The 538774-nt window shown below is 46.0% G+C and overlaps 2 protein-coding genes across 3 annotated transcripts; one reads left to right on the forward strand and one right to left on the reverse strand.

Moving 5' to 3' along the window:
* Nucleotides 1-603: 603 nt before the first annotated feature.
* NUBP1 (NUBP iron-sulfur cluster assembly factor 1, cytosolic) lies at nucleotides 604-321162 on the forward strand. Its single transcript, XM_069210416.1, has 11 exons — nucleotides 604-685; nucleotides 784-891; nucleotides 4824-4957; nucleotides 16538-16606; nucleotides 30644-30676; nucleotides 57752-57842; nucleotides 133567-133721; nucleotides 134343-134453; nucleotides 174859-174961; nucleotides 239765-239848; nucleotides 320304-321162. Exons 1-11 carry the CDS (start codon nucleotides 655-657, stop codon nucleotides 320354-320356), a joined length of 972 nt encoding a protein of 323 aa, XP_069066517.1. The 5' UTR covers nucleotides 604-654; the 3' UTR covers nucleotides 320357-321162.
* TVP23A (trans-golgi network vesicle protein 23 homolog A) lies at nucleotides 320907-389881 on the reverse strand. 2 transcript variants are annotated; one of them, XM_069210418.1, is made up of 7 exons: nucleotides 389730-389881; nucleotides 389562-389641; nucleotides 370618-370762; nucleotides 356139-356228; nucleotides 350619-350747; nucleotides 346513-346641; nucleotides 320907-321213 (listed from the first exon to the last, which is right to left on the reverse strand). In XM_069210418.1, the coding sequence occupies exons 1-7, from the start codon at nucleotides 389736-389738 to the stop codon at nucleotides 321205-321207; spliced, it is 591 nt and encodes a 196-aa protein (XP_069066519.1). In that variant the 5' UTR covers nucleotides 389739-389881; the 3' UTR covers nucleotides 320907-321204. The 2 variants fall into 2 exon arrangements, with proteins under 2 accessions (XP_069066519.1, XP_069066518.1); XM_069210417.1 differs by having other exon boundaries at nucleotides 389724-389878.
* Between the last annotated feature and the right edge of the window lie 148893 nt (nucleotides 389882-538774).

Genomic DNA, 538774 nt, shown 5'->3' on the forward strand with positions numbered 1-538774 from the left:
AGCCTACTGCTCGACCACACTACCACAAAATAGAGCATTAGTATTATCTCTTTTTACCACTATTTTACCTCTAAGGGGAACCCTTGGACTCTGTGCATGCTATTCCTTACTTTGAAATAGCACATACAGAGCCAACTTCCTACAGGGACCCACAAAGTCTGGGTACCTCTAGAACCCCTAGGATGTTGGAAAAAATGGACGCAAATTTGACATGGGTAGCTTATGTGGAGAAAAAGTTATGAGGGCCTAAACCCGAACTGCCCCAAATAGCTAAAAAAAAAAGCTCTGCACAGGAGGGGGAAAGACCTGGCAACGAAGGGGTTAAAGTTGATATTTGAGTGATAAATAATGTAGCATTGGGGAGGTTTGTTGCTAATATTATTACCCTAGTGCCAGGGGCATTTGATCTATCACTATTGTGTATTACCTGCAACACCTATTATTGCCCAGAATGATTTTTATTGATTATAAGTAGCTCTGATTAAAGATAAGGTTGGGGACTCCTGGGCTAGTTATTTATTTTGTGCGTCACACATTGGGTCTGTCTTTTGTTTCTATGAAGGCTGGGCCTCCTAGTTCCGTGTTTTTTTCCCCCCACGTTGGGATAACATAGTCCGTCATTTGTCTCTCTTGGTGTTAGTGTCCCTCGCACTGATGGCTGATGTTCCAGAAAACGCGCCTGGCAGTGAGTAACTTGTGTCATATAAAAGTGTTTAACTGCAGCAGCCGCCGTCAGTTTCCCATCCGACCCGAACCACATTTTCATATCGTATTTTCACGTAGATTGTCCGGGGAGCAACAGCAGTGAAGCCGGTAAAGGATCAGCCTGCCAGGGATGTCCCAACCAATCGCTGTGTGCATCGGGGGCAGGGTCTGCGGCATCAGATCCAGGTACGATCATCTGAATAATCCTATTGTGCAGAAGAGATAACCGCGTCCCCTTGCGTGAACACTGTGAAGCTTCATTACCTCACAATTGCGAAAAAGCTCTGTTTAGCTAGTGCACAGAGCTCTGTCGGAAAACACACTCCTCGTGATTTATGTGGTCAGAACAGTACGTCTTCGCTTTTCATATCACAGTTATGCCTACATTTTTACATCACCCTGAAACTGCCGGACCCTGCAGACCCTCGTCCTGGAGCGTGGCCCGCTTCTCGTCCCACCTGACCACTGCTGTATTCCCCCTTCCCCGCTTGCTTTCTTTCACCTATGATTGTTGTTTAAAAGTGGTTCCCAACCTGTGGTCCGGAGACCCCTGAGTGTCCTCGCCTTCTTAGAAAATTGAATAATATCAACAGATTAATAAAGTGTATATAAATGAATTGGCTAAATGTGCAATTAAACATTAAAAAAATACTTTAAACGTCAAGGAAATTGAAATTGGATGCTAAAAATTAAATTGGTAGCCTTAGATTGTTTTGTGGGAACAGTGCAGGTGCATCAATTTAAATATAGTATGGACAATGTGTGGCTTCAATTGAATTCAGAAAAGCTCCAACCTTCCTATTAAAATTATTTTTTTAATCTAGTTATTTATATTTGTTAAATTAAATAAAATGTGTATGTATTTGATCAATGTGTTGCAAATCATCGACAATGTTTTCGGCCGAGGTCCTCAGCTTCCAGTAATAACTCAGTAAGGGGTCCCCGAATTCCAGTAATGATTGAGCGGGGTCCCCGGGTTCCAGTGATTATAAAGTGGGGGTCCACAGAAGTCAAAAGGTTGGGAACAACTGTTATATAATATCAAGCGCCTCCAACGAGTAGCTTGTGAGTGAACTAGTAGCTGAATGGCTCCCTCTAAGTAGCTCTCACATGTGCAGCCCAGCCTACTAAATTAGGAGCTTTAATGAACAATTTATATACATAGCCATGTAGTGTTCTTAAAACATCCTGAGAGATGGTGCTATGTTTTCCCCAAACTGAAACATTTCCCACCATTTGACACAGCATGATTCTTCAGCATCAGATTCATTGAGGTGCTTATGATTAACACTGTAAACAAAACATTTATACAAGACCTGAAATAGTGCTGAACTCAAATATGGTGCTCAAGCAGAAAAATAACATCTACCGTGCCCGGACTGCCCGGGTGGTGAACCTGTATTGCCCAAGAGTTCAGAGTGTTGTTTGATGGGGCCTACAGGGAGTGCATCAGCCATCTAGAAATAATCTTTTTAAAGTAATCCTATGTATCTTTAGTTATGTACAACGTGACACCAGGAAAAATTCATGCTGTTTTCTAGCTCTCCCAGAGCTGGAGCATTTTCTCTTAAGCTAAGAACTGAATGGATTCTTTCAAGTTGGTCAAACAGTTGCATTATGTGACCTGAGAAGTGTAAAATAAAGACGATGACAGTGTTTACTGTTGTTGACAAAACCAAAGGCTTGTTTTCATATATTTATGGACTGACCCCTGACAAAGCCAATAGGCATGTGTAGTAGCAGTGTCAGTGATGTCAATGATGTCCTTGATCATGTCATGAGAGATTTAATGTGAGGTCGTAAGCTGTACATGGAGGCACAAATTATAGTTAGCACAGTAAACTATAACTGGTGAACTTCAGCTTCATTAAAGTTTAAAATGGTATGTTTTAAGTCACTATAACCATTGTTTTTTATGTGAATTTTTAAGGTCTTTTAACATAAAATTTTTATTACCAGATCTAGCTATAGCGTCACTTTAGCGTGTGTGTGTGTGAGAGAGAGACAGATGGACACCACCTCGCCTCCCTCTTCTCCCCCCCCCCACCCACCCACACACATTGTGGGGACTGGATTGGACCTAATAGTACAGGTAAACCTTGTCAGGCCAAGAGGACTGTTGCATTATGAAGACCATTCCCCGTAGTGTGTTTACATAGTTTTGTTTTAGTATGTGTGAATATGAGATTCATAATAAAGATTATTGAGGATTATTTAAATTCATTATATTAATAAACAAGATATCAGAAAGGGATTGAAGCCAAAAACTTAAGATCCTTCTTAGGATTCTTAGGACATAATAGATGACAGGGCTTTCAAATGAAGTCAAATATCAGTTGCACTTAGACCATATAAGGACAACATAGGGCGCACCCTGGGCTATATACATTACAGACATGTGACTAGGTAGATATAGCATGTCGCCAAGATGGAAAGTGTCCCAAAAAGCAGGCCTTATCAGACCAAGCTGAGTACATGTATTTATCAGACCAAGCTGAGTACATGTATCCTTCGATTCAATGTAAGGTCCGTGAATGTTATATAAAACAAAACAAAAAAAGCCCTGTGAACTGAAGGAATATGCTGTTTAAACACCAGTAGACCAGATTACATGTCTAGTCTTCATTATTGGTTTCAAATATTTTCTGCACTCTTGTGTTCTCTAGGCATGAACACAGAAGGTGAATCAGGGAGACATACATATAGCCATAGAACCAGCTGGCCGCCCTCCTCCTCAACGGTTTAGCTTGTGCTACCCTGAGTTCAGCAGCTATCACTAAGAAGAACATAAACTATCTGTCAGTAACCCCATTGATATAGATCTCCTTCACTAGTGTTGCATTCTTCTTGCCCACAAATTTTGTCAAGGTCATACTCAACACTTTTCTGCCCTATGTTGACTCTCAGTGCCTTCTTCAAGTTCACTAAACGAGTCCTCACATTTCACTCCTGCAGTACATTAACTTTAAATAACAAAATATTCAAATCATTGGTCCATCCCTCTTTCCGATCCTGCAAACGTACACTGTTTTCTAACTAAAACAGACTTCTGGTCCAATCCGTGACTGCAGATCTCGAATGATGACTACGTTTCAAATACTGTGTTTGTAGTGTGTTTATTCTATTACGTTCAATTCAGGACGAATTTGAGATTGTGAAGAGGGAAATCCTATCCCAGATGATGTTTAGTAATCTGTGGATTGTGCCAGATCATGATGGTTTGACAGCTTGCCGGGGCAAACATCAGTTCAGTAAGTCAAAGTAGGTAGAAGCTTTGCCTTGGCTACAAAGGAAATTGATTGATCGCCAGAGCTGCGTGGTTTAGAATGTAAATGCTTTATTCTCTGGCAAGCTTTGCAGTTTTGCTTTTAATTGAGCTATTTGCGTTTTACAGCCTTCTCTTTTTTCAATGAAAAGACTCTGATCATTATAACCAGATGCATGAGCTACCTGCAAATTATGGAAAAAGAGGCAACCTGTTCATTACAGCATGCAACTAAAATAAAGATATTCGTTTTGGTGAGCTTAACCTTCAGATAGCTAATCTGTTTGTACTATTCCATGGTTGAAAGTAACCTCTGCAAACCGACCTTGGTGCAGTCGAGCAATAAATACAGTGTCATCTGCTTGTTGACGTAGCTGCGCCCATGAGCATCCTACATTTTAGTGGATAGTATCTGACAGCCTCTAAAGATTTCCACAAATCAGAGGTATAAACAGCATGAATATTCTCCATGTCCTATGATTCTGCGGCCAAGCCTTGCAAGTGATTAGTGTGAAACGTTGCCTGACAACCTACATCCATAAGGTCTTGAGCTGAGAGTCTCTGTGAACCAACATGGGTGCAGGATAGTTTCTCGTCCTAGGCAAATCTGCAACAAGAACATCTTCAGTAACCTTCCCGAGGGGCATGGCTTTAAGTGTATTATTCTATTTTTATGCTTATACTATTAACTCAATGTGTTTGTGTTATTTCGATAATAGCTTTAGTTTGGAATACGCGCCAAAGAGAATGTTCAACTCTTTAATTCTGCCCTTAGCAGGACTTACACTGTTTGTTGTGAGCATTGTTAACCACGGCCCACGGCACTATTAAGTAATTCTTGCTTCTTCTACAGCTATCGAGAGAATAAAGGAGAAAATGATGTCTGTCAAACACAAGATTCTTATTTTATCAGGAAAAGGTGGTGTTGGCAAGAGCACCTTCAGTGCCCACTTAGCCCATGGCTTGGCTGAGGATGAAACCAAACAGGTTAGCACGTTATTGTGCATTGTTTGCTTACTCATAAAGTCAATGGTTTACGTAACATATTCTTAATTTTTTGTGTCTCTCAAACCTATTCTCTGGTTTTACGTTTGATTACTCCTTGGTCACAATTTAGAAGATGTGCTATATGGGTGAGAAGTCAAATTTTATCTAAAATTTGAACCTTGGTTATAAAGTAACAATAAACATCACTAATTCAGTTTACTTCTGTGGCAAATAAAATTGATTTTTAGTGATTATAAGACCATTGTATGTTGAGTTTTGATATTGATAGCTCCGTATTGCTGTTCCTTCATTGTTGATGACTCAGTCTCTGCTTTTATCTGAGAATATTAATGGTTTCTAATAATACTTTTAACAAGCATTTGCAATGCATTGGGTCTCACATTTGCTGAGTTAGTTATTGGCGTTGTAAATTCATAACTGGACTTTTATTGCCACATAGATTGGTCAACCCTACCTCATAATTTGGTATTTTCCTGCCACATAATTCCAGTTGCCCTGCATATAACTAAAGCACTTCCATTTATCTTCTTCTATCTGCATCCAAAATTAAAAATGATGGCTGAAAAGTGCAAGTGAGGAAGGTGCATTGTGCCAAACAATAATGTAGTTGCTTGGAATTCAGTATCAAAGGTACAGAGCTGACTGCCTATATTCCAATCATGCTTGGGGACCGATCCTAGAGCTGAAGAAAAGTAATGTATTTATTTGCCTGTCAATTTAATTACAATGTAGTGTAGGGCGGCACTAGTCACAACAAGGAAGTGCACTGTGCTTAACAATATTATTTTAAGCCTTTACATAGTAAATGGCGTGGGTCATAAGTCAAATGTGGATTTCTTTCTTCAGTAAACAGTGGTGTCCCCCTATCCGATTAATACCACTATGAGCCAAAAACTCAAGGAGCAAATGCCAGATGTTGTATGATGCTACTGCCTCTGCAGTGTACCCCCCTGTAGAATGCAGCAAAATTCCATGTACTATATCTGAATAAAAAGACCATCTGCAAGATGGCCTATTTGTAAACAAGAGCCATTAATCCACCTCTGTGTACTTATTACAAGGCAGGCGGCATCCAGCAGAAAGTCGAAATGCCCCACAACGCAGGAAAATTGCGATCTTTTTATGAAAAAAGAATGTAATAAAGAGCATATTATCAAGTGCTAAAATTTTAAGAGTGCTAACACCAGGACTTCGAGGTCAGTGACGGAAAAATGTCAGAAATCAAATAATTTGTAACAGAATAATTATGAACATGAAGGTTGTGCTCTCTTTGTATTCTCATTGTGCAAGGTGCTGCATCTGCAGCCACTGAGCACGTAAACCTCTGTTATAATCACTCGCAAGGTGGAGAAGTAAGTGCGGGCCCCTGAGTGATGGTGCGGACGCTACAGAGAGGCGACGATTGGTAAGAGGAGGCTCCAAATTGCAACGCCAAGCGCAATCTTTCATACGGCGGCTTCTGGTGACTCAGTCCCAGACAAAGCTTGTGGAGAGACCCAGTGAACTGTGACCGCGCGCGCGTGCCATGGCAGCATCCAAATCCAAGCGGGAGCAATCAGTCAGAGAAATGTTGACGGGGGCCTGCCTGGCATCGGGTGGTGTGGCTGAGGATCCACCGGCGACGAAATCCCTAGAGGGGCGGACGGAGATGGACCCGGATGAGTGCTCCCCGGTCACGAAGGGCTTTTTAAGCGCACTGTTTGACTCGCTCCGGAGTGACATCCGGGAGCTTCGTAGGGACATTTCTCAGGAGGTGAAGGAGCTGCGTGGAGAGGTTACCTCCCTGGGAGAGCGAGTGGCGCAGATGGAAGACGGCAAGATTTCTCGAGGCGAGAAGGTGGCGGGCCTGCAACAGGTCGTCTGCCTCCGAGAGCAGCAGGACCTCCTCCAAATAGCGGTCGAGGATTTGGAAAATCGCTTGAGGAGACATAATATTCGCATCAGAGGGGCCCCGGTGGGGGCGGAGAAGGAGGACATTGGGGACTACGTGGTGGGCCTGTTTCGCTCACTGCTGGGCCCGGATGAGACCCAGGAGATAGTCTTGGATAGAGTTCATTGTGTGGGCCGCGCTGGTGGCCCTGGAGACCGCCCCCCGGACATCCTAGCTTTTGTCCACAACTTTGGGCTTAAAGAGAATATCCTACAGTGGGCTCGCAATCTTCAGCTGGTACTTTTTAGAGGACATGAGCTCCAATTATTCCACGACCTCTCTGTGCGGACCTTGCAGAGGCGGAGAGAATTTAAGCCCATTACGGAGCACCTGCGGGCGCACAAGGTGTCTTACTCCTAGGGCCACCCGTTCCGCCTAGTCTTCCGGTGGGAGGAACAGCTCCGGCAAGTGAGATCCATATCGGAAGCAAATTGGATCCTGGGCTTGGAGGAGCGTTGCCAGGACGTGAGCGAGAAAGCAAGCTTGCCTGGTGGGGAACGCTCACGTTGGCGGCGGTAGGAGAAAAGAAGGAAACTGCAGCGCCCTATGGCTTCGGAGCTGAGGTCGGAACGGGAATCCGTTCTGAACAGCATGGTCACCGGAACTCATGCCTAGAGGAGGGGAGATCAGAGAGGACCGAACTGCGGATGGCTGCGATGCTTACGGCCTGCTGGCCGCTGAAGAGGGTCGGGGCGGCGGGGGCGATGGACCTGGTTCGCCAAACATGAACGGTTCTACTGCCCTGTGGAGACTTTTCCTCGTGAAGATGGATGTGCGAGGACTTCTTGGTTGTGAGCACCTGTGGTGCGCATTGGTTGAATGTTGGTGGGTATCCCTGTAATGCTGGCTTTTGTGTGGAGATATTCTCAGGCCCTGGCGTTTGATGATCTGGCCTGGGGGGTGGTCTTCCCATGAGGTCTCTCCCTTCTTGATTACTGCTTCCATTTTATGGTATGATTATTAAATGTACAAGCTTGAATGTCCGTGGGCTCAATAATCCAACGAAGGGGCTAGCCATCCTGTCTGCGTTAGAGAGATCAGGGAGTCACATATGCCTGCTGCAGGAGACATCTCGTCCAAAAGGACATTTATCGCATGCGCTCTAAGTGGTTCCCTAGGCAGTTTTGGTCTTCAGCATCATCGAAGCATGCAGGGGTTGCGATACTATTAGCGCGCTCATTCCCCGGGGAAGTGGTGACAAAACTGCATGAGGTGCAAGGTAGGCTTCTGGCCATGAGAATGAGGTTGGGGGCTTTTTCTTTTACTATTGCTTCCTTATATGCGCCTAATACCCAGCAAGAAGTCTTCCTAAAACAGGCTTTGACCCCGCTGCTGCAATCTCCGGACGGTGCCATCCTGGTGGGGGGCGATTTTAACCTGGTGATGGATGGTGACTTGGACCGCTCAGGCCACCGTTATGGGCAGACGGGGTCTTTGACAGCGGCTGGTCGTCAGTGGCTGGGTGAGTGCGGCTTGGAGGATGTGTGGAGGAGGGCACACCCCATGCTAAGGGATTATTCCTTTTACTCAGCAGAGACTAAGACATACGCTAGGCTTGACCTTTTCTTGGCCTCGCAAGAGTTCCTTCCCCGAGTTAGGGAGTTAGCGATTGAGCCTCGAGCCCTGTCGGATCACGCTCCGGTTACTGTTGAGGTTTTTATGAGTATGGAGCGGGTGGGGGCATCGGGGTGGCGATTCAGGGACTCAGTGCTTCAGAACAGTGCAACAGTAGAGGCTATTCGTAGTGCAATAATAGTGGGAGGCACTGAAGGCTGTGGTGAGAGGCGAGGTGATGTCGCTGTCCGCCAGGGATAATAAAGCAAGGAGACTGTTGAGAGAGAATTTAGAACAGAGAGTGATGGTATTTGCGCGTTCACATAAACATACCGGTGCTCCAAGAGTCTGGCGAGAGCTTGAGAAAGTAAGGAAGCAGTTGAAGAGGTTAGATTGGGACAGGGCAGAGTATTCAGTAGCGCGCCTTAAGCATAAGTATTATATAGGAAGTAATATATGTGGGAAGCTATTGGCACACCGGCTACATGCGCAGCGCACGGCGTCAATGATAAAAATGGTTTGTTCTCCCTCGGGAGCCGAAGCGCACGCGAACGATCAAATTGCGGAGGCGTTTGCAGAATTCTATCAGGGACTATATGGGGCTGAGGATCCTGGTAATGTAGCTCCTGAGGCCTTCCTAGAGGGTATAGCAATTACTTCTTTGGCCGAGAGAGAGGCGACTTAATTAGATCAACCTATAAGGGCGGAAGAGGTCATATCAGCAATTGCACGTTTGCAGGTCAGGAAGTCACCTGGCCCGATGGTTTCTCGGCACTTTTCTATAAGACTTTCTGTATGGAACTTGTACCGATATTAGTGTGGCTTTTTAATTCCCTTCGACAGCTTGGTGCTCTCACGGGCAGTATGCTGGATGCCACTATTGTGGTTATTCCTAAGTCGGGGAAGAATCCCGAGGAATGCGCCTCCTATAGGCCGATCTCCCTCTTGAATATCGATGCCAAATTGTTCACTGGAATACTGGCACACCGTCTCAATTATTATATGCCGGGCCTTGTGGATCCCGATCAAGCAGGATTTATACCGCACAGGCAGTGTATTGATAATACCAAGCGATTGCTTCATCTATTGGATATAACCGATCGCTCACGCAGGGAGGCGCTCTTCTTTTCTATTGATGCTGAAAAGGTGTTCGATAGAGTCCATTGGCCATACCTGTTCAGGGTGCTTGAGCGCTTTGGGTTGGGCCCCGGTTTTATGGCATGGATCCGTTGTATCAGGCGCCTCGGGCGGCGGTCCGGGTTAATGGGACGCTCTCTTTGGCGTTCTCAATTCAACGAGGGACCTGGCAGGGGTGCCCGCTTTCGCCTCTCCTGTTTGCGCTCTATATGGAGCCCATGGCGCAGTGGCTACGGGATAACCCTCAGATCACGGGCGTGAAGTTTGGGGGCGATGAGCACATCATTTCATTGTATGCGGATGATCTGATTCTTACCCTGGTGGAACCCGCGACCTCACTGCCCGCACTAATGGGGATACTAGATGAATTTGTCCGGGTCTCGGGATTCCGGATTAATATGCTAAAGTCGCAGGCCATGAGCAGGTTTATCAGTGCCGAGCATGAAAGAGATCTGAAGGCCCAATTCCATTTTATATGGGCTTCCTCGAAACTCCCGTATTTGGGGATTGATTTAGCACCTTGTTGCTCATACGGCGACGCTGAATTACTCGAAACTGACCCGGGAGGTGCAGCGCGATCTAGGGACCTGGGGGAGACTTAAACTGTCTTGGTTGGGTAGGGTGGCGGCGGTGAAGATGACCATCCTACCACGCGTTCTGTATGTGTTTCAGGCACTTCCGGTGGCGCCCCGCCACGAACGATTGCAACCCTTCAAACAGCGGTTCCGAGATTCATTTGGGAGGGAAGGGCGGCCGGCTTCCACGTCGGGTGTTGTATCGCCCCAAGGAGGTGGGAGGACTGGCGGTCCCCTGCCTTTTTACGATACTTTCAGGCAGCACAATTGCGTTTTGTATTAGAATGGAGTTGCCCGTCTTCCGAGAAACATTGGTGCTTCATGGACCAAGCGGTGGCGGGCTCCCATCTATGGAAGGAGCCCTGGCTCCGGCGCCACCATAGAGTGCGCGGGCTGTACACATCCCCTGTCACGGAAGTAACGGTGAGGGTGTGGGATGTGGTGGCTAGCAGATTGGGACTGACGACGTTCCCATCCCCAATGACCCCCCTGGGTGATATTCCTGATTTTGGACCGGGCCTGCAGCGGGAAGCACTGCACCGTTGGTACGAAGGGGGCTGCAAAAGGTTTGGATATTTTTGACGAGCAGGGGGTGATCTCCTTTGACCAGATGAGGGAGACATATGGCTTAACAGAGGCGGACAGGATGATGTATTATCAAATACGACACTGGGCCATGTTGCCAGCTAATAGAGCATTAATAGATAGGCCGTTAACACAGTTTGAAAAAAGGATCCTAGTGAAAAAGGACGATAAGCGGGTGATCTCGGAGCTTTACGGTCTCTTACAGGGGGAGGCCCGTCCGCCTAAGACTAAGGGTCAGCTGCGGTGGGAGAGGGAACTGGAAAGGGAATTGTCTGATGAGGAGTGGGAGGGCATCTTCTACAGGACACATCATACGGCTTACGATGCAGCAGGTACAGAGACAGCCTTTAAGGTGGCCTCCTATTGGTACTACACCCCAGCAAGGATTCAGGCTTGGGATCCCACTAAGTCCAGCCTCTGTTGGAGGGGGTGTGGGGGCGGGGGGTCGCTTGTGCACCTACTATGGTAGTGCCCTAAGCTTCATCGGTATTGGGAGAATATTATAGACACTATTGACGCAGCGTTTGATACTCCGATCCCCAGATTCCCTGCGTACACTCTGCTGGGCCTGCCTAACCCGCTCACTTTCCCCTTGAGATCATTGAAAGGGTTGCAGATGGCCTTGGCCCTAAACGCAGCACTGCAGCTGATATTAGCTATGTGGGGTACTGACAAAATCCCGACATTAACATCATGGCTTCATAAGCTGTGGTTCATTCTCGCTATGGAAAAGCTTACTTTGACTTCACAGCAGCGCAGTGGTGACTTTAGGGAACTCTGGCAACCATTCTTACAGATACTATCCACGGAGTTCACAGAATTGACCTGTCCAGCCTATTTAAGAGTGCTGGAGTTGACTTGAGCGAATGGGAATAAGTGAGCAGTGGAGACTTTATGGAGGACCAGGATCACATTGGAGTAAGGCCGGGAATTGAGTGATTGCTGTATGACGTGCCGGTGGCAGTGAAACAAAGTTAAGGTTTTATTCATGTTTTATATCACTACACCTGGAGTACGCTTCATATTGCAGCATATGACTGAGGACGTCCCCTTCCGGGGTGTGAGAAAGCAGAGGAGGGTGAAGGGTGGCCTACTGGGGCAAGATTGTTTAGAAGTGGATCGTGGTGGCCTAACTCTGCACCTCCAGACAAGTAATATTGCCTTGTGATTGCATTAGTTAGAGGAGCTGCATTTGTAATGTTTATAACTTGAATAAATAATAATCAGATTTGATCCATAAAAGTACAAACATCCACTTTGGAACTATGTGAACCAAGTTCTGCAAAAAAAAAAAGAAAAAAAAAGCAGATCGTAACAACTCAAAAATAAACTCATTGTAAAAAAAACTGTACGCAATGGTTGACCTCCCTTCAGTGAACGCATACAGGAAGCACAATCCATATCCAATAACAAGCCTAAATTAACCAAGAATTTTGCCGAGGTTGCTACTGCCTCTCCCAAACGTCTCTCCGCCATGGGATTAATTGTTGTTATTGGTAAGTTCTGTAATTACTGTAAAACTATTTATAGACTGAAAATGGACAACAAATACTAGACAGAGTTGTCAAATGTGGGTTATAGTCACATGAACAGGTGACGGTTCTGCCACTTGTGTGAGGAAACAACACAATTTAAAATGCTTTGGCTTTTCAGAGGTTAGCTGCCCTGTAAACGTATCTTTTAGTGTAACACCAATGCCGACCACTGTCCGCTTCACCCTTGTTGCTCTGGCCTCCTGTAGTCTGGGACATATCTGCCAACTAGAAAAAAACAAGCTGATTCAAAGTGTAGTTCACAGCAAAACATATAGGCAATCGTGCAATTATCCATGTAACAGGGTTGGCGTCCAAGGCAGTAACAAAACTGCCCAAAGGCGGGACAAACGTAAAGCATGTAGCAATGATATCAAGGTATTTTTGAAAGGCAAGCTCAAGAACAAATGAAAGTGATGGGCGTAGTTAAAGCCCACAGAATAGAATACAACAGGTCTTGACTGCTTGAGTGCGTGACCTAAAAACACTGCTCCAACTTTACGTCTTGTAGAAAGTTAAGTTCAGTTATTTCAAGAACGTTGCAGGTTTATTAAAAACGCCAGTCTCAAATTCATGAAGCAGTACTGGGGTGTTACTGAAGTAACAAGGTTCACGCTTCCCAACAATTTCATTTCCCTGGATTTGTTTCTCCTAGTAGGAGGAAAAGGGGGTCCATTTTCATACATCCGGTTTCAATGCTTTACATTGATGTGTCGTTCGAAAGCTACTGGATTCACAAACTGTTAATTTACCTACAGTAGTGTCAGCATTAGTGACTCAGTTATGGTTGAAGTTTACCTTCCATTATAAAAGCAAGTTTTTGATGGAGGCCTCCAACTCAAGACTCTTGACAGCTCCACACCAAACCTCCCCAATAATTGTTTAGGTAGCTAGAAATGTACTTGCCAACTTTGGTGGAGAATATTGAAAGTTGCAGGTGAGTTCTAGAATGAGGCAGAAAAAATGTTTCTGGAAACAGAGGATGAACAATTAGGACATCATCAGAGCGCTCGAGGGCAATGCAATTTCTCACAGCAGAATTACCAGTGGTAACATGATGCTACAAGACCACCAATAAGAGAGAGCATGAATAAATCATGTGCATTTTTTGGCATCCCAGATAAATTGGAGAAGAGATCATGAAGCTATGTCTTGAAAATCTAGTACTGTCTTTACCTCAAGAGGCCAGTCTTTCAGATGTCTTTTTTGTGGAAAGATTTCACAGGTCCTTTGCACCCCAATGCCCCTCATCTCCCTCCCTGTACCTAAGATGGGCTTCTCACCCCATCACTGCTAGGATTGTATGCTATTAGGTTAGAGACACTATTCCTTGGAATGATTAACATGCCAAGAATCGATTTAGGCATGTCAGGGTCATACTTTGAGATGATAGTTTTAAGTATGAAAGTTGCATCCTGAAAAACTACAGATCCTACTGTGCAACAGGTCAAAATTATTTTACCGATTTAAAAGCGACAGGAGACTACGTTAAAAAAAAAAAAAATACCACTTCCAATGGAAGCTCCACAAGGCCGCAAGAAACTTTCAGGAGAACAAACTTGTGTCTTATGTCGGAATCAAGAAGGGAACAATAAACAGAATGAAGCTCCTAGATCATAAAAATAATGAAACTGTATATTCGAATGTAATCATATTCACTGTTGAAATCCCCTATGACTGCAGACTCCGATTGGAGAAGTCTGTGAGTTGAGCGGCGTGGAACACTCATGGTGGTCTGTGGTAGACTTCTGACTGACAGAGCCTGGGAAGGATGACTGATGAACAGACCTTAGGCAATGGGCCTTGATAATGTTGCTCTTCCAACCCTGAGAGACATGTCCCTTTTGGTCTCAAGCCTGCTGCAGTACAAAGTGTTTCCATCCACTCCTCGGAGCCGATGGCGCTAAAACAAGTGGCAGCACGTTATGGGACTTCTAGATCCTGGCGAAATTTTAAGCATACCAGATCGATGACACCAAAGTGACACATCACTTCATCAGGAGACCCGGAGGGGAGGGCAGTGCACATATGTCCTGGACGTAGAGGTGACACATGTACAAAAGAAAGAGCTGCAACCTTGACCAAGAATTGGATCTGGTACCTAACTGCATAATGGGGCATCTTATGGGATACACTTAATACCTATGAAAGGATATTCTAATTTGTTTCTGATTACCCTCAGGAAATGTGGTTTTTGGAGAAAGTTGCTGCTGCAAGAGTCTAGTAGGATACGGTCTGCAGTCACTCCGCAGCTTAAAGCAACTGCTGCTTGTCCCTGCAGTCATGGTGTCAAGGCCAGTATTGTGGCAGGCTGTAAATGGACACCATGTACATTCTCGAATTTAGTGAAGGAAATAACTGAATGTCAACAGTGTCAATGGTATAATAACCATTTCCTGACTGACTTGCAGGCCTCGGAGAATGAGATTGCGACTGCCATCATTATTCTTGTCTTTTCAGGGTTTCATGCAGTGGTATGCAGCAACATGGACGCTTAACCCCGATGGGGGAAAACATTGTCAAATGATGTGGTCCCTAAATCTGGAATGATATGGGGTGGTTTAAGGGGTAGGGAAATGTGTAAAAACGTGGCATAGGGAGCTGTTATCTGAGATGTTGTTTGAAGAACATTAAAAAAGCAGGCTGTTCAAGAAGAGAGCTAGAGATTGACACATGGTAGAGGCATATATGTTGTTCTCCACAATGAAAGAAGAATGTGCAAGTCGGATCGCTCACAGCACTGACATGAAATGTGGGTTGGGTGGTGTCTCAACAAAAGTATACTGTTGGGGAAAAAGTGGTGCATATAAATTGGGTCAATTGGGAATTAAAAACTTCCAAGAACCAAACTTCATGGAACCAGACCACTTTTAACAATTTGGATTGGTTTCTTTGGGTGTTCCAAAATATCTAGCATTTTCCGCTCTAAAAAGAAGATTTTCCCTTTTGCATATTAACAGTTAATGCTTGTTGCCACTGTTCACTCTTGGCCTGTTCTCAGCAGTACATGACCTTTTAATTGTATGGGTGTTTTCTTGTGTTCTAGTTTCCACTTGTACTCTTTCATCATTTTACCTTTTAGTTGAGCCAAACTTCTTGAAATTGTTTCAAGAGAGTTGCGCTTTTGTCACTTTTAATGTAGCGTTTCCTTTACATTGGATGCAGTGATGATGTCTCTCCTGGATGAGATTTGGATGCACAAGGAGGTTCCTCACTTTCGTCTTGTAGGTTTGTGTCTGGCCGTGTCTAGTGAGACACATTTGGCTAAGTTTGAGAACCGTAGTCAAAGATGCCCATGGAATGGACACACATAGCTCTTTTTTTGCTGTTTGAGGTATGACCCTTATATTCCAGCTGACTGCAACCTTCTTTCAGCCTTTGGTAAGCTTGAGGGTGCGTATCCATTTTTCCAGTTTACAGCAGACACATCAGTATCTTCGCTCCCTAAGGTCTGTTCTCTTGTGCTATGCAAATCCACAATCCTACCAGTGCCTGGATATTTCACGAGCTACGTTAAAATTTAAACTACTCTTCTCTTTCCCTTGCAAAAGAATGTATACTGTTGGGACAGAAAAGAGCCCAGAATTCTTCGCACACTTGATCTATATACAAGATAAAAAAAAAAAATGAAACTCGTATAATTTGCTGAACATGACACTATCCAGTGCTAGCGGTTACAAGTTATTATCCACCACATTTGTGGAAACATTTGTTCTCTTGAGTTATGTGATCATTCCACTTGAGTTGGTTACATTTATATTGCGGAGACTTGCATTTAAGGAGAGCGTGATTACCTGTTTGAAGTTATGTGATATGTGTAAGGAGTAAGGAGTTTTGCCTTTGAGCTAAGGCTGCGAGGGCTTGGAGAGTGCTTACATTTTATGCTGTAGCTTCGACAGTACAACTAAAGGATCTTTGTAACATTTGGAAGGGAAAAGCAGGATATGAGTCTCTAACTTGTAGAGAGTTTAAGACGGTATCATTGGCACAATTAGAAAAACACTTGCTAAGAGCGGGGTAATGACTGCAATTTGTGGTTAGTCCTTAGGTTTACTGTGAACCATCTTGTGCAGAATCGATTCGTTTCACTGTGGCACTGGATATCATTGGTACTCAGTATGGTGTCATAAGTTTTCACTGTTTCATTTTGTGTACTGATGTGGACTGTTCTACAAGTTGTATGAAGGTAACTTTATAAAAACTCAAGTAAGAAATACGTTTCTAATTCTGCATTTACATATTTTAGGTAGCTCTCCTTGACGTTGATATTTGTGGGCCATCAATCCCAAAAATGATGGGCCTTGAAGGAGAACAGGTAAAGAAGCATTTTGTTCTTAAAATTAATATGATCTGTGTGTCATGCAGAGACTGATAAACATAATTTGTTTTTTAATGGGTAAAGTCTGTGAATTGAACTAGTGACGAGACTATATTTTCAGAACTTTACATTTCCATTTTGTGTCACAGTGCTACTGAATTGCACCTCAACATAGTTTTCATAGTAGGTCCCAAAGTGTATTTTTGAAACCATCTCCAGTGCCGGAGAACAAGATGTCTCTTGAACAAGATTTGATACCAGTGCACCAAATCGTACATCAAGATGGTTCCTTGTGTTATTTCTTGGCTCTTTAATCACCCACAGATTAGTCTTGGGTGATTCATCTGAGTGTGATTATTATCTGACTCGTTTTTATTCCTCTTTATAAAAATATCTGATTACTTTTCTCAGGAAATCCGTGTATAGTAAAATGTATTTTCTTTTGTGGGAGGATAGTCCACCCAGTGACCTTGTCACCTATCCTCTAATTTTCTATTTCACTCCTTTATGCTTTATTAATAATTGCTGATAACAATTATTCATTATTAGTTTCTTTTACCTCCAACAATTAATTACCTGGTCGCTTTCCGAAATTTTGTTCACAATACAATTTTATTTTCAAGTCTAATATTCCAAGATTTTCGTATCTCCAGTTATTCAGTATGAAAACAACACATCCCCCTTATATTACAAGTGATACATCATATTTTCCAGTATTGGATCTTTCATAGATCCACATGCTTGAATGTTCCCTGGCCTCGAAGTGGGAGTCCCACCGTATCATAATAAATGCAGTGCAATATACAATAATATGGTACAGTGCAATAGATAGCCACTGCAATAGTCTATCCATATCTATTTGTCAAAAAAGAACCAAACCTAGGTCACAACCAATCAAACAACAGCACCTTGTAGAACCTTCCCAAGAGAGGCTGAATTCCTCAGATTTTGTACTGCATGTGTGAGAGGGAGTCTCCCTTAGCTCTGCTCATTATTTGTTCTTATGTTTGATATATTCATCCATTTCTTACTATGTCAGACTCTTGTAAGTAAGGACTCTTCAGGTCATGTGGATCTTGTGGTAAGAAGAAACTTCACCAAGATGATCTCTCAACCAAAACCCTAAAAGACAGAGAAAGTAGGTTCTTAATTTGGTTACAGGGACTCAAAACTAAATCTTATCTCATCTCTGAAGATGAGGACACTGCTAGCCCTTACACCTCTTCCGAAAAGTACAAAAAGAGAGAGAGATGACTAGAGTCTCCTCAGGGTCATAAAAAAGCTACTAAGAAAACGAGCCATGATCCCTCACCAATCTCCTCACAAAAATTTAAATCTTCTTCTAGCTCGTCCTCGTTGATGTTACCAAATCTCCATCAAAGAAGAAACTTGCACTAGTGACGGTAGCTAAAACCTTCACCCAGTCGACGGAGGTACCTCGGACACCACTAAAGCTTTGTCGGCGACACCTTCACCAACGAAGCATCCACTGTCGACAATGCCTCCACCGTCGATGGTGCCTTTACTGTTGACGGCACCTCTATCATCGACATCTCCACCGTCGAGGAGGCTTCATCGTCGACATTCACTACACCGACGATGACCACTACATTGTCGACAACTACCAGGTCTACGACGACAAAACCATCAGCAATGATAACACAGACAACCTCATCATCCTACCAAAGTATTCCAACGTCGATGGCACGCTTCTCGACGACACCTCCTTCATTTAGAATGAAAAGACCCTCAAGTTTGCAAGTTACCCCTGTCTTTCAAGCGCCATCATCCAGACAATTTTACCAAGATCCTTCGCAGATATCACTTTTACCTCCTGCCAATTTTCTGGAGAATCTGATGATGAAGGGTTATTTGACCCAGCACACAGCCCATTACACCTGAATGTCAAATACCAAGACAATGATGACAAATATGTCCAATATTACACCCAGGCATTTCGCTCATAGCGCGCGGCTGCTAAGAGCAAGCAATATATATCGAACCCATTCAGGAACCCGTGGTTCAGCTTCCTGTGGCATTAGTAGAAGACATACACGCCATGTTATTAGACTACCGTACACGTTTCCCAACACCTGTGGGATTGCAACCACTTCCTCCTCCAACAATGTCACCTTCTATACCTCCTTTAAGGGTTCTTACACCCTCACACATTGCCGTTCCACCAATGCAAGATCCGCCTTTAACTGACGATGATGTGGAGGAGGATGAAATTCAATACGTCCGATCCTATAGCAATGAATGGGATGAATACATAATTCCCACACCTTTTCCTCCACCTTCTCAACCAGCAGACTCTCCACCAGAGTACATAGGTGGTTTTCACGCTCTGATGGAAAGGGTCACGACTAGGTTTCACCTTCCTATGACTGTCAGACAGTCTGACTGCTTTCTTTATGATTCTAAACACCAGTCAAGAAGAACGGTGAGAGCGATTCCAATAATCGATTGCGTATGGGAAGAAGGCGTAAAGGTCATGAAGGCACAAGCTACAGTCACCGCAGTCCTACCTAAAATAGACAAAAAATACGAGCCCACAGATTTTGGTCCGCATCGGGAAAACCAGAACAGGAGGACACTCCTTTTCCTACCTCGCAGCCACCGTCTGGAACGCCCTCCCTCTCCACATCAGACAAACCACCTCCCTACTTAGCTTCACGAAGGAACTGAAGACATGGCTATTTTAAGAACTTCCTCACTGGTAAACGCTACACTCCTCCCGCGCGCCTTGAGATCCTAACGGGTGAGTAGTTGCGCTATACAATCACTGATTGATTTTATTAATGATGCACAAGCATGTTTCGTGGGACATCCAAAGCCAGACTCAGTGATCACCCAGGCTGAACAGAGGCGATCAAGGAATCCTTCTGCGCCTATCACTTTCCCTCCTAACTAGGTGGGTAGAAGACTCAGTAGTATAGGCAAGAGATTCATGACCATCTGTGAAACTACGTTGCAGGCAGCCAATGCCTTAGCAAACCGGGGAGGTTTGACTGCCAGATGTGGTTAGATATTGTGGCATAATCTCGACTTTCTGCCAGACGATAAAAAACAAGAGGCACGGAAAATCTTACCAGAAGGAGAAAGAGCAGCTTCCGAAACCATTGACTTATCAATGGACATTGCTTCCTTTGCATTTCATCATTGGGCTTGCAGCCGTCCTTAGACACCAAGGGTGGCTTAAGGCGACCACATTCCATCTTGAGGTACTGTCATAGTTGGACTCTTGCTCTAGGCAAGACTGCTGGTTTAAGGATGACAGGACTTATGTCACTATGCCAGTCCTATAACAAATCGCAACTGTTGTCCCAACCCTTCCGGCTCACACGCAGCACCTCACCAAAAACCCAAACAGTAAAAGGTGATTTGTGGCAGCTTTTACGCATGGACTCAAGAGTGTCCCCCTTTCTCACATAAACACAGTGTCTCATTCAAACACAGGCAATGAAGAAGATGCAGTATGGTTTCAATAGGTTTTATTTAGCAAAACCTGCACTCTGCGATAAGTTGCAGGGGCTGCAATGATTGGGATAATGAACAGTGCAAGAAACAGAATGGTAAAGACAAGAGTCATTAATACAAAGCCCCCACCATCTTGCAATATCATGAAATGACATGAAGTGTGTAATATGTCCTAATACCCTAGCATGATAGGCATAACCTCTAACTTAAAGGAGAGCTAGGTATGTTAAACCTAATCTGCCAATGCCATGTCCATGAAAAGAGCCCTCAACCCTTGTTACTTTGGAATGAGGTCTCTAGCTCAGACTCCGTAGGGACACGAAGACTGGGTCAGCGCCAAGGCGACGTGCATCATTGATAGCAGTGGTGGCATCTGGTCGGAATCCCTCTGAATATCTGTTTAAGGGAGGAATATTTATACATATCTACTTGGACCCCTGACATAGGTTTATTCCCAAACAATAGATAATAAGGCATGCTTGGGACGGTAATTAATATAAACAATTCCCCTCGAAAGCGTGAAGAGGGAAAGTACCTGAAGTGAACAACTACAGTTTATCACTCATAATGCAAACTAAAACGTGGTCCTAACTAAAAACAAGGCAGCCATCTTAAAAGATTTAACTAAATAAATGCTCTAAAACAGAGCAAGCAAAATAGGGTAAAAGTCCCTTGGGACAGGGGCATGAGTCTGCAAGCCAAAGGCTAAGCTAAATCCTGTATCCCATTAAAACAAACTAGGATTCACTACAGTACAAAGTAAGATTCTGGACATGTCTTTTGACTGATATGTTTTTTGCCAAGCATATAGATGACGCCTTACAGACCATCAAGACGGATACTGATACGGCTAGGTCCTTGGGAACACTTCAATAGAGAAAAACATCTTTTCATGGAGCACGAGGCCTAGGAACCTATGGCTTTCCTGGAAGCTATCAACGGTACCAACCGCAAATTTATCAGTTATTTCATTCCACCTACTAGCAGCACCAATATCGTGCACCAGCGCAAGCTGCATTTTCCAGACAGCAGCCCAGACTTAAGCAAACAGCACAATCTAGAGATGCGTCTAGGAATAAGTGACAATTCAGTGGAGCCTGCTACAGTTTCCCTTATCTACCACCCAAGGGAGCACACATATCTTGTTACTTTAACCAATGGAAACAAATTACCACAGACAGGTGGATCCTGGATATAATAAGATATGGTCATACGTTGGAGTTTGACAACTTCCACCTCCTCATCCGCCACAGACATCACCTGTGGGTCACATCCATTTACTCAAGAAGGAAGCAGCCATCATGCTACAAAAGAATGCATAGAGAAAGTTCCTCGTTCTCAGAGAGGAAAGGGGTTTTATTCTCACTTCTTTCTAGTAAAGAAAAAGTCTGGAGAATGGCGCCCAGTCTAGACCTGAAGAAGCTAAGCAAATATATACAGAAAAAGTTGTTCTGTAGGACTCTCCAGGAGATATTACAACTTCTTGGCCATGCGGACTTTATAGCTACTCTCGATTTGCACAGTGCTTACTTTCTTCTCCCTATCCACCCAAAGCATCGAAAATGTCTCCGTTTTATGTGGCAGGAGCTCACTTTTAGTTCAAAGTCCTATCCTTCAGTCTCCGTTCAGCCCCAGAGTGTATACTAAATGCCTTGCCCCAGTAGCAGCAAATGTGAGGCTCAAAGGACTAACTTTTTCTGTATCTCGACGATTGGCTTGTAAAAGCATGGTCTCTTCAGAAGCCACATCGATTTGCCTCCAGCTGTTTCGCTCTCTGGGACTAACAGTCAATTTCCCCAAATCGGTACTCTCACACTCCTGATAATTTTTTTCAAGGCAACTCTGGAACCAGTACAAAAAAGGCATTCTTGTTTGCAGAGATCACGATCTATCCAGAACAGAGTTAATTTCTGTCTGTATCCTCAAGTGATTTCTAGGCATGATGTCCTCAGCCATTCTTATGCTGCCTCATGCATTTCTCAGAATGCGACCATTCCAAGAACAGTTGGTCAAGCAATGGCTCCAAGTAACTGAATCATTCAACAATCTAATTCAAACTACCCCGATCCTAAAAATGGCACTTCTGACAGCAGAACTACCATTTCTCTCTCCACTTCCGGATTTTATTATTACCACAGATGCCTCCCTGGAAGGTTGGGGAGCCCAACTTCAAGATCTCCAAATAGGGGGCAAATGGAATGCTTCTCTTTCCAAAATGCACATCACTTTCCTAGAGTTGAGAGCCATGTTTCTGGCACTGCAGTCATTCTTTCTGAGGATACAAACATCATCCGCCCTCATTCGAACAGACACCACCACCTGCATACATTATCTAAACAAGCAGGCAGGTACAAGGTCCCATATTCTCTCTCTGGAGGCTCAGAAAGTGTGGCAGTGGGTACTACTACACTGTATCTTCATCAAAGCGTTGCATGCCAGGAATAAACAACAATCTAGCAGACACTCCGAGCAGAACCAGTCAAACCTGCCACGAATGGGAACTCAATCAACCAGTTCTCGACTCCATATCCCAGAGATGGGGCACGACGAATTTAGATCTTTGTTTCGCAAGAGACCCGAAAATGCCGGTTCTTCGCCAGCTGGGAACCACAGAGAGGGTCATGGGGAAATGCGTTTTCAATATAATGGTCACGGATCTTTGCTTATGCTTTTTCCCCATACCCAGGATTGCAATGGAAAAGAATTAAGAGAAAACTGCGACGACTGATCCTCATTGCTTCACGCTGGCCCTGACTACCTACACTAGTTCACGCAACTTCGACTCTCGGAAACCAACCCATATTGTCTGCCTGTAACGTCAACTCTCTTAACCATGAACAGGGGGCAGATCCTCCATCCACATCCCGCCTCTCTCCAATTACATGCATGGCCCCTGAATTCAACGAGCTCAAACATTTATATATCCCCCAGGATTCCAGGGATATATTATCCAAGGCGAGAGCTGATTCCACTGAGAGAGTTTACAGATTCAAATGGAGATGTTTTTGCTCTTGGTCTCTACAAAACAAAATCCACCATCTCAATTAATCGCCTGAACAGATTATGCCGTACCTATTTCTGGCTAAATCAGGACTGGTACATGTCTGTTAAAGTTCACCTCACTGCTATTTCACATAACAGATGCTCTCTCAGTTTTGTTTGCTCAAACCGGATCAGGAATTTATGAAAGGTTTATTTAGAACCTTTCCTCTGATTCCCCGTCCTCCACCAGAGTGGAATGTTAATGTAGTCCTTTCAGAACTTATAAAATCACCTTTTTGAGCCCATTCAGAGAGCTGAGCTCAAGTATCTCACGTGGAAAGTTGCATTACTTTTGGCACTCGGCTCTACAAGGAGAGTAAGCGAAATCCAAGCCTTTACTAACAAGGAACCCTGTCTACACTTCACTGAAGACTGTTCTCCTTAGAACAAATACAAAGTTTGTTCCTAATGTTCTATCCCAATTCCACCTCAACAAACCTGTGGTACTAGGCACTTTTTTTCCAAATCCATCCTCATCAGCTGAAAAAGCACTTCACTCTCCTGAAGTCAAATGATGTCTTAAGTTTTATTTGCAAAGAACTAAACAAATTCGGAAAACTGATCAGTTACTGGTTTCCTATGATCTTAACAAGCTAGGTGCTTCAGCCACAGATATGACTATTTCAAGATGGATTTCATCAACCATCCAACTCTGCCATTCTAAAGTGGGTAAGCCGCTCACACAAGCGTAAAGCACATTCTACAAGGGCAATATTCTCTTCTGTTGCCTTTTCGACTAGTGTCTCCTTGGAGTAGATCTCTTGTGCAGCTACATGGAAAAACACACAGACTTTCGTGTGGCATTACTGCTTGGAGTTTACAGCACGGACACAGCTGTAGGACAAGGAGTCTTACGTCATCTTTTCCAATAAGGTAAGCCTCTTCTCATGGAGGTGAATTTATTTTTATTTCTTATTATCTCATAGTGTGATTATATCACTCATGCTTAATTTTATATGCTATCATTTCTTATATGGAGAACAGAATAGAGTTATATCATATGGTTACCCGCCGTCCATTAAGGGTATTTGTGTTTTTTTCACAATTGTGAACTGTTATGACTGCTCGCTATTCTGATTCAAGCATGTGAATCTATGAAAGATCCAATAATGGAGAAGAAAACACGTTACTTACCTGTAACTACAGGTTCGATGGCATCTGTCGCTGTAGATACGCATGTTCTGCAATAGCTCGCCATCTGGTGTTGGGCCGGAGTGTTACAAGTTGTTTTTCTTCGAAGAAGTCTTTCGAGTCACGGGACCGAGTGACTCCTCCTTTTGTCTCCATTGCGCATGGGCGTCGACTCCATCTTCGATTGTTTTTTTTCCGCCATCGGGTTCGGACGTGTTCCTGTCGCTCCGAGTTTCGGAACGGAAAATTAGCTAATTTCGGAAGATTTTCGTCGGTATTGTTGCGTTCGGGATCGGCGTACTTAGATTCCACACCGCATCGAAGATCGAAGAGCTCCGGTGCCCTTCGGGGTAGTTTTTCGATCCTCCGTCGGGGCCTGGTCGGCCCGACCGCGTGCTGAAGAACGCCGATGGAACGGACCCCGTTCCGTTTCTGCCCCAAATGCCACAATAAATACCCCTACACAGACCAACACTTGGTCTGCAACCTGTGCCTGTCACCTGAGCACAGCGAAGACACCTGCGAGGCCTGTCGTGCGTTCCGGTCCCGAAAAACACTCCGAGACCGTCGAGCCAGAAGACTTCAGATGGCGTCCGCACCGACAGCCCAACGGGAGTTCGAGGAACAGGAAGAAGAAGGTACCTTCTCGATCCAAGACTCAGACTCCGAAGGATTCGACGATACACAAACCGTGAGTAAGACGTCGAAAACCACACAAAGAAACATTTACAAGGCCCAGGGGACGCCACTGCCACCAGGCCATGGCTCGACCCATAAATTCGGTGACCGACCGTCGGCACCGAAAAAGGCCCAAACAGTGCCGAGATCGTCCGACTCCGGTCGAGACACCGGCACGCAGCCTTCTCGGGACCGAGAAAGTGCTGGAGACAAGCCTCGACACCGAGATGCCGGTGTGGACACGGCTCGACGCCGAGACAGCGGCACCGAAACAGATCGACGCCGAGAGGTTTCGGCCCCGAAAAGGAAAAAAGTCACCTCGGAGCCGAAAAAACACGCAGACAAAGTTTCGATGCCGAAACAAACTGCAAGCGACCCAGCTTCAGGCTCTTATACAGAAGAGCACTCGCTAACCTCCCAAATGCAAAAGCATAGGTTTGAGGAAGAGCTACAAGCAACTGATGTGGACCATACGCAAAAGCGTATCTTCATTCAGCAGGGGACAGGAAAAATAAGCACCCTTCCCCCCATTAGGAGAAAGAGAAGGTTGGAGTTCCAGACGGAACAAGCACCACAACCAAAAGTGGTGAAAAGAGTTACACCACCACCCTCTCCTCCGCCCGTGATTAACGTTTCACCAGCACAAACTCCATCACACTCCCCAGCTCACACCACCATGAGCCAGGGTGACCAAGATCAGGACGCATGGGACCTATACGACGCCCCAGTGTCAGATAACAGCCCGGAGGCATACCCTACAAAGCCATCTCCACCAGAAGACAGCACCGCGTACTCTCAGGTGGTGGCTAGAGCAGCACAATTTCACAACGTAAGCCTCCACTCAGAACAGGTCGAGGATGATTTCTTGTTCAATACACTCTCCTCCACCCACAGCTCCTACCAAAGCCTGCCTATGCTCCCTGGTATGCTCCGGCACGCAAAAGACATATTTAAGGAGCCGGTCAAAAGTAGGGCAATCACACCAAGGGTGGAAAAAAAGTATAAGCCGCCTCCTACGGACCCGGTTTTCATCACTACACAGCTGCCACCAGACTCTGTTGTTGTAGGAGCAGCTAGGAAAAGGGCCAACTCTCACACATCTGGAGATGCACCACCCCCAGATAAAGAAAGCCGCAAGTTCGATGCAGCTGGTAAGAGAGTCGCAGCACAAGCTGCAAACCAGTGGCGCATCGCGAACTCCCAGGCACTACTTGCGCGCTATGACAGAGCCCACTGGGACGAGATGCAACATCTCATTGAACATCTGCCCAAGGACTTCCAAAATAGGGCAAAACAAGTGGTTGAGGAGGGACAGACCATCTCCAACAACCAGATACGTTCCTCCATGGACGCTGCAGATACAGCTGCACGGACAATTAATACATCTGTAACTATCAGAAGGCATGCATGGCTCCGAACGTCTGGATTTAAACCAGAGATTCAACAAGCAGTTCTCAATATGCCTTTTAATGAAAAAGAACTGTTTGGTCCAGAAGTGGACACAGCGATTGAGAAACTCAAAAAAGATACGGACACTGCCAAAGCCATGGGCGCACTCTACTCCCCGCAGAGCAGAGGGAATTACAGCACATTCCGTAAAACGCCCTTTCGAGGGGGGTTTCGGGGTCAAAGCACACAAGCCAGCACCTCACAAGCAACACCGTCCACTTACCAGGGACAGTATAGAGGAGGTTTTCGGGGACAATATAGAGGAGGGCAATTCCCTAGAAATAGAGGGAGATTTCAAAGCCCCAAAACCCCTACTACTAAACAATGACTCACATGTCACTCACCCCCTCCACACAACACCAGTGGGGGGAAGAATAGGTCATTATTACAAAGCATGGGAGGAAATCACTACAGACACTTGGGTTCTAGCAATTATCCAACATGGTTATTGCATAGAATTTCTACAATTCCCTCCAAACATACCACCAAAAGCACAAAATTTAACAACACACCATTCCAATCTCTTGGAGATAGAAGTGCAGGCACTATTGCAAAAGAATGCAATCGAATTAGTGCCAAACACACAAATAAACACAGGAGTTTACTCACTGTACTTTCTGATACCAAAGAAGGACAAAACGCTGAGACCAATCCTAGACCTCAGAGTAGTGAACACTTTCATCAGATCAGACCACTTCCACATGGTCACACTACAAGAAGTATTGCCATTGCTAAAACTGCACGACTACATGGCAACTTTAGACCTCAAGGATGCTTATTTCCATATACCAATACACCCATCGCACAGGAAATACCTAAGGTTTGTATTCAAAGGAATACATTACCAATTCAAGGTACTGCCTTTCGGATTAACAACCGCACCAAGAGTCTTTACCAAATGTCTAGCAGTAGTCGCAGCACACATAAGAAGGCAGCAAATACATGTGTTCCCATATCTAGACGACTGGCTAATCAAGGCCCATTCGTTAATAGAGTGCTCAAATCACACAAATCATATCATACAAACCCTCTTCAAACTAGGGTTCACCGTCAATTTCACAAAATCCAAAATTCTGCCACGCAAGGTACAACAATACCTGGGAGCCATAATCGACACATCAAAAGGAGTAGCCACTCCAAGTCCACAAAGAATTCAAAATTTCAACACCATCATACAACGCATGTATCCAACACAAAAGATACAGGCAAAGATGGTATTACAACTCCTAGGCATGATGTCATCATGCATAGCCATTGTCCCAAACGCAAGACTGCACATGAGGCCCTTACAACAATGCCTAGCATCACAGTGGTCTCAAGCACAGGGTCACCTTCTAGATCTGGTGTTAATAGACCGCCAAACTTACCTCTCGCTTCTGTGGTGGAACAACATAAATTTAAACAAGGGGCGGCCTTTCCAAGACCCAGTGCCACAATACGTAATAACAACAGATGCTTCCATGACAGGGTGGGGAGCACACCTCGATCAACACAGCATACAAGGACAATGGAACGTACATCAAACAAAACTGCATATCAATCACCTAGAACTTCTAGCAGTTTTTCAAGCACTAAAAGCTTTCCAACCAATAATAGTTCACAAATACATTCTCGTCAAAACAGACAACATGACAACAATGTATTATCTAAACAAGCAGGGAGGGACGCACTCCACGCAGTTAAGCCTGCTAGCACAAAAAATTTGGCATTGGGCAATTCACAACCAAATTCGCCTAATTGCACAGTTTATACCAGGGATACAAAATCAACTCGCAGACAATCTCTCTCGAGATCACCAACAGGTCCACGAATGGGAAATTCACCCCCAAATTCTGAACACTTATTTCAAACTCTGGGGAACACCTCAGATAGACTTGTTTGCGACAAGGGAGAACGCAAAATGCCAAAACTTCGCATCCAGATACCCACACAAACAATCCCAAGGCAATGCCCTATGGATGAACTGGTCAGGGATATTTGCTTACGCTTTTCCTCCTCTCCCTCTCCTTCCTTACCTGGTAAACAAACTCAGTCAAAGCAAACTCAAACTCATATTGATAGCACCAACTTGGGCAAGGCAACCCTGGTACACAACGCTGCTAGACCTATCAGTGGTACCCTGCATCAAATTGCCCAACAGGCCAGATCTGTTGACACAGCACAACCAAAAGATCAGACACCCAGATCCAGCATCGCTGAATCTAGCAATCTGGCTCCTGAAATCCTAGAATTCGGGCACTTACAACTTACCCAAGAATGTATGGAAGTCATAAAACAAGCAAGAAGGCCATCCACCAGGCACTGCTATGCAAGTAAATGGAAGAGGTTTGTTTGCTACTGCCATATTAATCAAATACAACCATTACACACAACTCCAGAACATGTAGTGGGTTACTTGCTTCACTTACAAAAATCTAACCTAGCTTTCTCTTCCATTAAGATTCACCTTGCAGCAATATCTGCATACCTGCAGACTACCTATTCAACTTCCCTATATAAAATACCAGTCATTAAAGCATTCATGGAGGGCCTTAGGAGAATTATACCACCAAGAACACTACCTGTTCCTTCATGGAACCTAAATGTTGTCCTAACTAGACTTATGGGTCCACCTTTTGAACCCATGCACTCCTGCGACATACAGTTCCTAACCTGGAAGGTGGCATTTCTCATCGCCATTACTTCCCTGAGAAGAGTAAGCGAGATTCAGGCGTTTACTATACAGGAACCTTTTATACAACTACACAAAAATAAAGTCGTCCTAAGGACCAATCCTAAATTTTTGCCAAAGGTTATTTCACCGTTCCATCTAAATCAAACAGTGGAACTTCCAGTGTTCTTTCCACAGCCAGATACCGTAGCTGAAAGGGCACTACATACATTAGATGTCAAAAGAGCATTGATGTATTACATTGACAGAACAAAGAACATCAGAAAGACTAAACAACTCTTTATTGCATTTCAAAAACCTCATGCAGGAAACCCAATTTCAAAACAAGGTATAGCCAGATGGATAGTTAAATGCATCCAAATCTGCTACCTTAAAGCTAAACGACAGCTGCCCATTACACCAAGGGCACACTCAACCAGAAAGAAAGGTGCTACCATGGCCTTTCTAGGAAACATCCCAATGCAAGAAATATGTAAGGCAGCCACATGGTCTACGCCTCACACATTCACCAAGCACTACTGTGTAGACGTGTTATCCGCACAACAAGCCACAGTAGGTCAAGCTGTATTAAGGACATTATTTCAGACTACTTCCACTCCTACAGGCTGATCCACCGCTTTTGGGGAAATAACTGCTTACTAGTCTATGCAGAACATGCGTATCTACAGCGACAGATGCCATCGAACTGAAAATGTCACTTACCCAGTGTACATCTGTTCGTGGCATCAGTCGCAGTAGATTCGCATGTGCCCACCCGCCTCCCCGGGAGCCTGTAGCAGTTTGGAAGTTACCTTCAATTATTTATATATGTATCATCTCAACCTTAAATAGGTGCATACTTAGTCACTCCATTGCATGGGCACTATTACTACAATTCAACTCCTACCTCACCCTCTGCGGGGAAAAACAATCGAAGATGGAGTCGACGCCCATGCGCAATGGAGACAAAAGGAGGAGTCACTCGGTCCCGTGACTCGAAAGACTTCTTCGAAGAAAAACAACTTGTAACACTCCGGCCCAACACCAGATGGCGAGCTATTGCAGAACATGCGAATCTACTGCGACTGATGCCACGAACAGATGTACACTGGGTAAGTGACATTTTCATTCTCCAGTATTTGCATCTTTCATAGATTCACAAGCGACCCACTCTCCTCCCCAGAGAAGCTTACTTTATTTCCTCATTTACACCTTTATCACACTTGTGCTAGAAATTCTAAGGAATTCACCCTACCTTGGGAAGGTTCTACATGGTACTATCATCTGATTGGTTGTGACCTAGGTTTGGTTACTTTTTACAAAGGATATGGATGGGCTATTGATTTAGCTATGGGCGAGTAGTTTATCCGTTGTTTGTTCGAGCAAAGTTTGTGACTTTATAGAGCATTCATAAATACATATATATATATATATATATATATATATATATATATATATATATATATATATATATATATATAATAAAGTCTTTTTTAATAGCAGACAGCTGCTCTCCCAATGACAACTTCATAAATACATATTTTTAGTTTATTAGGAAACGTGTATTGTCTGATGAAAAATGTTTTTCTTTCTTCTTTTAATAGGTTCATCAGAGTGGTTCTGGATGGTCTCCCGTGGTATGTTGTGCCTTACTTTGGTTAGCAATGCATATCTGTACTACAAGACTAAAATAGTGTGCCTGACATTTTGCAGGAATTGTAGAAAGGGATATATGAGGAACAGAAGAAGGGTGACAGCAAACCATACATTGAAATTCGCAGTAGTCCGCACTAACCCATTAAATGATGGCTCAGTAAAAAGTAACTGTGCCCCATCACAGCCCATCCCCTATTAGTCCTGCTCGGTGATCTATCTACCTCAAGTATCTCTGCTTCTTCCTGTGCATTCAACTTCCTCTGTCTACATCCCTTCTGGAATCTACCATACCCCTTGAATCCGCTGTCGTTGAGTCTCCACTCATTTCATAGTTAATTGAGGTATTAACGGCGCTATTAAAAGAAATCCATGTGTACCAAGTGCAAATTGACCCACATGCAGGTGGAGTGGTCTTGAACTTTGTAACACAATATTTCTTACTAGTAGTGGATAATCTGATTGAAAACAGCAGAGCGATAACTCGGAGTATGTAGCTGGGAGTGGAGTACCAAATGGCAACACTATTAATCTACTTTTGTGGAATGTGGCCGGGATTAGAGCAAAACTTTGTGACCCAGAATGGTGCAGATTTATAGATCAACATCATATCATCCTATTTCACGAGACTTAGGCAACCTAATCAGTATATAGATCTCGGTTCCTGGAATTCAGTGCCTATGCAATATCCTCTCCTGCGGGCCGAGCAACAGATGGCCTAGTAATTTGGCTGAAGCAAGACCTTTTTCCAGTCCCTCTAATAGTAGGGATGTATTGGGCATTGAGATAAACGTTTTTAGCCACTTAGGGCCTAAGCACTTAGTTATTGCGAGCATCTATGTAAGATCTGCCCCCATAAATACTCAGTCGGCAACAGTGAAGGTCATAGTAGACATGCTGACCCAATTAAGCAGGAGCGCTCAAGTAATAATGCAGGGGGTTGTAATGCCTATATTTCATATGAACTGTGGCATTCTATACTGCCCTGCCTTTAAGCTGGGCCTGTTCGTAGGTCCAGGGCTGTTCAGAGTGACTTGGGAGAATCTACAGTGGTGACAGCTCAGCTAGATGAGCTAGTTGTGACCTGGGGTCTGAGATTAGTGAATGAAGACACCAAGTTAGATACTCCGGCCTCACCAACTTTTAAAAGAGGAACATTCACAAGTCGTTTAGACTTCATGTTTTTGGACCAAACGCTCTGGCCTTTCCTTCAGGATATGACAGTGGTGTCGAGAGCTGAGAGTGACATCAAGTGCTAAATGGTGTTTTTGACGCCGTTCAATTCTAACAGCTTGGCACCTATAATAGTGGTAAACAATATTGAGGTAATAAAAAACAATAACAAAAGAAATGTAAAGTAGTCAGCGTGGCAAATCATTTTGGGGTTCAGGCCCAAATTTATACCTCAGTAACAGAGAGAATGGAAGTGGTCAAGTGCAGTGACCTATCAGAGGTTAACGTTGTCACGCTCCATTGTAAATTGATGGAGCAACTGAGGCCTCTTTTTATAGAAGAAAGGCAGAGGGGAGAGGCACCAAAATTTGCCTAGATGGTACTGCAAATCATGTCGAATCACTAAAAACTCTATTAGCAGCAGTAAAAAAGGGGAGTTTCACTGAAATAAGAGCAGCAGGATGTTTATAAAGCAACTCTAAGGGGAGCTAAAAGGGACTGGGAGGCTGAGCAATAGGTGAATCTAAATAAAACCCTACAGGAGAGAAATACCAAACTCTTTTGAAAGTTGCTGGTTGTTGGTACATCAACCACTGATAGCCACCTCGACCCAGTAATTCAGCCTGAGATGTAGGTAAACCATTTTGAGGATCTCTGTACGGAATGGCTGTGTGACAAGTAGCAGTTGCCAACTCGCAAGGTTTTGAACACTGATTTCCATCTTGGACTTAAGGCTGAGAGAATGTATAGTGGAGAGTTTGCCAGTTTTGATATGGAAGAAATGCCTCAGGCCTTGAAATTGCTGAAAAAAGAAAAGGCCCCAGGATTGGACGATATCCTCAGTGACCGCCACTTATCGCAGCATAAGGTTTGCTTTATGCACTAAGTAACATGTCATTGGGGAGGGGAGATTCCCCCCGCATGGCGCAGCGCTGTGATTGTGCCAATACGTAAGAAGGGGATCCAGATTCCCCATTTACAAACCACTGCTATACTGTGTACGCTTGTGGACCACTGGGGAACTGAGCCCATATAGTGATGCTTTAGTATAATTAATTCACCAAGATAAATACATCCATACCCCATGGCTCAGACATGTTAAAAACCTGTTCCAGTCAATAAAAATGGGGGAGATATGGAACTCTCCACTGAAAAAAACCACAGGTGTTACAATGAAGTAAAGCTAGCGTATTGGGAATGTGTCATAATGCAGATTCCTCAATCACAAGTGCGTCCCCAAGTACGAGCAATACTTGGGCAGAATTTATCTGTCCCAGGCTAAACATTTGTATGTTAAAATTTAGACTGGGCATACTACCTTTTAAATTTTGTTACAGTAAAATAGTGAAAAGCAGGTTGTCAAACTAGTGACTGCCCTTATTGCCCATCACATAATGAGAGGGAAGCACAACTTCTTTTCTTTTTCCCTAAATACCGGAAGCCCCACTTAATGTGGATTATTGCATTATGCAAGTTAGTTGGGGTTAGGAACCATCAGGAGTCCCTTACGATTTTGAAAAGCGATACAAGAGAACAGATTGTGTTTGCTGGTTCTCGATTCCTGTTGTGGGCATGGAAACTGAGAACAAAGGAGGTCCCTATCTAGGAGCTGCTAAAATTGTTTTTTAAACGTGAAAAGGTAAAGGCACTGGGTCCCAACCAGCTACACAGGTTTTCTTAAATGTTTTTTAAATTGTTGTGTTTAGTTTTTATTGTCTAATTGGTAATGGAGTGTTTTGACTATTCTGATTATTGCTGCCTGGGATAGACTAATGTACTTCACTAAAAAACAAAATTAGAAATAGAACTTTTTAATGTACTGTTTACTTGATAAGTTGCAGTATTTTGTTCGCTCTATTTATTAATGTATTTATTGTGGTACTATGACAAACCTTTGTTTTATTTAGCCAAAATAAAGATTTGTTGGTTGGATTGAAAACATCTGTTCTTGTATCCGATCTATCCCCTTCCACAGTCCCAGAGAGGGTTACACAAACCTTTGTTGAGACCTCAGGAAAATCAGTTGGTGAACATTGCCCCCGCATATTTAACTGGAATGAGGTAATCTGTAACATAATTTTGAAAAAACATGTTTCTTTCTTCAAGTCTGCTACATTTGGTTTCATATGTGTAGTTTCCCCTTACCCAAAGTCATACTACCCATTGTTCGAATCCCCACTATCCCATGACTTTGCAACTTTGAAAGATACTTCTGCCTGCAGATTTTTCACCTGTAGACTAATCCCAGACATCTGACTGAATCCAGAAAATTCAAAGCTCTCACATCGCCAGCAGGAGGGGCTATCTTCATATCGATGAAGGAAGTCGTGTCATGTGATGTCACAAGGCCATACAGCGTACTCCACGCCAGAACGTCAGATTTGTAGAATGTGTTGGCTGCAGATACACATGCTGTGCACACTCCTGCCAGTTATTGTTGGGCCTGGACTCTGTTTTATCTCAAAAAAGTTTTATGCTTGATGTTGTGCTTTGTATCTCCTCCTCCTCAAGGCATTGTGCATGTTCAACAGCTCTTTTGTTAGATTATTTGTTTCCTCATCAGGCTTGGATGGTCTGCGTCAGAGCTCTTGAATTTAATTTCAACACCTATGTCACCTCCTAAAATAAAAGAGATACGGCAGCGAAGAACAACAAATGACTCTGATGCATGCTGAAACAGTGTATACAATAAGCACACACATCGGATCTACACGAAGTCGACATACACACCCATTGAGAATGTATGTCTCCAGGTATTGGAGGTGAGAAAAGACTCTTCTTCGATGGTGTCTTCAGAGCAGGGCTAAATACACCTACCCTAGTACCCACAAAGTCTGTAATTAGGGCTTCGGCTTATCACCAGAACACAAGGAAGGGAACTGCTAGCATGCAACCTTTTAAAAAAACAAGAAAACCCTGCGAAGTAGATGAGATTGAACAGCGAGGCTGAGATCGATGCTGATTTGCATTTTCAAACTGGGGTCATGATCGCAAGCCTACATTGTCGCCTCTGATGAATCCAGTGAGGAAGCGAAACCTGAGATGCTGGTTGAGGACCTCACACAGAAGACTCTGGTACCTATGTCGGGACCGTAGACCAGGACCACGCCAAGGGCTGTGAGTACCATGCCTCAAAAAAATCATAAAAATTTTACTAGACCTCCAGGTTGAGTAACCTATTTGACCTAACTATAATGTACTTGACCCGGAAACGGGTTTCAAATTGTGTAATCCTAGGCAAATATCTTATTTTAGAGAGTCGCTTTTTTTCTTCATTCCCACATGAGTGCACCTTCAAATATGTGAGCTTAGCAATTCTATTGTTAAAAAAAAAATATATATATATTTTTTTGTTTGATTAAATAGACTAAACGTTTGCTCCATGTATAATAAATCTAGCCCACATATAAGGGTACACATGATCCATGACTTGCCTTTTAGTTTACCAATAGCTTTGCCATTAGGGCCGGAGTGTTTCTCAGTTTATGTTTAAATACTCACTTTTAATAAATATATTACTACAGAATGATGTGGTAGCGCGCTGTCATTTATAGACAGTAAATTTCCAAGAAATGTCCAAAAACCTTCCCACTAACTTGCAGCTTTTACTGATAAAACTATATAGTGTATTAACAATAATCTGTAAAAACTGGGTTTCAGAAACCATATTTATCATTTGCACATTACCAAGTAAAGTATTCAGATTTATTTTTTCATCCTATATAATTTTTTTCATCGTATTAGATCATATTTGTTTATCACACAGAAGTACAAAAAAAGGTCTTTCACAGCTACTGAAATATATTTTGAAATGTTTGTAGAGTTGACCTTGTTTATTTAAATGTGTGTTAGGAAACTCCTGACACCCTACAATCTTTCATTTCACACGGTGTACAACAGGTTAGACAGTACACCTTACAAAATCCTAGAACTCTGCAGTTGGAACAAAAAGTAGTTGCAAGAAGACAAACTGACTTTTGACCTCTGTCTCTGAACACAGAGCAAATGTGAAAAGAACAAGATTTAAAGACGTCTTTATTGCTCCTTCGCTTTGACTGAACAAAACACCTGTTCTTTGTCAACTCACCAGAAAGGGTGAGTAGGTTCTAAAAATAGTTCAACCTGATTAAATATGACTTACCATAGCAATTGAGCAAGTCACTTTTTCGAGGCCTGATTACAATTGATCCACCCAGACTTAAGATAATATTAAACACAACTTCCCCTCCACACCATGGTGCACCACAACTTTCAGGCTCTGGTTGACTCTGCGAGCATGCGTTGGTGCCTTAGAGCATGCCGAGAAGGGACAAGAATGTTCTCAATCACGATCGGGCAAATGAGCCAAAATATAGGGATGGCACTGACACCACTTAGATACCGGACCACACGTCAGAATTGACACACACATTCATGCAGAAGACAAAACTTGCTTCGGCACCTGAAAATTCATTGAATCCAAAGAAAAGCTCTGCATCGAGCCACTCAGAATACAGATACCCATTGGCATCAATAAAAGAAAACGAAGAAGGACACTCTTTAATGCCGAAGACACTTTCCTCTGCCCCAATAATAGTGACAGAGAAAAGGACTAAAACAGCACAAAAACAAATGCCAATAGAAGGAGAAGACCTTGTTTTTGAAGGACTGCACAAATATGTGCAAAAAAACAACAACACAAAGACAGTCAAAAGACGTGGACAGGTTTTTGAAGTTAAGCTACCACCACCTAAGAGGAGGGCTACTGAACATGGGCCACAAGCCCTATTACATTTGAACAGCCTCAGTCCCCACAACCTAGATCTCCTTCGACTAGACACAAAGATGAGTGGGGATACTCCTCAACAGGACTATGACTGATTCGCCTGAAGAGACCCACCTCAGCCTAGACTCATGGGTTGATTAGGACTTGGTTCTGCCTGACTCCGTTATAGAACCACCAGTTCCCGCAAAAGCTTCACTACCTGATGACTCTTCATCATATCATAGTGTCATACAGAGAGCTGCAGAATATCTCAAACTCCCAATGCAAACCATAGAGAAAGAAACAGATTTATAGTAGAGTCACTTTCTCGCACTGAGCGTACAGTACAGTATCTTCCTATGATTGAGATAGTGTTTAACGTATCAAAGGACATATGGACCCAGTGATATCCAGTGTAGTTAATCCACAAATCGAAAGCAAATACAGACCTTCACTTTCAGACCCAATTTAAATCAGGGGCCACCCTACAGCAGACTCCCTAATAATCATAACAGCAAGAAAGAGAACAGCATCCCAGTGCGCTAGGGAGCTCCACCTCCTGACAAGAAGTAAGTGCATTGACACAGCTGGCAAAAGGGTGGCCACAGGACACGCAAATTACTGGGGGATCGCAAATTCAGTGCAACTGCTATCAAGATACAACAGTGCAACTTGGGATGCAAGAATTAACGCAGCACCTCCCAGATCAGTATAGAAAGAGAGGGGAAGACTTAATCGCTGAAGGCAAACAAATCTTACATTATGCTACGTAGACATGCATATCTATGTATAGCAGGATTTAAGCCAGAAGTGCACCAGCATATTCTTGGCATCCCTTTCGATAGAGAACATTTTTTTGGCCCAGAGGTTGACAAACAATAACAAAAAAATCAAGAAAGACAGCAAAATCAACGGATGCTCTACAAACCTAATCACGAAAGTAGCAGTCCTTTCGCTGTTACCAATGGAAAAGGGCCTCAAAATACACCACAGAGACCCCTTTTTATCAAAGCAAAAATAACTCCAGAAGCAAGCATGAAGCAAGTATTATAGAGGTGGGTACAAAGCTAGAGAAAAGGGCAAAGGCACCCCCTCAAAGGGAGTCTCAACCACCATACATTGACTCTCCAATACATCGCCGATCACATATCTCCTATTGGGGGGAGGTTGCAGCAGTTCCATCAGTTTTGACCAGAGATAACATCGGATCAATGGGTGTTGGATAACATCAGTCAGTCATACTACTTAGAGTTAAAACAACAGCCGCCAAATACTCCTCTAAAGAGGCACATATTAAATCCACAGCATCTACATCTGCTAAAGGAAGAAGTAAAGGCCTTGCTAACAATAGAAGCAATAGAACTTGTCACATTTGAACATCACGGTATGGGAGTATACTACCTATATTTCCTAATACCCAGAAAGGATGGCTCACTACGTCCAATACTGGGCTTACACCCTCTCAGTCTCTACATTCTATCCAAACACTTCCATATGGGAACTCTTCAAGATGTAATACCATTACTTCAAGAAGGCAACTTCATATCGGCATTAGATCTAAAGGACAAATGTTTTCATATCTGGCACATTGCAGATATCTACTCTTTGGTAAATGGACATCACTTTTAATTTAAAGTACTAACATTCGGGTTAACAACAGCCCCTCGAGTGTTCACAAAATGTCTAGCTGTCATAGCTGTAAAACTAAGAAGGGAAAACATATGTTTTCCCTTGTCTAGACGATTGGCTGATCAAGAATTCCAGAAAACAAAAATGTCTACAGGCTAGTCAAGCCACAATCAACCTGCTACACAAATTGAGGATTATAATCAGTGCCACCAAATTTCATCTGCAGCCACTATAAATATAACCCTATCTTTGAGCCATATGCAATTTGATCACAGCAAAAGCATACCCCAAACCTCAGAGGGTTCTCAGTCTCCAGAACCAACTGGCTCTTTTTCAGCCAGATTGTCACCTAACAGTCAAAACAGTGAAGCGTCTTCTAGGTGGTATGTCTTCTTGCATAGCGATAGTTCCACCTGCAAGACTACATATAAGTCCCCTACAGTAGTGCTTAGCATTGCAATGGTTCCAAGTGAAGGGCAACATTGAGGTTCTAGTGTTGGTTTCACCCAGGTTCCATCAGGCACTACATTGGTGGAACTCACAGAACATACAGGTGGGAAGAGACTTCAGGGACCCAATCCCACAAGTGAGAATTACATCTGATGCATCACTCATGGGATTGGGTGCTCATATGGAGGACAGTGTGGTACAGGGGCATTGGTCTCCACAGCAAGTCATTGCACATCAATATGTTGAAATTACTAGCCATTCAGATGACTCTCAAAGCATTCCTACCCAACATAGAAGGGAAAACTGTCCTGAGAACAGACAACATTAAAGTAATGTACTATAGTCAGAAACAAGGAGGGACCCATTCATTACAGCTCTCTCAGCTAGCATAAGTGATATGTAAATGGGCCAACATGCACACAGTCCATCTTCTAGCACAATACATACCAGGAGTGGACATTCACTAGCAGACCTCATACGCAAAACACAACAACAGGTACAAACGTGGAAAATCCCCCCTCAAACCCGACAGATATACTTTCAGCAGTGAGAGACCCCAACAAGGGACCTTTTCACCACCGTAGAAAATGCAGAGTGCCAAAGCTTTGCATCCAGGCACCAACAATCCAATGGCAATGCACAATGGATAAACTTATCAGGGCTATTTGTGAACACTTTTCTGCCTCTCCTACTCATTCTTTTTCTGGTCAGGAAACTCAGACAGGGCATCACTACCTATGATACTCGTGTAGGAAGCTGGCCTGGTGTGTGGTGGGTGCCAGAGGTCCTTACACCAGGTCCAGGTATCCCCCATTAGTGTAGCATAGGCAGTGTCTAGAAGCCAGGCTCTCTAGAGGTAGCTGTGGATGAGCAGCCAAGGCTTTTCTAGGAGACATGCAAAGGTCATGCAATACCACTGTAGTCACACAGCACTTACACACATGAAAGAAAACATTCAGTGTTGCAAAAATGAAGGTACTTTATTTTCATGACACAATACCAAAAAGTACTAGAGAGGCAACCCTCCAAAAAGTAAAAACACTAAATATATACACTAGTCATCAGCAACAGGCATAGAAAGTGATAGAAAACAGTGCAAATGCACAATAGTGACCATAGGGGGAGCCCAAACCACATACTAAAATAAATTGGAATGCGAACACAGAACGCCCGCTTAGGTAAGAGGAATGTGTAGAGGGGAGCTGGGGGTACTAGGAAACACCAAAGGTTAAGTGCCACAGTGCCCTCTAGCGACCAGGAAGAAAGGAGTAAATTACTGAATTTTCCCCAAGCCACCCAAAAGGAAGGAAAAGAATAAAGTGCAACACTCAGACAAGACTGCAAGAAACCAGCTATAGATTCCTGAAGAGGAAGACCCGTGGAAGAAGGGGACAAGTCCAGAAGTCACAGAAGAGTCCAGGAGCAGGAGCTACTACCCACCCAGCTGTGGATGCAGGAGTTGGTTGACGGTATGTCAAAGACGGTCAGGAATGCAGCCCTGGATGCAGTTGATGTCCCATGCCGGATGGATGATTGCAGTTGGTCAGCGGTGTGGAAAAGCCACCAACAATCGTTGGCAAAGGTAGAAGTCGCAGTGAAGCAAGAGTGGAGCTGCCAGGGGCCAGCAAGGTCCAGGAGAACTCAACCCACGGGGGGCATTCTAGGGGGACTCTCATCAAGGTAGAGAGTCTACAGAAGAAGAGGCATCCCCCACAGGAGACCCACTGTACAAGGAACCAGAAGTCACAGAGGAGCCCACGCAGCACAATTGGAGAAGGGTCCCACGCCACAGGAGAAGCACGCAGAGGACTGTGCATCGCAGGAAGGAGTGCTGGGGGCTGGGGCTACCCGGAGCCTGAAGATCCCTTGGAGAAGATGCAAACAAGCATTGGTAGCTGCAAGAGACAGGTTCATGGGATTACTGACCTGTATGGGAAGGCAAGGGCTTACCTCCACCAAAGTTGGACAGCTGGCAGAGAGGACCAAGACCACAACCCGTGATGCAAGATCCATGCAGCTCAGGATGAGAGGAGATCCACGCAGCCGGTCATTGTTGCAGTTGGTGACTGCGGATGCAGGGTAGTGACTCCTTCACTCCAAGGGAGATTCCTTCTTCTTTCTCGTGTAGACTGAAGACTTGCCGCCCTCCGAGGATGCACAGCCGGGGAAATGTTGCAAAAGCTGGAAGAAGCCATGGAAACAATGTTGCAAGCAGAGTCTTCATTGTGGATGCAGATTGTTGGTTCCTGGAGGGTCCAGTCGCGGGTCCAATGGCTAAAAGTCAAAGTAGAGTTTGCAGAGAAGTCCTGCTGGAATCCTGCAAGCCAAATCTGAGGACCCACCCAAGAGAGAGACCCCAAATAGCTCTGAAAGGGGGATTGGTCAGCTAGCCAGGTGATCACCTATCAGGAGGGGTCTCTGACCTGGCACTCAGTTGCTCCCAGAGGTCCCTGCCAGCCTTGAATTCAAGATGGCAGAACCGAGGGACCGTCTGGAGGAGCTCTGGGCACTACCCCTGGGGTGGTGATGGACAGGGGAGTGGTCATTCCCCTTTCTATTGTCCAGTTTCTCGCCAGAGCAGGGACTGGAGGTCCTCGAACCGGTGTAGACTGGTTTATGCATGGAGGGCACCAAATGTGCCCTTCAAAGCATACCAGTGGCTTGGTGAAGCTTACCCCCCCCCCCCCCAAAAAAGGAAATCCTTTGTTCTGTCTTCCTGTGCATGGGGAGTTCAAGTAGTAGGATGGCAGAAACCTGTCTGAGGTGTGGCAGCACCTTGGGCTGCCCGGAAAACCCCAGAAGGCTAGTAGGAGCAATGCTGGAGGTCCTTTAGGGAGCCCTCAGGTGCACAGAATCATACTTCCAATACTGGCAACAGTATCTGGGTATGATTCCGACATGTTTGATACCAAACAGTCCTAGGTTTGGAGTTACCATCATGTAGCTGGACATAGGTAGTGACTTGTGTGCAATACATGCAGAAAGTGGCATCCCCGCACTCACGATGTCCAGGAAAATGGAACTGGAGTTCGTGGGGGCACCTTTTGCTGTTGCAGGGGTGCTCTCACACACTGGTACTTGCACCCTGCCCTCTGGGCTAGGGGGGCCTGCCATAGTGGTGACTTACAATGACCTGGTGCAGTGACCTGTAATGAAAAAGGGTGCATGCACCCTTTCAAGCAGGCTGCAATGGCAGGCCTGCAGAACACTTTGCATGGGCTCCCTATGGGTGGCATAATACATCCTGAAGCCCCTGGGGGATACCCTGGTACCCCAATGCCCTGGGTACCTTGGAACCATATACTAGGGACTTACATGTGGGAACCAGTATGCCATATGTGAGGTGTAAGTAACAAGGTTACCAAGTTAGAAGGGAGGGAGCATAATCAGTAGGGTTCTGGTTAGCAGGATCCCAGTGAACATAGTCAAACACACTGACAAAAGGCAGAAAATGGGGGTGACCATGCCAAGAAAGAGGATACTTTCCTACAACATGGCTCCAACATGGGCATGTCAACCTTGTTACACAACTATACTGGAGCTTTCCCTTGTACCTCACAAGAAGCTACCCACTATTCCAGACCTTCTCACTCACAGTGGAGGCAGAGTGAGACACCCCAGTGCTCAACAACTCAATCTTGCGATTTTGCTCCTGAGGTCATAGAATTTGGGTATTTACATTTACCTTAGGATTGCATGAACATTCTAAAGGAAGCCAGAAAACCAACCACAAAGGCATGTTATGCAGCAAAATGGAAACGTTTTGTACGCTACTGTACTGCAAATATAAACACACCTTCACCATCTGAACAACAACTTGTTAGTTACTTGTTGCATTTAGAAAAGGCACATTTAGCTTACACCTCTATATGTTTGCGTTTAGCAGCAATTTCAGCTTACCTATAAAACAGAAAATGTCTATCTTTTTTTCGTATCTGCTGTCCTAAAAGCTTTCATGGTGGGACTTAAGAGTTATTCCACCACGTATACCTCCTATGCAAACGTGGAACCTGAAGATTGTCTTAACGAGCCAAATGGCTATGCCTCTTGAACCAATCCATACATGCAAAATACAGTTCTTGACATGGAAAGTGGCATTTCTTATTGCCACTACATCACTGCGAAGAGTCAGTGAAATATATGCACTCACAATTGAGGAACCTTACTTTCAGTTATTAACACATAGTTCGCCTACACACTTATCCAAGGCTTCTGCCAAAGGTGAGGTTGCCTTTCCACTTAAATCAAACACTGGGCTTCTTTCCAAAACCAGAAACAGTTGCTAAGACTTCATTCAACACAGAAAAAGGCGGCACCCCGCCTTGAGACCTTTGCTAAGCGGCAACATGGATAAACGCACACATTTTTACTAAACATTATTGTGTAGATGTACAAGCGAGACAAAACGTTTTATCGGGGCAAACAGTTCTATATACGTTATTTCAGGCAAGTGCACCATCTGATGCCTAGGCTAGAGGGGTACTGCTTTACAATCTATAGCATGTGTACCTGCAGCCAACACATGCTACAAATGGAGTATGTTGCTTACCTGTAAGCATCTATTAGTAGTTGTAGTAGTGCAGATTCATATGCACCCTCCCACCTCCCCTGCAAGTATTAGATGGTGACACTAATGCACAGAACTTTCAGCTTGTTCAACAACAAATGCTAACTTAACAGACTATATCCTCACTTCCTGTAAGGGGGAAAACATTACAGTCTAACAAATGAGCAGTTGAATATGCGCAGTGACTTGAGGAAGAGGAGGGAGATACGACACACAATGTCAACCATAAAACGGGGGAAAACAACTTGCTGAGTCCGGGCATAACACTAGATGTCAGGAGTGTGCACAGCATGTGAATCTGCAGCACTACACGCTACAAATAGATGCTTACACAGTAAGCAACATGCTCCTCTTTCTTCCACGCTTTCGACCGAGTTTCAGCGCTCACTCTCTCCTAAGAGTCTTGAGTTTTCCTCACTATTTTTTTTATATTGTTGCAGTACTAAATCAACCTTTAAGTTTTCAAACTGTAAGCCTTCAAAGAATACAAGGGACAGATGTCCATCACTGACCCCCCCAATCTGCTTGTGGTGTTTAGGTTCTGACAATGATTTCCACTCCTGCAAATACTCTTAGAGTACACACATTGCCATTAAGGAGTGCAAAGGCAAACCCTTAATAGCCTGGTACAGTGATGACAGGTTAAATCATCGTAGGTCTTCCTCCTCTCACTCTCCTAGGGTAAAGAAAAAGAAGCTTAGGAATCACAAGAAGCGTGGACGATATAAGTTGCGTAGACAGTCATGGTCCTCCACAGAATCTTCATCTTTGGAGCCAGAGTTAGTCTTGGTGGAGCTTTCCAACCCCACTCTTGCTGGCTCTGAGCATGTTCCACAGTTGGACCCGACCCTCGAGTCGACCCCACTGGCGTCTTCAGATCCATTGGCAGTGGCTCTGTCAATTCCAGATTGTCCAGAGCTGCAACCATCCTTTCCATATATCCCAGCGCAGTTGCCACATTAGCAGCGTTCCTCAATGCAATGTTCAGTGTCTTTGCTAGGGCCTCGAACCCATATGTTGTACCCTTGAGATCCGAGCCATGTTTGGCCTCATGTTAATGCAGTTGGCACTGCTTGGCACCGGGATGGTGGCTCCAACACCGGTTCCAGGCATTACACAGATCCACCATCAACCCTGTGGCTGCCGCCATCACCAAAGCCCTGATACCTCCACTCCACCAGAGCCGCACCCAGTGTCATTGGCATTGCCTATCCCACCCGCAGAGCTCCCTCCTCTCATAAGATTCAGAAGGGAAGCACAGCGGTTGGAAGAGGAATGTAGGCAGCAAAGTCACAACCATTTTGGTTCGGACTCTGATTCCCTGAATCTCTATGTCCACAATGATGATGGGGAGCAATCCTTATGAGGTACCAGTATTGCCCTCGGCTAGCAGTCTTCATACATCTCCAAAAATGGAGATGGAGTTTCCAGTGGAAACACGAACTCCAGAGGTTGTATCTTTCCTCTCATTGGTAAGAAAGAGGCAGAAGTGCTGGAATTACAATTGTGGTATGTGGACGTTAATACCAATGTCCTCACAGAGGTGCTGCTCCCCTAAGCTCCAACTCCAGCACCCTTACTCCCCCTTCGGTGAGGCCTTGGTGGGGCCTGTCCTGGCAGCTTAGGAGAAACCTTCTTCTGCACCAGCGGTTAATAGGTGAGTCGTCAGACGGTATTGCTTCGCTCCAGAATTCCCGGAATTCTTCTTGGTTCACGCTTCCCCACTGAGCCTGGTGATCCGTATGTCTTGTTCCTCAGGCTCATCACAAGACACATTCCTGAAAGTCCTGTTGATTACAGAGTCCACACTAATAAAGAAAATCTTACCTGCTGTATGGCACTGAAATCTTGGACTATAAATTGTCTCCTAGGCGTCTAATCACATGCTTATGCGACATGGCCCAGCTCAACAAGCATACATACTAAAGGACATGCATGTGAACTTTCAGGAGGTGCCGATTACCTCCAGATATCAAGTTGGGTCTCAACACCGCAGACTTTATGACAAGAGTAATAGGCCTTTTGTTCTCCATCTGCCGCCATGCCTGCCCCACGACATCAATTCTCCAGTGTTGTGTATGGCCATTCTCAAGGCCCTACTGTTTGATGTTGCCAAACTATTTGGAGAAAAAACTGATGTAACCCTTGAATGATTTCAGGCAGCAGCAAGATCTCTAAGATCTACAGCAGCCTCAACCCCAAAGGGATTACTGGCACTTAAGTCACTTTCAAGGATTCTTTTAGTCATTGACAATCCTGCAAACACACACCTCAGAACCCGCTGGTCCGCCAGTATGGGGGTACAGCCAGGAGGAAAGCTGGGATGCCTCCAGCAAGCTTCCTCCTCTGTATCCTCCTTTCCAGGTCCCCCAGGAAAGCTGTCCTTGTTCTTCCCTCCAGCGTCGCTAAGGCCTTTGGGAGGGTGAGTGTTTTATTTTCTGCTGGTCTGGAAGACCATTACTTTGTATCAGTGGGTCCTCCAAATAGTAGAAAGAAGGTTCGCCATTTCCTTCCTTCAGGCTCCTCCCCACATCCCACCCCGGTTCTCTTCTCCCACTCTGGACCACTTTGTCATCCTGCTCAAGGATGTGGCAGCAGCCTTACAGAAAGGAGCCATGGATTTAGTGCAAGAGCAGGAAAAAGGTTAATGATGCTACTTAAGTTATTTCCTTATGCCCAAGATGGATGGCAGACTGAACCAATCCTGGACCCCAGGGAGGTGAATTTCATCCTCAGAAAGTAACATTTTACTGGTGTTGGATGCTGGAGAACGGATGGTGTCAGTCGATCTGCAGGTATCGTGCTACCATATCCCAATCTTGCACTCGTGTCTGAGGTATTTTTGTGTATATAGTAGGTTTTACACACTACCAGTTTGTTGCACTCCCATTCGGTTTGACAAGGTGGTGGCCCATTTCAGAAGGTTTGGGATCAACAAGCCCAAATCTCACCAGAGCCCTGCTAATAGCCTCATATTATAGGGTCAGTACTGGATACCACCTTTCTCCTTTCATTTTCCTCAATGTCAAAGAATTGCCGAGATACAGGAGATGGCCCCATTCTTTCTACAAGGTGCACAAGTTCCAGTTCGACAAAATCCTGAGATTCCTTGGTCACCTGGCTTCCTTCATGTTTAGCAGCTCCCTGCGTGCAAAAGCAGTGCCAGCTCCCTCAGGGGATGGGGAGTCGTCTGGAACCGCTGGGGCCTTCAGGCTTCCTCCATGGTCCCATTGCACACTGGTTGCCCTGCGAAGCACCCAGAACTGATGGCCTGGCCCCAGGGGATGGGGTCTCCTGGGACAAAATCGTGCCCTTCCCCCATTTAATAAAGGCCGGGCCCCAGAGGATGGGGTACTCGGGGCCAAAATCACCCGGGTAGGAGGGCTGCGCACCCCTCCCCCCCCCATTGAATAGAGGAGGACCCCGGGGATAGAGACCCCGGGCCCAAAATCGGCCGGGGGAAGAGGGGTTGTGCACCCCCTCCCTCCATTGAATAGAGTTGGGCCCATGGGATGGGGTAGCCCGGGCCAAAATACGCCAGGGACCATGCGCCCCACTTTTCACATTGAATAGTAGTGGGCCACGGGAGATGGGGTCCCTAGGGCCCCTGGGGCCAGAATCGGGCTAGGGAAGGGGGGCCGCTCAGCCCCTCCTCCCCCACGGTTCTCCCTTTCAGTTGCTCATAGTATGCAGATATGCAAATCACCTGGAAGCTGAGCCCTCCCCCCCCCCATTGCCAGGATGAGGGACCGCTTCCCAGAGGGCCCCCCCAATGAGTTTCCTGCCAGTTTTGATGGCATGTTCTTGATGCTGAGAAATATGAGGACATCTCCATAAAACATAGAAGCACTTCATATAGATATGAGGAAGGACCTTGGTTTGGTGGAGATTTACCTCTTGGTAGTCTTGTTAGCTTCTCTTTAGGAAGATTCATGTTATCACGGAATTCTGTAGAAAGATGGACGAGGAACAATCACATTTCCAAAACACACAAAGTCACTGGTGACATTTCCTTGTGCTCCATTACGCAGCTGTAGTGTACAATACATACTAGACATTTACCCAAGGAGGCCGAATGAACTCCACTTGGGTAGATATTTCATGAAAAGCTGTGACTTTTGTTGGATAAAAGGGCAGGAGAGGTTCCTCACACAACTAGTGATGCACTCACATACCCACTCACAAACTCACTCATACAATCACTCACAGACCCACTTATACATTCATGCAAACACTCACAGATCCACTCAGAGACTCACACATCCATTCACAGAGCCCACAATGACTCACGCACCAACTCATAGTCCCACTCAATATTGCACAAACCAACTCAGACCCACCCACTCACTCACCCCCACCACTCACAGATCCACTCAAAGACTCGTGCACCCACTCAGACACACTTAAACACTCACAGACCCACTCAGACTCACAGACCCACTTCAACTCATGCACCATCTGAGACCCACTCAGACACTCACTCATCTACTCAAAGAGCCACTCACACCCAGAGTCTCACCCAGACTTCTTCTTACACCTACTCACATCCAGACAGACATTCTTACTCCCATTGTCACATTGACCTCTCACACCCAGTCATCCCCTCTCAGAGAGCAAGAGAGAAAGAGAGAGAGAGAGAGAGAGAGAGAGAGAGAGAGAAAAAGAAGAGGTTACAGGGACGTTATAGTTAGGAATTAGAATTTTTAAAAACATAGAAAATCACTTGAAGAACCAAACGGTACAGGGATGTTATAGTTAGGTTCTGAATTTATTCGCAGAAGACTAGAGAAATTAAGTAGTTATTAGAGGTCTTTCAAGTAATTATAACTTGTGGCCTAAGGTAACTATAACTCACGCCCTTGCCATGCACTGCTAATTACCCCAGCTGTTACAGCACTCATGACAACATTTATAATGTCAATAAATATAGCAATGAAACATTAGAAGTCAAATTATTGAAGAAAACACTGTGCATGTTGGGGCACTAGTTATAGTTACCTTAGGCCGCAAGTTATAGTTACTTGAAATAACTAACTATAACTGCTGAATTTCTGGTTTTGTGCGAGTAAATTCAGAATCTAAATGCAATTTAGAATTGCAAAATGCACTTTGTTTTGATTTACTATTGTGGTATGTGGGACAGAAAGAAGTTTTTTTTTAATGGGATTGTCACAGTGTGATGTATATAATGATAAAAAATGTTTATAACTACATTTCCCAGAATGCCCCATAATTGCAGACAATAGGAGAAATTATAAATGGAGTGGTAAATGGATCACTCATTCACCGTGATCATGACCTTTGGTGGTTGAAACGCATTGGTGGAGTTTGGGTTATTCATCTCTATTGGAAGAATACATTTTCAAACACAAGGTTTCCTGTGTGTGCCGTGTTTGACCTTGTGTCACTTGGTGGAGAAAGTATTTACAGGGCTGGCCCGTCCCTGACACGAGCACCGACTTAATGGAGCACGCTTTGATAGGGGCCATTTGGAGAAAAATTAATGTGTTCAAAGCAGCGCCGTGAAGTGTGCCCCTGGGACATATTTCTTCTGAGAGGTTTGAAAATTACCATCTGTGCTGTCTCTAGAATAGATAAGGTGAAGTTCTATAACGTTTTAAATATCATTTGAGTAATTGTAGAATCGTGAAGTCATTAAATTTGATGCCCGTGTTGTATACAAAACAATTTGTCCAGAGAGACCAACATACGTTTTGCTGCCAGAAAACTGGGGTTTTTTCGGCATCTGTGACATCAGAAAACAAAGTCGATGTCGGAGTGTCGTTTATGAGGCATAGTTGGCCATAACTTGTAATAGTTGCGAGTGGACAGCAAGGTATAAAGAAGTAAGTTTTGAAAACAGCTGGAGTTAAAAACATGAACTCGATTGTCATATCGAATCTTGGCAACGAGGGGAACTCCGTTGATTTGATTTGGAGACGCTGACACCCTGTGACATCAGCTGCGTGCTCCCGTGGAGCCCGGTTTCAGTTTCGATTCTACTTTTCTCGTATTTGTTACTACTTGAAGAATACAGTTACTGTGGGAGAAACAAAATACAAAAAAATATAATAAATGACTCTGCGAAATTATCGTAACAGCTTCAATTTGTAAACAAAAAGTTTTGTTCTACTTATAATCATCGCAGAAGAGTTAAATGGAATGACAGTGAATTTCTTTGTATGCACAAAAGCAACGTGCAGTTTTTGGGTTTCTTTGACTTTGTCCCTTACGAACTGTGTCTAAGCACATATATCTTTTTGGACTTTATGTAATGCCAAAGTAAACCACTAGTATGGTCGAAGCCGCCTATTGATAACTAAATGGAGTGATGATTTGGGGATCACCACAATATAATTTTTGGTTGGATCTGTAGGCGTGCGTTTGACACATTGGGTTGATTTATAAATGTATCCTTCATAGTGGTTCATAGATGCAACTGAATAGGGTTGCTCCAATAGAACCCAGGTGTCATTGTGTTTTGCCAATAAAATATATGAAACTACAAAAAAACATTAGAGAGAATATACCCAATTAGTAAGTTTTGTGACCTTTTACTTATTTTGCATTTGAGATATCTTGGCTTTGGAAAGGCAATTGCAATAAACCATGGAAGAAAGGGCAGCTAAAAGAATACAACGTGCTGAACTTACTTTTAGTAGGCCAAATGGACCACAAATGGCCATAATGCCTCGAGGAGAAGAAGTGACATCATCAAAGGAAAACATTAAACAACTTTACACACAGTTGGAACGACTGACGTAAAAAGGAGATTTCAAAAAGTTGGGAAATCATTACCTTAGAAAAATATATACAAATGGATAGAGTACCAAGGGGGTTACGAATCTTCACACTTCCAAATCATCCAGATACTAGTCCGGAGATGTTAGAAGAACAGGGAGCAAACAGCATGCAATGTTTGAAACATATGATGGAAATTATCATCAAATATGCAAAAAAGGATATTTTGAATTTAAGAGATAATATTAAAGAACTGGAGTTGAGATTACAGGCATTTGATCAGGACGAAGAACAGGAAAAGCTCAAAAAAATGCTTAGTTCGAATGGATAAGTATGAAAACCAAATAGAAGAGCGAAAGAGGAACAAGTTCTTGAGAGATGAAAGACTATGCAACAGGCTGCATTTTGACTTTCGCTAAAAGGTTTGATATCTTGAAGTAACAGGTACATATAGGTGCAATCAATCTAGAGGAGGTGGAAGGTATGGAAAATAGCGGATCTGAGACGTACCAGAGTGAAGGGGAAGGCCCAAGTACAAGTGTAAAAAAGACCACTTTTTTTTAAGCGAAATGAAATTGGTGTATCTGGACCAGAAAACACCAAGGACCAGAGGAAGAGGCAGAGGAGGAGTAAAAACAGAAGCAACAAAAATACCAAAAAACAAGAAGGAGTACAAGAAAGAGGAAAAGATTATATGCTACGCAGTATGAGGAAATGAAGGAAGGAAAGGAAGAAAATTTGATTGTAAATTTGTCAAGTTACCAACTAACAGACCTTTCTGTAGCACACTTTTGTCAGTGTTCAAGTTTCTGCCCAGAAAAACATTATGATTGTGTACAAACAAGGATTGAATTATAGAAATTTGTGCATAAATTAAAATTGGCCAAATACTTAACGAAAATGAATAATATTAACTCAACAGGATAAATGGAAGCGAATGGTGAACGGAATGTGACAATGGAATCAATGGAAGAGAGTTGGAAATCAAATATGATAATTGAGCAAAAATCGGATTTGAAAACGGCCTATGATTTATTGTACAATCTGGAGGATGATATGATGTCGGATACACAAGTACTTTCTACATTGGGAATTGATTATGAACAACGGGAGAATACAAATTTCTACCCCAGAGCCAAATTTTGTCCAGTTTTAGCACCAGGAAATAAGATTGATATGTTTCATGATTTGATTGTGATGGATTTGGAGAAAATACAGTATTATGGAAATAAAAAAGCACAAGAAAATTTAACAAAAGAACAACGAGATGCTTTTAAGGACTTGATGGCAAATCAGGACATAGTGATAAAACCGGCAGATAAAGGAGGAAATATTGTGATTTGGGACAAAAATTACTAATTAGAGGAGGCTTATAAACAACTTGGGGAAGAAACCAACTATCGAAGATTGACAAATAATCCCATGAGCACTTTAGTTTTGGAACTAAATAAAAGGTTGGAGAAGTGGTGTGCAGAGGGTCTGATTAGTAGAGATGAACTAAACTTTATGAGGAATGATAATCCATTGTTGCCTACTTTCTATTTCTTACCAAAAATTCACAAGACCTTGAACAAACCTCCAGGAAGACCGATTATCTCTAGTTGTGGTTCAATATATGAGAAAGTATCTGAATATATAGATTATTTTTTGGCCCCAATGGTAATGGACCTCAACTCATATATTAAAGATTCAGGTGATTTCATAAGATGTTTCAAAGGTATAACATGGCAGAAGAATTATATATTAATCACCATTGATGTTGTGTCCTTATACACCTCAATATCACATGATGTAGGTATGAAGGCGGTGAAATATTTTTTACAACAGAGAAATAGTCATTTTTTGAGACATTCGGAAATGGTAGCAGAAATGATAGAAATATGTCTGTATAACAATGTTTTCATTTTTAACCATGACATTTACCAACAAACTTGTGGGACAGCTATGGGAGTGTCATTTTCTTCAAGTTATGCAAACTTAACCATGGGATGGTGGGAAAAGTCCATAGATTGGGGAGAAGAAAACAAATGTTACATGGAACATGTCCCAGTCTGGCTGAGGTATATAGATGACCCATTCTTAAATTGGAGTGGTACTGAAGACTTGTTTGTGGAGTTCTTTGATAAACTAAATAGTAACAACATAGGACTCCAATTCACATACAAAACTAGTAGGGTCTCCATAGAATTTCTGGATATTGAGGTGTATATTGAAGACAACTCACTGCAAACGACTTTGTATCGAAAACCAACAGCCACAAACAGTATCCTACATGGATCAAGTTTCCATCCTAGGTCACTCCTTAAGAGTATTCCATATGGGGAGTTCATCAGGATAAAAATAAATTGTTCCAATGTAGAGGATATGGAGTTGAAATATCAGGAAATGGAACTTAGGTTCTTATCCAGAGGATATAAGACCAGAGATGTAAAGCAAGGAAAACAAAAAGCAAGACAGAAATCTAGAAAGGAAATCTTGGTACAAGCGGGTAATCAGAAGAGAAAAGAACAAGATAATAAGATACGCTTGATCCTGGATTACAGCAAGGAAAATACACAAATTTTGAACATTCTGAATAGGCATTGGCACCTGATCAAAAAAGACATAGATATTGGTCAGAAAGTAGATGAACGTCCCATTATAACGTACAGGAAAGCACCATTGTTGCAAGACAAGCTAGTGAAAAGTCATTTTGAATTACCATTGACATCTAACTGGCTGTGAACCTCACAAAGGTTTTTTTTTCTGTTGCAATAAATGTAAAGCATGTAGAATTGGTAGCAACAGAAAGCAAATAGAAGATCCCTATGGCATAGTTTTCACAATTGATGAAAGAATCACATGTGACACTACATTTGTAGTATGTGATAGAATGTCTCTGTGGTATGAGGTATGTGGGCAGTACTATTTGTCCCTTGAAAAAACAAATTACGAACTAAAACCCCATATGGGATTAATTGTCATCTTTAAGTCGCATTAGAAATCCAAGTTCATGAAGAAATATCGTGGTCCTTGTATCTGACTCTGTGTGTAGCGAGGATTATCATATACATTAATATATAGCTATTGATATATATTGAGATAAATATGCTTTACATCATATGGAATGCAAAGAGCTGTCCAGAGGAAAAAGCTAGATAGGGATAGCGTGAAAAGGAGAAATCCTCCTAGTACTAGTTGAGCAGCAAATTATGGGACTTGCTGCTCTGAGATAGAATTGAAGAATTCTAAACAATATAAAATTAAACCCCAAAAGTGGACAATACACTGTATTAAAAATGGGTTGTATATAACTTTTTCTATTTGCTCTTATCTCTCTTGGCGTAAAATTAGTTTTTGATGGGATGCTGTTTTCCCCCCCCCCTTTTCCAAATACTGGGACGTGAAAACATTTCAGGGAAAACATCTATAATCCCCCAAAAAATGTTAGATGTTTTGTATGCAAAAAAGAAAAGGTCAACAGTTAACAATAACAGTCAATTGGTTTTAAAAATTTTAAAATTCACATTTGTTTTGATTTACTATTGTGGTATGTGGGACGGAAATACGTTTTTATTTTTTTTGGTTTTTTTTTATGGGATTGTCACAGTGTGATATGTATATAATGATAAAAAAATGGTTATAACTACATTTCCCAGAATGCCCCATAATTGCAGACAATAGGAGAAATTCATTGATCCCCCCAACCCCCCCCACCTGGCTAGTTTTCAAAATGTTGATAAGGTTTCCTCAGTGCCAGCTGATACAAGACCCTTTCTCAGTGACAAATTGTGTGATTTTTTTTTTTTTTTTGCTCTGCACAAAGTCTCTCGACATGGTCACTGTTTTGTTCCTTTCCTGTCCCAGGTAATAAGCCTTCTTGCAGGCCCCATTTTTGTTGATGGACGTTTGGGAATGCTGGGATGGTAGGACTTATGCTGTTGTCTTCATCGTTGCAAAATGTTTTATTCCTTTTGTAAGTAAAATACTCCTTCACAATTGAACTTGAAACCTAAGCAATAGTATACAGTCCAGAGCTGTCCTTGATATCCAAATTATGTTCACTTGATTCTCCATTGTCAAGTAATGAATGATCTGTACACAATGAAAAATCTCTGTAAGACTCCGCATATTTGGTTGTCCTAAGTTTTTGGAAGAAGTTATTTGTAAATGTGACCAGAAAGGTCTGGCTAAAAAGTTGTATATTTGTTTTTACAAAATAACTCTGCACCCTTCTCAGTTATATCTGTAACCAGATGGGTACGTCCAAATTGTGCATATGTCCAACAATCGTTCTCAGAAGTTGAGAGAAATAAAAGGGCACAAAGGTTCAATGTGATTCTTTGCAATTTCAGGTCATTCAGTTTGTGATAAAAACTTTTTTCCTGTAGCCAACGTGTTTCACTCGACTAGAACTTCTTCAGGGCTTACTCCTTATTGGAATCATTCCCTTTATGATCTGTTTTCTGACATAGTTGATCTGTTGCCTCACACTTTCCTTTGATAGGGAACAGGTCAAAGTCACTGGCCAGGTTAAGTGTTCACTATTCCGACTGACAACTATAGGCAACAGTGATAGGTGTGATAATTAGTGAGCGTCTCAGTCACTATATTGTAAATCTTTTATGGTATGTTTAGTTGTGAGAATCAGACTTCAATGTAAAATCAATATAATTTTCACCAGTTTCTCTTGTATCCAGTTACATAGGCTATCTTGTATTTTGTTTGGGGAAATCTTGACCACACAAATGACCCCTTGCTGAATTCAGGGGCTGGTGTTCTTTTCACAAATGTTTAGCTTTCTCAGTTTACTCATCGGTTTTTAATCTATTGACAAATGGGAAAGTGAGAAGTATATGAAGTATCGACCATGGCTTACTAAAAATGCAAACATAATTTTAAAAATTATCAGTTTTTCCTTCTCTGCTGGAAGGAGGGTGTATTGAGCATTGCAAAGGTCTTGAAGTCATTTTTGGACATAAAATACACTTTCTTGTACAGCACTTTTTTTTGGGATAAAAGTTAATATATTTTAGGTATTTTATCAGCTGCCTCCAGAAAAGCAAGAACAAGACTTTACAAATGCTTTATAAAGATAGAAAGCAAAAAGGATTAAAGCTATGCAAAGAACGGTATTTGAGATCAAAGTGACAAACCCCTATTTGTCATTTAATGAATCAGCAGCAAGATGCATCAAAAAATGTCACTTGTAGTCTCAAAAAGTACCCGTCCTCCCTAAAAAGGGGCTGTTGGGCAGTACATAACCATGTTGTAAAGAAACTAAATGTCTAGCAAGACTGAGACAGCAATTTAGAGTTTTGCCTAAGAATAAACATATTTTTCTCTATCTCAAGAAACCTAAAAAAGGCTTTGGTACACCCAAATAGTAGTTCCGTCATAAAAGGACTTCACTCTTTATTTCCCTACAGGGCAGACTGAAAGGCTGTGTGTGAGCTGAGTACGACAAGCTATGTCCGTGGTGGTTCGCATATGCAAGCATGACAGCATATTGGGGGTGAAAAGGGGCTACCAAGAGTATGCTGGTTATGGCAGAAGGGATGGCCTAGCTCTTTTCAGCTGTTAATTTGAGTCTATAATTGAGGCAAGTCAGGGTGACAGGTGAAAAGAGGGGTTATACTTTAAGCCTCATTATGAGGCCGGTGGTCCAAGTACCGCCAGCCTCACAGTAACAGTCAGACTGCCGCAGCTGTGGCGGTCCAACCATCACATTACAACTCTGGTGGGTCGACCCGCTGTCCCAGCCAAGGAAAACATGGTTCCTGACGGGTTGACTAGTTGTACTCTGCCATGGCAGCGCTGAAGTCAAGTGCCTCAGTGCTGATTACAACTCTGATTTCCGCTAGACTTTCCATGGCGGGGTCCCCACCATGGAAAAGCTGTCAGAAAGCCAGTGCTGAAGGCCATGGGCAGTGCGGGGGCCCCACTGCCCAGCACTATCGGAATGCGCACTGTCTGCTTTGTAATACAACAGGCAGTGGGGGTGCGTCCTCCCCGTGAGTTTGGCAGTCAGCTCGTCCGGGCGCCAAACTCTTTAATGAGGGCCTTTGTGAGGAAGAAAAGTGGAAAGCAGAAAATTGTAGTTTTCTTGAATTATTAACTAAAAATAAGATAATTTCTCAATCGAAGAAGAATTTCCAGACTTTGTTTTTTCGAGTTCATCTGCTGTCCTCATGTTCAGCAGTATAACTTGCAAGGTCTGTTTTCAGAACACCACTACTTCACAGATTGCAACCTTGAGGGTCCAACATCCTTCATGAACTCTTTGACCACAGAAAGAGCATGGGATTCAGCATGATCATTAAAGAGTACAATTTTCAGATTTTATTTAAAATCACAAACACACTTAGGTTAAATGGGCAATATGACTCTACCCCCAGGAACAGCAAGTCACCTATCCTTTCATTTTGTGACGATATAAAGAAGGGAGCAGGTGCACTCTTGTATTGAATGAAAAAAGTATCAGTGTGTAGAAGAGGCTAAGGTCCCCTCTGCATTGCACAAAACTTATTTTGGAAAACAGACCCTATTTACCTTTAGTTTTCAAACATACGATAAATAAACTGCACAGATAATCACTGTCTTAACTTCAGTCTTTTTTGCCCAGGAAACAGCAATCGTGACGCACTGTTTTGTGGAAAAGAACTGGGTATTGTTTTGTATGAGGGTCCTCGAGCATATGTTTATATTTCATCACTCCTTATTGGGAAACACGTCAGAAACTGTGTAAACATGTGCACTGAAGTGACCTGTTGCTTTGGAGATGGTAATTTAATGATTTCACTGGGATACTTTGAAGACACTGGGTAGTTCAACTTATATTTTTCATTGTAGCCGGAAGTACCATCTTCATTTACCACGCTGCGGTAATTCTCTTGCTTTTCACAGGCTGTTTGGGGTGAAGGTAGTATACGTGGATACATAGTAAGAGTTGTACTAGTTTGCACACTTCATATGACTTCCCTAAACACACCCTTTCAATAAACATTACTAAGAAAAGTGCCAACATTTTGCAGTAGAGCCTGATACCAAAGGAATTATTTTTTTTAAATGATTTCTTATGTTGCGTTTAAAATGCGACTGCATTTTGTCAGCTGTTCACATAAACCTAGTTTGTACCATAACCTAATGGAGAAAGACCTGTTTTCTTGAGGCCTCCTTGGTGATAAATGTAAGGGGTTACAATGTTGGCTTGTTGCCTTTTGTCTGCAAGGGGCCACTAAGCTTAGGGTTTCATCAAGTCCTGAGTTTCGTCCTCCCTCTAAGGATTTCCATTTTTACCACTGCACACAAGGGCTGTTCATTCATCCCTCTTTGCCTTCCTCCTTACCCCATTATAAGTAGGCCGAGACTGATACATTTCAGAATTGTCAGTATTCCTTTATTAGCTTCACAGACAAGGAAACGAGATAAGTAGAAAGCATGCATAAATCTAGAGTCTACAAATTTGAAGAATGTGCATAAAAGTAAATTAGATGGGATTGCCTTTCCTTGTGCCCTCATTAGTTACCTTGGTACTTGTATAGCATATAATTGAGCACAGACACAGAAGGATATTTGGTGGAGGAAAGAAGGGAGCAGAGTGTATGCATGTAGAATGTCTGCACAGGTGGAGGGGATTGGACATGGTTACATTATTGTGACATCACTTTTGCTATTTATGTGCTTTTCTGTTAAATGTGGGTTTGACAAACTGTTGTACTGTCCTTCAGTGCTTATTTCTTCCTGTGTTAATACTTTTCATTCTTCTCTTTATAGTATGTTGAAGACAATTTAGGTGTGATGTCTGTCGGTTTCCTGTTAAGCAGTCCGGATGACGCTGTTATTTGGAGGGGACCAAAGAAAAATGGTGTGTTCTTTTTTTATTTTTCTGACACATCATTGAGAACTTTGGTGGCAGTTCTGTCTGCACCACTAAAGAAATCAATGATGCATGTGGGTGGTGGGATGAGGTCTGTATGTACTGTGTGTGTGTGTGTGTGTGTGTGTGTGTGTGTGTGTGTATATATATATATATATATATATATATATATGTTTGATGGTATGTGCAGCTGTAGATACACAAGCTTTGCATAAGTACGCTATCTATTTTTTTTCTTACTTTTTTTTAAAATATATTTTTATTAACATTTTGCTGTTACGCAGTTACATACTTGTTCATTTCACATGCATTTTTTGTTTATAATGCTATATTCTACTTTTTGTTCATTGTTTGCTCTTTTTATTATCGTTAGTCTTATTGTTCTTTATTCAACAAACTGTGCTCATTTACTTGTTAAAGCGCATTTCCTTTCACTGTTCTGTATAATCAACAATCAAACAACAAACTTGAACCCTTTCTTCCTTGTAACTTGGGAGGATGGTGTAAGGGGTTAGGTGCAGGAAGACAAGGGTGGTGAGAGGGGAAGAGGAAGGTGGGGGGGAGGGAGAACACGAGGTATGTGGTATACAATTTCTGGTGACAGTCATATTGAACTAATTGGAGGTAGGGAAAGGAGGAAGGGGAGAAAAAAGAAAAAACAGACTCCAGGAGGTCAACTTTACGGCTTTGTGCGAATGGCTTTTGTCATCGTTGGCTTGAAGGTACTATAATATATCCATTTTTGAGCAGGGGAAGATGTCAACCCAGGGCACACCGTGGGGGCGGCGGGTCACTCACACTGCTTGCTATTTCTGTCAGTGGAGTGGGGGTCTGAGGTCCAACTGTCTTCGCACCCTTACTCTCGATGTGATCTATGTGTGGTTTGGGTCTGTTTTGGGTGCCTGCATATGTGCTTCCACCATTTGGCTCCATCCTCGGTGTGGATTGGGTTTCACTGGTTTCTCCTACTGGGCTTGCCAGCCTCTTATTTATACTGTCCCAGCTCGTCATTAAATTCTCCCACCCCGGAGCTATAGGAACCTGGCGAATATTCCTGGCTTCTTCTGCTTTTAGGACCTGTAGTTCAGCTCTAGACCATGTTGATATATCCCTTTTCCAGTCGGTCAGCAGAGGGTGATCTGCGGCCTTCCAGCCCCTTGAGATTAGTCTCTTATAAAGAGCCAGGGAAAGGTCCAGAAAGCGCCCCTTCACTTTTCCGCAAAGTGCAGCTGGTCTAAGGCCCAGCAGACACAGCTCAGGGGTGGGTCTCAACTCAAACTCAAACAATTCAGTTAGGGTGGGCAATATTTCCCTCCAGCCAGTCTGGATGGCCGGACAAGTCCAAACCATGTGGTCAAAATCTGCCCCTCCTCCTCCGCATCTCGGGCAAGTCCCCGGGGCCCCTCCATATATACGGAATTGCCTGTGAGGCGTGAGGTACGTTCTGTGCAAATAATTATATTGAATGTACCTTAACCGTGTATTGCGTGATATCTTCCGGGGGTAGGCCAGTATTCTCTTCCACTCTGAGACAGTTAGTTCCCGCCCAACTGTGCCCTCCCACCATCCTCTCAGCGACCGTAAGGGGTCTAAGGCTGCCTCAACTTGGGCCCGATATATTTTGGTGATCAGATGTGATTCCTCCCCTAATGTCAACAGTGAGTGCAGGACCTCATGTGTGTCAGGTTCCGCATTCACTGTGTCCCAGTGAGCACTAGCCTCCCGTAAAGCAGGAACTGCCCCCCGGGAACACCCTCTTCCGTTAATTCAACAAATCATCTCATCACTCCCTCCTTGAAGAGTCCTCCCACTGCTTCTATTCCAGCTGACAACCAGGGGCCAAGTCCCGTGTTTCCCGGCCCCCTCCCCCTAGGTTCTATGGCGAGCACCGCCAGTGGCAAAGCTGGGGAATATGGAGGGCCCACTCCCACTCTTTTCGTACATCTTTTCCAGCATGCCATTGCCACTTTTATTATTATATTGTTCCCAGGGGGGGTTATCTTTCTGTTTGCCATGCATGCCGCAATCCACGCCGTGTCAATTACTCCTTGGGCTGTATATAAATCCAGTTGGCCCCGGCCCGCAAGCCAACCGGGTATCCACTGTAATTGGGATGCCAGGTAGTATGCCTCAAAGTCAGGGGCTCCCAGGCCTCCCGCGTGGGGTGGTCTGCAGATAGTTGTAAGTGTAGTTCGTCTGCGCCCATTGTCCCATATTAGTTCTCTGAGTAATGTGTTCAGATCGCGGAACCATGCCCGGGGTATTAACAGTGGCAAGTTGGTGAAGTAATAGAGAAGTCGGGGGAGCATGATCATCTTGGAGAGCGCCACTCTGGCCATCACTGACAGTTTCAGAGAGCGCCAAAATTCTACTGATGATCTCAGGGATCGGAGCGCTCTACCAAGGTTGCCCTCTCTTAAGTCTCCCATGTCATGGTAGATCTGGATCCCCAGGTATCTAAATGTCCGTGGGGCCCATTTCAGGTCTGTTGGGCACGTTGCGGGACATCTATATCCAGGCGTCAGGGGGAACACATATGTTTTATTACAGTTAAGTCTTAATCCTGACACCTCTCCGAACTCCTCCAGGGCGTTCAGGGCCCAGGGGAGACCACTCGCCCCATCTCTAAGATAGATCAAGATGTCATCTGCATATAGCGAGATAATGTGATCCGTTGGTCCCCACCGAATCCCTCTGCCCGCTCCGTCCCCGCGTACCCACGCCGCCAGGGGCTCCATCACCAGGGCGAACAACAATGGAGATGGGGGGCATCCCTGTCTAGTTCCTCGGTGCACTGGGTAAGCACCAGAGATTGTCCTACCCGTCTTGACCCTTGCCAGTGGGGATGAGTATAATAGGTCCACCCATTCGACCCAGCCCTCACCCAGGCCCATTTTTAACATTGTCGCCGTCAGGTAGTCCCATCTGATTGAGTCGAAGGCCTTTTCAAAGTCCACTGCTAGCATGGTCCCGGCAGGCGGCTTCGATTCACTGGGCATATGTATGATAGAGAAAATACGCCTAAGATTCAGAGAGGTGCTGCGACCAGGTATGAAAATGTTCTGGTCAGGATGTATCAGGGTGGGCATAAGAGGTAATAGCCGGTTGGCCAGGATCTTACTGAGGATCTTAAAGTCGCTATTTAGCATTGATAGTGGGCGAAAGTGTTACTGATGCCTCCCTACTATTTGTTTTAGGGAGTGGCACTACCAATGCCTCACACAGTGTGCGTGGGAGTTCTCCGTTCTTTGCCGATTCCATATACATTTCTATCAGTCTGGGGATTTATACTTTTTTATAAAAATCCATAGGAAGACCATCTGTACCAGGGGTCTTCCACGGGGCCAGCTGTGCAATTGCTTCAGTTGTCTCATCCGTGGTCACTGGGCTCAATACCGGTAGGGGTATCCGAGTTAGGAAATTGTCAAGAATCCCCGTCCCCAAGTCTGTGGGCTTCCTGTATAAGTGTGTATAGTAATCTCTAAATGCGTCGTTAATGGATTCTGGACTGATTCTGCGTGTGTCCCCCCCCCCTGTCTAGTACACTTGCAATAGGGTCACTATCTCCGTTCGGGCGTACCAGCCATGCCAAGAGTCTACCGGATCTCCCCTCTTCTGATTGTATGGATGCCAAGTATCTTTGCATACTGTGGCATCTAAGTCGCTCTTCAGCTTGGGAGTGCTCTCTATGTGCACGTTCGTACTCTTCATCCACTTGCCTTGCAGGGCCCTGTCTCAGCTCCCCCTCGTGAATGACCCTCTCCAGTGCGTTTAATTCTCTCTCAAGCGTACGTTTTATCCCCACCGACTCTCCAAGACAGTGACCCCGCGTCCCCACTTTGAGTGTCTCCCACTCTATGCCTCTGGCGGAAGTGGATCCCTGGTTAGCTTCTATATGTTCTGTTAGGTAGCATCGTAATTTCTCCCTGTATGCCTGGTCTTCTAGCGCCGTCGGGAGCATTCTCCATGACGGTATGGGGCGTCTGTCCTGTGATACCCTCAATGTCAGTAATAGAGGGTTGTGATCTGATATTGTGCGGGCAAGGTACTCCGCATGGGTCATACTTCGGGCCAGTCCCGCAGTGCAAACTATCCTATCGATTCTAGTGTGTACCTGGTGGAGGCCCGAGTAAAACTAATAATCCCTGGTAGCTGGGTGTTGAAACCGCCATGCATCTACCAGCCCCCAGGCGTCTAGCCACTCAACTAGTTTTTTTGCTGTTTTGGTTGATGTTGCTCCCTGTAGTGGGGGGTTAGATCTATCTAAGTCAATGTCGAGCACTGCGTTAAAGTCTCCTCCTATTAGTACTTCCCCCATGTGTTGACGAGTGGGGTGCCTAGACAGGCTCGTCATGAATGATGTTTGGTCCTGGTTGGGGGCTTATATACAACTCAGGATCAACTGGAGCCCCTGTAATTTCCCTTCCAATATGACAAACCTTCCCTCTCTATCTATGTTGGAGGAATCAATCGCGAAGGGGACCCCCGCCCTAATCCAAATCAGAACTCCTCTTGCGTAAGCTGAATATTCTGTGGCAAACACCTGTCCCCTCCATCTCCGCCTTAGTTTCTCTCCCTCTCCGGGTGCGAGATGGGTCTCTTGTAACATAGCTATCTGCACCCCTCTCCTTTTTAAAAAGGAAAGAATTCTATGTCTCTTAGCAGGAGTACCCATCCCCCTAACATTCCAAGTTATGATATTGTAGTCCGCCATCCTATTCTCAAAGCCTGTTCTATGTAGGGTCGGCACGCCCATGGCCCGACCGATTCTCCCATAAGCTTGTACCTTCATTATGTTCAGTCCATTTCACACATGTAGCCGATATAACTAGTAACCGCAAACCCCAACTCCTCATCCCCAGGGCACCTCCGGAACTGTAGGCTGCCCAATAAGTTCTGCAACACTGCAAATTATTCAAACACATCAATGCAATACTCGCCAGTCAGGACTGACAGGCGAGAGACAGGTCCGGGGGAGCGGCCAGGTCCGGAGGGGCCATTTCACTACTTATCTTGTCTCGCCTTTCAGCGCCGGTGCGGGTTCGATCTATGCAAGTTCGTCAGCGGTGTGCGGGGTCACTCTTGGTGCGTAAGTCGAGTCCCCAGAGCCATCAGGCGAGGACACCACTGTATCGTCCGATTCTTCTTCAGAGACTTCCAGGGGCGATGACTCTCCGCCCACCTTGGCCGCCGCCTCCAGGGCCTCTCTCTTGCCAGTCTCCCTCTGTGTCCGCATTGGCGCCAGTCGCTTGCGGTCTCTGGGCCTTTTCCCCTTCAGGGCCTGCCGGGTCCCGCCCGCCCCGCGATTCTCAGGTGCAGGTTGCGCCGGTCGTGTCCCAAATCTTTCGAGCCATTCCCATGCTTCCTCTGGAGTTTGGAAGAATGTGGTTTTCCCCTCCGCAATCACTCGTAGTCTTGCTGGGTAGAGTAGCGAGTACTGTATCCCTTCTTCTCGCAAGGTTCTTTTAACGGCTAAGAAGGAGGCGCTTGTTTTGGACCTCCCAAGGTGAAGTCAGGGAATAGTGTCGCTTCGCCATTGGCTACTTTAAACGGGCCCGTTTCCCTGGCTTTCTGTAAGAGGATGTCTCTGTCTCTGTAGTGCAGGAGTTTAGCAATTACAGCCCGTGGTGGCCTGCCAGGAGCGAGTGGTCTAGCTGGCACACAATGTGCTCTCTCCAGTGAGTAAAAGGGGGTCAGACATCCTGGTGCGACAACTGTGCTTAGCCATTTCTCCAGAAACTCCACTATATTCGTCCCCTCTGCCCCCTCAGGGAGGCCCACCACGCGAATATTGTTCCTCCTATTTCTACCTTCTGCGTCTTCAGCTCGTTGTTCGAGCTTCGCCACTCTGCCAGCCAAGGAGGTCACCTCCGCTGATACGTCTTCTTGTTTTGGGACGACTTCCGCTAGCGTTGCTTCCGCTTCTTTTACTCTGTCGGCCAATTTGTGATGATCGGCTCTCAGGAGGCCCACCTCTATCGCCACCTGATTGATGTCGCGCTGTAATGTGGATTTGGTGTCCTCAATGGCACCCAGTATCTTGTCTAGGGTGTCTTGTACTTTGATTTGTGACTGGCTCTGCATGGTCGGCTCATTGTCCCCCATTGGTGTCGGTGTCAGGGGGTCCATGGCTTTGTTCCTTGGGGGGGACATTGGCCAGGCAGGAAGGGGCGTCTCAGTGAGTCTGGCGCACAGTTCAAGTGCTTATGCTGTTTGCTGTTGATTTGTCCACTAGTCCAGGGCACTGTTGTCGCAGTCTCAGGGTCCGGTTGCTCCAGGGAGAGCCTCAGGCGCTCCGCCAGCTACTCCCAGCGCGATAAGCGGCGGCAAGCGGCCGGGTCGAGGTTCTCCGCTAACGTTGCGTGGTCCGACTCCACCGAGGGTCCGTGCCGGCGCTGCAGTCAGGTCCCAGCGGCCCCCCTCGTTCACGCGGATTACCGTGTCCGTCCCTCGATAGAGGGTCACCTGATCCAGTGCGCTCAGGCCTGGGTCCGCCGGTGGCCCTTCGCGGACCAAACGATCATGCGTGTGCTGTGCTCAGCCCCCCGGTCGCGTCCCATCTACTCCATAGATGAGAAAACGGTTTTGGGCTAAACCGGGGCTGTTGTATTTTCGTAGAATTGCGTCGTTGTGCGTAGAAGGGGTGGGCGCAGTAGGCCTTCAGCTCAGCGTTGGTCCGGTCAACCAAAGGGGGCCTGCACCTGGCAACAAGGGTACCCGGCCTCCAACCCCGGCAGACAACGGCGACCGGCGCAGGGCGATTCCGCAGTGCCCCGCCCCACAAAGGATAATCAATGTTCATCCTGGGTTGCCCTGGGCGTAGAAAGTCTCGTCGTCGGCATCCGGGGGTTCCTGGGCAGCAGTCACCGGCGCTCCGATTGTGCGTTCCCCAGGGGGTGTACCCAAAGCGGACTCCTCACCGGGCAGCGCCGGGGGGCCCCTCGTCCCCGCGTCTCCTCAGTGCATGCAGTCCCGCAGCCAGGAGGCACCAGGCCCCGCCCCCCGAGCAGGAGGCCGACTCGTCACCGGCAGGAGCCCCCACCAGACGCTCCGGTTTGCACCCCCCCCTTCAGGGTGGGCCCGCATCTGAATCTGGCGCTGGGCGCAGCGCGCTGCCCAATCCGGGATCGCGGCCGCAATCTGGCGGCGATTTCGTGGGTCCCGGTCCGCGCCGGGGCGCACAAGTCCGCTGGAGGCCGCCCCCGGGGTCGCGGCTGCGCTCGAGCGGCCCCGCCCGTACCAGCCGCTCACCTTCACTGCTGCTCTGAAACGGGGAGCCTCTCAGTCCAGCGCGTCCCGGCCCCGCCCGTCGACAGGGCCGCGGCCTCTTTGTAGTCCCGGGCAGCCCCAGTCACTCGGGAGCCCGCTCCAGGGGCGAGACCGCACCTCCGCAGTCCCCCCCGTCCGCAGCGATCGTCTCACTCTTCACTGAGTGCAAGACCGCCCGCCTCAGCACGTCCAGGCACCAATTTAAAGTAGGCCCCTCCGGAGCCGAACAGTTAAGCGTGTGCCATGCTCGGCTCCGTGGCCCCGCCCCTATAAGTACGCTATCTAGTGTTGGGCTTAGAGTGTTACAAGTTGTTTTTCTTCAAAGAAGGTTTTCAAGTCACGGGATCGAGTGACTCCTCCTATGGGTGATACTGCACCTGGGCACAGAGTCCTTTGTTAGATTGTTTTCTCTCCGCCGTCTGGTTCGGATGTGTTTCCTCTTGCTCTGGTGGATCTGGGTTCGGTATTTCTGATATTTATTCTACCTTTCTATAATAACGTTGGTATTGCTTCGGTCGGGTTTCCCATTTATACTAAATCCGATTGAGAACGTCTGGGTCTAATTCTCACCCTTAAAACGACCACCATTTTAGGGCCTCCTTCAGTGTAGGGCTGATGGAACAAACTCTGTTTTTATTCTGTCCTCGGTGTCACGCTAAATTTCAAAACACCGATCAACATTCTGTGTGTAATCTCTGTCTATCTCCAGATCATCGAGAAGAAACTTGCGACGCATGCAGATCATTTTGATGTAAAAAGTCACTCCGGGACCGCCAAGCTCGTCGTCTCAAAATGGCATCCAAGTCCACAGAAGAGAAACCTGATATCTTTCCTGAAGAACACGACAAGGGTCAGCGTTTTCCATCCAAGACTCTGACTCAGATCAACACTCTGATGATGATAGCCACTATGTGCCTCTGGCGCAGTACGTGAATACAGCTGCCCCATCGCACCACACAAAGATACCCTGAAAAGACTCCAGCACTAGTCGTCGGTCCTCCACTGCCTTCAGGCCATGGTTGGATTCGAAAAGAAAGTCCGAATGACCAACCTTCGGGTTCGGCACAGAGAACAAAGACTAAAGTGCGTTCGGCATCGATCAGACACCCGGGTACACCTCTTTCGGAATCGAGTCGAAAGTTAGAAGGGAAAGCTTTGGAGCTGAAACAATATACACTCATCTTCGGAGCCAATGTTTTTGGTTCGAGCCAAGCACTTCATACATAAACCTTCGGAGTCTAAGGACATGGGTAGCAACCAAACTACTTCATCCCACTAATTTTCGGACATACAACCTACTTTAGAGGTTATGGACGCTAAATTGTGAAAACTACACTTTCAAAAGGACACAGAAAGAATAATTGCTTCTCCTCCAATATCCTTTAAGAGCAAATTAACCTTTAAACATACGTTAAAGGATGCACTTCCCCCCCAAAAAGGTCTCCAAGGATAAAGAACAGCAAGACACAAACAGCCTTCACCACCACATTTACCTGTTCTTCTTCTACACCACCACCATCACACACATCACCGCTACCATACACGTCCTCATTATTACCACTTAGGGATGATTTTAGAGATGACCAGCAGGATAAAGATCCATGGGATATATAATCCAGATCCCGTTCTTCCAAATGCTCCAGACTTGTATCCTGCTAGATCTTCCCCAACAGAAGACACTAATGCATATAACCAAGTAATAGCCAGAGCTGCTGAATATCATAATGTGAAGATGCATACAGATCAATTAGAACAAGACTTCCTCTTTGACACAATAGCGTCTACACATAAGCAATATCGGTGTCTTCCCATGCTTCCCGGAATGCTCTGATATTTTCCAGGAAGCCGTAAAGGCCAGAATTATCACTCCTAGGGCAGATAAAACATATAAACCTGCATCCTGAGACCCAGTGTTTTATAAAAACTCAATTACCACCTGACTCAATTGTCGTTAGCGCATGTAAGGAAAAGGATGAACAGTCAGTCCACAGAAGACTCTCCTCCTCCAGAAAAAGAAAGCAAGAAAATAGATGCAGCAGGTAAATGAGTAGCCTCACAAGCTGCAAATCATTGGAGGATAGCCAACTCACAAGCTCTCTTGGCTAGGTATGATAGGGCCCACTGGGATGAAATGGAAGAACTCTTGCAGTACCTTCCTCCAGAACACCAAAAGAGGGGACAACAAATAATCACAGATGGACAAGCAATATCTAATAATGCTATTAGATCTGCTATGGATGCAGCTGATACAGCAGCCAGATCAATCAACACCAGTATTCTTATTAGAAGACATGCCTGGGTAAGATGCTCAAGGTTCAAATCTGAAATAAAGCAAGCTTTTTGAAATACGCCCTTTGACAAAGAACATCTATTTGGCCCAGAAGTTGACACAACCATAGACAAACTTAAAAAGGATTCTGAAACCGCCAAATGAATGGGTGCGTTATATACCACACCCACTAGAGGTAATTTTCGTAGACCACAGTTTAGAGGGGGTTTCAAAGCATTCGCCTTACAAACAGCAAGCCCCCCCCAAAACAATCCTCACAGTTCTATACAAGAGGATCGTTTGGAGGCTCCTACAGAGGATCCAACAATAGAGCCAAGAGGTAAACCATCTACCTCCAGAGGTTCCTCTAACTCAAATAAACTGTGACTTTGTACCATTCCCATAGAGCACACACCTCCAGTGGGAGGAAGACTGGTAAATTTCTATATATATATTTCACTACAGATCAGTGGGTTCTATAAGTTATCCAACATGGTTATTGTCTAGAACTCATCAAAAGCATCCAAGATTCATTGTAGCAGGAAAACGCTACCAAATCAAAGTGCTTCCATTCGGGGTAACAGCACCAAGGGTGTTCACCAAATGCTTGGCCGTGGTTGCAGCTTTCCTCAGAAAACAACACATACATGTCTTCCCATATCTCGACGACTGGCTCATAAAAGTCAGTATACTTCAAATTTGTCTACAACATACACGCTATAAACAGCCTACACAATCTAGGATTCACTATCAATTACCAAAAATCTCACCTGGAACCATCACAGATACAACCGTATCTAGGAGCAATTCTGAACACTCAATCAGCATTCGCAAACACAAACCCAGTCCGGATGCAAGCATTTCACAATCTCACATCACAATTACACTACAATACAACCACACTTATACAGTAAAGTTAGTGTTGAAACTAGTAGGGATTATGGCTTCATGCATTGCAATAGGACCCAATTCCAGACTCCATACATGATCACTACAGCAATGTCTCTCTCAACAATGGTCTTAGGCACATGGTCAAATTCAGGATCTAGTGTTATTGGACCACCAAACCTACCACTCTCAGCAGTGGTGGAATTCCACCAACCTATCAAAAGGGCAGCCCTTTCAGGACCCTGTGCCTCAGACTATTATCACAACAAATGCATCAATGATAGGTTGGGACCTCATCCCAACAGCCTCACTATACAGGGGGGATGGGACGCAATCCAACAGACTTATCACATAAACGACTTGGAATTACTAGCAGTATTCCAAGCACAAATGACACACAAGACAGTGTTAATAAGAACAGACAATATGACCACAATGTATTATCTGCAAAAACGGGGGGACACATTCATCTCAATTGTCTCTTCTAGCACAGACAATTTGGAAATGGGCAATTCACAATCACATTCAATTAGTGGCAGTATATATCCCAGGGATACACAATCAATTAGCGGACCTCTTAAGCAGGACGCAACAACAAATACACAAATGGGAGATTCACCCACAGATGATTCAACAGTACTTCCAAATGTGAGGAACACCACAAATATACTTTTTTGCCACAAAAGAAAACGCAAAATGCTAAAGCTCTGCATCCAAGTACCCACACCCTCAATCCAAAGGTAATGCTCTATAAATGAACTGGTCAGGGATATTTGCTTACGCCTTTCCACCTCTTCCCACTAATTCCATTTCTAATCAACAAGATGAAACAAACCACGCTCACCATGATACTCATAGCTCCCACGTGGGTACGTCAACATTGGTACACAATACTATTGGACCTGTCTGTATTACCACATCACAAACTACCAAACATACCAGATCTATTGACTCAAAGGAAGGGTCAAATCAGACATCCAAATCCCAGCATACTCATCCAGCATATTGTTTGGTATTTGCTATACTTACAAAAAGCAAACCTCACACACTCTTCAATTAGGATCCATTTAACCGCAATAGCTTCCTACCTCCAAATAGACAACATCCTTCCCTGTTTAGGATTCCTCTTTTATGGAAGATCTTAAAAGGATTATTCCACCTAGAGCTCCACATGCCCCTGTCTGGAATTTTAACATTGTACTCACAAAACTTATGGGCCCATGCATTCTTGTCCTCTTCAGTTGTTATCATAGAAGTTTGCTTTTTAAGTAGCAATCCCTTATTTAAGAAGAGTTAGTGAAATTCACGCATTCACTTTACGAGAACCTTTCTTTCAATTTCACAAAAACAAAATGGTTCTTAGGACAAATCCAAAATTGCTACCAAAAGTAGTTTCACCTTTTCATATCAATCTGTCAGTGGAATTTGTGAGTCACAATCCAGAATTTTGCTACATCTGGCCCTAAAGGTCTTACTTATGACAAAAGTGTGGCACATCTGAAGGCATCTTGATTGAATCAAAATGGTAAAACTTAAAACATCTAATTTAGGAAGAAACCAAATGAGGGGGTTAATTTTGTCATATAAATTATGGTTAGTGCTGTTGAAAGAAAAATTAGCACATGCTTTGAGGATGTTCTCAAATACTTTTCTCTTATACTTCATTACAACATTCTGACATGCAGACGGAAGCATGCACTTTCAACACCAGCAGCAGACTGCCAGTTAACTGGCTGGTGATCAACAGCTTAAAGTATTCTAATGCTACTAGAGTGCTGTCATTCTGAATTCATGCCATAAGTGTGGCACATTTGAAAGCCATCTTGATGGAATTGAAGTGGAAAACTGAAAGAATTTTCTACTGAGGATACTGCAGTAAATAAGGACATTAGGGAGCCAGGCCCGGCATGTGTGAATGTGTGAATTCCTAAGGTTCTTTTAATTCTATGAAACTATAATTCTATTTTATTTTATATTATTTAATTGTATTTAAAATATGATGTGTGTGTGTCTGTGTCTCACACCAATAAATATAATTCACTCTCTGGAGCCTTCACCGTGCCTTCCAGACTGATTCTAGGCAGCACTGTATGCAACACAAATCATCAGTCACAAGCATTATGCAAATTTTAAGTAACTTTTCTTGGTAGAAATCCAGCCTTGTCTTTAGCCCATAAATCCAGACTCGGGTAAAGCAGTTTTTCATAACTAGCCATCATGTCCGTTGCTATCAGTTTTATTAGAAGTTTAACAGACTGTGCTGTCAAAATGATAGTCCCATCCGTTAAACTTCTGACATGTCTTTATTTTTTCAAAAACAAATACTAATGATCCCTGCGCCATGGAAGGTTTCTCCCATGCTGTGGGGTTCATTTAAACGTTTTTTTACTGCCACTTCTGTGTTTTTCATGTCTGTCAGGCAAAGTAAAAACTGTCCTTTTAACTGGCCAGTCTATTGGGTGGACGGTCAGGGCAAATGGCCAAACCTCTGATTGTTCTTTCTCTGTCAGGCTGTCTGTGGAGGTGGGGCAGTCTCTGTTGCTGACATACTTAATGTCCGCCCGTCTGTAGTTCAGGTGGGCAGATCTTTAGTTGGCGGAGAGGGGACTCTGTCTTCATTGGAACAAAATACCCTTTCCTACCTCTAAATCAACCTCTTTGTCTCTTGTTCCTCCATACTCTTGCTAGCTCAGTAAAAGATAGAAAGCAGCAACAGTTAGCCTGCCTGCTTGCTCTCAGTATTAAGGAGGAGGCTTGCTCTTGCAGTGCTATTTGGACCGAAAGTAAGGTGATCACCAGCTTTTCCAACATTCCATGTTTCCTCATTAAGCTTGAAGGTGCAGGAGGAACAGGAAGAGAAGGGATAAGTAGTCTGGCTAGAAGGAGTTTGCAGGGGTAGCCTAAGTAAGGGAAGACAGGATAGGGAAACAGTGAGGACATAATGAGAGAAAAATGGCACACAGTGACATTATTGAGCAAACAGATAACCAGGGCAGACAGAAGGAGAGACATATTTGATACATAAAACATGGATAAAAAGAGGAGCACAGATAAGGAGTAAAGAGCCACAGAGAAATGATATAGAGAAAAAGGGCACAGTCAGTGAAATAGAAACGCAGTGAAAAGAAGAAGACTTGTGCACAGACAATGTGTAAGACTTGTGTAATACTTTAACCATGATGGGCATTTAATTTATTTAAACGTTCTTATATCACCGTGCATCGTACTTTATCTTGTGGTAATTGACAGGAAATCATTCCAGACTTGAAAAGACATATTAATATTCAATTAAAATCTTTAGAATGTATCCGGCACAAACTTTCCCCCTTCTTGCACAAAGCCTCCACCCAGAGCCTTCACGCGCATTAGCTACAACGCTAGACAAGTTTGTATTTTTCTTGCTCTTTCTCTGTACAGTAGGAAAAGTGTCATCTCCCCCCTTTTTTGAGCACCTTGTACATTTCCGGATGTCTTCCTTCCTGAAAAAGTTTATTGTTCGTCAGATTTGATTATCCGAACAAATATCCATCTTCTGCTTGTGCCAATGTAGAACTGGTGCCAAAAGCATTATAGTTAGGTTTTGAATTTACTCACACAAAACCAAGTAACTATAACTCGTGCCCACGCCTGGCACAGTTCTTTCTACAATACTTTGACCTCTACTGCTTCATTGATCTTTTTATTGACGTTCTAAAAGTTGTCATGAGTGCTGTAATATCTGGGGTAATTAGCAGTGCATGGCGAGGGCTAAAGTTATAGTTACCTTAGGCCGCGAGTAATAGTCACTTGAAATAACTAACTATAACTGCTGTATTTCTCTGCTTTTGTGTGAGTAATTTCAGGACCTAACTATAATGTCTCTGTAACCTTTGGTTTTTTTTTAAACAGAATTTCTAAGGTTTTTTTCAATTGTGTTTCCGAACTGTATCGTCACTGTAGCATTTGTTTTTTCTGTGAATTTCTATTTTTAAATTTTTGTTGTTGTTAACCTAAAGTAATTTTCATTACTGTGCGATAATCCACCCACCGCTGCGCACGGCCTTTGACTGTGAATGACCGGGGTTGGCACCTGCGGCTGACCACCTTCCCATAACCACCCAACCCCATGCTGCACATGGCATTTGGCTGTGCCCGGCTGCCGTTGGCCGCAGGGCCCGTCTTCCTTGGTGTGTGAGAATATGTATAAGAGTGTGTCTCTGGATGTAAGAGTGTCTGTCTGTGTGTGAGAGTGGGTGTGAAAGGGTCTATGTGAGAGTGAAAGTGTGTGACTGCACTCCAAAAGATGAAACATGCATTCACCACCACAAAGGATTTCAGATTGTTTTTCAATTTCGAATTGTGGCGTAATCACATTTGCTTTGCCTTCGCCAAGCCCACGACTTAGGATCATTTGTCCTTTCCTGAAGTGGGGCTTGAAATGGGACACCTGCTACATTTATATTTGTAAGTGCTTCCCGTTGAATTTCTGTGAAATGAGAATCATGGCCAGGAGGGAAGCTCACCTACTTGTTTATCCAACAAGAGTCCACAGTTTCCACCAAATGTTTATCCAACTAGAGCACTTTCCACTGGTTATTCAGTAAGTGCTACATTGTTGGGTAAATGTCCACTGTGGGAGGCGGGCCGTGTGGCTGCCTTCCCCGGGCCAATCTCGACCTCAGGGACCCCATTTCCTGGGGCCCACCCTTCCATAAATGGAGGAGAGGTGCTGCACACACTCTGCAGGCAGGGAAACAGAGGAAACTTCTGCTCCCAGCAAGAGAGAGCTGTTTGATAGCTCTCACTTGCTGGAACTGAACTGTTTACTCTGACTTGGCAGAAGCTGTCAAAGCTCCCGCCAAGTCAGAGCAAATAGCTATGTCCCAGGGTGGGCACCCAGGGACATAGCAGGACCTGACGGTCCCCAGGGCCATCATTGGCTCCACGAGGGGAGCCGGCCATATGCCCCCCTTCCCTCCAACGTTAAATGGCCCAAGGGAGGTGGTGGCCACTGGGGCTGGGCGTCTGCAACAAACCCCCTACATTATCTTTTTTAAGCCCTAGTGAGGTGGCGGTCCCCGGGGCTGCGAACCCCATAACATCAAATGATTTTCCGGTTGGGGGGGCATTTCGCCCCCCAACGTTTATTTCTTCATGTGCATTGGGGAGGTGGCAGTCCGCGGGGCTGTTGGGGGGAGGGGGCCCCATGCTCGTTTTTGCATGTGCCCCTGGGAAGTGGTGGTCTATGGGGCTGAAAGGGGGCCATTAATCATTTGCCCTCAGGAGGTGGTTGTCCATGGGGCTATGAGGGAACCGCGCAGGTCACCTGCATTTATTTAATCATTGCCTCCAAGGCGGAGGCAGTCGCCAGGCCTGGTGAGGCTGTGAGGTTGCTCGTCCACCCGCATATAATTAAATATGAGCCCCGGAGAGGTGGCGGTCCCTGGGGCATAAATAAGCCCTGGAGGGGGCCCCGTGTCTCCCCCCTTTATTTTTACATGCCCCCGGGACCTGGCCCACTTGGGGGCTTTGGTAAAACGGGAGACCACACTTTTTTTTTTCCTCTGAATTCGTGGCAAATATATATATGTTCGATGGCATATGTCGCTGCAGATACACATGTTTCGCACAGTCCGCTGCCTGGTGTTGGGCTCGGAGTATTACAAGTTGTTTTTCTTCGAAGAAGTCTTTTTTGGTCACGGGACCGAAGGACTCCTCCCTCTTCGGCTCCATTGCGAATGGGCGTCGACTCCATCTTAGATTGTTTTTTTTTCCGCTGTCGGGTTCGGACGTATTCCTTTTCGCTCCGTGTTTCGGTTCGGAAAGTTAGTCAGAATCTCGGAAGAAAGCGTCGGTATTGTTCCGTTCGGTATCGGGATAGTTAGGTACATCGACACCGATCATCGGAAGACTTTGGGGTAGCTTCGATCCCCCGTCGGGGCCTGGTCGGCCCGACCGCGTGCGACATCGAAGCCGATGGAACGGACCCCGTTTCGTTTCTGCCCAAAATGTCACAGTAAGTATCCTTATACAGATCAGCACTTGGTCTGTAACTTATGCTTGTCCCCCGAGCACAAGGAGGATACCTGTGTGAGGCCTGTCGAGCCTTCCGGTCCAGAAAAACACTCCGGGACCGAAGAGCCAGGCGTCTACAAATGGCGTCCACGCCGACAAAACAACGTTTCGACGACGAAGAGGAAACATTCTCGGTTCCGGAATCAGAATCCGGAGACTCCGACGTCGAACAACAGCAACAAACAGTGAGTAAGACGTCGAAAATTAAAACCATCGAGAAGACAAAAGCCCAGGGGACGCCACTGCCAACAGGCCATGGCTCGACCCATAAAACCGGCGAGCCGTCGAAGGCGCCGAAAAAGGGCACGCCCATAGCGAAGACACCCGACTCCGGTCGAGGGACCGCCATGGAGCAACCTCGGAGCCCAGATAGCGGCTCCAAGAGGCAAAAACAAGATGCCGGCACCGAAAAACATCGGCACCGAGACACCCTGCCGAAAGCCACAAAAATTCTGTCGGTGCCGAAGCCGAAAAAAGATTCTCTCTCGGCGCCGAAAAGTTCCACACCTCCATCCTACACAGAGGAACAAGGAATAAGTGGCCAGATGCACAGATTTGGACAAGAGCTCCAAAGTGTAGAATCAGACTACACACAAAAGAGACTGTACATCCAGCAAGACACAGGGAAGATATCAATCCTTCCCACAATAATGAGAAAAAGATGGATCGGACTTCTCAAGGATGACGCACAACCACAAGCCAAAGTGGTTAAAAAAGTCACGCCTCCGCCCTCTCCACCACAACAGGCATCGCCGGCACAAACACCGCCACAAATGCACTCACCAGCGCAAACTACCATAAGTCAAGATAATCAGGATCAAGACGCTTGGGACCTATATGACACCCCAGTGCCGGACAATGATCCCGATTCATACCCCACAAAGCCGTCACCGCCAGAGGACAGTACCTCATACTCGCAACTGGTGGCTAGGGCAGCAGAATTCCACAATGTCCAACTGCATTCTGATCCTATAGAGGATGATCTTTTATTTAACACCCTCTCGGCTACACATAGCCAATATCAATGTCTCCCAATGCTACCAGGGATGTTACGGCACGCAAAACAAATTTTTGAAGAGCCCGTAAAATCAAGAGCCATCACCCCAAGGGTGGATAAGAAATACAAACCACCACCCACAGACCCAGTGTTTATTACTTCGCAGTTACCACCTGACTCCGTAGTAGTAGGGGCAGCTCGCAAAAGAGCAAATTCCCATACATCTGGCGACGCCCCACCTCCGGACAAAGAAAGCAGAAAATTTGATGCGGCAGGAAAAAGAGTAGCATCACAGGCAGCCAACCAGTGGCGCATCGCAAATTCTCAAGCGCTGCTGGCCCGATATGACCGCGCACACTGGGATGAGATGCAACTTCTCATAGACCATCTTCCACAGGAATACCAAAAAAGGGCGCAGCAAATAGTTGAAGAGGGACAAACGATCTCAAACAATCAAATCCGCTCTTCAATGGACGCAGCCGATACTGCAGCGAGAACAGTCAACACTGCTGTCACCATAAGGAGACACGCTTGGCTCCGCACTTCAGGCTTCAAACCGGAAATCCAGCAGGCTGTCCTTAATATGCCCTTCAACGAGAAACAACTTTTTGGCCCTGAAGTGGACACAGCCATTGAAAAACTTAAAAAGGACACAGACACGGCCAAAGCCATGGGCGCACTCTACTCCCCGCAGAGCAGAGGCTCTTTTAGAAAAACTCCATTTAGAGGGGGGTTTCGTGGCCAACCCACAGACACCACCAGCCAACAAACAAGAACCACACCATATCAGGGTTCATTCCAAAGAGGAGGTTTCAGGGGATATAGAGGGGGTCAATTCCCAAGGAGTAGGGGAAGATTCCAGACTCCAAAAACACCTCCACCTAAACAGTGACTTTCAAGTCACACAACCCCTTCACTCAACACCAGTGGGGGGAAGACTAAGCCAATTCTACCAATCTTGGCAGCAGATTACAACAGACAATTGGGTATTAGCAATAATCCAACATGGCTATTGCATAGAATTCCACAAATTCCCACCAAACATCCCTCCAAAAACACGCAAAATGTCACCACAACATTTAGAACTTTTAGGACTAGAAGTTCAAGCACTACTGCAAAAGGATGCAATAGAATTAGTACCAGTACAACAAAAAAACACAGGAGTTTACTCCCTGTACTTTCTAATTCCAAAAAAAGACAAAACATTAAGACCAATATTAGATCTCAGGACACTAAATACCTACATCATATCGGACCACTTTCACATGGTCACACTACAAGACATCATTCCACTGCTCAAACAGCAAGATTACATGACCACATTAGACCTAAAAGATGCGTACTTTCATATACCGATACACCCTTCTCACAGAAAGTACCTAAGGTTCGTATTCAAAGGAATACATTACCAATTCAAAGTGTTGCCATTCGGAATAACAACTGCACCAAGAGTATTCACAAAATGTCTAGCAGTAGTAGCAGCACATATCAGGAGACAACAGATACATGTGTTTCCTTACCTAGACGATTGGCTAATCAAGACCAACACAGTAAAAAAGTGCACAAACGACACCACATATGTCATACAAACCCTTCACAAACTGGGTTTCTCCATCAACTATACAAAGTCACACCTCGAGCCGTGTCAGACACAACAATATCTAGGGGCAACCATCAACACATCAAAAGGAATTGCCACTCCAAGTCCACAAAGAGTGCAAGCATTCCACAAGGTAATAAGTGCTATGTTTCCAAACCAAAAGATACAAGCAAAATTTGTGCTAAAACTTCTAGGCATGATGTCATCATGCATAGCCATTGTCCCAAACGCAAGACTACACATGCGACCCTTACAACAGTGCCTAGCATCACAATGGTCACAGGCACAGGGTCAACTTCAAGATCTGGTGTTGGTAGACCGCCAAACATACCTCTCGCTTCTATGGTGGAACAGCAACAATTTAAACAAAGGGCGGACATTTCAGGACCCAGTGCCTCAATACGTTATAACAACAGATGCTTCCATGACAGGGTGGGGAGCACACCTCAATCACCACAGCATTCAAGGACAATGGGATGTACACCAAACAAAATTTCATATCAATTACCTAGAACTGTTAGCAGTATTTCTAGCGTTAAAAGCCTTTCAACCCATAATAACACACAAATACATTCTTGTCAAAACAGACAACATGACAACAATGTATTATTTAAACAAACAAGGAGGAACACACTCAACACAATTGTGTCTCCTAACACAAAAAATATGGCAGTGGGCGACTCACAACAACATTCGCCTAATAGCACAATTTATTCCAGGGATCCAAAACCAACTAGAAGACAACCTTTCGCGAGACCACCAACAAGTCCACGAATGGGAAATTCACCCCCAAGTTCTGAACAAGTACTTTCAAATTTGGGGAACACCCCCAGATAGATTTGTTCGCAACAAAAGAAAACGCAAAATGCCAAAACTTCGCATCCAGGTACCCACACCGCGAATCACAAGGCAATGCTCTATGGATGAGTTGGTCAGGGATATTTGCATACGCTTTTCCCCCTCTCCCTCTCCTTCCATATCTAGTAAACAAGTTGAGTCAAAACCAACTCAAACTCATACTGATAGCACCCACATGGGCAAGACAACCTTGGTATACAACTCTACTAGACCTTTCACTAGTACCGCATGTCAAACTACCCAACAGACCAGATCTGTTAACACAACGCAAACAACAGATCAGGCATCCAAACCCAGCATCATTGAATCTGGCAATTTGGCTCCTGAAATCTTAGAATTCGGACACTTAGACCTCACACAAGAATGTATGGAGGTCATAAAACAAGCTAGAAAAGCTTCCACTAGACACTGCTATGCATCTAAGTGGAAAAGATTTGTTTGCTACTGCCATACCAATCAAATCCAACCATTGCATGCCTCTACAAAGGACATAGTGGGATACTTACTACATTTGCAAAAAGCGAATCTCGCTTTTTCATCTATAAAAATACACCTCGCAGCAATATCTGCTTACCTACAAACTACTCATTCATCGTCTCTATTTAGAATACCAGTTATTAAAGCATTCATGGAAGGGCTAAAAAGAATTATACCACCAAGAACACCACCAGTTCCTTCATGGAACCTTAACATCGTCTTAACAAGACTCATGGGTCCACCTTTCGAACCCATGCATTCCTGTGAAATGCAATATCTAACCTGGAAAGTCGCATTTCTCATTGCAATCACATCCCTCAGAAGAGTAAGTGAAATACAGGCATTTACCATACAAGAACCATTTATTCAAATACACAAAAATAAAATAGTTCTAAGAACAAATCCAAAATTTCTACCAAAAGTAATCTCACCATTCCATTTAAATCAAACAGTAGAATTGCCAGTGTTCTTCCCACAACAAGATTCCGTGGCTGAAAGGGCACTACATACATTAGACATCAAAAGAGCACTTATGTACTACATTGACAGAACAAAGCTAATCGGGAAAACAAAACAACTGTTCAAAGCTTTTCAAAAACCACACATAGGAAATCCAATCTCTAAACAAGGCATTGCTAGATGGATAGTCAGATGTATTCAAACATGCTATCTTAAAGCCAAAAGAGAATTGCCTATTACACCAAAGGCACACTCAACCAGAAAGAAAGGTGCTACAATGGCCTTTCTAGGAAACATTCCTATGAGCGAAATATGTAAGGCTGCAACCTGGTCTACGCCTCATACATTTACTAAACACTACTGTGTAGACGTACTAAATGCACAACAAGCTACAGTGGGCCAAGCTGTACTAAGAACATTATTCCAAACTACTTCAACTCCTACAGGCTAAACCACCGCTTTTAGGGGAGGTAACTGCTTTATAGTCTATGCGAAACATGTGTATCTGCAGCGACATATGCCATCGAACTGAAAATGTCACTTACCCAGTGTACATCTGTTCGTGGCATTAGTCGCTGCAGATTCACATGTGCCCTCCCGCCTCCCCGGGAAGCCTGTAGCCGTTTAGAAGTACATCTTAAATCTTAAACATTTGTACATTTGTAAATAATTATTATAAACTTTTTATGTACATACGTATTCACTCCATTGCATGGGCACTATTTATAGCAAACAACTCCATCCTCACCCTCTGCGGGGAAAACAATCTAAGATGGAGTCGACGCCCATGCGCAATGGAGCCGAAGAGGGAGGAGTCCTTCGGTCCCGTGACCAAAAAAGACTTCTTCGAAGAAAAACAACTTGTAATACTCCGAGCCCAACACCAGGCAGCGGACTGTGCGAAATATCTTTTTCTCTGGGACTCAGCTGAAGCAGAGTCCTAAGATAGCTGCCAACATTTCCTGGTTGCAGTATTAGCAAACAGTCAGCTCTTCCGATCTCTGGATGAGCTCGTTATTATTTGTGAATCCTTTGTGACTCTCGATGGCTACATTTCATTTTATTTTAATATCTCAAAAACTACTAGAAGGATTTCCACCAAATAACAAAAAGCACTCTTTCTGGACCAAGAGCTACTTTTGGCCAAATTTCTTATAATTCCGTCCAGCAGTTCGGGCTGTAGTTGTGTCTAACATCCCTATCGAAATTATTAAGGGAAACATTGTCTCTACCCCCGTTTTTTATTTTCTCAGCTCAGGCTTGACGAATCACCCCAAAACTTCCAATGTAACCCAAGATGCCTGGGAACACATTTTTTGGAAACTTCTTGAAGAGTCATCAACAGCGCTAAAGATATAGGCAAGTCAAAAAATGCTTTTTCAATGGAAACATGGTCCTAACTAACTATAACTACCTACTGGCGACCCTGAGTAGGTAATATATATAATATATAATAATATAATATATATGTGTGTGTGTGTGTGTGTGTATATATATATACCGGTGGCATGTGTAGCTGCAGATACACATGCTGGGCACATCCCGCCATCTGGTGTTGGGCTCGGAGTGTTACAAGTTGTTTTTCTTCGAAGAAGTCTTTTCGAGTCACGAGATCGAGGGACTCCTCCCATTTCGGCTCCATTGTGCATGGGCGTCGACTCCATCTTAGATTGTTTTTTTTCCGCCATCGGGTTTGGACGTGTTCCTTTTCGCTCCGTGTTTCGGGTCAGAAAGTTAGTTAGAATCTCGGAAAAATCGTCGGTATTGTTTGCGTTCGGTATCTGATTAGTTACGACAGATCGACACCGATTTTTTAAGAGCTCCAGTGGCCCTTCGGGACTTTTTTGATCCCCCGTCGGGGCCTGGTCGGCCCGGCCACGTGCGTCTTCAAGGCTGATGGAACGGGCCCCATTCCGCTTCTGCCCAAAATGTCATAACAAGTATCCCTATACAGATCAGCATCTGGTCTGTAACTTGTGTCTGTCCCCAGAGCACAAGGAGGATGCCTGTGAAGCCTGTCGAGCGTTTCGGTCCAGGAAGACCTTAAGAGACCGAAGACCAAGAAGACTGCAGATGGCGTTGGCACCGACAGGACAAGGGCGTTTTGAGGAGGAAGAAGAAACCTTCTCCATCCAGGAATCGGACTCGGACGAGCTCGATCCCGTCGAAACATAAGACTCACGAGAAAACAACTAAAGCCCAGGGGACGCCACCGCCAACAGGCCATGGCTTAACCCGAAAAATAGGTGACCGATCTACGGCACCGAAAAAGGGCACGCTGGTGGCGAAGTCATCCGACTCCGGTCGAGATACCGCCACACAGCCATCTCGGGCCCGAGACAGCAGCTCTGAGCAAATTCGGCACGAGACAGCGGCACCGAAATGGGTCGGCACCGAGAGACCACGACGCCAAAAATAAAAAAGGTTGCGTCGGAACCGAAAAAGGTAGCCGAAAAGGATTCGATACCGAAACATCCGGCCTCGGAACCGAAATTAAGTTCCTACACAGAGGAACAAGGACTGTCCTCACAAATGAAAACACACAGATTTGGACAGGAACTAGAGACAATTGAGCCAGACTATACCCAAAGAAGACTCCACATTCAAAAAGAAACAGGGAAGATCAGCTCTCTCCCTCCTATTAAAATGAAACGCAAACTTGCCTTCCAGGAGAAGGACAAGCAGCCACAGGCTAAGGTGGCTAAACAAGTAAGCCCGCCACCGTCTCCACCACGCTCTCCGCAACCATCGCCAGTAGCCACACCACCAATGATGCAATCCCCGACTCATACGGGGATGAGTCAAGACGATCCAGACGCGTGGGATCTTTATGATGCGCCAGTGTCAGATAATAGTCCTGACTGTTATCTAGCTAGACCGTCACCACCAGAGGATAGTACAGCCTACACACAGGTGGTGTCAAGAGCAGCAGCATTTCATAATGTCACCCTGCATGCAGAGTCTATTGAGGATGACTTTTTGTTTAACACACTATCCTCCACTCATAGCCAATACCAAAGCCTCCCTATGCTACCTGGAATGCTAAAACACTCCAAACAGGTGTTTCAGGAGCCTGTGAAGGGCAGGGCCATAACTCCAAGGGTGGAGAAAAAATACAAGCCACCACCAACAGACCCGGTATATATCACGCAGCAATTAACACCAGACTCTGTGGTGGTAGGGGCAGCTTGCAAGAGAGCAAACTCTCACACCTCGGGAGACGCACCACCTCCAGACAAAGAGTCGCAATTTCGACGCTGCGGGGAAAAGGGTTGCAGCACAAGCGGCCAACCAATGGCGCATTGCCAACTCACAGGCACTGCTGGCACGTTATGATAGGGCTCATTGGGACGAAATGCAACATTTCATTGAACACTTACCCAAAGAGTTCCAGAAAAGGGCACAACAGGTGGTGGAGGAAGGACAGAGTATCTCGAACAATCAGATACGGTCAGCAATGAATGCAGCAGATACAGCTGCTAGGACAGTAAATAAAGGAGTAACCATAAGGAGACACGCATGGCTGCGTACGTCAGGATTCAAGCCGGAAATACAACAACCCGTTCTGAATATGCCTTTTAACAGACAGCAGTTGTTTGGGCTGGAGGTGGACACTGCTATCGAAAAACTTAAAAAGGACACTGATACGGCCAAAGCCATGGGCGCACTTTACTCCCCACAGAGCAGAGGCACATTTCGCAAAACGCAGTTTAGAGGGGGGTTTCGTGGACAAACTACAAAACCCACAACCTCACAAACAAGGCCCACTTATCAGAGCCAATATCAGCGGGGAAGTTTTCGGGGACAATATAGAGGGGGACAATTCCAAAAGAGTAGAGGAAAGTTCCAAAGTCCCAAAACTCCTCAAAACAAGAAGTGACTTCCTCGTCACAAATCCCCAACACATAACACCTGTGGGGGGGGGAGACTAACCAAGTTTTACAAACATTGGGAGGAAATAACAACAGACACTTGGTCCTAGCAATTATCCAGCATGGTTATTGCATAGAATTTCTCAAATTCCCTCTGAAAACACACAATATGTCAAAACAACACATGGACCTTCTAGGACTAGAGGTCCAAGCGTTGCTACAAAAAGAAGCAATAGAATTAGTACCAATTCATCAAAAAGGAACAGGAGTTTACTCTCTGTACTTTCTCACACCCAAAAAGGACAAAACTCTAAGACCTATATTAGATCTCAGAACGTTAAATATTTACATCAAATCAGATCACTTTCACATGGTGACATTACAGGACGTAATCCCACTGCTCAAACAACAAGACTACATGACAACACTAGACCTACAGGATGCATATTTCCATATACCGATACATCCTCCACACAGAAAGTACTTAAGGTTTGTATTCCAAGGGATACATTACCAATTCAAGGTGTTGCCATTCGGTATAACAACTGCGCCAAGAGTTTTTACAAAATGCCTGGCAGTAGTGGCCGCACATATCAGAAGGCAACAAATACATGTGTTCCCGTACCTAGACGATTGGTTAATCAAAACCAACACGCTAGAACGGTGTTCACAACACACAAAGTACGTCATAGAAACCCTCCACAAACTAGGTTTCTCAATCAACTACACAAAGTCACACCTTCAGCCGTGTCATACACAGCAATACCTAGGGGCGACAATCAACACAGCAAAAGGGATTGCCACTCCAAGTCCACAAAGGGTACAATCATTTCACAATGTAATACAGGACATGTATCCAAGACAAAAGATACAAGTCAGAATGGTGATGAAACTCCTAGGCATGATGTCCTCATGCATAGCCATTGTCCCAAACGCAAGGTTGCACATGCGGCCCTTACAACAGTGCCTAGCATCACAATGGTCACAAGCACAGGGTCAACTTCTAAATCTAGTGTTGATAGACCGCCAAACATACACCTCGCTTCAATGGTGGAACAATATAAATTTAAAACAAGGGCAGCCTTTCCAAGACCCAGTGCCTCAATACGTAATAACAACAGATGCCTCATGATAGGGTGGGGAGCACACCTCAATCAACACAGCATCCAGGGACAATGGGACACTCAGCAAAGACAGTTTCACATAAACCACTTAGGACTACTGGCAGTATTTCTAGCGTTAAAGGCTTTTCAACCCATAATAAGCCACAAACACATTCTTGTCAAAACAGACAACATGACAACGATGTATTACCTAAACAAACAGGGAGGAACACACTCAGCACAGTTGTGTCTCCTGGCACAGAGAATATGGCATTGGGCGATTCACAACCACATTCGCCTAATAGCACAGTTTATTCCAGGGATTCAGAATCAGTTAGCACACAATCTCCCTCGGGATCACCAACAAATCCACGAATGGGAGATTCACCCCCAAATACTAAACACTTACTTCCAAAGTTGGGGAACACCACAAATAGACCTATTTGCAACAAAAGAAAACGCAAAATGCCGAAACTTCGCATCCAGGTACCCACAAGATCAGTCTCGGGGCAATGCGCTATGGATGAACTGGTCAGGGATATTTGCGTACGCTTTTCCCCCTCTCCCACTCCTTCCATATCTAGTAAACAAGTTGAGTCAAATCAAACTCAAACTCAAACTCATACTAATAGCACCAACATGGGCAAGACAACCTTGGTACACAACACTACTGGACCTTTCAGTAGTACCTCATGTCAAACTACCAAACAAACCAGATCTGTTAACACTACACAAACAACAGATCAGACATCCAAATCCAGCATCGCTGAATCTAGCAATTTGGCTCCTGAAGTCTTAGAATTCGGACACTTAGACCTTACACAGGAATGTATGGAAGTCATAAAACAAGCTAGGAAACCAACCACTAGACATTGCTATGCAAATAAGTGGAAAAGATTTGTTTATTATTGCCATAATAATCAAATTCAACCCTTACACACATCTGCCAAAGACATTGTAAGCTACTTACTACATTTGCAAAAGTCAAAGCTAGCTTTTTCATCCATTAAGGTACATCTTACCGCAATTTCAGCTTATCTGCAAATTACGCACTCATAAAAGCGTTTATGCAAGGCCTAAAGAGAATTATACCACCAAGAACACCACCAGTTCCTTCGTGGAACCTCAACATTGTCTTAACACAACTCATGGGTCCACCTTTTGAACCCATGCACTCATGTGAAATGCAATACTTAACATGGAAAGTTGCATTTCTAATTGCCATCACATCTCTAAGAAGAGTAAGTGAGATACAAGCATTCACGATACAAGAACCATTTATTCAGATACACAAGCATAAAGTAGTTTTACGAACAAATCCTAAATTCTTACCGAAAGTCATATCACCGTAGAACTACCAGTGTTCTTCCCAGAGCCAGATTCTGTAGCTGAAAGAGCACTACATACATTAGACATCAAAAGAGCGTTAATGTACTACATTGACAGAACAAAACAAATTTGGAAAACAAAACAATTATTTGTTGCTTTCCAAAAACCTCATGCAGGAAATCCAGTTTCCAAACAAGGCATTGCTAGATGGATAGTTAAATGCATTCAAACCTGTTATCTCAAAGCAAAAAGACAACTGCCTATTACACCAAAGGCACACTCAACTAGAAAGAAAGGTGCTACTATGGCCTTTCTAGGAAATATTCCAATGACTGAAATATGTAAGGCAGCCACATGGTCTACGCCTCATACGTTTACCAAGCACTACTGCGTGGATGTGTTAACAGCACAACAAGCCACAGTAGGCCAAGCAGTACTACGAACTTTGTTTCAAACAACTTCAACTCCTACAGGCTAAACCACCGCTTTTGGGGAGATAACTGCTTACTAGTCTATGCAAAGCATGTGTATCTGCAGCTACACATGCCATCGAACGGAAAATGTCACTTACCCAGTGTACATCTGTTCGTTGCATGGGACGCTGCAGATTCACATGCGCCCACCCGACTCCCTGGGAGCCTGTAGCCGTTTCGAAGTTGATCTTAAACTTTTGTAAATTTGTAAATATATCACCTTAAAATACATTATGTACATACAGATTTACTCCATTGCATGGGCACTATTACTATAATACACAACTCCTACCTCACCCTCTGCGGGGAAAACAATCTAAGATGGAGTCGACGCCCATGCGCAATGGAGCCGAAAGGGGAGGAGTCCCTCGATCTCGTGACTCGAAAAGACTTCTTCGAAGAAAAACAACTTGTAACACTCCGAGCCCAATACTAGATGGCGGGATGTGCAAAGCATGTGAATCTGCAGCATCCCATGCCACGAACAGATGTACACTGGGTAAGTGACATTTTTCATATATATATATATATAATATATATGTGTTTTTTTTTTTTTTTATTAATTTATGTGTGTACTCCTCTCCTCATGTGCCTTTAGATAAAATGCCAGTTTTGGACATATTGTACTAAATGGCAAACTAAATAGAAAGGGCAAGGTGAATGTTTTGAAGCTAGGTTTTCTGCTCAGATTCCTCTCACTGTTTATGGTGTTGCTGTTTTCCCCTACTGGGAAAATAATCAAGTGCTTTTATGGAGTTCTAAAACATTCTTATAAAGAAATATGTAGATGCCAGAAGTACCATTGAATATACATATTCACAAGCGGTCCAGCGAGGGGACGGTATAGGAGCACAGTGAGCGCCCCCATTAGAGTTTGTTTGACAATAAGGGGACTCTCCCCATTCCTGGACAACTGAGGCTAGTTGCCTTCAGGCTAAGGGCCTACACAAGGTATTTCCTTGCTCAAGGTAGGCCTCTTATGTTCATTGCACCCTCTTCCACTTACTCTCTCATTGCATGGAGTTTGTTCTTGTTCCCTCATAATATATGAGACATAGGGATCCTAGTCCCTGACGAATGCCTGAGACCTTCCATGGCTCAACAGAGAGGGCAGAAACATGTTGGCCATTGACTCTTAGATAGGCGACCCTGTGAGTCCTTGCTCTCACAGAGGTGTCCCCATTTTTGTTTTTAATCACACCAACAGTCTCCACCATTAAAGTGTACTTTCACATAGGTTACAGTTTAGGTGTTTTTAAGTATACCCCTAAGTTAGCTGGATCCCATACTTTTCCAGAGCAATGATAATTTACGCACTCCCTCCTGTTGCTTTAACAGTGAGGTTGAGTCCGCCCAGGTGGCATTGTCCTACCTGGGTGGGGCTAGGTGGTCATATGGTGAAGCATGGCACTATACAGTGTGTGAGGCCACCTAGTCCGTAAAGGAAACTTTTCTTCCCCCTCCACCACCTACTAACCTCAACTCTTCACAGTACCCACCAGCATCAACTTACCTAATAGGGTCTAAGAGCTACTTGGAAACTTTCCACAGCTTAGAGCTCTCTTTGAACCCCGTACTTTCTTGTGTGATTTTCATCCTATGTCATTGACAAAATTCTCTGCGTCTCGGGTTATATTGTGGCCTCACCGCCATGAAAAAGTTTCACAATCACCCCTCGAGCGCAATCTTGCTGAACACTTGAACCCCCCTAACCCTCTTCCAACCTCACCTAGGAAGCTGGCCTTTAAAGGAGCTCCACCATTGGCTTCACTTAAATCTGCACCAGAGTGCAACAGCAGTCGGGCTAAGGGATATATATATATATATATATAAAATATTTAGTGGTGATCGCCACTAGGGCAATTATAGTTAGGACCTAGTTTCCATAGGAAATGTGTTTTTTGTTTTGCCAATAACTTTGGTGCTGCTTGATGAATCTTCAATAAATTTTTCAAAACTTATATTTTGGTCAGTTCAGCTGCTGTCTTGAACGTTTCGGGGTGATCCTTCAACTGGAGGCTGAAAAAAAGAAAAAGGGGGTGTCCCAAAACACTTTTTTCCTGTTCATTTTCCCATAGGGATTTTGAACATGATCCAGCCTGAACCGCTGGACGGAATAACTCAAAATTTGGCAAAAAACTAGTGTTAGAAATGGGGTATTTGGTTGGCAGTGAGGTTTCCCCCTGTCCATGCAAGGACCCTCTCTCTAGTCAGGGTAAGTCACACACAATCCAAATTATCCTGTGCCCACCATCTGGTAGCTTGGCACTGACCAGTCGGGCTTAACTTAGAAGGCAATGTGTAAAGTATTTGTGCAATAAATCATGCAATAACACAGTATGAACACCACCAAAATACAGCACACAGGTTTAGAAAAATGTAGAATATTTATCTGAGTAGGTTAAGGTAAAAAAGATCAAGATTTGATAAATACTAGTTGAAATATCACTTTTGAAATGATCAATAAAGTCTTTAGTTCTTAAAAAGCAATAAGTGTCTCTTGCAAGCACAAAGTACCTGGTTTGCGTCTAAATTATCCTCACAGGAGCGCAGAGGAGGAGATGCGGGGAAAACGGGGAGGTATGCGTCGATTTCTCTGGACGCACACAAACGATGCGTTGATGTTTTTCCAAGCAGCAAGGACTTTGCGTTGATTTCCGATGTGCACGCTTGGACCCTCTACAAGTTGCGAGGTATTTAGACGCCCCGGGGATGATGCAGCAAAATCCTGGGCATGCAGGACGAAGTCACAGGAGCTGCATCTATCCGTTGGGGGTTGCAGGGAAATTTCCTGTTGCACGGCAGGCGCTGCGTCGATTCTTCTTGCAGGAAGTTGGGCTGCATCGTTCCGGGTTGGCGCTGCGTTGATCCAGTGGGCCATGCGTCGAAGTTCCGTTCACAACGCTGGCGCTGCGTCCATCTCCACACGGGGAGCTGGTCTGCGTCGTTCCGGTTCTGCGTGCAGTGATTTTCGCACCGCAGGGCAGGCTGTGCATCGATTCCGGCAGTCGGTGTGTACATTTTTCGCCATACAAGAGTTCTTTGTAGAGATGGTCTTTTTGGACCTGAGACTTCAGGAAACAAGAGGTAAGATCAAACCATTCCCTTGGAGAGCACTTCTCCGCAGAGCCAGAAGGCAGCAGGGCAACAGCACAGCAGCAGTCCTTGTCAGCAAAGCAGTCAGGTGAGTCCTTTGGGCAGCCAGACAGCTTCTCTTAGGTTGCAGGTTCTGGTTCAGAGTTCCTTTCCCAGTAGGTATCTTGTCAAGAAGTGTCTGCAGAAGTCAGAGGGCCTGTTTAAATACCCAAATGTGCCTTTGAAGTGGGGGAGACTTTGAAGAGTGGCTTTGAAGGGCACAAGGTCCCCTTTCAGTTCCATCCTGTCTGCCAGGGGGTTTGGCAGTCCGCTGTGTGAGGGCAGGCTACTGTCCTTTGACATGTAGGTGTCAGACCCTCCTAGCCCAGGAAGACCCATTCACTATGCAGATGTGTGCAGTTGTGACTGAGCATCCTGTGTTTGTGGTTGTCTGGGTGAAATGCACAAGAGAGCTGTCCACCAACCAAGCCAGACGTGGATTGGAAGACCCAGAAGGATTTAAGTGTAGAGAAATGCTCACTTTCTAAAGTGGTATTTCTAGAATAAGAATATTAAATCCAACTTCACCAATAAGCAGGATTTTCTATTACCATTCAGGCAATACTAAATATGACCTATGTTAGACTTTGCATCCTTGGCGTGGTCTCCCCTACCTTTTTGCCTCCGTTTCCCAGGTTGTTGATGTGTGTTGGATCTGCTTTTTCTGTTTTTGTTACTCTGGGCACTTTACCACTCCTATCCAGTGCTAAAGTGCAAGTGCTCCTATATAAAATGTGTATGTCATTGGATTACCATGATTGGCATATTTGATTTACTGGTAAGTCCCTAGTACAGTGCACTAGAGGTGCCCAGGGCCTGTAAATCAAATGCTGCTAGTAGGCCTGCAGCCCTGTTGTGCCACCCACATTAGTAGCCCTGTAAACATGGCTCGGACCTGCCACTGCAGTGTCTGTGTATGCAGTTTTAAACTGCCAATTCGACTTGGCAAGTGTACCCACTTGCCAGGCATAAACCTTCCCTTTTCTTACATGTAAGACACCCCTAAGGTAGGCCCTAGGTAGCCCCATGGGCAGGGTGCAGTGTATGTTTAAGGTAGGACATATACTAATGTGTTTTATATGTCCTATCAGTGAAATACTGCCAAATTCGTTTTTCACTGTTGCAAGGCCTATCTCTCCCATAGGTTAACATGGGGGCTACCTTTAAATCTGATTAAAGTGTAGATTCCCTTTGGGAGCAGATAGACATGTGGAGTTTGGGGGTCTCTGAGCTCACAATTTAAAAATACATCTTTTAGTTAAGTTGATTTTAAGATTGTTTGAAAATGCCACTTTCAGAAAATGAGCATTTTCTTGCTTAAACCATTCTGTGACTGCCCGTTTGTGGATTCCCTTTTCTGGATCAGTTTGACAGTTGATCAGACAGTTGGGCTGTTTGCACCTCTCTCTAGACAGTGACACAAAAGGAGCTGGGGTGTAGCCTGCATATCCTGATGAGCCATCTGTGCTAGGAGGGAGGGGAAGAGTGGTCACTCGCACCTGAAAGGTCTGTGCCTTCCCTCACACAATGCTGTCTCCAACCCCCGTGTGTGTGTGTGTGTGTGTGTGGCCTGGCCTGGGCAAGGCAGGATTTCACAAACAAGAGAAACTTTCCTTTGACGTAAGCCACCTTCAAAGGCCAAAATAAGTATAAGAAGGGCACCCAAAACTAAAGACTTTAGATTACTTCTGGATATCAAGAGGAACCTCTGCCTGGAGAAGAGCTGAAGAGCTGAGAAGTGCTTCCCTGCCTGTTACTGTGCTTTGTGGAGCTATCTTGCAGTTGCTGCTTCTACCTGGTGAAAGAGGACAAAGACTGGACTTGTTGTGCATTCCTGCTTGTGAAGAAATGTCCAAGGGCTTGTCCTGAGCTTGCCTCAGCTTGCCTCCTGTTGTTGAAGTCTCAGGGCCATCAAAGACTTCCCCTGCCAGCACCTGAACTCTCTGCTGAGACTCCTGCCCTGCCAAGTGGCACCCTATCCAGTTCCTGAGGCCTTGTCAGGTGAAGCTGGCAGACCAAGATTGAAAATCCACACACACATCGCCGTGCAGGGAAATTTCCAACGCAACCTCCAAGACACAGCTGAATAAATGACGCGCTGCCGCCTTCGCGGCTAAAATTGACGCTCTACCTGCAGCGTAGCTGGAAGAACGATGCACGCGGCTGGAGAAACGACGCGCCACACCGCTAGCTGGTAACATCGCAACCCACACAGTGCGTTTTGCTGATACCGTGTGGCAGGATTTTAGGTGATGCAACACCTGCTTGGACCCGAGTGCTCTCCCGGATCATGCGGAGAGGAAAAACGACGCACGCCGACCCAACTGAAGAAGGAGAAACAACGCACGGTCTTGTTTGCAGGAGAGAAATTGACGCATCGCTAACCTTTTTCGGCGCACGATGCGTGTTATTTTGACGCTATCCAGGTACTTTTCAAGGCTATCTGTGTTTTTACGGTGTACAAAAGGATTTAAGACTCTTTTGCTTTTAAGATTAATAACTTGACTTGTGTATGTTGGATGTTTGTTGTTTTGGTCTTGTGTTGTTTAGATAAATATTTCCTATTTTTCTAAACCTGTGTTGTGTGATTTTGTTGTGTTTTCACTGAGTTACTGTGTGCGTTGGTACAAATACTTTAGACATAGCACTCTGAAGTTAAGCCTGCCTGCTGGTGTCAAGCTACCAAGGGGATGAGTGGGGGTTAGCTGAGAGAGATTCTCCTTTACCCTGACTAGAGTGAGGGTCCTTGCTTGGACAGGGGGTAACCTGACTGCCAACCAAAGACCCCATTTCTAACAACCTTGTTAGTCCTTTCTGATCAGAATCTGCCACTCAAACAGTATATGAGGGTAGCCCTAATGCTATCCTATGAAAGGAGCAGGCCTCACAGCAGTGTAAAACTAATTTAGGAGTTTTACACTACCAGGACCTATACAACACACATGTTTGTCCTGCCTTTTACCTACATAGCACCCTGCCCTATGGGCTACTTAGGGCCTACCTTAGAGGTGACTTGTATGTAGAAAAAGGGAAGTTTAAGGCTTGGCAATTACTTTTAAATGCCAAGTCGAAGTGGTAGTGAAACTGCGCACACAGGCCTTGCAGTGGCAGGACTGAGACATGATTAGGGGCTACTTATGTAGGTGGCACAACCAGTGCTCCAGGCCTACTAGTAGTGTTTAATTTGCAGGCCCTGGGCACATGTAGTGCACTTTGCTAGGGACTTACAAGTAAATTAAATATGCCAATTGGGTGTGAGCTAATGTCACCATATTTAAGGGAGAGAGCATATGCACTTAAGCACTGATTAACAGTGGTAAAGTGTGCAGAGTCCTAAAGCCAGCAAAAATGAGGTCAGAAAAAGAGAATGAGGAAGGCAAAAAGTTTGGGGGTGACCCTTTTGAAAGGCCATTTCCAACAGCTAGCTAGTGGTCCAGAAAGCACGCTTTTTGTGATTTGGTGTAAATTCCCTCTTTAGTTTTGGAGAAATTAAAAGACAAAAAAATAGATATCTGGGGATCCTCCGCAGAACCAACTACCCCTGTGCTGATATCTGATTGGCCTCCAGCCCTTCAACGAGGAAAAAAAGTGAAAAAAAGTAAAGGGTCCAGGGTAGGGTTACATGAGCCCTTAGCTTTGGACTAGGGGTCCCTTACGGATCCCACCAGTGATAGAAAGCATTTTTTATGTTTTTTTTTAAATTTATTTTTTACACGAAATATCATGAAAATCCACGGATCCAGATTTGCAGATTTGTTTGTCATTTTTTTTTTCTTTCTTTCAAAGGGAGCGGTCTTCTGCTACTTTTTTTTCCATTTTTCCCCTGGGTGGCCCTGTCCCGGGGCCAGTAGTGGCTTTAAAAAGGTGGTGGCGCATAGGGCCCCATCCTAGAGCATCACCACTTCCTAAGGGGGATGTCAGACAAATATGCGCCCCCCCCCCCCCCCCCCAACCCTGTGGAACGCTGCCTCCCCAAGGCTAATACTTAAGTTACATGCGTGTACCCAGGACCCCATCCCCCGGGGACCAACACATCCCCAGGGCTAAAAATAAAATAAAAAAAAGACAAGGAATGGGGTCTGTTACGGACCCCCAGGACTACCACCTCCCCTGGCAAATTTCAAATGTTTGGATGGGGGCAGCGCGGACCCTCTCGAGGAGCCAATAATGGCCTTCGGGTCTGCCACCCCCCAGGGCTGGCTCCTGCTGTGTTCCAGGGTGCCCACCCCCGGGACATAGCTGTTTGCTCTGACTTGGTGGGAGCTTTGAAAGCTCCTTCCAAGTCAGAGCAAACACTCTGGTTCCAGCAAACAAGAGTCATCAAACAGCTTTCGCTTACTGGAAGCGAAGGTCTCCTCTCTTTCTGTGCTTGCAGACATGTGAGCAGGGAAACAGAGGAAATAATTACTTTTAGAGATGGGGAGCTGAATCTTTGGCAGCTGCCTGTGTGCAAAAGCAATGCCAGCTTGTGCAGGAGGTGGGAAGCCGGCTGGGGCAGCGGGGGCCTTCATTCTCTCCCCACTCTGTCCCGTTGCATACTGGGTGCTCTGAGTGGCACCAGGACAGATGGCCAGATCCCGGGGATTGGGGTTCCCAGGGCAGAGACTGGCCTGGGGACAGGGTCCACACAGCCCCTCTCCCCCCAAAAATTAAATATATCAAGGCCAGGCCCCAGGGGATGGGGATGGGGGCGGCCTAAAACAGCCAGGGGTGAGGGCCGTGCATACCTTCTCTCCAAAAGTATAATAAAATATATTATTACAAGGCCAGGGGATGGGTTCCACCTCCCAATTGAATTGTAGTGGGACAGGGGCTGAAATCGGCCAGGGAAGGAGCCCCTCCTTCTCATACACTGACCTTCAACTAACGTGGTATCACTTACTTACTAACCAGTGGAAAAGGCTTCATTTGTATAAACATTTAGTGCAAAACTGTGGACTCTTGTTGGATAAACGAACAGATGAGGTTCAGTCCTGGCCATGATGCTCATTTCACAGAAATGACACCTCAACAGGAAGCACTTACAAGTATAAACGTACCCTGGTGCTCTAGTTGAAGCTCCACTTCTGGAAAGGACAAATGATCCTAACTCCTGGGCTTGGCAAAGCAAGTGTGTTTACTCTGCGATTTAAAAACAATCTGAAATGCTTTTTGAAGGTAAATGCATCTTTCATCTATTGGAGCCCAATCAGACACACTCACTCTCACACCCACATAGACCCTCTCACACACGTACAGACATTCTCACATCCAGAGACACCCTCTCACCCCTACTCTCACACCAAGAAAGACATTAACTGTGGCAAACTTCTTCTGCGCACACCCAAATAAATTCAGTAGTTATAGTTATTTCAGGTAACTATAACTCATGGCCTAATGGAACTATAACTTGCACTGCTAATTACCCCATATATAACAGCACTCATGAGAACTTTTCCAACGTTAATAAAAATATCAATAAAACATTAGAAGTCAAATTATTGAAGAAAAAACTGCATTGCAGGGTGCGAGTTATAGTTACTTGAAATAACTCGAACTGCCGAATTTCTCTGGTTTTGTGCAAGAAAATTCAGAACCTACCTATAACATCTCTATAACCTTTGGTTTTTTAAGTGTGTGTGTGTAAAATATATATATATATATATATATATATGTTCGATGGCATGTGTAGCTGCAGATACACATGCTGTGCACATCCCGCCATCTGGTGTTGGGCTCGGAGTGTTACAAGTTGTTTTTCTTCGAAGAAGTCTTTTCGAGTCACGAGACCGAGGGACTCCTCCCATTTCGACTCCATTGCGCATGGGCGTCGACTCCATCTTAGATTGTTTTTTTTCCGCCATCGGGTTCAGACGTGTTCCTTTTCGCTCCGTGTTTCGGGTCGGAAAGTTAGTTAGAATCTCGGAAAAAACGTCGGTATTGTTTGAGTTCGGTATCGGGTTAGTTACAACAGATCGACACCGAATTTTTAAGAGCTCCGGTGGCCCTTTGGTTTTTTTTTCGATCCCCTGTCGGGGCCTGGTCGGCCCGGCCACGTGTGACTTCAAGGCTGATGGAACGGACCCCATTCCGCTTCTGTCCAAAATGCCTTAACAAGTATCCGTATCCGTATACGGATCAGCATCTGGTCTGTAACTTGTGCTTGTCTCCAGAGCACAAGGAAGATACTTGTGAAGCCTGTCAAGCGTTTCGGTCGAGGAAGACATTAAGAGACCGAAGAGCCAGAAGACTGCAGATGGCGTCGACAGGACAAGAGCGTTTCGAGTCGGACTCGGAAGAGCTCGAAACCGAAGAAATGCCGAAAACCGTGAGTAAGACGTCGAAACATAAGACTCACGAGAAGTCAACAAAAGCCCAGGGGACGCCACCGCCAACAGGCCATGGCTTAACCCAAAAATTAGGTGACCGACCCAAGGCACCGAAAAAGGGCACGCTTGTGTCGAAGTCATCCGACTCCGGTCGAGATACCGCCACACAGCAATCTCGGAGCCGAGACATCGGCTCAGAAAAATATCGGCATCGGGACAGCGGCACCGAACAATTTCGGCACCGAGGCACCACCTCGCTGAAAATTAAAAAGGTTTCTTCGGAGCCTAAAAAGACGCCCGAAAAAGTTTCAGTTCCGAAATATCCAGCCTCGGAGCCGAAAACAGGTTCCTATACAGAGGAACAAGGACTGTCCTCCCAAATGCAAAAGCATAGATTCGGAGAGGAACTTGAAGCAGTAGAGCCAGACTATACTCAAAGAAGGCTCCACATTCAAGAAGACACAGGGAAGATAACCACTCTTCCCCCTATTAAAATAAAAAGAAAACTTGCCTTTCAAGAAAAGGACAAGCAGCCACAGGCAAAGGTAGCAAGGAAAACAACTCCACCACCGTCAGTGCACACATCACCGGTAGCAACTCCTCCACTGATGCACTCCCCGACTCATACTACAATGAGTCAAGATGATCCCGATGCATGGGACCTGTACGATGCTCCAGTATCGGACAACAACCCAGACTTGTACCCTACCAGGCCATCCCCACCTGAGGACAGTACATCTTATACACAGGTGGTCGCAAGGGCAGCTGCTTTCCATAACGTCACCTTACATTCCGAACCAATTGAGGATGACTTTTTGTTCAACACGCTATCCTCCACTCACAGCCAATACCAAAGCCTACCTATGCTCCCAGGAATGCTAAAACATTCAAAACAAATCTTTCAGGATCCTGTTAAAGGCCGAGCCATAACTCCAAGGGTGGAGAAAAAGTACAAGCCACCGCCAACAGATCCAGTTTATATTACAACGCAGTTAACACCAGACTCAGTAGTTGTCGGGGCAGCTCGTAAGAGAGCGAACTCTCATACATCAGGGGACGCACCACCTCCAGACAAGGAGAGTCGCAAATTTGATGCTGCGGGCAAAAGGGTTGCAGCACAAGCAGCAAACCAATGGCGCATTGCCAATTCACAAGCACTTTTGGCAAGATACGATAGAGCTCACTGGGATGAGATGCAACATTTCATAGAACACTTACCCAAAGAGTTCCAAAAAAGAGCACAGCAAGTGGTGGAAGAAGGACAAAGTATCTCTAATAATCAGATACGGTCTTCGATGGATGCAGCAGATACGGCTGCAAGGACAGTAAATACTGCAATAACAATAAGAAGGCACGCATGGCTGCGCACGTCAGGATTCAAGCCGGAAATCCAACAAGCTGTGCTAAATATGCCATTTAATGAACAGCAGTTGTTTGGGCCGGAAGTCGACACTGCTATTGATAAACTCAAAAAAGACACTGATACAGCAAAAGCCATGGGCGCACTCTACTCCCCGCAGAGCAGAGGCACATTTCGCAAAACACCTTTTAGGGGAGGGTTTCGAGGGCAACCTACAGAAACCACAACATCACAAACAAGGCCCACTTACCAAAGCCAATGTCAGCGGGGAGGTTTTCGGGGGCAATATAGAGGGGGACAATTCCAGAAAAATAGAGGAAACTTCCAAAGCCCCAAAACTCCTCAAAATAAACAGTGACTTACTAGTCACACATCCCCACCACATAACACCTGTGGGGGGGAGACTAAGCCAATTTTACAAACATTGGGAGGCGATAACAACAGATACTTGGGTACTAGCAATTATCCAGCATGGTTATTGCATAGAATTTCTCAAATTCCCTCCCAACAGTCCCACCGAAAACACACAGTATGTCAAAACAACATCTAGATCTTCTAGGATTAGAAGTTCAAGCATTGCTCCAAAAAGAAGCAATAGAATTAGTACCAAAACAAGAATTAAACACAGGAGTTTACTCACTGTATTTTCTAATACCGAAAAAAGACAAGACCAGACTCTAAGACCTATACTAGATCTCAGAATATTAAATACATACATCAAATCAGACCACTTTCACATGGTTACATTACAAGAGGTAATCCCACTGCTCAAACAACAAGACTACATGACAACACTGGATCTAAAGGATGCATATTTCCATATACCAATACATCCTTCACACAGAAAGTACCTAAGGTTTGTATTCCAAGGGATACATTACCAATTCAAAGTGTTGCCATTTGGAATAACAACTGCGCCAAGAGTTTTTACAAAATGTCTGGCAGTAGTAGCTGCACATGTCAGAAGGCAGCAAATACATGTGTTCCCGTACCTAGACGATTGGTTAATCAAAACCAACACGCAAATACAATGTTCACAACACACAAGATATGTCATAGAAACCCTACACAAACTAGGTTTCTCAATCAACTACCCAAAGTCACACCTTCTGCCGTGTCAAACACAGCAATACCTAGGGGCAACAATCAACACAGTAAAAGGGATTGCCACTCCAAGTCCACAAAGAGTTCAAACATTTCACAATGTAATACAAGCCATGTATCCAAAACAAAAGATACAAGTCAAAATGGTAATGAAACTGCTAGGCATGATGTCTTCATGCATAGCCATTGTCCCAAATGCAAGGCTGCACATGCGGCCCTTACAACAGTGCCTAGCATCACAATGGTCACAAGCACAGGGTCAACTTCTAGATCTGGTGTTGATAGACCGCCAAACATACATCTCGCTTCAATGGTGGAACAGTATAAATTTAAACCAAGGGCGGCCTTTTCAAGACCCAGTGCCACAATACGTGATAACGACAGATGCTTCCATGACAGGGTGGGGAGCACACCTCAATCAGCACAGCATCCAAGGACAATGGGACTTACAGCAAAGACAGTTTCATATAAATCACTTAGAACTGTTAGCGGTATTCCTAGCGCTGAAAGCATTTCAACCCATAATAACCCACAAATACATTCTTGTCAAAACACAACATGACAACAATGTATTACCTAAACAAACAGGGAGGAACACACTCAACACAGTTGTGTCTCCTGACACAAAAAATATGGCATTGGGCGATTCACAACCACATTCGCCTAATAGCACAATTTATTCCAGGGATTCAGAATCAGTTAGCAGACAATCTCTCTCGGGATCACCAACAGATCCACGAATGGGAAATTCACCCCCAAATAATAAACACTTACTTCCAAATTTGGGGAACACCACAAATAGATCTATTTGCAACAAAGGAAAACTCAAAATGCCAAAACTTCGCATCCAGGTACCCACAACATCAGTCTCGGGGCAATGCGCTATGGATGAACTGGTCAGGGATATTTGCGTACGCTTTTCCCCCTCTCCCACTCCTTCCATATCTAGTAAACAAGTTGAGTCCAATCAAACTCATACTAATAGCACCAACATGGGCAAGACAACCTTGGTACACAACACTACTGGACCTTTCAGTAGTACCTCATGTCAAACTACCAAACAAACCAGATCTGTTAACACAACACAAACAACAGATCAGACATCCAAATCCAGCATCGCTGAATCTAGCAATTTGGCTCCTGAAATCCTAGAATTCGGGCACTTAGACCTCACACAGGAATGTATGGAGGTCATAAGACAGGCTATGAAGCCTACCACTAGACACTGCTATGCAAATAAGTGGAAAAGATTGGTTTATTACTGCCATAATAATCAAATTCAACCCTTACACGCACCTGCAAAAGATATAGTAGGATACATACTACATTTGCAAAAGTCAAAACTAGTTTTCTCTTCCATAAAAATACATCTTACTGCAATTTCAGCTTACCTGCAAATTACGCACTCAACTTCATTATTTAGGATACCAGTCATAAAAGCATTTATGGAAGGCCTAAAGAGAATTATACCACCAAGAACACCACCAGTGCCTTCATGGAACCTCAACATTGTCTTAACACGACTCATGGGTCCACCCTTTGAGCCCATGCACTCTTGTGAAATGCAATACTTAACGTGGAAAGTTGCATTTTTAATTGCCATCACATCTCTAAGAAGAGTGAGTGAAATTCAAGCATTTACCATTCAAGAACCATTTATTCAAATACACAAAAATAAAGTAGTCCTACGGACAAATCCTAAATTTTTAACAAAAGTAATCTCACCGTTCCACTTGAATCAAACGGTAGAATTACCAGTGTTCTTCCCACAGCCAGATTCTGTAGCTGAAAGAGCACTACATACATTAGACATCAAAAGAGCACTAATGTACTACATTGACAGAACCAAACTAATTCGAAAGACAAAACAACTATTTATTGCCTTTCAAAAACCTCATACAGGAAATCCAATTTCAAAACAAGGCATTGCTAGATGGATAGTTAAGTGCATTCAAACTTGCTATCTCAAAGCTAAAAGAAAGCTGCCTATTACACCAAAGGCACACTCAACCAGAAAAAAAGGTGCAACCATGGCCTTTCTAGGAAATATTCCAATGAACGAAATATGTAAGGCAGCAACATGGTCTACGCCTCATACATTTACCAAGCACTACTGTGTAGATGTGTTAACTGCACAACAAGCAACAGTAGGTCAAGCTGTACTAAGAACATTATTTCAAACTACTTCAACTCCTACAGGCTGAACCACCGCTTTTGGGGAGATAACTGCTTACTAGTCTATGCACAGCATGTGTATCTGCAGCTACACATGCCATCGAACGGAAAATGTCACTTATCCAGTGTACATCTGTTCGTGGCATTAGTCGCTGCAGATTCACATGCGCCCACCCGCCTCCCTGGGAGCCTGTAGCCGTTCAGAAGTAGATCTTGAACATTTGTACATTTGTAAATATATTACTTTAAAATTCATTGTATACGTACGTATTCACTCCATTGCATGGGCACTATTACTAGCATACACAACTCCTACCTCACCCTCGGCGGGGAAAACAATCTAAGATGGAGTCGACGCCCATGCGCAATGGAGTTGAAATGGGAGGAGTCCCTCGGTCTCGTGACTCGAAAAGACTTCTTCGAAGAAAAACAACTTGTAACACTCCGAGCCCAACACCAGATGGTGGGATGTGCACAGCATGTGAATCTGCAGCGACTAATGCCACGAACAGATGTACACTGGGTAAGTTACATTTTCCATATATATATATATATATATATATATATTCAAATCATATATGTTCGTTGGCATGTGTAGCTGCAGATACACATGCTGTGCATATCCCGCTATCTAGTGTTGGGCTCGGAGTGTTACAAGTTGTTTTTTTCTTCGAAGAAGTCTTTTCGAGTCACGAGATCGAGGCACTCCTCCCATTTCGGCTCCATTGCGCAAGGGCGTCGACTCCATCTTAGATTGTTTTCTTTCCGCCATCGGGTTCGGACGTGTTCCTGTTCGCTCCGTGTTTCGGTTCTGAAAGTTAGTTAAATCTCGGAAAATTTGACGGTATTGTTTGCGTTCGGTATCGGGTTAGTTAACGCAGATTGACACAGAATTAAAGAAAAGCTCCGGTAGCCCTTCGGGGCTTCTTTCCCCCGGCGGGGCCTGGTCGGCCCGACCGCATGCGTCTTCAAGGCTCATGGAACGGACCCCATTCCGCTTCTGCCCCAAATGCCACAATAAGTATACTTACACAGATCAGCATCTGGTCTTTAATTTGTGTTTGTCCCCCGAACACAAAGAGGATACTTGCGAGGCCTGTTGGGCATTTTGGTCGAAGGAAACGCTACGGGACCGGAGAGCACGAAGGCTTCAAATGGCATCGGCGCCGTCAGGACACCACGACGTCGAAGAAGAGGAGACTTTCTCCATTGCCGACTCGGACGAGCCCGAAAGGGAGCAGCCAGCGAAAACCGTGAGTAAACCAGCCCCGGCCAAAACTCACGCCAAAATCATGAAGGCCCAGGGGACGCCACCGCCAGCAGGCCATGGCTTAACCCGTAAAATCGGTGACCAACCATCGGCACCGAAAAGGGCACACACGTGTCGAAGTCATCCGACTCCGGTCGAGATACCGGCACAGAGTATACTCGGCACCGAGAAACTGGCTCTGACCAAACTCGACATCGAGATACCGGCTCCGAGCAAAGTCGGCACCGAGAGATCGGCACCCCGAAACCGAAAAAAGTGGCTTCGGAGCTGAAAAAGACTGTGGAAAAAGTTTTGGTGCCGAAACACCCAGCATCAGAGCCAAAAACAAGCTCTTACTCCGAAGAACAAGGCCTTTCAGCACAACTACAAGGCCATAAATTTGTTAGAGATGGGGGAGCCAGGTTGTACACAAAGAAGGCTCCATATTCAAAAAGAAACAGGGAAAATAAGAACTCTTCCTCCTATTAAGATGAAAAGGAAACTTGCTTTCCAAGACACAGAAAAACAACCAAAAGCAAAGGTGACAAAAGAAGTAACTCCACCTCGTTCTTCGCCACAACCATTGCCACACCACTCACCGCAACTGTCACCAATTGCAACCCCCCCTATGATGCAATCTCCAACACACACAGGGATGAGCCAGGATGACCCAGATGCATGGGATCTATATGATGCACCACTATCTGACAATAGTCCAGACTGCTACCCAGCAAGGCCATTACCACCTGAAGACAGTACTGCTTACATGCAGGTGGTTTCCAGAGCAGCTGCTTTTCGCAATGTGGCACTGCATGCTGACCCGACTGAGGATGACTTTTTATTTAATACCTTGTCGTCAACACACAGTCAGTACCAAAGTCTTCCAATGTTACCGGGGATGTTGAAACACGCGAAACAAGTATTTCAAAAGCCCGTCAAAGGCAGAGCCATCACACCTAGGGTAGAGAAAAAGTACAAGCCTCCCCCTACGGACCCCGTATACATCACGCAACAGCTAACACCTAACTCAGTAGTAGTAGGCGCAGCACGTAAAAGGGCTAATTCGCACACCTCTGGAGACGCACCACCACCCGACAAAGAAAGTCGAAAGTTTGACGCAGCGGGGAAAAGAGTTGCAGCACAGGCAGCCAATCAATGGCGCATTGCCAATTCACAGCCTTTATTGTCAAGATATGACAGAGCTCATTGGGATGAAATGCAGCACTTTATAGAACATCTTCCCAAAGAGTTTCAAAAGCGTGCACAACAAGTGGTGGAGGAGGGCTTAAGTATCTCCAACAACCAGATATGATCGGCAATGGACGCAGCGGACACAGCCGCAAGAACTGTGAATACAGCGGTCAGTATTCGGAGACACGCATGGCTACGCACCTCAGGATTTAAGCCAGAGATCCAACAGGCTGTGCTTAATATGCCTTTTAATGGACAGCAGTTGTTTGAGCCGGAGGTGGATACAGCTATAGAGAAGCTGAAGAAGTACACTGATACGGCCAAGGCCATGGGCGCGCTCTACTCTCCACAGAGCAGAGGCACATTTAGGAAGCCACAATTTAGAGGGAGGTTTCGGGCCCAAAGCACAGAACCCTCAACCTCAAAAGCCAGACCCACATACCAGGGCCAGTATCAAAGAGGAGGCTTTCGGGGACAATACAGAGGTGGACAGTTCCCTAAAACCAGAGGAAAGTTCCAAAGCCCCCTCAAACTAAACAGTGACTTCAGTGTCACAAATCCCCAACACATAACACCAGTGGGGGGGCAGACTCACAGATTATTACAAAAATTGGGAGGAAATAACAACAGACTCGTAGCCATTATCCAACATGGTTATTGCATACAATTACCACCAAATGTGCCTCCAAGGACACACAACATGTCCAAACAACACTTTTATCTATTACAAATGGAAGTTCAAGCGTTATTACAAAAAGAGGCAATAGAACTAGTACCCAAACATCAGAAAGGAACAGGTGTCTACTCCCTGTATTTTCTAATACCAAAAAAGAACAAAACTCTGAGGCCCATATTAGATCTCAGCACACTAAATCTTTACATCAAATCAGACCACTTTCACATGGTGACGCTTCAAGACGTAATTCCATATACCCATACATCCTTCACACAGGAAATACTTAAGGTTTGTATTCAAAGGAGTACATTACCAGTTCAAAGTGTTACCATTCGGAATAACAACAGCACCAAGGGTATTTACAAAATGCCTTGCAGTAGTAGCGGCACATATCAGAAGACAGCACATACACGTATTCCCATATCTAGACGATTGGTTAATCAAAACCAACTCACAGAAACAGTGTCTTCAACACACAAAATACGTCATAGAAACCCTTCACAAACTAGGGTTCTCAATAAACTACCAAAAATCATACTTACAGCCGTGTCAAATACAACAATACTTAGGAGCAACAATCAACACAAAAATTTGATTTTTGCCACTCCAAGCCCACAAAGGGTACAAGCATTCCAAAACGCATGCACCCAAAAGTATCAGGTAAAATTAGTGATGAAACTACTAGTCATGATGTCCTCATGCCTAGCCATTGTCCCAAACGCAAGATTACACATGCGGCCCTTACAACAGTGCCTAGCAACACAATGGACACAAGCACAGGGTCAACTTCAAGATCTAGTGTTGATAGACCGCCAAACACACACCTCGCTTCAATGGTGGAATCCTGTAAATTTAAACCAGGGGCGGCCTTTCCAAGACCAGTGCCTCAATACGTAATCACAACAGATGCTTCCATGGTAGGGTGGGGAGCACATCTCAACCAACACAGCATCCAGGGACAATGGGACACTCAGCAGAAACAACTTCACATAAATCAGCTAGAACTACTAGCAGTGTTTCTAGCGTTGAAAGCATTTCAACCGATAATAACCCACAAACACATTATTGTCAAAACAGACAACATGACAACAATGTATTACTTAAACAAACAGGGAGGCACACACTCATCACAACTGTGTCTCTTAGCACAGAAGATTTGGCATTGGGCAATTCACAATCACATTCGCCTAATAGCGCAATACATCCCAGGAATTCAAAACCAATTGGCAGACAATCTCAGTCGAGATCAACAACAGATCCACGAATGGGAGATTCATCCACAGATACTGCAAACCTACTTCCAAAAGTGGGGAACACCACAAATAGACCTATTGGCAACAAAAGAAAACGCAAAATGCCAAAACTTCGCATCCAGGTACCCACAGCCTCACTCCAAAGGCAATGCGTTATGGATGAGTTGGTCAGGGATATTTGCTTACACTTTTCCCCCTCTCCCACTCCTTCCGTATCTTGTAAACAAATTGAGTCAAAACAAACTCAAACTAATACTAATAGCACCAACTTGAACATGACAACCTTGGTACACAACAGTACTAGACCTGTCAGTAGTACCTCATATCAAACTACCAAACAGACCAGATCTGTTAACTCAACACAAACAGCAGATCAGACACCCGAGTCCAGCATCGCTCAATCTAGCGATCTGGCTCCTGAAGTCTTAGAATTCGGACACCTAGACCTTACACAAGAATGTATGGAGGTCATGAAACAGGCTAGAAAACCTACTACAAGACATTGCTACGCAAATAAATGGAAACGATTTGTTTATTACTGTCAAAATAATCAAATTCAACCATTACACGTGTCCGCAAGAGACACTGTAAGCTACTTAGTACACTTACAAAAATCTAACTTAGCTTTTTCGTCCATTAAAATACATCTCACAGCAATTTCAGCATATCTGCAAATTACACATTCAACTTCACTATTTAGAATCCCAGTCATAAAAGCATTTATGGAGGGTCAAAAAAGGATCATCCCACCAAGAACACCACCAGTTCCTTCGTAGAACCTCAATATTGTATTAATGCGACTCATGGGTCCACCATTCGAACCCATGCACTCTTGTGAAATGCAATACTTAACCTGGAAAGTAGCCTTTCTAATAGCTATCACATCCCTCAGAAGAGTGAGTGAAATACAAGCCTTTACCATACAAGAACCCTTTATACAGATACACAAACATAAGGTGGTTCTACGCACAAATCCAAAATTTTTGCCAAAAGTTATATCACCGTTTCACTTAAACCAAACTGTGGAACTCCCAGTGTTTTTTCCACAACCAGACTCTGTAGCTCAAAGAGTATTACATACATTAGACATAAAAAGAGCTCTAATGTACTACATTGATAAAACTAAACAGTTTCGCAAAACAAAACAATTGTTTGTAGCTTACCAAAAACCTCATACAGGGAATCCAATATCCAAACAGGGCATTGCCAGACGGATAGTTAAATGTATTCAAACCTGTTATGTTAAAGCTAAAAGAGAACTGCCTATTACACCGAAGGCACACTCCACTAGAAAGAAAGGTGCCACAATGGCCTTTTTAGGAAATATACCAATGAGAGAAATTTGTAAGGCAGCCACATGGTGTACGCCTCATACATTTACTAAACATTACTGCGTGGATGTGTTAACAACACAACAAGCCACAGTAGGACAAGCAGTACTAAGAACATTATTTCAGACAACTTCAACTCCTACAGGCTAAACAACCGCTTTAGGGGGGATAACTGCTTACTAGTCTATGCACAGCATGTGTATCTGCAGCTACACATGCCATCAAACGGAAAATGTCACTTACCCAGTGTACATGTGTTCGTGGCATGAGACGCTGCAGATACAAATGCGCCCTCCCACCTCCCCGGGAGCCTGTAGCTGCTATAAGTTGACTGAAATTAAACTTGTACATTTGAAAATATGTAAATATAACACTTTTAAGCACATTATGTACATACATACTTACTCCATTGCATGGGCATTATTATTATATACACAACTCCTACCTCACCCTCTGCGGGGAAAACAATCTAAGATGGAGTCGACGCCCATGCGCAATGGAGCCGAAATGGGAGGAGTCCCTCGATCTCGTGACTCGAAAGGACTTCTTCGAAGAAAAACAACTTGTAACACTCCGAGCCCAACACTAGATGGCGGGATATGCACAGCATGTGAATCTGCAGCGTCTCATGCCACAAACAGATGTACACTGTATAAGTGACATTTTCCATACATATATATATATATATATATATATATATATATCTATATAAAATCACTCTTCTGAACTGCACCAACTAGGATTCAATCCGGTGACTATATGGTCTAACAGACAGACATTTTGAGTGATCCCATTAACCAACTGAGATTTCTTTACGTAAAAGAGTGTCTCTCCGACCCTTACTTTAATTAGCATTTATTTTTTACTTAAACATATATGCATTATTTTATTTACCGTTGTCTAAAGGTGGAACAAAAAAAACAATAAAATACTTTTGAATATTTTGCTCTGCCCTGGGAACATGGCCAGGGTCCCCCAGTGGAGTGCTCCCCACTGTTTGAAACTTCTGATATAAGGAGTGTATATATTTCCTTCATTCTCCCCACAAGGTAAAGGACTGTAAAATCTGTAGAAATTTTTCTTCAGATTCTCTCAAGGATAGAGCAGGGAAGCTGTTATTGTGGCTCCATAAACTTAAGGCTAAAACAACTGTTGTTTTTGAGTAAGTGGATAGTGAGGATTCCGTTACCTCACAAGAGAATTCAAGGAAAAGGGAGAGGTCACATCAAGGGGCACAAGAGGCTCAAAGAAAGGCCTTAAAAAAGACACACCATGAGTCTTCAAGAGGCACCTCTCGTAGAGAAGAGAAGGAAACATTTTCATCAGGTCACTAGATCACAGCCATCAACCCCTTTTCAGCCTTGGCTTTACACCCTGCCAAATCCTCTTCAGTACCATTCATGACAAAATCAAAACGGTCAAGGAAAGCCTTGTTGAAGACGATACCGCCATTAAAAACATAGTTGACAGCAGTGATGACGACACCGCCCACTACCTCAGCCCCGTTGATGATGACCTCTTCGACAGTCTCATTGATGACAACCTTGCCAACACCGTAGATGTTGACACCATCGACAAACACTTACAATGAGACCATAAGAGGCACAATTGACAGCAAAAACACTGTTGTCGACGAAACTGACGACAAGAAACTGCCCATGTTACTCCTCATGCCGGAACAGATGATGACCTTGTTAAGGGTACCATTGACGACACCGTTGATAATGGAAAAACCAACATAAGACATAATTTGTGCCTTTAACTTTCCTCACCTAGAAGGTTGTCCCCCTTTCCACCAAGCCATTTATTGGATGTAGAGGAGTCTGATGAGGATGGACCTTTTGGTACAGCTCTTAGTCCCTCAAAGCTTAATATCAAATAACAGGACGAAGAGGATGAAAGGGACTATTATGAACAAGTAACAAGTAAATCAACAACAGCAGTAAACGGAGAAACCAAGGCGATACGTAGAATAAACTCCCCATTTTGCTCCTCAAGTACTGCCTGATGCCATGATTTATTTTTAACATAGTCCCCTATCCATCCCCAACTTCTTACACCAAGATCACCTGAACGTATGCCACCGCCTGCCACCCCAAGAATGACCCCGGTATCAAATATTGCCAATCATCTTCAAGATGATCCATCTTCCTCGGATGATGATAGAGAGGAGGGTGAAATTCATGATGAGTAATCGCTGGTCAATTAATAGGGTGATTACCTCATCCCAACCTTCCCCTTCAGCACCACAATTAGTGTATTCTCCTCCACAGGATATCGGTAGCCAAGCGGTTCATGCCTCCAATCGTGATAAAACAATCTGATTGTTTCCTGTTTGATTTTAAAGAACAATATAGGAAAACTATTAAAGCAATCCCTATTGTGGATTATATCTGTGAGGAAGGAATTACGAACATTCCTGCCACAGTCACAGCGGTTTTGCTGAGAATCAATAAGAAGTACAAAGCTCCTGAAGATGCCCGCATGTCTGTCTGGACATCCAAAACCATCTCTGTCATTATACAGGTTGCTCAGCGCCAGTCAAAGAACCTTTCCACACCAATTTCAACACCAGCTGACAAAGAAGGCAGACAGCATTGGTAAGCGGTTCTCAACCATGTTGGTTACAACTGTACCTGCGGTAAATTCACTGGCAACTTTGGGCAGACATGACTGCCAGATGTTGTTGGACATCGCCACCTATCTTGATTTCCTGCAGGAACACAAGAAAGCAGAAGCAAAGAGGATTCTGCAGGAGGGAGAAAGATCTGTGTTGGAAATCACAGATTGTGCTATAGAAATAGCTTCAATCGGATTCTGACAGCTCGCAGGATCAGCGGTCCTTATTCTCCAGGGTTGGTTAAAGGCCACAACATTTCACCTTGCGTTACAAAGAAGATTTTTGATATGTCATATGAGGGCGAGACTTTGTTTGGCAAGCATGATGATCATGTCTAACAAGCAATCAAGGCTGACACTGACACCGCCTGAACCTTTGGGCACCTTACAGTTCCGGAAAACACCTTTTAGGGGGGCCCACAGAAGAAGTGCTTATTCATATCGAGGGGGATACCTGAGTCATACCGACATTTTCAGCAGCCTTTTTTGTCTACCTACCAGCAGCACCACCTTATTGGACCCTGCCAGGGGCAACTTACTCCAAGCAACCACCCAGAAGGATGCAGCCAACATCAGCAAGAGACACTGTCATGAAGCAGTGATGGTATTATAATGCCGGATATTCCTCCTACGTTGCATCATCCTGTGGGAGCAAAAAATTCAAAATATTCCCATCAGTGATGGCAGATTACAATGAAAAACTGGGTCCTGGACCTTATCACATATGGCCATACTTTAAAAAATCACCCAAATTCCACTTACCACTCCACCAAAACAAGCGCTTCCACCACATCTTCATTTTCTCTGGAAGGACGCGTTAGCTCTGTTAACCAAGTGTGCAATAGAAAAAGGCCCCAGACTCAAAAAGGAATGGGCTATTGTTCTCCTTTTTCATGGTCATGAGGAGGTCAGGAGAATGGCGCCCCATTCTTACCCTCAGGAAACTGAGCAAGTACCTGAAAAAGCAATACTTTCGTATGATCACCCTTCAAGAAATCCTGCATCTCCTCAATCACGGAGATTTCTTGATAAGTCTAGATTTGCAAGATGCCTATTTCCATATCCCTATCCATCCAAGGCATGGCAAATTTCTCAGATTTCCGGTAGTCTGCACCCAATTCGGTCTCAGGCCCGCTTCCCAAATTGTCTCGCCCCCGTGGAAGCCTACTTTCGACAAAAAGGTCTACAGGTTTTCCTGTATCTCGACAACTGGCTCATAAACCAGTACATTTACCAGCCTGCAGATGTTTTGACTCTTAAGGCCTAACAGTCAGTTACCAAAAGTCTCTCCTTTGTCCAGCAACAAGGAAAAATTTCCTAGGAGCGATCGTGGCTTCATTACAACACAAGGTATTTTTGTCACAAGAAAGACAAACAAAATGTATGACATTGACGCAGAATTTATCAAAAAGAAAGTCTGTCTCTGTTCGCCTTCTCAGATCACTTCTTGGCATCAACTATTTTAATAGTACCTTGTGCCCGTCTGTGGATGCGACCTTTGAGGGGGGATTAGACACTCAGTGGGTGCACACACAGTTAATTCAGCAATGTCATCAAACTCACGCCATTCATGCTGATAGCTCTCCCTTGGTGGATAAACGCCAACAATATTTTGTCTAGGCTCACGTTCTTGTCCCAGATCCCCAAATATGTCATTACAACCAATGCTTCTCTTGAAGGTTGAGAAGCCCATTTGCAAGATCTCCAAATAAATGGGAAATGGACCCTGGCTCAGTCAAAGGTGCACATAAACATCTTAGAATTCAGAGCAATTTCACTTGCCCCCCAAGCTTTCCACCCCGTAATAAAAGGATCTTTAGTGTTGATACAAACATACAACACATCCAGTAAACACTGCCTGAACAAAGGCACAAGATTTCAGATTCTTTTCAAGAGGCTCAAGACATATGGAGATGGGGCGTAGCGCATCAAAAAACCAACAGAGTGGAACATTTGGCAGGAGTCCGCAACATGTTGGTGGAAACTGTAAGCAGAACAACTCAGAGCTACCACTAATGGTAATTACATTAAATCAATCCATTCTGAATACAATCTTCCAACAACGGGGCAAATAAGAGCTATATCTCTTTGCATCATAAGAGAATCAGAAATGCCTGTTTTACACAAGCCCGGACCCTTAGAAAGGGTAGTGCGGGGGGGTATGGGTTTTCGATCAGATGGTCAGGCATCTTTGCATATGCTTTTCCCTGATCCCTCACATTTCCAGACTTCTCAGAAAGTTGAAGAGAGAACTGGGTCGCCTAGTAGAGATTGCTTCAAAGTGGCCCAGGTGACACTGGTTCACTGAACTTCTACTGTTATCAGAGGAGCATCACATTCATTTGGAGCCCTGTAAGGATTTGCTATCAATGACCCATAAGGAGGTCTTTCATCCGAACCTGACTTCTCTACATTTATCGTCCTGACTCCTGAATACTATGAGCTTCAACACAAGAGCCAGAGCTGGAACTACTAACAAAGCATATTGCCTAAAATGGAAGCGGTTTTGCTCATGATGCCATAAGTGAAATATCCATCCTATCTTACCACCTCCAGAACAGGTTTTGCCATACTTACTGTCTGGCTAGATCAGGCCTGGTTCACTCTTCCATTAAAGTGCACTTGGCAGCCATCTCAAGATACAGAATAGTTTCTGGATCTTCTCATTAATGGCCTAGCACAGTGGTTCCCAACCTGTGGTCCAGTGCCCCCAGGGTCCGTGAAGCCTACTCAGGGAGTCCACGATTGCTTAGAAGATTAAATAATATTAACAGATTAATTAAGTGTAAATAAAGTGGCTAAATGTACAATTGAAAATGTTAAAACCTACTGTAAATATCAAGAAATTTGAGGCTAAAAATTAAATTGGTATCCTCAGATTGATTTGTGGGAGCAGTGCAGCTGCATCAAACAGAATATAGTATGGATGATGAGTGGCTTCAACTGAATTTAGAAAAGCTTCAACCTTCCTATTAAAATTATTTTAGTTTTATTTTAGTTTAATTTTCATTATATTTGTAAGTTAAATAAAATGTATTATCAATTGTGTATGGGTTTGATGAAAGCTTCTTTCTGTATTTTTTGTGTATTGTTTTGCATTTCAAATAATCAACAAAGTTTAGGCAGAGGTCCTTGGCTTCCAGTAATGCTTCAGTGGGGGGTCCCCAGCTTCAAATAATGATTCAATAGGGGTCCTTGGGTTCCAATAATGATTCAGTAGGGGTCCCCGGGTTCCAATAATGATAAAGTGGGGGTCCAAAGAAGTCAAAAGGTTGGGAACCACCGATCTAGCAGACTAATAATACAGTTTCTTAAAGATTTATTCAGAGCATTCCTCCAATGAAGTCACCTTACCCAACCTGGCAACTAAACACAGTCCTGTCACAGCTAATAAAGAGCCTTTTTTAAGAACTTTATTTAGCATTTTAATGGAAAAAAACAAGACACATTCGGCAGTGGCATCCGGTGTATCCATAATAAGATAGATAAATCAATATAACAAAGGGATAGACGTCATTCGTTTTTCTCCATTGGCTCAACACAGTAGCGCCAGGTCAGCGGTATGCGCAAAAGACCACAAAGCCTCCCGTCTGTCTTCCACCATCTCACTGTAAATATAAGCAGAAACATAGACCCCCAAAGTGACCACAACATCAGTTCCATCATGAATGGGTTAGCCTGTCCAACAAGATAATAGCGTGTCTAAGAGAGCCGGAGGACAATTGGGCAATGGAAAGACCTCCGTCAATTCTGAAGGTGGGAGGACCCATATATCTGAGGCGCATAATGTCTTAGACATAGTTAGATGTATGCCCTCTGTCCTGTTCTGGCAGCGAGTGTACGTGATAAAGGGGCACCATGTAGCTTTGAATTTAGCCTGTTGATCCCTAAGCACTGCGGTGAGCTTCTCCATCACATATATGTTCCATGATTTGCTCCACCATAAATTAACATTAGGAACATGGGGCTGCTCCCACGTTTGCGCTATGCATAGGTGTGCTGCAAGTAAAAGGGGGAACAGAAACCGACTGTAGGAAGTTGGCTCTGCATGTGCTATTTCAAAGTAAGGAATAGCATGCACAGAGTCCAAGGGTTCCCCTTAGAGGTAAAATAGTGGTAAAAATAGATAATACTAATGCTCTATTTTGTGGTAGTGTGGTCGAGCAGTAGGCTTATCCAAGGAGTAGTGTTAAGCATTTGTTGTACATACACATAGACAATAAATGAGGTACACACACTCAGAGACAAATCCAGTCAATAGGTTTTGTTATAGAAAAATATCTTTTCTTAGTTTATTTTAAGAACCACAGGTTCAAATTTAACATGTAATATCTTGTTTGAAAGGTATTGCAGGTAAGTACATTAGGAATTTTGAATCATTTCAATTGCATGTATACTTTTCAAGTTATTCACAAATAGCTATTTCAAAAGTGGACACAGTGCAATTTTCACAGTTCCTGGGGGAGGTAAGTTTTTGTTAGTTTTACCAGGTAAGTAAGACACTTACAGGGTTCAGTTCTTGGTCCAAGGTAGCCCACCGTTGGGGGTTCAGAGCAACCCCAAAGTCACCACACCAGCAGCTCAGGGCCGGTCAGGTGCAGAGTCCAAAGTGGTGCCCAAAACGCATAGGCTATAATGGAGAGGAGGGGGTGCCCCGGTTCCGGTCTGCTTGCAGGTAAGTACCCGCGTCTTCGGAGGGCAGACCAGGGGGGTTTTGTAGGGCACCGGGGGGGACACAAGCCCACACAGAAATTTCACCCTCAGCAGCGCGGGGGCGGCCGGGTGCAGTGTAAGAACAAGCGTCTGGTTCGCAATGTTAGTCAATGAGAGATCAAGGGATCTCTTCAGCGCTGCAGGCAGGCAAGGGGGGGCTTCCTCTGGGAAACCTCCACCTGGGCAAGGGAGAGGGACTCCTGGGGGTCACTTCTCCAGTGAAAGTCCGGTCCTTCAGGTCCTGGGGGCTGCGGGTGCAGGGTCTTTTCCAGGCGTCGGGACTTAGGTTTCAGAGAGTCGCGGTCAGGGGAAGCCTCGGGATTCCCTCTGCAGGCGGCGCTGTGGGGGCTCAGGGGGGACAGGTTTTGGTACTCACAGTCGTAGAGTAGTCCGGGGGTCCTCCCTGAGGTGTTGGTTCTCCACCAGCCGAGTCGGGGTCGCCGGGTGCAGTTTTGCAAGTCTCACGCTTCTTGCAGGGAGTTGCAGGGTTCTTTAAAGCTGCTTCTTGAAACAAAGTTGCAGTCTTTTTGGAGCAGGTCCGCTGTCCTCGGGAGTTTCTTGTCCTTGTCGAAGCAGGGCAGTCCTTGGAGGATTCAGAGGTCGCTGGTCCCTTTGGAAGGCGTCGCTGGAGCAGAGTTCTTTGGAAGGCAGGAGACAGGCCGATGAGTTTCTGGAGCCAAGGCAGTTGTTGTCTTCTGGTCTTCCTCTGCAGGGGTTTTCAGCTAGGCAGTCCTTCTTCTTGTAGTTGCAGGAATCTAATTTTCTAGGGTTCAGGGTAGCCCTTAAATACTAAATTTAAGGGCGTGTTTAGGTCTGGGGGGTTAGTAGCCAATGGCTACTAGCCCTGAGGGTGGGTACACCCTCTTTGTGCCTCCTCCCAAGGGGAGGGGGTCACAGTCCTAACCCTATTGGGGGAATCCTCCATCTGCAAGATGGAGGATTTCTAAAAGTTAGAGTCACTTCAGCTCAGGACACCTTAGGGGCTGTCCTGACTGGCCAGTGACTCCTCCTTGTTGCTTTCTTTGTTCCCTCCAGCCTTGCCGCCAAAAGTGGGGGCCGTGGCCGGAGGGGGCGGGCAACTCCACTAAGCTGGAGTGCCCTGCTGGGCTGTGACAAAGGGGTGAGCCTTTGAGGCTCACTGCCAGGTGTCACAGCTCCTGCCTGGGGGAGGTGTTAGCATCTCCACCCAGTGCAGGCTTTGTTACTGGCCTCAGAGTGACAAAGGCACTCTCCCCATGGGGCCAGCAACATGTCTCTAGTGTGGCAGGCTGCTGGAACCAGTCAGCCTACACAGATAGTTGGTTAAGTTTCAGGGGGCACCTCTAAGGTGCCCTCTGTGGTGTATTTTACAATAAAATGTACACTGGCATCAGTGTGCTTTTATTGTGCTGAGAAGTTTGATACCAAACTTCCCAGTTTTCAGTGTAGCCATTATGGTGCTGTGGAGTTCGTGTAAAACAGACTCCCAGACCATATACTCTTATGGCTACCCTGCACTTACAATGTCTAAGGTTTTGCTTAGACACTGTAGGGGTACAGTGCTCATGCACTGGTACCCTCACCTATGGTATAGTGCACCCTGCCTTAGGGCTGTAAGGCCTGCTAGAGGGGTGACTGACCTATACTTGCATAGGCAGTGAGAGGCTGGCATGGCACCCTGAGGGGAGTGCCATGTCGACTTACTCGTTTTGTTCTCACTAGCACACACAAGCTGGCAAGCAGTGTGTCTGTGCTGAGTGAGAGGTCTCCAGGGTGGCATAAGACATGCTGCAGCCCTTAGAGACCTTCCTTGGCATCAGGGCCCTTGGTACTAGAAGTACCAGTTACAAGGGACTTATCTGGATGCCAGGGTCTGCCAATTGTGGATACAATGGTACATTTTAGGTGAAAGAACACTGGTGCTGGGGCCTGGTTAGCAGGGTCCCAGCACACTTCTCAGTCAAGTCAGCATCAGTATCAGGCAAAAAGTGGGGGGTAACTGCAACAGGGAGCCATTTCTTTACACAAGCCCCCCCCAGCCCACAGGCCAGGAGACTCAGCCAAAGCTGGGAGAGTCTTCCTAGTCTGTCAGGCGAGGAAGAGTAGAGGAAATAGGCTGGTTTGTTGCAGGGCCTACTCTACCTTACATCCTCCTGTTCAGGTCATTCCCTCTGGGGAACTGACCCACTTCCACAGTGATAGGACCTAGTCTGAACTGCCTCTTGTCTGTGCTTTTTATGTCTTTACCCATTCTCTCTATTTTGAGGTCAGAGGTATCCACCTCTGCTAATCTTATCTTAGCCAGGGTCACCCCTAGCTTACCCAAAGAGGTTACCCAGAGCTGGAGTAACCCCACCATGACCAACAGGGTCAGGGGGCCTAACTTGTTATTTGGCATGGGGTCAGACCACCATGCCAAGGATAGTGCAGCCATAAAGGCTAACACCCAGCAGAGGCCACTGACAGCTGTCAGTGCCCAGAACCACACCTTTAGCTCTTCACCTACAAGGGAAGGGGCTAAGTTACAGGCTTCTTTGGGTTCAGGGTGCCTGTCTGCTGTATTAGAGTGGGGGGTTACCACATCTTGTAGTAAACACCCTTCTTCCACTCTTTCTTCTGTTAGCTGAGGAGCCACCCACTCAGGCTTAACAGTTGCCTGACTAGCCAGGACTTCTTGTGGGTCAGGTTGGATTTTATCAGAGCCACTTTTGGAGTTCTCACCCACTGGAGCAGAATCTCCTTGGCTTGCTGGAACCTTGGCTAAAGGTTGTCCACCTTTCCTACTCTGTTTCCTTTTCTTTTTCTTCTGGGGCCTACTTGCATTTACTGCAGAGGTAGGCACTCCAGAATCCTTGGGAGAGGACTGGCCCTGGACCAGTTCTTCTCTTAGGCTCTGACTAACCTCTGGGTAGTCATTTCCAAGGAGACAATCAAGGGGGAGGTCTGTACTGACTACCACCCTTCTCCAGCTAAAAGTTCCACCCACTTCTATGGGCACAAAAGCCACAGGCCTATTAGTGACCCTGTCTGGGCTAACTCTTACTCTGGCCATCTCACCTGGGATGTACTGGTTTGAGAACACCAGCCTGTCATGCACAATAGTGTGACTGGCACAAGTGTCTCTCAGGGCAGTGGCTGGGATTCCATTCACCTGTAGGTGGTGGAAGTGTCTACTTCCCTCTGGAATCTCCAGCTCACCTGTTGGGCCCTTTTTCCAGTTGAAGGCTATGAAGACCTCCTCATCTGAGGAGTCATCCCCAATGGCTACACTGGTCACCCCTGGGATTTTGCTAGGGGGTTTGTTTTTGGGACAAGAAGTGTCCTTGGTGTGGTGCCCTGTCTGTTTACAGTTATGGCACCATGCCTTAGTGGCATCCCAGCTCTTACCCTGGTACCCACCTTTGTTTTGGGTTGTGTCTCTGGGCCCACCCACCTGGTCTGGTTTTTGGGGGCCTACAGGGGACTCTTTTTCTTTGTTTCTAGTGTCACCCACTTTCTCCTGGGGAGGCTTTGTAACCCCTTTCTTTTGGTCACCCCCAGTGGAAGTTTTGGTTACCCTAGTCTTGACCCAGTGGTCTGCCTTCTTTCCCAATTCTTGGGGAGAAATTGGACCTAGGTCCACCAGATACTGATGCAACTTTTCATTGAAGCAGTTACTTAAAATGTGTTCTTTCATAAACAAATTATAAAGCCCAACATAGTCATACACTTCATTTCCAGTTACCCAACCATCCAGTGTTTTCACTGAGTAGTCAACATAATCAACCCAGGTCTGGCTCGAGGATTTTTGAGCCCCCCTGAATCTAATTCTATACTCCTCAGTGGAGAATCCAAAGCCCTCAATCAGGGTACCCTTCATGAGGTCATAAGATTCTGCATCTTTTTTAGAGAGTGTGAGGAGTCTATCCCTACACTTTCCTGTGAACATTTCCCAAAGGAGAGCACCCCAGTGAGATTTGTTCACTTTTCTGGTTACACAAGCCCTCTCAAAAGCTGTGAACCATTTGGTGATGTCATCACCATCTTCATATTTTGTTACAATCCCTTTAGGGATTTTCAACATGTCAGGAGAATCTCTGACCCTATTTATGTTGCTGCCACCATTGATGGGTCCTAGGCCCATCTCTTGTCTTTCCCTTTCTATGGCTAGGATCTGTTTTTCCAAAGCCAATCTTTTGGCCATCCTGGCTAACTGGATGTCCTCTTCACTGGAGTTACCTTCAGTGATTTCAGAGAGGCTGGACCCTCCTGTGAGGGAGCCAGCTTTTCTGACTACTATTTTTGGAGTCAGGGTTTGAGAGACCCTGTTCTCCCTAAATAGGACTGGTAGGGGGGAATTTTCCTCCAAGTCACTATCTTCATCCTCTGTGTTGCCATCCTCAGAGGGGTTGGCCTTTGCAAACTCTGCCAACAGCTCCTGGAGCTGTAGTTTGGAAGGTCTGGGGCCCATTGTTATTTTCTTTATTTTACAGAGTGACCTTAGCTCCCTCATCTTAAGATGGAGGTAAGGTGTGGTGTCGAGTTCCACCACAGTCACATCTGTGCTAGACATTTTGCTTCTAAAAGTTGGAATACTTTTTAAGAATCTAAAACTGGTTCTAGAATCTAATTCAAACTTTTACAAACTTTTAAACTCTAAAAGAAATGCTATACAGGATCTAACACAATGCCCTAGCAGGTCTTTTAAGAATTTAGAAAACTTTTCAAATTGCAAAAATCAATTTCGAATGACAATTTTGGAATTTGTCATGTGATCAGGTATTGGCTGAGTAGTCCAGCAAATGCAAAGTCTTGTACCCCACCGCTGATCCACCAATGTAGGAAGTTGGCTCTGCATGTGCTATTTCAAAGTAAGGAATAGCATGCACAGAGTTCAAGGGTTCCCCTTAGAGGTAAAATAGTGGTAAAAATAGATAATACTAATGCTCTATTTTGTGGTAGTGTGGTCGAGCAGTAGGCTTATCCAAGGAGTAGTGTTAAGCATTTGTTGTACATACACATAGACAATAAATGAGGTACACACACTCAGAGACAAATCCAGTCAATAGGTTTTGTTATAGAAAAATATATTTTCTTAGTTTATTTTAAGAACCACAGGTTCAAATTTAACATGTAATATCTTGTTTGAAAGGTATTGCAGGTAAGTACATTAGGAACTTTGAATCATTTCAATTGCATGTATACTTTTCAAGTTATTCACAAATAGCTATTTCAAAAGTGGACACAGTGCAATTTTCACAGTTCCTGGGGGAGGTAAGTTTTTGTTAGTTTTACCAGGTAAGTAAGACACTTACAGGGTTCAGTTCTTGGTCCAAGGTAGCCCACCGTTGGGGGTTCAGAGCAACCCCAAAGTCACCACACCAGCAGCTCAGGGCCGGTCAGGTGCAGAGTCCAAAGTGGTGCCCAAAACGCATAGGCTATAATGGAGAGGAGGGGGTGCCCCGGTTCCGGTCTGCTTGCAGGTAAGTACCCGCGTCTTCGGAGGGCAGACCAGGGGGGTTTTGTAGGGCACCGGGGGGGACACAAGCCCACACAGAAATTTCACCCTCAGCAGCGCGGGGGCGGCCGGGTGCAGTGTAAGAACAAGCGTCGGGTTCGCAATGTTAGTCAATGAGAGATCAAGGGATCTCTTCAGCGCTGCAGGCAGGCAAGGGGGGGCTTCCTCGGGGAAACCTCCACTTGGGCATGGGAGAGGGACTCCTGGGGGTCACTTCTCCAGTGAAAGTCCGGTCCTTCAGGTCCTGGGGGCTGCGGGTGCAGGGTCTTTTCCAGGCGTCGGGACTTAGGTTTCAGAGAGTCGCGGTCAGGGGAAGCCTCGGGATTCCCACTGCAGGCGGCGCTGTGGGGGCTCAGGGGGGACAGGTTTTGGTGCTCACAGTCGTAGAGTAGTCCGGGGGTCCTCCCTGAGGTGTTGGTTCTCCACCAGCCGAGTCGGGGTCGCCGGGTGCAGTGTTGCAAGTCTCACGCTTCTTGCGGGGAGTTGCAGGGTTCTTTAAAGCTGCTTCTTGAAACAAAGTTGCAGTCTTTTTGGAGCAGGTCCGCTGTCCTCGGGAGTTTCTTGTCCTTGTCGAAGCAGGGCAGTCCTCGGAGGATTCAGAGGTCGCTGGTCCCTTTGGAAGGCGTCGCTGGAGCAGAGTTCTTTGGAAGGCAGGAGACAGGCCGGTGAGTTTCTGGAGCCAAGGCAGTTGTTGTCTTCTGGTCTTCCTCTGCAGGGGTTTTCAGCTAGGCAGTCCTTCTTCTTGTAGTTGCAGGAATCTAATTTTCTAGGGTTCAGGGTAGCCCTTAAATACTAAATTTAAGGGCGTGTTTAGGTCTGGGGGGTTAGTAGCCAATGGCTACTAGCCCTGAGGGTGGGTACACCCTCTTTGTGCCTCCTCCCAAGGGGAGGGGGTCACAGTCCTAACCCTATTGGGGGAATCCTCCATCTGCAAGATGGAGGATTTCTAAAAGTTAGAGTCACTTCAGCTCAGGACACCTTAGGGGCTGTCCTGACTGGCCAGTGACTCCTCCTTGTTGCTTTCTTTGTTCCCTCCAGCCTTGCCGCCAAAAGTGGGGGCCGTGGCCGGAGGGGGCGGGCAACTCCACTAAGCTGGAGTGCCCTGCTGGGCTGTGACAAAGGGGTGAGCCTTTGAGGCTCACCGCCAGGTGTCACAGCTCCTGCCTGGGGGAGGTGTTAGCATCTCCACCCAGTGCAGGCTTTGTTACTGGCCTCAGAGTGACAAAGGCACTCTCCCCATGGGGCCAGCAACATGTCTCTAGTGTGGCAGGCTGCTGGAACCAGTCAGCCTACACAGATAGTTGGTTAAGTTTCAGGGGGCACCTCTAAGGTGCCCTCTGTGGTGTATTTTACAATAAAATGTACACTGGCATCAGTGTGCTTTTATTGTGCTGAGAAGTTTGATACCAAACTTCCCAGTTTTCAGTGTAGCCATTATGGTGCTGTGGAGTTCGTGTAAAACAGACTCCCAGACCATATACTCTTATGGCTACCCTGCACTTACAATGTCTAAGGTTTTGCTTAGACACTGTAGGGGTACAGTGCTCATGCACTGGTACCCTCACCTATGGTATAGTGCACCCTGCCTTAGGGCTGTAAGGCCTGCTAGAGGGGTGACTGACCTATACTTGCATAGGCAGTGAGAGGCTGGCATGGCACCCTGAGGGGAGTGCCATGTCGACTTACTCGTTTTGTTCTCACTAGCACACACAAGCTGGCAAGCAGTGTGTCTGTGCTGAGTGAGAGGTCTCCAGGGTGGCATAAGACATGCTGCAGCCCTTAGAGACCTTCCTTGGCATCAGGGCCCTTGGTACTAGAAGTACCAGTTACAAGGGACTTATCTGGATGCCAGGGTCTGCCAATTGTGGATACAATGGTACATTTTAGGTGAAAGAACACTGGTGCTGGGGCCTGGTTAGCAGGGTCCCAGCACACTTCTCAGTCAAGTCAGCATCAGTATCAGGCAAAAAGTGGGGGGTAACTGCAACAGGGAGCCATTTCTTTACACCGACTCTGGGAGATCATAGTGGGGAGAGCCCTCTATACCCCAGGATCACCTAAAAGAACCAGCAGGAGATCGTGGGGCAGCGTGGTATTGGAGATGTTGTGTGTGTTATGAAAAAATTGTATCAACTGACAAGTCCACCAAGTGTGTAGAAATGTGCCCCATTCACCACATCCCAGACATTCTGTGTAGCCAGACCGGAATCAGATACCATTGTGTGACAAGTTTGTAGGCATTTTCTTTATGACGGATGCATACTAACGAGCCAGACACTGTCTGCCATATTGCTCTGCATGTGTTCTCAGAAATTTCAGTTCCTAATTCCCTTTCTCCCAGTATCATATATGCATGTTTCTTGGCAGGAGCGAGTGTGAGTATATAGTGATAGAGCAGTGAAATGCCTTTACGCCAAACAATGGAATGGAAAAGGGATTTGATAGCTGTTTTGTTTCCTTCCATAGCTACACAAGCTTTTGGAAGCCCTGCCCAAGGTAAAACTTGGCCCACACTGTATGCCACACAGTAGTTTGTTCTCAAGATACCCTCATCATAGAAAGCTTGTAGTCTAGGAGCCTTGTCTCTATCCCAGTTAAAAGAGGCCTGATGAAGAGCTCCGGGAAGGGAAATAACGATTAGGTGCTAAGGGTGTGAGAAGAAATGAAATGCGGGGAAGCCTCATTTGGCACATACTTCGTACCAGTATTGTAGTAGGAAGGATGTTAGCGGGAGAATGGAGCCCACAGCAAGCCACTCAAGGGGACCGAGGAGTAAGCCTGTTCAACCTTCACACAAGGGTTATTGTCTGGGGGTATAGTTCCAATCCAGGGAGGGTTGAAGTTGCGCTGCAAGTGTGTAGGTGAATATATCAGAAAACCCCAGGCCTTTGTCTGCTGTGGTGCGGTACATAGTTGCCCTGGCCACTTGTGGGGGATTTGCCGCCCCAGTCAAAGCTGAGCATTTTGGCGTGTATATGTATCAGTATTGATTTAGGAATCAAAAGCAGAAGAGTATGGAGGACGTATAGGAGGCGTGGCATGAAATTCATCTTAAGGCAGCTAAGTCTGCCCAACCAGTAGATCACCAGCTTGCCCCAACAGTAGAGGTCTTTTAACAGCAGTTAACTGGGGAATGTTGCCCTGATATAGGTCTGCTGTACGTGATGTGAGATGGATGCCTAGGTATGGGATGTTGGAGGTAGCCGATTGGAACCCGGCTTGTCGAACAGGTAGTTCTCGGCTACTACGTGGGTCAGCTATTCCCATACCCCGAGATTTTGTAAAGTTCCTTTGAAGCCAGATATTCTGGAAAAAGAATCAGGTTCCCTCATCAGGGCTGGGATAGAGGTATCAGGGTGGGTGATGAAGCACAGAATATAATGAGCGAAGAGGGCCAATTTGTGTTCTATACTTACACCGTGGATGTCTGGGTTGTTTTTGATTTTTGCCACTAAAAGTTACATGGAAAGTGCAAAAATTGAAAGGGAAAGAGTGCACCCCTGATGGGTCCCCCTTGTAAGGGAGACGTGGGGGAGAGAGTCCCATTGATCTTCAGTTTCACTATAAGCTTATGAAAGTTAGCTTGAATGTAGGTTAGCAACTTGGGGACTACGTGAATTTTGGTCAGTAGTTTGGAGAGGTATACCCAGTCCACCCTATCAAATGCTTTTTCCGCATCTTAGGAAAAAAGGACTAGGGGTTGGTGGGTGCTTTGTGCTACGTCCATGAGGGCCACTGCTAAGCGGTTGTTATTGTTAGCGTGTTGATTATAGATAAATGCTGATTGTTGTGGGGCAATGATGGTTGGCAAATGTGTAAGAGGCGCTTCAATAGGATTGATATAAATATTTTCATGTCATAATTGAGAAGTGCAGTTAGATGGTATGAAGCACAGTTGGTAGGAGATTTATGTGGCTTGAGGAGCAGTGTAATATGGGACTCACAACATTGTGTCGTTAACAGAGCCAGTGGCTCTAAGGTGGTTGAAGACTTGGGCCAGGGGACTGGACAATGTGTGGACGAATGCTTTGTAAAACGTAGCCAAAAACCAATCAGGACCAGATGCTTTGCATGTAGAGGGAATGTTGATGATTGTTCTAACCTCGTCTGGGCTCATATCGGACTCAAGCTGAAGTAATTCTTTGCTGCGATCAGGGGAAGTATAACTGTGTAGGTACATATCCTGAAGGTGTTCATCTAAGGTTTGGACCCTGTAGAAGGCTGAGAAATAGCCATAAAAGAACGTTATGTCCGGTGTTGTAAAGAAAGAGGGACTCGTCTCATCCCGGATTTCGTGAATATGGTTGTGTTTGGAGTGTAGGTATGTTTTGTAAGCTAATAATCTACGGGCTTTGTCCCCCTGCATGTAGTAGGTTTGGACAGTAAAAAGAAGTTTCATGACCACCTCTTTCATTAAGAGGTGTCCAGTTCCCCTCGTATGTTGCAGAGGTATTTCAAAGTCGGTGTCATGCACTGGTTCTTATGACGAGTTTCTGAATCTGAAAAGCTGTTCTTCAGCTCCTGCCCATGAAGTTTGGCCATTCTCTCGAGCGCGGCTGTATGTGAAGTTAGTTCTCCTTGGAGGACTGCCTTCGCTGCGTCACATAGCTTCATGGGGGACACATATCCTGTGTCATCAGTGAAGTAGTGTTCAAGGGTGTCTTTTATTTGACAGTGAAGGGACGGACCGCGGAAGGCTACCTCATTTAACACCCATGGATGTGGATATGGGGGTTGAGGGATATCGGGCCTTATCTGTAGGCTTACAGGAGCGTGGTAATACAGGACTTTAACCTCAATTGTTGAATCCAGCAAGCAGGGGAGTATTGTGTTGGAAATCAGGAAGTAGTCGATGCGTATGTTTTGTGGACATTGGAAACGTGTAATCACGTTTGCTGGGTATAGATGTCTCCAAACATCTATGAGGAAAGATCAGATATGCACTGGAGCAAGGCTTGCGGTAGGTGCGCATCCCTGTGTCGCACGTGAGAGCAATCAACACGTGAGTCAAGGGTGACATGGGGGGGGGGAATCCCCTCCTAGGAGTACGGCACCCCGTGCAAAAAGAGAAATTGTCAGAAAGAGATCTGTATAGAAGGACTTGCCTTCAGTGGTAGGGCAGTAAACGGAGAAGTGATATTGTGGATGAGCCCAGACTAACCCCTGATGCCCAACACACACACCCTGTAGCCCTATACGTGGTATTGGATTAGAATAGGAGACCTCTGCAGAGTAACAGGGCAACCCTTTGTGTTTTAGAGGTATAGGAAGAACTATATTGTATGGGATACCAATAAGAACGCAGGTGTTTAGTGTCTTCCTGAAGAAGGTGCGTCTCCTGGAGGAATGCAATGTCAGCCTCTCGTCGATGTAGCCAGGTAATCAATGCCTTGTGTTTAATGGGGGAACTAATGCCCTGTATATTTATTGTGATCAGTGTTGGCGTCATATGCATGTCGTGTAGCAACAGCTGCTTATTTCGTAGCGGGCCCCCGGAGCTCCAGTCAACCTTGTATACCCATACCAGTGCAATGGTGTCAATGTGTCAAACGGCAAAATAAGATAAACATGTAAGACAATATCCAACAACCAAACAGAGGCGCCAAACATGCCAGTTCTGAGGCTCTAGACTCACCCTCCCCAGAGGGGGGGCCATGTGGATCGTTTCAATAGGGAATAACATAACATGAAATACAAATCTCTAAGCATTAAGGAGAAAAAAAGGCTGTGGGAGACAGCCCCTACAAAAGACTCTATCCCCCATACAAAAGAATATCTCCCTACAAAAGACTCTGTCCCCCCCAATCCTTTCCCCCTTACTTGCATTTGCCGAGATCAGTGGGATGAGGACCTTGGTAGTTCATACAGTTTCCATGATTGTTCCTTAGCCATCTTTAACAGCCAGGCCAGGGCTCATCCGCAGTCTAAATAATCAAGCAGGAGTTTCATCATTGGAAGAAGCGGTCAGTGGACCCATGCGTTTAGTTGTTTTTGCTTGTGGGCTTTCCTTGTCACAGTTTTGTGTCCAGGGAATCGCTATCCTCCCCCTTCGTCCACCAGGGAGAGTGCTGCCGGCGTATCCAGAATAGTCTCCATGTCTTGTGAAGATGGCAGTCCAAAAGCCTTGCCAGTGTCTTTGGGAATACGAGCTACCACTGTTTTATCCTTGTAGGTGAAATGGAGGTGCAATGGAAAGCCCCAGCGATAAGGAATTTTCTGTTCTCGTAGGTGGAGGGTGGCAGCCCGGAACTTCTTGCGATGGGCCAACGTGTGAGCTGAAACATCTTGGTAGATAGAAATGCTGTTGCCTCCATTAGCGAGTGGTTCCTGACGTCTGGCTGCCTGCATTACCTTTCCCTTAATATGAAAGTAGTGATCTCCAGTGAGAACATCTGGTGCAGTATTCTTCTGTTGTTGAAAGGTTGAGGATATTCTGTGTGCGGCCCAAGACAATCGGCTGGTCAATGGTGGGGCCCAGCAAGTGGGCTAAGAGAGCCTGGACGTTTGATTCGTGGTCCGAGGGAGAAACGGTTGAATTAACGGCCCTAATACGAACATTGTTTCATCTAGAGCGATTCTTCAGATCGTCCAGGTTATCTTGGAGTAGGTCATGGTTCTTTTCAGGTTTCTTGATGCGTGTTGTTTGGTCCACATTTTCCAAAGCCTGGTCTGTGAAGGCTGATTCACAGATTGTCAGGCGAGAGTCAAGCTGGCGGACGGACTTATCCAGATCGGACAGAAGTGCGCATAAAGTCTTGGCAGAGCTTTGCAGTATCTTTACAAAATTCAGTCACTAGATGTATGTCCTCTTTAGTTGCTGGGGTTTGAGTATCTACTGTTGCCTCCACTGTCGGGATGATGTAATTGACTCCTTCCCCTGCGATGGGGGTGTGTGAGGTTGGGGGTGTGTGAGTCAGACCTCCGGGGCATGTCCCTTATCGAGGCATTACAGGGATTTTTTGCCCAGTTTGTTGCTATTATTGCTAAAAAATAGACGTGTCTCATGGGTGTCACGAGAGATGTATTGCTGTGTCCCGGTCCTCGAATTGTGGGTCGAGGAGTGTAGGTAGTCAAAGGATAGTGCCAAGTTCTCCCGTGGGGCCGTGCGATAGCAGATCAGGGCCAGCCTGCTCCATTACCCTCATGTCAAATTGTGGGAATCCTCTCTTAAAGTGACAGCTGTGGCACAGGACCCTCTGGCCCTAGAAGACATCTGGTCCGGTATGTGAGCAGGGTGTAGGATTGACAAGAAGCATTAGTGTAAGATATATAGGGCAAGTCAGGGTCAATAGAGCAAGTTAAAGTGATTCAACAGTATTATGTTAGTTGTAGGCCACTTAGAATGAGGTGAAGCGAGCAGAGGCCATTTAATATGGTGATCAAGTACAGGTCAGGCCTCACACAGACTGTCACCCGCTTGCCTCACCTCTCTTGAGTCGTCATAATCAGTCCATCACTCAAGTGGAAGGTCGCTTACCTCTTCCCCCCCCCCCCCCCCCCCCCCCCCCCCCCACCCCCCACCACAGTGGGTAGCCTGCAGGAGAAAAAGAAAGAAATGGAGAGCGCCTGGGATGCAAGGCCATAACTAGGCCCTTCAAGCATGTTCCAGGAAGGCGCTGTGGAGTGTTGTGTGCAACGATGTCAGGTGGAGGAGGGGTAGGAATTCTGTCTGTACCCCTAGCACATGGCCCCAGGAGGTTGGTGGCATAGGAGTCCCCGAGGGCGACTCGTCTGAAGGGAGCCACGGATCCTGAGCGGCCCCCACAACAGTCGCTGCCGGGCCTCAGCGCACTGCAGGACGGCCCTGGCAGCATGCATTACCCCCCCCCCCCATCATGGTGGAGTGGGCCTTGTGCCGCCACCGACCTCCCTCAGATATCATAGGTTGTCTTTTACGCACTCCGGGTTGTTACAGCGGGAAGCCGCCAGCAGCCAGGTGTCAGCAGGTGTCTCGGAGGAGCCGGCCTGTGACAGACAAGATGGTCGCCACCGACTGAGTCGCATAGGTGGCCCTCCGCGGAGCAGAAATGGTGGAGATGCACGACGCCAGAGTCACCCCCTGCATGATAGGGACATCTCTGTCGATGTGGGGGGGGGGGGAGGGACAGGGTAAAGTGATCCTCTAGATTACATCCCATGCATTGGAAAGGGGGAAGCTGAACGGTAGCTCAGGGGAGACACGTTTTGCTGGGTCTCCGCCTTGGCCACACCCCAGTGAAGAACCTTTTTAAGCCTATTCACAAGGCTGAACTCAAACTCTTAACATGGAAACTAGCCTTACTCTTATCTCTGACTTCCGCACAGCAACTCGGAAAAACAGGCATACGTTCACACAGCATTATTGTCTGAATTTGTCACAGCGCAGTGATGTAGCAGTGGAACAAGCAGAACTGTGCCATCTTTTCCAATAAGTTGAGCCTTATATCTTGATATATGTGTGTGTATACCCACCGTCCTCTGTGTTATGACATTTTACAGTATATAGTATATATGCTGCTAACTGTTCTGATTCAAGCATGTGAAACTATGAAAGAGTCAATACTGGAGAGAAAAGTTGTTGCTTACCTGTAACTCTTGTTCTCCACTATTGGTAACTTTCATTGATTCACATGAGACCCACCCTCCTCTTTCTTAAAGGCTCTCCTTCTTGTCAACTGGTGATTGAGTTCTAAAGGGTACTATCACCTGATTGGCTGGAGTTTGGTTCTTTATAAATCAGACAGATTAACTATTAAAGTCAGTGTCGTATGCCTTGTAATCTATGTATACGAGTTCTACTGCATTACAGTATACCGTGGGACTCCCAATTTGACGACAGGGATTATTCATGCATGTGAATCTATGAAAGATACTAATACTGGAGAACAAGAGTTCAGGTAAGTAACACATTTTTCTTTAGATTTCAATTTCTGAAGTCAAATTCAGTCTTCCCTCTGTATTTTTAAATTTTTTTGAAGAAAAAGTATGGCATATCTTGCAATCCTTTAACTTATGCTCTAGATGTAGACAGTAGATGTACTCTGTGTGGGTCCTTACGTTCCACATAGCTCCAAACATTCATTTTCTTGCTGGGTGTGACATGGTTGATCAGTTGGATCTTGTTTCCTTATCGCTTGTATGCTTTTTCTGAGGGAAATATAAGAAATTTGAATCAAACTGAGCTCCCCCCCCCCCCTCCCCCTCCAAACATGACGTCCCCAAGCCAGGAAAGAGGTGGGGTGTTCATTTGTCAACTCTCTCTAACATTGGTGAACTTGACAGATTGGTTTCCTACAAAGTCCTTGATGCTCATTCAGGCATGGCTTAAGGATACGTTTTCCATTGTATGTGCCACTAGGAAGGAGTGCCCTAATTAATGTCAAATTTGTAGTCAGCCTCTTGGAAGACCAAGATAATCATCCATAAGAAGCTATATTGTGCTTATGGCTCACCTAGAAAATTTAGAAATTATTTTTGAGCCTTATAACACTGTCTCTCTTCCCTGGGAGTGTACCTGAATGATGAGAACAAGCTTAGTCTAATAAAGACGTTCCTTGAGACTAGGACCTTAATTTAGTTGGTGACTGTTTGATACAAAATATTTTCGTCACATTGATCTAATAACTCAAAAGGTAAAAATATTGGCTGCAATTAGATTGAAGGAGGGGGCTGTCTTCCATTGGGAACAAATGTATCCTAAGAACTTTTTCTTCTTTCATTATGTGGGAATCTGATAGAGACTTCTAGCTGCAGATTCTTTACCTTAGAATAATCCCAGGGTGTCCGACTGGATTCAGAAATATTTTGTTAGCAGTACACCTGCATGCAAGTAAGCGGCATTGTTCAGCTTTGCGTGTTGCATGACGTCTGCACTGGAAGTGGCGTGTGCGGTGCCTGTATAGGTCCCTAGGTGCCACTCCAGTGCTTTACTGTCAGTTCTCTTCTTTCAGTGCCAGTCAGAGCAGACCTGGAGAGAGCTGCACCCAGTTACTTTTTTGACTGACCTTTTTTTCTTCTTTTTTATTTTTATTTTTTTTTTTTACTTTTGTTGCAGCATTTTTTTCAGGTTTTATCTCCTGTTGTGGCAGGGATGTCCACAAAGAAGTCTGGCTTTAAGTCCTGCGGGACCTGTCACGGGCAAATGTCAGTGACTGATCCGCACCTTGTCTGCCTCTGGTGTCTTGAGCATGACGCCAAAACCTGCATCTATTGTTGCGCCATGCACCTCAATGCCTTAAGCGAGAGATTCAAGTTCCTTGCCGCTAGACGTGCGACACCACGACTGCCTCAATACCGGTCGAGAGGAAGGTCCTGGGATAAGTTGCAGAGCCATTGATTTTCATGGAAGTCGTTCTCTGGTAAAACCCAAAAGAAGAGTACGATGTCGAAGAGGTTTTCAACCTCGCCCAGTCCGTCAATGTCATTCGATGAGAGGCAGCATTGTTATTTGAGGCTTGGCTCCACGGTTGAGCCTGAGCCATCTTTGCCCCTCCCAGAGTTTCCAGGAGTCGGAGCTACCCCCCCACCCAGATCCTAGAATTTAAAGAGACTATGCACCTCATATTTGGGCAGCTCGTCTTCACTGGAGCACCTTTGGGCACCAGTTGTTCTGCGGGTCCGCCCACAGTGCCAGTCCGGCCCCTTGAATTTACGGATGGATCTGGATCAGTGCTGGTCTTACAGACCTTGACCTTCCCCAATGCCGGTCCCAATATTGATGCTCCCGACAGGCGTCTTCTCCATTCTCATACCTGACTCTGACATTGAGCAAGATGGGCATCAACCGACTCCGACGCCGACTGGAGCCATACACTCCAGACCGGATCCTGAGCCCTATTCCTATGTACTAGGGCTTGGGGAAGATTAGGAGGAGCCCGGACCATAAAGTATACCTACCTGTAGACCCAAAATGAACAGGTGTGAGAAATTGGTGGACACCAGTAGGCTGGAACCTCCCACCCCCCTCCCCTAAGTCACTGGCATAGTCTCTCCTCCTATTCTGACAACGGAGGGGGGATCTTTTGCTAGAGTGACCTTAGCCTGCCCTCAGTGGCAGTCAAGAATAACCTTTTGACAGAGGTGCTTCAGGCGGGATTTACACCCTCAGAACTGCTTCTCCCATTTGATAAAGCCCTTACGGACATCCTGTTCAGGGCCAGGTTCAAGCCCTGCACAGGGGCTCTTGTGAACAGGACAATTGCCTGCCACTATCGCCCCCCACTCCTGAGGACCCCAGTTTCCTCACACAGCACCCTACCCTGGAGAGCTTGGTGATCCAAGCCTCCACTTCCCAGGTAAATCCTGGTGCATTCCCCACCAAGCTACCAGAAAGGGAATCCACAAGCCTAGACACTTAAGGCAAGAAAATGTTTTCTTTAACCAGCCTTGGTGCTGCGGTTCATGAACACAGTGTTTCCTTTGGGCCATTTCTCCCATACATTTTGGGATTCGTTTGTGTGGATGCTGCCTGTGATCCCAGGGGAGGCTGGAGCCATACTCTTCCAAGCTATGGCAGATGGGAGAGATGCAGTAAAGTGCACAATCCAACGTGGGCTGAGCCCAACAGTCTCGCTAGGCAGAGTGGACTCTTCATCGGTGGCCTTATGATGCCACTCATGCCTGAGGACAACAGACTTTTCAAGGAATGTCCAAGCTTCGCTTATGGTTATGCCGTTTGAGGGCTCCCATCTCTTTGAATACAAGGTGGTCTTAGTGCTGGAGCACTTCAAGGATAATAGTGAGCTACAGCCAGGTCCTTGGGCCTTTCCAGAGCCCCTCGCTAACCCCACTTATTTTTTTTGCTCCTTTTGTGGCCACAGAGAGGGCTTCCAGCTTCCAGCATTTACCCACCCAGCCCACCCGGTACACAACCAATCCAGCCTCTGTGTTGTCAAGGACGCAGTACCTCCAGACCCCGTAGCTCAGGCATCCAGAGGTCTGGCCAATAGTAATCAGTCTGCCCTCGACCTGAGAGACTGGTTGGTAGTGTTGGACTTGCAGGACACCTACTTCCAAATTTCCTGTCTTGCCTGCCCACGGGTATTTTCTGCGGCCCACTGTGGTCCACAAGTACTTTCAATTTACCATGCTTCCTCTTGGCCTTACCAGCGCCCATAGGGTGTTCACCAAGGTGACGGCGGTGCTTCCAGCTCATCTGCAGAGATCGGGTGCCATTCTGCCCTCTTGCCGACTGGCTGTTGAAGGTGGACTCACCCCAGGCAGTCGTATTCTACCGCCAGTCTGTGGCAGACATCCTGCACTCGCTGGAGTTCACTATCAACGTGTCGAAGTCACACCTGACCTCTTAGACACTCCCTTTCATCGGTGTTGCTCTGGGCATGGTGCAGTTTCTGGCTTATCCTCCCGAAAGGCAAGTCCAGGATATTCAGGCTATGATACTGATGATTCAGACTCTAGCCGGGGTTTCAGTGAGACTGACTCTAAGGATATTGGGTCTCATGGCATTCTACACGCTACTTGTGACACATACCCATTGGCGTATGTAGGCTTTGCAGTGGTACTTCAAGTTCCAGTGGTTGCAGCATCAGAGGAATCTCTCTGATATGGTGCAGATTTAGGAGAACACTGCAAAAGATCTACAGTAGTGGTTAACGAACCAGTTGGGTCAGCGGCGGACCCCTCTCCCTTCCCCAACCAGATCTGACAATAAGGAGATGCATCACTCCTGGGTTTGGGTGGCCTTTTGGGAGAGGTGGAGAGCAGAAGCCTCTGATCTCCGGTGGAATCTGGACTCCGCATCAATCTACTGGAGCTCCAGATGATCTGTCTGGCATTGAAAGCCTTCCTACCTTCTGTGAAGAAAAGGCTAGTGCTGTTGTTCATTGACAACACGACCGCCATGTTGTACTGGCTGGTTGGTGTTGTGGACCCTTTGTCAGGAGGCCCTATGCCTCTGGACTTGGCTGGAACAACAGGGCATGTCCCTGGTGGTTCAACCCCTGGCAGTCTCTGTGAACGTCAGGGCGGACAAACTCAGCCAGAGATGCCTAGTGGATCCCGAGTGACCTCTCTATCCAGAGGTGGTGCAAGATTCTATTTCAGCAAGGGGGAGCCTTGGCTAGCTCTGTTCGCCACTGCAGAGGAAAGCCCAGTCTCAGCACTTCTGCACACTGGATTTTCCAAGGCGGCTTTCGCTTGGAGACGCTTTTCATCTTGAGCGGCGCTCAGGCCTCCTGTACGCCTTTCCACCCATACCACTCCTGCCCAGAGTTGCCAAGAAGATCAGGAACGACCCAGGCCCAAGTCATCCTTGTGGCTCTGGACTGGGCTTGTCTTTCTTTCTGCTATCTCAGCCTTAATGCAGTTGCCGAAATGGCCATCCCTGTTCAAATCCCGTTGTGAATAGGTTTTTGAAAGGTCTTTAACATATGTTGCCACCTTTACCATGCCTCATTGTAACCTCATTCTAGTACTCACCTTTCTGATGTGCGCTCCATTTGAGCCACTACACAGTTGTGCTTTCAGGCTCCTTACCATTAAGATGCCGTCCTAGTGGCAGTAACATCTGCATGGCGGTCATTGAGCATCAGGCTCTGTCATCTAAGCCTCCGTACCTAAACATCTTCCCAAACAAGCTGGTTCTTTGCACTAGAGCTACCTTTCTGCCAAAAGTTGTCCCTCCCTTTCATGTAGACCAATCCATCACCCTACCTACCTTTTAGGCTCTGCAGGAGTGACTCCACCTACTGAAACCAAAAAGAACTTTGTTGTTCTACCTTTACCGATAGCTTTCTAGGTGGATGACCAAATCTTTGTAGGATATGTTGAAGTGAAGAAGGCTAAAGCTGTGCAGAAACTGGCCATCTCCTGATGGATCATGCTCTCCATTAAAGTCTGCCACGCACTGGCCAACAAGCAAACTTCTAAGGGGTTTGCGTGCTCATTCCACTAGAGGTAAGGCTGCGACCACTTCATTAGCACGCAGATTTCCAGTCCTGGACATATGTAAGGGACCAATGTGGGATTCTCTGCACATGTTCACCAAGCACTACTGCCTGGACAGTCAGGGCCATCTGGATGGACACTTTGCTTGTTTGGTCCTTCAAGACTTTTTAGTGTGAAATGGTTTTCCAGACCCTCCTCTGAGGAGGTATTGTTTGGGTTTCTATTCTAAGGTAAAGAATCTACAGCCCGAAGTCTCCATCAAATGAACAAGTTACTTCCCTTTGGTAGCGCCTTTTCTGGTAGAGACTTCATCCAGTTGCAAGTTTAATACCTACCCACCCATCCTCTCCTCTCTGCAAACAGATTTCTAGGGGCAAGGGTTTTCCTCTTTCAGGGTCCTAGTTTTCCACATCAGTGGCCGGTGCTCTTCGTGGCTTAGATCCTCTGGCATGGAAATTCACAAAAAGAAACTGAAGCCAGCGTGCCGGGATGGTGCCTAAATAAGCACTGCGCATGTCACTTCGGCACCAGTGACGCCAAACAACTCCACCTACTTGAGAGCGGAGCCACTGCTAACAGAAAATGTTCGGATACAGTCTGATTGCTGGGGATAATTCTAAGGTGAAGAATCTGCGGCTAGATAGTCTCTACCAGATACGGAAAGTAAATTGTTATTTATGTACCTACTGTAGAGGCATGTGTATGAAAGGGACGAGCATCAAAAGATAAAATTCTGTCTTGGCATGTGAAATGCTGATTTGCAAAGGAAAGTTTCCTCATGTAAAAAAAAAAAAAAAATTACTTATCCTGCAAAGACAAAAACAGGAGAGAGACGGTATAAGAATTTAAAAAAGTATTCCTGGCAGGCATGAGCCCACCAAAGGGTGGGAAAAAAGATGTTCCACGCCTTGGTTCGCCTTGAGAGTTTGTGATCCTTCAAAACTATGGACATTGGTCAGCTTCACAAACTTTTTCTCTTCCCCATTCCATCCTGCATAGGGTTGGCTTTTAATTCCAGCCAATGGCTAGCATAAACCCCTTTGCCGGACGGGAAAGGGAATGAATTACTCACATTTTTGGTGGGAGTGAAAGGGAAGGAGTTTCTCTACAAGGATATTATCTGGGTGGAAAAAAATATTTGCTCAGGGGATCCTGTTTCCCTTTGTTTTAGGCCATGGAGAATTCTGCACTGTGGGAATAGAATCCTGCTGGGAATGTTACATGACATCAAAAATGAGCATAGAAAGCTGTCATGCTTGACTCTTGAAAATGTTTGTGAACTCTAAAAAGCTTCAAATCACACTCAGGTGGGTGTAAATCTGCAATTGTAGATTTACTACTTTCTGTGTGAATTCTACTGATTGTGAGGACAGCCTGTGCAGCAGCAAATTGAAAATGATTTCATAGTGAAGAGCAGATAGGGAGCGGAGGCAGAGCAACTTCTGAGTTGGTTGTTTTGTTACTAGAACCATATTTGTAATCTATGGTTGTAACTGTATTAATATTCCTTGTTATCACTCTTTTTTATCTTTCATTGCTTTTCAGAAAGTGTCTTTTTGGAAAAAACAAAGTTTCAATTTTATATTTTAGGCATGATCAAACAATTTTTGCGAGATGTGGACTGGGGAGACCTTGACTACCTTATTGTAGATACACCACCTGGAACTTCCGACGAGCACCTTTCTGTAGTACAGTATCTAAGTGCCGCCCATATAGATGGGGCTGTGATAATCACCACTCCACAGGTACAGTATAGATTAAAATAAATTAGACGTGTGTGACAGTGTCTGGCATGTAACTTTCTGCATGTGGAATGCTGATTTGAATTGCACCTGTTTAAATGTACCTGGATTGTCTATCGCGAAAGACGAGGAACAGATCTCATTAGTCTTTGATCTTGAGCTTTATTTTGACATATACTGAAGTCCACTTGCTGCTTGCATTGATTGTTATGCGGGTGATTGATGATAGTATTGCATAGTCCTCCTAGCCAACCTATATCGTTATCCAGTGTTCATGAGGAGAAACAAATTAATGTATTCTTAAGTCCAATTTTCAAATCTTGATCCTCCATTTTATTGTAGTTTGGCACGTTATGAAATTCCATTGGATAAAATGTTTTTTCATCAGTGTTTTTTCATCAGAACACAATCATAATTTTTATAGTGGTAAAAAAATGAACTAATACAAACTGTAGACAGGAGAGTTGTGCAGGCGTTTTTTCTTTTATTCTTGTAAAATCATTTTTGGAACCTTTAAGATGACTAATTTGGGTTTCAAGTTTTATACTAGTAAACTTACATTTTAGAAAGTTTATTTTATATCACTCTGTCTCTTTCTTTAAAAATGTTATATGACCTTTACAGGAAGTATCGCTCCAGGATGTTCGAAAAGAAATTAACTTCTGCCGTAAAGTGAAATTACCCATTATTGGTGTAGTAGAAAATATGAGTGGTTTTATCTGTCCAAAATGTAAGGTAAGAAAATGTCTTTCTTTTAAATCTTATAAATATTTGTTGGAAGATAGTGGTAGAGCTTTAAAGCAGCCTAGTAACCATGTGTAAGGATGTTTGATCACCCTTTGATATGTTCCTTCCTACAGTAGTTAAAGTTCCTGCTAAAACTGGTTTCTAAAGTCCCCTACCAGCCTTTAGAGGCTTTATTGAAAGTAATGGCAGAGGGACTGAAGGGCTGTATTGTCTACACTTAGTGCTAAATTCAGATTTGGCTAGCTCCTTATACTGCCCATTTCAGTCGGAAATGTATAGTGTCAGATCTTAGTCTACCCATGTTCATAGACAAATAGCAGAACAAATATATATGTAGTGTCAACCAGACAAGTTGTTTTTTGATGGGTGATAGCTTTTCTGCACTCTATAAATAATTTCATTGTACGGTTGTGGTCTGCAATTTTAGACTGTCTGATTGAAAGTTCTTCTGTATTGTAATCTGCAAAATATTATCACGTGAATCAGCAGCGTTTTATACTCCTGAGAAAATAGGGTGATTTTTTTTTATTTTTTAAATGGCATTCACATCAAAGTGTGCCTAGTCCTTGTGTTAATGCATGACTTGAACCTACAACCACTGGCAAACTCCCTAAAGTCTAATGGGTGCTGAAGAGACTAGTGGCTTATGAAACTTTACCAAAATCTATGTATCATCAGGGCACATTTGACGCATACGACTATGACTGTTGACCAAATGGTCCAACAAGAACATATGCACTGGTCTTTCCACGGGTATAGGACATTAAATGTTAACATTAACTGACCCACCTGAACACGATAGTTGTGTGTGAGGAGAGAGCAACTTCACTGAAGGCGTAATAGTTATGTGGTTGCTGCAACTGTTCCAGGAAGTCCTGTAATTATGCATTGAAAAATTAAAAAGACACATGCCTATCTAATAGACTTAATCCTGCAAAACAAACTAAAACTATCTACTGATCCTTAAATTAAAACAAGAACAATATTGGAATGGATCAATCAATCAGATATTTGTATAGTGCGGCTTTTGACCTGGGGGGAGGGGGGAGGGTCTCAAGGCGCTGTTGGGGGACGTGGATCAGTCGAAGAGCCAAGTCTTGAGGTCCTTCCTGAACTGAGCCAGCGAGGGTGACTGAGGTGAAGCGTGAGTGTGTTCTAGGTCTGTATGGCAAGATAGAAGAATAATCTTTCTCCAGCCAGGTCTTCTAGATCCTAGGGGTAGTGGCAAGGGCCAGTTGAACAAAGTGAAGTTGCCTGGTGGGGTGCGTAGAAGGAGAGGCGGTGGTTGAGGTAGGCAGGTCCGATGTTGTGTAGGGCTTTATTAAGTGTGTGTTAGGAGTTTGAAAGTGATGTTTGTTGACGGGGAGCCAGTGTAGGTCTCTCAGGTGGGCAGAGATTTGGCTGTGGCGGGGGATTTCCAGGATGAGTCTGGCCACAGCTTTCTGTATTCTCTGTAGTCTTGTTTGGAGTTTCTTCCTAATGGCGGTATAGAGTACGTTGTCGTAGTCGATTTTGCTACTGACAAGTGCATGATCACCTGTTCTTGCATAGATGGGGATTCACTTGAAAATGTTCTGGAGCAGGCGGAGTGTGTGGAAGCACAAGGATGAGGCGGCGTTGACTTGGCGGGCCATAGAAAGCGAGAAGTCGAGTATGATGCCAAGATTGCTGGCATGGTCGGTGGGAGATGGGGCAGTTCCGAGGGCAGTGGGGCACCAGGATTCGTCCCAGGCAGTAGGGGTGAGGTCCAGAATGAGGATCTCTGTCTTATCCGAGAGGCAGCTGCCTTTCATCCAGTCGGCGAATGCCTTAATTTCGATGATAAAGTTGCTTTTGGCTGTTGATGATACGTAGGTGAGGAAAAGAATTAGCTGTTTGTCGTCGGTGTATGACACGATGTTGAGCTTGTGGTGTCTGACGATCTCCGCAAGGGGGGGTTATGTAGACATTGAAGAGGGTGGGGCTGTTTCGAGATGAAAAGTGGAAGCCTGACTCTCTGGTTTTGGCCGGTGAGGAAGGAGCTGATCCACTCCAAGGCTTTGCCGCGGATGCCAGAGTCATGTAGTCTGGTGCATAAGGTGCTGTGGAAGACGGTTTCAAATGCGGCAGAGCAGCCGAGGAGGATGGAGGAGGCAGCTGTTTCGCCGTGATTGAGTAGGGAGTGGATGTCATCTGTGGCTGTTAGGAGTATGGTCTTGGTGCTGTGGTTGCTCCTGAATCCAGATTGGGAGGGATCTGGGATGTGGTTTGTTTCGATGAACTCAGTGAGCTGTGGGTTGATTGCTTTTTCAATTACCTTGGCTGGGCAAGGGGGCAGTGAGATTGGTCTGTAGTTTATCAGCTCCGTTGGGTCTGTGGAGGGCTTCTTCAGTAGGGGCTTTATTTCTGTGTGTTTCTAGTCATCCTGGAAGGTGGCAGTCTTAATGCAGTTGTTGATGGTACAGCATACTTCGCGGGCGATGGTGGCACAAGCTCGGCTGAAGATGTGGTGGGGGCGTGGGTCCAAGGGTGCCCTGGAGTGGATAGAACTCATGAGCTTCAGGGTGTCTTCCAGGGTGAGGAGGGTCCCATGGTTCAGGGTCGGCAGGGGGTTTGAGTCCTTGGTGGTACAGGTGGGCTGGGGTGCAGGTCTTGGCTTGCGTATCCTTTGTAGATGTCCTGGATTTTTTGGTGAAAGAAGATGGCGAGGTTTTAGAAGAGGTCTTGGGTGGGAAATGTCTGTGGTGTCCATCCCGGGTTTTGCAAATTATTTGACTATGGTGAAGAGTTCCTTGCTGTTGTGTGCGTTGGCCCCTCCTGAATGATTAGTTTTCTACCTAATCTGATGAGCCAGTGGTGCGATTTGACAGCGTCTTTGAATGTTTTGTGGTCTGTTGTGCTCTTGATATTTCTCCAATTTCTCTCGAATCGTCTGCAGGTGCGCTTTAAACCTTGGAGGTTGGGGGAGAACCAGCTGGGTTTTCTGTGGTGTTGATTGCTGGGGAGGTGCTTAAGGGTGCTTGAGTGTTGATGCAGTCGACTATCCATTGGTGGAGGTTGTGGGCCGAGGCGTTGTCGTCCGTAGTGTCCGGTGGTGGGGAGTGGCAGAGTCCTGCGGAGAGCTGGGCTTTGGTGCCCTTTGTAGGAAAGTAGCCTCTTTTTGGCATGGTTACCCCTACTTCTTGCCTGATGTCATTATGTTTTGACTGTGTTCACTGGGATCCTGCTAACCAGGACCCCAGTGACTGCTCTCTCCCTCTAAATTTGTTTGCTTGGGACTTCACACACCCCACATTTGGCATACTGCTGCCCCTATATAAGTCCCTAGTATATGGTACCCAGAGCATTGGGGCACCAGGGGTTCCCCATGGGCAGCAGCATGTATTATGCCACCCATGGGAGCCCTTGTAAAATGTGTCTGCAGGCCTGCCATTGTAGCCTATGTGAAAAGGTGCTTGCACCCTTTCACTTCAGTTCACTGCACCAGGTTACTGTAAGTCACCCCTGTGGTAGCCCTCCCAGCCCAGAGGGCAGGGTTCACCTACCTGTGTATGAGGGCACCCCTGTATGAGCAGATGTGCCCCTGTGAACTCCAGCTCCATTTTACTAGACTTCGTAAGTGCAGGGAAGCCACTTTACCCATGTAATGGACACAGGTCTACCTGACTACCTGTGTCTATCTACATAACGGTAAATCCAAACCTGGACATGTTTGATACCAAACATGTCAGAATCATACCCCAAGACTGTTGCCAGTATTGGTTGTATGATTCAGTGCACTCTGGGAGCTCCTTAGAGAACCCCCTGCATTGCTCCTACCAGTTGTTTGGGGTTTTCCGGCAGCCCACGCTGCTGCCACCCCTCAGACAGGTTACTGACCTCCTACTGCTTGACCAGCTTATGCAGAGGAAGGCAGAACAAAGATTTTCTGTGGGAGAGGGAGACTGCACACACTTTCTTGGAAATAGGTGTTAAATGGCTTGGAAGGGGTAGCCTCCTTAAGCCATTGGTATGCTTTGAAGGGAACATTTGGTGCCCTCCTTCCATAAACCGGTTTGCACCAGCCCTGGGACCCCCGGTCCCTGCTCTGTTATGATACTGGACAGTGGAAATGGGAGTCACCACTTCCCTTTCCATCACCACCCCAGGGGTGGTGCCAAGAGCTCCTACAGGTGGCCACTTGATTCTGCTATCTTGAATACAAGGTGGACAGAGGCCACTGGGAGCATCTGAGTGGCCAGGACAGGTAGGTGACATCACAGCCCATTCCTGATAGGTGGTCACACTGCTAGATGAGCAGTCCCCCTTCCTGGGCTATTTGAGGTCTCCCTCTTGGGTGGGTCCTCAGATTCGACGTGCAAGATTCCAGCAGGACTCCTCTGCAGCGGTTACTTCCCCCTCTGGCACTAGAACTGCAACTGGACCCTCTAGGAATATTCAATCTGCAACTACAGTGACGACTCCGCTCTGCAATATTGTCCCTCCGGCTCCTTCCAGCAACATTTCCCCAGCTGTGCATCCACTGAGCGCAACGAGTCTTCAGCCTGCACAAGAAAGAAGAAGGAATCTCCTTTGGAGTGAAGGAGTCACTCCCCTGCATCCACCAACTGCAATGACGACTGGCTGCGTGGATCTCCTCTCCTCCAGAGCTGCGTGGATCCTGCATCACAGGTAGTGGTCTGCAGTGGTCCCCTTTGTCCTCTCTACCAGCTGTCAAACTTGGGAGATGGTAAGCCCTTGCCGCTCCACGCTGGACAGTACCTCCGTGCACTGCGTCTCTTGCAGCTTCCAAGGCTTGTTGGAATCTCCTCCCAGGGATCATCAAGTTCTTTGTAGCCCCAGCACTCCTCCGTGCGATGCACAGCCCTCTGCATGCTTCTTTAGCGACATGGGACTCTTTTCCAGGTGTGCTGCGTGGGCCCCACTGCGACTCCTGTGCTTGCTGCCTGTGGGTCACCTGTGGGGGCTGCCTCCTCTCCCTGCGACTCTCCTCACTGCTGAGGGTCACCTGGGACTCCCATCTATGGTTTCAGTCCCCCTGGTCCTTGCTAGTCTCCTGCAGCTCCCCATGTCTTCTTCCACAAGATGTGCCTTTGCCAAGGCTTTTTTGTGTTTTTTCCACACCACTGACCGACTGCAATCCTTCTTCTGCTGTGGGACGTCAACTACACTACTTCAGGAACTCTTCAGCTGCTCCGGTGCTGCACTGCTGACCGCCTTCATCAACAGTTGGCTGGTCCTGCATCCACTGAAGGATGGGTAGTGGCTCCTGCAACGAACGGATACACTCACGTGAACTAGACTTGGTCCCCTTCCCTTACAGGTCTTCCTCTACGAGGATCCACCTTTGGTTTCTTGCAGTCTTGTCTGGGTCTTGTGTATTCCTTTTCTGAAGTCCTTTTTGTGGGTTTGGGGAAAAACAGATACTTACCTCTTTTCTCCTGGTAGCTGGGGGGCACTCTGGTACTTACTTTTTGAAGTTCCTAGTTTCTCCAGCTGCCCTCTACCGATTCCACTTCCTTGGGTGGGAGCCCGACTTTTGCATTCGACTTACTTAGTATATGGTTTGGTTTCCCCCTAGGGTCTTCAGTGTTTTCTTTTGCATTTACTGTTGGCTATTGTTTTCTGTGCTAATCACTGACTCCTAATGTGTGCAGAATAGTGTGTTTACTTACCTCAAGTTGGGGTATTGCCTATACAGCATTTTGGTACTTGTGTTACCATAATAAAGTACCTTTATTTTTGTAACAAAGTGTGGCTCTTTCACGTGTGTAAGTGCTGTGTGACTACAGTGGTATTGCACAGGCTTTGCATGTCTCCTAGATAGGTCTTCGCTGCTCATCCTCAGCTACTGCTAGAGTGCCCTGGCTTCCTATACACTGACTACATCTCACTAAAAGGGGATACCTGGACATGGTATAAGGTGATAACACCATAGGTGCTCACCACACACCAGGCCAGCTTCCTAAGTTTCTGTGTGGGGGGGCGGTGGGCGTGTTGATGTTTGGTGATCTTGGTGAAGGAAAAATGGAGGTCGGTCTAGTGGAGTTCGGAGGTGTGTGAGAGAAGGAGATGATGTTTCTGGCAGAGAAGACTGAGTCGATGGTGTGTCATGCTGAGTGTGTGGGTAGTTAACCAGTTGGTTGAGGCCGAGGGTTGCGAGGTTCTCCATGAGGGATGAGGTGTTCGGGTTGCTGTGGTTTTCGAGGTGAAAGTTGAGGTCACTGAGGAGAATGTAGTTTGTTGAGGTGAAGGCATGGGGAGTGATGAGGTCAGCCAGGGCTTCGCTGAAAGGTGGGACCGAGTCGGTTAGGGAAGGGGTGGTGGGGGTCTGTAGATGAGGGTACCGCGGAGGGCGGTTTTGGGATTTTTAGGCATCTGAAAGTGTAGGTGTTCGGCGACAGGGGTTTGGACATCGATGCTAGTTGTGATGTGGAGTGTGTTTTTGTGGATGATGGCGACTCATCCTCCTAGTCGGTTAACACAGTCTTTATGGATCATCTTGTAACCGTCTGGGATGGCAGTGGCGATGTCCAGGGCCGAGATGGTGGTTATCCAGGTCTCTGTGAAAAAGGTGACGTCTGGGGCGATGGAGTGTAGTAGATCCCATACTTCTATTGCGTGTTTGACGATGGAGCGAGTGATGAGCAGTATGCATCTGAGGTATCCGGATGGGCAAGCGGAGGGGGGGAGTTCGGTGTGCAGGGGCAGGTGAAAGTGCAGTTGCAGCTTGAGAAGGGTGCATGGTTGCCCCTAGGGGTGCATGTGGCAGAGCCTCTGGAGATGAGGGCGTGCAGGGTCTTGGCATCATATCGTAGGATGGTGCGGGAGCCAGGGTCCATGGCGCTGGGTGCGGTCTAGGAGCAGACGGGCTTGCCTTTGGTGCGCCTTCGCCATGCTAGTGGCACAGCCATGCAGTGGCCACCTTTAAGAAGGGGAGAGAGGTGGGAGGGGTCAGTCAGCTGGCAGGCTGGAAATGCGGTGCTTAGAGGGGGTGGGGACGCAGGGGTGAGCAGCAGCAGGGGAGCAAGGGGAAACGGAGACAGGAGCCAAAGAGGGAAAAGCGAGTGAAAAGGAGTGAAAAGTGGACAAACCGACAACAAGTTAAAGAAGGTAAAAAAGAGGCAGAGAGAAAGACAAAATGGCTACCACTGTGCCACCAGGGATAAGGCGCAGGCAGGAGCCTGCATTGGAGTAGGGCTTCGAACACAGAGCCAGGCAGGCTCGGAGGGCAGCAGCATCAACAGGTGGTGCATGGGGGAGCGACACAGACTCTGACCAAAAGGTCAATGAGAGCAGATAAACATGAAATCAACATGATTTAGACCCTGTGTGTCATATGAAGCAGTCATCATAGTGCTGGAATTGGAAGAGGAAGTAGGGGCTTTTATGCCCTATACCATTCCTTCATTTGCACTGGGAGAATTTAGCCCTCCGAACTCCTTTCGGAGGGCCACGGAGCAATCAGGGGTTAACTGTGGTGGTTGACGCCTTCATTCTTGATGTCCTGGCGCCCATCCTACTATGGATCCCACACAACTGGGCCAAGTAACCCACTTGCAGTTGAATCTCAGTGGGGTAGCGGTGGTCCAGCAGTCAAGGCTTCCTCTGGGGTGGAGGGTAGGTCAGTGATTTTTACTCATAACTGAAAGTGCTAACATTACGACCAATAAATCAATTTCCAGCCAGATACTTGCTCTTCTTAGAAAAAAAGCTGTATTTTATTTATAACTCTACACATGCAAAGAGATGCAACATTGAAATGCAACAACACAATCCCCTTTGAGGCCGAGTCTCTTAGTTGTCAGGTGAAGCCCTGACCCACCCTCCTTGATGTAACATTTTCTGGGTTATTCCTCATTCATTGGCCGCATTAGGGAATTGAAACTGTTAGGCCATACTCACGAGTTCCCTTTTGACTCTTCAGGTTTTCAGTTAAGTGTCTGTGGTGCTGTAGCACCTTCAGCATGGAATCCTGAAGGGGAACATAGGCCCAAGTTCAAGCCTTACCCACTCCTGTAGCACGGAAGCATTTGGCGTCAATGTGGATGCCCTCAGCGCGGGCACTCACAACTTCAGATCCTCCTTGGAGGATCGGAGCCACTTCCATCTCCCAGTGATGCAGTAAGTCAAGTTCTCCCCGGTGGGGTTGGGAATCAGTCCTTTGGCTCCCGGCTGGAGTCTGGCGAGGGCTTGTCATCCTCCACATCCTCCTGGTCCCCAAGGATCAATCAGGGCAGATCCTTCAGAGAAGCTAGATGTGCCGGTCTCAGCCTCTCTCCACTTCTGGGCAATGGACCGAAGTCTTTGATGGTTTGGTCCAGGCAGCCCCTCTCTGAGCATACAGGAGTGCTGTGATACCTTCTGGATGCAATGGAGACTGTTAAGGTTCAATCACCCCCACTACGATGGCTCCTTCTGGCATATGTCACTAGTCTTGGTATGCTGCTCGCACTTCACTGGTGGCCCCGTCTGGCATATGGGATCACCGCAATGAGGCCGTGTTGGCTTGGTGCCCTTCCCACTGTGCTCAGTACATAGCACAGTCTATGGGGGCCCCTCACCTGTTATATGGTGGTCACCGAAAAACAGTCTTGCACCTGGACTATGGCCCGATTTGTGCACAGCTGAATCCTCGCACCTTGCAGAGGGAGTCCTCATGGTAGGGCTTCTCACTGGACCTTGCTCCTTCCAACTCTTTTCTTCCTCACAAGGCACACTGGTCTTTGTAAGGAGGCAGGGGCTGGTGCTCCAGGGTCCAGGGCAGGTGGTCTTGTTTTCCCTGGTTGATATCTCCTCACCCAGGAGGGAAACTAGCCGGCCTTGGCACGCAGTCCTGATCACAGACAGAAGCCTTGCAGAGCTTCCCTGTGTAACACAGCCCATCTTGCTGCTTGGCAACTCCTCCTTCTTATAGTCCTCTTCTAGACACCAAATGTGATATAGGGCATTGATTTGGAGGTTTTATGTTGGGGTTCTCCTTCCACTTTTCATCTTCCTTAATAAAAGATGTCTGTCACAGCAGGCACTAATTGAAGCTAATTGTTCACAACACAATTCATGGGTGTTACCTGAGTTCAAACCTGGATGTCAGCCACAGTAATATGTGCATCAAAAGATTATTCCCAGACCCCCACACCTACTCTTTATGTTTCTCTTATCAGCACCGTCTTCCTTCCTGAGATGTATCCAGGCCCCTTCCTTGTGATCTGTAACTGCGTCAAAGATCAGTCTTTTGACATTTAAAGGGAGTCTTTTCCTTTTCCCTCCAGTGTGCCCCCACACATCTCACAGGAAGGCAGCAGTAGACAAACCTGTCTAGGGAGATTCCTCATGTATTTACCAGGAAGGCTTGGGCTTCCCAAAACGGAACTCATGCTCTTCCTTGCAATGTACCCTTGCCGGCAAATGTACCCAGTTACACTCACAGCAAACTTACTGTCTAGCACTATTACCTCGATGCATTATACCCTTACATGTACACATGCATTCAGCACACACATTGTCTGCGCACTGTTCAGCACTGAAGCTTTTCTATCTTTAACCAGGGTGTCATATTTAAAAACATGGACACTCACCATGTGCATGCTACACAACTCCTCACCCATTATGTATTGTACTCCACACAAGCACATGCCTTATCTTCATATGCATATCACTAAGTCTCTCAATCCCTCATAAAATGTACTCCTCTCAGACATACATACACCCAGTACTACTCCATCCTTGTACTATACCCTACATACAACTAACACAGAGTCACTACTGAAGTGCTGCGTAGCCCTCCACAGCTACCTGGTGTAGGCCAAGAGTGAGTTAAGTGCACAGCAGCAGATTTTTTTAAATGGTGAGTGAGCCTTTAGGCCTCATTCCAGTGACACAAGGTGATCATGTCCTGTTCACTACTACTGATCACTACACAGTCTTCTGCCTCCACTTCGTTTATGTTGCTTAATTCATGGTGATGGTGGCAGCCTTCCACCACTATGAGGGTAACGCTTTGGGCATCCCTCCCAATCCATCAAGACCACAGTCTGTGAGACATGCCTACGTCATGACACACATGCATGATCTGTGTTCGCCTATGACCAAAAAAATCAACAGTTCGATGGCATCTGTCGCTGTAGATACACATGGTATGCATGAGCTCGCCATCTGGTGTTGGGTCGGAGTGTTACAAGTTGTTTTTCTTCGAAGAAGTGTTTTCGAGTCACGGGACCGAGTGACTCCACCTTCTGTGCTCATTGCGCATGGGCGTCGACTCCATCTTCGATTGTTTTCTTTCCGCCATCGGGTTCGGACGTGTTCCTGTCGCTCCGAGTTTCGGAACGGAAAGATAGCTGAAGACGGAAGATTTTCGACGGTATCGTTGCGATCCGGTTAGAGATAGACACATACGACGACGCGTTGAACATCGAAGCGCTTCGGTGCCCTTCGGGGTAGATTTCGGCACCCCGTCGGGGCCTAGTCGGCCCGACCGCGTGGAGGACAACGCCGATGGAACGGACCCCGTTTCGATTCTGCCCCGAATGCCACAACAAATATCCTTATACGGACCTGCACTCGGTCTGTAATCTGTGCCTGTCACCCGAGCACAGCGAAGAATCCTGTGAGGCCTGTCGGGCGTTCCGGTCCCGAAAAACTCTGCGCGACCGTCGAGCGAGAAGACTGCAGATGGCGTCCACGCCAAAAGAGCGTCGACAGTTCGAGACAGAAGAAGAACAGGAGGAATCCTTTTCCATCCAGGATTCAGACTCCGACGAGCTACACTCTACAAGAACTGTGAGTAAGACGTCGAGATCAAACCTTAAAAAAGGAAAGAAGGCCCAGGGGACGCCACTGCCAACCGGCCATGGCTCCACCCAAATTCTCGGTGACCAACAATCGGCACCGAAAAAGGCCCATTCAGTGTCGAGATCGTCCGACTTCGGTCGAGACACCGGCACGCAGCCTCCTCGGGACCGAGAGAGTGCTAAACAGAAGCATCGACACCGAGAGTTCGGTGTCGACACCGATCGACGCCGAGACAGTGGCGCCGAAGACCATAGAGGCCAAGAATTTTCGGCACAGAAAAAGAGGAAGGTTACCTCGGAGCCGAAAAAACAATCGACAGGGTTTTCGGAGCCGAAAAAAGCGACATCAGACCCTTTTTCTGGCTCCTATACCGAAGAGCATTCTATGTCTTCTCAAATGAAGAAACATAGATTTGAACAAGAACTGCAATCCACTGACGTGGATCACACGCAAAAGCGTATCTTTATTCAGCAGGGGACTGGGAAGATCAGTACCCTTCCACCTGTCAAACGAAAGAGAACGCTTCAGTTTACTCCTCAGCAACAAACAACACAAAAGGTAACACCTCCTCCCTCGCCTCCACCTGTAACTCCGGCTTCGCCAACTTACACCCCGTCACATTCGCCAGCTCACACCGCCATGAGCCACGATGACCAAGATCAGGATGCGTGGGACTTGTACGACGCACCAGTGTCTGATAACAGCCCAGACACATACCCAACTAGGCCATCACCACCGGAAGACAGCACAGCCTACTCACAAGTGGTGGCTAGAGCAGCTCTATTCCATAATGTGGAACTACACTCGGAACAAGTAGAGGATGATTTTTTATTTAACACCCTCTCCTCAACCCACAGCTCCTACCAAAGCCTGCCGATGCTCCCAGGCATGCTACGCCATGCAAAGGACATTTTCAAGGAGCCAGTTAAAAGTAGGGCAGTGACGCCTAGGGTGGACAAAAAGTATAAGGCGCCCCCTACGGACCCTGTATTCATCACCTCTCAGCTGCCACCAGACTCTGTGGTGGTAGGGGCTGCCAGAAAACGGGCAAACTCACACACTTCTGGGGATGCACCTCCCCCAGATAAAGAAAGTAGGAAGTTCGATGCAGCCGGGAAGAAGGTTGCTGTCCAAGCAGCAAACCAGTGGCGCATCGCAAATTCACAAGCGCTGCTAGCGCGATACGACAGAGCCCACTGGGATGAGATGCAGCATCTCATTGAACATCTCCCAAAAGATCTGCAAAAAAGAGCAAAACAGGTTGTTGAGGAGGGTCAAAACATTTCCAACAATCAAATACGCTCCTCCATGGATGCAGCAGACACGGCCGCAAGAACCATTAATACGTCGGTTACCATCCGTAGGCACGCATGGCTCAGAACGTCTGGATTCAAGCCAGAAATTCAGCAGGCAGTGCTTAACATGCCAGTAAACGAGAAACTTCTGTTCGGTCCGGAGGTCGACACAGCCATAGAAAAGCTCAAGAAGGACACTGACACTGCCAAGGCCATGGGCGCACTCTACTCCCCGCAGAGCAGAGGATCTTATAACACCTTCCGCAAAACACCTTTTAGAGGAGGGTTTCGGGGTCAGGCCACACAAGCTAGCACCTCACAGTCCGCACCGCCCACCTACCAGGGACAGTACAGGGGAGGTTTTCGGGGCCAGTATAGAGGGGGGCAATTTCCTAGGAATAGAGGAAGATTTCAAAGCCCCAAAACCACTACCAACAAGCAGTGACTCACACGTCACTCACCCCTCCCACACAACACCAGTGGGGGGGAGGATACATCAATATTACGAAGCATGGGACAAAATAACTACAGACACATGGGTCCTAGCAATTATCCAACATGGTTATTGCATAGAATTCATGCAATTCCCTCCAGACATACCACCAAAATCACAAAATTTATCAAAATACCATTCACAGCTTCTAGAGATAGAAGTTCAAGCACTACTGCAAAAAAAATGCAATAGAATTAGTACCAAGCACACAAATAAACACAGGAGTTTATTCACTGTACTTCTTGATACCAAAAAAGGACGAAACACTGAGACCAATTCTAGACCTCAGGGTAGTAAACACATTCATCAAATCAGACCACTTTCACATGGTCACACTACAAGAAGTGTTACCATTGCTCAGAAAACACGACTACATGACAACCCTAGACCTCAAGGACGCATATTTCCATATACCAATCCATCAATCACACAGGAAATATCTAAGGTTTGTATTCAAAGGAATACATTACCAATTCAAAGTATTGCCTTTTGGTTTAACAACCGCTCCAAGAGTATTCACAAAATGCCTAGCAGTAGTCGCTGCACACATCAGAAGGCAGCAAATACATGTGTTCCCGTATCTAGACGACTGGCTAATCAAAACCAGTTCGCTCACACAATGCTCAAACCACACAAATCAAGTCATACAAACCCTCTACAATCTAGGGTTCACCGTCAACTTTGCAAAATCAAACATTCTGCCAAGCAAAGTACAGCAATATCTAGGAGCCATAATAGACACGACAAAAGGAGTAGCAACGCCAACTCCACAAAGGATCCACAATTTCAACAGGGTCATTCAACACATGTCTCCAAACCAAACAATACAAGCAAGAACAATACTACAGCTCCTAGGCATGATGTCCTCATGCATAGCCATTGTCCCAAACGCAAGACTGCACATGAGGCCCTTACAACAGTGCCTAGCCTCACAGTGGTCTCAAGCACAGGGTCACCTTCTAGATCTGGTGTTGCTAGACCGCCAAACTTACCTATCGCTTCTATGGTGGAACAGTATAAATTTAAACATAGGGCGGCCTTTCCAAGACCCAGTGCCACAGTACGTAATAACAACAGATGCTTCCATGACAGGGTGGGGAGCACATCTCAATCAACACAACATAAGAGGACAATGGAACATACATCAAACAAAACTGCATATAAATCATCTAGAATTATTAGCAGTTTTTCAAGCACTAAAAGCTTTCCAACCAATCATAACCCACAAATACATCCTTGTCAAAACAGACAACATGACAACGATGTATTATCTAAACAAACAAGGAGGAACACATTCAACGCAGTTAAGCTTGTTAGCTCAAAAAATATGGAAGTGGGCAATCCACCATCAAATTGGTCTAATAGCACAGTTTATTCCGGGGATCCAGAATCAGCTGGCAGACAATCTCTCTCGAGATCACCAGCAAGTCCACGAATGGGAAATCCACCCACAAATTCTGAACACCTACTTCACACTCTGGGGAACACCACAAATAGACTTATTTGCAACAAAAGAGAACGCAAAATGCCAAAACTTCGCGTCCAGATACCCACACAAGCAATCCCAAGGCAATGCCCTATGGATGAACTGGTCAGGAATATTTGCCTACGCTTTTCCTCCTCTCCCTCTCCTTCCTTACCTAGTAAACAAATTGAGTCAAAACAAACTCAAACTCATTTTAATAGCACCAACGTGGGCAAGACAACCCTGGTACACAACACTGCTAGATCTGTCTGTAGTACCACACATCAAACTGCCCAACAAACCAGATCTGTTAACGCAACACAACCAACAGATCAGACACCCGGACCCAGCATCGCTGAATCTAGCAATCTGGCTCCTGAAATCCTAGAATTCGGACACTTACAACTTAGCCAAGAGTGTATGGAAGTCATAAAGCAGGCCAGAAGGCCATCCACTAGACACTGCTACGCAAGTAAGTGGAAAAGATTTGTTTGGTACTGCCATCATAATCAGATACAACCACTAGAGGCAACTCCAACACATATAGTAAATTACTTGCTCCATTTACAAAAAGCAAAGCTAGCCTTCTCTTCTATTAAAATACACCTTGCAGCAATATCTGCATACCTGCAAACTACATATTCAACTTCCTTGTATAGGATACCAGTTATCAAAGCATTCATAGAAGGGCTTAAAAGAATTATACCACCAAGAACACCACCTGTTCCTTCATGGAACCTAAACGTGGTTCTAACAAGACTCATGGGCCCACCTTTCGAACCCATGCACTCTTGCGGAATACAATTCCTCACCTGGAAAGTTGCTTTTCTCATCGCCATTACATCTCTAAGAAGAGTAAGTGAAATTCAAGCGTTCACAACACAAGAGCCTTTTATACAAATACATAAAAATAAGGTCGTCCTACGACCTAATCCAAAATTTTTACCAAAAGTTATTTCTCCATTCCATCTAAATCAAACGGTAGAACTACCAGTATTCTTCCCACAGCCAGATTCTGTGGCTGAAAGAGCACTACATACATTAGATGTCAAAAGAGCATTAATGTACTACATTGACAGAACGAAAAACATCAGAAAAACTAAACAGCTATTTATTGCATTCCAAAAACCTCATGCAGGTAACCCAATATCAAAACAAGGTATAGCCAGATGGATAGTTAAATGCATCCAAATCTGCTACCTTAAAGCAAAAAGACAACTGCCCATTACTCCCAGGGCACATTCAACAAGGAAAAAAGGTGCTTCAATGGCCTTTTTAGGAAACATCCCAATGCAAGAAATATGTAAGGCAGCCACTTGGTCTACGCCTCACACATTCACCAAACACTACTGTATAGATGTGCTATCCGCACAACAAGCTACAGTAGGTCAAGCTGTATTAAGAACTCTATTTCAGACAACTTCTACTCCTACAGGCTAAACCACCGCTTATGGGGAACTAACTGCTTACTAGTCTATGCATACCATGTGTATCTACAGCGACAGATGCCATCGAACTGAAAATGTCACTTACCCAGTGTACATCTGTTCGTGGCATCAGTCGCTGAGATTCACATGGACCCACCCACCTCCCCGGAAGCCTGTAGCAGTTCAGAAGTTACCTTCAATTTTGTACATTTGTATATATATTACTTAATCCTTTAATAGGTACATACTTACATTTTTCATTGCGCGGGCACTATTACTATAGTACAACTCCTACCTCACCCTCTGCGGGGAAAACAATCGAAGATGGAGTCGACGCCCATGCGCAATGAGCACAGAAGGTGGAGTCACTCGGTCCCGTGACTCGAAAACACTTCTTCGAAGAAAAACAACTTGTAACACTCCGACCCAACACCAGATGGCGAGCTCATGCATACCATGTGAATCTCAGCGACTGATGCCACGAACAGATGTACACTGGGTAAGTGACATTTTCATTAGGGATCCAGACAACAGTACAGTTGGGTACTCATGGAATGGGTACTCGTCTTTATCATGCAGAGGACTTTTCCGACCCAACGCCAGCTATTTTCAAACAGGTGAGCTAGTGGGTAACCGAGGGAACATTGGTTCTCCTGGCCAAGTTTAGGGTTTAATCCTAAAAGAATTAATGAAAACTGCTAGGAATATTTCAAAATTCAAAACAGTTTAAAAGAAATAATTTATGCATATAGATTAGAAAAAGCAAAAAGTGTACTAATAACTAAATCAAGGCAAAAAATAGATAGCAAGAGTGATGGAATTTTATTAAAAACAAAAGATCTTGGATAATGCCAGACATAATTAGGTGCCCAATTATTAAAGAAAGCCACAAAAGTGCACTTGTGGCATATGTTGTTGCATTAGTGGATATTTCAGTAATTCATGAATTCACAAGAATTTACAAAAGTAGACCAGGAAATCGTGCTCCTAGAAAATATTTGTGAACTGTATTTTAGTATGAGTCAATATGCATGTTTAGATTTGCTCGTGCAAAAATCTGTTGAGTGTTTACAAGTTCTCTTTCCCTCAAACCACTTTTTTCCAACCCTGGAAGAAGTGTTACTTCTGCCCTTGTCAGGAGTACATTTCTAATCTTTCTCAGTATGGGAACAGATTAGAGACAAGCTGGTGAAATCCCTTCCAATATGCAAGTTAGTAGATTTGCACAGACTCAAAAGGGCATTCCAACCATTGAACTTTTGCTTACTGCTACCTTCAGCACCAGTATGTATATCTGCAGGAAGGTGGCAAACTAAGGAAATTGCTAATATTTAAGCTCCATTATAAGCATAATTAGAGAGACTAATATCAGAGCTCTTATATCATGAGATTGCTGCCATAATTTATTGCCACACTACATGGCACCGAAGGGACAAATAGATTTTTTTACAGGGCAAGTAGATATTTTATTAAATTCCACACCCCTACTGAGCGCAGTTAATTCAAAATCCAAAGGTGGGAGTGAGATTAATTTTAATGGGTAAATCATTCATCCTCCCAAATGTGTAACTGTATAAACCAAACAACTGTAACATTCCCCAAAAAAGAAGAAAGTAATATCAGCCGCTGTGATTTTGGTTGAGACCTTCAGATCTGTTTGACCAAAGGCATTCCTTTTTCTACTAAGCAAAACCTTCACCCATTTCTGTGGCATGCTTCGTCATCTTGTTTGTTCTTTTTATCTTCAAATGGGATGAGCCAGCAAAGAGTGCAGTAAAGCTTGATTTGTCCCAAAGTGCTTTACGTTAGCACTTCTTCAGTTGAAGCCATTTAAAATCAGGAACACATTACTATAGTATGTGACATTACTGAAATAATGGAAGGTTTGTCATAGATGAGCGCCATCTGTCGAGGTAAATCTGCTGTCTCAGGTGCACAGTACATATTTATCTTCATATTTTTATACTGACGGTACCCAATTTATCATTTGACTGATTCACTTTGCCCTTAGCTGTCACTTTGATAACTGCTTGCTGGGATAGCATACACAGTTATGGGGAAAAAAAAAGTACTCAGTCTTAAGATTGTGTGGTTTTACATATTAGTATACATCTGACATTCATCTTTCTAGTTCTGCCCTGATTCTAAAAGCACATAAATGTAGCCTCACTTGACACACACAACACACAAGTTCTACTTTGTTGTTACTAATAAAAAAAAAAAAATCCAAACCCGAAAAGACTTGTACAAAAGTAAACGTGTCCTTATGGCTTCCATACCAGTTAAAAAATATTTAGAATCTGGTTTTATTAAACCAGTACACATGATAATGTGATTATCAGGATTGAAACCACCTACAGATGAAATCAGAAATCTAGTCAGGATGATCTGGAGCATTCAGGTTTCTGAGAACACACCATCATGTCCATGCCTAGATCAAAAAATATCTGGTTGCCTCAGAGAACAGTACTCTCTGGTCAAATGAAACCAGTGTGGACTTTATTGGATGTAATGCACAGTGCCTTTTTTGCCTTACAAAATCATAGTATATCAGAATAAGAACCTAATTCCATCTATCAAGCGGGGGGGGTGATCCTTTGGGGCCTGCTTTGTAGTCACAGAGCCTATACACCTCACAATCATTGAGTCCTTGCTAGACTAGCTGATGGCGAAGGAAAATGTGAGCGCTTCTCTCTAACACCTGAAGCTGAGCTGTGATTTGATCATGCAACAGGGCAGTGATCCAAAACACACCGGTTAATCTATGACCGAATAACTGAAAAATAAAGCAATCCCTATTTTAGAAAGGCCAAGTGAAATTCCATGCATCACCCTGCTGAGATGCTGAGCGGGACCTGCGAGCTATGCATAAATGGATGCCCAGCAAGCATCACTGAACTTGAGCAGTTTTGTAAAGAAGAATGGGACAAAATTCCTCACAGTCAAAATGAGAGACTTGTAAAACTTTTAAAAAAACAAAAACGTAAATGGAAACATTTTCTTCAGGTTATTGCTGTTGAAGAGGGCTACACTCATTGATAATTAACAGGGTGCACGTACTTTAACACACAAGGCTACAGAATATTGCCAGATTTTTTTTTTTATATATATATATCGTCAAAGTTATAGTGTGTGTTTTTATCACATAACTTTAATTTTTTTGATATCCAAATTAAGTACCATCCAGTTTTAGTCATCCATAGCAAAGCTACTCTGGGGGAGAGCCACATGCCTCATATATAGGTTTCTCTTGGTGAGTGCATCAGTCGGCTCCTTTGCGCCATAATTGTATTAAGGGAGATAAGGGACGTTTCCACAGGCAGGCAGTTCATCCTTTGGCTACAATCCATGCCACTCCTCTAAACATCCTCTCAGGGCGTGGCCGCCCCAGTTCCTCCAGAAGACCCAGCAACACTGTCTTGGGGCCCAGGCCAGTCAGGCGGCCCAGGAATTGCTAATAGTTCACGACTCACCTCATGCCAGAAGAAAAGCCACACTGGGCAGTCCCAAGCCACATGATAAAAGTCTGCAGTAGGGAGAATGCAGTGTGCACATTCAGTTTGTGCTTACGGAGACGTCCGTTGTATACAGTGTGGGAACAAAGAAGCTGCATGTAGGTAGTTGATCTGGACCATGCGCAGCCATGAAGAGATTGCCAGCTCCCTGTGTGCTAGACATGCATCCCTCTGCTTATCATCCAGCTCGCCCACCCAACTCTCCCACCTCTGCCTCAGGACAGAGGCTATCAGGAGCATTGATAATCAAGGAACAATAAATCACGGAGTCTACTCCTCTACCCAAGCACCCGATGAGTATTTTGGCGTCAAGTGTGCTAAATTAAAGGAGATGGTATTCTGAGGAGACATGGGTCCACACGGCATGTTGTAACTGAAGAAAGAGGCAGAATTGTGTATGGAATAGGGCATAATGATATTTCAGTTCCTGAAAGGACATCAGAAACTCCCTTGATGGATATACCCCAACTATGTAACTCTTCTTCGATCCCATTGGGCAAAGCCTTAGAGGTTGGACACCTGTTGGAGCCAAGTGCCCTGCCGAAGAGGAGTCAAATCCATCAGACAGCGGTCCCATTGGATAAAGCACAGCTCTGCCCTCCAACACAGCACTGTCACCTGAGTGCAGGATGGTATAGTTAGGGTCATTTGGCATTCATAGACCTGTTCAAGAAGGCCTTCAAATCCCATAAAATCAATTAATTAATCAATCAATTATTAGATACTAAAATGGGGCTTGTCACCCCTTGCAGGGCGGAGTGGTGTCCAGGCGCTGTGGGTTGTCGCTGCGAATCAGTAGCTTCTTCTCATAGAGCAATGTGTTGAGCTTGCTCCTGAAGTTGAGGAGGGTGTGCGTGGTGTGCATGTGCTGGTCGTTCCAGATCTTGGCAGTGAGGTAGGAGAAGGAGCGCCCTCTGCTGCGGGTGCTTCGAACTTTCGGGACTTGAACGTGGCTTGTTGAACAGAGTTCCCTGATGGGCCGGTGGAAGGAGAGTCTGTGGTTGATGAGATTGGGTCAGATGTTGTGGAGGGCTTTGTATGCGACGGTGAAAACCTTGGAATTTGCACCTCTTCTGCACAGGCAGCCAGTGGAGACCTCTGAGGTGGGGGGTGATGCAGGTCTGTCTGGTGCGGTCCAGGACGAGTCTCGCCGCTATGGTCTGTTGGCGGTGGAAGAGCTAGGCGGAGAGTTCGACGTAAAGAGTGTTTCCGTAGTCTAGCCTGCCTATGATAATGGCTTGGGTGACCGTCTTTCTGGTTTCGATCAGAATCCATCTGAAGATCTTCCGTAGCATGCAGAGGTTGTAGAAGCTGGAGGAGGCAGTTGCGTTTTCTGTTGTTTGAATGTGAGTTTGCTGTTGATGATGATGCCGAGATTGCGGCCGTGGTCGTTCTGTGTCAGGGGCAGTCCGAGCGTGGAGGGCCACCAGGAGTCCTGTGTGTCATGGCTTTGCTGAAGTTGTCTCTGGGGGTGGCATGGTCTTCTGAGAGGGAGAGTATGAGTTGGGTGTTGTCGGTGTATGAGATGATGTTGAATCCGTGGGAACAAACAATCTCGGCCAACGGCTTCACCTAGATGTTGAAAAGGGTGAGGCTGAGTGAGGATCCCTGTGGGACACTGCATATGGTACTCTTAGGTTCCGAGGTGAAAGGTGGGAGGCGGACTCTGGGTGCGCCTGTGAGGAAGGCGTGGATCCATTTGAGGGTGTTGCTCCGGATCCTGATATGGTGGAGTCTCTGGGGGTTAGAGTGTAGTGGGGGGTGGTGTCAAACGCGGCAGAGTGGTCAAGGAGCATCAAGGCCGCCTTCTCTCCGTGGTCGAGGAGGGACCTGATGTTGTCCGTTGCAGCGATAAGGGCGGTCTCTGTGCTGTAGTTGGAGCGGAAGCTGCATTGGGAGGAGTCTAGTAGATTTAGTCTTTCCAGGTGTTCGGAAAGCTGTTGGTTGATGTTTTTTTCAGGACCTTAGCTTTGAAGAGGAGCAGTGAAATGGAGCGGTATTTTTTGAGTTTGCTTCTGTTGGCGGGCGGTTTATTCAGGAGCAGCTTGACCTTTGCTTGCTTCAGTGCTTTGGGGATGGTTGCAGTCCTGGTGGAGGTCTTGAGGATGGGAGTGAGGATGCTGCTGTTTTCCTTCTGCCCCAGGTTGAAGATGTAATGTGGGCATGGATCTTTGGGTGAGCCGGAGTGGGTCGAACTCACAAGGGCTGCTGTTTCCTGAATGGATAGCTCCAAATGGGGTTCCAAGCTGTAGGCAGCGTCATTCCAGCCTCCTGCGAACCTTTCATTTATGGGCACTAGATGTGCCGCTAGATAGTAAGCATAAATATCGGACATACCGAGGCCATCATCAAATGGAGACTTTCGTGCTGAGTGAAACATCAAGCAATGGCGCTTACCGGCCCATTTAAAAGAGGTTAAGTTGTGAGGTCAGGGAAGGGAACCACTTCTGGGGAATTCACTACGGGAGGTTGCCAGAATGTATAAATATCGAGGGAGACACATCAGTGTGATGGTCTTACGGGGTTAAGATGCAGTTTGCCCCACCTGCAGAGGTCATGGTCCAGGGATGAAGCCAAGGGTTGAAAGTTAAGGGTCCAGGCCAGGTGGGGGAAGGGTGATATATGAATTCCCAGGTACATAAATGAATTTGGCCTGAGCAGTATGTCCGGGCACCAGTGTTGTCCCACTGCGTCCCTGGTCAGCTCCACTAGCAAGGATTTACATGTGTTGATCTGTAAACCGGTGGCCTCCCCATAGAGGCGAACGATCTCCAGGATCAGGGGCCAGAGGACAAGAGCTCAGTGAGGAAAAGGAAATGATTGCCGGCTTAGACAGAGATTCGATCCTCAAACCCATCTCCCCACTTTCAGCCAGAGATCAGAGCATCACAGCGCATCAGGTGGGCCAATGGTTCAGTAGCAAAATTGGGAGAGAATACAGCCTTGGTGTGTACCTCTACCGATTGGAAAGGAGAGGGATAAGACTCCATTGACTCGTACGTGAGTCATGGGGGCCTTATATAGGGGACGTACCACTCTGCGGAATAAAGGGCCCAGTCCCGCTCTTAAAAAGCAGTGTCCAAGAAAGACCAGGAGATCATGTTGAAGACCTTATGAAAATCTACTAGGAGAAGGGCTAAGTTACAGCCTACTTGATGGGTCTGAGAGAGAGCCATTTGCACCCAACTGATGCTTTGACCTTTGCTTCTGCCCAGCATAAAGCCACATTATTCTGGATGAACAAGATGGGAGAAGGTATGGCCTAATCTGGTCGCCAGAATTTATCAAAGATCTTAATATCTCTATTAATGAGTGAGATCAGGTGGTATGAAGAGCACTGGTCCGTAGGGAGTCCCGCTTTTGGAATGATAACAATAGTGGTGGAGTCACGGTCTGGTAAGGGAATGTTTTTCGAGCGGGGGCGGGGGCGTTGGAGCACACACCCTATAGAGGTCTTGATAAAATGACACAAAAGCATGGGCAATCACCTGCAGGTCTTCTTCGAGAATTGCCTGCTAAGTCTTTGATGGCCAGCGCTATTCTCGTAGAGATGCTGTGGAACCCCGGACAATATAACAATTTGCCACATTTATCTCTCGATTCATATGCTGGTTGGGCCGAGGCCCTCCAGCTCTGATTTGCCTCTTTAAGGGCAACCTGTAGCAGTTTAGACAATGTTATTGCCAGGAGATGATTCACATCACCACTGTCAGATCGACGAACCCGGCGTTCCAAGGTGAGAATTTGGGCCTCTTGATCAGTCATCTGAGCTTGTTGTATGGAGTCTCCTTGTTGCATGTAACCTATAAGTATTCCCCGCATGGTAGGTTTACCCACTGCCCACAGCGTCGCCACCGAGGGCACGGAGCCCAGGTTGGTGTGAAAAAAGGACTGTAATTCTTTCTCTACATAGGTGGCACATACGATCTGTGATGTGCCATGTGTTAAATCGCCAGGTGGGACGCCAAATCTGCAGTTGCGAACCCTATTTAGTAAGGAGTGGGAGCTTGATCAAATGTGCCTCAGGGGAGAATCTGGATGGACTACAGTGACTGAAGTTCTGTTGCCGGCATCCATAGCAGGTCACTCTGTGATTTGGTATTACGTGCCGTGGACTCATGAGTGTACAAACGCTGGTAAGGGTGCCATAGACGCCATGCATCGCAGAGACCCATGGAGTACACCCAGGCGATTAGACATGCAGAACTTTATGCCTGCTGGAAAAGGGGACACTTGAGGTGTCCCTTCTGGGGTTCAGAACTCCATTGAAGTTCCCACCCACAAGAGTAGTCATGAGGTGAGGGCCACTGTTAGGGAGCGGAGGCCCTGCAATGTGGCCTGCAGCAATTGAGGGGGGACATACAGGAAATAAAGTTGAAATGCTGGTCAGCAATACATTCTTCAATCTGCACCTATCTCCCTTGGTGATCATCATGAACCTTAGTTACAGTCAAAGGGAAGGACTTGTGTAGGAGAAGGGCAACTCTCCTTGATCCTCTGGCAAAACCCGAGTGGAAGACTGTCATAGCCAAAGCAGCCCAGGAAGGAGCATTGGGAACCTAAGAGCTGTGTCTCCTCCAACAGAACTACATTTGGACTGTATAGCTTAATGTACTGCAATACAGCAGATCTCTTTATACAGTTCAAAAGACAGTTAACATTCCAAGAGATGATGGTAATCATGTAGGAGGGAAGAGTGATAGAAACATAGCAAATGGGGACCTGTCAGAGGGAGGCAGTTTGTGCCCAGTGGTCCAGAGTCTAGTCAAGGAGTCAGACGTGTTACAAAATGAATACCGGAAAAGCAAAAACAAGCATAACAGAAAAACAATCCCACAAGAATCAACAAAACTCCCCAACTCTCACTACCCCATACTTCTGCCCCTGAAGCATCTGTCGCCCATAAACAAAACATAGGTTATGAAAGGACCAACAAGAAAAAACTTGGAGGGATTCATTGGCCGTGAACTCCTCTCATAGATTAGATCTTGTGTCTGACATCTTTAGGGCAAATAGCTAGGCTCTAAATGCCTAGGTTTGAAAGTCGTACATCTAATCATTTGATTAATATAGTATTAAACATAAAGGTACAGCACTCATATCCACCTGCCTCCATCCCTCCCGCAGCTAACAAGCCAGGTACTGAGAGAAACAGTACCACTCAAAGAGTCTGAAGACGGTTTCTTCTCACTGCGGGCCCCCCGCCATCACCCAGACGCGATGTTGGGAAGAGGATGATTAAGCTTGGAGTCAGGCACACTGGCCAGGGAGCCAACCAGTTGTGGGGCAGCCTCTAAGGTTTCATCAGGTTCCCCAAAAGCTGGAGTTTCCGCCATTGGGGGTAGACTTGCAGAGGTCCCCATCTCTCGTAGGGCGGGTCTCGACCTCGGGGCTCTGGAGCGCTTCTTTTGGGGCCCCCAGGACAGGGAGCGGTCTTGTGCTGCTGATTCAACCTGACCCTCCAAGTTGGTAGGACTCATTGATTTGTTGTTCAGCAGCCCATTCCCAAGCCTGTTCTGGGGTGTCAAAAAAATTGGTTGAGGACTGGAAAATGACCTTGAGGTGGGCTGGAAAGAGAGGCATGTAGCAAAAGATTAAGAGCACAGTTTCTGCTTGACCTCCTTGAAGGAGCATCCTTTCTGTTACACTGCCTTGGTATAATCTGGAAAGTTCATGATCTTGAGGAAAGTCAAAAATCTGCCTGGTTCTGAGCTTCACGTAGGTTGCCATCTCGGAAATTAAGGAGTCTCAGTATCGATGGACAGGGTGTTGCTCCTGGTGGGGGCTTATTAGTCAGGGACAGTTTGCTCTTTCAATAACAAAACAGACAAGTTTGTCTTCCAGGACCCATGATCTAAACCAGTTTTGAAGATGCCAGTAACCTTCCCCCTCCCTTCGAGTAAGTTGTGAAATTCAAGCGCTGGCTGTAATTGGCCACATCCCAAAGTTCATTTCCAAGACAGAGCCGTACCCTTCTCTGCTATAAACATTCTCATCCTGGTACACTCTTATTACCGTTGCATCCCCATGATATGTTCCCTTCTCTGGTGAGAAGAGAGAAAACACATTCAATGTAGAAAACAAGCTGTGCGTGGAAAAATACCTGCGCCACCGGTGTGACTGCATTTGAAGCTAAGCTAAGGACAAAATGGAGTCAGTGGTCAAGTTGGAATTGGTGGTTAAATACAGATAGCATTGTAGTGGCACAGATTGTTTTGCTTCACATTTATTTGATGCATACCACCCCTTCCTTTTAAAATCTCTTAATACTTCAGTCACCTCTGCTTGTGTTATTTCTAGGCTGTAATTGCCTTTATGGCAGCCTTCTAGCCTGCGCTGTAATAACTGCTGTGACCAATTGTGCAAATATTTTGCACACCTAGTCGACTTTGGGGTTGCAAAAACAATTCCAATTGCCTCATCTGTTAAATGTTAGCAGAAGGAGGCCTTACTTTCTTACATCTATAGGATTGACCATATACGTTTTGAAACCTGTCTTGGGTTGCTTGCAATCCAGTTCGAAGGCTGGATTGTTCCTATTGGAGCAGGGTCAAGACTGATTTACATGTGGCTAGGTTCAAACTGAGGTGCTGTGATGGGCAAAAGAACAATGTTGGAATGCTACCCCGAGCAATCACCAGTGGTTAAACTTCTTGCAAGCTGCTTTCCCCCACCCATCATGATTTCTGTGTTTGGCACAGTGCAGCATTGTATCCCAGCCTGTGTACATTTAAAAAAAGGTCTGAAAGGATTGATCATTCCTGGAAGCTAAAGGACCCAGGTCCCAAGTAAAATATAGGGTCCTAATGGCAACCTGATGTGCCCTTCTCTCCAAGACAGAAGCAGCTCATTACTAGATAATCACCCCCAAAATGTGTTAGATGCTGCTGATGCAACAGCAGTGTACCATCATCATCATCATCATCATCAGTGTTACCAAAGGCTGCAGACTACCTAACATCTAGTGTGGAAATGCAGCCCCTGTCCTTTACCAGAGGTTGGTTTACATACCTCATTGACCAGTACAGATTGTACCCCATGAAGGGTTTTAAAGCCAAACTGGAGGAGGTCAAGGAAATCAGCTCCCTTCTAGTAGTTATACAGCGAGCCGAAGAACCCTTGCAGTGGACTGACTGAATGTCCATGAAATGCTTGTTGAATGTGGTACAGTAGATTTAAAGTAACAATAGAAAATCTCATTGTTTGGTAACTTGTCCAGTCATGGAATCATTCTACCAATGTTCTGCAGTAGAATCTGTGAACAGGATGCAAGTCACATATGATGGTATTTACCTGGAATTGACTTGCCGGAGGGTCAAGACAGACCACTGTTTAGTTAGGGAACAACTAGCAGCACTAATGGGGATGATCTGAAAAGGGCCCAAGTAAATTTACTGCCTTGCTACTGAGAGAGCGTAGCCTATATAATCAATATTAACATGAAATGTTTATGAACTAATGTATAATGATGCCGCATAGAAAATGTATTAATGTATTCTTGCAATAACGCGCGCTTGAAAAGTGCCCACGGGGAGTGACCACCAATGTATACGGGGCCTAATGAAAATGACTAATAGTGATGAATTATTAGGTTAAGACATGGTTTTACACTAATTATCATAGGTTATGATGTTAAAGTTTCTGCTAATAAATCATTAGGTATTATTTAGCATGAGTCGAGGCCTAGCTGCCTGGCTCTCATATTAAATGTGTTTTTCTAACGTGCAATGTGCTGACTTGCTGAAGGACATGAACTCTTGTTTTTCCAAACCTAGAAGCTGAATGTAACTGTAGTAGATCCGTTCTCATGAAATTCGACTTGCTTGTAGAAACATTTTAGCCGAATGCAACAGTGTAGATTTATACCTGCTACAAGGTCACCTGAACTTGTACAGACAATGGAGCCACTGACTAAAGATGTCCAAAGAATCACAAGAGGATGAAATCATACCTGAGATTCTACCCCACTGAAGACGTCAATCATAAGGACCAATAAACTACGTGAGAACTGTTATGGGGTGACAAATTGGATAAGCTAATCGAATCTCTATTGGAGGGAGATAGTGGGGTGCAACCCATTAACCAATGAACGTTTAGGGGAATGGACATTGAAAAAGGGATAAACCCCCTTGACACAAGGAAGTAGTTTAGAACAGGAGAGAATAGGAGTTAGTTAGGGAGATGCTGATGTGATTTGCTATGATCCAGACACTTTGTCACTTTGCTTAGTGACTTGCTGATTTTACTTAGAACCATCCTTGTCCTTAGATTGCCTGTTTATACTTTACCTCCTTATGAGGGATGTACCCTTTGCCCTTCCCGTCTGAGCTGAGTCCTGTCCGATGCCGAATCAACTGATGTCCTGAGGACGAAGACAGAAACTGAATGCTGACCCAATATGGAGGGTAACTATATGACAATGAAATTGGGATTGTCTTTTTGCTTTTCCTTTCTAGGTACCAACTGCTTCTTTTTACAGAAACCTTAGTTGGATGTTTTTTCAAATTGATGTTACTAAATTGTTTTGCATGAAGCCCAACATGCTAATGCTAATTTGAGGTTAGTTAAGGGGTTCAATAAACAGACGCAAATAGACAAATGACTGAATCTATACTGTGTTGAACAATGCGCTAACGTTAATCTGCCTAGTTTGATCTATGCTGACGCCTTGTTATGTTTTAATATTCGTGATTATTGCTTTGATGAAATCTTATCAGAGTTGTCATATTGTGACTATGCTATTGTGATTCTTGGTTATGAGATTACTAAACTTGCTAGTAGAATTGTAATCAATAGGGAATAAATATCACAAAACGTACTAAACTGGTGTGGTTATTCATGACTGAAAGGTCATGTTGGTGTCCCGAGTCTTATTAAATGTCTTTGACTAAAGTGAATTGCTTTGTTATAATAAATATTGATGATGTTATTGACATATTGATTGACATGTTGATTAGCTATCTCGTCCTAAGATGTCTTCAATCAGGGTCGAAAGATGCATTGGCCTAAAACGAGTCCCAAAGTGTATAAATTAGGCATAAAGGGACGCGTTAACAGTTCTGGTAGCAGAGCGACAGTTTGGCCCTTTTGGGCACCTAGGACGGAGAATTATTGTTTAGACTTGTTTTTCGAAATAATGCAAGTTGGAGGTATGATGTGTTTCTAAATTCCCCATGACTTTCCCGGAATCTTAGTGCATGCTTAAGTGAGTTGGGTATGCTCTTGGCGTTCTAGCATGTATGGTGTAGAATTGGTGCTTGCTCAGCTTATGCATATTGCAGGTGATTTGTGAAGTTTGTGTGTTTAGGCCAGGTAATGTTGTTTTAGTAGGAGTGGGCGTACTCCGCAGTATGAAGGGAAGTCAGCGAACTTCATGTGAGTGTGGCGCTTTGTGCTCAAAAGTATCCACACGGTTGTTGTTGGTGATGTACGGTCCCGTCGTGGTCTCCGGAGTATATTGACAAGTGTAGGAGACACTTGGTTTTATGTTGTAATTTGTGCGGTTTAATAGGTCAATCAGGCGTGGTTGACAGGTCAAGTTTGAGTCACAGTGCGTGAGTAAAACCTTCGATGGAGATTTGGCAAGTTCTAAAGTGCACTAGAACGAACCATTGACAAGTCGAGAGTAGGATTTGCGAGTCGAATTCTGCTTGCGTATGCGGGAACTGAGAAGGAGAGAGTAGCGGCCAAGGCTTCAAGTGAAATCTCTGTAAAGTTCTAAAGCAATTGTGTACCCTTCCTGTAGTAAACCAGCAAATTTGTATTTTTGTGGTTACAGGTGCTTGCAATATATTGCATTAGTTTTGTGTGAGGAGGACAAGCCGTAAGACTTTGTCAGCTGCAGTGTGTGTGAGTGTGATGTCAGTCGAGCTGCGCTGGGATAGGTCAGTTGCCGAGAGGGGTCACACACGGATTGGCAGCCGTCCATGAGAGGCAATTGGTTGAGAAAAGTGGGTGAAGAGTGTTCTGGGAATTAAAGTCACTTCCTGATTAGTTTCTAAAGCAAAATAAAAAGATGCAAAAATGAAGTTTTTCAAGGCTTTAAAATGTGCCTTAAAGGGAGATACATTTATTACAGCAAGTGTGGGGGAGCCTACACCGCCTGAGAGTACTCCAGCTTATATTGTAATGGAGGAGAAGGGAGTCGCGCCATGTCTTTGGATGAAGCAGTGGTGCAAATTAACAAAAAAGGAGGGATGTTTAGCGTTTCCGGAGTACGGAACGTTTAATACGAGAATTTTGGAGAATTTGCGGTGGATGTTAAGTTTGCAAAAAACGCCCCCGAGGCCAGCTCAGTATGAGGCATTAGCAATCTGGGATTTAATGGGCATTCGACAAAGACAGAAGAAATTTGAAAAGAGAATAAAAAGAGCAGAAAAGACTTTAGCTGAAGCTAGATGGGATAACGAGAGCAGGATGTGGAGAAGGGGAGTAGTTGACGGAGTTAAGATGTTTCCGGCAATAACTCAAGAAGACGAGACGCAGGGAAAGAAAGTCACTTGTAAGACAGACAAAGGCTCTAGTAAAACGAAGAAGACGCAGAGGTCTTGGGTAGATGAAGATGACTTGGACGATGAAGAGTTTCTTAATCAGTTGTTACATGATCGCCCGCCACTGCACCGAGCACTAGTACAGGTCCTGAAGATCTGGCACAGAGTAAGGGAATTACAAATACAGTGCTGACAAGTGATACAGTTCTGATACAAAATGGTGCCAGAGTACCCACTGCACCAGACACGCAGATACAGTTGCAACCTCTGCCGATTCAGAGGCTCTATCCAGATGTCCCAGTACTAGAGACAACTACGAGTCTGATGGTGCCGCCTGATCCAGTCTATACGAGATCAAAGCTAGTGCAGATTGAGCCAACTCCACAATTGCTGCCGCAGCAACAGATGGTTCCGAGTTACACTTATGTTGTAGGACCACAGTCAGTAGCTACAGCACCTATGATGAATCAAGCTATGGGAGTTAATGCTCTGCAGGGTGTGGGACTTGACCAGCTGCTATATCATTGCCAATTACTGTTGGTCCACCAGTACCGCCGTATGCGCAAGAGAAGCCTGGCATGTGTGATCAGGGAGTAATGACCCAGGAGGCGATAAGAGGAGGGTCTATCGGAAACCTGCAGGGAATAACACAGGGAAGTCAGTCAGCCGGAAGGTCTAGATCCTTGCTAGACTTTAGTCCGATGGGGTTCCTTTGGAAACAATGAGGCAAGCAGGGTTAGGTACGCTAACCCCACAGATAATGAGTACAAATAAGAAACAGACACCTATGGTGCAGTCTGGGAACATTTCATTGCAAGGCTTAACAGCGCAACAACTGAATGAGTGGTTAGACAAGCTCAACACTTCGCAGACTACTACGGTGTCCGCGGAGAAGTCCGAGAGAGATGAGTACCTGAATTTTGTGAGACTGGGTGTGGATGCTGTAGAACTGGTAGAAGGGACAAAGGGAGTGAACAGATTAGAGTCATACACAGAAGCAAAGTTGAGGTACCTATGCCCTAAGATAACCAGAGAAGTGAGCAAGGTGCACCAGAGGTTGGCGAACCTGGTAGATAAATATGGCATAGACATAGAAAGTACAAAGAATTTGAAGAGGAGCTACAGGTTAGATTTTGAGCCTAAAGACTTTGAACACATGCGACGTACCGGGATGAAAGCACATCTCAAGGAAATACTGCAGAGTGCTCAGAATTGGGGACCCTTAGAGAAGTGGGTAGGCAGATGGGCAAAGAAGAGAGATAAAGAGAAGGGTGATGGTCCGGCGACAAAGCAGGCTAAAGCTGCACCGGGGGCAGGAACAATAAAGATGTTACCGATGAGAGAAAGCTGAAGGAGAAAGTGATGGTGATGCAGATTAAGGCAGCGCAGGCAGGGATGCATGGAAATGGAATCCAGCAGATGGTACAGCAGCAACTGCAGGGAAATGGAATGTTTCAGGCACAGCCAAGAGGACGAGGTCGTGGAGGCTTTGTAAACAGGGGTCCGGATATTAATACCGTTGTGGTTCAAAATGATGTGCAAGGGATGAAAAAGATGTCACCATGTCACGCGTGCGGGGGCGTGGGGCACTGGAAGCGGGAATGTCCAATGGTGGTGCAGGATGGTGTTGTTCAACAGAGCAATGATGTCGGTACATTTAAAAATGTAAAGGGTCCAAAAATAAGGGGACAAAATCTGAACTTCCAGAATAACATGGTTCAGATGCAAGGGTTACAGCCCATGCAGCAGATACTAATGCTGCGTGTTCAACCAGCACAGGTACAACAAGTGCAACAGCAGATTCCCATGGTACCTAGACAGCAAATGCAGATACCATTAGCTCCGTTGGGACAGCAACAGGTGATGCTTCCTCCACAGGTCAAACAATGAGTCAAAATAACACGGTACAACAGTTCACATTGCGTGGTGAGGATGGAATAAACAATGAAGAGTCGGATGATTGTTCAGACAGTGAGGAGTGCAGGCTTGCAGCGTCCCTAGAAGTAGATCAGAGGGGTCCCTATGTAGAGGGAAAGGTGATGGGACATAAGGTTTAATTCCTGGTTGACACAGGGGCTACACGCTCTACAGTCAGAAGTTCCGAACTTGCCACTTTCAGGGCGTACTATAAGAGTAGTATTAGTAGGAGTAGTTCCTGACAAACCCGATTACAGATCCGGTTCAAGTTGAGATAGGTAACTTCCAGGGATTACATAAATTTGTAGTCTGTGACTCGAGTCCCGTATCCCTACTGGGAAGAGACTTACTGTGCAAGACAAGGTGTTCAGTTACCTGTTCCAACGATGGAATTGAGGTACAGACAAACAGTAATGATGAAGGAGACGATGTTCAGATCTCTGAAATAGAGACTGAAATGGCAAATGAGGAATACCCTTTGATAACCTTGTTCCCGATGCTCACAGTAAATGACTTACCAGCCGATCTGCAGGGAACAGTGACAAAGAAGGTATGGGACCTGACAGGAAAGGAAGTATGGCTAATAAAAGGAGTAGAACTGTTCAAAGTAGAGGTAAAGCCAAATGCGGTGTTTCCCCAGGTACCGCAGTATCACATGGCACAAGATGTCCTTATACAAGTAACGCAGATAATTGCAGACTTTGTGAAGCAGAGGGTTCTGAAAGAGGTATTGAGCAGCCCATGTAATTCACCAATAATGGGTTTGAAAAAGCCTTGGGGAAAAGTTTGAATTGTTCAAGACCTGAGAAAAATACATGAGATTGTGGTAAAATGTTGCCCCATAGTGCCAAATCCAGCAGTGATTATGTTTCAGGCTCCGTGTGATGCAGAGCTGTTCACAGTTGTGGACTTGTCACAAGCATTCTTTTCGGTGCCTCTTCATGAGGATAGCCAGTTTCTCTTCAGTTTTAAATTCCTGGACAAGGTCTACAGTTGGTGCAGAATTCCTCAAGGGTTTTCTGAGTCACCTTTCATCTTCAATCCGGTATTGAAGAAGGATTTGGAGTCACTATAATTGCCTTTCAGTTCGACTCTAGTGCAATACATTGATTATTTGTTGATTGCGTCCAGAACAAAAGATGACTGCAGGTACGACACAATTGCCTTGTTAAATCATTTGTGAAAGTATGGACATAAAGTGTCCGCGAAGAAACTGCAATACTGTCAGAGAGAAGTGAAGTATCTAGGTCACCTGATTGAAAAGGGGTCCAGGAGAATATCCAAAGAAAGAGTGACAGCTATACTGCAAATGAACCCCCCGACAACAAAGAGAGATGTCAGGATGTTCCTAGGAATGGTGGGCTACTGTCGTCAGTGGATCCCTAACTTCTTGATTACCTCTAAACCTTTAGTGAAGTTGAGTTAAGGAAGTACAGGATGGCCCGGGTACTATAACCATGTCCAAGACAGAGATGACGGCATTCATGGGACTGAGGGAATGTATGTGCAGGGCACCAGCTTTAGGTATGCCTGATTACACAAAGCCATTTGTTCTGTTTTGTCATGAACGTGATGCCTGTTCTTTGTCTGTCCTGACACAGGTCCATGGAGGTGCAAACCTCCCAGTAGCATATTTTTCAGCTACTTTGGACCCAGTCGCAGCAGCCTTACCAGGATGTTTGCGTGCAGTTGCAGCAGTTGGTCAAAACCTCACTCAGGGTGAAGGTATAGTGATGGGACATCCCCTAACAGTAATGGTCCCTCATTCAGTTGAGATTCTGCTGACCCGAACCAAAACACAGCATATGACAAATGCAAGACTTACCAGATATGAGACAGTTATACTGGGATCTCCTAATGTTTCCTTGAAATGATGTACTGTATTGAACCCGGCAATCTTGCTTCCTATTGAAAATGTGAACATTGATGATGCTGAGGAAGTCGAACATGATTGTCTGGAGGTAACAAATCTGTGCACCAAACCAAGACCTGACATTAGAGATACTCAATTAGAGGAAAATTATTACATTATGTTTGTTGATGGTTCATGCTTGAGAGACTCAGTGGGAGTACTGAGAGCTGGGTTTGCTGTGTGTACAATCACCGGTATTTTAGAAACTTCCTGGCTCGAAAGAGTGTACTCTGCACAAGTGGCAGAATTAATTGCTCTTAATAGGGCATGCCACACAGCTAAAAACCTGAAAGTCGCAATCTATACTGACAGCAGATACGGATTTGGAATTGTACATGATTTTGGCCAATTGTGGTCACAGAGGGGTTTCATGACCTCTTCTGGTTTCCAGTGAAAAATGGCGAGAAAATTAAAGATATGTTGCACGCGATTCAGTTACCTCTTGAAATTGCCGTGGTGAAATGCAATGCACATGTTAAGTCACAAGACTTTGTGTCAATAGGAAATAGATATGCAGATCAAGTCGCAAGGTTTTGTGAATTGAACTGAATTTCATTTCGAGATCAGTGGGAATTGTTACCTGAAACAGAGAATGAAACATGTACAGAATTTGCATTGAGAATAGTTGACACTTTAAACGAGTTAAAATCCTTACAGGGACGTGCCAGTGAAGAGGAGAAACGCTCCTGGCAGAGAATGCAATGCGTACAGAGGTCTGATGACTTGTGGGTCTCAGAGGAGGGGAAAATGGTTTTGCCAAGTAGTCTTTTGTCACAGTTTGCAAGGTTTTACCATGGTCAAGCACATCTTGGGAGAGACGCAATGATTAGATTGTTCAAAATCGATTGGTTCAATCTGAAATTCAGACAAGCTGCAGAGGTTATCTGTCACAGGTGCATCATCTGTCAGCAGATGAATGCGGGGAAAGGGACCGTGGTAACTTTGAGCCACATAGGGAGAGCTGCAGGTCCGTTTAGCAAGATGCAGATGGATTTTATTGAGAATGCCTGTGTGTGGAGGCTTGAGATATGTGTTGGTGATTGTGTGTGTTTTCAGTCACTGGATTGAAGCTTACCCTACACGTAGAAATGACAACCTCACAGTAGCGGAACTGCTGCTTAGGGAACTAATACCACGTTTTGGGTTTCCGATCTCTTTAGAATCAGATAGGGGCAGACATTTCGACAATGAGGTGATTGAGCTCTTGTGTGCCGCACTGAACATTGAACAGAAGTTGCACTGTAGCTATCGCCCTGAAGCATCAGGACTAGTGGAACAGAGGAATGGTACCCTGAAGTCGAGAATGGCAAAGATGTGCGCAGCTACAAATTTGAAATGGCTAGATGCATTGCCCTTAGTGTTGATGTCAATGAGAAACACACCCAACAAGAAAACAGGACTGATTGCCCGCAGTGCCTGCAAATGCTCTTGTGAATATCACGGATGATATGGTGTTGGACTACTACAAGGGTCTGGTTGACGTGGTCCGCTCTTTTTCTCACCAGCTGGAGGCCACTACACTGCCACCGATAAGTGATCCAGCTCACACTCTGAAGGCCGGTGACTGGGTTGTTGTCAAGAAGCATGTGAGAAAGTCGTGTCTGGAGCCACGTTGGAAGGGGCCATATCAAGTAATACTGACAACTACCACAGCTGTTAAATGTGCAGGTCTTCCGAATTGGATACATGCCAGTCACACAAAGAAGGTGACGTGTCCAACTGATGAGGAACTTGAATTGTCCAAAACAACAGTTGCAAAGAAGGAAGTCTCAAGGCCGGAGAGAAATCAAAGGGGAACTGAGACTAAAGGGGAGCCTGCTGAGGACGGCTTAGTCCCTCAAACAGTAAACGAGTTCCAGAGAGGTGACAGAGAGCCTATCTCAGCCGAGGCAGCAGGGGAACCGAGACAAGAAGAGGTTCTCCCAGAAGCAGACGGATAAGGGTTTGAAGTTGAGCCCATAACAGACCCAGAAGACGAAGGAGGTGTGGCGGAAGGAGGCCAAGGTGTTTTGACTCCTCCCGAGCCACTTGCAGGTCTATCAAGAGAAAACACCATAGCACAAGAGGAGGGTGCTGTTCAATGTCCTGCAAGGCCAAGGAGAAGGAAAACACTTAAAGGAGATAACTGGCCAGAGACACAAGTTGCAGGGGAAAGAGTGGTCCCTAGTGACACAATAGAGGAAGAAGTTGATCCAACCAGAAAATAAGATCTCAGTGAAGGAGAGCTGCAGAGTGACCGCAAACTGAAAAGAAAAAGAGTCGCAAACAGAAGGTACTCAGGCCCTGAATGGGCGTATGCAACATCAGCTGAATGGCAACAAGAATTCTTGGCATTTTGTTTTGATCGAGAGTTTCCAGGTCAATGCTACGGCACCTGAATTCAACATTAAAAAGAGACTGTGTTAAAATTAAAATTGAAAAGGCTAAAAAGCTGAGAAAAGAGATTGATAAATTGCTGGATGTGACACTGATAACCTGAATTGACTTTGAAAACCGATTATGACAAGCTGCTAAACCTGATTTACAAAAGGGTCCTGGAGTGAGTGAAACGCTGTAAATACTTGCTGAGAAAGAAAGAGACTTTGCATTGAAGGAAAAAAAAAAAGGCTTTTTATATCATCCTCAAGTTGATTGTTTGCCTTGTATTATCTTGCCTTCTGATTCTATACAGATCATGAGTTACACTAGAGATAGTAGTAGTAAGGGTAGGACTCGTGCATGTTTGATTGTTGGTGTGGGAGTTATGTCTGCAATAATAATCATAAGTGTGATTGTGGGAATGCCATTGGTGGATAAGAAAGTGACTAACAATGCTTCAACTCCTGAAACTGCTACACTAACACTGTGGAAAAAGTTTGAGCAGGATACTAAATACTTGCATGAGGGAACTAACTCAAAAGGGGAACTATCTACTAACGTCTTCTATCGCTTGCTGAATGAGTATGTTGATACAATGGATGCAAGAAATTGCTGTGTGCGCACAAAGATTCCTTCATCAGTACAAGAAGGGGTTACTTATCATAGTCTGCCATTAACATACAGGATAAGTTGCAGTTTGCTATTAACCAGATTCTATGATCAAGAACATGTGCAATACTTATACTCTAACTTAGATGTAGTGCTTTCTTTTGTGCCCGTGATTGAGTTTATAAACAAATTAGCTAAAAAGCACAGCATAAAAATGAGTTAGGAGTTTCTTTGAGCCGACACTGACATTTGGGACAGCTTATGCACATCGCAATAATCTCACCTGCTTACTAACACCTATAGAGAAAAGCTTCTTAGATCACACTGATGATAGACGCAAGGCATTGAAAGAAAGGCTAGAAAAGGGCTTAGAAAAACGCACGTTTGCAACTGATTATGCTTACACCGTAATAAAGACACAAGGCAAATTAGCTATAGACGCACTGCATGTAGGTAGGCTTTGCTTATATAGGCCAAAATCTGAGCTTGATACTTTGTCTGTGGGAACGAGTGAGTGCAGACGTGTTTTTGTTTCAGAGTAAGTGGACGTTCATGTTAAATGGACAGGATCCAGCGATCCCTGGGATCTATTATGATATGTGGACTTAATGCTTATTACCGTCTCCCTAAAGGATGGTAGGGGACATGTTGTTTGGGAATAGTTTTCCCAAAGATCTACCAGATTGATGACTCAAAGCAAATTCCTAAAATGTCTGAATTACATCTTGATAGACAGAAAAGAGAGACAGCGGCTGCTGTCGTTGGTGACATATTTGGAGCCATAATTCCTTCAGTAGGGGTTATCTTAAACTCCATAAAGATTTGAAAGTTGTCTACTATTGTGGATAACATGCTGACAAACTTCACAGGGGCTATACTCCTGATGGATACTGAACTTGCTGCGGAGAGGGCTATGACTCTTCAAAACCGGCCTGCTTTAAACATTCTTTTAGCAAATAGTGGCAGAGTCTGTAAGATGCTTAATGAGTGCCATTGTTGTGCATTCATACCAGATAACAGCAGGAAGATTAGAGGTATGCTTACTAACTTAACAAGAGAAAGTGCAGATTTGAAAGAGCTGAAGGAACTTGGAGTGTGGGAAAAGGTTGGGAAAGGAATTACCAAAGTAGGAAACTGGTTTAGTAGCATTTGAAATGGGGTATTTGCAAATATAAAAGGGGGTATACTGATTGTTCTAATTTGCTTATTGGGACTGTGGTTACCCTGCAAAATTTATAAAAGAATCAAAAGAGATTTGGTAAAACGTAATAAAAGAAAAGAAGAAAAGGAGAAAGAGGAAATGTTTAAAGAAATTTGGGAAAGGTCCCATAGAAAGGAAGAAATTGAGATGCAAATTTAAAGAAAATGAGAAGTTGTGAAGGGAAAGGTTTTGTATGATAAGAGTCATCAGAGGAGGGACTGAGAGAGCGTAGCTTATATAATCAATATTTACATGAAATGTTTATGAACTAATGTATAATGATGCCGCATGGAAAATGTATTAATGTATTCTTGCAATAACGCATGCTTGAAATGTGCCCACGGGGAGTGGCTGCCAAGGTATACGGGGACTGATGAAAATGACTAATAATGATGAATTATTATGCGAAGACATCGTTTTACACTAATTATCATCGGTTATGATGTTAAAGTTTCTGCTAATAAATCATTAGGTCTTATTTAGCAGGAGTCGAGGACTAGCTGCCTGGCTCTCATATTAAATATGTTTTTCTAACGTGCAATATGCTGACTTGCTGAAGGACATGAACTCTTGTTTTTCCAAAGCTAGAAGCTGAATGTAACTGTAGTAGAGCCGTTCTCATGAAATTCGACTTGCTTGTAGAAACATTTTAGCTGAATGCAACAGTGTAGATTTATACCTGCTACAAGGTCGCCTGAACTGGTACAGACAATGGAGCCACTGACTAAAGATGTGCAAAGAATCACAAGAGGATGAGATCATACCGGACATTCTACCCCCCTAAAGACGTCAATCATAAGGACCAATAAACTACGTGAGAACGGTTATGGGGTGACAAATTTGATGAGCTAATCGAATCTCTATTGGAGGGAGATAGTGGGGTGCAACCCATTAACCAATGAACTTTTAGGGGAATGGACATTGAAAAAGGGATAAAACCCCTTGACACAAGTAAGTAGTTTAGAACAGGAGAGAATAGGAGTTAGGGTGATGCTGATGCGATTTACTATGATCCAGACACTTTGTCACTTTGCTTATTGACTTGCTAATTTTACTTAGAACCATCCTTGTCCTTAGATTGCCCGTTTATACTTTACCTCCTTATGAGGGAAGTACCCTTTGCCCTTCCCGCCTGAGCTGAGTCCTGACTGATGGCGAATCAACTGATCCCTGAGGACGAAGACAGAATCTGAATGCTGACCCAATATGGAGGGTAACTATATGACAATGAAATTGTGATTGTCAATTTGCTTTTCCTTTCTAGGTACCAACTGCTTCTTTTTACAGAAACCTTGGATGTTTTTTCAAATTGATGTTACTAAATTGTTTTGCATGAAGCCCAACATGCTAATGCTAATTTGAGGTTAGTTAAGGGGTTCACTAAACAGACGCAAATAGACAAATGTCTGAATCTATACTCTGTTGAACAGTGCGCTAACGTTACTCTGCTTAGGTTGATCTATGCTGATGCTGTGTTATGTTTTAATATTCGTGATTCTTGCTTTGATGAAATCTTATCAGAGTTGTCATATTGTGACTATGCTATTGTGCTTCTTGGTTATGAGATTAATAAACTTGCTAGTAGAATTGTAATCAATAGGGAATAAATATCACAAAACGTACTAAACTGGTGTGGTTATTCATGACTGAAAGGTCATGGTGGTGTCCTCAGTCTTATTAAATGTCTTTGACTAAAGTGAATTGCCTTGTTATATTAAATATTGATGATGTTATTGACATATTGATTGACATGTTGATTAGCTATCTCGTCCTAAGGTGTCTTCAATCAGGGTCAAAAGATTCATTGGCCTGAAACGAGTCCCAAAGTGTATAAATTAGGCATAAAGGGACGCGTTAACACTACTCAACCAGCGAAGCTATCGGGGATGTTCAGTCTGGATGCACTAGATTGTCCACCATCTGGAAGAGTTCCACATGATGGTTCTTTGCCATATCAGTCATCATGGGTGACTCAAGTTGCCTTAACGCTGAAGACTGCATATTCATCCCCGTTGAAATTTACAAAGGCTGCCCTTTTCATTTGTATACATTATGGCATTTAGTATACTCAGAGAAAGTATTTTGCAAAGGGAGCAACATTTTTTATGCCGCACAGAGTGCACATTTGTGCACAGATGCTGTCGTTCTTTACAAAAAAAAAATTATAATTTGGTCTTTTACATATTATTCAACCAAATGTTTCTAAACACCTTTTCTGACCAAACTCACATTGCTATTGGATCATGTCTTTGTTCATAAGAGCTACATTGGCTGATACCAGTTGATGATTGACTGGTTAGATGGTCCCCGGTGTAGATATGTCACTTTAAAAATCAACTGAATGAAACAGATTGTGTGAGCATTACCTACATACTTTTCAATACAGCTTACCATGTACACATGATTGAAAGACCATGATTTGCAGTTGGTAATTGTGCAGCTTAGGATGATTACCAGGCCTGGGTGGAATTTGCTGAGTTTCACCCTGTGGAATATGCAGACGTTTCACAAAAACTCAGCAAGATTCTGCAGAGTCCTTCGAGTGGGTGGAACCGGGTATGTCATTTTGCTCATGCAGATTTTTAGCTCCCAAAAATCATATTGAGATGCAAATCCTCATTCATACTCGGTAGCTTAGTGTTGACAAGCCGCACACAAAAATAAATTCTGCCACACAGCGGTTGGTGGAGTTTTGCCGGAACTCCCCTTTCCAAGCTGAACACGGAGTGGCCAAAATTCTGCAAATACAGCTGGCGGAGCTGAATTTTTTCGCCACCCCTAATGATTACCTGCCATATCTAAGTTTTAAGATACCTTGCAAAAAAGTCAACTTCTTGATTGTACATATTGTGACTATAGGTACATTAATTGAACATGGAACAATCTGTTGCCTCTAACAGTCTTGTCTGAAAGCAGTTTCTCCTCTTCTTTGTTGCAGAATGAATCTCAAATTTTCCCTCCAACAACAGGCGGTGCAGAGAAGATGTGTCATGATTTAAAAGTTCCTCTTCTGGGTAAAGTGCCTCTGGACCCTCGGATAGGTATGCTTCATTTTGCACTTGCTAAGAGTGATTGCCTCAAGAGGTATGCAAGCCATTTAAATCTTGATCCTAGTTTTGTAGTCTTTTTTTGTTTGGGATAGACATTTATTTTATTTACATTTAGTTTTTTCACTTAGTTATTATTAATTTTATGCTTCTGTGTTGCCTACATTAATCAGTCAAGTGACCCTTGGCTTTGCTTGTTCTGTGCACAATTGGCTTGATTTTAAACTCATCTCTGTCCCTTCTTATGCCAATCTCTGGGCGATCCCTCTCCTTTGGTGAGATAAAACCCTTGTTTGTTTTATCTTTCATTATGAGATGGGAAAAGGAAATTATTTCTCTCAGTCCGTACAATACACTTTAATAGAGCAGATATTTCCAGTAATTGACAAATGCATTTTCTTCTTTGAAGACTGCATATTAAGTCTGTAATGTTACGGACAGGCTCAGTATTTTAGGAATTTCAGGAGCTTTCACAATTTTGTGGGACAACGGTGAAACTGACATTGACATTAATTGGTTTAATTTAACATCAGTGTTGGAGCACAGAATGGAATAAGTTAGCTTAAACCTTTTTAAAGCTTTGCTTCACAGTTCATGATTTCTGTGAATTACATTAACATCATGGATATTGTCCCGGAAAGTTATTGGCTATTTGATATTTTTTCCTCATAACTTCCAATACGATAAAATGATGCAGTCATAATACGCTGTCAGGGGTATGATATCTATTATTGCTTAAGGAATTTTCAATTTTATAAGCAACAACGTGAAGCACAATTTAAACCATAAAAGGACAGTGGAAGAATTTGTTGAGGATTATACTTAAGAATGCCATACGGAAACTACCTATCATGATCTTTAATAGATTCTTACTGTTGTATGTGAGCTAGGTTTTCCAAAAGGAGGATGTTTTTAATTCTGGGACGCTGCCTCTCCTTGGCTAGTGGCAAGTCCTTACCTAAGGAAGCCAACTTTGAGTTTCTCCCATATGCAGAAAACAACTGAGAGTCAGACCCTAGACTGTTCTGTAAATCAATTCCGGGATCACCTTCAAGTGGAGCCAAAGCCTCCAAAGATCAGCAGACCACAGAATATGTTGTAATGTGTCTGACTGTAAAGCTTTTTAGCATTTAATTAACCACCACATCTTATTGTAGCTGATGTTGTTCCACCAGCTGTTAACAAAAATATATGGATTAATGATAGTCGACTTCTTTAGAATGCAAACCAGATTTTCCATTATTTGTAGACACCAAATGGAAAGTAAACCCCCAAATTAATGTTATGATCATCTTCTGTAAAGAGTGTGTATAACGGAAGAGCATTAAGCCTCTGATCGCATGCCCTGTTGCGACCAAAGGGCAGTGAGTTACCCTGGTTTTCTTTTATGAGGAAGCTTTCTGTCCCAGATAAGCTCCATACAGTCAACTGAGAGTCTGGCCAGAACTGTGAGCTTGGTCAGTACCAGTTAAGAGCTGTGCAGCCTAAACCACGACCTCTTTACAAATTTTCTCCTACTCATAAGCAGCACCTTACATAATCTTGCGCCGCCAATTTAAGGGTCCGCTATTCCACTACACCATTCAGGAGGCGGCAATCCCATATTTAAATATAGTGCTACAGGCTATAAATTTTAGCACACACTGATCACCATAGTCATATGGGATTGGTTACACTTAGAATGTAAGGTACGCTGCAACCACCCATGCAGAGTGGAAACACTCTTGAGGACCTCATTATCTCAGTGTGAAGTGACCTGCATCCCTATTCTTGCTGCGAAGTGGCTAAACTGATAAGATGTCCGAGAAAGACTCTAACAGCCACGAAGAGGACAAATTCAGAGTCTCCAGCACCAGAATCTCCTATAAAAGACAAAACTGAAATAAAGGACACAAAAGACACGATCCTCGAAAATGTTTCCAACTTACAACTCGCTAGGACAACAAACGATTGCATGGACATCATGCAGCAGGATGTGGCGGGCACGAGAACTGATATCAAGCAAATAGCAGGCAAGCTATTGTTGAAGTGGTAGTCCCACAGAACCATAATAAAACAGTATATATCATTAACACGGGCTGTAATGGCAATGAGAAAAGTCGCTTTAATAGCCTATCTGTGTCCTTTTAAAAAAATGGCCAAACTTGAACTATAACCAAACCGGCAACAGCACCCTCTAGAACACTCCCAACAGAGGCCAAGTCCCTCAGATTTTCTACTGCACGTCGTGTGAATGGAGACTCCCTGAGCTCTGCTCAGTTTCTTCAGCTATTACTTCTTTTTGGATCATCCAAGACTATATTTCACGTTTCATTTCTCTGACCCTGGTACTAATATGTCAGAGTAGCAGAGAACAAGGTAAATGACTACAAAATATGTCTAACTTTTTCCACAAAATCTCTTACGTTCTTAGAGATGAAGCTGTTATTGGGACTACAGAAACTTAAATCTGTCACTTATGATGAGGACATTGAAGGTTCCTTCACCTCACCGGAGAGGTCAAAGGGAAGAGGTTGTGCCAAGGCTCCCCAGAAGGCACGCAGAAAAGCCATAAGAAAGACTTACCATGACTCTTCATAGGCACTTCTCATAGAGTGACAAAATTGGAAAAAACGTCCTCTGAGGCAGACCCTCAACTTCCTCTTCAGCCCTGACACTACATAAGGGAGATCCCCATAACCTGACAATGAGACGTCTACAGCAAAACCGCTGTCACAGTCATTGGTAACAACAGTTACGATCACAATGTCGATGATCACAACCATGTCGACTATTATTGCCTCTTCTACGACGGCCTTCTCCATGACGACCTCAACTATGACATCATCATCTACAAATTGCCTTGTCTACAATGGCCTCATCTACGATAGCATTGTCTGCGAAAGCCTTAACTAGGATATCATCGTCTACGACAGCCTCATTGACAAATTGCCTCATCTATGGGTGGTCTTGTCAGCAGCAGTCTCATCTATGACAGTCGTCTGCGACGGGTCATTGATGATTGTCTACGAAGGCCTCATCGACGGCAGCTGTCTACGAAAGCCTCATCTACGATTGTTGTTTATGATGGTCATCTACGACAGCCTCATCTACAATGGTCGTCCACGTCAGTCATCTAAAACAGCCTCCTCTACGACGATCGCCTGTGACAGCCTCATCTACACTGGTAGTCTGCGTCAGCCTTCGACTATGATGGTCTACAAAGGACAGCCTTGTCTAAACCTAGTCTAGGATAACCAAGGCTACGACAGCCTTGTCTACGACTGCATTGCTTATGACAGACTCATCTATGACTGCATCCTATATGACGAAGGCCTTATTAACAACAAACATTGTCAGCGTAAGTCCAGTCGTCTTCATCTGATAGAGAATTCTAGTTGCAGATTCCTTACCTTAGAATTTTCCCCCAGGCGTCAGACTGGATCCGGAGATTTTTTTTTCGAGCAATACCCTTATGCGTCAGTAGGTGGCGTCGGATGACTCCGCAGGAGTCGTAGGCGTCGTGGTCGCCATGATGACGTTAGGAGTAGTACATAGACAGCCGCCCTCACGCAGTGACGTCAGTTCTTTTCTTTCCGTGCCACGCACTGATCCAAGAGAGAGCTTCCCTCTGCTATTTTTTGGGCCGAATTCGACAGTTTTGTCGACTTTATTGGGGTGTCGAGGATGTTCCCGAAGACCGGGTTCAAGCCCTGTGAGGACTGCCACCGCATGATGTCGGTGACTGACCCTCATCGTGTCTGTCTGTGGTGCCTCGAGCACGACCACGACCCGAAGTCGTGCTCCGAGTGCCGGGCGATGCATCCGAAGGCTTTGAGGGAGCGGTCCCTAAAGCTGATGGCGGCCCGGCACTCGACTCCGCGCAAGTCCCATTCTCTCTTGAGAGGAAGGTCTCGAGATCGGTCGCGGAGCCATCACCACTCATCGTCATCGAAATTGTCGGGTCGCGGTAAGAAAAAGAAGTTGTCGAAGAAGTCCCATCGCTCTCCGACTTCATCCCGTCGCTCGGCTGACGCGACGTGGGACGAGCGTCAACTAAGTAGGCTTCCGTCTTTGGAGCCTACGCCTGGGTCGGCTCTGCCTTTCCCCGAGTATCCCAGAGCCAGAGCGACCCCCGCCCAACTCAGAGTTTTACGAGGCCATGCGTCCTCACCTTTGGGCGTGCCGGCCCGATACGACTCCTTCGGGCCCAAGGGGCTTGGCCGAGGGGTTTTTGGGTTCCGCGCTGGCGGCTTCGGCCCCGGCCACAGAGGTCGCCTTTGGATCCGTGAGCGGATCCGCCTCGACGCCGGTCGCACAGTCGAGACCTTCCCCGGCGCCGGGACGTTCAGCAACGCTCTCGATGTCGGTAGTGGCCACTATCGACGTCGACCCCATTCTCATCCCCAACGACTCGGAGCGGTGTGGGCCGACGCCACCTTTGGCTTCGGTGAGCCCTATTCGCCTGAGGTCGGATTCTGACCCATTTTCCTATGGGTACGAATATGGGGAGGAATTGGAGGGGTCCCTGGACCCTTATGAATACCAGGAAGACCCTACTATGGACTGGGCACAGGACTTGGGCGAAGCCAGTGGTCTTGATACTTCTCCTGACTCTGGCATGCTGTCTCCTCCTACCGTGGCTACGGCGGAAGGAGCTACCTCTGGTATGGTGGTTAGTAGAGCGGCTGAGGTCCTTGGCCTTGAGCTACCTACTGTCGAAGTCAGGTCTAACCTCCTGACGGAGGTGCTTCAGCCTGGGGCTTCTACTTCTGAACCCCTTCTTCCATTTAATGAAGCCCTCACTGACGTCCTTTTGGGTACGTGGTCCAAACCCAACACAGGGGCTCCTGTGAACAGGACGATCGCTTACCGCCATCAGCCTGCGCCGAACGACCCGAAGCTCCTGTCCCAGCATCCTATGCCCGAGAGTCTTGTTATCCAGGCTTCCTCTTCTTCTGGCGCGTTCCCTTCTGCACCCCCGGATAGGGAATCCAAAAGACTGGAACAGTTCGGTAAGAAGTTGTTTTCTTCCTCCAGCCTCGCGCTGCGGTCCGTGAACACCGCATGCCTTTTGGGCCGTTATTTCCACTCTCTGTGGGATATGGTTGTGGAAGTCCTGCCGCAGATACCTGAGGAGGCCCGTGCTATCGTCTTCCAAGCAGTCAAAGACGAGCGAGACGGGGCAAAGTTCACCATTCGTTGTGGGCTGGATACGACCGATTCTCTGGGCAGATCGGTTGCTACGACAGTGGCCTTGAGGCGCCATGCCTTGTTACGTACTTCTGGTTTTTCGGGGGATGTCCAACAGTCACTCATGGACATGCCCTTTGATGGTACCCGTCTCTTCGGAGACAAAGCGGACTCGGCCTTAGAGAGGTTCAAGGAGTCCAGGGCTACAGCTCGGTCCCTTGGCCTTTCTGCCACCACACACCCCCAACAGTCCGCTTTTCGTTCCTTTTGTGGCCACGGAAGGGGCGCCCTGTCGCATTCTCAACCCAGCCACCGGGCCATGCATGCTGGACAGCCTATGCGTGGCCGGGGGCGCAGAATCCCACGAGGTCATGGGACAGGGAACCAGAGGTCTGTCCAGTCCACCCCTACCCCCGCTGCAGCCTCCATACCTTCCTAGTCCGTCCCCTCACTCCCGCCCAGTAGGAGGCAGAATCCGCCATCATCTGCCCCACTGGGAACATATCACCACGGACGGGTGGGTTTTGCAAATAATTCGAAAGGGCTACTCCCTCCCTTTCGAATCCGCACCACCACACATGCCACCATCCTTCCATCCCATTTTGGAGGATCATTTGGTGCTTCTCCGCCAGGAAGTCGCGGCTCTCTTGGCCAAGGGAGCTATAGAAAGGGTCCCTGTTGCAGAAGTAGGTTGTGGTTGTTATCCCCACTACTTTCTGATACCAAAGAAGGACAAAGGCTTGCGCCCTATCCTAGATCTTCGGGACCTGAACTACTTCCTCAAGAAGGAGAAGTTCAAAATGCTCACCCTGGCTCAGGTTCTGTCTGCCTTAGACCCAGAAGACTGGATGGTAGCGTTGGACTTGCAGGACGCTTATTTCCACATCCCCATCCTGCCTGCCCACATACGTTACCTAGGATTCGTGGTAGGTCATGAGCACTTTCAGTTTACCGTGCTCCCTTTCGGCCTTACCAGTGCCCCTCGGGTGTTCACTAAAGTGATGGCGGTGGTTGCAGCTCATCTGCGCAGGTTAGGGGTCTCAGTCTTCCCCTACCTAGATGACTGGCTGTTGAAGGCGCCTTCGCCCCAGACAGTGGTCCCACACCTTCAGACTACGGCGAACCTCCTGCACCAGCTGGGGTTCACTATCAATGTGCCGAAGTCACACCTGACTCCCTCTCAGACGCTCCCTTTCATCGGGGCAGTTCTGGACACAGTGCGGTTTCGGGCTTATCCTCCCCAAAAGCAAGTCCAAGACATTCAGGCTATGATTCTGATCTTTCAGCCTTGGTCTTGGGTTTCGGTGCGACAGACTCTGAGGCTGCTGGGCCTCTTGGCCTCCTGCATCATGCTAGTAACACACACCAGGTGGCATATGCGGGCTCTGCAGTGGGACGTGAAGTTCCAGTGGGCGCAGCATCAGGGAAATCTCTCCGACATGGTCCAGATCTCGGAGGGGACTGCGAAAGACCTGCAGTGGTGGCTTTCAAATCCCAATTGGGTCAATGGCAGATCCCTCTCCCTTCCCCAAACAGATCTCTCAATAGTGACAAATGCGTTGCTTCTGGGTTGGGGCAGCCACGTGGGAGAGGCAGAGATCAGAGGCATCTGGTCTCCGGCTGAGTTGGGACTCCACATAAACATGCTGGAGCTCCGAGCGCTCAGACTTGCGTTGAAAGCATTCCTTCCCTCTCTCAAAGGGAAAGTGCTGCAGGTGTTCACAGACAACACTACCGCCATGTGGTACTCCAACAAACAAGGCGGGGTAGGGTCCTGGATGCCTCTGGACATGTCTGGTACATCAGGGCATTACCCTGATGGTTCAACATCTGGCGAGCTCTCTCAACGCCAGAGCAGACTAATTCAGCCGCTGGCGCACTGTCGATCACGAATGGCGTCTCCATCCGGAGGTGGCGCAAGGGCTCTTTCTCATGTGGGGAGAGCCTTGGTTAGATCTGTTCGCCTCTGCAGAGAACGCGCAATGTCAGCTATTTTGCACGTTGGAGTTTCCAAGGCGGCACTCGCTCGGAGACGTGTCTCGAGTGGAGCTCCGGCCTCCTTTATGCCTTCCCGCCTATCCCTCTTCTGCCCAGAGTTCTCAAGAAGATCAAGAGCGACCGGGCCCAAGATATCGTGGTGGCTCCGGACTGGGCTCGAAGAGTGTGGTATCCCGAGCTACTGTGCATGTCCATCGATCCTCCACTCAGACTGCCTCTTCGGGCGGATCTTCTGTCGCAGCAGCAGGGGATGGTCCTCCTCCCGAACCTGTCCAACCTCCGCCTTCATGCGTGGAGATTGAGCGGCAACAGTTGACGGCATTTGCCCTTCCAACCGAAGTCTGCAATGTTATCTTGGCAGCCAGGTGTCCCTCGACTAAAACTGTATACGCCTGTCGCTGGAATAAATTTGTGGCATGGTGCACCAACAAATCTGTTGACCCCCTATCTGCCCCTCTTTCAGAGGTTCTTCTATTCATTCTTTCCTCAGCCCAGCAGGGCTCTGCATTGGGCACCCTTAAGGGGTATCTGTCTGCCATTTCCCACCTTTCTTAGGCTTCCTGATCAGCCCTCGCTCTTTAAATCTCTTCTTGTGAGTACGTTCTTAAAGGGGCTCACCCACTTATTTCCTCCCACTCCCTTCATCATGCCTCAGTGGGATCTTAATCTTGTGCTTACTTTCTTGATGTGTACTCCCTTTGAGCCTAGGCATAATTGTCCCTTACGGCTCCTCACATTCAAAACTGTCTTTATTATCGCCATCACCTCTGCTCGCAGGGTGAGTGAGCTTCAGGCCCTTTCTTCAAAGCCTCCGTACTTGTCCGTACACCCCGACAAAGGGGTGTTAAGCACTAGAGCTTCCTTCCTTCCTAAGGTGGTTACACCGTTTCATGTAGGCCAATCCATCACTTTGCCTACCTTCTACGCACCCCCACATCCTTCCCATAAAGAGGAGTGACTCCACCGTCTGGACCCAAAAAGAGCATTGGCGTTCTACCTCAGTTGTACTAAAGACTTCCGGGTGGACGATCAACTCTTTGTTGGCTATGTGGGTGCGAAGAAAGGGAAGGTGGTACAGAAACGTACCATATCTCGATGGGTGCTTCTTTGCATCAAAATGTGCTACGCTTTGGCAAAAAAGCAACCTCCTGAAGGCTTGCTGGCTCTTTCTACCAGGGCCACTGCTGCATCTACTGCGTTAGCACACGGAGTTCCTGTCCTGGATATCTGTCAGGCAGCTACGTGGGCATCCCTGAACACGTTTGCTAAACATTACTGCCTGGACAGTCAGGTCTGTCGGGACGGCTACTTTGGTTGTTCGGTCCTGCAGGACTTCCTAGTATGATCTTGGTTTGCAGCCCACCACCGAGGATGGCATTGCTTGGGTATCTATTCTAAGGTAAGGAATCTGCAACTGAAAGACTCTATCAGATGTACAAGTTACTTACCTTCGGTAATGAAATATCTGGTAGAGACATATTCTAGTTGCAGATTCCTTACCGCCCACCCATTCTCCCCACTTGCGAACTGATTTCTAGGGACAGGGATTCACCCTTTCAGGTCCTTAGCTCTGGCGCACCAATATCAGTGTTCTTAGCGGCTCTGCGCTCTGGCGTGGAAAGTCGTTAAAAGAAACTGACGTCACTGCGCGAGGGAGGCATCTATGTACTACTCCCGACTTCATCACAGCGACCACGACACCTACGACGCCTGCGGAGTCTATCAACGCCACCTACCGATGCGCAAGGGTATTGCTGGAAGAAAAAATCTCCAGATCCAGTCTGACGCCTGGGGAAAATTCTAAGGTAAGGAATCTGCAACTAGAATATGTCTAAATATGAGTTTGTCTACAACAGTAAGCAAGATATGGAGAGGCAATAAGTGGAGCAATTTCACCACTTCCCTCCGCCTCCAACTTCAAAGCATGGTTCAGGAACATGTAGCTCTAGTACTAGATCTACAGGGCATGATACACCCACAACTGGTGTATCCTCCACCAGATGGTTTTTGGTGGTTTCCATACCCTTTGGGAACAAGCAACGAAACCCTTTCAACTTTCAATAGCAGACAAGCAATCAGTTTGTTTTTCTTTATGATTTTAAACAGGAAAGCTGTGAGGCCCATTGCAATTGTTGATATATCCAGGAGGATTACAATCATGGAAAACCCTGTCGCTTATAACTCCACCTAACTAGAAAGGAAACGTTTTCAACTATGTCTAGGGCTACAGTACGCACTGCCAAATCGCTGGCAATATGGTGCAATTATAACCACCAGATGTGGTCAGACATTGCCACATACATAAAATATCTGCCAGAAGACAGGAAGGACAAAACAAAAAAAAAGCCTCGACAGGGAGGTGAAACGTCTTCTTCAGACAGTATATAATGTGCTATATATCCAGCTTCAGTAGGATTCTCACAACTGGCAGGGTCAAGGTTGGTTCAATGCCACAACATTTAGAATCTGAGGTGCAAATGTATCTAATATTTTTACCTTACCATGCCAACATAGACAACGCTTTGCAATCATTCAAGGCCGTCTCAGACACCGCAAAATCTTTTGGCACATTACAATTTCAATAGAAACATCCTTTAGAGGGACCTGCGAAAGAGACACTTATCTGTATCAAGGTGGATACCAGAGGTATCAGACTTACCCAACCCTATGAGTAGCCTTTAGGCTAGCGTACCTACAGTGACAACGTTCTGGTGCTGTTTACGCCATCCTTTGGGATAAATAATTCCAAAATGTTGTCATCTATGGCAGAAAAAAGCATTGACAAATAAGTCCTGGATCTCATCACACAGTCCGATGTTAAGAGTTCACCCAGCTTCCGCCTACTACTCCACCAAAGCAAGGGTGCCCACCTCATCTCCATCTGCTTCAGAAGGAAGTGCTAGCTACGCTAACCAAAGGTTCCATAGAGAAAGGCCCACATACTCAGCAAGGAATATACCACAATTCTCATTTTTTCCCTCATAGACACAATAACAGAGGAGTGGCGATCTATCATAGACCTCTTTAAATTAAACAAGTATTTCTGGAAACAATCCTTTTACATGGTCACCCTTTCCTACTCCACGTGACAGCACTGAATTTACAGGATTCATACTTTTGCATTCCCACCCACGTATCAAAGTTCTCCCATTTGGCTTCAAATCAGCTTTTTTCAGGAAGGACGATCAACAGGTATTGTACTTCGACAACTGGTTGATAAAAGCACCAACTGCATTTCCCAGGACTAAAAATCTCTTAGCAGACATGCTAAGCAGAACAAGAAACCGCCACCATGAATGCGAGTTTGATCAGCCGGGCTAAGTATGATCTTCTCATTTTGGGGCAAACCAGCTCTAGATCTCTTTGCAACAAACAAAAACCGCAAATGCCAGTTCTATGCAAGTTACCATCTATATCCAGGATTGTGGAGGAATGCCTTTCGACAGTTAGTCTGGGATCTATGCTACCTTTTCCCTCCTGATACCTTTCATACCAAAGGTTCTCAGCAAGAGGAAAGAGGAGCGGTGTTGTCTCATCCTTATAGCCCCCAAGTACCCATACAGTGTTGATTCATGGAGCTTCTCCTATTGACATACAACTACATTCACCTACACACATCCAGTAAACTTTTTTACGGTGAACTAGGGCCAGGTGCTTCATCCTGTAAATAATTAAAAAACACACTAAGCCGCCCCCATATTTCACACTACTATGCAATGTCTCGTACAAAAACTATATTGAGCCCAAAAGAATGAAAAAAAAAATCTGCATATCTTTATTGTATAAAATGTCATATTTGCTATTCATACATTATCCAGTCATCTAAGATGTGTTTTCTATATTCAGTACAAAAATATATACATTGTTTTCACTTGATTATCAAGATCCCAAACAATGATTCATGTTTTCCCGCAAAAACACAAACATGCATATTTGTTGAGTACCTCTATTCACTCAACAAATCAATCACTTTGTCATACTGCTCTCATACCACATCCCAGTTCCCTGAATTCTTCCACTCACTCAAGCACCAATCTAGCTACCCCTCTTGGGGTGAATTATTCTTGACATCAGTCATATATGAGTCCATCAGGTTAATTTATGATGGCATTTAATCACTTTAAATGCAATGCCTTCAGTGTAGTTCACATCAATATGCAATGATTGCTTTTCACAATATAGAACCCGTTATAACAAAATGAATAGCCCTCTTAATCCAAATATAATTGCAGTATTTTGTTGATCCTTAGTCTGCCTCACATTAGCGCCGACACACATTTCGGTATGACCCCAAACCTGGGAACCATCTTCATCAGGGCACTCAACACCCAAAACAGGTAGTGCAGGGGTGGGCAGGGGGATGCAGGGTCTTACTGGAAACCAAAGCGTCCACAAGAACAACAAACCATTCTGAAACAAAAACATAAGGCTCGAGTTAAAAATATATTTTTCTAAAAAATGACCTTGTGGTTTGAAAGCATCATTTTTCCGACAAGCTCCATCAACCAACAACAGTGATCATGCTAGGCCTTGTTGACCCCATGTCCTAACATGAACATGCTTAGATATACATCTGACCAAACAAAATATAACTAAATACCCAAAGAAGTGCAAATGGAAATAAGTGCAAGTACTAAAAGGAGGATGTAGAAAAGAATAATGAAAAAAGAAGCAGGTACTCATCTGGAATGTGTTCATAAAACCCATCTACAGTAAATTGTGTTTCATACATGCTGTCGCCGAAAAATGGAAGCCACTACACAATAATGCAGAAGCAAGGACAGAAATACCTCAAGGAGATCCACGATTAGTTGAAATACCAGGGAGGGGAACCAGATACTAGATGAAAATCCCTAATGAAATAAACAAGATCACACCCTAAACGTGTTTATCCAGCTTCTTAGAATCCAAGTAAGATGGTAATCTGACAGTAAGTTGTCAGCATCATCTATTATTTGAAGCTCAAAATAGAAAGTAAAAGACACCTCCACCAAGCCCCCTAATACAGGGAGTGCAGAATTATTAGGCAAATGAGTATTTTGACCACATCATCCTCTTTATGCATGTTGTCTTACTCCAAGCTGTATAGGCTCGAAAGCCTACTACCAATTAAGCATATTAGGTGATGTGCATCTCTGTAATGAGAAGGGGTGTGGTCTAATGACATCAACACCCTATATCAGGTGTGCATAATTATTAGGCAACTTCCTTTCCTTTGGCAAAATGGGTCAAAAGAAGGACTTGACAGGCTCAGAAAAGTCAAAAATAGTGAGATATCTTGCAGAGGGATGCAGCACTCTTAAAATTGCAAAGCTTCTGAAGCGTGATCATCGAACAATCAAGCGTTTCATTCAAAATAGTCAACAGGGTCGCAAGAAGCGTGTGGAAAAACCAAGGCGCAAAATAACTGCCCATGAACTGAGAAAAGTCAAGCGTGCAGCTGCCACGATGCCACTTGCCACCAGTTTGGCCATATTTCAGAGCTGCAACATCACTGGAGTGCCCAAAAGCACAAGGTGTGCAATACTCAGAGACATGGCCAAGGTAAGAAAGGCTGAAAGACGACCACCACTGAACAAGACACACAAGCTGAAACGTCAAGACTGGGCCAATAAATATCTCAAGACTGATTTTTCTAAGGTTTTATGGACTGATGAAATGAGAGTGAGTCTTGATGGGCCAGATGGATGGGCCCGTGGCTGGATTGGTAAAGGGCAGAGAGCTCCAGTCCGACTCAGACGCCAGCAAGGTGGAGGTGGAGTACTGGTTTGGGCTGGTATCATCAAAGATGAGCTTGTGGGGCCTTTTCGGGTTGAGGGTGGAGTCAAGCTCAACTCCCAGTCCTACTGCCAGTTCCTGGAAGACACCTTCTTCAAGCAGTGGTACAGGAAGAAGTCTGCATCCTTCAAGAAAAACATGATTTTCATGCAGGACAATGCTCCATCACACGCGTCCAAGTACTCCACAGCGTGGCTGGCAAGAAAGGGTATAAAAGAAGGAAATCTAATGACATGGCCTCCTTGTTCACCTGATCTGAACCCCATTGAGAACCTGTGGTCCATCATCAAATGTGAGATTTACAAGGAGGGAAAACAGTACACCTCTCTGAACAGTGTCTGGGAGGCTGTGGTTGCTGCTGCACGCAATGTTGATGGTGAACAGATCAAAACACTGACCGAATCCATGGATGGCAGGCTTTTGAGTGTCCTTGCAAAGAAAGGTGGCTATATTGGTCACTGATTTGTTTTTGTTTTGTTTTTGAATGTCAGAAATGTATATTTGTGAATGTTGAGATGTTATATTGGTTTCACTGGTAATAATAAATAATTGAAATGGGTATATATTATTTTTTTGTTAAGTTGCCTAATAATTATGCACAGTAATAGTCACCTGCACACACAGATATCCCCCTAACATAGCTAAAACTAAAAACAAACTAAAAACTACTTCCAAAAATATTCAGCTTTGATATTAATGAGTTTTTTGGGTTCATTGAGAACATGGTTGTTGTTCAATAATAAAATTAATCCTCAAAAATACAACTTGCCTAATAATTCTGCACTCCCTGTATACTTACTTTCATACCGATCTGGGGCCCTCACAGGGAAAGAAAATCAATTGCACCAGCTATGATACCCACAAATGGGTGGGCAGGGCTCAACAACATCCGCGGGAGCAAGAAAAGATACCACCGATAAAGAAAACACAGAAAACATAAAAAGTGCAAGAACAATTGGGCTGTTGCCTAAATACATGACAAGCGCCGAATAACAGCAGATTGAACTAGGCACTTGCAACATATTACTTTTGATAGTCGAGCCATGTGGCTTAACAAAAGGTCTCTAATAATTGAAAGAACAAGCCCACAATAGATCACCTAAGTCTGTATCACTCTAAAGACTTGGATCCCTAAGTAGTAGCTCCTCCTTATAATCCTGAAGGAGTTCAAAAGCAACCCGAACGGTCCCGAATGCAGACTATAAAAATAAAACACCAGCTTGGTGAACAAGGCTAAATACGCCTTCTTCAAGATCTGTATATCCTGTCACAGATTTGATAAATTACTTACCTGATAAGAATCTAGCAAGGCACAGGCACCAATACAGTTCTTACCCAATAATTAGATCAGAAGGCCAGGAAGAACACCAGTAGAAGGGACGATCATATAAACACAAATCCCAGCAAAGAAAACGCAAGTGATGTGACTGCAAATGGGAGCAATACAAAAGGAAACAAAGCCCAGGAGGAGTGTGCCATCTTAGAACTGGTTCTACTAGTATCTGGAACAGAATCACTCAAATTAGTGGGCAGTAACACAGATCAGTCAACCCCATAAAATAAGAAACAATCATTCAAAAGCAACTGGTAAAAAAACTGTTGCTGCTTGATAAACATCTTTATCAGAACCCTTTGGGTCATGTAAGGCTAATAAAAAAGGAAACAAGGCTCGGATGACAGGTGCCATCTTGGAAACTGTACTCTCAGAACCCTGGAATGGAACTCCTAAAAGAAGAGAGCAATAGTAAAGATTTATTAAACATGGGCTAACGAATAAAATTAAATCCATTAAATTTGGAACAATAAAAAAAAAAAAAATCACAAGTCAAAACAACTGCTGCTGCTCAGTCAATATCGTTATCAAAACTCATTGGGATTTAACACTCAGGACTGGAAAATACTTCAAGATCCAATAGGCTGCCAAGAGGGAGCCATCTTAGCCTGAAATAATCTGACATTCTACCAAACGGGACCCATCCACATTTTGGTAAAGAAAAAGAATAAAAGGAACGAAAGGAAACACAGGGATCCATTGACCGCTACCAGTACCAAATTCTTACATGTACCATGCTTAAGTGATCGCATTTGCCCATTGGATTAATTCTTTAATCCGTGTCGGCCTGTATCAGGGGTAAACATCCAGAGAAACTGTCTCTCTTCGTACGGATTTTCATCTCAAGTTGCCCTTTGCCTGCCATCCACTTCTCCAAAATTATCCAACTGATCTCTTGTTCTGTATATTGGATTTTTCTACAGTGTTCAACGGATGTTCTCTAAAAATGATGCTATTTCATTATATGTGTTTTTCTTCAAATAGCGCCATGTACAGACTAGCCACACTAGGGGCACATGCCACCCAATGCTGACTCCTTTGGTTTAGCAGTAAGTATTACCATCAAACTCAAAAGAATTCTCATTGAGGACAGTGTTGAGACACTGAAGGACAAAGTTGTGTTGTTTATTGTGCCCTGTGCTCTCAAAAGTCTCTAACTGCCTCAGAGGCCTGTCTCTGTGGGATATTCTTCATATAGTGCTTAGATGTCCATCATGACTAGGATCTCCATCAGGGGATTGAATTTCTTGCCTTCCAATTTGCTGAACTTGTGTCCCATGTCTTTGCTGAACGTTGATAGTACGCTAACCAGGAGCTTGAGAAAAACATCCACATATTTAGATGAGGGTTCCGTAATGGATCCAGTTGTGAAAACAATAGGCGCTGTGAACGATCCATCACATTCTTGTGTGTTTTTGGAACCACGTAGATCACTAATAGTCCAGTATTGCTTGGATTTATAAACCCTAACTTGGCTAGAAATATTGCCTTTATCCATCACCCTTTGCAATTTTCATCTTAACCCTCTTTTCCAGGTCACCTTTAACTGGGCAGTATTGTTCAGTGACACCTGACAAAATATGTATTTTGTTTTTAGATGATTGAGTAGCCATCAGTACAATCCCTCCGCCGTTTGTCACACGGTTTAATTGTATTATGATGAACCTTTTGTAGTTTCTTGTTTGGATAGATTGTATTGGGATTTTGGTATACATTTTAGTAGATTGTGAATCTTCATAATGACTGCCTTCTCAAAAAAATTCCTACCTCCGGTCCTACACTAGGTGTAAAAGTGGTTATTGGTCTCAGGCCAGACACATTGCCATCTACATAACTATTTCCACCCATGAAGAATTTCTTCAATCTAATATGCCTAGAGAATGCAAACAAATCTTTCATAAGTCCAATTCTTTCAATGATGGTACTCAGTACAAATTAAAGTCCTTTAGTGAGGAGGCCATTTGTCTTTTGGTCACAGTTATTAAGGCTCAGGTTAAAGACTGGTATGGAGTTCAGTCCCTCCAGTACTGTTGATGTTGCATTGGTAACACATGGGGCGAGTTGTCTGCGTTTTGATATGTCCACCTTGGCTGGTTCCTTAACCTTGTTCTTTAGGTACCTCTCCTGGATAAAAAAAACGGTTGCTACGGTTGGGACGCTCAAATTGTCCTTGCCCATTACCATACACATCAAATTGATTGGAACTACCTTCCCCTTCTGATTCCAACGTATCAGAAAAGGTAAATATTGTTTTGCTCGTCCAATATTGTTTGTCCTGACCAGAGAAATTTTCCCTGGATCCTTGATAATAATTTGGAGATAAATATGGATAAGCTTGTTCTTGTGAAAATTGCCTTATGTGTTTCTTTAGCTTGTCCATTTTTTTAATAGATAGTCATTAAATGAATCCAGTTCTACATTCACTTCCTCAATTCGTTTTTTTGCCTCTTCTTGTGTATTGTTCTTTCTCAGCTCTTCTTCTAGGGCCTTGATCTCCTTTGTCCATATTTCCACTATTTCCCTGGCTATCTCAATAACAGGAATCATCCAATCCCTATGACATTGGTAGAATATAAGTGACAATTTAAAAAAAAAAAAATCTGATTTCCACAAACAGTCTCAGTACATTCCTAACTCGTAATCCTACCGGAATGACGCCTGCTCTTAGATACTCAAGCATGAAATCTGCATGCAGTTCTGTACATCTAGTCTTTTTTTTTTTTTTTTAAACTCTAAGTTTATTACACTCATTCTGGAGTCCCTTCAACATCACAATCCGTTTTCCTACTATTTTTGTCTGTCCCGATAGTTTTGTCAGATCATCATTAAATGCAAAGGTTTTGATGCTATCCATGGGTGTCACCACACTGTGTCCATAATAATCATACCATCAGGAACGACAGGAAACTGTGAGCTACACTACTTACGGATACCCCCAAACCAATGCCTTTTTCCTCTTAGATATAAAAAACATTTATACCAAGAAGGAAACAACAACAAAACATTTAAAAAAAACAAAGAAGACCATCCCCTGTACCATACACTTCTCAATAGACCTCCATCATACATAAAATAAGACAATGCAATACATGGACTGGATGTGTTGTTGGAGGCTTTACCTAAGAATTAACTGGTCCAACCCTCACAGCAGTTTTCCAGGAACGTACCAAATTGGTTTGGAGGCATCCGTAGATAGTGTAGCTCAGAGTATCCAGTTGTTTCGGAGGCTGTGATCTTTACAGACACAGTGTGGCGACACACATGGATAGCATCGAAACGTTTGGATTTAATGATGATGATCTATCAACTACTAGGACAGAGAAAAATAGGAGAGAAACAGACTGAGGTGTTGAAGGGACTTCAGCATGAGTGGAATAAACTCTTAGATTTAAAAAAAGCCTATTTAGTACTTGTCACAACCAATCCAAAGATGTATTCCCAAGGTCCCTTTGGATCTTGTCTCAATGGTCCTATAATATTTTGCGCTTTCTTCCCTAATCCATCATCCCCAGCTGAGAGGTCTATTCATATGCTAGGTATCAAATTATATCTAAAATTCTACCTACATCGCACTAAACAACGCATGAGAACTGATCAACTGTTGGACTCAGATGGGCACACTTGAAAGGGTGCTCCAGTCACAATGGCAACCATTGCTCAGTTAAGTTCTGCTGTAGTCCAGTTCTGCCTCTCAGACTAGCAAGCCCCTTACAGAGAAAAGCAAGGTGCACTCAACTAGGGCAGTTTCCACCTCAACTACTTTGTTTGTATAAGTGCCTCTGGAGAAGATATGTTGTGCTGCGACTTGGAAAAGTGTGCATATAATTCATGCAGTATTATTACCTGGAATCAGCACAGCGCAGTGATGTAGTGGCTAGACAGGTTTTACTACAACACTTATTTCAATAAGGGAGCCTTGTGGTTTCATGTGTTTATTTATTTATGCAGATTTCAAAGTAAGCTGGCCTGGTGTGTGGTGAGCACCTATGGTGTTATCACCTTATACCAGGTATCCCCTATTAGTGAGGTGTAGGCAGTTTCTAGGAAGCCAGGGCTCTCTAGAGGAAGCTTTGGATGAGCAGTCAAGAATTATCTAGGAGACTTGCAAAGCTTATGCAATATCACTATAGTCACACAGCACTCACACACATGAAAGAACCACACAGTGTTACAAAAATAAAGGTAATTTATTATAATAACACAAATACTAAAATACTGTATAGGCAATACTACACTAGCAGGTGAGTAAACACACTATTATATAACATTAGAAGTCAGGAATTGGCAGAGAAAGCAATGGAAAAAAGTGAAATAACAGAAAGTCAGTCCCACACCCAAGAAAGTGGAATCTGTAGAGGGGAACTGGAGAAACTAGGAACCCCAAAAGGTAAGTACCACGGTGCCTGCCTGCGACCAGGAAAGACTAGGAAAGTAGTTGCTTTTTCTCTAAATCCACAGGTAAACTTTGTAAAAGGACTGTGCAAGACATAAGCAAGACTGGAAGAAACCAAATGTGGATCCTGACAGAAGAGGACCTGCAAATGAAGGGGACCAAGTCCAGTTCGAGTTGAAGTGTTCGGTTGGGGCAGGAATCACTACCCACGCTTCTAGTGTTTCAGGACCATGTCAACGGTGAAGACACAGAGTCGGCTATGCAGCGCAGGAGAAGAGTTCCAGGAGTGATGCAGTCGATGTCCAGCGCCGGAAGAAGAGTTGCAGTCATTCAGTGGTTGGAAAAATCACTAACAAGCCTCGGCAAAAAGGCAAGAGTCGCAGATGAAGAGTTGCAGAGCTGCCGGAGACCAGGACGGTCCAGGAGGACTCAACCCATAGAGGGGAGTCCCAGGTGACCGGCAGTGAGGAGAGTCAGGAGACGAGGAGGAAGCCCCCACAGGCAACAGGCCCAGGAGTCGCAATGAAGCCCACTCAGCACACTCGGAGAGGATTCCAACATTGCTGGAGCAGCAGGCGGGAGACTGTGCTTTGCCGGGAAGAGTGCTGGAGGCTGGGACTACTCGGATCCTGAAGATCCCTTGGAAGAAGATACAACAAACCTTGGGAGCTGCAAGAGTAGCGGTGCACAGGGCTACTGTCCTGTAAGGAGAGTCGAGGGCTTACCGTCTCCCAAGTTGGAAAACTTGTAGAGGGGACCAAGGGGACCACTCCGGATCACTACCTGTAATGCAGGACCCACACATTTCCGGAGGAAAGAGGATCCACGCAGCCGGTCGTCGTTGGTGTTGGTACCTGTGGATGCAAGGGAATGACTCCTTCACTCCAAGGTAGATTCCTTCTTGCGTCTTGTGCAGGCTGAAGACTCGTCGCCCTCAGAGGATGCACAGCCATGGAAATATTGCAGTTGCTGGAGGGAGCCGAAGAAACAGTGTTGCAAGGCGGAGTCATCGCTGGAGTTGCAGATTGTCTGTTCCTGGAGGGTCCAGTTGCAGTCCCGGTGGCCAGAAGTTGAAGTAAACGATGTATAGGAGTCCTGCAGGAATCTTGCACGTCGAATCTGAAGGCCCACCCTGGAGGGAGACCCGAAATAGCCCAGGAAGGGGGATTGGTCAGCTAGCAGGGCGACCACCTATCAGGAGGGCTGTCCTGGAAAACCCTGGAAACTGGTAGGAGCAGCACTGGGGTCCTCTAAGGAACTCACACAGTGCATGGATTCTTACATTCAATCCTGGCAACAGTATTGGGGTATGATTCTGACATGTTTGATACCAAGGTTCATAATTGCCATTATGTAGATGGACACACCCTGTGTCTAGTACGTGGGTTAAAATTTCTTCCCCGCACTTACGAAGTCCAGGAAACAGAGCTGGAGTTCTTTGGGCCACCTCTGCTCAGACAAGAGTGCCCCCGCACACAGGTGTTTGCACCCTGCCCTCTGGGCTAGGAGGGCCCTCCCTGTGGTGACTTAGAGTAACCTGGTACAGTGACCTGTAGTGAAAAAGTGCATGCACCTTTTCACACAGGCTGCAATGGCAGGCCTGCAGACACATTTTACATGGGCTCCCATGGGTGGCATAATACATGCTGCAGCCCAAGGGGAACCCATGATGCTCCAATGCTCTGGGTACCTAGGTAGCATATACTAGGGACTTTCATGGGGGCACGAGTATGCCAATTGTGGGGTGTACTAAGTCAGAAACAACCTAATTTAGATGGAGAGAGCAGGATTCCAGTGATCACAGTCAAAACACTGACAGCAGGCAAAAAGTGGGGGTAACCATGCCAAAAAGAGGGTACCTTCCTACAAATTGCATACTAAAGTTATGTATATATTTTCTACCCACCATCCACTATTTGCGCTAATACTATACGATATACAAATACAGTAATTGCTTGATTTTCTGATTCAAGCATGTGAATCTATGAAAGATCCAATACTGAGAAGAAAATAAGTTACTTTCCTGTAATTACAGTTCTCCAGTATTGGTGTCTTTCATAGATTCACATGCAGTCCACCCTCCTCCCTGGAGAGCCTCCCCTTATAGCTCAGGGTTATATATTCCCACTTGTGCTTGAAAATATGAGGGTCTCGGCTTCTGTTGGGAGTGTTCTAGAGGGTGCTGTTGCCTCATTGGTTATAGTTCGTTTGATCCTTTTTTTAAAAGAACAAAGGCTATTAAACTGACTTTTTCCTTGCCATTATAGTCAATGGTAGTGATATATACTCCTTTATTACGGTACCGTAGGACTCACACTTCAACGACAGGGAATGGTTAAAGCATGTGGTAACCGGTACGTAACTTATTTTCTTATTCCACAACCTCCCTGCTTAGACTTGTTCGGTTGGCTGGGATCGGTGAGGTAGGGTGGGTGGAATTGGGTTATGGGGCTGCTGGGCTCTAATTGTTTTATCTCTTTTTTTTAAATTTTATTTCTCCTCTTCTTTCCTTTCCTTTGATTGTCTCGTCTCCCAGATCATGTTCAAGATAGCCCTGATTCGCATGATTCACACTATCTATGTCAGTAGGATCTCATTGCAAGACACTCTTACCATGTGCACTTCCTTCACACACTACATCAGGATGACCCTGAATAACTGTGCCTCTCTGTCGCCTCATGACTCTACTTATGGCAAAGAATGATTCCCTGCAACTCCTCTCACTTAACACAGAGGGGTTGAACCTTCTGGTTAAAAGGAGGAAAGTTATTGAGTACACATACAAATGTGACATATTGCTGCTACAAGAATCTAAATTCTCCCTCTCAGATATCTCCCTTTTTAATGCCCCCTCTGTTTCGGTGGTTATAGGTTCACCCACGCACAAGAAGAATTACATTAGTAGATACAATCTCTGAGCAAAGCAGGAGGTACTACTCAATCAGTTGTTGAAATCTGGCATAGAATTTTACTTGTTGAACATCTGTGCACCTAATTCCAACGACATAGACTTTTGGGAACGCATCACCAAGTAATTGTCAGACTCTCTAACGACCCCCAATTGATAATGGGGGGTGACTTTAACCTTCCATCTGACCTTACCATTAACCGCAGTTCAAGAGCCAAACTCAGACCATCACCATCCTGTAGATTTCTCCACAAATTATATTCCAAATACTCTCTTGAAGACACATGGCATATTCAACTTCCAGACACTAGAAATTATACTTTCTACTGTCACCCCCAAACACAAGACATTCTCCTTCATTGACTACATATTAGTATCCAACAACTTGGCAAGAAGGATTTCTGATTCTTTCATCGAACCCAGATTGACCTCTGATAGTGCTGCCATTTTGACTGCTAAACTGGGCCGCAACTACCTCAACTGATAAGACATCTTACAAGACAAAACTCATTTAGAGATGATCCGTCAGGCTATTACAAACTTCTTTCATGAAAATCAAACGACTGCCCTCTCAAGATACGCTTGGATGCCTTTAAGGCCTCAAGCTCCATAATCCAGTCCCACCCATCCCAGTCATCCTGAAAAAAGGAATCAAATGGGACCGAAAGGAGAAGACCATACATCTCCAGGGCACCTCGAAAATGGTATCAGGGCCCATATTATTAAATCTGCAAACCTGCAGATTGAAAAAACGGAAAACGGAATTAGACAGAATTTAGACATTGCTCCGAGAAGGGCACCCTCCTGTTGGACATCCTAAACCGTAAAATACAAATATATGCTAGGGCTGGTCAATCAATGACCAAGTTAACTCAATAAAATTGTGAGCTGGCAACACTTCTGGAAAAGTTCTAGCCGCTACTTAAAGTACAGACAAAACAGTTCACAAACTATCCCCTATCAGAGACAAGGCATAATTACACCTAGACCCTCATAAAATGCCCAGTGTCTTTCTAGACTTCTACCGGACATTGTACGATGAAAATACGTGTGTTAATTCCCCGGTTAGCATGACATACTTCAACAAACTCAGTATCACTAAACCAGTCTCCCAAAGCTTGTCTGTATTCAATCAGACCATTACAATCAGCTGCCAGTCTCTTAAAGTTGGAAAAGCCCCCCGGGTTGGATGGCCTTATTGCTTAATTTTTACAGATTGTTCATGGTTGAGCTGCAACTACCACTTTTGGGCCTCTTTCTTGACTGTATAGGAACAGGATACATTGCTGGGACCACTGCAGACGCGATTATCGCTCTAATACCTAAAAAAGGCAAGGATCACACCTATCCTAAAAACTACAGACCAATTTTGCTCATTAATTTAGATTGCAAGCTTTACACTAAAATTCTGACTAAAGGAATCAATGGTATTACTCCTGATTAGCCAGTAGCAAGCTGGTTTCCTCAAAGGCATGCTCTCCAATGACAATATTAGGCTATTATAACATGTATTACAGATTGCTAAAACCTAAAATTCACCAGTTGTGGCCATACCTCTCAATGCTGAACAAGCAGTTGACAAAGTTGTATTGCCTTTCTTGAAGGCTACAATGTCCTGCTTCAATTTAGTCGAGTCATTTATAAAGAATTTAATGGCCCTTGTAGGAAACTGGCCCATGTTGCAGTTACTCCCACGTTTTGCCTGATATTGATGCTGACTTGACTGAGAGTGTGCTGGGATCCTGCTAACCGGGCCCCCTGCACCAGTGCTATTTCCTTAAAATGTACCCTTGTTTTCACAACTGGCACATCTCTGGCACACAGATAAATCCCTTGTAAAAGGTACCAGTGGTACCAAGGGTGCTGTGGCCGGGGAGCGTCCTTAAAAGCTGCAGCATGTTTTGTGCCACCCTAAGGGGCCCCTCACTAAACACATGCACACTACCATTGCAGATTGTGTGTGTTGGGGAGAAAAAAGCAAAGTCGACATGACGTCCCTCTCAGGGTGCCATGCCCACAAAACACTGTCTGTGGCATAGGTAAGTCACCCCTCTAGAAGGCCTTGCAGCCCTAGGGCAGGGTGCACTGTACCACAGGTGAGGGCATAGCTTCATGAGCAATATGCCCCTAAAGTGTCTAAGTCCATTCTTAGACATTGTAAGTGCAGTGTGGCCATATTAAGTATGTGGTCTGGGAGTTTATCATTTCGAATTCCATAGTTCCATAAAGGCTTTACTGAATACTGGGAAGTTTTGTATCAAACTTCTCAGCACAATAAACCCACACTGATGCCAGTGATGGATTTATTCTAAAAAGCACACAAAGAGCATCTTAGAGATACCCCCGGTATTTTACCCAGTCCTCTAGTGAAGGACTGACTGGTCTGTGCCAGTTTCTGACCCCATGGGATGAGGGTCTTTGTGCTCTCTGAGGCCAGAAACAAAGCCTGCTCTGGGTGTAGATGCTTCACACCTCCCCCGTGCAGGAACTGTAACACCTAGCGGTGAGCCTCATGTTACAGTGCCCCAGGGCACTCCAGCTAGTGGAGATGCCCGCCCCCTTAGACAAAGCCCCACTTCTGACTGCACATTTAGTGGGAAACATAGGAAAAACAGGAGGAGTGACCACTTCAGCTGGAACCACCCGAAGGTGTCCAGAGCTGAAGTGACCACCTCCCTACACAATCCTCCATCTTGGTTTGGAAGACAGATACCAATAGGGTTAGGTTTGTGTCCCCCTCCCCAAAGGGAGTGGACACAAGAAGGGTGTAGCCACCCTCAGGGACAGTAGCCATTGGCTACTGCCATCTGACCGCGGAAACGTTCCTAAATCTTAGATTTAAGGGCCTCCCTGAACTCAGCTCACCAGATTCCTGGCGACCTGAGAAGGACTGCAGAGCTGACACCCCCAGCAGAGAAGAAGGAAGACAACATCTGACTTGCTCCCAGCCCCACCAGCCTATCTCCTGCTTCAAAAAACCTGCACAAGAACAGCAACAAATCCAACGGGACCAGCGACCTCTGCCAAGCTCCAGAGGTCTGCCCTGCACCCAAAAGGACCAAGAACTCCTGTGGACAGGGGCCCTGTCCAAGACGAAACAACAACCCAAGGAGTCCAGCCTCACTCCGAATGCATGAGTCCTAACCACTCTGCACCAGACACCCAAGGTCCCGTGTCCAGGTGGCCCAACAAGCTAGAGAGGATCCCCAGGCGATTCTGAGCAAGTGCCCACCCTGGGTTGACCTCTCCACTACAATGCCTGCAGAGGAATCCCATGGACCCCCCCTGACCGCGAAAGCTCTGGAAGAAGATATCTGATGCCTAAAGACACACTGCACCTTGGAGAACATGACCTCCGGTGCAGCAACGTTCAGCAGGCGGCCCTGATCCCTGTCCAGCGGTGGTTTGCCCGAGTCGACCCTCTGGACCTTGCCTGCAGCCTCTGAGTGACCCCCGTGGTCCCGTCATAGAGAATGATTGGAGACGCAATACCTTGTTTGCACCCTGCACCTGGCCCCCCAGCGCCGCTGAGGGTGTATGTTTGGTTCCTACTTGTACGCCCCACCCCCAAAGTGCTCCTCTAAACACCCTAGGTCTGCCTTCCGAAGACGCAGGTACTTACCTGCCTGCGGATCTGAAACCGAGTGCCATTGTCTCCTTAGGGCCCATGTTACTTTTGCCTACACTTTGACCTCTGCACTCAGTCGGCCACATGTCACTGGTGGTGGGTATTTGGGGTTAACTTGAACCACAAACTGGACTTCCTAACCTCTGGAGACTGGAACTGTAAGTCGAGTACTTACATGTAAATCGTACTAATTCCGCTCCCCCCCCCCCCATTACCCCCCCATAATTGATCTGAAAATTGCACTGTCAACTTGTAAAACAGATAATTGCCAATATTTCAAAAACTGTAAAACATATCGATTTCAAACAAAGTGCCATTGATAAATGTGTGAGATTACGAATCCATTGAACTACTTACCTGCAACCTGAATCTTGTGGTTCTAGAAATAAATTAAGAAAATATATTTTTGCTATATAAAAATCATTGGTCTTGAGTTAAGTCATTGAGTGTGTGCTTCTTCTATTGTCTGTGTGTGTACAACAAATGCTTTGCACTACCTTCTGATAAGCCTAACTGCTTGACCAATTACCACAAATCAGAGCATTAGTATTGCCTACTTTAGCCTCTGGGGAACCCCTGGACTCTGTGCACACTATAGCTCATTTTGATATAGTATATTCAGATCCAGCTTCCTATAGCCCTATACTCAAACCCCAGTGCTAAAATCTGGTCTAATGGTATGCTAAGGCACAAGATATAGTTTCCCTCTGCCCCCTCCCTTTTCCTAATAGATATTGAACCACGTTTGCTCTTGCTCAACAAACACAATAACTCAATTGGGGTAAACATTAAATGCACTTCCTTTAAAACGGTGGCCTAAGTGGATGACATCCTAATAATAAGAGAACACGCAGACACAACTGATTCGAAAACAGAATGGCCAAAAACGATGAATACTCCCTGGTTTTGGGATATACCCTTGATAAGGGTAAATCTGAGGTCTGTCCACTTCACATTACCGGCACCAAAGTGGTTCTAGGTTCCTCGGGCTTAGCCTGGCAACCCAACTTTCTTAAATACTTAGGCCTTGAATTCAATTATAAGCTCTCCGAATCTGGCCAACATAACGAGTCCCTGGTTCTCCAAAAGGTTCAAAAATTCCTAGAAGGAGTGTCACAAAAATTCCTGACATGGCAGAGTAAACATGAATCCATAAAAATGGTTATCACGCTGCTTGTGAACTACTTAACCCCTTGAGTGCCCTGGATGAGCTGGTCTCGCCCTCGGCCACGGTCATCATGTGCTGAGGACGAGACCAGCTCGTCCTGCTATGGGCCCTCAGGAGCGCTAGCGCTCCCTCGAGGACATGACCTCCCCCTCTCCCCTGGACAGGGATGGAAGGGGAATCGCTTCCCCAAACACCCCCTGTGGCTTCTGATGATGTCAGACCTCATCAGAGGCTGCCCCAGATCGGAGGAGAAATGCATAAGCATTTCTCCTCCGATCACATGGAGGGAGCGAGAAAGGCATCAAAGAAAAAGAAAGGCCTTTCCTTTTCTTTTGATGTCTCTCTCTCAGCATTTCTGCTGCCGGATCGCGTCTCGATCGGGCAGCAGAAATGCCCACTAGACACGAGGGAGTTTGTTTTCTTGTTTATTTACAATAAAGGAAAGCGACCCCTTGGGCAAGGGTCGCTCCCGGGGGGGGGAATTATTTCAAGGCCATTTCTGCCATCCCTGGAGAAGGATCGGCCTATTATAATTAGACACCAGGGATAATTATTTTTTTTGTTTGTTTTTGTTTTTTTAGATGTGGAGAGCGACCCCTTAGTCAAGGGTTGCTCCTCTGGGGACAAAATTAACTTTAGGCCATTTCTAAAGTTATATTAGGCAGTTTTATTAGGCAAATTATCCCCTGGGGAGGGGAACCACTAGACACCAGTTGCTTTTTTTTTTTTAAAAAAAGGTCAGTTTCACGTGAGGGGAGCGACTCCTTAGGCAAGGGTCGCTTCCCTGGTAGACAATTTTATTTTAGGCCATTTGGGGGCAGTTCAGCATATTTTTATTAGGCCAGTCTGCCCCCAAGAAACCACTAGGCACCAGGGATTTTAATTTTTTTGCGTCAATTACTCGCAAGGGGAGCGACCCCTTAGGCAAGGGTCGCTCCCCTGAGGGGGCAAATTTATTTTAAGCCATTTCTGCTCCCCTTTGGGGGCAGATCGCCTATTTCTATTAGGCCGATCTGCCCCCTGGGGGGGATGGGGGGGCAGGAACCACTTAGGCACCAGGGATTGGTATGTATGTGTGCATTGTTTTGGGGGGGGAACCCCTTGGGCAAGGGTCGCTCCCCATGGGAGCACCTTTCTGTTGGCCATATCTGCCCCCCCTAGGGGCAGATCGGCCTGTTTTTGGAAGGCCCATCTGCCCCCGGGGCAGAAAGCCCACCAGAGATCAGGGAAGATTTCTTTTTTCCAAAAAGAGGGTAGGGTATGGCCATATAAATATGGCAAATAAATGGGGCCAAAGTTGTTCTGCCCACCGGTGGGCAGAGGGTGCAGTTACCCTTGATCCATTCCCCGGGGGTCAGAAAGCCTACTAGATGCCGGGGAAATAAAAAAACAATAAAAAATAGTGAGGTTGTGGCTACCAACCAGTTTGGGCATGGTTATGCCCCCACCGCAACTGGAGGGGGATTAACAGTCTTTCAGCTCTCCCCTTCACACTAAAACATGTTATCCCAAGCCAAGCAAGAGGACATTTGATTATTTGGGGTTTTGGTTTTACATTTGGGCCATGAGCGCTTGTCCAAGTCTCAAAATTGTCCCACTTGAAATGGTGACGGCTGCACTTTTTGGACTTTGGGACGTTGCCATGTATCAAAATCCACAAGACCTAGACAACTGAAAACTAAACATCTGGTTAAGTCCAGGGTGGTGTGCTTCACATGCACCCCGCACCATTTTCTTCCCCACAATGAACTGCAAACCTCCAACTTTGCTGGAAATCACACATTTTTCTCACACTTTTGGGATGGAACCTTCCGGAATCTGCAGGAATCCACAAAATTCCTACCACCCAGCATTGTCCCATCCATACCGATAAAAATTCTGCCCCACTTGTCAGCCTAAATTTTTTTTTTTTCTGCCCTTTTGGACCCATTTTGGTTCCCCCTCAATTTCAACATGTTTTTGGCTCTTCCCTGTCACAGGCACTTGGCCCCACCTACACAAGGGAGGTTTCATTTTTACCGGGAGACTGAGAGGAACATTGGGTGGTAGGAATTTTGTGCCGGTGCAGTGAATCCCACACAGAAATGTGGGAAAAATATTGTTTTTTTTTGTTTTGTTTTGTTTTAGCTAAATTTGAGGTTTGCTGAGGATTCTGGGTAAGAAAACACTGGTGGATCCATGCAAGCCACACCTCCCTAGACCCCCTCGGGTGTCTAGTTTTCAGAAATGTTTGGGTTTGGTAGGTTTCCCTATATGGCTGCTGAGCCCAGGACCAAAATGCTGGATTCCCCCTAGGTGTCCAGTTTTCAAAAATGCACAAAGGAGGTTTCCCTAGGTTTCCCGGCTTGCTAGAGGCCAAAATCCACAGCTAGGCACTTAGCAAAAAAGTCAGAATTTAATGTAAAAATGTGATGTGTTCATGTTGTGTTTCCTGTCGTAGGCACTAGGCCTACCCCCACAAGTGAGTTACCATTTTTATCTGGAGATTTGGGGGGCACAGAATAGAAAGAAGTGTTATTGCACCTTGTCTTTCTCTACATTTTTTCCTTCCAAATGTAAGACACTGTAAAAAAGAAAAAGGCGTCTATTTGAGAAATGCACTGTAATTCACATGCTAATATAGGGACCTTGGAATTCAGAGATATTTTGGAAATACTAAGGTTTCCTTGATACCTATTTTTCACTCTTTATATTTCAGCAAATGAATTGCTATATACCCGGTATACAATGAAAACCCATTGCAAGGTGCAGCTCATTTATTGGCTCTGAGTACTAAGGGTTCTTGATGAATCCACAAGTCCGATATATCCCTGCTACCAGAAGAGTCCAGCAGACGTAACGGTATATTGCTTTCCAAAATCTGAAATGGCAGGAAAAGGTTACAGAGTAAAACGTGGAGAAGAATAGCTATTTTTTTCACCTCAGTTTCAGTATTTTTTTCCAGCGGTTATTTTCTGTAGGAAAACCTTTCAGGGTCTACGCAAATGACCCCTTGCTGAATTCAGTATTTTGTCTACTTTTCAGAAATGTTTAGCTTTCTGGGATCCAGCATTGGTTTCAGACCCATTTCTGTCACTGACTGGAAGGAGGCTAAAAGCACAAAATATAGTAAAAATGGGTTATGTCCCAGTAAAATACCAAAACTGTGTTGAAACATGTTTTTCTGATTCAAGTCTGCCTTTCCTGAAAGCTGGGAACATGGTGATATTAGCACGCAAACCTTTTGTTGATGCCATTTTCAGGGGGAAAAAAACACAAGCCGCCTTCTGCAGCCCTTTTTTCCCATTTCTTTTTTTTTTTTTTTTAAACAAAAACTTCACTGTATGTTGGCTAATTTGGCTTGGGTAGCTTATGTGGACAAAAAGTTATGAGGGCCTAAGCGCGGACTGACCCAGGTAGTCAAGAAAAGGCCTGGCACCTGAGGGGGGAAAAGGCCTGACAGCAAAGGGGTTAAACATGCCCCCAGCCCGTTTGGATGATTTTTTTCCACATCATAGTCCGCCTTCTCAACAAATTCATTTGGAAGCCAAAAAGCCTTGTATATCCTTAAAAAACATCTTTGCTTTCCAAACATCTAGGTGGGGCTAACAACAAGCGTTTCTGCCCCCAACCTCCCCCCCCATCCCCCCCCCCCCCCTCCCCCCTCCCAAACAGTTGGATAAGGCACCTGACTTCATACCCCCATGGCTCTCTTTGGAACAGTTGCTTACAGACAAACTCTCATTAATGTTTCTCTTAGCCATTTCCAAATACCATCACATTCGTGACAACCTGTTTTTGAAACACACTAGGCACATCTTGCTGTATTTCGATCTGCGCCGGTCAACCTTGAAAGTCAAACACTCCCTAAAATCCTCTATCTGGTTTTAATAAAGATATTAAATGTGACCAGAGCATCTCCATAGGAAATTCTTAGAGGTTGAAAGGAGTCTCTACAGTGGGTGACCTTGGCTCCAGCCTAAAACCCCTATTGTTCGACGTTATTAAACAAAGATACGACATTGCTCCCTCTGACTTCTATGACCGCCTTAAACTCAAAGTAGCCATCTCCAAACACTAAGCCTTCCGTTGTAGAGATGCCTCGCTTCCAATATTCCTAACAGTATTCAGGAGAGGAGGACATTTGGCTTCTAGGATAGATGCCAAGCACAGATCCTTTACTACTTTGCTGTATGGCACTACACAGCAGAAGTGGTCTAATGACAGGTTCCTAGATGGACTACTTGACCCGTCCGATATTGACTAGCCAAGACTGTAGGCTTCCCCATTCAACAAAAGAAGAACACCAAGTTTTGCCCAGACCAAACTACATATACTTCACAGAATCTTCTGAACTCAGCACAGCTTGGCCACACTAGGGTTCATAGACAAAGATACCTGCAGGAATTGTAAATCACAGAATGCAGATCTTCCCCACATGGTGTGAATGTCCCCTACTGTGAGAAAGTAGCCTCTTTCTAGCCTTGTTACCCCCACTTTTGGCCTGGTTGTGAGTGTATGTCAGGGTTTTTCACTGTCTCACTGGGATCCTGCTAGCCAGGGCCCAGTGCTCATAGGGAAAACCCTATGTTTTCAGTATGTTTGTTATGTGTCACTGGGACCCTGCTAGTCAGGACCCCAGTGCTCATAAGTTTGTGGCCTATATGTATGTGTTCCCTGTGTGGTGCCTAACTGTCTCACTGAGGCTCTGCTAACCAGAACCTCAGTGGTTATGCTCTCTCATTGCTTTCAAATTGTCACTAACAGGCTAGTGACTAATTTTACCAATTTACATTGGCTTCCTGGAACACCCTTATAATTCCCTAGTATATGGTACTGAGGTACCCAGGGTATTGGGGTTCCAGGAGATCCCTATGGGCTGCAGCATTTCTTTTGCCACCCATAGGGAGCTCTGACAATTCTTACACAGGCCTGCCACTGCAGCCTGAGTGAAATAACGTCCACGTTATTTCACAGCCATTTACCACTGCACTTAAGTAACTTATAAGTCACCTATATGTCTAACCTTTACCTGGTAAAGGTTAGGTGCAAAGTTACTTAGTGTGAGGGCACCCTGGCACTAGCCAAGGTGCCCCCACATTGTTCAGGGCCAATTCCCCGGACTTTGTGAGTGCGGGGACACCATTACACGCGTGCACTACATATAGGTCACTACCTATATGTAGCTTCACAATGGTAACTCCGAATATGGCCATGTAACATGTCTATGATCATGGAATTGCCCCCTCTATGCCATCCTGGCATAGTTGGCATGATCCCAGTGGTCTGTAGCACAGACTCTGGTACTGCCAAACTGCCTTTCCTGGGGTTTCACTGCAGCTGCTGCTGCTGCCAACCCCTCAGACAGGTTTCTGCCCTCCTGGGGTCAAGCCAGGCTTGTCCCAGGATGGCAGAACAAAGGACTTCCTCTGAGAGAGGGTGTTACACCCTCTCCCTTTGGAAAATGGTGTGAAGGCAGGGGAGGAGTAGCCTCCCCCAGCCTCTGGAAATGGTTTCTTGGGCACAGATGTGCCCAGTTCTGCATAAGCCAGTCTACACCGGTTCAGGGACCCCTTAGCCCTGCTCTGGCGCGAAACTGGACGAAGGAAAGGGGAGTGACCACTCCCCTGACCTACACCTCCCCTGGGAGGTGTCCAGAGCTCCTCCAGTGTGCTCCAGACCTCTGCCATCTTGGAAACAGAGGTGCTGCTGGCACACTGGACTGCTCTGAGTGGCCAGTGCCACCAGGTGACGTCAGAGACTCCTTCTGATAGGCTCCTTCAGGTGTTGCTAGCCTATCCTCTCTCCTAGGTAGCCAAACCCTCTTTTCTGGCTATTTAGGGTCTCTGTCTCTGGGGAAACTTTAGTTAACGAATGCAAGAGCTCATCAGAGTTCCTCTGCATCTCTCTCTTCACCTTCTGCCAAGGAATCGACTGCTGACCGCGCTGGAAGCCTGCAAACCTGCAACATAGTAGCAAAGACGACTACTGCAACTCTGTAACGCTGATCCTGCCGCCTTCTCGACTGTTTTCCTGGTGGTGCATGCTGTGGGGGTAGTCTGCCTCCTCTCTGCACTAGAAGCTCCGAAGAAATCTCCTGTGGGTCGACGGAATCTTCCCCCTGCAACCGCATGCACCAAAAAGCTGCATTACCGGTCCCTTGGGTCTCCTCTCAGCACGACGAGCGAGGTCCCTCGAATCCAGCAACTGTGTCCAAGTGACCCCCACAGTCCAGTGACTCTTCAGTCCAAGTTTGGTGGAGGTAAGTCCTTGCCTCCCACGCCAGACTGCATTGCTGGGAACCGCGACTTTTGCAGCTACTCCGCCCTCTGTGCACTTCCGGCGGAAATCCTTTGTGCACAGCCAAGCCTGGGTCCACAGCACTCTAACCTGCATTGCACGACTTTCTAAGTTGGTCTCCGGCGACGTGGGACTCCTTTGTGTAACTTCGGGTGAGCACTGTTTCACGCATCCTCGTAGTGCCTGTTTCTGGCACTTCTCCGGGTGCTACCTGCTGCTGAGAGGGCTCCTTGTCTTGCTCGACGTCCCCTCTCTCTCCTGACGCAATTTGCGACATCCTGGTCCCTCCTGGGCCATAGCAGCATCCAAAAACGCTTACCGCACGATTTGCAGCTAGCAAGGCTTGTTGGCGGTCTTTCGGCGGGAAAACACTTCTGCACGACTCTCCACGGCGAGAGGGATCCGTCCTCCAAAGGGGAAGTCTCTAGCCCTTTTCGTTCCTGCAGAAACCTCAGCTTCTTCTGTCCAGTAGAAGCTTCTTTGCACCCACAGCTGGCATTTCCTGGGCATATGCCCATCTCTGACTTGCTTGTGACTTTTGGACTTGGTCCCCTTGTTCCACAGGTACCCTAGATTGGAAATCCATCGTTGTTGCATTGTTGGTTTGTGTCTTTCCTGCATTATTCCTCTATCACGACTTCTATGTCCTTGGGGGAACTTTAGTGCACTTTGCACTCACTTTTCAGGGTCTTGGGATGGTTATTTTTCTAACTCTCACTATTTTCTAATAGTCCCAGCGACCCTCTACAAGGTCACATAGGTTTGGGGTCCATTCGTGGTTTACATTCCACTTTTGGAGTATATGGTTTGTGTTGCCCCTATCCCTATGTGTCCCCATTGCATCCTATTGTAACTATACATTGTTTGCACTGTTTTCTAAGACTATACTGCATATTTTTGGTATTGTGTACATATATCTTGTGTATATTTCTTATCCTCTCACTGAGGGTACACTCTAAGATACTTTGGCATATTGTCATAAAAATAAAGTACCTTTATTTTTAGTATAACTGTGTATTGTGTTTTCTTATGATATTGTGCAAGTGACACTTGTGGTACTGTAGTAGCTTCACACGTCTCCTAGTTCAGCCTAAGCTGCTCTGCTAAGCTACCATTATCTATCAGCCTAAGCTGCTAGACACCCTTTACACTAATAAGGGATAACTAGGCCTGGTGCAAGGTGCAAGTACCCCTTGGTACTCACTACAAGCCAGTCCAGCCTCCTACATTGGGAGCAGCAACGGGATAAGTGCTTTGAGACTACTTACCACTCTTGTCATTGTACTTTTCATAAGAGAAAAATATACAAAACAAGTTCAGTGTGTGTACACATAGCTAAAAAGTTTTGAATTTCCTCTTTTCACTCTTTTCTAAAGTGCTGAAAAGTACTTCTAAACTTTCAAAAAGTTCTTAAAAGTTTAATAAGTTTTTTTTTTCTGTCTTCTAAAAAGTTCTGAAAACTTTTTTCTCTTTTTCTATCACTTTAACTCTCTCTAAAATTGTCTGGCACAGGCCAAAATGTTGACCTGTCTAAGATTGCATATGACCACCTTAGCTGGAAAGGAGCAAGGAGTCTCTGTGTAGAGAGAGGTTTGAGTGTAGGGAAGAATCCTTCCTTGGAATTGTTACTTAACATGCTTAGAGAACAAGATAAGGCAAAAAGTGCCCCATCTGTTGAAAAAGTAGCTAATGGTTCCCAATCTGATCCAGGGACTCCCCCAGGAAAAGGTTCAGGAAAGAAACTTCTTAACCTGCCCATTACTAGACAGTCTAGCATAGTTGGTACTGAGGTGGAGTCACATCATACAGATGATGTGCTCTCACATTACACTGTCAGCCAAGCTGTTAGTGTGCCCTCTGTAAGGGACAGGTCTCCTTCTGTTCATTCCCATCATACCTCTGTATCTAGGAATGTCCCTCCCACCAACCCTGATGACAGATTGTTAGAAAGGGAACTCAAAAAGTTGAGGGTGGAACAAACCAGACTGAGGCTTAAAAAGCAACAGCTGGATTTGGATAGACAGTCTTTAGAATTAGAGTAGGAAAGACAGAAGTTGGGTTTAGAAACCCATGGTGGCAGCAGCAGTATTCCCCATAGTCATCCTGCAAAAGAGCATGATTCCAGGAATCTGCATAAGATAGTTCCCCCTTATAAGGAGGGGGATGACATTAACAAGTGGTTTGCTGCACTTGAGAGGGCCTGTGTTGTACAGGATGTCCCTCAAAGGCAGTGGGCTGCTATCCTATGGCTATCATTTAGTGGAAAAGGTAGGGATAGGCTCCTTACTGTGAAAGAAAGTGATGCCAATAATTTTACAGTTCTTAAGAATGCACTCCTGGATGGTTATGGCTTAACCACTGAACAATACAGGATAAAGTTCAGAGAGACCAAAAAGGAGTCTTCACAAGACTGGGTTGATTTCATTGACCATTCAGTGAAGGCCTTGGAGGGGTGGTTAAATGGCAGTAAAGTTACTGATTATGACAGCCTGTATAACTTGATCCTGAGAGAGCATATTCTTAATAATTGTGTGTCTGATTTGTTGCACCAGTACTTGATGGACTCTGATCTGACCTCTCCCCAAGAATTGGGAAAGAAGGCAGACAAATGGGTCAGAACAAGGGTGAACAGAAAAGTTCATACAGGTGGTGACAAAGAGAACAATAAGAAGAAAGATGGTGAAAAATCTGAAGATAAGCATGGGGACAAGGGTAAAACCAAAGATCCCACTTCCAATATTAAACACTCTTCTGGGGGTGGGGATAAAACAAATTCTTCCTCTTCTTCTCAAACTACACAATTTAAAAAGCCTTGGTGCTTTGTGTGTAAAAATAGAGGCCATAGGCCAGGGGATAAGTCCTGTCCAGGTAAACCCCCTGAGCCTACCACCACTAATACATCAAGCTCTAGTTCCCCTAGCAGTAGTGGTACTAGTGGTGGGACTGCTGGCAACAGTCAAGTTAAGGGTGTAGTTGGGTTCACTTATGGGTCCATAGTAGAAACTGGGGTAGTCAGTCCCAAGACAGTTTCTGTCACACCTAGTGGCATTGGCCTTGCCACACTGGCTGCTTGTCCCCTTACAATGGATAAGTACAGGCAGACAGTTGCAATAAATGGTGTTGAGGCCTTGGCCTACAGGGACACAGGTGCCAGTATCACTTTGGTGACTGAAAACCTAGTGCACCCTGATCAACACATCATTGGACAACAGTATAAGATTATTGATGTCCATAACTCCACTAAGTTTCTTCCCTTAGCTATAATTCAGTGTTCGATGGCATCTGTCGCTGTAGATACACATGTTCTGCATAGCTCGCCATCTGGTGTTGGGTCGGAGTGTTACAAGTTGTTTTTCTTCGAAGAAGTCTTTCGAGTCACGGGACCGAGTGACTCCTCCTTCTGTCTCCATTGCGCATGGGCGTCGACTCCATCTTCGATTGTTTTCTTTCCGCCATCGGGTTCGGACGTGTTCCTGTCGCTCTGAGTTTCGGAACGGAAAGTTAGTTAATATCGGAAGATTTTCGTCGGTATTGTTGCGTTCGGGATCGGCGTAGTTAGAGTCAACACCGCATCGAAGATCGATGCGCTCCGGTGCCCTTCGGGGTAGTTTTCGATCCCCCGTCGGGGCCTGGTCGGCCCGACCGCGTGTCGAACAACGTCGATGGAACGGACCCCGTTCCGTTTTTGTCCCAAATGCCACAACAAATACCCGTATACAGACCAACATTTGGTCTGTATCCTGTGCCTGTCGCCTGAGCACAGTGAAGAGACTTGCGAGGCCTGTCGTGCGTTCCGGTCCCGAAAGACACTCCGTGACCGTCAAGCCAGGAGACTTCAGATGGCGTCCACGCCGACAGTGCACCGAGAGTTCGAGGAACAAGAGGAAGAAGAAACCTTTTCGATCCACGAATCGGACTCCGAGGAATTCGACGATCAAAGAACCGTGAGTAAGACGTCGAAAACAACACAGAAGAAAAGTGACAAGGCCCAGGGGACGCCACTGCCACCAGGCCATGGCTCCACCCATAAATTCGGTGACCGACCATTGGCACCGAAAAAGGCCAAAACAGTGCCGAGATCGTCCGACTCCAGTCGAGACACCGGCACGCAGCCTTCTCGGGATCGAGAAAGTGCTGGAGAAAAGCAACGACACCGAGATAGCGGTGTAGAAGCGGCTCGACGCCGAGACAGCGGCACCGACGAAGATCGACGCCGAGAGGTTTCGACTCCAAAAAAGAAAAAAGCCACCTTGGAGCCGAAAAGAGATACAGGCAGGGTTTCGGTGCCGAAACAACCAGTAACCGACCCAGGTCCAGGCTCTTATACAGAGGAACAATCACTGTCCTCTCAGATGCGAAAGCATAGGTTTGAGGAAGAGCTGCAATCCACCGAAGTGGACCATACGCAAAAACGTATTTTCATACAGCAGGGAACAGGAAGAATAAGCACCCTTCCCCCTATTAGGAGAAAAAGGAGACTGGAGTTTCAAACAGACCAGGCGCCACAAACAAAAATGGTGAAAAAGGTGACTCCGCCACCCTCTCCTCCACCTGTAATTAACGTCTCACCAGCGCAAACTCCGTCACATTCCCCGGCTCACACCACCATGAGCCAAGGTGACCAGGATCAAGACGCTTGGGACTTATAGAACGCCCCAGTGTCGGACAACAGTCCGGAGGCATATCCAACGAAACCCTCACCACCAGAGGACAGGTCAGCATACTCTCAAGTGGTGGCTAGAGCAGCACAATTCCACAACGTAAACCTCCACTCAGAACAAGTCGAGGATGACTTTTTATTCAACACCCTCTCCTCCACCCACAGCTCCTACCAAAGCCTGCCTATGCTGCCAGGTATGCTTCGGCACGCAAAGGAAATATTCAAGGAGCCGGTCAAAAGTAGGGCAATAACGCCAAGGGTGGAAAAGAAGTATAAGGCACCTCCTACAGACCCTGTTTTCATCACCACACAGCTGCCACCAGATTCCGTCGTAGTAGGAGCAGCTCGGAAAAGAGCCAACTCCCACACATCTGGGGATGCACCACCCCCAGATAAAGAGAGCCGCAAGTTCGATGCAGCTGGGAAAAGAGTCACAGTACAAGCTGCAAACCAGTGGCGCATCGCTAACTCTCAAGCACTACTTGCGCGCTATGACAGAGCCCATTGGGATGAGATGCAACACCTCATCGAGCATCTTCCCAAGGAACTACAAAAGAGGGCAAAGCAGGTGGTTGAGGAAGGACAGAACATATCAAATAACCAGATACGATCTTCTATGGACGCTGCAGACACAGCTGCAAGAACAATTAATACATCTGTGACCATTAGAAGGCACGCATGGCTAAGAACGTCTGGGTTCAAACCAGAGATACAGCAGGCAGTGCTCAATATGCCATTCAACGAAAAACAACTGTTCGGACCAGAAGTGGACACGGCAATCGAAAAACTTAAAAAAGACACTGACACTGCTAAAGCCATGGGCGCACTCTACTCCCCGCTGAGCAGAGGAACCTACAGCACCTTCCGCAAGACACCCTTTAGAGGGGGGTTTCGGGGTCAGGCCACACAAGCCAGCACCTCGCAGGCAACACCGTCCAGCTACCAGGGACAGTACAGGGGAGGCTTTCGGGGCCAATACAGAGGAGGGCAATTCCCTAGGAATAGAGGAAAATTTCAAAGTCCCAAAACCCCTACAACCAAGCAGTGACTCAGATGTCACTCACCCCCTCCACACAACACCAGTGGGGGGAAGAATAGGTCATTACTACAAAGCATGGGAGGAAATAACTACAGACACTTGGGTCTTAGCAATTATCCAACATGGTTATTGCATAGAATTCCTACAATTCCCTCCAAACATACCACCAAAAGCACAGAATTTATCAAAACAACATTCCGAACTTCTGGAAATAGAAGTTCAAGCACTATTGCAAAAGAATGCAATCGAATTAGTACCAAACACACAAACAAACACAGGAGTCTATTCACTGTACTTCTTAATACCAAAAAAGGACAAAACACTGAGACCAATCCTAGACCTCAGAATACTAAACACCTACATCAAATCAGACCACTTTCACATGGTCACACTACAAGAAGTGTTACCATTGCTAAAACTACAGGACTACATGACAACCTTAGACCTCAAAGACGCGTATTTCCATATACCAATACATCCGTCGCACAGGAAATACCTACGGTTCGTATTCAAAGGAATACATTACCAATTCAAAGTATTGCCTTTTGGTTTAACAACCGCACCAAGAGTCTTTACAAAATGTCTAGCAGTAGTGGCTGCACACATCAGAAGGCAGCAAATACATGTATTCCCGTATCTAGACGACTGGCTAATCAAAACCAATTCACTAACAAAGTGCTTACAACACACAAATCAAATCATACAAACCCTCTACAAACTAGGTTTCACCGTCAACTTTGCAAAATCCAACATTTTGCCGTGCAAAGTACAACTATACCTGGGAGCCATAATAGACACAACAAAAGGAGTAGCCACTCCAAGTCCACAAAGAATTCAAAATTTCAACAAGATCATACAACGCATGTATCCAACACAAACAATACAAGCAAAGATGATATTACAACTCCTAGGCATGATGTCTTCATGCATAGCCATTGTCCCGAACGCAAGACTACACATGAGGCCCTTACAACAGTGCCTAGCATCAAAATGGTCACAAGCACAGGGTCGCCTTCTAGATCTGGTGTTAATAGACCGCCAAACTTACCTCTCGCTTCTATGGTGGAACAGTATAAATTTAAACAAAGGGCGGCCATTCCAAGACCCAGTGCCACAATGCGTAATAACAACAGATGCTTCCATGACAGGGTGGGGAGCACACCTCGATCAACACAGCATACAAGGACAATGGAACGTACATCAAACAAAACTGCATATAAATCACCTAGAAATGCTAGCAGTTTTTCAAGCATTAAGGGCTTTCCAACCAATTATAACTCACAAATACATTCTTGTCAAAACAGACAACATGACAACAATGTATTATCTAAACAAACAGGGGGGGACACACTCAACGCAGTTGAGCCTTCTAGCACAGAAGATATGGCGATGGGCAATTCACAACCACATTCGCCTAATAGCGCAGTTTATTCCAGGGATCCAGAATCAACTTGCAGACAATCTCTCTCGAGATCACCAACAGGTCCACGAATGGGAAATTCACCCCCAAATTCTAAACACTTACTTCAGACTCTGGGGAACACCTCAAATAGACTTGTTTGCAACAAGAGAGAACGCAAAATGCCAAAACTTTGCATCCAGATACCCACACAGGCAGTCCCAAGGCAATGCCCTATGGATGAACTGGTCAGGGATATTTGCCTACGCTTTTCCTCCTCTCCCTCTCCTTCCTTATCTGGTAAACAAATTGAGTCCAAACAAACTCAAACTCATTTTAATAGCACCAACTTGGGCAAGGCAACCCTGGTACACAACACTGCTAGACCTATCAGTAGTGCCCCACATCAAATTGCCCAACAGGCCGGATCTGTTAACACAACCAACAGATCAGACATCCAGATCCAGCATCGCTGAATCTAGCAATCTGGCTCCTGAAATCCTAGAATTCGGACACTTACAACTTACCCAAGAATGTATGGACGTCATAAAGCAAGCCAGACGGCCGTCCACTAGGCACTGCTATGCAAGTAAATGGAAGAGGTTTGTCTGCTACTGCCATCATAATCAGATCCAACCTTTACACGCAACTCCAAAGGACGTAGTGGGTTACTTGCTTCACTTACAAAAATCTAATCTAGCCTTCTCTTCCATTAAAATACACCTTGCGGCAATATCTGCATACCTGCAGACTACCTATTCAACTTCCCTATATAGGATACCAGTCATTAAAGCATTCATGGAAGGCCTTAAAAGAATTATACCACCAAGAACACCACCTGTTCCTTCATGGAACTTAAATGTTGTCTTAACAAGACTCATGGGTCCACCCTTTGAACCCATGCACTCTTGCGAAATACAGTTCCTAACCTGGAAGGTTGCATTTCTCATCGCCATTACATCTCTAAGAAGAGTAAGCGAAATTCAGGCGTTTACAATACAAGAACCTTTTATACAACTACACAAAAATAAAGTCGTCCTAAGGACTAATCCTAAATTTTTACCAAAGGTTATTTCACCGTTCCACCTAAATCAAACAGTGGAACTACCAGTGTTCTTCCCACAGCCAGATTCCGTAGCTGAGAGGGCACTACATACATTAGATGTCAAAAGAGCATTAATGTACTACATTGACAGAACGAAAAACATCAGAAAGACTAAACAACTATTTATTGCATTCCAAAAACCTCATGACAGGAAACCCAATATCAAAACAAGGTATAGCCAGATGGATAGTTAAATGCATCCAAATCTGCTACCTTAAAGCAAAACGACAACTGCACATTCAACCAGAAAAAAAGGTGCTACCATGGCCTTTCTAGGAAACATCCCAATGCAAGAAATATGTAAGGCAGCCACATGGTCTACGCCACACACGTTCACCAAGCACTACTGTGTAGACGTGTTATCCGCACAGCAAGCCACAGTAGGTCAAGCCGTGTTAAGAACATTATTTCAAACCACTTCCATTCCTACAGGCTGAGCCACCGCTTTTGGGGACATAACTGCTTACTAGTCTATGCAGAACATGTGTATCTACAGCGACAGATGCCATCGAACTGAAAATGTCACTTACCCAGTGTACATCTGTTCGTGGCATCAGTCGCTGGAGATTCACATGTGCCCACCCACCTCCCGGGGAGCCTGTAGCAGTTTGGAAGTTAGCTTAAACTTTGTACATTTGTATATATATTATTTTAACCTTAAATAGGTACATACTTAGTCACTCCATTGCATGGGCACTATTACTACAACACAACTCCTACCTCACCCTCTGCGGGGAAAACAATAGAAGATGGAGTCGACGCCCATGCGCAATGGAGACAGAAGGAGGAGTCACTCGGTCCCGTGACTCGAAAGACTTCTTCGAAGAAAAACAACTTGTAACACTCCGACCCAACACCAGATGGCGAGCTATGCAGAACATGTGAATCTCCAGCGACTGATGCCACGAACAGATGTACACTGGGTAAGTGACATTTTCATTAGTTGGGGTGGAGTTACTGGCCCTGAGCAGGTGGTGGTATCACCTAGCTTACCTGTAGACTGTCTCTTAGGTAATGACCTGGAGGCCTCAGGTTGGGCTGATTTAGAGTTTTATGCCCATGCAGCCATGCTGGGCATCCCTGAGGAACTGTTCCCTCTCATTTCTACTGAAATGAAAAAGCAAAGGAGAGAAGGCCTGAAAACTCAGGATCCCTCTCCATCAACAGGTAAAAAGGGTATCACAGTATCCCCTAACCACTCTACCATTCAGGATACCATTCCTGTGGTGGGAGAAACCTCTCCTGGGGTGGCACCTGTTCCAAGGGAATCATCAGCTGGCAAAGCTGGACTCCCTGAGGTAGAAGTACCTCTCTGTGGGATAACTAACATTGGTGAGAAAAAGAGCACCATTATAGTTAACATGGAGCATCCCTCCAACCCTCCCAGAGAAACTTTAGTGCAGAAACCCTGCACTGCCTCACAACACTTAGGACAGCATCCCTGCCCTAGTGTGGAGCTCATAGGACAGCATCCCTGCCCTGCTCCAACTCAAGAGAAACAGCATCCCTGTTCTCTCTTCCAGCCATATGGACAAAGTTTTTGCCCAGCTATGGCTTTATTGAGACAGCATCCCTGTCTAGCATTTCCATCATTACGAATAGGTTCAGTGGACAATTCCCACTGCTCTAAACTAAAACTTACTGATAGAAACTCTGAAAATACATCTTCACATTGTTGCTTAGCTAATAAACTTCAAACAGGGTGGTTTACATCCCCACAGGGAAGTAACCATATAGTGGATGATAAAGGGAGTAACCAGTCTATTGCAGAGCTACTCTCTACTTATCACCACTTAGACAATAAAGTCTCAACTGGCCAAGGTTAGCCTTATTGTCCTTCGTTTGGGGGGGGGGGGGGGTTGTGTGAGAAAGTAGCCTCTTTCTAGCCTTGTTACCCCCACTTTTGGCCTGGTTGTGAGTGTATGTCAGGGTGTTTTCACTGTCTCACTGGGATCCTGCTAGCTAGGGCCCAGTGCTCATAGGGAAAACCCTATGTTTTCAGTATGTTTGTTATGTGTCACTGGGACCCTGCTAGTCAGGACCCCAGTGCTCATAAGTTTGTGGCCTATATGTATGTGTTCCCTGTGTGGTGCCTAACTGTCTCACTGAGGCTCTGCTAACCAGAACCTCAGTGGTTATGCTCTCTCATTGCTTTCAAATTGTCACTAACAGGCTAGTGACTAATTTTACCAATTTACATTGGCTTACTGGAACACCCTTATAATTCCCTAGTATATGGTACTGAGGTACCCAGGGTATTGGGGTTCCAGGAGATCCCTATGGGCTGCAGCATTTCTTTTGCCACCCATAGGGAGCTCTGACAATTCTTACACAGGCCTGCCACTGCAGCCTGAGTGAAATAATGTCCACGTTATTTCACAGCCATTTTACACTGCACTTATAAGTCACCTATATGTCTAACCTTTACCTGGTAAAGGTTAGGTGCAAAGTTACTTAGTGTGAGGGCACCCTGGCACTAGCCAAGGTGCCCCCATATTGTTCAGGGCCAATTCCCTGGACTTTGTGAGTGCGGGGACACCATTACACACGTGCACTACATATAGGTCACTACCTATATGTAGCTTCACAATGGTAACGTCGAATATGGCCATGTAACATGTCTATGATCATGGAATTGCCCCCTCTATGCCATCCTGGCATAGTTGGCACAATCCCATGATCCCAGTGGTCTGTAGCACAGACCCTGGTACTGCCAAACTGCCTTTCCTGGAGTTTCACTGCAGCTGCTGCTGCTGCCAACCCCTCAGACAGGTTTCTGCCCTCCTGGGGTCAAGCCAGGCTTGTCCCAGGATGGCAGAACAAAGGACTTCCTCTGAGAGAGGGTGTTACACCCTCTCCCTTTGGAAAATGGTGTGAGGGCAGGGGAGGAGTAGCCTCCCCCAGCCTCTGGAAATGGTTTCTTGGGCACAGATGTGCCCAATTCTGCATAAGCCAGTCTACACCGGTTCAGGGGACCCCTTAGCCCTGCTCTGGCGCGAAACTGGACAAAGGAAAGGGGAGTGACCACTCCCCTGACCTGCACCTCCCCTGGGAGTTGTCCAGAGCTCCTCCAGTGTGCTCCAGACCTCTGCCATCTTGGAAACAGAGGTGCTGCTGGCACACTGGACTGCTCTGAGTGGCCAGTGCCACCAGGTGACGTCAGAGACTCCTTCCGATAGGCTCCTTCAGGTGTTGCTAGCCTATCCTCTCTCCTAGGTAGCCAAACCCTCTTTTCTGGCTATTTAGGGTCTCTGTCTCTGGGGAAACTTTAGATAACGAATGCAAGAGCTCATCAGAGTTCCTCTGCATCTCTCTCTTCACCTTCTGCCAAGGAATCGACTGCTGACCGCGCTGGAAGCCTGCAAAACTGTAACATAGTAGCAAAGACGACTACTGCAACTCTGTAACGCTGATCCTGCCGCCTTCTCGACTGTTTTCCTGGTGGTGCATGCTGTGGGGGTAGTCTGCCTCCTCTCTGCACTAGAAGCTCTGAAGAAATCTCCTGTGGGTCGACGGAATCTTCCCCCTGCAACCGCAGGCACCAAAAAGCTGCATTACCGGTCCCTTGGGTCTCCTCTCAGCACGACGAGCGAGGTCCCTCGAATCCAGCAACTGTGTCCAAGTGACCCCCACAGTCCAGTGACTCTTCAGTCCAAGTTTGGTGGAGGTAAGTCCTTGCCTCCCCACGCCAGACTGCATTGCTGGGAACCGCGACTTTTGCAGCTACTCCGGCCTCTGTGCACTTCCGGCGGAAATCCTTTGTGCACAGCCAAGCCTGGGTCCACGGCACTCTAACCTGCATTGCACGACTTTCTAAGTTGGTCTCCGGCGACATGGGACTCCTTTGTGTAACTTCGGGTGAGCACCGTTTCACGCATCCTCGTAGTGCCTGTTTCTGGCACTTCTCCGGGTGCTACCTGCTGCTGAGAGGGCTCCTTGTCTTGCTCGACGACCCCTCTCTCTCCTGATGCAATTTGCGACATCCTGGTCCCTCCTGGGCCATAGCAGCATCCAAAAACGCTTACCGCACGATTTGCAGCTAGCAAGGCTTGTTGGCGGTCTTTCGGCGGGAAAACACTTCTGCACGACTCTCCACGGCGAGAGGGATCCGTCCTCCAAAGGGGAAGTCTCTAGCCCTTTTCGTTCCTGCAGAAACCTCAGCTTCTTCTGTCCAGTAGAAGCTTCTTTGCACCCACAGCTGGCATTTCCTGGGCATATGCCCATCTCCGACTTGCTTGTGACTTTTGGACTTGGTCCCCTTGTTCCACAGGTACCCTAGATTGGAAATCCATCGTTGTTGCATTGTTGGCTTGTGTCTTTCCTGCATTATTCCTCTATCACGACTTCTATGTCCTTGGGGGAACTTTAGTGCACTTTGCACTCACTTTTCAGGGTCTTGGGGAGGGTTGTTTTTCTAACTCTCACTATTTTCTAATAGTCCCAGCGACCCTCTACAAGGTCACATAGGTTTGGGGTCTATTCGTGGTTCACATTCCACTTTTGGAGTATATGGTTTGTGTTGCCCCTATCCCTATGTGTCCCCATTGCATCCTATTGTAACTATACATTGTTTGCACTGTTTTCTAAGACTATACTGCATATTTTTGGTATTGTGTACATATATCTTGTGTATATTTCTTATCCTCTCACTGAGGGTACACTCTAAGATACTTTGGCATATTGTCATAAAAATAAAGTACCTTTATTTTTAGTATAACTGTGTATTGTGTTTTCTTATGATATTGTGCAAGTGACACTTGTGGTACTGTAGTAGCTTCACACGTCTCCTAGTTCAGCCTAAGCTGCTCTGCTAAGCTACCATTATCTATCAGCCTAAGCTGCTAGACACCCTATACACTAATAAGGGATAACTGGGCCTGGTGCAAGGTGCAAGTACCCCTTGGTACTCACTACAAGCCAGTCCAGCCTCCTACACCTACCACACAATTTCTGGACTAAGGTTCACAACACCATAGATGACATCTTTGACACTAGTCTAACTAGGAACTTTTCGTTTTCCATCTGTGGCATTTTTAGCCTCTCACTCATGTCTGGATTACACCGGGATGACCTACTTCTGATCGATCCTATGTTCCCCAGGCTCTTAAAACCATTCTCTCTTCAATGAAATCATTGGGGAATGCCTCTAAAAACGCATGTTGGGAATGGCTGAGATACATTAGGGGTGCACAGTCGATCCGATCTACCCGGTATCCCTGGATATCAGCCAATAATGCTCTGTGGAATAGCCTAGATAGATATGTTGAACTGATCAACCCTCCCTGAGATACTACTATGCATGCCTTTTTGCCAGTTTTACCAATACCACTTTACACTACTTCACAACCAGAACTTCTATGTTCTACTTAGACACAATAGGTCCTTTACATCATCCGTCTGTTGACTATGGCCACTCTCCTTTACCTTTTTGTTTTCTTTTTTCTTTTGCTTCCTCTCTATCTGCCTCTCTTTATATTCTCTTTTTACTGTCCCACCATATGGTTGAGCAAAGCAGTTATTGATATCTTATTGAACTCGCTGATAAACGCTTACCTATCTTTTTACTTGACATCAGTAACTAATATTCACTTGCAAAGTTTACAGTGTACTCAGCTCATGTATGTTTGCCAGCCACTTCTTTTGTACTAAAATCTCTAATAAAAACTTTTGAAATTAAAAGAAAAAAAATAAAATTAGAAACATACTTGTGTTGATAATATTGTGAACAATCTGGCATTATTTAAAGGTCCCTCTTGAATGCTGTTGGGGTAAAGGGTTAGGATCCTTAGGCAACCCCACCTGAGTAAAGTTTGACTGCTGCATTTACTTTGGGCTCTTTCTAATAGAAATCCTTATTAATGCAAATTTGAAATCCTGCTGTAGTTAGCATTTGTTCATATTGGAGTAGTGGGAGGAATACTAGTGCAAGTATTAACAAAAATAAAAACTAGAGCAGCAAGTAGAGGAACCAAGAAACGTCCTTCCATTACAGAGTGTACATGGTGAGGTTTCCTTTGATCTAAGAAGAACAAGGTTATTCTCTTTTTATACCAGTCATCTGCAATCTTGAATCAGGAGCTGCTCACCCCTAAGAACAGACATTGCTTATTTCTCTTGGCACAGCAATCTGTATCTACCTTAAGTAGAGGATGCATCCTGCACTCTCCACCCCCAGTGCCTCAGAAATTAACATTCCCAAATATTGGTACTGTAACCTGAGGTAGATAGTCAAGACTCAAAGGTCAGCTGCTGAGCCCCAGAATCTGCGTAGGTCTGGCACAGTAAAGCTGCAATCCTCCCCTTATTTTGTGACAGAAGCAGAGAGACTGACACAGTGCTCATAACGTATATAACTGGACTGCTTTGCTGCCCTTTTTCCCTCATCTCTTCATCATGACAAAAGTAGTAAGGAAATAAGTTGCTTATCATTGGTATCTTTCATAGATTCACATGCTTGAATAATTCTTCTGTCATCAGACTGGTACCCCGGGTTATTTTCCAACAGCAGTACATACTCAGTTTATAACATACCATCATAAATCAACAGGCATCTTTTTCAACTCATCCTCATCTATTTAAGATCCAAGCTACAGCCAATGAAAATGATCTACCGCCAGCTGATTTCCCACTGAACCTTCCACTTGCTAGATTTTCTGAACCGCTAGTTTCTACTTTTACTACTGACACTTGAAAGCCTCATCCAAGAGGAGGAGGGAGGACTGCATGTGATTCTGTGAAACATACCAATGCTGGAGAACCAGAGTTACAGGTAAGTAACTTATTTCCTTCTCCATCATTGGATCTTTCATAGATTTGCATGCTTGAATAACAGAGAATCATAGCAGTGCACAATTTACATTATTTGGATGGTGTGATGAATAAATGAGGCTTACCTTACGCAAATACATTTCTCAAAACTGCCTGTCCCATCGATGTCTCTTTGCTTACTTACAAGTCCACAAAATAATGCTTTGTAAAAGCATGTGTTGTCTTCCATATCTCTTCTTTACAATTAGCCCCCAAAGGTAATCCTGCAAAGTAAGCTGTTGACGCTTCCATTGCTCTAGTGGAATGTGCCTTGACTCTCCTTGTCAGTTGCCTGTTTGTCAATGTAAGGAAATGCCTCCTTGGCATGGTTACCCCCTGACTTTTTGCCTTTGCTGATGCTAAGGTTTGATTTGAAAGTGTGCTGAGGCCTGCTAACCAGGCCCCAGCACCAGTGTTCTTTCCCTAACCTGTACTTTTGTTTCCACAATTGGCACACCTTGGCATCCAGGTAAGTCCCTTGTAACTGGTACCCCTGGTACCAAGGGCCCTGATGCCAGGGAAGGTCTCTAAGGGATGCGGCATATCTTATGCCACCCTGGGGACCCCTCACTCAGCACAGACACACTGCTTGCCAGCTTGTGTGTGCTGGTGAGGACAAAACAAGTAAGTCGACATGGCACTCCCCTCAGGGTGCCATGCCAACCTCACACTGCCTATGCAGTATAGATAAGTCACCCCTCTAGCAGGCCTTAAAGCCCTAAGGCAGGGTGCACTATACCATAGGTGAGGGCACAAGTGTATGAGTACTGTGCCCCTACAGTGTCTAAGCAAAATTTAGACATTGTAAGTGCAGGGTAGCCATAAGAGTATACGGTCTGGGAGTCGGTCATGCACGAACTCCACAGCACCATAATGGCTACACTGAAAACTGTGAAGTTTGGTATCAAACTTCTCAGCACAATAAATGCACACTGATGCCAGTGTACATTTTATTGTAACATACACCCCAGAGGGCACCTTAGAGGTGCCCCCTGAAACCTTAACCAACTACCCGTGTAGGCTGCCACACTCGAGACATGTTGCTGGCCACATGGGGAGAGTGCCTTTGTCACTCTGTGGCTAGTAACAAAGCCTGTACTGGGTGGAGATGCTTATCACCTCCCCCTTGCAGGAACTGTAACACCTGGTGGTGAGCCTCAAAGGCTCACCCCCTTTGTTACAGCACCCCAGGGCATTCCAGCTAGTGGAGTTGCCCGCCCCCTCCGGCCACGGCCACGCTTTTGGCGGCAAGGCCGGAGGAGATAACGAGAAAAACAAGGAGGAGTCACTGGCCAGTCAGGACAGCCCCTAAGGCAACCTGAACTGAGGTGACTCTGACTTTTAGAAATCCTCCATCTTGCAGATGGAGGATTCCCCCAATAGGGATAGGAATGTGGCCCCCTCCCCTTGGGAGGAGGCACAAAGAGGGTGTGGCCACCCTCGGGGCTAGTAGCCATTGGCTCCTGCCCTCCCTGACCTAAACACACCCCTAAATTCTGTATTTAGGGGCTCCCCAGAACCTAGGAACTCAGATTCCTGCAACCTAAGAAGAAGAGGACTGCTAAGCTGAAAAACCCTGCAGAGAAGACGGAGACACCAACTGCTTTGGCCCCAGCTCTACCGGCCTGTCTCCCCCCCTTCTAAAGACACTGCTCCAGCGACGCTTTCCCCAGGGACCAGCGACCTCTGAATCCTCAGAGGACTGCCCTGCTCTAGAAGGACCAAGAACTCCAGAGGACAGCGGTTCTGTTCACCCAAGACTGCAACTTTGTTACAAAGGAGCAAACCTTAAAACAACCTGCGTTTCCTGCCGGAACCGTGAGACTTGCTACTCTGCACCCGACGCCCCCTGCTCAATTTGTAGAGAAAAAACACTTCAGGGAGGACTCCCTGGCGACTGCGAGACCGTGAGTAGCCAGAGTTGCCCCCCCTGAGCCCCCACAGCGACGCCTGCAGAGGGAATCCCGAGGCTCCCCCTGACCGTGACTGCCTGTTCCTCAGATCCTGACGCCTGGAAAAAGACTCTGCACCTGCAGCCCCCAGGACCTGAAGGATCCGAACTCCAGTGCAGGAGTGACCCCAGGAGGCCCTCTCCCTTGCCCAGGTGGTGGCTACCCCGAGGAGCCCCACCCCTTGCCTGCCTGCATCGCTGAAGAGACCCCTTGGTCTCCCATTGATTCCTATTACAAACCCGACGCTTGTTTGCACACTGCACCCGGCCGCCCCCGCGCTGCTGAGGGTGTACTTTCTGGGGGTGACTTGTGTCCCCCCCGGTGCCCTACAAAACCCCCCTGGTCTGCCCTCCGAAGACGCGGGTACTTACCTGCTGGCAGACTGGAACCGGGGCACCCCCTTCTCCATTGAAGCCTATGCGTTTTGGGCACCACATTGACCTCTGCACCTGACCGGCCCTGAGCTGCTGGTGTGGTAACTTTGGGGTTGCTCTGAACCCCCAACGGTAGGCTACCTTGGACCCAAACTTAAACCCCGTAGGTGGTTTACTTACCTGCAAAAACTAACAAACTCTTACTCCCCCCCAGGAACTGTTGAAAATTGCACTGTCTAGTTTTAAAATAGCTATATGTGATTTATGTGAAGACTTTACATGCTATTTTGATTATTCAAAGTTCCCAAAGTACCTACCTGCAATACCTTTCATTTGAAGTATTACATGTAAAATTTGAACCTGTGGTTCTTAAAATAAAATAAGAAAAGATATTTTTCTATACAAAAACCTATTGGCCTGGAATTGTCTTTGAGTGTGTGTTCCTCATTTATTGCCTGTGTGTGTACAACAAATGCTTAACACTACTCCTTTTATAAGCCTACTGCTCGACCACACTACCACAAAATAGAGCATTAGTATTATCTATTTTTGCCACTATCTTACCTCTAAGGGGAACCCTTGGACTCTGTGCATACTATTCCTTACTTTGAAATAGTGCATACAGAGCCAACTTCCTACAGTCAAGGTTTGTGTTGTATCAATACAAGTACTGATCCATCTTGCTATTATCAGTTTGGACACTACCATTCCTTTATTTCCCACACTATATGAGACAAACAGTTGATTTGTCGGTCTTCGGTCTTTGGGAGCCTGTAAATAAAACTTTAGCCACAGTTTAACGTCAAACGAATGTAACACCCTCTCATATTGTTGTTACAGGCTTCTCAAAAAATGTTGGTAATGTTGTCTTCTGCCTTAAATGAAAAACAGTTGGTACCTTTGTAAACTTTGGGTTTCTCATAGGTGTCACATTCTCCTTTGTAAATGTTAAATATGGCTCTTTGAAACTTAAAGGCTACATTTCTCCTACTCTCCTTGCAGATGTTATTGGCAGTAAAAAGGCGGTCTTCCATGTTAAATGCTTTTACAATACTGTGTGTATTGGATCAGACAGCGCTTTTAGCAATCCTGCAAGACTGTGTTTATCTCCCATTCAGGAGTGAATTTCTGAACTGGCAGAAACAAACCTCGCATAAATTCTTTTGACTATTCTTTGAGAATATAGTGAAATTGTTTTGGGTCTCCTAAGAAATTGTGAGATTGCTGCCAGATGAACCCACACTGATCCGTAGGTCAACCCAGACTTTGCTAAATGTAGTAAGTAAGTCAAGAACTTGTGCACTTTCATGCATGTCAGATCTAACTGTTGCTCCCGTGCCCACAGCACAAATTGTTTCCATTTCATATCATAGGTTCTGACTGTTGAAAGAGCCCTTGCCTCCCTCAATAATGCTTTACAATCTTCTGGCAATCTCACATGTCCGAACTCTAAAGTCTTGATGAGCCATGCCTTCAAATGTAAGAACTCTATATTGGGATGGAATACTTGACCCTTGGACAGCAGGCTCACTTCAGTCTGAGCTATACTGTTCTACTGACGCACATCGCCAACAGGCCTGCCTTCCAATGTTGCCATGGCCACTCTGGTGCTACAAGAATTGCCATGCAACTCTCCTACTTCATCTTGCACAATACCCTTGCTACCAATGGTATTGGTGGAAATGCATAAATGAATTCCCCTTTCCAATTGACTGAGAATGCATTGCCTTGAGTCCCTTCTCTCAGATTTCTCGTACATGCTGGTTTGAGTTGTGGCAAACGTATCAGCCGGATTTTCCCCATTTCAGAAAGACTTTCCTCAGTTGTTGCGAGTCTATTTCCCATTCGCGAGTATCAAAATGCTGCCTTCTCAAACGATCTGCCTGCTCGTTGTCTATCACAGGAAAATGCTCTGCCATCAATGACACCTTGTTGACAATAGCCCATTCACAAAGCTCCTGTGCTTCCTTCGACAGGCTCAACTATCTTGTTCCTCCTTGTTTTTGTATGTAATACATTTTCGGTGTGTTGTCTGGTTTCACCATCACATGACTATTCTTACTAGCCGCTTAAAAGCTGCTAATGCCAGTCGCACAACTCTGAGCTCAAGAAGATTTATGTGTAACTTTTTCTGTTCCTTTTTCCAAACCCCATGAACTACCCTGTTTGCTATATGTGCTCCCAAATTTATCATATAAGCATTGATAGTCTGGTATCTTTGAGGTCTTCTCATTTATGTACTTTTTCCCTTGAACACATTGCTGCTTCTCTTCTCCCATTGAAGTATCTCTTTCATACTTTGAGTAGCATTGACTACATCATCCCAATTTCCATTCTTTTGTTGCCACTGTCTGGCTAACTCCTCTTGAAGCACCCTCATTCGTAGTCTGCATTGGGGTATCAACAGAATACAAGACAACCTTGTTCCTATTACAGCCTTTATTAGTCTCACTGTCATCCTTTCCTTTTTCGCCAGGGTCCTTACTTAAATCATCACCTTCCTTCCTCTTTTCTGTGACAGGTACGCCATTACCTTCACGGTCTTCAGTCGTGCTCTTAAAAATACCAAATTCTAAGTTAGTTCCATCTTGGTATTCATTGCAAGTCCTAAAAACATGAGGACTTTCTGAGTAATCTCTGTTATCTTCTTGATTTGACTCCTTGTGGCAGCTTTTATCAACCAGTTGTCTAGATATGGATACACCATACCCCTTTTCCTTCTTATAAATGCTGCCACAGGAGCCATGCATTTTGTGAAGATTTTGGTGCTGACCTGAGGCCACAGGGTAGGACTTTGAACTGATAGTGTTGCCCTGCAACCATGAAACAGAGAATCTTCCTCTGATTTCTGTGAATTGGAATATTGAACTGCACATCAGGTGTATCCAACCAGTTGATTGTGAGCTACCAGTAGCTCCCACACCCATTCAGAGTAGCCCACAGCCTGGAGTTCATTTTTAAGTAAAGCTCAGGGTCACATTTTTCCTTTTAAGCTAAGGGAAGGCTGTGTTTATTTTACATTATTATCATCAGGCTGCAGATAGCAGGGCATGATGATAAGCAGTGTTGGAGTCAGTTTTATGAACCAGGGCAAAGAGATGAAGAATTGAAATGCTAAGGTATTTAACTCTTAAATAAAAGTCCATCTCAACTCAATATTGGAAGTGAGAACAACATTATGTTTCTAAATGCTTTTATTTTGAAGAAAATGAAAATGAAAAGTTAGCTTATAGGTAAACTAACTTTTCATTTTAATTGTCTCACAAACAGCAGGCCTGTTGCAACCAATGACCAGTAAAACATTGTGCAATATTTATAACCGAAAAATACAATCAGTTTTTGAATGGGAAACCTTTAAAGTGTAGAAAAATTATGAAAGTTTTTTGCACTTTAAATTTCTCCCATTTAAAAACATGAGTGCATGTTTGTGTTATACTTGTAACAGTGCCAAGTGTGGCGAAAGGTATGACCTGTGCCACAAAGTACATGTGACACGGCTCTTAGTTACCCATACACATATATCCCATTCATATGCACACACGTTCATACATCCCCAAATAACACGCTCTCACTGACACACATGGCAGCCCTGTCATAGTGCCCCAAGTCAGTCAGTCAAAATTCCTTTCCAAAATCATTTCACATAAGAATAAGAGAAAAAGATTTAAAACTGAGCATTACTCACATAAACAGTGTATATGACCATATATGATAAAAAATCGATTTATCCAAAGATTGTACCTAAAAAAGAATATAACTTAAAATAAGCAGGGCAAAAACAAAATTAAAATCTTAAACTATTCCACTACTTCCACCAGTTCGCATAGTTTTCTAATAGCAATAGCGGATCTAATCAAATTTAAAACAGCATAACAGGTATGTATAGATGCCAATTTTTTAACATAAAACAGTGCGTCCTTGTGAGAAATGCCATGTGATTTACGTAAAAGACGTAATATAAAAGTAAATCTAGGAACAGAATAAAGTGGGCAGAATAAAGTGAGATGTATTTTGCTTAGAAACAGTGTCACAAGGACAATTCGGAAGCACTTTCTGCCAAATACATTGCTTTGGAAAGGCCACTCTAAAATGTATCAAATTCAATCTAAATAAAACCAAGTGAGAGTAAAATGAGGAGCACGAAAACCATGTTAAGTAAGATTCCATTGATCTTGTACTTGAAATCTGGACATAGGGCTCAAAGGATTTTGATGTCAAAGCCCCAAGGAATCTAAGGTTTGAGATATACTCCAAATGCAATTTTTTTAACCAATAGCTTTCCTTTAATAAATGCAAAAACAACAGAATATGGATGGAATGCAGAACAAATCAAACATTCATCCCCAGTCACAGATCTTGGGTTAATCCATCGTTTTTTTTGCTTGTCATGCCATTCCAGCTCAGACCCAGCCATGTGCAAATCAGTCTTGACCCTGTTCCCCATGGGAACAGTCCAGCCCAAACTGCCAGGCCAGGTCCTCCCTGGACCAGAAACAAGCATCCTGGGACTGGTTTCAGGGTATCACCCTTCATCAGTCAGGCTTGCTTGAATCTGGTGGCATAGCAAGCACGGGACCCACGCCTGGGCATACCCTTCCCACTTGGGCCGACAAATGCGAAAACAACAGAAGATGGACGGAATGCAGAACAAATCAAACATTCACCCCCAGTCACAGATCTGGGGTGAATCCATCAGTTGTTTTGCTTGTCATGCCATTCCAGTTCAGACCCAGCCATATGCAAATCAGTCTTGACCCTGTTCCCCATGGGAACAGTCCAGCCCGAACTGCCAGGCCAGGTCCTCCCTGGACCAGAAACAAGCATCCTGGGACCGGTTTCAGGGTATCACTGGATGAGTGAACATGTTTTCCAAACCTAAGCTCCGAAAAGAGTTTTGCAAAAATGTAAGCCACGGAATTCTGTGAGAATTGGCCAATTGTATGCAATCGGCCATACAATCTTGAGTCAATCTGGCTACTGGGTTTGACCAAATTTTTACCCAAAGCGTGGGGCGACAGAAATTAGGTTCTCAATATGTCGTATTCCCAGTTCCTCATGACAGAAGAAGTTTGCAACATTCTTGGGTACCATCAATAATCTGTGCAAAAATTTGTTTTCAACCCGTTGGAGCGAGTCTGCTTTGGTCTGTCCCCACAGACCCGCCCCATATGTAGCTGCTGATACGCATTTAGAATTGTAGAGCATAATAATCTGGTGGACTGGTCTGTGGCCTAATTTACGCGCAAAACGAAATATCACTTCAATATTTCTCACCATTTTTTGGGCCTTAATAATAAGGTCAGAATTCCATGACATAGAAGAGCTTACATGCAGGCCTAAATAACAAAAGTCTTTTACTTCATTTATAATGTTCCCTCCCATATTGAAACGTTTAGATCTTGTATTTCGAGGGCCGCAAGTCATGGCATATGACTTTGTAAAGTTTACTTTCAAGTCTAAGTCTTGCATAAAATTAAAACATAGGCCCAGCAAGATTTGCAGGCCATTTGCTGTGCGGGCAATTATAACCGCATCATTGGCATACAGAAGGACCGGGAGCTGTCTCAAACCCATCCTAGGGAAATCCTTTCAATTTTTTACTAAAAAGCCCTAAAGACCATTTATATAACAGAAACAAAAAAAGTGCTAAAATGCAGCCCTGTCTCACTCCTCTCATAGATGAAAAAGGGGAAGACCTCTCTCCGTGCCGCCCATACTGCACCAAAACCGTTAGGTCCGTGTATAGGCGTTTGATTAGCTCCAAAAAATTCCAATCAACCCCCAGAGATTCCATTATCAACCATAACTTCCTTCTATTCACCAAATCAAAAACACTTGATAGATCAATAAAAGCCAGTTGAATAGATTCTTTCTTAACAGTAACATATTTGCTAAGGATGAGGTGCAGATTTAATGCTTGTTCGATAGTACCTAGACTAGGTCTAAAACCATATTGGATTGGGGAGAGGATCTCTGCCTCCGCTGCCCATTCCTCCAACCGAGTCAGAATCACACTCCCCAATATCTTAGCAGTAGAATCTATAAGAGATATCGTCCTATAACAAACTGGATCTTGCCTGTTACCCTTTTTAAAAATGGGAATAATTGAAGAGGGAATATTACTTTTGACTACACTCCTTAATACATTTGTAACCAAAGGGCCCCAAAGATCCGGCATAGATTTAAAGAGGAACTCCATCCGGGCCAGGTGCTTTACCTGGTCTAAGTAGATTAATTGCTGTGTTTACCTTCTGTAGCTCAAAGGATACGTCAGTAATATTCAAAATTAGGTTCCGCAGGGCTCTGGTCATTACAGTCACCCCCCTCTAGTGTAAAATTGCTTCCATAATGGAAGACACTCGAAAAATGGTTCACCCAGACCTCTTCTGATATCAAGCAGTCATTATCTTTTTTGGCATATTCCGTAAAATGAGGATGGTTGACCACCTTCCAAAGTTGTGCTGTGTCCTTCAATTCGGTGGCTGCCAAAAGCTCGTCCCATGCTCTACATCTAATTTCGGATTTCCTCATTGCCAGAGCTGCCTTATATTGTCCCCTTCCCGATCTAACTAAGTCACGAGAAAGGGGAATAGATCTGAGGGCTTTTTTTAGTTCTTTGTGGGCTGCAGTACAGGCAGAGTTAAACCATTGACAGGTCATAGGGCCCCAATGAGTCCTGTCACTCATAAGCGCCTCTGAAACAGCATAACTTAATGTTCAAATTCTGAAACTAGGCAACCATGGGGAAGATGTTGCGACAAGCATGAATTAATAGTCTCCAGATTTTGATTAATTATTTTCTGGTTGAAAGTCTTGGGGTCCACCCTTTCCCATCTCAAACAGGGACCAGGATTTTTTTTTAAGAAAAGCTTTCCCTCTATTAGTTAAAGTTGGGTTATTATTAAAAGTTAGGTTAATACATAAGGGATTATGATCACTAGCACAATGGGGTATAATCTTAAAATCAGTTATTAAATTAAAGTAAAGTGAGCTGATCAAGTTGAAGTCAATTGTACTCCCTTTGTAATTCCTTGTGAATGTTGGTATAATTTGGGTATGAGCGGGAGCCTTCTCCCTTGCAAATACAAGGTCATATTCATAGATGAGAGTATTTAAGACTTCACCTTGCTGAGAATGAATAAAATGGGTTAGCAGTTCTTTACCCTCTTTGAAATTACTGCACGGATATGAAACTTCCTGATTACACAATGTCATGTTAAAATCTACAGTCCATATAATAATTAATTCATTGTCCTGAAGCCTATCAAAGGAATCAAGAAAATCTGATACCTCCTCAAGACTACCCTTCAGTAGGTCGCACAGGATATTGTTTTAAAAATGTATTTACATCAAGCCTCTACTCCCCTCAATCAGTAATAAAATGATCATAAAATATGGTGAAGTCCAAATTAGAGATGTCTCCATCTTGGGCAATTGTAAAGAAACAAGAACCATAAGACCCCCACTTGCCCTTCCCGCTAAAGAGAGGGTTGCAGGTTGGAATAAAAAGGAGTAGACATCCAAATAGAAAGGGTCCACTGACCAAGTCTCCTGCATGCAAATGATATCATAAGTGGAAATAAAATTCCGCCATTCTGTGTTCATAACCTTCAACTGAAGCCTCGCAACATTCCAACTAATTAATGTTAGAAATTTGGAGCCCAGCCCTACCACCATTTCCTCATCAACAGAAACAGTTACCAAGGGATGGGGGGGGTGGGGGGGGTGGGGGAGATGGGCGGGGGGTGACTGACTGTCTTGTCTAACTCAATTTGTGGGGCTGGAGTATCAGACTCATCACTCTGCTCTGACCCATCCAGGACCCCTCCTGTGGACACAACCTTAACCGTATGTCAGTCATTCTCAACTAAGGAAATCAAGTCCTGGTGACAGCTGGAGGAAAGGTTGTTAGGCCGGATATAACTGTTGGCTAACCCTGCTTTGTAATCGTACTGAACAGATTTTGGCCAAGGGAGTAGAAGAGTTGGATCGTAAAAATGACTGAGTGGATAAATCCGAAGTCCTTTTTCTTTCCCATTATAATAAGACGGATCAGTCAATAAACATTTGACTAGGGCGGGGTTAGCAAAATTAATCACAACACAGTCACCCTCATGTACTTTCTTAGATGGTCTGATCCAGTTCACTCTGCGTGCCATAAGAATCTTATTTTTGAGATCTCCTTGGTAGCTGGATTTAGTCCTTAACCAATGAGCACATTTCCTCATTAATGCCTGGGCGTCCTCATTATAGTCAAGGACTAAGGGGGGTACGTTTGCTAGAACCAAAACCTACGGAGTACAATCCGGTGGAAGAGGCGGCGCTGCTCGGGAGTTGATGAAAAAGTTGTGAGAAATAATTGGGTGGCTAGGACAAACTGCTTTACTGGTCTCCAGAATGGGGTTGGGCTCCATTGGTATAGACTCAGGACTAGCTGTAGGATGGTCGGGGTGTGAGCCAAAGTCATTGGATGGAACGTTTGGTAGAACATTTCCCTTTTCAGGTAATACCTCCCTGATATGGAGGTTGCCAAAATCAGGTGGGTTCAAAGTTGGTTGAGAATCTTCCTGATTATATTATTATGAAAAAGTTCCAATTTTTTTGATATTGGGGTGACAAGTTTCTCCTCTAAGGCTGCACAGAAAGGTTTAAGAATCAAATTGATCAAGTGTTTGGGATCATCCCATAGTGCTCCCTTCTCTCTGTTTTTGAGCTTAAAATTATCAGATGACAAAGCAGGAGGTGCCAAATGACAGACAGGATGTTCCAGATGGATATTGGGATTCCTCTTGGGCTCTGGGACTCGTTTAGACGTTTTGGGCCGAGCACCCGCTTTTCTCTTTTTCAGTGGCGGGGGTACCACAGGGGAACGATCAGTGGTGGGTTCACTTGTGGCTTGCAAGTCAGGATCTCCTGTAATAGGGTAAAGGATGTCATGGTTGGACACTACCAGGGGGGCCTGCACCCCTTGGTTAGGGTCAATACACACAGTTGATTCAAGGTGTAGACTCTTTTATAGTTTGTGAGCAACTCCAATTTTTTCCTCCACTTGTACAATTTCAGATTCTATAGCCCCAATAACGGGAGATAAATAACTAGTGATTGAAGGTTGGGTTGATTGAGTTGAGGGGCCCTGGCCTTCCCCCTTTTGAAGGTTTACTTTTCTTTTGCCCATGACAGGCAGTATAGACATACACTCTGAAGATATAACTAAGATTTCCCCAGGGTAAAAAGGAAAATGAAAAGGGATGGGGGAGGGGGGCTTACCTCATATCTTCCCCAAAGTCAAGATTTCAAGGGGGTGGCCCAGCCTTTTCCGGCCGATGACGGGCGAAGGATGGGCCCACCCTTGGCCCGGGCGTGTCCCGCGAGGAGGGAGGTGCGGCAGCGCTGAAAAGCGCAATGGGGAAGCCTGGCCCCACTCCCGGTCTCCGCTGTGATGCAGGGGCTTAGCGTCCCCCTGGTTTGACCCCGAAATTTGAGGCGGGAGGTGTGGCAGCGCTGAAGAGCGCGATGGTTAAGCCTGGCCCCACTCCCGGTCACTGCTGCGATGCAGGGGCTTAGCGTCTCCCTGGTTTGACTCCGAAATTCGAGGCGGGAGGTGCAGCAGCACTGAAAATCGGGATGGGGAAGCCTGGCCCCGCCCCTGGTCTCCGCTGCGATGCAGGGGCTTAGCATCCCCCTGGTTTGACTCCGAAATTCGAGGCGGGAGGTGCGGCAGCGCTGAAAAGCGCGATGGGGAAGCCTGGCCCGCCCCCTGTCTCCGTTGCGATGCAGGGGTTTAGCGTCACCCTGGTTTGACTCTGAAATTTGAGGCGGGAGGTGCGGCAGCGCTGAAAAGCGCGATGGGGAAGCCTGGCCCCGCCCCTGGTCTCCGCTGCAGTGCAGGGGCTTAGCGTCCCCCTGGTTTGACTCCGAGTCAAATGCCCCTAGTCAAAGTAGTTGTTAAAACCATAGTATCTGGCTCTATGAACATTAGCCTTAAAGTCAAAGAAATGTGTCACTGAGGTGTTTGGTAATAATGCACAAGTTGTTTAGTCTTCGGTAGTTCACCATGTTTTTCACTTATCAGAAGTAGCTCTCGCTGCAGAAAAGGTTGGAGACCCCTTCTCCAGATCTCTGGAGCGGAGAAAATCTTTGTTCCCTAAGAATGGTAAAATCTCCTGCAACTTGACCATGCGGAAACTTTGCTGCTTTCTATACCTGCTTAATTCTCTTTAATCCAGTATTGGAGCCATTCTCCAGCTGTCTTTAATATGTTAAAGGCCCGTGAATAAAATTTCTTGCAGATCTCTTCCATCAGCACTTTCTGTGTTGGTCCTTTCTTGAAAAGCTTCAATATTTCCTTTTGTAACTCCCTGAAATGCTTGGGCCTTTTCTTTATTGGAATGGTATCCACAAATTCTAGGACACATGTCCTTTGCTGGCAATATCTAATACCCACTTGACTGTTATCTGCTGTCATTCCTTGTAATAAAACGGCATCCTTCTCCTGACCGGCATCTGAACTTTGGGTACTGCAATCTTTAGAAAGTCATGAAATTCTGCATTTGCTTTCATACCTGGAAGGCTGATTTCCTCTTCCTACTCTGCTCTAATTTTTTCTGCAGCCTTGTCCTTTTAGCGTCTGTTTTCTGTTTTGTTGTCCCTACAAACTGTACTGTCTGTAGTATGCATTCTGCCTGTAGGGATGAAAATGGGATTCCTGCTGTCCTTTGTTTAAAGAACTGCCTCTTGTAACCTCTATATAGTTGTCTTACTTGCAGCATACCAAGCAAACAAGTTGTCTCAGGGTCTCCCTTTATCGCTTGAAGTGCCGCACCCACCTTACTGCCAAATCACCATCAAAGGGCATATTCATCGCCTGGGCCTTTGGTCTAAATGTCTTACTTTTCAACCAGCCACACCTTTGCATAAATGATTTCTCCTTTGCTTTTTGCTTATCTTCCCCAGGCAACCTCTGCAATAGTCGGGCCATGTCACTTCATAACTGCTTGTTACATTGAGCCACAACTGCTCGCAATTGAGTTTTCAATTTTAACTGCATCTACTGCTAGCACATGACTTTCCCATCAAATCCAATTTTCTACCCTCTTTGTCTGTTGGGACTATGCATGGCGATGACGGATTTCTTGACCTGCGCTGTGCTGCTGTCTATATTACTGATTCAGTTCGAACCTGATTCAGGATATACACTCCACTGCATCCGTGACCTTATACCTTCTCACAATTTTAGTGAGATTCACTGACGTAGTTTCTGAATTCTGCATCATCGATTAACCTTCTCCCCGTAGATGCTACAACATGGGAATAGATCTCTTGACTCTGAGTTTTCACCTTAAAATCGAACCAAAAACATGATTTATCTGCATCAGATACTGGCATACTAAATTGTTCCGAGGCCTTCTCGATCAGGGAATGAAACCTCCCATGTCATCTTTAGAACAATAACATTTCACAGTTTCTGGACTGGCATCTTTAGGAGCATTGAATTGATTCCATTCTAAATAATTTTCAGGTGTCCCGGGGTGGCTTTGTGTATCATCATTCTTATCCTCTTTACTTTCATCATCTGCACTATTGAAGGATGACTCTGATTGATTTTTCTGATTATCATCTGGCACTCTCTCCTCTGGACTCTTAGTCTTAGACCGTTGCTGCCTTTGTCCTTCTTTACCCTTTTATTGATATTTTTCTGGCTACAAAGTAGGTGGCTGAAGGGTTACGTTGTCCTTCTTTCCCCTCTGCGCCGGCTCCACTTGCAGCCAATTATAAATGTCTTCCACCATGTTCTGCAGTGACGTAAACATATGTAATGTCACTTCTATCAACTTGTCAGAGGTATGACCTTGAACTTGTCTCTGCTGATAATTGTCATTCTCCTCATCAATGTACTTTATGTTGAGATCACTTGGGTAAACTGTCCTTTCCTCCTCATCTCTGAAAAATGTCTCTGTCATCGAAATCACATTCTATATTTCCCTGATAAACTGTAGGCCTGACATTTTTGTGCTGAATGGAAACTGTCCTGTAATAATTTAAGTGGTGGTCTAAGTGGCACAGGTGACATCAACATTGTCTTCAGTATTGGCTGTACCAATTCTTCCTGCACCTCATTAATACCGGAATGCAACATATTTGGTGCAGCTAAGGCTTGGTTATCTGTCACTGCTAATGTTTGTTTCTTACTTAATATATTCTCCTTTGCCACTGACTGTTTTTTGTTTAATATATTTGATTTTGCCATTGATTGTTTCTCTGCCGTCAGCGGCATTAGCTGGTTGCTGCTCGTCGACAGCAATACATTTTCTGATGATGCCTCCTTTAAAGCTTGCCTCTTTGTTGATGGGATTTACTTTGTTGGCTAAGGCAGCATTGTAGCTGCGCTCATCAACAGCAACAGTCTTCCTGCTGCTGCCTCTCTGATAGCGTTTCCTTTGTCAGTGAAGGCATCTCTGAAGTCGCACTCTTCAGTGGCGTGCACTGTTTGATTTACGCCGCTCTAACCGACGACTCCCCCGTGGACGAGGAACTTAACCTGGTTCCCGCATTCATATTTATTGTAGCCGGTGAGCCCCTCAATACAGCCACCAACAACGATATTTCTGCCTATGGAGATTTTTATACCTCTTTTTTTGGCAGCTTAGAAGAGCTACGTTTTTCAGCCTCACCTCTCTTCATTGTTACTTTGTGATTGTGTTTTGGTTTCTTCTTAGGCATGTCTGCAATGTCCTCCTCATCAGGAACATTGCAGTGCTTAACCTTATGACCTGAGTGCTTTTGACCTAATGTTTGACTCTTAACGGCAGTCAGAGGGCCCTTTATCATTTTTTTTCCTGCGACCTTCTCTTTATCCAGCTCCTTATCCAAGAGTGTCACCGCCAGCTGCCTCTCTGTCTTTCAACGTTTTAATTGTGAAGGTCTGACATATCTCACCGTCAGCTGGCTTATGCTCTGGGTGTAAACAGTAAAGACACTTTTTGTGTAGATCTACCATGGAAATCTTCTTTTTACCACATGACAAGCATGTCTTGAATAAACATGTTTTCAGTATTGCCTCAACCATATGTCAAATGATCCTTTCTTTGTTGAGATGTCAGATAGCATTCCTGCACTCTGAAAGTGTGGTAGAAGATCTGACAGTTGGAAGGTTCTGTTGGAGATCAACTGGAGGTAGAGCATTTTGATTTGCTGGAGTTTGGATCTTAAGTAGATGAGGGTGGGTTGCAAAAGATGCCTGTTGGTTTATGATGGTATGTACAGCTAGGGGTTCCCTGTCTGATGACGAGGGAATTATTCAAGCATGTCAATCTATGAAAGATACAACGCTGGAGAACAAGAATTATCAAGCTGTTATTTTGTGCTTGTATCAAAACAGAGTTGTCTTTTAGCAGATGGTTCATCTGCTGTTTTTGTAAAAATTAGAATGTGAAGTAATCTGGAGACCCGAAGGATTTACTGTCCTTATTTGTCAGTAGAAATTAGCCTTTTACTAGATGAGGGACCTGGATAACAATAATGTAAAAAGAATGTAGGTGTGGTCATCTCTTCCAGTGCTTTCATTTTGCTGAGGAAAATTCCAAGACTGCTTTTATGGGCATCAGGTATCACCTAGAACATGGGGCATGGCTTTATCAGTAAGAAGGCTCTGGCTCAATAGATAGAGAGAGCCTCATCAGGCTACTGGCAGCACGGGCAGACAAGTCCTGGTGGTTTAGGATGACCAATAGCCAGAAAGACCTCTAGCTAGCCTAATTATATGTTTTAGAAGTAGGAGAGGGCCAGTTATGTTGTCCACCTACAGTACTAAGGGTGATCGGTCACACCTAGAGTTCTGGCCTTTATAGATTTTCTTCTCTAGGAAGACATAATAACTACTGTTAAATCAGAGCTTTGCATACTAGTGCCATTTGTGCATGGTGCGCCAAATGTTGCACATTAGCCTTCCTCATGTGACAGAAATACCCATCAGAGTCACTTCCTTTACGGGCCAGGGTCAGCCAGTGAGAAAAGCTGACCGTCCCAACACTCCATGAACCTCAAAGGCTTCTCTCTTGCTGCCCGAAATTTCCCGTGCAGCCAGTAAGTTGTGTTTTTTAATGTTGGTTGTGTGTGTGCTTTTGTATGAACATATGTTTGCTGTTGAATGGGTGTATGTATGTGCTTGTGAATGGTGGGTGTATGTGTGCACACTTGTGAATGCATGGGTGTGAGTGTGTATGCAGATGGTTGAGTGTATGCATGTGTGTCCCCAAGCCCCCACCCCCCACCCCCCCCCCCCCAATCCTTATTAACTTTCATTTGACACATTGTGGCACTGACAGCTTTGTCCTACTTAAGCATAACCACCTCTGGTTCCAGGTTAGTGCAAAACCCATAGGTTGTGTAACTTTATGAAGGTTTGAACCGTGATTTTTGTGCCATTTTGTTTGTCATACTCATGGTGTGTGTGCCTAATGACATAGCTTTCAGATGAAATTCTCTCAATTAGATTATTTTAAAATGTTTAAACCGTAGGAAATAGCATGTTATAAACATAGTTCATAGATTTTTCATTAATGATTATTGAACCGAAGCAGATGATAGTAAAAACCTACATCCTTGATGTACTGTGTTTTGTTGCCTGTTTCACACGCTACAATCCATTTCATGGGATTTGATATAAATATCTTGTGAATGTATAATTACAGGTGGTTCAGTCCTTTTCTGAATATATAACACATGTTGTCTCAAATTCATATATTTGCCACTGAAATTGGTATTTCAATGTTTTTATTTGCAACCTTTTAATATGTTTAATCAAGGAAAAAGTTGTGACAACGGAACATCGTTTTTGTCTGAAGTCCCTGATTCTCCTTCAGCTACAGCGTACAGGAATATAATCCAGAGTGAGTACAGAATGTGTTACAAATAATATGGCACCCTGGACAATTTAAAGACAACTTTGTAGTAGTCTAAATTATTAACCTGTTGGGGCTGTTTACTGATTAGACAACCCCTAAGTTGTGTAAATTATTAAACGGATGGGATTGCTTGACAGACAATTTAAATTTAATCATTTAGAAGTGTAAACATTATTAACTAAATGGGGCTTCGTGTTGATGAGATTTTAAAGCAAACTCCTTAGGAGTGTAAAGTAGTCAACAGATGGAGCCGCTTGGTATTTAGACAATTTGAAACAAATCTCTTAGTAATGTTCATTATTAAACAAGAGGGGCTGCTTTTTATGGGACAATTTAACGCCACCCTATTAAATGTGGTAATTATGAAACATGTTAAGGCTGTCTGTTGCTATCTAATAAATCAGCTGGCGTTATCTTAATACGCAAGTGTCCACAATTAAAAAAAGAAGAAAAAAACACAGCATTATCCGTGTTGGTACAGTGTCAATAAATAGTGGAATGTACTAAACGATTCTTTGAACCTGTAAATGTTTGCCTGCATGAAGAGTAACAAGTTACTTATTCTTTCAATAAGTTCTGCTGAATTACCAAATATAGTATTGATGTGCCATTTTTTTTCACCAATTACTATTCTTTCCTCCAATTGTCTTTCTGTCCCCAGTACTCGCAGCCGCAACAGGCGCTTCAAGAGTGTAACAGAAGTGTCCGGGCTCCAGTTAGATAAATAAGTCCTGCTAAACCATCCCTTACCCCTGTTTGTTCCTGGATCATTTGTGATCTAGCACATCTAAGGCAACAACCAAACCTCCCACCCCTCCTTTACCCTGATGGTGGCATAATTGGCTGGGTGCTTCACTGTGCCAAACAAATGCACATCTAGGGCGCTCAGAGCCAGGGACCCTGGTTCCTACACCTTTTAGATAGCCACACCTACCACCTATACCTCTAGAGTGCAAACTGTATGCTAACACTAAAGGTAAGCCATACATCAACTGCCCCATTTCCTCAAACTTTCTTCAAGGATTCATTTTTTTTACTCTTCATGTCACTCCTAACTGCTTCTCAACTTGCTCGCTCAACTGGTTTCTTTTCTAAGCCCTTTCGACCCCCTCCCCTCACTCCAGTTTGCTCTGATTTGAAATTTAATTAATGTTAGATCTTTACCAAAACATCAACTCAATGTACTCAGCATATTTCTTCCTTTCAAACTGGTGCGTGATTTCTGACTGAAACACGGCTGCATGACTCCCCGAACCCTAACATTTCAACAGCCTTTCTGCAAGGTTATTCTGAATAATGCCAGCATTGGCAAGGTGAATGCAGTGGCGGTCTAGCTCGCTTCAGCTTTCTTCGATTACCAAAACCCCAACTCAAAATGCAAGCACACAGAAAGCCAGTGTGTAAATCCAAGACCAGCAGGAAACTCATGCAGGAAGAAGAGATGCATGTGGATGGGGGCTGGTACAAGAGTAACCACCCTCCCAAGACATACGCCCAAAGGCTGAACTGAGACTCCTACACCAGAAAAGCTCGATCAAATCCTAAAAACCATAGCAGAAACCATAAATGCACTGGTGATTAAGGCACTCTGTATATTGGTAGACCTGTAACTGCTAAGGTAGAGGGTACAACTTAGTTTGCCAGTTCTTCAGGAGCACAATCCCAAGACGTTAGAACTAAAGAAACAAGTGCAGGATTATAGCAGAAAATGTTGAAGGGGGGAAGACTCGCTGCAACAGTGTCCTAATCTTTGGCATGCCTTAAGGTGTGTGGGGCCACAATACAAGGCAGTTTGTGAAAGAGTGCCTGTTAAGGAGAAATAGTCCGACAAGGACTATCACCCATCTTCACTGTTGAAAGGGCTTTTTGAGCTCTGGGTTCCACCTAGGCTCCCCTCTAATGCCATTAGTGGCACCGGTACTAAACAATCACAGTAGGCAAATCAGTTTACAAGCCGCCATGCAAGTCGGTCACTGCAAAATTAAAGGGAGGAAAGTAGTGATTTTTTCAGACTACATGTTGGCAGTACAACATCGATGGACCCCCTTCATGCGAGTGAAACACAAACTGAAAACACACTCTTAGTCTCTACACAACTTAAAATAATGGCCAGTCAATGCTCATACTTTTCTCTAAACCATAGAAAGCATAGGGCTGGGTAGCACAGTGGGGTATCACGCTGTGGCACCACAGCAGAGGACCTTGATCCACAACAGTCGCAGGCTCCATGATGTCACAAAAGGAGGACACTTCTGACTTGCCAGCAGTACCCTACAACTCGCAGCTCTCCATCATCACAAGCATAGGTGAGCAGCAGTGGCACAAGCCACGTCTCTGCAGGGTCCTGACAAAATTACTTCAGTCGAAGACAGTGGCATTGTGACCTTTGATGGAAAAACAAACTTCATCATATACTAGTAGCATTGAAACAGTGAACCTCCCTGTAGTGACATCACAAACTGTACAGGACTTACTGTAATTGTACAGTGCTCTAATTCAGAATGTCATACAATAATTACTCCTTTACTTCATCCTGCTTATAAGCGATCTGTGCTGACTTAGCAGCACCCACAGTTCGCCAGGTGGATCTAGCATGACCAGGAGAGGCACACTATACAACACAAAGACGTTTATCCCAAATACTGAGCTCATTAATTTGAAGTACATGCATGTCATAAAACAGTAGCTTACACAACACCAAGTAATTTGTGTCCAAATCACAACAAACTTTTATAGAATGCAGTGGATTGGACCTGTGCAGTAAGTCCATGAGCAGTTCACTGTAATCACCTTCGCAGTATGCAATGGCAAGGTGTAGAGTTATTTCCTGTTTCAGTTTTTCAAACTGGATTGATGGATACATTTTAAAATGTCCTGGGATTCGAAGGTCAGCTTTTAAAAAAAAAAAAAAAAAAGCAGAGTGGGTGGCGGCACAGATTCAGTTGGGTCGAAACTCATCTCAGGGAGAGCAAGACAGTTCATATCAACCAAGTCAAGACACTATGTTAAATACACTATTAATACACGGAATGTCAGAGGTATGAATCCATCTTATAAGAGATAGAAAATACTTGTTTGATGGCATGTGGGGCTGTAGATACAAATGCTCTGCATACTTCTGCCATCTGAGTCCCGAAGGTTGCAAGTTGTGTTTCTTCGAAAAGTCTTTTGAGTCATGAGGTGTATTGACTCCTCCTCTTGCTGGTAATGGGCATGGTCATCGACTCCATTGATTGTTTTCTTCCGCCTTTGGGTCTGGTCATATATCACGAGCTCCGAGTCGAGAACATTTTTTTCAGACTAATCGTATTGTTGTCGAATGCGTTCACTTCCTTCCCTTACGTTTCGGAACTAAGAAAACATTGCTCACCCGATCGGCGTGCTGCATCTGAGCCCCACTGGGCCGCCATTTTCTCGACCTCATCGATCTCGAGAATGAGCTTCTAATGGAATGGACTCTCTTCTGTTTTTGTTTAACGTGCTCTGCGAAGTTCCTTCAGACTGACCGACTCCAGGTCTGCACCTCTGGATGTTGCCTGACTACAGAGAGGAGGACTGCAAGGTTTTCCAGTCTTTTAGATCGAAGAAGATTTTACGGGACCGAAGAGCACACCTTAGAGAAATGCAGAGACAGGAGTTCAAGGATACACCAGACATCTGTTGAGCCGAAAGATGAGGAAGAACTACAAGAGACCTCTGCGGCTGAAGAATAGGCCTTTTCGATCGAGGACTCAGAGTCAGAGGTAGAGGTACATTGAGATGCAAGATCTCCCTCGGGCGCAATGTACTGTAAGTAGAAAAACCCCTCTCCTGCCCAAGAAGCCTCTTATCCTCCACTGAAACAAAGGCATCCGGGCCACCACTGCAAACAGGCCATGGTCAGCACAGAGAGACCGAATTGGATGCCCCGGGCTCGGCATTTAAACACAAGCCTAAGCCAGCCATCTTGGTGCCAAGTCGACCAGCTCCATGTTCGGCACGACATCCTCAGACTCGCACTCGGCCCTGCCTGCTTCGGTGCTGAAAACCTCACCAAAAACAGTTTCCGCATTGACCGTTTCGGCTCCGAAACACAAGACAGCTTTGGCACTGAAGAAACCGAACTCACCACCACCTTCGAAATCGAGTGCCTCTGTTGAACCTATCCTTCAAAAACTGAAGGAACAATTCTATGCTAAGCAAAAACTGCTCCACATACAGCCTCAGACTGGCTGTATTTCGATAAAGACTGCTGTGACAATGCAATCAAAGAGACAGCTTTCCTTTGTAGAGGCCATCAATGTACCTGTGCCTGATGCCAAAAAGAAGAAAGCTGATACAGACTCTGCCACTGTACATCCTCCTTTACCTACTTCTCCCCCACCACCACCCTCACCCCCTCATTCACTGGGTGACCCGCTTGACATCACCCCTCAGGGGTCAAAGCACTCCTTCATGGTTGATTAGGGAACAAGGGATGACACCTTGGATTAACCTGCATTACCTGCATTAACACACACATCCTTAGTCACCCTATGATGTTGATCCTCAGCCTGACATAGATCCAGCTGTCCTCAGAATGATACTACCTCTTTTCAAGAGCGTATTGGTAGGGCACCCACAACTAGGTACCCTAAGATACACGGAGGATGATTTCCTGTTTGAAACCCTATCCACATCTCACAGGGCAACACAATACCTCCTAATGCTTAAAGGAATGATGAGGCACTTGTATGACATTTTTAAAGATCTGGCCAGGGCACGCATCATTATACCACGGGTTGAATAAAAAATATATATCCGTACCCTCTGATCCCATTTTTATCAGAAGTCAAATCCTGCCTGATTCCTTAGTGGTATGTAATGCTCGTAAGAGAGCGAATTCCCAAGCCACCAGTAAGCTCGGCTTCCTGACAAGGAGACCAAGCTCATAGATGCCTCTGGTAATTATGCTGCAGCCCAAGTCGCCAACCACTGACATATGGCAAACAATCAGGGGCTGCTAGTGAGATATGATTGTGTCCACTGCGACAATATGGAGGAACTCCTCCAATACATCGCAGAGGAGCGTAAGAAAGAGAGGCCAGGAGATAGTTAGTGAGGGACAACTCATCTCCAACAACTCCCATCAGGTGCGCTTTAGATTCCGCAGACGCAGCTGCCAGAGGGATCAACACTAGCATCTTGTTACATCACCATGCGTGGTTATGCATATCCGGTTTTAAACCACAGGTGCAACAGACCATACTGAACGTTCCCTTTGATAAAGAGCACCTCTTTGGCCCACAGGTTGATCAGGCAATAGAAAAAATGAAAACAGATATAGATGTGGCTAAGTCCATGGATGCCTTGCAAACCCCTACTACACGTAGGTCCTTTTGCCATCAATCATACGAGCAGGGCTCTAAAACTTCATCCAGTGATGCCTCCTCCTCTTACCATAGAGGCCAAAGCCAGCAGTCCTCCCCTAGAGGTTTCTACAGAGGCACATATAGGGGAAATAATACAACGGGAAGGGGTAAAACCACTTCACCACGTGGCACCTCCTCTGCCACAAAGCAGTGATTCGCTTCTCCTTCCACCCTGACTGACTATTCAACACCTGTCGGGGGATTTTAAACAGTGATAGTGCCAAAAAAAAACACTGGACTGAATTACACCAAATTTGGCATAAGGATAGCTCTTGGTCCCGAATGAGTTATTTGGTGTCAATCCGTTCAGTAGTTTTTGAGAAATTAAAGGAAATCCAAATTTATAGGGACACAAAGGATTCACAAACCCTCCCGATCTCATGCTGAAATCGGAGTGGCTGACAACACTTCGGCTTCAGCCAAGTCCCACAAAAAAAATAATTTTTAAAAAAAGGGTCGAGGGTACAGACACCCTGATCCCTTAGCTCTGGTGCTGGGGTCCCAAAAGGACAGAACCCCCTCCAACCCAGGCTAAAAAGCATTGCTTTAAAAAAAAAAAAAAAAATTGACACACAATTGGAACAGGGTCAGAAATTTGCTGCAAAAATGTAAAAACCCACGAAGCATGAGCTGCCACGCTTCATAATTTTTAAGCCCTGGGTCAGGCAAGTCCTTGGGGAGGGTTCTTTATATGTAACGGAGTGGGGGGGGGGCACCATCTCCCCAGGGCGATTCATAAAAAATGTGCGGAGTGCCCCGCGCCCCAGGGACCACCACTTGCCCCGGGGGCAGAGGTTGAATTCAGAGTTGGGCTATAAGATTATTGGATGCGGGAGGCCCGTGTGGCCCTCCCCCCACAGCCCGGGTACCACCACCTCCCTGGGGCTTCTTCATTAATATGCATGCAGGGAACAGAGATTAAAGCATTGGGACCAGGGGAGGTCCTTGAGGGTTTCCCTGCGGTTCCAGACAGCCCTTGAAGGGCATAAATTAAAATAATTTTTTGTTAAATAGTCAGGGACCGTGGAGAGGTCATGAGGCCCCCTACCACCAACCCTGCACTTCCATGTGGGCCCAGATAGCCCTATTAATGGCAATAAATATATATATATATATATATATATATATATATATATATATATATATATATATAAATGAATGGCTCAAGTGTAAAGGTCACAGGTCTTCACACTAAGCGGAGACGGGTTCAAGTCCAGGTGTTAGCCTGGTCATTTCCCTGCTTTATTTATTTATTTATTTTGAAGTGCAAATGTTTAAGGCTCTTAATGAAAGGTGATCTGACTCTTTTTAAATGACAAATATTTTTTTTATTTTCAAATTGTGCAGAAATATCTCATTCTAAGTATATCTTACATCAAGATCTAAAAAAAAAAAACTCTCTCGCTCACCCATTCACTCTCGCTTTCTCTCACTCACACCCACTCAAACCCTTATGCACCCACTCACAGCCCCACTCAGACCCTTGTGCACCCACTCACAGCCCCAGTGAGACCCTCAAACCCCCACTTACAAACCCACTAACACCTTCATGCACCAACTCACAGACCCACGCACACACTGATGCACCCACTAAAACACTGATGTTCGATGGCATCTGTCGCTGTAGATACACATGTTGTGCATAGCCCGCCATCTGGTGTTGGGTCGGAGTGTTACAAGTTGTTTTTCTTCGAAGAAGTCTTTCGAGTCACGGGACCGAGGGACTCCTCCTTTTTGTCTCCATTGCGCATGGGCGTCGACTCCATCTTCGATTGTTTTCTTTCCGCCATCGGGTTCGGACGTGTTCCTTTTGCTCCGGGTTTCGGAACGGAAAGTTAGCTCAAAATCGGAAAATTACGTCGGTATTGTTGCGTTCGGGATCGGGTTAGATAGCATCGACATCGCATCGATACGATAACATCTCCGTTGCCCTTCGAGGTAGTTTTCGATCCCCCGTCGGGGCCTGGTCGGCCCGACCGCGTGTGACATCGACGCTGATGGAACGGACCCCGTTCCGATTCTGTCCTAAATGCCACAACAAATACCCATATACAGACCAACATTCGGTCTGTAACCTGTGCTTGTCGCCCGAGCACAGGGAAGAAACTTGTGAGGCCTGTCGTGCGTTCCGGTCCCGAAAAACGCTCCGTGACCGCCGAGCCATAAGACTGCAAATGGCGTCCACGCCGACAGGACACCGAGATTTCGAGGAACAAGAAGAAGTAGAAGCCTTCTCGATCCATGAATCGGACTCGGACGAATTAGACGACCATGAAACAGTGAGTAAGACGTCGAAGATAGCACATAAGAAAACTGACAAGGCCCAGGGGACGCCACTGCCATCAGGCCATGGCTCAACCCATAAAATCGTTGACCGACCATCGGCACCGAAGAAGGCCGAAATAGTGCCGAGATCGTCTGACTCGGGTCGAGACACAGGCACCCAGCCATCTCGGGACCGAGATAGTGCTGCCGACAAGGATCGACGCCGAGATAGCGGAGCCGAAGCTGCTCGACGCAGAGACAGCGGCACCGAGGAGGATCGACGCCGAGAGGGTTCGACTCCAAAAAAGAGGAAAGTCGCCTCGGAGCCGAAAAAGAGCGTGGACATGGTTTTGGTGCCAAAACGACCCGCAACCGAGCCAACTACCGGTTCCTATTCAGAGGAACAATCACTGTCCTCTCAAATGCGAAAGCATAGATTCAAGGAGGAATTACAATCCACCGAAGTGGACCACACTCAAAAAAGGATTTTTATACAGAGTGGAACAGGGAAAATAAGCACCCTTCCCCCTATTAGGAGGAAGAGGAAACTGGAATTCCAACAAGAACAAACACCAGAAACAAAACTGGTGAAGAAGGTAACTCCGCCACCCTCTCCTCCACCTGTGGCTCACATTTCACCGGCACAGACTCCGTCACATTCACCGGCTCACACCACCTTAAGCCAAGGTGACCAGGACCAAGATGCTTGGGACTTATACGACGCCCCAGTGTCGGACAACAGTCCTGAGGCGTATCCTACAAAGCCCTCACCACCAGAAGACAGCACAGCATATTCACAAGTGGTGGCTAGAGCAGCAGAGTTCCACAACGTGTCTCTACACTCGGAGCCTGTCGAGGATGACTTCCTCTTCAACACCCTCTCTTCCACACATAGCACCTACCAAAGCCTGCCTATGCTCCCAGGAATGCTAAGGCACGCAAAGGACATATTCAAAGAGCCTGTCAAAAGTAGGGCAATAACACCAAGGGTGGAAAAAAAAATATAAAGCACCTCCCACAGACCCAGCTTTCATCACCTCACAACTGCCACCAGATTCGGTTGTGGTAGGGGCGGCTCGCAAAAGAGCAAACTCTCACACATCGGGCGATGCACCACCCCCAGATAAGGAGAGCCGAAAGTTCGATGCAGCCGGTAAAAGGGTCGCAGTACAGGCTGCAAACCAGTGGCGCATCGCAAACTCTCAAGCGCTCCTAGCACGATATGACGGAGCCCACTGGGATGAGATGCAACACCTCATTGAGCATCTACCCACAGAACTACAAAAGAGGGCGAAACAAGTGGTTGAGGAGGGCCAAAACATCTCCAATAACCAGATACGCTCCTCTATGGACGCAGCGGACACAGCAGCAAGAACAGTTAACACGGCAGTAACCATCCGAAGGCACGCGTGGCTACGAACATCTGGTTTTAAACCAGAGATACAGCAGGCGGTGCTCAATATGCCATTCAATGAGCAACAATTGTTCGGACCTGAAGTGGACACGGCAATTGAGAAGCTAAAAAAGGACACTGACACTGCAAAAGCCATGGGCGCGCTCTACTCCCCTCAGAGCAGAGGCACTTTCAACACCTTCCGCAAGACAACCTTTAGAGGGGGGTTTCGGGGTCAATCCACACAACCCAGTACCTCACAGTCAACACCGTCCACCTACCAGGGACAGTACCAAAGGGGAGGCTTTCGGGGCCAATACAGAGGGGGACAATTCCCTAGAAGCAGGGGAAAATTTCAAGGCCCCAAAACACCTACAAACAAACAGTGACTCACACGTCACTCATCCCCTCCACACAACACCAGTGGGGGGAAAAATAAGTCAGTATTACCAAGAGTGGGAGAAAATAACAACAGACACTTGGGTCTTAGCAATTATCCAACATGGTTATTGCATAGAATTTCTACAAATCCCTCCAAACATACCACCAAAAACACAAAATATATCAAAACAACATTCGGACCTCCTAGAAATAGAAGTTCAAGCATTACTGCAAAAGAACGCAATAGAACTGGTACCAGATACACAAACAAATACAGGGGTTTACTCACTGTACTTTCTAATACCAAAGAAGGACAAAACACGGAGACCAATCCTAGACCTCAGAACACTAAACACATACATCAAATCAGAACACTTTCACATGGTCCCGCTACAGGAAGTGTTACCATTGCTAAAGCAACAAGATTATATGACAACCTTAGATCTCAAAGACGCGTATTTCCACATACCAATACATCCGTCGCACAGGAAATACCTAAGGTTCGTATTCAAAGGAATACATTACCAATTCAAAGTATTGCCGTTCGGTTTAACAACTGCACCAAGAGTCTTCACAAAGTGCCTAGCAGTAGTGGCTGCACACATCAGAAGGCAGCAAATGCACGTATTCCCGTATCTAGACGACTGGCTAATCAAGACCGACTCACTGACAGGGTGCTCACACCACACAGATCAGGTCATACAAACCCTCTACAAACTCGGTTTCACCATCAACTATGCGAAATCACATATTCTGCCGTGCAAAGTACAACAATACCTAGGAGCGACCATAGACACAACAAGGGGAATAGCCACTCCAAGTCCACAAAGGGTTCAAAATTTCCAAAAGATTATACAACGCATGTATCCAACACAAAAAATACAAGCGAAGATGATATTACAACTCCTAGGCATGATGTCCTCATGCATAGCCATTGTACCGAACGCAAGACTACACATGAGGCCCTTACAACAGTGCCTAGCATCACAGTGGTCACAAGCACAGGGTCGCCTTCTAGATCTGGTGTTAATAGACCGCCTAACATACCTCTCGCTTCTATGGTGGAACAATATAAATTTAAACAAAGGGCGGCCTTTCCAAGACCCAGTGCCACAATACGTGATAACAACAGATGCTTCCATGACAGGGTGGGGAGCACACCTCGATCAACACAGCATACAAGGACAATGGGATGTACATCAAAGAAAGCTGCATATAAATCACCTCGAACTACTAGCAGTTTTCAAAGCATTAAAAGCATTTCAACCAATCATAACTCACAAGTACATTCTTGTCAAAACGGACAACATGACAACAATGTATTATCTAAACAAACCGGGGGGGACACACTCGACACAGCTGTGCCTTCTGGCAAAAAAAATATGGCAGTGGGCAATTCACAACCACATTCGCCTAATAGCACAGTTTATTCCAGGGATCCAGAATCAACTTGCAGACAATCTCTCTCGAGATCACCAACAAGTCCACGAATGGGAAATTCACCCCCAAATTCGAAACACTTACTTCAAACGTTGGGGAACACCTCAAATAGACTTATTTGCAACAAAGGAGAACGCAAAATGCCAAAACTTCGCATCCAGGTACCCACACAGGCAGTCTCAAGGCAATGCCCTATGGATGAACTGGTCAGGGATATTTGCGTACGCTTTTCCCCCTCTCCCTCTCCTTCCATATCTAGTAAACAAATTGAGTCAAAACAAACTCAAACTCATACTGATAGCACCAACATGGGCAAGGCAACCATGGTACACAACACTGCTAGACCTATCAGTAGTACCCCACGTCAAATTGCCCAACAGGCCAGATCTGTTAACACAACACAAACAACAGATCAGGCATCCAAACCCAGCATCGCTGAATCTAGCAATCTGGCTCCTGAAATCCTAGAATTCGGACACTTAAACCTCACACAAGAATGTTTGGAAGTCATAAAGCAAGCTAGAAGACCATCCACTAGACACTGCTATGCAAGCAAATGGAAAAGGTTTGTTTGCTACTGCCATCATAATCAAATTCAACCATTACACGCATCTCCAAAGGATGTAGTAGGTTACTTACTACACTTACAAAAATCGAACCTGGCCTTCTCTTCCATTAAAATACACCTCGCAGCAATATCTGCATACCTGCAGATTACCCATTCAACTTCACTATTTAGGATACCTGTCATTAAAGCGTTTATGGAAGGCCTCAAAAGAATTATACCACCAAGGACACCACCCGTTCCTTCATGGAACCTCAACATTGTCTTAACAAGACTCATGGGTCCACCCTTTGAACCTATGCATTCTTGTGAAATACAATTCCTAACCTGGAAAGTTGCATTTCTCATCGCCATCACATCTCTAAGAAGAGTAAGTGAAATTCAGGCGTTTACAATACAAGAACCTTTTATCCAACTACACAAAAATAAAGTAGTCCTAAGGACCAATCCTAAATTTTTGCCAAAGGTTATTTCACCGTTCCACCTAAATCAAACGGTAGAGCTACCAGTGTTCTTCCCACAGCCAGATTCCATAGCTGAAAGGGCACTACATACGTTAGACGTCAAAAGAGCACTAATGTACTACATCGACAGAACTAAAAACATCAGAAAAACTAAACAACTGTTTATTGCATTTCAAAAACCCCACGCAGGAAACCCAATATCGAAACAGGGTATAGCCAGATGGATAGTTAAGTGCATCCAAATCTGCTACCTTAAAGCAAAAAGACAACTGCCCATTACACCAAGGGCATACTCAACCAGAAAGAAAGGCGCTACCATGGCCTTCCTAGGGAATATTCCAATGCACGAAATATGTAAGGCAGCCACATGGTCTACGCCTCACACATTTACCAAGCACTACTGTGTAGACGTGCTGTCCGCACAACAAGCCACAGTAGGTCAAGCCGTACTAAGAACCTTATTTCAGACTACTTCCACTCCTACAGGCTGAGCCACCGCTTTTGGGGAGATAACTGCTTACTAGTCTATGCACAACATGTGTATCTACAGCGACAGATGCCATCGAACTGAAAATGTCACTTACCCAGTGTACATCTGTTCGTGGCATCAGTCGCTGAAGATTCACATGTGCCCACCCACCTCCCCGGGAGCCTGTAGCCGTTTGGAAGTCAGCTTCAACTTTGTACATTTGTAAATATATTAAATCTTAAATAGGTACATACTTATTCAATCCATTGCATGGGCACTATTACTAACAAACAACTCCTACCTTACCCTCTGCGGGGAAAACAATCGAAGATGGAGTCGACGCCCATGCGCAATGGAGACAAAGAGGAGGAGTCCCTCGGTCCCGTGACTCGAAAGACTTCTTCGAAGAAAAACAACTTGTAACACTCCGACCCAACACCAGATGGCGGGCTATGCACAACATGTGAATCTTCAGCGACTGATGCCAGATGTACACTGGGTAAGTGACATTTTCATTACGCACTCTCACAGCCACTCTCACCCCCAGATAACCCTCTTACACCTATTCTCACACCCAAGAGGCCGCGGCCAACTCCCTCCACATAGGGCCAAAGTGCTGTGCACAGCGTGGGGTTGGGTGGTTAGGGTGGTTGGTTGCAGGGTCTGGCAGCAGGCCAGGTCTTGCCGGAAACCTCTACTGCGCACGGGCGAAGGCTGTGCACAGTTGGGTATTGTAGGAGGATGGCCTCTGTTGCCAACCGCTGCCACGCATGGCTGAAGGCTGTGCATGGCGGTGGTTGGAAAAACGTGTACTAATGAAAACTATATATGTTTAGAAAAAAAAAGAAATCACTGAAAAAAATAAAGGTCACAGGGACATTATAGTTAGGAAATAGATTTTAAATAAAACATAGAAAGTCACTTAAAAACCTAAAGATTACAGGGACATTATAGTTAGGCTCACATTTTAAACGTACAAAACCAGCTACCACCAAGTAAAAACAAAGTCCGGTCTCTGCAAGAGAGAGCTGCAAACAGCTCTCCCTTGCAGAAAGCCGAGTTTTCATCTGTCTTCCCTGCACGCAAATATGCGTGCAGGGAAGACAGATGAGAACATTGCTCCCACAAGCAGGGAGATGCTATTAAAAAGCAGCTCCCTACTTTGGGGAGGAAAGGCGGCTCCCACAGGACATGGGGAGCCAGCTAGGACCATGAGGGCCTTGGGACTCTCCCCGCAGGCCTGTCTCTCTTTCTCTTCAACCCCATAATGGGATGGAAGAGAGAGATAGTCATTGCAGTTGTCTTTCCATGCATTGACTTTGAGCACAGGCAAGATTTCTCTATGGCAAAATGGTTAAGGTCACAGACCCTCACACTGAAAGTTAAGGGTTCTAGTCCAGGTGTTTTTGTGGTCATTTCTCTATTTTACTTTATTTTCAACTTAAAAAAATTAAAGGTTTATACTGGAAGGTGATTTCACTCTTTAATTGACAAATACATTTTTTTTCTAATTGTCCAGAAATATCTTATTCTAAGTATAATATTCACCCAAGCCTAAAAAAATCACTACGTCTCTCCCTCTCACTTTTTCTCTCTCTCCGTTTCTCTTTTTATCTTTCTCACACACCCACTCACACCCTTGAGCACCCACTCAGACACTCGCACACCCACTCAGACCCTGATGCACCCACTCACAGCCCCACACAGACACTGATGTACCCACTCACACCAAGACACACTCAATGACACGCTCACCCCCAAATACACCCTCTCACACCCAAAGACTCAAGCTGCGGCTAACTCCAGCCACGCATGACCAAAGGGCTGTGCGTAGTGTGGGGTCAGGGGGTTGTCTATAGGGTCTGGCTGCAGGCCAGGCACTGTGGCCATCTGCTGCTGCACACGTCCTAAGGCTGAGCGGCAGTGGTTTGATTAACATATAGTAATAAAAAGTTCGATGGCATCTGTCGCTGTAGATACGCATGTTCTGCAATAGCTCGCCATCTGGTGTTGGGCCGGAGTGTTACAAGTTGTTTTTCTTCGAAGAAGTCTTTCGAGTCACGGGACCGAGTGACTCCTCCTTTTGTCTCCATTGCGCATGGGCGTCGACTCCATCCTCGATTGTTTTTTTTCCGCCATCGGGTTCGGAAGTGTTCCTGTCGCTCCGAGTTTCGGAACAGAAAAAATAGTTAATTTCGGAAGATTTTCGTCGGTATTGTTGCGTTCGGGATCGGCATACTTACATTCAACACCGCATCGAAGATCGAAGAGCTCCGGTGCCCTTCGGGGTAATTTTTCGATCCTCCGTCGGGGCCTGGTCGGCCCGACCGCGTGCTGAAGAACGCCGATGGAACGGACCCCGTTCCGTTTCTGCCCCAAATGCCACAATAAATACCCCTACACAGACCAACACTTGGTCTGCAACCTGTGCCTGTCACCTGAGCACAGCGAAGACACCTGCGAGGCCTGTCGTGCGTTCCGGTCCCGAAAAACACTCCGAGACCGTCGAGCCAGAAGACTTCAAATGGCGTCCGCACCGACAGCCCGACGGGAGTTCGAGGAACAGGAAGAGGAAGGTACCTTCTCGATCCAAGACTCAGACTCCGAAGGATTCGACGATACACAAACCGTGAGTAAGACGTCGAAAACCACACAAAGAAACATTTACAAGGCCCAGGGGACGCCACTGCCACCAGGCCATGGCTCAACCCATAAAATCGGTGACCGACCGTCGGCACCGAAAAAGGCCCAAACAGTGCCGAGATCGTCCGACTCCGGTCGAGACACCGGCACGCAGCCTTCTCGGGACCGAGAAAGTGCTGGAGACAAGCCTCGACACCGAGATGCCGGTGTGGACACGGCTCGACGCCGAGACAGCGGCACCGAAACAGATCGACGCCGAGAGGTTTCGGCCCCGAAAAGGAAAAAAGTCACCTCGGAGCCGAAAAAACACGCAGACAAAGTTTCGACGCCGAAACAAACTGCAAGCGACCCAGCTTCAGGCTCTTATACAGAAGAGCACTCGCTAACCTCCCAAATGCAGAAGCATAGGTTTGAGGAAGAGCTACAAGCAACTGATGCGGACCATACGCAAAAGCGTATCTTCATTCAGCAGGGGACAGGAAAAATAAGCACCCTTCCCCCCATTAGGAGAAAGAGAAGGTTGGAGTTCCAGACGGAACAAGCACCACAACCAAAAGTGGTGAAAAGAGTTACACCACCACCCTCTCCTCCGCACGTGATTAACGTTTCACCAGCACAAACGCCATCACACTCCCCAGCTCACACCACCATGAGCCAGGGTGACCAAGACCAGGACGCATGGGACCTATACGACGCCCCAGTGTCAGATAACAGCCCAGAGGCATACCCTACAAAACCATCTCCACCAGAAGACAGCACCGCGTACTCTCAGGTGGTGGCTAGAGCAGCACAATTTCACAACGTAAGCCTCCACTCAGAACAGGTCGAGGATGATTTCTTGTTCAACACACTCTCCTCCACCCACAGCTCCTACCAAAGCCTGCCTATGCTCCCTGGTATGCTCCGGCACGCAAAAGACATATTTAAGGACCCGGTCAAAAGTAGGGCAATCACACCAAGGGTGGAAAAAAAGTATAAGCCGCCTCCTACAGACCCGGCTTTCATCACAACACAGCTGCCACCAGACTCTGTTGTTGTAGGAGCAGCTAGGAAAAGGGCCAACTCTCACACATCTGGAGATGCACCACCCCCAGATAAAGAAAGCCGCAAGTTTGATGCAGCTGGTAAAAGAGTCGCAGCACAAGCTGCAAACCAGTGGCGCATCGCGAACTCCCAGGCACTACTTGCGCGCTATGACAGAGCCCACTGGGACGAGATGCAACATCTCATTGAACATCTGCCCAAAGACTTCCAAAATAGGGCAAAACAAGTGGTTGAGGAGGGACAGGCCATCTCCAACAACCAGATCCGCTCCTCCATGGACGCTGCAGATACAGCTGCACGGACAATTAATACATCTGTAACTATCAGAAGGCATGCATGGCTCCGAACGTCTGGATTTAAACCAGAGATTCAACAAGCAGTTCTCAATATGCCTTTTAATGAAAAAGAACTGTTCGGTCCAGAAGTGGACACAGCGATTGAGAAACTCAAAAAAGATACGGACACTGCTAAAGCCATGGGCGCACTCTACTCCCCGCAGAGCAGAGGGAATTACAGCTCATTCCGTAAAACGCCCTTTCGAGGGGGGTTTCGGGGTCAAAGCACACAAGCCAGCACCTCACAAGCCACACCGTCCAGTTACCAAGGACAGTATAGAGGAGGTTTTCGGGGACAATATAGAGGAGGGCAATTCCCTAGAAATAGAGGAAGATTCCAAAGCCCCAAAACCCCTACTACTAAACAGTGACTCACATGTCACTCACCCCCTCCACACAACACCAGTGGGGGGACGAATAGGTCATTATTACAGAGCATGGGAGAAAATCACTACAGACACTTGGGTTCTAGCAATTATCCAACATGGTTACTGCATAGAATTTCTACAGTTCCCTCCAAACATACCACCAAAAGCACAAAATTTAACAACACACCATTCCAATCTCCTAGAGATAGAAGTGCAGGCACTATTGCAAAAGAATGCAATCGAATTAGTGCCAAACACACAAATAAACACAGGAGTTTACTCACTGTACTTTCTGATACCAAAGAAGGACAAAACACTGAGACCAATCCTAGACCTCAGAGTAGTCAACACTTTCATCAAATCAGACCACTTCCACATGGTCACACTACAAGAAGTATTGCCATTGCTAAAGCTGCACGACTACATGGCAACTTTAGACCTCAAGGATGCTTATTTCCATATACCAATTCACCCATCGCACAGGAAATACCTAAGGTTTGTATTCAAAGGAATACATTACCAATTCAAGGTACTGCCTTTCGGATTAACAACCGCACCAAGAGTCTTTACCAAATGTCTAGCGGTAGTCGCTGCACACATCAGAAGGCAGCAAATACATGTGTTCCCATATCTAGACGACTGGCTAATCAAGGCCCATTCGTTAATAGAGTGCTCAAATCACACAAATCATATCATACAAACCCTCTTCAAACTAGGGTTCACCGTCAATTTCACAAAATCCAAAATTCGGCCACGCAAGGTACAACAATACCTGGGAGCCATAATAGACACATCAAAAGGAGTAGCCACTCCAAGTCCACAAAGAATTCAAAATTTCAACACCATCATACAACGCATGTATCCAACACAAAACATACAAGCAAAGATGGTATTACAACTCCTAGGCATGATGTCATCATGCATAGCCATTGTCCCAAACGCAAGACTGCACATGAGGCCCTTACAACAATGCCTAGCATCACAGTGGTCTCAAGCACAGGGTCACCTAGATCTGGTGTTAATAGACCGCCAAACTTACCTCTCGCTTCTGTGGTGGAACAACATAAATTTAAACAAGGGGCGGCCTTTCCAAGACCCAGTGCCACAATACGTAATAACAACAGATGCTTCCATGACAGGGTGGGGAGCACACCTCGATCAACACAGCATACAAGGACAATGGAACGTACATCAAACAAGACTGCATATCAATCACCTAGAACTTCTTGCAGTTTTTCAAGCACTAAAAGCTTTCCAACCAATAATAGTTCACAAATACATTCTCGTCAAAACAGACAACATGACAACAATGTATTATCTAAACAAGCAGGGAGGGACGCACTCCACGCAGTTAAGCATGTTAGCACAAAAAATTTGGCATTGGGCAATTCACAACCAAATTCGCCTAATTGCACAGTTTATACCAGGGATACAAAATCAACTCGCAGACAATCTCTCTCGAGATCACCAACAGGTCCACGAATGGGAAATTCACCCCCAAATACTGAACACTTATTTCAAACTCTGGGGAACACCTCAGATAGACTTGTTTGCGACAAGGGAGAACGCAAAATGCCAAAACTTCGCATCCAGATACCCACACAAACAATCCCAAGGCAATGCCCTATGGATGAACTGGTCAGGGATATTTGCTTACGCTTTTCCTCCTCTCCCTCTCCTTCCTTACCTGGTAAACAAACTCAGTCAAAGCAAACTCAAACTCATATTGATAGCACCAACTTGGGCAAGGCAACCCTGGTACACAACGCTGCTAGACCTATCAGTGGTACCCTGCATCAAATTGCCCAACAGGCCAGATCTGTTGACACAGCACAACCAAAAGATCAGACACCCAGATCCAGCATCGCTGAATCTAGCAATCTGGCTCCTGAAATCCTAGAATTCGGGCACTTACAACTTACCCAAGAATGTATGGAAGTCATAAAACAAGCAAGAAGGCCATCCACCAGGCACTGCTATGCAAGTAAATGGAAGAGGTTTGTTTGCTACTGCCATATTAATCAAATACAACCATTACACACAACTCCAGAACATGTAGTGGGTTACTTGCTTCACTTACAAAAATCTAACCTAGCTTTCTCTTCCATTAAGATTCACCTTGCAGCAATATCTGCATACCTGCAGACTACCTATTCAACTTCCCTATATAAAATACCAGTCATTAAAGCATTCATGGAGGGCCTTAGGAGAATTATACCACCAAGAACACTACCTGTTCCTTCATGGAACCTAAATGTTGTCCTAACTAGACTTATGGGTCCACCTTTTGAACCCATGCACTCCTGCGACATACAGTTCCTAACCTGGAAGGTGGCATTTCTCATCGCCATTACTTCCCTGAGAAGAGTAAGCGAAATTCAGGCGTTTACTATACAGGAACCTTTTATACAACTACACAAAAATAAAGTCGTCCTAAGGACCAATCCTAAATTTTTGCCAAAGGTTATTTCACCGTTCCATCTAAATCAAACAGTGGAACTTCCGGTGTTCTTTCCACAGCCAGATACCGTAGCTGAAAGGGCACTACATACATTAGATGTCAAAAGAGCATTAATGTATTACATTGACAGAACAAAGAACATCAGAAAGACTAAACAACTCTTTATTGCATTTCAAAAACCTCATGCAGGAAACCCAATTTCAAAACAAGGTATAGCCAGATGGATAGTTAAATGCATCCAAATCTGCTACCTTAAAGCTAAACGACAGCTGCCCATTACACCAAGGGCACACTCAACCAGAAAGAAAGGTGCTACCATGGCCTTTCTAGGAAACATCCCAATGCAAGAAATATGTAAGGCAGCCACATGGTCTACGCCTCACACATTCACCAAGCACTACTGTGTAGACGTGCTATCCGCACAACAAGCCACAGTAGGTCAAGCTGTATTAAGGACATTATTTCAGACTACTTCCACTCCTACAGGCTGATCCACCGCTTTTGGGGAAATAACTGCTTACTAGTCTATTGCAGAACATGCGTATCTACAGCGACAGATGCCATCGAACTGAAAATGTCACTTACCCAGTGTACATCTGTTCGTGGCATCAGTCGCAGTAGATTCGCATGTGCCCACCCGCCTCCCCGGGAGCCTGTAGCAGTTTGGAAGTTACCTTCAATTATTTATATATGTATCATCTCAACCTTAAATAAGTGCATACTTAGTCACTCCATTGCATGGGCACTATTACTACAATTCAACTCCTACCTCACCCTCTGCGGGGAAAAACAATCAAGGATGGAGTCGACGCCCATGCGCAATGGAGACAAAAGGAGGAGTCACTCGGTCCCGTGACTCGAAAGACTTCTTCGAAGAAAAACAACTTGTAACACTCCGGCCCAACACCAGATGGCGAGCTATTGCAGAACATGCGAATCTACTGCGACTGATGCCACGAACAGATGTACACTGGGTAAGTGACATTTTCATTACTTTACGTTAGAAAAACCATAGAAATTCACTGGAAGAAAACAAAGGTTTCAGGGACAGTATGGTTAAGGAATCAAAATAAAAAAAACATAGAAATTCACTTAAAAACCCAGAGGTTACAGGGATGTTACATGTAGGCTTACATTTTAAACGTACAAAACCATAGAATTTCACCAGTTATAGTTAGTTATCTTGTCTAACTATAACTTGTGCCCCAAGGTAACTATAACTCACATCCTCGCAATGCAATGCTAAATACCCCACAATTTACTGCACTCATGACATCTTTGCTAACATCATTGATAATATCAATGTAATATTGGCAGTAACATTTTTGATGAAACAACTGCATGGCAGGAGCGCAAGTTATAGTGACTGGAGATAACTAACTATAACTGGTGAATATATATATTTCAGGCAAATTAACTGCAATTGTGATATTTGACTGCTTAAATCTCTTTGACAAATCCTTTTTAAAAAGAGAAAGATAGAGGAGAGGACATTGTAGCCCTATAGGATGCCCTTATGTGGATGTGGAGAGAGCATCTGCAACTATTTCATTCGACATATTTCACCGGTTTCAGTGTTTAGTCAAATAAAATGCAATCTTAATTTGACAAGTGTCCCGCCTGTGGAAGAAAGAAGTCTATGTCAGACCCTCATGATAACTGCATCATCTGCCTGATCTGAAAGTCACATTCCTGACAAGTGTTCACACTACAGGACGTTTTCCCGGTGTACCCTGAAGGAAAGTGAGAAAATGTGCCTCCACACAGGTACAAAAGTGCGACGTAGGCACAATCTGAAGTGTGTGATGTCAGGGGAGTGATGAGAGAGTCTCCTCTTTCAGGGCTCCTTCACTATCTTCTGAAGATTCCTGCTGTGGGAGATCCAAAAAGAAAAGCCCTCATCAAAAACATCATTCCAGGTTGATGTCAAGTGCATCGATGTCGAGACAAGGTACAGTCCCAACATGTTAACTGTTGAGAGCTGGGTTGATGTCGAAGAGGAGACTGTGTTCGACGTTAAGACATAGGATGTCAACATTGAAGAATATCACAACGTCAAGACATAGGAGAAGTTCGACATTAAGGAGTCTGTCGACATCGAGCCATAGGAGAAAATTGACATCAAGAATTCTGTCAACATCGAGACACTCCAGACCTGTGGAAAAAATCAGAACTACTATTTACTTCTGACTCTGAATTCTTAATTGTCGCCTATACTACTTCCAGACTCTCCTCCTCCTCCTCTGCCACCTCCTACGACTACACCTCTCTCACAACCACAAACACCTATGGAAACTCCTCTCATGAGGCCGCCACCCTCTCCTCGAAAATCAGGGTCTTGTCAGCTTCAAGACAAGTGCATGCAAGACATCGCCACCGGTCTCGACGTGCCTCTTCACGTCAATCTTCTCGGCGCACACATCCCCATCATGTGTCCAGATCCAAGTCTGGAGCATGGTCACGAAGTTGTTCTGCATATACCTCCTCTTCTTCCTCCAGCGCTGGGAGATATTCACTAACACTGACTGATCGTCCCCCAACCACAGGTCTCTCCAGGGGATGACATTAACACCTTTTAAGAGGTGGTAGTGCAAGGGGAATTGACGATGAATATTCTATTGTCTGCTCCAACCACATTGACATCAGTAATTTTAGATCTCTCCTACCACTGGTTCCGGGTCTATTAGAACAGGACATGGAGCTGCTCCTTATACTGGCTGCAGCCAAATGAGATCCATCGATGCTCCAGAGAAAGTATAGTCCTCCATAGCAGGACTAGTTGTTCCTCCTTTTCTCATGATTCCGAGGTCATCCTCACTGCAAATAAAGTGCATTTTACTACTCCATCCTCTGCAGTTCCACCAGACAAAAAGAGTGAGAAGCTGGACTCAGTGGGGTGCAAGGTATGTGGTATTGCTGCCACCACAGTGAAATCAGCAAGTGCATCAGCCGTGCTGGGCAGATACTGCAGAACCTTATGGGACTTCTTGCAACAGTTTGCAGAAGATCTCCTGAGACAGCAACAAGAGGACTTACTGAAAGTGGTAAATAAAGGCATGATGGTCTCCAACGAAGTCATTAGTGCTGCAGCCAGTTCCTCACTATTGGCAGCCACTGGGTACTGTCATGGCTTGGGCCTTAGATGGCACTCTTAGCTATGTTTCACTGCCCTTAAACAAAAATTCTAGCAGCAAATTCTTAATCTATCCTTTCCGGGTAACACCTTATTTGGCAGTCATACAGATAATGAGATGACTCTGACGAAGTCAGAGATGGAGACCTTGAAAACAGGAGGTCTAGAGAAATGTGAAGAACAATATAGATGCACCTGCAAGCACAATGAACAACGTTTCTGTCCCCAGAGGGTTCAAACCTCTCAGTGGTATCAAGGTCACCAACAACAGCAATAACAAAGACCTTGTTAACCCAAAGAAATAGCTACCCATCAGCCTGTTCAAGCAGGAAAGCATCCAGCCGGCTACAAGCCACGAATCTCTGCTTCCAACTCTCTTCCGTTATCCACTCCAATAAGGGGAAGTATCCCTCATTTACTGACAGAGTGGCAATCCATTACCAAAAACTGCTGAGTTCTGAATATTGTACAGAATGGGCATTATCTCATATTTACCAGCCCTCTGATGAATATCCCACCAAAACCATAAAATAGATGCTACGATCAGAAGTGAACATCTTTCTGCATAAACAAGCAAGTGAGACTGTCCTCCCGAACAACGCGGCCATTATTTTTTGGTGAAAAAGAAAAGCCCTAAGAACAAATTCAGACCCATACTGAAACTAGCCAACATATGGATTTAGAGAGAAAAGTTATGAATGCTTGCATTGCATCAAATTATTCCCAAATCGATAAGGGAGACTGGCTGTGCTCGATGGATCGCCAGGATGAGTACTTTCACATTTTGCTGGCCAGAAAATACAGCATATTCTTGAGGTTTGTAGTAGGTAGAGATCACTACCAATACAATGTACTTTTATTCAGGCTCCTATCCGCACCAGAACGTTTGCAAAGTGATTGGCAGTGATCACTGCACATCACAGGAAACTCCAAATATGTGTCTATCCAGAGCTAGAAGACTGGCTTACCAAGGCATCAATGCGACAAGAAGCCTAATTACATTATCAACTGACGATCAAGGTTCTCAGCTGACAAGGGCTGCATGTCAATCGCAGCAAGTCAACCTCTTCTCCATTCCAGTCTCTGCATTATCTAGGTGCCACCATCGACACCATACAAACAAAAGGGTATGCTGCAGAGGAGAGGCTGTCATCGATCCATTTGAAGTGTCTCTCGGTCATGAAAGTTTCTCATCCTACAGTGAGAAAAGTGAAATCTCCCCAGGGCTCGATGGCTTTGTGCATTTTACGGACTCAGAACGCCCAGCCTCACACAAAACTACTTCAAGGATGTTTGGAGGATCAGTTCGATCACTATTCAGGCAATTGGGGGGACAAGATCACACTCCAAAAGTAAAATAGTCCCTGAAACGGTGGTACTCACCGACAAATCTCCTGCAAGGGATGCCTTTCATCAGGATGTTCCCTCTCAGGCATAGTGACAGATGCCTCCCTGTTAGGTTGGGGATCGCATATGGAACATCTTCAAATCCAGGGAATGTGTTCTCTGAGGGAAATGACTTATTACATCATTCTCCTAGAGCTACATTCCGTTTACCTAGTGCCGGAGGGTTTTCTCCTGTCATTAATACGAAATCCTTGCTTTTCCAGACAGACAACACCACAACAATGTACAGTTTAAACAAACGAGGGGGAACAAGGTCCAAACCAGTTTCTCACAAAGCCCAGACAATTTGGAATTGGTTGATAGCCAGAGACCTGAGAATCACTTCAACTCATCTTCTAGGGGCTCAAAATGTTCAAGCAGACTCCCTAAGCAGGGCTCTTCAGAAAAACCACAAGTGGGTTCCTCACAATGAGATTGTACAAAGCATCCTCAGCTTGCTGGGTTCTCCAAACATAGACTTATTTGCAACCGCAGAAAACATTAAATGCCCAGACTTCACCTAGAGATACCACCAAATAGGGATGGTGGGAAATGCCCCTGTGGATCGACAGATCCAGAAAATTGATCTGATTTTCCTCCGATTCCCCCCTGATTCAATCAGTTCTCTTCAAATTGTCGTACTTGAGGGGCAGAATGATCTTTATAGCTCCGGAGTGGCCCAAACAATGGTTGTTCACAGACCTTCTCTGCATGTTGGAGCATCCATATTTGAAGCTGCCATGCAGAACCGACATTCTCTAACGAAGTTCAAAGGCCACCTGGTTCACCTCAATCTCTCCTCCTTATAGTTTGGCTGCATGAGTCCTGAGATAGTGCAGTATTGACATTTGAACCTGCTACAAGACTGCATGGAGATCGTCATGTAGGCTAAGCGGCCTTCCACCCGGGCTGCAAATGGCTTCAAGTAGAAAGGTTTTTGCATTTGGTGTTACTTCATGAACATGGACCCTACGACTTGCCAAGATGTCATCCTTCCATACCTACTACATCTGGCAAAATCTGGCTTGCAGTTCTCTTCCATAATGGTTCATTTGGCAGCCATGACTACCTACAGATAATGTCATTCACTAACCAATTTTTTTCAAAATCCCCGAAATCAAGGATTTTTTTTAGAAGGGTTAAAGAAGGTTTTCCATCCAGTTAGGCGTCCCTCACCTCCCTAGGGGCTCACCATAGGCCGTTCACGTCTCATGCAGGAGTCTTTCAAACACATACACAAGGAATCCCTGCAAAATCTCTCTTGGAAGACGGCTTTCCTTTTTTCAATAACATCAGCCCACATGGATAGCAAGATTCAAGCATTATGTTCTCATGAACCATACACAATATTTAGCAAAGTGGTCATGGGGACTCACCCAAAATTCCTCTCTAAGGTTATTTAAGATTTTCACGTTAATCAGACCATCTCAGCAACATTCTGTCAGAATCCCTGTACTCCAGCTAAAAGTACATTTCATTCCCTTGATGTGAGGAGGGTCTTGAAGTTTTACCTTGATAAGACATGTGACACCCGCAGATCGAACCAATTGTTAATCAACCTTGGTCCAGTCCGTACAGGGCTAACCATTTCCAAACAATCCATTTCCAGATGGATTGTGTCCTGCATCCTGTTATGCTATCAAAAAGCTATCAAGACACTATCAGCTAGACCTAAGGCACACTCCACTAGGAGTAAAGCGGCTACTGGAGCTTAAATGAGGAATATCACCATTGTAGATATTTGCAAAGCAGCCACGTGGAGATCTGTTCACACATTCACCAAGCACTACTGCCTGAACTCTGATGCCAGGGCAGATACTCAAGTAGACAGGCGTCCCTCAGAAATCTATTTGCCTAGAATGGGCCTCTTCCTCTGTGTTTTCCACCGCTGTTAGTGGGGAAGGGCTTGCTATTCTTTTCAGTGCCTATGACTACAGATGGAAATCTCCTACAAGAGAAGAAATAGTTTCTTACCTGGAACTACAGTTTTCTTGTAGGGGAATCTCTATTGAAGTCATAAGCAGCCCTCCTTAGTGGACTGGACTGAAGTAACCATGGGACCTATATATCAATCACACCTCGCCTCCCAAAGAACTGAGGCAACTGTCACCTGTTGAACATGATGCAATACTGGTGCTCCCTAGGTTCTTAAAGGCACAGCCTCTGTTTTTAACTCTTATAATGACAGCCTGTGGGGTTACACTGTCCTGCTCGCCTTCATCTCTATGCTGTATTAAAAAAGGATTTGTGAATGAGATTTATGCTGTTTACCAAAACATCATGAATTTATATCCATATATAATTTTCCTGGCCCCTTTATTAAATACAAAGTGGTGCATTGGGCCACTGTAGCCCTTTCCTATAGGCTGCATAATATTTTTCTTTCTTAAGTGACATCTACAGGCCTTCCTGGAGAAAGGTGAACATCTATCAGAAGATATATTGTAAAGAAGTGCTCCGGGGTCCCTCACGCGGGTGGGAGTATTCAGTGCTTATGACTTTATTGGAGATTCCCCTACGAGAGAACTGGAGTTACAGATAGAAACAAACTATTCCTTTCTTCACATTTCTGTGATGTTGAGTCCTGGAATCTGCAGGTAGACACAATCTTCCTTCTACCCAGCACTCCCCCAGGTCTCCCGATAAAAATGGTACCTAACTGGTGTGGGTAGGTCTAGTGCCCGGGACGAAAACTGATCAAACCAAGGCCAATGGAAGTCTCCTGGCGAGGGCTCCCATTGACCTTGGACTAAGCTATTCTTTAGTGGGCACTAGGCCCAGCCACACACAAGAGGGGCAGCATTTTTATCGGCACAAGTGGGGTAATGCAGTGTGGTAGGAATTGTGTGGATTCCTGCGGATGCCAGAACTTTCCATCACAGAAATGGAAGGTAAATGTGTGATATTAGTCAGTTTGAGGTTTGTAGAGGATTGTTGGTAAGAAAAGCTCGAGGGATCCCTACACAAGAACATCACCCCCAGAATCCCTTGGTAGTCGTTTTTTTCAAAAATATCTGTGGTTTATAGGTTTGCATAGGTGGCACCACAGCACGGCCCTAAATACCACATGTACCCTTAGTGCTCATCTCACAACATAGCACGTGAGCTCTTTTTGTGTCCTTTTCTCTTCGGCTATCCACACAAGAGGAGTACCATTCTTATCCGGAGACATGTGAGAACTCAGAGTGGTAGGAAACAAACAACTCAGTGCAGATTCCATGCCTTTCTGCCACAGAAATGTGATGAGAATTACTGTTTCTTAGCCAAGTTTGACCTTTGCAAGGGCTTCTGGGTATTATTACTTGGGGAGAGCCATGCCCATCATGTACCTCTAGACTCCCTTGGTTGTCTAGTTTTAAAAACAAATGTGCATAATTGCCTAGTTGCTGCCTGAACTTTGGCCAAAAATCCACAGCTACCCATAATAAGAAAAAAAGGAGTTCTTGGTACTGATTTTTAAAGTTAATTCACTACTTACACTGGTTGCTTTTAGCACCTCCAGAGATGATGGCTTCAAAGCACAAATACTTATCAAAGTGTCTGAATATTGAAACAAAGACTTCTGAAGGTGAGCCATAAAGCCATGTCAAGGCACCAACTGCTTTATGGTCCATTCACACACCACACACAAGACTTTTGTACTGCCAGCCATGTGCCCAATCCAACCGATCAGTGCACTCACATTAACATACCGCCGCCATGCAAGGGCCCATCACATTCATATGCCACAGGACGGAATCAGTTTGACTACCTGTTACTACTTATCAAGTAACTGCCTCCTTTCTGAACATTACCAAACGTGCACCTAGTGAACCTAGACTAATGGCTCCCATGACAGCCACACGAGGCTCAGGAAGATATGTCTTTCAGGCGTCTTTAGTGCACTCACAGTGCTTAATCCAACTCCTTCTAGTTTGTGGATACTAGTTGGGGGTGTCCGAGTAAGCCTTCTAAGGTCTATTCCTCGAACTGAGCAAACATTTCCACAGTTGAAACTAAGGCAAACTTGTTGGGGAATACCGCCTTAGTTCCCTAAAGTAATAAGCAAAACAAATGTCCTGCAGGACTCATTCACCAACACTGTTACGTTTGCTGTGAAAGGGTGAAAACTCAATTACTAAGTTGTAAAATTGCCAATGTTATTGATAAAGAGTGCAGGATACAATATGTTATATGATGATTGTTTTCACATCTTATACTAAAAATGAAAAAAATTCATCATACAAGATATTGTGTTCTGTACCCCTTTTCAGTGACATTGGTTATAATACAAGTTACTAATTGTTTCCACACTTTCAAAGCAAGAAGTGATGTAGGTGAATAAGTTGCACAGGACATTTGTTTGACCTTTTATACTTAATCCGGTTCTCATGGGCAATCAGGGTGGTCCTTGTGTAGTATACGTAAGTTCTTCAGTATTTTCATAGACTCGCATGCTTGAATCATTCAGAGTCGTTGAAGTGGGAGTCCAATAGTACCAGAGAAAGCAGTGCAGAAAACCTTTTTACATAGAAGTCATTGTTAAAGACATTCATTTTAATAGCTTATTAACATAATTTAAAAAGACACAAAGTCCAGGCAATCAGCTGACATCACCATTTAGAACCCTCACCACAGTGGCTCCAGTCCCTCAGATTTTTTACGGCATGTTGTGTGATGGGAGTCTCTCTGAGCGCTGCTCAGTTTTTTCACAGTTTACTCAAGCTTTGAGAAGATTTTGTTTGTCAGATTCCATTTCTACTGTTTCAGGCTCTACCTGCTCTACAGTGACAAAACTAACCAAAAAGGAACTGTTCAGAACATGTGGCAAAAAGAGATTACACTCCGATGACCCTCACAAAGAGTGTATCTATTGTCATCACCCTGAACATAAACCTACGTTTATCACAGAAAACTTTGGAGGTTTTTGCTTTGACTACATACTAAAATCTAAGAAAAACCCTCTGACTGAGGAAGGTATTGACAACTCTTCCAGGACGCAAAAATCTTGCAAAAGGTATAGATCTCCTGAGAGTGTAGATCCAGAGCCATTAAAAAGGCACCTAAAAAAAAGTCCCGTCATGGGTCTTCTGGACATTCTAAAAAAGCTGAGTGTCCACATTCCTCTGAAAAGGAGAAGTTATCCGTCGAAAAAGTTCATTCAGAACCAGCAACTCCTTTTCTAAAGGAGCACACAACTAAAAGGTCATCTGAATCCCTACCGTCTAATTCAAAATTGCTAAAAACAACATCTGAGGCACTGCCACCACAGCTAAGTCCACATTCTCGTCTACGGTGTCAGCCATGTTGATGTCATCATCGCCTCAACAAGTTATTACATCTGAGATCCTCTCATCTATGGCATCTTCATAAAGGTCTTGATGAGTATTACCAAGAGAACCTTCGATGACCATGACACCAATGATGACAGCCCTCCTCAACGGCAGCAGTGCGACAAGACAGTCTACGCCACCACTGTCAACAACAACGCTGTCTCCGAAGGACCAGATGGCGATGACACAGTCGATGAGGGACACAGTGACATCACAGATCTCATTCATGAAATTGCCAATGACTGGACAATCTACAACAATGCCACTGACACCACTGGTCACTACATCTTTCATCTGTGTTAAAACAAAATCTCCTGCAGAGACAATACTACCAGTGCACCCTCATTTAGCAAGGTTCTGCATTCCCTCCCTCACATTTGTTGGACGAAGACAAGTTGGAGGATGAAGGACCCTCAGAGGTAGCACATAGGCCCTCTGAACTCAATGTAAAATGTCAGAAGGTTGACGATGACCAATACTACGGCGACCAAATTTATGTTGAACACAAACATTATGATTGAGGTCTACCCTACCTGTGACCCACAAAAACAGGGGCATTCAGTCTAGATGCCATTTAGTTGGTCAGCAATCTACAAAGTATGCTTCAGGACTGCTAGAGGATGTTTCCCTGATCTGGCATCCTCTGCACTTCTGCCACTTCCACCCATCCCATCTCAGGAAATGTGTACAATCATTGCTCAGCCATGTACTTTACAGCTCCTGGCAAGCACTTCAGCGGAGCCTCACAGGACGCCCCACTTCCCTCAGATAAGAGATTCTGCTTCCAATTCTAATAAGTGGGATGACTATATAATTCCGATGCCGTCATCACCTCTGCCTCCACCAGCAGACTCACCATAAGACTACATTGGTTGTTTCCACAACATCATGGCGAGAGCAGTGAAAAGATTCCGGCTTCCCTTGGCCACCAAGCTATGATTACTTCCTATATGATTTCAAGGAACCAACAAACCAATCTTCAAGATCCATCCCCATTGTAGATTTCATTTGGAAAGAAGTAATAAATGCACCAGATGATTCCCTGGCATGTTTAGTCAGTCATCCCAAGCCGGATTCTGTCATAACACAGGCAGCTCGGCGGCATTGAAGGAATTCATCAACTAACACCACCTGATAGAGAGTGATACCAGCTGGATAACATTGGCAAGCTTTTTTCTACCATGGAAGCCACCACTGTCAGAGCAGACTATTCCCGGGCAATATTAGGGCGCTACGAAAGGCAAATGTTGTCTGATATGGCTCAGTACGGAGACCTACTGCCCAAAGATGCAAAGCTTCAGGCTATGTAAATTCTCCAGGAGGGAGAAAGAGCATTGCCGGAGATTGATTGTGCCATTGACGTCTCCTCCACAGGATTTAGGCAATTAGAGGGAGCAGTGGTGCTTCTCAGGCAAGGTTGGCTGAACAACTTTCAGACCTGAAATCCAGAGCAAGATCCTGGATGTGCCGTATAATGACGAAGACTTCTTCGGCAAGCATGTTGACGATGCACTTCAAACCATTAAGTCAGATCCGGACATGGCAAAGTCCCTAGGCACCCTATAGATGTGCAGACAGCCCTTTTGACGTGGACCAACAGAAGGGGTTCCTAATCGTTTCAAGGAGTTGGTCATCTGTATGGACAGCTGCAGTCTTTTCAAGGTTCAGAATTGATCACAATACCCAGAGCAAGTCACCACCAAGGGGCAAACAATCTTCAAGTGGCAAAGACTCCAACAGGAAACAGTGACCTTTCCACAATGCCGGTTATTTCCCCCAACTTCAACAGGCAAATTGGAGGCTATATATTACAATATCTTCCACAGTGGTCCTAAATAACTAGGTACAGAAGTGTCCTGGATGTCGTAGCTTGAGGACATACCCTCAAATTTATTGGCAAATCGCCAAATATTCCTCCAAAAAGGGCACTGCCTCTTTATCCCACTTCTACTGGAGGGCTCAACCATGCTGGCAAAGGGTACAATAGAGGAGGTCCTGAAGACTCAGAGGGAAATCTGTTTCTACTCCTGTTTCTTCCTGGTACCGGAGACTGTTGCCTTATCTTAAATCTTTGGAAACTCAACAAATACTTGAGAAAACAGTCATTTCGCATGACAAAGAAGATATTATACATCTCCTCAATCTTAGAGAACATATGACAACCTTAGACCTCCAGGATGCACACTTCCATGTATCAATTCACCCAAAACATTGAAAGTATCTAAGGTTCACAGTGGCCGGCACCCACTACCAATTTAAAGTCTCTCTCACTCCATCAACAACATTAACTTTCCTCTGAGCTGTTCAGGACACCATAGAGAACAAGGCATTCACATCAGAAGAACATCAAAACAGAATACAGCAACTGGCTCTACAGCCAAGCAAAAGAAACTCTGTTTCAATTTGACTTTACAAGTCACTCTTAGGGGTGCTGCCCTCTTTCATTCCTTTAATCCCCAATTACTGGCTTCACATGTGTCCTCTGCAAGAAGCTAGACAAGCATTGGGAGCAGGTGCAAGGGTCCTTCAACATCGTCCGGATCACCCCAACCATCGTAGCCTCAATGAAATGGTGGTCTCAAAGCAGTGACATCACCAAGGGTCTCACATTTCTCTCCCAAATCTCAGACTTTCTGATAATAATGGACCCATCCTGAGAGGGTTGGGGTGCTCACCTTCAGGACCTCACAGCGGGAGATGGAGCAATGTAGAAAAGGAAATGCACATTAGATTGCTGGAGCTCAAGGCTATAGCACTGACCCTACTATCTTTCCTCTGCAGGATAGCTTGTTCTGATCTTCACGGACAATACCACCTGCATGCAGTACATAAAGACAAGGAGCAAGGTCATCAGCTTTGTCAAAGCAAGCACAGCAAATTAGGAAGTTGGCCTTGCACAACCAAATAACACTGAAGGAAGAGCATGTGCCTGGAGCAACCAATGTGGACATACTGAGCAGAACGGCTGCCATGAATGGGAAGTCAGCCAGCAAGCTTTAGAAACATCTTCAATCTATGGGACAAACCAAACTTGGATCTATTTGCGACCACATTCTGATGGAAATGTCGATACCACACAGGCTAGCATCAACAAGAAGGGTCATGGGGGAATGCGTTTTCGATCAGATGGTCAAAAATATTTGCATATGCTTCCCCCCCAATCCTGTTAATCCCCCATGCTCCTCAAGAAGCTAAAGGGGGAACCATGTCAAATGATCTTCATTGCTCCCAGGTGGCTCAGACCGTTCTGGTTCACGGAACGTCCCTTTTTTTGGAACAGGACCACATACTACTGATACTTAAACCAAGTATACGTACAATGAACAACAGCCGGGTACGTCATCCCAGTCCAACATTGCTGCGTTTGTTGGTTTGGGTCCTGAGTTCTATGAATTCACTCAGTTAGATATTCTGGAGTACTGCAGAGCAATACTCTGCAAACCCAGAGCTGGTACCACTAAGAAGACATACAAGCTCAAGTGGAAACCTTTTTTTCTGGTGTCAGGATAAAGATTTTCATCCCTTTTTTTGAGCCCCAGAACAGATCTTTACTGTATCTTCTTCAACTGGCGAAGTGCGGACTAGCCCAGTCATCTATCAAAGTGCATGTAGCAGCAATAGCTTGATTCTGTAGGTCAAGTAAACTACCCTCTTTATGGTCAGCTAATGTAATAAAATGATTTCTCAAAGGACTTTTCAGGGTGTTTCTCCTGGAAAGGACCCACCCAATTGGCATCTCAATATCGTACTTAGCCAGTTTGAGCCAATCCATGAAACATATTTGAAGTACCTTACATGGAAGATGGCACTGTTACTGGCACTAACGTCTGCAAGACAAGTTCGTGACAACCATGCATTCACAAAATCACAGAACCATTCTTGCAATTTACCGAAAACAGAGTTATCCTACAAAATAATCCAAAGTTCATTCCAAAAGCCATGTCAGACCTCCACCTGAACTAACCTGTCACATTGAGGACATTCTTTCCCAATACGTAGACTACAGAGGAAAGATTATTACATAAGCTAGATGTAAGGAGATGTATAACTTCCACTTGCATAGAACTAAACAACTTTGCAAGACACACCAGCTGTTTGTGGCTTATGGAGCATTGCAAAAAGGATTCACAGTGTCAAAACAAACCATAACCAGATGGATCGCGACAACTATCCAATTCTGCGATAGACAAGCAGGAAAGCCCTTATCATGCAAGGTTAGGGCACATTCTACTAGAGCTTTTTCCACTACTACAACTCTTTTTGCTTGTTTTTATTTTCAGCAGATATGCCGAGCAGAAGCATGGTCTAACAGACACACCTTTTCACAGTATTACTGCCTGGAATCCTCCGACAAAAGTGTTGCGGCTGTGGCACAAGCAGTGTTGCGCCATCTAATTCAATAAAGTGAGCCATTTTTAGCTGTTTCCCACTATTTGCTGTAACATTGTAATGTTGATATTTGCAAGTGCTAACTGTTGTGATTCAAGCATGTGAATCTATGAAAGATCCAATACTGGAGTAGAAAATAAGTTCCTTGCCTGTAACTGTAGTTCCTTCCGTATTGGCTTCTTTAATAGATTCACATGGGACCCGCCCTCCTCCCCATAGAGGCTGCCCTTATTTCTCTTCACTATTACCTCACACTTGTGCTGCAAAGCCTGAGGGACTGGAGCACCTGTGGTGAGGATTTCAATGGATGCTGTCATTTGCTTTAAAGGACGCTGGATCTTTCTAAATGATGTTAATAAGCTTTTAAAGTGAATGTCTTTAAAAGTGACTTCTATGTAAGTTTTTCTTTACTGCTTTCAGTGGTACAGTGGGACTCCCACTTCTACAACAGGGAATGATTCAAGCATGTAAATCTATGGAAGATACCAATACTGGAGAAGGAAAGTGTTACTAACCCAGTAAGCATCTGTTTGTGGCGTGCAGTGCTGTAGATTCACATGCTCTGCATACTTCCGCCATCTGGTGTTGGGTCTGAAAGGTTACAAATTCTTTTTGTTCAAAAGTCTTTTGAGTCACGAGATGTAGTGACTACTCGTCTTGGTGGTAGTGCTCATGGTCCTGGACTCCATCTTCAGATTGTTTTCCTGCAGGCGGTTGTGAATGGGGTGTACTGTAAATATGTGCAATATATGCTGACCATACGTGTAACACTTATATTAGATTACTGCAACGACCACAGGTGTCTAGGGAGGCCGGTGGGCGCATATGAATCTACAGCACTGCATGCCACAAAGAGATGTTTACTGGGTAAGTATCATTTCCGTTTGGTGGCATGTGTGGCTGTAGATACACATACTCTGCAGATATTATAAAGCACTGCCTCCACATAAGAGGTGGCTAACGTGGGTGTTACAGCATTTTGAAAAAGAGTATGTAGCACTGCTTAACATTAGCTTGTTGGTGTGCCAAAACATCCATGCAGTAGTGTTTGGTGAGCGTGTGAGGTGTTGACCGTGTAGCTGCCTTGCAGATGTCAACTATTCGGTATGTTACCTAGAAAAGCCATGGATGCACATTTTTAGATTGCACGCAGAAGCGCTTTGTTGACCTTTTGTGACCTGTTTGGCATGGGCTTTTAACCACACCCACCTCACGCTTATCACTTTCACACGTTTGTGGGCTTGCCTTTCAAAAATCCCTTGATGTCATTGGTAATTGCTTTACGTTTGTCCCGCCTTGGGGCACTTTTGTTACCGCCTTGCAGACTGACCCTGTTAAATGGATAATTGCATGATTGCTGATATACTTCAGCGTGGGTGAACTATTTTTTTCTTTTGTCTCTCCCCTTCATGCTCCATTGCAGCCATGGCCCTCACAGCATGAACAACGCCAACAACCAACAGCGCAAAGTGCATCTGCAGTATAGGAGCGCTGATCATTGTTCACTCGGTTACCTAAGTAGTGTCATTTCTTTTGGCGCTCCACTTCACGCTCCACAGCTTTCCCAAAAACACTTATAATTGATTAATGCTTTACTAAAAGACACAGAAATCCCCAAAACTGCTCTCCCAGCACAGCGGGAGAGGAGATACTTCAATATTCACAGCACTCGGGGAAAAGTCGCCCCATAATGCTTTGCAAGCATTCTTTATCAAAACATTTTTGCCCATAACTTAGCCTGTGGTGGTCCTATGACAATGGGACCATCACCAAAAAATTAAGCATGACACACTCTTTCTCTTTAGGACATCTCTGGGTCCCCACACTAGGCTAATGGGGACCCCAAAATAATAACCCCTCCCACCATTCAATCCCTTTTTAAGCTCTCTTCTGGCTGGAACTTTTGTTTTACAGCCTGGAGTAGTTTGTGTTCTAAAGACCTTAGTATTGCAGTATGCCTGCTAGGCCTGAAAATCTGTAGGCTCTACTCCCTTTAGGGGCTAAATATATGGTTTCACTACATCACTTTGTGCCATTCTATTTTCATATGGTTATGCCTTCTATGGGCTGATTATATAGTAACATGACCATGTTTTTCTTGCACATTATATTTTTATTGTTGTGTCCTCTAGGGGCTGTTCTAAGCATCACAGTCAACATACTACAGTATTTGCTGCACACAGTCGTCCCATAATGCTTTGCAGGGCATTATTTTACAAAACATTTTTGCTCCTAACTCAGCGTGTTGTGGTCCAAAGACAATGGGGCTACCGTCTAAATGTTCATCCCATCCTGCTCTTTCTGTCTAGATCATCTCTGGGTCCCCACACTAGGTAAGTGGGGAACCCTAAAATATTAACCCCTCCCTCAATTCAGTCTTTTTAATCTCTCTCATGGCTGGAAATTATGTTTTACACTGGGAATAATTTGTGTATTATGGATCTTGTTTGTAATATCATTGCAGTAGGCCTGCTAGCCTTGAAAATGTATAATGCACTGCACCTTCCAAGGGCTAAATATATGGTTATACTGCAATACGTTCAGTCCATTTCTATTCATGTGGTTATGCCCTCTAGGGATAACTATATGATAACATTACCATGTTTCTTTCAAATGCTTTTTATTGTGGTGTCCTCTAGGGGCTGGTCTGAGCATTACAGTCTAATGCAGACCTTTTTGTCTGATAAAGGTTTTTATTGGGATTATCCAATAATTGTATATGTTTTATTAATCTCTCCTTATTGCAGTTATGACCATGATTCAGGCCAACTTTACATCCTATTACACTATGACTGTTTGAACACTCTTGATATGTTTGGGTAGCCCTTCTAGTGTTTTTTCTCTTCTGTAGCTGTCTTGTTCCTTTTTTGGGGGGAACTGTGTTAGCCAGCCAGCAACCCTGATGGCGGGGTGGTGAAAGTGGTATTATATTGGCATTAGCATGGCAGATTTAAATTATTATGCTAAATGGCAACATTTTCATTTTGGCTGCAGATAGAGGAAAAAGGTAAATGGAAGTGATTTAGTTATATGGCAGGAAAAGACCAAATTAAGGGAGGGTTGAGTAATTTATGTAGCAAGAAAAGTCCAGTTATGAATTAACAATACCAATAAGCAAATGCAAGACTTGTTGCATGGCAAATGCTTGTTTACGTGTTGTGTGTGCTCTAGGGGCAGTAGGTAGTGAGTGGTCTCTTAGCTTTTGCATAACAAGTTTGTATACAATTAACAATCCATCTTGCTATACTTGATTTAGTAACAGGGTTGCCTTTATGAGGTGGAGAGAAAGCAACAAATAGTTGTTTTGTCTTTTTAAATGTTTTAGTTCTATCAATATAGAACATAAGTTCTAGCATGTTCTTGTGCTTGGTCTGCTTGCTTCTTTAAAGATGTCCATACATTCTTGAGGTAGATTCAGATATCCGAATTCTATGACTTCAGGAGTCAAATTCCAAGATTCAACTCCTTGGGGTTTGGATGCCTGACTTGTCCCTGGTTGTGAGTGAGAAGGCCTGGGCTGAGGGGAAGCTTCTTGTGAGGTACTACTGATAAATCCAGTAGAGTGGTGAACCATGGTTGTCTTGCCCAAATGGGTGCCACTTAAATCGATGTTAGCAAAGTTTGTCTGAGTTTCTGAACCACATACAGAAGGAGGGGGCAAGGTGGAAAAACGTAGGCAGATATTCCTGACTAGTTCATCAAAAGGGCATTGCCCTGAGACGGATGCTGTGGATACCTGGAGGCAAAGTTTGGGCATTTTGCGTTTTCTTTTGTTGCAAATAGATCTATATTTGGAAACCCCATCTTTGAAAGTAAGGATTCAGGACTCTGGAGTGGAGGTCATACTTGAGGACTTTTTGCTGCGTCCTGCTGAGGAAGTTGGCAAAGTTGTGTGAACCCGAAAGGTGTTCTGCTAGCAGGTGGATCTTGTGCTGAAAAGCCGAATGCCAAATTGTTTGTGCGAGGCAGATGCAACAAGTTTAACCCCCTGTTTTTGTAGGTAGAATATGGTTGTCATGTTGTACTTATGAATAAGAACTACTTTGTTGACCTGATGCATCATAAAATCTTCGAGTGCTAGATGAAGAGCTAGCAATTCTAGATATTGTTGATATGCATCATTTTGTGTGTCTGATACCAAAGGCCCTGTATTGAGAAGTTTTGGAAGTGAGCACCCCATCAGGTTTGGGAAGCGTCTTTTGTGAGAATAGCTTGTGGAACAGGGCTTAGGAATATCTGCCCTTTCGAAAGGCAGGTTTTGTTCCACCATTGCAGAGAGTGATAAGCGCGGTTGTAAACCAATACTAGATCCTCTGAGTGACCCTGTGCCTGAGACTATTGGTGTGAAAGACATTCCAGCAACGGGCACATATGAAGACATACGTGTGGCACTATTGCAATGCAAGATGCCATCATTCCCAAAAGTTTCATTATTAGCTTCTTTGGAAACCATATATTGGGGCAAAAGTGAGACTATTTACTTGAAAATTCAGAATTCTTTGTGGATTTGGATAAGCTATTCAAAGCTGTTTATTGATTACAGCCCCGAAGTAGGGCTTTATCGGAAGTTGGGTGAAATGTTATTTCTGAAAATTGATTGTGAAGCCTAGCCAGTGAAGCAAGTCTACTTTGATTTGAATATGGTTGAGTCACTGATTGAGGAAGCTACTTTGATAAACTAGTTGTCTAGGTAAGGGTAGATATGAATCTTATGTCTGCAGAGGTGGGTTTCTACCATAGCGAGACACTTTGTGAACACTGTTGGTGCTGTGGTGACCCTGAATGGCAGCACTTTGAATTGACAGTGCTGGACTTGTGATGAGCTGGGTAAATAGGAATATGAAAGTAGGTGTCTTTTAGATCTAGCGCTGATAGTAAACCACCTTTCTGAAGTAGGGGTAACACATCTTGAATAGTGACCATGTGAAAATGTTCTTATACAGGGAGTGCAGAATTATTAGGCAAGTTGTATTTTTGAGGATTCATTTTATTATTGAACAACAACCATGTTCTCAATGAACCCAAAAAACTCATTAATATCAAAGCTGAATATTTTTGGAAGTAGTTTTTAGTTTGTTTTTAGTTTTAGCTATGTTAGGGGGATATCTGTGTGTGCAGGTGACTATCACTGTGCATAATTATTAGGCAACTTAACAAAAAAAAATATATACCCATTTCAATTATTTATTATTACCAGTGAAACCAATATAACATCTCAACATTCACAAATATACATTTCTGACATTCAAAAACAAAACAAAAACAAATCAGTGACCAATATAGCCACCTTTCTTTGCAAGGACACTCGAAAGCCTGCCATCCATGGATTCTGTCAGTGTTTTGATCTGTTCACCATCAACATTGCGTGCAGCAGCAACCACAGCCTCCCAGACACTGTTCAGAGAGGTGTACTGTTTTCCCTCCTTGTAAATCTCACATTTGATGATGGACCACAGGTTCTCAATGGGGTTCAGATCAGGTGAACAAGGAGGCCATGTCATTAGATTTCCTTCTTTTATTCCCTTTCTTGCCAGCCACGCTGTGGAGTACTTGGATGCGTGTGATGGAGCATTGTCCTGCATGAAAATCATGTTTTTCTTGAAGGATGCAGACTTCTTCCTGTACCACTGCTTGAAGAAGGTGCCTTCCAGGAACTGGCAGTAGGACTGGGAGTTGAGCTTGACTCCATCCTCAACCCGAAAAGGCCCCACAAGCTCATCTTTGATGATACCAGCCCAAACCAGTACTCCACCTCCACCTTGCTGGCGTCTGAGTCGGACTGGAGCTCTCTGCCCTTTACCAATCCAGCCACGGGCCCATCCATCTGGCCCATCAAGACTCACTCTCATTCCATCAGTCCATAAAACCTTAGAAAAATCAGTCTTGAGATATTTCTTGGCCCAGTCTTGACGTTTCAGCTTGTGTGTCTTGTTCAGTGGTGGTCGTCTTTCAGCCTTTCTTACCTTGGCCATGTCTCTGAGTATTGCACACCTTGTGCTTTTGGGCACTCCAGTGATGTTGCAGCTCTGAAATATGGCCAAACTGGTGGCAAGTGGCATCGTGGCAGCTGCACGCTTGACTTTTCTCAGTTCATGGGCAGTTATTTTGCGCCTTGGTTTTTCCACACGCTTCTTGCGACCCTGTTGACTATTTTGAATGAAACGCTTGATTGTTCGATGATCACGCTTCAGAAGCTTTGCAATTTTAAGAGTGCTGCATCCCTCTGCAAGATATCTCACTATTTTTGACTTTTCTGAGCCTGTCAAGTCCTTCTTTTGACCCATTTTGCCAAAGGAAAGGAAGTTGCCTAATAATTATGCACACCTGATATAGGGTGTTGATGTCATTAGACCACACCCCTTCTCATTACAGAGATGCACATCACCTAATATGCTTAATTGGTAGTAGGCTTTCGAGCCTATACAGCTTGGAGTAAGACAACATGCATAAAGAGGATGATGTGGTCAAAATACTCATTTGCCTAATAATTCTGCACTCCCTGTATAATGATTTATGGGTATGAGATCCAGCATGGGACTTAGGGAGCCATCTTTCTTGAGAATAAGAAAATAAAAGGAATACGCTCCTGTTCCTTTATGCTGAATAGGAACTGGCTCTATTGCTCCTTTTGCAAGCATTGATTGACCCTCCTGTTTGAGGAGGGTGATGTCATCTTGTGAGAAATTGTGAGTGTGAGGTGGAATATTTTGAGGTGTAGAACTAAGCTCCACACAATAATCATGTTTGATAATATCCAACACCCATTGATCTGTTGTGATGTGCTGCCAGTTTTGATAAAAGACCTAAAAGCTCCTTCCTACAGGTGTCTGGTGTTCGGAAGGGAGCCTGAGTAAGTCAGAGCTTGGAGGCAGTGGTAGATGCTCGAGGTGAAGTTGTTCTGCCTCTAGCACGGTTTCCTCTATAGGACCCTCTAAAGAAATTTCTGTGTGAGGATGTATGGCTCTGACCTCTATTGTATGTGGAGGATGACTCAGCTGAGGAAGGTTTAGAAACCGTTTTGTATTTTGACCTACGAAAACACCATCGCAAATTGGGAAGTTGGAGCACATGCAAAGATTTTACTACCTCATTATTATATTGTTTTCATTAGGTTGAAAATAGAAGTGCTATAGACCTCTTGTAATCTATCCTCTGGGCTTTAACCACGCCCGTCTCACACCTATCACTTTCATTCGTTCATGGGTTTGCCTTTAAAAATTCCCTCTGATTTAATTTGTCAGAGGCATGCATATGTCACGCCTTTTCCGGTTTTTAAACTTCCTCAAGAGCACCAGCCAACTACTGCTAACATAAGCAGCATCTATTTTTTATGGATGGTTTCTGGACTACTTTTTTATTTTTAGGTCGACCTTCTTTCGATCTTTAGTATTTGAGTGATTTGCATAAATTGCTCCAATACCGCCATTCGAGTTCCTGCTGTCTCCTTTCATTAATGCCTCGACATCAGGGAAGTAAGTAGACGCACTGACCGCAGGTGACCCTGCCCGGCCGCGGATGAGTTATTAAAAAAGAAATCATTTAAATGTTATTGTGATGTTCATTAAGTAAACACTTGATGAATGACAGAGGGCCTACGGCCCGGGTGTCTGCCTGCCTTTGGAGCTGCCTACGAATAGGATGCTCTCCCTGACGTGTATTCAGTTTTGGGACCACCTTCAGAAGCGAGCCGTTTCTTCTAATTATGTTTTTGAGGTTGTTGTAATTGGCAAATTGCAGCTCGAGACAGGTGCAGAGGTAACACGGAAGGGAGAAGAGGGCATGAGATAACCCGACTTGATAAGATTATGAAGTTCGTGGACAGGAAACGATGTCTCTGGTGCCCTTTTTACCCTGTGCGCGGCGTGTGTATTACAGACCGTCACTGATTTCGACAACATCCCTTCCCCTGCTTAATGCTTGCTGGAGAGGTTTGTTAGCCGAGGGAAGATTGAGTGACTGGCCATCAATGGATGAACTTCTCGCCGGCTGCACTGTCAGGATTTTGTGCCAGCCTGTAATATTTGCCCCTCTATTTCTGCACTTGATTGCTTTTCATGTGTTTTGACATGACATATGTGACCCATTCATATTTTCTCGCTTCGCATCTCAAACCCCAAAGCGGCTCATATCTGCTAACAATTCTTAGAAATATGTCTTACTTGAAAATCTTCTGTCACTATCTACACATTGCCAGCGTGTTTCCGCCCACGCCGCACCAGAGGTGTACAAATCAACATCTGTGCGGGACATCTGGCCTGGGCTCACAAGCTCTGAAACTGACTACATTGAAGCATATGACAAACTCTAAATGCCTGTGCGACACTCAAAATGTGGAGCACTTCGTAGGGATATGCACTGCGTTCAGTCCTGAAAAGTGTACCAGTCCGGTGAGGAGGCCCCATGTTTAGAAGGCCTGCCGCGTAACAAGTAGCTTTACAACGCCAATAGCTCTAACTCTTGTTTAAGAAAGTCTTCAGTATTGCATCTAATATATTTATTTCCTTCTTTGCGTCTGTAACAAAATCATTTTAAATTACTCTGCTGTTCCCACTAAGTCATGCAGCACTCACAGCCTGGAATGCATTTGCATAACAGAAATGCAAATGGGCGAGAGAAAGTTTAAGGATCAAGTTATTGTCTGAATATTTATGGGTTAAATGTGTTTGTGCGAGTGGAGCAGCACTTGTGCAAATGCAGGAGGATAGAAATTGGCATTGCGTTAACCCTCCCTTTCCTTGATTTTTAATTAGAATATTTATAAAATGAGCATGTATTGGGGGGGGGGGGGGGGGGGGGGGGGGAGGCTCGTTAGTGCTTTCTTGCCGGGGCAAGAGTTTGGCAGTTTTCGTCTTCCTCGCAGTGAAGGTACTGCGCAGCAGAAAATGAAGTGCTTCTCCTGCAGCTCATTGTGAATGCAGAAGGCTTCCATGTTGCTGCATACCACTGCATGAAACCCTGAAAAGCCAAGAAAAATGAAGGCAGTCGCAATCTCATTTTCTGAGGCCTGCAAATCCGTTAGGCAATGGTAATTATACCACTGACACTGTTGACAGGTACTGGCGTGTACAGGCAAAAAGTCTGACTGGCTGTAGCTTTATATTTTTCCAGCTACACGCCTCAATCTCGGCAGAAGTGAGAGACAATAGTGTATTACATTTGTTACTAGATCTCCACATTGGTGTCCAGGGAAGATGCATGAACTTTGTCACTATTACAATATTAAACGTGGTAACATTTTAAATACTGAAGTGCTTTGGCTTATGTAAGCTGTTTGTTCACCTTTGAAACATCTAATCAGAGGCTTTGTTTCGTCCTGCTTTCGAAGAGCAAAACACAACTTTATGAAAACCGAGAAAATAGTATTCCTCAGCTGTTTATTCGTTCAATTCTATTGGTGTTGTACATAACTAGATGCAAAGCACGATGGGAAAAGTACCAGTGCATAATAATACACAGCTTGCAGTCACACCTATGCAAGGCACGAATTGCGTGCTTTTAAATTAAGTACAATCTGGTTGTAACTCCGTTTCACAAGGTCATTTGTTGAAGGTGTCTACGAGAGGTATTCATGCGCAGCAGTTATGTGGAAAGAAAAGTCTTGTTATGAATTTACAATGCCAAGAGCTCTAACTAACTAAGCAAATGTGAGGCCTATTACATTGCAAATGCTTGTTTTCTCCAGAGCCTAATCTACTTAGGGCTTGAAGAGATGTTGTTTGTCAAAAGGGACATTTCAAATAGTTTGCTGTACTTCCTGTTTATAACCAGAGATACGTAGCCATGCATGTCGACGTAGTAAAACACTAGTGTTGATACCCCTGGATGCAGTATCAGCCGAATCTAATACAGAGTGTATAGATCTATTCGATATGAGCTGCCCCTCATTAACAATTTCTTGCCCCCTTGTTCTATGTTCCTCTGGGAGGTATTGGAGCAGTTGCTCCATTTCGTCTAAGTGGGCCCTATCATACCTGGCTACGAGTCCCTGTGTATTAGCGATTCACCAGTGGTTTGCTGTTTGAGCAGCTACACACTTGCCTGATGCATCAGTGAGTTTAGGCTTCTTGTCAGGAGGAGGTGAATCCTGTGCAGCTTGGAAGTTGACTCTTTTCCTAGCATTGGTTACGACTATAGAGTCTGCTGGGATCTGACTCTTAATATACGCAAGGTCTGATGGGGAGACCTTAAATTTCTTCTCCACCCTCAGAGTAATAACTTGAGCCCTAGCTGGATCTTGGAAAATGTTGCCTGCATGTCTAACCATTTCCTTAAGCATTGGGCCATACTGAGTTTTCTTATGAGATTTACTCACAGTTTGTAGACGTGGAGGAAACTTCCTGCATCTCCATTGTAACTTCGGTCTCGGAGTCCGAATCTTGTATGGAGAATGCCTCCTCCTCTGCAGCTGAGGCCTTCTGGATCTCCTGCTCCGTGTTCGACATGGTGTCCTTGATACCAAAAATGTCGGGCATCTGTTCTATCTCCTGCCTCTCTCTTTGACTAGCTCTTCTGTCGCGTAGAGTCTTTTTTTGACCTAAAGGATTGGCAAGCCTCACAATCCTCCTCTCTGTTTTCCGGCAACAAACAGAGGTTACAGACCTGATGTTGGTCGGTCCGAGGAAATATGGAATGGCACTTTGAACAGAAAAGGAAGGGCGTATGTTCCATCAGTCTTTTATTCTCCTAAGATATAGAGTGGAGAAAATGGCCAATTTGACTCCCATGAAGATTTCTTCAGTCCCGGATCAAAATGGATATGTCGATCGGAAACAATATCAACAAGCTTGGGAGGGTTTCCTGAACAGAAGAGAATTATTAAAAGTCTTGAACCGGAGCTTCAAAGAAACACAAACGGACCCGACAGCGGAAGAAACAATCTGAAGATGGAGTACAGTACCATGCACCTTAGCAGCAAGAGGAGTCACTACACCTTGTGACTCGAAAGACTTTTTCGAACAAAAGCAGCTTGTAACCTTCCGAAATGAACACTAGATGGCAGATGTATTCAAAGCCTTTTTATCTACAGCCACACATGCCATTAAACGTACAGTTTCCAGGTAAGTAACATATTTTCTGCGCTAACAAGCACTTCAAAATCTAGTCAAGCCTGCAATATTTTTCTGCACCGGGTAACCCATAACAACGTGCATATGTTCCGCCCACCAGTATGCGCAGCGTGGGGACTATAATGCATTTGTCAATCAGTGAACAGAACACCTACCACGTTCTAACAGTAGATAAAGGTGTCGAGCAGGCCATATGAAAGTCTGTGTTTTCCTCAAGCAGAGGAACTAAAATTCTGTGGCTGCTTACCCAGCGAAGTAGTTGCCCAGGGACGGTAGTTATCCATGAACAGCCATTAAAAGGTTTACCTAACGGCTGCTCCACCTCAGTCAATTTCCCAGTACTTCACATTTATATGATACAATATAAAGCAAGTTGGAAAACACAGGGCTGGCTGAGATGGGCACCAGGGGCAGTAAACAGAACTCGCCTGCCCCTTTCTCTGCTTAGAGCAGACTTTACAGGGATGACATTGTCAAGCCTTTTAAGGTGTTTCGGGATTGAGATCAGCAAAGTGTCGCTCCTGCAGCCATACCACATCCTCCAGAACAAATGAAGTGGAGGCTCCTGCTTCTGTGTCAGTTAGACTTTCAATGACGGACAACTGAAAGTCAAGGAAAGGCATGAGTCTTCCTGTGGTTGTCTGACAAACAACATACACATTGTATGTTGCCATCTAGATCAGGTGGGTAAACAGTTTGTTGTACCAAGTACAAGTTTTATGACTCACATTGTATGTCTGAAGAACATAGTCCTTCTTATCCACTCTGCCCATGTACTTATTGTAATAAGGTATACAGGTGGGCTTGTGAACTTCGCCCATCTGACCCCCACACCGTGAATGAGGAGTGCTGTCATCATGAATTGTAGTGAGCACATACACATCATGCCTATCCGAGAACTTGGCTGTGAGCAGCTGGTTGAAACAGGCAGCAGTACTCTGAGATCTCAGGAGATTTTTACAAACAAGCTGCTGTGGGAATCCTTTCCGGCTATAACAAACTGTACCGCAGGCCATAGTGACAGCTTTGTACAGGTCAATCAACAGCTCTACTCAAATTGTCCATGTAAAGGTGATAACCTTTGTGAAGGAGCGGCTGGACAAGCTACCATACAATCTTTCCTGTCACTCCTAGCGTGGGAGGGCAACTCTCAGGGTTTAGATTGGAGCCCTTCCCTGTATATACTCTCAAGCTCTACACATAACCAGTAGAGCTCTTGCAAAGCAAGTACAGCTTGATGCCTTAGCGAGCTCTCTTGCTCGCAGTGTACTGCGTGAGCATCAGCTGCCCTTTTTACGGTATCATGGACTCATTGATGGCTATATTCTTTCCAGAAGTGTAAATCTCTGGAAACCTGGTAGACAAATGTTCCACAACAGGCTGAATTCCCAACAGTCTGTCATGTCTGGATAAGGCAATGCAGCAGAATTGTAATTGAAATGCAGCATGTGCTGCAATAGCAAAAAACGATCCCTGCTCATGTATGGTGCGAAGATGGGGGTTATCCAAACTGTGCGAGTAGACTAGTTGGCCCATAAGGTTGGTTTCTGCACTAACCCCATTTTGAGGGTAAGGCACAAAAATATCTTCAACTCCTCAAGTGAAGTGGGACATTCCGCGGGGATGCTCTTGAACAAGGCAGTAGAGTGCCTCCATGCTCCCTCAGAAATTGTTCAGCACGCAATTTTGTTTGCTGCACAATTTGCTCAAGGAAGTCAACATCCGAAAAGAGATGGGGGTAGTCAGCTGGCAAAAGGTGGTAGTATTGGTTTTACATCCAGCGTCGCTAGTGAAAGGCAGAATTTGGGGCTGAAATAAATTGGGGGGGGGGGGGGGGTTGCCAAGAGAGCACTCAGTCTGCGCTTGGTGCCACCCGTACCTGCACTCTGGGTTGGTTTAACCTGATACAGTCACTCTGCTTCACAGACTGTGCTTGTGAAGGAACAGCACAACTGTCATCAGTGTGTCCCTCTGAATCACTGGAAGATGAGTCATTGGATGGGACTGTACCTCGACTGAAAAATCACTTTCAGGTTCTGCTCCATTTTCCTCGCCCTTAGAGGCTGTCTCAGTATCTGCTGTATCTGCCTCAGATTCTGCCTCAAAGCTGTCCTCCATAAACCAAGTTAGGGCTTGAGCAGCAGCCATCCGCTGAGGTGCCATCTCTGCTACTGGCTAAAACCATATGTTCGATGGCATCTGTCGCTGTAGATACACATGTTCTGCATAGCTCGCCATCTCGTGTTGGGTCGGAGTGTTACAAGTTGTTTTTCTTCGAAGAAGTCTTTCGAGTCACGGGACCGAGTGACTCCTCCTTTTGTCTCCATTGCGCATGGGCGTCGACTCCATCTTCGATTGTTTTCTTTCCGCCATCGGGTTCGGACGTGTTCCTGTCGCTCCGAGTTTCGGAACGGAAAGTTAGTAGATTTCGGAAGATTTTCGTCGGTATTGTTGCGCTCGGGATCGGCGTAGTTAGATTCAACACCGCATCGAAGATCGACGCGCTCCGGTGCCCTTCGGGGTAGTTTTCGAGCCCCCGTCGGGGCCTGGTCGGCCCGACCGCGTGTCCAACACCGCCGATGGAACGGACCCGTTCCGTTTTTGTCCCAAATGCCACAACAAATACCCGTATACAGACCAACATTTGGTCTGTAACCTGTGCCTGTCACCTGAGCACAGTGAAGAGACTTGCGAGGCCTGTCGCGCGTTCCGGTCCCGAAAGACACTCCGTGACCGTCGAGCCAGGAGACTTCAGATGGCGCCCACGCCGACAGCGCACCGAGAGTTCGAGGAACAAGAGGAAGAAGAAACCTTTTCGATCCACGAATCGGACTCCGAGGAATTCGACGATCAAAGAACCGTGAGTAAGACGTCGAAAACAACACATAAGAAAAGTGACAAGGCCCAGGGGACGCCACTGCCACCAGGCCATGGCTCCACCCATAAATTCGGTGACCGACCATCGGCACCGAAAAAGGCCCAAACAGTGCCGAGATCGTCCGACTCCGGTCGAGACACCGGCACGCAGCCTTCTCGGGATCGAGAAAGTGCTGGAGAAAAGCAACGACACCGAGATAGCGGTGTAAAAACGGCTCGACGCCGAGACAGCGGCACCGACGAAGATCGACGCCGAGAGGTTTCGACTCCAAAAAAGAAAAAAGCCACCTCGGAGCCGAAAAAAGATACAGGCAGGGTTTCGGTGCCGAAACAACCCGTAACCGACCCAGGTCCAGGCTCTTATACAGAGGAGCAATCACTGTCCTCTCAGATGCGAAAGCATAGGTTTGAGGAAGAGCTGCAATCCACCGAAGTGGACCATACGCAAAAACTTATTTTCATACAGCAGGGAACAGGAAGAATAAGCACCCTTCCCCCTATTAGGAGAAAAGGAAACTGGAGTTTCAAACAGACCAGGCGCCACAAACAAAAATGGTGAAAAAGGTGACTCCGCCACCCTCTCCTCCACCTGTAATTAACGTCTCACCAGCGCAAACTCCGTCACATTCCCCGGCTCACACCACCATGAGCCAAGGTGACCAGGATCAAGACGCTTGGGACTTATATGACGCCCCAGTGTCGGACAACAGTCCGGAGGCATATCCAACAAAGCCCTCACCACCTGAAGACAGCACAGCATATTCTCAAGTGGTGGCTAGAGCAGCACAATTCCACAACGTAAACCTCCACTCAGAACAAGTCGAGGATGACTTTTTATTCAACACCCTCTCCTCCACCCACAGCTCCTACCAAAGCCTGCCTATGCTGCCAGGTATGCTTCGGCACGCAAAGGAAATCTTCAAGGAGCCAGTCAAAAGTAGGGCAATAACGCCAAGGGTGGACAAGAAATATAAAGCACCTCCTACAGACCCTGTTTTCATCACCACACAGCTGCCACCAGATTCCGTCGTAGTGGGAGCAGCTCGGAAGAGAGCCAACTCCCACACATCTGGGGACGCACCACCCCCAGATAAAGAGAGCCGCAAGTTAGATGCAGCTGGGAAAAGAGTCGCAGTACAAGCTGCAAACCAGTGGCGCATCGCTAACTCTCAAGCACTACTTGCGCGCAATGACAGAGCCCATTGGGATGAGATGCAACACCTCATCGAGCATCTACCCAAGGAACTTCAAAAAAGGGCAAAGCAGGTGGTTGAGGAAGGACAGAACATATCAAATAACCAGATACGATCTTCTATGGACGCAGCAGACACAGCTGCAAGAACAATTAATACATCTGTGACCATTAGAAGGCACGCATGGCTAAGAACGTCTGGGTTCAAACCAGAGATACAGCAGGCAGTGCTCAATATGCCATTCAACGAAAAACAACTGTTCGGACCAGAAGTGGACACGGCAATCGAAAAACTTAAAAAAGACACTGACACTGCTAAAGCCATGGGCGCACTCTACTCCCCGCAGAGCAGAGGAACCTACAGCACCTTCCGCAAGACACCCTTTAGAGGGGGGTTTCGGGGTCAGGCCACACAAGCCAGCACCTCGCAGGCAACACCGTCCAGCTACCAGGGACAGTACAGGGGAGGCTTTCGGGGCCAATACAGAGGAGGGCAATTCCCTAGGAATAGAGGAAAATTTCAAAGCCCCAAAACCCCTACAACCAAGCAGTGACTCAGATGTCACTCACCCCCTCCACACAACACCAGTGGGGGGAAGAATAGGTCATTATTACAAAGCATGGGAGGAAATAACTACAGACACTTGGGTCTTAGCAATTATCCAACATGGTTATTGCATAGAATTCCTACAATTCCCTCCAAACATACCACCAAAAGCACAGAAATTGTCAAAACAACATTCCGACCTTCTGGAAATAGAAGTTCAAGCACTATTGCAAAAGAATGCAATCGAATTAGTACCAATCACACAAACAAGCACAGGAGTCTATTCACTGTACTTCTTAATACCAAAAAAGGACAAAACACTGAGACCAATCCTAGACCTCAGAATACTAAACACCTACATCAAATCAGACCACTTTCACATGGTCACGCTACAAGAGGTGTTACCATTGCTAAAACTACAGGACTACATGACAACCTTAGACCTCAAAGACGCGTATTTCCATATACCAATACATCCATCTCACAGAAAATACCTACGGTTCGTATTCAAAGGAATACATTACCAATTCAAAGTATTGCCTTTTGGTTTAACAACCGCACCAAGAGTCTTTACAAAATGTCTAGCAGTAGTGGCTGCACACATCAGAAGGCAGCAAATACATGTATTCCCGTATCTCGACGATTGGCTAATCAAAACCAGTTCACTAACAAAGTGCTTACAACACACAAATCAAATCATACAAACCCTCTACAAACTAGGTTTCACCGTCAACTTTGCAAAATCCAACATTTTGCCGTGCAAAGTACAACAATACCTGGGAGCCATAATAGACACAACAAAAGGAGTAGCCACTCCAAGTCCACAAAGAATTCAAAATTTCAACAAGATCATACAACGCATGTATCCAACACAAACAATACAAGCAAAGATGATATTACAACTCCTAGGCATGATGTCTTCATGCATAGCCATTGTCCCGAACGCAAGACTACACATGAGGCCCTTACAACAGTGCCTAGCATCACAATGGTCACAAGCACAGGGTCACCTTCTAGATCTGGTGTTGATAGACCGCCAAACTTACCTCTCGCTTCTATGGTGGAACAGTATAAATTTAAACAAAGGGCGGCCATTCCAAGACCCAGTGCCACAATACGTAATAACAACAGATGCTTCCATGACAGGGTGGGGAGCACACCTCGATCAACACAGCATACAAGAACAATGGAACGTACATCAAACAAAACTGCATATAAATCACCTAGAAATGCTAGCAGTTTTTCACGCATTGCGGGCTTTCCAACCAATTATAACTCACAAATACATTCTTGTCAAAACAGACAACATGACAACTATGTATTATCTAAACAAACAGGGGGGGACACACTCAACGCAGTTGAGTCTTCTAGCACAGAAAATATGGCGATGGGCAATTCACAACCACATTCGCCTAATAGCGCAGTTTATTCCAGGGATCCAGAATCAACTTGCAGACAATCTCTCTCGAGATCACCAACAGGTCCACGAATGGGAAATTCACCCCCAAGTTCTAAACACTTACTTCAGACTCTGGGGAACACCTCAAATAGACTTGTTTGCAACAAGAGAGAACGCAAAATGCCAAAACTTTGCATCCAGATACCCACACAGGCAGTCCCAAGGCAATGCCCTATGGATGAACTGGTCAGGGATATTTGCCTACGCTTTTCCTCCTCTCCCTCTCCTTCCTTATCTGGTAAACAAATTGAGTCAAAACAAACTCAAACTCATTTTAATAGCACCAACTTGGGCAAGGCAACCCTGGTACACAACACTGCTAGACCTATCAGTAGTGCCCCACATCAAATTGCCCAACAGGCCGGATCTGTTAACACAACACAACCAACAGATCAGACATCCAGATCCAGCATCGCTGAATCTAGCAATCTGGCTCCTGAAATCCTAGAATTCGGACACTTACAACTTACCCAAGAATGTATGGAAGTCATAAAGCAAGCCAGAAGGCCGTCCACTAGGCACTGCTATGCAAGTAAATGGAAGAGGTTTGTCTGTTACTGCCATCATAATCAGATCCAACCTATACACACAACTCCAAAGGATGTAGTGGGTTACTTGCTTCACTTACAGAAATCTAGCCTAGCCTTCTCTTCCATTAAAAAACACCTTGCGGCAATATCTGCATACCTGCAGACTACCTATTCAACTTCCCTATATAGGATACCAGTCATTAAAGCATTCATGGAAGGGCTTAAAAGAATTATACCACCAAGAACACCACCTGTTCCTTCATGGAACTTAAATGTTGTCTTAACAAGACTCATGGGTCCACCTTTTGAACCCATGCACTCTTGCGAAATACAGTTCCTCACCTGGAAGGTTGCATTTCTCATCGCCATTACATCTCTAAAAAGAGTAAGCGAAATTCAGGCGTTTACAATACAAGAACCTTTTATACAACTACACAAAAATAAAGTCGTCCTAAGGACTAATCCTAAATTTTTACCAAAGGTTATTTCACCGTTCCACCTAAATCAAACAGTGGAACTACCAGTGTTCTTCCCACAGCCAGATTCCGTAGCTGAGAGGGCACTACATACATTAGATGTCAAAAGAGCATTAATGTACTACATTGACAGAACGAAAAACATCAGAAAGACTAAACAACTATTTATTGCATTCCAAAAACCTCATGCAGGAAACCCAATATCAAAACAAGGTATAGCCAGATGGATAGTTAAATGCATCCAAATCTGCTACCTTAAAGCAAAACGACAACTGCCCATTACATCAAGGGCACACTCAACCAGAAAAAAAGGCGCTACCATGGCCTTTCTAGGAAACATCCCAATGCAAGAAATATGTAAGGCAGCCACATGGTCTACGCCACACACGTTCACCAAGCACTACTGTGTAGACGTGCTATCCGCACAGCAAGCCACAGTAGGTCAAGCCGTGTTAAGAACGTTATTTCAAACCACTTCCATTCCTACAGGCTGAACCACCGCTTTTGGGGAGATAACTGCTTACTAGTCTATGCAGAACATGTGTATCTACAGCGACAGATGCCATCGAACTGAAAATGTCACTTACCCAGTGTACATCTGTTCGTGGCATCAGTCGCTGGACATTCACCTGTGCCCACCCACCTCCCCGGGAGCCTGTAGCAATTCGGAAGTTAGCTTCAACTTTGTATATTTGTATATATATTATTTTACCCTTCAATAGGTACATACTTAGTCACTCCATTGCATGGGCACTATTACTACAACACAACTCCTACCTCACCCTCTGCGGGGAAAACAATCGAAGATGGAGTCGACGCCCATGCGCAATGGAGACAAAAGGAGGAGTCACTCGGTCCCGTGACTCGAAAGACTTCTTCGAAGAAAAACAACTTGTAACACTCCGACCCAACACCAGATGGCGAGCTATGCAGAACATGTGAATCTCCAGCGACTGATGCCACGAACAGATGTACACTAGGTAAGTGACATTTTCATTCTAAGACACTGTCCTACATAGAAGACAGATTTGTTGTTCTAAAACAGTTGATGGGTGTGTGCGTGTGAGATGTGTGCAACAGTAAATAAAGAGAAAGTGACCTTGTTGTCTTTTTACCTAAAATAAGCAGCTTCTCCAAAAAGACTTTAAAAAAAAGCCAGCGTTACTTCACATTGCCACATACGTTGTTAAACTACAAATCTATCTTTGATCAAAAGATAGAAATCAATAAATATATGGCGACCCCTCCCCCCTCCAAAAAGGGGGTCGACCCCATGACGACATTCAGGGATGGTTTAGGGCAGTGCGGACCTGAACGTGGGCACCTAGCTCAGATGAGGCACTGTTTTTAGCATTGCTAACGATTTAAAAGCACCTGCTGCAGAGTCCCTTGTGCATCCAGCTTTTGGGCAGCAGTAAAAATGTCAAGATAACTCTTGTATTTAAAGTTCCTGCTAGAGAGAAAGAGATAATTTGGCTAGTGCAGTGGTTCCCAACCTGTGGTCCGGGGACCCCTGGGGGTCCGCGAAGCCTGCTGAGGGGGTCCGCGAGAGCCTGGAAAATTAAAAAATATTAACAAATATTGACAAATTAGGTCCCCAGCTTCCAGTAATGACTTAGGAGGGGGTCCCCAGATTCCCATGATGATTCAGTAGGGGTCCCTGGGTTCCATTAATGTTAAAGTGGGGGTCCACAGAAATCAAAAGGTTGGGAACCACTGGGCTAGTGGCTATTTTTGACTCCACATAAGGTAGCTCAGAGGCTTCATATGCCTGCTGCAAAGAACAGATCTGTATTTTATGTGGATAGGTGAATGGATTAGTAAAGCCAGCCTTTAATGGTGCTTATTAAAGCAAATGAAATGTATATGAGAGAGAAGGGCTATGGAGAGTTCAGAGACACTTTGCTGGGTTCTAGTGAGGGAATCCAAAGAGGAGGTTATTGGTGGGGGAAAAGACTGTTGCAAAGGCCCCTGCCTACATTAATCCATTTTTTATTTTTTTGTTGAAAATGTGGTTCCCTGGGGGCCGATCACGGCCCCCAGGGGAGCGACACATTTGCAAAAAAAATTACAAGCCCAGAGTGGTCCGCCCATGCCGAAGAAGGCTGACCCCCTAACCCCCCCCCCCCCCCCCCCCCCCCCATTTAAATTTTTTTTTTTAAATAATTTTGTCTAGAAGATGCCCCTGGGGGATGCACTTGCCTCCAGGGGAAGAAAAACATGGCCTGCAGGGGAACCACATATTTCCCCAAAAATAATGGCAGGGCCATAGGGGTGAGCCCATGTCCAAGAGTGGTAATCACTTATACATCTTCATTATTTTATTTTTTTTGTCTTGGATGTCCCAAGGGGGCACGATTGCCTCAGGGGAAGAAAACTACCTCTAATTTTTTTAAAGATATGTCCCTGGAGTGGGGGCCAGCCATTTGCAAGAGGCCGACCCACGCACTACACATCCCTGGCGGCTAGTGGGGTTTCCTGGCTTTGGATCACAGTGCAGCTGTGATCTACAGCCAAGAAACCGTTCCAGGAAGTTCTTGTTTGAAAGGGGAGACTCTACCCATTCAAAAGATGCCTCCATCCAAACATGTGGAGGCCTTTTTGAACCTTTTTCCCCACCAGAGTGGAGAGCAGGCTTCCCTGTGCCTTGCTGTCCTCCGCTGGGGATAACTGTGATGTCAGCAGGTCTTGTGGCACGCTGAAGCCACAGATGAGTTTGGGGGGGGTGGGGGGGGAGGGTTGGAGAAAGGATGGGGGATGCAGTATTGTTTCAACATCCCCATTGGTGTAAAAAAAAAAAAAAAGAATCCTCCATTCTATTCTATTACGGACACAGAGGCTAGGATTATGCTCTATCTTTCTTTCCATTTATTACTCAGCAGTGTTTCAAGAAAGAACCACCTTTTCCATAACCCCACGTGAAAAGACTGCAAAACAATAACAACCAATTAACTCTCCTCCCTCCTCTCCCCCCAGTGTCCATATAAACCGCCTCCTTTTCAGGCAATCAGAAAAATCTCTCACCATTATTCGCCTGTAGTGGAATTGTTACTTGAAGATAAAGAACAAAATGGGATCAAAAAAAATCTTCAACACATATTGGTTCTGCATAATTACCTGCAGGACACTTCAAAAACCACAACCAGAACATCATCATTGACATATCTTCAATTCCACAAAGCAGCAGTATGACAGATCATTAACTCAAAGAAAATAAAATATTTACTCTTCACCCTGTCAAAAGGTAGATTTCCTTACTCAGGGAAGGGTAGAGCATCCTATGCATGGGCAGAAATAATCCCTGCTTCCGTATCCTTATTAGAATTGAAACTTTGTCACAATAGCTAGGAAATTTGTCATTATATGTCATGACAGTGAGGCGAGGATTATGCTAGTTTAAAGCTTATCCACCACCAGGGGCGCTATATTTACCACTGGTTTAAAGTAAGATCTTTTCAACATTGAGTCTGATGACCAGTCGGCCGCATTAATGACATCCTCTAGTTAGATCCCTAGAGAAAGGCTTTTGAGGTCATAGCTCCTCTGTCAAGCCGCGGGCTACTGCGGCATCCTCTGTTCAGGCCGCGGTGGGAGCTGCAGTCTGTTTTCTCAGCCGCAGGGCTTGACGCAGCCCTTTTTCCCCAGCAGTGGCCCGTATTGTTGCCTGCGGCGAGGTCGTAGGGGCAGGGTTGGGCTTCTGGCATCGCCGCGATCAACTGGCGGCATGGTTGTTTGCCACCGGGTGTCCGCGCTCCCTCCCTCCAGCCATTCAGTTACCTGGTGCCCTGTTCTAGGGCTCTTTCTTTCTTCCCTTTTTCTTCTTTCCCTGTTCCGAGTGGGGCCATATTCTCTTCTTCTTGTCTTTTCCCTGCATGCATCTGTTTCCCTTTCTAATATGGTGCCTTCTTCTGCTTTGTTCTATAGCCTCCTTCCCAATCCAAAATGGCGTTCGTGCTTCTTCCAGCATGTCACTTCCTGCTAAGGGGTATATAGGGGCTTAGATTCTTGTTCTCTTTGCAATGCAACACCTCCTTTGGTGGTGATCACACTCTGGCTGGTTTTTCTCTGATTCCAGTTTTTGTTCCTGTTTTTTCCAGTTATTCTTTTCTTGGCGTTGCAATTCTGATTTTTCATGTGTCCTTTTTTTCCTCTGTTGCAGGGAGTTCCTGTCAAAGAGGTTTTTTTTCCTTAGGGGTTTTTCCTCTGGGACTCCTTCTGGAGGGCACAGATTGTTGTGATGTACCATTGTCAGCAGCACCATGGCTACCGGAAAGGGTCGCCCCTACCTCGGCCAGAGCAGGACCTGCAAGAATCGAGGTCGCATTTCAGCTCCAGCTGACAAAGGCAGTAAGCGAAAAGTAGATTGTGACAGCTTGCAACGCCCAAAAACCCAGTTTTGGTCAAGCATCATGGAAGATACTTTGACGGTTACTGAGGAAACAAGCCAGACGTTACTCCTGACCATTCAACAACAAGCCCAGGAACTGCAACAGTTGCAAACGGAAAATGCGGCTTTACGACAGGCCTTGGTCTCCAGATCCACAGATGTCCCCACCATCTCTGCAACTACACCTCGTTTTTTTGGGGATCCCAACAAATGACGAGAATTCCTTGACGCCGTGACTGTTTATTTTGCGTTTCGAACTTCGCAATTTGTGCAAGATAAGACTTAAGTAGGATACGTGATCAGTGCCCTGTCTGGTCCGGCCTTAGCTTGGCCGACTCCTTTAGTAGCCACAAATGATTCCCAATTGTCCGACTGTACGGCCTTTGTTGCTGCCTTTAAGTAAATGTTTGAACGTCCTGGACTCGAGTCCTCCGCAGAAGAAGCCTTATGTGACATCCAGCAGGGTAGCCAGGACGTCTTACAATATATCACACATTTCAGACAGTTGGCAGCTGAAACCACTTGGGTAGAACGTACCCTTGTTACCGTTTTACGGAGTAGTCTTCGGGATGAAATAAAGGATGAACTAGTACACTCCGCCAGAGTGGAAGACATCAAGGGTTTAATGGACTTAGCACTCTCCATAGATTATCGCCTTAACGAACGTAGGATGGAGAAGAGAAAGAGTTGCGTACTATCTCATTCAGGAACCTCAAGTACCATCACTCACCGGTCCAAAGAGACTCGACCTGAGACTAGAGGAAATACAGAGGAGGAACATTTGCAAAAACACACAGCTCGTGGACCCTTAACTGCTAATGAACGTGAAACCAGGCGACGGAAAGGACTGTCTCTTTATTGTGGTGCTTCTGGTCACTTGATCCATACATGCCCCATTCAGCCAAAGGTTTCGGTAAACGCCAACTCCCGCCCTCTGTGAGCAGGGAGGGGACTTCTATTTGTTCTTCCAAAGAAGAAATAACATCCCTCTTTGTTTTGCCCATCACATTGCAGTTTCCCGACTGTCGGGAAGAGAGAGCATTAGCATTGTTTGATTGTGGAGCCAGTGTAATATACTTTGATGAGACATTGGCTATGAAAAAGAAAATCCCTCGGAAAACTAAGGACATACCGGAGCAGTTTCATACAGTTGATGAATCCCTTCTAGCTTCTGGACTTGTCACTAATACTACTTCTACTTTATGTTTACGTTTCGGGAAACATCAGGAATATGTTTCCTTTTATCTGGTTTCTTCACCGAATCATGTAATAATTCTAGATATACCCTGGTTAACACGACACAATCCCTATATCAATTGGGAAACTAGAACTATATCGCTTTCTTCCCAATTCTGTCAACATCATTGCTTTTCATCAGGAACATACTGGTCACCAAAGAGAATGCTTTTGACACCACAAGAAGTGGGTTGTTCCATCAACTCTATCCAAGGGGTACCCAGTCATTACCTGGAATATGCAGACGTGTTTCAAAAACCAGAAAGACCACTGCTGCCACCTCATAGAGAATATGATTGTGCCATTCCCTTAGAAACTGGTGCTGTAGTACCCTTTGGGAGAATGTACTCACTTACTGAGCCCGAAAAGAAGATACTCAAGGAATATCTGGAAGAAAACTTACAGAGCAGGTTGATTGCTCCTTCTTCTTCACCCACTGGAGGTCCCCTCTTTTTCGTGCCTGAGAAGAAGATGGATCTACATCCCTGTACAGACTTTTGCGGGCTCAATAAGATCACCATGAAGGACCAGTATTCTCGGCGCCTTATAAAAGATATTGTGGAAGCAGTAAGAGGAGCAAAGAAATTTACTAAGTTAGATCTTATGGGAGCCTACCATCTTCTAAGAATAAAAGAAGGTGACAAATAGAAACCCAATTTTCACACCCCTTTTGGTCATTATGAATATCCTGTAATGCCCTTTGGCCTAACCAACGCTCCCCTCTATTTTTCAAAGGTTTATGGACTCTGTGTTTTCTGACCTTTTAAATCAAACAGTAGTTATATTCCTAGATGATATCTGAATATATTCCATTCATCCAGAACATCATACTATGCATTTACTTCAAGTTCTAGAAAGATTCCGGCAACACCAACTATTTTGCAAACAAGAAAAATAGGAATTCGACAAAACCTAGGTGAAATATTTGGGGTATCAAATTAACCAAGTTGGTATTGCCATGGACCCAGACAATGTTCAAGCCATTCTAGACTGGCCATCCCACTCTTATAAAAAAGAAACCCAGTGTTTTTTGGGCTTGGCCAATTTCTATTGTCAATTCATAGCAGATTTCAAGCAACAAAATAGTCATATCACGCAAACTCTTAAGAAGGAGTCTCTACGGAATGGCTTTTTTTGGACAGAAGTTGCAGAACCGCATTTCAAGGCCTTAAGTTTGCCTTCACGCAAGCTCCTATATTACTGTATCCTGATACCACTAAACAATTTATAGTTGCCACTAATGCTTCAAAGAGAGCAATAGCATTACTACAAGAGCAAAGCGATGATAGATTAGAACATCCGTTTTTTTATCTATCCCATGTATTATCTGATTCGGAGCGTAATTACTCTGTTTTTGGAACGAGAACTGCTTGCCTTAAAGACAGCCTGTAATGAATGGAGACAATTCATTATGGGTACAAGGGAAACCTTTGAGGTAAGAACAGATCATCAACATTTACAGTGTCTACGTAATTTCCAATGCTGGAACAGTCGCCAAGCCAGATGGGCCTTCTTTTTTAGTCAATTTGACTTCTACATAACTTACATACCGGGTTCTCAAAATATTTTGGCAGACGCCTTGTCATGACGTTATCCTGAAAAGTATCGATCCTCCTACACAATACCTCATTGAACCACATAGAATTATTGGATTAGTACAGTCTTTTCTTGATAAAGTAAAGTCCGAGTATTCAACCCTGTCTAGAATTGAAATGAATAACTTACATCCAAATCTACGTAAAGTTAAAGGATGTACTACTATCATAAGGATGTATTATTATTCCCTACTAAGATGGTCCAAAATGAAGCACTACCGATGTGTCACAATTCTCCTATTGCCGTTCATCGCAGTATTAAAGCCACCCAAGAACTACTTCTTTGCTCTTTTTGGTGGCCCACGCTTAAAACAGACACTGAAAGCTATGTGTCTAATCTGTGCACAAACTAAGATACCTCATACCAAACTAGCAGGACTGCTTCGGCCTTTACTTGTTCCACCAGCTCCTTGGCATACTGAATCAACCGATTTCATGTGTTCCTTACCTCCCTCAGCAGGAAGTCATGTTATAATAGTGACAGTTGACTCATTTATTAAGATGGCTCATTTTACTGCATTAAAGAAACTACTCACTGTAAAAGAACTGAGTCAAATCTTTATACAGGAGATCTTTCGCCTTCACAGTCACCCTCAAGTCATTGTCTCAGACTGCGGGGCACCAAATATATTTCACGCTTTTGAAAGCATTTTTGCAAAACACTGCATATCGATGTGGCCTTGTCATCTGGTTTTCATCTACAACTAATGGACAATCAGAACGTCTGAACCAAGGACTTGAACAATATTTATTGTGTTTTTGCAATGCTACACAAAGCAGCTGGTCTATGTACTTACCACTCGCCAAATTCTCATAAAACAGCGCAGTAAATAGTGCTGCAAAGGTCACTCCTTTTTTTTTTTTTTTTTTTTTTTTTGCTCTTATGGTTTTCATCCTAAATTCTTTCCTGCTTCCATCAGGGAATTATCTACACTTCCTGCTATCACATCATTTACTCGACGATTATGTAGTATCCAACGTATTAAACATTCCAAAATTCTAGCTACCAAAGTACAAATAAAAAGGATGGCTGAAAAGAGATGATGTGATGTCCCCTCTTATCAAGTCAGAAACAAGATCTGGCTTTCTTCCATATTTTTGCCTCTCTGTCTATCACAAAACAAGTTTAAACCCGTTACTATGGACCATTCCTAATTCTTCAAGAAGTCAATCCAGTGTCCTTCCGTCTTCTCAAACTTGTAAGGAACATCCTGTGTTTCATGTGTCTCAGTTGAAGCCCTGTGTGCCTGATCATTTTCAGAGGCAATTCACCTGTCTCCCTCTGCAGTTGGTGGATGATGTGCCTGAATACGAGGTCCAGTTTCTTATTCACTGGAAGAGCAATCCTCTTATGGAATGTTCCTGGGAAGACACCTCTTCTGTTAACTTTCTCTCTATCCGTCGTTTTTTCCGGCCAAACCCGGGGCTTGGGGGTGGGAGGTGGGGATGGGGGACCTACTGTCATGCTGCTGCTCCTGCGGCGTCCTCTGTTCGGGCTGCGGTCCGTTTTCCCGGCCGCTGGCCTTTTCCCCAGCTGTGGCATGCATTGTTGCCCCTGGTGAGGTCGCAGGCCCAAGGTTTGGCGGTGGGCCTTGCTGCGTTAAACGCGCAGCATGGGTGTTCGCCGTGGGGTGTCTGCGTCTGTCTCCCCCCTTTCACTTGCCTGGTGCTGTTCTAGGGCTCTTTCTTTCTTCCCTTTTTCTTCTTTCCTTGTTCCTAGTGGGGTCATATTCTCTTCTTCCCAGCATGCCCTTCTTGTCTTTTCCCTGCATGCATCTGTTTCCCTTTCTAATATGGTGCCTTCTGCTTTGTTCTATAGCCTCCTTTCCAATCCTAAATTGTGTTCTTGCTTCTTCCTGCATGTCACCTCGTGCTAAGGGGTATATAGGGGTTAGGTTCTTATTCTCTTTGTGCTGCAACACTTCCTTTGGTGGTGATCACGCTTTGGTTGGTTTTTCACTGATTCCAGTTTTTGTTCCTGTTTTGTCCAGCTTTTCCAGTTTTGGAATTCCGATTGTTCACATGTCCTTTTTTCCTCTGTTCCAGTAAGTTCCTGTCAAAGAGCTTTTTTCCCTTAGGGGTTTTTCCTCTGGGACTCCTTCTGGAGGGCATTGACTGTTGTGATGTACCATTGTCAGCAGCACCGTCGCTACAGGCAAGGGTCGCCCCTACTTTGGCCAGAGCAGGACCTGCAAGAATCGAGGTTGCACTTCAGCTCCAGCTGACAAAGGCAGTAATCGAAAAGTAGATTGTTACACCCTCTGACCTAATGGGCTCCGAAGAGTGCTACATTAATGTCTGCCTCTTGCACAACCCAGCAAGCGATGATAGGGGATGAGACAGCTTTGAAAGGTTTCCTTATAGAGAGCAGGAGTTGCTGCTCACCTGGAGGACGTACGTCCTCTTGTCACATTCTCATATGTCTTAAGGCAACAAACTAAACATAATTTGGTAACCTTATCAAAGGCCAAATAAGTCATCACTCTTGAATCCGTTTTTAGTTCTCCTGGAGACATGGAAGATTACTCTCTGAGTGGTAATAAGCCCAGCTTGAAATTTCTAAGGCTCTCATATCGGAGACCCTACAACAAGGAATTAGACCCAACAGCATTGATAACTTTGCTGACAACTTCTTACAGGAGATATATTAATTTCTTTGCCTTGATTGAAAAAGATTCAAAACAATGTGTTCGATGGCATCTGTCGCTGTAGATACGCATGTTTTGCATAGCTCGCCATCTGGTGTTGGGCCGGAGTGTTACAAGTTGTTTTTCTTCGAAGAAGTCTTTCGAGTCACGGGACCGAGTGACTCCTCCTTTTGTCTCCATTGCGCATGGGCGTCGACTCCATCTTCGATTGTTTTTTTTCCGCCATCGGGTTCGGACGTGTTCCTGTCGCACCGAGTTTCGGAACGGAAAGATAGCTAATTTCGGAAGATTTTCGTCGTTATTGTTGCGTTCGGGATCGGCGTAGTTAGATTCAACACCGCGTCGAAAGATCGAAGAGCTCCGGTGCCCTTCGGGGTAGTTTTTCGATCCCCCCGTCGGGGCCTGGTCGGCCCGACCGCGTGAAGAAGAACGCCGATGGAACGGACCCCGTTCCGCTTCTGTCCCAAATGCCACAATAAATACCCCTATACAGACCAACACTTGGTCTGTAACCTGTGCCTGTCACCTGAGCACAGTGAAGACACCTGCGAGGCCTGTCGTGCGTTCCGGTCCCGAAAAACATTCCGAGACCGTCGAGCCAGAAGACTTCAGATGGCGTCCGCGCCGACAGCCCACCAAGAGTTCGAGGAACAAGAAGAGGAAGGAACCTTTTCGATCCACGAATCGGACTCCGAAGGATTCGACGATACACAAACCGTGAGTAAGACGTCGAAAACCACTCAGAAGAAGATTTACAAGGCCCAGGGGACGCCACTGCCACCAGGCCATGGCTCGACCCATAAATTCGGTGACCGACCGTCGGCACCGAAAAAGGCCCAAACAGTGCCGAGATCGTCCGACTCCGGTCGAGACACCGGCACGCAGCCTTCTCGGGACCGAGAAAGTGCTGGAGACAAGCATCGACACCGAGATACCGGTGTAGACACGGCTCGACGCCGAGACAGCGGCACCGACGAAGATCGACGCCGAGAGGTTTCGGCCCCGAAAAAGAAAAAAGTCACCTCGGAGCCGAAAAAAGGTGCAGACAGGGTTTCGGTGCCAAAACAGATTGCAACCGACCCAGTTTCAGGCTCTTATACAGAAGAGCAATCGCTAACCTCCCAAATGCGAAAGCATAGGTTTGAGGAAGAGCTACAATCAACTGATGTAGACCATACGCAAAAGCGTATTTTCATACAGGAGGGGACAGGAAAAATAAGCACCCTTCCCCCTATTAGAAGAAAGAGAAGATTGGAGTTCCAAACTGAACAAACACCACAAACAAAGGTGGTGAAAAAGGTTACTCCACCACCCTCTCCTCCACCTGTAATTAACGTCTCACCAGCACAAACTCCATCACATTCCCCAGCTCACACCACCATGAGCCAGGGTGACCAAGATCAGGACGCATGGGACTTATACGACGCCCCAGTGTCAGATAACAGCCCGGAGGCATACCCTACGAAGCCATCTCCACCAGAGGACAGCACTGCGTATTCTCAAGTGGTGGCTAGAGCAGCACAATTTCACAATGTAAGCCTCCACTCAGTACAGGTCGAGGATGACTTTTTATTCAACACCCTCTCCTCCACCCACAGCTCCTACCAAAGCCTGCCTATGCTCCCTGGTATGCTCCGGCACGCAAAAGAAATCTTTAAGGAGCCGGTCAAAAGTAGGGCAATCACACCAAGAGTGGAAAAAAAGTATAAGGCGCCTCCTACAGACCCGGTTTTCATCACTACACAGCTGCCACCAGACTCTGTCGTTGTAGGAGCAGCTAGGAAAAGGGCCAACTCCCACACATCTGGAGATGCACCACCCCCAGATAAAGAAAGCCGCAAGTTCGATGCAGCTGGTAAGAGAGTCTCAGCACAAGCTGCAAACCAGTGGCGCATCGCTAACTCTCAGGCACTACTTGCGCGCTATGACAGAGCCAATTGGGATGAGATGCAACATCTCATTGAACATCTGCCCAAGGACCTACAAAAGAGGGCAAAACAAGTGGTTGAGGAGGGACAGAACCTTTCAAACAACCAAATACGCTCCTCCATGGACGCTGCAGATACAGCTGCACGGACAATTAATACATCTGTAACTATCAGAAGGCATGCATGGCTACGAACGTCTGGATTTAAACCAGAGATTCAGCAAGCAGTTCTCAATATGCCTTTTAACGAAAAAGAACTGTTCGGTCCAGAAGTGGACACAGCGATTGAGAAACTCAAAAAGGACACGGACACTGCTAAAGCCATGGGCGCACTCTACTCCCCGCAGAGCAGAGGGAATTACAGCACATTCCGTAAAACACCCTTTAGAGGGGGGTTTCGGGGTCAGGGCACACAAGCCAGCACCTCACAGGCAACACCGTCCAGTTACCAGGGACAGTACAGAGGAGGTTTTCGGGGACAATATAGAGGAGGGCAATTCCCTAGGAATAGGGGAAAATTTCAAAGCCCCAAAACCCCTACTACTAAGCAGTGACTCACATGTCACTCACCCCCTCCACACAACACCAGTGGGGGGAAGAATAGGTCATTATTACAAAGCATGGGAGAAAATCACTACAGACACTTGGGTTCTAGCAATTATCCAACATGGGCATTGCATAGAATTTCTACAATTCCCTCCAAACATACCACCAAAAGCACAACATTTTACAAAACATCATTCCAATCTCCTGGAGATAGAAGTGCAGGCACTATTGCAGAAGAATGCAATCGAATTAGTACCAAACACACAAATAAACACAGGAGTTTACTCACTGTACTTTCTGATACCAAAGAAGGACAAAACGCTGAGACCAATCCTAGACCTCAGAATAGTAAACACATTCATCAAATCAGACCACTTTCACATGGTCACACTACAAGAAGTGTTACCATTGCTAAAACTACACGACTACATGACAACTTTAGACCTCAAAGACGCGTATTTCCATATACCAATACACCCATCGCACAGGAAATACCTAAGGTTTGTATTCAAAGGAATACATTACCAATTCAAGGTATTGCCTTTCTGATTAACAACCGCACCAAGAGTCTTTACCAAATGTCTAGCAGTAGTCGCTGCACACATCAGAAGGCAGCAAATACATGTGTTCCCATATCTAGACGACTGGCTAATCAAGGCCCATTCGTTAATAGAGTGCTCAAACCACACAAATCAGATCATACAAACCCTCTTCAAACTAGGGTTCACCGTCAACTTCACGAAATCCAACATTCTGCCGTGCAAGGTACAACAATACCTAGGAGCCATAATAGACTCAACAAAAGGAGTAGCCACTCCAAGTCCCCAAAGAATCCAAAATTTCAACAACATCATACAACGCATGTATCCAACACAAAAGATACAAGCAAAGATGATATTACAACTCCTAGGCATGATGTCTTCATGCATAGCCATTGTCCCAAACGCAAGACTGCACATGAGGCCCTTACAACAGTGCCTAGCATCACAGTGGTCACAAGCACAGGGTCATCTTCTAGATCTGGTGTTAATAGACCGCCAAACTTACCTCTCGCTTCTATGGTGGAACAACATAAATTTAAACAAAGGGCGGCCTTTCCAAGACCCAGTGCCACAATACGTAATAACAACAGATGCTTCCATGACAGGGTGGGGAGCACACCTCGATCAACACAGCATACAAGGACAATGGAACGTACATCAAACAAAACTGCATATAAATCACCTAGAACTGCTAGCAGTTTTTCAAGCACTAAAAGCTTTCCAACCAATAATAGTTCACAAATACATTCTCGTCAAAACAGACAACATGACAACAATGTATTATCTAAACAAACAAGGGGGGACACACTCAACGCAGTTGAGCCTTCTAGCACAGAAGATATGGCGATGGGCAATTCATAACCACATTCGCCTAATAGCGCAGTTTATTCCAGGGATCCAGAATCAACTTGCAGACAATCTCTCTCGAGATCACCAACAGGTCCACGAATGGGAAATTCACCCCCAAATTCTAAACACTTACTTCAGACTCTGGGGAACACCTCAAATAGACTTGTTTGCAACAAGAGAGAACGCAAAATGCCAAAACTTCGCATCCAGATACCCACACAAGCAGTCCCAAGGCAATGCCCTATGGATGAACTGGTCAGGGATATTTGCTTACGCTTTTCCACCTCTCCCTCTCCTTCCTTATCTGGTAAAAAAACTCAGTCAAAACAAACTCAAACTCATATTAATAGCACCAACTTGGGCAAGGCAACCCTGGTACACAACGCTGCTAGACCTATCAGTAGTACCCCACATCAAATTGCCCAACAGGCCAGATCTATTGACACAACACAACCAAAAGATCAGACACCCAGATCCAGCATCGCTGAATCTAGCAATTTGGCTCCTGAAATCCTAGAATTCGGGCACTTACAACTTACCCAAGAATGTATGGAAGTCATAAAGCAAGCCAGAAGGCCATCCACCAGGCACTGCTATGCAAGTAAATGGAAGAGGTTTGTTTGCTACTGCCATATTAATCAAATCCAACCATTACACACGACTCCAAAACATGTAGTGGGTTACTTGCTTCACTTACAAAAATCTAACCTGGCTTTCTCTTCCATTAAAATACACCTTGCAGCAATATCTGCATACCTGCAGACTACCTATTCAACTTCCCTATATAGGATACCAGTCATTAAAGCATTCATGGAGGGCCTTAAGAGAATTATACCACCAAGAACACCACCTGTTCCTTCATGGAACCTAAATGTTGTCCTAACTAGACTTATGGGTCCACCTTTTGAACCCATGCACTCCTGCGAAATACAGTTCCTAACCTGGAAGGTTGCATTTCTCATCGCCATTACTTCCCTAAGAAGAGTAAGCGAGATTCAGGCATTTACAATACAAGAACCTTTTATACAACTACACAAGAATGTCGTCCTAAGGACTAATCCAAAATTTTTACCAAAGGTTATTTCACCGTTCCATCTAAATCAAACAGTGGAACTTCCAGTGTTCTTTCCACAGCCAGATACCGTAGCTGAGAGGGCACTACATACATTAGATGTCAAAAGAGCATTAATGTATTACATTGACAGAACAAAGAACATCAGAAAGACTAAACAACTATTTATTGCATTTCAAAAACCTCATGCAGGAAACCCAATATCAAAACAAGGTATAGCCAGATGGATAGTTAAATGCATCCAAATCTGCTACCTTAAAGCTAAACGACAGCTGCCCATTACACCAAGGGCACACTCAACCAGAAAGAAAGGTGCTACCATGGCCTTTCTAGGAAACATCCCAATGCAAGAAATATGTAAGGCAGCCACATGGTCTACGCCTCACACATTCACCAAGCACTACTGTGTAGACGTGTTATCCGCACAACAAGCCACAGTAGGTCAAGCCGTATTAAGAACATTGTTTCAGACTACTTCCACTCCTACAGGCTGAGCCACCGCTTTTGGGGAGATAACTGCTTACTAGTCTATGCAAAACATGCGTATCTACAGCAACAGATGCCATCAAACTGAAAATGTCACTTACCCAGTGTACATCTGTTCGTGGCATCAGTCGCTGTAGATTCGCATGTGCCCACCCGCCTCCCCGGGAGCCTGTAGCAGTTCGGAAGTTACCTTCAACTATTTGTATATATATCATTTCAACCTTAAATAAGTACATACTTAGTCACTCCATTGCATGGGCACTATTACTACAATTCAACTCCTACCTCACCCTCTGCGGGGGAAAAACAATCGAAGATGGAGTCGACGCCCATGCGCAATGGAGACAAAAGGAGGAGTCACTCGGTCCCGTGACTCGAAAGACTTCTTCGAAGAAAAACAACTTGTAACACTCCGGCCCAACACCAGATGGCGAGCTATGCAAAACATGCGAATCTACAGCGACTGATGCCACGAACAGATGTACACTGGGTAAGTGACATTTTCATTACATCCCACAAATTGAAGTATTTGAATTTCGGTGTCAGGGCAAGGCGGATGTTCACCCACAGTAAGACTCTGAATCTGGAGATGCCCAGCGGAGATGGCTGACTAGTAAGAGTTAACTGTGCGATAAGCCATACCTTGGAATGCCAGAGACGCCAGGTAATTCAGGATGGAGACAATGTTGCACCCTATGAGATCTTCTTTGGGTTGAATACACCAACACACGCACTTTGAAAATGCAGATTTATATCGCTTAGAGGTCCCTTCCGCCCAGGCTGCGGCCATTAATCTTTCAGCGTTCTATGAAAGTCCTGGGACTTTCCATCTTTCCCGGTAATCCTCCAGGCCATGAGAGGAAGACTGAGTAAAGGGTGATTCTGCAACACAAAACGATGATGGAAGGCATGCTGAACAATGCAAACACGCACCCCCAGTCACAGATCTGGGTTGAATCCATCGTTCTTTTGCTCACCATGCCACCCCTGTTTGGACCCAGCCATATGCAAATCAGTCTTGACCCTGTTCCTCATGGGAACAGTCCAGCCCGAACTGCCAAGCCAGGTCCTCCCTGGACCGGAAACAATCATCCTGGAACCGGTTTCAGGGTATCACCCTTCATCAGCCAGGCTAGCTTGAATCCAGTGGCACAGTGAGCAAGGGACCCACGTCTGGGCATACCCTTCCCACTTAGGGCAACTTTAGCAACACAAAAGGATGATGGACGGAGTGCTGAACAATGCAAACACTCACCCCCGGTCACAGATCTGGGTTTAATCCATCGTTCTTTTGCCCTAAATGGGTAGGGTATGCCCAAACCTGGGTCCCTTGCTCACTGTGCCACTGGATTCAAGCTAACCTGGTGTTTGATTGTTCATCCGTGAACCATTTGCCACTGGTAAAGGAGGCCCGCAGCATGATCCCCAACTGGATTTTCTGGTGTCCGACTGTATCCGGGTCGGAGCTGAAGATGGCGCGACTGTTCCATGCCTCCATTTGGGACAGCCACCAAAGCATCTTGGTAGTCACCTCCTCCGTCAGGGAAACCTGTTTTGAGTATTGAAGGCCCCTGCATAAGTGAAAGGTCTTGAGCCTTTGTAGAGCCCTGTAATGTATAGGGCCTGAAAATATTGCCTGGATGAAGGATGATCGGAGCCCCACTATCTGAGCTATCTGGTGTAAAGAAATTGATTGTTTGGAAATAGTCTTTTTAAGTTCCTTGCGAATCTTCACAATTTTTTGTGAAGGTAAGCTGAAAGTCTTGGCTACTGAATCAATAACAAAATCAAGGAAGGTGGTTTGTTGGGAAGGTCGAGATGCACCATCCAGATGTCGGGAAGCAACAGGTCTCGAAGGAGGCGAACGCCCTCCATCTTGAAATGGTGGAAATCAACCAGCCATTGAACTCCTTCAGGTTGATGACAGGATGTTGAAACCCATCCCTCTTGTCCAATACAACAAAATTGCTTAGGAAGCCCTGTGGCTGTGTAATGGAAGGGATAAAAGCCTCCTTGGTGAGTAAGTCATGGATCTCTGGGTCCACCAAAGAGACCTGCTCCTGTGAACTCAGAGGACGTGTATTTGAAAGTTGAACCAGGGAGCTGTAGAACTCTATTTGGAAACCGCGAACCCAAGCGTCCGAAGTGAGGGACTCCCAGTTGTTTAGAAATTGTGCCATCCGTCCCCCCGATGGGCAAGGAAGAATCCGAAAGAACACTTGCTGGGTTGGGAACTCTGCAGATGGCCTCTGGTGCCTCTCCCTTGTTGGCTCCTTCTTGTGGAGAAGATGTCACTGGAGCTTTGGTAATCTGAACCTTTGTGGAAAACCTGTCCTCTGGTGGGGCTTTGCACGTAGAAGCGGCTGGCCTAGTGCCTTCTTCCATGATCAGCCCCAATGAAAATGAGTGACTGGAAAACCTTCCTAATCGAGGATTGGGCCTTATGGAGCAACGTGAAGGTGGCCACAAACTTGGATAACTCCTTGATGAAAGGGTGACTGAAAAGATCTCCTTGTGCACCCGCCCCTGTCTCTGTCGAAGCTAGATCCCCCAGTTTAGGGTCTACTTTAATGAGAAGCGACTGGCGCCTCTCAGTAGAAAGGGCGCAATTAGCATTTCCTAAGAATATGATAACTCTTCGGGCCCACCCCGAAACCCTTTCCAGTGACAAAGGGGTACCAGAGGACTTCGCCTGTTCAGCAAGATCTAGAATTCTAGTCAGGGGGCCAGTGACACTTAACAACTTGTCCTGGCATGATATACAGCATCTATCAACCCCTTTTTTAGGGTCACAAACTAATTTCTGCAAGAAGGTAGCCATTATCTGATAGAGACTTCCAGCTGCAGATTACCTACCTTTAGAATTTCCAGGCATCAGCTTGGAATCCGGAATGTTTGTTGAGCAATGCCCTTGTGCGCGCCATCGGGTGGCATTGTTCAGATCTGTGTGGCATCGTTCAAGCAGTCTGTGACGTCACTGTCGCCTATAAAGGCACAACCCAGGCGCGCAGACATCAGTCCTTTTCCTTCCGCGCCCGTAAAGCGCAGATCCAGACAGAGCTACTCTGTCTTTTTTTACAGGCCTTTTTCAACCTTTTTGTCAAGATTTTTTGTCTGTGCAAGGATGACCTTGAGAAAGACCGTATCCAAGGTGTGTGGTGCCTGCCATCACACCATGTCGGTGATGGATCCACACCAGGTATGTTTATGGTGTTTCAAGCGCTACCACAATTCGAATTCATGCTCGGACTGCCGGGGCATGGCTCCGGAAGCTTTAAGGGAGCAGTCCCTGAAGCTCATGGTGGCCCGGTGCAACTCCTTGGAGGTCACGGTACCAGTCGAGGAGAAGGTCTCTAGCCCGCCCCAGGAGCCCACTCAATGTCCTCCGGCCACTTTGAGAAGAAGCTTAAGAAGAAGTCCAAGCGGACTTAGACTTGGCCTTGCCTGTCGGCTGACGAGGCAACTCAGGAATGTCAACATTTCAGGCATGGTTCCGCCGAACCGATGCTAGGGCCGGCTCCACGCCTTCCTCACCTTCTGGAAGCCAGAGCGACCCCCACTCAAATTAAAGAGTTCTATGAGGCCGTACACCTCGTGTTTGAGCAAGTCTGCCCTGCTAGAGCATTCTCAGGCCCCACAGGGTTGGCAGAGGCCCATCAGGTTCCACGCAGGCAGCTTCGGCTTCGATGGGGCCTCGTGGATCTGGATCGGGCAGCCTCAGACAGTTGGCCTTCCCCGTCAACGCTCCCAGCCCCCCTCCCGACGTTGACGCTCCTGGCCCCCACCAGTGACACAAGCCCCATTCTAATTACTGACGAGCCGGAACGGCATTGCACAACGCTGATTTTGGCACCGACAGCACCCATGGGTGCCAGATCTATGGCTGAGCATTTCCTTGAGCAGCAGGGCACTGGTGAAGAATGGCAGGGGTCTTTAGACCCTATAGAGACCCCCATGGAACTATTGGACTGGTATCGGGAACTGGGAGAGGCCAGTGGACTGTACACCTCTCCAGATATTGGCATGCTCTCTCCTCCTACGATGGCTACGGGGGAGGGTGCATCGTACTCAATGGTGGAACGTAGGGAGGCGGAGGTTCTGGACCTAGATCTGCCTACGATGCCGGTCAAAACTAACCTCTGGACAGAGGTGCTTTAGCCAGGGGCTTCTACATAGAAACCAATGATGGCCTTTAATTAGGCCCACACTGATGTCCTGCTGGGGATGTAGTTCAAACCCAGCACAGGGGCTCCTGTAAACCGGACGAATGGCTGCCACCATCGCCCAGCTCCGGGTGACCCCAGTTTCCTCACTCAACACCCTACCCCAGAGAGCTTGGTAGCCCAAGCATCTGCTTCCCATGGCGCCTTCCCTTCCGCACCTCCGAATAGGGAATCCAAAAGGCTTAATCAGCTTGGGAAGAAGATGTTTTCTTCCAACAGTCTGGCATGGAGGAAGGTAAACACCTCATGCCTATTGGGCTGATTTTCCCACACTTTGTGTGATTTGTGGCGCAGGTGCTGCCTCAGGTCCCGGAGGACGCGTGGGCCATTCTTTCCCAAGCGGTTGAGGACGGGAGAGATGCAACAAAGTTTTCAATCGGGTGTGGTTTGGACACGACTGACTCGCTGGGTAGAGCAATTTTGTCGACGGTGGCCCTTCGACGCCACGCCTGGCTTCGTACATCTGGCTTATTAGGGGATGTCCAGGCAAACATTATGGACATTCTTTTTGATGAGTCTCGCCTTTTTTGGTGAGAAGGCAGACTCTGCACTGGAGCGCTTTAAGGACTCGCGGGGTACAGCCAAGTCATTGGGCTTGTCAGTAACCCCTCGCTAACAGTCTGTCTATCGCTTCTTTCGAGGCTTCCGAAGGGGTGTGGCACCACTCCATTCACAGACTGCCACTGTCTTCTGCCAGGCCAACATCTTGTGCAAGGACACAGTCGTGGTGCCTTCAGACACAGAGGGTCTGGTCAGAAGTCATCCGCCACCCACCTCTACAGCCTCAAAGCCCTCCTAGGGTGACTCTGCAAGACCTTGTTGGAGGGAGGGTTCAATTTAATTTCCCTATCTGGTGGTCCACAACATCAGACAACTGGGTCTTTCAGATCATACAGAAGGAGCTATTCCGTCCCCTTCCAGTCATTCCCTCCCCCCAATGCCTCCCTCAAAATAACGGCTGATGGAGGATCATGTGGTTTTGCTCCATGAGGAAGTTGCGTCTCTCTTGGCCAAGGGAGCCATAGAAAAGGTCCCTTTTGGAGCAGTCTGTGACGGCAATGGTTGTTATTCTCGCTTCTTTCTGATACCCAAAAAGAACAAGGGACTTCGTCCTATTCTGGATTTGTCAGATGTCAGTTTCTTCCATAAAAAGAGAAATTCAGAATGCTCACTCTGGCTCAGGTCTTGTCTGCCCTAGACCAAGGAGACTGGATGGTAGCGTTAGATTTGTAGGATGCCTATTTCCATATCCCATCCCTCCTGCCCACAGGCGCTAGTTGCGATTCAAGGTAAGCCATGAGCACTTTCAGTTTACTGTGCTACCCTTTCGCCCTCATCAGGGCCCCTTGGGTGTTCACCAAAGTGGTGGTGGTTGTCGCAGCTCATCTGGCTTGGGGTTTCAGTTTTCCCCTACCTTGATGACCGGCTGTTGAAGGCTCCTTTGCTTCAGGCTGTCGTCATCCACCTTCAGACTACGGCAAACCTTCTGCATTCACTGTGGTTCTCTATAAATGTGCCGGGGTCACACCTGACTTCCTGTCAAATGTTCCCGTTCATCAGAGGTGTTCTGGACACAGTGCAGTTTCGGGTCTATCCTCCTGAGTAGCGAGTCCAGGATGTTCAGGTTATGATGCTGATGTTTCGGCCGCTATGCTGGATTTCAGTGAGGCAGACCCTGAGGCTGCTGGGCCTCATGGCTCCCTGCATCCTATTAATAAAAAATGCCAGATGGCATATGAGGGTTCTGCAGAGTGACCTAAAGTTCCAGTGGGCACAGCATCAGGGGAATCTCACTGACATGGTTCAGATCTTGGACGGAACTGCAAAAGGCAGACTCCTCATCCTTCCCCAACCAGAGTTTACAGTAGTTACAGGTGTGCCACCTCTGGGATGGGGCAGCCACCTGGGAGCGGTGGAGATCATAGGCCTCTGGTCTCCGGCAGAATTTGTACGCCATATCAACTTACTGGAGCTACGGGTGATTCAAGAAGCATCGAAGGCATTTCTGTCTGTTATCAAAGGCAAAACAGTGCAATTGTTCATGGACAACACCACCGCAATATGGCACTGCAACAAGCAGGGCAATGTGGGTTTGTGAACCCTTTGTCAAAAGGCTCTACACGTCTCTGGACGTGGCTGAAACACCAGGGCATAACCCTGGTGGTTCAACACCTGGCAGGCTCTCTGAACGCCAGAGCAGAAGAACTCAGCCAGCAATGCTTTGCAGATCACGAATGGTGTCTCCATTCGTAGGTGGCACAGAGACTATTTCAGCAGTGGGGAGAGCCTTGGTTAGATCTGATCGCCTCTGAAGAGAACAGGCAATGTCAGCAGTATCGCACGTTGAGAGTTTCCAAGGTGGCTATTGCTAGGCGATGCCTTTCATCACGAGTGGAGCTCAGGCCGCCTGTATGCCTTTCAGCCCATACCACTTCTGCCCAGAGTTCTCAAGAAAATCAAGAATGACCGGGCCCAAGTAATCCTAGTGGCTCCGGATTGGGCACAAAGAATCTGGTAACCAGAGCTTCTCAAAATGAACATAAATCCACCAATCAGGTTGCCTCTTCGGGAGGATCTTCTGTCGCAGCAGCAGGGGAAGGTTCTCCACCCGAACCTGTCAACTCGGAGGCTTCATGCATGGAGATTGAGCAGCGGCAGTTGATGGTTTATGACCTCCCTCCTGAAGTCTGTAATGTCATTCTGGCAGCCAGGCGTCCCTCTACTAAGACAGTTTATGCCTGCCATTGGAAACGTTTTGAATTATATTGTACAGAGAGGTCTATTGATCCTCTTTCTTCTTCTTTCTAATAGCCTCCTTTTCATTCTGACTCTCGCCCAACAGGGTTCCTCCTTAGGGACTCTTAAGGGCTGTCTTTCTGCCTTATCTGCTTTTCTTCGATTGCCCGATAAACAGTCTTTGTTTAAGTCTCCTATTGTACAGAGATTCTTAAAAGGGCTTGTACATATGTTTCCACTTACACCTTCTGTTATGACCAAGTGGGACCTTAATCTGGTGCTCACATTTCTTATGTGTGCTCCTTTTGAGCCTTTACATAATTGTCCTCTCTGGCTGCTCACTATCAAAACAGTCTTCTTACGGGCAATCACATCTGCCAGGAGAGTGAGTGAGATACAGGCTTTATAATCAAAACCGCTGTATCTCACGATATATCTTGAAAAGGTAGTCTTCAGAACTCGTGCCTCTTTCCTCCGCAAGGTGGTGACCTCATTTCACCTGGGTCAGAACATCACCCTGCCCACCTTCTTTGCTTCACCCCATCCCTTTAAGGAAGAGGCGAAACTCCATCGACTGGACTCAAAAAGAGAGCTGTTCTGACTTGAACGCACAAGAGTTCCAGGTGTATGGTCAACCCTTTGTGGGGCACGTGGGAGCAAAGAAAGTTTAGGCAGTCCAGAATCTAACCATTTCGCTCTGGGCCGTTCTCTGTATTACAATCTGCTACCCCCTGGTCAAAAAGCAGCCTCGTGAGGGCTCACTCCACCAAGGGCAAAGCTGCTACCACTGCATTAGCAAGAGATGTACCAGTCCTGGGCATCTGTCAGGCTGCAACTTGGCGTCTCTGCATAAGTTTGCTAAACACCACTATCTAGACAGTCAGGTCTGCGGAGATGGGCATTTTGCAGGACTTTTTAGTTTGAGGACAATTTGTCTGCAGACCGCCGCAAAGAGGTTATGGCTTGGGTATCTATTCTAAGGTAATGAATCTGCAGCTAGAAGTCTCTAGGAGATTAACAAGTTACTTGCCTTTGGTAATGCATTATCTGATAAAGACTATGTAGCTGCAGATTCCTTACACCCACCCATGCCTCCTGGCTCTGCGGATATATACTATGTCTTTTCAGATATTTACCCTTTCTCCAGGGCATGTGATTTTGCTCAGACAGTCAGAAAAAAGTTGGTTCTTCCATGACTGCACTTTTGGCGTGGGAAGTTGTGGAAAAGAACTGACGTACGCACACCGGGGTGGTGCCTATATAGAAGGCTCTGTTGTCACAGACTGCTCCAACGACGCTGACGACGGAACGCGGAGCCAGACGACGCATGCAGATTGGAACGTCACCACCCGACTGCGTGCAGAAACCTTCCAAATTTAAAGCAGACGTCTGGGAATTCTAAGGTAAGGAATCTGCAGCTAGATAGTCTACCAGATAATTTGTTACTGAAGGTATGTAACTTGTTATTTTGGTAATTGTGTCACTAAAATAAAGTATCTTTATTTTTGTAACACTGACGGTTTTCTTTCATGTATGTAAGTGCTGTGTGACTACTGTGATATCGGATGAGCTTTGCATGTCTCCTAGATAGGCCTTGGCTGCTCATCCACAGCTACCTCTAGAGAGCCTGGCTGATAGACACAGCCTACACTACACAAATAGGGGATACCTGGTATAAGGTGTAAGTACCTCAGATACCCACCACACACCAGGCCAGCTTCCTACAATTAGTGATCCAATTTGACAACCTTGCTGGGGCGGGATAGTCTCCTTTGTCATTTGTACAAAGTATGATAGAGACTTCCAACTCCATTTCCTTGAATGTTATCACTTCTCAAGCAATCTGAAAAATATTTTTCTCAATGCCTGTCCAGGTGCTCCATGAACAAATAAGGTCCTTTGTTTGGTAAAAAAAATAGCTTTTGTATTGGTGGTGAATTTTAAGACTATATTTCTTTGAAGGTGTGGAAAAACAACTTTGAAGATAAGGAACATGCTTTATATTTCAAGATGACTGACTGTTGTTTTATTCACTGGCCATAAGAACGTAATAAGAAGAGAGAGAGAATGAGAATCAATTCATGCTAGCAGAGTTACCAGTGTTTAGGCCAACAGACCTAACCTTCTCTGAAGCCATTAGGTTTACTGGCTTGGTTTATCTGGCCAGACCCACCTCACTAGTAAGAAGTTGTCATTCATTACATGTCTTATCTCCATTACCTGGTTTAGCAGGAGTCCAGTTATGTCCTGCCACCCCAGCCCATATATCCTCCATTGTGGTGAAATTGTGAGCAGTCACGTTGGAGGCAACAGTTAGCTTAAAGGTTAAAACTATCAATTCAGCTGTAGTTTCCTGACAATCTGGAGTACCGTCACTGGTTTCCAGAAATAGAAAGTTGGCAACCCTCTTTTCTTTATCTAGGCAGTTCTTTCACCAAAGAGGTCTTTTCATAGGCAGGAAAGCCATCAGGAAGTAGTATTCATCAACAATGTGGAAACTATTCAATCTGCAAGTGGCGTAAACATCTGTCTTCTTTTACATGATGGAGGGTCTTAGGTAAAAGCCCAGGCCTTACAATACAACTGAGACCAGCCAAATTGTTTTTGGTTTCATTAGTTTATGAACAATGCAAAGAGCTCCGAGTACACTTTCTGTGGGGCTCAAGTAACAATTTTAACGTGAATCCAGAGCCATCAACACAGTCACAAGCCCCATTTGTGAAGGCTGCTCTGGTTTCAGGTACAAAACAAAACTAGGAGGAATAGAAATGTATTTGGTAATAATAGGAAGACGATTGACTAGATCAGTGTGGGTGGCAAGGGCAAGAAGGGTGGCTTCATGGCTGAAAAATATGGATAGAAGCGATGCATCTCCATTCTTTTCCGCTAAATGAATGGGTGTGCCCCCCTGGGATATTGAAGATGAAGCCCTTGTTTTTCAGCAGTCCCAGACCGAGAGACCTTAATAAATTAAATATATTATGTTGGGTTTGAAACTTTGAGACACCACTGTCTCAGCCAGCCTTGGTGTAGCACAGTCACCAAAGAAGGCACCTAGGAATCCATAGTTGGAGCCATTCAAAGCTCAGGATTAATTATTTTGCTTCTTTTTTTTGTTTGTTTTTTTGCACTAAACTTGTTACTACAGGACAGGATCATAATCTGTATTATTTGGTTGTTTGTGTGGGATGTAAAGATGGGTTACAGATACTGTTGTTTAAAGTAGGTAAAACGAGGGGGATTTTTCATGTATAGTAACGTTCAGAGAAAGGGAGAAGCCAGCCAATATGATTGAGTTTACATGTAGGAGCTTCCTTTTGGTGAATTCCAGCTCTGAACATATTTTCATTTAAGCTAGTAACTATGTATCCACTTGAACTTTAATTGCAAGGTTGTAAAGCTCCATGGCCAGAAATTATTGGCGAAGCCTTGGGGGAGGGTCACATTTTGTATGAAGTCTACTCCTTTATGACTGGATGCCTTATTCACTGTGCTAAGTAGGTTACATTTGATTCTGAAATATTTTTGGAGCCCCTGAAGTGACTTAAGACTGTGTTTTGTATGTTCCTGTTTCTCTGTGTTGAGGTAAAGCGTGACTGTCTAGATTTGTGCTTGTTCAAGTCTTATCAGTTACATTTTTTCACAGAGATCTTGCTGCATTATGCCTATGTAGTCCAGGCATGCGAAGATTAAAGACCTGGTTAGCTTCATCCAAGGGGTTGGTTTTGTTACTTTACCTTACAAAAAAGGGTTTGTGAAAGATATTCAAGCTGTTTTTCCAAAATAATTACTTTGAATTATAAGGTTATATGATTGGCTTGGCCCTTTTTAAGTACAGTATGAAGCATTGGGCTATTTTAGCCTCCTCCTATAGGCTGCATAATGTTCTTTATCTTAAGTGACTGCAGGCCTTCCAAAAGAAAAGCAAACAGCTACACTTGAGATGATATACTAAGAAAAAGTGCTCCGGGTTCTCCGCACGTGGGCAGGACTATTCAGTTTGTTTGACTTCAGTGGAGATTCACCCAAGAGAGAACTGGGGTTACAGATAAAAAACATTCCTTAGTGCTGGCCCATTGTTTACAAACTAGTTGAATGGTAACAAAGATTTTCATTGTGTCCTCCAGATTCCTTTACCACCCCCATTGAATCTTTAACCCTGAAGTAGCTTAGGTTCAATACAGAGTGTATACAATAAGTACATCATTTCCCAGACTATTTCGTTTGAGGTGAATCTTAAAGCCATATGTGTATACACTGAATTTCACAGGGTATTGCTTGATTAACTCATCTAAGGGGTCTTAGGTTGATGTTGGAAAGTAAGGGTGTGATGCAGAGAATCTGATGTACCCCAACTAACGTTGCTTGAAAATTCAATGTATGATCACCTTTTTGAGGAAAATGTTATTATCTAGCTTGTCCTGGGCAAAAGCAGGATTTATGCTGGTCAGTGCTGTGGGTGGTTACTGTCACCGCAGATGGAGGTCCTTGTGTTTAAGCCAAGGCCATATTGTAGAATAGATGGTTATGTTTCATGTACGCATGAAAGTGTCTGGTTAAATATTTCTCTGGGATTGTGGTAACTTGCAGTGGGTTTCAGAGACTGTGCCAGATGATTGGACCCCACTGTATGTTTAGGAATGATAATTGCAGCCTTAAGAGTTTGGAGGCTGAGCCCTTTCCGGTTGAAGTCAGGAAGTCATGGTCATCGGTCTTGAGCAGCTCCTCAAAGTATGATGACCGGCTGATTCTACAGGTCAGCTGTATGTTTTCATTTTGTTTGACATTTTTCAGCAGTTGAGCTCCATACGTAGCTGTGGCTGCTGTAGACACAACCCTGGGGCTTGTGCAGTTTCTCCACAGCCGGACTGGAGAAACTTAAGTGTGCATGTGTGTTTGGACGGCCATCTTAGGCCTTCCAAACACACATGCGCACTTAGTGCACACAATTCCTCATACCACCTCGCGTGACCCAGCCCGCCGCTCTCTGCACCTGCTGGCTGAGCCAGTGGGGTGAAGCTCTTCCACCACTGCTTACATATAAGACCTGTACTAAGTTTTTGCAATTCTGTTTCATAGCACAAGAGGATTTTTTTTAGGATGTGTTGGTTTCATTAGTTGAAAGATGATTTTGAACATTAAACATTGATTCGGTTTTAGCAGCTTGTCCTTTATGCCTTTTTGTTTTGTGGTTCAGGCTGCTTTAAATGGTGTCATGATAATATGGTAATCATATAACCTCACGACTCCTGGATTTGTGGGAACATTTGTTAGGCCCCTTTTGACATTATGAGAGATTGAAGTATATGTATTTTGATTTGCAAAATACATGGTGCAGGATGTAGTGCATAAGGCAATGAAGGCAAGTGCACAGAGTCCAAGATTGCTTTCTCCAAGATGAATTCCCCTTTCAGGTCACCTTGGCCTCACTATTGTGTAAGTAAGCACACACTTGTATCAGATAGATTGTTCTGGTCATTGTTCTGACAGTATTGTTGTAGGGTCCAAGGTAACTTACAAGCACTTTTACTCATTTGTCCTGGCTCTTTGCCATTCTAAGCCTGTGGATAATGCAACACCAAGTGGCAGGGCAGTAAACTAAGCTCTGAATGAAGGCTTTGCACACAGCGTTTGGTCCTAACACTTCTGGACAGGGCATCTAACAAGTTGATAATGGATAAGAGCCCACAGATGTGGTAACTGGAGCTTTTTCGTGCATCTTCTTAATGTTGGCTTTTTAGCCAGTTTTTCCAGAAATTGAACTCAAACATGCACCATTTCTAAAGGCTTACTTGAGGAGGATGAACCCCCATCACTTCTGGGGACGGTCACGCATGCTTGGCATTCAAAGCATCAGTTGTGCCCCCCTTTTATTACCTATGGATTTTTAGGCAATATTTGTTCACAATGCACTGTAAAATGCACCGTTTTACAAAGTGTTGTGAGTAGGCCCGACACCAAGAACATTCCTGGAGTTCAGTTTGTTCCCTAAACTTTGATGCAATGTGTGCGGAGTATTCACCCCAAATTTTAAAAATACATTCTGCCCTTGGGGAAATCCAAGCAATTGTTAATGTTTAGTGAGGCAGTTTACCTTGTACACCCCGTCCAGGGGTGGGCTTCATGGGGGTGTTCAGCTTTTCAGCAAGCCACACTTTGCTCGGTGTAGACTAGAAAATCCCCTTTAGGCCTGCGATCTTGCTATGCCCAAAGATTGGACTCAGACTGTAAAACATGGACTGCTGCATTGGATTATGATCAAACTTTGACACCTCCAACCAGGCAACAGCCACAGAAATCAAACTGACAAGATTCCTGCAAAAAGTATTATGCGCCCCTATGGTATACGAGGGTCTCACCCCAAGTAAATAACTTATGGAAATATTTTTAAAATATTAGCAGGTTGAGTACACAGTGACCATGCCTTGTGTAACTAGTAGATGCATCTTTCTTGTATTGGCAGTTTAAACACTACAAGAAGCAGAATGGTTTGTAAAGAAAAAAAGAAATGGGTGTTAAGAGCACCAGACCAAATTACATCTTGAACCATAAATGTGTTTTTGGGTAGATCTGTATTTTATCTAATTATAATGCTTTTCACTTCACAGGAATTCAAGAACATTGTGACATGCTACTTCGGGAGAATTACCAGAAACAGTAAACAGTCATTATTTCCATTTGTAACGTCTTCCAATGTGGATTACTTCGGAAAATTATGTTTGAACGACAATGTGGTGCAGACTTGGGCACCTTTGCTTGTAAGAATTCCCACCTATAAACTTTACGCAAATGGCTGACAGTGGAATATGAGAACCTAAGCCACAAAGACTGGAGTGGCAAGCCATTGCCAAAACACCTCAGATTACCAAGACTATAGTCAACTAAATCATCTCCTGTGTTCGTCTTTTAACGACCTTAAAGAAAAATAGGGAACATTGTTGTTTACAATTGCTCAGTTCCCGTTCCTTATCTATGCAGATTAAAAAAATCATGGTGCTGCTGTTTTGATTGATCTCAACAATCTGGGAAATGTTACACTAATACATCAAGAGTTACTTGGAAGATGTGGAATTTTATCTTTAAGAATAGCTGTTGGTAATATTTTTTTCCTATAAAGTTATTAAAATAATTTCAAACTGATTTGTGACACCGTTAGCCTTAACCTCACATAGGTAGCATGTTTAATTTAGCACTCACATGAACTGTAGTGGTTCATAATAAATACGTTTTATTTAATTAAAAAAAAAAATCTAGATAATAAATAATTAAAAAACGAGTATATGGAATGTTGATTTCCAAAACGCAGACATAAACGTAAGGCACTGCCATGTCCGAGAACCATGCCGTTTTATAACTATTACTAAACATTCTTATTGTTGTGGAGTTTTACTTTGGACACGTGTTGTTGTGTGTTGAACATACATGCTTTGTTGGGGCTGAGAAGTAAATAATTTGAAGTTGTCCAGACAGCATTGGTAGTCTTCTTTTGGTATTGTTTTTCTCTGTGGTCTACAGGGTCTGTGAAATAAAAACAAAAACATTTTAATAATGAGGCATGATTTCCGTTAGATACATCAAAAATTACTTGTTTTGTTAAACGTCTAATTATCAACAGATTTCAATACCTTCTGGTAAGCATGCTAAAATGCATCTTTTAAATCCAGAATTAATTCTTTACTATGGAGGGGTATTTGTTTAGCTCAAGACACAAAACATTTGTCCCCCCTCGATTGCTTCAATTACAGCACATTTCCTTGGGTATATGTTATTTCCATCACCTAGAAGGCTGCAGGATGGTAAGATAAACCTTTATTGCAATCAGTATCAAAATTACAAAGTTCGATGGCATCTGTCGCTGTAGATACGCATGTTCTGCAATAGCTCGCCATCTGGTGTTGGGCCGGAGTGTTACAAGTTGTTTTTCTTCGAAGAAGTCTTTCGAGTCACGGGACCGAGTGACTCCTCCTTTTGTCTCCATTGCGCATGGGCGTCGACTCCATCCTCGATTGTTTTTTTTCCGCCATCGGGTTCGGACGTGTTCCTGTCGCTCCGAGTTTCGGAACAGAAAAAATAGTTAATTTCGGAAGATTTTCGTCGGTATTGTTGCGTTCGGGATCGGCATACTTACATTCAACACCGCATCGAAGATCGAAGAGCTCCGGTGCCCTTCGGGGTAATTTTTCGATCCTCCGTCGGGGCCTGGTCGGCCCGACCGCGTGCTGAAGAACGCCGATGGAACGGACCCCGTTCCGTTTCTGCCCCAAATGCCACAATAAATACCCCTACACAGACCAACACTTGGTCTGCAACCTGTGCCTGTCACCTGAGCACAGCGAAGACACCTGCGAGGCCTGTCGTGCGTTCCGGTCCCGAAAAACACTCCGAGACCGTCGAGCCAGAAGACTTCAAATGGCGTCCGCACCGACAGCCCGACGGGAGTTCGAGGAACAGGAAGAGGAAGGTACCTTCTCGATCCAAGACTCAGACTCCGAAGGATTCGACGATACACAAACCGTGAGTAAGACGTCGAAAACCACACAAAGAAACATTTACAAGGCCCAGGGGACGCCACTGCCACCAGGCCATGGCTCAACCCATAAAATCGGTGACCGACCGTCGGCACCGAAAAAGGCCCAAACAGTGCCGAGATCGTCCGACTCCGGTCGAGACACCGGCACGCAGCCTTCTCGGGACCGAGAAAGTGCTGGAGACAAGCCTCGACACCGAGATGCCGGTGTGGACACGGCTCGACGCCGAGACAGCGGCACCGAAACAGATCGACGCCGAGAGGTTTCGGCCCCGAAAAGGAAAAAAGTCACCTCGGAGCCGAAAAAACACGCAGACACAGTTTCGACGCCGAAACAAACTGCAAGCGACCCAGCTTCAGGCTCTTATACAGAAGAGCACTCGCTAACCTCCCAAATGCAGAAGCATAGGTTTGAGGAAGAGCTACAAGCAACTGATGCGGACCATACGCAAAAGCGTATCTTCATTCAGCAGGGGACAGGAAAAATAAGCACCCTTCCCCCCATTAGGAGAAAGAGAAGGTTGGAGTTCCAGACGGAACAAGCACCACAACCAAAAGTGGTGAAAAGAGTTACACCACCACCCTCTCCTCCGCCCGTGATTAACGTTTCACCAGCACAAACGCCATCACACTCCCCAGCTCACACCACCATGAGCCAGGGTGACCAAGACCAGGACGCATGGGATCTATACGACGCCCCAGTGTCAGATAACAGCCCAGAGGCATACCCTACAAAACCATCTCCACCAGAAGACAGCACCGCGTACTCTCAGGTGGTGGCTAGAGCAGCACAATTTCACAACGTAAGCCTCCACTCAGAACAGGTCGAGGATGATTTCCTGTTCAACACACTCTCCTCCACCCACAGCTCCTACCAAAGCCTGCCTATGCTCCCTGGTATGCTCCGGCACGCAAAAGACATATTTAAGGACCCGGTCAAAAGTAGGGCAATCACACCAAGGGTGGAAAAAAAGTATAAGCCGCCTCCTACAGACCCGGCTTTCATCACAACACAGCTGCCACCAGACTCTGTTGTTGTAGGAGCAGCTAGGAAAAGGGCCAACTCTCACACATCTGGAGATGCACCACCCCCAGATAAAGAAAGCCGCAAGTTTGATGCAGCTGGTAAAAGAGTCGCAGCACAAGCTGCAAACCAGTGGCGCATCGCGAACTCCCAGGCACTACTTGCGCGCTATGACAGAGCCCACTGGGACGAGATGCAACATCTCATTGAACATCTGCCCAAAGACTTCCAAAATACGCCAAAACAAGTGGTTGAGGAGGGACAGGCCATCTCCAACAACCAGATCCGCTCCTCCATGGACGCTGCAGATACAGCTGCACGGACAATTAATACATCTGTAACTATCAGAAGGCATGCATGGCTCCGAACGTCTGGATTTAAACCAGAGATTCAACAAGCAGTTCTCAATATGCCTTTTAATGAAAAAGAACTGTTCGGTCCAGAAGTGGACACAGCGATTGAGAAACTCAAAAAAGATACGGACACTGCCAAAGCCATGGGCGCACTCTACTCCCCGCAGAGCAGAGGGAATTACAGCTCATTCCGTAAAACGCCCTTTCGAGGGGGGTTTCGGGGTCAAAGCACACAAGCCAGCACCTCACAAGCCACACCGTCCAGTTACCAAGGACAGTATAGAGGAGGTTTTCGGGGACAATATAGAGGAGGGCAATTCCCTAGAAATAGAGGAAGATTCCAAAGCCCCAAAACCCCTACTACTAAACAGTGACTCACATGTCACTCACCCCCTCCACACAACACCAGTGGGGGGACGAATAGGTCATTATTACAGAGCATGGGAGAAAATCACTACAGACACTTGGGTTCTAGCAATTATCCAACATGGTTACTGCATAGAATTTCTACAGTTCCCTCCAAACATACCACCAAAAGCACAAAATTTAACAACACACCATTCCAATCTCCTAGAGATAGAAGTGCAGGCACTATTGCAAAAGAATGCAATCGAATTAGTGCCAAACACACAAATAAACACAGGAGTTTACTCACTGTACTTTCTGATACCAAAGAAGGACAAAACACTGAGACCAATCCTAGACCTCAGAGTAGTCAACACTTTCATCAAATCAGACCACTTCCACATGGTCACACTACAAGAAGTATTGCCATTGCTAAAGCTGCACGACTACATGGCAACTTTAGACCTCAAGGATGCTTATTTCCATATACCAATTCACCCATCGCACAGGAAATACCTAAGGTTTGTATTCAAAGGAATACATTACCAATTCAAGGTACTGCCTTTCGGATTAACAACCGCACCAAGAGTCTTTACCAAATGTCTAGCGGTAGTCGCTGCACACATCAGAAGGCAGCAAATACATGTGTTCCCATATCTAGACGACTGGCTAATCAAGGCCCATTCGTTAATAGAGTGCTCAAATCACACAAATCATATCATACAAACCCTCTTCAAACTAGGGTTCACCGTCAATTTCACAAAATCCAAGATTCGGCCACGCAAGGTACAACAATACCTGGGAGCCATAATAGACACATCAAAAGGAGTAGCCACTCCAAGTCCACAAAGAATTCAAAATTTCAACACCATCATACAACGCATGTATCCAACACAAAAGATACAAGCAAAGATGGTATTACAACTCCTAGGCATGATGTCATCATGCATAGCCATTGTCCCAAACGCAAGACTGCACATGAGGCCCTTACAACAATGCCTAGCATCACAGTGGTCTCAAGCACAGGGTCACCTTCTAGATCTGGTGTTAATAGACCGCCAAACTTACCTCTCGCTTCTGTGGTGGAACAACATAAATTTAAACAAGGGGCGGCCTTTTCAAGACCCAGTGCCACAATACGTAATAACAACAGATGCTTCCATGACAGGGTGGGGAGCACACCTCGATCAACACAGCATACAAGGACAATGGAACGTACATCAAACAAAACTGCATATCAATCACCTAGAACTTCTTGCAGTTTTTCAAGCACTAAAAGCTTTCCAACCAATAATAGTTCACAAATACATTCTCGTCAAAACAGACAACATGACAACAATGTATTATCTAAACAAGCAGGGAGGGACGCACTCCACGCAGTTAAGCATGTTAGCACAAAAAATTTGGCATTGGGCAATTCACAACCAAATTCGCCTAATTGCACAGTTTATACCAGGGATACAAAATCAACTCGCAGACAATCTCTCTCGAGATCACCAACAGGTCCACGAATGGGAAATTCACCCCCAAATACTGAACACTTATTTCAAACTCTGGGGAACACCTCAGATAGACTTGTTTGCGACAAGGGAGAACGCAAAATGCCAAAACTTCGCATCCAGATACCCACACAAACAATCCCAAGGCAATGCCCTATGGATGAACTGGTCAGGGATATTTGCTTACGCTTTTCCTCCTCTCCCTCTCCTTCCTTACCTGGTAAACAAACTCAGTCAAAGCAAACTCAAACTCATATTGATAGCACCAACTTGGGCAAGGCAACCCTGGTACACAACGCTGCTAGACCTATCAGTGGTACCCTGCATCAAATTGCCCAACAGGCCAGATCTGTTGACACAGCACAACCAAAAGATCAGACACCCAGATCCAGCATCGCTGAATCTAGCAATCTGGCTCCTGAAATCCTAGAATTCGGGCACTTACAACTTACCCAAGAATGTATGGAAGTCATAAAACAAGCAAGAAGGCCATCCACCAGGCACTGCTATGCAAGTAAATGGAAGAGGTTTGTTTGCTACTGCCATATTAATCAAATACAACCATTACACACAACTCCAGAACATGTAGTGGGTTACTTGCTTCACTTACAAAAATCTAACCTAGCTTTCTCTTCCATTAAGATTCACCTTGCAGCAATATCTGCATACCTGCAGACTACCTATTCAACTTCCCTATATAAAATACCAGTCATTAAAGCATTCATGGAGGGCCTTAGGAGAATTATACCACCAAGAACACTACCTGTTCCTTCATGGAACCTAAATGTTGTCCTAACTAGACTTATGGGTCCACCTTTTGAACCCATGCACTCCTGCGACATACAGTTCCTAACCTGGAAGGTGGCATTTCTCATCGCCATTACTTCCCTGAGAAGAGTAAGCGAGATTCAGGCGTTTACTATACAGGAACCTTTTATACAACTACACAAAAATAAAGTCGTCCTAAGGACCAATCCTAAATTTTTGCCAAAGGTTATTTCACCGTTCCATCTAAATCAAACAGTGGAACTTCCGGTGTTCTTTCCACAGCCAGATACCGTAGCTGAAAGGGCACTACATACATTAGATGTCAAAAGAGCATTAATGTATTACATTGACAGAACAAAGAACATCAGAAAGACTAAACAACTCTTTATTGCATTTCAAAAACCTCATGCAGGAAACCCAATTTCAAAACAAGGTATAGCCAGATGGATAGTTAAATGCATCCAAATCTGCTACCTTAAAGCTAAACGACAGCTGCCCATTACACCAAGGGCACACTCAACCAGAAAGAAAGGTGCTACCATGGCCTTTCTAGGAAACATCCCAATGCAAGAAATATGTAAGGCAGCCACATGGTCTACGCCTCACACATTCACCAAGCACTACTGTGTAGACGTGTTATCCGCACAACAAGCCACAGTAGGTCAAGCTGTATTAAGGACATTATTTCAGACTACTTCCACTCCTACAGGCTGATCCACCGCTTTTGGGGAAATAACTGCTTACTAGTCTATTGCAGAACATGCGTATCTACAGCGACAGATGCCATCGAACTGAAAATGTCACTTACCCAGTGTACATCTGTTCGTGGCATCAGTCGCAGTAGATTCGCATGTGCCCACCCGCCTCCCCGGGAGCCTGTAGCAGTTTGGAAGTTACCTTCAATTATTTATATATGTATCATCTCAACCTTAAATAAGTGCATACTTAGTCACTCCATTGCATGGGCACTATTACTACAATTCAACTCCTACCTCACCCTCTGCGGGGAAAAACAATCGAGGATGGAGTCGACGCCCATGCGCAATGGAGACAAAAGGAGGAGTCACTCGGTCCCGTGACTCGAAAGACTTCTTCGAAGAAAAACAACTTGTAACACTCCGGCCCAACACCAGATGGCGAGCTATTGCAGAACATGCGAATCTACTGCGACTGATGCCACGAACAGATGTACACTGGGTAAGTGACATTTTCATTTTCTCACTGTACAGTTAAAAAAGTAACTGACTCGACTGGACAATAGGGAGATATGTGCAACCATTAATCGTTGTTCTAATAAAATACTTACAAAACCCAAATCAGAAACAAATCTTTGATTCGACTAGTAAGCACAGATCATAAAACAATTCATATTCAACCTCCGCTCGCACCATGTCCAAACAGGTCAACGCAGTCTCCTCCTCCTGCTTCAACACCCTTCGCATGCTCCGTAGAATCTACAAGAGGATCCCGACGGAAACCAGAAAAACGGTGACCCAAGCCCTCGTCAGTAGCAGACTTGACTACGGCAACGCACTTTACACAGGCATCCCAGCAAAAGACATCCAACGACTCCAAGGCATCCAGAACGCATCCGCCCGATTGATCCTCGACATACCCCGCTGATGCCACATCTCCCACCACCTGAAGGACCTCCACTGACTCCCCGTGGACAAGAGGATCACCTTTAAACTTCTCACCCACGCGCACAAAGCACTACACGACGCCAGACCCGCCTACCTGAACAACAGACTCAACTTCTACGTACCCTCCCGCCAACTCCGCTCTGCCAACCTATCCCTCGCCATCGTTCCCCGTATCCAGCGCAAGACCTCCGGCGGCAGATCCTTCTCCTACCTCGCCGCCAAGACCTGGAACTCACTCCCGACCTCCCTGCGCCAGACCCAGGACCTCCTCACCTTCAGGAGACTCCTCGAGACATGGCTCTTCGACCGATAGCAGCTACCCCCTTCTCCTCCCCTCCTCAGCGCCTTGAAACCCTAACGGGTACATAGCGCGTTTTCTAAATTTAATGATTAATTGATTGATTGACCAGCTAGCTATAGAAATCTAATTACTATTAATAGCAAACAACGAAAATAATCTGCAGTATCCTTCCTGTTTTTATTTTTTTTATTTTTTATTCATTCATCCTATAAAAGGACTGAATAGATGGAGGGAAGTTCCTCTTTGCTACCTGCACGCAAATTAAAATATATTTCAAATTTGCTACCCAAAGAGGAGCTTTCAAGTTCAAGTAGGGCAAAGGACTGAGTTGTACTCTACCATAATCTCAATACTTTCGAAAACTCATTTCATTACATTCGATCTAGCTTAGTGTTGGTAATTTCCTTGTCCATTATAGATATTTACACAGTGTTGATCTGAGGGTGGGGCCCGCTAGCGGGTTACTATTCAGATGCTCTAGTGCCCAATGTTGGAAGGTACTCTGGGATTTCCCAACCTTTACTTTGCAGTGGCACAGCTGCAATGGCCCATGCGGGGGTGACGTGATGGGTGAAGGTGGGGCTGTTCAGGGGCAACTGGGCAGCGTGTGGGTTTTGGATTGACTGCTGTTGCAAGGGGGCCTGTCCAGGGACCTGGGTAGCTTGGCGTGAACCGACAAGCTCTGTTCAAACAGGTACATGCAGCCTGGGCTTGGGATACCACTTAGACCCACAGCTGGGAGTATGGCTGGGATGAGAGCCCTAACGGGAGTACATGGCTCAACTCCATGGCACGAGGCAGGATTAAACAGCCTGGGTGATCTCTATGATGATAGTAGTTTGCATTCCTTTCAGGACCTGCAAGATGGCATGGGCTGGGAGCTGGATTGTTTCTGGCATACAGTGCACTCCACCTGGAAGTTACCACCTGGGCGGTGGGATAGGAAGAGCCAACCCTCCATCATGGATTGCAATGTATCTTAAGGTGCCGGCCAGGCCAGAAAGGCAGTCCGTGATATACACAGCTCTGCAGAAGGCAGGCTTTGGGCAAGCAATGCCCACTAGGCACTGTTGGAAGGAATGCCTGGAAACTGCTCTGACACCAAACTAATGGGAGATGGCTATGGAACAGTTGAAACGTACGTCTCGTGATACTTGCCTCAAATTTACTCATTCAACTACCTGTACCACACATGCCAAAACGACTCCACAGGATGTTCTTGGCTGTCTCACCGCTCTGTCCGCTCTACGGTTATCCTGATGCAACTTTCATACACATGGTATTGGGGTGCCCGATACTGGCGCAAGAGAGGGAACAAGTGATGGAACATATCTAAGCTGTGGTAGATGTGCAGATGCTGCCAGATCCCTAGCTCTGCCTGCTGGGGGTTACGAAACGCACAAGACACTACATGAAATTTGTGGATCTTGCCATGGCCCTCTTTAAGCATCAAATAGCAATGTCCTGGAAAGCTGCACAGCCACCCTTTATTACGTGTTGGCTGCGGGTGCCGCACAGGTGGGCCGTGGCTGAAGCAGACGCTATGACTCACAGTTCGTAGCTCAAAAAGACAGGAGTGGCTACACTCTGGGACACTTACGTACTTAAACTCAGAGAGAAACTAGATACCCTTACATAACTTCTGTTTGGGTGATTCTATCCCAGAATGTATCCTGACTGCACACGTAGATACATGAGCCCTGGGTTCGTCTTGTAAACCCCTCTCCCCCCAATGCTCCTCCGCAGTGGCAACCCCCCCTGCTTTGCTTTAAAAGGCACCCTATGCCTTTCTCCCACTCAAATGCAGTTTCTCATGACTGAGCTATGGTGCTTCTGCTTTCGCCATATTACAGTCCTGAATGGATGTTTTATAGTTAGTTTATTTGGTTGCTATGAAATTTTTCTCCTTCTTTTTGTTAGTTTCATTCCCTATATATTTGGCATCACCCTTGGAAATGCAAAAGCAATTTCTTTGTCTCTCCTTTATGGTATCAGCTTGGATGACGGCACGAAAAATGTGACTGTACACCAATTGTTTTCCCTTTCTGATACCGGTTATTTGCAGTGTTGATAAGTACGTCTTCGCATATTTCAGTTTTACTGGTTGAATATCACTAAAAATGCCAATAAAGAATAATAAAAAAAAAAATAGATAACCATTCTGTTGTCTAGTACTGACTTGATTGTGCTGAAGAATATTTTCACAACAGAGATGCAAAATATTCCAACATATAAAAGTACATCCCCAAATCTTGGCCCCTATTTTTCTAAGGTATCTATCCTAAGTGTAAAAAATTAGCGTAGATATACGTTTTCGCCCATGCAGCCTTATACTTTCACAACATCATGTCTGCTTTTACTGGCAAATTAGAAACCTTCATTCAGACCTGTTATAGATCATGGTTTTTATTTTACTCGGGTTCATACTAAACTGAATGGGTCTCATGTATGCAACAGGAGTATCCACACTGTGTTGTATTATCTGTTTTAATTTGGTGATCTGCAGAGGCCTAAGGCAGGACCCTTGATAAGGGGAAAGGTTTCAAGTGATGAGATAAAAAAGGGAAGGTGCAAGGATGCTAACTTGGTAAAAGCTATCGATAATAAGTATAATTTCTTTCCAGTTTCATTATGACCATCAATGTCAAGTGATACAACATTTTTATTCGTTATTTGACGGCCCCTGTCAATCTAGACAAGCATTGCAACAAAAAATATTGTTCTCAGCATCCTTCTAGCAGGCAGGATTCAGGTACAGATGTTATCACAACCCACATGGGGGGGGCAGAAGAGTTTTCAGGACAGTCTGTCTAACCTCCGATTCGAGCTACTACATGCAGTAAAACAAACTATTTATACTAAGGAAGAAAAAAAGACTAAGTGAGAACAGATATCTCACTGTATCAGGACGAAGGCCTCGCCCACCAGTTATGTGGTATGCGTCATCCTTGGTTCCCTCCTTGCACCAATTGCTGTGATCGAGGTGCGACCTACATCCCATCAAACAGAGGATAGGGTACATTTTGTGGATTTATTTACCTCTTTTGGGGTTGGGGGTGTTCTTTTCAAGGGTGATGCTTGTACCATTTTATTTATGGTAAAGAGGGCTATGCTGGGATTGTTTGAGGGCCAGAGCCCCCCAAGACATGATGTAAAGTGGGTTGGATAGCCTCTAGGGAACAACTGCACCATCGCCAAGTGAGTCCTTCCCTTACATAAACAAGCAGATGGCTTAAAAGTGGAACTCCGGGCCCACAGTCCTTAGATCACTGCTCGACTGGCAAGAAGACAAAAGAACTGCTCTGCTGGTCCCAGGACCCAGCAAAGAAGCACCAAGCAAGGACTGCACCTGCAGAACCCAACGGACTGGAAAAGACCCTGTGCACACACGTGGAGGAAGAGCTCTTCCTGTACCCAGAACAGAAGAATGACTGCCCTGGTGCTCCCTGGACCCACCAAAGAGAGGCTGCACCAAAGACTGGACCGAACTTGCTGAACCCAAGGGACTCTTCAAAAGGACTATCGCTGCAATGACAACTTGTGGAAAAAGGCTCTATCTGTCCCAGAAAAAAGTGACTCCAAGGTACAGGTTGCTAGCCGCCTGTTCAGCACCAGGGATACAAAAGCTGAAGGAAGCCTGCACTTGTGAGAGCCCAGTTGCCCAGAATCACTTGCCTGCTAAAGTGCCTGCACAGAGACCGAGCCCTGACCTGTCCAAGGTGTCTCGTATTCCATGGGACGTGTGGCCATTCTTGAAGTAAACCCTGGTCATCCTGCAAGAAAGAGACACTCAGTAGCAACTGGACCTGCACTGGACTTTGAGGCATTGTAGGTGTAAGGAAATGCCTCCTTGGCATGGTTACCCCCTGACTTTTTGCCTTTGCTGATGCTAAGTTATGATTTGAAAGTGTGCTGGGACCCTGCTAACCAGGCCCCAGCACCAGGGTTCTTTCCCTAAACTGTACCTTTGTCTCCACAATTGGCACAACCCTCGCACTCAGGTAAGTCCCTTGTAACTGGTACCAAGGGCCCTGATGCCAGGGAAGGTCTGTAAGGGCTGCAGCATGTCTTATACTACCCTGGGGACGCTTCGCTCAGCACATGCACACTGCCTCACAGCTTGTGTGTCCTGGTGGGGAGAAAATGACTAAGTCGACATGGCACTCCCCTCTGAGTGCCATGCCAACCTCACACTGCCTGTGGCATAGGTAAGTCACCCCTCTAGCAGGCTTTACAGCCCTAAGGCAGGATGCAGTATACCACAGGGGAGGGCATAAGTGCATGACACTATGCCCCTACAGTGTCTAAGCAAAACCTTAGACATTATAAGTGCAGGGTAGCCATAGGAGTATATGGTCTGGGAGTTTGTCAAACACGAACTCCACAGTTCCATAACGGCTACACTGAAAACTGGGAAGTTTGTTATCAAACTTCTCAGCACAATAAATGCACACTGATGCCAGTGTGCAATTTATTGTAACATACACCCAGAGGGCACCTTAGAGGTGCCCCCTGAATACCAACCCGACTTCCAGTGTAGGCTGACTAGTTTATGCCAGCCTGCCACACACCAGACATGTTGCTGGACACATGGGGAGAGTGCCTTTGTCACTCTGTGGCCAGGGACAAAGCCTGTACTGGGTGGAAGTGCTTCTCATCTCCCCCTGCAGGAACTAGAACACCTGGCGGTGAGCCTCAAAGGCTCACCCCTTTTGTTACAGCACCACAGGGCATCCCAACTAGTGGAGATGCCCGCCCCTCCTGCCACTGCCCCCACTTTTGGCGGCAAGGCTAGAGAGATAATTAGAAAAACAAGGAGGAGCCACCCACCAGTCAGGACATCCCCTAAGGTGTCCTGAGCTGACTCCTGCTTTTAGAAATCCTCCATCTTGAGGGTGGAGGATTCCCCCAATAGGATGAGGGATGTGCCCCCCTCCCCACAGAGAGGAGGCACAAAGAGGATGTAGCCACCCTCCAGAACAGTAGCCATTGGCTACTGCCCTCCCAGAACTAAACACACCCCTAAATTCAGTATTTAGGGGCTACCCAGAACCTAGGAAACTAGGGGGCAGATGTAGCAATGGTTTTTACCCATTCTGTGTCTATGGGAAAAAGTGTTCGCACATATGGCCCAAAATTCCTGCAACCTTAACAAGAAGAAGGACTGCTGCCCTGAAGCCTTGCAGAGAAGACGGAGACGACAACTGCCTTGGCCCCAGCCCTACTGGCCTGTCTCCCAACTTTAAAGAAAACTGCAACAGCGACACATCCAACAGGGACCAGCGACCTCTGAAGCCTCAGAGGACTGCCCTGCACCTAAGGACCAAGAAACTCCAGTGAACAGCGGCCCTGTTCAAAAACCTGCAACTTCTTTGCAACAAAGAGGCAACTTTAAAGACTTCACGTTTCTCGCCGGAAGCGTGAGACTTCCCACTCTGCACCTGATGCCCCCGGCTCGACCTGCAGAAAACTAACACCTCAGGGAGGACTCCCCGGTGACTGCGAGCCTGTGAGTAACCAGAGACGACCCCCCTGAGCCCCCACAGCGAAGCCTGCAGAGAGAATCCAGAGGCTCCCCCTGACCGCGACTGCCTGTAACAAGGGACCCAGCGCCTGGAACCAACACTGCACCCGCAGCCCCCAGGACCTGAAGGAACCGAACTCCAGTGCAAGAGCGACCCCCAGGCGACCCTCTGCCTAGCCCTGGTGGTGGCTGCCCCAATGAGCCGCCCCCCGCCCCCTTGTGCCTGCCTGCATAGTTGAAGTGACCCCCGGGACCCTCCATTACTTCCTATACAAAACCTGACGCCTGTTTGCACACTGCACCCGGCCGCCCCTGTGCCGCTGAGGGTGTACTTTCTGTACCTTCTTGTGTCCCCCTCGGCGCCCTACAAAACCCCCCTGGTCTGCCCCACCCCCCCCGAGGACGCAGGTACTTACCTGCTGGCAGACTGGAACCGGGGCACCCCTGTTCTCCATAGAAGCCTATGTGTTTTGGGCACCTCTTTGACCTCTGCACCTGACCGGCCCTGAGCTGCTGGTGTGGTGACTTTGGGGTTGCCTTGAACCCCCCATGGTGGGCTGCCTATGCCCCAACTTTGAGACTTGTGTTTTACTTACCTTCCAAACCAAACTAACCTAACCTATACTTACCTCCCCCAGGAACTGTTGATTATTGCACTGTGTCCACTTTTGAAATAGCTTATTGCCATTTTTACAAAGACTGTACAGGATATTGTGTTCATTCAAAGTTCCTAAAGTATCTAAGTGAAGTACCTTACATTTAAAGTGTTTGATGTAAATCTTGAACCTGTGGTTCTTAAAATAAACTAAGAAAAGATATGTTTCAATATAAAAACCTATTGGCCTGGAGTAAGTCTTTGAGTGTGTGTTCCTCATTTATTGCCTCTGTGTGTACAACAAATGCTTAACACTACCCACTGATAAGCCTACTGCTCGACCACTCTACCACAAAATAATTCTAATGCTCTATCTCTTTTTGCCACTATCTTACCTCTAAGGGGAACCCTTTGACTCTGTGCACACTATTTCTTACTCTGAAATAGTATATACAGAGCCAACTTCCTACAGTAGGAGATAGAGTTTGTCAGTTTGTCTTTCTTTTTCTCTCTCTCTTCCTCTCTTCTTCCTCTCTCTCGACTCTAAAACTGCTGATCCCAACAAGTAACTGTCTCCCTGAACCTAAGTTTTTCCTGTGACTGGCTCCCAACCCGCGGTGGCCAGTCCAAGAGAGGATTGGTATTGAACTTTTAAAAATACTCTCTTTATGTTGAATTTTTTTATTGTGTCATGTTTCTTACTTACCTATTGTTTTGGCACCACTTCTAAATGCTTTATACCTGTTTCATTGACTAAGCCTGATTTCTTTGTGCCACAGCTGACCAAACTGAGCTGAAGGATTTGTTACAGAAAACTTACAGGACCCTCTAGAGATTGTGACATGACTACATGTTGAGGTCTTAACCAGTGCTTATTTTATTTTTTTTAACATAAGTGCCAGGGCCCTTGTCAGGAGCCCACTGCACTACCATCATCCAATAGCATTGCCAGTGACAGTACCAACTCAACTCCTAATCATCACACTTCTACAAGTGTGACAACTCAGACTATTCTGTGCTGATGTGTGCTTCTCTCTACACAGGCATGTGTGACCACCTGGGGGAAAGACTCACTGGGGGTACCCTGGTACTAGGTGAACCTGCAGGACAGACCGAGAGGATGTTACTGGGACCATCTATCTCTACACAGGAGGAATGACCTTCTGACTTCCAGTGTGTCCAATGCCACCACCTAAGGACCCCATATTGGCAAACTGAAGGACACCTGACTATGAAGGACTATAGCGGGAAACAGTGGCTCTTAGGATAGTAGATGATACCACTCTGGGGAAACCTTTATGAATTGTAAATAAATCTAAATGTTGCACCTAAAAGTAACCTGAACTGATGTGGTCTTTTTTCCTATAACAATATGTGGGGTCTGATAGGCATCAACTTACTTGAGGAGAACCAGGTGTGGTCTCAGGCTGGGGCTTTTTACTTTTATAAAGAGACTGGTTAATGGTGTCTAGGACAATCATCTTTTTTTTTTTTTTTCCAGAGGGCCAAAAGAAGAACTGGAATTTTTCCTTTAAACTACCAAACAGAAAATCATGCTTACTCGGTGAAGACCTATTTAAGGAGCCACTTGAGCTTTAAGTGGGATGTTTGAGTCCCAAAAACACGTACTAACAATTTCAAACATTTTGCTGGCACAGATGGCAAACAACTTCACTAAAAGACTAACAGTTCTGCGACCAAAGAGAGTTAGTGCAGTGGAAGGAGAACCAAGTGTCCTTTCGGAAAGAAAAGCTTGCTTCAAATGAATGCAAGAATTACATAATACCACTTCTAGTGTGAAAAAAACTAACTCTACAGGAATTAATATACTAATGATATATGTTCGGTGGCATGTGTAGCTGCAGATACACATGATGTGCATATCCTGCAATCTAGTGTTGGGCTCGGAGTGTTGCAAGTTGTTTTTCTTCAAAGAAGTCTTTTTTTCAGTCAGGGATCGAATGATGACTCCTCTTGGTGATAGTGTGCATGGGCATCAACTCCTTTGTTAGATTGTTTTCTTTCCACCGTCAGGTTCGGACGGGTTTCCTCTCGCTCTGAGACTTTTGATTCGGAAACTTTATATTTGCTTTATTATACCGTTGGTATTGTTTTGACCGACGTTTACCTCTGCAATTGATCCGATAGTACCGTCAGGATCAAGAAAACACCCTTCTTGGGCCTACCATGCCATTGCCTGATGGATCAAGGTCCATTCCGATTCTGTCCTCGATGCCACGTGAAATTCCCTTACACTGACCAGCATGTGGTATGTAATCTTTGCCTTTCTCCTGAACATCGAGAGGAGATTGTGGAGCCTGTCGGTCGTTTTGGTCGAAAAAGACACCGCGCGACCGAAGAGCAAGAAGACTCGAAATGTCGTCGAAAAATACAGTCTACCAACACCTTAGAGGAGGAGCAGGCACAGACAGCTGTTTCAATTCAGGATTCCGACTCCGAACCAGGATCAGAAGACAGCCAACCTATCACAGCGGCTCAGCAGTGAATACACCTGCCCCCCTACGCCCACTTCCAAAAAATCTACTAAGGCATTGGGTGCATCACTGCTGGAAAGCCGTGGTCCTACCAGAAAGAAACTTGTAGGCGACCGGCCCTCGGGTTCGGCACTGAAAAAGGCCAAGTTACCCCATAAACAGGTCACGCTTGTTTGGGTGCCGCAGTTGAGCAAAAAGATAAGAAGCTCCACCTCTGAGCCGACGCCTACATTCTTCGGAGTCGAAAAATACAGCGTCTGGCTTTAGAGCCGAAACCTTGGCTCATTTCTTTGGGACTGAAAAAAACTTATCACCGTTTCGGAGCTGAAAACATCCTTCCACACAGAAGAGACAGGACTTTCGAGCCGTTTAAAGCGTATGCCCAAGACAAATAGTGAACAGTCCTCTAAGGGCACAAAAACATCAGAATATCAAACATAGGATTCTGATATCCAACCAATTTTGGAGGTCATGGACAGTAAACAGAGGAGAATATGTATCCATAAAGAAACGGAAAATTATTGCTTCTCTACCACCACAAACCAAAAGGAAGCTGGCATTTCGAGAGACTCTTGCCACTGCTCTGCCACCAGAAAAAAAAAATGTAAAAGAGAAGCCACTACCTCTCCATCTACCTTCACCACAGCTTTCCTTTTCTCCACCACCTACTACCCCACACCACCACTACCTTCACCATCACACTCTCACACTTACTCACATGGAGATATAGTGGACCCTTTGGACTTGTATGACTCGGACCCTATACCGTCCAATGATCCTGATCTTTATCCTACCAAACCTTCACCTCCAGAGGATAGTACAGTTTACATACAGGTCATATCTAGGGCAGCTGCATACCATGGGGTTCAAATGCAAGCAGAACCCTTGGAAGAGGACTTTCTTTTCAGTACATTATCCTCTACCCCATACACGCTACCAGTGCTTACCAATGCTGACTGGTATGCTTAAACATGCAGACGATATATATGTTAAGATCCAGTCAAAGCTAGGGTTTTAAAACGAAAAATTGGTAGAAATAATAAGCCTGCACCAACAGAGTGCATTACCCAACAAGTGCCACCAGATTCCATTGTGGTCAGTGCAGCTAGGAAAAGGGCTAATAGCCAGTCTTTGGGGGATACTCCACCCCTGACAAGGAAAGTAGGAAGTTTGATGCTGCGGGTAAAAGGGTAGCTCCACAAGCAGCTAACCAATGGCGTATTGCCAATTCCCAAGCTCTGTTAGCAAGGTATGACAGGACACTCTGGGATGAAATGCAAGAATTCTTGCAGTGTCTACCCAAGGAGCACTAAAAGAGAGCACAACAAATTGCTGAAGAGGGACAGGCTATCACTAATAACCAGATTAGATCTGCCCCAGACGCAGCTGACACTGCAGCTAGAAGTATCAACACTAGTGTAACAATTAGACGACATGCATGGCTAAGGTCCTCCGGGTGTAAACTCGAAATACAGCAGGCAGCGCGCAACATGCCTTTCGATAAACAGCATCTATTCGGACCGGAAGTAGATACTACTATTGAGAAACTCCGAAAGGATTATGACACTGCAAAAGCCATGGGAGCCCTATATACCACACCTTTTTGGGGTTCCTTACGGAAACAACAGTTTAAGGGAGGCTTCAAACCCCAAACTACAGAGGCTTCCACCTCCCGTCCCAAACAAATGCAACAATATTAGGCAAGAGGGTCATTTAGAGGCTCTTACAGAGGCCAAAAACCTTAGAGCCAGAGGAAAGTTTAATGCTTCGAAAAGTGCTACCTCTCCCACAAAACAATGACTTCCTCAACATCCCACAAACCCACATGTCTCCTGTGGGAGGAAGACTGCAACAATTCCACTCTTCCTTTTCAAAACATCATCACAGACCAATGGGTACTTTCAATTACCCGCAACGGTTATTGCCTAGAACTCATTTCTACTCCACTAAATATTCCTCCTCATTCTCACAGACTCTCTCCAGAAATCACTGTTCTGCTAAAACAAGAGGTACAATCTCTATTACTAAAAGGAGCAATAGAAATCGTTCCAATATCGCAACAAGGAACAGGAGTATATTCACTATATTTCCTTGTACCAAAAAAAGGATGGTACTCTCAGACCCATCCTAGATCTCAGACCTCTAAATCTATACATCCTGTCAGAAGATTTTCACATGGTCACTCTACAGGTTGTAATTCCACTACTATAAAAGAATAAGTTACATGACTCCTTTAAACCTCAAAGACGCCTACTTTCATATTCCCATACATCCAGCTCACCGCAAATACTTAATATTCGTAATATCAGGCAAACACTACCAATTCAAAGTACTTCCCTTCGGCATAACAACAGCTCCAAGGGTTTTCACAAAATGTCTAGCTGTAGTAGCAGCTCACCTCAGAAGACAACACATACATGCCTTCACTCATCTAGACAATTGGCTAATAACATCCAGCAATACTCTACAGAGTCAACAGCACACTCCATGCACAATAGATACCCTACACACATTAGGGTTCACAATCAGTTACCAAAAATCTCATCTTCAACCAGCACAGGTTCAACCTTATCTAGATGCAATTCTTAATACTCAAAAAGCATTAGCCTACCCAAATCCACAGAGGATACAGGCTTTTCAATACCTCATATCACAAATAAAGGTCAATCAAAATTAAACTGTAAGAGTTATCATGAAACTATTGGGATGATGGCATCATGCATAGCAATAGTACCATATGCAAGACTAAACATGAGACCACTGCAACAGTGTCTCTCTAAACAATGGTTTCAGGCACAGGGTCAGCTACAGGATCTAGTTTTGTTAGACCGCCAAACTTACAAATCTCTACAATGGAGGAATCACAACAACTTAATAAAAAGGCGGCCATTTCAGGACCCAGTGCCACAGACCATAACCACAACAGATACGTCAATGACAGGTTGGGGAGCTCATCTCAACAACCTAACCATATAAGAGGAATGGAACTCAACGCAATTAACTTATCACAGAAATCATTCAGAATTGTTAGCTGTGTTATTGGCCCTAAAAGCATTTTAACCTCAAATCACACACAAGACAGTCTTAATAAGAACAGATAACATGACAACAATGTATTATCTGAAGAAAAAAAAAATCAGATTTACTTACTAGCAGAATACATCCCAGGGATACACAAGCAGTTAGCAGACCTACTAAGCAGGATGCAGCAACAAATACACGAGTGAGAGATTCGCCCACAGCTACTTCAACATTACTTTCAAATGTGGGGAACACCAGACATAGACCTTTTCGCAACAAGCGAAAATGCAAAATGCCAAAACTTCGCATCCAGACACCAACACCCTCTGTCCAAGAGCAGTGCTCTATGGATCAACTGGTCAGGGATATTTGCTTATGCTTTTCCCCCTCTCCTGTTAATTCCATTTCTGGTCAACAAAATGCATCACACCTCTCTCACCATGATACCCGTAGCTCCCACATGGGCACGGCAATACTGGTACACAACACTCCTGGATCTGTCAGTAGTGCCCCATCTCAAACTTCCAAACAGACCAGATATGTTAACACAGAACAAAGGTCAAATCAGGCATCCCAATCCCAGTGTACTCAATTTAGCGATTTGGCTCCTGAAGTCATGGAGTTTGGATAGTTACACCTTCCATTGGAATGTATGGAAGTTCTAGAACAAGCATGCAAACCAACAACCAGACAATAATATGCAAACAAGTGGAAACAGTTTGTTTACTACTGCCAACCTAAAAATATAGATTCACTTAAAGCATCAGTACAAGATAGTGTGATACTTGCTTTATTTACAAAAATCTAACTTAGCTTTTTCCTCTATTAAAATTAATCTAACAGCTATATCAGCATACCTACAAACCATACAACACACTTCTCTCCTTAGAGTTTCTGTCATAAAAGCTTTTATGGAAGGACTTACACGTATTATTCAACCCAGAACTCCACCAGTTCCTGCATGGAATCTTAATATTGTACTCACAAGACTAATGGGACCACCATTCGAGCCCATGCACTCATGTGATAATCAATTTCTCACAAGGAAAGTTGCTTTCTTAGTAACAATTACTTAATTAAGAGGGAGTGAAATTCAGGCATTTACTCAAGAGGAACCGCTTTTCCAAGTACACAAACATAGTTGTAATTAGGACAAACCCAAACTTTTTACCAAAATTAGTTTCACCTTTTCACATTAATCAGTCAGTGGAATTGCCAGTCTTCTTTCCACAGCCAGACTCAACTGAAAGAGCTCTACACACTCTTGAGCTTAAAAGAGCTTGAATGTACTACGTTGACAGAACAAAAGATTTTAGGAAAACTAAACAGCTTTTTGTTGCTTTCCAACAACCACATAAAGGTAATCCTGTTTCAAATCAAGGATTAGCTAGATGGATTGTGAGATGTATTCAAACATGTTACATTAAAGCAGAAAGACAACTTTTGATAAATCCTAAAGTACATTCCACTACGAAAAAGGGTGCCTCTAATGGCATTCTTAGGGAACATTCCAATGGCAGACATAGGCAAGGCTGCCACATGGTCCACACCACATACATTCACAAAGCATTACTATGTGGATGTTTTATCAAAAAAACAAGCCAATGTTGGCCAAGCAGTGCTAAAAGCATTATTTCAGACCATTTCAACCTCTACAGGCTAGCCACCGCTTTATTGGGAGGAGAACTGCTTTTTAGTCTATGCACAGCATGTGTATCTGCAGTTACACATGCCACGGAATGGAAAATGTCACTTAGCCAGTGTACATCTGTTCGTGCCATGTAGTGCTGCAGAGCCACATGCGCCCTCCCTCTTCCCCGGGAGCCTGTAGTCGTTGCAGTACTCATTTGTACATATGTACATATATATATTAACATTTGCATGGACATCTTATTTACTTATTACATGTAGTTGTACATTTCCATTTTTTCACTCTATCACTCCTTCCTATACCCTTCTGCAGGAAAACAATCTAACAAAGGAGTCAATGCCCATGTGCACTATCACCGAGAAGAGGAATAATTCGATCCTGTGACTCAAAAAAAAAAAAAAGACTTCTTTGAAGAAAAACAACTTGTAGCACCCCGAGCCCAACACTAGATGGCACGATATGCACAGCATGTGAATCTGCAGCACTGCATGCCACGAACAGATGTACACTGGGTAAATGACATTCTCCATATATATCTATATCAACTTTGCTTGTTTTAGTTTGGTTCATCTAGGGCTCCTTTTCATTCCTGTAGAATTAGCTTTTTCACACTAGTAGTGGTATTATGTCATACTTGCAAATGCTGATAGTGAGCATTCCGCAGAGGACATTACAAGATGGTGCTCACTGGCCATCATGGATGAGGGTAGATGGACTGGATTGGCATGTGCACAATGAGGGGCCAGCACAACAGAAACAGTAGTAGTAGTGTAACTGCACAGCTAGTAGAACTGTCTATGCCCTGTAGCAACCTGGCAAGGCTGGAGGAACAAGACCTGTAAACAACCAGCTTTTTATCTGTATCCACATTTAAAGCGAGGGACAGTGGCAGAGTTTTCCCCTGTAGATACAATTTGCTATTAGGGAAGTGCAAACTCCTTAATGAGGTGGACAACAAAACCCCAAAGATGTGTGGACTAATACCCGAGCACTGGCTCACCTTGATCAAACAGCAACCAATCTAACAGACTTCAGGTGTGTTTCTGAGTAAGCACACAGCTGAGAACAATCAAGAGATCATCTGTTTTTGCACTGCTTCATGCTCCTTTGATTCGAAAAACCCAACAAACAGCTGATCGTCCTCCTGATGGTCTTTGGTGCAATCAATCTACAAGCGTAGGGCCCTCTTGGAGTCTAACGATGGTGACTCTCTTCCTCTTAAGAGGTATGAGGTAAAGCAAAGAATGCTGTTTGGGTAATAGCCTGACTGGCAGGAAATGAATTGACCACTTTTGGTAGAAAGGAAACTCAAGTTCAACACTAACTTATGTGGAAAGAACATCGTATAAGGGGTGTTGACAGAAAGATCCTGCAGCTTGCTCACACATCTGGCATTGTTATGGTGATGAGCACGATCATGTTCAACATCAGAATTCTCAGTAGAAAACTAGCAGCGCAATAGGGTGCACATGAAAAAAGTGAGCACTAAGTTCAAGAACCACTGTGACCTCACAAAGGGTTTTGGCAACAATTGTTGCAAAACTCTAAAAAATGTCATGAGGTGATTTAAATAAAAAAAGGTCGATCTTGCAACAGTAAAAAGCCAAAAGTCCCAAGAAATAGTCTTTAAAAGGGGCCAAAAGTAAGTCCTTACTGGGCCACGGACAAAACAAACATCAAAACTTCAGACAACTTTGCTTGTAGTGGGTTAATGTCTTGGGTGCAGCACCACAGCACAAACGTATCCTAATAACTAGGGTACATCAATTTATCTGGGTACCAGGCTCTCCTGGCCCAATACAGTGCAAGTCTGATAACTTTGGCCTGGTCGTTTCTTCTCTTCTTCAGAACTAGGAGCAGGAGAGGTAGTGTGGGAAGGCATACAAGCATCCCGAGCTTCACTCTAGGTCGAAGGCATCTGAGAGAGAGCCGCCTTGGAAACTCCATTACACAATATGTTTGGTAATGCACATTTTCAGCAGTGGGAAATAGTTCTCCCCGTTGCTTGAAACCGCTGTGTGCCACTTCTAGGTGCAACTGCCATTCATGATCCGATAAGTGTTGGCGGCTGAATTTATCCACCCCCTCGCATACAGAGATCCTGCACGGTGGTTCCCCAAGAGTGAAATTCCTTGGCCATTCAGCCACTTCAAAAGGCACAGAGCCTATTCACACAGGGGAGGGCACAAAACCATACCAAATCCAGAATAGTGCTGATGAACTGGAGTGCCTGCCAAGGAGTGAGGTGTGATTTTGGTGCAATGATAGTAAACCCAAACAATGTTAGGAGGTTCACTGTTGCCTTGAGGTTGCTAATGGCTGCTTGAGGTGAGCCCACCTTTAATAGCCATTTTTCGACTTAGGGGAAGACTCAAACCCTTGACCTCCTATGGTATGCTGTGGCCACAGCCTTACCTGTCGTAAAGACCTGAGGGGCACTGGTGAAGGTAGAAGGGAGTGCTACATACTGAAAATGCTTCTGGCAGACGTTAAACTGCAGGCGGTATCTGTAGTTTGGGGATATGGAAATAACCTGCAGGTCCAACACCACCATTCAGTCTCTGGGAGTTAGGGCAGATAGGAGCTGGGCTAGTGTGAACAACTTCCACAGGCTTTGAGAGGATGAAGATCTAAAATAGGATGAAGGCAATGGTCCTTCTTTGGCACAGGTATCGGGAATAACATCCAATTCCTACTTCTGATGCTGAAACACTCTTTCTAAGGCCCCCTTAAGCCAAAAGGGTCAGTACGTCGGCGGTCAAGCTTACATTTTCTGCGGTTGACTGAATATGTTAAAGACATGTAATAAGTTACATGCAGTCCCCAAAAACAGTGCATTACCATACTCAAGTCTAAACAAGGTGACACTCTGTACTAGTAGAGGACATAACTGACTGGGTAGCTGGCGTAAAATATTGCCCAATATCTGCATGCATGAAAAGCAAGCAGATGAGTCGGTTGAAGTGCCTTGTAAGCAAAATATCACTGTCCATATACAGTCCAAAATTCTGAATCGAAGATACCACTACTAGAATACAGCTACCCTCAGGAGGTCAGAAATCCAGTGGCAGAGGGTTCTTAGGTTATCCTTAACACAGCACATAACGCTTTAGATTTAAGAGAATTAGCACAATGCCAACTTGAGACATTAAATAATATTGGACTCAGGGAAGACCCCCCAACCAACTGCTTTGAGGGAAGAACAAAAAGGGGGGATGGGGCTTTGCTTGCAATGTGGCTTCCAATGCTTACACAATCCCAAGACAAACCCATAGCCTCATACTTGTCATTATCCGAGTAAGTGGCAAAAAGATTGTGCAAAGTTTGGGCCCCCTTGCGTGGTAAGGTTAAAATGTAAGAATTGAAGTGATTGCCTGTTGGCTGCGTCCCGGTCAGGTCTGGGTGTGTCCTTGGTTGTGGTGAACTCTGCAGAGTCAGCATAATGGACCGTAGATTCTCCGACATCTGCAGCCCTTGCAACGATGCAAAGAGAACCGGCGCAGGGAGGGGCATCAAAACCAAAGGCAGCTTTGAAGCCAGTGCTCAACCTGATGCAAATTCAAGTGGCACAAACCTAGGTGTAGACCCGCTGGCAGAAGTCTGATGGGAGGCTGCTGCAGGTACTTGGAGCCTGAAGGCATGCGGGAGGGTGCAGAAAATGCACAGCATGGCCTCTATGAAGGCTTCTACTTGCTTTATTGTCACAGTCAGGCTATATGAAAGTTTGGAGTTCACCGGGTCTAGACTCTGAATCAGATCTGAATGTTATCCAGAGCTAGACCAAGAGGCAAGTTGACACCTTCATACCCTCCTTGGAGACTGCTTTGACTTCTTATGTTTTTTCTTAGACTTACTGGAAGACTTCAACCACAATAAAGATTTTCCACAAGAATGGGAATGCGACCTTCCTTTCAAATGTGGCCGGTCAAGTCAAGGAGTCTTATTGTGTCTGGTGCAGTGAAGTTTGTCCTCACGGTTCAGTACGGCCTTCAGATTCACCAGGGTGCAGTCTTCACAGGACGTGTAGTTTTGCTCTGGCCTGGGATACCAAAGAAACATCTGCTGCAGTCTGTACACGATTTGGACCTTGTCATCGGAGGGAGTGAGGTTTTCCCTTGCACACAGGTAAATTCTACTGAAATTTGTGGTCTTGAAGACCAATGACACGCCCTGAATCGTGGTCTGAAGGCACAGAAGGAAAGGATCTGATGTCAGAGAGCATAGATGGTGGTTATTTGTGGATCTGCTTGTCACTTCTGGAGTGAAATGCCATCAGTGTGGAAGCACACGACACCATCTACCGGTAAGCAGGAGTACTGCTTTAAAGTTTCTGAATCTAGTCTGATGCCTGGGGAATATTCACAAAGTGAGTAATCTGTGGTTAGAAGTATTCATCAGTATAATTAATGTATCATGTAAACCAGTACAAGGAACCAGAATCAGATCATTAAAAAGGGGATATTGAGAGCAGGACCTTGGTGCATGATGAGACCTTTCATTCTTTCTGGGTCCCCAGATGTTTTCATAAAGTGTTTTAGATCCTCTCTATTCCGGCAATGGGCATCCTTCAAGTAGAAAGAAAATATGGGATGAAGTGCAAGAGTTGCTGAGGGAAGTGATCTTATTCCATTTGCCCGACCCCACATGTCGGGTCTACTTTTCCTGCTGTTCCCCCACAGAAAAGGCAAGAATAAAATGTATAACGGCCCATTTGTCTTTCAGCTCCAAATTCCTCTCTCTCTCCAATCCGGTTTAAAAAAAGATACTCTTATATTCACACGTTCACATCAACTATATGCAACATTGCTATACCACTAATAATAGTTACAAATGTAAACTTGGCATCATTAAGCAGGAAGAAATACAGCTCGGGCTCGCATTGCCGCTGTCTTGAGATGTTTTATGGCACCATGTAGCAAACAAAATTACCATTTTATTGTATTGTTTCAAGTATCTCTACCAATCAAATCAGTATTCTGACTTCTATAGTCATGGCAAATAATGAAATTATAGTAGTTCTGCTTTACATTTGAGAACAGTTGAAATCATAGTCCAATTTGCAAACACTTACCCTCTGAAACAACTGCTGTGACAAAAACCTGGATGCCATTTTGCCTATATGTTTTTGCCCTCCTACTTTACAGTGGATGTATCCATACAGGTTGGCAGTTTGAAGCGAAATTCCTGCTATAACAAGGGCCTAGATAAATTACAAGAAATTAGATATGACATCTACTTAGAAATGACATCCCATACTCTTCATCAAAAGCAACATTGGGAATATATGTTAAAAAAACTTCTTCGCAAAAAAGTCCATATCAATCCTCTTGGCAAACAATACAATCTCAAATTCATTGAGATTATATTTGTACAGTTAAGACAGTCACTATTCAAGAATTGATTGGTGCATCATCAAAATAGGCATGCTGTGCATCTACATATTTGTTGATAGTAGGCTAGTGCATTCATAAAATGTAGCTGCCTCATTCCTCAAGTCTTATTATTATGTGGGCTTGCTATGACTTAGGCTTCTGAAAGAATATTACGTACATAAACGTTCTGTGAAAAAAGTGTGTTCTAATATATACCAGTAAGTATTCTTTTATGTAATAAATCCAATGTTGTACTTTTTTGACCCAGCAGATCTGACTCTTACAAGTTTTCTTCCTTGTCTTCACTTTTCCACATGCACCCTTATTGTTGTTGATTACGAAATAGATCTAATTTCTCCAGAATCAGGCATCCCACACATCCCCCTTCTCTAATGGGACAAGGATTTTTTTTTTTAGATTTACCTTTTCTCCAGACTACAAACCATCCAAATTGAGTATTTGTGACAAGACAAATGTTCTTTCACAGTTTGAAAGCTAACAGCAGCTACCTTTTTCCAGTTTCAGCAACGTTTACTGGCATCAGTGTGCTAGAGGCACGAAAACGGCAAACAGTAGATTGTCTCTGGTTCGGTCTCTTTCTGTTTGCCTCCACCCATTTCCCTTAACAATAAATTAACTCTGTCATATGAACATGTCTTCCAGTACTTTTAACTTTTTATTCTTTTGTGAATAATATCAAGATATGTTTCACGGAATAAGGTAGTTATTAAGATCCAATGTTCTTCTAATTGTTTGACGTCCCACATCTGTTGCCTTTTTCTAACGTTTTCCATCATAAAGTGTTGTTACCATTAGGTTTTGCAGATGCCTGGAAATTTCTCTGCACTTGGGTACCAACTGCTCATATCCAACTCAACTTGAGTTCTGGTTATATCTTACATATAACATGTAAAATTATATTTTTAAGCACTGGGCACTAGGGTTTTTGTAATTGAATACAGTAAAGGAATGGTTGAGTTTCACTTTCATCCTGGATACATGGTTTACCTAAATCCCATTATTCAATGTCTATTCTCGCAGATGCACCATCCTTTTCTTCAAACTGTTACGCACCAAGAAAGACACCATTATGTTTTGACAACAACTATATTGATTTTCTCTTAAGATAAATTAATGCTCAGATATCTGTTCTGTTTTTACTTGTGACTTTTTGTACAAATCTCAAAAAAAAAAAATATCCTAAATATGCTTTATGAAAACAAGAGAAGGGAATGAGTGGTTTAATTACAAATTGTACATATTTAAATGTTCACTCTTTGAGATGTTATTCCATAAAATTAGGCAACAGCCACATATATACTAAAGACATATTAGGCCACCAGTTAATTTCAATAGATATTGTGAATCTCTTTTAAATCCTAGCGTTTTTATGACGATCAATAAATTATCAAAATTTAAACTCCTTTAACCGGTGCCACATAGCTGCATCATTAAATCACCTGTCCACCGCAAAATATATATTTTGGATTGCTTGCTCCAAAAATATTACCCCAGACTAGCTAAAACTGACAAAAATTGACAGGCGTGATCACTCTTATTACGTTTACATTTTACTGCAAAACGCCCTTTAGTTGAATTTTATATGGTAACACACCAACACAATATCTAACAGAGGACAAATAAAATAATTTAATCAGTCAATAAAAAATGTACATTTTAAAGTGGGTAAATAGTTGATAATCTGCCTCCCCTAAAACCACACACATCAGGTTTCTCTGACTCCATTAAGACATGTGTATAGACTACACATCAAGCAATGTTTCTGTACATGTCTGCAGCCAACCTTCCTGAATGCCAATAATGCCACCTCACAATCATAAAATAAACAGTCATAGGCTGTGCATGAAAGTATAATTCTACTACTAAATCATCAAGAAGAAAATATTTTAAACTATCTGCTATGCTCGAAATAAATAAGACTAGCTTAGATAAACAAGTTCCAGTTTATCGAACTCTCGTTTATTCTTTTGTGAAAACAAATGCAAACGTCAAATCAAAAGATCTTTATACGCCTTATGAAGTCATAAAAAAGCAGAACACAGAAGCCTCCAAGCCTCCCATGAATGGCTAAAATGTCACGGCTGCCCAAAGCATTGCATGTTTTCTTTTTGTGTAGTCGCATGTCCCACAGAATAACTATAGCGCCAATACTGACACGTTAAGAACCAGTATGTGCTAAATCATTACACTCTGTGTTCACTGGATTCGCTTTGGATCTCCTCAGTAGTCCAGCGCAAACAGAATCATGTTAAACTCTAATTGCCCAAGATTTAGATGATTTGAAATTACTCAAAACCCTGAACTATTTTTTGGTTGGAATTGAGAGTGAATCAACCCCGAAATCTTCCATACAGAACTACTAATATAATATATAAAGTCACTGTTTTTGGAGTACAGTAACCAAGAAAGGCCAGATTTATACGTCATATCTCCCTCCCTCGGCACCCCTCCCATCCCGTCTGGAATTAAAGGTTATGTGACCTTTACAAAGGTTTAGGCTGAAGAGCATTGTGGTTCATTAGCGTCTCAACTTCGAGATTAGACAAGTCCTACAAATTAAAAAACCTAAGGTGTATTCAGCCCAAGAATGCTCTACCATTTGAAAGGCACCTTGGCCCTCCCGCCCTCTACACACAATTGCATAGAATACCCATTTAAATATATTCTTTAAGAGTAGAAACTAAAAAATGTGCACAGACTAGTGTGCCAACATAACACCTAACAACCAAGGTTCTAATAAGCCTATAAAGAGGTGTGAAACAACAATAAATAAGGCAACTTTAGGAAACTACAAAACATGCCAACCACAATTGGGATTAGGGTGCCGCTAGGACCTTCCACGTAGCTCTCATTTTAAATTGTGTAACAATAGTAAATAAATTTAGGCTTTAATTATAAAACAAACTTATTTTCAAAATCCCTAAATTATGTAAAATGTGAAATAGCTGTAGAGCATTTTGCGGTCTACACTGTCAAAGCTTGGAAGCACATGCCAACGAAGATTTAAAAAAAAAAAATATATATATATATATATATATATATATATATATATATACACACACACACACACACACACACACACACACACATTATACACCTCAAATTCAGGAAACGTCTTAAGATCCTGTCTTTTCTGGAAAGAAGCTATCTTTAGTCATCTTTTTCCAACTAGAGTAGGTTGCTCAGTGCCGGGATACCCTTTGAAGTTGCTTTTGTGCTTAGACCGAGGAGTCAAATACACACAAACGAACTCGGGAGGTAGAAGCTTCACAATTTAAAATTCAGGTCTCTTAAACCAGCACCCTTACAGCATACATTGACAAAGCAAAACCACACATCCCATTATACCAATGGAAAATCTGCTTAAACACGAGACTCAACTGCAGGATGCTCACCAGTAACATTAGAAAATATCTAGTAAACAATTGGGCAACCTTCGAACGGAATGGTGAACAGTAAAACAGTAAATTAGCTAAAAACAAAAGTCGAATACCAATGAAATAATGGGGCAAACTCGACCTTATTAAAAAAAATATATATATATTTTTTTATTTACATGCCTTTGTGTAGATGCATCCATTTCACAGACTGAAATAAACGGAACTCTTCAGCAGACAATACTAATATCAACCTTACTTCGGAATGTTTAACTTCTTCCAGTTAATAAACTGTGAAGTCCTTATTCTTTTTCTCTAGTGTACCCCTTGCAATAATACGAGACATTTACATAAAAGAACTAAGATTTGTTATTAAAGTTAATTTGACCTTTCACGTGATGCCTTACCAGCCACTTCAGTTTTAAAGAGAAGAGGGTACTGAATAAGAAAACCGTCCAGATCATCGGACATATGATCAGAGCCAACCAAAAGATGCGAGCTTCAGTCTCCGTGGACGATGAAATAGTCGAGGATGCCTGGAAAACAGATGTGTTGTAATTAATGCACAATACAGGCGTAGACGTGTATACACATGAATCACAGGAAATAAAGGTAATTGCTGATCTATTAAGATTGTGCTAGTGCAGAAAGTGATTCATTGTACACTTGCAAGTACCTAGTCTGTGAAAAACGTACATCATCTAAATAATTACCTGATAGCTTTTGTATCACATAACAGAGAAAGGCTATATGAAACAATACCACAAAATATGTCTATTTTGTAACTGGTGGTGGGGCGAACGCTATTGTCAATTTTGAGTTATAGTTTTAACCACAACAATGAAATGGAAAATTCCATAACACATTTTTGTAAAAAGTGACAGCCTGAAAGTAATGAAAAGAAGGATGGATTCTGCCTCAGAGGATCTGATGATATCAGTTTAGAAAGATGTGTCATAAATTGGGTCCCCGCCGCTGAGGGAAAGTTTCGGAAGATGGCTGGCTTAGTCTCCTCAAGTAGCTCATCCATTCACTGTCCCTTGAGCCACTTAGGTATGAGAATTTTATAGTCGGACAGGGGACACAATATTTGAGTCCTTTTTTGTGTTCCACTTGTTAATTCACTTCTAATTAACAAAACACAGACTGACTAAACTAGCCTATCTTTAATATTTACTTTCATGTCACTTAAGGTAAACTCGAGAAGCTTCTCATCCAGGACTTTATCAGCAAATGGAAACGGAATGCTTAAAAAAAAAAAAACGGAAATAATTTAGCAACCAAGCAAACGCAAACAGCTAATGTTCAACCTGTAATGTCACAGCTAGGGAGCAGAATTAATTGCTTAGACACACAGAAAAAGGGCTGAAGTTGAGGAACAACTAAAAGAACATCATGGAACCAAGAAACAGAGAAAAGGCAAAGCTTGTTGCAAAGATGCTGTACGTCTTAAGGCAGATGAAACAGCCTACAGCAGACTTCTCCAACCAGTAGCTCCTGAGCTACAATTAGCTAACCAGCTACCTGTGAGTATCTCTCCTGTGTGCAGCCCAGCAAACCAGATTAGAAACTTTTACTTGGTTGAATTAATATATGTATACCAACATTGAAAAGGGTTTATTTGAGGCGAAATGTGTGTGTTTTCAGAACCCATATTTTACAAAACATATTTAAAGTTGATATTTGAAGGGTAAATCATGCAGCATTGGAAGACTTGTTGCTAAGATAGGGGGCATTGCAGCTGTGGCCATTATGAATTACCTTTGTAGAGGTATTTCGAACTAAGCTTTTTTTTCATTACTCCTGGCAATCCTTTACTAAGGTGATCACAGCTGGTGATCTTGCATAGCGTAGCCACTAATGCACTCTTGTATAAAAACACTAACAAATTTGGTAGCTCGGATGATTTCCGTGAAATTAGCTCTCTTTAGTTGAATTTTTGGAAACTACTGGCCTAAAGTCTAGCTATCTGTATTGATATCAGACAAAAAAAGGCTGGACTAGAAGGCGTACGTTTCTGTACACTGTATGATACATGTTTAATTGTGGACCTGATTCTGAGTTCAGCGCAGCTTGTCAAATGCAGTGCAGCAACGGTCTGCAGGTATTTAACAGGTGGAAAGTGCTTCAGTTGCACTTTAATACACGCAGAGCCCAGTCTGCCTATTCATATTTGCCCTGTGCCACAGCAATGCGTCCCTGCCAATCATCACCAGCTAAGCAAGTTTTCTTTATTTCAATGCCGAATTGTGACACAAAAGGCAGTGTAAAGCTCATGTTAAAGTACAAGACATTGATAGGTCCGCACTCCTCAGTCATTACCTCAATCACCCACTACAAGTCTAAAAAAACAACAACAAAAAACAGTTATGAGTTTCTATCCGCTCCTCTGACATACTCCTTGCCGAAACAACTGTGATAAAGGATGTAGCGCATGCTCACATCTCCCCCCACCAACCTCTCCCTCTACCTACCCATCCTCTCTTTCACACTTCCTCAACCTTCATGAGAACTCTCTAAGGCGATCACCTTCTAACCCATATAGCTCCCTCTAAATACTGCTGATTGCTGGTGTAACCCTATATATAGCTCCCTCTAAATACAGCTGATTGCCGGTGTAGCTATATATATATATATATATATATCGCCCTCTAAATACTGCTGATTGCCGGTGTAGCTATATATCACCCTCTAAATACCGCGGATTGCCAGTGTAACCCTATATATAGCTCCCTTTAAATACTGCTGATTGCCGGTGTAACCCTATATATAGCTTCCTCTAAATACAGCTGATTGCCGGTGTAACCCTATATATATAGCTCCCTCTAAATACTGCTGATTGCCGGTGCAACCCTATATATAGCTCCCTCTAAATACTTCTGATTGCCGGTGTAACCCTATATATAGCTCCCTCTAAATACTGCTGATTGCCGGTGTAACCCTATATATACCTCCCTCTAAATACTGCTGATTGCCGGTGCCTTCACTATCCAGCTCTAACCAGTCACGTTACTACTCTGTCTCCTTGAACAAATATTTGCGTTTCTTGCCTTGAGTTTTGCTTTCAGTGCCGCAGTGGGCGTGGGGGATACTAGGAAGTTAATTTTGCTATTCCAACTCCAAGTATAGATTATTTTGAGGAAAGTTAAAACATTTTAAAGAAAGTGTTAAAAAGTGATTATCTGGCACCGACCGAAATGCTGTCCTTAAAACTAGAAAGACCACCAGCTATTGGTCTTTACTCATACTCTTTGTGGTTACATGACTAGATCAAGCACAAAAGCAATGACCTGAGCTCCGGTACTTTAAATTTAACCTCACGGTGACAGCACTGCCACCAATATATGTATATCTAATATACCCTGGAAGGAAAATAAACTTCATTCCTTCCAAGCAAAGCTCACTTTTACTCAAACGCTGGATTGTGCAGTAACTAAAGCAATTCCATTTATGGCTGATAAACACTTTTGACACAGTTGTTCCCATGAAAATATATCAGCAAGTTCATCGTCAGATGGTGTGATGTTTCATCACAGATGTACAACTGCTTCAAACATAAACAAGCAACTTCAAAAGACAATGGAGGAAAACATGCAACCAAACTGATACTATCCAGCCCTAAAGACAGTACAAAATATAAATAACATGCATCAAGAAAGCCAGGATTTCCCACTATTCGCATGGCATTTGACTACATTCAATAGGACTAATCTATGAATTCCATAACCCAGTGTGTAAATAAACAAATCCAGGAACTCTACCACTTATTAATAGATCGCTTCATTAAAACAAGCATTTGCAATGCAATGGCTCTCTCGTTCGCTTGAGTTAAAGCTATTAGCATTGTAAACTCCTAAACTGACTTTTCTTGCCACATAAACTGAAAATGAAAAAGTAACAGTTTCACATAACTAACCGGACTTTTTGTGCCACATAAACTGAAAATGAAAAGTAAAAGTTTCACATAAGCGAGACGACGGCCGCCATGAGTGCAAAGCAGACCCACAAAAGGGAACACAAAAGGGAACAGAAGTTGACTTGCAGTGAAACGTATGGGCAAAAGTGCAATTATCCATGTAACCAGCAGAAGCGCAATTAACCATGTAACAGGGTCGAGGTCATGCAAAGCGCTCGACTACTGCCCAGCGAGATCTCACCTCCTACGAAATAAAGAGAAAAAGTAGTCCAGAAACCATGCCAAAAACATGGAGCCTCGTTTGTTTTCATTAGTTGTCTGGTGCACTCAAGGCGGGCTAAACACCAGAAAAGGCAAGCCCACAAACCAACCAAACTGATGGGCGTGGTTAAAAGCCCACATAAAGATTACATCCGGGACAGGGAGCTTTGCGCTCAACCCTAAAAAGGGTGATCCTGAAGCCCACTTTCTTTTCATAAAAAAAACGAAGTATTAAAAATTAGACACTGGCACTTTGTTATATTCTACCTTTACAACACAACCTACACTGTTCTCCTTCAATATGCTAACCAGTGAAGTAATCAAAGCTGTAAGCATAGCAAGATCCCCAGCAGATACCTGCCCTCCGAATATACATCAACGCATTATTCAAGAACCTCTGCAGCCAGAGCAATCAAGACCTCTGTAGCACCTAGGGAGTTCCCATCTTATATTACACCCAAAGTAAAGAAACAGAGGCTGATCAGTCCAACCCAGCATATTACAAACCAATATCCAATGTACCATTCCTAGGTCAACTTAATGCAAGGGCAGCTTTTTCTCACAACTCCGGCTTCAGTGAAAAACACACCTCCTCACAGACAAATGGGAAGAAGTATGGAATCAGCAAGAACATAGTAGATTTCAATGGATTTAAGTCTCAGTAAATTCTAATAGAGTCACAGCATTGCTCTTACGTAGCCTATTGTCAACATTTGGCCATGTAGACTAGCGACTCCTGGTCCAAAGGCTAAACAAGAATAAGGTATCGCCAACTGATCTGTCCTAGGTAAGCTAACACAAAGGTTTTATTTGCAAGCATAGGCCACAAAAAGAAAAAGAAAACAAACAAAATGACACTGCCTAACGAGGCTTTTATGCTTGCAATAAAAAGGTTAAATTCAAATCTAAATTAGCCATTGCAAATAATTTTAAAATTAAATTAAAGTGCTTTCTAGCAAGCAGCTGCACTTATTACAGGTAGTGGAGTCAGACTAATAATTCACATCAAAGGAAAATAAAATTCTCAGCAGCACAAAGAAAATATACTATTGCCTTTAAACAACTGTAACCGGAAGGCATAGTTTAAAGACATAAAGGTGACTAAAAAAAACAGACAAGGAACCGAACTACACTTCTTTTTGGGCAGATGGTCCTATGTGATCAGACAAAATATTTTTAGTAAGTGCAAGAGAACCAAATTCTGAAGTGGATTGACACTTTCCTCATTTTGTATTTTGTGCTGGACAGAAACAATGTATTTATATATTAATGTATTGTTCATTTATAACTCATTTTGATTCCACGAGGCTGGCGAAATAGGTTAAGTCCTCTCTAAACCAGACCTAGTAACACAATCCAGGGCATAGTCCTCAACTGGAGAATAGACTACTTCACTGAAGGAGTCCATGTGCTCACATTTCCGCTGTACAGATTGAAGCCATAGACTTCTCGGATAGTTGTCCCACAAGGCTCTGCAATCAGTTTGTCCGTATACTATTTGCTTGATCAAAAGGGAAACCCTTCATGCAAAAATAATGTTCTATAACTAAGAAATGTGTGCTAACAGACATTTTATGCCTGCTGAGGTACAGAGAAATCACAATTATGCATGTTCCGATTAAGAAATCGGAAACCGTCCATGGAATGCTTAACATTAACCATGGTAGTTGTAAAGTTGCTAATGTTGGGCCGAAGTGTTTGGGAGAGTACAAAAATACACAAACACTATTAAACAGCTCATTACAAGTACCTTTTTAGCTTCAAATACCCAGTGGCTTTTTCCATCCTCATCAATCTGGTTCCACCAGCGTAAACCGACCAGGAGTCTTCCAGTGATGTTCTAAAGAGAAAAATGCTTCAGTCACGATTTTAGTGGAGTGAATTACATCAAGGTTACAGTGTTTTATAGGTTTATAAGTCTGATAGAAGCCAACATAAACTCTTTACATGCCCTAATCAAGATATACTGTCAGACTAATTCTTATGTTGGAAAGATGCATAATGGGCGGAAAAATTGTGAATGTTAGTGGTGCCTGACTATCAGAGGGATTTGAGGCTTAGCGTACACTTACCTAGCACTTAGAGAGGTATGATGAACCTCTATCTGCATAAGACACCACAAAAACTATGTCAAGAGTGGTTTTAGGACTACATCAAGACAATTTGAGGTTAAATCTCAGAAGTACTAAAATATTAATTTAATGATATCCATCTGGAGAGTACTACACTTTAGAAACACGTCTTACAAGTTTGTTATCCAATATATGTGGAATTATAAGATCTAACATGGAAGGATGAAAGTTAAGCAAGTTTCTTGTGATTCACACATATTTACAACTGTGATATCCTGTTAAGCAATCACTAAGGTCACAACTGAAGGACTTTTGTCACACAGCTCCCCACTCACAATACTAATATTTGTGAATATTGAGCTTCTAGTATAGATTTTCCGACTGTTGAGGTTTTGCCTGAAAATAATTTTAGCATTTGCCATCCGTCACAGTTTGCAGTGAATCCTTGCTAAATGATATACAGATCTTCCATACAGATATTCAAAAACCTTACATTCTACTATTGTGTTATTGTTATAAATGCACAAGAATGTCAACTTTTTATTTTTAATTACAGTATAGAAAGATTTGAAATCTACAATTCAGCCCTAAGATCCTGAGCCATTTTTCAATGTTTGAGATTCTTATCATCCTCGATGTAAAACTGACATGGTTCCTATGTTTGCTAGTTCATAATTTATGTTTGTTGGAAGTAAACTGATGCACAACCGGCTCTGATTTAAGACAGCTATATCATCCTTGAGCAGATAATAAGCTAGCATCAAAGGTATTATTTTGTTTGTAATGATTAGGGCTTGGTTCACCATTGCTTCCCCTATGGGTTGGTAACTGAACTCTCAGATTTAAAGATTGAGGGCATCAATTAACCAGTATCCTGTAATACAAAAATATTGCAGGACATTTAGGTAAGGGTCTGTTCTTTCAAATCACCCTAAAAGGTATGCATGCAAAGCTAGATACTATGAACATATACCACAATGCCTCTCTTGAGCCGTTAGTGAATGTTTTGTAATTATTTTTTTTAGTTCTTGCTAGAATGGTGTTCAATAGTATTGAGTGGAATTACATCTTTGCCGTTCTGCATCGCCTGTGCTTTGGTCCTAAGTTCTGTGCCCAGGTCAGTCTTCTTTATATGAAGCTGGTGACAAGGGTTAGAGTCAATGGCAAGCTGCCTGGGACTTTCAGCTTGGGTAAAGGTATTAGACAGGGTTGTCCGGTGTCCCCAATGATTTTTGCACTAGCTCTGGAGCCAATGGCGCCTGCCAGTCCTCTCATTCGGGGAATAATCATCACAGGAGATTGGGAACAGCGCATTTCCCTATATGCTGATGATGCGCTGCTATACTTCATCAAACCAATAATGTAAATTGGTAGGGTGCTACAGGTGTTTTGCATCTTTGGCAATCACTCTGGTTATCATATTAACTGGGACAAATCATGCCTGATCCTTTGGTGGGTGGGGCACCAGTACTGCTACTAGGAAATGCAATACCAGTGGATCTCGAGGGCTTTACCTATTTGGGCATATATGTCACACAAGATGCCACAGAGTTCCTAATACTGAATGTGTATGACATCCTTGTCTTGGGCCTCACAACTCAAAGTTATCAATGAATGGGTATATGCAAATAGCCACAAACCGGCACTCAGGGTGGGAAGGAAGGCAATGGGCTCAAGAGACTACCCTGCAATACTATACATGGGCTGAGGTACAGCTAGCAAAATCCTACAAAATCTTGTAGAGCTCTTGTCATTACAAAGTGTAGTTGGAGGCATGTGAAAATCATGATATGCAAGATTTTGCTGCAGAGATTTGCTTATTTCTGCTTCTCTTCAGTAAAGTATTCTGCTCATAACAGTCAGGTGGATTTTGTTTTATTTGCAAAAATCTATTTTCTAAATGATAGCAACCATATTCACTGGTTCGGTATGGTGCAGTATTTCTTTTACAACCAGGACCTTAATCCCTCACTTATGACTAGACTCAGAATGCCTTCACGCTTCTTCCATCAAGGTGGACTGCAAGTTAGAGCCGTTGCGGTCAGCAGATGAAGGGTTCTGCTATTGCTTCCTGGCACATCTCAACTATTTCACCCAATTCCCCTTCATTAACTCTTGCAAAAGCCCCTTAACTACTTGTTCTTTTCCATTCTAATGTTAGTTCTTTTATGCCAAGAGCTTTCCTGTTACTTTCATCCCATTGTATCTCTGTTACAGTCTCACTACATCAATTAGTGCTAAGACGTGATTCTGAGTGTGTATCACAGAGACCCCCAGATGCTCATGAACTGCCTAGACCACTCCTACTCCCGCTCTTAATGAAGTCAACATCCTTACTCTTGCCTCCATGCAAGGAGTTGTCCACAGACACCAATAGCCCTGTCACGCTGAGCCACAGCAGCAGAAGCTCATGCTAGTGCCCCTTCATAAAAGTTGGCAGCACCACCAGGATGTCCTGACTTCGCTGTCTACTGGAATGCATAGCTGACATCTGTGTGAGGGACAGATGGTGAGCTTGGAGTACGGGACATCTGTGGTTCAGAGCGACTGTGCATCATTCATCTATTTATCCAATCATTCACATACTCCTTCATCCACTCTCAAGCACTCACCCATCCCTAAATAACCACCATTTATCCCCCCACACATCCCCTCCTATTAATTCGCTTCTCCATACATGCTTGAATGTGACCATCTCACTTGTACAAATGCATCCACTAATCAGTCCATCCATCGGAACATACATCACTCCATCCACTCACCCACACCCATCCATTAAGCTATCCACAAACACACGCATTATATCCATTCAAAAAAACCTATGAATTAATCTGGCATTCAACAAACACCCTTTCATTCATCCACTTGTTCCCATTCATTTACCTGTCCACCAACTGTTGTATGTACATGCAGGATATACAGTCCATGGGTTCACCCATGTTCATCTATGTCTCCACCCATACCCACTGAGCTGCCCATTTCCAGACACAGACATACCCATACACTTGCACCCATGCATCCACATGTGAGTAGCATCGTCTCTGAGTGGATCCGTTTTTGGTGCCCAGTGTGTATGTGTCTCTTTAGGTCTCTTTGTAAATATATGTGTCTGGGTGGATGTGGGTATCTTGCTTTGTGCCTGCATCTGTGCACAAGTTGCATGTCTGTTGATATTCACTATTAAAAACCCAGACGTATTAGATTTGTCAATGTATATTTTAAAGGCTGGAAGGTGTATCCGATATCGGATCCCTATGGGTCGTATGGGCTGTGTCTTATGCCTGTCCTTCAATCCTTTCAATGTATGTGTAAACACAGCGGGAATTATAAGCAGTCTAGTGCTGCATTTTAGCACAATGTTTTGTCATTTTAGGCACCTCTTTGCAAATTAATTGTTTTTTCTAGAGAGATGGGGATTGTCTCGGAATGATTCATGAGGTTATGTTCCTACAGGCTTGCTGCAGGTAACCTTCCTAATCCAAAATGTAGCACACGGGAAGCCCTTAGTAAGCAAATGTTGCATGTGTGTGATTTGGCACCACTGGCAGTCCTGCAAATGTTCTTATCTTTTCCTTGCTAGGTTACTTTAATTTCTGTCCATGCCCCCTGTTGAAGCATGGGACTGATCAGTCAGTCAAGAACCTTTAGCCTACATTATGGCCACGGGGTTTGCACAGGCTGCCAGATAAAAGGATTGCTTGGTGATATCACAGTACTACCGGGAAAATTGTTTATTTGTGAGCTCTAGTTAGCCACCCAATCATATGAATAACACTTCATAAGCAGCACAAAAGGTAGAAGCTATTCCTGATGGGTACTTACACCAGCTAGAGAAAAGATTAACAAGAACTGTTAACCCCTGTGCTTACAGTCATTTCTTTCATGTTGGAACACATTTCCTTGCAACTCCTAGGTTATGACTATTAGTAATTATTTATTTCAATTAAAAGTATAGGTCCACAAAACAATGCTGCATTAAAATTGTGAATACAATTATGGTAAGAAAATAAATTAAAATTGCTAAAAAATCTTAACAAATGTAAATGGTTTATAACACGTTAACAATATCCAGTTAAAGAAGAGCAAAAATGCCCCAGACACTGGTATGCCAAATTTCAAACGCGTTTCTTAAATATCTCTCAAGAAAATGTTGTGCACAGCACATTCATAAACTGCTTAACTTGGGAGAAACATCTAAAAGTGGTCTATTTCAAAAACTGTCCTCATTCTATAGTTGCCTGTTTTAAAATTTGGATAAATGTGACGAACTACTGGAAACAGGCGGTCTACTTTTGAAGGAGTTTACCTTATTTTAATTTTCTTGCATAGCACTAAGATTGCTTGCTTGCTTAAAAAAATTACAGTTATCTGACAAAATTGTTTTTTGACATCTGATAGTTATCATTTAAACGTTTATATATATTATAATGATAATGTCCACAGGGCCCAGCAAACAAATGTATTTTACATAATTTCCCATTCTTATGCAGAAGGAATCAATCTTCGCCTTTGCACAACCCAATCCGAGACACAACTCTTCAATGATTTTATAAAATACATATGTTAATCTCCACAAATGCAGCTGCCCATGTACAGACAAATAAAGATTTAGCTTACAGTCATGGGTAGACTGTGTAAATGCTTTAGACGCTGTGCACTGAGCATTCAGCATCCTGAGAAAAAGTATCCTGCCTAGCTAAAACAGCTGCAAACATTAAAAAACAACTTCAAATATGGGGTATAGTCAAGTCTCCTGTAATCTGGGGTCATGGGAACCCTATAAGTCCTCTATATAAGCACTTTCCCCCATCAATTTGTTAGATAGGAACTTAAAATTTAAAAAATCGTATTAATTTGCAGGTGGGATTTTTTGGATCACTGCATAACAAATCAGCTGCACTTCGCATTTTTAGGCACCAGACCTAGTTCACTTAATCACTGAGGTTGAGGAATTTTGTGTTCTTGAAATCACAGTTTCATTGTATTTATTCATCTTCTAAAAATTCCTCTGGTGGGTCCTCTTCCTCGTCTGTCAGGGACCTGCTTGGAACTACCCTGTACTAGTTTCTTACCCACAGTGCTACAATGTCACACTTGGCCAAGCCATTGGAGGTACAAAGTGAACGCAGCTGAGCCTTAGCTCCCGTATCTGAGGCCTGGTTGACCGCAAGCTTTCTGTCATGTGGTAACAGTCCCACATGCCTAGCTTGCATTTTGGAGACTCAGTTGAGCGAGCCTTGCCTCTTTTATACATTTTCCTCACCAGGAGGGTTCCTCTACATTTGATTTCCAAACCATGTTGTGCTGCTGACTGTCTTTCACAATGAGAGATAGCTGGATGCCCTTACGGAAAGCACTGCTTCTCCAAGTGGTCATTCCTCCTGTGCAGCATTCTAAATCATGTAGTCCTTCGAGACTTCAGGAAACTGCGGTCCAGACTGGCAAGCTGTCTCTTAGCTCAGCTCAGAAAAAGTCTCCTTTATATCCGGCTCCTCATTTGGTAAGTATCAGACACTACATTTTTGTTTGAGTCTCTTTTTATTAGTGTTTTGTAATTATACAATACAATTAGACTATGGGAAACAAGCAATATACTTCTTTGGTGCAAAGAAACATGACACGTGGCTCAAAATAGATATTGTTGCAGGTATATTATTCCGTCAGTACGTTGATGTACATAGTTCAGCCTACACCGATAAACCCATTGTAACCTTTGGAGCTTAGTTCTAATTAGGTCACATTTTTAAGTTTACTTAGTGGCATGGTAAGTAATATTACACTTTGGCAACTCCTACAATACATGAGGTTAGTTTTGGGACTTAGGATAAGGCTGTACACTGGTGAGGCTAGCGCTTACTATGGTAACAGATCTGTTCTCTTTGATGAACATATAACCATAATTACGTGATAACACAACTTAATCGAACCGGCTTTATAACAACCCTCCACCCCTCCCCTTCATTCCACTTCCCAGTGTGGTACCGCTTACAGCACCAAATGCTAGTAACCTCAAGCATGCTATACACAAAGGCGCAACATAGTTATCAAAATTAATGGTTATGGCCCGTTGCTTCAGCCTGTGTGTTCTGGACTCACTCTTCCGTCTCAGCAATACCATCTGTCTCCTGTAATGGAGTGGACTGTAAGTCAGACAAAATGGTATCCCAGTGATTATCAATGGGGTATTCCCGCAGCCCAAAAGTGTCTTCCCTGTGTAAAGTCACACGTTCCGCTTGTGCCCAATTGATCCCTACGGGGTAACCAGTGGATTTTATCTGCAGGTAATGAGACGTTTAGCTACTAGGAAACGCAAATCCAGAAAGCGAAAAGTAACAAAGTTTCGAGCTCCTACGGTACAATCCTAGGAGGCATACGTCCCACTTATACAAATCTGGGCATTCAGTACAGGCAGTTAAGCTTCCTGTGATACCAGACCAATATGTATGCAAATGTGGGCAAGACCAAAGCATGTGTAGTAAACCAGGATCTGCCTGTTTGCATTGGGGACAGGCTGCATCTTCTCTATTATAGAATCTACTGATGTTAGCCGGCGTAAGATAAGCCCTATGAATTATATAAAGGTGAATACATTTAAATTGGGCATTGCGTGGCACATGTTTTGGGACTTCTAGTAAGGCGGCCCATTCCTTCTCAGTGCAAGAACGCGTTAAATTTGCTTTCCAGTGCTGTCAGAGACTGAGAAGATGTTGGGCAGTGAGAGAGCACAGCAAATCTGCAAATCAATGTATGAGGTGACTGCCCATGCCCATCACATGTAAGTACTGGAATGTAAGATCTATGGTCCTCATCCATTAACATCTCATGTGACTAATATGCCTTCTCTATACAGGTCTCCCCTGTGTATGTAGACCCACAGCATGCCACGACATCGATTCCGCAAATGATGTGGGGGTTCCCAGTCCTAAGCATGCCCAACAGTCCTAGCCCCTGTGTATAGAGAAGCACGTGTTTAGTAATGAGTAGACATCTATGATAACCTCGATACACCACCCCCAGTAACAGTGATTCGGGCTCCCTCATGCAACGTTGAAACAGATGTAGAATGGCGGGCAAGTTCCAACTCAGAGAGCATGTGGCTGTGTCTGACAGATGGAGGCCCACCAGCCATTTATCAAGCCATTGGATTTCTGCCGCAAGGTAGTATTGCTCAAAATGAGGAGCACCTAGACCTCAACTGTCTGTAGGCGAATAGAGTTTTGTCAATGCTACCCTGCATCTTATTTTATTCCAGAGAAATTCTCGGACCTGTTGGTCGAACATGTGGAAATATGCATCAGGTATGTAAATGTTGGTTGGTTGGTGAAGAGATATAAAAGGTGGGGTAAGACCACTATCTTGACAATGCCACTCTCCCTACCAGTGACAGCGTGCGCCAAAATGCCATGTGGGCTTGTAGAGATGTCATTGAATGATTGACATTGCCCTCAAATAGATCTGTTATAGAGTGGAAAACTTGCACCCCCAAATATCGGAATGTATGTCTTTGCCATTTCAATTTTGTCCCTTCTAAAATGAACCATGTATTGGGGACATCAGGGGCAAAGGGGAATAGACATGACTTTGTCCAGTTTACACGCAATCCGTAAATGGATGCCAAATCAGCCAGTGCTGCAGCCATCGCAGTAGGAAGGTCGTGTGTGTAGTTGATATATAGTAGCAGGTCACTTGCATATAAATAGTTAACATGTATTCGATCACCCAAAAGGATAACGTAGGCTTGTCCCGGTCTTGACGCATTGCCAGCACTAGCACTTCAATTGCCAGCCAAAACATTACGGGTGATAACGGGCAGCCCTGTCTTGTTCCTCTATGTACGCCTACAGTATCTGAGAAGAGGGGACCCTGATCAGGGGATCGATGTAAAAGAGTTTTACTAGTCAGGGGAAACTGTGGCTTATGCCATATCAGAACAGCACAGTAAAAAGATACCTCCATTCCAATGAATCAAGTCTAAGGCCACGCAACAGGTCATGCTTGAAGGACATAAGTCATGACTCTGCATAAATTCAGGGAGGTATTACTTGTGGGGGAAAAACCCATTCTGATGTGTGAACCAGGGATGGGACCAGAGGTGCCTATCAATCTGCAAGTATCTTGGCCAGAACTTTATAGTGAGGGTTGAGTAATGCTAAAGGCTTGTGGGAGCTAGCAAGTACTGGGGTATTTGTTGGGTTTAGGTAAAAAGATGATTATCGCTTCCCTGTGGGAGGCCGATAGTGAGGGCCTCTTTGTACACTGCCAACAAGTGTGGGGCCAAGTGTGATGTGTAAGTTTTGTACAGCTCCACCGGCAGAACATGAGGTTTTGGAGACCTACCGGAAGCCAAAGCCTTAATTGCATCTTTAATTTCTACCAACATAGTAGGGCCATCTAGTGCGTCATGCTGGTCCATGGTAATACAAGGCAATGTCAGGTTAGCAAGAAAGGAATCGCAGACACCAGAGCTTGTGTTTGCTGATGACTGATACACATGTGTATAATGGTGTGTAAGTTTGTTGTGTATAGCATGTTGCATGTAAAGGAGTGAACCCGCTACAGAACGCATTTCTGCTATAGGCCATTAAGGCTGTTCCTGGTGAATAAACCACGCCGAAAGTCGTCCCCCCTTTGTCTACTGTGGCCTGAGTGCGCAGCATAACTTAGACATCGCAGCCTTTCTAGCAGTGCAGCGTGTTCTCTCCGTGCCTGTGCCTGCCCGTCTACAACACTGGGGTCCCCAGCTGCCTGAGTTTCCAGGTCCAATAGTGTCTGTGTTCTACCCTAGATATGTCTCCGGTAATGAGTTGCCTCGTGTTTCCTTCTACCCACAGGCAGTGTCCCTGCAAAGTCACCTTAAACGCATCCCATTTTATCAATTTATCTGAAGCTGTACCAGTATTATCTTAAAAGTAGTCGGTGGTCGCAGCCACAATGGAGGCTCTGAGTGCTGGCTGTAGGCACCAGAGAGGAATAGTGGGTGAGTCGCTCACCCACTGTAGTTGTAAGATTTGGGAATTATGATCAGAATGCGTGCGCCCCATGTACTCCACCGGTTTCATAGACAGGACTAGCGGATATGTACCCACCAGTCTGTCTACAGACATGTAATTTGTGAGGTGCGGAGTAGAAAGAATATACTTGTGTGTGTGGGTTACAAAACCACAAACATGTCAACCATTTGCCAACACTAAAGCCAACCTGTCAACATTTGCGCATTGGAGGTGTGGAAGGGAAGGAGCGATCAAGCATGGTGTCTAATACACTGTTAAGGTCCCCTGCTAGATGCCACTGCAGGTCACTCCATCGCTATAGCGTGTCTAACCCATATTAGCACCCCCCGGGTACAGGTGGAGTAGTTGGTTGCAAACACCTGCCTGTGCCCTTGTAGTTTGGAGCTTTCGGTATGAATAAGATTCATCTCTTGTAATAGTGCAATACGTGTGGAGCTGCATTTCATGTAGGAATAAACTGCTTACCGGCGTGATGGCGTATACATGCCCCTCCTTTCCATGGAGAATATTAAAATGGGTCATGTGTAATGCGAAGCACTAGCCCCTCTCTGGGCGCTTTTCCCATGGCAGCTGAAGTGTGGCTGTGTGCATTGTGTACACGAAGCACCATAACTGGAGATCCGGGCCAGGGGAGACTCATGGGTCATAACTAAAAACAGAGAAACTTTCAATAACCAAACCAATTGATAAATTCAACTCACCAAGAGTTAACCAGTCGTGTGACTGATTGGGTTAGGCTAGGCAGTTAATGACGGAGCACCCTGCGTTGTCTATGAGTTACTTACAGTAGCCCATGCAAGTGGCACGCCCTATGACGTCGGTCTGCCAGAGTGTTTGTGAGAGCTAGAGTAATTACCTGCCATCTGGTCTGGGGTCTGCCCCCCCCTCGCTGTCCCCCACCTCTGCTAGAGAAAATAAGCAGTTGAATTGCACAATACAAGAGAGATGTACAGCCTTGCATGCTCCTGCTGCCATGCCAGGAATGGCAGGATTCAGCAGTTAAGCACTACAGTCTTTAGATAAGCTCATCAGATCTTGCGGCGTGAATTCAGGTAGCATTGATGAGTTTGCTTTACAGGGCCACGTGGTGAAGAGTGTCCTCGCTGCTGGATTGATCCGGTCCACCTTCTAATTCAGAGACCCGGTCTTGTTCACCTATCACTGCAGTACTCTGCAAAGGTTGCTGTCTTTCACAGATGACCTGCTCCAGGTCGGATGCGTCTCTCAACCGTATAGTGTCTCGCGGTCAGGATCATTTGCTTCGTCGTCCCAGAAGTGCTCTCATTTGTGTCTCTGTTAGGTCTCGCAGTACGGTCAGCAGCTGTATGTCCCATTGCCTCCAACCAGTCCATGCGTCTTCAGGTGTGGTGAAGTGTGTCTTACCCCCTGCCACAATCCGCAGTCGCGGCAGAAATAGGAGAGCACATCTGATGCCAAGTTCACGAAATCGACATTTGATTGTGAGAAAGGAACTGCGTTGTTTCTATACAGTGACAGTGTAGTGCGGGAAAAGCGGTCCTTTGCGTTATTCACCACAATCTCATGTAGTTCGTGTGCCTCGTGCAAATTAAAATCTCTGTCTCTGTAGTGCAGTTATAAGACCGGTCTTGGGTGAGCACCCGTTTGTGGGCTGCAATCTGGAACTCGCTGGGCATGTTCTACTGAGAGGAGAGCAGAAAAAAAAAAACGAGGGACAGTTGAAAGGCAACCACGCAGCTCCATATATGTGTTTTAGGTACAATCTGCTCTGCGCTGTGGCGTATGAATCATGTTGTTCAATGAAAGTTCACATTCAGCACTTCAGTCTATGGTAAAAACCTGTACTTCTGCAAATTTTGTAACACAAATATATAAGGACTTAATAAAGGTCACATCAGCCCCTTAGGTCTGTACCCAAAATTATATATGATATAGTGACTACCCTTATTCAAATACTTGAACCAGGTATGCAGGCGATTGACTCATTTAAGTCTAGCCATGAAAAAGTAAGCCAGGGGGTCCACAGAAGTGCTATGGTATATGTTTTGTAAGCAACATGAGCACAGCAGTTGAGAAGCCCTGCTTTGTGCCATACTGCGCCTCAATTCATTATTCTGATCAAAGAGTTTTGTCTTTTTGGCAGTAGAATGATGTTCTGAGTCACCCTAGGTGTTTTACATTTCTTCCTGTTGACCAAGAGAACTCAAGACTCTTGGTCAGAAAAGGTACACCCAGAGTGGTACTTCTTTTATTATGAGTGATTACCATCCCTACTCCCAAGCAACGACATGACTGCTGGTTGGTGGGATCCAATCTATAGTTGTGTGGATCAAGCCTTTTAAATAAATCCCCTGGGGAGATTGCCTGTTTGCTTGGGAGCTCTTCCTGTTTAACTGTGTGTGGTCCGTTGTGACTGAAATTATATATGAAATTACCTCAAGGCAGAGCAAGTGGCCTCTCAACAACGCTTCTGGCCCTTCAGAAGAGCTGAAAGAAATTCTGAAAGCGTTCATCAAGGTAAATCCAAGACACAGACTCCCTCGGATAAAGCTGAAACACTTTCCTGATCGTAGTTACTGGGTGCTGCTCCATGGCTTTCTTTATGAAAATAAATATCTGTATGTGTACCCAGGAGTGTGGGTTTCTTTGAACAACGTTTAGGTTATATTTTACAACCACAATGGATGTAAGACCTTTAGATTTCTTGATAAATGTGTAGTTAGTCCTTAGTGTTTGGTGCACTGCCATTACTGGTGCCTCACTGAGACCAGGAACTACCTAAGCATCGCTTTGTTTGTTCCCAGTGATTGCCCAACACTATATATGCTGTCCTTTGCTATGACCTAAGATGCATGTCGAGTAAGGATACTTCACCATCCATGCAGTGGAAAGAAAGAACTACCATCTAAGATGATTAACTGCCTGCCCTCCAATGAAATGGCGATCTGCCATAAAGAGGAAAATCAACATGGGGTCGGATCCAAAGTCCTTCTCCTCCATCTACTCTGCTTTTTTTAATGTTCTTTTTTTGTGATTACAAGAGTTCTGGTACACAGCTGAATCTGTAGCTAGACCAAAAGAAAGTGTTGTGCAGGACTTAATTTGTAAAATAAGTGCCAAGGCTCAAAGTTCTGTTCAGAAGGTCGCAGCCTGGCGCTGTAGAATGTTAATGGGCCCAATAGCAAGGCTTTGTGGGCCTTGATTCCACCTCATGCCTTTTTAGTCCACTACTAGGTACTCCATGATGAAGTATCTCACTTTTGCAGGTTCCTCCTTTCTCCCTTTGTCACATTTTCCCAATTCTCTTTCCCTCCGTTTTCCCTCTTGTATTTTTCACTCTCTTGTACTGGGTCAAAGTCTTGTGTGGCAAAATATGTGCCAGTCCAAGTCCCAAAAAATGAGAGCAGGTGGGCCCCACCTGCAACCACCAGCTCAAATTAAGCTCTGTTGTTACATAATATCAGCTCCCTGGCTAAAACATTTCTCTGACCCGTGACATAGGAGAAGTTCACATTATCATGACTCTTTCTCCTTTAAAAACAAAATCAAAAATTTTCAGTAAATAAAGATCTATTTGTTAAAATATGGGGCCCTTACCTCATGGTCTATTGTGAATGCACCACATCTATCTTTTTTCTCCATCACTTTCAGGTCATCGGTTTTAATTGTACTCACACTGTAATTTAGTTAGCTAGGTATACCTCGTTTATTTACAAAGTAGTTTTATCTAGAACTAATGATTGTAGCAGTGGTTTGGTGGATTTTAAATGTTAAGCATAACTGTTGGTCTGCTATTTATGAGGAGAATCTGTGATTTACATCACATCATAACAAAAGTTCATATGGGAAAAAAGTTACAAAAAACACTGTCAATGATTAAGTTACAATAGACAGTTGGAGCAGATGTTCACATGGATGAAGTTAATCTGATTTCCATTACTGAGCATTAGTTACCATACAACATTCCTGAGTGAAAATGTGCTGCTATTCGCACTTGTAACCGGCAACAATGGCTTTGTTCTTATACAGCCAGATGGACCCCTAAAATTGTTTAAAGGCACCAAGTATTGCGCATGGTATTATTTCCCTTAAACTCATTATGATTTGTAATAGTTTCTTACGGCTGTTTCAACATTTGTTCATGAGATGTGAGTGGGTAGCATTAAGAACCTTAAGCATGTCATTATGCACTTGGTATCCATAGCAGCAGGGTATCCAGTGTACCTGTGTTATGAAGACATTATCTTGGAAACTAAATTCAAACAACTGTGATAAAGTTGTTGTGTTGCTTTTGAATTAGGAAAGGAAACCTTGACCACTATAGGTTTAGACCGCAAATCTGTTTTCTGAGGTTCATTAGAGAAACACTAATATTGGGCTGGTAATTATAATTTTCTTTCAATGCCAGTTATAAGTACTTTTTTTATTCTACGTCTGTCAAGAAGGACCGCTAGCTTATTTAGACAGTCTAGTGGTAAGGTAACAACAGAAAGACTTCGTGATTAATTTGTGAAGCCATTGGTCGTGGTGGCCACAGCACTTATTTATGGGGACCAGAACTTATTTTTCGTCAACAGACTGACACAGAACAAGAGAGAGAAAGGCAGAAAAGTGAGAAAGAAGGAGGAAGAGAAAGATGAGAAAACAGTGGCACCGGGAGAAACCACTGATGAAAAAGAACCAGCAGGATTTAGATAAGGAGGCAGGAAATGTAGGATGGTGGAAGAAAGATTAAACCCTAGGTACAGGAACTCCTCTTGGGCAGCATTTCTTAGAACAAGAAGTACCAAGTGTAGCACTCCTTGTTGGCATGTAAGTCTGCCTACATGAAACAAAATCAGGCAAACCGAGCAGTGGTGAAAAGTAATTCGAATTTCAGGTATTATTAAGATGCTGGCTACATTAAGCATACAATACATATCATGCTAGGTAAAAACACACCCACCAGCACTGAGAATGATTTCTTCTAGTCCCTTATGCTAGTAGTATATATTTTGCAAATCCATCCGCTAGCACTGCTGTGAAAGGAGCCTCTAAACATATGTAGTGCTGCATTTTCACAAGCACAAACAATTTATAAAAAAAACCTTAAGAATTTTATGAAAGGACAGGGAAACATAAGTAGTCTAAGAACAAACTTAACTAGCTGCTAGAAACATAGTCTTACCTTGACAGACCAAAAGTCAAGGGATAGAAGAAGAAGAATAGTAACAAAACAGGCCACAAAGCTTTTGCTGAACCAGTCACAGCACAAGTATGTAACAATAGCGCTCACTCGGAAAAACAGGTGGAAAAAGGTAGCCAATGGGTGCCTGAAAATAGAAAACACATAAAAGTTGCAAAGGAAGAGTATGTTAACAGATACATGTAAAACTCCTTATTTCAGTAACACTTAACATTAGAACACGATTACCAAGTTTAAGAGAGTTCCAGTCCTGACTCATTTGCTTGTAATGTTCAAGAATTAACACAACACAATTGCTTGGTTTTTAATAGTTCTCAACACCAATAAAGCTGCATTACAGGTTAGTCTCCATTTATGGCCCTGTTACTTACTGCTAATCTTCATTACCTGGAGTACTAGTCTCCCTCCTTCCAGTTCTAAAAGGTTAAGGTCCTCCCAGGTGACAGACAGTTTTTTTTTACCTAGCCTACTGTATGATAAACAGATTGCAAAAAAAGGTAACATCCATATGCTGCCTAACCCTAGTTCCACCCCTTACACCGGAACTAAAGACACCTCAATGCACTCACATTTGCTGTTTAAAACACACAAAGTATAGGAGGGATGGGAAACATAGGACAGTAACTAGGAAGGCTGGGTCTTGTAATAAAACACCCACATTTAATTGAAGAACATCTTTATTATTGAGCCCACACCAGAGATGGTGAAGGAAGAACTGCCAGGGGTTAAACAAATTTGAATCTTCACAATCAAAGGAATTCATGAGTAGAATTTTGGGGTTAGAAGGGAAAGGTGAATGCATGTGGGAAATGGGCAAATAAATTACACATAACAGAAATACTAAATAAACAACATCAAATCACACTAATGTCCAGTCCAGAGAATCGCGTAATGTAAACACCACAATAACACACTAGAACTCCGGGTAATGAATATTAGTGGTAAGTAAACAGGCCATGAACTCTTGGTCAGTCATCCCTGCGCTAGTGAAAACAGATTTATACAATGCCCAAGTGAGAAACAGGTTACCACAAGGTCTTAAAATACATTTGTGACAAATAAACACTACTCAGATTCTTCTTTAATGAAAGTAAATAATAAAATGTAATGTGTGAGGAGAGTACCAAAAGACTGCAATGCAAATATCTTTGAGAGAGGCATATTTGAAACAGGTCCAGAAAGCAGAAATGCCCCTAGTTGAGAGATCCTACACATTAAAAGGAATACCATTCAGTCATAACCTGTGGAGATGGCAAGCAAATCCATTTATTTATAGTAAAGGTAGGCAGACAATTCCCCTGTCAAAAAAGTAACTAGAAGAAAATTCGTTTTACATAAAGGAGCATTTTACTAAAGGTAAATATGCAACGCTCTACGAACAGCACGGAGATGAAGGTACTTCACCTCAGTGGCTGGATGAAGATAGACCAGTGGTCTTCATACTTTTTAATGTCCCTCCCCCCCCACCCCTCGGCGGTAAAAAGAAAACATTCACCCCTCCATCCAAATATTTCACAATGAAGCTATTAAAATTGGCAAAATGTAAAAATGTCTACACTTATTTAAACATCATCTGAGGCCCCCTCTAGGGGGCCCGCCCACCAGTCTGAAGACCCCTGAGATAGAGAGATAAAAGCAGTAGGTGTGGAGAACAATGGAATGACAATTACATTTTAGGCAGAACAAGTGAACTGGAAGTAAGAAAAAAAATAAGACAAATGGTTCCTCACAGAGGAAGTTCCCAACTCTCCTATTCTTCAAACTGAAACAATAGCAACCAAAAACTGCATGTTGGCTGACAGAGACTTCACTTTCACCTTTCGGTCTAAATAAGCTAAATAGTGCACAGTACTGATCAAGGGCAGGGTGAACAGCTGTCAAGATGCGAGCAATGTAGACAATGACTCCTTTCAAATCCAGGACTGGACAAAATTCCCCATACCTGCATTTGAATATGGAAAAGGATGATATGGCATCCTTGCTTTCACTTTATCTTTGGGAATGGAGAGATAGGTTTCTTGGAAAGTAGATCCTGTACTCCTTGCAGAAAAGCCTGCCAGTGTAACCGACAGTAAGGTAAGAGGATAGCCATAACTCATCCTAGAAGTTCCTCGGAGAAGTCAATTTTGCAGACTTGTACGAAGAATCCAGGAGAGTGCTACTGCCCAGTTCTATAATGTAGCATAATTGTGTAGATAACCACACACAGGCCTTTTTCTTAACACACCACCTATGAATAAAAATGACCTTGAAGGAAGAAAAGTAGTGAAGGACTGTATCTGGGCCTTTTATGAAAGAGGGCCCACTCAAATGAGCCTTGACCCCTCCTGAGAAGGGGCTGATACTGAGATCTAGTTACGGGAGGAGGGCCAAAATCTATCTTACTCCCCATGTGCAGAATGGCCTGATGGATTGTCATCAATTTACAGCCCTCTGTCAATCTTTTTACCAGCTCCTCCAACTGTGAAGGTTAGGTACATGAGAAGGGCCTTTTGAGAGCTGTCTGCCTTCCAGGAACACATCCACGACTGTCCAACAGCAGACACAGATGATCCAGATGAGGGCAGCTGATGCATAAAGGGAGTCAAAGGTACCATCCAAAAGAAACCCAACTTGTTTTTCAATAATCAACATTACTGACTTACATTCAAGACCTTACTACATATCCTTTGTGAGGGATTGGGAATTTCGAAGAATAGACTGGATAATGTGACACAGGTGTTGGGGTGACCAGATAAACTGCAAGTGGAGCATGACCTTCTGCCTACCACTTCAGCCTTTTCCTACCCCAACATAGGGAGGAATATCCTCCAAAATTGTTGATCCCTGTGTAGGTGTTTCAGTCATAAAAGAGCCCATTTTCAACACCAAGTTGAACTCTGCTGAACACCAATTTTTCAGCAAAGAATCTAGGAAAGCCAAGTTTACTCCCACTTCCTAAATACCATTTGAACAGCGCTGTAAAGGGTAAGCTTGTCTAATTCTGAAAACTGACATTCCTGAAAACAAAACTTTCTGGTCTTCATCAGGAAAGATTTCTGGGAAAGCCAGTTTTTTTCTGATATGTGACAAAACCTTATCCAGGTCTGCCTCTCACCACCTGCTCCTCCTCTGGCCCATCTATATCAGGAGCAGCTTGCCATCCAGGCTGCTTTCCTAAAGAAGGAATTTCTTTAGAAAGAAAAGCTGCAGCTATGGCATTATTGATCATCTCTTGTAACTGTGACAGAGTGGAAATAAGGAGCAGCGGCAGCCTCCTCACCCTTGACCCATGAGAGAAAAATCTTGCAGAGGATGTTAGTGCTTGTGCTCAGTGCAGCAGTTATTGGCTTCCATGCCAGGTATTAGCAAACTAATTGCACTTTGACCAGTAAAATGCACTTTCTTGTTTGGACTCTTTTCTATGGAAATGCCCTTATCCCCAGTTTACTGAAGTATGGGGAGAAATGAAGGGTTTATGTAGTGAAAAGTATGGGTGAGTTATAAAGGGTTTACGTGGTCAGTGCGTCTCCCCAGTTTAGAAGCCTGAGGACTCGATTTTTTTGAGTGGGCGGAGTAATCTTTGTTGGCATGGCAGAGGGCTCAATGTACACCAGGCTGAAACTACTTCGTCCCCCAAAATTAAACATAACCACCAAGCTGGCGGTCATTTCTAAAGGAATGGCAGGAACTGCCATCATGGCGGTTCCTTTCAATGTTGTTTAAACTTTGGTGTACAGCTCTATAAACAAGACAGAGCTATCCATCAAACTTATTTGTTTCTTATTTTCAAAAAGAGAATCTAGAAGTGGAATTTTCTTTTTGAAAATAAGAAAATGCCCCATCGCCATGGAGATATCTCCCATGGCAAGGGAGCAGTTACCAGTTTTCATTTGTCCCATACCGCCAGGGTTCTCTTGGTGGTAAGGAGCAGTGAAAACTGACCTCTAATTCCACCCTCTGTCAACCTCTGATAGCCCTTACTCCCTCATCTGAGAGGTTTAATCATGGCAGCGATGAAGTAGTCTCCTCCATGATTAAATCAATGGTCCACCCACATATAAACCGGCAAGCGGGCCATTATCTTGCCGGTAAGGCTAGTCTGTCACCATTGCGAGGGAGTATCCTTACTGACAAGATATAAATCGGCCCTTAGTTTTGTTAATATTATCACATGAAATAATAACTAGGAGGGGTGGGTTGATTCTTTGTTTAGTAAAAGGAAATATGGGGAGGATGAATGTAGGAGATGGTAGAAAGTATCCATAAGCACTCTTTAAAAAACTGTGATTTTGTATGCCTTAACAGTTCTGGAGAGAATCCATTTTGATTAGTCACTAGCCTGTGCACTGATTATTTTGTTTGAGCTGTAATTCAGAAACTATTTTAAGATTAGCTATTTTGTGTGTGATGCCTGTTTTCTGTATTCAAACTAGGCAGCCCTTCCAACAGAAATAAAGTACAAACCATAAAGAAGAAAATACAAGCAGCGCAAGGGTAAGGATAGTTAAAAAGAGAATAGTTTATGACAAATGATGTGTGAATGAATATATACAATAATATGTACTTCAAAACGAGTTTCGTTCAGGTAGGAGAAAGGAAGATAGGACACAGTGGGCAGATTTTCTGGATGTCACCTGTTATTTTTCAGGGGGTGAAAATATGGGTTTATGGGCCCTTCTGAAGTTTCAGTGGAAGCCCTTAATTCATTAGGAAGGGTGTGCTAGAAAATTGGGGGATCTGGTACAGAGGCAGAGAACAGATGGTCATTGTGTGCAGGCTGAGGTGGGGCATGAAACAATTAAAGAGTAAAAGGGATGCTGTACCATAGATGAGTTTGAAAACTAGGGTGAGTAGCTTGTACTGATCAAAGTATTGGGGAAAAACACAACACAGGGTGCTGGTAAAGTGCGGGTGGAAGAAGTTGTAAAGTGTGCACTTTCAAAATGAATGCTTTTGTCAAAGTGGGAAACACATACAGAGCCTCCTGATCCCACCAGTCAATTAATATGATAGTCCAGTTTACTGGCCAGTGTGTAGAGGAGGGAACTAGCTGTTGTTGTGAAAGAGGTATGTTACCAGATTTGTCTCATAATCAAATGCTAAAGCCGAACCACTGTGGTGATTCTAGTTGTATGCTGGGGTTGAATGCAATTCCTAGATTGCTCCCAGAGAGGCCATGAGGGATAACAATGTGTCTAGAAGGAAGGCAAGAGGGAAGGAGATAACCCAATGTGCTCATGGGGCAAGTAAGTAATAAAGTTGGTCTTACAAAAGTTGATCATTAGGGAGTGAGAACCATCCATTACCCGATGGCAGAGATTTTAGTTTGTGGAATTGAGAGATGGAAAAAGAAGAAACATCTGTGGATGGAAGAAGAAGAAACATCTGTGGGTCACTTGCGCACTGAGGGTGTGAGAGCACTAAAGAGCAGACAGTGTCAGTGAGGGAGGGGGTAGTGCAAGGAAAAAAAGGAGGGGCTAGGACAACGCTTTAGAGAAAGCGGACTATCAGAGGTGTCAGTGGTAACAGCCAAGAAGACAAGAAGATTGCAAATGTATTGTTAATGGGATGGGACGAGAGCCATTCCAACGTGTTGCCACTATTGTTCTATGAGGGTAGGGTCTCAAGCAAGGTTAAGTACCAAACTGTGTCAAGCACTGAAGATATGTCTAGGAGCATTAAATTGAAAATAAGGTGGTTGTTGTTAGGTGCAGAGGAGGAAAGTTGCACTTGTTTCTCTAGGTAACGAAGAAACTCATTCAAGGTCTACCGTTGACCCTCGTGTGATCCATTCCTGTTTCAGGCTGTAGGCCCAGGCACACAAGTGGGGTAGCGTTTTGATCAGGACAAGCGGAGAAACGTTGGATGGTATGAAGTTTGTGGATCCCTGCACATTCCTGTAGTTTATGTCACAGAAATTAAAGGAAATTTTGTGTTTTTATTCAACCTTTCAGCTTTGAACGGTATTCTGGGTGAATAAAAAAAAAAATGTTGGGGATCCATACAAGCGACACCTCCCTGTACTTCCCCGGGTGTCTAGGTTTCAGGAATATCTGGGTTTGATAGGTTTCGCTACCTGGTTGCTGACCCAGGACTAATTAGTACAACTACCACAGTTTTCATTATCACCACAATACGTTTTGGACCCTTCCCAGTCTCGGCCACATGGTCCACCCACACAAGTGAGGTACCATTTTTATCAGAAGACTTAGGGTAAAGCTGGGCAGAAGGAAGTTTATGGCTCCCTGCAGATTCCAGAATTTTCCATCACAGAAACGTGAGGAAAATGTACTTTGTTTGTCAAAGTTTGAGGATTGCAAAGGATTCTGGGTAAAACAAAACCTGGTGGGAGCCATGCAAGTCACCCCATCCTGGATACCCCCAAGAGTCTAGTTTTCAAAAATGTAAAGGTTTGCTAAGTTTCCCCAGGTGCCGGCTGAGCAAAGGTCCAAAATCCACAGGTAGGCACACTGCAAAAAAAAAAAAAAAAAAAAAAAGGGTAAGTTTTGAGGGGGAAAAATGTGAAGTATCCATGTTGCGTTTTGGCTGTTTTCTATTGCAGACACTAGGCCTACCCACACAAGTGAGGTATAATTTTTACAGAAGACTTAAGGGAATGCTTGATGGAAGGCTGTCTGTGCTCTCAGCATAGTCAATTTTCTTCCCAGAAATGTGAGGAAAATGTGTTTGTTTAGTCAAAGTTTGAGGGTTGCAGGGGATTCTGGGTGAAAAAAAAAAAAAAAAAAAAAAAGCTGGTGTTGCGTTTTGAGGCCTTTCCTGCCGCGGGTACTAGCCCTATCCACACAAGTGTGGTACTATTTGTATTGGGAGACTTAGAGGAGCACAGAATTGTAGAACAAGTGTTATTACCAATTGTATTTCTCTGCATTTGTGCCTTACAAATGTAAGCCAGTGTGGAAGAAAGAAGACATGTTGAGAAATGCCCTCTAATTCACATACTAGTAAGGGTACCCACAAATTCAGAGATGTGTAAATAACCACTGTTTCTAAACTCCGTATCTTGTGCCCATTTCGGAAATGCATAGGTTACCTTGATACCTGGTTTTCACTCTTTATATTTCACCATATGAATTGCACTACATCCGGTACACAATGAAAACCCATTGGAAGGTGCAGCTCAGTTACTGGCTCTGGGTCCCTCAAGTTCTTGGAAAACCCATAAACCCTGTATATCCCCGCAACCAAAAAGGTCTAGCATTTCTAATGGCATATTACTGTAGTAAATCAGCCATCATGAGAAGTCACAAATGAAAACATTGTGGCAAATGGCTGTTTTTTCCTACTAATTTTCAAAATATTTTTCATTGCAACACTTAGGGCCCGATTTAGAGTTTGGCAGACAGGTTACTGCATCACAAACGTGACTGATATTCCATCCACCATATTACAATCTCCATAGGCTAGAATAGGATTGTAATATGACGGAAGGGATATCCTTCACGATTGTGACGGAGTAACTGCCTCTGCCAAAATCTAAATCAGGCCCCTAGTTTCTTTAGGAAAACCTTGACGGATCTACACAAATGACCCCTTACTTTATTCAGAATGTTTTCTAGTTTTCAGAACTGTATAGCCTTCTAGGATCCACCATGGATTTCACACCAGTTTCCATCACAAACTGGAAGGAGGTCGAAAGCACAAAAGAAATAGGGAAAATGGATTAGCTCCCAGTAAAATGCCTAAACTGTGTTAAGAGATGTGGTTTTCTGAATCAAGTCTGCCTGTTCCTGAAAGCTGGGAAGATGGTGATCTTAGCACGGCAAACCTTTCGTTGATGCCATCTACAGAGGAAAAAACAGGCACTTCCTTCTGCAGCATCCCCACTTCCCCAACCCCCATTTTCCCGTCAAAAAAAACAAACTGGGTACCTTTCGAATTCGCAGGATGTTAGAAACAAACATTGGCAATGCCAGTAGGTTGCAGCAATACGAGAGCTATAGGCATTGGCAATTTTAATACATTTGTGTATGGCTCTGGGGCTGGTTTTATTGATATACACAAAGCGTTAACATTGTCAATGCCTATAGCTTTTAGATTGCTGAGACCTATTGGCTATGGTTGGTGATTGTACAGTATACTCCTACCTGCTGTGAGCTGGTTGGAACCGAAGTGGGAGCGTAGACAGAGTTGACACACCAGCATCATGAGCAACCAGGGAAAACTTCAACTAAAGAAAAGGCCTGCAATGGGTTAGGTAATAAATATATGCTAACACAGAAAGATCTTAAAGCAGGGACAAGTGCAGTAGGGTGCTTGAAAGCCAATGTCACCCACCAGCATTAAACTTTACCAACCTACTGGATCTCAACAGATGTGTCCTGGCTCATGTAAATTAGACAAACTGTGCTAAAGTGACTAGTCGATTAACAGGGTTTCCTAAAAAATTTGATTATAATAACAGGGTCTTCTTACTGACACAGGAATTATCAGGTAATTCTGCAATAGCAGAATTGCAGTGAGGTGCTCCGAAAACAGCACATGTGGCAGCAGTGACGCGCACTCAGGTTAGAGGACCAACAATGGGGTAAGATTGTTGTTAGAGACTGCTTAATCTGTACTTTACCTCGTCTAAAGAGTGTGGTCCCTTCTCCGTCTGTCAAAATGCTCACGCCAGACCTGCGTGCACGACTACAGTATCCATCAGCGACCTCAGCACCAATTACAATCAGTGCGTCATCAGAGGGCGACCACGGATAACAGGGTGCGTGGTGGTTTCCTAAGCATTCCTGGCTTGGCCAAACACATCTTATTATGGGGCGAAAATACTAAATAGATTAGACCGAGTTCGCACAATGTCCTTCGAAAAGAAATTCTTGAAGTGTGCAGTTCAGCCGCTTTGTCTTACGTATGTTTTTAGTATGCAAATAAGTTTGTTTTCTATGTTTTCCAAATGAGTGACATTTCAATCCGTCAGGTGCACTCTTTGACTGGCACTTTATTTCCAAATGTTGACAAAGTAAACATGCAAACTAAAGATAGCGGTCGCAATGAGAGTGCTGCTTTATACCTTTCTAGATTGCATATGCCCATAAAATGCACGGCGGAGCGTGAAGAGACTGAAAAAAACAAGCGCTCGTGTTAAGCTCTGAAAATGAACAAAATAAAATGTGCGTCGGAGCATGGAGCAGCTGAAAACACAAGCGCTTGTGTTAAGTGCTGAAAACAAGCTACAAAAGTAATCCCTAAACACTATATAAAATGGGAGGAGTAGATGAATAGTAGAAATTTGTCCCTGCTCTCAGGGGAGGGGTAAAGACATGAAGAGGCATGACGCATGCATGTCATCACAAATGAGGTGAAAGATTAGAAGAGCGACAATGGAGCCAGAAAATAAGAAGTGTGTGGGCGGGCTGAAGCTCACAAAGTATATGCAACATGTCTCTCTTCGAGACAGCACGTGCACTGTCTAGAGCCGAGACCTAAAAAAGGACGCAAATTTGGAGCTTATATGGTCAAAATGTTATGGAAGCTAAGTGCAAACTACCCCAAATAGCCAAAAAAAAATTAGCATTGGGGTTGGGGGTTGGGGGGGGGGGGGGGGGGAGAGAAAGGCCTAGCAGCAAAAGTCTAAAGCTACCCAGTGACTACAGAATTGCTCAAATAACGTTTAATCTGCACGAAGGACAGCTTCATATCTACCTACCAATGAAAAGTTAATAATTCTTTGTATCATGCTGAACTCCACTAGAAAGTTAAGTTTCCAAAACCTTCCGACTTCCAATTTTCCTTTCCGTAGACATTCTAAACATCTTACCTTAGATTATAACCTCTGTGTCCAATCTGACACTTCATTACCCTGTCCTGCTTCCTCATTTCCACTGTCTCAGTGGCCCACTCCAGCTACTGAACATCCCCATGATCCAACCCTTAGCTCCTTTTCTATGCAGCTAACACCCTGATCAAGAACCTGGTCTTCAGCAAATGTAACTACTGTAGCAGCCTCATAGACCTGCCACCTTATTCCTCCTTGGACAAGGTCCTCAACTTCACCACACACATCCTGTTCAACCTGCCCTAAGCAAAAAACGCTTTTTAGCACTGCCACTATGGGCACTAGCTCCCAGTGTACAACTGGGCCTTCTTCAAATTTCTCACTGTCATCTTCTAAGCAGCAATCAAGGTGTTAATCCACATTTCATTTTCAACTGCTAGCCATTCCTTATGCTCACCAACAAAGCATCTCCTGGTCACTTCAAAGCCACCATGAGTGGAATCCAGATCCAAAGACCCCTGTATATGTTAGCACCCCTCTATTAGATAGCTTTTTCACCAGGCCTGCAAATAATACTTTTAAAAGATCCTTAACATAACATGGACAAAAATAACCCTCAATAAATACTGGCTTTATGGCCCACCAAACCTCATATGCAATAATCAATATCTAGATATACGAGCTATAAGCAATGTTAAAATTTTCTAGTCCCAGGTATAGAAATAAACAGTAAGGGGAAGTGTTGCAACTGAAAGTTGGGTGCAATCAATGTGTGGGAGAATTGTAATCAGTGTCATAGACAAAGAGTGGTAAATGAATGAGAGACAGAAATCAATCCTGGCTGAGAGGAATCAATGGGTGAGGCATGTCAATGGGTGAGTAATGGGGCGATGAGAGAACCATGAGGATAAGGAGAGGTTGATGGCGATCAATGGGAGGTGAAAGCTGATCAATGTAGAATGGGAGGGTGATCAACGAAGGGTGTGATTATTGCTGAAATGTTGTCAATTGGGGCATATATAAATCAATGTAAAGAGACAGGGAGAGGGATAAATGCTGGTGACTGTCCAAGTGACTAATGATGGGCCTTGTGCAAGAGCAGTGAGAGTCTGAGCAGTTGGGGAATGTGAGAGTTAGCATTTGGAATGTGCAGTTAGTGAGTTAAAGGGATGAATGCGAACTGGGCTTTGTGAGAAGCTGTGTAAGTTCAGTGATCATTCGGAAAATGTGATGAATGTGGGTTGAGAGCCATGAATGGGAGAAGTGCAAGAAATCAATAATTTAGAGAGTGCAATCAGTACAAAAAAAAAAAAGAGTGGTGGTCAATGAATGTTGCTGAGAAAAAAAATCTATGAAGTAGGAGGACCATGGTTTATGGGCAAAGTGCTCCATGTGGAGACTAATCATCAGTGTGAAAATCTATACAATCAAAGTGATCGATGAAAGTGTAATCTATGTGAAAATGTTGTGAGAAAGTTATCAAAGTGGTTCAAAAACATTTTCTATGAGTGGGACCTTTCTGAAATAACCAGGAGTAAGTCATGCCTATGCATGGGGGAAAACCTTTTGTGATTCAGGTTGTGTGACGGGCAGAGTTGCACTTTGGAATAACGATGTACGTATTGTGTGATAGGGAATGACCATGATAGGAACTGTTGTTAATGCAAGGGTGGAGCAGTATCAGTTCTGTGGTGGAGATGAGTGAGAAAAGTGAGATGCTATGTAGAAAGGTCATCAGAGTGGTAAGCATGAGAGTTGAGACAAATAATCAATGCTGAGAAAGCATTTTGATCATCCAGGTGAATCACCAATATGGGGAAATAGATCAATGAAAAGAAAACTATCATAGAATGAGTATAAGCAATATAAAAGGTTAACTGGAGAGAGGTGCTCAATATCAGTTGGGGTGATGTGATCAATGATAATGGGCTCACTACTCTCACATCTACAGAGCTATTCAATCTGCTAATGTTCACCTCCACTCTCTAAAGAAAACCAAACACTTTTTAAACTCCACACAACTGAAGCAGCAGCCCATGCTGTAACCATCTTGCGTTTGGACTTAAGTATTCCCATTAGAATAGCAATGCTGAATTCATACCTTGCTTCTTTCAAAGCTGTTCTCCATTCAGCTGCACTGGCGTCTCTTTGTGTTGAGAATCACATTTAACATTTACTGCCTCACATATAAAGCAATTCACCTGAAAAGCCAACATATCTCACCAATGTGTTAAACATCTCAGGCTGCCTAGTGTCCTATGAAGAACTCTCTGCAATTAGAACAATAAGATTCAAAGCCACACAAGCATGAAAATAGTCACTCAAAGGCACAGTGGAATTCACTTGCAGCCAAGATGCTATCTCCACTCAACTTTCCCTGTAACTGGAAACCTTTTAAAAACAAATCTTTCAGTTCTACCTGAACTGTATCTAATGTTCATGCAATATGCTGTTGCAACGGAAGTCTTCTGCATTGCTTTGGAAAGCTGCACCATCCTGCCCTTGTATGTTCTAGACAGCCCTGAGCAGGTTTTTCCCTCAGTGAGCCCAACAATCAGGCATGCCTTCTGAGGAAATGCCTGTTATTGTGAGATTTCAGAGCTGTGCTATGATGTCAAGGGTGCACCCATAGTGCACTCCTGTCTAATTGAGTGTGCCCACTCTTCCATCTAGTCAGAGAAGGAGAGGCCGAAAGTGGCAGTATCATTTATTCTAATTGAGTGACATGGTCCCATGTGCCCAAGAATAAAGCATGGTGAGGTCACGAAGCAGCAGGATTGACAGAGCATCCCCACACTTTGAATAGTGCAGATCACCTGCATGACCAAACCTGGTTATCAGAGGATGACAGGTACTGGCCAGGACACAACTGGTACAGTGTTCACTGTTTTCTCTACACCCAACAAGGAGAAACGGACCAGTGTAGTCAAGAAGAACAGGCAATACTGTAGCTGAACCGGTGCCAGTTGCTGCACCCCTTTAACCAGATTGGGGCTAAGTCCAAGCAAGACCTTGAAAGAAGTCTTGTTGCTGGACGTAGAACGAAAGATGTGCCTGTCCGTGGGTGCTACCTGATTATAAAAGCAAGGCGTCACCAGCCATCAGCAAGGAACAAAGCCCAGGTCGTCTTGAAGGACCTGTGTGGTGCCCTCCAAAGGATTGTGTGTGCCATAGAGAACAGGACACTGTAGCCAGCTGATTAAGAAGCAAGACCCACAGCAGAACGATATCCTAAACAAAGAGAATCTTATCGACTTCAAATAAAGTTGACGCTCAGTCAGCTTTGTCCTTGGTCCTCTGCGTGTCCTGGAAAGCCTTATATTCTTCTTTACTCGATCTCAAGGTCTTGACGTATGCTTAACATACTGGCCTGAGTAGACGTCTGGGAAATTTAGAGGAAGTTCCCCTGATTCTGGAACCATTTAAATGATCATTCTAGCCTAAGTGATTCCAGAGATAACACTGGAACCCTAGTCTAGCTAACCTACTCTCCAATTTTGCCTTGGCACCACATGTTAAGAGCTTTATTGCCATATGGCGCCAGATCACCGACCAGGAAAGCGCTGGAGACGTCTGTTTTTTCATTTCATATCCTCGTTTCGCATGCAGTGTTTTATGTTTGTGTGTCATAGAGTCATTTTCTCATTCAAATTAAGGAACTGACAGGACACTGACTTTAAAATTTTCACTGTTGTGTAAATTGAATTCTGAGTGTCTAAACTTGCACCACCTCTTTGGGTCATCAACCTCACTACCCAAAGAGATACAAGTTGTAATTGAGAGTATTCTGTGGAGTCCATTACCATTAGTTCACCAGAGGTACACAATTTTATATTGTTACAAATGAGGTTGAGTAACCTCTGACTCAACAGGCAGAACAATCTCGAATTACTATCTTTGTATATCATTCAATTGTTACATGGTCTTTACAAAGGGCACAAATAACTCCCAGGTGCCATAGAGCTATATAAATGCTAATTGATATAATGCTTACCACCCCTATGCAGGGCGCTCTAGTGCTTGCCTACATTGATAGAAAACTACACTGTCTAGGGTGTTTGACTGTAATTGAGTTGTCACTGTTTTGAATCTCAAGTGGGAAGTGATTACATGTTGTACGTGATAACCACTGACGTGCAGTTATTGTGTAATTCTGTGGTACTCATTGGACAACGCCAGGCCGGTGGCAGAACTGCAGACCTTTCCTTGTGGCCTGCAGACCTTCCAAAGGAATCTGTAAACAGCAGCAAAGAAATAATGTTGCTCATATTCCGTTCTTAGTTTTCACCTGTGCAGCGCTTGCGAAATCGACTGTATTAAAATAAAAAAATCTTTAAAAAGGCCATTACTTACCTCTACTTACCGCTGGCTGGCTCCCAAGTGGGTCTCATTTCCTTGCTTCCTATAGGTCAGCAGCTCCTGCTGGTCTCGGCTTCCTCCTATTCTTTGGATTCTTCAACTCTTCGTCCAAGCTGTGGAGTTTGGACCAAGTATTGTTTCTGGTGGCCAGTGTCCTTTCACTGGCAAGCAGGTACTCTTTTGTTTTTATTATTTACTTTTGCACATGCATGTGTCTGCAGTCTCATCTTCAGCCTTGCACTCCTTCCAGTCTCCCACTTAGCGTTGTGTTTTGAGCCACGCCCCAGTGGTTTGGCTCGTGCTAAAGGCTTTTCTGGTTTTAATCAGCATTTCTTGATGATGATGTCCACCTACAACCCTCATGTAGGTTCAGACATCTCCTTTGCTGGTATCACCTCCTCTGTTTGTAAAATGATCCCTACATTACTTGTTCCAGGAAGAAGAAATCAAGGGACCCAATAGCTGCTCAACATTCCTAAAACAGGGAAAGCACTGCCAAAGTGATGGCCCGTCCCTCCTTTCATCACATGCTCTGTCAATCATACTCTTCCTTCCAGGCAGTTTCTCGTTTCCCTGTCCCTCTTTTCATCACCTCATGTCTTTTCCTCCTTCTCTTCATAGCGAGCTTGGTCTCTCGTTTCATCATCCTGTTCATCTCTTTTTAACAAGCTCTCTGTCTTTCCACTCTTTGTCCATCCGCTCTTTGTCCATCCACTCCTCACAGGATCTGTCATGCCTAACTGTATAGCGCCCAACTATCTCGAGCTATACTTTTGTCCCGTTACAACTACATACATTGTAGCACTGGGAGGTGAGGGCGTCTCCGGCACAGCCAGAATTGCTAATGTATGTATGAGACTGCGGGACGGGGGAGGAGTCTACAGGGTATAATTCTGTGATAGACGCTACAGAGCGAGTCCCCATCTCAACCCCATGCATGGGGTCTCTCTTTTTCGTCGCCATGGTAACATTTTTTTTTCTTCTTTTCATTTTGCAGCCAAAGGCGGGGGCTGGGGAGAGGCAGAAACACAGCTCAAATTACAGAGGGTGCAGAAGAGAGAAAACATGCAAATGAACGATCATTGGCAAAGTAAGTAGGTTTTGCCTATGCAAAATCTATTTGGCTTTGTCAATGTTTTTACATGTTTCACATCAGTTGAGCTTCTGTGAAACGTGGCTTAAAGTGCTATGATGTAACCAGCACTGACTGCATCATATCACTTTTTTTTATTTTAAGCCATGTTGCACAGAAGCTCAAGTGCTGTGCAACATGTAGAAATAAAATTACAAAGCCAACAGATTTTACATAGGTGAAACCTATTGGCTTTGTCAATGCTTGGTTTTCCTGTTGGTAGGCAACATTTTGTTTTTAATTATGCTTTTTTTTCAATAGTCAGTTCAGCTTGTTTTATGAGCAGGTTTTATTGTTTTCTGCTCACAGAACAAGCTGAAATGACTGTAGAAACAAGGCTAAGAAACAGAAAACTAAGAAAATTATGTTGCATGCGTACATATGTGTGTACTTTTAGTTGTGGGTTTTGTTTCTAAAGGCAGTTAAGCTTGCACTGTCATCAAGCAAGGCCTGGTGAAAGTTGAGTTGAGTGGACTGCAGAAGGGCATAAAGAAAGTCTGGGAACAGAACAGGAGTGTAACAGAGTTGGGTGTGTGAGTATGAAGAGATATAGTACAGGTTTTTCACTTGCACGTTGGTACCTGCAATCATTTTTCTTTCATTATAAATACAGAAGTACAGGCAAGAGAGTGCAAAGAAATGTTCTGTTGTGGGTAGCTCTTCACACACTGAAATGGTAAACCTGAGAGTTTTCGAGTAGTCAGTTAGCTTCATGTAACCTCTCTAGCATCATTTTACTACTGGGTATGTTGCTGGTACTACCACACGTGCTAACACTATAAAAGAGAGAAGTGGGGGATAATTTCTTTTTTTAATCAGGAGCATATATTGAGGGAAAGGCAATTTCAGGCAGGAGACAGCCAAAATGAAGTCATTTTTTACTTTAAAAAATTGTGAGTCTCCCACCTGAATCAGGTCTATTCAGTCGTGGCTGGCGACTCGGCATGGCGGGCAAACAAATTATATATATAATTTTTTTTTTTTTTAATCTACTTACCTCGTAGCCACGGTGCTCCCACGTCGCCACCGTCACACTCCAGTCACAGGCTCCCAGCCTACCCTGTGCCAATCATGACGCTGCTAAGAGCAGCGTTATCATTGTCTCAAGCACCCTGGGAGCCTGGGCAGGCTCTCTCTCTGGCTCAGCAACACAGTGCCGGGTTGGAGAGAGCCGTTGTGCGCATGTGTGTTTGGCCGGACGAGACGGCCGGCCAAACACACATGCGCACTGAGCGGAGTGCTCTGTGCACTCCCCTCCATGCTCGTCACCCCTATGGCCCTGCCCCTTTAGAAACAAAACTACAATAAGCAGCGTTTATTGTTGTTTTGTTTCTAAAGGCTGCAGCTCCTGCTGCTGCTGGCGGGGGGAAACTCCTCCACCCTAATGGAGAAGCCGCCCCTGGGTCTATTTGCATATATGGGTACTGAAGAGAGCAATTATAATGCTTGAATGTAACTGATTATACTACTGAAGATAATAATTTTACCATTATGGCTGTTTCTCTGCTTCAGGTCAATATATTTTATGACGAATTGTCACTCGGGTTGTCACACTGAAAATATGAAAATGTCACATGTAGGCACAATGCAAACAAGGAAATGTCACACACAAGGAGGTTGAAACCCTGGCAGCCCTTAATATGTGGAAATGCATGGATTTGGTGGCAAAGCTCACTTTTATTGTATTGTATTGTAATCGTATTTATATAGCGCTTACTACCCCTGACGAGGCGTTGAAGCGCTTTTCGATGAGTAGCACGCTACTCCGGAACCCAACATGAATTAGTGATGGATTAGTATCGTTTAATAATGAGTACAGTTTTAGTATTATTATGAGTTAATTTGAGCCGCGGATATGAGAGTTTGTTAGTTAGATTGACTGGAGTAATGGAGGGGTGGAGGAGGAAAGAAATCCAGAAGTGTTAATTGGGAGGATATCCTTCATTTACTCAACCCAAAGGCTTGGGATGAATAAAGGGGGGCGGAGGGTGAAGAGTATGTGGAAAGGTTAGGGAGAGCATAGTAGCAGGGTGAGATGAATGCAGGAGAATTTAGTAGGGTTGTGTAGGAGGTCGCAGAGGTAGAGTGAGGTTTGGTGAGTTAGATTTGGAGGTGGAGGGAAGAGCTTAGGCAGAGATATTTAGGAGGTGAAAGTGGTAGAAGGGATTTGGGATGAGTCAGAGTGAGAATGGAGGATAGTTTGATAGAGACATGACATAAGAGTGATGAGTAGATAAGTGTGATAAGATGAGAGCAGGAATTCATAGATATCTAGTATAACAACCCAAAAACTAGGAGCTAGGTTTGTGTTATGCGTCACAGCATGGACTGGAGAGGCCTCACTGCACCTCACACCACAGCAGGCCTTGGGTTTGTGTTATGCATCACAGCATGGACTGGGGAGGCCTCACTGCACCCCACACCTCAGCAGGCCTTGGGTTTGTGTTATGTGTCACTGCATGGACTGGAGAGGTCCTATGTGCAACCGTGAGAGATGGGGAGCACCTGTACACGACGACCCACAAGAAGAGGTCCACGCTCAAGTATTGTGTGATACCCTGCATCATCCTGTAGGAGGACGAACCACTTCACGGAGTGTGCCGAAGTGGAACCAGATGCAGACATGGTGATAACAGAGTGATGCACGTGCCCTCGTTGGAGAGCTCAGATTGGGAGAAAGGTGGGGAAATCACTACCTGGAGAGAGACTAGACTCTACATAATGCACAGGGAGATGATGAAACGGCAAAAGGTAAAGCAACCAAGAGTCCACAGCCCATTTGCAGCATTGAGATCAACGGCCAACCCATCTCAGCTCTTATAGACTCTTATATCACTACAAACTTCATATATCTGTGTGTAATGGGAGGGTCACTGACTTAAATCCTAGTTGGTGCACTGGGGGAAAACGATGCATATTTATAATGCTACTGGATGGCATCTTGTGTCAGTAAGAACTATGAATATGTAAGTGATATGTTCATATTTTTTCTTCACAAGTGGTATAACACAGGTTACAACATTTTATAATTGTATAGATTACACATAGTTTAAGATAGGGTGCTGCAAAATGTGAAAAAAGATTTGAAAGAAAACATTTTGTCCCCACAGTTCCTCACCCCACACGTGCTATCGATGAGGCTCTTGGGCACATCCCAGACAGTACTCTTTGGCCCCTGAGAAAATGTTTGTGAGTACCAGTGGTGCAATTAGACATGGCACTTAGCAGTGGGATGAAGAAGTGTGAGATACGGTACACGGATTATGGTTTTCAGTCAACTGCTACCTTTGAACTGTTCTGCAGGTCCCTTATTTTGATTTCGTATAATCATAGTTATCTGCTTATTGCACTGAGCTGATCAATCTGCGATATTTTGTTTAATGTTTATGTTCTGAGCAGGCATAGGCTGGGTGGTAGGGAAACTGTTGGGGAAATCAACCGATATGGAGTTTGTTACTATCATTCCATCCATGATTGTCACCGTGAGGTGGCAAAAAGCTCTTATAGTACCCAGCTAGTTTGGACCGAAAATGATGGATTAGTCCCCGACTGGCTATGGGAAGGTGGCAGGCTTAAATTATGCCATGCCGGTTCAGTTAGTGATGGGAGATTTGACTATGATTAAGGATGCTGATTAATCAATGTCAAGAAGATGGGGAGATGGTGTGAGTCAATTAAAGATTCAAGAAGACTGGTAAAACACTCCCTGAAAATAAATACCTGATCTGCGCTTTCCTTAGAGCCAGCTCTTCTTCATTACCGAAGTCAAGCGACACGTCTTCGGTATCATCCACGGGAGTCTGCGCAAAAGACAGCGAGACCATGAGACCCCGCTGGGTTAGACCGCCCCTTCCCAGATAGTTAGAAGCTACGTTTCCTCACCTGTACCTGCTTCATTATCCGGATCCTTCCCCACTCCGCCGCTGCTGGGGCGGTTTGGCTCGACACAAAGGTAATGATTACTCTTCCACTGTATATGCAGTAGTCCTTCCTCTATTTCCAAACTTTACAGGTGTAGATTCCTCCTCCCGGAAGCAGCTCCGGGTGACTCCTCGGATCCCATTGGTCTAAAATTGCCGGAGGGGCGAACAGACCGAGAAGACAAACAGCAGCATCTACCCCTTCATCAGAGGTGCTGAGGCATGATTGGAGCGTAGGTCGCTGATGACCAATTAAGTCACAGATTATTAGCCAGAGGCAAAGATGCAGGTATTTAAGGCAGGCATGCTATTGGCAACGATTGGTTACGGGAGATGCAGGGACCAGCCATTGGGTGAACCAGGATAGAATGGGCGGTGTTGACGATGAGGGTTGCTCAGGTAACGGGAGATGCTAACTGTACAGATGTCACAATGGATGTGAAAATAGAAGACATCTTTATCATAGTTGCTCTGTAGTGCGGTGCTTTGGAGGGTGACGACATAAACAGGTGCACTGAAATTACGAGCTTTACTATTACTCAACATTGTTGTTTTCACCGTTACTTTGAAAGATAAAAAATAACCCGGCTATAAATTGGGCGCTACGCGTGTCACCAGGAAAGGCAGGAGATGTGGCATGACGGCAGGAGCTGCCAACTTGGAACTGGGGTACCTTGTCTCGGCGTCGGTTGAACACATTTTTATTCTATGCAGATCACTTAATCTCCCCATGCCTTAAACAGCTTAGCCTTGTTTAATATATGCTATATAAATACAATTTAATGTAATCTGGACTGCAAAAAAGGGAGGAGTCTCACAGATAACTTTTTTTTAAATTCTAAAAGAAATTGAAATCAAGGACAAATATGATATTAAATCTGCTCTGACTTGGTGACAAACAGGCTGCATTTAAAAAACATGTAAAAAAGGGCAAGGCACTTGCTGTAAACATCTTTGTACTCCCAGAAACTTTTGGGTAAAATCGAGGTAAGATCACTTTAGTGGTTAATCCACTTGCTGGCGAGATGAGTGTGCGGTCTTGTCTCATTTGTGACAGTGGCGGCCGGTAGCTTTAGGAGGGAGGGGGGCGGACGGGAAGCACACACACACACTCATTCTTTCACACACAGACACGCACGCACAGCCATCAACAACACTCATACCATTCAAACATGCACGCACGCACCTAACATTCCTTTTAAAACATCACACACACTAATTCTTTCACACAAGCACGCACGCACGCACATCCATTAACACTCATAACATTCAAACTTGCACGCATGCACCAAACATTCATTTTAAAAGATCACACACACTCATTCGTTCACACACACACACGCACATCCATCAACAACACTCATACCATTCAAACATGCACGCACGCACCAAACATTCAATTTAAAACATCACACACACACACTTACTTTCAGCCTCCAGGTTCCAGGAGGGTTGGGACTGCTGCCTTCCCTCATTGGCTGACCTAAGGTCAGCCAATGAGGGAAGACAGCAGTCCCAGCCTCGTCACAGAGTGGGATGGGGTCAGTGAGACTGCTGACCCCACCCGACTCTGTGACGAAGTGTCACTGATTGACACTCGCCCTGGGCGCTTCAGGGCTTAAACATGAAGCGCCCAGGGCGAGTGTCAATGGGTGACGCTTTCATCGTCACCCAGGAGAGGGTCTCGATGCACCTTTGCTGAGCCGAGGAGGTCACGCCCATAGGAGCTGTGACCTCCTCAGCCCAGCAAAGTTCAGCTCAGGCAGCCAGGACTCTGCACAAATCGCGCATGGCTCACTCCTGGCTGTCTGAGCTGAAAATGAAGAGTGTCTGTCAGGCTGGCCTTTATTCAGCCTGACAGACACTCTTCATGAGGGGCAAAAGGTGGGGGGGTGGCCCCTCCGCCCTAAAGGACGTTCCGCCACTGATTTGTAACTCAAAAAATACAACTAAGGGTTAATGTGCTTCCTGGAAAACAACATGTGTAAGATAGATTTGTATTGGAGGCTAAAATTTAAATTAGTATCCTCAGATTGATTCGTGGTATCAGTGCAGGTCCATCAAACAGAATACAGTATGGAGGATGTGTGGTTTCAATTTAATTTAGAAAAGCTGCAATCTTCATATTTACATTTAGTTTTATTTTATTTGTAAATTAAATAAAAAGTGTTATCATTCGTGTATGTGTTTGGTGGAATGCTTGTTTCTGTTGCATGTGTGTGTGTGTGTGTATAAGGGGGTCCTCGTTTTCAAATCATGATTCTGTGGGGATCCCAAAAATCCAGTAATGAAAATGGGGGTCCACAGAAGTCAAAAGATTGACAAACACTTATGTAGATAGCTGAATGGATTACTGCTTTTGTTTCAGAGATCAATTGGTTACCTGCAGACCAAAAGTTATAATCCTTGTAATATAGCTTAGTACACTTAGGCCCTCATTACAGCCCTGGCGGTCGGTGTTAAAGTGGCGGTAATACCGGCAACAGGCCGGTGGTAAAAAAAAATGGGATCACGACCATGGCGGAAACCGCCAACACAGACAGCCACTTTAACACTCTGACCGCCACAGCAGTAGCAACAAACACCACAGCGTTCACTGCCAACAGCCAGGCGGAAGACAATGTACCACCCACACTATTACAAGGCATCAATCCGCCAGCTTTTCCGGGGTGGTACCAACGCCATCAAAAGCACTGCGGAAACAGTACACAGAAGGGAAACCACTCACCTCTCGACACCCAATGAAGAACTAGGACGCCATGGAGCCCGAATTGCAGATCCTACCCATGTTGTTGCATCTATTAATAGACCACAAAGTGGAAAGAAGGCAGCGGAGGCAGCGACAACGGTGAGTACTGCACCTAGCACACAGGGGAGGGGAGAAGGGAAAAGAGAGTGACACATACATGCAACATGCAACACCCCCACCCACAACAACATACACACACACATATTCAATAACATCAGAGATACATCCCGTCACCCCCTGGAAGAACGCAAGGACCATACGAAATTAGTTTAACTAGCGTAATATTGGAACAATCAGATAGATCAAGAGAACAGCAAATAATCAGTATACACAAATATTTACAGCAAGTACACAAGTCCGTACACTGCGCCATGAAATGTCTGTGGACCAGTGGTCCCAAAAAGCATGGGTGAAGCCCACACATGACACCTGGCTCAAAATGGAGAGAACACTGCAGGAGCATCAGGTCGGAAAAAAAACAGGCACCTCGGGGAAGGGGAGGATGGGGCACTTCAGCCGGATGATGGTACAACGCCACTGCTTCTCGAGGGGGCTCCATGCCCACTGCCTGGGGAGTGCAAAGCCACAGTCTCACAAGTCTCTCAAGTGGGTGGTTTGCCCACTGCTTGGTCCTAGGGAGTGCAAAGCCACAGTCTCGCAAGTCTCTCAAGTGGGTTTGCTGCCCACTGCTTGCTCCTGGGGAGTGCAAAGCCACAGTCTCTCAAGTGGGTTCACCGCCCACTGCTAGGTCCTGGGGAGTGCAAAGCCACAGTCTCACAAGTGGGTGGTTTGCCCACTGCTTGGTCCTGGGGAGTGCAAAGCCACAGTCTCTCGAGTCTCTCAAGTGGGTGGTTTGCCCACTGCTTGGTCCTGGGGAGTGCAAAGCCACAGTCTCTCAAGTATCTCAAGTGGGTTCACTGCCCACTGCTTGGTCCTGGGGAGTACAAAGCCACAGTCTCTCAAGTATCTCAAGTGGGTTCACTGCCCACTGCTTAGTCCTGGGGAGTGCAAAGCAACAGTCTCTCAAATGGATGCCTTTCTCCACTGGCTCTGGAGGGGGCTTTGTGCCCAGAGTGCTTCATCCTGCCAAGGACTGGGTGAGTGGATGCCTTTCTCCACTGGTTCTGGAGGGGGCTTTGTGCCCAGAGTGCTTCATCTTGCCAAGGACTGTGTGAGTGGATGCCTTTCTCCACTGGTTCTGGAGGGGGCTTGGTGCCCAGAGTGCTTCATCCTGCCAAGGACTGGATGAGTGGATGCATCTCTCCACTGGTTCTGGAGGGGGCATGGTGCCCAGTGATGCTGCACCTGGGGTGTGGCAGTTGACTTTGTCTCACCTGGGTGTCTTAGCCACGCAATGTACCTGGAAAAGTTAGCATGATGCTCCATGGAGGCAGAGCCACACCCCATCCTGCTGCGACTTATGCTGCCAATTGCTGGTTCATGTCAGTGCTGGAGGTGGTGTCTCAAGTGGCATGTCCAGGGTCAAGGACGTCATCTGCAGACTCTGACAGTTGCACACAGGGGATGGGGCTGACGTCCGACAGAGACGCATCGGCTGTGCATGTGGCGGTGCTGATGGTGGTGCAGGTGGTGGTGTCTGCGGCAGAGATGCTGCCTGTGCTGGCCGTGGTGCAAGTGACTGTTGTGGTGGATGGAGACACCATACCATCTCTGGCAGCCTCAGATGGCTGATCCTTGGAGAGAATGCTGCAGACTGACTTTGTGGCAGTGGCGGTGCAGGTGGCGGTGCAGGTGGCGGTCGGAGCAGCAGAGGTGACTGTGGTGCATGTGGCTGCCATCCCTGATGATATGGTGGTCACCAGCCCCTCACCAGGAGGCATCGTGCCCAGAGGTGATGTGCCCTTTGGCTTGTGGCCCTTCCCCATCTTGACAGTCGCTGCAGGGACCTTGGCACTGTCCACTCGGTGTCTGGGCGAGGCCTTGCTGGGTGGGTGGTATGACTGTCCCCTGCTGGAAGCCGGCCCCTTTTTTACCTTTGCAGGTGGTGGAATAGGGTGTTCCTTCTTTTCTGTTGGTGGCACACTGGCAGCTCTGACGGGTGCCCCCTTAAACCGTACTGGTGTAGCCGGGACCACAGCGGATGCAGATTTGGTGGCTGAGGTGCTGGGCTGGGATCTAGACATCCTGGCCCTAGGGGAAGGACGGGGGAAGGTGTAGGGAAGAGGTTAATGTTAGCTAGGAAAAGTTTTTTTGACACACTGGGACGGGAAGATGGAGGGGGTGTGGGAGTGGAGGAAGAGGTAGTGGTTGTAGCAGCGGTACGTCTGCTGAGTTTGGGTGAAGGTACATGGGTTGGAGGCTGTTGTGAGGTGGATGGCTGTTGAGTGGGTGTGTGCCTGCGTTTGTGTACTTTGGGAGGAGGGCTTACAGAAACACTGGGAGAGGACACAGGGGATGTGTGAATGGGGTTGGTGATTGCACATGAGCGGTGTGTAGTGATGGGCGTGCTAGTGATGGAGGCAGTGGCTAATGATGTAGTTCATGCAGGTGTGAGTGGGGACGAGACTGGGAGGGAGGTTGAGGACATGGAGGAGGGGGACACAGTGGAGGAAGTGGATGTTGGTATGTGTGCATGGGTATGGTGCTTGTGTGAGTGCCTGTGGGATGTGTGGTGCTTATGTTTGCCTGAGCCACTTTTGTGTGTTGATGTGTGTGCAGTCTGGTCTGATGGTGTGCCTGTGATAGGCTGAGGTAGAGGGGATTGGGTCTGGGTAGTGGAAGTTGGAGGGGGGAGGCTGGACGCAGGGACAATGGCTGCCATCAGTGCTGAGGCCAGAGCCTGAAATGCTCTCTGTTGGGCCGCCACGCCAGAATGAATGCCCTCCAGGTATGCATTTGTTTGCTGCAAATGCCTCTCGACACCCTGGATGGCATTCAGAATGGTTGACTGCCCTACAGTGAGGGATCTCAGGAGGTCAATAGCCTCCTTACTGAGGGCAGCTGGGCTGACTGGGGAAGGGCCTGAGGTGCCTGGAGCGAAGGAGATGACCACCCTCCTGGGTGAGCGGGCACGGGAAACATGCTGAGGGGCTGTTGGGAGGGCGGTGCTGGTAGGGGGGGTGGCGGCTGTACCTGTTGTTGGGGTGGGCACAGAGGTGTCTGCCACTGCCAGGGAGCTTCCATCAGAGGAGGAGTCGATGTCGCTGGTATCTCCTCCTGTCCCCGTCGTGGAGCTCCCCTCGCCCTCCGTCCCGCTGGTGCCTTCACCCTCTGTGGATTCACCCTCCAGGGCCATGTGGGATGTAGCTCCCTCCGTCGCCGGTGCCTCTGCTCCTCCGCCAGATGATGCTAATGCACACAAGGACAGGATGACAAAACAAGAAGTGGGGGAAAGACAGAAAACACACATGGTCAATGCCAGCAACACCACTACTGTTGGTGGACACAACACACAGGGAGCAGCCCTATGCACTAGGCCATGCACTAGCAGTTAGTAGGAAATTCACCAGCCCATGGGGTACAATGCCTAATACCATTTGCTGCACACCAGGAACCCACTGGAGCCTGCCCAGTTGTAGATGCCCACTAAAAATATTGGGGTTGGAGTGCTTCAGAGCCTGCCAAACAAGAGACCTACCCTACCAAGTTCACCCTGGCCTAGGGGAACCCACAGCCCACAACCCCCACCCAGACACTTCGTAAAGCGCGCAGAGTCAGCTTAATGACACTGTACTCACCCCCTTGTGGCTGCTGTGATGGCCTCAAGCGCCCATCCAACTTCGGAAATGCCACAGCCAGGATCCGGAACATCATGAGGGTCATGGTGCGACGGGCACCCCTTCCACATTGGGAGGACAGCCCCAGCTGGGCCTCCGCCGTCTTCTTGCTCCAGTGGTGCAGGTCCTCCCATCTCTTGCGGCAGTTGGTGCTCCGTCTATGATAGACCCCCAGGGTCCGCACTTCCTTGGCGATGGCACCCCAAATAACCTTCTTCTGGTGGGCGCTGACCTAGAGGAAAGGTACAGGAGGAAAGGAAATTACTCACCCGTCCGGACCCTCATACTCATTGCCCACCAGTTCCCACCCATGCCCTGATGCACATACACTCACCATCCTCACATGCAGGCCTCACCCCCCCCACATGTATCTTCCATCCACACCACTCCAAACAGGCATTGCCCACGCATCATGCTCACAGTGTACTCACCTGTTTGTCTGGAGGACCGTAGAGTAGCGTGTACTGGGGGAGGACCCCATCTACCAGTTTGTCCAACTCCTCTGCGGTGAAGGCAGGGACCCTTTCCCCAGACACTCGAGCCATTGTCGCTTCCAGACTCAGGGCACAGCAGCACTTGCAGTGTAGGTTCTGTCCTATTGAAGGTCAGGTATCAAGTGAGTGAACATATAGAAAATGGCAGTCACGTCCGCGGCGGTGCGTACCGTCACCACCGGTGTACTTCGTCATTGGCTCCTGGACCCACAGGGCACAATGATAACCAATGCTGAATTGCACGGCGGTCTTTGACCGCCTACCGCCACGCTGCACAACGCCAGCGCAGTTACCTCATTTCCCCTTGTCCCTCCTCAGAAGTCAGGCAGACGCCATTTCAGGGGGGCACATGGCATGGCACCTAACTGTGTCACAGCGCAATTTGACAGATATACGGACATACTATGCCACACACGGATTTACTCACATTACTGCAAACACACTTGTGCAAACTATGTGGTACATGACCCTCTGCTCACCATTCTCCTCCATAGGGCACATCCCCTGGGGCAGATGATGAGATGGCATCATCCTCCGGTGTACAGACCCCTGGTGGACCTGTCGACAATGGAAGACAGACACATCATTATCACCTACAAACTTGATCATGCCACAATCCAAGACCTGTGTGCCCAACTGGAGCCAGACCTGATGTCAGCTACCCACCATCCCACAGGAATCCCCCCTCTAGTGCAGGTCCTGTCAGTGCTCCATTTTCTGGCAAGTGGCTCATTTCAAACTACAGTGGCCATGGCACCTGGGATGTCTCAGCCAATGTTTTCTAACGTGTTGACTAGAGTTTTGTCTGCAATGCTGAAAAACATGCGCAGCTACATCGTGTTTCCCCAGGTGGAGGATTTGCCCACAGTGAAAGCTGACTTTTATGCCCTGGGACATATCTCCAACATCATTGGTGCCATTGATGGTGCACATGTGGCATTTGTCCCCCCCGCAGAAATGAACAAGTGTACAGAAATCGAAAAGGCTACCATTCGATGAATGTGCAGATGGTATGTTTGGCGAACCAGTACATCTCTCATGTGAATGCCAAGTATCCTGGCACTGTGCATGACGCCTACATTTTGAGGAATAGCAGTATCCCTTATGTCATGGGCCAACTCCAGAGGTACCGTGTGTGGCTAATAGGTGAGCCCAAGGTCCCCACACAGTATGAGTAGGTGTCTGGGTATGGGGTAGTCCCTAAGGGTTAGTGTGTGTCTAACAGTTATCCCTCAACATTTGCAGGTGACTGGTTAACCCAACCTCTCATGGCTACTGACCCCAGTGAGGAATGCTAGGACAAGGGCAGAGGAACGCTACAATGAGGCTCATGGGTGAACTAGGCATATTATTGAGAGGACATTCGGCCTCCTGAAGGCCAGATTACGGTGCCTCCATCTAACAGGAGGATTCCTATACTACTCACTGAAGAAGGTGTGCCAGATAATCGTGGCATGCTGCATGTTGCACAACCTGGCATTGCAACGCCAGGTGCCTTTTCTGCAGGAGGATGGGCCTGATGATGGTCTTGTGGCAGCGGTGGAGCCTGTGGACAGTGAGGAAGAGGAGGCAGAGGAAGAAGATATTGACAACCGAACGAACATCATCATGCAGTACTTCCAGTGACACACAGGTAAGAGACTGTCACTGCTCCTCACATTTCTGAATACTGTAGGACATTGTATAAGTCAGCCTCTTCACCTCTGTCTATGGACACTGACAGTTCACTTTGGCTTTCAATTTTTCAGATCTGGGTACCTCATTCTGCCTTCTGCTATATGTACTGCTGCCCAACAACTGTCATACATTGGTATGAGCAAATGAGCATTTACATTGATATTTGTTGGTGATGTTGTAATAATACATTTGTGAAAGATCAGACTGACTCCAGATTGGTTTGTGATTCAAGGGTGTTTATTTACGGGCTAATGTGTATAGGGTTATGTGGAAAGGGCTGGGGTGATGGTGGAGGAAGGTCCATAGTAGAGTTCAGTCTCTCGGTATCACAGGTGCATTGTCCAATGGGGCATAGGAAGGGGAGTAATGGCAGGTCAAGGTGGACAGGGTGACATAGTGGGACAGAATGGTGACAATCAGGAAGGTCCTATTTCCTGGCGGGGGTCTTGACAATGTTCTCTATCTTCTGCCTGGACCACAGGGACCGTTTGCGGGGTGGTTCTCCTTCTGCAGGGGGTGGGGTGCTGGTGGGCGGTTGTTCCTGTGGCAGGGCCTCCTGTCCACTAGCGTCCGTGGAGTTGGAGGGCTGTTCCTCGACTTGGCTAGTGTCAGGGGCCCTTTGTTGTGCCACTGCCTCCCTCATGGTCTTGCCTATGTCAGCCAGCACCCCTGCTACGGTGACCAGGATGGTGTAGATGTTGGTGAGGTCCTCCCTGATCCCTATGTATTGTCCTTCCTGCAGCCGCTGGGTCTCCTGAAACTTGGCCAGTACCGTGCCCATGGTCTCTTGGGAATGGTGGTATGCTCCCATGATGTTTGATAGTGCCTCATGGAGGGTCGGTTCCCTGGGCCTGTCCTCCCCCTGTCGCACAGCAGTCCTCCCAGCTTCCCTGTTGTCATGTGTCTCTGTCCACTGAAATGTGTGCCCACTGCCACTGACCCCTGTTCCCTTATCGTCCTGTGTTAGTGGGGTTGCCTGGGGTCCCTGTAGTGGTGGACACGCTGCTGATTGACGTGTCCTGAGGACAGTGACATGGGCCCGCTGGGTGGGTGCTGTGGTGGTGTTTCCTGATGAGGGAGGTTCTGTGGTTGCTTGGGACTGTGGCAGGGGAACCGACTGTCCAGAGGTCCCTGATGGGCCAGGCTGGTCATCTTGATCCAGGCGTGCAGAGATGCTGTTGTCACTGTGGGCCTCTTTGTCTCTCTTTGTCCCTCTGTGGGGGGACTGGATATTGCTGGCACCTCCTGTCCGGAGACGTTGTTGGGGTGTAAATGCATTGTTATTTTATATGTGTGTGCCATCTTGTGCAATGGGTGTGTTTTCCCCTATTACTGTGCTTGCACTATCGCCTTGGCCCTTGTGTGAGTGGTGATTGTTTGCCCTGGGTGAGTCTCTCTATTGGACATGCTTTCGTGATGGGTGACCATGCATGTCTGTGATGGGTGTCCATAAATTGTTGTTGCATGCAGGGCTTGGTTGTGGAAGTGGTGGGGCGTGATGGTGGGGTGTGTGGGAAATTGTGGAGTCATGGGAGTGAGGGTGAGGGTGGGAGTATGTGATGGCATGCAGGTAGGGTGGGGGGGATATAATATTAAAGATCTGACTTACCATACTCCAGTCCTCCTCCTACTCCTGCGAGGCCCTCAGGATGCATTATCGCCAAGACTTGCTCCTCTCATGTTGTTAGTTGTGGGGTAGGAGGTGGAGGTCCACCACCAGTCCTCTGTACGGCTACATAGTGTCTGGATACCACGGAACGCACCTTCCCCCGTAGGTCGTTCCACCACTTCCTGATGTCATCCCTTGTTCTTGGATGCTGTCCCACTGCATTGACCCTGTCGACAATTCTCCGCCATAGCTCCATCTTCCTTGCAATGGACGTCTGCTGCACCTGTGATCCGAATAGCTGTAGCTCTACTCAGATGATTTCCTCCACCATGACCCTGAGCTCCTCCTCAGAAAACCTGGGGTGTCTTTGAGGTGCCATGATGTGGCGTGAATGATGTGTGAGGTGATGGTTGATGTGATGTGTGGGGTGATGTGTTGGGGTGTGTGGTGTGATGTGCGTGGATGGTGTATGAGTGATGGTGTTGTGTGCCTCTGGATGCTGGTGTGGTCTTTGCTTTTCTCTCTCTCTGCTTCTTCAAAATATTTCAGTGTAAGGGGTTGTGAGTAATGTGTGTGTTTTATAGTGTTGTGGGTGTGTGGGTGTAGGTGTGGTGTGTGTATGTGTGTCAGGTGTGTGTATTTTTAATTGTCCAATGTTGTGTAGTTTTGTAAGTGTGTGTGTATTTTGAGTGCAGCGGTATGTACCGCCAATGGATTACCGCGGTTGAATGACCATCGCGTTGATTCATGGGTCGTGATACTGTAGGCGTATTCCTGTTGTCATAACGGTGTGGGTTTTGCTATTGCCAGTTTATCACTGACCTTTGGTGTGACGGACTGGTGTGGGTGTCTGTATAGTGGCGGAATTCTCAGTGTGGGTCATAATACCCGTTGCGGATTTCCGCTCCGGATTTCCGCTGCGGACACCATATGTTGGCGGCCGTCGGCACGGCGGTCAGCGGGATTTACCGCCAGGGTTGTAATGAGGGCCTTAGTGAGTTATGAACTGGCATCAAAGAGCTGCATGCAAACTACAAGGCATGAGTTTAGAACTCTACCGTTTTAATTAATCTTTTGTTATTCTAGGGTTCCATGAAAGGGTTATTTTGTATAAAAATAAGCACCTATTAGAAAACACTATATAAATGGTTATTATTGTAATTACTCACATAGAAAGCACATCTAATATTCCTGCATGAATTTCTCTTACATAAATGGCTTGGAAAATCATGACTGTAGTGCAGGCACACAGGATGCACACAGAAAAGATAAGGCACTTTCTTGTTTAGAGATTACAGGTCACTGCAGATACAGCCCTCATATCCTTCCAGCTCCTCAGCCAACTGCCTTCTGCTCATCACCTAGAATGCAAACAGCCTCACCACAGATTCCAAATTAGATTGACAAGGATAATTCCCTCAGAATCTCTAAACACACACAACACATCTCCCTTCTTATATAACAATTAATAACTCCATAACAATGAGTAACACAAATGACAAAATAAAACTTAATATACACAAAAAATCATTTCCATTATATATATATAAAGAACATAGTGTATATACCTTCACCTTATATGTATTTCTCAACCACTAGTCAATATATCTGTGGTGTCTTCAGACTCATCCACCACTAGATCCTTCACCCCATCATCCAACACTGTACCCGATTCAATCTCAGAACTTCCCGACACAACACTGGGCTCAAAAGCAGTTTCACTGGTTTAAGGGACAGAACCACTCAATCCTGAGGTAACAACCTCAGAAACGACCTGAGGAATTGATTCTTCCGCTCCATCACCCTCCTGTTCCCCACAAAACAGAGGTTTAACCACATCATCAAACAACCAACAAAGTCATCATCCTGTGAAGCCCAAGGAGCATTTTTCTATACATCATAGGACTCCACAGCCACACATTTAAGGTTCTGCACCCTGCCATTACTATTTTGACCCGCAAACCTCACTCTGATTGGTACAGATCCTCCATGTACAATCACCATTCACCTAATACCAACCAAACACACAAACACTCAAGGGATAACTACTGGTATTGTCCAAAGCGCTCAATCGACCAACACCTCACCTGCTGACAATAAGTTAACCAAGTGTATCCATACACTTGTTAATACTCCAGAGTCTAAGGCCTCGCAGGACCCGAAAATATCAACAACCACATGGGCTATTTTTTAGCACAAAGCACAACGTTCACTTGGAGTACGCCAACTCCCCACTCTTTTACTTGGAGTATTCAAACTCCCTACTCAATTACCTACTCACTTCATACATCACACTTCATCATGATTCAGCCAAAGCACTGCATGCGCAAACCCTACTCAAAACACATACCATACACTTAAAAAACAACGCTGGAATTTCATCAACCCCTACATTACACCAAGAAGAACTCACAATGTGGACAAATTCTGACTTTTGTCCTCACAAGACAAAACCATAACTCTGCTACCAAAACTGCTGGCGCCGGGAAGATTTTCTCCCCGCCTCAGGTTCAGAAACCACAAGCGTGCAAGTGAGACACCATCACTATTCTTACCTGTAGAGGTAGACAAGATCTTTGGACTTGGTGAAGAGCGTAGTAGTCAGAACAATCACAAATCAATGAAATTATACCATAAACAGTTCTAAACACCATGAACAATTTCACACTAAATCAAACTCCAAACTGAATAAAGTTTCAAAGCTTTATTACAGTCCCAAATCAATGTCATGTATATGGTGCGCAAAACTAAATGATCAACATACGTGAAAACCATAGGCTGACCGAAATATCTGAAAAGATTTAGCCTACTAAACATCAAAACTCCAAACGAATAATGTAAATTAGCAACAACACAATATGCACATTATTGTTAGATTTCAAAGCAGATGATGGTGACATCAGTAAATCATCAAAATACAGTTTATTATTCAATTTCAGATTTCAGAGTTGGCCATTCCTACCACTAACACGAATTTAGACTTGCATGTGTGGGAACGGGCTAACTCATGCGGGCAAAAGCAAAAATAAATTTGGAAAAACATCTAACTAGAATAACTCACTATAACAATTACAAGGGTGTTAGTATCTAACTGAAAAGGAAACAGGAAACCACATTTAGTTATATCTCTCCTCATGGGACAGCAGACAGCAATATTGTCATTAGACAGGACAGTCACCTTCTATCAGCATCAGCTGACAGCAGCATCAGGACAGTGCAGAACACTGGCTGCACATAGGGCAGTTCATAATTAGTTGGGCATATTCATACTGAACCCCATAACAATATAGGGCAGCTAAGACTAAGATGAGAAAACTCATCTGAGAACTTAAAGTAACAGAGTGTGACAGCAAACTTAAAACAGGAATAGACAGACTCCAAAAGAATTCTGGACAGCTTTGAGGCAGGAGTCGCACTAACTAGGACTTACCCTCTCAAGAACTAACTCAAGACTCACTCGAAACTGAGTTCAATTTCAAAGTTCCTCACTAATTAAAAGTATGCATGATCCAGCCATTGGTCCTTCATGTGGGCACACTTAAACATCAGATTCAGCATCCAATGGCAGCAGATATCACCATCGAATTTGCAACTATTCCAAATCTTCTCAGCAAAAGTGCATTGTCATCTATATGATTTCACACATTTCTGACAAAATATTATATTCTCTAGTTATTTGTTACTTGAAATCCTTTCTCACAACACACAATTAACTAAACTAATACATTTCACATGAGAACTACAAATGTCCTGTCCTGTTCGACATCTAGAATGAATAAAGCAACAATGTTAATTCAAAAACACGTTTCTTGCCTTCAATACAATAGGACATTTAACATCACATTAACAGCCTAGGAAAAATAATTCAGGTCAGAGGGAACAGAATAAACAAGTGAATTTCCATTACTGCTGCAAAATGATTTTTTTAGGCCTAACCAAACTAAGAAAGCTTTTATACACATTTATACATTTAATACATTAATAAACCCATTGCACATCTTACAATTCAAATCAAATATGCAAAGCAAATTATTTAATTGCAAACATTATTTATGAAATGGTAAAACTAATTTGAACATGCATTTATTTTTCTGCACACATGTAGCTTATGTAGCTTGCAATAATAAAATCATTTTTTCAATATAAGTATGTTTAATTCATAGTAATGTAATATATTTCAATAACACCTTCAATATTAATTCACATTAGTGCTTCATTTAATATGAATGCAAAACTCTCATGTTAAACTTAGTGTTTAATATGAATGGTGGCTACATGGTCCACCATCATTCAAACATGCACATTTTACAACTTGTGTTATTTTCTCTGTTAGGCCTTTAAATGTAGGATAATTAATCACTATATGCTAACTTCTATACCCCTAATATATTAATAAAATTTGATCTCTCTCACAATACTTCCACCACCTCTTCTGGTTCACAAAATTGACTTTCCCCTTTGGTAACCTTTCCAGGTTTCTTTATATGAACTCACTCACCAACTCTAATATGTACAGGCTTGGTACTGTGTTCACTATCAAAGCACTCCTTGCTTTTCTGGTGATTTTTACCCATCCCTTTCCTAGCAGGTTCAACCGACCATTGCCATGCACCAGTACTAAACAACCACCCCGGAATAAATCTGGATCTAGGATTCCATCCTTTCATCTCAGGGAAAGGAGAAATGCCAGTAGCTTCATTATTTGTTACTCTGTATGCCCACACTGCCTTCTTCAATTGTATAACCGAATCAGAATCTAGGCACGTCATTTTAGCAACTAGGCTTGCTGCTTGTGCCCTTTAGCTCAGTTATATTTTATTTTGCTTCCTTTTTATTATTTCAGAATTAGCCACGTTCGTGCTGCTGTTTTATTTTATTTAGTTGTTCTTTCACCTAGGAAAGCATTGCATTTTTTAGCAAGACATTCTTTTCACTTTGAGCTTTCCTCAAGGCTGCAGAGAGATATTGTTGCCAGCAAAGTGGTACACTGCATCCCCAACATTCACAGAAACACACATCCTTACGCGGGGACACTTTCTCAGAACATCAGCTGTTTTATTATAAAAAACACTTCTCTGCCCCATGCACATTAGAGGGAGATTCCAGCCAGATGACCACAACTGCATGCTGATTGACTTTGCTACAGCTGCTTGCTGAGACTACCGGTTCCCTGGCCTACATGGAGATGGTGTCTCTCTAGACAACAGGCTTAATTGTTCCGGTATGGGGAATGATGTTTTCCCAAGGGGGAATCCTGAAGGGCGGATTAGGGATTATCATGCTGTGCTCTAATATAGCTTAGGTAGGAACCACATATATGTTGCATATTGACAGTATGGTGGGACTTTTCCTGTGTTTCACATTTCTTGTCACCATTTTGCTTCTAGTGGGTTTCATCATTCTAATTATTTTAATTCATTCAATTTTATCTAAGACACAGCTGATTCAATAAATCTTATTGAACTATTTTCTGCCTCTGTTTGTCTTCGCATGTGTGAGACTAATGTAACTGAGAGAAAAGGATGAGATCTGACCCACTACAATTTCCCTGAGAAGTCATTCTTGTCATGCACCTGGTTGCCACAGATCATCACTGCTCTTGGGCGGAGGTGAGGTGCTGCTAGTGGGCCGGAAACAGATTAGGCCGAAAGTTGTCACATGATGTGGGATTGGGCTTAGTTCCCCACAATTCAGGTGATGCTGGTGCCTGAATCCAGCAATATTGTGAGCCCAAGCGACAACTCAATAATGCTTTCGATCACCCAATTAAATCTCCTGTACCATTCCCACTAGCATTGTATACATAGTCCTATGCATCACTCCAGTTTTATCAGATTATTTCCTGGAAGAATTAGATAAGAACGGCCTCCCATTGTCAATCGAAACCGTAGTAGGAATTCCTTCATATACAAAAACCTGATCTAAAAACGCAAAACTGAATCACTATCAGCTTTCCCAACCACTTCGACAGCCAGCCGCCTTGTAAAGAGATCCATAAAGAGAACAATTTATCTCTCTGGTATGCCCACAGGCCCCACAATGTCCACAGTAACACATTCCCATGGATGTCTTGGAATCAAACCATAACTCATACGTGACCTCAATGTCTGGAGAGATTTATCAGCCCTGGAACAACATACACAATCTCTCACATGCCTCTCCAAAGCTAAATCCACACATAGCCAACAAAACAATTTATTGATCACTGATTTTGTTCCAAAAATGCTAAAACGGCCTTCAAGATGTAATTTTAAAATATTTTCTCCTAATCCATCAGGGAGGAATAATCCTGTTACCTCTCTAAATCTTGCCATTTTCCAATTACAATTCTGCTCCAACCCCCTAAAAAAGCCCAACTATTGCATCTGTCAGCTTTTTATTTGGCCATTTGCCACAGATGAACTTGGAGACATTTTGCGAAACAACATCCTACCCGTATTCAATCTCTCATGCCTTGTTTTTAACAGTATGCACATCACAATCACGTACCAAAGTGATCTGATAGTCATTCCACAGATCATGTTTGCATTTCTCTAATTGGGCACGCATTCTGGACAAGAATTCAGCAACCATATCATCTTTCCCAGGTACATACACTATTTTGTAACTACAATCCTGCCTTCTCATTGAGAATCTGGCATTTTTTGCAGACACATTAACTGTACCTTCAGTAGTTAATAGCTTAACACGTGGTTTGTGATCCCACCAAATAGTAAGTAACTTACCCCATACAAAAGCTCTAAAATGGCCAAGAGCCTAAGCGTAAACTAAGGCCTCCTTCTCAATACTGGAGTACGTTTACTTAGTAGGAGGTAGAGATCTGGATGCAAAGGCTATCACATGTTATCTTCCCTTGGTATTTCTCTGTGTCAGCATAGCACCCAAGCCTCATTTACTGGCATGTTGTCAGCATTGGGGTCAACATTTTTCAAAGCAGCAGCATTACCTATTTCATGCTTGAAATCCTCCTCTCATTGTGGGTACCACTCAAATGTATTCTTATTTTTCCATAACTGCCTGATATTATAGGTTTTGTCACGAAATCTATGTATACATTTGGTACAATACTCAGCAAGTCCGAAAAATGACCTAACATCTTTGCAATTAGGTGCTGATGCTTCTCTAATAACATGCAATAAGGATGGTTTAGGTGTAACAGTACCTTCCTCAATGACTTGTCCTTGGTATGTCACACTATTCTCTGTAAACTTGCTCTAGGAAAATTCAACTGTCAAGCCATTTGATTCAAGAATCCTCAAGACATTCTCCAATCTGACGTCATGCTATTCTTATCTTCACCAATAAACAAAATATCCTCCTTGCCAAATATCTTAAACATCAAGCTCTGAAATAAAGGCGCCACAGAGGCTGTGCCAAACGATATGCATTTAAATTGAAAACAGCCATCAACTGTAAAAAATGTAGCCAGTTTTCTGGATTCAGATGCTAATGCGATCTGATTATAAGCGGATGACAAGTCTATGGTTGAAAACCACTTTGTACCCTACATGCATGTTACCATCTCATTGAATTTGTGCTAAGGAAATCTCTCAATAACAATATTATTATTTAAATGGTGTAAATCCAAACACAATCTTATTTTCCCATTACTTCATCTTACCACCACAACTCGGGAAATTCATCAGATACCTTTATAGATTCAATTACATCAGTGGCAACCAATTTTCCCAACTTTCTGTACACTAACTCCCTTATCAATATAGGGATGATCCTTACTTTGTGAACTTTTGAGCAAGCATTATCTTTCAAAATAATTTTATGCTCAAAACCAATCAGATCACCCCATGTTTTGTTGGAATCTTTCGGAACTTCAATAACGTGGAATTCCCTACAGTCACCCCTTCATCAGTAATTAAAGCTTGCTCCTTGCTTTTAAGGTCTAGGACAATATGCAGATTTCTTTGATTAAATCAGCTGAGTATAGAAAGACCTTTTTTCTCTACATATAATTTACCTTGCGAGAACCTATTCTTGAATTTAAACATCAGCCATATAAAGCCCAGCATGTCACTTTTGTCCCCGCTACACCCTTCAGGTTGAATATCTGTTTCCAAGAATCGATCAATTTTGTTTACAAACTTTTCTTTCCACACATTTTCACTTACTGTGGTGTAAGGTGAACCAGAATCAATGGCAATTTTCATAGAATCCCCTCCAATTGTCATCCAGCACTCTGCTTTACCTTTACAGAATATATCATTTACATTCAAAACCAATGTATTTCTTAAGCTCATGACACTAGTAGATCCTAATGTTTCAACCTCAGACTCAACAACCTCTGAATGTTTATTTTCTTGACAAATACACTTGACCCGAGTTTTCTTTTTCCAACATACCGTTGCATAGAGACCAACTATGCCTCAATTACTGCACTTCTGCTTAAGAGCTGGAAAGTTCTTTACCATCACACCAATAGCACTTACCTTTTTCCTTATTAGGCCATCATGTAACATTCTAAACTTGCAATCAATGGCCAATTTCTTTAAATCCACTACTTACTCATCCACTGTTTCCCCTTTGCTTATGTTGAGAAAACTTGTATCTTGCAATGACAATGCACACCTTATGTAGAAAATAAGCATCACGATCCAGAACTTCAGCATCAAATACATTAATATCACCCACAACCAGTGACTTAGGCACATGACTGTACACGTTTATTCCTTGGGGACCTAATGAGTGCAAGATCCTCTTCCTCTGATCTGCTAACATCTTCCTTGCATCATCCACAGCAGGAATGTAATTCAAAAAGTATTATTCTTCTCATTCCTCTCTTTTTAAAGAAATTCAGCACCATAAGGCCAGTAAGCCTGTGGTGTATTGATATTAAAATGCTGTGTACTCATACGGGAATCGTTCAGTGTCCAAGCTTGACCCTTAGGACTGGTTCACTGTCCTTAGTTCTCCATTTAAATGTAGATAGGTGTATATTAAAAAATAGAGTGTTGCAAAAATATCAGCGGCACTGCAGAATCTAAATGATCTCACCTATAATTCAATTTGACCTAAGTAATAAGATTGGACTGAAGCATTGAGGAAGTTATTCAAATACCTTTCCGGACCATCTATAGCTCTACTATTGCAATTAATAAAAGTCAAATTTATGCCAGCATTACCATATAACTTGGCACCTGAATTAACTGTATTTAATAAACCTTTTCTGTTTGGTCCCCCACATTCAGGCCCATATTTATACTTTTTTAGCGCCGCATTTGCGCCACTTTTTGACGCAAAAGCAGCACAAACATACAAACTTACAATTGTATTTTGTAAGTTTGCACCGCTTTTGCGTCAAGTGGCACAAATGCGGCTCTAAAAGAGTATAAATATGGGCCTCAATTCCACAAGACCAAATCCACTTGGATCAATCTCTACAGCAAACTGCAATAGTAAGACTGATTCAGTTTGCAGCAGGCAGAAGAGGAATCATTAAGAGGATTATTGGGAGAAGAATTGGAGTCACCAATCCTCACTAATACAATTCCATGGCACAAAGCCAAAAACTAGCATGTGCAGCAAATGAATCTGCCACTGCTGTGGGAAAAAAGGAGTTACATACTGTAGGAAGCTGGCCTGGTGTGTTGGGTACCAAAGGTACATACACCTTATACCAGGTCCAGGTATCCCCTCTTAGTGAAGTGTAAGCAGTGTCTAGAAGCCAGGCTCTCTAGAGGTAGCTGTGGATGAGCAGCCACAGTGCATCTAGGAGACATGAAAGCTAATGAAAAACCACTGTAGTCACACAGTACTTACACACATGAAAGAAAACACCCATTTGTACAAAAATAAAGGTACTTTATTTTTGGTCACACAATACCACAAAATACTAGAAGGGCAGCCCCCCAATAGGAGGTAAGTAATACACTAATTATATACACTAGTAAACAGCAATAGGCATAGAAAAGGTTAGAAAGCAGTGCAAATGCAATTAGACAGTAGTGACCCTATGGAAAGCCCAAGCCATATACTAAAAAAATGGAATGCGAACACAGGACCCCTACCTAGGTAAGTGGAATGTGTAGAGGGGAGCTGGGAGTACTAGAAAACCATAGAGGTAAGTAACACAGTACCCCACAGCGACCAGAAAAGCAGGAGTAAATCAATGGAATTTCCCCAAACCACCCAAAGTGAAGGAAAAGAAGACACCCAGACAAATCTGCAAGAAACCAGGGGTGGATTCATGGAGCGGAAGACCTGTGGAGAGAGGCGACCAAGTCCAAGAGTCACAGTGGAGTCCAGGAGGAGTAGGAGCTACTACCCACCAATCTGTACTTGCAGGAGTTGGTCGATGTTGAGGAAGAACAGGTCAGCACTGCAGCCCTGGAGCCGAAGAAGAGTTCCTAAGGGATGCAGAAGATGGCCCACGCTGGAAAGAAGATTGCAGACAGGTGTTGGTGTAGAAATTCCACCAACAAGCCTTGGCAAAGGCAAATTCGCGGTTGGTGGAAAAGCGGTGTTGCTGGGAACTAGTAAGTCCCAGGAGGACTCAACCCATAAGGAGGAGTCAGAGGGGACCCTCAGCGACACAGGGAGCCCACAGGAGCAAAGGCAGCACCCACAGGAATCCCACAGGACGGGGACCCAGAAGTTGCAGAAGGAGCCAACACACCACTACAGAAAGGGATCCCATGCCGCAATAGAACCAGGCAGAGGGCTGTGCGTCGCAGGAAGGAGTGCTGAGAGCTGGAGCTGCACGTACCCTGAAGTTCCCTTGGAGGAGATGCAAACAAGCCTTGGCAGCTGCAGACGCGGTGAATGGGGGTACTGTCCTGCGTGGAAAGACAAGGGCTTACCTCCACCAAAGTTGGAAAGCTGGCAGAGAGGACCAAGAGGACTACTCTGGACCACCACCCGTGATGCAGGATCCACGCAGCTCAAGATGAGAGGAGATTCATGCAGCCGGTCGTCATTTCAGTAGGTGCCTGCGGATGCAGGGGAGTGACTCCTTCACCCAAAGGGAGATTCCTTCTTCCTTCTCATACAGACCAAATACTCGCCGCCCTCCGAGGATGCACAGCTGCGGCAGTGTTGCAGAAGCTGGAAGGAGCCATGGAAACAATGTTGCAAAAATAGTTGTCTTTGTGGATGCAGTTTGTCAGTTTCTGGAGGGTCCAGTTGTGGTTCCAGTGGCTAGAATTCAAAGTGGAGGTTCCAGAGTAGTCCTTCTGGAATCTTGCAACCCGAATCTGAGGACTCACCCAAGAGAGAGACCCTAAATAGCCCTGAAAGGGGGAATTGGTCACCTAGCCAGGTGCCCACCTATCAGGAGGGGGCTCTGACATCACCTGCCTGGCCTGACCACTCAGAGGCTCCCAGAGGTCCCTGCTAACCTTGGATTCAAGATGGCAGAACCCAGGGACCCTCTGGAGGATCTCTGGGCACCACCCTTGGGGTGGTGATGGACAGGGGAGTGGTCACTCCACTTTCCATTATCCAGTTTCACACCAGAACAGGGACTGGAGGTCCTTGAACCGGTGTAGACTAGTTTATGCACAAAGGGCACTAAATGTGCCCTTCAAAGCATACCAGTGGCTTGGGATGGGGGGCTACCCCTCCCAAGCCATGTAACACCTAATCACATAGGGAAAGGGTGTTACCCCCCCTCTCCCAAAGGAAATCCTTTGTTCTGCCTTCCTGGGCTTGAACTGTTCAAGCAGCAGGAGGTCAGGAACCTGTCGGGGTGGCAGCAGCTTGGGCTGCCTGTAAAACCCTGGAAGACTGGTAGGAGCAATGCTGGGGGTCCTCTAAGGAGCCTCCAGAGTGCATGGAATCATACTTCTAATACTGGCAACAGTATTGGGGTATGATTCCGACATGTTTCATACCAAACATGCCTAGGTTCGGAGTTACCATTACGTAGCTGGACATAGGTAGTGACATATGTCCAGTATACGCACAGAATGGCATCCCTGCACTCACGAAGTCCATGAAAATGGCACTGGAGTTTGTGGGGGTACCTCTGCTAGTGCAGGAGTGCCATCACACACAGGTACTTGCAGCTTGCCCTCTGCGCTAGGAGGACCTGCCATAGGGGTGACTTATAGTGACCTGGTGCAGTGACCTATGGTGAAAAAGGGTGCATGCACCCTTTCACACATACTGCAATGGCAGGCCTGCAGAACACTTTGCATGGGCTCTCAATGGGTGGCATAATACATGCTGCAGCCCGTGGGGATCCCCTGATACCCCAAATGGCCTGGGTACCTGTGTACCATATACTAGGGACGTACATGGGGGCACCAGTATGCCAAATGTGGGGTGAAAATTATACTAGTTACGGAGTTAGAAGGGAGACAGCATAATCACTGGGGTCCTGGTTAGCAGTATACCAGTGAACATAGTCAAACACACTGACATAAGGCAGAAAATTGGGGGTAACTATGCCAAGAAAGAGGGTACTTTCGTACATCCCCACCCCCAAATGAAGGACAAGAATGCTAACCTTGCCCAGATGAGTCTTCATTGTCTAAGTGGAAATATCTGGAGAGTCCATCTGCATTGGAGTGGTTACTCCCAGGTCTATGTTCCACTGTATAATCCATTCCATTTAGGGATATGGGCCATCTTAACAGTTTGGGATTTTCTCCTTTCATTTGTTTTAACCATAGAAGGGGCTTGTGGTCTGTCTGAACAATGAAGTGAGTGCCAAAGAGGTATGGACTCAGCTTCTTCAAGGCCCAGACCACAGCAAAGGCCTTCCTTTCTATGGCTGACCAATGCTTTTCCCTAGGGGGGGAGGAGGGGGGCCAACCTTCTGCTTATGAAAGCAACTGGTTGGTCATGGCCCTCAGTGTTAAGTTGAGAAGAACTGCCCCACCCCCTACCTCAGAAGTATCTGTTTGTACTATGAACCTCTTGGAGTAGTCAGGGCTTTTTAACATAGGTGCAGAGCACAAGGCCTGTTTGAGGTCCTCAAAAGCATTTTGACAGCTAGCTGTCCATAAAGCTTTCTTAGGCATTCTTGTTGAAGTGGGGTCATTAAGAGGAGATACATTGGAGCCATAGTTCTTAATGAACCTCCTGTAGTAACCAGTGAGGCCCAAGAAGTCCCTCACTTGGGTTTGTGTAGAAGGGGGAGTCCAATCTAAAATAGTTTGGATCTTCCCCTGTAGTGGTTGAATCTGGCCTCCACCTACCAGGTGGCCCAGATATACAACCATCCCCTGCCCTACCTTCAATTTAGAGGCCTTGATAGTGAGGCCTGCTTTTTGCAGAGCCTCCAAAACATTCCAGAGGTGGAGCTAAAGACAGCTACATCATCTAGATAAGCTGCACTATAGGCTTCCAAACCTTGGAGGACTGTATTCACTAGCCTATGAAAAGTGACAGGGGCATTTTTCAAAACAAATGGCATCACTGTGAAGTGATAATGCTCTCCAGTGGTTGAAAATTCAGTTTTTGCTTTAGCATCATCTGATCACTTGATCTGCCAATAGCCTGCAGTCAGATCAAATGTGCTAAGATATTTGGCAGATGCCAGTGTATCTATGAGCTCATCTGCCCTAGGGGTAGGAGGAGCATCAGTTTTTGTGAAAGTGCTGAGCCCTCAGTAATAAATACAGAACCTCATTTCTCTTTTCCTATTTTGAGAGTGAGGCTTTGGAAGCAGCACCACTGGGCTAGCCCAGGGGTTGGCAGAGTGCTCAATGACTCCTAGGTCCAGCATCGTTTCCAAGTCTGCCTTGATGCAGGTCCTAACATGATCAGGTTGCCTGTAAATTTTACTTATGATAGGCAAACCGCCCCTGATCAATGGTGTGTTCACACCATGTAGTCTGACCTGGAGTCAGAAAAAACAGTTCTGAGAACTGCCCTAGGAGGTTCCTGCAGTCTTCTTTCTGAGATTCAGAAAGACAATCTGCTAGGACAACCCCATCCACTGAGCCATCAGCTGTAGTGCTGAAGAAGAGATCTGGTAGATCGTCACTCACTTCTTCCTGTCCCTCCTCAATGGCCATGAGCAGGGTCATATCCGCCCTGTCATGGTAGGGCTTAAGGTGGCTCACATGAAGCACCCTGAGGGGCTTCTTGGAGTACCTAGGTCAACCAAGTAGGTGACCTCACCCGTTTTCTTCACTATAATATGGGGACCACTCCACTTGTCTTGGAGTGCCCTGGGAGCCAAAGGCTCCATGACCTACACTTTCCACACTAGTTGGTAAATAGTTAGGGCAGCCTTCTGGCCATGCCACTGCTTCTGCAATTCCTGGCTGGTCTGAAGGATTGTAGCCTTTTTCATGTACTCAGCCATCCTGGATCTGAGGCCAAGTACATAATCCACAGTGTTTTGTTTAGGGGGCTCGAGAGGTTTCTCCTAGCCCTCCCTTACAAGAGCAAGTGTACCGCTAACAAGGTGTCCAAACAGAAGTTCAAAGGGGCTGTAGCCCATTCCCTTCTGAGAAACCTGCCTGTAGGCAAAAAGAAGGCATGGCAGTAGGACATCCCATCTCCATCTGAGTTTTTCAGAGTCCCATGATAATTTCCTTGAGAATTTTATTAACCCTCTCTACCAAACCATTGGTTTGAGGGTGGTAAGGGGTGGTAAACTTGTAAGTTACACCAGATTTCTTCTACGTGGCCTTGAGGTAAGCAGACATAAAGTTTGTACTTCTGTCTGATACCACCTCCTTTGGGAAGCCCACTCTGGAGAAGGGCTTGTGCCACTGCAGGAGCAGTAGTGGTCCTTAGAGGTATAGCCTCTGGATACCTGGTGGCATAGTTCACCACCACCAGTATAAATCTGTTTCCAGCGGCAGTGGGTGGGTCTAGGGGGCCAACAATATGCACCCCAACCCCCTCAAAGGGAACCCCAACCACTGGCAGTGGGATTAAGGGGGCCTTTGGAGTGCCTACTGTCTTGCCACTGGCTTGACAGGTGACACAGGAGCGATAATACTCCTTTGATTCTTCAGACATATGGGGCCAGTGAAGGTGTGGGACAAGCCTGTCCCAAGTCTTGCTTTGCCTCAAGTGACCTGCCAGGGGTATGTCATGGGCAAGGGGCAACAAAAAATCTCTATACTGCAGAGGTACTACCAATCTCCTGGTAGCACCAGGTTTGGGTTTCCTTGGCTCCGAGTATAAGAGTTTGTCTTCCCAATACACCCTGTAGGTACCACTGACATCCCCTGCTTCCTGAAGGACAGCTTGCTGTCTTAACCCTTCCAGTGTGGGACAGGTTTTCAGAGCCATACTGAATTCCTCCCTGGCAGGCCCCCCTGCACCTTCAAGCTCAGCTGTGTCTGCTTTCAACTCTTCAGGTGCAGGTTCTGGCAAGGGAGTGGATTCCTCCTCCTCAAAGGGGGAATCCTCACTGGAGGGTGGGGTAGGGGGCAACGTTGTGCCCTTTCTACCATTGGTTTTAGGAGACTCTTGGGCCATTATCTCAGGCTCCAAGTTTCCTTTTTCTTTTTGCTTTTTGGCCTGTGCCCAAGTTAAACGAAAAATATGCCCTGGGATGCCCAGCCTTGCTGCATGGGCCACCAACTCTACTTCAGCCCAAGCTGAAGTCTCCAAGTCATGCCCTAGTAGACACTCTACAGGTAGGTCTGTGGGCACAACAACTTTTTTAGGACCAGTAAACCCCCCCCCCCCCACCAGCTGAAATCAACAACTGCCATGGGATGGTGTAGGAAAGTGCCATTGTTGGCATGGTACCCCCCGCACTTTTTGCCTAGTGTTGAAGCCAACTTTGATTGAAAGTGGGCTGGGACCCTGCACCAGTGTTCTTTTCCTAAAACTGTACCTTTGTTTCTACAATTGCCATGGCCCTGGCACACAGTTAAGTCCCTTGTAAAAGGTACCCATGGTACCAAGGGCCCTGTGGCCGTGGAAGATCTCCAAGAGCTACAGCACGTATTATGCCACCCTAGGAGACCCCTCACTCAGCACATGCACACTACCTTGCAGCTTGTGTGTGCTGGTGGGGAGAAAAAGACAAAGTTGACATGGCACCCCTCTCAGGGTGCCATGCCCACAATCCACTGCCTGTGGCACTGGTAAGTAACCCCTCTGGCAGGCCTTACAGCCCTATGGCAGGGTGCACTATAACCAAGGAGAGGGCATAGCTGCATGAGCAATATGCCCCTACAGAGTCTAAGTCCATTCTTAGACATTGTAAGTACAGGGAGACCATAATGAGTATATGGTCTGGGAGTTTGTAATTACAAATTCCACAACACCATAATGGCTTCACTGAATACTAGGAAGTTTGGTATCAAACTTCTCAGCACAATAAACCCACACTGATGCCAGTGTGGGATTTATTGAAAACTGCACACAGAGGGTATCTTAGAGATGCCCACTATATGTTAGCCCAACTGCTAGTGCATGACTGACTAGTCTGTGCCAACCTGCCTCTTTCAGACAAGTTTCTGACCACATGGGGTGAGTGCCTTTGCGCACTCTGTGGTCAGAAACAAAGCCTGTCCTGGGTGGAGGTGCTTCACACCTCCCCCTGCAGGAACTGTAACACCTGGCGGTGAGCCTCAAAGGTTCAAGGCTTGGGTTACAGTGCCCCAGGGCACTCCAGCTAGTGGAGATGCCCGCCCCCCGGACAAAGCCCCACTTTTGGCAGCAAGTCTGGTGGGAAAATTAGGGAAAACAGGGAGGAGTGACCACCCCAGCCAGGACCACCCCTAAAGTGCCCAGAGCTGAGGTGACACCCTCCCTGAAGAATCCTCTATCTTGGTTTGGAGGACAGGGACCAATAGGGATAAGAATGTGACCCCCCTCTCCAAAAGGAGTGGCACAAGGAGGGTGTAGCCGCCCTCAGGGACAGTAGCTATTGGCTACTAGACTCTGACCCCTAACATGCCCCTAAATCTAGGACTTAAGGGCCTCCCTGAACCCAGCCCACCAGATTTCTAGTGACCTACAAGAAGAAGGACTGCTAAGCTGAAACCCCCAGCAGAGAAGAAGGAAGACAACAACTGCTTTAGCCCCAGCCCTAGCAGTTGTCTCCTGATTCAAAGAACCTGCAAAAAGATCAGCGACGCGTCCAGCAGGGCAAGCGACCTCTACCAACTCCAGAGGACTGCCTTGCACCCAAAAGGACCAGGAACTCTAGAGGACAGTGGCTCTGTCTAAGAAAATCTACAACCAAGGACTCCTACCTCACTCCGGATGCGTGAGTCTTGACCTCTCTGCACCCAACGGCCACAGTCTGTGTTCAGGTGGTCCACCCAGCAAGAGAGGATCCCCAGGCGATTGCGAGCTAGTGCCCACCCTGGGTTGACCTCTCCACCCCTCTACGACGATGCATGCAGAGGAAATCTCGAGAACCCCCTGACCGTGAAGCTCCGGACGAAGATATCCGGCGCCTAAGAACACACTGCACCCGCATCCCACAGGCCTTGGAGAAACCAACCCCACTGCATCAACGTCCAGCAGGTAATCCTCCTCCCTGTCCAACTGGTGGTGTGCCCGAGACAACACCTGGATCTCGCCTGCAGCCTCTGAGTGACCCCCGCGGTCTCCTCATAGACCAGCAATGGAAACCCGATGTCCTGTTTGCAGCCTGTACCCAGCCGCCCCTGTGCTGCTGAGGGTGTGTGTTTGGTGCCTACTTGTGGCCCATCCAGTGCTCCTCTAATCCTCTAATTCCCCCCTGGTCTGCCCTCTGAGGTACTTACCTGCTGGCTGACCGGATTCTGAGCACCCCTCCGTCTCTATAGGAGCCTGCGTTAATTTTGCTCAACTTTGACCTCTGCACCCGGCCGGCCCCGTGTTGCTGGTGGTGGGTGTTTGGGGTTAACTTGATCCCCAACCAGTCGATTTCCTAAAACCCAGAGACTGAGACTGTAAGTGTTGTACTTACCTGTTGAAAAATGCAGTGTCCACTTTTAAAATAGTTTTTTGCCATTTTAAGAGAAACTGTATACATTGTCAATTCCATTCAAAGTCCTGATCATATATATGCAAAGTATCTTTCATTTTAAGTACTTACCTGCAAACTGAATCTTGTGGTTGTAAAAATAAATTAACAAAAGCTATTTTTCTATATAAAATCCTATTGGTCTGGAGTTGTCTGTGAGTGTGTGTTTCTTCTATTGCTTGTGTGTGTACAACAAATGCTTAACACTACCCTCTGATAAGCTTAACTGCTCGACCACACTACCACAAGTAGAGCATTAGTATTATCTATTTTTGCCTCTGTCAAGTCTATGGGAAACCCCTGGAATCTGTGCACACTATGGGGGTGATTCTAAGTTTGGCGGGCGGCAGTAGCCGCCTGCCAAGCGGGAACCGCCAGAAGACCGTACCACGGTCAAAAGACCGCGGCGGTCATTCTGGGTTTCGCACTGGGCTGGCGGGCTACCGCCGAAAGTCAGCCCGCCAGCCCAGCGGGAAACACCCTTCCCACGAGGACGCCGGCTCAGAATGGAGCCGGCGGAGTGGGAAGGTGCGACGGGTGCAGTTGCACCCGTCGCGAATTTCAGTGTCTGCAAAGCAGACACTGAAATTCTTCGTGGGGCCCTCTTATGGGGGCCCCTGCAGTGCCCATGCCATTGGCAGGGGCCCACAGGGGCCCCGCAGCACCCCCTACCGCCATCCTGTTCCTGGCGGGAGACCCGCCAGGAACAGGATGGCGGTAGGGGGTGTCAGAATCCCCATGGCGGCGGAGCGCGCTCCGCCGCCATGGAGGATTCTCAAGGGCAGCGGGAAGTCGGCGGTACACCGCCGACTTTCCGTTTCTGGCCGCGGCTGAACCGCCGCGGTCAGAATGCCCAGCGGTGCACCGCCAGCCTGTTGGCGGTGCTACCGCCGACCTCCGCCATGGCGGTAATTACCGCCAGGGTCAGAATGACCCCCTATATCTCACTTTGATATAGTATATACAGAGCCAGGCTCCTACAGGTTGCACACAGTGTTATTACGGGCGCCAGTCACTTGGTACTGGTGGCCAAGTAGGTGTTGCCCAGGGGACACCAGTTTTTCAGTTACCATGGCGACACTGGCCCCTGTGTCCCTCTAGGCCTCTGCCTGAACAGCATTTATCAAGGGCAGCTGCCTGTACTTACCTGTGTTATGGGGACAGGCAGCACGCGTAGCAAGATCAATGCCCACATCTGAGACTAAAACAGCCTCAGTAGTCTGACTAAGCCAGCCCCCACTACACTTCCTAAAGTGAGCCCAGCTACACCCTTGGAGTGGCTATTGCTACCAGACCCACCACTACTGCTGTTACTAGGGGCACTAGTGGTAGAGGTAGGAGTTGTAGTGGTGGGAGGCTTGGTGCTTTTCTTAGTGCAGGAGCTGTCTCCTGGCCTATGGCCTTTGTTTCTGCAAAAATAACACCAAAGCTTCTTGTTATGGGAAGAACAGAAAGAGGTTTTGGGCTCACCCCCAGAGGAATTTTGTGGGCCTGATGAAGACTCTTTACTTTTGTCTTTTCCCCCACCCTTGTCCTGAGATTTACCTGCTATTCTTTTTCTTGTTTTTGTCACCACCTGTGTGAGCTTTTCTGCTCACCCTTGTTCTAACCCATTTGTCGGCCTTCTTTCCCAATTCTTGGGGAGAGGCCAGATCTGAGTTAACCACGTATTGGTGCAACAAATCAGACAAACAATTATTAAGCATATGCTCTCTCAGAGTAAGACTGTATAAGCTCTCATAGTCACTGACTTTGCTATCATGTAACCCACCTTCTAAAGCCTTCACAGAGCAATCCATAAAATCAACCCAATCCTAGGAGGACTCTTTCCTGGTCTCCCTGAACTTTATCCTGTATTGTTCAGTGATAAGACCAAAACCATCCAAAAGAGCAGACTTCAAAAATGTGTAATTATCAGCATCTTCTTTCCTGACAGTGAGGAATCTATTTCTCCTCTTGTCAGAGAAGGAGAGCCAAAGGATAGCAGCCCTCTGTCTCTGGGGGACCCTTTGTACTTTACAGACCTTCCCCAGAGCAGAGAGCCACTTGTAGATGTCATCCTCCACTTTGTAGGGGGGAACAACTTTACTTAGGTTTCTGGAATCAAGAGTACTCCCTGACCCTTGGCTCCCTGAAACCAAAGTTGCTGCTGCCACCATGGGGTGCTAACCTCAACCTCTGCTTCTTTCTCTCTCACTGCCACGACCCCCCGTCTAGGGCTAGCTGTTGCTACTGCAGCCTCAGCTTGGTCTGCTCCAGTCTCAGGGGGTCATTCTGACCCTGGCGGTAATTACCGCCATGGCGGAGGTCGGCGGTAGCACCGCCAACAGGCTGGCGGTGCACCGCTGGGCATTCTGACCGCGGCGGTTCAGCCGCGGCCAGAAACGGAAAGTCGGCGGTGTACCGCCGACTTCCCGCTGCCCTTGAGAATCCTCCATGGCGGCGGAGCGCGCTCCGCCGCCATGGGGATTCTGACACCCCCTACCGCCATCCTGTTCCTGGCGGGTCTCCCGCCAGGAACAGGATGGCGGTAGGGGGTGCCGCTGGGCCCCTGGGGGCCCCTGCAGTGCCCATGCCAATGGCATGGGCACTGCAGGGGCCCCCGTAAGAGGGCCCGTAAGAGGGCCCCACGAAGAATTTCAGTGTCTGCTTTGCAGACACTGAAATTCGCGATGGGTGCAACTGCACCCGTCGCACCTTCCCACTCCGCCGGCTCCATTCTGAGCCGGCGTCCTCGTGGGAAGGGTGTTTCCCGCTGGGCTGGCGGGTGGACTTTCGGCGGTCGCCCGCCAGCCCAGTGCGAAACCCAGAATGACCGCCGCGGTCTTTTGACCGCGGTACGGTCTTCTGGCGGTTCCCGCTTGGCGGGCGGCTACCGCCGCCCGCCAAGCTTAGAATCACCCCCTCAGTTGCCTGAGTTCCCTATCTAGAGAATCTTCCCCTGGAGTTGTGCAGTGGGTCCCCTCAGATACAGAGTGTTAGAAATGGGGTCTCTGGTTGGCAGTCAGTTTGCCCTCTGTCCAAACAGGGACCCTCAACTCCAGGTAGGGCAATGGAGAAACACACTAGATAACCCCTACTGACCCCCTCGGTAGCTTGGCACAAGCAGTCAGGCTTATCTTAGAAGCAATGTGTAAAGTAATTTGTACCAACATACACAGTAATACAGTGAAAACACTACAAAATGGACACCACACCAGTTTAGAAAAATAGGTAATATTTATCTAAATCAAACAAGACCAAAAGGACAAAAATCCAACACCCACAAGTCAAAATATGAATTTTCAAAAGAGTAAGAGTCTTACTCCATAGAAAACAATGGAAATGCTGATTTTACACAAGGTACCTGGTTTGCATCAAATTAAAGCCGCTCGGGCGAGTGTGCGTTGGAAAAGTCAGTGATGCGTTGATTCCTTACATGCAAGTGAGGCCGTACGTCGGTTCTTCTCCGGTCGGATAGGCGATGCATAGTTTTTGTCCTGCGCAAGAGAGCAATGAGTCGATTTCCAGACAGGGCACCTAGGATCTGCGCAGGTTCACCATGACTTTGACACCCAATGACAATGTGTGAGAAATCCGGTCGCACAGTGTTAGAAAACCGCGCTGTGTGGGGTTTGTGTCGTTATCAGCAGCCGCAAGTGGGTGTTGCATCCTTTCTCCAGCTACGATGCGTCGATCTCCCAGCCGCGATGCAGGTGGGGCGTCAATTTCAGCCGTGAAGCAGGTGGCCCGTCATTTATCAGCTGGGTTGCAGGTGGTGCATCAAAAGTTTCCCCAGCATGGCGTCCTATGCGTGGATTTCAGCTATTTTTCTGCCAACTTCACCTTTCAAGGGCCCAGGGATTGGATAGGGCCCGACTTGGCAGGGTAGGAGTCTCAGCAGAGAGCCTAACGCTGGCAGAGGAAGTCTTTGATGGCCCTGAGACTTCAAAACAGGAGGCAAGCTCAATTCAAGCCCTTGGAGATTCTTCTTCAAGCAGGAATGCATAACAAAGTCCAGTCTTTGTCCCCTTTCATAGGCAGAAGCAGCAACTGCATGATAGCCCAACAAAGCACAGTCACAGGCAGGGGTAGCACTTCTCCTTAGCAGAGGTACCTCTTGGTTCCAGAAGTGATCTTGAAGAAATCTAAAGTCTGGGGTTTTGGGTCCACTACTTATACCATTTTCTGTCTGTGAAGTAGGCAAACTTCAGAGGAAAGTCCCTGTTGTTCAAAAGATTCTGCCTTGCCCAGGCCTGGCTCCAGACACACACCAGGGAGTTGGAGACTACATTGTGTGAGGGCAGACACAGCCCATTCAGGTGTAAGGGACCACTATTCCCTCCACTCTCGACCAGATGGCTCATCAGGATATGCAGGCTACACCCCAGACCCCTTTGTGTCACTGTCTAATTCACAACAGCCCAACTGTCAGTCTGGCCCAGACGTGGAATACACAAGTAGGCAGAGGCACAGAATCGTTTGAGCAAGAAAATGCATTTTCAAACTGACAATCTAAAAAACAACTTCATTAAAAGATGTATTTTTAAATTGTGAGTTCAGGGACACCAAACTCCAAATTTCTACCTGCCCCCAAAGGGAAACTGAACTTTAAGAATATTTAAAGGCAGTCTCCATGTTAACCTATAAGAAAGAGGCCTTGCAACAGTGAAAGCCAAATTTAGCCGTATTTCACTGTTAGGACATGTAAAACACATCAGTACATGTCCCACCTTTAACATACACTGCACCCTGCCCATGGGGCTACTTAGGACCTACCTTAGGGTGTCTTACATGTACAAAAAGGGAAGGTTTGGGCCTGGCTAGTGGGTACACTTGCCACGTCGAACTGGCAGTGCAAGACTGCACACACAGACACTGCAGTGGCAGGTCTGAGACATGTTTACAGGGCTATTCTTGTGGGTGGCATAACCAGTGCTGCAGGCCCACTAGTAGCATTTGATTTACATGCCCTGGGCACCTCTAGTGCACTTTAATAGGGACTAGTAAATCAAATATGTCAATCATGGATAAGCCAATTACACATACACTTTACACAGGAGCACTTGAACTTTAGCACTGGTCTGCAGTGGTAAAGTGTCCAGAGTACCAAAAACAGAGTCCAGCACACAAAATATGGGAAGCAGAGGCAAAAAAGACAGGGGAGACCCCGCTAAGGATGCCAGGTCTAACACGTGTCCTCCCCACCACTGAAAGTAGGGAGAACTACCCTACCTCATGGGAGTTCTCATCACTAACGCGGAAGAATCGGAACAGACCACCAGCATTGGCATGTTCTGTTCCAGAGCGGTGTTCCACCATAAAGTCCATCCCCTGTAGGGACATGGACCACCTCAACAGTTTTGGATCCTCACCCCTCATCTGCATTAACCATCTGAGGGGTCTGTGGTCGGTCTGAACCCGGAAGTGAGTCCCAAACAAGTAGGGTCTTAGCTTCTTCAGCACCCAGACCACAGCAAAAGCTTCAAACTCAATTGCACTCCACCTACGTTCCTGGGAAAGTAAGTTCCTACTAATGAAGGCTACAGGCTGGTCTAGGCCCACTTCATTTAGCTGTGATAACACTGCTCCCAAACCATGCTCTGAAGCAGCAGTCTGCACAACAAATTCTTTTGAGAAGTCAGGTGCCTTCAGCACAGGTGCTGTGCACATGGCTGCCTTCAGGGCATCAAAAGCTGTCTGGCAAGACTCAGTCCAGGTCACCTTTCTGGGCTGCTTCTTGGAGGTTAACTCAGTCAAAGAAGCAACAATAGTGCCTTACCCCTTGACAAACCACAGTTAGTATCCTGTGAGACCTTAAAAGTCTCTCACCTAAGTCTGGGTCTTGGGAGGCTCCCAAGCTAGAACGGTGTCACTCTTTGCTGTAGGGGTGCCACCTAGCCACTCCCCACCTGATGTCCCAAGTACACCACAGAACCCTGCCCAATTTGGCACTTGCTAGCCTTAATAGTGAGGCCTGCCTTCTGCAGGGCTTTTAACACTTTCCAGAGGTGTTGCAAGTGTTCCTCCCAAGTGTAGTTGAACAAAGCAATGTCATCCAGGTAGGCTGCAGTGAAATCATCCAGTCCATCCAGCACCTGGTTGACCAACCTCCGAAAGGTGGCAGGGACATTCTTCATCCCAAAGGGCATCACCCTATATTGGTAGTGCCCATCTGGGGTGGAGAATGCAGACCTCTCATTGCCCCCCTCAGTCAGGGTCCCCTGCCAGAATCAGATGTTAAGTCAAACGTGCCAAGATATTTGGCACGCCCTAACCGGTCAATGAGCTCGTCCGCTCTGGGGATGGGGTGCGCGTCAGTCTTAGCGACCGCACTGAGTCCCCAGTAATCCACACAGAACCTGTGCTCTGGGGTTGCAACCGGAGCAGCAGCTTTGGGGACTAAGACCACCAGGCTGGCCCAAGGGCTACTGGAGGACTAAAAGTATCCCAAGGGCTAACATTTTGGATACCTCATCCTTTATGTTGGCCCTAACCTTGTCAGTCACTCTGTAAACCTTATGTTTAAAAGGAGGTCTGTCCCCGGTGTCCACATCATGTGTACACAGATGAGTGACTCCTGGGATCAAGGAAAATAGAGGGGCAAACTGTCCCAACAATTGGCGACAGTCCTGTTGCTCTGGGGTCAGGGAGGGGGAGAGGTTCGCACCCTCCACTGAACCATCTTTCTCTTTGGCAGACATGAGGACAGGAAGAGGCTCACTCTCTTCCTCCACCCAATCATCTGTTGCCAAGAGCATTGGTACCTCTGTCCTCTCAAAATGAGGCTTGAGGCGATTGACATGTAGGACCCTCAAAGGGTTCCTGGTAGTCCGCAAGTTCACCAGATAGGTGACATCACTCTTGAGCTCCACTATCTCAATTGGCCCAGTCCACTTATCTTGGAGAGCCCTAGGCTCCACTGGGGCCATCACCTAAAGCTTTTGGCCAGGCTGGAACTCAACCAGACTGGCATTCTGTTCATGCCAGAGCTTAGTATCTTCCTGGCTTGCTTCCAGGTTCTCTTGGCCAAGTCACCGGAAGCGGGCTGTCTGGTTCCTAAATGCCAGCATGTAACTGAATACATCTTGGGGGGGTTTACTGGAGGCCTTCTGCAAGCCACCCCTAACCGGTCTCAAAGGTCCCCTGACAGGGTGCCATATAGTAAATCAAAAGGGCTAAATCCGTGACCCTTTTGAGGCACCTCCCTGTAGGCGAACAGAAGGCATGCCAAGAGGACGTCCCACTTCCACTTCAAGGGCTCTGACAGGCCCGCGATCATTCCTTTCAAGGTACGGATGAATCTCTCAATCAGACCAATACTTTGGGGGTGGTAAGGAGTGGTAAACTTGCACGTCACCCCACACTCCTTCCACAGAGACTTCATATAAGTAGATACAAAGTTGGTACCCCTGTCAGATACCACTTCCTTAGGGAACCCCATGCGGGTAAAAACACCCATTAACCCACATCCCACCACAGGGGCAGTGATTGATCTTAAAGGAATGGCTTCTGGGTACTGGTTGGCATGGTCCACCAAGACCAGGATGAACCTGTTGCCCATGGCTGTCTTGGAATCGAGAGGCACCACAATGTCAATATCAACCATCTCAAAGGGGGTGTTGACCACAGGAAAAGGTTGGAGGGGAGCCTTACATCCCCCCCCCACTCTTGCTACTTACCTGACAAGTTTGGTAAGACCTACAGTGTGCATCCGAGTGCCTGCGCATGTGGGGCCAGTAAAAGAGGGTGACAAGCCGGTCAGAGGTCTTGTCCTGGCCCAAATGTCTAGTTAAAGGCACGTCATGAGCCTTTAGTAGGAAGGCTCTGAAGCACTGTAGTACCACCAGCACACGGGCTGACCCAGGCTCAGCACCCTTAAGCTCACTATATAGGAGGCCACCCTCCCAGTAGATCAAGTGTGATCCAGTCACTTTGCCAGACGCCTAGTCTGAAGCCTTCTGCGTAAACCCTCCAAAGTAGGGCATGTCTTCTGTGCCTCACAGAATGACTCCCTGGTGGGTCCATCTCCTGCTGCCACTGAGTCAGCTCATGGACCTCCCCCAGTTCAGCCACTTGTTCTCCTGTAGGCTCCAGGGCATCCTCCTCAGGTTTAGCCTCCTCCTGGACCGTGGAAACTTCTGGAGTGGGTTTCCTGCGCCCCTTACTCTTCCTCCTTCTGGCAGACACCTGGGCCACTCTTTCAGGCTCCAGGGTCTCCTGATCACCCTGACGGGTTGCCATTGACCGGGAGGACACACACACCCACCCAGGCAGACCCAACATCTCCAAGTGAGACCTGTGATCCACCTCCTTACAAGAGGAATCCTCCAGGTCATTGCCAAGCAGCCAATTTACAGGCATGGTTGGTTAATGCCCGAATGTCGACCGAATCGGTGATATTTTGATGACCTAAAACGCTACATATTTGCCCCCAAGGTCTGGCCTCCGTCTATGTTTGTTAAATTAAGTGATTTCGGCGTTTCTCTATTTTAAATTTAAAAGACTAAGCTAAGGCAAAAGGCACCTCCTGCCCTTGACCGTTTAGCTTCCCGGATCATTTCTATTCAGAGATACCAAAAGTGGGTACATAGCAATTATTTTTATGCCATAGAAATCCGACATACCCTTCATGGACTACTAATGATGTTTTCTTTTTCATTAATATTAAATGACTATTAAGGCTGCATTTAATAGAGGGAAGTGACCTCCTTACACTGTGTTTTCAGCACTGATAAATATCTGATAAATATCTTTGTACTGTCTCCATTATCTATAAGGGTGGAGTTTGTTACATTTTCTGTAAGGGTGGAATTCTTGACATCTTTTGCTAATTTACATTTGTTCCCTTACTTTATTTATTTATTTTTTCCATATGACAAGTAGTGTGTTAAACGAACCTGGCCTATGGCCCGCGTGATCCCATGAAGCCCTGACTCAATGTGGGAGGGTAAGCATATCTCTGTTTATTTGGCATGAGTGTGTTACCACCAACACTATCACCGTGTGCCACACAGTTTATCGTACATTCTGCTGTAATTGAATCGAGAGTATTTTTTAGATACAATTTACGCTTTGATATTTTCCAGGGTGACGAACAGGAATTAAATACAGGGTCATAATGGACTCGTGTAAGTGACTGACGATAACCTTTTGTTTGACTGTCAGCTCTGATATGTAATAGCTAACTTAGCTTGTAGTTGGAGAAGTTTTTTACACTAGGTCCTGAAGAAGCGTCATTGGATCCTTGTGGACCACAAAGACGCGAAACATGTCGACCCGATTCTGAGGTGGTTCTTATAGTTTCCTGACCCCCCGTTATTAGACATACAGTTAGAGAGTGGTCGAGCATCATCTCTATCTCACTCTCCTGATCAATATTTTAACCTTGGCCTTCACCCCCCATAGACAGAATAAAGTTAAGTACTCAGTAAGGGTCCTGAGCCAATTTTATTTCCTTTCTTTCTTTGAACTCTCCCCGTTTTCTTTCTCCCTACTCATTTGCGGGATAGTGTGGCATCATCGAGAAAAGATCTCCGGCAAAGAGCCCCCCGGATGGGTGGTGCCCGTCAGACATTGCAGCGCCGGTCTGACGAGGAGCTTGTCCGATGATGAAGCATGACACCCATCTGGGTGTGTGAGGACTCATGCTCCTACTAAATAGGACCCCAGAGTGCTCGTCCTGTCTTCCCTGGTTACTTAGGAACAGTGTATTGGATTATTAGTAACTTTCATTGGAGGGTATACACTGGACCTTTAATCCTCCAAATCCCCTGTATTTTTGATGTGTTCAGTACAGCAGCTTTGCTGTGGGATTATATATTAGTCTACTCTAGACTCCCCCAAGATGGATAATTTCCAGGGGCTAAGCTTTGACGATGACATCGTATCAGCAATTCTACAGACCCCTTCCATTCTGGGAAATGAGGGTGCTGGACCTTCGGGTCCCACAAAAGCAGAATGGGATAAATTGTCCTCATTGAAGCGAGATCTGATTAAAACAGTACTTCATGGGACAATCATGACAGAGTACTTGAGAGCCAATATAGCCCCCAATGGACTACTTGTGTCCAACATGCCGCGGATTTTCCTACAGGACTTGGTCTTTAGGAAAGACTGGGCTCAAATTGCCTGGAAATGCACCCGCAACTGGTTGGTTCTTATCATCAACACCTCCAGGCGGCTGGCAGAATCCATGGCTGTACAGATCACCTTTATGGAGAACACACTGAAAACCACAGTTTCTATCTCAGCATTCAAGAGTCGATTAGCTGAAATCAACTCAGAACTGAATGAGTCAAAATAATTTTTGACACAACAAAAAATCACTAAATTGCAGAAAGACATCAGCAAATTTAGCAGAGAAAAAGTCTATCCCTATATCAAGGAAGACTATTCTGCCGACACTCAATCCGTCTCGTCAGATGAATCTTCTACGTCGCTTAGAAGACCTCGTAAATACAGTCATAGCTCTTCATCTGACGGGTGGAGTGCCGATGACGAGAGACCACAACCATATTTCAACTTTCCCCAATACCACCCTGGATAGCCACTGGGTTGGCAACAACCCTTCCCCTTCTACCAACCCCGCCACATGTTACCATATATGCCTTTTTTAGGCAACGGCAGGGGCAGGGGACGAGGCAGAAGGCGAGGAAGAGGCAGAAGAGTCCATTGGGCCCAGGAGGAACCACAGATGGTCATGCGGAGTCAGGGCAAAGTCCAACAACCAAAGACTTAGTTGTCAACTTGTCTGCAAGACCCCTCTCCCTTGAAGAAACCATGGTTCTTAATAGGGGTTTGGGGTTTGTACCAACCCCGAGAGAAGACTTCTTTCGCCTCCAATGTGAACTCGCACAATTCTTTAGGAAAATCCGATTACAGGCTTTTTTTAAAGATAAACCCACAGATACTGCCCCTCCAGACTCGGGCCTCAGAAAACCGTCCAAGTTTATGCCCCCTACTACCTCAATACCGTGTGAGATTCTGGCATTTGAAAAGGCGGTTAGCACTGATCTTAGTAAACTTCGACCCAAACAGAACTTCATTAACATACCCAAAAATGAGAATGACGCTCTTAAGAGGCTGGCAGCTGACAACAGCATTACCATCAAACCAGCAGATAAAGGCGGCGCTATAGTCATATTGAACTCAGAAGACTATAGACAAGAATGTCTCCGCCTCCTGAGTGACTCCACTTATTATGCACGAATCAATAATGACCCGACAACTAGAATCCAAGCAGAGATAAGAGGAATGATAAATGAGGCTTCCAGCAATTCTTGGATCTCACAAAAAGAAGCAGAATTTCTGGATACTGCGAATCCGAGGATTCCATACTTTTATTGCCTCCCTAAGATTCACAAAGGGAAGACTCCTCCCCCGGGTCGCCCAATAGTTTCAGGAATAGGATCTATCCTTGAACCTCTCTCTACATTCTGTGACCATTTTTTGCAACCTCTCGTGCAGCAATCTTCTACATATTTACGAGACACTAAAGATGTCCTTAACCTCATAGAATCTATCAATGCCACAGATAATGTTCAAGCTATGATCACCCTAGATGTCGAAGCATTATACACCAATATTCCACAACAAGCCACTTTGACAGTAGTTGAAACAGCCCTCCTTTCTGCCACACTCGACTCAGCTACCCTGTGCATTTTATCATGCACTGTGCTAACCTAGCCATGACAGAGAATTTTTTCCAGTTCGAAGACCTACTATTCCATCAGATTCGAGGTACTTCGATGGGCAGTACTTTTGCTCCCAGCCTAGCATGTCTCTACATGTATGATTTCGAAAAACGATTCATACTACCCGATTCGAACCCTTTCTTTGATAATATCAAATTATCGCGTCGTTACATAGACGACATCCTGGTCATCTGGCAGGGCCCCATCGACAAGGTAACAGCCTTTACGACTTGGGTCAACAATTTGGATCCTTTTTTACATTTCACCTCCTCGGTCTCGACCACTATGATCCCCTTCCTGGATCTGGTGATCAGCATTGATGGAGGCAAACTGAAGACTTGCACATATCAGAAAACTACAGATCGTAATAGTTTATTACTATACGACAGCTACCATCCTAAAGCACTCAGAGACAATTTACCTTATGGCCAGTTTCTGCGGTTACGCCGCAATTGCAGCAACATCTGCTCGTTTGACATACAAGCTAAAGAATTGAAACATAAATTAAGCGACCGTCACTATCCCACCAGAGTGGTCAATACTGCCTATAAGCGAGCTAAGTACAGTGACAGAGATTCACTACTGCATACGGCACCCAGGTGTCCAGAAAATAAACTTACTTGTGTTACCACCTTTACACCATTGTCTAATACCATCAAGAAAATCATCAACAAAAGATGGGATATCCTCTGTAGTGGTGGTGAGAATGTCTCAAAACCGTTATTTGCCTTCAAAAGGACCACCAATTTAAAAGATATATTGATCCACACGCGACCTAAACCTCGGGGTGCGCCTAGTAGACAAGGGACCCTCTGGGAGTTGCCACCAGTTAGTGGCCACTACCCGTGTGGAAATTGCAACGTATGTCCACTCACAAAACAAATAGATTCACTAGATTTAGCACCCATTGGAAACTGGCGCCTACTCAAACATACCAACTGCAACACTAGAAACTGTGTATATTTGATCACTTGCCCTTGTGGCTTACAATATGTAGGGATGACCACAAGAGCAGTTAAACTAAGAATCAATGAACACCGCAGCAATATCCGTTGCGGTCGAACTTCGACAAGACTTAGCATTCATTACATTGAGGTACAACACAGCCCGGATGACATGTGGTGGGTTGTACTACAGACATGTGCCCAGAAAGGGACTGGGTCTCTCTTCGAATTAGAACTACGCTGGGTATTTAAATTTGGGACCCATCGCAAGGGATTGAATGATGACATCCCTTGGACGAGTTTCTCCCCCTGATCTAGGTATCAAGACTCAGAATAGCCATGGTGGCCCACTAGACATTTTAGTGGTTTCGAGACTATTTGATTTTATATTAACACAAAATATGACTACCGATAGCATCTTGTTTAATATGACAGACAACTGATAAATGATGACACATGATTAGCCAGGTCTCAATCCCTCTCTTGTCTCCCATTACAGTGTATGAAGATACCTGTCACAGTCAGCTCTATGAAAGTTTCTTAACTTTAAGATGGTCGCCGCTTTGTACTTATGACTGAGCCAGGATCGTCGCGAGCCCGTCATTTGTTTCTATTATCAAGTATCTCCGTGCTCGGGACGTACTCTCGTCACCTAGCAACGGGCATGTTAGACGTTACCAACAATTTCCGGGCTCGTTGGGATTTCTACCCCTGGGTTCGCGCTTCCCATTCACTTTCGGGAGCGCGTCCAGGGGTAGGTGTAGCCGCCCACCGCCAGGCTCTTTAAAGTAAGTGTACCGTTGTGTTGACTTGTTGCAACACTTTGACGGCACGGGTTAATGCCCGAATGTCGACCGAATCGGTGATATTTTGACGACCTAAAACGCTACATATTTACCCCCAAGGTCTGGCCTCCGTCTATGTTTGTTAAATTAAGTGATTTTGGCGTTTCTCTATTTTAAATTTAAAAGACTAAGCTAAGGCAAAAGGCACCTCCTGCCCTTGACCGTTTAGCTTCCCGGATCATTTCTATTCAGAAATACCAAAAGTGGGTACATAGCAATTGTTTTTATGCCATAGAAATCCGACATACCCTTCATGGACTACTAATGATGTTTTCTTTTTCATTAATATTAAATGACTATTAAGGCTGCATTTAATAGAGGGAAGTGACCTCCTTATACTGTGTTTTCAGCACTGATAAATATCTGATAAATATCTTTGTACTGTCTCCATTATCTATAAGGGTGGAGTTTGTTACATTTTCTGTAAGGGTGGAATTCTTGACATCTTTTGCTAATTTACATTTGTTCCCTTACTTTATTTATTTATTTTTTCCATATGACAAGTAGTGTGTTAAACGAACCTGGCCTATGGCCCGCGTGATCCCATGAAGCCCTGACTCAATGTGGGAGGGTAAGCATATCTCTGTTTATTTGGCATGAGTGTGTTACCACCAACACTATCACCGTGTGCCACACAGTTTATCGTACATTCTGCTGTAATTGAATCGAGAGTATTTTTTAGATACAATTTACGCTTTGATATTTTCCAGGGTGACGAACAGGAATTAAATACAGGGTCATAATGGACTCGTGTAAGTGACTGACGATAACCTTTTGTTTGACTGTCAGCTCTGATATGTAATAGCTAACTTAGCTTGTAGTTGGAGAAGTTTTTTACACTAGGTCCTGAAGAAGCGTCATTGGATCCTTGTGGACCACAAAGACGCGAAACATGTCGACCCGATTCTGAGGTGGGTCTTATAGTTTCCTGACCCCCCGTTATTAGACATACAGTTAGAGAGTGGTCGTGCATCATCTCTATCTCACTCTCCTGATCAATATTTTAACCTTGGCCTTCACCCCACATAGACAGAATAAAGTTAAGTACTCAGTAAGGGTCCTGAGCCAATTTTATTTCCTTTCTTTCTTTGAACTCTCCCCGTTTTCTTTCTCCCTACTCATTTGCGGGATAGTGTGGCATCATCGAGAAAAGATCTCCGGCAAAGAGCCCCCCGGATGGGTGGTGCCCGTCAGACATTGCAGCGCCGGTCTGACGAGGAGCTTGTCCGATGATGAAGCATGACACCCATCTGGGTGTGTGAGGACTCTTGCTCCTACTAAATAGGACCCCAGAGTGCTCGTCCTGTCTTCCCTGGTTACTTAGGAACAGTGTATTGCATTATTAGTAACTTTCATTGGAGGGTATACACTGGACCTTTAATCCTCCAAATCCCCTGTATTTGTGATGGACTCCCAAGGCACCTGAGACCTCCCCATTCAAAGGGAACCTGCACCCACTCAGCACAGGCACTCTTAGTTGTCTACCACAACTACTTGATGAAGTACATAGAGATCTATCTGCTCTTCAGACACCAGATGACTTCTCACCATAGTCACACTGGCTCCTGTGTCTCTCAGAGCCTCCACCCTCTGTCCACTGATAGTTACCCACTGCCTGTACTTCTTAGTGTTCTCTGGACCTTCCCACTGTCCTCTAGTGAGACAAGGGTCATCTTAGCTGGCTCCCACCCAGCTGGAACCAACTCCTCCCTAAGCGCTACACTGGCCAAACCCTGTGACTGAGCACCAGTGGGTGACGGTGTCCCTCACATGACCGACCTGGTCACATGCATAACATTTGCAGGAACCCCCCCAGGCAGTTTTCCCTTTAGAAAACCAAGGCTTCTTTTCAACTGCGGGCTGGGAATCCTTACCCTGGGAACTAGGTTGGGGCCCTTTAGAGAACTCCCCCTGTTTACCCCTATCCCCCTTATTCTTCTGAGTGGGACCCTGCCCACCCTTAGCGTGGTCTCCCCATACCTCCTTTGGACCCTAGTGCTCTCCCAATGGTCCGCTTCCTGGGGTCAGTCAGCTTGCTGTCAATTAGGTGCTGGCACAGCTCTGGAAAACAAAGACTATACAAATGCTCCCAAGCAATCAAATTGTACAGCCCCTCAAAAGTTGTTACCTTACTGCCCTTCACCCAACCTTCCAGTGACCTGCAAAAAGAGTCAACACATTCCAACCATGTTTGGGATTCCTTCTTTTTGTAGGACCTAAACTTGTCCTTATACTGCTCAAAGGTGAGACCAAACCTGGTTAGTAGGGCGTCCTTCATCATAGAGTAAGTGAGCCCCTGAAGATCCCCTAAGGATGTCAGAGTATCCCTACCTTCTACTTCAGAGTGCTTCCACAGACACGCCACCCCCCAATGTTCTTCAGGGACCAGAATCATGTGGACAGCAGACTCATATAATTTAAACCACAAATATATGTCATCCTCCCTCTTATAATCCTTCACTAAGTCTTTAGGAATATGCACCCTCCTCTCAGGCTGCACTGTGGTACTGCTGTCACCATCTCTACTAGACTGGTTCCTCTGATCTAGTTCCATCAAACTAAGCTCATGAGCCAGGAGCATCTTCTTCTCTTCTATGGCCATTCTCCTCTCCTCCATTTCCCTCTCCATTTTTATCCTACGCTTCTCCAATTCCAAATGGTGAACCCTCTCTGCCTGTCTGTCCTACAGTTCTTCAGGAGTCAGACCCTTGAATGAGACACTGCAACCTGACCTGGAGACCCTCCCCCCAGCATAACAGGTACATCCACTACACCAGTGTGAACACTCTGTACCTCCTAATCCTCCTCCTCCTCTGTGTGCCCCCTGCCTCCTTGGTTGTCTCCTAGGCCCTCAATGCATTTTGCAGCTCTTCCTTCCTGGTGTAGCTCTTAATGGGACAGGCAAGATCCTTACAGAAATGTTTTAGTTGAGCAACTGTGTAACTTTCCAGTTTCACTAACTCAAAAACAGCTCCAGCTGATGCATCTACAGATTGAGACATGTTGACAAATCAAAAGTGCAAAGTTCCAAGGTAGAAAAAAGAGTTCCCAATGAGAAGTTCAAGAATCAACAAAAAGATCACTGAAAATATGGAAGCAGGGGAAAAAAAGTCCAAAAAGAGAAAAAGCAAAACAAGTGGTATGTGCTCACGTAATGTTCTGCACTAATAACAGTAGTGTAAACTTAATCACTGTATGTCAAGTACAAATACAAGTCCATTCCTCACCAATGTTAGAAATGGGGTCTCTGGTTGGCAGTCAGTTTGCACTCTGTCCAAGCAGGGGCCCTCACTCTAGTCAAGGCAATGGAGAAACACACTTAGCTAACCCCTGCTAACCAGGACTGAGACATGTTTACAGGACTACTCCTGTGGGTGGCACAACCAGTGCTGCAGGCCCACCAGTAGCATTTGATTTACAGGCCCTGCGCACCTCTACTGCACGTTACTAGGGACGTTCTAGTAAATGTGCCAATCATGGAAAAGCCAATTACATATACACTTTACACAGGAGCACCTGCTCTTTAGCACTGGTCAGCAGTGGTAAAGTGCCCAGAGTACCAAAAACAGCAAAACAGAGTCCTGTACACAGTCACAACATGGGAAGCAGATGCAAAAAAGACAGGGGAGGCCACGCCAAGGATGCCAGGGCTAACACTGAGGAGATGTGAGAGTAGGCAGAGGAGGATCTGTTCCTATTTGGGGACACCTTGTGAATCAGCCCTCTAGGGACAAAGGTGGACCTACTGTTATGACCCCCCCCTCTTTACACTACTGACAGTGCTCCTAGCAGGACTTTGGGTGTACCTAGGCTTTGCCTGATCCTCCCTGGGTATGTCCTGACCCACCTCACTAGCTAAATTTTCTTTCTCTAGCACTGAGGGGGCAGAGTCCACTTTCTCCTTCTCCTCCTGGCTCCCAGCATGTTCCTGGTCATCCTGGAGGAACAAGCTCAGAAGAGGAGTCTTGTTGGGATTTCTCCCAGCCTTCAGCTTTCTTTCTGCACACAACTCCTCAAGCTCTTGGAAGGTCATTTCCTCATAAGGAGACTCCATGACATGAGTTGTGTGCTCTGCTGAAGACATGTCAGCTAACTAGAATTGTGTAGGATCTCTAACTAAGTCCCCAAAAAGAAGTTTGGAGTAAGGGCTGTGCATAAAACCCTTCTCTTACCCAAACCCAAGAGACTGTTTCCCTGTTACTAGGTACAGTGTAGACCCCTAGCTAGTAAGTGGTCTTTCCAGTGGAAAGTACCAGGTGACAGAGTGGTAAGGCAATTGCAAGTGCTTACCCCAGTGCTGCACCACCAATGTAGGAAGCTGGCCTGGTGTCTGGTGGGTACCTAAGGTACTTACACCTTTTACCAAGTCCAGGTATCCCTTCTTAGTGAAATGTAGGCAGTGTCTAGAAGCCAGGCTCTCAAGAGGTAGCTGTGGATGAGCAGCCAAGGCTTATCAAGGACACATGCAAAGCTCATTCAAAAAAACTGTAGTCACACAATACTTACACACATGAAAGAAAACACTCAGTTGTACAAAAATAAAGGTACTTTACCTTTGGTCACAAAATACCACAAAATACTAGTAGGGCGACCCCTCCATAGGAGGTAAGTAATTCACTAATTATATACACTAGTAAACAGCAACGGGCCGGGCATAGATTTTCTTTAGAAAACAGCCCAAATGCAGTTAGACAATAATGACCCTAGGAGCCCAAACCATATACTAAAAAATGGAATGGGAACACAGGACACCCACCTAGGTAAATGGAATGTGTAGAGGAAAGCTGGGAGTACTAGAAAACCACTGAGGTAAGTAACACAGTACCCCCTCAGGACCAGCAAAGCAGGCCTAAATCACTGGAATTTCCCCAAACCACCCAAAAGTAAGGAAAAGAAGAAAAGAAGACACTCAGACAAGTTTGCAAGAAACCATTGGTGGATTCCTAGAGAGGAAGACCTATGGAGAGAGGGGATAAAGTCCAAGAGTTACAGTGGAGTCCAGGAAGAGTAGGAGTTACTACCCATTCAGCTGTACTTGCAGGAGTTGGTCGACAGTGAGGAAGAACAAGTCAGCACTGCAGCCCTGGAGCCGGAGAAGAGTTCCTGAGGGATGCAGAAGATGGCCCATGCTGGAAGGAAGACTGCAGATGGGTGTCGGTGTAGGAATTCTACCAAGAAGCCTTGGCAAAGGCAAATTTGCGGTTAGTGGAAAAGTGGTGGTGCTGCTGGGGACCAGCAAGGCCCAGGAGGACTCAACCTAGGTGGGGGAGTCAGAGGGGACCCTCAGCGACACAGAGAGCCCACAGGAGCAGAGGCAGCGCCCAGAGGAGGCCCACAGGATGGGGGCACAGAAGTTGCAGAAGGAGCCCATGCAGCACTACAGAAAGGGATCCCACGCCACTGTGGAACCACGCAGAGGGCTGTGAGTCGTAGGAAGGAGTTCTAAGGGCTGGAGCTGCACGTAGCTTGAAGTTTCCTTGGAGGAGATGCAAACAAGCCTTGGCAGCTGCAAGAGTCCTGGTGCACGGGGCTGCTGTCCTGCATGGGAAGGCAAGGGCTTACCTCCATTAAAGTTGGATAGCTGGCAGAGAGGACCAAAAGGACTACTCCTGACCACCACCCGTGATGCAGGATCCACGCAGCTCAAGATGAGAGGAGATTCACGCAGCCGGTCATCGTTGCAGTAGGTGCCTGCGCATGCAGGGGAGAGTAACTCCTTCACTCCAAGGGAGATTCCTTCTTCCTTCCCGTGCAGACCAAGGACTTGCAGCCCTCAGAGGATGCACAGCTGGGGAAATGTTGCAGAAGCTGGAAGGCGCCATGGAAACAATGGTGCAAGAACAGTCTTCTTCGTGGATGCAGATTGTCGGTTCCCGGAGGGTCAAGTCGCGGTTCCAGTGGCTAGAAGTTGAAATGGAGGTTGCAGAGGAGTCCTGCTGGAATCTTGCAAGCCGAATCTGAGGACCCACCCAAGAGAGTGACCCTAAATAGCCCTGAAAGGGGTATTGGTCACTGTAGGAAAGTACCATCTTGCCTGGAATATTACCCCCATTTTTACTTGTGTGTCAGTTTGTTTTTGCCTGTGTCACTGGGATCCTGCTAGCCAGGACCCCAGTGCTCATAGTTTGTGGCCTATGTGTGTTACCTGTGTGGTGCCTAACTGTATCACTGAGGATCTGCTAACCAGAACCTCAGTGTTTATGCTCCCTCTGCTTTTAAAATTGTCACTGCAGGGTAGTGACCATTTTCACCAATTCTGATTGGCACACTGGAACACCCTTATAATTCCCTAGTATATGGTACTTAGGCACCCAGGGTATTGGGGTTCCAGGAGATCTCTATGGGCTGCAGCATTTCTTTTGCCACCCATAGGGAGCTCAGACAATTCTTACACAGGACTGCCACTGCAGCCTGAGTGAAATAACATCCACGTTATTTCACAGCCATTTTACACTGCACTTAAGTAACTTATAAGTAACCTATATGTCTAAGCCTCACTTAGTGAAGGTTAGGTGCAAAGTTACTAAGTGTGAGGGCACCCTGGCACTAGCCAATGTGCCCCCACATTGTTCAGGGCAATTTCCCCAGACTATGTGAGTGGGGGGACACCATTACACCCGTGCACTACATATAGGTCAATACCCGTATGTAGCTTCACAATGGTAACTCCGAATATGGCCATGTAACATGTCTAAGATCATTGAATTGTCCCCCCATTCCAAATCTGGTATTGGGGTGCCAATCCCAGGCATCCCCGGGGCTCCAGCATGGACCCCGGGCACTGCCAAACTAGCTCTCTGGGGTTTTCTCTGCAACTACCGCTGCTTCCAACCCTCAGACAGGTTTCTGCCCTCCTCGGGTCTGGGCAGCCCAGTCCCAGGAAGGCAGAACAAAGGATTTTCTCTGAGAGAGGGTGTTACACCCTCTCCCTTTGGAAATAGGTGTTAAGGGCCTGAGAGGAGTAGCCTCTCCTGGCCTCTGGGAATGCTTTGAAGGGCACAGATGGTGCCCTCCTTGTATAAACCAGTCTATGCCGGTTCAGGGATCCCCCAGCCCCTGCTCTGGCGCGAAACTGGACAAAGGAAATGGGAGTGACCACTCCCCTGTCCATCACCACCCCAGGGGTGGTGCCCAGAGCTCCTCTAGTGTGTCCCAGACCTCTGCCATCTTGAATGCAGAGGTGTGAGGGCACAGTGGAGGCCTCAGAGTGGCCAGTGCCAGCAGGTGACGTCAGAGACCCCTCCCAATAGGTGCTTACCTGGTTAGGTGGCCAATCCTCCTCTGAGGGCTATTTAGGGTCTCTCCTGTGGGTTTCTCTTCAGATAACGAATGCAAGAGCTCACCAGAGTTCCTCTGCATCTCTCTCTTCAACTTCTGCCAAGGATCGACCGCTGACTGCTCCAGGACACCTGTAAAACCGCAACAAAGTAGCAAGACGACTACCAGTAACATTGTAGTGCCTAATCCTGCCGGCTTTCTCGACTGTTTCCTGGTGGTGCATGCTCTGAGGGCTGTCTGCCTTCACCCTGCACTGGAAGCCAAGAATTAATCTCCTGTGGGTCGACGGAATCTTCCCCCTGCTAAAGCAGGCACCAAACTTCTGCATCACCCGTCCTCTGGGTCCCCTCTCATCTTGACGAGCTTGGTCCCTGGAACACAGGAGCTGGATCCAAGTGACCCCGACAGTCCAGTGGTCCTTCTGTCCAAATTTGGTGGAGGTAAGTCCTTGCTTCCCCACGCCAGACAGTAATCCTGTGTACTGCGTGATCTGCAGCTGCTAGGTCTTCTGTGCACTTTTGCATGGAATCCTTCATGCACAGCACAGCCCAGGTCCCCAGCACTCCGTCCTGCATTGCTCAACTCGCTGAGTTGACCACCGGCTTCGTGGGACCCTCTTTTGTTGTGTTGAGATGACCGCCGTGCTCAGATTTCTGGAAGGCCTGTTCAAGTGTTTCTGCGGGTGCTGCCTGCTTCTGCGTGGGCTCTCTCTGTTGCTGAGCGTCCCCTCTGTCTCCTCCTCCAAGGGGCGACCTCGTGGTCCTTCCTGGGCCCGGGCAGCACCCATTATCTTCAACCATGACCCTTGCAGCTAGCAAGGCTTGTTTGCAGTCTTTCTGCAAGGAAAGAACTCTGCATCCTCCAGCACACAGTGGGACATCTTCTGACCAAAGGAGACATTCCTGGCACCTTCCGTTGTTGCAGAATCTTCGGCTTCTTCTACCTGGAGGCAGCCCTTTTGCACCTTCATCTGGTGTTTAGTGGGCTCCTGTTCCCCCGGACACTTGCGTGACTCTTGGACTTGGACCCCTTCCTTTGCAGGTCCTCAGGTCCAGGAATCCGTCTTCAGTGCTTTGCAGTCAGTTGTTGCCTCTGCAGAATCCCCTATCTAGACTTTGCTGTCAGTGTCTTTCTGGGGTAGTAGGGTAACTTTACTCCTACTTTTCAGGGTCTTGGGGTGGGGTATCTTGGACACCCTTGGTGTTTTCTTACAATCCCAGTGACCCTCTACACACTACACTAGGCCTGGGGTCCATTTGTGGTTCACGTTCCACTTTTGGAGTATATGGTTTATGTTGTCCCTAGGCCTATTGTGTCCTATTGCATCTTATTGTATTCTACATTGTTTGCACTACTTTTCTAACTGTTTACTTACCTGATTTTGGTTTGTGTGTATATTTTGTGTATTTTACTTACCTCCTAAGGGAGCATATCCTCTGAGATACTTTTGGCATATTGTCACTAAAATAAAGTACCTTTATTTTTAGTAACTCTGAGTATTGTGTTTCTTATGATATAGTGCTATATGATATAAGTGGTATAGTAGGAGCTTTGCATGTCTCCTAGTTCAACCTCAGCTGGTCTGCTATAGCTACATCTATCAGCCTAAGCTGCTAGAACACTACTAATCTACTAATAAGGGATAACTGGACCTGGCACAAGGTGTTAGTATCATCAGGTACCCACTATAAGCCAGACCAGCCTCCTACAGTCACCTAGCCAGGTGATCACCTATCAGGAAGGGGCTCTGACGTCACCTGCCTGGCCTAGCCACTCAGATGCTCCCAAAGGTCCCTGCCAACCCTGGATTCAAGATGGCAGAACCCAGGGACCCTCTGGAGGAGCGTTGGGCACCACCCTTGGGGCGATGATAGACAAGGGAGTGGTCACTCCCCTTCCATTGCCCAGTTTCATGCCAGAACAGGGACCTGAGGTCCCTGAACCAGTGTAGACTGGTTTATGCATGGAGGGCACCACATGTGCCCTTCAAAGCATACCAGTGGCTTGAGGAGGCTACCCCTACCAAGCCATGTAACACCTATTTCCAAAGGGAGAGGGTGTTATCTCCCTCTCCCAATGGAAATCCTTTGTTCTGCCTTCCTGTTCTTGAGCTGTTCAAGCACCAGGAGGGCAGAAACCTGTCAGAGGGGTGGCAGCAGCTTGGGCTGCCTGGAAAACCCTGGAAGACTGGTAGGAGCAATACTGGGAATCCTCTAAGGAGCCCCCAGAGTGCATGGAATCATACTTCCAATACTGGCAACAGTATTGGAGTATGATTACGACATGTTTGATACCAAACATGCCTAGGTTCGGAGTTACTATCAAGTAGCTGGACATAGGTAGTGACATGTCCACTACACGCGTAAAATGGTGTCCCCGCACTCAGTCCATGAAAATGGCACTGGAGTTCATCTCTGCTAGTGCAGGGGTACACTCATACACAGGTACTTGCACCCTGCCCTCTGTGCTAGGAGGCCCTGCCATAGGGGTGACTTATAGTGACCTGGTGCAGTGACCTATGGTGGAAAAGGGTACATGCACCCTTTCACGCAGGCTGCAATGACAGGTCTGCAGAACGCTTTGCATGGGCTCCCAATGGGTGACATAATACATGCTGCAGCCCATGGGGATCCCCTGGTGCCCCAATGCCCTGGGTACCTGTGTACCACCTACTAGGGACTTACATGGAGGCACCAGTATGCCAAATGTGGGGTGAAAATGGCACAAGTTACCAAGTTAAAAGGGAGAGAGCATAATCACTGGGGCCGTGGTTAGCAGGATCCCAGTGAACACAAACAAACACACTGACAACAGGCAGAAAATGGGGGTAGCTATGCCAAGAAAGTGGGTACTTTCCTACACAGATGATAGCTTTAAGAACATTTTAAGGAACATAAAAATCATTTCCCATCTTAATTATTACCTTTTGTTTAAGAAGATAGTGTGCAGCATTTTAATAAATTCGAGCTATGAGTCTACTCACTTCCAGGTTTATCATGCCTTACCTCTATCATGGGAAACTAAAATTCAATATCTGCACCTGAGGTATGCCTGTTTGACATAGGAGAAATTTGCCAGTCCTAGAAGCTCAACGTTGATGGCCTTCACCCTGTTTATTTTTACGACATTTGGTGTCACCATCCTTCTCCCACTGGGGAGTTTTATAGGTTGGTGACAACAGCTGCGCTATAAGGAGGCCCCTTTATTGGTTTGTCCTAATGAGACCCTACGTCTAATACAGGGTTGAATTATTGTTAACACCACGAATACAAGGACACTCAAAATTCAGCTTTTGACACTTGGCACCGGTTGCCCATGACTCTCAATGCTCTTGTTCCAATTGTCTCTTGAACAATGTTGAACAGTCAGATGTTTGGTGGCTAATGCCTGCTCAAATAAAAACCGGTTCTGTTTTTGACTACATCAAAATAACAATGTCACTTAAGGACTGAGGGTCTTATCTAGTGTGTGGGAATGGAATATTCAGTCTAAATGTGGCGGATACCCTTTCCACTATATTAAAAGTGCCATAAGCTATTATACACTTGAACCAGTGCATCTGCCTCATTTTTGATGGAGTCTTTTGTCCTCGAACTCTAAATAAAGCCCTATGGCGCTCTGGCGAGGTAAGCACTGTTACCTACCCTTCCTCTACACAACATCATTCTGATGTTCTGAGTTCAACCAGTGCAGCAGCTGCCAGCAACAGGTCCCCAGGGGTATGACAGCGCTCACCCGGCAGGTAGATAAAGAAAAAGAACAAGAGCAGCTATGAGGAGATGCAGGAAACCCTGTTGGTGTGCACATAACAAGCTTCCCTCCGATGCTTCAAGAGTGAGACCCATTTCACAAGCACCACTGAGGGGAATCGTCCACTTAAGACCCAGCTATCCAGCAGGGGGATTGCTGGCACAGGCCCCTAGCTGCAAATGAGTGGTGGGTTAGCCTGCTTCAAAGAATCCTGGAGCTGCTTTCATGCGGAAAATAGCATGAGAGCAGCTCCAGGATTGGTTTGATTCGCATTGCACTAGGCAGGAAGGAAGTCCTTCCCTTTCCTGCTTGTTGTCACCAGGATCCCGCAGGGAAAGGACAGACACACCAGACAGGATGGGATGGTGAGTTTTTTGGCATCACAACCCACCATATTTTAATGTTGTCAGCTGCCACTATCAGCAGGACCTGTTCTACTGAGGACATGTAAAAGACGGAAGGCCTGGACATATGTACAGACCACAGGGAGTACTTTCTCTATTTCTGTTGATTGTATACACAGCTCAGGTATGAAGAAGTACAGAGAACTTGACCAGGAACAATATGGAAAAATCAAGTAAATGTAGAAAAGATATATGCCACCTCAGTGAGCGTCTATTAGACTTTGAGAACAATCATATTTGTACAGAGCCCACTTACACCCTTCAAATGACTGTAAATGTTTGGGCCAACTCGGCAGGCCACGTGGTATTGGAATATTTCATAAGTGCCTCTTTATTATTTCCTGTAAAACCTATAGCTGTTTTGCCAATGTCTGTTTGCCAATGTCCATACAATATTTGTAAACTGAATTCCCCCCCAGGAAACACTGGGCAATTTTGGCTCACAAGCATTGCTTGCTTGGTTTAGTTCCACATGGCATTCAGTTCCACACAGCATTTCCACCAGGGGTGGCTCCTCGATAGGGGTGGAGGAGCGTCGCCCCCCCCCCCCTCCAGCAGCGGCAACTGCAAAACCTTTCAAAGAAAACAATAATAAAATATGTTTATTATCGTTTCCTTTGAAAGAGGTGGGGCCACGGGGGTGACGTGTACTGAGGGGGAGTGAACAGCACTCCCCCTCACTGCTCATGTATGTTTGGCCTGCTGTCTCGGGTTGCACAATCCCATGCACTCTGGGGGCTCCACAGTGGACCCCCAGTACTGCCATTCCATCCTTATGAGGTTTTCCAGGCAGCCCCAGCTGCTGCCACCTCACAGACAGGCTTCTGCCCTCCTGGGGCCTGAGCAGCTCAATCCCAGGAAGGCAGAACAATGGATTTCCTTTGGGAGATGAGTGCTATACCCTCTCCCTTTGGAAATAGGTGTTACAGGCATGGGAGGGGTATCCTCCCAGAGCATCTGGAAATGCTTTGAAGGGCACAGATGATGCCCTCCTTGCATAATCCCGTCTTTACCAGTTCAGGGACCCCCAGTCCCTGCTCTGGCGCAAAACTGGACAAAGGAAAGGGGAGTGACCACTCCCCTGTCCATCACCACCCCAGGGGTGGTGACCAGAGGTCCTTGAGAGTGTCCCTGAGTTTTGCCATCTTGGATTCCAAGGTGGTGGGGCACTCTGGGAGCATGTGAGTGGCCAGTGCAAGCAGGTGATGTCAGAGACCCCTCCTGATAGGTGCTTTCCTGGTTAGGTGACCAATCCCCCTCTGAGGGCTATTTAGGGTCTCTCCTCTGGGTGTTTCTTCAGATTCGGATTGCAAGACTCCAGCAGGAATCCTCTGCATCCTTTACTTCATCTTCTACCGACAGAACAACTGCTGACCGCTCCACGAACTCTACATAACTGCAACAAAGAAGCTAAGATGACTTCTGCAACATTGTATCTTCAGCTTCTGGCAGCAACTGCAACAGTTTCCAGGTCGTGCATCCTCCCAGGCCTGCCTGTCTTCAGCCTGCACCAGAAGAACCAAAGGAATCTCCCGTGGAGTGACGGAGTCACTTCCCTGCTTCAGCAGGCACCTCTCTGCAGCGACGACCGGCGGCTTGGGTCCCCTCTCTAGACGACAGGCGTGGATCCAGCAACACGGGTGGTGGACTAAAGTAACTCCGACAGTCCCAACATCCAGCTGTGCGACTTTGGTGGAGGTAAGAGCTTGCCTCCCCAAGTAAGACAGTATCCCCGTGCACTGTGTGACTTGCTGTTGCCAAGGCTTGTGTGCAACCTTCCAAGAAGTTCTTCATGCACAGCACAGCTTAGGCCCCCAGCACTCCATCCTGTGACCCACAGCTTCCTGAGTGGTTCTCCGGCGGTGTGGGAATCCTTTGTGTCATGCTGCATGGGCCTCCATTTGCATCTTCTTTGTCCCCGTGCTGTGGGACTCCTGTGCACGCTGCCTGGTCTTCTCAGGTCTCTGTGAGTTGCTGGGCGCCCACTTTTGTCTCCCCCTCCTGGATAGAGGCCACCAGATCCCTTCTGGTCGTGGGCAGCACCATTTTCCGCTAATCGCAGGCTTTGTGTGTGCTAAGGCTTGTTGGCGGAATCCAGCAACACAAACCAGACTGCATTCCTCCATCCACATTGGGACATCTTCTGCACCAACCAGGAACCCGCATCTGTCTTCTTTGGTGCAATACTAACTCTGGCCTTCATTACAACCCTGGCGGGCGGTGATAAAGCGGTGGTAATACTGCCAACAAGCCAGTGGTAAAAAAAATTGAATTATGACCACAGCAGAAACCACTCAGGCAAACAGCCACTTTAACACACCAACCGCCATGGCGGTATCAACAAGCACCCCAGCGGCAACCGCTAACAGCCAGGCGGAAGACAATGTACCGCCCACACTATTACGACAGGCCTATCCGCCACCTTTTCTGGGGCAGTACCAACGACATCAAAAGAAGTCAAAGGACTCACCTGTGGAGACTCAGGGAACAACCACGACGCCATGCAGCCTGAGCTGCACATATTTCCCATGCTTGTCTACCTTTTCCTGCATTATGAACACCAACGCCGGCGAAGACAACCACAGTGAGTACTGCCGCCTAGCACCACACAGGAGGTGGGGAGGAAAAAGAGAGTGACACACACATGCAACACGCAACACACTCACCCTCACCCCCAACACCTCACACACACAACCAGATGCAGTAACATTACATATCCACCCCGTACCCCTCAGGAATAATGCAAGGACAAAATGATTTGAAGAAAGTGAGTGTAATACGATAAAATAACATGAATAAGTGTATCAAAATACAAACGTATATACATATTTGCGAATGTAGGGACACTGTCCAGTTCTCAATGTCTGTGGGCCACAGGGCCACATCACATAGGCCAAGGCCCCACCTCACTCCTGCAACAACACGGAGAGAACACTGCAGGGGCATCAGGTCGAAAATACACAGGCACCTCAGGGGGACGGGAATGGGGGGGCACCTCAGCCGGAAGATGGTACAACACCACTGGTCCTGGAGGGGGCTACATGCCCTGTGCTTGGTCCTGGGGAGTGCAAGGCCACAATCTCTCAAGTGTGTGGTTTGCCCACTGCTTGGTCCTGGGGAGTGCAAGGCCACAGTCTCTCAAGTGGGTGGTTTGCCCAGTGCTTGGTCCTGGGGAGTGGAAGGCCACAGTCTCTCAAATGGGTGGTTTGCCCACTGGTTGGTCCTGGGGAGTGCAATGCCACAGTCGCTCAAGTGGATGGCTTCTTCCACTGGTTCTGGAGGGGGGCTTGTGCCAAGAGTGCTTCATCCTGGGAAGGATAGGGTGAGTAGATGGCTTCTTCCACTGGTTCTGGAGGGGGCCTTGTGCGCTGTGATGCAGATCTTGGGGAGTGCAAGGTCACAGTCTCTCACTTGGGTGTCAGACCCACAGGATTTGCAGGGGCCTGGACGCACAACAGCCCATGGAGGCAGGACTACACACTGTCCGCCAGCGGTGACCGCTGCTCAGTGGTGGCAGTGGCGGAGCTGGTGTCAGTGCTGGCAGAGGTGGGGGAAAGCTCCAGCCCATCAATCAATTAATCAATAATATTTATAAAGCGTGCTACTCACCCGTGAGGGTCTCAAGGCGCTAGGGGAAGGGGGTTACTGCTGCTCGAAGAGCCAGGTCTTGAGTTGCCTCCGGAATGCAAGGTGGTCCTGGGTGGCTCTGAGGTTGGTGGGGAGGGAGTTCCATGTCTTGGCCGCCAAGTAGGAGAAGGATTTCCCACCTGCCGTGGTGCGGCGGATGCGAGGGACGGCGGCGACTGCGAGTCTGGCGGAGCGAAGTTGACGGGTGGGCGTGTAGAAGCTGAGGCGACGGTTGAGGTATTCGGGTCCCTTGTTGTGGAGGGCTTTGTGTGCGTGGGTGAGGAGCCTGAAGGTGATCCTTTTGTTGACGGGTAGCCAGTGCAGGTGTCTCAGGTGGGCGGAGATGTGGCTGTGGCGGGGTATGTCGAGGATGAGGCGTGCAGAGGCGTTTTGTATTCGCTGAAGACGTTTCTGGAGTTTTGCGGTGGTTCCTGCGTTATAGGGTGTTTCCGTAGTCCAGGCGGCTTGCTACGAGGGCGTGGGTCACAGTTTTTCTGGTGTCGGCGGGGATCCAGCGGAAGATCTTTCAGAGCATGCGGAGAGTGAGGAAGCAGGAAGACGAGACGGCGTTGACTTGTTTGGTCATGGTGAAAAGCGGGTCCAGGATGAATCCGAGGTTGCGTGCGTGGTCTGAGGGGGTTGGTGCGGTGCCCAGGGCCGTGGCCCACCAAGAGTTGTCCCAGGCGGACGGGGTGTTTCCGAGGATGAGGACTTCAGTTTTGTCTGAGTTCAGTTTCAGGCGGCTGAGTTTCATCCATTCTGCGACGTCTTTCATTCCATCCTGCAGGTTGGTCTTGCCGATGGTAGGGTCCTTGGTGAGGGAAATTAGCAGCTGGGAGGCTCCAGCCCATCCCCTGCAGCCTTGGACGGCTGCCCACTGCGGCTGCTGCTGCTGTCGGTGGTGCTGGTGGCGGTGCTGGCAGTGGTGGGGGGAGGCTCCAGCCCATCTCCTGCAGCCTCAGACAGCTGCCCACTGGGGCTGCTGCTGCTGGCAGTGGTGCTGGTGGCAGCGCTGGTGGCGGTGATGGTGGCGGTGCCGGCAGTGGTGGGGAGAGGCTTCAGCCCTTCCCCTGCAGCCTCGGACGGCTCTCCACTGGGGCTGCTGCTGCTGCTGGTAGCAGTGCTGGCAGTGGTGGGGGGAGGCTCTAGCCCATCCCCTGCAGCCTCAGACGGCTGCCCACTGGGGCTGCTGGCAGTCGTGTTGGTGGCGGCGCTCGTGGCGGTGCTGGTGGCAGTGCTGGCAGTGGTGGGGGAGACTCCAGCCCTTCCCCTGAAGCCTCGGACGGCTGCCTATTGGGGAGGTGCTGGTGGCGGTGCTGGCATTGGTTGGGGGAGGCTCCAGCCCATCCCCTGCAGCCTCGGATGTCTGCCCACTGGGGCTTCTGCTGCTGGCAGTGGTGCTGGTGGCGGTGCTGGCAGTGGTGGGGTGAAGCGCCAGCTCATCCCCTGCAGCCTCGGACGGCTGCCCTCTGGGGCTGCTGGCAGTGGTGCTGGTGGCAGCGCTGGTGGCGGTGCTGGCAGTGGTGGGGGAGGCTCCAGCCCTTCCCCTGAAGCCCCGGACGGCTGTCCACTGGGGCTGCTTCTGCTGGCAGTGGTGCTGGTGCTGGCACTGGTGGGGGGAGGGCCAGCCCATCCCCTGCAGCCTCGGACGGCTGCCCACTGAGGCTGCTACTGCTGGCAGTGGTGCTGGTGCTGGCAGTGGTGGGGGGAGGCTCCAGCCCATCCCCTGCAGCCTCGGACGGCTGCCCACTGGGGCTTCTGCTGCTGGCAGTGGTGCTGGTGGCGGTGCTGGTGGCGGTACGGGCAGTGGTGGGGGGAGGCTCCAACCCTTCCCCTGCAGCCTCGGACGGCTGACCCACCATGGTTGGTGGTGGGGCTCAGAATGAGTCCCAGCACCAGGCCACCTGTCCTTCCTGCCTGCTGGTGCAGGCCTCTTGCCCTTCTTGGCAGCATCCGGGGATTGCCACTTGCCCTTCCCTCCTGCAGCTGATGGTGCCTCCTTGCCCTTCTCTGTCACAGCTGGTGGTGTCTCCTTGCCATTCCTTGATGCACCTGGTGCAGGCAGCCTGTCAATGTTGATGCTTGATGTCTGGGATCCTCTCCCACCTGCAGTAGCTGTCGACACTACTGTGGCCGTGGACTGGGTGGCTGATGTGCTCGCCTGGGTTCTGACCACCCTGGCCCGACGAGAAGGACGGGGGGTGGTAAGGAAGAGGTCAGTGGTGGAGAGGAAAAGCTTCTTAGGGACATTGGGGTGGGAAGAGGGTGAAGGTTTGAGAGAGGAGGAAGAGGAAGTGGTTGTAGGAGGTGTCTGCTGTGTTTGGGTGCAGATTCATGGGCTAGATGCTGTTGTGAGGTGGATGGCTGTTGGGTGTCCAAGTGCTTGTGTTTGTGTACTTTTGGAGGAGGGGGCACAGACACAGCGGGAGAGGTCAAAGAGGACGTGTGCATGGATGTGCGGGTGGTGAATGCCAGGGAGTGGCGTGTAGTGATAGGCGTGATGGTGGTAGTAGAGGAGGATGTAGTGCATGCAGGTGTGAGGGTGAACGCTACTGGGAGGGAGGTGGACAATGAGAAGGAGGGAGACACAGTGGAGGCAGTGGATGTTGGTATGTCTGCATCTGGATGGTGTTTGTGTGAGTGCCTGTGGGATGATGTGTGGTGCTTGTGTTTGTCTGAACCACTCCTGTGTGTTGTCCTGGGTGCATGCTGGTCTGCCTGTGTGCTTGGTATAGGTTGGGGTGGAGGGGAATGGGATTGGGCAGAGGAGGTTGAGGGAGGAGGCTAGAAACAGGGACAATGGCTGCCATCAGGGAGGAGGCCAGAGCCTGGATTGATCTCTGTTGGGCCGCCATGCCAGAATGAATGCCCTCCAGGAATGCATTTGTTTGTTGCAAATGGGCTGCCAGCCCCTGGATGGCATTCACAATGGTTCACTGCCCAACAGAGATGGTTCGCAGGAGGTCAATAGCCTCCTCACTCAGGGCAGAAGGGCTAACAGGGGCAGGGCCTGAGGTGCCTGGGGCGAAGGAAATGCCCACCCTCCTGGGTGAACGGGTACGGTAAACATGCTGAGGGGCTGCTAGGACGGCGGTGCTGACACGGGGGGTGGTGGCTGTACCTGTAGTTGGGGTGGGCACAGAGGTGTCCGCCACCACCAGGGAGCTACCATCGGAGGATGTATCACTGTCAGAACTGTCTCCTCCAGTCTCCGCCGTGGTGCTCCCCTCGCCCTCCATCCAACTGGTGCCCTCACTGTCGGTGGATTCGGCCTCCTGTCTCCTGTGGGATGCAGCTCTCCCAGTCACCGGTGCCTCTGCTCCTCCACCAGATGATGCTAATGCACATAAGAATAGGATGACAAAACAAAAATTGGGGGGGAGAGACAAAGGATACCCTTAGTCAATGGCGGCAACAACACCACTGTTGGCATGCACACGCACACACAGGGAACAGCCCTACACACTAGGCAATGCACTAACAGTCACAATGCTAGTCACCAGCCCATGGACAGGGATACCTAATGCCAATTACAACATACCTGAGACCCACAGACACCTGCCCAGTAGTGGATGCCTACTAGCTGGGTTGGAGGAGGTTGACATCAGAACCAGCCCAACATGGGCTCTACCCTGCAATGTCCGACCTGGCCTAGGGGCACCCACAGGCCCAAATCCCCCACCCGGAAGCCACCCCACCACGCGCAAGTAGTATATTGGGGCACTGTACTCACCCCCTTGTGGCTGCTGTGGTGCCCCCAAGTGCCCATCCAGCTCCGGATGGGCCACCGCCAGTATGCGGGCCATCAGCGGGGTTCAGGGTTCGACGGGCACCCCTTCCTCGTTGTGAGGCCATACCCATCTGGGCCTCTGCCGTCTTCCGTGCCCAGCGTCTCAGGTCCTCCCACCGTTTGCGACAGTGGGTGCTCTGCGTGCCGTAGACCCCCAGGGTCCGCACATCCTTGGTGATGGCACACCATAAACCCTTTTTTTGATGGGCGCTGACCTGCAGAGAAAAACACATAGGAAAAGGTATCAGTCGGATCGTCCTGCCTGTTACACTCATGGCCCACCATAACCCTCACATCCCCTTAAGCACAGACATTGCCCACCATACATGCAGCACGCTGCCCAGGGCCCTTCCACCAACCCCCCCCACCTGAGGCCCTCACACACAGCACTCCATGCATTCATGCCCCATGCATCGTGCTCACAGTGTACTCCCCTATTGGTCTGGAGGCCCATACAGCATTCGGTACTGGGGTAAGACCCCAACCACCAGTCTCTTCAACTCCGCAGCGGTGAAGGCAGGGGCCCTTTCCCCAGTGACACAAGCCATGGTCGGTTCCAGACACAGGTCACAGCAGCACTTGCAGTGTAGGTCCTCTCCTGTTGAAGGCCAGGTAGCAAGTGAGTGAACAGATAGAAAATGGAGGTCAAGTCTGCAGCAGTGCGTACCATCACCATTGGCCAATGTAACCCATAGGGCCAATGGTATCCAATGAGGAGTTGCACGGCGGTTCTCAACCACCTCCCGCAACGGCGCACAACGTCAGCGGAATTACCTCATTTCCACCTGTCCCTCCATACAGGACAGGCGGACGCCATTTCGGGGGGGGCAGGCCATGGCACCTAACTGCATCACAGTACACATAGGCACCATTGGACCTATCCAACAATATACTGTTACAGTCACAACATGCAATGCAGTGTAGTGTTTAGAAATATGAAATACTGACCAGCTGCTCACCGTTTCCCCTTAGATTGCAACCGCTGCGGATGAATAGGAGATGGAGACATCCCCCCGTATACAGGCCACTGGTGGACTTGGCAACAATGAAGGACAGGCACATTACCCTCACCTATAGACTGGACAGGGCCACAATCACAGAGCTGTGTGCCCAATTTGAACCTGATCTGATACCCATCAGACCACCGGGATCCCCCCTCTTGTGCAAGTCCTATCAGTGCTCCATTTCCTGGCACCTGGCTCCTTCCAAGTGACAGTGGGCTTGGCAGCAGGAATGTCTTAGCCAATGTTCTCATTAGTGCTGACCAGAGTGTTGTCTGCCTTGATTAAACACATGTGCAGCTGCATCGTTTTCCCCCATGTGGAGGATTTGGCCACAGTGAAAGCTGATTTCTATGCAATGGGACATATCCCCAAATATTTGGGGCAATAGATGGCACACATATTGCATTTGTCCCCTCCCCCCGGAGAAATGAACAGGTGTTCAGAGATCGAAAGAGCTTTCACTCCATGAATGTACAGATAGTGTGCCTGGCGGACCAGTACATCTCCCATGTCAATGCAAAGTATCCTGGGTCTGTGCCTAATGCCTTTATCCTGAGGAATAGCAGCATCCCATATGTGATGGCTCAACTCCAGAGGCACCGGGTGTGGCTAATAGATGAGCCCTGGTTCCCACGTAGCAGGCACTGGTGTATCGGTATGGTGTGGGCCCTAATGGTTAGTGCGTGGCTAACAGTTGTCCCTCGATATTTGCAGGTGTCTGGTTACCCCAACCTCTCATGGCTACTGACCACTTTGAGGAATACCAGGACAAGGGCAGAGGAACGTTACAATGAGGCACATGGGCAAACATGAATAATAATAGAAAGGACATTCGGCCTCCTGAAGGCCAGGTTTTGTTGCCTCCATCAAACAGGTGGATCCCTGTACTACTCACCCAAGAAGGTGTGCCAGATCATCGTGGTATGCGGTATGTTGCACAACCTTGCCTTACGTCACCAGTGAGGATGAGGAGGCAGAGGAAGAGGATGAGGACAACAGAAGTGCAATTATACAATACTTCCAATGACACACAGGTAAGACACTGTAACGTCACTTTACATTGACAGTTTTGTGTTTGACATTGTCACTGGCAGGCTGATTTTCCCACTTCTATGGCCACTTACTGTTCATTTATGTTTGGCCTGCTGTATAGGGTTGCACAATCCGTGCACTCTGGGGGCTCCACAGTGGACCCCCAGTACTGCCATTCCATCCTTATGAGGTTTTCCAGGCAGCCCCAGCTGCTGCCACCTCACAGACAGGCTTCTGCCCTCCTGGGGCCTGAGCAGCTCAATCCCAGGAAGGCAGAACAATGGATTTCCTTTGGGAGATGAGTGCTATACCCTCTCCCTTTGGAAATAGGTGTTACAGGCATGGGAGGGGTATCCTCCCAGAGCATCTGGAAATGCTTTGAAGGGCACAGATGATGCCCTCCTTGCATAATCCAGTCTTTACCAGTTCAGGGGACCCCCAGTCCCTGCTCTGGCGCAAAACTGGACAAAGGAAAGGGGAGTGACCACTCCCCTGTCCATCACCACCCCAGGGGTGGTGACCAGAGGTCCTTGAGAGTGTCCCTGAGTTTTGCCATCTTGGATTCCAAGGTGTTGGGGCACTCTGGGAGCATGTGAGTGGCCAGTGGAAGCAGGTGATGTCAGAGACCCCTCCTGATAGGTGCTTTCCTGGTTAGGTGACCAATCCCCCTCTGAGGGCTATTTAGGGTCTCTCCTCTGGGCGTTTCTTCAGATTCGGATTGCAAGACTCCAGCAGGAATCCTCTGCATCCTTTACTTCATCTTCTACCGACAGAACAACTGCTGACCGCTCCACGAACTCTACAAAACTGCAACAAAGAAGCTAAGATGACTTCTGCAACATTGTATCTTCAGCTTCTGCCAGCAACTGCAACAGTTTCCAGGTCGTGCATCCTCCCAGGCCTGCCTGTCTTCAGCCTGCACCAGAAGAACCAAAGGAATCTCCCGTGGAGTGACGGAGTCACTTCCCTGCTTCAGCAGGCACCTCTCTGCAGCGACGACCGGCGGCTTGGGTCCCCTCTCTAGACGACAGGCGTGGATCCAGCAACACGGGTGGTGGACTAAAGTAACTCCGACAGTCCCAACATCCAGCTGTGCGACTTTGGTGGAGGTAAGAGCTTGCCTCCCCAAGTAAGACAGTATCCCCATGCACTGTGTGACTTGCTGTTGCCAAGGCTTGTGTGCAACCTTCCAAGAAGTTCTTCATGCACAGCACAGCTTAGGCCCCCAGCACTCCATCCTGTGACCCACAGCTTCCTGAGTGGTTCTCCGGCGGCGTGGGAATCCTTTGTGTCATGCTGCATGGGCCTCCATTTGCATCTTCTTTGTCCCCGTGCTGTGGGACTCCTGTGCACGCTGCCTGGTCTTCTCAGGTCTCTGTGAGTTGCTGGGCGCCCACTTTTGTCTCCCCCTCCTGGATAGAGGCCACCAGATCCCTTCTGGTCGTGGGCAGCACCATTTTCCGCTAATCGCAAGCTTTGCGTGTGCTAAGGCTTGTTGGCGGAATCCAGCAACACAAACCAGACTGCATTCCTCCATCGACATTGGGACATCTTCTGCACCAACCAGGAACCCGCATCTGTCTTCTTTGGTGCAATACTAACTTTGGCCTTCATTACAACCCTGGCGGGCGGTGATAAAGCGGCGGTAATACTGCCAACAAGCCAGTGGTAAAAAAAATGGAATTATGACCACAGCAGAAACCACTCAGGCAAACAGCCACTTTAACACACCAACCGCCATGGCGGTATCAACAAGCACCCCAGTGGCAACCGCTAACAGCCAGGCGGAAGACAATGTACCGCCCACACTATTACGACAGGCCTATCCGCCACCTTTTCTGGGGCAGTACCAACGACATCAAAAGAAGTCAAAGGACTCACCTGTGGAGACTCAGGGAACAACCACGACGCCATGCAGCCCGAGCTGCACATATTTCCCATGCTTGTCTACCTTTCCCTGCATTATGAACACCAACGCCGGCGAAGACAACCACAGTGAGTACTGATGCCTAGCACCACACAGGAGGTTGGGAGGAAAAAGAGAGTGACACACACATGCAACACGCAACACACTCACCCTCACCCCCAACACCACACACACACAACCAGATGCAGTAACATTACATATCCACCCCGTACCCCTGAGGAATAATGCAAGGACAAAATGATTTGAAGAAAGTGAGTGTAATACGATAAAATAACATGATTAAGTGTATCAAAATACAAACGTATATACATATTTGCGAATGTAGGGACACTGTCCAGTTCTCAATGTCTGTGGGCCACAGGGCCACATCACATAGGCCAAGGCCCCACCTCACTCCTGCAACAACACGGAGAGAACACTGCAGGGGCATCAGGTCGAAAATACACAGGCACCTCAGGGGGACGGGGAATGGGGGGGCACCTCAGCCGGAAGATGGTACAACACCACTGGTCCTGGAGGGGGCTACATGCCCTGTGCTTGGTCCTGGGGAGTGCAAGGCCACAATCTCTCAAGTGTGTGGTTTGCCCACTGCTTGGTCCTGGGGAGTGCAAGGCCACAGTCTCTCAAGTGGGTGGTTTGCCTAGTGCTTGGTCCTGGGGAGTGGAAGGCCACAGTCTCTCAAATGGGTGGTTTGCCCACTGGTTGGTCCTGGGGAGTGCAATGCCACAGTCGCTCAAGTGGATGGCTTCTTCCACTGATTCTGGAGGGGGGCTTGTGCCAAGAGTGCTTCATCCTGGGAAGGATAGGGTGAGTAGATGGCTTCTTCCACTGGTTCTGGAGGGGGCCTTGTGCGCTGTGATGCAGATCTTGGGGAGTGCAAGGTCACAGTCTCTCACTTGGGTGTCAGACCCACAGGATTTGCAGGGGCCTGGACGCACAACAGCCCATGGAGGCAGGACTACACACTGTCCGCCAGTGGTGACCGCTGTCAGTGGTGGCAGTGGCGGAGCTGGTGTCAGTGCTGGCAGAGGTGGGGGAAAGCTCCAGCCCATCAATCAATCAATAATATTTATAAAGCGTGCTACTCACCCGTGAGGGTCTCAAGGCGCTAGGGGAAGGGGGTTACTGCTGCTCGAAGAGCCAGGTCTTGAGTTGCCTCCGGAATGCAAGGTGGTCCTGGGTGGTCCTGAGGTTGGTGGGGAGGGAGTTCCATGTCTTGGCCGCCAGGTAGGAGAAGGATTTCCCACCTGCTGTGGTGCGGCGGATGCGAGGGACGGCGGCGACTGCGAGGCTGGCGGAGCGAAGTTGACGGGTGGGCGTGTAGAAGCTGAGGCGACGGTTGAGGTATTCGGGTCCCTTGTTGTGGAGGGCTTTGTGTGCGTGGGTGAGGAGCCTGAAGGTGATCCTTTTGTTGACGGGTAGCCAGTGCAGGTGTCTCAGGTGGGCGGAGATGTGGCTGTGGCGGGGTATGTCGAGGATGAGGCATGCAGAGGCGTTTTGTATTCGCTGAAGACGTTTCTGGAGTTTTGCGGTGGTTCCTGTGTTATAGGGTGTTTCGGTAGTCCAGGCGGCTTGCGACGAGGGCGTGGGTCACAGTTTTTCTGGTGTCAGCGGGGATCCAGCGGAAGATCTTTCGGAGCATGCGGAGAGTGAGGAAGCAGGAAGACGAGACGGCGTTGACTTGTTTGGTCATGGTGAGAAGCGGCCCCAGGATGAATCCGAGGTTGCGTGCGTGGTCTGAGGGGGTTGGTGCGGTGCCCAGGGCCGTGGCCCACCAAGAGTTGTCCCAGGCGGACGGGGTGTTTCCGAGGATGAGGACTTCCGTTTTGTCTGAGTTCAGTTTCAGGCGGCTGAGTTTCATCCATTCTGCGACATCTTTCATTCCATCCTGCAGGTTGGTCTTGCCGATGGTAGGGTCCTTGGTGAGGGAAATTAGCAGCTGGGAGGCTCCAGCCCATCCCCTGCAGCCTTGGACGGCTGCCCACTGCGGCTGCTGCTGCTGTCGGTGGTGCTGGTGGCGGTGCTGGCAGTGGTGGGGGGAGGCTCCAGCCCATCTCCTGCAGCCTCAGACAGCTGCCCACTGGGGCTGCTGCTGCTGGCAGTGGTGCTGGTGGCAGCGCTGGTGGTGGTGCCGGCAGTGGTGGGGGGAGGCTCCAGCCCTTCCCCTGCAGCCTCGGACGGCTCTCCACTGGGGCTGCTGCTGGCAGCGGTGCTGGTAGCAGTGCTGGCAGTGGTGGGGGGAGGCTCTAGCCCATCCCCTGCAGCCTCAGACGGCTGCCCACTGGGGCTGCTGGCAGTGGTGTTGGTGGCGGCGCTCGTGGCGGTGCTGGTGGCAGTGCTGGCAGTGGTGGGGGAGGCTCCAGCCCTTCCCCTGAAGCCTCGGACGGCTGCCCATTGGGGCTGCTGCTGGCAGTGGTGCTGGTGGCGGTGCTGCCACTGGTTGGGGGAGGCTCCAGCCCATCCCCTGCAGCCTCGGATGTCTGCCCACTGGGGCTGCTGCTGCTGGCAGTGGTGCTGGTGGCGGTGCTGGCAGTGGTGGGGTGAGGCGCCAGCTCATCCCCTGCAGCCTCGGACGGCTGCCCTCTGGGGCTGCTGGCAGTGGTGCTGGTGGCAGCGCTGGTTGCGGTGGGGGAGGCTCCAGCCCTTCCCCTGAAGCCCCGGACAGCTGTCCACTGGGGCTGCTTCTGCTGGCAGTGGTGCTGGTGCTGGCACTGGTGGGGGGAGGGCCAGCCCATCCCCTGCAGCCTCGGACGGCTGCCCACTGGGGCTGCTGCTGCTGGCAGTGGTGCTGGTGGCGGTGCTGGTGGCGGTACGGGCAGTGGTAGGGGGAGGCTCCAACCCTTCCCCTGCAGCCTCGGATGGCTGACCCACCATGGTTGGTGGTGGGGCTCAGAATGAGTCCCAGCACCAGGCCACCTGTCCTTCCTGCCTGCTGGTGCAGGCCTCTTGCCCTTCTTGGCAGCATCCAGGGATTGCCACTTGCCCTTCCCTCCTGCAGCTGATGGTGCCTCCTTGCCCTTCTCTGTCACAGCTGGTGGTGTCTCCTTGCCATTCCTTGATGCACCTGGTGCAGGCAGCCTGTCAATGTTGATGCTTGATGTCTGGGATCCTCTCCCACCTGCAGTAGCTGTCGACACTACTGTGGCCGTGGACTGGGTGGCTGATGTGCTCGCCTGGGTTCTGACCACCCTGGCCCGACGAGAAGGACGGGGGTGGTAGGGAAGAGGTCAGTGGTGGAGAGGAAAAGCTTCTTAGGGACATTGGGGTGGGAAGAGGGTGAAGGTTTGAGAGAGGAGGAAGAGGAAGTGGTTGTAGGAGGTGTCTGCTGTGTTTGGGTGCAGATTCATGGGCTAGATGCTGTTGTGAGGTGGATGGCTGTTGGGTGTCCAAGTGCTTGTGTTTGTGTACTTTTGGAGGAGGGGGCACAGACACAGCGGGAGAGGTCAAAGAGGACGTGTGCATGGATGTGCGGGTGGTGAATGCCAGGGAGTGGCGTGTAGTGATAGGCGTGATGGTGGTAGTAGAGGAGGATGTAGTGCATGCAGGTGTGAGGGTGAACGCTACTGGGAGGGAGGTGGACAATGAGAAGGAGGGAGACACAGTGGAGGCAGTGGATGTTGGTATGTCTGCATCTGAATGGTGTTTGTGTGAGTGCCTGTGGGATGGTGTGTGGTGCTTGTGTTTGTCTGAACCACTCCTGTGTGTTGTCCTGGGTGCATGCTGGTCTGCCTGTGTGCTTGGTATAGGTTGGGGTGGAGGGGAATGGGATTGGGCAGAGGAGGTTGAGGGAGGAGGCTAGAAACAGGGACAATGGCTGCCATCAGGGAGGAGGCCAGAGCCTGGATTGATCTCTGTTGGGCCGCCATGCCAGAATGAATGCCCTCCAGGAATGCATTTGTTTGTTGCAAATGGGCTGCCAGCCCCTGGATGGCATTCACAATAGTTCACTGCCCAACAGAGATGGTTCGCAGGAGGTCAATAGCCTCCTCACTCAGGGCAGAAGGGCTAACAGGGGCAGGGCCTGAGGTGCCTGGGGCGAAGGAAATGCCCACCCTCCTGGGTGAACGGGTACGGTAAACATGCTGAGGGGCTGCTAGGACGGCGGTGCTGACCAGGGGGGTGGTGGCTGTACCTGTAGTTGGGGTGGGCACAGAGGTGTCCGCCACCACCAGGGAGCTACCATCGGAGGATGTAGCACTGTCAGAACTGTCTCCTCCAGTCTTCGCCGTGGTGCTCCCCTCGCCCTCCATCTAACTGGTGCCCTCACTGTCGGTGGATTCGGCCTCCTGTCCCCTGTGGGATGCAGCTCTCCCCGTCACCGGTGCCTCTGCTCCTCCACCAGATGATGCTAATGCACATAAGAATAGGATGACAAAACAAAAATTGGGGGGGAGAGACAAAGGATACCCTTGGTCAATGGCAGCAACAACACCACTGTTGGCGTGCACACGCACACACAGGGAACAGCCCTACACACTAGGCAATGCACTAACAGTCACAATGCTAGTCACCAGCCCATGGACAGGGATACCTAATGCCAATTACAACATACCTGAGACCCACAGACACCTGCCCAGTAGTGGATGCCTACTAGCTGGATTGGAGGAGGTTGACATCAGAACCAGCCCAACATGGGCTCTACCCTGCAATGTCCGACCTGGCCTAGGGGCACCCACAGGCCCAAATCCCCCACCCGGAAGCCACCCCACCACGCGCAAGTAGTATATTGGGGCACTGTACTCACCCCCTTGTGGCTGCTGTGATGCCCCCAAGTGCCCATCCAGCTCCGGATGGGCCACCGCCAGTATGCGGGCCATCAGCGGGGTTCAGGGTTCGACGGGCACCCCTTCCTCGTTGTGAGGCCATACCCATCTGGGCCTCTGCCGTCTTCCGTGCCCAGCGTCTCAGGTCCTCCCACCGTTTGCGACAGTGGGTGCTCTGCGTGCCGTAGACCCCCAGGGTCCGCACATCCTTGGTGTTGGCACACCATAAACCCTTTTTTTGATGGGCGCTGACCTGCAGAGAAAAACACATAGGAAAAGGTATCAGTCAGATCGTCCTGCCTGTTACACTCATGGCCCACCATAACCCTCACATCCCCTTAAGCACAGACATTGCCCACCATACATGCAGCACGCTGCCCAGGGCCCTTCCACCAACCCCCCCCACCTGAGGCCCTCACACACAGCACTCCATGCATTCATGCCCCATGCATCGTGCTCACAGTGTACTCCCCTATTGGTCTGGAGGCCCATACAGCATTCGGTACTGGGGTAGGACCCCAACCACCAGTCTCTTCAACTCCGCAGCGGTGAAGGCAGGGGCCCTTTCCCCAGTGACACAAGCCATGGTCGGTTCCAGACACAGGTCACAGCAGCACTTGCAGTGTAGGTCCTCTCCTGTTGAAGGCCAGGTAGCAAGTGAGTGAACAGATAGAAAATGGAGGTCAAGTCTGCAGCAGTGCGTACCATCACCGCCGGTGTACATCACCATTGGCCAATGTAACCCATAGGGCCCAATGGTATCCAATGAGGAGTTGCACGGCGGTTCTCAACCACCTCCCGCAACGGCGCACAACGTCAGCGGAATTACCTCATTTCCACTTGTCCCTCCATACAGGACAGGCGGACGCCATTTCGGGGGAGGGGCAGGCCATGGCACCTAACTGCATCACAGTACACATAGGCACCATTGGGCCTATCCAACAATATACTGTTACAGTCACAACATGCAATGCAGTGTAGTGTTTAGAAATATGAAATACTGACCAGCTGCTCACCGTTTCCCCTTAGATTGCAACCGCTGCGGATGAATAGGAGATGGAGACATCCCCCCGTATACAGGCCACTGGTGGACTTGGCAACAATGAAGGACAGGCACATTATCCTCACCTATAGACTGGACAGGGCCACAATCACAGAGCTGTGTGCCCATTTTGAACCTGACCTGATATCTGATACCCATCAGACCACCGGGATCCCCCTCTTGTGCAAGTCCTATCAGTGCTCCATTTCCTGGCACCTGGCTCCTTCCAAGTGACAGTGGGCTTGGCAGCAGGAATGTCTTAGCCAATGTTCTCATTAGTGCTGACCAGAGTGTTGTCTGCCTTGATTAAACACATGTGCAGCTGCATCGTTTTCCCCCATGTGGAGGATTTGGCCACAGTGAAAGCTGATTTCTATGCAATGGGACATATCCCCAAATATTTGGGGCAATAGATGGCACACATATTGCATTTGTCCCCTCCCCCCGGAGAAATGAACAGGTGTTCAGAGATTGAAAGAGCTTTCACTCCATGAATGTACAGATAGTGTGCCTGGCGGACCAGTACATCTCCCATGTCAATGCAAAGTATCCTGGGTCTGTGCATAATGCCTTTATCCTGAGGAATAGCAGCATCCCATATGTGATGGCTAAACTCCAGAGGCACCGGGTGTGGCTAATAGATGAGCCCTGGTTCCCACGTAGCAGGCACTGGTGTATCGGTATGGTGTGGCCCTAATGGTTAGTGTGTGGCTAACAGTTGTCCCTCGATATTTGCAGGTGTCTCTGGTTACCCCAACCTCTCATGGCTACTGACCCCTTTGAGGAATACCAGGACAAGGGCAGAGGAACGTTACAATGAGGCACATGGGCAAACATGAATAATAATAGAAAGGACATTCGGCCTCCTGAAGGCCAGGTTTTGTTGCCTCCATCAAACAGGTGGATCCCTGTACTACTCACTCAAGAAGGTGTGCCAGATCATCGTGGCATGCGGTATGTTGCACAACCTTGCCTTACGTCACCAGTGAAGATGAGGAGGCAGAGGAAGAGGATGAGGACAACAGAAGTGCAATTATACAATACTTCCAATGACACACAGGTAAGACACTGTAACATCACTTTACATTGACAGTTTTGTGTTTGACATTGTCACTGGCAGGCTGATTTTCCCACTTCTATGGCCACTTACTGTTCATTTATGTTTGGCCTACTGTATAGGGTTGCACAATCCCATGCACTCTGGGGGCTCCATAGTGGACCCCCAGTACTGCCATGCCATCCTTATGAGGTTTTCCAGGCAGCCCCAGCTGCTGCCACCTCACAGACAGGCTTCTGCCCTCCTGGGGCCTGAGCAGCTCAATCCCAGGAAGGCAGAACAAAGGATTTCCTTTGGGAGATGAGTGCTAGACCCTCTCCCTTTGGAAATAGGTGTTACAGGCATGGGAGGGGTATCCTCCCAGAGCATCTGGAAATGCTTTGAAGGGCACAGATGATGCCCTCCTTGCATAATCCATTCTTTACCAGTTCAGGGACCCCCAGACCCTGCTCTGGCGCAAAACTGAACAAAGGAAAGGGGAGTGACCACTCCCCTGTTCATCACCACCCCAGGGGTGGTGACCAGAGGTCCTTGAGAGTGTCCCTGAATTTTGCCATCTTGGATTCCAAGGTGGTGGGGCACTCTGGGAGCATGTGAGTGGCCAGTGCAAGCAGGTGATGTCAGAGACCCCTCCTGATAGGTGCTTTCCTGGTTAGGTGACCAATCCCCCTCTGAGGGCTATTTAGGGTCTCTCCTCTGGGTGTTTCTTCAGATTCGTATTGCAAGACTCCAGCAGGAATCCTCTGCCTCCTTTACTTCATCTTCTACTGACAGAAGAACTGCTGACCGCTCCACGAACTCTACAAAACTGCAACAAAGAAGCTAAGATGACTTCTGCAACATTGTATCTTCAGCTTCTGCCAGCAACTGCAACAGTTTCCAGGTCGTGCATCCTCCAAGGACTGCCTGTCTTCAGCCTGCACCAGAAGAACCGAAGGAATCTCCCGTGGAGTGACGGAGTCACTTCCCTGCTTCAGCAGGCACCTCTCTGCAGCGACGACCGGCGGCTTGGTCCCCTCTCTAGATGACAGGCGTAGATCCAGCAACACGGGTGGTGGACTAAAGTAACTCCGACAGTCCCAACATCCAGCTGTACGACTTTGGTGGAGGTAAGAGCTTGCCTCCCCAAGTAAGACAGTATCCCCATGCACTGTGTGACTTGCTGTTGCCAAGGCTTGTGTGCAACCTTCCAAGAAGTTCTTCATGCACAGCACAGCTTAGGCCCCCAGCACTCCATCCTGTGACCCACAGCTTCCTGAGTGGTTCTCCGGCGGCGTGGGAATCCTTTGTGTCATGCTGCATGGGCCTCCATTTGCATCTTCTTCGTCCCCGTGCTGTGGGACTCCTGTGCACGCTGCCTGGTCTTCTCAGGGCTCTCTGAGTTGCTTGGAGCCCACTTTTGTCTCCCCCTCCTGGATAGAGGCCACCAGATCCCTTCTGGTCGTGGACAGCACCATTTTCCGCTAATCGTAAGCTTTGCATGTGCTAAGGCTTGTTGGCGGAATCCAGCAACACAAACCAGACTACATTCCTCCATCCACATTGGGACATCTTCTGCACCAACCAGGAACCCGCATCTGTCTTCTTTGGTGCAATACTAACTTTGGCCTTCATTACAACCCTGGCGGCCGGTGATAAAGCGGCGGTAATACTACCAACAAGCCAGCGGTAAAAAAAATTGAATTATGACCACAGCAGAAACCACTCAGGCAGACAGCCACTTTAACACACCAACCGCCATGGCGGTATCAACAAGCACCCCAGCGGCAACCGCTAACAGCCAGGCGGAAGACAATGTACCGCCTACATTATTACGACAGGCCTATCCGCCACCTTTTCTGGGGCAGTACCAATGACATCAAAAGAAGTCAAAGGACTCACCTTTGGAGACTCAGGGAACAACCACAACGCCATGCAGCCCGAGCTGCACATATTTCCCATGCTTGTCTACCTTTTCCTGCATTATGAACACCAATGCCGGCGAAGACAACCACAGTGAGTACTGCCGCCTAGCACCACATGGGAGGTGGGGAGGAAAAAGAGAGTGACACACACATGCAACACGCAACACACTCACCCTCACCCCCAACACCACACGCACACAACCAGATGCAGTAACATTACTTATCCACCCCGTACCCCTCAGGAATAATGCAAGGACAAAATGATTTGAAGAAAGTGAGTGTAATACGATAAAATAACATGAATAAGTGTATCAAAATACAAACGTATATACATATTTGCGAATGTAGGGACACTGTCCAGTTCCCAATGTCTGTGGGCCACAGGGCCACATCACATAGGCCAAGGCCCCACCTCAATCCTGCAACAACACGGAGAGAACACTGCAGGGGCATCAGGTCGAAAATACACAGGCACCTCAGGGGGACGGGGAATGGGGGGGCACCTCAGCCGGAAGATGGTACAACACCACTGGTCCTGGAGGGGGCTACATGCCCTGTGCTTGGTCCTGGGGAGTGCAAGGCCACAATCTCTCAAGTGTGTGGTTTGCCCACTGCTTGGTCCTGGGGAGTGCAAGGCCACAGTCTCTCAAGAGGGTGGTTTGCCCACTGCTTGGTCCTGGGGAGTGGAAGGCCAGTCTCTCAAATGGGTGGTTTGCCCACTGCTTGGTCCTGGGGAGTGCAAGGCCACAGTCTCTCAAGTGGGTGGTTTGCCCACTGCTTGGTCCTGGGGAGTGGAAGGCCAGTCTCTCAAATGGGTGGTTTGCCCACTGCTTGGTCCTGGGGAGTGCAATGCCACAGTCTCTCAAGTGGGTGGTTTGCCCACTGCTTGGTCCTGGGGAGTGGAAGGCCAGTCTCTCAAATGGGTGGTTTGCCCACTGCTTGGTCCTGGGGAGTGCAAGGCCACAGTCTCTCAAGTGGGTGGTTTGCCCACTGCTTGGTCCTGGGGAGTGGAAGGCCAGTCTCTCAAATGGGTGGTTTGCCCACTGCTTGGTCCTGGGGAGTGCAATGCCACAGTCGCTCAAGTGGATGGCTTCTTCCACTGGTTCTGGAGGGGGGCTTGTGCCAAGAGTGCTTCATCCTGGGAAGGATAGGGTGAGTAGATGGCTTCTTCCACTGGTTCTGGGGGGGGGGGGCCTTGTGCGCTGTGATGCAGATCTTGGGGAGTGCAAGGTCACAGTCTCTCACCTAGGTGTCAGACCCACAGGATTTGCAGGGGCCAGGACGCACAACAGCCCATGGAGGCAGGACTACACACTGTCCGCCAGCGGTGACCGCTGCTCAGTGGTGGCAGTGGCGGAGCTGGTGTCGGTGCTGGCAGAGGTGGGGGGAGGCTCCAGCCCATCAATCAATCAATCAATAATATTTATAAGGCGCGCTACTCACCCGTGAGGGTCTCAAGGCGCTAGGGGGAGGGGGTTACTGCTGCTCGAAGAGCCAGGTCTTGAGCTGCCTCTGGAATGCGAGGTGGTCCCGGGTGGTCCTGAGGTTGGTGGGGAGGGAGTTCCATGTCTTGGCCGCCAGGTAGGAGAAGGATTTCCCACCTTCCGAGGTGCGGCGGATGCGAGGGATGGTGGCGAGTGCGAGGCTGGCGGAGCGAAGCTGACGGGTGGGCGTGTAGAAGCTGAGGCAACGGTTGAGGTATTCGGGTCCCTTGTTGTGGAGGGCTTTGTGTGCGTGGGTGAGGAGCCTGAAGGTGATCCTTTTGTTGACGGGTAGCCAGTGCAGGTGTCTCAGGTGGGCGGAGATGTGGCTGTGGCGGGGTATGTCGCGGATGAGGCGTGCGGAGGCGTTTTGTATTCGCTGAAGACGTTTCTGGAGTTTTGCAGTGGTTCCTGCGTATAGGGTGTTTAGGTAGTCCAGACAGCTTGCGATGAGGGCGTGGGTCACAGTTTTTCTGGTGTCGGCGGGGATCCAGCGGAAGATCTTTCGGAGCACGCGGAGACTGAGGAAGCAGGAAGACGAGACGGCGTTGACTTGTTTGGTCATGGTGAGAAGCGGGTCCAGGATGAATCCGAGGTTGCGTGCGTGGTCTGAGGGGGTTGGTGCGGTGCCCAGGGCCGTGGCCCACCAAGAGTTGTCCCAGGCGGACGGGGTGTTTCCGAGGATGAGGACTTCCGTTTTGTCTGAGTTCAGTTTCAGGCGGCTGAGTTTCATCCATTCTGCGACGTCTTTCATTCCATCCTGCAGGTTGGTCTTGGCGATGGTAGGGTCCTTGGTGAGGGAAAGTATCAACTGGGAGGCTCCAGCCCATCCCCTGCAGCCTCGGACGGCTGCCCACTGCGGCTGCTGCTGCTGTCGGTGGTGCTGGTGGCGGTGCTGGCAGTGGTGGGGGGAGGCTCCAGCCCATCTCCTGCAGCCTCAGACGGCTGCCCACTGGGGCTGCTGCTGCTGGCAGTGGTGCTGGTGGCAGCGCTGGTGGCGGTGCTGGCAGTGGTGGGGGGAGGCTCCAGCCCTTCCCCTGCAGCCTCGGACGGCTCTCCACTGGGGCAGCTGCTGCTGCTGGCAGCGGTGCTGGTGGCAGTGCTGGCAGTGGTGGGGGGAGGCTCTAGCTCATCCCCTGCAGCCTCGGACGGCTGCCCACTGGGACTGCTGGCAGTGGTGTTGGTGGCGGCGCTCGTGGCGGTGCTGGTGGCAGTGCTGCCAGTGGTGGGGGAGGCTCCAGCCCTTCCCCTGAAGCCTCGGACGGCTGCCCATTGGGGCTGCTGCTGCTGCTGGCAGTGGTGCTGGTGGCGGTGCTGGCACTGGTTGGGGGAGGCTCCAGCCCATCCCCTGCAGCCTCGGATATCTGCCCACTGGGGCTGCTGCTGCTGGCAGTGGTGCAGGTGGCGGTGCTGGCAGTGGTGGGGTGAGGCGCCAGCTCATCCCCTGCAGCCTCGGACGGCTGCCCTCTGGGGCTGCTGGCAGTGGTGCTGGTGGCAGAGCTGGTGGCTGTGCTGGCAGTGATGGGGGAGGCTCCAGCCCTTCCCCTGAAGCCTCGGACGGCTGTCCACTGGGGCTGCTTCTGCTGGCAGTGGTGCAGGTGGCGGTGCTGGCAGTGGTGGGGAGGCTCCAGCCCTTCCCCTGAAGCCTCGGACGGCTGTCCACTGGGGCTGCTTCTGCTGGCAGTGGTGCTGGTGCTGGCACTGGTGGGGGGAGGGCCAGCCCATCCCCTGCAGCGTCGGTCGGCTGCCCACTGAGGCTCCTACTGCTGCCAGTGGTACTGGTGGCGGTGCTGGCAGTGGTGGGGGGAGGCTCCCGCCCATCCCCTGCAGCCTCGGACTGCTGCCCACTGAGGCTGCTGCTGCTGGCAGTGGTGCTGGTGGCGGTACCGGCAGTGTTGGGGGGGAGGCTCCAACCCTTCCCCTGCAGCCTCGGACGGCTGAACCACCATGGTTGGTGGTGGGGCTCAGAATGAGTCCCAGCACCAGGCCACCTGTCCTTCCTGCCTGCTGGTGCAGGCCTCTTGCTCTTCCTGGCAGCATCCGGGGATTGCCAATTGCCCTTCCCTCCTGCAGCTGATGGTGCCTCCTTGCCCTGCTCTGTCACAGCTGGTGGTGTCTCCTTGCCATTCCTTGATGCACCTGGTGCGGGCAGCCTGTCAATGTTGATGCTTGGTGCCTGGGATCCTCTCCCACCTGCAGTAGCTGTCGACCCTACTGTGGCCGTGGACTGGGTGGCTGAGGTGCTTGCCTGGGTTCTGACCACCCTGGCCCGACGAGAAGGACTGGGGGTGGTAGGGAAGAGGTCAGTGGTGGAGAGGGAAAGCTTCTTAGGGACATTGGGGTGGGAAGAGGGTGAAGGTTTGAGAGAGGAGGAAGAGGAAGTGGTTGTAGGAGGTGTCTTCTGTGTTTGGGTGCAGGTGCATGGGCTAGATGCTGTTGTGAGGTGGATGGCTGTTGGGTGTCCAAGTGCTTGTGTTTGTGTACTTTTGGAGGAGGGGGCACAGACACAGTGGGAGAGGTCAAAGTGGACGTGTGCATGGATGTGCGGGTGATGAATGCCAGGGAGTGGCATGTAGTGATAGGCGTGATGGTGGTACTAGAGGAGGATGTAGTGCATGCAGGTGTGAGGGTGAACGCTACTGGGAGGGAGGTGGACGATGAGAAGGAGGGAGACACAGTGGAGGCAGTGGATGTTGGTATGTCTGCATCTGGATGGTGTTTGTGTGAGTGCCTGTGGGATGATGTGTGGTGCTTGTGTTTGTCTGAACCACTCCTGTGTGTTATCCTGGGTGCATGCTGGTCTGCCTGTGTGCTTGGTATAGGTTGGGGTGGAGGGGAATGGGATTGGGCAGAGGAGGTTGAGGGAGGAGGCTAGAAACAGGGACAATGGCTGCCATCAGGGAGGAGGCCAGAGCCTGGATTGATCTCTGTTGGGCCGCCATGCCAGAATGAATGCCCTCCAGGAATGCATTTGTTTGTTGCAAATGGGCTGCCAGCCCCTGGATGGCATTCACAATGGTTCACTGCCCAACAGAGATGGTTCGCAGGAGGTCAATAGCCTCCTCACTCAGGGCAGAAGGGCTCACAGGGGCAGGGCCTGAGGTGCCTGGGGCGAAGGAAATGCCCACCCTCCTGGGTGAACGGGTACGGTAAACATGCTGAGGGGCTGCTAGGACGGCGGTGCTGACCCGGGGGGTGGTGGCTCTACCTGTAGTTGGGGTGGGCACAGAGGTGTCCGCCACCACCAGGGAGCTACCATCGGAGGATGTATCACTGTCAGAACTGTCTCCTCCAGTCTCCGCCGTGGTGCTCCCCTCGCCCTCCATCCAACTGGTGCCCTCACTGTCGGTGGATTCGGCCTCCTGTCCCCTGTGGGATGCAGCTCTCCCCGTCACTGGTGCCTCTGCTCCTCCACCAGATGATGCTAGTGCACATAAGAATAGGATGACAAAACAAAAATTGGGGGGGAGAGACAAAGGATACCCTTGGTCAATGGCGGCAACAACACCACTGTTGGCGTGCACAGCACACGCACACACAGGGAACAGCCCTACACACTAGGCAATGCACTAACAGTCACAATGCTAGTCACCAGCCCATGGACAGGGATACCTAATGCCAATTACAACATACCTGAGACCCACAGACACCTGCCCAGTAGTGGATGCCTACTAGCTGGGTTGGAGGAGGTTGACATCAGAACCAGCCCAATATGGGCTCTACCCTGCAATGTCCGACCTGGCCTAGGGGCACCCACAGGCCCAAATCCCCCACCCGGAAGCCACCCCACCACGCGCAAGTAGTATATTGGGGCACTGTACTCACCCCCTTGTGGCTGCTGTGATGCCCCCAAGTGCCCATCCAGCTCCGGATGGGCCACCGCCAGTATGCGGGCCATCAGCTTGGTCAGGGTTCGACGGGCACCCCTTCCTCGTTGTGAGGCCATACCCATCTGGGCCTCTGCCGTCTTCCGTGCCCAGCGTCTCAGGTCCTCCCACCGTTTGTGACAGTGGGTGCTCTGCGTGCCGTAGACCCCCAGGGTCCGCACATCCTTGGTGATGGCACACCATATACCCTTTTTTTGATGGGCGCTGACCTGCAGAGAAAAACACATAGGAAAAGGTATCAGTCAGACCGTCCTGCCTGTTACACTCATGGCCCACCATAACCCTCACATCCCCTTAAGCACAGACATTGCCCACCATACATGCAGCACGCTGCCCAGGGCCCTTCCACCAACTCCCCCCCCCCCCACCTGAGGCCCTCACACACAGCACTCCATGCATTCATACCCCATGCATCGTGCTCACAGTGTACTCACCTATTGGTCTGGAGGCCCATACAGCATTCGGTACTGGGGTAGGACCCCATCCACCAGTCTCTTCAACTCCGCAGCGGTGAAGGCAGGGGCCCTTTCCCCAGTGACACAAGCCATGGTCGGTTCCAGACACAGGTCACAGCAGCACTTGCAGTGTAGGTCCTCTCCTGTTGAAGGTCAGGTAGCAAGTGAGTGAACAGATAGAAAATGGAGGTCAAGTCTGCAGCAGTGCGTACCATCACCGCCGGTGTACATCACCATTGGCCACTGTAACCCATAGGGCCCAATGGTATCCAATGAGGAGTTGCACTCTCAACCACCTCCCGCAACGGCGCACAACGTCAGCGGAATTACCTCATTTCCACCTGTCCCTCCATACAGGACAGGCGGACGCCATTTCAGGGGGGGGGGGGGGGGCAGGCCATGGCACCTAACTGCATCACAGTACACATAGGCACCATTGGGGCTATCCAACAATATACTGTTACAGTCACAACATGCAATGCAGTGTAGTGTTTTGAAATATGGAATACTGACCAGCTGCTCACCGTTTCCCCTTAGATTGCAACCGCTGCGGATGAATAGGAGATGGAGACATCCCCCCGTATACAGGCCACTGGTGGACTTGGCAACAATGAAGGACAGGCACATTATCCTCACCTATAGACTGGACAGGGCCACAATCACAGAGCTGTGTGCCCAATTTGAACCTGACCTGATATCTGATACCCATCAGACCACCGGGATCCCCCCTCTTGTGCAAGTCCTATCAGTGCTTCATTTCCTGGCACCTGGCTCCTTCCAAGTGACAGTGGGCTTGGCAGCAGGAATGTCTTAGCCAATGTTCTCAATAGTGCTGACCAAAGTGTTGTCTGCCCTGATTAAACACATGTGCAGCTGCATCGTTTTGCCCCAGGTGGAGGATGTGGCCACAGTGAAAGCTGATTTCTATGCAATGGGACATATCCCCAAATATTTAGGGCAATAGATGGCACACATATTGCATTTGTCCCCTACCCCCAAAGAAATGAACAGGTGTTCAGAGATCGAAAGAGCTTTCACTCCATGAATGTACAGATAGTGTGTCTGGCGGACCAGTACATCTCCCATGTCAATGCAAAGTATCCTGGGTCTGTGCATAATGCCTTTATCCTGAGGAATAGCAGCATCCCATATGTGATGGCTCAACTCCAGAGGCACCGGGTGTGACTAATAGATGAGCCCTGATTCCCACCTAGCAGGCACTGGTGTATCAGTATGGTGTTGGCCCTAATGGTTAGTGTGTGGCTAACAGTTGTCCCTCGATATTTGCAGGTGTCTCTGGTTACCCCAACCTCTCATGGCTACTGACCCCTGTGAGGAATACCAGGACAAGGGCAGAGGAACGTTACAATGAGGCACATGGGCAAACATGAATAATAATACAAAGGACATTCGGCCTCCTGAAGGCCAGGTTTTGTTGCCTCCATCTAACAGGTGGATCCCTGTACTACTCACCCAAGAAGGTGTGCCAGATCATCGTGGCATGCGGTATGTTGCACAACCTTGCCTTATGTCACCAGTGAAGATGAGGAGGCAGAGGAAGAGGATGAGGACAACAGAAGTGCAATTATACAATACTTCCAATGACACACAGGTAAGACACTGTAACTTCACTTTACATTGACAGTTTTGTGTTTGACATTGTCACTGGCAGGCTGATTTTCCCACTTCTATGGCCATTTACTGTTCATTTATGTTTGGCCTGCTGTATAGGGTTGCGCAATCCCATGCACTCTGGGGGCTCCACAGTGGACCCCCAGTACTGCCATACCATCCTTATGAGGTTTTCCAGGCAGCCCCAGCTGCTGCCACCTCACAGACGGCTTCTGCCCTCCTGCGGCCTGAGCAGCTCAATCCCGGGAAGGCAGAACAAAGGATTTCCTTTGGGAGAGGGGTGTTACACCCTCTCCCTTTGGAAATAGGTGTTACAGGCGTGGGAGGGGTATCCTCCTAGAGCCTCTGGAAATGCTTTGAAGGGCACAGATGGTGCCCTCCTTGCTGACCGCTCTAGGAACTCTACAAAACTGCAACAAAGAAGCTAAGACGACTTCTGCAACATTGTATCTTCAGCTTCTGCCAACAACTGCAACAGTTTCCAGGTCGTGCATCCTCCTAGGACTGGCTGTCTTCAGCCTGTACCAGAAGAACCAAAGGAATCTCCTCTGGAGTGACGGAGTCACTTCCCTGCTTTAGCAGGCACCTCTCTACAGCAGCGACCGGTGGCTTGGGTCCCCTCTCTAGACAACAGGCGTGGATCCAGCAACAAGGGTGGTGGACTAAAGTGACTCCGACAGTCCCAACATCTAGCTGTGCGACTTTGGTGGAGGTAAGAGCTTGCCTCCCCATGCAAGACAATATCCCCGTGCACTGTGTGACTTGCTGTTGCCAAGGCATGTGTGTGACCTTCCAAGAAGTTCTTCGTGCACAGCACAGCTTAGGCCCCCAGCACTCCATCCTGTGACCCACAGCTTCCTGAGTGGTTCTCCAGCGGCCTGGGAATCCTTTGTGTCATGCTGCATGAGCCTCCATTTGCATCTTCTTCGTACCCATGCTGTGGGACTCCTGAGCGCACTGCCTGGTCTTCTCATGGCTCTCTGAGTTGCTGAGAGCCCCCTTTGTCTCCCCCTCCTGGATAGAGGCCACCAGGTCCCTCCTGGTCCCGGGCAGCACCATTTTCCACTAACCACGAGCTTTGCGTGTGCTAAGGCTTGTTGGCGGTATCCAGCAATGCAAACCAGACTGCATTCATCCATCCGCATTGGGACATCTTCTGCACCAACCAGGAACCCGCATCTATCTTCTTCGGTGCAATACTGACTTTGGCCCTCATTACAACCCTGGCGGTTGGAGATAAAGCGGCAGTAATACCACCAACGGGCGGCAGTAAAAATATGGAATTATGACCACGGCGGAAACCTCTCAGACAGACGGCCCCTTTAACACACCGACCGCCACGGTGGTATCAACAAGCACCACGGTGGTAACCGCCAACAGCCAGGCGGAAGACAGTCTACCGCCCATGCTATTATGACAGGCCTATCCGCCACCTTTTCTGGGGCGGTACCAACAACATCAAAAGCACGGCAGAAACAGAACACAGAAGACAAAGGACTCACCTGTGGAGACTCAGGGAAAAACCATGACGCCATGAAGCCCGAGCTGCACATATTTTCCATGCCTGTCTACCTTGACCTGCATTATGAACACCAACGCCGGCGAAGACGACCACAATGAGTACTGCCGCCTAGCACACAAGGGAGGGGGGAGGAAAAAGAGAGTGACACACACATACACGCAACACCTCCACACCCAACACCACACACACAACCAGATGCAGTAGCATTACATCCACCCCGTACCACTCAGAAATAATGTAAGGCCAAGATGATTTAGAGAAAGTGAGGAAAATATGATAAAATAACATGAATAAGTGCATCAAAATTCAGACATATATACATCTTTGCAAAGGTAGGGACACTGCCCAGTCCTCAATGTCCGTGGGCCACAGTGCCACATCACATAGGCCAAGGCCTCACCTCACTCCTGCAACAACACGGAGAGAACACTGCAGAGGCATCAGGTCGGAAATACACAGGCACCTCAGGGGGACGGGGATTGGGGGGTCACCTCAGCCGGAAGATGGTACAGCACCACTGGTCCTGGAGGGGGCTACATGCCCTGTGCTTGGTCCTGGGGAGTGCAAGGCAACAGTCTCTCAAGTGGGTGGTTTGCCCACTGCTTGGTCTTGGGGAGTGCAAGGCCACAGTCTCTCAAGTAGATGGTTTGCCCACTACTTGGTCCTGGGGAGCGCAAGGCCACAGTCTCTCAAATGGGTAGTTTGCCCACTGCTTGGTCCTGGGGAGTGCAAGGCCTCAGTTGCTCCAGTGGATGGCTACTTCCAGTGGTTCTGTAGGGGGAACTGTGCCCAGTGTGCTTCATCCTGGGAAGGATGGGGTGAGTGGATGGCTTCTTCCACTGGTTCTGGAGGGGACATTGTGCCCAGTGTGCTTCATCCTGGGAAGGATGGGGTGAGTGGATGGCTTCTTCCACAGGTTCTGGAGGGGGCCTTGTGCCCTGTGATGCAGATCTTGGGGAGTGCAAGGTCACAGTTTCTCACCTGGGTGTCAGACCCACAGGATTTGCAGGGGCCACGACACAGAACAGCCCATGGAGGCAGGACTACACACTGTCCGCCAGCATTGACGGCTGCTCAGTGGTGGCAGTGACGGGGCTGGTGTCGGTGCTAGTAGTGGTTGGGGGAGACTCCAGCCCATCCCCTGCAGCCTCGGGCGGCTGCCCACTGGGGCTGCTGATGCTGGCAGTGATGCTGGTGGCGGAGCTGGCAGTGGTGGAAAGAGGGTCCAACCCATCTGCCCACTGGGGCTGCTGGCAGTGGTTGTAGGAAAGTACCATCTTGTCTGGCATGTTATCCCCATTTTTACATGTATGTAAGTTTAAGTATTGGTTAAGAACCCTACAAAAGATCTTCTCCTTAGCCATCGCCTAGAAAGTGACCAGAACTAGTATTGCCCATCCCAGGATCAGGAGGTAGAGGAGGAGGGAACCCAGGTAGAATCAGGGGAGGGCCCTGAGGACTCTGGGGAGGGTTCCTCCAAAAGACCTGTCAGCTAACAGGCCATCAAGTGAAGCTGGTAGTAGGAGGGGGTTACACATCAGTAGGGCACCTCTCACACCAAAAGGCCAGGTAACTAGAGTTCAGGCAGTTAGAGACAGGTCTACTTCTGCCAATTCCCACAGCACCTCTGCGTCAGAGAATTCCCAATCCTCCCACCCTGAGGATAACACCCTAGCCAGGGAACTCAGAAAGCTGAGGTTGGAAGAGGCCAGACTGAAGCTGAGACAGCAGCAGTTGGCCTTAGACAGGGAATCTCTAGATGTAGAGAGGGAGAGACAGAAGTTGGGGTTAGTACCCCATGGTGGCAGCAGCAGTGTTCTTGATAGTCATCCTGTAAGAGAAACAGATTCAAGAAATCTGCACAAAATTGTCCCCCCTTACAAGGAGGGGATGACATAAACAAGCGGTTTGCTGCATTTGAGAAGGCCTGTATGGTACAGTTGGTTCCTCAAAGGCAGTGGGTTGCTATCTTGTGGCTATCTTTCACTGGCAAGGGTAGGGATAGGCTCCTTACTGTCAGAGAGAGTGATGCCAACAACTACAAAGTTTAGAAACATGCACTCTTAGATGGATTTGGCTTAACCACTGAACAATACAGGATAAAGTTCATAGATTGTTCAGCACTCCGTCCATCATCCCTTTGTGTTGCTAAAGTTGCCCTAAGTGGGAAGGGTATGCCCAGACGTGGGTCCCTTGCTCACTGTGCCACTGGATTCAAGCTAGCCTGGCTGATGAAGGGTGAAACCCTGAAACTGGTCCCAGGATGCTTGTTTCCGGTCCAGGGAGGACCTGGCTTGGCAGTTCGGGCTGGACTGTTCCTATGAGGAACAGGGTCAAGACTGATTTGCATATGGCTGGGTCCAAACTGGGGTGGCATGGTGAGCAAAAGAACGATGGATTAAACCCAGATCTGTGACTGTGGGTGAGTGTTTGCATTGTTCAGCACTCCGTCCATCATCCTTTTGTGTTGCTTAAGTTGCCCCAAGTGGGAAGGGTATGCCCAGACATGGGTCCCTTGCTCACTGTGCCACTGGATTCAAGCTAGCCTGGCTGATGAAGGGTGAAACCCTGAAACTGGTCCCAGGATGCTTGTTTCCGGTCCAGGGAGGACCTGGCTTGGCAGTTCAGGCTGGACTGTTCCCAAGAGGAACAGGCTTAAGACTGATTTGCATATGGCTGGGTCCAAACTGGGGTGGCATGGTGAGAAAAAGAACAATGGATTAAACCCAGATCTGTGACTGGGGGTGAGTGTTTGCATTGTTCAGCACTCCGTCCATCATCCTTTTGTGTTGCTAAAGTTGCCCTAAGTGGGAAGGGTATGCCCAGACGTGGGTCCCTTGCTCACTGTGCCACTGAATTCAAGCTAGTCTGGCTGATGAAGTGTGGAACCCTGAAACCGGTCCCAGGATGCTTGTTTCCGATCCAGGGAGGACCTGGCTTGGCAGTTCGGGCTGGACTGTTCCCATGAGGAACAGGGTCAAGACTGATTTGCATATGGCTGGGTCCAAATTGGGGTGGCATGGTGAGCAAAAGAACGATGGATTAATCCCAGATCTGTGACTGGGGGTGAGTGTTTGCATTGTTCAGCACCCCGTCCATCATCCTTTTGTGTTGCTAAAGTTGCCTTAAGTGGGAAGGGTATGCCCAGACGTGGGTCCCTTGCTCACTGTGCAACTGGATTCAAGCTAGCCTGGCTGATGAAGGGTGAAACCCTGAAACCGGTCCCAGGATGCTTGTTTCCGGTCTAGGGAGGACTTGGCTTGGCAGTTCGGGCTGGACTGTTCCCATGAGGAACAGGGTCAAGACTGATTTGCATATGGCTGGATCCAAATTGGGGTGGCATGGTGAGCAAAAGAACGATGGATTAATCCCAGATCTGTGACTGGGGGTGAGTGTTTGCATTTTTCAGCACTCCGTCCATCATCCTTTTGTGTTGCTAAAGTTGCCCTAAGTGGGAAGGGTATGCCCAGACGTGGGTCCCTTGCTCACTGTGCCACTGGATTCAAGCTAGTCTGGCTGATGAAGGGTGAAACCCTGAAACCGGTCCCAGGATGCTTGTTTCTGGTCCAGGGAGGACCTGGCTTGGCAGTTCGGGCTGAACTGTTTCCATGAGGAACATGTTCAAGAATGATTTGCACATGGCTGGGTCCAAACTGGGGTGGCATGGTGAGTAAAAGAACGATGGATTAAACCCAGATCTGTGCCTGGGGGTGAGTGTTTGCATTGTTCAGCACTCCGTCCATCATCCTTTTGTGTTGCTAAAGTTGCCCTAAGTAGGAAGGGTATGCCCAGACGTGGCTCCCTTGCTCACTGTGCCACTGGATTCAAACTAGCCTGGCTGATGAAGGGTGAAACCCTGAAACCGGTCCCAGGATGCTTGTTTCTGGTCCAGGCAGTTCGGGCTGGACAGTTCCCATGAGGAACAGGGTCAAGACTGATTTGCATATGGCTGGGTCCAAACTGGGGTGGCATGGTGAGCAAAAGATCGAAGGAAATATGGATTAAACACAGATCTATCACTGGGGGTGAGTGTTTGCATTGTTCAGCACACCATCCATCATCCTTTTGTGTTGCTAAAGTTCAGAGATACCAGAAAAGAGTCCTCTCAAGACTGGACAGACTTTGTAGACTGTTCAGTGAAGGCCTTGGAGGGATGGTTACATGGCAGTAAAGTGACTGACCATAAAAGCCTATATAATCTTATTTTGAGAGAGCATATTTTGAATAATTGTGTGTCTGACTTGTTACATCAGTACTTAGTAGACTCAGATCTGACCTCTCCCCACGAATTGGGAAAGAAGGCAGACAAATGGGTCAGAACAAGTGTGAGCAGAAAAGCTCATACAGGTGGTGACAAGGATGGCAAGAAGAAGGATGGTAAGTCTTCTGACAAGGGTGAGGACAAAGATAAAAAACATTTTGAGTCTTCATCAGGCCCACAAAAATCCTCTGGGGGAGGTAGGTCCAAATCCTCTTTTAACAATCAAAAGAAACCATGGTGTTATTTATGTAAAAATAAAGGCCATTGGGCAAGTGATTCCACTTGTCCAAAGAAAAACACAAAGGCTCCCACCACCACAACCCCAACTGCGTCCTCTAGTGCCCCTGGTAATAGCAGTGGTGGTGGAAAGAATACTACAAATAGCCAAGCACAGGGTGTAGCTGGGCTCACCATTGGTAATGTAGTTGGTGTTGGTCTTGTTAGGGAGGCCACAGAGGCTGTTTTAGTCTCTGATGGTGGTATTGACTTTGCCACCTTTGTTGATTGTCCCCTTAATATGGGTAAGTACAAGCAACTTCCCCTAATAAATGGTGTTGAGGCCTACAGGGACACAGGAGCCAGTGTCACTATGGTGATTGAGAAACTGGTTCACCCTGATCAACACCTACTTGGTCAGCAGTACCAAGTGACTGATGCTCATAACAACACTTTTAGCCACCCCATGGCTGTTGTGAATCTCAACTGGGGTGGGGGGGGTTACTGGTCCAAAGAAAGTTGCCACTGATTTACCTGTAGACTGCTTACTAGGCAATGATTTGGAGACATCAGCTTGGGCAGAAGTGGAGTTGGAAGCTCATGCAGCAATGCTGGGCATTCCAGGGCATATCTTTGCTCTCACAAGGGCTCAGGCCCAGAAGCAAAGAGGACAGGGAAGCTTGGATCCTGGAAAAATGGACCAAGTGCTACCAAAAGCTAGGGGTAGAAAGGGTAAATCCATGCCCACTATCACTCCCTCTCCAGAAGATTCCCCTTTTGAGGAAGAAGAATCCTCTCCCTGGGCAGAACCTACACCAGATGAGCTGGCAGCAGACACTGCTGAGCTTGTGGCTGCGGGGGACCTGCTAGGGAAGAGCTGAGTGTGGCACAGCAGACCTGTCCCATACTAGAGGATAGCCATAAAGTCCGTTGGGGAGATAACCTCCTCTACACTGAGTCAAGGGACCCTAAACCTGGAGCTGCCAGGAGTATGGTCATTCCTTTGCAGTATAGGGAGTTTCTTCTGAGTTTGGCTCATGATATGCCTTTGGCTGGGCATTTGGGCCAGAGTAAAACTTGGGCAGACTTGATCAATTGTTTCACTGGCCTCATATGTCAGAGGACATTAAGGAGTGTTGTCGCTCCTGTGTGACCTGCCAAGCCAGTGGCAAGACTGGTGGCACACCTAAGGCCCCCTTAATTCCACTTCCTGTGGTTGGGGTGCCCTTAGAAAGGGCAGAGGTTAACATAGTTGGCCCACTTGACCCTCCAACAGCTTCAGGCAATAGGTTTATCCTTGTGGTAGTGGACCATGCCACTAGGTATCCTGAAGCTATACCCTTAAGGACCACTACAGCTCCTGCAATGGCAAAAGCCCTCCTGGGAATCTTTTCCAGGGTGGGTTTCCCTAAGGAAGTGGTGTCATACAGAGGTAGTAACTTCATGTCTGCATACCTCAAAGCTATGTGGAAGGAGTGTAGTGTAACTTACAAGTTCACTACTCCTTATCATCCACAGACAAGTGGTCTGGTTGAAAGGTTTAATAAAACTCTCAAAGGTATGATCATGGGACTCCCTGAAAAACTCAGACGGAGATGGGATGTCCTGTTGCCATGCCTCCTTTCTGCCCCAAAAAGGAGTGGGCTTCAGCCCCTTTGAACTCCTCTTTGGGCACCCTTTAAGAGATACCCTTGCTCTTGTGAAGGAGGGTTGAGAACAACCTTTAAAAGCTCCCCAGCAAGACATTGTGGATATGTACTTGGCCTAAGATCCAGAATGGCTGAGTACATGAAAAAGGCCAGTAAAAACCTTCAGGCCGGTCAAGAGCTCCAAAAGCAATGGCATGACCAGAAGGCTGTCCACCCAGGACAGAAGGTGTGGGTATTGGAGCCTGTGGCCCCAAGAGCACTCCAGGACAAATGGAGTGGACCCCGTCTCATAGTAGAAAAGAAAGGTGAGGTCACCTATTTGGTAGACCTGGGCACTGCCAGAAGTCCCCTTAGGGTGCTCTATGTCAATCGCCTAAAACCTTATTATGACAGGGCTGATTTAACCCTGCTCATGGCAACTGATGAGGGGCAGGAAGAAGAGAGTGACCCTCTCCCTGACCTCATCTCCACCACTGAAGATGATGGCTTAGTGGAGGGTGTTGTGCTTGCAGGTTGCCTTACTGACTAGCAGAAGGACAACTGCATAAATCTCTTAGTTCAGTTTTCTGACCTCTTCTCACTGATCCCAGGTACAACTACCTGGTGTGAGCACACAATTAACACTGGAGACAGTTTGCCTGTCAAAAGTAAGATTTATAGGCAGCCTGACCATGCCAGAGATTGCATAAAACAAGAGGTACAGAAAATGTTAGATCTGGGAGTGATTGAGCCTTCTGAAATCAGATGGGCTAGCCCAGTGGTGCTTGTTCCCAAACCTCATACTAAAGATGGTAAAAAGGAAATTAGGTTTTTTGTTCACTATAGAGGACTCAATCAAGTAACCAAAACTGATGCTCACCCTATACCCAGTGCAGATGAGCTAATAGAAACACTGGCTTCTGCCAAGTATCTAAGCCCTTTTGACTTAACTGCACGGTATTGGCAGATTAAGTTGTCAGAAGATGCTAAACCTAAAACTGCATTTCCCACCATTGGAGGGCACTGTCAGTTCACTGTTATGCCCTTTGGATTGAAAAATGCACCTGCCATTTTTCAGAGGTTGGTGAATACAGTCCTGCAAGGTGTGGAAGCCTTTAGTTCAGCATTTCTAGATGATATAGCTGTCTTTAGCTCCACCTGGGATGATCACCTGGTCCACCTATGGAAAGTTTTGGAGTCCCTGCAGGGCAGGCCTCACTATCAAGGCTTCAAAGTGCCAGATAGGGCAGGGGAAAGTGGTTTATCTGGGCCACCTAGTAGATGGGGCACAGATTGCACCACTGCAGGAGAAGATTCAAACCATAATGGAATGGGCTCCCCATACAACTCAAACCCAAGTGAGAGCCTTCCAAGCCTCACAGGGTACTCACAGGGTACTATAGGAGATTCATTAAGAACTATGGCTCCATTGCAGCCCCTCTTAATGACCTCACCAGCAAGAAAATACCTAAAAAGGTATTGTGGACAGCTAGCTGTCAAAAGGCTTCTGATGAGCTTAAACAGGCCATGTGCTCTGCACCTGTCATACAAAGTCCTTGTTACTCCAAAAAATTAATACTCCAGACTGATGCTTCTGAATTAGAGGTAGGGGCAGTTCTATCACAGCTTAACACTGAGGGCCAGGATCAACCTGTTGCTTTTATCAGCAGGAGGTTGACCCCCAGAGAAAAGCGTTGGTCTGCCATAGAGAGGGAGGCCTTTGCTGTGGTCTGGGCACTGAAAAATTTGAGACCATACCTGTTTGGTACTCACTTTATTGTTCAGACAGACCACAAACCTCTATTATGGCTTAAACAAATGAAAGCTGAAAACCCTAAACTGTTGAGGTGGTCCAACTCCCTACAGGGAATGGACTATATAGTGGAACATAGACCTGGGACTACCCACTCCAATGCAGATGGACTCTCCAGATATTTCCTCTTAGACAATGAAGACTCATCTGGGCAAGGTTAGCCTTATTGTCCCTCGTTTGGGGGAGGGGTATGTTGTGTAGGAAAGTATCATCTTGCCTGGCATGTTACCCCCATTTTTACATGTATGTAAGTTTGTTTTTGCCTATCTCACTGGGATCCTGCTAGACAGGACCCCAGTGCTCATAGTTTGTGGCCTGAATGTGTGTACCTGTGTAGTGACTAACTGTGTCACTGAGGCTCTGCTAACCAGAACCTCAGTGCTTATGCTCTCTCTGCCTTTAAAATTGTCACTATAAGCTAATGACCATTTTTACCAATTCTAATTGGCACATTGGAACACCCTTATAATTCCCTAGTATATGGTACCTAGGTACCCAGGGTATTGGGGATTCCAGGAGATCCCTATGGGCTGCAACATTTCTTTTGCCACCCATAGGGAGCTCAGACAAATCTTACACAGGACTGTCACTGCAACCTGAGTGAAATAACGCAAATGTTATTTCACAGCCATTTTACACTGCACTTAAGTAACTTATAAGTCACCTATATGTCTAACCCTCACTTAGTGAAGGTTAGGTGCAAAGTTACTAAGTGTGAGGGCACCCTTGCACTAGCAAAGGTGCCCCCACATAGTTCAGGGCAATTTCCCCGGACTTTGTGTGTGCAGGGACACCATTACACGTGTGCACTACATATAGATCAATACCTATATGTAGCTTCACAATGGTAACTCCGAATAGGGCCATGTAACATGTCCAAGATCATGGAATTGTCCCCCATGCCAAATCTGGCATTGGGGTGGCAATCCCATGCATCCCCAGGGCTCCACTATGGACCCTGGGTACTGCCAAACCAGCTCTCTGGGGTTTTCTCTGCATCTACCGCTTCTGCCACCCCACAGACAGGCTTCTGCCCTCCTGGGGTCTGGGCAGCCCAGTCCCAGGTAAGCAGAACAAAGAATTTCCTCTGAGAGAGGGTGTTACACCCTCTCCCTTTGGAAATAGGTGTTAAGGGCTGGTGAGGAGTAGCCTCCCACTGCATCTAGAAATGCTTTGAAGGGCACAGATGGTGCCCTCCTTGCATAAGCCAGTCTACACCGGTTCAGGGAACCCCCAGTCCCTGCTCCGGAAGGAAACTGGACAAAGGAAAGGGGAGTGACCACTCCCCTGTCCACTACCACCCCAGGGGTTGTGTCCAGAGCTCCTCCAGTGTGTCTCAGACCTCTGCCATCTTGAATCCAGAGGTGTGAGAGCACACTGGAGGCCTCTGAGTGGCCAGTGCCAGCAGGTGACGTCAGAGACCCCTCCTGATAGGTGCTTACCTGACTAGGTGGCCAATCCTCCTCTGAGGGCTATTTAGGGTCTCTCCAGTGGGCTTTTCCTCAGATAACGACTTGCAAGAATTCACCAGAGTTCCCCTGCATCTCCCTCTTCGACTTCTGCCAAGGATCGACCTCTGGCTGCTCCAGGACACCTGCAAAACTGCAACAAAGTAGCAAGAAGACTACCAGCGACATTGTAGCGCTTAATCCTGACGGCTTTCTCAACTGTTTCCTGGTGGTGCATGCTTTGGGGGCTGCGTGCCTTCATCCAGCACTGGAAGAAATCTCCCGTGGGTTGACAGAATCTTCCCCCTGCTGTTTCAGGCACCAAACGTCAGCGTCACCGGAAATCTGGGACCCCTCTCCTCCTGACGAGTGCGGCCCCTGGAACACAGGTGGTGGACCCAAGTGACCCAGACTGTCCAATGGTCCAACAGTCCAAATGTGGAGGAGGTAAGTCCTTGCCTCCCCTCTCCAGACAGTAATCCTGTGCACTGCATGAACTGCAGCTGCTAGGGCTTCTGTGCACTTTTGCATGGAATCCTTCGAGCACAGCCTAGCCCAGGTCCCCAGCGCTCTGTCCTGCATTGCTCAACTCCCTGAGTTGACCTCCGGCTTCGTGGGACCCTCTTTTGCAGTGTTGAGACGACCGCTGTGCTCAGTCTTCTTGAGCCCATGTATAAGGACTTCTGCAGGTGCTGCCCTCTTTTGCTTGGGCTCTCTGTATTGCTCTGTCTCCTCTCCCAAGTGGCAACCTCCTGGTCCTTTCTGGGCCCGGGCAGCACCCTTTTTCTTCAACAGCGACCTGTGCAGCTAGCAAGGCTTGTTTGCAGTCTTTCTCCAAAGAAACAACTCTGCATCCTACAGCATGCCGTGGGACATCTTCTGCACAAAGGAGAAGTTCCTAGCACCTTTGGTTGTTGCGGAATCTTCAGCTTCTTCCATCCGGAGGCATCCATTTTGCACCTTCAACCGGGGTTTAGTGGGCTCCTGCCCCCCCTGAACACTTTCACGACTCTTGGACTTGGTCCCCTTCCTTTGCAGGTCCTCAGGTCCAGGAATCCGTCTTCAGTGCTTTGCAGTCTGTTGTGGTCTTTGCAGAATCCTGTATCACAAGTTTAGTGTGTTTCTGGGGAAGTAGTAACACTTTGCTCCTACTTTTTAGGGTCTTAGGGTGGGGTATCCTGGACACCCTTAGTGTTTTCTTACACTCCCAGCGACCCTCTACACACCACACTAGCCTAGGGGTCCATTTGTGGTTCGCATTCCACTTTCTTAGTATATGGTTTGTGTAGCCCCTAGGCCTATTGCATCCTATTGTATTCTACACTACTTGCACTACTTTATGACTGTTTTACTTACCTGATTTTGGTTTGTGTGTATATTTTGTGTATTTTACTTACCTCCTAAGGGAGTATATCCTCTGAGATATTTTTGGCACATTTTCACTGAAATAAAGTACCTTTATTTTTAGTACCTCAGAGTATTGGGTTTCTTATAATATAGTACCTATATGATATTAGTAGTATAGTAGGAGCTTTGCATGTCTCCTAGTTCAGCCTAAGCTGCTCTGCTATAGCTACCTCTATCAGCCTAAGCTGCTAGAACACTACTAATCTACTATTAAGGGATAACTGGACCTGGCACAAGGTGTAAATACCATCAGGTACCCACTAAAAGCCAGGCCAGCCTCCTACAGTGGTGCTGGTGGCGGTGGGGGAGGCTCCAGCCTCGGACGCCTGCCCACTGGGGCTGCTTCTGCTGGCAGTGGTGCTGGTGGCGGTGCTGGCAGTGGTGGGGGAGGGCCAGCCCATCCCCTGCAGCCTCGGACGGCCTCCCACTGGGGCTGCTGCTGCTGGCAGTGGTGCAGGTGGCGGTGTTGGGAGTGGGGGGGGAGGCTCCAGCCCATCCCCTGCAGCCTCGGACGGCTGCCCATTGAGGCTGCTGATGCTGACAGTGGTGCTGGTGGCGGCGCTGGTGGCTGTGCTGGCGGTGGTGGGGGGAGGCTCCAGCCCTTCCCCTGCAGCCTTGGACGGCTGAACCCCAATGGTTGGTGGTGGGGGCTCAGAATGAGTCCCAGCACTAGGTCTCCTGTCCTTCCTGCCTGCTGCTGCAGGCCCCTTGCCCTTCCTGGCAGCAGCCGGGGATTGCCCCTTGCCCTTCCCTCCTGCAGCTGGTGGTGGCTCCTTGCCCTTTCCTGTCGCAGCTGGTGGTGCCTCCTTGCCCTTCCTTGATGCATCTGGTGCAGGCACCCTGTCAGTGTTGATGCATGGTGCCCGGGATCTTCTCCCACCTGCAATAGCTGTCGACACTACTGTGGTCGTGGACTGGGCGGCTGAGGTGCTCATCTGGGTTCTGACCACCCTGGCCCGACGAGAAGGACGGGGGGGGAGCAGTAGGGAAGAGATCAAGGGTGGAGAGGAAAAGCTTCTTAGGGATATTGGGGCGGGAAGAGGGTGAAGGTTTGGGAGTGGAGGAAGAGGAAGTGGTTGTAGGAGGTGTCTGCTGCATTTGGATGCATGTGCATGGGCTGTATGCTGTTGTGAGGTGGATGGCTGTTGGTTGTCTGAGTGCTTGCGTTTGTGTACTTTGGGAGGAGGGGGCACAGACACAATGGGAAAGGACACAGGGGACGTGTGCATGGATGTGGGGGTGGTGACTGCCAGTTAGGGGTGTGTAGTGTTAGGCGTGATGGTGGTAGTGGATGAGGATGTAGTGCATGCAGGTGTGAGTGCAGACGCTACTGGGAGGGAGGTGGACGATGAGTAGGAGGGGGGACACAGTGGAGGCAGTTGATGTTGGTATGTCTGCATCTGGATGGTGTTTGTGTGAGTGCCTGTTGGATGATGTGTGGTTTTTGTGTTTGCCTGAACCACTCCTGTGTGTTGTCCTGGGTGCATGCTGGTCTGCCTGTGTGTTTGGGATAGGTTGGGGTTGAGGGGACTGGGTCTGGGCAGAGGAGGCAGGAGGGGGAGGCTAGAAACAGGGACAATGGCTGCCATCAGGGAGGAGGCCAGAGCCTGGATTGATTTCTGTTGGGCCGCCATGCCAGAGAGAATGCCCACCAGGAATGCATTTGTTTGTTGCAAATGGGCTGCCAGCCCCTGGTTGGCATTCACAATGGTTGACTGCCCAACAGAGATGGATCGCAGGAGGTCAATAGCCTCCTCACTCAGGGCAACAGGGCTAACTAGGGCAGGGCCTGAGGTGCCTGGGGCGAAGGAGATGCCCACCCTCCTGGGTGAGCGGCATGGGAAACATGCTTGAGGGGCTGCTAGGAGGGCAGTGCTGGTATGGGGGGTGGCAGATGTACCTGTAGTTAAGGTGGGCACAGAGGTGTCCGCCACCACCAGGGAGCTTCCATCGGAGGAGTTATCACTGTCAGAACTGTCCCCTCCAGTCTCCGCCATGATGCTCCTCTCGCCCTCCGTCCCACTGGTGCCATCACGGTCTGTGGATTCGGCCTCCTGGGCCCTGTGGGATGCAGCTCTCCCCGTAGCCGGTTCCCCTCCGCCAGATGATGCTAATGCACATAAGGACAGGATGAAAAACAAAAAGTGGGGGGGGAGAGACAAAGGATATCCTTGGTCAATGGCAGCAACAACACCACCGTTGGCGAACACAGCACACGCGCACACAGGGAACAGCCCTACGCACTAGGCAATGCACTAACAGTCACAATGCTAGTCACCAGCCCATGGACAGGGATACCTAATGCCAATTGCAGCATACCTGAGACCCACAGACACCTGCCCAGTAGTGGATTCCTACTAGCTTGGTTGGAGGAGGTTGACATCAGAACCAGCCCAACATGGGCAATGTCCGGCCTGGCCAAGGGGCACCCACAGACCCATATCCCCCACCCAGATGCCACCCCACCACGTGCAAGTAGTATATTGGGGCACTGTACTCACCCCCTTGTGGCTGCTGTGATGCCCCCAAGTGTCCATCCAGCTCCGGATAGGCCACCGCATTGCCCACCATACATGCAGCACACTGCCCAGGGCCCTTCCACCAACCCCCCCCCCCCAAAACTAGGCCCTCACACACAGTACTCCATGCATTCATGCCCCATGCATCGTGCTCACAGTGTACTCACCTGTCGGTCTGGAGGCCCGTACAGCATTCAGTACTGGGGTAAGATCCCATCCACCAGTCTCTCCAACTCCACAGCAGTGAAGGCAGGGGCCCTTTCCCCAGTGACACAAGCCATGGTTGGTCCAGACACAGGTCACAGCAGCACTTGCAGTGTAGGTCCTCTCCTGTTGAAGGTCAGGTAGCAAGTGAGTGAACAGATAGAAAATGGCGGTCAAGTCCAGGAATCCATTGTTGGTCTCTTGCAGTCTCTTCTGGTTCTTGCATAATCTTCTATCACGACTTCAAGTGTGTTTTAGGAAACTTGCTGTGTTTTACTCCTGCTTCCATGGGCTCTGGGGTGGGGTTTATTACTTACCTTTGGTGTTTTCTTACACTCTCAGCGCCCCTCTACACACTACACTTGCCTAGGTGGGAAAGCGAATTTTGCATTCCACTATTTTAGTATATGGTTTGTGTTCCCCCTAGGCCCATTGCAACCTATTGAGATTTTCACTATTTGCACTGTTTTCTTACTGTGTACTTACCTGTTTTTATTTACTAGTGTATATATTGTGTAATTTACTTACCTCGTAAGGGAGTATTGGCTCCAAAGTATTTTTAGCCTTGTGTCACTAAAATAAAGTACCTTTATTTTTGTAACACTGAGTAGTCTTTCATGTGTGTGAGTATTGTGTGACTACAGAGGTTTTGCAAGAGCTTTGCATGTCTCCTATTTCAACCTTAGCGGCTCTGCCTACAGCTACCTCTAGACAGCCTGGCTTCTAGACACTGACAACATTTCACTAATAAGGGATAACTGGACCTGGTATATGGTGTAAGTACCTTTGGTACCCACTACAAACCAGGCCAGCCTCCTACACATATGCCTGCACCAAGAAGACGGAGGAGCAGAGCGAAGCGGCGCAACAGTGAGGACGTAAGTGTTTTTTTATTTAATTTAATATTTATTCTTCCCCCACCCCCCGGCGCGCCGCCCCTCCCTTCTGTGCCCTGTGAACCGCCACTGAGTTCCACTCCACTTATTTCAAACTTTACCAGACGCTGGTGGGTGAACACCCAACTTCATTATGCTCAGTGTTTAATTTTTGTACCAGTGGTTGGCAGTGGGTGGCAGCAGCACTTGATTTTTGGCAGCAGAACTCTTATCTGGTCCCTTAGGTATTAATTCCAAGCCTCAAGACTATGGCTTAAGATACATCCCCTGTCTCTAAAGCTGCCCCACCCAGTCAATATCCAGGATCAGATGGTGTTACTGTTAGTCTGTGATTCACTTGTCAGATGGGAGCATCAAGGAAGCAGCCAACGTAAGAAGGTTTTGGTATGTGGTGCTCCACTCCTTCTACATCATTTGACGCCTCTAACCATGCTGTGGTTGGGGTTGGCATCGATCTGCAATTAATCTGCGGAGCTGTCCCCAAAACCTGCCACCAGTGACTAGTCAGCAGAAGAGTAGATATTCCTGTCCTAGTTCATAACTGGCTACTGATCACCATGTCTGGGCCAACAACTACATGTAACATGATCTTTTGCATCCCATGAGCCAGACTCTCGGATAACCACAGCAGTGAAGCTGGTTTGGTCCTGTTTTTTGTCTGCCCTTTGGACTCCACATTGCTACCACTATGAATGTAGGTGGCAATAAGAACGACAGGAGTGGTCAGCGTTCTGATTACCTCTCTCACATTTTGTTATTCCTTTTCAGGGTCAGTTGTTTACTGGACCATCGCAGCCTTCTTGGCCCTCCCATGTTCTCCTTCAAATTGTGACACCTGATGCGTGTCCTGGTAACCTTCACCATCACAATGTGTGTATTTTGGAACCCCGGTTGTTTTTGCAGGTTAGGGTCACCAGTAAAAGATGCTAAGATAATCACATTTTGCACACTCATCCATTGTACAAGCCATTGACAATTGCTTGTACATGAGCTTGTACAGCCATGATCTGAGTGGGCTTTATTTGTCCATCTTGTAGAAACTCTCCAGCTCCAGCTGTGAGAGCACTTTCTCCATGGCTCCATGTAAAGTCATAAACTGTGGAAATATGTTTCTCCTCATATGTAGGAATTATCAATAGAGGCTGAAGTTTATGGGAGGCGTGGCAGCAATGGAGGGATAAGAATAGTGGGAAAGAAAAAGAGGGAAAATAGAGCATAGAGAGATGGAGGGCATACGTTATTTCTCTATCCCGGGTTCATAGATATAAGAAAAAAGTTCATTAAACACAAACAGAAAGTTTGTGACTGGAGCAGTTACAGTTGCTTCTGTTTAAATTGAAAGAAACTTGTATATAACTGTTTCTGATTTTAAAAACAGTGTGAAAAAGAAAGCTGAACACAAATTGGAGAACGCTGATATGCATTATGTTGCAATAAATACAACTTCATACAGCATATCATGAGGCCATAGAAAGTGACCTAGTAGGGAGATGTGTTACTGTGACACGTGAAGTACCAGGAATTCAGAACTCTCAGGTCCATATGAGGGGGGGATTTATGGTGGATAATTCTACTGTCCACCCTAAGTTACTTAAGGCCATTTATAACTGATGTTCTTGTATCTGTCCTACTATGGCTCAGAAACTAAGGCTAATACCCTTTACAAATATGCCTCTCAGGGATGTAATAGAGGATTGCCTAGCATGTGTAACTGGCCCCCATACCTTGGCTTCAGTACCTACAGCTGTGCTTTTTAAAACTTGGTACATCTAGCCTATTCACTGATCCATCTTATATTAAGAAGGAGGATATGTGGTTGGTGAAGAAGCATTTCTGTTGGAAACGAGCCCGGGACAGGGAGTCGATCAATCCAAGGTCTGAATCTTCGAGTAATTGTGTGAAGATCTAAACCTTTCCCAGGATGGAACCATACCTAGTGTGGGTCAGTAATGCACGGGAAAGATCATTTCTCGCTAGATTTTGACTGGGCTCTATTAAATGGAAGCTATGCTTCCCCTTTGGGCTGTACGACATTTCCTCTGTTTGTCACTGCCCCTGTGATGAGTCAGCTGATCAAACTATTCTGCACTTTTTGCTTTTATGTAGATTTTACAGAGAACTGTCTAAGGGCTTGCATATTCCCGTTGTTCAGAAGGCCAAGATTAATAATTGCAGAGCTGCGGAATTCTATCTCCAATGATTGTGCTCAGAAGATCTCTACTCTAGAATGGGTCTATTTTTTTTAATCCGCTGTTAAATTATGCAATTCCATGATGTTCTGATATTTGCTTTATCTGATTTTAACTTTGGCTTTCACAGGATGGAATATGTATTTTAATCTGTGATTAATTGTCTTTATGGATATGTTTATTGTTTTGTACATGCTTTTATAGCCATTATTTTTGGTTGAAATAAAGGTTTTAATGATGAAAGAATGACTCTCAGGGTAGCGAGGACTAGCTGAAAAGGGCTTTTTAAGTAGGAAGTGTGGGAGGCAAAGGCTCAGAACTCGATGATCGTCAGCAGACCCAATAAATTACTGTCTAGACCAGTGCTTGCCTATTTGGAAAAGGAAGGACTTTTAATATCATAGTAGTACGAAATACTACACAATTAATTAGATACCTATCATTTTGAAGTTAAATGATCACACCCACAGACCTATAATGAAATGCTGTACCCCCCCTCTCAAACCCCAGTGCCTTCTATAGTGTCTACCCTGTCAAGGGTGGTGCTTTCTGTAAGTTGGGTTCAGGCAAAATTAGGCGGCATACAACTTTCAAGAAGTGGTTGGCCCTGAGAAACTGGTGGATGAGTTCATACAGTCCTTTAGCCTGTAAACATCTTATTGATAAGGATAAAGCCTAATTGTGGTTTGGCTTTGCTTTTGTACCCAGTATCTTAGGCTCTGGAGGCTGTGCCTTTCTGTTACCCGCTCTGCAAAGGACTCGGCCTAGCGGACGCTGGTTGGTGTGTATGTAATTCTATGCTGGTCAATGTCTTTGGTGATGTCTCTCTCTATGGGGCAGTCCTGTGTTTCTCTCCTGGTCCTTCTTTTACTCTCTTGGTCTCTTGCACACTGCTTCCAGTGTCGGTTTGACAGGCAGGACTGATGAGGACTGGCCTCCAGGCTGGGTGCCCTTGCCAGGTTCTACTTCTGTGATGGAGGTCGATATCTGGTGTTTCTTTTTCATCGCAGCAGTCTTTGCTCCTGTAGGGCTAAGCCCTCTTCTTTCCATTCTGAGTGGCCAGACAGGCTTCTATGTGCTAAAAAAAAAAAAAAGCTTCACCAGCAAGTCGCAGAATTCAGGTAAAGTCCCCTCCCTGTTGAGTGATTACCTTTCATGCATACACTAGCCCTGCTCTCACTCCAACACTTCGAGCACTCTATGGAGCACTCCCTTTCTTGTTCAATAAGAACACAGATCTGGAACAAAGTAGGGTGGTTTGGATTTCACTTTTATACTCATTTTCCATACAGGAGATGTGGATCCAGTGCTAACGCTCTGGAACAGGTTTTTGTTGGTCCCCTTTCAAATCGATTTTTTTGGTTGCAGTGCAGATGCAACCTTTGAGCACTCACAGCAGGTAGTGATGATGCTGGTTCCAAGCAAGAGTATCCAAAATTTGTGCACAGTGAAGGGTGAAGACTCTGCTCCTGGCTATCGTTAACCTTCTTCAAGAAGCAACTGGGGACAGACAAAAGGGCCCTCACTTTTACCAACAGAATCTGGTGACTTATCCCCTCCCCCACCATTTACCAAATGGCAGTGTTCATGAAATCTAATCCGCAATCCCTAGCTAAAAGGTACTCATAGAATTTCTAATGGTAGGCTTATCTTCATCCTACCTCACTTCATCGTCATCATCATCAATCAATTGATATTTGTAGAGCGCAGCTTATCACCCCTAGGGGTATCCAGGTGCTGGGGGGTGCCATTAGATGCAACAAAGAGCCACGTCTTGAGCTTCTTCCTGAAATCGGGGAAGGAGTGAGTGGTTCACTGGTGGAGGTCGTTCCAGGTTTTGGCGGCGAGGAATGAGAAGGACATGCCTCCGCTGCGGCTTCAGTGGAATCATGGGATTTGAGCGAGGGAGGCTGACCGGAATTCTCTGCAGGGTTGGCGGAAAGTCAGACAGTGGTTGATGTGTTTGGGTCTGATGTTGTGGAGGGAGTTAAAGGTAAGGGTCAGGACCTTGATTTGCATTTAGTTTGTAAGGGCAGCCAGTGAGGCGCGGGGTGATGCTGGTGCATCTGGGAAGATCCAGGATGAGTCTTGCTGCGGAGTTCTGTATAGTTTGGAGGTGGTTGAGGAGTTATGTGGTGACATAGATGCATTTCCATAGTCCAGTCTGCTGGTAATGAGGGGCTGGGTCACCGTTTTTCTGGGGTCTATGGGGATCTATCTGAAAGTCTTTCGCAGCATGCAGAGGATGAGGAAGCAGATGGCAGCAACTGTGTTTATCTGTCGTTGAAGGTGAGTTGATGAAGATGCAGAGATTGCGGGCATAGTCCGTTGCGGTCAGGGCTTGCCCAAGGGCAACTGGCCACCAGATGTCATCCGAGGGGGATGAGTTGTTTCCGAAAATGATCACTTCTGTCTTGTCTGTGTTCAGTTTCAGGCAGTTGGATCTCATCCACTCTGCAATATTGGTCATGGCGTTGCTGAAATTTTCTCTAGAGGTGGCGTGGTCTTCAAAAAGTGAGAGGATGAGTCGCGTGTCGTCAGCGTATGAAATGATATTGAGTCCATGGCTGCGTAGGATGTCTGCCAATGGTGTCAGGTATTGAAGAGGGTGGGGCTAAGAGAGGACCCCTAGGGAACGCTGCAGATGATATTCTTGGGTTTCAAGGTATAGGGGGGCAGGTAGACTATTTGGGTGTGTCCTGTGAGGAAGGCGAGGATCCATTTGAGGGTGTTGCTCCGAATTCGGAGGTGGTGGAGTCTGGTGTTGAGGGTGAGGTGCGAGACAGTGTCAAAAGACACTGAGAGGTAGAGGAGGAGTAGAGCTGATTTCTCTATGGGGTCGAGGAGGGCTCTGATTTCATCCGTTGTGGCGATCAGGGCATTCTCGGTGTCGTGGTTGGTGCAGAAACCTGATTGGAAGGCATCCTGTAGATTATGTTCTTTTAGGTGTTTCAAGGGCTGTCAGTTGATGGTCCTTTCTAGGACTTTGGTGGGGAAAGGTAGCAGCGAGATCGGTGGTAGTTCGTGAGTTTGCTGGGCTTGGCAGATGTTTTTTTTCAGGAATGGTTTTACATCTGCGTGCTTCCAGGCGTCGGGAATGGTGGCACTCATGTTGGAGGCATTGAGGGTGAGGGTGAGGGTGAGCACACTCTGTCCTAGGTTGAAGATGAAGTGGGGGCATGGGGAGTTGGGTGATCCAGAGTGGGATGCGCTCATGATGGCGATTATTTCCTGAGTTGTTAGAGTCCTCCAGTCAATGATCATGTGGCTGTGGGTTGGGTCTGTTTGGGTTAGAAGGTGATCAAGGCTGGTGATTTGGGGGACAAAGTTCAGACACCTTAGTGTCTGCGTTTTCACCCTCTGACTTCAGGAATGCAAGCAAACACTTCCACTGTCTGTCCTCCATCTTGTGCAATGCTAAACCAGAGGCCATCCAAAATGGATCCTACTGGTCCCAGCAAACATATCAACATTGTACACAGTCTCACTGCCATGTATATGCACACACACACACGATGTACATGTGCACTCAACACACACTGAATGTCAGCCAACGGGTCAAGGCACTACTCTGAAGTGCAACTTTAATCAAGTAAGGCTAGAAGGCTACATTTCCTTCTGACACAGAAGATTTTGTCAGGCAAATTCACAAATATCAGTACAGAGCCATCACCACTTCATGCCAACAGGCCAGTACATGGACAGTAGTCCTGTGTCATTAAAAGAGGGCATGTTGGTGCTCTTCTCCAGGTCACAGGGACGTTTCTGGAAATTGGCATTACCACAGATAGCCCTAAGTCTCAGAGCACAGACAAGTACATATAATGCAGGGAACATTCCCGTCCCAAAAAGATCACATCCAGCATTTCTACCCTTCTAGAAAGTCTGAAATCTACAGTTAGCTAAGAAACAATGGAAACATTTAATAAATAATAGAAGTGCAGCCTATTAAACACAGAACAAACGCCACAACTGTTATCAAACTCTCTCCAACCTCTCTACATCTGGTTATTGTCTGATGACAGATACACAAATGACCTTGAAAAAAGAATTCAGAAATGTTGTACATCATCCTCTTTCTCTACTCCTATGTTCAGAGTACAGGATGTTGTGGTAAGTTGAATTATGTGATGTTGGTTTTGTGTGATTGATGTGTTCATCTGATACATTATGTTGGTGCGCAGAGTAGATATTAAGCTACAAGTGGCATTAAAAATATTTGTAAGATTATACTACCACCATCTGTGTACCTAATGACTTGTTGACAATGGGATCATGTAATACTTTACCTTTTTACTACACATTTCAGTAGTTCTCATGCCTTTTTCTGTGGAGTTTATCCTTTAAATCTATAATGTTTATAGCTATGCTCGCGAACATTTATTTTTTATGGGTGTCATTAGCGAGGCTTTGTTCAGCACTCTAGGCGATGTGTTGGGATCTGTTTTTCCTGAGTTTAGTGATGTGGGTTGTGTGTGTCCCATGCAGTTGTCAATTTGGGGAGGAGAGGAGGAGGAGGACTGAGTACAGTCTGTGTTGTATACTCTAGTATTTTAAGTCAAGAACTTCAGATTTGATGGGAGTCAATCATTTAAGAGGGATAAAATACTTGGCCACTGCCTCTGCAGCTGTTTTTGTTCAGAATGAACACATGCTTCAGGCAGCCCCCCCTATATCATTAGTGTCAGACAGCATCCATTGACCTTATCTCACAATCCTAAGGTATTATATCTGTGCCAAAAAAAGGTTATATTCTCAGGGTCAATGCATTTTCCCCAGAAATGCAAAAATAATCTATTTCTGCCTTGGATATTTTTGCTGGTTTTTAAGATGGTGCTTGCTGAATGCATTTAATAATAGCTACTTGTGTGAAAGCCCTATTAATGTATTGCTGCCATGATGTTCTGTATCACTTGTTATACTTTCAGCCTTTCCTGGATTTTTAACCAGGAGCCTATTCTACTAAAAGGTTGCTTTTAGTTTCCCTTTTAACATTAAGTATGAGGTACAAACTCCAAGCATGCATGGTGCTATTTGCTCAGAAGCCAGGACTACCTTAGAGTGTCAAATAACTTCGAGCCTTTTGGCAGCTGTATGTATACTGTTCACAAAACCTTATATTTTGTTGCCCAGCTTCATATTTTGGTGTAGAAAGTTGAACTGTTCCCTTAGCCCCAGTCAAATCCGAATCCCACTCCGGTAACACTCCTTGTTGGTTAGTTGGTGGAAGATTAAAAACAAAAACGTATTCAATATAGTGTGTCCTGACCCCCATCCACCTCTGGTCCTTGCCATTATTGGCCACCCATTCTATAACTTGCTCAGAGCATTGCCACTCAGGATGTCTATGTTGGCATGACAGGAGTCACGCTGCCCAGGATTGCGGTTGCCACATGTCTGTAGTCCAGATGTGACCCTCTCCTCAATCACCAGGACAGTCAATCTGTCCCTGCATGGGCACCTCATAAACCATGACTGTGTGCCACACCCAGGATATGGCGAGGAGCTTGGCTTTCTCTGTTACTGAGAGGAACCATCACGTGGGCTTTGATCCCTATCTGTGTTCTTCTGCATGGGTCTGCTCTTCACCTGTGTGTCTGGCTCTCTATCTGATAAAATCTTCAAGCTAGAAGGCAACTTCATCTTCTCAGTTTTAACCTTCTGGCTACTCAAGCAGTATCACTTCAACGACTATCCCAGCATCCTTGAAACTCTTCAAAGAATTGTTTTGCATCCTTGGCACGCTTCACTTTCTTCCAACACTGTCTTCAGAGACCCCCAATTAGTGATTAGATAGGGAGAGTTAGGTTTATTTGTTTGGATTAAGAAACTACTGTTTCTTAATTCGTGAACTGCCCTTTGTATCTATTTAGTCTAACTCTGCCTCACCTTTTTAATTGAGATGTAACAACTGTCTTGGGCCTTCACAGAGTTAATTGTAGATCATGAATTGCAGAGTTAAGTGCCTCAAACTGTGGCGCTTTAACAGCTACGTGTAGGATATCAAACTAGGGCCCTCATTACAACTTTGACGGGCGGCGGAGGCCGCCCGCCAAAGTTGCGCCGCAGGAATACCGCACCGCGATCTGAAGACCGCGGCCGGCATTCTGAGTTTCCCGCGGGGCGGGCGGGCGGCCGCCTTAAGGCCTCCCGCCAGCCCAGCGGGAAACAACCTTCCCACGAGGACGCCGGCTCGGAATCGAGCCGGCGGAGTGGGAAGGTGCGACGGGTGCAGTGGCACCCGTCGCGTATTTCACTGTCTGCAATGCAGACAGTGAAATACAAAGTGGGGCCCTCTTACGGGGGCCCCTGCAGTGCCCATGCCATTGGCATGGGCACTGCAGGGGCCCCCAGGGGCCCCACGACAAGCCATACCGCCATCCTGTTCCTGGCGGTTCGCAGGATGGCGGTATGGCTTGTCAGAATCCCCTCGGCGGCGCAGCAAGCTGCGCCGCCTTGGAGGATTCAAACGGGCCACGGGAAACTGGCGGGAGACCGCCAGTTTTCCTGTTCTGACCGTGGCGTTACCGCCGCGGTCAGAATGCCCTGCGGGGCACCGCCAGCCTGTCGGCGGTGCTCCCGCGTGCCGCGGCCCTGGCGGTTCTATACCGCCAGGGTCGTAATGAGGGCCTAGATCCCCTCATGACAATTCTCTTGCCCAAAAGGTCCTGTCCTATTGATGTGTTGAAGGTTTACTATAATGCATCACTTGCTAGGGTAATCCTGGGGAGTTTTTCAGTTTCTGTAGAATGCTACCATTCCTGTGAAATCCACGTAAAAACACTTTATGCAATGGCCATTGATGTAAGAGCAAAGAGTAATGGTAGTCCTGTGTTCTGTTTAATATAATAGAGCTGCCATGTATAAGAGACTGCAGAACACCAGAGATTCTTCATTTGAAACAGTGAACCAAGTGACTACAACCTGGGGATGTCTCTTGTGTGCCTTCTCTCATAATCCAATCCTTATTGCAGTCACTTTCTCTAGCAGTTTAGAGCACAGTCCTCGACAGGTTTGGCACTATCGGTGAAAGTGAATGGTGAGTTCTGTATTGTTCCTTCAGCAACATTCAGACCTACAGGTTCTTTGTTGCTTGAGCCTTACAGTTAGGTATTACACTAGACTTTAGGTGGTCCATATATAACAACACTCCCAATTTAGATGAGATGCTGCTGATTTTTTAAGCCAAAAATTATGTTAATTGAGCTTTCGTCTGTCTAAAACTACTTCTACTCAAATGCAAATGAAGTTGGAATAAACTTTTTTTTTCTCCACATCGCCATCTCATATACCTCTAAATGCTTTTTTGGAGTGAAACTACGTTTTTTTTTTTTTTACTTTTTTGCATACTTTACCAGAGGGGGGCTCCACCATAGGGACAGAGATCTCTGTATGGTAACAAAGAGAGAAAAGAAAAAAGTTTAGTAAAATTGGAAAAGGTTAGTAAAAATATTTTTTGCAGTATTAACTTAATTTTAAGTAAAATCTTGTTTTCTAATATATTCCTGTATTAAAATTTTAAACAATTACAGTATAGTTACAGCTGTCCTTCCACTCAGATAACAGTCACAAGCAGGGAAGGGGGAGGGGGAATTGAGGGAACTCCAGCAGCTCCAAAGTAAGACAGTGCTCACCCTCTGAGGAGTGTTATCGTATATGGCTCCCGTGGGCCTCGGGCAGGGGCAGAAAGCAAGGAAGGCAGTAAGGGCCCAACACACAACCACACCAAACACATACAAATATGTACTCCACAAAGCTCTCAACTTACGTCCCATCTGTGACAAATGGCTACACTAGCTTAGTCGGAAGGGCATATCATCCATGGGGGGGTCGTCAACACAAGGCCAGGGGATCCCTCAATTCCCTCCCCTCAAATATCCCCCACACGGTCCACCATCTCGTTCCAAATCTCCATGTTCCTTTCCACGTGTTCATCTCTGGAGTCTTTCCAAAGACGTATTTCTTCCTCTATCTCCCACTCTAGCACATCTGTCCTCCATCATGCGTTGGGGGTGCCGCATGCACCCAGCGGACAGCAATACAACATCTGACTAGTACCAAGACTAGTAGCGTAAATCTGTATCTAATTTTTTCGCCATCTTTGAGGAGGGGCAGAAGGCCCAGGAGGGAGTATCAGATCATCTGGTCAAGCCAAGTTTCCGATATCTGGGTCACCTAGTGTATTAACTGTGTCCAGTACGAGCGCAGTTCACAACAGCTCCGCGGGACATGGATAAAATCAGCATGGGACTCACTGAACCGTACACAGTCAGCTGACCAAGTGGGGCAGATCCTGCAGAGTCTCTGTGGTATGCATCGTGGAGATAATAGGATTTTGCTAGCTGGAATCTGGCATTGCTAGCAGTCTCCCGCACTTGTGCCTTGGCTCGCTTTCACTCACCATCTGTGAGCGGAGTGTCAAGGTCTCCATCCCACTGAAGATGGGCCAAAGTTGTATCAGTCAACCTGTTGCATTTCAGGGCAGCATTTAGCTGGGAAATGAGGCTCCTATGCGAGCCCGGATGCAGCAGCATCTTCAGCACTTAGGATTCATCCAGCTTATCAGGGGAGCTTGTCTATATTTTGTGAGCCATGCGGGATATACCAGCGTACTCCAAACACTATCCGAGCCTACACCGAACAGCTCGCCTGCCTCTACAAGTTTTACAAATGAGCCATTCGAGTATGGATCCTCCACTTTCTCACAACCTCCATTCTCCCACAGCGTGACATACATTGAGGCCCCCATACGCAGGAAGGGCGTAAGCCACCAAAGTCGGATTAGGCACGCATGCGATGCATGCTTCAATAGTATGTTAGGCCCTTTCCCAGGCCTATGCGACCTGGGTTACTATAAGCAGGATATCCATTGGAGTTTGACAATCCCCCATTAGGAGTTTTGAGAGGTCAGTTGAGGGCTCCACTCCTTCCAGTAGTTTCTTTACCAATTAGGGTCCCCCTCACACCATAATGCATTGTACTGAAGCAGTCCTGCTAGGTAAAACAACTGAAGGTCTGGGAGTCCTAGGCCACTCTCTTCTAAGTCTAATTTCAAGATCTCCAGCCTGACTCTGCTGCGCTTTGCATGCTAGATTAATGGGACTAACATTCCAATGAGCTGCCAAAATAGTGCGGTTGGCCGAATACAAAAGGAATTCTGCATTACATAAAGACATCTGGGCAGCAATATCATTTTACTAAGTGCCACCCTACCAATGACAGTGCTAGAGTCTTCCAGAACACCACAGAAATAGTATCGTCTTCTATAATTTGCCCCATGTTCAAGTCATGTTGCATGAATTGGTCATGCGTTATTTAAGTCCCTAGGCACTGAAAATGATTCATTTCACAGGGGAATCCCATGCCTAGAAGGTCAACTGCTGCACAAAGGGCCAGGGATGCCATAGGAAACAATACTGTCTTATGTCTACTGACATGGAGACCTGACACTTCACCAAAATCTGCCAAAAGTCACAATAGATGCGGTACAGATCTTACAGGATCGGACATGTAGAGGAGAGTGTTATCTGCATACATGGACACTGTGTGGCGAGCGCAAAGAGGAGTGGGGACAGAGGGCATCCCTGTCCGGTGCCCCTCCAAATTTAGAAGGCATCTGACACCACTTGGCCACTGCGAATCTTGCTCGGGGCTCCGTATATAACAGCACACCCAGGACAAGTACCATGGACCGAGTCCCATTCTCTGCAGCACCTCCCATAAGTACGTCCCGGAGGGAGTGATGAAAGCTTTTTCTATATCTAAAGCCACCAGCGCCACCTTGTTTCTTTCAGTCTGGGTGGCGCGCAGGACATGCAAGAGCCTCCACAAATTCATGTGGGTGCCCTCCCTGGAATAAACCCATATTGATCAGTATGCACCAGTTGGGTAACCACTTGGCTGAGACGCTCGCCAAGACCTTTGCGAGCAGCTTGACATCCACTTTGAGCATAGATAATGGGCAGTATGATCCAGGGTCAACTTTGGTGATGACCGGGTTTTGGCAGAATAATTATGATTGTCTCCCACATGTGTTCAGACAAAATACCATTCAGGTTAGTGTCCTGGAGGGTTTCCAGGAGCTTAGGTGAAGTACAATTGAAGGAGCTCCACAGGGAGGCCATCCGGTCCTGGGCATCTGCCTCTAGCGATTTCTTGGAGGGCCTCCTGTAACTCATCCAGTTGAATCTCTCCCTCCAGGTCCTCTCTACACTCTGCCATCAGTTGAGGGATCAGACTCCATTGAGGAACATCTCTATATTCTGCGAACCGTTGCCCTAGTGTGCCGTGTATCCATCTGCCAATTGTTCTTGCAGACAGAAAAAAGAGGCAAACCCAGTAACCCTCGGACCTGGGCATATAAATATGTAGCAACAAAGTGGTCCTCAAAGGCGAAATGCAACCCCTAACTTCCACGGCAGTGATTCTAAAAATCTTTCATCTCAATAAGATTGTTATGTAGCTTATACGTTTTATCCAATTTACAGTTCTATACTGGTCTAAATCAAAATTCATTACATTCATTACATCCTAAAGACACGGCGCAGTGAAAGTAGTTAAACTGAAAAAATTAAAGTGCACCACTGTTATATACAATATTAACAAAGGTGTGGATAAAAATACAAGTGGTCTTCAAAATGACCCCTTCAATCTGGGTGTCTGGAAGCCACTCATTACTTCTAAAAGTAGTCAACATTAAAATATGTTGGTGTTTCGATCCAACCTAAAGAATCCAATCAACAATAGGTCATCGTCAGAACAGGATATTTTTTATAGGTAGCACCAATGAGCAATTTTATTTAAGGCAAGTATCAATCTGCTATTGTGGCCTTCTTTAACTATTTCCATTGGAAGTGCCCGACTATCACTGGAGGTGGAGGTGTTCTTGCAGAGCCAGACTGATTGCTACTTGACCCATAACACCACCTGCAGGTCTGCCCTGGTAAAGGATAGGATCACGTTGGGATTGGGGGGAGAGGGTCTTTTCTTTCCCGTTTCAAAAGCCAGGACAGCATACTACCTGGCTAGTACCCCTCTCTATGCAGCTCTCTGACAGCAGTCCCACTGCACGTGATAGTCTAGCTGGTCCTAAATACTGGCAACTTGCCTATGCACATACTTGAGATCCATCACCTCCTTCTCCCGTCCCACTGTCTGCTGCTGGAGCCAGGTCAATCGGGTCTCTCCCTCCAGCAGTTCTCACTCAAGCTTCTTACAGCTGCCATTTACCTTTCCAATGCATTCCCCATGTACAGCCACCTTAAAAGCGCCCCATTCCATACCCCTTGTCTCCATAGAAAATTCCAGTTATTTACAAAATAACCCTGCAGTGCCAGCAGTATATCTACTTTAAATTCTGCATCTCCCAGAGACTCTGGCAGGAGACTCCACAGAGGTGCTAAAAATTCTGTTTCTCCCCAAGCCACATTCTAAAAGGTGTGGGGTGTGGTCCAAAAGGAATTGTACCTGGTAACTCACGCTGCGGATATTAAACGCACTGTCTGTATCCCAGAAAAATCAATCCTCCCTACTATCCTCATAATTCGTGGGGGAGTAGCAAGAAAACTCTGCATCTGACGGGTGGAGTTATCGCCATATATCAATACACTACAATCTGTGCATTGTCTCACGTAGCTTGGTGGCCATGTTGGGTTTAGTTCCCAACTTGGATGGGTGCCCGTCCACTGTACCATTGATAACACAATTGAAATCCCCACCCAAACAATGGGCATACACACGTACTGTAAAACCTCATCCTACAGGGATGCAAAAATGTCACCATCATCTGTATTGGGAGCGTAGATGTTAAGGAGGCACATCACCACACCATCCTACTGACTGTGTAACAGAACATACCTCCTCTCTATGTCTGCCATGTGACTAAGCTGTTCAAACAGGAACTGAGGCACCACCCAGATGGAGATTACCTGGCATAGGAGGGCTAAGTAGATGAGTACAATTGTTCCCTCCATTTTTTTTTTGCGATTTCGGAGCCTCCCCACCCATCAGGTATGTCTCCCGTAACATTACAATGTGGATCCCCATGTGTCTCAAGTAGGTGTCTGTCCTGTATTGTTTTGCAAAGGAATCAAGACCCTTCACGTTCCATGTGAGAAAACAAGTGGAGCTACCCACTGGAAACAACTTGAGGTCTGAGCCTAATGGCCCCCGCAGGGCCCTCTCCCCACCCCACACAGAGCAGCGAACACCACATGCTGCAATAAATGACAACTGACAGAACAAATACAACTCCCCCTCCATCCCCCGGAAAACACACTTAAACTGAACATGTGTCCCCATCTGCATAATACTTCAACCACCCAAATGTGAATCAACAAAACTGTGTCTATATGACCGATCTATCACTCTCTATTGAACTTATACTATATCCCAAGGGTTGGACTTAAGTAGGGTCCCCCAAATAGTGACCCGGGCCGCTGTCCGACCTCTATGGCATCCCTATTGCACTTACTCATACACTCATTGTAGGAAGCTGGCCTGGTGTGTGGTGAGCACCTATAGTGTTATCACCTTATACTAGGTCCAGGTATCCCCTATTAGTGAAGTGTAGACAGTGTCTAGGAAGCCAGGGCTCTCTAGAGGTAGCTGTGAATTAGCAGCCACGACTTATCTAGGAGACATGCAAAGCTTATCCAATACCACTAAAGTCACACAGCAGTTACAAACATGAAAGAACCACACAGTGTTACAAAAATAAAGGTACTTTATTATAGTAACACAAATACTAAAATACTGTATAGGCAATATCCCAACTGGAGGTAAGTAAGGACTATTATATACACATTAGCACTCAGTAAATAGCATTAAAGCAATACACACTGGTAAAAGCAATAGCAAACAGTAAGGGCACTGGGGGAGGGCCAAACCATATACTAAAAAAGTGGAATGTGAAAGGCAGTCCCCCACCCAAGTAAGTGGAATCAGAAGAAGGGAGCTGTAGGAACTAGGAACCCCAAGAGGTGAGTACCAGAGTGCCCCCAGCGACCAGGAGAGCATAGGTAAGTTCTTGGTTTTCCCCAAAACCAACAGGATGACTTTGGAAAAGGATTGTGCAAGACCCAAACAGGACTGTAAGAACTCAAAAGTGGATCCTGACAGAAGAGGACCTGCAAAGGAATGGAACCAAGTCCAGTTCGAGTTGGAGTGTCCAGTTCTGGCAGGAGCCCCTCCCCACCCTTCTGTGGACGCAGGACCAGGTCGACGGTGGACGAAGAAAGTCAGCAGAGCAGAACAGGAGCAAAAGAGGACTTCCAGAAGTGATGCAAGTGATGTCCTACGTCGGCGGTCGTGCTGCAGTCGGTTAGTGGTGCTTGAAAACCACCAACAAGCTTTGGCAAATGCAAGAGTCAGAGAAGAAGGTTTGCAAGGCTGAAGGGTACCAGCAAGGTCCAGGAGACTCGACCCACAGAGGGGAGTCTGGGGTGACCCTCAGGAGCTGGGAGAGTCAGAAGAAGTGGAGGCAGCCCCCACAGGCAACCCACTGTCAGCAGGCACAGGAGTCGCAGTGAGGCCCACTCAGCACACCTGAAGAGGAGTCTCACATCGTTGGAGCAGCATGCAGGAGACTATGCTTTGCAGGAAGGAGTGCTGGGGGCCAGGGCTACACAGAGCCTGAAGATCACTTGGAGGAGGAACAAACATGCCTTTGTAGCTGCAAAAGTTGCATTGCAAGGGGTAGTGTCCTGCAAGGAAAGAAAACAGCTTACAGTCTCCCAAGTTAGACAGTTGGTAGAGAGGACCAAGGGGGCACTCCAGACCACCACCTGTGATGCAGGATCCACGAAGCTCTGAAGGAGAGAAGATCCACGCAGCCGGTCGTCTTTGCAGTTGGTGCCTGTGGATGCAGGGGAGTGACTCCTTCACTCCAAGGCTAAAGACTTGTCACCCTCAGAGGATGCACAGCCAGGGAAATGTTGCAGGTGATGGAAGGAGCCGGAGAAACAATGTTGCAGAGCGGAGTCATTGCTGTAGTTGCAGATTGTCGGTTCCTGGATGGTCCATTTGTAGTCCCAGTGGCCAGAAGATGACGTAAACTATGCATAGGAGTCCTGCTGGAATCTATCACGTCAAATCTGAGGACCCACCCAAAAGGGAGACCCTAAATAGCCCAGGAAGGGGGATTGGTTACCTAGCAGGGTGACCACCTATCAGGAGGGGGCTGTGACGTCACCTGCCTGACATGACCACTCAGATGCTCCAAGGGGCCTCTACCCACCTTGGATTCAAGATGGAAAAATCAAGTGGCCACCTGGAGGAGCTTTGAGCAACACTCTGGGGGTGGTGATGGATAGGGGAGTGGTCACTGTCCATTGTCCAGTTTCATGCCAGAGCAGGGACCGGGGGTCTCTGGGCTGGTGCAAACCGGTTTATGCCAGGAGGGCACCAAATGTGCCCTTCGAAGCATACCGGTGGCTTGGGAAGGCTACCCCTCCCAAGCCATGTAACACCTATTTCAAAGGGAGAGGGTGTTACCTTCCCCTCACACATAAAATCTATTGTTCTGCCTGAGCTGGTCAAGCAGCAGGTGAGCAGAAACCTGCCTAAGGGGTGGCAACAGCGCGGGCTGCCCGGAAAACCCCAGAAGACTACTAGGAGCAATGCTAGGGGTCCTCTAAAAAGCCCCCCAGAGTGCATGGAATCATACAACCAATACTGGCAATAGTATTGACGTATGATTCTAATCTGTTTGATACCAAACATGATCAGGTTCGGAGTTACCATTATGTAGCTGGACACATGTAGTGACCTGTATACAGTATGTGGGTAAAATGGCTTCACCGCACTTACGAAGTCCAGTGTAATGGAGCTTGGGTTCGTAGGGGCACCTCTGCTCATGCAGGGGTGCCCTCACACACAGGTACCTGAACCCTGCCCTCAGGGCTAGGAGGGCCTACCATAGGGGTGACACAGTCACCTGGTGCAGTGACCTATAGTGAAAGGGTACATGCACCTTTTCATCCAGGCTGGCCTGGAGACATATTTTGCATGGGCTCCCATGGGTGGCATAGTACATGCTGCAGCCCATGGGGAACCCCTGGTATCCCAATGCCCTGGGTACCTAAGTACCATATACTAGGGACTTATAAGGGTGCACCAGTATGCCAATCATGGGATGTGCAAAGTCCTAAGCAACCAAATTTAGAGGGTGAGAGCACAATCAACGGGGTCCTGGTTAGCAGGATCCCAGTCAAAACAGTCAAAACACACTGACAGCAGGCAAAGAGTGGGGGTAACCATACCAAAAAGAGGGTACTTTCCAACACTTATAAAGTCTCCCATTCACACTATCACTCCCCCCACGTTCACCACGATCCACAGGGAAAAGAGGAATAACACTCACACCATGGGGGAGGTGAGGGAGGGGTGAAGTGATAATCAGGACCTAGCAAGAGCCCTGGCCCGCACATTAGTCCCTCTCAGAACGTCCAAGCCCCATATAAAATAAATAATGACTCTGTACAGGAATGTCTCAATCGGGTTCTAAGCATTCATCCCCAAGGCAACTGTTATAGATTAGCCACATACAATACCATATCTTTTTGGCTTATGTCACCAGGAAAGAGGATGCTTCACCAATTTTGTTCCTCCGTTGTGTCCCAGGAGGCCCGGAGTGCCCACTTGAGTGTGACATCAGTTCAAAGTAAGTTCAGTGTCAGGATCCTGCATCCTCTGCTAAGTCTGAACCACTCTTTGTTGAGTCAGCCAACATCACCAACTCTACTAGGGCCCTGGCCTATTCTTGTTTCTGACGCTGTTGCTCCAAGTCCAGAGAGCCACCTCACCACACTACCACTCTGGTGCCAGATCCGGAGCACTGCTGTCAACTGCTTCTCTTCCTCGACGTTAATCCTGTCTGCTGGTCCCCTTCTGGTCTACCTCTGGTGCTCCCTGCTCCTCCGCTGGATCTGGCCAACTTTGTGGATCTCTACCCAGTCCTAGACATCTTCTGGTTTCATGAAGAAGTAAAAGCAACCTCTGTGTAGCACTTTGAGCTGGGTAGAGAAGCATATACTGGAGGCCCATCGCCCTTAACTTCTGCTTGACCCCACCGAAAGTTTGATATTTTTGTTGAACAGTTTGTGTATAGTCTGGAAATATCCTGATCACATGATTGTCACAGATAGAATCGCCCCTTCAGCAAACTCCCTGCAGGACTGCGTCTCGGTCTCTGTAGCTGAGGAGCTTTGCAATGATAATCTTTGGAGCACCCCTTCCCCGGTGGGGGTGGAGGAGTCAGCGTCCTTTGGGCTCACTCCACCACAAAGAATTGTGACAAATCAATGTCCGGAAGCTGTGCTTTTATCGAGTCCTTCAGAAACAGTTTAGCGTGGAAATCCAACAGATCTCAGATTGCACCATCGAGCCCTTCTTTCCACATCCTCGGCTCTCTTTTCCAGTTATTGAGTCTTAGCTTCCAGTGTTGCCACTGTGGCTTTTAGAGTTTTCATTTCCATCTGTAGATCGCAGACCTGCCGTTCCATGGCAATGGTCTTCTCCATCACTTTGTGAACGTCAGATCGTAGTAGATTTACATCCAGGGCAATTTGCACTCCTGTTGTGCCCTGCGGCTCCTCCAATCTGTCTGGGCTGTCTACGTGCTGGCCTCGTCAATCTGTGGGCCGCAAACTGGTTTATTGTCATTTACTGCACGTTACGGGGTTTCCTGTCTTTAACCATTTTGACCCCTAGCTGTAATGCTTCCAAACAGTTGCAACAGTAGGGTCTGGTTGACCAGCAACTAGTGTCTCTGCCACAACGCCACCGGGGTGCACTCTACCAGTTCCAAACAGAGGTCAGGACAAGGAAGAAGGCAATGATTTAGGTGGTATTGAAGTGACAAACAAACAGTGCCAATCTCCCTCCCAATCTGCGCTGAACGTCTTCCGTGGCTTAGAGTCTCCTAGAGGGACTCCCAGGGCCTGCCACCCCGCCACACAGAAACAGATAGTCCTGTCTGCAAGGTGAGCTCACCTTTGTGCTCGGTCCACAAGGAGAGTAATCCACAGCCCCCAGACAGTGAGGAGTTCCAGTCAGCGATTTCACAGGGCCAGTGGAGAAAGAAAAAGGAGGGGGGGGAACCAAGCAATTCAATCCAGCCAAACTGTCCCCCAGGTAATCACCAAAGTCCAATCAGGGCCAAAGGCAGGACCGCAGCTGCAAATGCTAATAGTCCCCTCAGTAGGCGATGGCCACATGGGACACTCACTGTCTCCATCAGTGTCCCCTGTGTGTCCTCAGTGATTGTTTGTGCTCCCTTTTTCCCCCATTTCCTCTCATTTTGTTACAGGCTACAGCTTTTGTTCTCAGGTTGTGGTCAATGGAGCTGCAATGTTGTTTCCAGATATTGGAAGCTCACCGGCGCCCGCGGTGTTGTGGCAGGAGGGGGATGGGGCTCCATCCTTGCACCTCCACCATTGCAGTTTCTCTTGACCCCCGGGGCTGCAGCAGGCTCTAATGGGTGTCCAAGGTGGGGATGGGGGCAGGTGACGACTCTAAGTATGGCCGTATCAGTGCCCAGCATGCAAACCTCAGGGTTGCCGACCTGCATGGCACAGACCCAGGCTATTGCAGCTCTTAAATGGATGGCCGCATGTTGCTCAGGCTGTTGTAGCTCTGGCTAGTGCACATAGGCACTCTGTGTGTCGGTGTGCACCTCCCACGCGATTCGAGGTGGGTCTCATTCCTTCAGGAGGGAGATCAACGTCCACAATCAAGCACAGGCTGGCCAAAGTGCGGAACGCCGCGTTCCCAGCCTAATGTATCCAGGCCTCCGCTCGCCTCCATTCATGCGTTGGCCAGTAGGCTCAATCCCGGGCAGTGGGGAGCACAAACAGGCTCCAATGCTTCCCCTTTTACTGTACTCTTTAGGTCTCAGGTGGTCAGAGGCTCAGATGAGCTCCTGAGTGGGAGGATCATTCAGAATTCCGTTGACAGGCCAGGAGCACTAATTTAGTGCAACCAAACAGCCAGCTTGTCGGCCAGACCCCTAATTTAATAAAATCAAATATAATAAATTAGATAAAAAATATTTTTCTGAAGTTTAAGTTAAAAAATAATTTCGAATCTAATGTAAAAATGTAATTTTTTATTATTCATTACTAATTATAAAAAAGTGATGCATATAATTAATTTTATTATATTATAATAAAAAAATAATCTTACGAGGCTGTACAAATATTTTATAATTGAATAATAAATATATTTCGTTATTTATATTTTAACTATTTTAAATCATTTAGTTTAATATAACATTATTTCATATGGGGTTTTATTTTAAGTCCTTGCCTCTGTTATTTTCTAAGGGAGGGTTTTGCAGTATCAGTGGTTGGCCAGGCGTGGTGCGGGATACTACTATTTATTTTTGGCAATAGTAACTTAAGCTCATAAATACAGCTTCACCCCATCTCAGGGAGTGTATACATGTAAAATCCACACTTTTGAATAATTTTGCACTTGAGTTTCCGCTTAGCCAAATGTAGTAAAGTTACTTAAAAGTATAAGTGTAAATTACACATGTCAGTTACTCACAAAGGTATACTACCTTTGTGAATAGCCTGATTATTTTTAAAAACAGATTTTAAATTAGAGAATCTAAATGTTGCTCCATGATGGATTATAATACACATCTTGTTTAGTGGAAGGTATTTCAATAACATGAAACCAAAACTCCATAAATAACCCTAGCCAATGCTTTCAGTTGGAGAAACAAAGTAAGGCTTCCAAAAAAGGGCATGGCCAAATAGTGGTATTTGGATAGAAAAGTCCTCTGTATGGTAAAGACGTGTATCCCTGGCCTGAGTGCATAACTATAATGATGTCTGGCTCCCTAATGCAGATTTTCTGGCGTAGGCAAACACGGATCATGCATGTGCACCATGACTTAGGCCTGTTTCACAGATTGCGGTCTTGTTGGACTGTGAGGGGTGCTCAAAGTGCTACCCTAACAGTGGTGGAAGGCTACTGACTTCACCAGGAGTTTAACAGCACGAGTGGTGGCAGCATACCGTGGAGTGATAAGTTGTGGTGAACAGGTCCTTTTAACTGTGTGCCATTGGAGTGAGGCCTACAGGAACACTCACATTTTAAAAGTTCTGCTGCTGTGTGCTTACCTCACCCTTGGCCTATATCAGGTAGATGTGGAGTGCTGCGCAGCGCAGGACAGCGCACAGCACAGGAGTAGTGACTGCGCTGGTTGTATGTTTTTTCTGGGAAGGGCACAGTACAGGGATACAGCACTACTGTGCAGTGCATGTATGGTTAGTACATGTACTGGGTATATGTATGCCTGTGAGAAATATGTGACATGGAAGATGTAGTGCTGGAAGTGCATGCATAATGAAAGCATGTGCTGTGTGTATGTGTACCTGCGTGTAGTAGAATACATGAAGGGTAAGTTGTTGTACAGTGCGCACATAAGTGTGTGGGCTGACAGCGTGTGTTTGTAAATAACACACCCTGGTTAAAGAAAGAAAAGCTTCAGTGCTGAAGAGTGCATGCAACCTGTGTGTGTATACTGAATCCATGGTACATGTAAGGGTACAATGCATAGAGGTAACAGTGCTAGACCGAAAGTGTGCTGTGAATGTGCACTAAATAAGTGTGTCTGCAGTGGTACATTACATAGAGGACCATAGGTTCCATTTTTGGAAACCCAGGCCTGCCTGGTGAAGACGTGAGGAGGATAGGAATCCCCCAGAAAGATTAGTGTATTGCTGCATTCCTGTGTGTTGGGTAGGACACACAATGGAGGGAAAGGGAAGCTACTTCCTATGCATGTCACAAGACTGCTCCTTGATAAGTGATAATCACAAGGAAGGGGTCTGGACACATCTCAGGAAGGGAGATGGAGCTGATAAGGGAATCATAAGGTGTAGGGCTGGGGGCTGTGATTAACCATTGATGCACATCCAGCTGAGAACTCTGGTCACTCCCATGGATTGTGTTGTGGGGCAATCAGCTTTGTTGTCTTTCTCGATAGTGCAACTATCACCTCACTTTATTATACTACATTCCTTTAAAGCCAGACATAAACATGTTGCCAATGCTTGTTTTTCTTTTGGCCATGCTGGATAGCATCCGCAAACAATGCTTTTTTACCAATGTTGTACAGCATTGCCAAAAGGCACAGGCTGAGTCAGTAGGTCTCAAAAGTTAGTTCTACTGACTTCGTCAGTGCTTATTCACTGTCATATAGTTCTCTTACTCTGCATTGGTCGATATTGCCCTTTTTATCCACACACCTCTTTCTGAAGAGCTTTCATATGCATATGTCACATATCTCCATTGTATCTTTTGCTGACTTTTCACTCTCTCATCCTGCATATACTTCTTAAAGTAAATCCCCTCACTTTTCTCTCGCTCTCTTATACATACTCACAAACATACACACACACACACACACATACACACTCTATCTCTGCATCTGTTTTACTTTGAAGTTGTCAACTTTTTGACAGCTGTGTATCCCCTTCACACATTCCCCCGCATAACTATAATTAAAAATGGCTTCTATGTGACTCTTCCAGTTAAGGCTGTTCATAGAGGTCTAATTGGAGGCACATGCACATCTTTATGATGCTGTGACAAACACTTTCAGAAACTCACACTGATCTCAACGTCTACTGCAAAGCTCTCAGTATTACCACATCATGAACATCTATTCACACCATGAACTCAGACACCTAGAGATACCCCAGTTTGCAGTGTGTGTTATACACGTTTCATATGTTGTTTTTTTTCTTTTTGTCCTCATATCACTTTGAGTAAGCACCGTCTTGATCTCGCCTGCCCCTCGTGCTTATATTGGGGTCAATTTTCAGTCAGGCTCATTACTCAGGGCACCTAACTGGCACCACACATTCAAAACTGATCAAGGGGTATTATCATTTGACATGAGGACCTTCAGTCAATTTCCAACAAGTTCCAAGTTCCACCTTCAGCCCTTAGTTTGAATAAGCTTATTATCCAATTCCCTAAAATATCTTACTGAGTTCTACTAATCCCGCCAAGTTGGGAATGAGTGTTGACACCACACTTTATATATCTCCCTCCTTGCCAGGAGGACCACGTAAAATACTTGCCTCTTTAATTTTGAAATGCCCTCTGATCCAGATCCTTTGTGCGCCATACTAAACATGATCAAAGTGGGATTTACCTCTACTTCCAGTCCCAAAATGTCAGAGATTGTCTTACCAACATCCAACCAAAACCTTTCCAAGGCGGAGCAGCTGGCATACATACGGACATCATCTGCATCTCTGACTCCACATCGCCTACAGTTCGATTCTCCATCACCTCTTATCTTGGCCAGCTTTGCTAGGGTCCAGTAAACTCTGTGTAGGACAAAGAAATGGCTTCTCCTAAATGCACCTGATTTAATCACAGAATAAAGTATGCTCATAAATACTTGCCATATCTTTACCAAATCTGTGCTTGGCAAGTATCCATACAAGTCCCATATGTTGTATGAAAAACAAAAATGTAGAAACATCTGGGAAAATGAAATACTCTAAGGAAATAGAGACATGTGGATCATGAAGTAAATATGTTAAACATAATAGGGACTGCATCACTGACTTTTATTATTGTAAAGGTTCCTGCAATCATTGTTGAGAAACAATTCAGTGTTATTGGTTGTACTGTCAAGTACATAAATGTAGTGCCCAACAGGGACCTGTTTCACATCCCTATCAACCTCATGATTCAAGAATCAGGGTAAAGTCAGGCACTGAAGAAGGTGACACCCATTGAGGTGAATGGAGATTGAATATCTTTTAGGGGGTGTACAGGTTTGAAAAGCGGGTGACCCCATTAAAGTCAACTGAGGCATTTTTATGTTAAGCCTTGCGGACAGTGGAATCTGTTTAGTTGCCAAAGACCTATTGTGAGTTTATAGTGGATTTACAGCCAGCCCATTTTTACCATTGGTTGTATTTATTGTCAATCTCATTTACTTGCTTTTTTTCAATGTTTTGACTTCCTCTTCTCGTGTTTGTTTCTCTCCTGGACCATGGTCTATTTATGACCTTTTGATTGCCTGACTTGTATCCTTCCACTGCTTACTTTCAGCAAACTGTTTGTTATTTTTCGTTCAGCACTCCATGAAATTGTATGTGTTTCTAGCTCTCTTCTTTGTGTGCTGCTTCACCTCTCAAATACCTGCCCGGTGCCACCGACAGTACCTACCTGCAGTTACTGTACCATAAAGGCCTAACGTGAAATAAATAACTTACCTTCTACATTCAGACTATTGTAGGAAGGCCCTGACTTCTAACTACAACAATGTGGCTATGAGTTTTTAAGAACCTGTGTGAAGGTGCAGAAAGATTCTGGTAGCAGTTGGACACTATTTCTGGCAGAGGTGGGTGCCTGTCGTTAGAAGGAAAGTGGCCATGTGGCCACGGAAGACTAGTTTGCTTTGCCCACTCTAAAATCCACTGGCACATGGTGTCATCTTAGGCTGCTGGGTAGGAGAAGCTCTCTGGGGGGGAGGGGGGGGGGGTTAATGTTTGGCAAATACAAGGAGCCAGCTGCTGGGAGTTATAAACTGAGGTGTATATGGTCCTAAGCTAAAGGGCAATGCTACGGAGACAGTGTTATAAAGAAAGCGCTGTGGAGACAGTGTTGTTGAAACTAGAAAATCTCCTTTACATTAAACATAACTCTGAAATGATCCATAGAGCTTCAGGCAGTTATTCACTCAACCGTGATGGTCACAAAAGGAGAAGCGCTGGTGAGCACAGAGTGTGATTTCAAAATTAAGGTGAGTGTGGCACAGGCTAGTCCTTTGGAAAGTCCATTGTGCCCAGCTGGTGTTAGTGTACTGCAATGGCTGCACATCGCAGCATTTGAGTTGAAGAGTCATGCTCATTTGTCTCTCATGAGCCCAGTTGCTGCTCTGTTGAGAGGCACAGTCTCTACCTGCATCACTAGAGGGGCATGTGCTGGGAGACAACAAGAAGCTTGGTGAGCTGATGAGGCCTGGCCGAGTTTGAGGAGGAAAGCACACAGTCTTTAACAATGCTAACTAAAGGCATTCAGGATATATTATGGAGCCCTGAAAGGAGTGACCAGAGGAGATGATGTGGTTCTTGCTAGTCCTGTGGTCTAGGATATGGACAGAAGGCTTGCAAAACTGAGCAGCACCAGGTAAATGGACTTTCGTCTTTAGAATGAGAGCGCTGGATTAAAAGGGTCTGGTGCTCGTGGTGTTAGCAGCGTAACTTGCTCTTGAGTGATTCTCACCAATGCATTGGATTCCAAAACTGGGTTTCAGAGTGGAGGCAATAGCTATGTAGGCTTTGGCATCAAGAAGGAGTGAAGTAAGCTGATGTATGATGGAGACAGGTCTGGAGATATCAAAGAAACACTGCCTAAGGCCTCCTGGTTAATTTGGAAAGACAAGGTGGACTACCTCCAAGGACGCTGGACATAGAAATTAGACTGTGTTGTTCGATGATACACTGTGTACTTGTTAGAAATTGAGTTCTGGGTTGCCAGAGTGTGTACTCTGTACAAGCAGGGATCACCACTCTAGTCAGGGTAAGTTGGATGCACAGCTAAATTAACCTGTGCTCACCCTCTGGTAGCTTGGCGCAGAGCAGGCAGGCTTAACTTAGGAGGCAATGTGTAAAGTATTTGTGCAACACACCCACACAGTAACGCAATGAAAACACCACAAAAAGACTACACACCGGCTTAGAAAAACAGGGGATCTTTATCTCAATAAAATGGGAGCAAAATTACAAAAATCCAATCAGTAGATCATAAGAAATCAATTTTAAATAAGTAGATGCAAAAGCAGTGCTTTAGAGAAATCTTTAGTAACTCGTTTTCAGGTATTGTTAATTCCACAATAGACAAAAAACAATGCTGTTATTTTGTGGGTGTGGCCGGTCATGAGACCAAATTAATTAGGTAAGAAGACTTGTATATCCGGGGGCATGAGCTGGGAACAATCACCCCCCCCCCCCTCAGTACCTTGAAAATGGATGTCATCAAGGAGCCGGCTTGGATGCAGAAAGAGACGGTGTCTAACTTGGGCTTCTCAGGCCAGCGGGCTTGGAACGGCATCAGCGTTGTCCTGGCAATTGCACAGAGGTCATACTGAGGAATCCTTCTTGCTGCGGCGGTGACGATCGGAGCAGGAACACGGTGCCTCCAGATGGCACATAGGCTCTCGCAGGGATGCTGACTCTCTGGCACACTGGCCTTGGCAGTAGTGCGGGGAGAGCAGCAAAGCATGGTGAATGCAAACACAGAACGGGGAGTTGAATGTAGAGCTTAGCATTTTAAAAACACCTGCTGGCAGTCCGGCACGTAGCATGGGGAGCGGCAAAGTAGGGTAGATGCAAACACGGAGCACTGAGTCAATTGTAGTGCTCACCCAGTAACGACACCAGCTGACGATCTGGCGCACTTCCCAAAAGCAGATACTTGTCCTTGTGGACTGACCGCTTATAGTAGTGATACAGAGACAAGCGAATGATGAGGTCTTTGAGGTCCCTGAGACCTGGGGAAGAACAGGGGGCAAGCCAGCAAGCCAATGAAGTCACTCTGGTTTTAGTCCTTGGTTCTGTAGCAGGACAGAGGACAACACACAGTAGGTCAGCTCAGCAAAGCAAGGACACAATTTCTTAGAACAGTCAGTCACAGCAGAATGGCAGTCCTCCAGCACAGCACCCTTTACTCCAGCAGAGTTCATTTCAGGTCCAGTAGTGTACTGATTTTAGGGAGTCAGAGAACTAGTACTTATACCAAAAAGAGCCTCTGATGTGGGGGTTTTCTTCAAAGGGTTTCTCTGAGGTGCACAGGTCCCCCTTTCAGTCCAGCCCTGGCTCCAGACTATCAGTTGGGGGTAATCAGCCCTCTGTGTGGGCCCGGGCCACCACCCTTTGAAGTGTAAGTGTGAGCCCTTCCTATCCTTCCTGCCCAGGAAGACACATCAGTATGCAAATGAATGCAGATGCAGTTCAGTGTCCTGCGTTTTGGGTGTCTGGAGGGAATGCTCAAATGTAGCTGTCACCCAGACCAGACATGCATTGGAGACAGGCTGGCGGGTACACAGAGCAGTGAAAGCAGAGAAATGCCCACATTCTAAAAGTGGCATTTCTAAAATAGTAATAGTAAATCTGACTTTACCATAAAAGAGGATTTATCATTACAATTTGAATATGACTCAAGATGCAGCTACTCCTTTCTGATCAGGAATTACAGTTTAAAGCGACATTAATGAATTCCCAGTGCTGTCCTATGATAGAAGTAGGCCTGACAGTAATGGAAAATGACTTGGGAGCTTTTCATTACCAGTACATGAAAAACTCAAAATAACTTGTCCGGCCTTTTACTTACAAAGCACCCTGCATTCTGAGCTACCTAGGGCCTACTTTAGGGGTAACTAATATGTAATAAAAGGAGAGTATGAGGCTTGGCAAGAGGTTCTGAATGCCAAGTCGCAGTGGCAGTGGAACTGCACACACAGACTTTGCAATGGCAAGCCTGAGACACATTTACAGGGCTACTTAGGTGAATGGCACGAGCAGTGCTGCAGACCAACTAGTAGCATTTAATTTATAGGCCCTGGGTATATGTTCTACCACTTTACAGAGGACTTACAAGTAAATTAAATATGCCATTTGTGGATACACCAACGTTACCATGTTTAAGGGAGAACCGCATGCACTTTAGCACTGGTTAGCAGTTGTAAAGTGCTCAGAGTCCTAAAGCCAACAGAGAGATACAGCGAAAAACAGGAGGTTAAAGGCAAAAAGTGTGGGGTAATGCCACCCTAAGGATGCCAGATCTAACAGCCCTGAAGTAATAGGTGGACACATTTGAAGGCATTTGTCCAATGGCAATGTTAAAGTTTGACATCCAGTTAATAAATCAGCAGGGTTATTTAACATTCAATGGCATTTGTAATATTCCATGTGCTTCTGTTAAGGAATGTGCATTTTTCCCTCTATCTTTAAGGTAAATTGGATTTGGGAACAATTTGAATGGTGATTCTTACACATTGTCAAATGCCAAATGTATTGTATTGTAACACATGGATTAGTAACTGTCTGCAGTAGTTGACTTCAGTTGTTTGGAAATTTCAGCTTATGTTAATGGTTGTACTGTGATTAATGCCTAGTATGGCAAGACAGATTGGGAAATCTAAATGTTCCACCTGTACATTGTTTTGGCAGTACTATGAAAACATTTACTTTTGTCTCTACATGGAGTCTAGTTGGCAGTTTGGTGAAAGGAGGGTAGTACCCATCTACCAGTTACTATATAGATATCTTCTGGTTGTGCATGTCCTTGTGCTGCAGATGTGGGGAAGAGAAGTAACCTGCTGCAAGAGGTGAGTGTAGTAGACTTTTGTATGTGTTAGTGTGACTCGTGGAGAGAACAGTACCTTTTTGCTAGTGGTTTTATCAGGACGTACCACATGGTGTGAGAAGCTGGGGAAGTGTAGTCCCCACGTCATAAGAAGTTGCATGGCAGAGTACACCAGGGATCTGATGTGGAAAAAGAGAAGTGCCATATTGTGAGGAGTTGCAAGGGGGAGTACCCTGTGAAGTGAATATGTGGGGAAGCACAGTATCCTGTGCTGTTGTGGGTGATAGCCAAAAGGTTCACCTGAGTGTTGTGGATGATAGCAACAGAGCCATCATTCTGTATAAATGAGAAGATCTGACTGTTGTGTGGTACATCAGGCAGAGTACATTTGTGATTGTCTTGTAGTGTGTTTTATTCAGTGTAAATATAATAGAAGTGGTTGGTGTTCGCTCTAAATGGCAGTGGGACGTAGGTGAGTACTTTTCTACCTGCTTACTTGATCTGGTGTCAATGGTTGTATTTCTGGACTGCTCTATTCTTTGATTATTATTCTGCCACTACTTTTTCAGTATGTTACTATGAGAGGCTGTCACCATTGCGTTTAAAGGACATCCATTTTTTTCTGGGTGCAAATCAGACACTTTCTTTGGCCTGACACTTGTTCATGTTGGTTTGGCCAAATAATGTGACTGGGTGAGGAACATGTTGAAGTGCTGGCCTGCACTTGTGTTTGGTGCAGTGCGTTGGTCTTAGGAGATGTGTGAATTGCTTGTGAAAGATGGAAAAAGTGTGAAAGTTTGTTATGCCATGTAGTTTTGTAAAGTGAGGTGACTGTCTGGGGATGTTGCCTATCAGTATAGTTGTGGTGAAAGGCCTTGTGTTGGAGTTTTGTGATAGGAGTTTTGTGTTAAGGTGATGTATAGTTAAACTTTTAGTTTTTGGTTTCTCTGTGCCTTGAATGCTGAGACCTGGTGGTGATGGGGAAACCTTTCTCCATAGGAAGCCAGTGGGATCCTTCTCTGGCTTCCGTGGGACTGGGTATTAGTAACTACATGTCCTGCATACATACATTTTGTGTGGTGTCAGTGTGAGTGTGCAGACGTGGTAATAGAGCCTTAGGTCCATGGAGGTGACAAGATTTGCATGTCTTGGGCCGTTGCGCAATAGGAGTCACAACTTAGTTGTTGTCTTGTTTCTTTGTTTGAAATTACATCTGAAGAATCTTATGTTTTGATCTGTCACAGTGTTTTTCTGAATGTTATTTGTTATATGTCTGTGCCTGCACAAGAACTGGAGAATTTAACAGGACTGAATGTGTACGCTAGACAAGTTGAAAATTGAATGATTGAAAATGATTGTCCTTCTACTTTATATGCAAGAGATTGGCTGTCCGTTGCTTTTTTGTTTGTAAGGAAAGGAGGAGTGCAGTATCCTGTGTCCAATTTCCTTATATGTCTGAGCTGGTGTATGGAATGCTAGGTGAAAACTAGGGGATAGGGAGAGTTGGTGAGAGGATGGAGCCATGGCAGGTCCTACCTACAGTTGCTGTAACATAAGGACCTACCTACCTCAGTGATTCAGCCACTTGTACGAAGACCCTGCCCTCTATCTACAACAATTATCTAATTGACACACACAGGCAACAGCTCGGAAGTAGGATTATAAAGATGAGACCTATTGGCTTTGCCAATGTTTTTTTCAGGCGGGTGCTGGAAGTGAAAAAGAGGTGACACCCACCAAATGTGAGTGAGTTGACAGGTATGGTTTCAATGTATTTTGTTATTTTAATTACTGCCGAATCCGAGTACTGGCAGGACCCAACACAGTTAAAGCCCAGGCCAAATACTCAAACAGAGGAGGGTGCTAGCGGCTCAATTGGGTAACGACTCTGAAACAGAAGACAAGTCAAAGGACAATTGAGCATAGGTATTAAGTATGTGGCCACATTGATTTGTCTGATACTGCTTTTCTGAACTAGATAAAAAGTGACACAATTATCAATTAAAAATAATTTTAGTGGATTTCAAAATGTAATCAATTTATTTAGCACAGAGTAAAATATGAAGGTTCGATAAAGAGATTAAAAACAATTGTAGAGTTGATGGTTGGAATGTGGAATGCACTAGCGTCACAGACAGTGCGCACATGAGTTCACATTCCAAGTGTCAGAACGTTTAACATAATCTGATATAGAAGTGGAGGTCAGACGTGAGTATGGTAGTGGAATAAATTCGAGTTGCTTACCTTCTTGTGTGAGGCATCTTCATTACGGAAGCAACAGTGGCGACGCCCTACAGGACCCTGCGTGCAATTGACTGTCGAGGGTACTAAGCTAAAAGGCTACAGATGAATGACAACTGGCGGCCTGAGAGGAAAGAAAGCGTGGACAACGTGTGAGCTGCAGTTCTTGGTGGCTCACGAATGACATCGTCGGCATTGTAAGCAGGCGGAGGAGAGGAGCCTTGGTATTAAGTATACTTTGCTGTACCCATTACTGTGTATTACAATATAGCTCTAATTGTAGTAGTGAAGCAGTGCAACGTATGCCTTCTTCATTTGGCAGGGGTTCCAGGAAAACAAAACGTTGGTGCACATCACCAGTTGAGTCAGACGTGGGGTAAAGGATGCGAGGTCACGCTGCGTGACCCGTGGAGCAGCCAAACTGACAAACTTGTCAGATAATAGACCCCTTGGAAGCTGGCCCCAGCACCGGAAATTGGGAGCGTCAATTATTTCAGTTCCAAATTGGCTGGCAACATATTATGAGGTAACAGATTGGAAAACAAAACGCACAGACATGCGTAAGGAAATTCATTTTCACTGCGAGTTGGAAAGAGAACTTGTAAAAAGGGGTGTGTGGCAGAGTTTATACTGGGAATGTAATGTATTCATTTTGCTTCCTTGACTACAACCTGGATCATTTCTGATGTAAGAAGCTGGCCTGGTGTGTGATGTGGGGAGCACCTATGGTGATATCACCTTATTCCAGGTCCAGGTATCCCCTATTAGGAAGGTCTGGGCAGTGTCTAGGACACCAGATCAAGAGGTAGCTGTGGATGAGCAGCCAAGACTTATCTAGGAGACATGCAAACCTTATGCAATACCACTGTAGTCACACAGCACTTCCACACATAAAAGAACCACACAGTGTTACAAAAATAAAGGTATGTTATGATGACAACACAAATACCAAAATACTATATAGGCAATACCCCAAGTAGAGGTAAGTAAACACACTATTATGTACACCTTAGGAGTCACTGATTAGCATAAAAGGCAATCGAAAACAGTGAAAGCAATAGACAATACTGAAGGCCCGGGGGGGGGGGGGGCAGGGGGAGGGAAGGGTGTACCAAACCATATACTAAGTAAGTGGAATGAGAAAGACAGGACCCCGCCCAAGGAAGTGGAATTGGTAGAGGGGAGCTAGAAGAACTAGGAAACTCGCAAGGTAAGTACCAGCGTGCCCCCCAGCGACCAGGATAAAAGATGTAAATAACTGGTTTTCCCCAAACTCACCAAATGGACTTCAGAAGAGGATATTGCAAGACCCAGAAAAGACTGCAAGAAACCAAAGGTAGATCATCAAAGAGGAAGACTTAAAAAGAAAAGGGACCAAGTTCAGTTCACGTTGGAGTGTCTAGTCGTGGCAGGGACCCGTCTGTGGATGCAGGATCAGGTTGACGGTGAACGAAGACAGTCAGCAGTACAGCACCGGAGCAGCTGAAGAGTTCCTGAAGTGCTGCAGTCGACGTCCGATGCCAGAAGAAGGATTGCAGTCAGTCAGTGGTGTGGAAAAAACACCAACAAGTCTTGGCAAAGGCAAATGTTATGGAAGAAGAAATGTGGACCTGCCGATGACCAGCAAGGTCCGGGGTGGGGGGCTCAACCCCCGGGCAAGAGGAGGCAGCCCCCACAGGCGACCCACAGGCAGCAAGCACAGGAGTCGCAGTGAGCCCCATGTAGCACACCTAGAAAGGAGTCTCACTTCGCTGGAGAAGCCGGCAGAGGGCTGTGCATTGCAGGGAAGAGTGCTGGGGCTACACAGAACCTGAAGATCCCTTGGAGGAGATGCCAACAAGCCTTGGTAGCTGCAAGATTCGTGGTGCACAGGGGTACTGTCCCCCATGGACAGGCAAGGACTTACCATCTCCCAAGTTGGATAGCTGGTAGAGAAGAACAAGGGGACCACTCCAGACCACCACCTGTGATGCAGGATCCATGCAGCTCTGGAGGAGATCCACACAGCTGGTTGATGTTGGAGTTGGTGCCTGCAGGGGAGTGACTCCTTCACTCCAAGGGATATTTCTTCTTACTTCTTGTAGAGACTGAAGACTGGGCACCCTCATAGGATGCACAGCCAGGGAAATGTTGCAGTTGCTGGAAGAAGCCAGAGAAACAATGTTGCAGAGTAGAGTCATGACTGTAGTTTCAGATTGTCGGTTCCTGGAGGGTCAAATTGCAGTTCCAGTGGCCAGAAGGTGAAGTAAACATTGCAGAGGAATCCTGTTGGAATCGTGCACGTCATATCTGAGGACGCACCCAAATGGGAGACCCTAAATAGCCCAGGAAGGGGATTGGTCACCTAGCAGTGTGAACACTTATCAGGAGGGGCTGTGATGTCACCTGCCTTCCTGGCCACTCAGATGTTCCCAGAGGCCTCTGCCCACCTTGGATTCAAGATGGAAGAAGCAAGTGGCCACCTGGAGGATCTCTGGGCACCACCCCTGGGGTGGTGATGGACAGGGTAGTGGTTACTCCCCTTTCCATTGTTCAGTTTCGTGCTAGAGCAGGGACTGGAGATCCCCGGACTGGTGAAAACTGGTTTATGCAAGGAGGGCACCAAATGTGCCCTTCAAAGCATACCAGTGGCTTGGGGAGGCTACCCCCTCCTAAGCTATGTGACACCTATTTCCAAGGGAGAGGGTGTTACCTCCCTCTCCCACAGGAAATCATTTGTCCTGCCTTCCTCTGCTTGAGCTGGTCAAGCAGCAGGAGGGCAGCTGAGGGGTGGCAGCAGTGGGCTGCCTGGAATTTTGCTACTTTCACTGGGTTCGGAGGGAATTTAATAATATAATGTAATGGCAAAGAAATGCAGGGATGCAGATGATGTCGATGTTTGTAAGGTTGTGGTGGAATCCTTGAATAGCTATTACTCACCTAATGTTTGCGCTGCAATAGAAAGATACAATTTTTACAGCAGAAAACAAAAACAGGATGAAACAATTGATGATTTTATGTCAGCATTGAGGAAACTTGCTTTGTCCTGTAGCTTTGGTGTCCTACATGATGACTTAATAAGAGACCGAATCATAATGCACACTAAAAACATGTTCAGAACAGATTATGGGTAGAAGGGGAAGTTGCACTAAAGGAAGTTTTAACTGTGGTATTGAAATCTGAAATGTCAGGCAGCTGTGCAAAAGCAGTTTTAGATTCATCTTAGACTAGAAGGTAGTGGGTAGAGCCTCTAACAAAAAGAAGTAAAATACTCTATTTACAAAAAGATGTGTCTTGGAATCGCAACAGTGCCATCACAAGCAAACCATCATTTGAGAAAAAAGAAAAAGGTCAAACTACCCAAAAAGCATAGGAGCAACACGTTAAGTAATATAGGTGTGGTAGTATGGAGCATTTGGCTAATAATGAGGGGGTCCAACAGGCAATCAAAAATGCTCTGGCTGTGGGGTTATAGGACATTCTGTTAGAGTCTGTAAAAAGAAACGTTTTCACCCTAGGGTGAAATGTCTGAGTGAGGTGAAAGCTGCGGAGAGTTCAAAAAGTGAAAACTCCACGGAAAAGGAGTGTGTTTTGTACCTTAGTGATTGAGTGTTTGAGTATCAATACTAGAAATAAACCCTTGATGAAATGATGATTACTGGCATTAAATTTACAACATAGTGGATTCAAGGTCACCGTACACAATAATTAATGAGGTGGTATGGAGAAAGCAATTTGTGCATGCAGTAGAAGTATTTCTGCCTGCAGATATCAATCCTGACAGTTTCACATGTGAACCAATTCCTATGCTATGTTGGGTTTCAAATGAATGAAAATGGAATTCAAAGGGACGTTGGCAGAGGGAAAATTTAGGAAGCAGAACATGGTCGATCAGTATTAGGGTGGATAGACCAAAGACAGTTCAGTATACTTTTGGACCCTAACAGTGCTGAGCAGGTGCTAGTTGTTGGGAAAAGTGTGGAGACACAAAACATGTTGAGAAGGGAGATCCCTAAGGTATTCTCTGGTAAGGTTGGTCAGTTGAAGGGTTTCCAATACTGAGTGGTATTAAAAGAGAGAGCTGTCCCAGTGGTTCGTAAGGTGCACCAGATGCCTATGTTGTTCAGAGTTGATGTGGAAAGGGAATTAGAGCAACTACAGCATGCAGGAATAATTAAACCAACAGAATCCTCTGTTTGGATCTCTCCTTTGGTTGTTGCTAGACGGCCAAATGGGAAGTTGAGGTTATGCGTAGAATTGAGAGATCTTAATAAAAATATTTTGATTTACAGTTTTCCACTTCCTAGAATCAATGAGCTGTTGTTTAAAATTAAAGGTAATTCTTGGTTTTCCACTGTAGATCTTTCATTGGCATACCATCAAGTCACCCTTCATAAAAAAAAAGCAGAACACTAACTGCTCTCACAACACATGTGGATTGTTTCCAGTTTGTGAGGACACCGTTTGGGCTTGCACCAGCAACCACAGTTTTCCAAAGACTGATATTTGAATTGTTAAAGAAACAACAAGGAATGTTTTTCTTCTTCAATGATATCCTCATCATGGGAAAAACAAGCATGAATATGATGAATGGTTGAAGGATGTCTTTACCATAATGAGAGTCAATGGGTTAACGGCTGAATTCTCAAATTGTAAATTTGAAACCCATAAGGTTACAAACCTGGGGCACGAGAATGGTCAGCATGGTATCAGACCAAAAACATTGGCTGAGGTGTTGTGAAGGCACCTGAACCCTTGAGTAAGGAGGAGTTATGGTCATCTTTAGGACTAACAGTGTATTATCCAAAATTTGTCCACGATTTTTCAGAGAAAACATTTGTTTTAAGAAAACTATTGAAGGAGAGGACACATTTTTTGTGGTAATTGGAGTGCCAGTTTGCGTTTGAAAGTATCAAACAGGATATTGCAACAGCACCATCTCTGCAAGGATTTGATCCTGAAGCTCATAGCAACATAACCACAGATGCAAGCAATAAAGGGCCTGGAGAGATTTTTAGTCAAAAAGACAGTAAAGACAAGGAAGCAGTAGTTGCTTTTGTATCACAGAGTTTATCACCATTTGAAGAGTGTTACTCTGTTATTGAGAGAAAGAGAGAGACACTAACCTGTGTATGGGGTTTGGAACATGTCAGGTCCTTTTTGGGGACCAGAGTTTGAGGTCTTGACAGACCATAAATCTTTGACAAAAGTGTTGTCAACAAATGGGTTGCAAAGAGCTTCACCCCGTAAAGCGAGAATGTCCTCAAGGTTACAAGTTTTCAATTATAAAATACTGTATGTCCCAGGAGATCAGAATAAAATGGCAGACTATTTAAGCAGATTATCGTTACCACTGAAAGTGTGCTCTGTTATTGATGACTATGATTATCAAGTTGCACTAGTTGTAACTGAGGATGTAAAATACATAAGTAAAGGTGACTAGAGGGATGAGTATGAAAGTCATTCTGTATTAATTGATGTAAAACTCTGTATCATAAATGGTAGGCTGTGTAAAAAATGATTTGAGTGAAAGTTTAAATACATTTTGGGAAGTCAGGCAAGAGCGCTATAGTGATAATGGTTTTGTGTTGAGAAATGCAAACCTTGTACCACCCTTGAGTCTAAAAGTTAACATTTTGAGAATATGCCAAGAAGAAAGCTTGAGAATGGTGAAAGAATCTTATTGGTGGCCAGGATTGTATGTTGAAACAGAATGGTTAGTGCGCAGTTGTCAAGGTTATATGGATTCTGACAAAACTTTGAAGACCGTTCCTCTGACCTTGAACCCAATAAAATGTCCTAAGATGTCTTGGGATACTATTGGTGTAGACATGATGGGACGGATTCTATCTGCAGATGGTGGAATGAGATACATTTTGGTAGCTGTTGATCACAATTCAAAGTGGGTGGGAGTAGAGATTGAACCCAAAGTTGATTCTCAGACAGTGACCAATGTTTTTTCTTACATTTTCATTAGGGAAGCTTTACCATGAAAAGTTGTGAGGGAAAATGGTCCACAATTCAAATCAGCATTGGTACAGGATTTCTTGTCAAGGAATGTAATAACTCACATCGCTACTTCAGTCTATCACCCAGCTGGAAATGGCGCAGTGGAACGGTTCAAACATGTGACTAAAGGCACCGTTCAGTTAGCTATTAGAAGTAGAGTCAACTGGTGGGTAGAAGTGAAGAAAATGGTTTGATCCTACAGACTTAAACTTCCAGTGACTGGTTTTAGTCCATTTGAACTCATGAGGGGGAAGAAAGCATACACTAAAGATAACCTGACATGGATGAGTGTTTCTAAATGTAGTACTGAATGGTCTGCAGAATCTGTTATTAAGCACAATAAAAAAGCACAAGATACTTCTAAAATCTACTACTATTAGAAACATAGCGCTGTCATCTCCAAACTGCAAGTATGAGAATGGGTGAAGGTGAAGAAAGCAGGAAAGGTGGTCAAGGGCGAAAGTATGTTTTCATATCCATTGAAAGTATAGAAGTATTTGAACAACACTGTGAAGATGAGTGATGGGAAGGTGTGGCATTTGAGTCTTGTTGCTCGGTGCAAAGAATCCATACAAAGAAAGGAAGATTTGAATGATTACATTGATGGCTCATTGGAATGGATGTGGGAGGATATGGAGATACTGGAAGAGTCTGAGGAAAGTTCCTCAAGAGAACCAGGATGGTAATACCATTGCTGGAGGTGTGATGGAAGAGTTGAATTTATGTGATGACCAATCTATAAAGTGTCGGGCTCAAAGAGTAACCAAAACACCACAGAAATTCAATGACTGTATTTTAGAGTGAATACCTCCATTACACAATGTTTTGTTTTAGCAGTTTTTTGTTTTTTTACAGGATGACTTAGACCATAATGCATGGTTTATTTTTTTCTGTGTTTTGTTAAAGTTTAACAAAATGCAATTCAGAATTATATTGTTATAGATGTAATGACCCTCGTGGAGTCAGGCCCTGTGCGCCATGTGGACGCATGAGAAAGAAGCCACACTCACACCAGCATTATAGTTGGGCCGAAAGACCTCGGGCGGTCATTTCCTGTTTATTTTATAACCTCTAGCCATGCCTGGCCCGAGGGTGTTGGGAATTGCTTCCGGCATGTTGGGCAACTAGACCGAATCCCACCAGGACATTACATCTCTCCCCAACTTGGTTCAAAAAGTTAAACTAGTCATAACAAACACGAAGTCTCTAAGCCTCTGGCTTGGTTGCGGATAGGGCCGGAGTCCTTGAAGCCGGGGATTAAAACGCTGAGTGTTCTGTTGGATCTTGTGAGCATCTCCAGCCCTGGGGGTTCCATCTCTTAAGTCGGATGTCAGACCATTTGCCTCCTAGGCACTTGGCTCTCGCGCTCTGGGATTATCACCTGACTCTGGGTCATCGGTTGGAACTTCTGGGACGGGGACCTTTTGAAATCATGATATGTTCTGGGTTACTTGTTCAGCCCCTTTTCAGGAAGTGACCATTGTGCCAGTCATGGAGAGGACTGTCCACACTCCTGGCTCAAAAGGTGTCCGGAATTTCCACCCGGGCCTCCAGTTCCGGATGATCATTCAATTTCCAGGGTTAAGTTGTCACTTGGTCGTGCATTGCTTCCAGCTGCCTCACGCATTGTTTTCCTGCCTCCTAGCCAGGGTTGTTCTGGGGTCATAGCACGGCGGCATCAATCCAGGGCACGTTGGTACTGTCATGCCTCACCCCCTTTAACATCAGGGATCATGGGGTTTGTTGCATTGTGCAGTGTGGTGTCCCGTGATCATCTCTGAGAAACCGCTGTAAGCTTAATTTCAGGTCAGCTGCCTCCATCATGGCAATCCTTAGCACTTTATTGAGGGTGTGCATGAATCTTTCGATCTCCCCATTCGCTGGAGGCCATTGTGAGGTGATGCGTCACTGTTTTATCCCGAGCTCCTCAAGTAACTCCTTGAAGTCCGCAGTCTGTTGTCGGTTTTGATTTATGTGGGAAAGCCAAACATTGGGAAGATTTTCTCTAAACCTGGCGCAACACTGGTAAATGCTGTTGACTCATTACCTCTACAATCGGATATTTTAAGTATGCATCCACCATCACGAGGGAGACTTTTCCATCTGGGAAACTTTCAAATCCAGGCTCACCTTGGACCAGGGTGCGTTGCATGGCCCTTCAGTAATAACAGGCACCAGGGCTTCCAGACTGCTTGTCAGCTGGCAGGCAGGACATCTTCTCACATGATCTTCTACCATATCTTCAAGATGAAGGAACCATACCTTCTCGTGCATCAGCGACTTCATTTTCACTGTGCCTTAGTGCCTCCATGGGCTAGTGTAACTACTGGCTCCTAAAGACTGGCCGGTATCACTAATCTGTGACCTCTAAGTACAAGACCATCTGGAGTCACCCTGAGTTAATTTTGAGCTCGCCTTAGCTTTGTGAGTCGCTCTTTATCTCAGCCGACCAATGTTTGCGTCCTTCAAAAATCCTTCCCAGGATTCAACATAGAGAGCTGCTTTCAACTTTACCAGTACACAAGATTTCGTTCAAGTTGAGCATCCTGGGGCAGGCATTCTGGGCTAGGGTTTGAATGTATTTGTCTGCTGTTTCGTCACTTGGCATGTTGTTGCTCGCCAGGTGCACCGGGTGGCGTGACAGGAAGTCTGCAGAATTTTTAGCACCAAACCGGTATATGACCTCCATTTGATAATGTTGCAGTTGGATGGCCCAACGGTCTATGTGTGGTGGGGGGTGAGGTGCAGTGCCCTTGAACAGAGGAACCAGGGGTTGGAAGTCTGTAACTACTCTGAAGGGCCTCCCTTAGAGGTAGAGATGGAAATGGCCACAGGCCCAATTGATCACCAGGGCTTATCGTTCTATTTGAGCATAGCATTTCTCGGTTGGCGTTAGCACTTGGTTCGGGAATGCTAGTGGGGCCCATTTGCTGGGTTTGACCTTTTGGGTTAGGACAGCTCCAAGGCCCACAGGGCTGGCGTCTACTACTAGCTTGGTCTTCTTCTTTTGATCAAAGTACACCATAGTGGTCTTTTTCAGAAGTGCTTCTTTGAGGTCTTGTAAAGCTCTTTCTTCTCTGCAGCCCCATGACCATGGGGTGTCCACTTTCGTGAGGGCTCGTAGTGGTTCTGGGATGGTGGCCATATTTGAGATGAATCGGCCACAGTAGGGAAGCTACGTACTTCACTCACTGTATTTGGTGCCGGGGCGTGCTTGATTGCTTGATATTTTCACAGGTCAACCTGCACCCCATCCTGGTAGAAGACTTAGCCGAAGAACTCAATGGATGTTTGAAAGAACAAACATTTCGCTTTGTAGAGGGTAAGGCTGTGCTCCGCGATGCACTGGAGTGTAGCTTGGGGCCGTTGGTGGTGCTCCTCCACATTTGCAGAATGGCTGAGGATGTCAACACTCACATTCATGATTTGAGACAGGCCAGAGAGTGCTTCTCAGTTGACATGTTGGAATACTTCAGCCGCAGATGAGATCCCAAAGTTCAATCTTTTATATTTTCTAAAACACATGTGTGAGAAAGTAGCCTCTTTCTAGCATGGTTACCCCCACTTTTGGCCTGTTTGTCAGTGTGTTTTGACTGTGTCACTGGGATCCTGCTAGTCAGTATCCCAGTGCTTATGGTTTGTGGCCTGCTTGTCAGTATGTTTCACTGTTTTCTAAATTGTCACTGGAGTTCTGCTAACCAGGACCCCAGAGCTTATGCTCTCTCTGTTCCCAAATTTGTCACTACATACTGGTAACCCAGTATTTCACTCCAATTTGGCATACAGGCCACCCCTTATATGTCCCTAGTATATGGTACCCAGGGCATTGGGGTTCCAGGGGATCTCTATGGGCTGCAGCATTTATTTTGCCACCCATAGTGAGCTCATGCAAAGGCTTCTACAGGACTGCCAGTGCATGCACTATTTCACAGCCATTTTGACTGCACCAGGTCACTTGTAAGTCACCTATATATCAGGTCTTCCAAACCTGAAGGCTGGGTGCTAAGTACCTGTGTGTGAGGGCACCCATGCACTAGCAGAGGTGCCCCCACATCGTCCAGGCTGATTTTCCCGGACTTTGTGAGTACGGAGATGCCATTTTACACGTGCACTGGACATAGGTCAATACGTTTGTCCAGCTTCACAATGGTAACCCCGAATATGGCCATGTGAGGTGTCTAACAACTGCGAATTGTACCCCAATACTGATTCCAGTATTGGTTACACAGTCCCATGCACTCTGGGGCTCCACAGTGGACCCCCAGTACTGCCAAACCAACCTTCTGAGGTTTTCCAGGCAGCCTCAGCTGCTGCCACCTCACAGACAGGTGTCTGCCCTCTTGTTGCTTGAGCAGCTCAAGCCCAGGAGGCAGAACAAAGGATTTCCTTTGGGAGAGGGGTGTTACACCCTCTCCCTTTGGAAATAGGTGTTACAGGCATGGGATGGGTATCCCCCCAGAGCCTCTGGAAATGCTTTGAAGGGCACAGATGGTGCCCTCCTTGTATAATCCAGTCTACACTGGTTCAGGGACCCCCAGTCCCTGCTCTGCCACGAACTGAACAAAGGAAAGGGGACCGCACCCCTGTCCATCACCACCCCACAGGTGGTGCCCAGAGCTCCTCCAGAGTGTCCCTGGGTTTCGCCATCTTGGATTCCAAGGTGGTGGGGCACTCTGGGAGCATCTGAGTGGCCAGTGCCAGCAGGTGACATCAGAGACCCCTCCTGATAGGTGCTTACCAGGTTAGGTGACCAATCTCCCTTCCAGGTCTCTCCCAGGGTGTTTCTTCAGATTTGGATTGCAAGACTCCAGCAGGAATCCTCTACATCCTTTACTTCATCTTCTGCCGACGGAACAACCGCTGACCGCTCCAGGAACTCTACAAAACTGCAACAAAGAAGCTAAGACAACTTCTGCAACATTGTATCTTCAGCTCCTGCCAGCAAATGCAACAGTTTCCAGGTCGTGCAACCTCAGCCTGCACCAGAAGAACTGAAGGAATCTCCAGTGGTGTGACGGAGTCATTTCCCTGCTTCAGCAGGCACCTCTTTGCAGTGACGACCGGTGGCTTGGGTCCCTTCTCCAGATGACAGGTGTGGATCCAGCAACACGGGTGGTGGACTAAAGTGACTCCGACAGTCCCAACATCCAGCTGTCCAACTGTGGTGGAGGTAAGAGCTTGCCTCCCACGCAAGACAGTACCCCATTGCACCGCATGACTTGCAGTTGCCAAGGCCTGTGTACGACCTTCCAAGATGTTCTTTTTGCACAACACAGCTTAGGCCCCCATCACTCGATCCCGTGAGGCACAGCTTCCTGAATGGTTCTCCGGTGGCGTGGGAATCCTTTGTGTTGTGCTGCGTGGGCCTCCATTTGCACCTTCTTTGTCCTGCTGTGGGACTCCTGTGTGCACTGCCTGGTCTTCTGAGGGCTGTCTGAGTTGCTGAGAGCCCCCTCTGTCTCCTCTTCCTGGGTAGAGGACACCAAGTCCCTCCTGGTCCTGGGCAGAGCCATTTTCCGCTAGCCGCAAGCTTTGCGTGTTCCAAGGCTTGTTTTCAGAAACCAGCAACGCAAACCAGACTGCATCCATCCAGCATGGGACATCTTCTGCACCAACCAGGAACCAGCATCTGTCTTCTTTGGTGCAATACTGACTTTGTTTTCTCACCGGTGGTTCTTCTTTTTCACCTTCATCCGGGCTAGCAGGGGCTCCTGTTCTCCCTGGACTCTTCAGTGCTTCATGGACTTGCTCCCCTTCTTCCACAGGTCTTCAGGTCCAGGAATCCATTGTTGGTATCTTGCAGTCTTTTCCTTCTGTTTTCCTGGGCTCTGGGGTAGGGTCTATTACTTGCCTATTGTGATTTCCACTATTTGCACTGTTTTCCTACTGTGTACTTACCTGTTTTTGGATACTAGTGTATATATTGTATAATTTACTTATCTCCAAAGTATTTTTGGCGTTGTGTCACTAAAATAAAGTACCTTTATTTTTGTAACACTGAGTATTGTCTTTCATGTGTGTGAGTACTATGTTACTACAGTGGTATTGCAAGAGCTTTGCATGTGCCCTAGTTCAGCCTTGGCTCCTCTGCCTACAGCTACCTCTAGGCAGCCTGTCTTCTAGACACTGACGACATTTGACTAGTAAGGGATAACTGGACCTGGTATAAGGTGTAAGCACCTTTGGTACCCACTAAAAACCAGGCCAGCCTCCTACATAAATCCTTGGTGTGATATATCTGCTCTTCATGGCCAGGCAAAGTTGATGGTATCCCTCGCTGAGGTCCAGTTTGGAAAACCATTGGGAGCCATTCAGGTCAGTGATGATGTCATCAATGGTCGGTGTTATCTGCCTTTCACATCTGATGGCTTGGTTAGGAAGGCAAAGGTCGATGCATAAGCATATTTTCCCTGGTTGTTTTGGTTTCTCCGCAATGACCATGGGGGACACCCAAGGGGTGGGCCCAGTTACTTTCTCTATTATACCTTGTTCTTCTAGTTTGTTAAGTTCTTGTTCGACCAGCGGATGAAGGTGAAAAAGATACGCCTGTGTCATAGTGCATTGGGTTTAACTGATTTATCGATGTGCAGAGTGATGGGCTGGGCTTTCAAGCATCCCAAGCCAGTGAATAGTACCGGTAATTGATACAATAGTTTGTAGACCTGAAAAGCTTTGACGCTTTTTGCAAAGGACACCAGCCCTAGGTCTTCGGCCAGATGACAGATGGTTCTTAGTAGGCCTGATCAGTTTAGCATGCAGGTACACGAGCATACTGGGAGAGGGGGGTGCGTGTGGAGCACTTACTTTTTGAGGCGTGCTGGCAGTTGTCCTTTATAATCCTTATTCTTAGTTGATCTACTCTTATGTGTATCTTTCCTCTAGCTTTTTTTTTCTCACTCAGTTTGTGTTGTCACTGCAGAGGTGTGGCACTGGTTTGTTTGTCTGTGGTGTGCGAGGTAATCTGCATTTATTGTCCTTTTGTTCTGGTTTTGTTTTACCCGTCGTCCGTCATGGGGCCGATGGGGTGCTGGGGGTTTCCAGGGACCCTGTGCTCAGGCCGGGAGGCCGGGAGTCACTAGCAGGTCGGGGCAGGAGGCGTCCATCTGACGAGCAGCAGACTCATCGGATTCCTTTGGAGCTGGGCTGCTGCGTGGAGGTGTGGCTGCACAGAGGCCAGGGGCCGAGGAGACGGCAAGCTGCAGGCAAGTAAAGATAACTGCCTCAGGGGGCAGTGCGGTCGCATCGGCCAGGCGCAGCCGGGGGGGGGACACTGCTCCGTCGGTGAACTGGAGGCTGCTGCTTGCCTGGGCAGGTATATAGCCGGCCTCTGAGAGCTTGTTTATGGAGTGAAGCTGGTGGCTGTGAAGCGTGAGGGAAAGGAAAACCCTTACTGCCAGTGTAATGACTCTTGTGGGGTCAGGCTCTATGCGCCACGTGAACTTGAGAGAAAGAAGTCATACTTACACCAGCATTATAGTTGGGACGAAATACCTCAAGCAGTGTTTTCCCATTTGTTTTATAACATCTGGTCACGCCTGGCCAGAAGGTGTTGGGAGCTACTTCCGGCGCGCTGGGCAACTAGACCGAAGCCCACAGGCACATTACAATAGAGTTTAGTGTAAGTATGTAATAGCTGCATAGTTTTTTCCTTCTCTGTTTTTAAACAGAAGAGATGTGTATAGAGTTGTTGGCTGGAATGTAGAACGAACTAGCGTCACAGACATGGTGCGCACGTGAGTTCACATTCCACATTTCAGATAGAACATTTACCATAAACTGATTTCTAAGTGGCAGTTACGTCTGACTCTAATGGAGGTCAGACGTGCATAGGTTTGAGGAATAAACCTTAGTTACTTACCTTCTCGCGTAAGACATCTTCATTAAGAACGCGACAACAATTATATTAAAGCTTTTCTAAATTGGACTTAAAAAGTATGCAATCCTCTTTCAAGAAGAAGAAGAAGCTTTATTCAGAATAAAAAAATTCATCCATTACAGCACATAATCATCAAAACATTATAAGAATACCAATAAAAAACATGTATAATAAAAGCACCCATCGTAAAAACATGTACATATAAATATATATATATATATATATATATATATATATATATATATATATATATATAAAAATAATAAAATAAAATAAAAATAAAATAAAATAAAAAAACTGAAGAAAAATAAATAAGATCATTCTAAACATTCTAAATTTTTGCGCCAAGTAGTAGCTCCCTTCAGAAATGATCCCAGGCCCTTCCATACCAGTACATCTGAGGCCATTTGCAGCCACATGAAAGCCAGACGGTATTGCACAAAACCCTTGGGCCTAAGGAGCGGTAGTAGGAATCGGGTTCTAAATGGAGCATAGAAGACACAGAACAGTGTAAAATGGATCAAAGTCTGATGCGATACCCCATCACAGGGGCAGGGTCTAATACATTTCTCCCCATACTGACCTAGGGGGAAACACAAATTACTTCTAATGATCCCCAAGCGAAAACGAGTTATGAGAGACCTTTCCCTCACATCCTTGATTTCTAAAAGATATTGCTCAGGACCCACCCACATCTTTAGCATAGTAAATTCCCTGATCGATTTTTTCCTTAGAGCCTCCCCCTCCCTCTTGGTCTCCTGGATTCTCTGATAGTTATCCTTAACCCATTTTTTATCGTAGCTAGTTAGGTCTTCGGGATAATCAAACAATTCAGGCCGCCCCAGGTCATGAGCCATCTTCCTTATGTGCGACAACCAGGGGATATGTTTTACATGGTCGCAGGCCAAACAATCCCTTAGGATATCCCTATTAAGAGAGGCATGTTCGTTACTCCAAACTGAAATCCATAACAAAAGGGGAGCCAGCTGGGTAGTGTCCTGTACATACTCAAGGTCCAGTTCCAGGTGGAGGCAAAATCCAGGAATATTTTGACCAACACCCAGAAGCCTTCTACAGAAACGATTTTCTTCCACCATAAGGGCTCGGGTATCCCTAAACCCCCAAAGTGCTGAACCATACAGAAGGACAGGTAGGCATTTCCGCCTAAAGATTTCAAGCAGGGGTTTGACCGGTTTGCTACCTACCCTAGCCGCGAAGTTAAAGGTTGCACCAACTGTTGCATGAAAAAGCACAATCCTTCTGGCAATACAGGGTTTCCAAGATCCTTTCTCATCAAAGATGACCCCTAAGTATGGGAACTCGTGGACTCTGCTAATAACTTGATCCTCCACCCTTAGCTCCCCAACCCTGCTCATAGGTTTACCACAAACCATAAAGTGCGACTTCTTAAAATTGACCTCCATCCCCAGTGCTGACATAAAGATGACATAAGCTCTAACTAATTCTCGGAGACCATTCATCGTGCGGGCCATAAGGACCGCGTCATCCGCATACGTCAGCACAGGGATATCAATACCCTTCACCTTCGGGACATCCCTGCAGTATTCCATCAGAAAATCTGTAAGTCCATTAGTATATAGAAGGAACAAGGTAGGGGCCAAGACACACCCCTGGCGCACACCCCTTGAAAGCTTGAATGCCTCCGAACGTTCCCCGTTTGGGCCCCCCTTCACATTTGCCACTGTCCCTGAATGGAGATAACGGAGAAGCTCTACAATAATAGGGTCCAACCCTAACTGAATTAGCCTCTCCCATAATAAAGACCGGTTCACTTTATCAAAAGCACAGCTGAGATCCATAAAAGCAAGATAAAGGGTACCTTTTCTGGCCTGTGTGTATTTGTTGATTATCATCAGTAAATTGAGACACTGTTCTTGCGTACCAAGACCTTCCCTGAAGCCATACTGTTCCCGACTTAAAATATCATTTCCTATCATCCAGGCCTCCAGACGCCCTAGGATGATCCGCCCCAGAATCTTCACAGAGGCATCCAGCAGTGAAATAGGGCGATAGGACTTAGGATCCTTACGATCACCCTTTTTAAACACTGGGACTATGCATGCCAATCTCCAAGAGGCAGGGATGCCCACAGTTACGGCTGCATTGAGAACATTTAGGAGAATGGGTGCCCATAACTGAGGGTTAGCTTTATACAAATCCATCGGGATCGAGTCCGGGCCCGGAGCTTTATTATGCGCACAACTCTGTATCGCATCAATAACCTCCTGTAGTGAGAATCTGATTGCTAGGTTAGGAGCCACATCATACACACTCTCCTGTGTATTACTTAGGGGGGTACCCTCAAATATATTACAGAAATGAGTTACCCAGGCCTCCGGGGCTATATTACATCCAAGGCCCTCGGAGGTTTCTGTTTCAAGGGAACCTCTATTCACCACCTTCCAAAAAAGGCCGGGGTCTTTCAAAGCTGTAGCACGCTCTAACTCTTCCCAAGCTTTATCTTTATATTTTAGCTTGCTATCCCTCAGGGTCCTTTTATACCTTGTTCTCGCTTCTTTTATGAGAACCCAATCTCTAGGGTGGGTCTTGGTAGCCATCTTTAGATTTGCCCTTGCATCATAGCAGGCTTTGTCGTACCAGCCACATTTACGTTTATTAGGGTGGTTGCCTACTACAAAAAGACAGTCTCTGACTGCTGCATATACTACTGTTATCGCATCTAAAACAGTCATGGGATTTGGCGCTTCTGTCAGGAGTATTTCCATAAATAGATGTAGGTTGTCCCCCACCACCCTTCCCAGAACTTTTTGGTGGTATACTTGCTTCCAACCAAGCCGCCTACCCTGGTCCTTTGTCACCACCGTTACAGGCCTGCCTCGTCCCAGTAAGCGAAACGCCCCCGGGAGTTTAAAGGACAATATAAGGGGATTATGATCGCTAAAGCATTCGCCTAACACTTTACCTCCCATCACCAAGTCTCTCATAGGAGGGGACACAAAAATATAGTCGATGGTGGATCCAGACCCTCTTCCGACATAGGTTGGAAGTTGGTGAGTGCCTACTGCTTCAATGTCATAGAAATTCAAGAGGCCCATCTCCCCGAGTTCCTTTAGTAGATCTCTGCCTCTGGAGTCCTGCGGACCCAGCGCTGAATAGACCTCGCAGTCACGGATGAAGGGATTAAACACAGTATTGGACCGGCCCAACTTGGCATTAAAGTCCCTAGAGATGATGGCACGAAATTCCAATCCCACCTTCTTCATTCTAAATTGCATAATCTTAAGAATGGAGAACAGGGCCCCAATTTGGCACCCCATATCCCACACAGCATTATAAAAGTTGACCAATAATACATTAAAATGATTGGAGAAGAGTACCCATACCAGCAATATACCTTGATGGTTACAGTTAATTTGGAAAGCACCCACTATCTTAGAGAGGCGGATTAGAGTAACCAGGCCACCTTTCGAGCGACCACCAAGAGACTGTACGGCTGGAATTGCATATCTGTCATACCCATCCCACACAGCCAGTCCCGTCGACCAAGTTTCCTGAAGCATGATAACATCATAGTTAGCCACACACCCAACCCATGCTTGATCAGATAGCTTAGTGTCATAGCCAGCAATATTCCATGAGATAAGATTACACTGTGGGGGTACCTCTTCTTGTATAGCCAGTGCCTTAGCGCATTGTCAATCCACCCCTTCCAGGGATAGGTTGCTGTTGGTTTTTCTACTGTGTGCCTGCAGGCTGAATTGACCCAGGGGGGGATTCCTACCAGATCCAGAAGAGACTCCAGTACATGCTCGCATGTGATCATAGAAATAGGCCAAGGGAACCATACCTATAGCACCTGCACTAGGGACAGGAGAGCGATGGCTAGAGAGAAGCCTTTTAGTCAAGGCGGGATATCTGACATTTATAATAATACAGTCGCCCTTCCCCGTCTTGTTTTTAGGACCAACCCACCCAATTCTTCTGGCAAACAGGATATCCCTGAAGTCCTTACATGAAAAGTCACAATTTTTACTCAGCCAATGTCCAACCTTATTTATGAGTTGGTTTGTAGACTCAGTTGCCCCATAAACAAGAGCAGGCACATTCGTCAGCACTACCACGTAGGGGGCACATGCAGGGGGGAGATCCAAGCAGGCCGGGGAAGGCCTGGCCGTTGGCTGGTTCAAATAGTAATTTCCAGACAGCAGTTGGCCACCCCCCCAGCTGCCACAGAGTCCGTAACTGGCTGCCTATTGCAGCTAGACATATAGACTGGCCTCTCCGGCCTCAATGAAGGGGTTGGTACAGTCAAAGCAGTTTCAGCACAGGCTCCCTGTCCCTCATTATTGACCGGGTTCACCAAAAGGTGGGATGATTTTTCCATGGACCCCAAGAGTCCTGCGGCTACCTCTGGGAAGGGCAACTCCTTACTGGCACAGGAATGCCTCATCAAGGCCCCACTTCTACCAACACCCTGGCTTCCATGACCTCCTTGCGCACAAATCAGGGATACTGTTTTTTCTATGTCAGACAATTTCGCCACTACGGGAGACAAAAGCTCCTGAATAATCTCCCGAAATTTAGTCAGTATATTAGTTGTGTTGTGCCCAAAATGCTGGCAAGGTGAAAAATCAGTGCTCCCACCCTTAGGGAGCTCCAGGAGAGGTGTTTTTGTCTTTGGTATCAGTTTTTTTAAGGCTTTTCTTTTCCTCAGGGGAGGGCTACAATTTTCCACAGGACAGGCCGGGGGAGAAGACAATAGAAGTCTTTTACTTCTTCTAGAGGGGCCAAGGGACCCCAAATCCTCTGTTGGCTCAGCCTGAACAGGCTCAGTATCAGCCATGCCAGCACCTTGCCCTATCCCCAGAAGGTCCACCTCCACGGCCACGGCCTCACGAGGGCCGTTTTCTGTTGGGGCCTGGTGCCAATCTTCCAATTCCATGGATAACCTCCTCTCTGCCAAATCAATTTCTTTTGTAACAACCCCAACCGCTCTTGCAAGAAAGGAGTCTAATGTGGTGGCGTCATAGCCCTGTCTGCTGCTGCCACCCCCCCACCCCTGAGGCCCAGATAGGGCTCCTTTTTTCCTGCCCATATTCACAGTGCTTGAGAACAATGAAGCAGCGGGGCAACACACAAGATGGAACTAAATAGGCTGTTAAAAGTCCACTAGCAGCAAAATAGAGACACCAAAATATGTATCAGGTAAATTAAATGGATTTGGGCAGTCACTCCTTACTGTAAGCGAAAGAGGGGTGGCCCAGCCCAGCCTCTTTCGGACGATGAAGGCGCAGGACGGGCCCGCCCTTGGCCCGGGCGCCGCCCGCGCGCGTCCCGCGAGGCGGGAGCGCTGAGGAAAGTTTAAAGGGCTCCTGCCCTAGCTCGATTGGCTGCCGCCACCTGCCGCCACCAAAACGCGCGTCCCGCGAGGCGGGAGCGCTGAGGAAAGTTTAAAGGGCTCCTGCCCTAGCTCGATTGGCTGCCGCCTCCTGCCGCCACCAAAACGCTCTTTCAAGATGGCCGCCAAATAATAACATGTGTTATATTATCGCACTTGGAGTCCTCGTGCCGCACCTAGGCTCGCGGGTGCGCACAGGAACAGCAAGTGGAATGGTTTGATTCAATCGGTGGGTGAGGTTTGAAGGAGGTTGGAGGGGCAACGTTTGAGCTGTTGGTTGGTCGCTGAGGGACACGCAGGATTTGATGCACTGAAAGTTGAAGTTAAAGAAGTTGACATTACTTACCTCTTTGTGACGTCTTCTCTTTACCCCTGTGGACATAACATAACTTGGCGATGAGGGGAAAGAACCTGTGCACATGGCGTGTCCCTCAGATTAGCCACTCTTTGGGAGTTCGTTACTTCACGGTCTGAAGCTGGAAGTGCCCGGAGTTTCTGTGGATGTGGCAAACGGTCACGGCAGCATTTCTTTCGTATTCGTGAAGAGCCTTAAATGGGCAGGCTCCTCGCTGAAAGACATTGCCTGAGGAAGGTGTCCATTAAAGGGTGGAGCGCATCTGGATTTTTTTGAGGAGCCTTAAAGGGGCAGGCTCCTCACATTGATGTGGTCAGCGGTGTGGCCCAACTACACTTTGCCTCGGAGGGAAACGCTTACTCAGCTGAGGTGTGCTTTCCGCGTTGGTGAGGAGCTTTAAAGGGGCAGACTCCTCACATCGACATGTTCAGTCACTTTGGAAGCCGTTTTCTTGCTTCTTCTTTCATCGGCTGCCTTTAAGGCACAGGCTCTTCACTTCAACGTGTTCAGCAGTGCATTCTGTAGCGGGGACCCCTTAGAGAGCTGGCTTCTCGCGTTCAATCTTCGATACAGCTCACTCCGTTTTTAATTACTATTTTACAATGTACTCTGTGGCGGGGAGTCTTTAAACATATGGCTCTTCGTGTGTACTTATATACAGTCCAGGAGGAATCGTCAAGGAGCCGGGTTATTCTTCTGCTGAAGTACATTTATCACAGTGACACGCACATTTGAATTTGTGTGTGTGTTTGGAATAGTCAATAATTTGTCATTATTTTATTATTTATTGTAAATGTTTTCAAGATTGTGCAGGATTTGGGGGGATGTATGAATATTACTTTATAGCTGTTTGGAAGAGATTTTATAACTTTTCCCTTTAAAAATGACTAATTTGCAAATGCCAAACTTACTGTCAGAATACTTCAATTCGATTTCCTCAGAAGCAGAAGATAACTCCTCAGTCCCGACCCGAGCTACTCAAAACGAATATTAATCCTTTGTGCTGAGTACCCCGGAGGGGGAAAGGGGAATGGGATGGTAGAGAGACTGCCACAGAGATGATGAACGCCAGTACTCAGTCTGCCTCTTCACATCTAAGATTGGATACAGCACCTGCAAGAGTCACAGTCGCAATTACTAGGGACATACAACATCAGTTTTTCACTTTCTACTCTCAACACTTAATTCTCTTTAATTCTATTATTTCTTCACTCACCCTGAGTTCTCTGTAGCCTTGTTTCTCTCTATAAATGATAGCTCTTCTTAAAAAATGCTTATTACTGATTCTGGAAGAACTTCTCAACCTTTGTTAGAGATTGGTTTTATGTTGCTATATATATATATATATATATATATATATATATATATATTGTTGGTGATAATGCGTTCTTCAAATCAGCTGATGTTATTTAATTTCTCCTGTCTTATTGTGACTTCTGTCAATACTTGTATTTGTAAATGCTTGTTTATTAAAGTTCGTTTCTCCTTTCTTACTTCGACATTTGTTGATAACTTGTATTTGTAAATGCTTGTTTATTACAGTTAGTTTCTCCTTCCTTACTTCGACATCTGTCGATAACTTGTAGTTGTAAATGCTTGTTTATTTAAGTTTGTTTCTCTTTTAAACTCTATTTTGGTTTATTACCATTGAATTTGTAAATGCTTATTTGTTAACAGTTTGTTTCTCCTTTAAACTTGCCCTTTGTTTATAACCTTGACATTTGTAGATACTTGCTCTTTTAAAGTTCGTTTTTTCTTTGACTTTAATATCTTAAACAAGAACCTTGTAAACATAAGGTTAATTCATACATTAACTCTGTAGCCTTGCCGACTTCCACGGGAACGGTATACTATCAAACTCTTCGAATAAACCTTGACAATATTTATCCGTTTTCTGTAATATAATCTTCAAATGTAATTTTACCTCACAGGAGTTTCTGTTCTGAATCGCGCTCTCTCTCCACACAGCTGATTCCTGTCAGACCTCAGTTGAAGTGCAAGGCTTCCAGCTGGAGAGCTCGTAACCTAGCAACCAACCGATTGCAAGACTAGAACTGTAACTAAC

The sequence above is a fragment of the Pleurodeles waltl genome, chromosome 10 (genome assembly GCF_031143425.1).
Source record: "Pleurodeles waltl isolate 20211129_DDA chromosome 10, aPleWal1.hap1.20221129, whole genome shotgun sequence".
Taxonomy (NCBI): domain Eukaryota; kingdom Metazoa; phylum Chordata; class Amphibia; order Caudata; family Salamandridae; genus Pleurodeles; species Pleurodeles waltl.

Bases quoted from the DNA above. Each gene is read 5' to 3' on its own strand.
- NUBP1 (XM_069210416.1), top strand. From the start codon at position 655: ATGGCTGATGTTCCAGAAAACGCGCCTGGCA. The intron at 16,607-30,643 runs GTAAAGAAGCAT...TTCTTTTAATAG, and splicing joins TGGGCCTTGAAGGAGAACAG to GTTCATCAGAGTGGTTCTGG. The intron at 30,677-57,751 runs GTATGTTGTGCC...TTCTCTTTATAG, and splicing joins GTTCTGGATGGTCTCCCGTG to TATGTTGAAGACAATTTAGG.
- TVP23A (XM_069210417.1), bottom strand. The intron at 370,763-389,561 runs GTATTTATTTTC...TTCTATTTTCAG, and splicing joins CTAAGGAAAGCGCAGATCAG to GCACCCATTGGCTACCTTTT. The intron at 350,748-356,138 runs GTACTTGTAATG...TCTGTTTTCCAG, and splicing joins GGGTATTTGAAGCTAAAAAG to GCATCCTCGACTATTTCATC.